The following is a 495,801-nucleotide window of genomic DNA, read 5'->3' as shown; positions in this document are numbered from 1 at the left end:
ACCATAGACTGCTAAAATGTGACATATTGGAACACTGCAAAGTACAGAGTCGTGCAACAGATGGCCAGCGATATAAAGCAGGGCAGTTCAGAATTCGCGGTGGGTCTATGAACGGAGTATCTGCACAAATTCAACTTGAATTAATCAGCACACGGAGTGGTTTTTTTTTTTTTTACTTCACGCGCGCATGCAAATCCAACAGCAACCTGCAGGACATGCAGAAGGGAAAGCTATCCCGGACTCCCCGACCTGGGGGATGACATTAGCAGCCCACGCAGACTGCGGCCATCAGCCCTCTGTGCCAGCCTCTCGTGCTGGCAGACTGGCTGGGATCCCCGGAGGCCCTGGAAATTCAGCTAAGGCGCCTTGCTGGTGTATTTAAATGCACATCCACATAGAAGTAACTGGCCTTCTGAATGCTCAATCAGAAGATGGAGATGCTTCTGTGGGACACACTAAGTGCAGTGCGCAATAAAAAATTGCAAATGCTGGGGGGACACAGAGTGTGAGAATCACAGCAGTGTGATAAGAGGGGTTTTGGGGGATGTGATACAACAGTGGTCAAAGAGAAGACACTGGTAGAAAAGAGAAAAGAACCAGGTACCAGAGACAGAAGAGAAGAGGTTAGACAGCATAGGAGTGGATCAGAAGCAACATAAGAGACATGGAATTGCATATATGTACAGCAAAATAAGACACCTCGTGCTTCAATTAGTAACACTATGGTGAGCGTAATTTTACAGAAATCATACAACCCAGTCATAGCCTAATATACAGAAATACCTAGCTTTTCTATAGTTCTATTTAAATACATTTGGGGGCGTTTTACCTTCAACAAAGTCACATAAAACAGGTACAATATTTTTTAAGTGGACTTTATTTTCATTATTTATAAACTTCTATATTTGAAGTACTATAGCCCAAAGAGGACTGGCTATCCCAGGACAGTTTTTGAACCATTTCACACCATAAAACGTAGACACAAGGACTTCCAGTTCTTTTACAGGTGTAGGTTTCTTATTAAATTCCTAACTTTCAAACAGTAATGGTGAGTCCCACAACTTTCAAAATTGCATGATTGAATTGACTATACAGCGTCTTCTTTTTGTACAAAGGGAAGGCTCAGATGAAAACATTTACAAGAGAGCTGGGTTGGGTAACATTCTGTGTACTGGGGGGGGGGGGTGGTGGTGTAGAAGGCAGGTATGTCTCCAATAGAAGGCGAAAAGCATTAAAGATCGGATAACTATCCTAGTTTATGTGCCAGAAGACTACATGTCCCAGAAACCCTTTGGAGGCATGAAGGAAGTGAACAGTAAAGTGGGCGGAACACAGGTGAAAGAAATATTTTGCCTCAGTTACAAACACTGGATGAGAAAACCATTGTTTTGTTTTTTTTGACTGACTGACTGGTGGAGAGAGACCAGGAAAGTGCTTGAACAACTGCTGAGCTATAGAAAGTACGAACCTGGCAATAACAAAAACTTTGGAACAGAACCTGAAACAGACTGCTGACTGAGGAACAGATGCAGGAAAGGACCTCTGCACTAAGACCTTGAGTACAATTCTGGCAGAGTGGGATATTACAGATCAAAACGTACGTTAGCTAATTTACCATAAACTAGGAGCAAAATAAGTTAGTAGTTCCAAACAAGGAATGAGGCCTTCATTTTTTAAATATATTGTTTGGAGATAATGATGTGATTAAGGTATTTTTCTCTACTTCTATGTACTCCACATGTGTGACCTCCAGCTAAGTATTATAATATTCATTTACTGAAAGATGTTATGAACACAGATGTCAGATTTTTCTATTAATGCACTGAAACAATAAATTGACTTAAGAGTGGTGGTGTACTGCCCTTAGGTGCTGAGTAAGTGGTGTGCTTCTTTATAATGATACGTTGTTTTCATTTTTGGAAGATGCTTTTATCAATAATAGGACCAACTATCTGTATTTTTTTTTAATCGTTACAGTTGCATTGATCTTCACGAAACTAGGACTTTAAAACAAACATTACCAACAACATCCAGCTTAAAAAAAAACTCACATCCATACACAAGCAAGAAAGCACTTACCAAGAAAAATGTTGTTTCAAAGTTTATTAAAATCTGAAACCCAAGCTGGCTTAAGGAATGGGTCATTTAAGGATGAAACAGATGTAAACTTGGCACAATCCAATTCTTGATGAGGCTGTCCTTGCTTGTGCATGGCTGGAACATTATACCCTATGCTGCACCAACCCACTGAAAACTGGAAAAGCTATGATACACATTTTCATTAAAAAATCAACTATATTTCCTAGTGGGGCAGGCAGCCTTGCAGAGGTGAGGATCCAATGATTGTTTCACTGGCATAGAAGGCAAATAAAACTGTTCTCCCTCCTGATAATTACAAATCAGAACCTTGCAGCCAACTCAGTACAACATGCATTCCAGGATACAGTGACTAAATCCGGGTTTCCTAATGCAAGCCATCAAAGTCAAGATGGAAACATGTTGCCAACATGCTGGATGCACAGTTCCCCCACAGCCTGGTCCTCCACCGCTTCTGTCACACTGTGGCTTCGATCTCCTGAAGCTCCTCACCCTCCAGGAGACTGTAGGAGGCGTGGCTCTGGAAGGGCCTCTGTAAGGGGTGGGAGAGCAGCTTGGCCATGCAGTTGTGCAGCTCGATCGCAGGGCCGCACAGCGAGACTTCAAACTGGTAGCAGGTGCCCTTGGTGTCCAGGTCACAGAAGGAGGTGTACACATCCTGCAGGAAGAGGAGGGCAGCCAAACACATTCGGGAGATATGGCACATATTCAATGACTAGACAAGGGTAGAATAATCAGAAGAAAATAAGAGAAATAAAACAAATAATGTACACCCATTTGGAAAACCTAGGGCACAGGCAGATGGTCAAAATCCTGTTTTATTTTACATCCCCTTGCCATTTATATTTGTTGTTTTTTTTTCCTTTTGTGGAAAATATTGTACAATATTTGCATGGTGATAATCTTGGTTTAAAAAAGAAAAACCCACGAAACATAGTTCATTAATTGACATAAAACTTATCAAGGCTTCCTGGCTTAGCCGACAGATGCTGGTATTTGTCCAATGTTGCCTCTTTGCGCGTGCCCGATCTGAGATCTGAGGTTCTCCTTCGTGTTCAAACCCCTCACCTTCCAGCTGCACTCGTCGTTCTGCTCCTCCGCTCCATTGTGCAAGTACACCACATCAAAGAAGAAATAGGGAGACTGTAGCATCTTCTGTGGACGGGAAAGGCAAAACCATTTAGGATAGAGGATGGGACAGGGTTAGAGACTTGGCATTTACCTTACTGTGAGCAGTGAGGGGGATGCAAGTGTGTTTCACAGAGGCGATGTGCGCTCACATTGACAGCCTCCGAAGGGCTGAACTGCTGCTGTCCGGCGTGTCGGCTGTAGATGAGCAGGGTCCTCACCACGTAGGGGGGTGGGATGGTCTGCACGTTCTCCATCTGCGGCAGCTCAATCTTTTGGAGGCTGCAAGCAGGTGGCAACACAGAGAAAACAGCCTTCAGAACGGCTGCGATACAGGGAAACTCCCCTCATAATGCACACTGACTTGACACTAAAAGCAACAATAAATTCAGTTCCACAGAACATCAGATCCCACCAAGTACTGATCGCAAATGAGTAACTGTTTAATACCTACATCAAATTTAAAAGGTCCTCAAGATCTGGTGATGAAGTTAAGGAAGATGCAAACTCACAGGAACTGCGATTTTAAATGAGTGCAATTTCCATTGCAGTGGTAAAAGACCACATTTGGATTTCCAGTGAAAAAAGGAAAGATCCTGTGTGAGAGAGGGGGGAGAGCTCAGAGATGGAAGGATACTGAAAGACTCGCAGACATTTGTCTCCAAGTCATAGAGGCAGCTGCACAGCTCCCTGGGATCCGATGTGAAGCCAGACAACTGAAAAGGACAAATGCATTTGTAGATAAGAATCAATAATTATAATTGATCCTAGGAACTGGCAGCAATCATGTGCCAAAAAATGTGTGTACAGACTGCAATATTCATGATTTTGTTTCTTCACAGACAATTTCATAATAAACATTTCAAACAAAAAGTATTATTCCACAAATCTTTCAGATCCTTGGATCAATGCGTTTCTAAGTAGCAAATAAACTAATGATAAAAAAAATAACAAATAAATTTAATAAATAACTAACTCTGATTTGTAATAGTTTGGATGGTCTTAAATAGTTGCTGAAATACAATTTCAGATGTTTTGGGGAGGAAATTAAGAGGTGTGAGAGTGTAATAATTGTACTCCAATTCTTTCTAAGTCAGCCGTAAATTATAATGCTAACATGCTAGTTTTCACACAGTTGAACAATTAGTCAAATTAATTTAAGCATAAAGAATAACAGAAATGGCCAAAAAACAGAAAAATCCATATAAAAAATGAAGTGCTCACCCACAAGGCATCATCATTGACCACGACCAGGGCAAACTCATGGCGCTTGTCAATCTTGTGTTTTGTTCTCACAAACATCTCTATCATCTTCTGTGAGATATTCAGGGCGTTGGTTTTCGATCTGGAAACATGAGGCAGTAACCACTAACCATACAGGCATTTTTTTAACATTTCTTCCAATAAAAATTAACACCCCAATATAAATCACTCAAACTATAACACATAATCTAATACAAATATGATTAACAACAGTTAATTGCTACTGGTGAACTCATTTTAAACAACATCTAGTCTCCTTAAAAAACCCAAACCCTGAATTGCATTTCTTAGCAAATACATACTTTTTCATTTACAGCACTAAGTCCTTTCCAGTTTTTCTAATTACAGTTGAATTTTAACAGCCATATGCAGTCACATGTATAATGCTATGCAGAATATACTGTATTTATATACGCAGTACAAAAATTTGATGTGATTCAAAATAGTCAATGACCCTGTATAGGAATAGTTTTGGTACAAAAGATACAGTTCCAAATCTTTAGTATGGAACGGGTATACCTTACCCATTGAAAGACTCAAGCTTCTGCAGTGACATCTCCTCTGACAGGTCAAGACATATTATCTGTACAGGAAAGCAAAGATCAGACTCAATGTGTCCAATGCCATATTAAGATCAAACCTGTCTACATACAGCAAGCAGTCATCAGACTGCAGCATGCGGGAGTCAAGCAGGAGCCAGGAGGGAGTCAAGCAGGAGCCAGGCCGGAGCCAGGAGGGAACCAGGCCGGAACCAGGAGGGAACCAGGAGGGAGTCAAGCAGGAGGCAGGAGGGAGTCAAGCAGGAGCCAGGAGGGAACCAGGAGGGAACCAGGCCGGAACCAGGAGGGAGTCAAGCAGGAGGCAGGAGGGAGTCAAGCAGGAGGCAGGAGGGAGTCAAGCAGGAGCCAGGAGGGAGTCAAGCAGGAGCCAGGAGGGAGTCAAGCAGGAGCCAGGCCGGAACATGGTAGGACTGACCATCTGCCACTTACCACTTTCTCTGGACAGTTCACTCGAGGTGCCCTCAGCTGGAAGTCGGTGGTGGGGGCCGGGGGTGCGGGGGAGGACTGCGCCGCTTTGGGTCTCTCCTTGGCAGCCGCGTTGGCAGCGCTGGCGGCAGCAGCCCCGGCCGCAGAGGCGCTGGCGGCAGCAGCAGCGCTGGGCGGGCTGTCGCTGGCAGACGCCTCGCCTTCGCCCTCGCTCCTGCTGCCCACCGCGGGCTGGGGGTTGCTGCTGCGGCGGTCCTCCGCGCCCTCGGGGTTCGAGCGGGTCTGCGGTCTCAGCTCCACCGCCCTCTCCTCTCCGTCCGCCGGGCCGGGCTCGGGCTCATCCATGGCGGCCTGGCAGGGTACAAGCAGCTCTAGGTAGACAATTTCACTGCCAGCGAACCGATTCCTAGAAATCCCTCTTGCCCCTTCTCAGGGTGCCCCATAGCCCAGGACTGGACAGCCCTGGTGCTGGAGGCCCAGTGCATCTGCTGGTTTTCAGGGTCTCTTCAGAACAGCAGCCCCTGAAGAGCCAGGAGACCTTCTTAGACTGGTTCCATCGAGGCGATAACGAGCGGATCCAAGTCGTTAGGAGCTCAGCTGGAATGAAAACCTGCCCTGGACCTCCAGGATCAGGACTGCCCATCCCAGCCCCTGCCTGTTCATCTACCTTCAATTCTGCGAGTGCAGGGACACAGAGGACAGGGGGTTAGAGGATAATGCGCTACTTTACTGTTTTCGGTTTCATTGCAAGAGGTCATCAGGTCCTGTTCTTTACACCCATAAAAAAGCAGTTTAGAATTAGTTAAATAAAGGCTAGGAAGCACTTTCAGGGTTTTTACTATCCAAGCTGTTTGATTTCAGTGCTCAATAGCAATGAACACAAACACCCCTAACATTCTGAGTTCTGAGGTTAACGTCTCCTGTTATATTCAGAATGTATTACATCTGTTGTTGTTGTTCATACTAACTGAACGCCATTTTAAACCAAAAAGAAATGGATTAAAATGGAATAAAATGTTCTTTTGTTTTTGTCTGTGGTGTTTACCCCAGGGGTCCCAAACTTCTCGGAGTTCTTGAACTAGAGTTCGATTTTTTTCCCCCCAACCATCATGACCAGATCTTAGGCAATGTTCTAAGGTCTTACAAAGAAAACAAAAAGGAAACGAGTGTTTGGTTAAATAGACCCAAAACATAACCGAAGGGTTTGGTAAAGGTAAAGTATGTGAGAATCACGATTAACCTTTTAATTTTTAAATAATTATTCCTATTTATTTTTAATCTAGTTCAGCCCTTCATTACCCAAACCTGGGTCAGTATTGGCCCCGGAATCAGATATTTCGTACAATTGTTCGTGTTAAAAACTACGTCGTATTTTCCAGTAACTTAAGAACAGATTAAGTTAAAGTACGAGGTGCTACTTAAAAGTACAGATAACATCGTGAAATGCAAACATTAAAATAATACCCGTTTCTGTGTTGTGCAAAACAAAACGCTGTAATACAGCATTTTCTATTCATATAAAGTTATTTATGTAATAGCGTCGGTGTCTTTCATTACGTTTTCAACTGTCTGTATTCAGGTAAATCACTGACAATTGAGGAGCCGGGTAGAATGTAAATCACAACCTTGCTTTTAACGAATAACGAACTTTATCTGATTAAAGCGCCAAGACATACATATACAAAAACATAAAGCAATTCACTTACAATATTAAACTGAGTTCAAAAGAGATTTGTAAGTGTAGATACTTGCAAAAACATCAATTCCCCAAAAAAACATCTAATTCATGAAGGCAGCCATCTTCACCACCGGAAGTCAAACACTCAGGAAATTCGCAGGGAGTCCTGGTAATTGTAGTTTTCAGCGAAATCATCTACAATACCGGACAGAAGCTTTTCCTTTTCGTACATATAATGTCTCTGTCAATACTACTATACTCTTCTGTAAGTAAAGAAGACGTTTTTTCCTGAAAAACAAACAATCTTTAAAAATAATAGCTGAAAACCTGTAACTATCATAATCAATGAATAAAAAAATGTAATATTAATTATACTACAATCTAAAGTTAAAATACAGAACTAATATATTTAAATCATTAACCTATCATGTAGTTTATATGTACTGTACAACCACGTTTTAGGTACTTTCATAGTAGATTTACTCAGGTTAGAGGATGGACTTCAGCAACAGGTTTCTGTTTAAGTATCTTTGGACACTCTTCTGCTGCAGCCCCTAAACAACATCTCTAAATTCAGACAGCACAGGTACCATGGTTAGCCTTGCTGCCTTGCAGTGCTGGGGCCCTGGGTTCAATTCCTGGTGTGCTGTCTGTGTGGAGTTTGCATGTTCTCCCAGTGTTCACGTGGGTTTGCTCCTGGTGCTCTGGTTTAGAAAACTATAGGAAGAACAACGCAATTTTCTTCTAAATTCGTCATCACCTTTGTTGTCTTTGAGGTTTTGCCAACAGGACAGGAAATGTAGCTCAGAGAGAGACTGACGGGGATACTGCACTGGCCAGTCACAGACTGGAAGCCTCTGTTAAGGGTGGTTGTGGCATCGTTCGGGAACATTAGCTCAGGTTTTTTTTTGGAAAAACGTCTAAGAGAGATTCCGCAGCTGAAGTGGAACTGAAGAAAAGCCCTGCCAGTGAACAAGCTAACAGTGACAACATGGCTTAAAAACTCCATGTCGGAGGTGAAGGATTGGTGGAGATGGAGCAGTATTGATCAGCACCAGCAGGAGCCTGGAACTGAGCTGTGAAATTTGTATTATATCCCAATGGAAGGGACAGACAGACTGAGGGGCTGGGAGAAGCTATCTTCTCATGGATCTGGAACAGAGGGAGAGGTAGGTCTTGCAAAGTCATTCAAAGTTACTAAAGAAAGAACTTGATTGCTAAAGAAACCTGATGACCCATACTGGTTCAGAAATGCAGTGAATGGGTTTTCAGTACAGCATGCAAGTCTGATATTAAATAGCAAAGCTCTGAGAAGAACCAGTTGTTGCTTTTTTTAAATCAACGTATTGAATAAGCAACCATTTCACAGACTAAATAGAAAGATGCTTCTCATTGCACAGAGGAAAATACAGGTTAATCTTTTTTTTCCACAGAAAATGCATTTTGTTTCATACAAGGTCTCAGTTCTGCTTAATGGAAAACACGCGGATGATTTTTAAATTTGCGTCGTTCTTCCTATTGATAAATCCGCACTGGTAAAAAAAAAAAATCGAACCTCCTATATCTGCTGGAAACACCCCAGTAAAGGAAGAGGGAACCCATGGCGTCTGGCTTGCTGTTAGCTTCTACACCCCATCTCCTGTAACCTCAAAAACAATACTCTCCCTTGTTTCCCCCCCTCAGCACTCTGGTAACGGTATTGTTATCTTGACAGGAAATTATGCATCAGGAAGTTCCCGTTTCCTCCTTTTCCACTCCTCCAAACAATGGCTATGGTTCGTAAACATTCAGCGCTCAGTGAAAGCTCTGCGTACGTGCAACATCGCCGCAATGGCTTAAATACTGACATCCAGTTTTTATTAGTGTAGGAGGACGAAATGCAACCTAACAACATTTTTTACCTTGGCGGCTCTAGTAATTATGTCTTTTCAAGGCAGTCTGCCATTAGGAAGACAAAAATTCATTTGCATAATTTTACCAACATCTGCATGTGTGCAATATGTGAGTTTAGTCGACCTCTCTACTCAATTAGGCTCACACTAGAGAAAATAATCCCTGCATATGTCCATATGTATTCTTTTCTGCAGCCCCCACAGGTCTCCTCTGAGGAACAGGGAACTGCCAGAAATAAGGAGCCCCAAAAATGTGAGGACTGTACCCCAGGCCCTACTGATCCCTTGGCCCAGGAGCTGGCCCAGTGTGAAGAGGAGGTGGACACCTTGCTGAGGGTGATAGCAGAGCTCAATGGGAAGATGAGTGGACTGCAGAATCCAAGGTGCACACCAGCAGTCAGGCTGACCTCCAGCACTATCTCCCCAGAAAACTTGTACGTTGATTAACAGCCTTGCATAAACTCATTGAGTGGCTGCAGCTTTTAACGGTGGACTGTTGCTGTCCACTTCTAATTGTGGAGATTCCATTAATGAAACGAAACACTCAGCTTACTTAATGTGGAAACTCGAGGCCCTGTGTAGCAGCGTGACCTGTTCCACTCTAATATTAGGATGTGAAGCATTTGATGTTTCGTGCTGTAGGGTCCAAGGAGAAGAGACAGCGTCAGCACCCAGCAGTCTCAGTCCAGGGTCTGAGTGCAGTCCTCTGTCTCAGTGTCCCCTCCAAGATGGCGACCCACAGCCTGAGGTTTCACTTCCTGGACAAGGTAGTGAGAGTGTGAACTCACTGTGTCAGCTCTGTCATTGACATTTCCCTACTATTTATTCTGAGTATAACGGCTCCTAAATTTCAGGCTTGTTCTGCGTTCCTGAAGTAGGCAATGCTGGGCACAGCTAAATATGTTGTGTTTTAACATCCCCCGAGGTGGCAGTGCTGAACTGTGGGAAGAAATGCAGAGGATCCTGACTGCTCTGGAGACTTCCGTTCACAGCAGGAGAACATGGGCTGACCCAAGCACCGCCTGTGACGAAGAGAAACACGCAGAGCACCTGAGAGCAGCCAGGGAGAGCTGGGTCCAGGTCACCAAGGTGTGTCTCGCAGAGCAGCTCGACCTGTATTAGTACCATGGCTGTGTTCCACTGTGTACTGTTAAATGGACGTCATGGCTTTGGCTCAGGTCCTGGAAGAGATGGAGAGAGAATTTGGGATCTCCTACCCTTCAGCACTGCCCCCTGAAGAGCGCCGACAGCTCCAGAGAGACACCCTCACCTACCACCAGCGAAACCACGACCTCCGGCAGAGCTTGCGCCAGCGGGAGGAAGAGATCAGCCGGACAAAGGTCATGCTGAACGGGCTGCAGGAAGAGCGCGACCGGATGAAAGTGAAGGTAATATGTTAGGCGGGCGGACTCTGGTGCCCTTCAATTAGAAGACTACCAATCGAAACGTCCAGAAGTCATATGTTACCTGTCTCATTGGCCGTCATGAAGTTCTACTGCCTTATAGTTGACTAACAATTGAGCAGCATGTGAGTGAGAGCATGGAGGAAGAAAGGGTGGTGTTCTTGTGATAGCTTACAGTATCTCAAAACAATGCTCAGAAACAAACAAGTTTTACTAGCAAGCACATAATCTGTTAATGGAGAAGAATCTCCTTTTTGGCCATTTCTGGTTGTGTTATTTCAGTGCATGCTATTTTGTCTTTTTTATCAACTTTGCTAAGCTGCTGTCCTTTTGATCATTGTTAAAACGCAGAATCTTGCCCACAACCCCAGCTGCTATAAACACTAGCTTCCTCTCCCCGACCCCAGCTGCTGGGTCTCCTGACTAGCCTGCAGAGTGCGGGCAGTCTCTCCCCTCCTACCAGCCCCTCCAGCTCCTCCAGTGGAGCCCTTAGCCCCTGCTGGACCTCGCCGACTTGCCCCGGATCCCCCCAGCAGCCTCATCGCCCAGGTCAGGCTGCTCCTGGCTCAGACTCTGCAGGAGATGGAGCACCTTCCACCCCCTCTTCTCCCGCCGGTGGAGTGTCGCCTTTTCCTGCCCCCCAGCCTTCTAGAATCGTCGGCTTCGAGAGCGAAACCGACCGCCTGCAGAGGTGAGCGCGCCCGGGGCAGGATTGTGGCCCGTCTGTGCGTGGGGGTTTATCAGATTGCTCTGTTGTTTCCTTCATCTGGGGCTTCATCTCAAGTCATTTCTCACCCTCTTCCTGAAACTGCCGCAGTCCTCTGTCTTGCAGGTTACCCTAAATTGCCCGTATCTAAAGTTTGGAGACCACCTGCGTACACATTTTTGAGTGAACATTTGCACATTCTAATGCGAGACCGCAACAGCCTTCTGGGTTCATAAACAAGAATACGGAAATGCCTGACGGAAACGTCCATCCAGATGCACGCAGAACGGAAAGCACAGTTTGAGCTTGGCGGTAGAGAGAAAGATTGCTGTTGCTGCAGAGCCTTGCCGAATGTAAATCAGTATGTGCAGATGTGGGAAAGCAGGTGAACATGGGGCAACGTCTTTTTTGCCAAATCATTGGAAAAGAAACGAAGTCCCATGATAACTACCCTCGGAGAAAGCAGTGCTGCCCTGGGGCTGAATCTGTGCTGTCCCCCCAGGTGCATCGAGAGGCTGAAGTCGCGGAATGACCGTCTGTCCGCGGCGCTGGAGAGGAGGAAAGGCGAGTCGGAGCAGATCAGCATGACACTGGGCAAACATGAGGCCAACTGCACAGCCCTCCAGCTGGCTCTGAAGTACAGGTGAAGTCAGCAGCTGCACTGCAATGCAGATATACAGCATGGCTCCTGGTGCAGCTGTGAACATGGGGAGAGCAGGGTTTTCTGTAATTCACAGTCTGTTTCATTCAATGCATCAGTGGCAAGATAAGGCCTATTCTTAATCTTTGCACAGCTCTGTGCATATTAAACTGCTCTGGCAAAATTCGGGGCTTGTTTACTTCACCAGATAACTCCCCATAATCGCCATGCTAGTGCTTGCACATCGTTTGAAATGTGTAGCACAATGTTACCTTTGGCACATGGTGTGTGATCCCGATGTGCCTTGCGTATCCTGTGTCATCTGGCAAATAAAAGGTCTGTCTTTTGTGAAGGGGGCTCCTCCGTTTCACTGCCTTCTCCTCTTTGTGGTCTGTCTGCTCTCTGTGTCCGCTCGGTGACTGACAGTGAAGAGTGTGAGGAGGCCTACGGCGAGCTCCTGTCACTGTACAGGGACAGGAAACGGGAGGACAGCAAGGAGACACCTCAGGCTGCAAGTGAGGGGAGCTAAGAGTCAGCATTTATTTAGGATATAAATCTACATTTTTAGAGTCTTAAATAATAAGACTGAAGGATTAATAAAGAATAAAAGCAAGTATAAAGGTGTTTTTGTTTCATAGGCTTTGCCAAGGAGAAAGAGCAGCCACGTGGCCCCGTCCAGGAATGCAGTCGCCCCCAGACAGGGGAGTCCCCTAACTTAACACTAGGGGACGCTGTGGATGAAGCCCAGCCTACAGAGAACAGGTGACAAGATTACTGTACCTCATCCCAAACATGAAAATCTCTTCAAAAAGCTTATTTGAATGGCACTTATTTTTTAACTGCTAAAATGTCTTTGACAATACAAACAGCCCTATTAACATGCAAGGACCTGCTATCACACGGTGATGTGCAGACACAATCAGAAATTAAGTATATATACATACATAAGCTCACTGAAATATCAGCCTTGTTTGTAGAGCAATAAGGATTGATACACATGTTAAGAGACTGGCTGGTCCGTTTTACCTGTTTACTTGGCATTGTCTTACGGATCCAAAGCTCTCCTCAATCTGCACATGGCCAAACCCAATCCCAGGAGTCCGCAGGGCAGGCCCGCTGCGTCTGCAGGGCTCATCAAAGTGCCAGCACCTGGAAAGAGCAGAAGAACATTTGAAATATTAAAAATGACAGGAGATCATTTGGCCCATCAAAAGCTGCTTTGGTTTTTATTAGGAACTGAAGTTTTTTTAGTCTTGAACAGCTGGATATGTCCAAGGATGAAGGTATCAGCCTCAGCAACACGGCTGGGTACACATGCTTTCTATTTCACTGTTTGTTCAGAAGACATCTGCTGTGCTGGCTTTGTCAGTGAAGATTTTGAATTGTTGAATCAGGCCCACTTATGGTCTTCTCTATTCAAGACTAAAAATGTTTAGTTCCTTCATCCTGTCAGTTTATTTCATTCCCTTAAGATCCAGAATGAACCTGGTTGCTCTTCTCTGGACAGATTCCTGTGCAGCCATATCTTTTCTTCTGAGAGCTGGGCGAAATCTGTTACTTTGGTCTGAATGGGTGGGCGTGCGTCTTTAAGAGTTGAGCTGGAGTGAAAATCTCCAGACAGACCCAATGTCACGATTATAGTCCCCCCTCCTTAAGGGTGCTCCAGCCCTTTCACTCAAGACTTTATTCCATGCACCTGTTTCCCATTCCCAGCCCACCTTAAAAGCCAGGCGCTGACGCTCATCTGGGCTCTGCATCTGATTTCCATATCGTGCGAGTCCGGGACCTGGAAGCGCCTGGTCCCATTAAGGTTTTAACCCCTGTTCCTGTTCCTTGTCCCCTGTCCGCCGGTTCCGACCCTGCCTTCGTGGTTTTAACGTCGTGTTTTGATGGATCTCCTGGTTTTGGACTTACCTTTGTGTTTTGGATACTCTATGGATTACTCTTTGGGATTGTTCGCCTCGGCCACACCTCCCCCGTGCACCAGCGCACCTTGGACACGCCCCCTTGTCTTCAGCCCCGTTTTCCTGCATGACGTTTCCCTAGTGTTTCCCCACTCCGTCGGACTGTGTCGTCTGCATAGGGTCCGGAAAGAACTGTTCGTTACACCCAACACAAGAAGGATTGCCCATCGCTACCACAGGGTGTAGGCCATGATGAATTGGTCAGCCATTGTAGTGGACACACAAGCCTAGGGTGTGGGCCCAGATGGAGCTGTCAAAGTCTTGACAGTAGTAATAAAGTTTTCATTAGAGATTTTGTTCCATCAGCCAGTAGTGGCTCTTTTGGAGACATGTCTCCTATCTTCTGCACCAAACGCCGATTTTCCCAGCATCTCTGACTCTGCGTTCCATAAGCAGGGATCTGCCTGCTTCGGGAGAGCAGGAAAAGGAGATTCGGGCCCGGATCAAGAAGCTGCGGCAGGACAGGGCAGCGGTCTGCGTGCCGGAGCAGGAGCCAGACGGAGAAAGACGACCCAGCCCAGATACAGACACCCTGCCTGGGAGCAGGGGCCAGGAAGCAGCAGGGCCTCACAGCCCCAGGAAAGAGAAAGCTGCATTGCTACAGGAGTTAGTTGCTGTCAGGGTTGGTTTTACTTCTCCAGACCCTTGTACAAAAAACAACTTCATTTTACAATGTTCAAAACCTTCAATCAGTGTGCAGAAAAATGAGAGGAACATGTTAGTGAATGCACTGTCATCATTCATTCTTCAATTTTTATTAAAATGGCCCTAAATGAATAACCTTAGGTGTTTTTATAGGCAATAAAAACAGTCCTTATTTACTGCCCCGCCTTTCTCAGAAGAATAGTTAACTAAACCTTCAGTACTACCTATTAATACCTATTCAGTATTATATGAATATCTTCATATATTTTAAGACTAGGTTACATTAAGTTGAGTCCTTTCCAGCTTTTGTGTCAAAGATCCTCAGCACATTCGCCTTGTCTTGAAGTGTTTTAATCTGGCGATAACAGCTTTGAAAAAGCGTCAGCCTCCAGAACGTGGTCACGTCTTATCTTAGGCACAGCCTTCACAGGTGAGGATGTAAAATGATATTTTTCATGATCGGTTTTAAACATTTGTTCGCCCTCTTTGAGATCTGTTCCCAGTAGCTAGGCTCTGAACAGTGGGAGACCGAATCACTTTTATATGCTGGATTCACTGTATTAATTTGTGTATACCTGCCTTTGATCTATTGCAAAGTGCATCATGCAAAGCACAATATGAAAATTCTTATTTTTATTCTTTGCACGTCTCCCAATAAGCCAAAATCCTTTCCTGCTCCTAGCAGTGTCTGGCTGAGGACCCAGTCAGCGCCTTACTTTCTAAATGTCAGTGCCGTTCCAGGAGGAAATGTCAGAGCTGCGGGCGGAGATCAGGCTGGCGGAGAAGGAGAGGCGCTGTCTGGAGTGGACGCTAACTGCTCAGGGGGCACAGGAGACGGCTCAGGAGCTGATCGTGGACATCCTGAGAGAAGAGCTGGAGGACAGGCGGGCCGGAGGGCAGGTACTCAACTCACTGGCACAGCGGGTGCCATCTCTGCTCTTGATGATCCTTTTAAGTTCAGTTATGGGGCTAGGCCATTCAGAAATGACCATTTGCTCCTGCAATTATCATTGATGATTTGAAGGCTATGTCCCCAAAACATTAGACTTTGGGATTTTATTTTGCAATGTTAAATGCAAGCTTTAGGGAAGGATTCTTATAAACAAAGGGGGTGTGCTGTAATTAATGTATCTTTTTGATCTGCTCACCTTTGCATCGTCCTGCAGAGATCTCCAGAACTGGCAGATCCACAAGTTCCCGGTACAGGGGTCTCAGGACCCCGAAATCGGACAATGCTCAGAGAGATCCAGGCTGCCCTACTGCGGTGAGTTAAGTTATGATACTGGATGGAGTCCGGAAGGGTTTACCTGCTCTTTCTTTATTCTGCTAGGGTAACTCAAACACTATTTGGCTCCATTGGTAAGAACAAGAATCTGGCCCACTTAGGCGTGTTGGAGGGGTTTTGTGCCGTCTGTGAAAAAGTCACAGTTCTTCCTTTGGGTTGCACCTGCTCACTATCACCCCAGACATGGCAAGCCTCACAGACAGCAGCTGCCAGCCTGCAGGTGGTTGCTAAGTAACGTCTGTAAAAAAAAAAGAACAGTGCTTTGATGGTGTTGGCAATTGTCATTACCATCTAGATCCCTAGTCTCTGGCCAAAACTGAAATCGCGGATAAAGACCGGAGAAATTGGGGGAGCTAGTCACAAATAGATTCTGCTGAGGAGGTGGACGACGAAAAGCTTAATTTCCGAAACATGTTTTTCAGCATCTTTTACTTTGTCTGTCTTGGAATTTTCCAGAGACCCGTCTGTTTGCTGAACCCTACCTGACAGCATGTGAATTCAAACAGAATTTTACTGTGAGAGAAAGGCTTGTGTGAAATCAGACATCTTTCCTGGGGAAGCTTTCGCCGCACAATAAAAAATAAATAATGCCTATGACAACAATAATTGCAAGCCTTCCTTGTAGATTGATCGCGTTTTTGTGCTCTTTTAAAAAGGCAAAACCGAACACATGCCTACTGCTTCTGCAACACGCCTCTCTATAAGTGCACAGGTTTTTGTCGCAATAGACTTGTCTCTCTCTGTGGACGTGCGGGGAACCGGGGAGCTGGGTTTAACTTCACCCCATGGCTTTGTTTAGGGAGCAGGCGCTGAGGAAACGAGTGGGGGCTCTGCGGGGCTCTCTAGAGGCCATGCTGACAGAGAGCGCCACCCGCAGGCGACAGAGTGAAGGGCTGGCAGCGCAACTCACCCAGGCTCACAGGTACTACAGCGGAACAGAATCACATCCTCCCCAGACACCTCTAGGAAAGCAGTCTGATCTTCTGTGCTGCAGTACTAGTTCAACAGGTGCATGTGCATGTCAGCAGCCGTATCACCCTGCAACTCCCAGCTGGCAGCCCACTGTAGCTCAGCAGGTGTGAGCCTGGCCAGTACCTGGATGGGAGACTCCTGGGAAAAACTAAGGTTGCTGCTGGAAGAGGTGTAAGTGGGGTCTGTAGGGGGTGCTCACCCTGCGGTCTGTGGGTCCTAATGCCCACAGTCACTAAATATAGTGACAGGGACCCTATACTGTAAAAAGGCGCTGTCATTCGGAGGAGATGTAAAACTGAGGTCCTGACTCTCTGTGGTCATTAAAAATCCCAGGGTGTTTCTTGAAAAGAGTAGGGGTGTTACCCTGGTGTCCTGGCAAAATTTCCCCCTGGTCCTTGCCAGTCATGGCCTCCTAAGACTCCCCCATCCCAGAATTGTGAACTGGGACTCCTCCACACTGAGAGCTGGTGTGTACCGAGTGCACTTGCACACTTTGGCTGCTGTCGCATCATCCAGGTGGGGACTCCCCTCCACCACCGCCACTGTGCAGCCCCCATTACCTGTAAAGAGCTCTGAGTGGAGTGTCCAGAAAAGCTCCCTTCTGGTCCCACTAACACCCCTTCCAGCAGCACCCCCAGCTGTCCCAAGGCAACTCGAACTTGTCTCTTCCTGCTGGGGGGTATTCAGGGGATCTTGTGTGTTGGGCAAGATAGGTTTTGGTTTGATTCAGCTGGCCGTTGTCTGTGCAGCGGGCTCAGACAAAGTCAATCAATCGTTTTGCGCAGGCCGCTATACCAGGACACGTGAAATAGCGTTTGCAAAAACAAGGGCAGCATTGGAGAGGAAACAGCATCAACCATCCCCTTAGAGTTCCCAGCCTGCCCCTCACCCCCCAGTGCTCTCCCGTCTTGCTCCGGAAGCTCAGGCCGGAGGACAGAGCTCACGCTCGGCCTCTCCCCCCCTCTCTGCAGCAGCGTGGCCGGCGCTTACAGGAACGCCCGCAGGAAGTACCGGGAACAGCTGCGGCAGCTGGAGAGGCAGGTGGCGGCGATACTGGAGCGGCACAGCAGCCAGGTCGGGGGGCTGAAGGGGGCGCTGCAGGCCTTGGAGTGGAGGAAAGAGGAGACAGTGCTGTGACTGCAGCTCTGGCGCCCAGGTGCTGCACGCACCTGCACACCAGCAGGCCTGAGGCGGAACCCCACAGGCTGCAGTACCCAAACGGGTCCACAAGAGGGCAGTATACACATTTCTTTTATTTGCAGCAGCAGGAACCCCCTCTCAGGATGGACAGCAGGGGGTGGCTAGGAATGGAGCTCCTGTTGGCATCACCCCTGTCTTTCCATCTGATCCAAGAGAATGTCATGAACCGCCGAACAAACAGATCTGAGAACTGCAAACACCCACACACCATGTTACCTGACTAAAACTCAAGTTTTCCAAGTCAGCCAGCAGATGTTTTTTAAACATTTTTCCGCAATATGTAAAAACCATTGATGATCCCATTCATATATGTAGTGTATGCACTGCCAATAATAAAAAAAAAAACTTAAAATAAAAATAAACCATACTTTACTTTAGCATTGGGGGCCATACTTTCCTCTGGGAAAACCAGCCCTGGTCATCTTCTCACAGTGACACTGTTAGAGCAGGATTGTGTGTTGCTCGTGTGAACATACTAATTTATACCGACTGAGACATAATGAAATGTTGACATAAATGCTGTTTAGATCGACCGGGGGATGACGGAGGCTGACAAAAAGAAAGCTCTAGCAGCTGGAAACTGCCTATCGCTCTGTCAGAACAATGGAGGACAAACAGGAAAGTGCTCAGAGGCTCTTGGTGTGCCACTCTCTCCTTCATGCCCCCCCTCGTCCGGACCCCCGCCGCCGCCTGGAGCTGCCAGGAGCGCGTGCCTGCTGTCTCCCCCCCTGCCCCCCCCCGTCATAACCGCCCCTCCCCTGATTGGCTGGGGCGGCCAAGCGTTTGCTCCCAGGCTGCCCGATGAGGAGGGGCAAAGGTCAAGTGTCACAGCGCGGGGTCAGAGGGGTCCCGCTTTCGCGTTTTCATTTCGAAAGGGGGCTCAGATGGCGACGCTTCACCCCTGGGCGCCTAACCTCGCGCCAGCCTGGCCCTGCAACATCAGAGGTTAACCTCTTGGCTTGTGAGCAAGCACCCTGCTTTCCTTTGTCACAGCTCATACTGTAATCACTAACTTCAGCAGCAAAATCTATCGCTACAGATCCGCACTGCACTGTGTCCTGTACTGCTAAGATGTTTTTTTATCAAGCATCTTCTAAAACCATTTCACATGTGCATGTGTCCAAAATAGAACCAGTGCAGAAATCTACAGTATAATAAAAAGTAAATACTGCGTGCAGGAACAGACTAAAAAACTAGTGAATCACCTCAGGATCCTCTTCCATTACAATAATGCTAGTTTAAAAAGAATTTTTTGCTACATCTGGCACTGTCAAGGTTCCTAAAGGAATGTGCGCCGATTGTGTTGAGGTTTTATTAAACGTGGGCGAAGACGAGCAGAATTTTGCGGCGCCTCTCTCTCTCTCTCTCAAGAGGACAAAGCTGAATGATAGACGTGAGAAACTAAATACTGTTGGGTGCCTACAGATCTGTGACCATCTTCCCAGGGAGGAAGAAAGAGGATGCAGAGCCTTCCAGTAAAAGTGTCAAAAGCAGTCAGACAATGATGGGGGCTGTCAATGGGCTGGAAGGGGGGGGTTGTGCCTCGAGACTGCAAGACAGATTTTCCAGCTGGCTGGGTGAGGGAGTAGTTTCCCCAGAGAAGCTGCTTCACCACCGGGGGCTGTGGCGTGCAGAGTTAAGGTCACCTCGTTTACTCTCAGAGAGCCATTCACATTCAAATCAGCCACTCTGGTGAGGAGCGTATGAAGAGATCGCATCCTGCCCTGGCCTTTTCTCGCCTGCCTCTCTGTGACCCTCCTGGGGCGCTTGTTCTGACCTGCAACGTACGGCCTGTGTTCTTCCAACACGCCTCCTTCAGAGCCCTGTGCGCTCAGGGTATTTGCAAAAGGCGAAAGGTCACTGGAGGGCGTCATTATGGAGCCCCTGACCTGACCCCGGTGCACCTCCGTCACAGACACACGCACAAACTCTCCTTCATATTCTCAACTAACACACACACACACACACACAAGTGGCTAAGGATCTGTGCCTGTGACTGGGAGGTTGCCGGTTCGTATCCCGCGGCCGGCAGAGGAATCCTACTCCGTTGGGCCCCTGAGCAAGGCCCTTAACCCCAACTGCTCCAGGGGCGCCGTATAAATGGCAGACCCTGCGCTCTGACCCCAAGCTTCTCTCCCTGTCTGTGTGTCTCATGAAGGGCAAGCTGGGGTCTGCGAAAAGATGAATTCCGAATACCAGCAATTGCATATGGCCTATAAAGTGATCTGATCTTATCTTAAATGAGCAGAAAGATACTACACTTCAGCCACTGAACACATGTATATACCAACCCCACCTGCAGAGAGGAACCCACACTGTTGCTTCACAAACTGCCATGATCTTTACTTAAGAATCCTCCAAAAATAACTAGGTTCTTTTCACACCATGAAGTGGCACTACTCCCAAGTTCAAGGGCCTCCTTACTTTTCAGGCTTGGCATTGCTGAGACAGAAAACTGAATCAAAGAATTGATCACCTGGGGTATTAAGAGGTTGATTCAAACAGCACCTCTGAATTAGCCCTTGAAAACAAGAAGTGAAAAGGGAGGAGGGAAAGATAAGGATCAGGGTGGCTTGTCGGGTTTGAAGTCTTCTTTGGCTAAGAAATTCCTTAAATAGACTCATTAGATACCTAATTATCCTGACTCAATTCCCTCATTTAACATCTAGTCAGTTCTTTGTCCTTGAAAGCTTTGAGTATTTGTAACAGTTTAAAAATGAAAGCATCTTTGTGGATGAGGAACTACTGGACAGAAATATATATATATAAGATATTCTAATGTGGTTCCTCTTGGGTTTAAGCTATTATATATACCTGAAGGCCCCTTTCAGGCAGCAGAAACATGCATGTAAACCAGTGCTTAAGACATGCAAGAACAGATAAAGACCCCTCGACACAGTGCAAAATCGAATTGTCTGCTTAGTCCTTAGACAGAATTCAGGCTCTCTTTCTCTGAGGTGTTAGTGCATAGGCATAAATTTGCAATTTCACACAGTGTATTTGGGAAGACATTCTTTATGCAAATAAAGTAGTATGTGAACTGTAGCGGGTTTCTAAACTGGGAAAGAGGTAGGTGGGGGTGCAATACAGCAAAAAACAGGGCTGTCAAAAGCCAGAAACACTGGAGGAGAAGACGGAAAGAGAAAATTGTTCTTTCAAACCACATAAAACGAAGGGCGATGTTTAGTGCGCTCAAACCTGAGTAATTTTCACCCAGCCAGAATGCTGTTCTGTACCAAGCAGACTTATACAGCAACTGGATTTCCTGGATTTTGGACTTGCCAGGAACAGACAAAAAAGTCCAAATTCAACGCTGTGACATCTGATGCATCTGATTTCTCCACCTGCCTGTCAGACATGCTGGTGAGCACTCAGTGAGAAAATGCAGGATTACAAAAATAAGGAGAGAAATGTCTCCATGTGGCGTAATCCCTGTTCTACTGTGCGTCAGCGATAAGAGCTCGTCTGCCTGTGGACTTGCCTTCTTCCAGACATCACTACAGCAGCTGACAGGACCAGCAGGCGTACAGAGCAACTTGGGAAACAGAACGGCCCTTAGCTCGACGAACATTCACTTTGTTAGCAATGCAACCCCATTAAAAAAAACATAGCACGAAAACTAAGCATTACAGAGGAAATATGCGGAATCAGGACTTTTAGGTTTTAATCTCAACTTTCTTTTACTTAGTCTGGACAGAGACACCTAAACACATCGTTCACCTGCACTGACATCCAAACTCCCAGATTTAAGTAACAGCTTGGAAAACTAAGAAAATACTACTGTTGAAATAAGATTAAAGAGAAGGAAGGAGACTTGTATAACATTTAGTTAGGTCCTCACACTTCTATAGCACCCCTAGGAAAAGCCCTGGGATTTTTAATGACTCCAGAGAGTCAGAACCCCAGTTTTTCATCTCATCCAAAGGATGGCGCCTTTGTACAGCTTCAGTGGGCTGCCGATTGTGAGGTGCAGGGCGATATAGCTACTGGCATATAGCCAAAACATACATTCAGTCAGTGGTTTGGTAACACACAGCACATTTGCTTTAAATATGTGGTTTCTTTTTTTGACCAGTGTTGTCACCAGCCTGTGAGGGATCAGCTCAAGGTCTTCGCATGGAAGGGGCAGATAAATCGTTTTGACTCCCCACCCCCAGACCACTCCTCTGTCTTCCCGCAGATGTTTTATCTTCTGCAGAATCCCAGGTGCTGTTTATTTTATCTTGCTCACCCAGCCCCAAGGGGTCAGAGTTCAACCACGTCCCACTGATTGGCTGCCCTGAAAGGTGAAAGGTGAAAGGCCATCCTGCCTTATAGATGCCAGTGGGCGGTCATGTGTTCACCCGCATAGAGGAAACAAGTGTACAAGTTACATTTTAATCCAAACTCCAAGGCCAAATTCCTTCACACCTAAAGACGTATTTCTGAGTTCAGGATGCCAGAGCAGATCCCAGATCCCTCTTGTGACTAAAACGCCCATCAGCTGCTTTTTAAGGTGAAGGGGTTGAACTGGAAAGAAAATCATTCAAACATTTGTGAGGAACCCGTTGCCAGAGTTGCATCACTTGCTTATAACTATGTTTTACATTTTCAGATACAGGTAGCAGTCCATCTCTTTTAAATCTTGTTTGATTTATTTATATTGGCAGTAGCAGTCAGTAGTGACAGGGCCAAGTCTTTGCTGTTAATTTACAGTTATTGTCAATGCAGAGAACTGTTGCTGCCAGACCTCAGGCTGTGTTCCCCATGGGGAGAGATTCAGGAAGTATTGACAGCAACAGACCACAGGCTGGGATGAATATTTGCAGTCCTAGGCTCGGAGGACCCCCACCAAGAGCAGCTGCATTCCTGACTGCTAGTTCAAAGCCCCCCCACCCCAACCCCCTCTAAGACACACACACTCCCTTCTAAACCCCCAACAGGACAAGAGATGCAGAGAAAACAAACTGTAAAAAGAGCTTGGGCCTCTTCCCAAACCTAACACGCCCTCTATACCAAAAGACTGCCTGGAAACCCAGAGTCAGCGCTGGCAGTAAAGTTGTGACGAGCAAGAAGATCCCTTTTGGCCAACACAAGTGCCAAGAGAAAATGCAGGGAGTTTTTAAACAGAGACAAAGATGAAAGGTATTGAAATCGCAGTCTGAAAAGAGCCTGGGAAATATATGATGTGGAGTCATCTCTATGGTGCCAGGCAGAGAAGGTGGTAGCTAGGTAGGCAAAAAGGATCATGATAAGATGCATCTCTGCTCACAAAGGCTGCACCCCTGCCTCAACAGCACTCAAGAGTGGACATGAACAAATGTTCTTTTCTCTGGTCTTGTTTCCACATCAGGATTCATTCCCCTTCTCTCTTCCCACCCCTCCACCCTGTCTCTTGCTCATTCTAGTTCTGCGGGACTTCAGCTCGCAGATCTGTCCTGCTTCAGGTAGTCCTCAGTCCTGAAGGGGGGTGGGGTGGAAATGTGTTTATTCCTTGCGTTGGCTCTATCAACCCCAACCCCTCCCCACCACACACACAGACACTTTCTCCATGTGATTCATTTCTTTCCGTTTCCACTCCGCTGGCTTCACCTGGGATGCCATGGATTTATTCTACACACGTGTGCTTTGGATCTTACGCCATAACCAACCCCCCACTGACACACCATTCACGCTCTGTAAACAACTGCTAAATAGGAGATCTACTCTGTTTCCTGGGAATCCCACTGGCACTGCAGGACAGCCTAGGAGTTAAACACAAAACAGAGAATCATTTGACCACTTGACATCCCAGGGGGTCATACTGTGTCAATCTTATTTTGTAAAGGAAATATTGTAGTGGCAGGCATCATACAGACAAACCAGTGCTTACATCACCATCTCCCCCATCAGATAACACACTGCCTAACCTATTTAATGAATCTAACTCTTCTTACAGATTCCCCCTCCCCACTTCATGCAAACCCTGTTCGACATCACGAGAACCTGGGGCCGTTGAATACTCTCAAATCCCCCTAGTTTTGGAAATGTTTCTCTCCAAGTGCTACAAAGATATTTAAATGACACTACACCAGACAGCGTTTGTAACACATTTTTGTTCCAAAATATTTTTCCAACTTTCTCAGATGAGACAACACTAGATAAAATTAATAATACTGATCAAGTCTGAATCCCATATAGAGTGGGGGTCAAGATATTATACATCTATATCTGTTCATTCCCACACCTTATAACAGCTTCTTAAGTCTTTTTGTTGAGCTTAGAGTACTGAGCATGTAAAGTGCTGATATTGATCTTATTTCAGGAACAAATGACCCTTTTAGTCTGAACTTCTTTTTAGTCTGCTCTGTTTTAGCAACACTGGACAGCCTTCAGTCTACCTCCCCCCACACAAATACTACCATTATTCAAATGCCCACCTTATCCACAATGGAGGTGAAAATTGCCAGGCATCCAGGCTTTACCAAGAGCATTTAATTAGACTCGGGACACGTCTCTAATCTTCCAGTACCCCAAACAAAGGAAGCACACAGCTCCCAAGCTGTGATTCAATGGCCATATGGAGGCTGTTCTTAAAGATCTGGTGCAGCACCCACAAAGCCTTTGAGCAGAAAATGGGGTTTGCATCACATTTTGTTTGCACTTTTCAAAGGAGAAGAAAAAAACAGCATTAGGCTGAAAAACAATGACACAAATCCAATTAAGAGGGCATCAGCATTATTCTCCAACGGAATAAAACGTTACAGAAAAGAAGGGCATAGATTAGTAATAAAGTTAGAGTTTCGGAGACAGTTGGCTCTTTAGAGCTCCCAATTGTATTTCTAAGATCCATTCAGTGTTTGGCACATTTGGGGGTTTCTCTCTGCAAACGGAGCTGGCCTTCAAAGTGAGAGAGCTGAACAATCGCGGGCACTCTGCTCTCCACTAACACGAGCACAGGAGGACTGCTGTCTCTGCGTGCCCCTCCTGGCTGACATTCCGGCTTTGTTTATGATGATGTTGTTCTTGTTTTGAAGTGCCAGTTGTCGTTGTGGTGGGGGTGGCGGGGAGGGCACTGGGGAATGTTGGCCTTGTGCGCTTGGCTCCTCCGCGTGCAAAAACCCCACACGCTCAACAGCCAAAGGACAGGCCGTGCTTCTGCGCGTGTGTGCGGGGGTACTGGGTCATCGTACTACTTGCACACATGCTCCTAGTACATTAGGGGTGTATCCCCAGTGTCCTGGCCAAATTTGCCCCTGGTCTTTACCAGTCATGGCCTCCTAATAATCCCCATCACTTCCTTCAGGACTCTGCTCTCCTCCCCACTGAGAGCTGGTGTGTGGGGAGCGGACTGGCACATCATCCAGGTGGTGCTACACACTGGTGGTGGTGGAGGGGATCCCCATTACCTGTAAAGCACTTCGAGTGGAGTGCCCAGAAAAGCGCTATATAAGTGTGAGGATTATTATTACATTAACAAAGTGATTACTCTTGATACAACAGAGTAGGAGTCTCATGCATGACTTTTCATCTCAATCTTTCAAGTTTCCAGTCGAGCTCCAATTCTCATTTGCATTGTCTTCCTGGAGACCCCTTCAGCAGGGCATTTACCTTGGATGTTGAAGCATGGCTGAAGTACAAGGCTGTGGAGTGATGGACACCAACAGCAGCCTCTCACCCAAGACTTGAAACCAGGACCCTACAGTCCAGAGTGCACTACTCAAGGCTGCCCTGTAGCTGTTCTTAACCTCCTCTTCTGTTTTAACACAGCGTTCAAGACCGGATTTATAGTTTTAAACAAGCTAGGGAGCAGTAACGGAAAATTGCCTTTTTAACATTTTTCTTTCCAATAGTTGATGAAATGTTTCCTGTTTCCAGGCCTTCGGCACAAGCCGGCGTGAGGATAGGCTGATTGCCGGAGGATCTCATTTCCCTCTTGCACACACCCCAGTATCCTGACGGAAGGAAAACCTGACTCATTGCTGGGTCCTTTTACACCTTTGCTGTGTAGAAAGAAAGCAGCAGACCGCTTTGCTCATGGACATAGGAAAAAACAGTGATTTACCACCTAGGTGCTCCGAGAGCAGCATTAGCATATATACAGTCAGCTGTAATCCCCAGGGGCTCAATTCTAAAGCAATTCTCCCTCCCAGGCGGGACAAGGGTTTGAAATGAGGGATAGGTGACAGGTAACAGGTTGAAGGGAGCCAGCTTCTACATTAAAAAGACCCCCTGAGATTAATGTTGAGAAAAATAAGAGGTGAAAATGTCTCATGAGCTGTTTTCTCGACATGCGTTACTTTCTGTAAAAACTTCAGCGACAGTTTGAAACACACTTGAAGGAAAAGGAATGTGCCGCCCTACCACAATCATACTGTAACTGTTCCTCAAAAATAAAACGCAAATTAACTGTAAAAAAACAACAACACCATTCTGGTTTCTTTCAGCTTCTTTTGTGTTTCTAAAAGGCTTTGAATACCTTGCTCGAACTCGGTTATAAAAGAATTTCAGAACTCTGTGAAAACGCCAGAATTTAAATGCATTTCAATGTGGAGGACAAAGCATCAGTCAAATGCCCCGGCCAACCCGAAAAACATTCTAAACTGGAAGGCTAGATTCTGTCACTGCCTAGATGATGTCTCCCCATACGTCCTCGCACCCGTACTGTAATTTAATTTTGAATGCAGTTAAATGCATCCAAAGGGGGAGAGAGAGACGGTCTGAGATGAGACACCGGCTGCAGACAGAGAGAAGATTGAAATTAAAGCAGGGGGCAAGATAAGGAGGAACGGGGCTTGACTGATTGATGCCGCGAAAGCCCGGACAAGCAGGGGTTAACTCTCACATTGTGCTCCAAGGCAGCCTTAGGGTCAGGGTTTGGGATACAGAGAGAGAGGAGCAGTACATTCCTTTTGTATGGTTGCAGCCCAGCAGCCCACTCACTGCTCTTTGACTCCAATGTCCATATAAGGCAGGGAGTGCCATGGTAACCAGAGGGCTTGAATAGCAGTGTCAAATCCCTGAGCACACAGACACACTCTCTCTCTCTCACACACACACATAGAGGGAAGGGAAGGGAGACGGAGAGAGAGGCAGAAGAGAAGAGGTTCTTCAGCTGCCCACAGCAGCAACAGCAGCACGGTCTTGGGTCTTTTCCTTGTTCTTCGCGGTTAATTTAATTTATGCTCCAGGAGCCAAAAAAGCACAGCCCCTCCCGGCCTTCTTAAGCGAGCCTGGCTCACAACAACACAGGAGCAAACTCAGGCCCCAGACTGCTCCTGCTCACAGGGCAGCACCAAGCGCTGAGCAGAGGGGGAGCGAGCGTGACACGAGGACGCTTGGAGAGGAGCGTCTGTGACCTGAGCAGAGAGGAGGAAGAAGATCCGTTTTCATTCCACCTTGCTTTTCTCTCCCTCGCCCGTCACAGGCAAGCCACAAGAAGACTGAAGAGGGCCGCAGGAGAGGAAGTAGAAAAAGCCAGGCCTTGTTTTCCAGCAAACAACTGCTAAGACAGAGGGGACTTCTTTGAACTTTGATCTTGTTTAAAGAGAGAGGGAGACTGTGGAGAATGATTTCTGCCCTGCTCTGGCCTTGATAAACTCGTGCTCTTTGTTATTTAACAAAAAAACACCCTTAAAAGGAAGAAGTAACACTTTGCCTTGGATACAGTGTATTTACAGCCCTGAACCACATTTGTCTTCCCTTGTTTTGATCAAGAGAGGTGACCTGAAAGATAACACAGAAGAGCACCAAGCTACCCTGGGGAGATTTAGGATCCAGCACGCGACAACTTTTTTTTTTTTTTAAACCGCACACAGCTGCTAAGTCTTTTTCAAAACCTTGGCTTTTGGCTTCTTTCTTTGCAGGGGAAGGGGGCGGCAGACTGAACTTCAGAAGACCTCAGCTGCATTACTTTTCCCTCAGTCCAAGAGCACTGTTTTGTTTTGTTTTGTGTTGCACACACAGGCGACTATGCCCATATTTTTGTGTTACGATCTGGCTCCGTGAGGGAAAAGGAAAACATATTTTTGGTGTATATATTTTGGAATATATCTTTTTGGTGCCTGTGGAGGGGGGGGGGATTCTGCTCCCTAAAACAAGTATAAAGTTTTTGTCTTTATCCTGCCCAACCTTTTTAAAATGTATGCTTATTCCCCATTCGATCTGGGAAGCAGGAAATAGTAAAGTGAGACTGGGGGTGCTGTCAGATTGGAAGATAACTGCTTTCTCCCCTCTGAGAACTGGTTAGACTGGTTTGGCAGAGACTGTGCTCTTCTGCAGTTTTTTTTTTTGCCTGCCCTGGGGACGTTGAACTCTTGTTTCTGTCTCCCTGCTGAAGGTGAGAGGCTTTCGGTGTCCGACAACAGAACTAAGCCGTTTTTTTTTTGTTGGTTTTTTTCTTGAGGGGAGTGTGGGGGTCTTCTCCTCCCCCCCCACAGGTTGGGCTGTGTGGTGAATTAAATCTCGTTTGTGCCAGCGTGCGCGGCTCTGTGTAATTTATTGTTTCCTGTGAAAAAGGCCAGGCCAAGCCCTGTCCTTCGCACTGTGAACCTGTTGTTCTGGAGCTTGAAAGAGGAAAAAAAAAAGAGTCGAGGGGCAGTCATCAAAACGGAGAGGAGAACACAAGAGACTGGGGGGGGGGGGGGGAGGCCCACACCGCCCCAAAACTGTGCAGCCAAACAGAAAAAGTAAGTCGACATGACAAGAGCCGCCTTCCCAGGATTTCTGTTTTAAAGGGAACCCTTTACTCCCTGAAACAAAAGAGGCCAGGAACGGGAATGTTTGTTTTGCCATCCGAGAAGAAGTTCTAGCGTCTGCCTCTCTTTCGAAAAAGGCTCCTCTGTGGCCAAAGGAAAAGGCAGATTCCCAGAAGATCAAAGGGATCCGTTTAGTTGGGTGATCTGACAAATAACGCGCTGGTGTAAGACTCCAGAGGAGAGCAGAAGGAATAACGCCAATCAGTATGGATTATTAAAAGGAGCAGTTAGAGCAACAACCAAAAAAAGAGAGAGAAAAGACCCACAGAACTTCCTGATAGTAACAGCACCGGAGGAACCCAGTCTAAGGTACCTGAGCTCCCTAAAGGTGGGTGTTTCTCTTTTAAGGCAAGAGAGAAGCTTTTGCTCCCACTTCCCTCTGTAGTTGCCCCTCGCCTGCCGGGCTGTCGGTGGGGGTGCAGGTTTGGGCTGTGCGGACCAGCGATGGCCATGGTGAGCGGGGGCTGGGGTGACCCGAACGGGGACACCAACGGGCTGGGGGAGAAGGGGGGGTACCTGCGGGACGAGGAGGACGGCTCCCCGCAGGCGGGAGGCAGCGACGCCGAGGCGGGGGAGGAGGACAAGGCCTGCGTGGTGGACTGCGTGGTCTGCGGCGACAAGTCCAGCGGCAAGCACTACGGCGTCTTCACCTGCGAGGGCTGCAAGAGCTTCTTCAAGCGGAGCATCCGCCGCAACCTCAGCTACACCTGCAGGTAGGCTCTCTCGCCAGCTCCCGGGGAGATCTGAACGCCCACCACTCTTGCCGGTGGCACGTGCCCCCTGCGTTTTAAGCTTAGGCTTAGCTGTAGGGTTATGCATGCCACTTTGATGAAAACGCGCACGCGTATTGCTCATCTATTTTCTCACCTTGATCCAACGATCGGGAAGACTGGTCGTTACGCTCACACACTCTGCACACAGGACACCTACACCTCCACTGCTCCCGAACGTTAGGGCACGTCAGCCCCTGCAAACTGCCTTCAGCTGCGGGCAAGCCCCAGCCCAGCTCGCACCCCCCAGTCTGCAGGCTCGGTCTAATCGTACCACACAGCCAGCACTGCTGCTGTCTCCTCCACCTGTCCCGCCAGCGGGCTGCGATTCCTGTCACCTGTCACCTGAGCGTGCACCACCTGTCCACAGCACAACCTTGGTGCCATTCAAACCATCAGGATGAAAACAACAGTTCAAAGAAGAACCAGGACTCCGACTGAATGGTTCTCCAGACTACAATTGTCTAAACCATGTGCACCCAATAAAGATCACGTGCACACTCCTGAAGCAGGCTGCAGGGGAGCCGGAGACTATCCTGGCAAGCAACGGGGCTGGGATACACCCTGGACAGGACACCAGTCCGTCGCAGAGCCACACACACTCACACCAGGGCCAATTAACCCGCCAGTACCTATGTTTTTTTATTTCTGTGGGTTGAAGCTGGAGCCCCCGGAGCAAAGGGAGAACATGCAAACTCCACACAGACATACCCCATGTCAAGAATTGAGCCCAGGGCCACAGCACTGCTAACCACTGTGGCACCAGCCTCCCCCCCGCTTATTAATTTAAAAAGCACCTTCAGAAGTTAAGAGGCTTGAAAATCCAGCATCGTGCTTTACCATCATATTCCCAAACATACTTCCTCTTTACTCAGTTACCCTGAACCCCAACCTATGGCAAAGGTCTATAATTGAACCCAGGGCCCCACAGCTGTGAGGCAGCAATGCTCACCAATGCCACCCTATAATGCATCTTATATATTACATATTTATAGCGTCCACTGACTCACCTCCTTTGGATATTAAGGGGGCTAACCAGCAAAGTTTATGAACAGTCAGAGACTTCTAATTTAGATAAGAAACGTGTCATTAAAAAAGAAAAAAAAACATTTTAAGCTACTATAGTTATACTTTGAAAGTTGCACTATAATTTAAGATAGTTTACGTTATGGACTTTATTGGTTTTACCAAAGCTTGTGCTTAACAACATCTCTCAAATGACAGCACATTCTTGTACTTTTCCACTGGGTATGTTTCTTTGCCTTGCCCAGGGAAAAGTAATTACTAACAACATTTTTGAAGAAGACAAGCTTGAGTTGTAGAACATGGGAGTTGTAGTTGTAGAAATGAGTTGTAGACAAACCAGCTTTGGGGCAGTTAGCTTCCTAATTCTGTGTACTGACTAATCTATGAAAGGTCAGTAATCTATGAAAATTAATATTTTTTTTCTGGGACCTCTAGTGTAGGATATATGCATACATTTCAGCTATGTGCATGAAAATAATACATTTACAACCCTTATTCAGATGGAAAGTCATTTTACCCTGCAACTATACATGCAAGATTATACATTCAAAACCTTGTTTCAATAAAGTTTTTTGAGACCGCATGAATGATAGGGAGCAAGAAGCAATTTATAAAGAATGCTTCAAGGAAAAACAGATTTATTGGCACTAGGTTTTGGCTAAATTGCACCATGGGCTTGCACATTGTGGCTTCACTAAGCATGACATTTCTCAGTTCTCCATCAGCTCACCTCAAAGGATCACGAAGCACTTTACTGAAGGGAGGGGACCCACTTCTTCCACAGAAGGGGGGGGTCCCCACCCAGGTGACATGCAGCAGAGATTGTGCCCCACAGCAACCCCACCAGATCAGGTGGCTAAGGGGGAACATTTCTACTCTCTTAAAATTCTGATGCCATAAAAAAAAGGAGGACACGCAATTTAAGACATGCTCCTGGGGAGGCGTCTGCCACTGCCTGCGCCACGCGCGATACCAAACTCTTGGGGCTCCGGGACCGAGGCGATTGCAAGCTGTTCTCACGAGCTCTGGTCTCTCCCGCAGGTCGAACCGGGACTGTCAGATCGATCAGCACCACCGCAACCAGTGCCAGTACTGCCGCCTCAAGAAGTGCTTCCGTGTGGGAATGCGCAAAGAAGGTAAAGGTCGAGGGAACATCCAGGGGCTCCTTCCAGACAGCAAGACAGGTCAGCTCAGTCCCTCCCAGACTGCAGCTCCTGCAGCTGCTAGCAACACGGCCAAGCTACATCCTGCATGTGTGCAGGTTGGACACATGCACGACTGAAAAAGAAAAGGAAGCTTTAATGTGGTACACGAGGTGTTAATTAGTTAAAACTGCCTTTTCAGATCAAGTCCCATCTTCCTAAAACACCTTCGGATGAGACGTAAAACCGAGGTCCTGACTCTCTATGGTCATCCCAGGGCGTTTCTCGAAAAGAGTAGGGGTATAACCCCAGCGTCCTGGCCAAATTTCCCATTGGCCCTCACCAATCATGGCCTCCTAATAATCCCCATCTATGAATTGGCTACATTACTCTGCTCTCCTCCCCACTGATATCTGATGTGCGGTGAGCGTTCTGGCGCACTATGGCTGCCGTCGCATCATCCAGGTGGGGCTGCACATTGGTGGTGGTGGAGGGGATCCCCATTACCTGTAAAGCGCTTTGAGTGGAGTGTCCAGAAAAGCGCTATATACGTGTAAGCAATTATTATTATTATTATTATTATTATTATTATTATTATTATTATTATATAAACAGCTAAATGTTTTCTTTAACCTTGTGAAATCTTTCACATGCGTCTTCCTTTCTTTCTCAGTTTTAAATATATACATGGTTGGCTAAACTAAAAAACACAACTGCCTCGGTGAACTTGCTTTCGGCTCAAAACAACACTCTCTGGGTTCGCTGGAGCACAGGTGGACTGTCGTACTAAAACAAATCAAAAAGCTGTAAAGCAGAGGCAGCAGTCTCTGAAAGTCCTCATCAAGTCACCTTTCCATCGTTGAATCAGTGATTTACCTAACTGGGGAAGATGACAATTTTTTTCAAGTCTTTAGAGTTTAGGTTATTTATTTGTAAATCCAGCGGACGTGTGACACTCCAGGATTTGGGTTGAGCAAAGGAAGATCTATACGTCAGCTTCCGAGACTACAATGACAAAACTAAGACTTGCTGTGCTGTAAAGTTCCTGTCTTCCTGTCCTTGGCTGATTTGAACTAGTGCCAGAAGTGAAAGCTTTGCATTAGTCTGATAATCCACAGCACATGTAGACAAAGCCCAAGACATTCAACTCTGGCATCCCTGTACAAGTGCAGCCTCCTGCACTAACTGGTGAGTCAGATTTTGAAAAATTGTCATTGTCTGCTCACCTTTGATTTAATCTAGATTCTTATAGGAAGCAGCCTGAAGGGGTGTCATGTTTCTAATTATTGAACACAAGAAGGGTGTAAATATTGGTGAAGCCCTGATCTGATTTTTGATTTTGGAGAGATTTTTCCCTGGGACTGTGGCTATGCATGGTTACAAACTGTTCTTCAGAGACCACTGTACACACTACTTCATTCATCACCTTCTGACACTCTTTATAGTTATAATCTGCCTGCCTGTTTCCTGCTCAAACTGGCCTTGTCAGTCACTTGACCAATGGTAGAAGGTTCACAATATCTTTCAGGTCCTTTGCTTTTTGTTGAAAAAAATCAACAGAAATTTGCAAACTGAAAATTCTTACCTTCTAGTTGCATTTTCATTATTGCAGGTATGCAAATACAGAAATAACATGAATTGTGAAGTGAGACAATCCTAATTTGCACTATAATTAACAGCAAAAAAAAAAGCCAGTGTGCTTGGCTCGAGTTTTGTTTATGTAGCTAACACAGCATGCTCTGGATTTTTCCCCATGAGCACTTGAGCACTTGAGCACTTCCTTTCCAAAGGCTGTGACTCTGGTTGGCTATGTATTTCTCAGGTGCTGGCAGTTTTCAGAGAGGACGCCCAGGCTCCTCCCTTTATGCCCCTGTCATGTGACAATGGAACTAACATCAGTCATCCCACTACCTCCTCCCCTCCCCCATCCAGGGGCATGTGACAAGAGGTATTTCCCTTTCCTTCAAGGTCAAAACCCAGAATGAACTTTCAAATACCTCCTTTGCATTGAGCAGGCCCTCAGATGAAAGCTAGTTCTGTGCAGGCAGGTCCTTCATGGACTGTTTGTTTTCAAAGAAGGGCAATTAATTAAGTCCCTGAATTTTTTAGGTCAATATGTGTTTTTTATTTGATCAAATAGAGGTTAATCCCATGTTAAAAAGTAAAAAAAAATAGTTCTCTTCTTCGGGTGTCCACATTAACCTCTTGTTCCTTCACAGCTCCCTATTCAGACCTGCTTGCTTATGGGAAACTGCAATGTCTTCTGGTATTTAGGAGTCCTTACCTACTCTAAAAATAATTTCCATAGGGAAAATGTCCTTAAAGGTTATATAGATCAGTATGTTTACTTGTCCTTCTGAAAGCAAATATCAACAATCTCGGATTTGAGCGTATCTAAAATCACCTCAGAGGTCTTCAAATGCCAAATCAAGCCCATACATGAAGGTTTCAGACATTCATGCTTTAATAACGGTTCAGACAAATACAGTGCCTTGCGAAAGTATTCGGCCCCCTTGAACTTTTCAACCTTTTGCCACATTTCAGGCTTCAAACATAAAGATATAAATTTTTTATTTTATGTGAAGAATCACCAACAAGTGGGACACAATTGTGAAGTGGAACGAAATCTATTGGATTTTTGAAACTTTTTTAACTAATAAAAAAATGAAAAGTGGGGCGTGCAAAATTATTCGGCCCCTTTACTTTCAGTGCAGCAAACTCACTCCAGAAGTTCAGCGAGGATCTCTGAATGATCCAATGTTGTCCTAAATGACTGATGGTGATAAATAGAATCCACCTGTGTGTAATCAAGTCTCTGTATAAATGCACCTGCTCTGTGATAGTCTCAAGGTTCTGTTGAAAGCGCAGAGAGCATCATGAAGACCAAGGAACACACCAGACAGGTCCGTAATACTGTTGTGGAGAAGTTTAAAGCCGGATTTGGATACAAAAAGATTTCCCAAGCTTCAAACATCCCAAGGAGCACTGTGCAAGCGATCATCTTGAAATGGAAGGAGTATCAGACCACTGCAAATCTACCAAGACCTGGCCGTCCCTCTAAACTTTCAGCTCAGACAAGGAGAAGACTGATCAGAGATGCAGCCAAGAGGCCCATGATCACTCTGGATGAACTGCAGAGAACTACAGCTGAGGTGGGAGAGTCTGTCCATAGGACAACAATCAGTCTTACACTGCACAAATCTGGCCTTTATGGAAGAGTGGCAAGAAGAAAGCCATTTCTCAAAGATATCCATAAAAAGTCTCGTCTAAAGTTTGCCACAAGCCACCTGGGAGACACCCCAAACATGTGGAAGAAGGTGCTCTGGTCAGATGAAACCAAAATCGAACTTTTTGGCCACAATGCAAAACGATATGTTTGGCGTAAAAGCAACACAGCTCATCACCCTCAACACACCATCCCCACTGTCAAACATGGTGGTGGCAGCATCATGGTTTGGGCCTGCTTTTCTTCAGCAGGGACAGGGAAGATGGTTAAAATTGAGGGGAAGATGGATGCAGCCAAATACAGGACCATTCTGGATGAAAACCTGTTGGAGTCTGCAAAAGACCTGAAACTGGGACGGAGATTTATCTTCCAACAAGACAATGATCCCAAACATACAGCAAAATCTACAAAGGAATGGTTCACAAATAAACGTATCCAGGTGTTTGAATGGCCAAGTCAAAGTCCAGACCTGAATCCAATCGAGAATCTGTGGAAAGAGCTGAAAACTGCTGTTCACAAACGCTCTCCATCCAACCTCACTGAGCTCGAGCTGTTTTGCAAGGAAGAATGGGCAAGAATTTCAGTCTCTCGATGTGCAAAACTGATAGAGACATACCCCCAAGCGACTTGCAGCTGTAATCGCAGCAAAAGGTGGCTCTACAAAGTATTAACGCAAGGGGGCCGAATAATTTTGCACGCCCCACTTTTCATTTTTTTTATTAGTTAAAAAAGTTTCAAAAATCCAATAGATTTCGTTCCACTTCACAATTGTGTCCCACTTGTTGGTGATTCTTCACATAAAATAAAAAATTTATATCTTTATGTTTGAAGCCTGAAATGTGGCAAAAGGTTGAAAAGTTCAAGGGGGCCGAATACTTTCGCAAGGCACTGTAGCTATCGGTTTGTGTCAAAGCTTTTGAAGTCTCACCCATCAGTTGCAAAGATCTGTCAGTTGTGGTTAACTTGTCACAATGTAAAATTGAAAAAGGTTATGACTTCAGGCACCTTTTCAATGGAATACTACCTAATATTGTATAACAATGAGGGCAAGTTGCCCCCCTTTCCAATTTTGGCTGATACCTTTATCCAAGGTGACTTACAAGCTCATAGATGCAGAGTTTCTAAATTCCATTTAGAACAGATGAGGACTTCAAACACCAGAACTCGTCACTCCTTCAAAATCCTCATGCTCAGGGATAAGGCTCTTGCCACGTGGCTTGGTACCTCAGTACCTATGTGATTTATCATCTTCCTGCTCCCCACCTTGCAACCTTTGTTCCTTTGACTCTGCTCCCTTGTTTGTCCCCCAAGCTCGTTTACACTCTATGGGTGCCTTCTCCTGCAGCGCCCCAATAGGTCTTGAATTCTATCCCCAAGAATATCCGAGAGTCACCTTCCCTGAGGCCTTTCAAATCCAGACTCCAAACCTTCTTCTTCAGAAGGGCTTTTACTTCACTGATGTCTGGGTCTTCTACCACGCTTAAAAACCCCTGTTTTTGTGGTACTTTTTTAATCTCCTCTCATGTTTTTTTTCTTTCTTAGTAATAGTCCTTACACCTATAGCGTTTTTCTGGACACCCCACTCAAAGTGCTTTACAGGTAATGTGGGACTCCCCCACCGCCCGTGTGTGATGCCATTGGAGTGATGCACTGTGCCAAAGGGCACCACAGCAGTGCCCAGCCTGGGGTTTACACCTACATGCCTCCTGGTATGAGTGCAGAGCCCTGACCGCCCCTCCACGCCCGCCGGTCTGCGAGGGTCTCGTGCTCTGGAGGTGGGCCGGTGACGTCAGGGGGTTCCGTCTGGGGTCCGCGGTCACTCAGCCCCCCTCTTGCTCCCTCTCTCCCCTCCAGCTGTGCAGCGGGGCCGGATCCCCCCGTCCCACTCGGGGATCAGCCCCACGTCCACGCCCGGCGCCGGGGGGGGCGGCGGCGGCGGCGGGGGGGTGGACTTCTTCAACGGGCAGCCCGTGTCCGAGCTCATCTCCCAGCTGCTGCGGGCCGAGCCGTACCCCAGCAGCCGGTACGGCGCCCAGTTCGGCCAGCAGCCGCAGCAGGGCGCCAGCGTCATGGGCATCGACAACATCTGCGAGCTGGCCGCCCGCCTGCTCTTCAGCACCATCGAGTGGGCCCGCAACATCCCCTACTTCCCCGAGCTGCCCGTGTCCGAGCAGGTGGCGCTGTTGCGGCTCAGCTGGAGCGAGCTCTTCATCCTCAACGCCGCGCAGTCCGCCCTGCCCCTGCACATGGCCCCCCTGCTGGCGGCCGCCGGCTTCCACGCCGCGCCCATGTCGGCCGAGAGGGTGGTCTCCTTCATGGACCAGGTGCGCGTCTTCCAGGACCAGGTGGACAAGCTGACCCGCCTGCAGGTGGACTCGGCCGAATACAGCTGCCTCAAAGCCATCGCCCTCTTCTCGCCAGGTGGGTGCCCCCTCCTCCGCTGGCCTGCGCTGGCACGGGCTCTTGTTTGCCTACCCGCCTGGGGGCGCGCTGTACGGGCCGGTCGTCTCGGCCGGGGGGTTGGAGGTGCGCAAGGCGCAGAATTGCGTTTAGAGCTCAGCTTGAGCTGGAGTAAAAGCCCAGAGGAGACTGGGGCTCTACAAGATGAGGTTTTCAAGGCCCTGAAAATGAATTCCTGACCAGAAGGGGGGGGGGGCTAAAATCAGCCTTATAGAAGCCTGTTTAAGCTGTCAGCTGCTGGTGATCTGGAAAAGACAGATAAATTGAATTAGTAATTCAATTATACTGGGCAATTGGAACCTCAGATGGAGCACAACCCAGCAGGTCCCAGTGGACATTAAAACGGCCGTATAGCAGCCTGTGGTGTATAAAATATCACTGAAAAACATTTCAACTGTGAAAGATCTTTTTGTGTGGAATCGGGAAAAGAAACTCTCCCCCCCCACACCTGTGCAGAGACAGCCTCAGCGCTGAGAACAACGGGGATATCAGGGGATTGCTGTACTTTGGCTCCCTCTGCTGGCGAACATGTGTGTGGTCTTGGCGTGAAACTAAAGAAATCTGCTCTAGACCAGGAGTTACTGAGAAAACATCGACCCCCAAACCTTACCGTCACTGTTGGACATAGAATCCCCATTCCAATTTCGCCGTTGTGGTTTTTTTTCTGTATGTGTAACGTCTGTAATTTAGCACAAAGAGATATTGGATAGCTGTGAAAAGAACCAGGGATTGCAAGTTCTATCCTTCGCCACAATTCTGCAGGTCTTAGATGCATTTCTAAGTCTTAGATGAGTCTCTTCCAAAGTTTGAGATTCGTAATTTATTCAGAGCATTGATCAAACTAAAGTCAAAGATTCTGCATGACCATGGTGGGAATAAACAAAAAAGAGAAGGAGTTTTTAGTATTTGACAGGCCAGGATGATCATAAATCTTGGATTACTTCATGTGAATTTGAGTCTGCAAGAGCAGGGCTGGTGCTTTGGTAAAACCAGCCCACAGAGTGTGATATTCGAAGCGCTCGCTTCAAACTGCTTCCCGGACCCAATCCTCTCTCCCTTTCAGACGCCTGCGGCCTGACGGACCCGGCCCACGTGGAGAGCCTGCAGGAGAAGGCCCAGGTGGCCCTGACCGAGTACGAGCGCGCCCAGTACCCGGGCCAGCCCCAGCGCTTCGGCCGCCTGCTGCTCCGGCTGCCCGCCCTCAGGGCCGTGCCCGCCTCGCTCATCTCCCAGCTCTTCTTCATGCGGCTGGTGGGCAAGACGCCCATCGAGACTCTGATCCGCGACATGCAGCTCTCTGGCAGCTCCATCAGTTGGCCCTACGTCCCCGGGCAGTAGCGATGGCACGGCTGTGCTCTCTGGCCCGAGCCTCTTCTCCCACTGCACACCAGCTTGATCTTTATTGTTTGAGTTTTGGAGGCCTCATCAGTCAAGGTAACAACACAAGAGCTATAGAATACTGTACATCAGAGAGCTCAACTCCCTGCAGATCTGGATCTGAAGGCTCTTCGGCAGGTTTGCAATGAGCATGTTTGTACTCATCCCTAGAGCCACCAGGAGAACTGCAACACCAAAGGAAAGGGAACCTCGCGAGAGCACGTCTCTAAGAGCAAGTCAAATAGGAGACGGGCATAAAGCTTTGCATTGTCATTGAACTGGAAGACAAATGGAGTGAGGAAACTAGGGAAAAAAAGGCGACACTAAAATTCTCTGTTGGATTTCCTGTGGAGAATGAGGAATAAAGAGTTTAACTGTTAGAGATATAGAAATTCAAGTCATCTGTTAGATCACACCATGTAAACCTGGAATAATGTTGCCTTTATTCCAGGGAAATCTTCCCATTTGCCTTCATTCCAAAAGCCTAATAACGACCTGTATTCATTTATGACTGCAGAGTAAGGGATTTAGAACTGTGTTTGGATTTGTATTAAAACATCGGTGGCAGGAGACCATCTGACAGGAGTAAAAAGAAGAGAAGGTTCTGTGTTTGAAACAATGCTCACATCTGCTTTAAGATACAAAAGCCATCCATTCTATCGCAGGAAATTAGCAAAAGAATTAGACAGGTTCTAAAAGTCACTCGGGTTGAGAACTGCACTAAGTCAAAGAACTGGACTGCAATAACAGCCAACTCTCCGTTTTCAATCCGAGTACGAATGGTGAATGTCATGGCTTTGCCAAAAGAACAAGATGGAAAGTTAATCAACAATCACTGTTGCTTTGCATAGTGAAAACATGTAGCCTGATAGCCTTGTGCAAACATCGTTCTAATGCAGTGTGCAAACCATTGGGAATATACTGCATGCTTTTATCTGGACAGATCTTTGCCTAAAGGAAGTTTTTCACATGCACAGCTTGAGTGTGGTCTCGGGAAAAAAACAGAAAAAAAGTGGCTTTCACTGCCTTCGAATGGGACAGCAATAAAATACAGAAAGCGTTTCTAGTGACCCTTGCCTCACTCAGATTGTGCATACACCAATCTATTTTCCCCTGATCTTTTTCTTTGAAAAAAGGCCAATAAACACTTCTGACTCCCCTTTAAGATATGCTGTAATCAGTTTTTCAAGTCGTAGAAAAAAAACTTTAAAAAAAAGATGTCTTCAACATGCAATAGGCCCTGAACAGCCTGAACAGTCACTACACTGACAGCACAGCCCAAACTTGGAGCTCTACATAGAACTTAGTTATGTATCATCTCACTACCCTGCACTGCGATTGCATCTTGACACAGCCCGATGAGCTGAGAGGCTGACCGTCATGGACAGACATTTAGGGTTTAATGACCAACATCTCTCTGAAAGTATAGTTTAATTAAAGGCATATTGTCAAAGCTGCTGACAAATAATTTAATGTACTTGTCTTTTTTGCCTGTACATGTAAAAAAGCTCAGAATTACATTTTTAGCCCTGTGAGCACGGACGATGGGCTAGAAATCTCACATCCTACAACTGACCAGAACTTACCTCATACCTGCGCCTTCACGCACTGGAATCTTCTAATCTTCACTGAAACGCAACGTTTCAGCACGTCAAAATGATTTTTCTTCTAATTAGCTTCAAGACTCCCGTGAGTATGACTGCGTATTAATCACCAAATCACAATGTGAAGACGCGCGTTGACTTCTATGATTGTGTTAAAAATCTATATATAAATATATATTTTTTGCCTCAGTTTATGATTGTTTTTCCTGGCTTTTCTAGTTTTTACGGTGAAAATTCTTGTCAGGGCTCATGCCAACTTGCGTACCCTGCTGATCCTGCTTCACTTACGAAGTTGCAGCTGTACTCGGAGACAAACCTGGAGCCCCGTTGTGAAGTATGCTTGTGTCAGGTCTGCAGTTTCTCGTTTGTCCTACATGGCAGAGTATCGAACAGGAGAGGGGGGAGGAAGAGGCCGAGATTGCCCCTGACAGTGTAATTCAGATTAGTTTGCTAGGAAAGGGTGGGGTTTTAGTGACCAATTAGAACATTTGTAAATGACAACTAATAATGCCTGAAGAAAAGCAATAAAATATTTTACAGGAACAGAGGTGTCCATTTGTTTGTCTGTTTGCCTGAGTGCTCACAGGAAAACACAGTGTTCAGATTATTGCTCATCTCTCCACCCCTCCCACAAAGCCTCTGTAGGTCATGGATGGTTGAACTGATGAGACAAGAGAGAGAGCCGACTCCTTGCACTGTCCAGATGATTAGAAAAACGCACTGATTTCACGGTTTTACATTATTTTGGGAAATTGATGGGTTACAAGGCCGGGCCCTGGGTTCAAGCTCCCTGGGCGGAGCGGTGGCTCTGTGGCTCAGGATCTGCGCCTGTGGCTGGAAGGTTGCCGGTTCAAATCCCGCAGCCAGCAGAGGAATCCTACTCTGTTGGGCCCCTGAGCAAGGCCCTTCACCCCAACTGCTCCAGGGGCACCATATAAATGGCTGACCCTGCGCTCTGACCCCCAGCTTCTCTCCCTGTCTGTGTGTCTCATGGAGAGCAAGTTGGGGTCTGTGACAAAAGACAAATTCCTAATGTAAGAAATTGTATAGGGCTAATAAAGTGATAAAAAAAGACCAGACTTGGGGTGCTGTTTGTGTGGAGTTTGAATGTTCTCGCTGGGTTTGTGTGGGTCTCCTCCCACAGTGCAAAGACATACTGGTTGGTTAACTGGCTTCTAGGAAATCTGATGTGAGACATGAGTGTGCATGTCTGTGTCTGTATATGTGCCCCAAAGTGGATTGGTATTCTCTGCCTTGTGCTTGTTGTTTGCCAGGATAGGCTCTGGCCACCCTGAATTAGAAGAAGCAGCTAGAAAATGAATGGGTGGATGATTGATATCCAAACATCAATGCATCTTTTAAGCATTCATGTAAAGCAATGCATAGAGGAAACACTTACAACAGAGAAGTCTAGGAATGGAACCTCATCTGATCCATTTAATCCATCAGTTACTTCAATTGCCTTCACCATTAGGGTCAATTAAATAGTAAATGTTCAATTATTGTCGATCACTCAAGTATTGGTTAGATGGATATTCTGAAGTGTCCCGAGGCAAGACTGTCTGATGTTTGTTAAAACACTCTTACTTCTGTGTGTTCATAAGCGCAGGAAACAAAAAGATGTCTGATAAACATATTGTGCAGATTAAATGATTTATTTAAAAAGTGTCATTATTTTTGTTTGGTAAATGCCATTTACAATAAGTTTTTTTTTCAATAAAAGGAAATCTGCTAATCTATTTAGGAAAAGTAATAGTTCATATATAAAAAAACTGAGAGCATTGTCTTTTTACAAGAAGGCAAAAGGTTTCAGGATTAAGGAATGTGCACATGGTGGCTCCTGGCATGAACAGAACAGGGCTACATTATCCCACCGTAAATCAACAATAACACACACCATACAAAAAGTGGAAAAAACAAGCATTGGTTGTAAAACTTCCCGTGTCTTCCCAGCTGGCATTCAAAGCTCTTTTTTTTACTGAAATAGAAAATTGAGAAGCAAATCCAAAATCCTTGCAAAAAAATTCAAATAAACATAATTGCAAAAAGTTGCTAAGACCTGACACTCTGTGAGAGAAATCGGATGCAGGCACCACAGTCTGATCAAGCCGTGTCTGACGGTTTCCAATTTGAAAACAGTTTCCAGCCTTCAGATTTGGCCTGGAATATAGCACCCCTATTTCCACAAGTAGAGTGCCTCATCACTCATTTACTACACAGACTGCACTTTAGAAGTATCTGGAATCTTCGGAACCTCATACAGAGCTTTGACACCCAGACAAGCTAAACACAGCATGAGAAACCAGCAGTGCTTTGAAATCCGCCAGCCAGGAAAAGTCCCACATCCAAGAGGAGAGGAGGTGCCAAATTGCTCACCTTTCCTGAAATCACAATTACAACTCCAGACGACTGACACTGTTCCAGTACGTTACATCCGTTCACTAAACATTCTTGTCAGGGAAACGTATCTCTTGCTTCACTTAGAAGGTACAATTTCCAGATTCATGGTATGTAGCCGGTGCTCTACAATGCCCACACCTTAAGTTTAAAGATGAGCTTATGTCTCCATAGAATTTCCACAAATCTATTTCAAGCCCAGGTTAACAGACACCAGATTCTAAATCCAGGAAAAGTCACCTCTGATCGGAAAATGGGGGAGATTTGATAGTGAGGAGTGTAATGTGAACGTTGCATTCTTCATACTTTGATTTGTTTAAACAAATTCCTTTCAGTGCATTGCATCTTATGAGTAATTCACTAAATCTCTTTATTTGGCTGATGCTTTTATTCAAAGTGACTTACAGCCACATCTGGTTAAGATGTAAAAGATGTAGATAACAGTAGTCTGTGCAGTTTTACTGTGCTACCACACCCAGGTGAAGGGGAACATTATTCAGGGCTTGTATATCCTGTCTGTTTAAAGACTACAGGCATCCGTTAGTTCTGTCCTGAGTGAATTTCTATTCACTCTATAGCCATGCTACAGCCATACAAATAACTATACAATACAGCCAAGCTATAGGAGCTCAGGGTAGGTTCACTAAACCCCAACAAGACCACATAAAAAAATCAAAATTGATAATCTTTTATCAAAATAGCAGACTTTTTAAATACTATTTTATGTTATGATAATGTCACTTTGGTCACGAGAGGAGTAATGCATTTTCACTTGACAGATATTTATCAAAGCAAAAATATTTTTTGTCTTTGGTATAAATAACGGGCGGCAGTTCCACTGGGAACCAACAGATGGAGCTGTGTGCAGCTTACTTTGGCACTGGCTGGACAGAATAAACTCCTTGGTATCGATCACGCCCTTTTCTCTCCTGATTTCCAAGAGTTTCAGCGTCATGGAAAGAGCTCAGATGCTTGGAAGTTTGTTCTTGAAATTCAGAGCAAAGGTCGATAGATAAGACTCCATTAGTGCTTGGCCGTCTGAAGCACTTTTCCATAAACAACTTCTTCACACCCATCTTAAACAACATGCTCCCCCAGTTTTGTGATACAAACATATTAAAACGGATACAGTGTTGGATCAAGTGTAAACTACAGCTTAATGTCACAGCTGCTTTCCCAGGTCTCCATTTCTATGGAGATTCTAATGAATGTGATAGAGGGACAAAAAATATTGAGTATTTCGATTGCACCAGAGAGCTGCTGCAGGGTTGCAGATGAGGTGATAGGAGCATGCAAAAGAGATGCACTACAGGAAGTCACAGGTGCGAGACCTCTATATGTAGGCAAGCAGAAGTGTGCAAGATTCCTGCTGAACATCTGTTAGAAACTCCATAAAGCAACATTTCCTACTGTGCCTTTGATTTTGATTTTAAACTTAAAGACAGAAGTGTGTTAACTTCCCCTACTAATTTAATAACTCTGTATTAAATTCCTTCCAATTTTTTAATCTAAACCAAAATGATTATCTGACATTACTTAGTGGCAATACTACAGTGGCTTTTTTTCCTTCACACCTTAATCTGAATTTCATGTAAAAATACAACATTTAACATATGTATGTCTCTTGTAAAGACATGTATGTCTCGTAGGAGAGATATGAGGTCTGACAAGGTACGGCTTCGCACAGAAATACTTTTGATTTCAAAGGATCCCCAAGGACCATAATCACAACAGCCACCGAGAATGGGAAAACTGCTTTAAGACATGTTACCTGAAAAGCTTCACCTGTGCTTTACAGGTGTCATCCACCTCTACTCAAAGACACAGCTTAGCAACTGGGCCCTACCATCACATTCTCTGCAGGGGCCTAGCTATAGCTTATCTTTTAACTGAAAACTCTGCTTTTGTATGGTTGCAAGAATTATGAAACAAAGTGTGAGCAGGAATGTTGAGCAATCCCCTCTTCAGTTGGAATAATTAACAATCACAGTTAAGCCCATCAGACTGAATTTGTCACCAACTGCTGTCCAACAGCAAAAAGTCTTACAATCATGCTACAGCAGCTTGACTACGTTGTTATGCATTGTAAAATGGAGATCATCTTATTGGAGCTAACGCAGTACAGAATGTAAGGTACAAAGACAGATGAGTGTACAAGCCAATGCACTGTTGTGCATCTTATTGAGAAATGCCCCCAACGAAGCCTGTTCAATGTTAGATGCAATGTTTTCCAAGACCCTTCACCTTCCAAACCTGGAGGCTTCTCAATCTGTCTGGAGCTCTGGAACCCTGTGTAAGCAGATTCAGCCCTGTAGATCTCAAAGGATCTGTACAGCTTTGGTTTGCAGGATCCCTGCAGCAAAAAACAGTTTTAGTCTCTGATGTCGAGTCTACAAGGAGTGGGTGTAGGTGGGGCCGGTTGGGGTCCTGGCTCTAGGAGCACCCCTTGTCGTAGTCCTTCACCGTGCGCTTGATGTGGAACAGTTTGTGGCGCAGCTCTCGGCACTGCTGCTTCTTGGTCTGGTAATCGGGGGTCTAGAACGCAAGAGGGAGCAGGAGTCAGTGACAGTCCTGGGAATCCACACCTCACAGCTGTGTGACCCTGGGGACACAGCACGGCACTACTGCAATACAGCCCCTGATACGTTATACCATTTATTATCATCAACCGTTCTGCAATAATAAAAAGCTTTAAAATCCACCAAGGGTTTCAGCGTGGGCTCCTGTCCCTTGCTTCCTTAATGCAAAAGATAACCGATGGATGTGAACCAAAGTCCCCGCATTTACACAGTGTCTTGTAGTAAGAAAAGACCTTGCATGCCTACTGCACAAATCCCATCAGAAAGCTACAGCCGAGGGGCGTTGATAACTCACCCGTTTCAAGTCCTTCAATCTGTTGTATTCTTCAGCCACCCCCTACAAGAGAAGAAGGCATTGAGGCACCTGTACCTTGCTCTCTGTCCCCACTACAGGACACCCTCCCTCGATCACACATTACTGCACAAGCATACGGCCGGTACATGAACCAAAAATAACTATTAATCACCATGCCGAAACCTCCAGGAGTGAACTTCCTTTAATCTTTAATGATTTCCCCATTTTTGGCATCATAACAAAGAGCACCTGTCCACTTTTCAAGCAACCAGATCCACTGGCCCAAGGGCACTTTGGAGAAGTGTCTGCCATTTCTGTAACGTGTCATTCAAGGCAGTGATAAGCAGCAAAGTGGAACCTCAGACTTCCTCAAGGGACACCCAGGCTGTATTCTGTAAACCCCGCACCGCCACCTAACCTGGTACTTCGCAGTGCCCTCCTGCAGGCTGTCCAGCTCTCTGCTCAGTTTGTTCATCTGGTCGCTGATGTCATCCATTTCAGCACACAGCCGCTTGTACTGCTTCAGGTCGGAGTCAAACTCCCGCTTGTACTCCTGCCGCTGGGCGTCGGATGTGATTGGGGGGTACATGCTGACAAGGAGGAAGGGAGAGGGAAGGCACTTGGTTAGTTTCTCAGAGGCTGGCTTTGCTCTTGGCTAGAGGTCACACAAAGGTCTGCAGATCACGGGCCCAAGGATCACAAGGCATTTGAAGTTTAATCAGCCTTCGAGAGTCTGCTTAATTGAGCTGGTCATTGGCTAAACAAGTCAAACTGACACCTTCCTGCTCTATATGAATATGTAATAACTTCATAGGAGGGGTTTCTCTCAGACCAGGTTGGGAGGCCAGTGTATACATGCTTTAAGCTCATGCTCAACCTAAACATGTGGGGATGTGAACCCCCATGTCCTGCCTAATTCCACTCTTGAGCAATGCACCCTCCTTTCTCAATTCTGGGTTTTGTAGTGGAGCTGCTGGTGCAGAATGTTGACATCTCTAGCAAATTAAAGAACTGATGAGCTGTTGCACTAATGTACAACAAACAGAGTGGACTGGAATGGCTGCCTTCTGAGACACTCTAGCTAAGGTCACAGTTCTGAAAGAATGCATTCCTGTGGACATCTCATCAAACCCCCAGAAACATTTGCATCCCCACAGTCCTTAAATGGATGTTTCGACTTGAGTGAATTAAAACAGCATGATAAATTCTTCAGTGAAGTCAAAGTGTTACTGAAAGTAAAATTTTTAGATTTTAGTAGATTTGCGGACTGGAGCTGCGAATGGGCCAGCTGTAACACTGGCTGAATAAATGACCAGCCATTTTCGCAGAGGTCAGACTAGGACATGTCCAGAAGTCTTGGAAGAAGTATCGAGAGGCCCGTCCCAGCAGCCAGAGGTCCCCGCACCAGACTTACCTCTTCCACTGGTCCTCGTTGAGCTCCCCACACGTCTCCCCGCCAGTGGTATAATCCGTCTCGTACTGCGACTCATCCAGCTCCGGGTTCCTCCGCCTCTTCCTCCCCCTCCAGGCAGAGGGCCTCCGCACCCCTCCCGCCTCCTCCGAGGGGCTGGAGCTCACTCCGCGGGACGGCCCGTCCGAGGGCCGGCTGGCAGGAGTGTCCGTGTAGCTGAAGTTAGAAAATGATCCCAAAACACGACGACTGAGCAGCAGTGGAGAGGGACAAGGTCCCCTGCTCCATCAATACCGCGGTACCACACAGAGGAGAAATGAGGATGGCATGTGTGCGCGTTCTGATGGCCCTGCAAGCTCACAGCTCTTACGACCCAGCAGTCATCAGAGGGAGGGCAGACACCGCTCTCGCTGACACTGCGAGCCCTTGGATACAGCCAGGGAGGAGCTGCAAGCTCTTCCCTGCAAAACTGACACTGTCCCGGCCTTCTCAAATCCACCCAGCCCCAACGCCCATGAGGTCGACCATGCAACGCAGCCGAGAATCCTGGTTACAACTAAGTAATGACATACAGTGATCCAAACGGTGATCTGACTAGTTGATCAGAGATTCCATTCTAGCTTTGCACAACCTGGCCTTCCTGAAGTTCCCCCTTAACTCATTTGGCGAATTTGGTGAATTTCTCACCAACCAGGTGGGGGCTCCACTTCAGTGACAGATAAGAATGGATCTCCTCCTAGATGTAAAGTGCTTTCAGATCCTATGGGAAAATGCTATTCACACCCACAAAAGGAACATTAATTGAATCGGATCCTGTATTTGTTGAATCATTCAGTGTGCGGGTGCTCTAAAATTCAGTTTTTTGACCAACACTAAACGCTAAAACACAATGAAACTTTAAGGGCTGAGAACTGTGATGCAATTACATATGCTAACCCCATTACACATGATTTGGACATGTCCCCTTCCTGGTAGTGAGTAAAGCTCATACAGTTAATTCAGAACTAATGAAAAGGTCATGGAACAAGGCAATTCTCGGAGCCCTGACGTCACCCCCAGTCAGAACCCTTCAAAGTTCCATCTAATCACTGCCTCATTACTCACTCTTGGTTGTTGTAGGTCCCAGAGCTGAAGCAGCTGTCTGCTTTGGTTGGGTAGGTGCTGACACTTTTGACACTGTTGACAGCGTTCAGAGGAGAGCTCATTTTCTCAGACAGCACTACCGTTGGGGCGTCATGAATACTCTTTTCATCTTCCACATTTTTGACCTGTGGGTGCATGGACAAAAATAAGAGAAAAGGAACAGAATTTAAATCAGCTCTTGTAAAAGCAACACATTAAGCAGCTACCGATCACTAAAAACGTGTTTGTACAACTGCCGAACAAAACCGTCAAGGCCAGCGGTTTGTGTACAGCGCTGAAGAAATGGATCGCTTGTATTCTCCTTTCAAATGGTTAAAGCACTATGAAAAGAAGCTGGAGACTACACTCCTCAGAACTGCGAGAGTGACAGGAGAGTAAATTTAATGATGTACACAACTGCTGTTAGAGGGATGCTGAAGCACAACGAATAACCCAGGTAAGGAGAAAGCCATACGCAAGCACAGGATCAGATTGATCACACTACGTTGCCTGAGCATTCTGGGATGCACAAAACAGGCAAGCAGGTGTGCTGAGCAGTAATGGCTTGTGACTGAAACCCCAGGTGTTCCTGCTTCAAGGTCACATGGAGGCTGGCTTCACTCACAGCTCAAGGTCTCTCCCAGTCTGGGGGGCCAGTGAAGTGTGAAATTGGACTGTGCTGCCCTGACTGCGACTCCCATTCCCTCTGCAGTTAACACTCCCCCCCGCCGTGCTGCTCCCACACTATCAAGAGAAGGCAGATCTTATAACTATCCATCACCTACCTTTCTCCACTGACCCGCCTTAACCCCTGCCTACCTGAGACTGTGCATCTCCCACTTCTACGTCATGAATTGCAGGTTTTTCAAATTATTTTACACTTCTTTCATCTGGCAGGGGTCAAATAAAAAGTACACAACAATCCAGATAGCAGCAGTAAATGCGGTCTCTGTCCTTTTCTTCCTTCAGCTTGTTTCCCACCTACACACCAGCTCCTATTGTAATAATGTTTTAACAGGACGACCTTCAGGAAACCTTACTCTGATTTATATGCCTGAGGAACACTCGCCAAGATCTATTTTTTGATTCTCCTCCTGCAGCTTTGCCGCTGTCTTCTTCCAACTGTTCACAGCGCAACACAAACAAGACGCAGAGGGAAAAATAAGGATATCCTCCTGTTGGATCACCATGCTGCTTCCTGAGCTCAAACTGAGACTGCAGGGGTCTCCTGGAGGTCAGAGTTCTGAGTCTAAAGAAGGTCAGGCACAATGGCAGGCACCAGATTCTGTTTAGTTCACTTTATCAGGAGGCAAATCTGCTCTCTCTCCTCAAGGGAGTACAAGATCTGACATGGCTCCCCCCACAGAACAGCATTAGAAAATGTCCATTGTTTTAAATCGGACTATGCCTCCCACAGTGCCTAAACCTAAGGCACACACTTCCTAGATTATTATCGCTAGCCAGATGAGATTCTTTCAGTGACAAACTTGCAATGTAAAAACAAACAAATCTATTTCGGGATTCTGTCAAAGCCAGTTGGCCAATTAGGTGGATCAGAGTCAAAGACATAACCGATTAACAAAAACCAGTATGGTTGCCTTCTCATATTTTATAAGCAAAATAACATTAATAAAAGCTATAAAATATTATAGCAGATGGAAGCAAAATTAGACTGAAAATCAACCGAAATCGAGCAGAATGTGTCGTTCTTTAATGTTCCATTTATTTACACATTTTTGAAAATGATAAATGCAAATGGCCGATCCCATCGCCAGTGTGAGTGTGGGCCTTGAAAGATGACGTCATTTTACAACTTGAAACAACGAGGCCAAAGCCTCCGTCAGAAGGTTCCCTGTCCAGGCAGTGTGGCTTTGGTTTCCATCAACACGGAACCCTTCACACTTTGTTGAATCATTAACGGAAATCTAGAACACAGGTTGTTAACAAGACGCTCTCTAGGCTGCACTTGAAAGTGGAAGAAAAACAAAGGACTCTTAAGGAAAGAAAAAACAACATAGCTGTCTTTGAGCCCTGGTCATGCTCTAGGAAACACTTCTATTGGAGATGGGTAGCTCCACCTCTCTGTCTGCCTCCTTCAGGATACCCTCTTATAATAACACAACCCCATGTGAAAACACATTCTCTATGGTTACCAGCAATTAACAAGTAAACAATTAACAAAGTCCTTCCCCTGCTACAGTAGCGGTCTCTAGTGGCGGCCTGTTGTCACTGCAGTGTCTTTCTACCTGCAGCTCCACACGGCAAATTACCAGGATACACACGAAATACACCAGGAGCTCTCCACATGTTCAAAACTCTGCATATATTTCAACCCCATTTTTAGACAACGCATCACACGTATTAAAACGTGTCCTTGATCAGTGATGACAGGAACAGAATCAGCATTCAGTCATACCGTCACAAGACAGCTTACACTACACTGCCAGGTGTACAAACAATGTCAGGTTTTTGTTCATTAGCATTTGAGCTAACGGCTCTAAACAGACTGAGCAAAGTCCTTTGGCATGAGAAGCTTTGTTACATCTATGCTGGAGCTGGAGAAAATCCTAGGAAACAATTTACTACACATCTTGAGTTACAAAGGACTTTGTTGCATCGGGTTGAAGAATGCAAGTCATCTAGGAATTCCAGCTATGCCCTCTCTGTAGACACTGTGGAGCAGTACACAGACTGTAGGAGCAAGCAGCCAGACAGGAACGCTTGCAATAGTGGGAAAGGACTGTGAGAAGTAACCCAAAATAAGAAAGGTTCCAAATGAGAGGTCATTCACCCCATCTAATTCATTTAATTGCAGGGAGCTACGGATTACTGTTTTTGAAAGACGCCAGGATATTAATGTCAAAAACAGGACTAGTTAACTTGTTTCACTCCCACAATCATTATTGTAAAAAAAGTGCCTCTTGTTCTCAGTTCAATGCATTTTCCTGTTGTTTTCTTTAGTGTCCTGTATTAATGGCTATTCTACTACAAATTCAGGTTTCGTAGAATGCTAATAAATTCATTATAGTGATCAGACTAAGCCTAAACCTGCCTTAATCCTAAACTTACCATACACGTCATAATTTGGTTTGAAAACCCAAAACAGATAAAAGAGAAATAATAAAAAGACAAAATATGAAATACAAAATCTGTTCTAGGCTTTTTTTGAGATGTGGAGCTGGATGTAGAGGTAGGGAGATGGACTGTATTTATTCATGTCACATTCCTTTTTTATTTGCTCTTAAAAGTACATTCCAACTTGTTTTGCATGAAACATGCTATATAAAGCAAAATTAATTGAGTGATTAAGCCCCTGGGGTTGCGATCAATACTACAGGTCCCGAAGGCAATTGTCTGATAGGAACCAGTTGGCCAGGCAATTGCATTCACTATATGTGTTGATTGAAATCGATACATTTGCATTTTAGAGAAGAGATGAAACACTTGACCTTTGTAATGGCACTCTGTATTAATGCGGGTAGGTGTTGACCTCAAAAGACACTCAATATGTTACGTCTCCAAGTCCTCAGATAACACTCATGCAAATCAAGCACACATTGATCGTTCCGGGACGCAGACTGAGAAGATCTACAGCAGTTATTCGTCTAGCACTTTGTTTTGGGCAGGCTTCCTTATCCAATACAAATGTATTGAGGCAAACATTTACTTGAAACAAAAATACGACTCCTCAGGGTACCGACGTCAACTGTAAATATGCAAAGTGTATACTGCTTTAATAATACAGGGTCTGTGGAATGACAAAACTGCAAAGCTCTGAACCTGCAACCTTTTTCCCTGCCCAAAAACGTCAACTCTAGGTCTAATTATTGGTTTACATGTCAGCAAGTACAAGACTGAATTTTCATCTTCAGGTAAAGACACCTTGTCTTTCATTAGAAGCTTTCTAAGCAACTAAAGGAATCAACAAGGACAATATATCGGTCAAAGACGCCTCTTTCCCTTTCTTCAGTCTTAATGATTGACTTTAGGGGTTAAACTGTACTATCACTATACTGCACAGTCACTGGCTTCACTAGTCATTCAATAATGACAGCAGAGGGTGGATAATAGACAGATGATGTAAATATTGAAACCAGCTCAAACACACACACAAATACATGTTAGACTGGGTGAGATTCCATTTGATGGGAAATGACAATAACAATAATAAAAACAATAACAATGCCAAACGACAAGCCATCTGCTGACTCTTAATTTCCCCATGGCATGCATAAACAAAATCAGCTGGCTGATCTCCTTCGAAGGAGCTGGGAGTGCGATACCAGGCTCTGACTAAGCCCTGCCCAATCCATCAAGCAGCTGAGTGCCTGGCACAGCACTGCACAGCCTTGGAACATCCAGCCATCCATCTTCTAACTGCTTCATCCAAGCCAGGGGCGCGGGGGAGCCGGAGCCTACCCCAGCAAGGAATACTGGGACACCAGTCCAACACTGGGCAGACACGCAGTCATGCATGCACTCAAACGCAGGGCAGCCTTGGAACAGACACTTAAAAGGGCCAGTCAGTGGACCGGTGATCAGAGGTAACAATGTACCTGCGATACATCCAACTCCAAGAAGTGTAGCAATGCGTCACGCCTGCGAAACTGCAGCAGCAGTGTGACTCAACCCATTCGCACACCAGACACAGTGGGGGGGAGGAGGGGTTGAACAAACACACATCTACTGGTCTCACTACTCCCTTCCTTTCTCCCACAGCGTCACACTGACAGGATGTAAAGGGTCTGGAAAAATGCAAAATGCTGATCTCCTCTAGGCCCACACAGGTGAGACATCAATCCTTCAAGCTACCAGGAAAAACCAAGACCAAGACTCAAACGGTACAATCCTGGTTCAGTTTGAGATTATAATTAGCAGAGGTATGGTAATTAACATGGGGATGGTGATGCTGGCACTGAGCCACATTAGGGCACCTTGTGTGGTAAATGCTGAATGCAGACCTGGTGAGTTTTAGATTCTGCTCAGCTGTGATGGCGGCCGATTTCTGCATGTCCTAGAGAGAATGGGAAAGCACACAGAAACACCCCTGAAAAGCCTTCCCCTGACTGCCCAGAAATTAAATTAGGCTCAGCCTTCCCCCCCACCAATTACATCTTATCCCAGATGGCTTAATTCAACATGAACACTATGAATACTGATTAAGGTTTGATACATTGGGAATCAGTTTGTTTAATAGGGTGTTTCATTATATAATAAGATCTCACTTGTAATACAGTTTCTGTTCTATCTTTTTCTGAATGTGTACAGTACCTCCATATTTCTAGAGCTCCAATGTGTCTGACTGACAAACACAACTGAGCAAATACTGACAATCTCTAGCAGCCCAGATCTTCTGATATGGGGATATAACTCATATTATTCCCCCTGTTTGGTGTGGTGGAGAAACCTTTGTTGCAGAGCACCAGAAACTACCTGCTATCTAGCTTAGTTAATGATCACTCAGACTGAAACCTAGTGTATGAAGAGCAAACAACAGCTATCAAGAACATAGAGGGTCATGTGAGTGCTCTTTATAGAAACACCTAAAGGGTTTGGCCCAGCAGAAGATGTGACAAAGGTAATGGACTTTATTGCACTTCTATGGCTTTATTGCACTGTGTCATCATTACCATATGTTCTAACCTTCATTCCAGCTACAATCACATTTCATTCAAGGATAGTCATATAATCCTTAACTGTTTATTTGTCCTCCCGAAACATGAACGTTTTTCTCTTATGAACACATTTTTCTCTAAATCAAGTCCAGGGGTATGACAGATCAACCTAGCTGAAGGGTTAGGAGTAAAGGTTGGATTGTATCTTCCAGCTTTGTATGAAATTCTTACCGATTTAATTGCTTACAGTGTCACCAGCAAGTTGTTTACGTTTCAGATTTGTTATTGGCACTGCTAGCTCTCGAGCAACATGAAGTCTGCTGACGAAAGGACTTTGCTTTCAAAGATACAGATTGAGGAAAGCCACATTTAAGTCTTAAAATACGAAGCTTACAACGCCGTCTTCAAAGCAAGATGTTTTTTGAAAAAAAAAAACCCAACTAATTTCTGTTTTGTTCATGATTATTGTGGCCCGATTTCAGACTAGGCTGCGTGAGTCAGCATTTACAAGTACGGCCGAAGCAGCTGACCCAGCCCAAACTCACTCACTCACCCACTCCTCCACGTTGCGGCCCTCTGACTCCCCGGTTAAAGGTTTTTCCCAGTAGATGTTGGGTTTCCCGTAGCGCCAGATTTTCCCACGAGTCTTCTGGGCGAAGTAAGCAATGATACCTTCTGCAATGACAATCATGAACCCACAGACCATAGCCACAGCCTGGAGGGAAGAACAGCAATCAGAGCTTTACATATGTAGTCTCTTTCTGTGAAGAGAAGTATATCAGAGTGGCACAGTACAATCTGCTTTACAATGAAGGAATGGAGAGAAACACACCAGCACCTCAAAACACATGACAGTAAACAGTGCTCAGGTGGTGGAATATACACAGATATAGCCACACAAATTCAAACTAGGGCCAATTTTCCTAGAAGCCAATTATCCCACCAGTATGTCACTAGTCTGTGGGAGGAAACCGGAGCACCTGGAGGAAAGCCATGTGGACAAGGGGGGGGAACATGCAAACTCCACGTAGACAGCACCCCAGGTCCAGCATTGAACCCAGGGCCCCCAGCACTGTGAGGCAGCAATGCTAAACCATTGTGGCACTGTGCCCCCTCCACTCCGTTCCCTTTCTTATTAAATAAAAAAGGCACCTTCAGAAGTTAAGAGGCTTAAAAATCCAGCATCGTGCTTTACCATCATATTCCCTAATATTCTTCCTCTTTACTCAGTTATCCTTAACCCCAGCTTTCGGCAAAGACACAAGCAGGTGGATAAGATCCCTTACCTCCTGTGCATCAACGTAACAGTAATGGTAGAGGTACTGGTTGTACATGCCCATGGTGGAGTAACTTCCCATGCCAGTCCCGTACATAGAGTTGCACATCATGAGCATGGGGTTGGAATAGACGCTGCTGGAGGTCTGGGCCATGGGGTTGATGCCCACGATGTAGACGATGCTAATGATGCCCTCCAGGATGGCCAGGAGGATGCTGATCACCAGCACCACCAGGTAGAACTTCCGGCTGCGCGAGGAGTCGGACTTGGAGAAGCTGGTCACGAAGATGGCCAGGGACGCGATGAAGGTGATGGCGGCCATGGCGATCATGGTGGTCTTGGCGGAGTACGGGGTGGGGTAGGAGTTGTAGTAGCTCATGCCGTAACCTCCAGTGCCATAGCCGTAACCACCCATGCCATACCCTCCCATGCCATACCCTCCCATGCCACCATAACCACCCATGCCACCATAACCACCCATGCCATAACCATACTGCATGTCCCAGACCAGGGTGGAGGCCACACAGGCGAAGATGGCGATGCACAGCAGCACGATCAGGCCTTCAAGGATTTTGATGATGCCCGGAGGGGAACGCCACTTATAGAAGTGCTGCGGCCGGGCTTCCATGTAATAGGAGCCGGGGGGCGGGGGGTAGGCATTGTACTCGCTGCCGGGGGGGTGAAAGCTCACCGGTGGGCCGAAGCCATTGGTGGAGGGGCTGTAGGGGGGGCTGTACATGGGTGGGCTGTCATAGCGCTGCCTGTCGTACATGCTTCAACAACAGCGAGGCCGATTCCTAAGAAAAAACGAAGGATAAACGGGGTGTAAGGACGCAAGGGAGTCCAGTGAAGGCTTGACGTGAGTTTCATCGCAATGAAAATGGCCACCTCTGGAGAACTCTGAAGGAGACACACACACACGGTCTATTTCCCACAGTGCCCTGAACTGCAACAGTGTAACAGAGGGTCTTGTAGTCTGAGTCCAGCCATGTTATTGTCAAAAATGGGGGTTCATAAGCGTGCATTCCTTTTATGGCCTAGTGGCTATTCCTGATGATGCTGTCCCGCCTTTCAGCAGTTTCTGAGGTGTCACGTACGACAGCAGGTATCCGTTTAAAATTCTCTCCAGCCAGGTCGGGAGCAATGGTCCCAGGCCAGAGCCAGATTTCTGGAGGAGGTTATCCTCACTGCCCATATCACAGACAATGCCCACTCATTTTCTCTCAGACTCAAGAGAAGAGGCTGTGGGTTTATAACCACAATGCACTCTGCTCAGTTAGATTTCCCGTTGAGCTAGATGGGTGGAGTGGCTGCCTCTTATTCGTAGCCTTTCTCATGTTTCTCAGCTATTACACGAATAAGGTTCTCAAAAGAAGCCTCCTATATTTTGCTCACTCGCCCTCTCTGTGCATACAACTGGGAAATGGAGTAACAGGGAAAGGTTGTTTTTGCTACAAAGATGCAATAGATGATAACAGCAAATACTAACCAGTTCTGAGACTCACACATAGAGATCTCAAATGCAAGTTGTAAAAATTGTATTTTAAACACAGAAAAAGAGGAAGACTCCCTTATAAAAGTGACAGGTCATATTTGAAGGGAATACTTGGGTCGCCCGCATTTATTCTTTGCACCTCTGGGACAAAGCAGGGCTGCATTCAGAGACCTGAGAGATGAGTGGGCACACTAAGGGGATCAACAGGTATTTTAGATACAGTAAGAGGAACCACAGTTATGTAGAACTTTACATGTCATAAGCAAGTTCTTAAAATCAATTCTTGATTGAACAGGGAGTCAATGGAGGTGTGCCCACACAAGGCACAATTGTTCAAATGTCATGTTTTTTGCTACATTTCTGGCAACAACATTCTTTACAAGCTGTAGGCATTAAATGACTAGAGGTAACAAAGAAAAGGGAATTACAATAATCTAGTATGACAAAGGCAGGCATTATTCTCAGTGTTAGACAGAAAAAGAGTATGTCTGAGCTTGGCAGTGTCTCTTAGATAAATTAAAGATACCTTATGTCCTTTTTCACGCTGGCACACCAGAGATGTGCCTTCACAGTATAGCTTGTTTCAGACAGGTCTTCCGTCTAGCTGAGCCAGCTGAATCACAGCAGTGATTATGGGCTTTAGTTTTACAGCTTTGGAAGTAGAGAAAGGCAGTTGCCTTCAGTCTATGTGAACATAGGTAATGATGGGGTATTTTTCAAGTGTGGAGTGGGATCAGGAGAAGGTAAATACCACTGTGGTGCATTCTGCTATTTTCTGTGTACTACTAGATAATAGAGGTTATAAAGTAATAAAGAAAATGTTTGAAAATCACAGAACTTTAGCTTACATCTTATGAGTAGCTGCCCCTCCAAATGTTTTTCCAAACAATTTTCTTGAGGATACCCTAAAATGCTCAGCAAGATAGTTAATGTACTGAAACAACAGTTTAAATGCAAACCAATCACTGGGAAAACTTCACAAACAGACTAGGATCGTGTGCATAATATACTTATGTAACCCCTGACATTTTAATATACAATGTATGATGGTCCACTTTGCTGCAGATACGCAACATAAAGTAATTCGTTCAAAGATGCTCACAAACTTGCTCTTGTTCACAGTTAACACCTACATATCTCAACCCAGCCTTCCGATTTGTGGGAAAACCACTGAACTAGTGATCAGATTTTGCATTTTTAAACTGATAAGGAGGTTTCAGTAGGATTGTTTTATTAACTTTAAAAACTGTTCTGACTTCCATTTATTAATGCCAGCCAGACAACCTGAAGGATATCCATTGCAAAGCTCTCCCTCGGTTTAAATGATAGATGAATGGATCCCTGTGGAACATCCCTGGTCATGTTAGATTAAAAGGAGGCATCATTTTATTTTTTTTATCTAACTGAATCCTATTTCAGAGATGGACTCAAAATGAGAATTAGCCTAAATATTTCAAGCGCTGAAAGTGAACCGAGTGAACTTGTCAAATCAGGGAATATGGATATGTGATTATCCTTATCTTAACTGACAAAGAGCAGCTTCATTGTGGTCAATAAGGAAGCTAGAATGAAATATTACAAACAAACTATGCATGGATTTTGAGATATTTGTTTAAATAATTAGATATCATCATCACTATAACTAGATAAAATCAAAATGGTGATATCAGGGCTAAAATGTTTTGAAGAATCTAACCCACTTTAGAACCTTAAGAGGGCCATTAATTATATTTAATTTTAGGGATTATTTCCTTCTGCAATACAGTTCAAAGAGTCTAATGTGGTTGATGTACTGTTTGTGACAACATGATTTACATCCAGCTCTTCTTGTCTTTGAAAAGGAAGTTTTTTTAACTTAGTGGTACCTAGAATCCAATGGCATTGCTATTTCTTGACTCCTTGTCTTTAGGAGAGCTGTTGAGTCTGAATATCTGCAAGGACCTGATTTACTGCAGAGTTTGAGCTTATGGTTCATGGCTAAGAGAATAATGAAGATTTTACTACAAGGGGTTACCATGTCTCAGGAAATTAAAAGGAAATAGTTCAAGCTCTCTTTCTCTCCTTTTCTGTCTCTAATATAAATACAGAACTATCTCAATGATAACCTTGGTTTGAATCTGTGAGCCAGAAAAGTCAGACATACCAGGGCCAGCAATCAGTGACTGTTTGTTCTAGTTATGAAGCCTGGAGGAGTCATTTCATATCCTCCCATTGTACAACCACTGCAAAGTCTTTTTGTAGTTTATATCCTGTCCGCCATTACAGAATTTATGTTAAGTTTGATCTACCACCCCTGACAAATCACAAAATAATTAAACAATAGTCTTTTGTTTTCTAAAAGTTGAATTCGACACGCTGCCAGAGTCAGGAGAAAGAAGAGAAATACCCTTCCACATGGGAACAAGCCACACCAAACTGTGGAAAAAAAAAGTTACAACTTCATTGGAAGACTTGCAGAAAGCTGTATAAAATATCGCTGATGAAAGCAATGTTTCTTCCCCACACAGGCTGATTTACTTCGTGATCCAAAGGGAAGGTTTCTATGGAAGTATGCTTAGCAGGTGTTCACTCTTACTGGTAGTGCATTTTGAAATTCCACTCCTTAATCTCTGCCAAACCTGCCAGACCTCTACCATTGTTCAATTTGCCTTTTTCCCCCCAGTTTGCTGTATTTAGAATAATTGACTGTCACATACTGATCACTACAACATAACCCCTTTCTGGGCCCCGCATAAAGACCGTACTGTTTTGTCCGGGGGAAAAGAAATCACACACTAGCTTTGAAGATTAGGCAGAGCAGTCCGGTCCTGGCACTAACACTGTCGCACCATGGAGTCTGCAGTGCCGGCCAATCACACCTCCGCATACTAGGGGCTTCACAGCCCACTCCCACCCCTCTGGCGCTGCTTCTGAAGCGCTAGGAAAAGTCAAGGCTGGAAGTAACAGGAGCAGGGTTACCATGGAGTTCCCCACCAAAAAAACCCCAAGCACGCTTCAGTCGGGCTTTCCAGAGCTCAGGACAGTAGGCACACCGCCTGCTGTACGAGTCGAGTCAGATTTATTTTTAAAAGCTACTGGAAAACTAGACAAAGGGGCTGTCAAGGAAGTGCAGAGTAGCTTATCAGGTCAGAAAACTCACTAGGTTAAGCAAGTTTTTTGTTCTGCTTCTAAATAGGCATTACCTTCAATGCTTTGCTACTGTTTGAGCCTCAAAAAGTACAATTTATGTATATACACAGTGTTCGGCACTGCATACAAGTGGATTATATTAATGCTGTTATTAAAATATAGACATATACGATACTGATGGCAAAAGCTAGCAAGATTTGCCTAAATGTCTCCCATTAGCTGAGGTCTGGACATACCAATGCAACAAGTTCAATAAAGGCCAGACCAGGCAGCTTGTCAGATGTCACTCCCATGTTAAAGATTGCCAATCCACAGTGCTCTGTGACTCACAGTACTTCTGCTGTGTCCTTTTATCCCGTGCAAATTGACTTTCATTCCCTTGCTTCTAATTAGAGATCTCCTTGCCCTGTCAGCCCCTGTAACTTGGCAGACAGCAGAAGCCAGTGAAGCCAACTATACAGTACATGCCCCTTCTGCAAAGGTATCAGCAGCACCTGCTGAATACCCAGCTCTTCCCTCTTGATTAAATTAAGATCACCTTATTGGCTATATACAATTTCTTGTATTAGGAAATTTGTTTTTTTCCCCCGCATACCCCAACTTGCTCTCCATGAGTCACACAGACGGGGAGAGAAGGGAGAGTCAGAGCGCAGGGTCAGCCATTTTACACAGATTACACTGTGAGCCCAATAAAAAGCCTACAATTCGTGCATCACATTGGTTTTTAAAAAGCTGGCTGTTTAAATACAAGCAGCAAATGACAAAAGACTCTTTGTGCTCTCACCCAGCCTCAACATCTCATCCCTTGTCCCTGGAAACAATACACTGTAACTTACCTGTCTCTCTCTGGACACAGTTAAATAATTCAGTTTGTTCCTGCAGAAAGACCTGTGTAATCTCTCTCTGCAGCATGGTAGAAGCAAGCAGAATTTAGGCCTGTACTGTCTGCAGATTTGAACTAGGCTGTTGTGAAATGGATGTTGATACTCCCAGCCAAAAGCTAAATGTCATCTATCCCTCAACCTTTAGCACAGACTCAAAACCCAAAGCATAATGTTTTTGTACAGCTTTTACAGAGCGATGTCAGGTAATCCAAGAATAAAGACACTAAACGCTTGTAGAAGTCATACAAACAACACAGGCAGAGTGGACAAGAGTCATGAATAGTGTTACAGGAAGTAATACCACGTACCTACAAAAGAAATCTGTGGGATCATCAAGTACGATTACGCGTCTCCCTACCTGTTATTTTATGAGCAGTATATAAAAAGATATAATATCAGAATAATCAAAATTAAAATATGAAATACATTCATGCTAAAGAAATCAGTTCAGGCTTTTAGTTACGTTCACCTTTAAATGAAAGATCCATTACCCTTGACTATTTTTCACGACCTAACGTAAAAAATAAATCTTGTTTTGTATAGTAGGTCAACTTCGCCTTAGCTGTGTTACCAAGCTTCAGATGATCTATTTCTGTTTTTTTTAATGTGCAAAATAATCTAATCTTAAAGTACTTAAATTGATGACTTCGTCACAGAACATACAAGGTAACAAGAGACAAAAGCGTGTTTTAATACAGATGTAAACCCACCCCTCCAAACAACACCGCAATGCACACAGGTTGTAACCTACCTATTCAAATATATTCCTCCTGTTGCGGTTTACAGTCTCCTAACAGGAATAAGCGGATCCTTATTATGAGACACGACCGGTTCCTGAAATGAGCGTAATTGAAATGTTATCTGGGAATATTGCGAGGAAACTTATCGGTGCATACATTTGCTTATCTTGAGTTAGCGTCACGATTTTGCAGTTTCTGGCACTCCGGTACAGGAACACAAATCGCAGTGCTTTTTATGTGAGTTGATAAAACAACAACTAGCAACGCCAAAACTCACAATCCACCCACCTGTACGAACTACTGAGGAATAAAGAGTCTCTCCCCTTTCTTTTTTTCTTGCTTTCAAGGTTCCAGCTGGATTTTAACTATGATGTTTCATTTTCTGCGATCCATGGTTTTGTCAAGACGTTTCCAAAACCCTCTTCTTTATTTAAAAGCGTGGATATTATTCCTAACTCGTAATTTTCCTCCCTGCTTTGAGACGGACAGGTGACTGCTGCCTTCTTGGTCGGGGCTGTTTCTTTGTTAAAGCGCCCGCAAATTAACGAGAAACTACGGCCCCTAGGCTGACACGGTTAATGACTTTACAACAAAGACCGAAACTCCAGCCTCCCAGCTAGGAGCACTTGTTGCGCTCTGCAGTCAGAGCTATTTGCTGGCCAGCACACAAACCCAGCCTCCTGGCGGTCGGTCCAGTGCGTGTAACAGAACAGCGCAGGTTGTAGCCTTAGTTACTCATTTTCTAAAATTGCCATTTCTGATTTTCAAGTGCCGTCATTTCACCGCTATGCTAGAGAGCTTCTGTAACGTATTAAAAGCAACCGCAGGCTTTTCGTAAGTAAGCACCTGCCTGTACAGGTGGGCATAACGAGAGATATTTTTCATTGGCCAACCTTTTTCACAATTATCATACAGCAACGTCAAAAGCAAACAAAAATAAAATGGCTGGCAGTAACGTGAATATCCCTCTCCTGTGTTTTAAAAGCGGAATGTGTGTCACTGTACTTTCTTGAACACGAAAGCAGTCATTTGCGGCACACCTTCCCCTTTCTTCACCCAATAACGGAATGGTGGCGTTTTAATAAAAATATAATCAGGGGGAAAAAAAAGAACATGTGTGATTTAAACGTACTGCATTCGGACATAAATAGTGGAACCGTGTTAAAAAGAAAAATATATGTGGACATGAGAAAGCTAAAAGAAAACTACAGAAATTAGGTGTGAAAACAACCAGCCAGTAAAATACTAGAGAAACCGGGTTCAACATTAGCGCAGATCAAGTGAAATTCTTCATAACCTGCTTTGTTTTACTAAACCCTGTATTACATCACAGTGAGTCGATTATGTTAATTACTTTTTTGGAAGATGGACAAAACACGCACGTTCCAAGTATGAAGAATTTAATTATATACAAATACAGTTACAAAGATACATATAAAAAAATATTTTTTGAACTTCGACAAGCCATACAAAGCATTAAAATCGATTCTTATCTGGAGTAGAGGCTGGCCTCTTGCATTAAGGGAACAAACCGTAATCTCTCTCTCAAAGCTCAGGGGTAGAATTCTATCTTTCCAAGTTCAGGTTCCAGATTATATTTACAGTGTTCTTTTGTTAAAAATGTCAACATTTATATTGACATACTTTTATCTTTTAAAAATGATTCCAATACCTTCCATTCCAGAACTATGATACAACCAGCTCAATAATAGCTACATTGAGCTCCACTTTTGACTAAATGAAATTGTAAAGAGTATCTAGAAAGCCCCCAAATACCTGTACATTGCCCCCTCCTGTGTTTGAGGGCTGTTCTAATTATTTTAAGTGTATTGTGTATGTCTAAAAAAACATAACTAGTTATTGTAAAATGTCCCAGTGAATTGCTGATTGAAATGTACTTGTGAAACCAACAGGAATCAGGGCCATAGAGAGCTGTTTGGAGTGCCTCACTTTCTAAAACTGAGAATATCAGCTCTAGTGTTCCCCTGTCTCATCTATACAGCGCTGTATTCAAAAACCAGAGAGGCAGACAGGACTATACACATCCCCTTCAACACAAAATTATACACATCTTTTTCTTTCTTGTGATAAAGCCCTGGAGCAAGGAAAGATCAAGCTGATTATTTTCTTATTCCAACTTAAAAAAAAACATTCACAGGGCTGAATATGGGCCTCTTGATTCTCCCTCATTAAAGATCCACTTCTGAAAGCAGATCGAAGAAACAAGTTCATAACTTGTTACGCCTAACTAATAAAATACTGGACAAGGAAAGGCTTTCAGGCTATGTTGTCTTCAAAGCAGCTAGAGCTCTGAAGCGACTTCTATTTTTACTTTTTAGTCAAAGTCAGCCACCATGGGCAGCGGTTTCAACCTGGGGCTCAGCAGCCCATTATAATTGCCCCTGAGGAGTGAAACAGGAGAATATACAGTATGTGTCTTACAACGAACATAAAATATTTGCACAGGACTGTGATTTGTGTGTAAGTGCATACAAGCATTGACATGCCCACAATGCACATCGTACACATTCCTTTAGTTTAAGGTGCTCATTGTGGCCAGTTTCATTACCATCTTTGACAAACTGTAAGCAGACAAAATCATGGACATCTTTCCCCCTCCAAAATAACTATATACATCAATGTAATTATGTGTGAAAACAGTGATTACAAGTGTTTAACTGTATCTCCAGTAAAGACGTAACAACATCCGCCTAATACCTTATACCTCAGGCAAATTTGATTGACAGCCTAAAATATTGTTCCTTGTTAATTCTCATGTAGAACAAATTGGATTTTGACTGTAGCACACCACCCCACACCAATCATCATGTATTAGATCAAAGAAAGCAGTTGGGGGCAGAACTATCTCCACTTTATCGTACCTGGACATATACTTGAAAAAAGCTGTAGAGGTGTCATATTACATATGGAACTGGCTTGAAAAAGATCCCATGTGCTTTAACATGGACACAGTGCTGCACAAAGGTTTATAGATATCCTGCACTGTTCCACTGTTTTCTCTCAGTGTTTTTTCTTCTTAACACAGAAACAATGCTCTATGGCATCTCTATTGAAATATGATCATTCTGTTTTTAGAATAACAGCCAATCCAGACAGTTTTGTATTTTGTTGTACAAAAACTCGCTTTTTTTTAGCTTCATGAGTGTGTATACAGGATGTTAATGATTGGAACACTCAATTACATTAGGTTTGACTGGTAAATGTGATGGGATTGGTTATTATAACACTTTATATTGAATTTATGTTGTTTTGATCAGGTTTTTGGAGATTATCGACGTGAACTGAAGATGGCTAAATAAGATTTGATGAAGATCCTAAAATACATCATTTGTAACTCTGTACTGTGTCTAACACTTCTGTACAGCAGTGGGGACCTCTCTTTAAGCCTAGATCTCTGTGTACTGGTATATGTCTGTCTTGAGGCTGGTAGGATTTTCTCAGTCTGAACTAATCAGAAACTTATTACAAATCCGGCCCCCTGCAGTTTTCTGGTCAAACTCCTGGATCCTGCCCTTGATGTGGCTCAGCTTTGCCTTCAGGTAGTTACAGCGCTCCTGCTTCTCCAGGAAGGTGGGGTCCTGCAGATGGACAACGGACAGGTGGAGGGATTACACTGGACAGAGTTTAAAATATCTCGCTGCACCCAAGATGTTGTTTTGGCAGCGGGTCTTGAAAAGCCACAATCCAGCTTTATAGGCTACCCTTCCAGTGACCCCTTCTCTAACTGCTTAATCCAGTCCAGGGTTGAGGGGGTGCTGGAACCATCCCAGCAAGCAATGGGCACAAGGGTGGATCCACTCAGGACGGGACTCCAATCCATCACAGGATAGACACAGACGCACACACTCACACCAGGGCCAATTTTCCCAGAAGACAATTCACTTACCAGTATGTCTTTAGACAGTGGGAGGGAACACAGGGGGGATATACAAACTCCACACAGATAGCACCCCAGGTCTGGAACTAAACCCCAGGCCCTGTCTGTGAGACAGCAATGCTAACCCTTGCCACATTATAGTGTGTAGCCAACCATCAACTTCAGAAAGCCTAGATGTTTAGAACAATCCCATCTGGCTACTAAAGTAGCTGCTTTTTAACATGAAGAGGTTTAGAGATCATTAGAAATAAACTAACTTCAGCAGAAAGCAATGTGGGATGAATAAAAAATGGTTTCTCTTGCAGACATTGATCCATTATTATAATTATTATTGGAAACTAGCTATAATCTTGTTTCAGGAGAGAGTTAAATATACAGATAGCTCATCCCACATTGTTGGACCAAACCTGATCAAAGCAATAAACACCAGTGTCCTTGAGAAGAACTTACATTCTTCTTCAGCCTGTACTTTACCAGCACGCCTTGAATTCTCTGGTGCACCTGCAGAGCAGACAGAAAAGAATCAGTGAAGCAATTAGAATGATCCCTCATTAACACACAGTTTCACTCCTGGACAGAACAGCCTTGAAAGAATTTGGCTGGACTGAACAGCTGGAAGATCTTACTGCATCGGGTTCCTTATCTTTGCTAAGTATGATTAAATTCAGCATTTTTTGTTTTTTAGTTCCTATTTTCAACATTCTTTGTTGTCCAAACTCGTCAACAGCAAAACCACGGGAACCGTTCCAGCCACTTTCTTGGCGATGTCAGAGGCTTAAAGTCGACAGAAACCAACAGAGAAGTGGAAACGTTTCAGTCTTGAGGCGATTGCCCTCAGAGTTCTGTCGAGAGTGATGGTGGAAACATGGGACTGATATGAACTCAACACACATGCCCTTTAAAACCTGGGAGAGATCTTTGCCTATGCTGACCACAGTGCTCCACTTGTGCTCTGAGGGAGCACCTTGGCCACTTTTGCAGCACAGGAGTCCAGCAAACTTAATATGGACCTCAATTCCTTGCACTTGATGTGCTTTGGAAAAGGGTTCCCCTTATCTGCAAGTGTTGCCCTGTCTCTTACCTCAGGGTTGTCATCATTGGTCAGCAGTTTCCCCATCATGGAGTCCAGCTCCCTGAATTTCTTCATGGTAGCCTGGATCTCACTGTGCAGTTCCTTGTACTCTGGATACTGGTCATTAAAGACAGCCTTGTACTGCTCTCTGTCCTCAAAGGTGCGTATGTCAGGGTATTTCCTTTGGGACAGACACACAGGATATAGACACAGAGGTCACTGGGAGGCAATGAGACAGCTGGTATTCTAAAAAGGTTAGGAAGGAGTGACAGACATGAAATTATTCTGTTCTTGCAGTACAATGTTGATAACACAGAATGGGATAAATGTAGAGCATGTTAAGTAGATCCTTCAGCATGTAATTCTAAAGACAAACCATATATTTTTTCTAATGCACCTCTGCATCTAACTCCTCCAGTCTGGCCTCGGCTGACTGAAGACTCTGCACTCACATGATGTAATCAGGGATGATGCGTGGTTTGGGGACATATCCTGAAGGTATAGCCCTGTTGAGGGTGCCAGGATCATCTCCGGACTCGGAGAACTGAATCCTCTTGGTGGTCCTCATTGAATGGTTCACTTCATCCTCAAACATGATCTTCTTGGTTTTTGTCGTGACTGTGCTGGCAGAAGCGGACAGCTGGGGACAGAGAGTAGAGGCTGCATCTTTTAAACGGCCTGATCCCGATTCCAGCAATATACATACACATACACCCACGTAAGACAAACATATATTAGTTTAGATTAATTTGCATGTCTGTGGTTATAATGTGTCTGATTTTAACAAACACAGGAAATTCTAAAAAAGCCAAATAATGCAGTTCCATGGCAAAGACACCCTTGCCACTTTGTGTACATCAATAATATATAATATATAAAAATACAGGAGAGGCATGGTAGTGCAGTGGTCTGCATTGCTGCCTTGCAGCACTGGGGCCCTGGGGTCAATTACAGACCTGGGGTGCTGTCTGTCAGGAGATTGTACTCTATGTGTCAGTGTGGGTTTCCTCCCACAGTCTAAAGACATACTGGAGGGTTCTGGGAAAAATGGCTTCTGGGAAAGTCGGCCCCGATGTACTGGTGTGAGCGTACGTGTGTGTTCATGTCTGTGTGCCCGCCCTGCCACGGCCTGGCCTCCTCTTTGGGCAGTGTTCTGCCTTGCACCCATTGCTTGCTGGGATACGCTCCAGCAACCCTGCGCCCTTGAATTGGATGAAGTTGTCAGAAACTGGATGGATGGGTACATAAATGTATAAAAAAGCCATCGTTAAACAAAGATACTCCTCGTGTGAATAACAGCTGACGGTAAAAACTTTGCTACGTGATAACAGAAGCCCTGGAATCCGCCGAGCGCCTCCTTCCACAAATTAGGATTGTTTTTTTCTAGTACGTTAAGCCAAAGACATGATGTATCAGATCATTTAAAACGACTTTCGTCTAACATCCTAATTAATTTCTAGACTCTCCAATGCCAGGTGTTTGCTGCAGGAGAAGCAGTCGGATATGTTCCACTGCTATGCGGTAATAGCCTATGTCGATATGAAGTCTTCCATGCCAGCTCTTTTATTTACACACCTCAATGTTTCCTCTGTGCTGCTCTGCCATGTAATTGTGAACACAGGATTCCCTGACTGTCACCCACTGCTCTGTCAAGTATCTGTTTCTGCTTCTGGATATCTGGACTTCATTATTTTAAGTCCCTGGTGTATTCGTTGGAGCCATTTTTTGTTTGTTTCAATAATAACTTTTTCCTCCCTTCTTGGTTGGACAATTTATTGCTTTCCACAAGAGGACAGGACTCTGGACTACAAGGAGGGAAACATAGGACTTGGTAAAAGAAAAATAGCGACTGAAATACTGGCAGTGCTGTGACGACAGAGCAGTAAAATTGTAAAAAAAGAGTAAAATTGATCTCACCTCTCAGAGAAGTGAGTTGTTTAAGAATCGCTGAAATTTGAATGCTTAATTGTATATGTAACCATAAAACATTGGTTCTTAATGTCAACATTCCCTTCTGGCATGACCTTGACCTTTTTTTAATAATGAATCTTGAGGGCGAAAAAATGTTTAATTTACAGTAGCAGTAGAATAAAACCCATCCTCTGATTCACAACACCATGTGCAATGTTCCACAGCCTGCAGTCTGTTAGTAACACTTTTCTCTATTTGTCTTCTCACTCCTATGCCATCTTGACTAAAGAATTAGAATACAACATGGTCTTCAGCTAAACAAATTATACTGAACTTAAAATGCAAATTCTAAGGTAATTTACTTACCTGAAGATAAAAACTGTTTACAGTGCCTATTAGGGTTGGAATAGTTTAATCTTATGCTCTATAGGACCCCAGTGAAACTACAAGCATAGCTGCACCAGTCACTGGTTTGCAAACAAGGACTTGTTTGAATGTCGTGAAGGCAGCTGACAACAGTAACTGTTTATTTTTCATCATATCACTTTCAATAACAGCTTTATCCAATTCAGGGTCATGGTGGCCCAGAGCCTATCCCAGGAGGCTTTGGGTACAACGCAGGATAAACCATGTGTGGGACACCAGACCACCTCAGGGCAGACCCACCAGGGCCAGTTTTACAGAAGATAATTAACCTACCAGTATGTTTTGGGACTGTAGGAGGGAACTGGAGCAGCTGGAGGAAACCCACATAAACGTGAGGAGAACAAACAAACTCCATGCAGAAAGCACCCAAGGACTGAACCCAGAGCTAAGCCCAGCTATAAGGCAGCAACGCTAACCACTGCGTCATAGTGCCGCCCTCTGTTTATTTTTTGCCTTGAAATCTTTGCCAATGGAACTTTTGTTGTGAGCCCTTTTGTTAAAAGTAGCTATAGTACCCTTACTTTTGGAGAAAAGGCCTAAATTTGAGAGCACGACTCTAAAGTAAGTGTGCCTGAAAACCTTGGCAAGCCATGAGCACAAATCTAAGACTGACATTTTATAACACTGCATGGACATTAAGGCAAAGGCCTTTTGTTTTGTTTTTTGTTAAGGTCTTCTGGTTTATGCTGATGAAAGAAAATGATGTTTACTTCCTTTGCCCCAACCATTGTCCAAATTAATTCAGTACAAGATAGGAAGCTTTTGAAGCACATCAGTAATGGCCAGAGAAGATGGGGAATCCCCGAGCACCACCCACCTGCCTTTCTGAGGCCTCCCTCTCCCTCCGGGTAACTTCATGGCGCCACATCTTGAGGCAGACCAGGAAGGCGACGAGGTACATCAGCATGTTGATGAAGATGAAGGCAGTGGCAGCCATCTGGCCTCCTTCCACCCGGCACAGACTGGACATCATGGGGTTGATGCCGATAGTCATGTAGCACAGCCCTCCTCGGTTCAGGTCATTGACGTACACGATTCCCGCCGCCATGTACAGAAGGAACATGGCGACGTTGATGAAAGACTCGGTCAGCGGCCACCAGTGAGAATCCAGGAGAATGGTCCGGTAGTACATGGTCAGCCCCAGGACCAGCAGGATGACCGTCATGATCCAGGCCAGACCAGCCACTGCCAGAACAAATGGGGTCATGGGTCCATTATAATAGTAACTTGTTCCCCCACTGTATATACCCCCGAATCCAAAGCTGGGGCGCTGATAGCTGTAAAGGTTGTACCACTCGTTGTCTTTCTGGATGTAGGCACACACACAGGCGAACACCATCCCCCCGAAGAGGAGCTGGAGGCCAGCGAGCAGCCTTAGCAAGCCAGGCCAAGACTTCATGTAGGAGTACTTCTTCTGGTACACCTCGAGCTTCTCGGCGTAGTACTCCGCAGGGTGGATGCTCGCTCGGTCCGACGCTTCGGAAGGATCTTGGAAGGGCGGGCTGGAGTATGCCGTGCTGCTGTCCGTGAAGGGGGGCTTGTGTGAGCTCCCGCTCGATCTCAAAGAGTCCTCTGGCTCTCCGTACCTCCGGCTTAGGAGGGGGCTCAGGGGTGGGCTGACTCGTGTTCCATCAGGGAGGAAGTTCTCCTCCAGCGAATCCTGATCAGGTCTGTCACCCTTCTTCCATTTCTTGAAGAAGTTGCCCCATGATTTGGGGATGAGATTTCTCTTCTTTAGGGGCTTCTTTTCTTCCTGATCCCCTGGGTTGGCTACCTCCCCGACTGGTGGAGTACTGGGGAGAGGGGGGCCCTCACTGGAGTCATCAAACTCATCATCGTCCTGGACCCTCTGTGAAGAATGTTCTGACAGTCTGCTGGGCAGAATCTGTCTTTGCAGAGGAAGAGTTTCATCTAGATCTCCAAGAACGTCAACCAGTGGTCTTCTATTCTCAGTCCTGCTCTTGGAATAATACAATCCGTCTACAGAGGTCATAATATGATTGTGTTCCCCTCAAAGAATGAAGCAGAAAGTCATACATCTAGCAATTTACAGAGCGGTGAGGAACCCATGATAAAGAGATCTTTGAAGGTATTTGTAGATCATCCTAATTCAGTTCGCAGAAACAATGTCTCTGTCTTTAGCTCTTGGGCCCACACTGAAAAACAACATGAGGAATATTATTTGAATATGTTTACTTGTATTTTGCAATTTTACACTTTACAACCATCAGTTCATGGCAAAAAATAGCTCTCAATAAAACATGTCAATATTTTAAAAGTCCAACATGATTTTATAAGGAAGACAAGAAGTAGGCGAACTACAGTATATGAGACACCCATTATTATTAATCCACCATCCATTTTCTAACCAATTCAGGGTTGCTGGGGGAACTGGAGCCTATCCCAGCAAGCAGTGGGTGCAAGGCAGGATACTCCCTGGACAGGATGATGCTCCATACAGATGTAAACATGCACACACTCACAACTCAGGACAGTTTTCACCGAAGTCAATTAACCTACCTATACTGTTTATTTTTGGACATTTAGCGGAAACTTACATGAGCACAGGGAGAACATACAAACTTCATACAGATAGAACCCGGGTATAGAATTAAACCCAGAGCCTTAGAGCTGAGAATCAGCTGGTTACCGCTGTGAATTGATATTAATATTGGTTTTATTATTTTACTATATATTATTGTTTTATTTATTTTTATGTAGTTCTGCTCAAATTCTGGATGTAAAAGTAAAGCTGTATCAAAGCCACCCAGAAATTACAAAACAACGAATTCTTCACAGATACCGCAGCGACAAAGGTTTGACGAGCTGAGAGCCAGTCTGGCTCAAAATGCTAGGAATCAACACTAACAACATGGCAAGTGTGCTGTTACCCAGTTACCCAGATAAGAAATATTTCTATTAATTCTTACTTCTATTTACAGTGGAACCTATTACAAGAACTGCAAAACCTTTTTTTCTCTTCCCGGTTTACATTCCTGCTTAATGCGGAAGAAACGAGAGCTTTTACCGAAGTCTGTAAGAACGGCCAGGAACAAACAGAGGAAAAAATCCACAGCGCACATGCTTAAAAATCAGCACTCTTGGTTTTACGAAAAGAAACAAGCCTCCTTTCTCCTGCAGTGAGTTAATAGCAGCAACAAAGTGGCTCAGATTTAATAAATAAATAGGATTATGTACTTTACCTTACTGTTGCGGCCGAACAGGACCCTCAGACTGCTATCTGACTGGCAGTGGGCAGTGTGAAAATGGCCTCTCCCTAACAGGCCCCAGCTGCCTCTTCAGGTGACTCAGGGGCCTTATCACGGGGAGCTGAAAAAGAACTTGCAGTTTAAACATTAAACCCTGTACACTCTACCAGTCACACACACACACACACACACACACACACACACACACACACACACACACACGCACATCAGGCTGGAGCAGAACAGCTCAGTTTGGCACTTGGCAGCTAAGATCCTGTACAGCTTGCATGCACAAGAACTCATCTATTCCTTTTCCACCACGTTATCTATCTGTTATAAGAGAAAAGGAATGATGTTCATGGTAGATTGTATTATTTAACAGGTGGCCTTGCATCGGACAGAGAAGAGCTGGACACAGGTGTGGGAGATTCCCGAGTTCCTGATCAACCATTGAAATGGACACTGACAAAGCACATGACTAAACAGCAACGTCTCATTGATGAAACTATATAGACTACAGGTTTGGCAAAGCCTTATTGAGAACCCTATTATTTATTCACTGGGAAAATAAGGTGATTATAAAGTGTGCTGGCTTGTCTAGGCAAGCCCATTGTTAAAGCTGGGAACTGTGGGGGGCACACACAGAAATGGCACGATGGAACATGCTTTCATGGTGGATGGTACACTCCACAGGATTGTACAGTTGTACCCCTCTTGGCTGGCACAGGACCTGGTACAGAGTGAACCTCTTCAGCATCCAGTCGAATTGTGATACTTTTTGTACTTCCTTGCAAGTGTATCAGATTTGTTCCTTCATTTGTTGCCCAGTGTACCACTGGTCTACTATAATTTGAATAGCACAGGCTGTTTTTTTTTTGTCTCTCGACACTGTCTTTGTCTTTCACACGATGACCATGATCATGATGATCAGTCTCATGATGGGTTAGAATGTTAGAAGAATGTAATTGTATTTTTTCTTGCTTGAATTATTTTCCTGGTTATATTTACATAATGCATATTTAGCAAGACTGTAAAAATTTTAAAAACATACCAGACAGACAAGTATTATAACACAGAGAAGGACATAACAGGCCAAGACTAAAGTCTTGACAGGACGAACGTAAAAGGCTTTAAAAGGAAAAACCGGAACTCATTTTACGTACAATAAGATTTCTTAAGAGAAAACATTTTCTCCATCTGGCCAGGAGAGGGCAGTAGCCACCCGTGTTAATTAGACTAGGGAGTGCACAGCTTGTTTCTGTACAGAGCACAGTCATCTTATTCCATCCAGCACAGTAATGTGCGAAACAACTGCTTGTATTTGCTTTGCTCTAATTTTCAAAAAGATCACCTAAGAAAACAGTTGGATCTTATTCTACCGTCATATGGGTTATTTCTTCTGACACAGGCAAAGTAATCTTTGTAAACATGAAGAATTGTAGTTTTAAGAAATATGTATTATTTTATGCTTTTCCTGTACACCCCCAATAGTTTGACATGCATATTGCTATTATCAATATGGATGGACATATTAAATTGTTTTATGAGATTGCAGTAAAATGTTTAAGAGTGCAATCCTTTCAGACACATTGTCATTAATTGTCCTACTTCAGTGAAATATTCTATAATCTATCCAAGTCTGTTTTGTATTAATGCATTGTGAAATGCATTTGAATGCTATCTTACACTGACACCAACAGAGTTTGGGTCAATTTTGAACTGAGCTGAAACAGCCATGTTGGGTTAATCTGACAAACCAAAAGGCACCATGAATCCAACATCTGCCTCAGGCTTTCTTGTTAAAATAGCCACCCCAAATCAACACACCAGGTTACCAGAACAATCAAAACCATTTAGAAATATGATAATAAAATGGACCCATGTGCTCTTATGTACAAAAAGAAAAATGTTCACACATTTTCCTCTGAAAACAAGGCCCAGCAGAGTATATAAAATCCTTCACTGCACTCCAAGCTCCCTGCTGTCTGGAGTTCCTTCTGTGCCAGGTGTCTCAGTCACGACATGGCTCTGTCCATCCTGAGACAGCTCCTCTCTCTCCCAGTCCCTGATGCTCAATGAACAGCAGTGCAGCTCTGTAAGGCTGCCACCTTCCCTTTACTGGCAGCCCCAAAGCTGTTGGTGCATTCTGACACACATTCCAATTCAGCTAATGAATCTAGGGCTGAGTGTGTCAGGAAACTCTCAGTCAGAATCATTATTTTCTTGTGCTAGCTTTTACAATCTAAGGAATAACCTAGGAGACTAGTAGCTATAGATGGTATTCACTGTCTTTCTTTGAGTCCAAACTAACCTGTTTTTCCCCCAGTTTGCTTTAGCCAGATGTTGAAATTCATCTGGGACTATTCTGATCATTCTTCTACAGCCAATTTTTTTTTCCTGAGATCTGTAAAGCAAACCCGAAAATCCACTGTAGATGGAGTCACTATCGAGAATTATTTGGCTTCTGCATTATCGCTCTTGATTTGAATTCTGCACATCCTGCATTCTGCTGGCCTTATTTTTTTACTGCTAATACCATATTCTCTAGACAAGGATGTTCATGAATCAACGTGAGACTCTAACCAGGCCCTTCTGATAAAATGCTTCTATTAAAATAATACCTGTAATAATTTATATATGTGATGCAGTTAGCATTTAGAAAAAGAAACATCACTAACATCAAAGCTGAAACATGATAAAAGCTACCTTGGAAAGTCAGAAACACAAGATCCAGGAATTTTCACCAAGTAGTTAGGCTTAGTACAATATAAAATAAAAATGGACAGGAAGTATTAAACTCTTCCACTGCAGGCAAGTCCATTTAAAGAGTGTCTGCCAGTTTCTGAGCAGACAGGCTGCCTCATACACATCTGAAGAGCCTCCCAGGTAGAAGACCTCCAGCTGTTTTTCTCCAAGGGCTGGAGGATTGTGATTCCGGAAAACAGGACACCCGTCTCGAAACGATCAGGGTTACTCGAGCGGTCTCACAATGGCACCACGTCAGCTGATGAGGACACTCATCTGGAATGTTTAGTTCCATTTCCATCACCCTCTCGAGGCAAGCGAGCGATTGATTTTCAGAGGAAGCCTTAAAAGGCTTTGCCTGGAGACTCATCAGCCTCCGTGACAGGAATCAAAAAGGGAGAGCAGGACGCTCTGTCAGGTAACAGCCCCTAGATGGGTTAACATTTCCATCTTCAAACCCACCCTCTGAATGTTATCGTGATTTTCTGCATGCTTGTTTATTGGGGTGGAACAGTTGCGCACTGGTTAGCATTGTGACCTCTCAACGCTGGGGCCCCGGGTTCAATTCCTAGAGTGCCATCTGTGTGGAGTTTGTATGTTGATCTGTGTTTGCATGGGTTACCGCCAGGTGGTACCAGCCAGAAGGTGCTCGGTTCAGAAAGCAACAACCTTTATAAACCGAAACACATCTAGCTCCTAACAGCAACCATGAGAAAACATAAGCAACAAAGATGTGGTTACAGGCTCTGGCTCTCTCTCATCACCAGAGGAAGGGGGGAGGGAGAGAACTGGGCCCAGAGTTGAAGCCTGAAGGAGGTGTATCACTCTTCACAGTACAAAGATGCCAGCTGAGGCTCTCCAATTACAATAATTGATGCAGTCACACATTTAGACATTTTCTGTCCACGGTATTGAGCCAATAGCAAATTGATAGGAGGACTCAAAAACTCCTTTCTTCAGCATTTCGCTGCCAGCTACTATTCCTGCTGCATTCTAATGATAGCTGTAAAAAAATAATTAAATCTGTCTTGAACGCACCAGGAGGAAAGCAGCAGAGATGCAAGCTTGCAGAGGTATACTAAATGCAAATTGCCCAGGGGAACAGTCATATAGCACTCTTATATAATTTATTTCAGATCTAAGTGGTATGAACTATAAAATTTAAATATGTCATTGATCATTGATATGATTATAATCATACTTACATACACGTACAAGTATGCATATGGTAGATGTAATTCATGAAAGCATTTCAAATAGAACTCACATTTTCATTTTTGTCCATTCTCTGTTGGCTCAATTTAAGTGTACGCCATCATTGAACCGAGACAAATGTATGAAATGTCTTCGTGCCTTTTAAGGTTAAGTGACCTTTTTGTTAAGTTAAAAACAAATAGGCTACAAGACACACTGCTCAGCAGCTCAGGGCGTAAGCATAAATGTATTCATCAGTACCGTGCATACTCTCTTCTCTGCTCCTCAATGGCTGATTTTGAATAGAAACGTGGAGATAAAGAGCAAGCAATGAGGAGACTGACACCTGAATGCGACTGAGCAGCCGAAACGCTGCGTTTCTTCTTCCGACTTTTGAACGCGGATTTAAACTTCACGTGTACCTTTGCAGCCCAGGCGCCGTGACGCAGCTCCCCCGCTCACGTAAATGGTTAAATCTGTGCTGCGCCAGAAGAGGGCCAGCTCTGGCTGTCTCATGGTGAGCTGCAGACCGGGAGGCCAATCGGGTTCCGAGGTGTGGTGATGGCCAAGTACGTCGTTAGGAGGTTAATTGATCGGAAAATGTTGAACGCCTTTGCAGGACACTTGGCTAAATGAACGCTGTCGGACTTTTAGCCCGTTTTTTTCAACAGTCATCAACATCCATTCCCTTAATCGCCCGCTTTGCCCGTATTTTGCTCTGATTTTCAAAGTACCGCCTTTTAAGACCGTTGAATTCTGATTTGCATACTTGCGTCGGGGATGCTTGGCAATGAATCGGGTGTGGGCATCGAGAAAGGCCAGTCCGTGTTAATTTCAATCAATCAATCAATCAATCAATCAATCAATCAATCAAGCAATCCAACCTTTCTTTCAGTCGGAGAGAGTCTCGCACTTGCGCCCCAGCTTAATCGGGCCAATGACAGCCTCGCCTTTGTCACAGGAGGCACGGGAGTAATTTAGTAAATCCCTGTCATCGTCTCCCACAATTACCTTTCAATGATTAAACAGGGAGCCGTGTTTACACGTGTAAACAGAGACGGGCCCCCAGCTGCTACTGTTTCTCTGGGAGCTGACACCAGAGCAGCCAGACACTGGCACTAACCAGGCAGCGGGTCTTAAACCTCAGACAGCTACAGTCGGTTAGGAAACAGTGTGGAGAGAGATTGTCTCCCCTTGCAAACATCGACTTGGTTTTTTATCATCCCTTGGATGTAGGTGGAGGCTAGAAGGATAAAATGCATCTGGTACAACAGCAGGCACCAGGCAGAGGAGCACAAGCACAGTGGTACAGTATGTAGTAGCCAGCCTCCAGGAATCCTGCCAGGAGTGACACAGAACTCTATCCAGATGACATGTACTGTAGGTGCAGGTGTGCCGTGAGAAGTCTGGAGATCTTTATTGTGTTTAGAGGCTATCACTTTAAAATACTGTGGCTCTGAATAATAAAAAAAAAAAAGATTCTGCTTGTGAGTAGAGTGTAGTGAGTAGCTGTCACTTTGCTCCGGACTTGTAATTGGTGGTGCCCTGGTGTTGCACAAGGGATCACACCGAGGGTCACTGCTGCGGTGAGTCACTGCCCGCTCACCTGCGTCACACCGATTGCCGAGGGAGTAAGAAGTGGGTCAGTGAAAAGGGAATATCCTAGTTAAGACGCACTGTTCCACAGTGATTCACTACCCAGCTGGAGGAGGTCTCGGTGTCGCCAGTCCCTGCGCTACACCAGCTTGCCTGCCCGACTGCTGTCGCTTGTGAGGGCTAAGATCATCTACCCTACTCACCATGCACAATCAGAGCTGGACATGGAAAGCAAAGTAGACAATTCCCAGTGTTTCCTCCTGGCTGTTACCAGCCATGACCTCCTAATAATCCCCCTCTCTGAACTGGCTTCATCACTCTGCTCTCCTCCCCACTGAGAGCTGGTGTGTGGGCAGCGGACTGGTACACTATGGCTGCCGTCGCATCATCCAGGTGGGGCTGCACACTGGTGGTGGTGGAGGGGAACCCCGTTACCTGTAAAGCACTTTGAGCAGAGTGTCCAGGAAAGCGCTATATTAATGTAAGGAATTATTATTAAGGTTAAAAGCTGCAGATAAGAGTGGTGTGACTCAGAGGGGAAGGGGTTAAGCTCTGTTTTTGACCCTGGGCTCATAGAGCCCACCTGACTGCTCAAATCGAGCGGGTTAAATTGTCATGAAAATGATCTGGTTTCGAACTCTTATGTAACACACACCAAAAATGTGAGTGACTGCAGGATCGATTTCTGCTCTCCCAGGCCTTAGTGGGATTAAAAGGGCCACTAGAACAGAAATCTATCAATTTAACGAAGAAAAAATTAAACCAAGTAGGGGATTTTGCTCATTTTGAAACATATTTGTTTCCTTCTCTTGAACAATTGATGGCAGCGTGAGGAATTTAAAACCAGAGGTATACGCCACCCAGGAAAAAGTGATGGGCTGCTTTTCTGGCAGATTCGATCAGTCAGTTTAAACATGTCTGCTGCCTATTGTTGTAATGAGGACAGACTGGTGAGCTTGATCAAAATAACAGCGAAAAATAATGTTTGATTGTCAGGCAATATCTTCGAAACGGAAATGCAACACCACTATAGAATGATAAACTCTAAAGGTCTCTAACATACTGTACATGGCGAATACACTTCTCGAACAAAATAACAGCCTTAAATTGTGACACGTGTTCACATGTGACATGTCAGGGTATTCGGCATTCTCTCAGACACAACCAGACCTTTTTTTCAAACGTTTTTCAAGCAGTGTAACTACTGTGTTGAAAAATCTTAAATCTTTAAGTTCCTGTTTAGAAAAATGAAATGATTGTTTACTGAAAACAACACAGTGTTTTTCTTATAGCTATTATCCTGTAACAAAAAAGTATAACATCTAGCTAGAGTTCTTTACTGGCTCAGTGTGTGTAGATTTTTTTTTCACTTGGCAAAATAATTTGGGGAACATTTCTCTGTTAAATGGATTTTGAGTGTGTAATGTCCATAAACATTGGGCAGTGCAAACAGTAGCAGCCCAAAAGGTTTTTTTATTTTGAAATATAAGCTGATGTCTGAATCCATAGTCCTGTCCGGTTCATTAGTCTGATGGCAGTGTTGTGGTAATTACCAGTAGATCGCTCCCTGAACTGGCTCCTAATAATTTTCAAACACCTCCTAAAGCTCAGCTTCTCTCAGGGTGGGTACATTTAATTGACTTGGAAGACGCTGAAAAACCGCCTCTGTGCCTTTATGTAGAGAGTCTTAAAGGACAGGCCCACAAACAGGAGAGTTCCCTGACTGTGAGTGTACAAAGCTTGGGCGGTTGACCTCCTCACAGTGGATTCCCTTTCTTGTTTGTAAATGTTAGGCTTCAAAGGCAGCTCGCGGTTTTGAAAGAGACCAGTTATGGCACTACAGAGAGGCACCCCCTTCACCGTCTGCCGACGCACTGACAAACCACACCAAGTAAACAAGTTCCCTTTAACCCCACAGAGGGGCTTCGGCCTCTGTCTTAGCGCTGGAGAAACTCTTATTCCCCTTTGACGGGGCCTTAAATCTCTCGGTGGGTCATGAGTGTACGGAGCTAGCCAAGGAATCTGTGGAATACATTGATTTACTGCAGCATACTCTTTAAAAAAACATTGCCCATGTTGATGCCTGCCATTATTTAAATGTGTTCATTAAGAACACTAAAATGTTTATGGTACACAGAGACTAGCTTTATTGTGACATTTTTCACTGGTTTTATGTCCTGACACTAAACCACCTGACAGTCAAAAATTTCACAATGTATTACAGAACTGTCCTATTTTAATGGCTTAATGGGTGCAGTACCAGACTTGCCTCGTGCTAAAAAGTAGCTGGCCGTGAGTATAAGTCCTCAAAACCCTGTCCTTGAGCTAACATAAGAGGTAAAATATTTGGGCAAACAAATCTGGCCCCAAACCTATTTTTAACTAACAAGGAGCACTGTGAATGATCACATTTAACTTTTGGTGGAAAGCTTTCGGGATGGTATCTATTTAAAACCTTGTCGTTCACACAGGAATCTTTGATGTCAGTCCACTCATACTGTACATGTGTTTGTACCACCTGGCCTGTTCGCTTGGATACATCCTTCTTGGGGAATATCCTTTCTGCTTGACAGTTGGCAGGAGCTCTGAGAATCAGGGAAGGAGCAGTACTTGATCACTGGAAAGACACGGGCAGAAGAGGATTTTTGGATGGGGAGTTTTCCTTGCTCCCTAGGTCAAGAGACAGAGCGTGGTACTCTCATCCTTTTACAGCCTTTTCAGTCAAAATGCACCATGGATCCCCTTTGATATCTATCAGCAACATGAGCTTTGATCGCTCCAAATTCAATCAAGTCTCCACTCAGGCCCTAATTTGCCCGAACCCCTCTGCCACCATGGATATATTACAATAATAAGCGTTTTAGAGCAATATCCGGCCCAGGAAAGCAAAGTCTAATGTCTGAATTTGAATTTTATTAGAGAGAAATAAAGCTCTCTGGTCCTGACTTGCTCCTCAGCATTAATGGCATTTTGAGAGCAAGGAAAATGATTCCAAACTACCCTCTCCGTGCTATAATTGAGTTCAGGCACTTGACTTCTCTTACAAGAAAAGAGAAAGCCCTTTTTTCTCCAATGCGCTACATCTTGGCTTTAAAGCACCACTTTTTTTTTTTAGCATGGTTGCATTGGTTCCTGCTAGCAATTATTTTTTCTATTGCTCGTTCTCAACAAAGTTTTGGCCTCCTAGGAAAATATTCACCCTTTCATCTCCACTTTTGTATAGAGTTACTAAATTAGGCAGCATGGTGTCATGGTGAAGAATGCTGCAACATTTCTGTCTGGGAAGCCTTGTGTGTGGAGTTTGCATGTACACCCGGATTTTGTCCAGGTTTTCTCCTACCTCCCAGAGATATGCTGATTAGGTTTATTGGCATTTCTAAACTGTTCTTGTGTGTCTGTGTTCTACAACTGGGATCCCACTTTGGTCTTTATCCTTCTGGGATAGGCTCTGGAATGCTGGAAATTAGCAACTGTTTCATATTGGACAGATGATCCATTAAATTGACAAGATAAGGTAATTATATAATAACAATAATAGCGATGACCAAAATGACCTCCAATAGTGTGGTATTTTGTTAGATAGAAGAAAATCAAGCGCTTGGCTATAGCAGCATATTTGATATTTGATTAAGATGGCCTTTCATATTTTCAACTCAGTTTTTCAGAAATTCAGAAATTCTAAAGGAAAATGCAACACATTCATTTGTTTGTAGAGAGCTATGATCTAAGAGCACAGTTGTGGGTGGCCTTGTTGATCATTTTAACTACAATACAACAAATAAGTCTTGATAATATAGTGTCCAAATGTAAAATGTCAAAAATAGCAACAACGGAAAACTGCCCCAGCTGAGAATGATTATTTATTGATGTGCAGACCATTTTACAAGCATATATGTATTTGCAGTGGTTGTATCAAATCCATTTGGAAGATTACTGGGCTAGGAAAAACAAGAAAAGTGCTTATAGAGCAAAGTGCATAGTTTTCCTATTTTTCTCTGTATAAAATATTTAATGGTGTTCATCGGGCTTTGCTAGAATGCTCTTGTCTGACAATGTTTGGACAAACAGTGGCTTTTGCACAGATATGGAAAAAGCATCCTTTTTAAATTTTGATTAAGCAGCTTTTGAAATGACTCACCCTTATTAGTCTTCTTATTCGCGGAGTGCTACAGTATATTGCAGTTTGCGTAGATTGAGGAATGTGCTCTAAAGATAGAAAAGCACTGTGTGCCAAGTCATTGGCATGGTGGACACACTGCTTTGTAAGCTCAGTGAGGTTTATTGAGGTCTGTAGCTATAGTCAGCAATTTCACAGCAAAACAGGAATACCGCCCTGAGACCAGACTATAAATCCTCTTTAGAGGCTATAAAAACCAGAAGGTTGGAAACAAATCGGGGAACCTTTCAAAGTGTCCAAGTCTTTACCTTTTCAAAACAACCTGTTGCTTTTATCATGGGGTTGGTTGATGTGATCTCTTCACCTGAGCCTACAAATGCCACATTTAAGAAATGGACTAAGGAATCTTGCGATAGGATAGGGGGATCATACTTTTCAACCTCCCCAGTTAAAGTCTAGAGTGCATGGAAGGACAATCCATGGTTAATAAGCCAACAGAACAATAGAACAGTTCTTTGCACTCTTGGGGGGATATTCAAGTTTTCGGTGGAGTTTGTCAATCAGGTCTACCAATGTTTTATGAGCCTGGATAAGGCAGACGATCCCAAGATGTCTTATGAGAGATGCTATGGGAGTAAAGCCTCTGGTACTGCTTCTTCCTTCAGTCTTCTCCCTGTGTTCTGGAAGTGGTTGCATCCTTATTCTTGGTCAAGACTTTGCACTCTGCTGAGGGTGCCTGCTCCCTGCTCCCACTATTCTTGTCTCACTTGACTGTGATCTCCAATGCTCACATGAACGTCTGGCTGCCAAGTGTGAAGTATCAGGGTTGAGTGTTCATGAGTCCCCTGGAGTTGACTGGAACAGCAACTGGTGGATGTGAGGTAGGCTGCTGGACTGGTATAGCCAGCGGTGTTGTGGACCCTGCACTGGTCTGTCTGTTGTGGTGAAGCAGGAGTTGTGTTCTCTGATGAAGCCCTCAGTCTGCAGATTGATCTTCATTCCTTTCCTCACCAATGGCTCACCAAATAAATCTGCAGAAATGAGCTTTCTTCACAGAGCTGTGGGGTTTAATCTTAATGATAAGGTGAAAAGCTAAGTTATATGGGAGATCATTGGAGTAGAGATGCTACTTCTCTGGATTGAAAGGAATCTCTATGGTGGTATATTAATGGATTGTTTTGGACTTACAGTATGTTTCAGAATTCATTTTCTTGCAATTATGCATTTTCTTCTGGAAAACTGGAAAAACATTTTCTTCTGGGAGAGCTCTTAAGATTAATGACATCCCTCTATTTGTGAGTAGTTCAATTAACCTTTCTTCAAACCAACATTTTTTTTATTTCTGAAGCATTCATAAGTATTAATAAGTACTACAGCATGTTCAGTTTTTTTTTGTCCTTCAACTCTAAGCGACACTTCAAATTGCCGGGTAGCATTGTGGGAAACCCTTGCAAGTCCTCCTAGGAACCAGAGTTCACAGACCGGTCAGCCAGGTGGAGGATGAAAGCACAGAAGCACACCGGCACAGTGGAATTGCGAGAAACCGGCGCTGGTACAGCCATTTCCTGGTTTCCTGAAACACACAGGCTTTCCTCTCCTACACGTTTGAAGCACCCGATTTGCTGTGCACCCCCAACCCTTGAACATCCGATGTTTCTTAATTCCTGTGGTGTCGCTGTCTCTCTCTCTGGGGAGCAGAGCCTCCTCTCTCAGCCTCAGTGATCTCTGTATTACTTGGATCAGTGGACTACATTCCTCTACCCCCCTGCCCACTGCTGCCTGCAGTGTGAAGCCAGCAGAGAGAGAGCCGAGGAAAGCCCCTTGCACGTCTGTCGTTTTTCTTTCTCTCCCTCTAGCCCCCCCCTCCACCTCCTACTGCGTTTCCTCAAGTTCTCTCGCTCGCTCGCTGTTGGGATTCCAGACACTTGCTCTGCTTTTCTCTCCTCCCCTCTCTCCCTGTCCCTGTAGGCTGTTAAAAATGGGGTATTCTCGTATTCTCGTGAAGGCCTGGGGCTCTCCATCAATGCTGTGCCACACAAACCTCATTTCTGCATGACGGAGCACAACTATTACATTCATCTTTTACTCTCTGTGCAAACCCCCCCAACCCCCCACATCCTCTACAGTATAGAAATAGCTGATGGATGTCCCTTTCTCTCCCTCTCCCCCTGTCCCTTCCCGTTCTTTTCTGGTTCTGTGTGCTGGAGGGATGCGAGCAGTGTGCTTCTGCAGCAGAGCGCGGTGGCCATCTGCTCGCGGGCTGTGCCAGTTGCACGGTTTTTGATGGCAGCTGGGAGTCAGCGCTGGCACTGCCAGATGCCCAAGCACTAATAAAGGTGCGAATGCAAATGCGACAGCACTTGGGGACCCCGCGGCTCTCTCGGTCCAAAACCATCAGAAGTTAAAAAGTCTCCACTGCTCAAAGTCAGGATTCACTTCCCACTGAGTGTTTTGACAATCAATTACTTATAAACACCGTCTTTGCAGGGGTGGTTTTTGTTATTCCTCCACAGTGTATTTGCATATACTCCATTGCACTACTCTCCCAGAATGCTTTTCTTCGGCGTTAAGGCTCACCCCACCACATATGGGTACCGAATGCTGGGCATCATTGTTGTTAATGATCAGACGACAAGAAAGCAGCGCTACCATTTTCCATTCATTACAGTTCTTTTTTATTCCAGTGCTACTAGATATGCATGGCGTGGCAGTGCATATAAAACAGTAATTATACATTTCATTTGTTTTCCTGTTAAAAAAATTATAAATCATCTGATGTCACTACTGAGAAATAATATTGTCTAATAGATACATACTTGCATCTTTTTCAATGTATTTTTTTGTTTTATTTATTATCATAGTATTATTTTTTACATTACGGTGACTTTTGGCTATTACAGGAGAATATGGATTCTGTTGTAAGAATCTAAATGCTGGGGCAAAGCTGGGGGTGGGGCAGGAGGTACACAAATTGAGCCGTATGTGGGCTCTGTTTGGGGAGTTTAAATGGGATTGGGGGTGACACCCTAAGTGTTGTTGTGGGGCTTTTGAAACTCTGGCATATAGCGAAGGTGGGGGTGGAGTGTTTGTGATGGGGGGTCACTCAGCTCTGATTGGCTTTTACTCTCCTGTAGACACATCTGCCCTGTGATACCCTCACTGAGGGCATACTCACAGAGTCCACTGGCCACTGCCTGCCACAGGACCTTTCCTGCAATGTGAAAATGTACACAGTTACCATTTCAAACTCCCACAGCACACATCTCATCTTGCATGAGAGCTCTCTGCTTGCCGATGGCTTTCAGCTGCCTCTGAAACTCAGCTTTTCTGCACGTGTTTGGAAACAAATCCCCCCTTTCTCGTTGAAGAGAAAAAAAGGGCTTAAACATTATCCTATCAATTATGGATGTCATAGAAGGTTTTGTACTTTTTTTTGTTTCGTCATTTATAACAAATGAGCAAAATAACCGCAGATCTTGTCGTGGACTATCAAATTCTGTCCGGTTTGAACAATTTAAGGGATCCAAAATGGTCACATTGGTGATAATCTTCCGTCTTATTCAGTATGGACATCCACAGATCTCAGCTCCCAAAAAGCCAGGTTTCATTTCCCGGGTCAATTTATACAAATCTCCACGTGGCCTCGATGTTCCACATTCACCAACTTGACACTCACAGTGGAGTAGGAAATAGTATAATGTATAGTTTGTTAGTTTGGAATATGGAATCTATAGCCTTTTTGCCAACTGCAGAGTCCACCAGATCTAAACTGATGTCATATTAACCAAAAATGTTACTTTAATTCTAAAGATTTCAGACCCAAGCTTAGAAATGGTATTGGAAGCAATGTTTCATATGTCAGCTCAAAACTGAAGCTTTTTCCGATCACATGAAGAAGTTCTGCCTTTTAAATGGTTTTGCTGCAGTATACTGTATACAGTTCAAAGGTGTAATGTTATGCACTCTGCCCAGATCGGTCACTGTGCACTTTTAAGTGTAGGCACATATGAGTGTGCGTGTTTAGTATAGATAGAGGACAAAAGTCATTGCTATGCTGCATCTCAAGTAATGGAACATCCTGCCCAAAATGGCTACACTTCCTGTCCAGATAAAAAGAATATCAAATCTGCTCTAGCTCCAGCATAGACCTTTCTGTGAAGGAATAATGTGGTTAGACACAGAATGACAGCTGAGCTTTTTAAACATGTTACGCACCAAAGGTGCAAACATAAAAGCAAGACGGTTTGTTCTGCCAGTCTTGTGAATGTAGACCCATACTTTCCTGTTTCCTGAAAGCAACACCACTTTAGAATTTCAGTATCTTATTTGCTACTGAGACCTGTTTGTTTAGAAATGGTGGTAAGATACAGTACCTTTATATAATGTCTACTGCATCTTCCAAGTACATCTTTAATTACAATATGTAGACTTCAGATGTTTGCAATAATTTGTCTTCAGTGTTGTAATTTGTTTGGTATGGGCCCGCTGGATTTAGAAGTAAATAGTTAGCATCATTTCCTGCAGGAGAGTTTTAATGGGTTACTTATCATCTGTCTCTCAATAGAGGATCACAATAATCAGTTTAGGATCATTCCGTTGTGAATGAAAGAAAAAAAAAGTGGCTTTTAAAAGAGCATCATCGTCAAAGGAGGTAAAGGCATGAGTTCAACCTGACCTGCTGCACGATGCATTTCTCAGCTTCTGAAACATGCCGTCCCCAACGATGATATTCCACATCAAACCATATGTAATTACCCATAATGCATCATGATGCTGACTTGCTTTGCTACCATGTGAAGGAGATGGAACTGTGGCTCTTTGAAACAGTACCAAGTACACTTTTTCTACAGTAGTCACCTTAATGTTTAACAGCAACTGAGGTTTTTTACAGTTCTCACTAGTTTCAGGAGGACTTGCTCATTCACAAAGGTGCAGCACATCCCTGTATTCCGAGCACCGATTTCCATGTGTTTCTCCCTGCAGTACTGTGCAGAGTCAGACCTACACCATGACAACCAGAACAATAAAAGTGTGCAAGTCTGTAGCAACACAGTAGACTGAGGTTGTCAAACTCGGCTCCTGGAAGGTCCAGTGTCTTTTGGTTTTATTCCACCTGAGCTGACCTAATGATTTAATTTATCACATAATTCTAAAACTTCTGCCCAGGATGTGAGATGTTAAATAGGTAACTGCAGTGCCTCCAGCAACTGAGTTTGAGATCCCTGCAGTAAAAGCAGTAGCATGTGGCCTGTTGATGGGCTGGTAACCTGGGATCAAGTCCCATTAAGATTCAGAGCAAGCAGCTTCATCACAACTGCTTCCTTTTTTTGCATGAATAAGACAAAATATCATATTACAGGAACAATTTGGGAGTATTGCAAGTAGACGATAAAGAGAGCAGAAAGACACTGTCACTCTGGACCATCTTTGCTATTTAAAAGCAACTTGACAAATACCACTTTTAAACTTTTAGGAGAAAAAATTGCCACATACTGTACCAATCTTCAGTAAATGTGTCACAGCTTTGCAAATTGGGTCAAATCCCCCCTTCAATAAAAAGTTCTCAAATCTGAAACCCGTAAAATGTCATCATAAACATTCATTCTGTCATCATTGCTTTCTGATGCCCACACATCTTTTACTTGAGGTCTTTCAACTCTGGTTTTGGAAATGGGCACCAGATCATGGGCTAATTACAGCTTATTCCAAATGTGTATTCTGCTTTGATTTTTTTCTGTATTTCTCTTGATGCTATATATGCAGTAGAACTAGGAATGCATGGTGTTTGACATAGCAATCACTTTCACTGCCACTCAGTTTAACATTAGATTTTGACTTGTTTTTAAAAAAAAACCCTAGTTAAATGATAAAAAAGGAATTCCTGTAAAAAACAAACAAAAAAGATAAAAGAAAAAAACATAACATAAAGCCATCCCGAAGGTTAGCTCCATCACCAGTTGCATTGAAACATGCAAGGGGGCGGGGTTTGTTTCTCAGTTCTGTCACAAAACCGCCCATCCACAGTGGGTGTGGCCTGCTGTCCTCTTCCAATCGACTTTAAGCCCTGGCAAAGAGACACATTTGATTGGTTCCTCATTTAGTAACATGAAGATCTTTGGAAGCTCTCATCTATCATTGGTTTGGATAAATTCAAAATGGCAGTGGGATATAATCTGGATTGTTAATGTTTGGATTCTGGAGAAATTTTCAAAACTCAGCAATGCAGTACCTGCCTTCTGCTGGGACACGTACAAAGATGTTGTTTAAATTCACGGTACCGGCTTTTTGCTGACATACCTGAACGTAGGTGGAAAATGTAACTGAACCACATGATGTGAGAAAACAAATCAGTCAGGTGAAACAGAAATTGATTAGTCCCTCTGTTCTAATGATCAATGACCTTCACATCTCTTGCTGCACTGAGGAATGCATGGGTGGAGACATCTTAATTCTTTTTGTTTTCTGATCTACCAATTTTATGGTTGAACGACTGCCTTAATGGAGGAGTACAAAGTTTACCTGGCTTAATTCAGGTTCTGTTTACAAACAGATTAGATCCACTCGTGTGAGTATTTACCTCATATTTTCATGGGAAATAGCTCCGTGCACTTTACACAAACAATAGGATCTAACTCCCTTTGAATTCTAGCTGGCAACCACTCAGTCCTCACTAGCAGAAGACAAGAAGCATTAGCAGCCCGTAGCCTGAACTCAGAAGATAAGCAGGGAATGGGCCTGAAAAGTACTGGGATGATAGACTACTGCACAAAACCAGTTTACTGCTGTGAGCTGTACTGGTGGATTAGAGCCCCCCGGGACAGAATTGCCTAAATGAATGTGTCCCTGCTATGGTGACAGGAGACAGTGCAGAAGATTCTGTCCTTCAGATGAGATGTTAATGCATAGTCCTGGCTTCTTGTGGTCTATATAAGCACCATGGCACTGCTCTTGTGAGTAGGGGTGTCCTGGCAATCCTGCTAAATTCCATTTTGACTGGCTTGTTCAATGTGTTCTACCTGGGTATTCCCCTTAATTAAACTAGAGAAGCAATTTCTCACTTCTACGTCTGATCTGCTGTGTGGTGAAGCTAATGGCGTTCATGTTGCTCCTAGAAGGGTTATAGTTGTAATGCACTTTGAGATCCTTTGGCATGAGATGTGCAATACAAATGCAAGGAAATATTATTATTCCCAATAGCCAATAGTATTCACTGCCCCCTGATTTTGGGACAATTTTATTATTAACCAGAATGATCTTAACCGTTGTATTTATGAGCATTGTGTACGACACATGCCGGCAGTTCTTCTGGAAAGAAGATTTGTCTGGATGTCTTGTTTAAATTTAATAGAAAAAATAAAACATCCACCCTCATATGAATTGTGAGCTGAGCAAGCTTTGGGATCAGCGATCGACATCACCCGTAGATTCTGCTAGTGGGACTGATGAGGAAAATGACGTCAAGCGATAAACGGTTCAGGTCTTGTTTGGCCATGTTTAAGTGTCCCTAACTGGGCAACTGAATTGGCTGAACGGACGCTAGTTGCCTATGGTATAATATGTCATACGAAGACAAATTTGTCATTAATTTCTTGCAGGTTTTCGGCACAGATTTCAGATGAGGGCAAATATATCTGCCTCTAATTGAAGGGTTATTGCGAGCTTTACAGCTCAGAGTGGACAGCGACGGCACCTTCACTGCCCTATCCCGCTCGCATCCCTTAAATGCACGGATTGGAGCTTCCAAAGAACTTCTGCTCCCACCCTGGTTTCTGGAAGAGCTTTGGTGCTCCTCAAGTGTAAGAGGAAAGTCCACTGCACATCCATCCCTGCTCCCGCGCGCCTCCTCATCCCTCAGGGCCGACAGATCTACTCCCGGCCACGGGCTCTCTTGCCGTTGTCTTGCAGGGCAGTGGCAGTTTTCGCCATCGTTCCTCCCGTCTGGGTTAAGGACTTTCAGGTGTGATAGCCAGCTTCACCCCAGCACCCTGAACTCAGTCAGTAACTATACAAGGGCTTTACAAAAAAGCTAACTTGAACAGCCATACAATGGCTAAACATAAACCATATTCTCTACCGTTCTTCTGTTTGATTTGCGTTTCCATTCTTGTGTTCGAACTCGAGTCTCGTCATCGTTCGCTCTCATCGGGCGCGCGGCCCCCTCCCCCCCCCGGCTGCTCGGGGCTAGCCGCTGTCCGAGGACGTGTGTGGGGCGGTGGAGGGCGAGCGGCGGCGGCGAGTCGGGGTCCACGAGCGCTCCGAGCCCAGGGAGGCCGGCCGGAAACGGTGAGCGAAGCCGTCCAGGAAGTCCCTCTGCTGCTGCGTTATGGCTTGGGTGAGCAGGCCGGGTAGGGCCTGCAGGCTGCCCGTGATGGAGTCCAGCTTGTCCTCCAGTGTCCCGATGCGTTTGTCCAGCTCCTCGCTGCGCTCCTGCAGCTCCGACACCAGGTCGTACATCACATTCTGCGTCTGCAAACACAAGCAGGGGTCAAAGAGCAGCCAGGCCCCAGCCTGTCAGAGAAATGACAGCCGTGCCAGATCGCATCCTCAAGGAAGCCAGACAGAAAAGCTGCCACAGACATGTCAGCGGGGCCAAACACCAAAACATTGTCCCTCTAAACAAGGTACCAAGCAATTTCTCCCAAAACTGACCGGAACGCGCCAGAATGTTAGAGGTGAGAGAATCTTTGGCACCATGGAGTGCTGACCCAGCAAAACAGGTGTGTGCCTGACAAGTTACTTGGATTTTTAAAAAATTCTTTGTTGTGGTCCTACAGCTCCATTGTGGGAAACAAATCACTTATTTCATGTAAACAAATATACCTAAAATGGGATCGATGCATCCTTTACTTTCAGAAACCAAGACACTTATTCTGATTTGAAACAATATCTCATTCCTAACCAAAAAAAAAACACAATGGAAACGAATACATGTTAACATCCACCCAATGATGCTGGCCAAATCTGAGAAAACAGATGTGCAGCTTAACATAAAGAGTGGGTAGCCAAGAAGTTATCTTTCCATTGATGGGATCAATGGACGTTACTTTTCCAAACTGTTAATCTGCAATTTAGAAGATGCGTTCCCTCCTTCCTTCATTTCCTTACATTTCTCAGCAGTGGTTTCATTGACGTTTCCGCAAAGTGTCTTAGTGGGCTTTATTGATTGGCTGCAATTCCTGCTACTAGTATAACATAACAGAGGTGTTAAGTGCCATTTAACACAACTTTCAGAAGACATTTTCATTACCTCCCAACATGAACTCCTAATGTTGTGCTTCCATCCAGCAATCACACTGCGTTCAGCTATTGGATTGCAACAGCTGATAAAGCAGAATTTCATATTCTCACTGCTTCATCATCTGAATGAAAATGCCACTCCTACTACAGGATTGTTTTCCACAGGAAATGTCAGCGAACAGCTTCTATTTAATCATGATAATGGAATGCACTGTGAATGTGCAGCTAATACTATCGACCCATTTCAATAGAGGGCTAAAATAATTCATCAAATCCTATCATGAAAAGAAAATTCCCCCCCAGATTGTTTTTAACCTATGGCAAAGTCCGAGCATTTCCCACGATGCCAGGTAAGGTACAGGAAGTTCCGAGCCTGAAGCTGCCACGCGACAGCTGAAGTAAAACGTGAGATAATGCAACACACCCACCTTGGCTAAGTCCACTAGCGTGTTTGCCTGGTCGTTGAGTTTCCTCTGTTCCATTTTCACGCTGCGCAGTCTGGAGAGAGGGTGGGGGTGAGGTTTGGAGGAGGGGATGGGGAGGGTGATCGGGTGATCGGGAGTGGGGGTGGGATCGGGGGGGGGGGGGGCAGGAAGGGGAGAGCAACACATCGCTTGTCAGGAGAGCTCTCGCCAGACACGGAGAGACCAGTCCGCATGCAAACATTCCCAGTCCAGAATGCCATACCAAACATGCAACGGCCGCAAGAGGCAAAAACCCCATCAGGGCATTCAGACATCTCACTGGTCCCATCTGCTCCCACACCCACGCAGCCTTGGTTCCTTGGCAGTGTGTGAGACAGCGTTGCAGTCTGGATGAGGTCGGAGCGGAGGCACAGTGACGAAAGCAAGGGTGAGCTAGACAGAGCAGGCTGTGGTGCCGGAGAACTGGCAGAAGCTGGGGTGGGGGGACTTGGGGGAGAAACAGACCTAAATAAAGCTGGGCTTTGACGCCCAGACGAGAACCTCTTCCGAAAGGTTTAAGATTCCCTCACAGTTGCATCCTTCTAAGCTGATTTCATATTCCTTATTATATCCTTATTCTAAGCCTGATGCTCAGCAGGTGTTTTGGATATCTCAGAAAATTCGCGCGCTTTTTTTCTTTAAGCTGTCGGAGCCCAGGACAGTTTGGATTCAAATTTTTTTTATTTCTCAGCTTGGGCCAAGAAGGGTCCCCATTCGACCGGCGGTGAAGAGATGGGAGACGGGGGGGAGGGGGTCCTCTGCAATATTTTTGGTGGCTTTAATGAACTGAAGCCAAAAGGGAGGTGAAAAGAAGAAGCACAGGGATGGTGTGGAGGAGAATTAAGAAGGTTGAAGGTATTAAACAACGAACAGGTTCGGTCTAATAAAGAATTTACACACTGAATGCTGCACATTGGATGCTGCAGGTCTAAAGGATGCTGCACATTGGTGCTGGTGGGGATCCCCATTACCTGTAAAGTGCTTTGAGTGGAGTGTCCAGAAAAGCACTAGATAAGTGTAAGGAATTATTTTTATTATCATATTATTATTAACTACTACTACCATTACTGTTACTGCTACTACTGAAGGATAAGCCCTGTAGTCAAAGAGAATCCACCTGTCCATTTAAGGGTATAAATCATGCTATATCCCAAACAAAGAGAGAATAAGGGATAAATCCTGTTGTATACTGGGGAATTGTATATAGACACTTATACAGTTTATGTGTTTAATTTAAAAGTTTTATAGCAATTAGGGAGCATAGGTAGAATGTAACAGCATTAGAGCCCAAGGGTAAGTGAAGTATGTCAACCTCTCCACACCTGACTTTATGGATTTGAGACCCATTGCACCAAACAAGCTTTTTAAAACCAAAGGGCATCTTCTGGATATCACTGGCTTGTTTTTATTCAATACACTCTCTTAACACCTCCCAAAATTCTGTGCAGACTCCTTAGTCTGCTTGTGGCTTAGGCTGCGTTTCTCTCAAATCAAAACTAAACAGATAATAACATTTGATGATAAAGACTTTTGTAGTCCTTCAATGACACGACACATGGCTAACCAACAACAAAATCTAAACCAAAATGCCTTTTCTCCTGAAAAAGTGCACACTCCTGTCATTCATGCGAGGGATATACTCGTTAACCAGTACCGCAAGCAGAATGAGACACACCTGTCAGATCTAATTGGACATTTACATTAAACCCTCATTGCTTAACTAAAAGAGATGGAGAAAACGAACCTAACTACATTAACTACTCACAGGCCGCCAATCCTTGGGATAAAGTGGCTAAGGCAGTTTGGATCAACAGGGGATTCCAAGACGTGGCAATTCATTAAACCTATCAATCTTGCTCGCTAATTGTTATTGCCCATTTCTGATCAATTTGGCTTTTGCTTCAGCCACCAGGTCCATTTCTAAACTGATGTACCTGTTTTTCACAAACATAGGTTTACACTGGTGCTCAGGTGAGCGAAATGCACAGAATTCTGGAAGGTATTTTTGTCGTGACATGGCTAAGAGGTGACTTTAGCAGACTACAGTATTTTTAATGTCTGCACAGGGCTCAACCCAGGCCTGTGGCACACACGGTACACTTCTGTTAAAGAAGAAATCTCCTTGCCAACTTCCTTACAAGTTGTCACAGTCACCCAATGTGGCATTCAACACTACAATCACTCGAAATGTTTCTCCTTCCATCCGTTTTCTGAGCACTATTCCAATCCAGGGTCATGGGGCAGCCGGTCCTATCCCAGCAAGTGAGAGGCACAGGGCACACCCTGGACAGGACACCAGTCCATCACAGGGCAGACAAATTCACACCTGGGCCAATTTTCCCTGAAGACAATTAACTGTCCAGGAAATAATGCGAGAGGAAATAAGAGCACCCAGAGGAAACCCACGCAAACTCAGGGAGAACATGCAAGCTCCACACAGACAGCACCCCAGGTCTGGAATTGAACCCGGGGCTCCGGCTCTGAGGCAGCAATGCTCACCACTGCGGCCCTCTGAAAAACATGCACGCAGTGCAAGTTGCTGTTTTTTTTTTTTCGGCACGCTTTTAGTTAAGAAAAATATTATGAATCATATTCAGTAATATTCTTCTGACTGGGAAAAGAGCCAACAAACAGGTCTGAAGTGCTGCTTTGGGGCTCCGTCAGTGATATCATCTGACATCAGGGGTTGTTGGAACTCCACACCGAAGTTTGAATTTCTTATACATGTTTTTTTACCTGATGAAATTTAACTCCCCAAACACTAAATTATTATATTACAAATCAGTGCACAGATATTATAATACACACTTAAATAGTAAAGTTCACCAATGTTGCCAAAGGTTTTGTTGACATATGCAGTGGATTTGTTTAGTAAAGGGTAGTTTTATGAGTAACTGGACTGTAAAACTGTAGTTAATTGGGCTGTATTGCAGGTTTGGGAGAGGTCAAGGGACTATATTCTACTTCCTGGGGTCACTGTAGCCAATTCTGCCAGCGCGCCTGCCCACCCGACCCAGACTCGGTAAAGCCATGGATGACAGGAAAACAGGAAAACAAAACAGGACAACGACACACAGACAACTGAAATGTCCCGTGATCTTAAGACATTGGGTTTTTATGGACAGGGGTTTGTGTCTTTGCCGCCCTTCATTTCTGTCTTTGCTGTCTGCCTTCAAGCGAGCAATTCATGTCACTGTGATGTATCTGGTCCTGATCCAATGAGCTCCACTAACACTGGTGATCAATTCCTTAAAAACAGACCCTGACCCTGGAATTTCTATACACCCATGCCCTGGGTTGCACAAGATTTCTGTTCAGCAAGTCTTTACACAGCCCAGATTGTACACATGTTGCAAGCAGCCCATTCTTAGCCTCTGTGTGAACACATATAGAGAGTCACCCCTCATAGCATAGCAGAGATCCCCCATTATTTATTATTATGGGGTTTATTGTGCTTTAACGGTTAATGGGCTATGACAGAAGGAGATAGACGGATAAAAGGAAACTTCCCTTTTTATATAAGGGGAGAAATTAATTAATGATGAATGAAAAAAAGCCTATTATTACACACCAAATATGGTATACAATTAAATAATATAGAGTACAGTAGATTAAAGAAGGGAAAATACCTTTTAATGAATTTATGAATACTATACATTACTGTATAGCATTGTGCCGTTAAGTAATTAAATACAAAATACTGTATAATACAGAGTAAATAATAAAATCACTTGGGTGCTTCCCCAATACGATTGTAATACTCACAATTTTCAGTGAAAAAGCACAAAGATGATATGCAGAGGTCACCACACGTGCACAAGAGCAAGTGAGACCGGGTGTGAAACAGAGCTCTGTGATTGCTCGTGACATTAAGGTCACTCCGGACAGGACCTCTCTAGGAAACTTTACATAAATGTTAATAAAGTTTTATGATGGAACCCATGGCAGATTTTTATGTAAAGAGGAATTTATATAATTTGAGTCTTGCATAACCTGAGGAGAGGGTGTATAGGGAATATATACTGTAATTCTGCATTGCACCAGCTATTTCATGAAGCAATTCTTATTAGAAACCTTTATAAAACAATTTTAACACTACAGCACAAATACAGTTTGTAAGGAAACAAGTGGTAGAATCAATTAGATATAGGCATAAAAGGAGTGTTTTTCCAGAACTGTGAATTTGGTAGGTTGCTCCCTGAAATCTGTGAGGAACAGACCATGTTGAATTATGTTTACCATTAACAAACCCATTTTGAATGAGATTTTAAAAGCTTTAAAAGGTTTGGAAGAAAACTCCAGACACATACATTTGTAATTAAGAAGAAATATAGAATCTGAACTGGGACAACACTTTAAGGACACACCTTTTCTACTGCTCGCCCATGGCTGCAAACTGATTTATGATCCTGAATGTTGATACTGGAGGAATGGTTATGAGTGCTCGGGCTTCTGTCTGCCTCTACATTACACCATATCTACTTATGGTACCAAATATGTCGTTCTTTTTTAAAATTAAGGGTGCATTCACACTTAAAACTAAAGTCTGGATTAAATAAAAACCTAGACCTACCCGTCTGTCTCTGAATGAGTGCCAATAATTGGAGAAGGGATTCTATCAAAGCAAGAAACGTCTTTGAAGTGAACAAAAAATATTTTTTTATACAGCTGCTTATTTTGGAATCCCCAATTGTTTTACAACTCAGTTTACTGGGAATGACCCCAGTACAGAGTTCACGTGTTCATGTGAGAATGACTGCACTGACACACCCACCTGCAGAGCCAGCTGTGGCTGGATATATTGAAAGGTGCACAGTGCCCGACAGCTGAGGTTCCACCGATTGGAGGAGCAGTGCATCTCTCACTGAGGTCAGTGCAAGTCTGGCCAATCACAGGAGTCTAGGGAGCACTGGATGACTTACATCGCAGTTCTATCCTGACAGCGATCTGCTAACTGCATACTGTCATCTCAGTCCCAGTCAGCTAGTGATGTTCAACTGGTACAGCAAAGGTTTGATTTAATAATGGCCTACAATATATCTTTAGAGCAATTTATAGCTACTCAAAGTCAAAATTCTAAATACTGAATCACACCTCGGGAGTTCACCCACAAATATACATACCTTTTATCATGACTTTGTTTTACCAATACTAATCACAGAGCTGTTAACTCTCTTTAAATGCACTGTTAGTGTATCACATCTTAAAAAGCATCTGAAAAAGCATTTTTCAAACACTTTGTAATTTAGAGGCCCTAAACTGAAGACACTCATCTTTTGCTCACTTGCCTACAGTTTACATAGCCTTCCTTTTAATTAAGAGTTTGTGAAGCTAATGAAGCATACCAAGCACATTCTTCAATTATTCTTAAAACTCTACTTTCAAATCAATTTTTCCTGATGCGTGAAATCATTTGTGAAATTGATTTTTTTATTTTCTGGCATGTTGTTCCATCTTTCAAATAAATAAATGAATAGATACATAGAGAAATCTGATATGTTCTGTCGGGATTCTTGTTGAAATAAATTTGCCATAGACAATGAACCTTTAAGCTTAAAGTGAACTTTGTGCTTTGTTATAAGCGCTGATGTATTACATAATTAATATACAACACATGCTGATCATACACAAATTGTAATGCTTAAAAACAGTATAGTTGTGTAGCTGACTATTCAAGATGTTGGTTAGTATAAAGCAACATACATCTGCATTTTTCTGTCATTAAACTCACTTATTGAACACCTCAATGGTAATTGTTCTCTGCTATTAGTTCAATGATGCTGAGATAATTTTCTGTGCAATGTAACTATTCTTTCAAGTACATTTTCAAAACCGACTGAAAAAAGGGGTGTGGTGATTACAGGAGTGCTGATATTTGTATTTCCCAAACAATCCCTTTCAGACCGTTTTAAGCAGACAGGTATCACAGAAAATGGAGAAAGATCCTGTTGCAGAGAAGCTATTCGAAATGTGCAAAGACACTTTCTCATTATCATTTGTTGATATTGAAAAAAACATGTCGAAACAGATTGCAGAAAAAGCAGGAAACGTCATCTTGCAACTGCATTTCGAGAGGATTCTTTCATTCTTAGGTGATACCTGTTAGCTTAAAAAATGCAGACGACTTTTTGGGATATAGAAATACCCACATTCCCCTAGTCTGGAGGAAGCAGTTTAGTGACAGTGTTCTGTAGCTTGTTGATTAACACCAACATGTGTTCCAGGTCTTTTTTTTCCGCAATCACCCTTTGTTTCTCACGGCAAATGACAACCTGCGTGGAATATGCAGCACAGCATCATGGGAGCTGCGCACAGTAAGGTGGAAAACAACAGCAAAATGCAGATGCCATCAGCTACCTCTTTTTGTTTAGAAAAACGAGCATGCAATTAAGAGAGATCAGCTCCGCGTGGCAAACACAGAATGAGCCGATGCTCGTCGGAGTGTTCCATCATTACAGAGTAATTAACTAACCACAGTTTCTGCATCCATGAAGTATGCAATTACCATGCAGTGTTATCTTAACAGTGCTCCCATTACCCTGCTCAATCTGCTGGATAATTGCCCAAGTAAGTGTTCCTTTCCCCTGTTGCCACCCCCCACTCCTCAGTTGCTCTTCAATGTAAGCTGTCACCCACCCCCACCGCAACCCACCCTGTCTTCATGATGGGCTCCCAAAGTTCCTTACAGGGTTTGGGAGAGTCATTGCAGGACAGCATCTTTCTTAAGCCAGAGCTCCATAGAATCTTGCACCAACTCCATGGCTATAGTATAGTTCAGGCCACTTGTGCAGAACATGCAGAGGAATAAACCTGAGAAGGCTAGCTCCCAGAATCTTCTGGCAGGTAGTGGGTATTTATCCGTACTCATTATGACAGAGCTCTAGCGCACTTTGTGAGTCCTGGGTTTACATTTGGCTATAACAGCAAAGTAAGAGGGCAACACGTGTTTAATGGGCTTTTGCAGTACTATACAGTGGTTCTCAAACTGTGGTACTCTGGAGCACCCCCAGGTGGTACGCCAGATGACCCTGGAAATGTGTTGTGTGCACTGAAACATTGGGAATTAAAAATTGAATAATGAAAAAAAAAAGTTAATTGTTCGTCTGTAATTTACTTAAGCGGTTTCAGGAAGCTTGAGACGGGTTTTCATATTTTCTATTTTAATCAAATTAGTTTATGTGTCAAATACGCTGCCTACGTACTTAGCTATGTCGATACAGCGCGCGCAAATACTTGAGTGTTTGTACTCCTCTCAAGCTTTCAGAGAAACAGCTTAGGGCCAGATTCGCCAACAGAACAAATGATCGAAAATGAATACCTCACAAAAATCAAGTATTACACAGACAGCACTGCTAGTGTTAGCAAGCGTCGGAAAACAGCATCAAGGTGGTACGATCCAAATGATTTAAGTTGGGGATTTACTTACACTGGGATGGAAGAAAAGCCGAGACCACAGTGTGTCATATGCTGTGAGATTCTCAGCAATGAAAGCATGAAGCCAGCACATCTGAGGCGGCACTTTACCACGAAACATGCACTCTTGAAGGATAAGCATGTTGATTTTTTTCAAAGGAAACTTAAAGATATGAAGCAGTGCAAGTCCACCATAAGGAGCAGTGCCTCTCCAGTGCTGTTTTTATTATATGTGTGTGAATGTGTGTGTGCGCGCTCATGTTGGTCATTGAGATTTTCTGGGGTTCCTACTGTATGAGAACATGACTTGTAGGTGGTACTTGGATGCTTTGATTTGATCAGGGGTGGTACTTGGTCCAAAAGGTTTGAGAACCACTGCTATAGAGCATTACTTAAACTGCAGATGCTACTATTAACTTGGCAGGACCTTTGATTAATGTAGCCAATAATACAATTTTAGGGTAAAATGGCTAAGTGGTTTAGGATCCCCCCGACATTTAATTTGGGATTTATCTATTATGAAGGAAACAGGAAGAAACATGGTCAGTCTCTTTAGGAGGGTGATCAAATGATTTGGGTGTTTACATGGATTATCAAAGCCCAGTTACAGTACAGATCTGCACATAGTGAGAACTATATTGATTCAAAGCAGGTGCTTTGCTGTAAATTTACAATTGATTATCATTTAGGGGTCAATGCGAGATAGTATGGAGATCTGGACACGTTTATTGATGAATGGGTTCTGGGGAAAGCTGCTATACTTCCAGCTCGAAAGATGCTTTTTTTTTAACAAGCGCTTTGCATCCACCACATCAGACTCACTCTTGTTTCTTTTTTTTTGTTCCAATCAGGGGAGGAAAAAAAAAAAGAAAAGAAATCAAATCAGCATCCAGCTTCAAACCTCATGCACGTCAATCATGTTCAGAAACAGCGACGAGAAAAGATAGGACACGAGGAACACAGAAGACGCAACTTACTTTTGAGCTCTGCAGTGATTGAGCAAAACAAAGACAGAACACAGTACAAGTTTAAAAACCACAACTTACACAAACAGGTTAACTCTTAGACTTCTCTCGCTCTCAGCAGGGTGCAAGGTTGGGGCAGGGGTAGGGGTGGTCTTAACATTATGATTTGGGTGGAAGATGGTTTTTGGGGGTTATAAAGATTTGGATAAAACAAAAACATTCAGAACAAAAGGGTTACTGTCAAACTGCAGCAGGTAGAACAGATGTCATGACAGACTTGGCAAAGAACAGGGTTTAGGTTCCCTGCTTTGTTGTATTAAAACAGATGGGGCAGGAGCAGTTTACGTCCTGTGTTGCTTCATCATGATATTTATTTGCTTTTAAGGGAATTCCACAGAACTAATTGTCCTGCTGAGGTTCTAACAGCAGGAGTATTCCAGTAGGACCTGATTGAGAGGAAGTGTGTTGGGTGGGGGAAGTAAAACACAGGCGCACTGTGACAGGCACTAGTCAAGTGCTAGAGTAAGGATGGTGTGTTGAAGCTTGCGCAACATGAATCAACGTTCCCCAACCTAAGTTCCTCTTCGTTCAGGTCCTTCTTCTCTCTCAGGAAAAAGCAAACAGTCCAAAAGACAAAAGAAGATCTGAGCAGAAGCACCAAATCTCAACATGTTCAAGGGTCAGGATGAGATGCGTGTCAAAAAGAAAACAAAAAACAATGGCTGACATAAACTGCCCCTTCACCATTATGTTCAACAGAGCTGCTACAAAGGATATCTCACAGGAAGGTAGGAGAAAGGCATGATCTAGTCTAAAACACAGGGAGCAGTGCCTCCTTTAAAGGGAACTACTGTATATAGTCTATAACAATGCCAGACTCATACCAACATGAGAGATATCCATCAAAATTGATATTACACTTTTTTAGAAAGATCACTGTAATGCACTCCATAAACTTTTATGCACAATTTCCTTTTTGGGGGTGAATGCAACTCATATACTATTCTTTATATTCTAATGTTGTTCTAGACTTTTTACTTTTATGTTCAGGAGAGTGTTATAGGTGAAAATCTTTCCATTCTTTTCTCAGCGACATTACAGAGTACTAATTGGTTCTGTCACATCATAAATTACATTTGGTTACCACTAAGGATATGTTAATGCTTTTTAGTTACACAATTGCTAATTCTGTAAAAGTGGATTGCCATTTCTGGTGTCAATAAACCATTAGATGGTGCAGACACAAGTGGTTTTAGTCTCCTAAATTTATAATACTGCCAAACAACTTTTCCAATCTTCCATGACACGCACTTGGTTAATGATTGACCAATGTTGATCTCCTACTGATCTCGCCACGTTAGGCATGTACTGATGTCCTGTTCATACACTAATGAACATAAACACAACACATTTTATAGATACAGCTGTACGTTATACAAACCACTCAACGTTTGCTGGAGGTAGACTTGATGGGATTATTTTTTCTTTTTCTGATGTCTACAAATGTTTAATAAATGTGTCCAAAACAGATTTTATTCTCCACTCTCTGTGTCTTCCAATGAAGACACAACTTGAATATCCTTAGTCAATACTGAATAATAGTATTATAATTTACTATAATAGTAAAGATTATTTTCAACTAGTGCTGAGATCTGAAATTACTGGACAGGCTGAATGGCCTCCTTCATTTGTAACCATTCTTATGTTTTTAACTGTAGTGTTGAACAAAAGGAGAGAAAAATGCTTTTTGAAAGCTGGCCTGCAGGTTTTTTATTTAAAAAAGAAGGCAATCCTTTGTGCATGACATGTGTGTGCACTCTGTCCATTCATCAACATGATTACATTCTGTCTCATGCATGCCCTAGAAGCTAGGATAGGTTCTGGGCCTATAAACCACTTAAGATGGGAAAGGATATTAAGCTTAACCTCCTGGGTGCTCTATAGCAGTTCATTGGGAAGGTAGTGTACTCAAGATGAACTAATCTTGAACCATGAGACTAAATCTCCTGCAGGTGCTCTACAGGCAGGTTATTTGCTGCCTTGTTCTGGTCGTTGGCCAGCCCGGGGTACTTACTGGTGAATGGCCTGCAGGAACTTGCGCTGGTGTTTTCGGACTCGGGCGTGATCGATCTTCTTCACCAGCTTTGTGTGTTTGTAGATGAGCCATGTTTCCCTGAGTACGTTTGCAGCCGTGTTTTTGACCTGTAGGGGGAAAAAAATTGTTAAAATGGTTCATCTCCTGCTTGGCTCTGAATTGTAGACCAGTTTGCATTTAATGACCTTCATTCAAGACTGGCTGGCTGTGGGTTTGAGTCTCTGACACTGCATACACTGCTGTTGCACCCTGAATGAGGAATTGTACCCCAGTTGCTCAGCTATAAAAATGGGGACCATTATTATTGGGGGGATGGTCCCTGCAATGGACCAGTGTCCAATTTGACGTGAGATTCACAAGCTTTCTAATCCACTTAACGCTACAGATACCAAAATGAGCTCTATCCCAGTGATATCTGTTCCATTAAGCCACTGTGGTTTTAGTCTGGACTTCACTTTTACATTTTTACATTTTATTCAAACTTCACTATCACATACGCTGGCACTGGGACCTTGGGTTCTATTCCTGGGGTGCTATCCGCGTGGATTTTGTATGTTCTCCTCGGGTTTACGTGGGTTTCCTCAGAATGTTCCAGCCTCCTCCCACAGTCCAAAGACATACTGGTAAGTTAGTTGGCCTCTGGGAAAATTGGCCCTGCTGTGAGAGGGTTTTGGGTGTTTCTGTCTATATGTGCCCTGTGATGGACTGGCGTTCTGTTCAAGGTGTATCGTGCCTCTTGCTTGTTTCTTCGGGATAAACGGTGACTCCCCCTCAACCCTGTACTGGATAAAGGAAGCTTTAAATGGGCATTGGGATGTCTGGGTTTTCTCACTCACTCGTTTGCAGAGCTGGGTGTCCATCATGAAGTTATGGACATGTTTCTCGGCCTTGGTCAACTCCAACTTCCTGGCTACTACGGCAACCACCAGAGCAGTGCAGCCGGCTCCCTGCCGAAACGAGGCAGAATTATTCTTACGACACACAAACCCAAAGCGCAAAAATAAAAGTGAAAAGTCAGAACAGTTCTAGCTTGGCTTTTAGTAGCCATTTGTCCGGTCTTGAAAACAAGAAAAAGACCAACAGAACCAGCAGCTTACAGCTGGCAGAAAAAAAGCTAAAGAGGTCTAAAGAAATGCTTTGATCTGGTGTTTTATTTTCATGTATTAATGGAATCCCAATTTTTTAAACACATTTAAAATAAATATTATGTAGATAAAACAGTTAGCTTGTATGACAGTCAAAAATGGGCGGCATGGTGATACAGTGGTTCTTTGTTAAATTCCTGGGGTGAGATCTGTGTGGAGTTTGTACAGTATGTTCCCGTGTTTGCGTAGGTTTCCTTTTAGTGCTCTGGTTCCCTCCTATGGTCCAGAGACCTGCTGATATGTTGTGCATGTCTGTGTGTCTTCCCTGTGATTCCAGGGTGTATGATCAAAAGTTGTCCTATTAGTTTAAAGTTAAAAGCATCACAAACGTAGAATTCTCATCACACAGGGGACTTGATTCAGTGTATAGGCACACTAATTAGTAATGAACTGAACAGCATTTCTAGGATAGAATGATTTTTTTTAGTTATAGCCCAGAGAGAAGACATTTTCATTCTTGGCACTATTGTCCCTCCAAACAAAACCAAGATCGTTGCATGCAATCAGAAGAGAGAAGAGAATAGTGGATCACAGAGGTGACAGGTGCAATGCGAGAACAGACAACCCAGGAAGAGCTGCAACTTTCTGAGCTCACGTTTTCAAGGTGGGTGGGATCTACCTACCATGATCCCCGTCAGTAGACACACACCCTTCCCGCAGTAAGTGTGAGGCACCATGTCTCCATAACCAATCGAAAGGAAGGTTATTGAAATTAGCCACATGGCTCCCAGGAAGTTACTGGTCACTTCCTGTTTGTCATGATACCTAGGCAATGAAATACAAAGACAAGAAACAAACACAAGTTAGAGTAGAACGTTACTTCCACTTACACAAGGGGAGCAGTCCCACACTAGCTCACATAATAACAAAGGGAACAGCAAGCTCAAGGATGAAGCTTGACTGAGTCTGGTATTTGACTAATAACTCCCATAGAGAGGTTATGCATCTCTGTTTTCTCCGGTTCTGAGATGAATATTCTGTGACTACATCAGTGAAATTCGTCATCTTAGGAAAATTAAACAAAAGGCGTGAGGCCTAAGTCCAGGGCATGTCTCTCACATAAGGGACGTAAGACAACCAGTTCATACCCTTGCTACTCAGTTCATTTTAAAAAGCAAGAGAACATTTCGGCTGTGCTCGACTGATGAAAAGGTGAAGCAACGAATGGACAATACAGACAGAAGTGAGCATGCAGATATTTATGCCATGAAATAAATCATCGGCAATTTAGGAAGCAACCAGGGTGAGCGTTACTTGAGGACACAATAAAAAAACAAAATGAAAAGACACCATTTTGGGGGAAAACACAGAATATCTTTAGAGAAGGTTAGAAAGGCTGGAATACCTATTTTAAACCTGGTTATGAAATCTAATGGACACTTTTAAGACTTAAAGAACGCATATTATTTGAGAGCAATGCAGACTAAGATATTTTGAAATGTATGTGTAATGAGTCCAAATTCTGTCGGCAGAGATGCATTGGCGGAGATGCCCTGATATATGAATGCAGAGAAATATGGGATGTTTTATTGTAACCCCCAGCCGTGCTAATGACTTCATTCATAATCACGGGAGAGTCAAACACACTCCTGTCTTCACCTTCCTGAAAAAAGGATGAAACTGGATTCTGTGACAGATATGCTGAGCTCCACTGCTCTGCACTGGATTTCCAGAAGCATGTTCATCAGTGAGGTGGTGGATGAAATGTGTCACATCCCCTTGGCTAGTGCAGACAAACATCTTTGTATCCCACACTTAATCAGCAACACAGGTGATCACATCCATTCTCATGCACTAAATTGAGAACAAATGATAGTGATTTATTATAGAGCTACATTACAAGGCATACAGTATATTAGTTCTTTATGACAGATGACCTGTGTTTAACACTAGTGAATGTGTAACCCATACTTGCTGGGTTTATTCAACAAATAAATACTTAACATATGTTTGATATCATTCTAGTATTAAACATTATGACTGACAAACTAGCAACACTGCTCAGCTGATATCCAGTAATGGCAAACATGTCTTATGATGTACAAGCTATTACCATATACTGTAGGTCATCATGATAAAAATGAATAATTATTTGCCCTGTTTAAAAGGTGTGAGAAAAATGAGACTAAATAACTTTTTTATAAACTCTAACATATGCTTTTCCTCATCGAAACATGTACTTGTGCGCCTGAGTGTTATCCAAAAAAGTAATTTTTTATGAGTGTTGTCTAAGACTTATGTCACTAGTTACTGTAACTCTGACTAGTTCCCCAAGTAATTTTCAGCAGTGACTAAAGTCAGTGCAAACAGTCAGTCTCAGATACAGTATTTCCTCTGAAAACCAACAGTTTAGTTTATAATCTAAATGCCCTTACCCTTCCTGAACAGTAGGTTTCTGCATTCTGCACGTCTGAACTATAGAATAGAGGCTGGAGGGTTATTGATCGACTCAATCAGTAAATGCTCACTTGCAAGTTTGAAGCCTGGGTCACTATCTGCATGTGGCAGATTCAGTGTGCATCAGTGCACAGTTGGCTGTGCATTGCTGTGGGCAGGGCTGGGCTTGCAGTGATGTCAACAAGAGACGTGCAGCCCCTCCTGTCAGAGGTAGCTCTCCTGTCGAGCACTATGGTGTATGAGGTTTATCAAAAGATGAACGGATCAGCGGGAGGGTATATCAGAGGACCTTATTAACATACTGTATCATATTCTTTCCTAGGAAATACTGCATCACTGTTAGAGAGCTGCATCATAAAACAGCTGGAATTCAGCAGAAAGTGAAAACGGAATTGAACTCCAAAATGTGTGCACAGCCTTGTTCTATGTTTACGATCTGAACAAACTATAAAATAAAGGTCCATTGATTTATCTGATGATGCCACTCAACTCAATGGAAATAATGCGGTTATGTTTTTATCTTCGCAATGAATGTGAAGGAAAATATTATCATCTTCACGTAAAGCACAAACACATGAGATTGTCCCTTGCTGTTATTTATGATTGAAACATTTATATTGTGCTGACTGTAATGGGCTCACTGTATGGCACAGGTATTTTTAGAGCAAAAGTAATTACAATATCACGTGAAACCTGTCCTGCATTATATACTGTATACTGTGACCCTTGTGAAAAGGTTATTGAGTGAACTTTAAAATGTATTTGAACATAATAAATCAATATATGTTGTCACAGCACTGCTATAACACAGACTGTAATCTTCATCAAACTTTTCTAGGGATGTGTGTGTTTTTTTTAACGGGAAAGTGATTAGGTGCTTTTGCTGCATAATCAGATTCTAATCTCACCCTTCCCTTCTGTTTTAATTTCCTTTCCGAGAGGTTTGAAAGGAAACAGCCCAATCAGAATTTCAAGGCATCTGTTGCTTTGCAGAAATGTACTGCAGTCTTGCCCTGATTAAAAAAAAATACTGCTATAGTGATGCAACATGCCAAAAAGTCCTCATTAGGAAGTTCTGCCAAAATCAATAGGCTGCATTGAGCACTAAAATCAAGTCAAGTATTTGCATTAGTGATTGTTTTCTCTGAGATCTGAGATAAAAGATGATGTGTTTGGAAAGCATCTTTGCATTGAATGCAACTGGCTTAGCTTTAATCGCAGAATCCCAGAGGTACGAACCTCTTGATTGATTAACTTGCATGCGTGACCTTGGGCCCCAATTTGATCATTAACCCATTAGCTTTCCGGTGAGCGTGATCATAAAAAAAATATCTTAAGTGTGGGGATTGTATAGAATATGGAATTATATATAGAAAATATAGAATTGTCAGCTATATCTTCATCAAGGATTGAGGTAATCTGAGCCTGATGTTTTGTATTATCTGGAGGGAAACAGAGGGTCCTAGAATCCTACTGTTTGTGTGGTATGTTTCAATCATTTGCTGCAGAAAACCTGGAAAAAAAACTCTGATTGATCTAATTATGGTCTACCAAGTCACTGGGAGCGACCTAGCAACTAATTTGCCTCTTGCTAATGGACATAGAAGGAGGTGCATTGAGCTTTGAGGTAATCCACTTAATGTCAATGAATGTGGTTTTGTCCTTGTAGTAAGGAAACACAAATGTGGAATAAAGAAAGTCTAACTGCTCCACATCTCAGACAGCATCTGTATCATCCTCAGGTGACATGATGTGCACTTGACCTCCCAGCAACTGTGGAAAATGCAGATGGTATTTTGCCTAAGAGAATCAAGAGAACAAGAGTGGCAAAACTGCGTAGTTGCAAGATGTGAGAAGTGTTGGAGCAAAACAATTACAAAATAAACATGAATTATTGTGGCTTCTGTTCAGAAACTAGCAAGGTCCAGTAAATGGATGGCACAGCATAACAATCATTTATCACAACTAATTCTTTTCCTTGAACAGGACATTAGTCAAACTTTAGGACCCCAAAATATTAGTTGTGTTTTAGTGACTCAGAGTCCAGGATGGACAGGACAATCCTGATCTCATGAGCTTCTCTTGTTATTGTTAATGACCTGTCTTGGAGGGCATGTCATTGGAAGAACAACTGCTTTACCCAGTCTGGAACTCTTGCACAACATCAAGGCATGTTTTAAGGTTTTGACCAATCATCACATGTGGGAGTGCCCAACTGTTAGTTACTTCCAAAGTGCTCACTTGGTGTTCTCATTTAATCATCTGCGAAATAGCCTTCTACATCAGATGACTCAGAATGGATGCCTACTGAAGCTCACGTTCTTCAAATGGGCACAGGCAATTGTTTCTCCCCCCGTGTATGCCTCCCAGACAGCTCACTCTCAGAAATGGGTCCATGATGTGATCACATCCAAACCCATCTGTCTGTCATTAGGATTCAGACTGCACTCCACTTGTGTTCTGAAGGCATGCTCAGATCTCAAGAGACTGGTGCCCATGGAAAAATGACTGTCTTTGGTCATATAGGTCTTTGTGGAGGACACCCCCAGTCTGACATGCAAAAGCAGTAGATATCATGCTAGCGACAAAAAAACTCCTCGGCCTGCATGCTAAGAAAAGACAGTATATTGAGAGCAAGGAAAGTGAAAAACAGAATCAAACAAGATCACGCTCTACGGTTTAAATTCCAGGAAAACACAGGATAGCAATATGTTCAAGTGGTCCTTCACCTACAATCTTTATCAACATATATATTCTTCAGGAATGTGGCCTTGCGGAGGAATGAGCTGCCTGGTGGCAGGCACTGATAGTGCAGCTGTGGTACGATGTGAGATCTGAATATTGTGTGCCCTAGGGACAGTGCTCAGCGGAGTGTGTAAAGTGTCCAAAGGCTATCTCCCGATTGAAGATATTTATAATGCAGCCCTTTTGAACTGCAGGTGTCTTTTCAAAGCAGTTCTTACTCCTTTCAAAAGCAGTGGCAAATGGGTTTAATCACCAATGGTAATTTCCTTTCTTGCTTTGGAAAGATCAGCTTGTTAATACTCTATGCGGATATACATACTATGAATGCAATATGTTGTATTAACATGTGTCTGGTTGTGTTGCTGTGACTAGAACACCAAATAGCATTCAGGTCTCAGCAAGACATCTGGTCCTGCTGCTGAGTTCTTAAAGTTTCAATTATTAACCGCTGTGAAGATCGATGTGCATATAGAGGCGAGTGGAGAATTAGTGCACTAGCCTTTCAGCTCTGGGGACATCAGCTCATCAGGAGCTCTGGTCAGAAGTCCCTGTGAGCATTAAAAAAAGTTTAGTTTGAAACACACACAGAGTCTGATTAAGAGCTAAATGTCAGCAGTGTGGAGTAGTGGTTAGGGTTCTGGATGTGTAACTGGTGGGTAGAACCCTTAACAAAGTGCTTCACTCAGGTTACTCCAGTAGAATATGCTGCTGTGTAAATGGACATTTGCCAGTCACCTCTGTAAGCGAATTCTTTCTTTTTCTTTTCAGCAATTGACTTATTTGATTGAAAAAAGGTTTGTTATTAATTAGCAGAGGTGAACAGAGGTGTTGGTGGACTTGCAGGAGTCGATAGTGTATTTTCATGAAACTGCCCGAGGACGCTGAATGGGCCCTATGAAGAAATACAGGCCAACCTGGTGAAACTCCATACTACTACAGGAGTGATTAAATGGAATCACTAGGGTGCTGATGGGGCTCTTAGCCATTTTCCACAAAAGCCTGCCCTGAGGTACAGAGTGAAAGCCAATGAGGACACAAACACATTAAAAAAGTGTTTAGGGCAGGGCTTGGAGGAAAAACTCTGTCTTTTCCTTGATTCTTCTGGACCAGAGCCTGTACCTTATCTGGACCATTGAGAAATTATCCAACATAACAACTCCATTCAATCATCTCTTACCGTTAAATTAACTCATCAGGTTCATGCTTTTGCAGCTTAAGCACAAGAACCATCTGAATTGCACGTGCTCTGATATTCCCAGCAATGACAATGTCTCAAGACACTGAAGTTGGAGCGGTGCAGCGAGAGGGGGCATGTTCTCAAGTCATTTCGTGCTGTATAACTGTAACGGGCAAATTGGAGCAAAAGTTGTTGGAAGGCAATTTTCTATGAAGCAGCAGCGTGTGGTTGGTTCGTGGACATGAATGCTATGCATTGCACAAAAAAATGACTTAAAAGTAAAGAGCTCCAGAATATTCTATGGACTTTGCACATGACTAAGTCACAACTCCATGGACGCAAACTGCATCAGATTCTGGAGATAATCTAACTCATCTAAGTGGATCAATAGGATGTTGGAAACTGTTTCGTACAAATGTTTATACACTGGAGCCTATTTATTTACAGACGTTGTTATAACATGGATTATAATGACATTTCTGTAGTATTTTCCATCACATCTAGTTATTTACCACTTAGTTAAATTTGATTAAGTCCAAGCACATCACTTGCTAGAGCTTCTGTTACCACTAATCCGTTTACGAAGAGACTGCAGCAAGAAAAGTCCATCTACTGTGTTTTATGCTCTCAATATACTGTACACAGGCATGGGATGGAAGAGAGCTGGCACCACCTTCGATTGGAAATAACAAGACTAGGGGTTTGTCGCATCAAGAACACTCCAATCCAACAGGATTTTCCAATTGGACGCCTCAGGACCTTTGCTTTCATCTGTATTTTCCGACTCTTTTGGAGTCACTACAGTATCAATTAATGGCATCATTCCAATGATCACCATCATTGTTATTATATGTGGCTTGATTGCCAAAAACTCAAGGGAAGCCCAGTAAGGCAGAAAAAATAACCCTAACGACTGTCCCTTTCGACCCAGTTGATAAACCTCCGGTATAACTCAGGGCGATGTGCAGTGAAGATCTTGAATGTGTACCCAAAAAAGGAACAGAACGCTTGTCAGTCTTGGACTGATGACCAAACCTTGCTAGGAATGTTGGACAGTTCGAGGCTTGACCCTCATGCCCCCCACCCCATCCTCCCCAGCTTGCCAAAGCCCCAGGAGGGAGCTCGTTTAACTGTCTTCACAGCCCATTCCCCCAAGCAGCCTTACACAGCCAGCTGGCTGCAGTACGTCTTCCTCTCTGCCTGCCTGCATGTGCATGTAAGTCTTCAGTCTGCCTCCTGAAGCGCTGCTTCAAAACTGTGGACCACTTCGACACGCATTCCTGGCCTTGTGAACACCGTGTTTAATTACCACACAGCTCCTGCACTCTTCAGACATACGTAAAGCAGCCAGTCAGTGCTTTGTGTGTGGAAATAGTAAGATGAACAGATTTCTGGAAATCATCTGCTGAGTGTTCTGATACAGATTTCCTTCTAAGTCCAGAAAGCTACAGGTCTTGCTGCTGGTAACTGCATTTTACATACTCCTTTTGACACTCCTCTGTGTTTGTTAGACACAGTAGTTCATATGATTTGCAGAGCATGATTTCTAGTTAGAGGTACTGGTTTATGTAGTTTTACTCCTCTGGTCCCATTCTGCCTAAAATGCCATTTTCCACGTTCCTTAATAGCGTTTCTGAAAAGATTTCTCAAGGCCAAATGTCAGGAAGGGTGACAGAATGACACATGGTTTCTGGGCTCCTGCAAACTGTGCGACATTTTCTTTCACCTCCTTGCACTTGGCTTTGAAATATCTTGTTCCACAGATTATGGTTCTCCGTGAATGGACGGAAACATAAACCCAAAACACTCAGAATCATGTGAAAGACATAGTGGAACAAACCACAAGTAAACACAGCGTCCGCGCAATTCTTAAACTATGGACTCCAAACAGTTTTACTTCATCAACTTTGCATCTTGCTGACAATATCAGCACATCAGTCAGCAGTGGCATAAATCTGAGGTAAGTAATATGTCACTGCAAGGTTGAAGCAAAGTAAAACAAAAAAAGGAACCAAAGAGCCAACAACTCATCTGCTTTTGTTCAAACACAAACGGACTATTTCATTTGTGCATGGAGAGTAAAGAAGGCAGATTAAAAATATTGTCCATTGCTACTTACTCGACAAAATTAGGAATGTCCATCCTTATACCTCTTTTTTTACTATTATACTCCTAACCCCATCCTACAATAAATAATATTAAGCTACAACATCAGTCACATGTTAATAGATTAACATGTTAAATAGTGGAAAGCTAATTTGGTGCTTATGCATTGAGCAAAGGTTGAGTTTTTCTTTCTAAAAATGTGATTTCTTGTCACCCTGAGGGCTTATTTCAATCACTACAAGGTTCTTGCTTAAAATGATTTTAAACCTGCATTCTGAAGACTGTAAGCAATAGGGGCCACAAATCCTCTGACTACGCAGAGAGCAGAGACTAGCAGACGCAAAGTGATCTTCACTTCTGTGTCTGTGTCTCAACTAGGCTTCCATCAGAGGTGGGACAGGGGTTTAATGCGCATGATTTCAGTTCTTGACCTGAATGCGTTAAATCAGCACAACGCTGACATGACTAATTTCTAGGACAGAAAGGAGACTAGAACAATCAAGTGAGATCGGCTGTGACCTTTCTGTATTTGAAACTCCACCTCTCCGACCTAAAAGCTACTGAATTTTCTGCAATAAAGACTATACTCCGTTCTATACATGAGATATCCATAAACCCAGCATTCAAACATCAAATTTCATGGTTCATTATTTTATTCAAAGGCTCATTAGCTAGAGGGCTCTAAAACGACCTCTGTCTCTTCCTGCTGACCTCCAAATTGAGAGAGTAGGAAAAAAAAAGATTCTGTTCAGAACACTTATTGTAGGAATAAAACTCCCTCTGGGAAGTGATCTGGTGTTGTTTAGGGCATCTTGAAAGTGGTGAGGGAAGGGGCTTATGGCATGCACAAAACTGGGTGTTCGATTTCCCTTTAACACATTTGCAGTTCTAATACAAGCGACGGTAACTGCAAAAATTAAGACGGTTAAGGAAAAAGAGAGAAAGATTTAAATCAACACATAAACACATTTTTTTGTATAGCTTTATAAAAGTTGGAACGGGAAAGTGAACTGTGCCCAAAACATTCCTGGCTGCAAGTAAAGAGACAGAGTGCAACAGGTTACATCTTCATTAGCTAGCTACTGTATATGTGCTTGATAGCCAGGGCTGCTTTTCTGCAACTCAATCCTTCTAATCTCCCTGGCAGAAGCAAATCCTCAACCCATCTGGTAAGCTAAGCTGCAAGGTGCATAGCAAGAGCTTTTTGGAGGAGTCAAAAATGGTGTCAAGTTGTCATATCAGGTTTCGCCAGAGCTTAGTGATTGCTAAATCCACAAACCAGAGGTCCTTGACAGTTCAAACCCTCCAGAGTGGCTGGTATCAGTTTTTAAGCATGCAAGTGTCCTTGAAGCGTTCTCTTTGAACAGGAAGTGCAAAGTAAAGAAATGTTTTTGGACAGTTGCCTGCTTTATATTGTATATGAGAGGGAAGGGTAGGAAGTGTTTATGGAGCATGAGCCCGGAGAAAGGAAGTAAAAAGAAACTTGAAACGGAGTGGAAGTTGCCTGAAGAGCCGATTTAGTTTTTTGCAAAGGGTTTGGGCTCCCTTGGCCAAATTGTATGTTTTGTTGATTTTCTAAGTGAAAAGAAGTTAACCCAACCTCTGCAGCGAACAAACGTAAACTTGACACATTTCTGCAAATTATAACGCACTGTTACTATTTATGTGCTGAAAGTAACAAAAAATAAAACGGTGAATGTGTTTATCCACTACTGTTATTTTTTTTTGTAAGGTCTTGGAACTTAATTGACTTGTTAGGCCTTCGAACCTCTCAGGGTGTTGTGCTTACACTCAACAACCATGTGCTCCTCTAAGCAGCTGACTGAGGATCAGAAAATAAAGATAATTGACTCTTACAAAGCAGGGGAAGGCTATAAAAAGATATCTAAACGCTTCCTGCTTCCAATTTCCACTGTCTGAAATGTCATTAAGAAATGGAAGTTAAGGGGAACTGTTGAAGTCAAGACACGATCTGGAAGACCAAGAAAAATCTCAGATAGAACTGCTCGTAGACTGCTCAGGAATGCAAAGCAAAACCCCCATATCACTGCAAAGGACCTACAGGACCTGCAGCTAAGGGAAGGCTTAGCTGACACGGGAGTAGTGGTGCACTGGCCCACTTGCACAAACATGATCTGCATGGAAGAGTCATCAGAAGGAAGCCTTACCTGCCATCTCACCACAAAAGTCAATGTCTGAAGCATGCAACACAACACTTAGATAAGCCAGAGGCGTTCTGGAACCAAGTGCTGTGGTCTGATGAAGTAAAAATGGAACTCTTTGGCTACAACCACCAAAGGTATGTTTGGAAAAAAAAAGGAGAAGCATTTGAGGAAAAGAACACCTTGCCAACTATTAAGCATGGGGGTGGATCTGTTATGCTTTGGGGTTGTGTGGCAGCCAGTGGCACAGGAAATATTGTGCAGGTAGAGGGAAGAATGCATTCTATTATCAACACATTCTGGAAGCTAATGTCCCACAGTCAGTGAAGAAACTGAAGCTGAAAAGAGGTTGGATATTACAACAAGACAATGATCTAAAACATACCTCAAAATCAATCATGAACTACTTCAAGAAATGAAAGATTAAGGTTTTTCGAGTAGCCTTCACAGTCCCCAGACTTGAATATTATTGAATATCTGTGGGCAGATCTCAAACATGCAGTGCATGCAAGACGACCTAAGAATATTTCTGAACTAGAAGCGTTCTGCAAGGAAGAGTGGGAAAAAAATTCCTAAAGCAAGAATAGAAAGACTGTTAGCTGCAACAGGAAAAGTTTGGAGGCTGTGAGGGGGTGTTACTAAGAACTGACTGATAGGGTGCCGAAACGTTTGCACATTTACTGTTTATTTTTTTTCAATCTGCTAAATTCAGCAAATAGTACCTGTGCATTAAAATTTGCAGAAATATGTCAAGTTTCCGTTTGTTCGCTGCTGAGGCTGTGTTAACTTCTTTTCAATTAGAAAATCAACAAAACATGTCATTTGGCCAGGGGTGCCCAAACTTTTTCATACAACTGTATCTCCAGACTCTGGCTGCCTAGCACTGGATCCCTACCAAACGTGCCTTGAATTTTCCCTTTCCTGGGCCAGGATTCCTGAGATTCCATTCGCGTCTAATCGCACACATCGTTGTTGGGAGATTCATCTCAGCATCTTGAGTGGGAGATTACAGTGGAGTGCAGTGGCCTATTGAAAACATGAGAGTGCTGTTGAACAGGCAGCTCTTCCCAAAGATGAAGAGTGACAAACAGGAAGGCTGTTTCAGTGTTTACCCACAGTGATGCACTACACCAATCCTCTTCTGTCAATCTGGGTTAAGACCTCCCCTTCACCGGTCTCTCTGTGCACTGAGCCTGTCCTACAGCGAAACACTCCATCCCTCTTTAGAAGTTCATTACTGCAGGGCCTGTCATTCGAAAAAGCCTACTTTATCACAGTAGGAATAAACAAATGAGACCTCATGTTTCATCCCCCTGTACCTGTTCACCCTTTCATTCTTTTCTTTTGTTTCAATCCTCCAGCTGTACTTTCTTGCCTTAAGTAAATCATGCTACAGTATATTAAACAAATGAAATCCATCTACGATGTCTATCGGACAGTTACTGGGTCACCTCTCCCTGATATCTAAACAGCATTTTTAAGTATATATCACAAGCTTCCACAAGCGACAAAATCCTTTACGTCTCGAAATCGGCTTTTTCTGAAAAAAAAAAACAACCCATTCTAGCAGTGTGACTTCCTCCATTATTTGCTGCAGAAAAAACCCCCGATATGCATTCCACCTCTTCGATCAGGTTAAACAACATAATATGATTAACAGCAGAGTGCTGGACTGGTCGTCACAGGGAAGGAAAGGTCAGAGGGAATGCAACACATATTAAAACTGGCACAAAGCAAGGAGACTGTAACTCAGGAGGCCTTAAAAGGAGATCTTTAAATAGTCAGCACTGTTAGGATTTATAATTACTGTGTGAACGCTGCTTCTTAAAAAAAGCTCTATCCTCGAGCAGTGCCTGTGAAGGTGGCATCAAGGAACTGCTCTGTTCTACACGGCCCCCTCCCCCCAGGACTGACTGACGTAGAGCCGCTCGGTTCAAAGTGCTGCGCGGATTCTGACATTTACGAGTTTGAGCGACTGCGGCCTAAATAACATCTCCGTGTCTGTCTCGCTCACGATGTTGCCATATTTACACTGCTTTGGGGAAGGAGCCCTAGTCCCTGTCGTCTGCTGTTGTCTCTGAGTGGCTTTGAGTTTTCCATATGACTGCGCCCTTTTCGTCCCCCCCCCCGTTAGGAAAGGTGAGAGAGGTTTTTGCATTTCGTTTTGGAATTGATTTGTTTTTGCATTTTAGAGGCCCCACCCCCTCAGAGCTGCAGTGGCGCCAGCTCAGTGCACAATGATGGCTCTCCGCGGCTAGGAACGAGGACTCACATGGTATCCCTATGGAGCAGCATAGTGGGGAAATAGAAAGCACAACAGTGAGTTATAGACACACAGGTTAGAACGCGATGGACTGTTACCAAGAAGGTTATCCCCGTCCTCCCAGCATGCACTGTGGCTAACGGGAGTTGGGCAGAGAGGGGGAAGAGGGGAGGGTGAGGTACTTCCCAAAGAATCCTTACAAATAAAAGACAATTCTGCTCCTGTCTCCCTCGTACCCTTAAACAGGGCTGGCATCACACCTTGTGCATTGTGCCACTGTCTCGTATCCCCTCTCCTCTCTGTGAGAAAGGCTGAGACACAACAGACACAGACCGAATCCCTACTGCAGGTGCTCTCCAAACACCTGAAGAAGCTGTTCACAGCAGCTGCTCATTTCATCCGCATTTTCCCATTCCATTGTCTCTTACTTTCTGCATGTCTTAAAGATGTGATGAGTAATGCATCACTCTTCCTACTCATTCTGCCGTTCATTTTCCTTTCTACCAAACTCGTCCAGCCACAATTCATGCAACACTTGCTGTAAAGGGCAAGCTAAGTGCTGTGCCATGCCCATTGGCACCCACAGCTACCAACACTATCTCTTGGCCTAAGCAGAAAGAGCTTCTAAAATGTGTTTGCAATTGAAACCACCTTTCTGTGTGCAAACAGTACCATTTTAACATAAACTGACAAGATGAGCAAGCAGGTAGCGATAGAATATCCATGTTCTGGCTCAGCTCAAGAAACCTTTGTCTTGCTCTTCTTTGTTCCTTTACCAAATCCTTAGGTTAGGTAGTTGGTGAGTGAAGAACCACTCCTTCTCTGGCTGCTTCTGCATAGTCATCAGTGTGTTGGAAAGAGGAAATAGGGGTTAGAGAGAGAGAGTGAGGCAGAGCTTTTTGGGACTGGGATAGCTAGAAACCAGTGTGGTGTGTGTGCAGAAAACAGAGAGCTGTCCAAACGCATAGACAGTCACAGGAAGAATGCCTAACTGGCTGACTTGACCCCACACTCCTTGTTAGTTTCTCAAAACCCTGGATCCTTCTTGAAACACTGTTCTCAGTAGAGTGAGATATAGTGTTCGAAATAGCTTACTGCATGCTTCCAATTAAACCCTCAAACCTGGGACAAATATCAGCCTCCTTACTTCCCTAGAGTAATTAATATAGGTACAGGGTACCAAAGAGAAACTATGGACAGGTGGACAGGACAGGTTAATAACCAATGTAAACCTATGTTTGTGAAAAACAGGTGCATCAGTTCTTGCAGAAAAGTGTCACCTGGAAGGCGGAGGATATGCTCTTTTGAAGGGCTCTGCAGTTTATCAAAACACCTCCATCCCTTTCAGAGAGGGTAACTTCAAACACACACACACCTGAAGTCTATTAAGTGCTAAAGACACACATAACTCTGAGAACACAGCAGTCTGCAACTTTTCTATTCTTGGCTAAAAGTTATTGGTGAAAAGTCAACACTGTTAGTTGCAATATGATAGCAAAGTTGTAAGTGTTTGAAGTTGAGGAGGACAAAGACAGGCCCTGCTTTGATAAATACACCAGCCTCCATTATACAGCCAGGAGGGGGCAGAAAAGCAGGTTTGATTCTGATTTGCTTTGAATAGTACAGAAGACATCTTGGCAAGACATTCCAAAAGTCATTTGATTCTCGCATGCGTCTGGTTTCTAAGACTTCCTACGGGTCATTTGTTTTAGAAGGCAAAGTATTCTGTTTTTTTTTCTCTTTTTCATTAAATTAATGAAGAAAAGAAAACCAAGGACGGCAATTTTGCTTCTCTGTGATGCAGCTCTACAGGGGACAACATGTGTTTTACTTCTTAATCTCAGTCTCCAGAACAAACCTCTTGAGATGCATTATCTCATGTCTTGAGGTTGTCCTTGAGAAGCTGTAGGCATGAGCAACTGCTCTGCACAAAACTACACATATCAGGAGAATAATATACTCAGTAACTAGATTTGAAATGGCTTTCTAGGGTTTGTGGATCTAAATTACATGAAGGGATGAGCTTCAACAGCTTTGCAATGCCTGGCATTAAAGGAGAACCTTAAGTTAAGGGGGGGCTTGTCCCAGAGATGCAATGTGGAGTGGAGTGGAGTTGAGAGCCGGAGGGTCATACCTCTCGCAGACCCGCACAGTCCAGGCTGCGATGATCCAGGAGGAGATGCTGAACACGAGGAGCACGGTCCCGGGGCAGATGGTCATGAGGGTCTTCATGACGAAGCGGGTGTTGAAGTTGATCTTGTTGAGGGCGCCGATGCTGCGCGAGGAGGCGTCGGTGAACAGCTTGCTGTGCAGCAGCATGACGCGGCCGATCAGGTAGAGCCGCAGGAACATGGGGATGGAGAGGATGATGTCCACGTCGGCGTTGGCCACCGAGGGGGTGTAGGTGAAGGCCAGCCGGGCCGTCCAGGTGAAGACGTACTGGCCTGGGATGGGGTGGATGGCGCACACCAGCAGCTCCAGCATGATGAAGAAGATGCGCTCGTATGTCATGGCTATCCTCCAGTCATCTGCCCCGTTGTCCACCATGAACAACTGACAAGGCGGAGAGCAAAGTTACCTTTCACCAAAGGACTCGGGCGACAACCTCTGTAGTTTCCTGGCCTTGCAGATCTTACATGCTGTGGATCCTACTGCTTTGTGCAGCTTTCCCAGGAGATTTTCCCTAATTTTCAAAGGTCAGTGCTTTTGCAGAAAAACAGTCCAGAAAAACAATTCAGAGAGTTTGGTGGAAGCAGATCAGGTCAATGGTGAAACAGGCAAAATGATACACAGAAGACTTGCTCGACCCCTGTGATGCAGTATTACTCTGTAGTCAAAGCTGTTTTTATAGCCACACTTACTGACATAATACTGGATTCTTAAAAGTGCTAGAAGATATTCCTCCCCTCCCTGTACTGAATCACACCTACAGGTCTGTGTTTTGTTTTGATTACAACTGCCGCATGTCTGCAGCAGAGCGCAAAGGCATTTCTAGTTTCAGCAGGAAAGAAAAATTAAAGCGTTGCACAAAGAGGTATGATAAAATACAGAAAAATTGGAGATGCAACTAGAACTCAAAAGTTTAAAATGTGGTGGTGGTGAGTTACACTAACACACTTGCTTTCAAAAGCATTTTGCTTAAAAAATGGTGAAAATGCCTCCTAGCACTGTGGATTGTCTTCCTTAATTTATTTGTATTGATTTTGACATTTTCATCTCTTGTTGCAGTCATTTTCTATTCATTTTGTGAAGCAACGCAAAGTATAAATTGATCGAAATTTAAATGCTCTATAAATAAAGCATGAAAATACAAATTAATTACAGTTAAATATGCATTAAACGCTAAGTAAAACAAGAAAATCAAGCATTAGGCTTATATTAGATACACCCAGACTAATTAGAGCACAAAATTAAAAAAAATCAAAAGACCATTTACGTATCATTTATAAGTGATAATTCATGAAAGATCATCACCAGATAACAATGGTAATTAGTTAACAATTCTGTGCTTAATGTGGTCATCAATCATTCTGTTTTCAGCGGGAGACACTGATCAACTCAATATCATCCATGTTTGATGCTATTACGACAGAATTTTGAAAGTATTATGAAAGAATTAAGCATGATGAAATGCAGTAACTGGATTCAAGAGAGAAAAGTCCTTTGGAAAGAAAGAGGAAAGTTAATCTCAAACACTTTTAAGCATAAACTACCAATAACCTGAGCTGAATTGGAGCGACTCTTTTTTCTCTTAATAAATCTAGAATTGACATTTACTATTCGTATACTTCTTATTTTCATTGTCCCTTCATCGAGGTGTGCCAGTTCTTACCTCAGACTCATCTCACCAGTGCAACTCCTCTATTAACCCAGACCAGATCTTCCTCCGAAACGTGCACTTCACAGCCAGAGCAAGAGCTAGGGCAGAGCTAGGACTTGATCATTCCTAAAGTATCCTTAATTGCTTAATTGACCTAGGTGTTGCAGCTCATGTTAATAGCTAGGGAACAAAGACAAGCCAAGCTTGCCTAACTCTGATCTAGGGCAGTGGATGAAGATGCCATATACAGTACGTCTCACCAATCACCCAAGCACTGTGGCCCATGCAAGCTCTGCACTGCAGCTGGGAGAATCATGGCTACGGATGGTCAATGCCACAGCCCAGGAGTAACCTAAACTAACCGAATCCCAGGGATCGGTTCGGGATCCCATTGAATCCCATCACAGATTCAATCTCGTCAACTGTGACAGTGATTTCTCAAAAGATGGCACCTCCAGGCAGTGCTGGGATTAGTCTGGCATTTCCCGAGTCTTTCCAGCAAGCAGCGACTCCTGAGGCTCATAACGACATCACTGGGAGACACGCTGCTCTCACGGCAACGCGCCCAAAGACGAACGGGTCTACAGAGGGGTGTCTCAGAGGTGAGTGTCCTCATGTCTCATTCTCTCCTAGCTTTACTGAAGACCTACATTTTATCTCTACAAAAAAACATGGACAATTCCAAGTTGGGTGGGTATTTCATTAAAATGAGTCATCTCTCGACTAAAGTAGTCAAGCTGCTGACCGAAGGAACGTCTTTAGAGAATGAAGCACAGGGGAGCCCCAAAGGGCCCATGTGGTCATGTGGTTAATTTTCAAGCTCAGGAGAGACCAGCCTCGGAAGGAGTTACCAGATTCATTTTAAATTTTGTTCACCAGTCCAAAATCATGTTTTCATCTTACACGATAAAAATGTTTTGCTACCGCAGATATAAGCAGAATTAAATAAATGACCTTTCAAAAAATCCATGGCACTGATGGTGTATTTCTAGAATTCCTTATCAGCCCTAATGAAGATGCTTCTGAAGATGAAGAGACTGAAAAAGGTGGTGATTTATTAACATGCATTTTTATTTTCGTAACGTTTTTAGTGGGCAGAGTTTTGTGAAGGGTGCTTACTTTGAAAGGCACTATATGCAATCAAGTCATGGATGACATCTACCTCTTTGGTTATACTGACTGTACAAAATTCTTAATATCAAATAGGATGCGGATTAGGGGGGATAAACGTGAGATTTCAAATAATTGCATAGATATAAATAAAAATACACCTGTTCTGGTTAGTAATAAATCTATGAAAGAAGCAAGAAAATGTGGCTTAAAAATCAGCTACCATTCACCCTTTTAATTTCCTTTGCCTGTTTAGACCTTAACCCCCAACCCCTCCTCATCTGATTTCCACAGTAACAAAGAGCTTGACTCACCTGGATTTCTCTGGCATGGTACATTATAATGAGACCAAGCAATATAACAGTGGAAAGGCTGATAAGGCATTTCAGTGCAAATGAATACGAAGACTCCTGAAAGAAAAAAAAGGAAGAAAAAAAAGATTAAGCTATAGTGGTACTGCTCTCACCAAGCTGGCAAAACCAGACTACAAAGCTGGCTGGAGTAGAGCCATTCGATACTAAGGGTTGCTGAATGAACCAGATTTGTTTCTCTTTTTAAAGGCGGTCTCAGAAGACAAAATCTTTGCATTTGGATTTTTGTCTTGTCTTTGCATTTCTTCCCCTCCTCTCTTCGCCCGAGATAAACATCGTGGAGCTCTCTGTGTGAAATGAAGCCCAATTTTATGGAGAAAAATTTTATGTGAAAAACTACCTTACAGGACAGGGCCCACAGCCCCAGTCTCCCCATATACTATGGCAGAGTGCATCAACTAATATTCCCAGCTCAGAAGGACCACATAACCCCCAGCTTGAGATGTAACCTACATTAGAAGTCAATTAAACCCTATTCATCGTCAGGTGGGTGCAATCCCACCATGAACATCTTACGATGTTGCACAGAAAGGACAAGGTATTAAGGAGTTCCATTACGCTGAACATTACATCAAACTGATGTCGTCCGATTCTAGTTCCCTTCAACCTGTTTGTCAACTGAAAGGGAATTGATATTGATAGGACCCCGGTGTCCTGGCCAAAATTTCCAATTGGCCCTTACCAATCATGGCCTCCTAATAATCCCCCTCTATGAATTGGCTACATTACTCTGCTCTCCTCCCCCACTGATAGCTGATGTGTGGTGAGCGTTCTGGCACACTATGGCTGCCGTCGCATCATCCAGGTGGATGCTACACATTGGTGGTGGTGGAGGGGAGTCCCCATTACCTGTAAAGCGCTTTGAGTGGAGTGTCCAGAAAAGCGCTATATAAGTGTAAGCAATTATTATTATTATTATTATTATATAGTTGTCCCTCTAACATTAGATCTCTGAGCAACAATCATTTTGTTTAAGATGCAATCCAAGGCTGTACTGAGTTCGGTTCATGTACAGTACTTACTAATAAACTGCACGAGGGAAAAGAAATCCCATTGCAAGTCGTACACAGTGGAAGTCAATCAGGGCCAATTTGGATAGATTATTAATATACCTCCAGTTAGTATTTACTGTGATTGCAATCTGATGAATCCTTTACGGTATCTGTTGACAGTCAGCATAAAAAAACAACAGCTGAGCCAGAAACAACACTAACCATCGAGAAACGAGAGAACAGGGATGCCCCTATGGAAACTTGCCTCTTGATGTTAGTGATCTAAAGCTTTGATGGCAGATAATTGCTACAAACACTCTAAAAAACAACCGAATAAAAAAGCTTCTGTGCATGGGACCAGTCTCACAGAGCAAATATTGATCTTGAAAGCAAAAACTTGGCAGCGGTAAGTAGCCTTGAGTGTAAGCGACCACAGTGCTGTCCTCAGGGGTTGAAGGACCCAGAGAGGCAGAAACGGCAGCCGTCTGGCAGACCAGAACAGTGAAATCTATCTAGTCCACAAACGTGCAGCACTGCTCACCAGTGGCGAGGTTTCCATTAATTAACGAGACGCTGAACACAGAAAGGGATTAATCACTTTTCAATCTGTGCAGCTAATAATGGTTCAAAAAAGGGAGATGAGTAAAAGAAGTTAAACAGGAGGCTGCATGAGAAAGACTGGCATTGCTGTAGTCCACAGAATGACTATACTCACTGTATTTCTCTGTAGCTTTACCTACAGGGTGATCCGTGCTCAGCTCAAGAATAGCCGAGGACTGACTTGGTCAGGGTTCCATAGGGGAGAAATGATTCCTTATGCTCACTTAGGGATGCCGGGACTTTAATAATAAAGGTATGCTCGTTCAGAGCTCTGCGCGACAGGCCCCTCTCTCCTTGTCGGAGTGGTTGCCTGCACCCTGGAGCAGGGGGAGAGCTCACAGCCGTAGCCCAGGTGCACGGAGGAGAGGGAGGCGGACAGGCGCTCCGCAACACTGCGCCGAGCCATGGAACAGCGCAGCGAAGGGAAACAGCAGAGCAGAGGCCCCTGCAAAAGCCTGTAAAAGACACCGACTGCTAATGCCTTAAAGACCCACATTTATCTTCTAAACGCTATCCCTCCTGGGACCTGTTCGGCTTCTCATTTCCATTATGGAGAACGTACTGTATGCAGCGATGATAAATTGGCACACAGACGCCAGCGCTGAAGCACGAGCACGGGCCATGTATCATTTTAACTTTTAGATCTGGGTCCCCGACAGTAATGAGGTAGGGAGGGCCTGAGGGAGGGGCGGGAGGGGGGACTTAGCGTCTGTCTCCCACACTCTTTTAAAGTACAGTGACTCCTGAACAGTGCTTCTTCTTGCAGTTTCTCCATGCACAGCTCTCTGAACCAATTTCAATTAATGCTGCTCATTGGCAAATCAAAGCGAGCATTCTTGCATCACAGTGTAAGATCTGAAGGTGCTCACAACATCGGCCCCCAAGCTGCCGAGAGCCGGGCAGGATTGATGTGGTGCCCACTGCAATCTAGTACAGCGCATGACAGCTGGGGCCCTCAAAACCTGAAGCCGATTAAATAACTTAAAGGCTCGGTCGAGCCCAGAAAGCGATCCTTTCAAAAGCTGTTGTACAAGGGGACAATTTACAACACTGAAACACCACCTGTCCGTCAACGTGCTAGAGGTGATGACCTCACAGTCACTGGGTTTCCCACAGATGGGAGGTCTTTGTTTGAAAGAGCCTCTTCATTGTTTTGTTACGTATTTAAGGGACGTTGGAACCTAACAGTGATACTCACTCCTGGTCCTGTAGGGTCAAATCAGGTCTTTAAGACCATGACCAGGTGAATGACCCCTGACTGGCACAGCCCTCACAGAATAACAAATTCTGCTACAGCTTGTAAAGTACTGAAATAAGAACTAAGGTTAAATAAGACAGCTAACTTGGAAATAAATACAAATCAGGCGCCAAGATCTTTGGCGCAACTTTATCACTGAGGTAGAATTGGGGCCATATTAATTGTTGATATAATTAAAACACTCAACAGCTTACAAATGTCTCCAAAGTTTAGTTTGTGCCAATTCACACAATTAAGAATTAAGTAAAATCAGAATTAGTACGATCAAAGCCTCTCCTTTCCCCCGGCTTGCCTGAAAACAACAGGATCGTTTCTCAGATTTCTCATGCTTTCTGTTAACTTCAATGATTTCACTACATCCTTTTATAGCCATCAAAACGCTTCCGTACACTAAAGACCGCTGATCTCAAAACACATTTTGTCAGTCTAACTCAGGCTGAACTGTTTAAATAAAATTGATGCCAGTTTCTTTGGAAGGGCAACTCTGTTAAGTGCCACACCAAGTTCAGGACAAGGTGAAGTTTGGCAGCTTTCAAAGACAGCTGATCCCGTGCTAAAGTGCTTAAAGGGCTATACTGTATTTAGAAAGCTTTAAGGCAACCAATTCTACCACGAATAAATCAAAATTCCAGTGCCCTATTGCTCTTTCCAAAGAAGTTTTTGAAAACTAAAGAGACATAAAAAGTTCATTATTATTTTTCAATCAGTTTTGGATTAGATTTCAAAGAACATGCATTTCATCCTGGAAAGAACAGGCCTATTTCTATAAAACTGCTTCAGCAGTATAGTAAGAAGCAGTCTGTAAAGAACTTTAGCACTTGAGATTGGGTGCCTATGATAGGGTCAAAGGCAACTAATTAACATGTTCAAGTAGGGAGCTGTGTCAGCATGCGTAGGCTGGAAAGGTTTATTCCCCGCTGAAAAGAGAAGAAAAGAAACAACGTTTCAGCTGTGGAGCCTTCTTCAGGTGACATTTGACACTTGACACCTGAAGAAGCTTGAGACCTGATGAAGACTCCACGGCCGAAACATTGTGTTTCTTTTCTTCTCTTTTCAGCAGGGAATAAACCTTTGCTTGTTTCAATTAATAAACGTGGCTCATTTGGTCTGGAAGCACTGTCTAAAACTGACTCAAAGTGAATATTGCAGCTTCTGGCTAGTTCTTCAGAAAAACAATTGAGAAAGTCAAATAAAATCAAATAAACACAGAGCCATGAGAAAATGCCACATACAGTATATATGCACGTTAGCAGGGTGCGCTACACCCACAAAGCCAAGTCTGCCACCCACAATCACAGCAGAGTGATTATTCTGTGAACGGGTCGTCTGAGAGTTCAGTTCCTGCCTGGCCATGAGATTACAGCCATGGTAATACCGCAGTGGCAGCAACGCACTCTGGAGGGCAGTGACATGTCCCAGACGGGCTTATAATTGCCTGTGCAGGAGCTCCAGCTGCAGAGATCCTGCTAGACGTTGGCAGCACGCATGCTGTAGTCACTGGTGTGAGAAATGTTATTCTGCAGAGGCTATTAAATTAACCCCTAGTTGGCTCTCTGGAGACTGCAGGCCTCTGTCAGAAATCTGCAACAGCAAAGAGGGTACATTTCACTGATAATCGGGCCACTGGAACATTTTATACATGACAGAAACTGCAGTCCAAATCACAGCTGTTAGAGTTAGGAGCCTGTATTGCTTTTCTGGCATTTATTTATTTTATGCTTAGATTTTAACTCCCTAAGTGTCAGTAAGCAGCCTCACTAAGTTGAGGAGTAAGGTTATTTTACACAGATATTGTTACAGCCAGTAGCTACTGTATCACCCTGCAGCTCACAGCTGGCAGCCCACTGGAGCTCAGCAGGTGTGAGCCTGGCCAGTTCCTAGATGGGAGACCCCCTGGGAAAACAAAGGCTGCTGCTGGAAGAGGTGTTAGTGGGGCCAGTAGGGGGCGCTCATCCTGTGGTCTGTGTGGGTCCTAATGCCCCAATACAGTGATGGGCACACTGCACTGTAAAACGCTGTCCTTTGGATGAGACATAAAACCGAGCTCCTGACTCTCTGTGGTCATTAAAAATCCCAGGGGTTTCTTGAAAAGAGTAAGAATGTTACCCCAGTGTCCTGGCCAAATGTCTCACAGGCCTTCACCAATCATGGCCTCCTAATAATCCCCATCTCTGAACTGGCTTCATCACTCTTCTCTCCTCCCCACTGAGAGCTGGTGTGTGGGGAGTGTTCTGGTGCACTATGGCTGCCCTTGCATCATCCAGGTGGGGCTGCACACGGGTGGTGGTGGAGGGGATCCCCATCACCTGTAAAGTGCTTTGAGTGGAGTGTCAGAAGTCAGAAAAGAGCTATATTAGTGTAAGTGTAATTATTGTGAAGGAATTATTCTCTGTCAGCTGATCTAAAATGTTTGTCAGCCACAAAGTTCATTGCAGTTTTCTGCTTTTTATTTACTGTTTTTTCCCCCCACTAACCTGAGCCTTTGCTTGGCTGATCAACTGACGCTTGCAGATCCCTTGTGGAAAGAAATTGAGTAAGCCTATTTATTCACCTGTCAGTACCCGGTGGGGGTGGGGGGTGTCAGTGAGACCTAGGCTTTTGCGCTCAGCATTGTTGGCCTCAATGAAGGTTTGCATCTAGTCTCTCTCATTGAAAGGGTGCTCAAAGTTCCATTTGATCACAGGCAGGGAAGAACATTCACAAGATCACTTCATTAAAACTCCTCACCTCACACGTTAAATAAGTGAACAGACTCATGGGGCATAATGAGCAATCTTACTCACGCCAACTGGTGTACAGAGAAGCACCTGTCCTTAACTCACAATGCAGATTACTCCACAGACAGCCTGGCATAGCTCCACAGGAAAACCCTCTGGCAGGGCGCAGTAGTAGTGACAGGATCTAGACTCGGGACAGGATCTGACCTAGGAGGATTGTGAATTCAAATCCTACCTGTGTGAATACACCTGCAGCAGGTCTGGGTTTTTAAAAATGAATTGGAGAAGAGGGGTTTCAGTGTAAACCTTCTTCACTGCCAACTGTGAAACAACAGTATACAAGATAAGACTGGCTGGAGATAAGAGGCATCTTCCTTTTCAGTTAGTTAGATGCACTCCAGCTAGTTTATTCTGTTGTATTATGTGTCCCTATCGATTGTTTAGGCTGTATGGATGATCAAGTCCTTTTTTCTGCCTCAGAACTATGTAAACCCACCACAGATAAAAACTAGGGACTCTACCATATTAAGTGTTTTTAAATCAAGACTTAAGACTTTTTCAGAAATACTTCTCCAGTATTTGCTTTGCTTTTATATGTGGTTTTGTAATCTTCATTTTAGTTTTTATTGTAACATGTGCTTTTTTAAGGGAGGCATGGTGGCACAGTGCTTGGGCCCTGGGTTCAGCTGTGGACCAAGGGTGTCTGCATGGAGTTTGCATGTTCTCCCCGTGTGGGTGTTTGTATGGGGTTCCTCTGGGTGCTCCAGTTTCCTCCCACAGTTCACAGATATACTGGCAGGTTAATGGGCTTCTGGGATAACTGGCCCTGATGTGAGTGCATGCATGTCCAGGGTGTACTTGTACCCATTTCTTGCCAGGATAGACACAGGCTCCTCTGCAGCCACAGACTGGAAAAAGCAGTTAGAAAAATGGATGGATGTGTTTTTGAAACTGTTACAAAGTGTTTTGAGACTGCTGTTGTTACAGAGTAGAAAATAAAGTATATTATTAGCAATATCTTCATACTAACACCTCAGTAAAATTAGGACTTGTCACAATATAAAGGTTTATTCCACGCTGAAAAGAGAAGAAAGAAAACACAACGTTTCGGCCACCCGAGGTCACCTGAAGAAGGCCCCATGGCTGAAACGTTGTGTTTTCTTCTCTTTTCAGCATGGAATAAACCAATTTCTTGTTCCTTTGCAGCCTACGCATGCTGACTCAGCTGCCCACCTGAATATATATATAATATATATCACAATATTACTATAATCTCCCCCCCCACCACCAACAACTCCCACTCTGAGACTTCTACTTACCTTAGAGTAAACCCCCCATGATAGTTCGGTTTCTGTCACCATGACGACAATCCCAAACATTCCAAAGATCAAGGCGTAGTCGCTGAGCCGCTTGCGCTTCTCGAAGAGTGCCCGCCGGTGGCCCAACTTGTAGCCGATGTCCTTGTTCTTCTTCTGCGGCGCGTTGCCCCCCTCCCTGGCCAGGCTCTCGCTGGACGCCTTGCTGGGGTCCTCGCCGTTGCCCTTGGAGACCACCACCTCCAGGCCGGAGCTGTGCAGGGTCTGGAGGGGCTGCGTCTCCGAGTCGAGCTCCGCAAGGTTGCGCCGTGATGACCCTAAGCTGCCCAGGGGTCTCACCACACCCCCATTGTACTTGCAGCTGTTCATGGCTATCTCAGGGAATGGGTTACAGGTCTCGGAGAGGGAGGGCTTGGATCCAGCATGGCTTAGCTTCTTGGGCTCAGCATTTACCTGCAAAAGGGCAAACAGGAGCTGTAAAGGAATTCATTTCAGTGGGCCGGATTGTAAGTAAATGTCTGCAGTTAGGATACCTAAGGTTTCACTAGGAATAACAACACCCAAGAATTAAGTATGCTGAAAGGATTATGGACCGTTTTAGTTAAAATGTGGCTGAACCCTCCTGGCCAGACGAGGAGGCTGGGACCCCCCTGCAGAGTGAGTAGTGACCCAGGGTCAGCCGCAGAGGGGGAGGTAGGATGGAGGTGTTAAGCAAAATGACATATGCGAGGGAGAGAAGGGGGATCACATACAGTATTAACAGTGTTTTAGGAGAGGAAATTACGTCAGGGGTGATCACAAAACTGACAGCTGAGTCTGACCGAACTCGACTGTTAGCATCTCTCCCAAACTCCATTAGTTCATGCTTTAACACAGCTTTGAACTCTGGAACTAAAACATACACGTTCAAGTCAGCCAGTGTGGCCAGGCCAAAAGCAGACTCGGAGCTCAGAAAAATTTGTGCCACCTGTCACTTACAGTATGCTCTGTAACATCATCCACATTTTTCTTCTGAAGGTAACAGAACTGTCAGATGTGTGTGCTGACCTGCAGAGCAACCAGTAAACAGCTTTTCTCTGACTTTACACAAAGTATTTCTGTGGCTTTAGCGACGTATCAAGTCAATGAGCTAAATATGGAAGATCTTGGGAATTTTATTTAGCTTTTAAAGCAAACCTAATGTTATGATCCTAAACAGACTATCCAATAACCATCACAATAAAACATTATAAGTATAGCTTATATCACTGCACTATTCAGTTACACTGTTTGGTCTACATGTAGACCAATAAATTATTTTTTTTACCATGTGCCCACAGAGCGGATGGAGCTTTTGACAAAAAAAGACAGGAAATGACAGAGGGAGTTAAACACCCCTCCGGAGCATGGCACTCCTCTGATTGGCCTCACAGCTTTGCGCGATGCTTAATTAGTTCTGGAAGCGGTTTCCACTGCAGCAATCTGTTGGCGTGGATAGTTTAAGAAAAAAAAACACAAACAGAAACAGCAACAGAAATCACAGAGAACTGCCAACAAGGAAAGAGATATTGGCAAGACATCTTTTAAGCCGCGGGTCCCTCTAATGTGATGGCAGGTGATTCAGCAATCTTCCGATTCCAATGGATTTTTCGATTAACCCCAGTGACGTTTCATATACAAATCTGCACACGACAGGCTGAATCAGTCAGGGTGTAGGCATTCTCTGTTCTTTCAGCTGGGGAAAAAATGAACTTTGATTCTTTGAATGAGGCTCTTTAAATGGGATCCTCACCTGCACCACACCAGTCAACCCAAAATACAGGGAGCTGTTGTACACATATAGCACTTAAACTAAAATGTGTTTAAATTTATTTAAACACGAACTGCACAAAATCATTTGTTTAAGTTACTGACTAGAGAGCAAACAAATTTGTTAAAGCATACAAATAATCAGATATACTGAAGGGGCTGATGATGGTCATTTCTAGTGTTTTACAGTGAAATGTCCTATTCCTCATCTTTTGTGCCGTTTTTTGTGTTTGATCATGACACACCAGTACACGTCGCATTTATTCTCTCTTCAATTTACTCAACAGCCTATAATAAATAATGCAACCATTAGGCCTGACTGCTTTCACTTTCACCCTTTCAAAGTGTTTCCCACTAACGAACACTTACGTCATCTCTTAATTCACAAGAACTGATTTAACTGAATTGTGTTCTTCCCCTGACAGCAAAATAACACCTCACGGTCTTTGAAGTGTCTCAGCAAAAGTGTGTTTTTCTGAATTCTGTTGATCCGGGGTTGTCCTATCCTGATGCCGACAGGCAAAAAGAACTTCATCTTTTTAGTCTTTAGCAGAGAAGACAGAGGAGACCTGATACAGGTATGGAAAATCCTCAGTGCTCAAAGCCATTGATGGAGTCGACCCGCCACTTATTTTCAGCATCAGCCCGGAAACCATGGAAGTGCATTTAAAACAGACAAAAGAAGACAGTTCTTTACACAAAGAGTTGTTGGAGTATGGAGCAACAAACCTAACTACACCCTGGTTATGTTCAGGAAATGGCATGAGATAATAGTAGATACTAAAAAAAATAAGCAAAAATGAGTCAGATGTCCCCCCTCTTGTTTGGCAATATTCACGTTTTTTTATATTCCTTTTAACAGTGTGAAGCCCATATTGGTATTAATAAAGACTGCAGCTGCCAGAACAGAAGAGGGACAACTCATTTCCTTGCCTGCTGAAACAACCTGCCTTATCTCTGTCGTGAATCGGGAAGACACATGCTGTTGGCCACTAACCGAGAGGTGGCACACAGAACTAACGAGAGAGAAAAAAATGGAAGGGACCAATAGCTCAACAATATTGATCATTAGATTTCACTCATTTTCCGTCTCAATAAGCAGCACAGCATGCTTCTCCAGGACACAAGTTTCCTCTCGTTTCCTCAAGAAGCCCCTCCTTCTCTTATACATTCAAACACACTCTTCATGGGCTGTTACACAAGAACTAAAGGTTAACAGCAGCTTTAGAATGTACATCACTACAACTCTCTCAGTATTCTGGAGAATAAAATGAGGTTACTTTCACTGAAAGGTTTTTCCTCAAGAAATCCTGTAAACCAATATTTGGCTAAATACACACTCCACACCACGTCTGTGTGGAACGATGATATCTGCAATGGCTGTTATTCACACGGCCACAATCCACCAGAAACATAAAGGCTGGCCCTTTGATACAGACACACTGGGAACTTGAGGTTGAGAAAGGCCTGTTAATATGGACATCCACACACATCCAGGAGTCGACTTCTTGACTTCCGCTTTCTAACATAAAGAACTCTGAATTCCTGACTGTGCTTATCTATTCTTTCGACACAAATATCAAAAAACAATCCTAATCAGAACATGTCTGCTTTTAATGTCTCACAAGAACCAAACGATATAGGAATGGAACCCACGTGAATTTGTGAGTAAGTTGGAGCCACTGTTTGACCAAGTGGTGAGTGAACTGACATTCTACTGATCTCCACTACAGTATGCACAATTTTGGAAAGAACCTCCTAGAAAAAGGCTCAAACACCCAAACAAAGAAGAAAGAAAAATTAAATCCTTTGTGTTGATAACTTTCTTTTCAGAGCTCTGCTGAATCAAAAGTTGCCATCCCATGAAAATGTACTATCCATGCCTGGGGGTTAATTTATATTTGTTTGAGCTGATTTACCATTCTGGCAGGAGCGACACTGCAAGCAAGAGATATAATGACGTTTATATCTTTGTTACACAATGAGGTAGCTAAGAAAAGTGAATTCAAATGCTGAACAAAATGGAGCAGCCACAGTATTAACAGCACAGCACTGACTGACTGGAGAGCCACTTGCCAGACAAATCAGGCCGACACTTTTCAAGGCCTACAAGAACAACATGGAGTTGCCCAGGTGTGCCTACATGGTCAACCATCATGCAATCATGCTTAACAGCAATCAAGTCCACAACAGACAAGCTAAACCCCCCAAACCCATAACCACTACTTTCCACCTTTGATAAGAGAAGAGCCAAGTCATCTTCTGTGACATGGACCTCCCATGACCTTCCAGAAAGAAGGCCTCATTCCTTCACCACAACTCCACAAACCCCTATGGGACATTTATAACATCTAGGAAAACCACTGCTTAAAGTTCATATTTATAGTTGTGCATGGATGACATTTCATTTCTTGCACAATTTTGATGAAGTCTGGAAAACCAAACGGAGTTCACAAGAAGGTCAGCACACATCCACCTTGTGAAAGTTCTGATGCAGACTCTTCCTGGCTCCAATCTTCTGCAAAGCCCATGAATCCTAAACGCATCCATGCAAAACTGTGCCTGATGTTGATACTTGATGCACAAAGGATAAATTCAAAATCTGCCAGTCTACAACCATGGTCACCCAGAGCAGAGGATGGAATACAGATTGACTCAATGTCGGATTAACAAATATGAAGGAAGTATCACAGAGATACTGTGCAACTCCAGATGTAATCACCAGTCTGACTCACCTAATTATAGTCATTGCAGTACATCTACATCACCTATACCAAAGCAGACCACAAGGCCAATATTAAACATTTGATAAATTAAACTGGTTGTATCTAGTATTTCCTACACACTTGACAGTCACGTCCTATGTTATGCTCAGGTAGAGTCTTTACAAATTACCATGACGAAAGCAATAGAGGTTTTCCCAATATGAGACACACTGCTTTACCAATTCCTATTGTTCTTTTTGCTCCTTCTTAGAGTGAATGTGAATTATTGCTCCAGGGTCAGACAACAGTACTGACTGCAGTCAGGCAAAGTGCCAACAGCCAGTATGTGAGCTTCCTCTCGCAACTCTGCATAACACTCTCTGTCCTGACCTGCACACCCCCTCGCCATTGTGTCCTGCATAATCTTTTAACCCATTGTTGAGGTTTATAACTATTTTTCTGTCTTAAGTCTTCTTCATTTGAAGACAGTAGAAGATTTGCTGCTTTGTGCTGAAACAGGAGAGTGATTTATAATTTGTTCTAGTCCTACAAGGGATATAGCTGAGGCAACCACGATTATATCAGCCGAGACTTAAGGGATACAACAACCCCAGGCCTCTGGACCTTGAACAGGATACTGAAATACCCAAGTGTGCCCCTAGTGCCCCATTCAGAACATTTTTGAACAGACTTTTGAAACTAAAACTTCCACTAAGAATTTACTCATTTAACACACACTCATGGGAGTAGGCAAGAATACCCTTAACTATTATGTAGTGATGCACAGTCTCTTCTTCTCAAGTGCAAGACAATGCTCTCTTTGCCAGTCCTTCTGCACTCTAAAGTACAACTTATTATAGCAAGTGTATTATGTGTCCCAATTTAACATGGTTTCCCAATGTTTGAAACAAGCATACTATTAATCATCAGCATTTTCCAGTTACAGTACTTGATTTCTTAGTTATCAAATCATGTTCTTCCAGTTAATCACAATCAATCATAATCCAGCAAGCCACTCAGGAACATCTTGAACTCCATCCCCAGTTTGATCTTGAGATTAAAGAGGTGCCTCTTTGTAGTTGGTCTGGACTTCTTTTGATTTTGTACCTCGGTCTTGAAAGAAAAGTTAAACAATTAAAATTGATCATATCTACGTGGCTCTCAAGGCTAAGAAAAGACCTGCTTGGTTTCTCCTAACTGAGAATGACATGTCTTTCACTCCTGGGATAGCTATGGATGTCCCTCTTCATGCTCTTTTTAGGAACACAAACCCCTTCAACAATAAAGTGACCAGAACTGGACAGAAACATTCTAAATAAGGTTGCTCAGGGGTTTCAAGAATTTCATTTCCACATGTCCCAAACACCAGTCCTGAAGAGCCTCATCTGTTGCTAGCTTTGACTAAACAGGCAGTTACCGTTTTATTGAAAATGAAAATGTCAGGGCCACAGAAATTGGCATGCACCACTCCCAAGAACACAACATTAAATGCAAGCACAGTGCAGATGATATTTACTATTCCTTCATGAATCACATAGCCCAATGGAGTAAGGTAACACATGCTTGAACAAATTTCAGTGCAGGAGCATGTTAAGAGGAAGGAAAGCCAAATGTTTTTTGACTATGGAATTTACTTAGACAGCTGCAATAAATCTTCAATTTTACCTATAAGGACCAGGTCCAATGCAAATTTAGGAAGCTCTCTGTAGCTGTGACAATTAAAGATGCTGACATTGTTCATGAGCTGGTAGACATGGCCTTCCTGTTTCTATTACAATACAGCCTTCTCTGCCTTTATTTGGATGACTTAACAGATGCAGATTGCAGCGTGTGAACTATAAGGAAGAGCAGCACAGCATGAAGCATCAGCCTAGCAAAGCAAACCCAAACAGGTACGAGATGTCAGATCATGGGAATGTAGTTGGTGGTGAGTAATCCATTCCATGCAGTAGTTTTCCACATGGCTACCCGCTCACATGGCAACACAGAGCAACCGCCTCCATTCAGCTAGCTCACATGCAGCCTGGGTGACAAGAGCAACTACCATCTGTACTGTCTGCACCGGCTTGCGTTGCAATGAGCAGAAAACTAGCAGCAGAGCTGTCCAGCGAGGAGCGCTCCACAAGTTTGCCTCCTCCGACAGAGTGACCGGCCACACAGCTACAGTCCATCGCCGGACAATCGGTTGTACCACTTGCTTTGCATCGATTCGTGCAAGCTGCACCTTCCCAGACGGCACAAGTGCCATGCGGCTGTGAAGCATTGCGCCCAAGTGCTGCTAACCTAACCAGTGTGTCCCTCACAGCCTCCCAGAGAACAGGAGAGTGGTCGCCCTTGCATCCCTCCAGAGGGATTCTGAATGCGGCACCGCATCTAGTCTCCGCCAGCAGAGCCCCGGCTTGAAATTGAAAAGCTACGGTGCAGAACAGTTTAAATGAGGCACTGCAGCAGAGCACTTTTTTTTTTCTCCCCTAGCAATGTTCGAGCTTGCAGGATGGCTCAGCTGCCTAGCTCCCTTGACCGCACAAGCACAGAGAGTCTTAAAGGTAAACTTACTGCTGCAGCCAGCCTTCGTCCTCCGAGAGACCCTCCGCTCACCAGAGACTGTCAGGAGACGCAGCTGCACGCAGCCAGGGGGCTGAGGCAGAGGGCGGCTCTTGTGCACAGACTCCAGGAGGCTTGCAGCCAGCACCTCACAGGTAGGAGAAGCAGCACACACAGCCTCTTGTCCACTTTCGCCCAATGACAACCAAAAACGCGGGCACACACATCTACCGGAAAAATGGCACTGCCGTTCAGAAGGGATCGCTTGCAGTGCTCTTCCTCAGACCCCCCCAACCCCCCCCCCACCCCCTCCCGCCCCCTCCCTCTCCACCTCACCCCAAAGCTGACTGGAAACGGGAATCTTTTCCTTCGTGCACGGAGCTCGTGCGTGCCCAGTGTGGACTCGCGCCGCTGCCTGCTGCAGACTCCGCTCGCTCCGAGAGAAGGCGAGGGAGAGAGAAGGAGAGGGAGGGAGGAGAGAGAGGCCCCGAAGGCAGAGAAACAGGCTGCCACTGCAGAGAGAGCTGCAAGCTGTGCTACTCTGTCACACTGCAGAGAGGCTGCAAGATTTTAGAGACAGCCCGGCGAGCACTGGAATCTGGTAGCCTAAAACCAGGCTCGGTGAGAGGGGGAGAAACACAGAGGTGTGGTGTACGAACAGACCGGATTTTTTCAGATACTGGAACACTACCAATCCCCTTTTACATGAGTCTGCCTCATCTCTAAGAATTACAGCGTGCTCATGACACTACTCAATTCAGTAAGTTACCGGGTGAAACAGGAATTTAAACCTAGATACTTATACACACAGCAAACGTAGCCAGATGGATAGTGACCATTTTAAAGATCCACTATTAGCTAGTAATGCAACTTGTAGCTGTCAATATGCCATCACATGACAGTGGCAAAAACTATGGTCAACAGAGACCCTGAAACAAGATTCACTGAAATAAAAAAAAGAAACACTGCGGTATCCTGACAACCACACAGCGATAACTCCGGTATTTTATATGTTTAGATTTTGCAGGTATTGTTTGTTAATTCAGAACAATTTTTTTACTAATACAAAATATACTGTATATACACTATATTACGTATTTTAATCTATTTTACTACTACACTTCTAAACTGAGGAGAAAACAGAGATGAGATAAGACACATGGACAACAGACATTACCATTTTTCAAATTAGGACATAAGCAGAAACACTTTTGCAAGGCCGCTTTGAGGGTTCTGCAAAATTCCTGCTAAAATCAACGCACTCATCTTGTGCACAGTCAAATTAAACACCAGCACACTATGCAGGTCCACATTAGTGTTGGTGGAGAGGAGTCCCCATCACCTGTACAGCACTTTGAGTGGGGTGTCCAGTAAAGTAAGTGTGAGGATTATTATTATTATTATTATTATTATTATTTACTACTACTACTACTACTACTACTACTACTACTGATAAATGCTTGCTGCATGAGGTGTGTGTGTTTTACTCATGCTCATGGTGCTCCAGTTTCCTCCCTCAGTCAAAATACATACTGGTAGGCCGACTGGCTTCAGGAAAGACTGGCCCTCTGTGTGCCCTGTGAAGGACTGGCATTCCAGGAGAGATGGGCCCTGCCTTGTGTCCTCTGGCCTCCCTGCCAATCTGAATTGGAAAAAGCAGTTTGTATATAGATGGATGGAGAATTTTTTGCAACCATATACTCTAGATCTTTTCATCCCACAGAGCTTCACATACAAGACAGGACCCACTTCATCCACTTCTGGATTGAAACTTCCACCTAGTGGTAGCCCCACTATCCAGACAAGAAATAGCTTCACCAACTGAACTTTAAGAAGGCCAGGTTGTAACAAGTCTAGACTAGAATTTAGGTTTTAACACTAGGGTTCACACCTCCAGAGTCTTTAATGATTTGAACCTCAAGGTTTAAAAACCTGAACCTCAATTTAAGAATCAGGATATCTCCATAGGGGTCTGGATTGGAAATTATAGTTCTAAGCCTTGCTTAGCTTCAGAAATCTGATCACTCCACCTCAAAGTTAGTCTGACAGTGCACAGGTTAATTTTCAAACACTAGTGGCTAAACACAATGAAGTGCTGGTACAGCCTGGAGTGGAACTGGATCTGGAATCAATAGATCTTGAGCCGTAGATGCCTGTACTCTGACAATAAGCTGCTTCTTGAAATCCCTTCCCCATTTGCATTTATTTTATGACTTCACATCTTCCCCCTGCTAAACCTTTTTAATTCCTTATACAAGTTGGCAGAAAAATTATATAACAAAACAACTCGTATCTTTACCTCACATCTCATTGTGCAGGACCCACCTCAGGATTCTATTCTAACTATACCTGCACATACAGTACCCAACCATCATTTTAACCTCAATGTTCATTTTTCCAGCTTGCTCTGCAGCTCAAAAGACAGCCTGTGATCATAATGAATTAACATATGAAACAGCCTTATAGCAACAAAGCATGCATCTTTCATATCGAACAACGAGTAATCTGGCAAATATGGGTGACGGACAGTGCATGCCGTGTACTTTTAATTGTTTCACTCATGCAATCTGAGCACAGTTTCGAGCTTGTCACCATCTTCCTTCATTGATACCGTACGTGACTAGATTTAATGCATGCAATTTTCCTCTGCTGTCCTTTGCCGTACACAAAAACAAACTTTAGGTGTCTTCTATATATTGGAATAAGACTGATATAAAATACTCAGTGCCGGTTGCAAAGCTTTTAAAATGAGGCCTCTTGGAGATTTATATTGGTAATTACAAGTTTTTCCAAATAGCACATTGCGTCAGTGTCCTGTCCGGCACAGAGAAGAAAAATAATAAAAATATCAATCTTGCAGAAGATAGTACAAAGCCCCTGAGGAAGACTTTATCTGGCTCTCGTCTTGTTGTAAAGGCAATGCTCTTTGTTAACATCATCTGCAATGCATGAACTCTGCAACCTTTGGCAGCCCCTAGGCCCAGTTCTATTCAATTCAGCTCCCCTGCTGCCTTTGGTAGTTCCTCTATATTCACACGGTCAGCACAGTCACAGTCAGCTGGCCTGTCATGTCCAAGTGCCTGTGTCTTGCATAAGATTCCGTTACTAGAACACTGCTTCAGACTTCACCCTTTAATTATACTTTCAATCAAAGAAGGACAAGGAAGGACATGAGCATGAGTGTGATGCTCTCGTATTTTTGAATCACATGTCTGAAGGACAAGGCAGTTCACAGAGGGCGATTCATAAAACAAAATAAACGAGCGTCTCTACAGAGATCTCCTTGCAGTGTCACACAATCCAAAGAATCAAAAGTGGTCACTATTCTTGATGGATTTTTTGGTTGCCCTGTCAACTAAATACTGGACGTTTGGCCTTTTCTGTTGCTGCTCAGTTGTTATGGATTGTCCTTCCTCAAATATTACAGATCCAAAGCTGGGCCTGTGTCTGATTGCCCTAAATTCTATTTGTATAAAGCTATATGCTCTCTTTTACTTTTACTGTTAATTGTACTTTTTTCTTTATCACTATGTGTAGCATCCTAGGGTTTGGAAAGGCATCCCATGAAACATTATTAGTATTATCATCATCATCCTCCACAATAACCTGTTGTGATACCCAGCAAATCTGTGACTTTGGTGAACATGTTTCAAAGCACCATGGCAGAAGACAGAACAAAGACACAAGAGACAGTAGCTACCACACTAGCAGGCAGTTAGGATGCAACTGAAATCAGAAAAGTCAGGTTGGGCTCTTTGATTGCGGGTACGAGCCTGAGCTAAGTCACTAGCCGACCGTGACTGGAATACCCCAAGTGGCAATGCACAATTAGTTGAGCAATACTGAGGGCAGGCTAGGAATAGCCTCTTAGTTCTCAGTGACGCAGCGCCCCCTGCAGGTGCCTGAGCTCTCGCAGGCATGCCACTCTCCCCCAGGTCAGTGCTGAACCTCCAGTACGGAGATGTGTTATCTGTGACGTGTTAAACGACAAGTGGCTGAACTGCCTACACTTCTGCTTTCTCCCCAGTGTGCACGTGTGCGGGTTCAGAACTGTGAGCCAAGATCATGCAACTGGCGAGAACAAATTGGGTAGGTATCATGAAAATAACTGATTCTGAATTGAAAAGAGAGAATAACAATTCCTTTTGCTTTTCTTTACAGGTAATGACTCCCTAAAACCACTGGTCTGTAGCCCCCACCTGGATGATATGACGGCAGCCAAAGTGCTCCAGTACGCTCACCACATATCCACATATCAGCTGGCTTGAGGCACAGCCTGGATTTGAACCTATAGTCTTCAGCCATAAGATCCAGCTTTCCAAACAGGAATGAGCCACTCAGAGGGGACATAAATTGGCCTTTGTGAGTGCTATGTATTGAACCTCAGTAAAACCTTGAGTTCTGCACTGTGAATATGCAGAGACAGTTGTGAACAGAATTCCTCCCCTGTGCTTGAAGACCGATCAATCCCACATCAGAGTCTAGACACTTGAGTGGACAGCAAGGACACAGTCCCCTCCAGGATGGGTGGCAGGGAGGACCGACCACTCCGATGGCCACTGCCCCGCCTGCCTCTGCCTTTGTTTGAATGAAGCCTTCTCCAAGTCATCCCAAAAGACAGAAAGTGAAGAACAGGGGCCTAATCATCAGTACAATTAATACTACATTAAAATGGATGACAGCTACTCATTTATTGGCGACCTGTTAGTCTGTCTGCCGTCCTCATGTCTGCTGGGCAGATCGCTCCCTCTCCCTCCGCCAGCCTCCTTGAGTCTATATAAATCCAATTTAGAAAATCCATTTTGACATTGGATTCATACCCTCATGGACCTCCCATCATGTTTTCCATTCCTCTCCTCCTTCTCCTCCCCTGTAATGAAACCTAAACAACTATGACTGGATCAGTGACTTGCATTTTTTTCTTTATTTTTTCCCCTCGGCACAAAGATAAACCCTTCCACATTAAAACGACAGTGTCTCATTTTACATGTGTGGCGCTCAGAGTTTGCAGATGCACACTGGAAGTACTGGGACTACAAATGTATTATTTGCTGGACATCCCTAGAGGGGTGATTTCAGCATTATTCTGTATTGTATTCATCCAGAAAAAAAAAACAAAACGTACTATACAATGTGTATGTAGAGGTTACATTGTTTATGATAAAATCCATATTTCTTATTTGAATTAAAGTATTATTGATAATTGGAAATTTTCATGCTATATGAGACTGTCATTTATTTGTAGCAAGAGCCAGGACAGACTGGAGACTATCCTGAAAGCACAGGGAACAAGGCAGTACCACAGTCCGGGTGGGACACCAACTCATCACTGAGCAAACAAGAAAACAATTTAGAGACGCCCGATGACCAGCAAGTCAGGAGAGGCACGAAACTGTGAAATTCCAAAAGCTCAGTCATCAAGACTTTCAAGAAAAATTTCACTGATTCTGGAAAGTAAAATTAAAAGCGGATTTGTTGCGAGAGAGGAATCACAATTTCTAAACTAAAATCTGCAGATATTACAGTATATCTGCTCAGTATATTACCGCTGCTACCACCACGTGTCCTGATACGTCTTGCTGGCTCGCCAGGACTTCAGGACTTTAGAAACCAAAGCCGAGCTTCAAGTTTGATTTTGGTTGCGCTAACCATCAGTTCTATATAATATCACGGGCGCAACTTGTTCAGGGAAAGTCGGTTATTTGCTGCTTGGCTTGAGAACGTCTATTCCTTCAATTCTTCAACGCACAGCCTCACACAACTGGGAATATACCCGGGGACTTAGCGTAGAGCAGCCAATCAAATCTAACCTGCAAGCATCGGAGATCAGCCGGAAATAAAACAACACGTACTAGGTGGGAGCAGACAAGCTCCACACAGCATTCACTCCAGTTCTGAAAGGAAACCTAAGACCGAGGAGTTCTGAGGAATGGTGCCTCTCTCACATTGTTAGCTTAAGAGCTTCCCCAGGTATGGCGTTTTGTAAGAGGAGGTTACCATAACTTGCAGCGACTTCCATGCAGTCTCCTCGAAAATGACGTATCATTTTGCTGCCTGGCTAAGGAGATGAAATTAATGTCAGTACACGGTTTCTTCCAAGGAGAGAGGACAGACGGAGATGGGGTGGTCAGAGAGCAGATTATGAAAAGCAAAAATATCTGCTTTATCCGCAGGCTATTAAAAAAAAACAGGTTATAACCCTTCTCATCTATAGGGATATATCGTATTAATTTAGTAGGTCTATTTTAAAAATCGATTCCAGGGAGGAAAGGGATGAAGGTGTCCTATTTTTTCTAAACTTTTCGTAGAGCTTTCTGCATATTGCAGTGCATTTAGATAAAACAAGTAAAAACAATTAGGATTTTGTAACCGAAGAGCTGAAGTTACTGAAATAACACGTGGCACAAAAAAATCTTAGTTTAGCTTTGCTACAGGTAAGTGGAAATACCCGTTTAATAATATATCCGCCCTTTCTTAGCATTTGAAGTTCGTAACGATCAGTCATTTGATATGTGAACTTTCTCAACATCCGAGTAACTGAGGCTCCAGTTACAATCCAGGCCATGCCCCTATTTTTACTATGTAGAATGTAATGAAATACATATACAGTAACGAGCAATTGATCAGCTATATTCCGAATTCTGCCTTTGAAGTGTAATAGCTGAGTGTCCAGAGCAGTTGCACACAACGATCACAACATGGTGTGAGTGCGTCTGTGTGTGTCTGCCCCGCGATGGACTGGAGTCTCGTCCAGGGTGTATCCAGCTTTGTCCCGTTGCTTGGCTGGATAGGCTGTCGCTTCCCCACAACCCTAATCTGGATGAAATCGTTAGAAAAAGGGGGCATGGTTTCAAAATTCCACTGCAAATGATCAGTCACAAACACAGAACACCATCACCGTAGTCTAACTGACTAGTACAACATGCTACATACTGGCACAGCATACTAGATGGAGATGGGAGACGTCTGAAGAAAATCAGGTTGCTGTTGGACATGGACTTAGTGGACCAGTAGGTGGCAGTCTTCCCTCTGAACCAGACTTTCTAACCATTAAGCCATTTCCAAGTCACTGGCACTGTTCCTTAGAACTTCTGTAGGGGCGTTAACTCGGGTGTCATGGCCAAATCCTCTTATCTAATTTTCTCGGAGAAAAAGTGAATTTCGGAGGTATTTTGCAGAAAACTGCTAAGAATGTATACAAATAAATATATAATTCTAAGACATTGACTGTCATCAGAAACTCTGCACAAGAATGCCAGACTCCTTTACAAACAACAGTCCTAACTAAGTGCCAAGAAAGTACTATTCCCAACTAACTGTCCTTAAACAATCAGGGGAATAATTCCACATTTGAAGGTTTAAAGGACAAAAGCTCCCAACTCCCTTGTGCTTTTAGATTCACCTTTTGTGTTTTTTTTTGGTCTCTTACGTGTCAGAGGATCAGTCACAGATGATTTTGATGAGGTGCAGGAAGGCAATATTTTTCAGCCAAATAAGATGCCAAGCGTTGATGGATGGGATTTTGTTAAGAACAGGCAGAACTCTGCAATTATTCTGGCTCTGAGAGAAAAATGCAGAAAATGTTCAGCTGGAAACTCGATACCCAGTAGACGTTACAGCAAACTTTTTAGGATGCAGCATGTCAAATTCCTTGCACGGAAACAACATCCCCATCTCCAGTTCAAGCAAGGTGAAAAAACAAAGTCCTAGTAGTCTAGTCTTTAAAACAACAGCGACATGGAACACTAGGCAGACCAAAATAATAATGCCCAGTGCCCATAATTAACTTTCAGCGACCCCAATTAAGCCCCAAAGCCCAGTGGATTAACACTTTGCATGTGCAATAATGTCTGTGACCAAGAAAAAGAGAGAAAGGCGATGGTGGCAGTCAGAATTAACACTGACTTTGAAACGTCATTTAATAGCATTAAATTAATGAATGTTCTGTCCCACTAGAAAGATCTAAGTGTTTTCTCTCAGCCTTTTCTTTGAGTTTTCCACAGGTTGCGTGTCTGGGTGTAGAAAATGTTGGACAATGCTTTTTTCCCCTTTTCTTATGCAGTTCTCTGGTTTTATTTGTGTTCAAGCAGACCTGGCCCTGCGACATCACTCCTAATACAAATGACTGAAGGAAGTGGGAAGTATACTGTATACAGCCCTCATTGTTTTCTAGTATTCTATGTGCAGAATTTTACCAATGGTGTTCTGATTATTATACAACACTGATTTCCATCCCTACCAGACATCCTAACAAGCAGACTGGCAAGTCTTTCAAATAACAGTCAGTGACCACAGCACAACACAAAATCTTCATAGTTGAACTAAAAGTGGATCAACCCCGACAGGACAGGAGAGACAACAAAGTGCAAAATTCAGCAGCTTTTGGAGAAATTGCTCCTTTTAACATGCTTGCCCATACTGACTGTGGCTACCCAAAGAAATTAACTTTTATTGATGATAACTAGTATTATTAATTAACTAAAATAAATAATTAACTAAATTAATGATAACTGTGTAACCAGGATATCTTCTCACCATTTTCAACCTGTACATGTCATACAGGATAAAAGGCACACAATTGCTTGCAACCTAACCCTGGTGAATTGAAAGAGATCAAAGAGAATGCCACAGGCGTCTGCTCTAGTCTGGAAGTGTCGCCAGCCCTCTCAGAACAGTATAGTTTCCAACCAGTTACACACTCTTGACACCATTTAGAACCAGCATCCTGGGGACCTGAAGGCAGACACTGGAATAGCTTTCTTGTCCTGTTCTCTGCTGGCTTCAGCCCATGAATGAGTCGGTGTTCCATAAACTCCTATAAAAAGATAGCGCCTTTTCGCGGTTCCTGAACTTGTGGATGCATATTGTGGACACACAGAAGATTGCTATTACAGCACTCCTCTCAATAAAAGAGAGCAGCTAACAAGAAAGCAAAGCTTTCCAGTTACTTTATCACAGTAACAGGATTTTCACGATTTGCAGTCCAAGTGCTAATACCATTCATAAGCACACAAACACACACAGAGCTATTCACTCAGTTGTGAAAGCCTGTTCTATTCCCAAACCTCGTACGCAGTCACGTATTCAGTCACAAGAACTAACACTCTTGGCTGCATAGTGCGCAGGTGATGCCAACATTATTTTCTGTTTCAATCGCAGACAGCTGGAAATCATAAAAGTATCAGAAGGAAACCCAGAGGGAATAATACTGCTGCTGATCTCTGGTTTAAAATTGTCCCGGGAGCTCTGAAACACATTTCGTAGTAAAGCTTGGACAAGCAAATGCAGACACTGCATGACTACAGTTTGGAACACTGCATTTTCTATCCCAGTGTTAAAAGGTGACTGCACAGCTTTCAGAAGCGAGGTGGAAATTTTGTCAAGAGTGCATTACCCTTTAATTTGACCTGTACTAGTTAATCAACCAGTCTATACTTTACAAATGCCTTTTCGTAGCAAACAGACCCCAACTTCAGGAGCAGTTCATGTAAGAGGGAACAAATGTATGGCACAAAAGCACAGTCAATGTGCAGCCAAATAATCAAGTTAAAGTCCGAATAAGTAATACAATAAATAAGTATATGAAATCAATTCTAGCACCTGTGGTATGTGGTCTTTATGTAATCCACTTTTGTTTCAAACAGTTTTATTTATCCTCCAAAATGCAACAAATAGAAATAGTCATGCACATGTTATTTCTCTATTGATGTATTTGCAAATTTACTGTGTCCTGCTTTCTGAAGACAGATCTTCAGAAAGCACTGTGACTTGGACCACAACCTAAAGAGGCATTCAATACAGAAAAAAAAAAGATTACCCTCAATTTTGATTTGTCAGTGAATTAAGGATTCTTTTTCATCTTTATAGGGGATTCCCCTTAAAACTAGGACAGATGGCGAATACTTTATAGTGTAAGTAATTAGACTAGAAATGGCAAACTAAATTGTAAAGTGCAGTGAGCTACTGGCTTTAAGCCAAAAATAAATCAGAGCGATTTAGTTGAGCTAAGTGAAATACTCCAGTTTTCCCACTAGGCAGCAGAAAGATCTGGGAACAGGTCTAGTGGCAGATTCAGAAACAACATTTGCCAGTTGTCTGATGAAATCCTTCTCTTTAAAAACTTACTCATCCAGGGCAAGTTCTGTGTTTTCCAGCATGGCATAGTTCACAGATACCAATCTCATCAGAAGCTCCCAACACACACATCCAGCAGGAGACAAGCCAGTTAAAGACCTAAAATCCGAGGACAGGGCTGGAGCACTCTTTCAAATTGAACAAACCCTGCCCTGCCCCAATGCCTTCCAACAATAAATATTAGTAATGACGACTTTCTTTCTGTGACTTTTACTAATTGAACACCACCTCTGCAGCCTGAACCAATCAGAGGACTTTGACCTATCTATTCAAACCCCTGTAAGCCAACCAGTACCATTACATTCTGAACAAGGGAGAATAGGGTCAGAAAAAGTCCTGAGAAATTCAACAGAAATGCTTCACTTTCCAGATGTGCATTGGTCCTGGACATGGTGGCAAGTCTTTCTGCCAAACTAGTGTCTGAAAAAGCAACTTGCCTGGGCTCTTACATCTAGTGCTGTACAAATGACCCCAGCAGGGACTACATGTCTGTCCCTTTTTTGTAACCTTGCTCATGTTCTTGTGTAGAAGGTCAGACAATGGGGATGAGGGGGACATGCACACTGCTCTTCTGGTCAGTGCATCTGTAATTGTGTGCTGTTATCTGTTGCAAGAAACCATGATCCCCCCCACACGCCTCGGCACACTTTTCTTTATTGTTATTAACACAGTTAAGGTGTGTGCTGATTAGGTTCCGAAATTGTGTTTGCTGCTGCTCAAGGCTATGATTTTCTTCTGCTATTATTTTTTTTTATGAAATTAAGCGCAGTGCCTGAATTTCCTCTGGGGTTCCTGGTGTAAATTGACTCCATTTAAATGTTTTTTTTTTCTCTTTGATGAAAGAGGATGCATGACTGGGAAGGGCTGAAGAGGGGGGACACCTACCCCTCTCTGTCTGAGTGAGAGAAAAAGAAAGATGGAGGCCAGGAGACTCTGACACTCGGATAGTGTTACTGAGGCGGTGCAGCGATTGTGTCTTCACGATATCCCATCTGAACAAGTCATTCCACCCCGAGTCTCCATTTGCAGTGCACTTAGTTACATGCACGTGTTAAAATTGTGCACAGTGTTAAAACTATGTTTTACTCTTGTACTATTGTCAATAAAAAAGGAACTTGTGGATTTGCAGGATTAACTTGGTAAATTTGACAGTCACTTCAGAATTCACCCTTTCTGTACTCTCCAGCGCAGCCATTCAAAACTGAATTAAGAGATTGTTAGGAAAATAATGTTCTTTATGACAGCGATCACAAGTTTTATATTTGTCTTCTCATATACCTAATCCCCTTATGGCTACGAGACACAAATAGAGTTTTTATTGAGGAGCGAGTCGAGCCCACAGTGCTCCATGGTGGTCATCACATCACATCTGGCCAGCTGTTCAATGATTTAATTCTTTTTTAGCTTGGCAGGTGAATCTCACTGCATTTGGCTTGTTCCATAAGAATAACTAAAGACTACATGAGGCCACAGCTACGGTATGTGTAACAGAAGCTGTGTGAGCTCGGGAATCTCAAGAAGTGGGATTGATTAGGTCAAATTCCAGACACGTCTTTTTGTGTGCACTTGGTAACACTGAGGCCTTAAGATGGTGTAGAACCTACGTACATCTGATGACACCTGGATGAATTCATTAATGGTCATTAATGGAAACCATTTTATTGGGTGCTTTTTTTATTTATCTAAAAATGACTTGGAGGACCTTTCGATGAGCTTTAGGCTGGGGGCGAATTTGGAACATGCAGCCTACACAAACTATTGATAAATTATTACAAAGCTGGAATGGAGGAGCTAAGTAGAACTGGAAGGCTGGAGATCATCAAAGACTGAAGGATGATTGATCAGAATTAGAATGACACAGCACATACCCATTCGCCAATGAACCACTGATGATCCTATGTGGCAGAGAGCTCTGTGTGGGAAGGAAACCAAAATGAATATTCCACTGTTTGCTAGCAAACTGTTACTTGGTACTGTCACAGCTTTGTATAAAAAAGGCATGTTTGGAGGTGCATTGATGGGTGAATTTAGGCATTAAAATGCAATTTGAGAAGCATATAAATATTAAATGTGTCATGAATTATTCCTGGTGTACAATTCATGGCTAATTTTTCACGTAAACTAGAGATTTTTAATATTTCCCCTCACCAACATGGATGGGGGCTAACTGCCACATTCTTCCTATGTATTACGGGAGTCATAGTCAGAAAGAGCAATCATTATAATCAAAAATCAGCTTGAGGCTTTTTAAAAAAATAGCACACAAAGGCTTTGCTGACTTCATTTTAATCTTCAGATTACACATGCTTGAATTGTAAAGCTGTGTTGAAAATATACAATTTCTGCTGTCAACAGAATTATGCAGGTTTACTTGATGATACATATCCAAACAACAGGGACACAGTGTGCAAGTTGAAGACCTCTGTAGTACAGTATATAGTCAATCTGCAGTCCTCCCTATACACTCGGACTACAAGCAGAAATAGGTAGAAAACCAGTGCTGCACGTTTAGTCCTCTTTTGGAAAACAGAAAATATTTTACATTTTAGAACCATTGAAGACCATTTTAACACTCAACTTTGATGCACAGTTTGAACGGTTTCCTTATTACAAGAAATAGAACGTTTTGAGAATACCTCATCTGAAGCCACTCAAAGGTAAGAAAATAACTGTGTTGCCATTTTTCCCCATTGCATAGACACTGGGAGTCTATTGTCCTGGTTTAAACCTAATTCCAGGTTTAGACTGCAATAAATATTTTGACATTTCTTTTGGCTGTAGTGTTGATGGATTCATTACCAGATTAAGTTTCGCTTGGGTTATGCTTGAGTGCTTTAAGCAGAGTGAAGTGTCTCAATGCACATTTCCCATCCAGAGTAGATAGTGAAGCAGGAGGGGATATACATTGCAAGAAATATTAGATGTCTGGAAGGAAAGGAAGACATTTCCCAGGTATAAACACACTTAAACTGAGAGTTGGGGAGGTTCAATAATGTTCTAACCGTCTGGCTACCCTGGAAAATAAGCTAGAGGTATCTGTTTAGGAGAATAGCCCATATTATTGAAAAATGTTGAAATAAACAAGAGGCATCAAATTATCTAAGAGTCCATGCATAAACTTTAATGAAGATACCAGAACTTGATGTGTCCTGGTACTGCTCTTCCAGTATTAAGGACTCTTCATTTCTAACTAATCGTGACTGATAAATTAATAACAACAATTTTAACCATTAATTGCTTTGGCTGATACTTTAGATAAAGTCCTCATAATCCTACGCATTTATACAGCGAAGTACTGTATTTTACTAGATCAGCCTGAGCGACGTACCTGGTTTAGGCTTACATAAGGCACTTTCCCCAAATGGGATTCGAATTTCGGTTTTCCCAAATACAAGTCCAGAGCCCTCACCACACTATTAACCCGTCTTTGTATTGTTAATAGACTGCATTTTGACTTTGATTGAATCTGACATGTATTAAAATTTTTTGACTGTATTTTTGCTTTACACTCATTATGATTTTGATATTTTCGCATTGTACTACTCTAACTTTATTGCAGTGTTTTTAAATACTAAATTGTATTGCACTTATGTGTACTGCTGTACTGTGCACTAATGTGCACGTCGCTCTGGATGAAGACATTTGCAGAGCCATTAATAATTATAACAACAGCAGAGTCTCCAATTACTTCCATAACTACAGGTGTACAGCTGGTCATGCACTCTCCTTCATTAGCGGCCAGCAGCCATATCACCCTGCAACTCACAGCTGGCAGCCCACTGTAGCTCAGCAGGTGTGAGCCTGGTCAGTACCTGGCTGGGAGACCTCCTGGGAAAAATAAGGTTGCTGCTGGAAGAGATGTTACCGAGACCGCTCACCCTGCGGTCTATATGGGTCCTAATGCCCCAGTATAGTGATGGGAACACTATACTGTAAATAGGCGCTGTCCTTTGGATGAGATGTAAAACCGAGGTCGTGACTCTATGTTGACATTAAAAATCCCAGGGCTTTTCTCGAAAAGAGTAGGGGGTGTAACCCTGGCTTCATGGCCACATTTCCCATTTGCCCTTACCCATCATGGATTCCTAATAATCCCCCTCTGAACTGGCTTCATCACCACTGATAGCTGATGTGTGGTAAGCACTATGCACTATGGCTGCAGTCACATCATCCAGGTGGGGCTGCACATTAATGGTGGTGGAGGGGAGTCCCCATTACCTGTAAAGCACCTTGAGTGGAGTGCCCAGAAAAGTGCAAGCACTTATTATAATAATTATTATTGTTTGTGGCACAAGCAGGGCAGTGCCCTACAGTTTGTGAAGCTGGTACGTAGCTCTACTGCGAGGACTGCCTTGTATTGTGAAAAACGTGCCTTTTTTGTGAAGGCAAAGAAATCAGATCACATCCATAGACCACCCGGTTCAGAAGACGACACACTCCCTGTAGCTCTTGCACTCCGCTGAACTTGAAAATGAACATTCGCCTGATTGCAAATGCTATTTCAATAGGCAAGTGGGTCTGTGCAAAAAACAAATTCTCCTCTTTGCAATAACCTCCCCCCCCCGAGCTTCCCCCTGACAATGCACACTGGGGGCTTTTCTCAAGCGCAGACAGTGCACTTTCCTGACCATAACAAAGACAGCTGCAGTTAAAGAGTACCTGGGGCCTGGCCAGCCAATCCATGTGGAAAACAGGATTTGTGTTACACGTACGTACAGCGCACATAGCCTGTACGTCTCGACTTGTTCGTGCCCACTCAGACGAGCTTGTCCTTGCACGCGTAAAGAAACAGTCCAAGTCCTCTGCATTTTAATGTAGCTCCTGTCCATGGATCCATTCTGTACAAATGCTTTCTCCTCCCCGGGATATTTACTTTGTTTTTTCTCCAGTACTTAGCTCAATCACCAAATGAGCTGGTATAGGTCTGAGGCACAAGAACACTCTGTAGGGCTGCATGTACACAATAAGCCAAGTGACAATGATGGCCTACTGTATGTTGACACCTGAAGAAGTCTCCACAGCCAAAACGTTGTGTTTATTTTCTTCTCTTTTCAGCATGGAATAAACCTTTACTTGTTCCTATGTTGACAAACACTACCTTTCAACAAAGACACTAAAGATACAGAGACATGAGTAGGCAGTGCTTTTCAGTACTGTCATTTTGAAAAGAGAGTGTTATTAAAAACAATAACTCCACAACGTTTCCTAACCACCTATCTCTATGCCACAAAAAATACAGAAAGATTTTCTCAAATCCCACAGGATCAGCTAGAAACATTAGTGCGATCAACAATCTGGAAGAAAATGTGAACCGAAAATTTTAAAAATGAACTGGGATTTTATATAGATGTGGAAAGGCCAGCATTGCTTTCTTTACATCTAGTCCAGGAAAAGAAATCACTTAAAGCCATAAATCACAGGAATGTCCTTATTCTCGAGTGTTAAAGAGGTGCAGTTAGAATCAGAACAGGACACTGGACAAGGTTACACCTTATTGATAAGTGACACTGTTGTAACGCCATGTGGATACTTAGCTATGTTCACTGTATTACAAAAAAGTCTTCTGTATGCAAAAGCATAGCAATTTGATTATGGTTTTCCTTGGAGAGCAGGTGAAAGGTGTCTTTACACAACAATGGTCTGTGCAGCACAAATGCCATTGTGAGGAGACCCCTGACAGGTTCTTTGGCCTTAAAATAACCTGTTCTGAACTATAACCAAGCCCATTGCTTCTCCGCTAAATGCTAAACTTAGGATTGGATGCTGCTTCAGGTGAAGCCTTAGTTAAAACACATTTTCTGTCTAGTTACCGCGGTGCATTACATGCTGTGAACATTTTTGTTATGCCTCCTGAGTAAAAGTACTGGAAATGTACTGGAATCAAAATCAAGTCTAATCCCTTAAAAAAAATGTTAAAACCCACAAACCTGGAATGTAAAAGTCTTTAATTCACATAGAAACCCCCAAACGATCTTTCCCAAGAAAAGCACATCAATTCCAACCTTTATCCTAGCTCAGTGGAACTGAGGAGAAAAAGCCTGACAAAGCATTTTCACTTTTTTCTACAACCTAAAAAACTCCAGGCAAAACGGCAACAAGCAGATTTCCATTCCTTTCTTCCCGGGGAATACTGCTACAATGATACAGGGACCTTTGGAAACGAGGAAGTTCAGCTGAGCAACTTTCAGGACAGAAAATGGGAGACGTGTCTTTATGCTGAGGGTTAGAGAAGTCTGGAAGAAAATCTCTCACCACCTTGTTGAAACTGACTCCATGGGATCCTGAAGCTGCCGGGGAACATCTTTGGATCATTCCACTACTTAGCAGCCAAACATGCCAAATGAGCCAGATGACCTCCTCTGGTTTGTCACCTGTCCTGTGCTCATGATATAGTGCCCCACCTAAAGCCAGGGGCAGCATTTCAGACTGCAGCGTCCTCCTGCAGTCGGTCACTCAATGCGGACACCTATCCAGGGCCCGAAATCTGATGCTTCCATGTCACTGGGTCAAGTTGCATCTCAAAATAGGTCACATGACCAGAAGAGTAATTACCTCTGAACCACAATAGCGCTGACCGCGTGGTTCAGAGGACATCACTGCCCAGACCTGACAGGCTCAACACCAGCAGCTTTTCATCATTTGTAACATCTGGTCAAGGAACTCCTGACCAAATGACTTTCACAACTAAAAGTCTAGTGATTATCTGATGCATCTTTATGCGTCCATGTGAAAACAACTAGCTGTCATACAACAATGCAGTTACTGCAATGAACTAATGATATGTTCTTTATATGGAGTGAACTTGATGAGCTGTTTTCTTTTCTTTTTGTCTGAACCTCATTCTGTTTCTCCAACTGCTGGCTGCACACCGGCATTTCTTTTCCTCCAAAGCTTGTAGTGGCTGGTAAGCCTCTGATGTCTGGGCCTGTCCCCATTCCAAACTTTTCCCTGAAGTCCTTACGCATTCCCACCTCTCTGCCTGCTCTCCAGTTGTCACTGAAATATCATTATTGTGAAAGGTCGTATTTATTTCTTAGATAATAAGAGCCATAACATTAGAGACCCCTGTGCTCATCTGGTTACATCAGCTAAATGAATTTCTACCTTGCCGTGTGTGCTGTACTTTGCACACTCTGTAATACACATTTCCATATACTTTTACTAATGTGCTTGAACACATTTTAAAGACTTTTACACTAATTAATTAGTTTACAGCCTCTGCTGATGGTTGCCAATAAATGTTAACTTCTAAAAAGCCAACATTCGAAGTGATTTCGAGCTACTTTGTAATAAAAATATTATTTTTACTCTTTAGAACTTTTATTTTATAATAGGGGCATGATATCGGCCTACTTTACGGTTATATTATTTCTTCTTATAGTTATCAATTCACTTTTTGGAACTTTTATTTAGTTACGTAGTCATGACAATTTTGCTCGGTGTAATGCTAACACTAAGAGACAAGGTGAAGAGGACCATAAGATGCCGCAGTCTAATGTGTCGTGTTTCTTGTCGGTATCAATGTAATTCCGTGTGTCCGGATTGCTAGTAACGATTGCTGTGACCTTGCTCGATAAATCTGCTCCAATTCATCGCCATCACAAATGACCGCAGACCAGCGGGCAAAGTTGGGACCGGCCCGGTTTCACAATCTTTTACGGTCGCTTCGACTTTTCGGAATCGCAGCACGTTTTTTAAACACGTTAGAGAACGAACAAACGGTTAATCTTCCTGCCTTTGATAAAGAGAGAGACGGAAGACGGGCAGTGATGAATGTCAGCGGTGCCTGGCGGTGGTGCAATCCTTCCGTTATTCTGCAAAGAAATTCGCACGATATCCTTGAACCTGCGGTCCAAGATCACACTGGACGTAACAGGCACAAACAGCATATAGCACACCTTAAATTCCACATCCCGTCTTCCAACAACAAATACAAAAAAACGCTTAGCGATTAAATAGCCGTTCCCCTCACTATCTTAAAGGAATTAACATGTTCTAGGTGTAAATTCAAACTTCCTACCGGAAATTTTCTTCGGGATCAGAGCAGAAACTGGATTTCCTAAACCGTGCGATTTGAACATCCGAGGGGCATTCTTAATCTTTTCTAACATAATGTAAAGAGACCAGTGATATTAGGTTGTAATGTACAGTATGTGTGTATATATATATAAAAAAAACACAACAAAAGTCCTGCATTCTTCATGCAATATTATTTTCTAAACATGAAAACAATGGCAACGCAAAATCCTTACAGCATTCATAATTGTTCAACATTTAAAACAATACTGATATCATTACATCGATAATAAATTAACAAGACCAATAAATAAGAAGGCATGAAAGTACAATGAGACTGCAGTCTGCAATACGCCTCTTTAAAAATGCATTTGCTCCTTTCAAACAACCGTCTAGAGGTGAGGATCTCCACAGCCTTTTCGCGCGAGTGCACCGGGAAAGCAACAGAAGAAAAACATTCGAAGGAGAAACCCGACACGGTCTCTTGAGAGACACGGAATACGGCCGTCAAGTTTTAAACACAACAAGGACGTATTCTGTTAACCCCCGGAGACAAGTTGCTTACACACAGCGCTCCGCCGCCGAGATAATGTACTGTACCAGCAGTACGAGGAAGCGCGCAGAGAGGGGGGGGCGCGGGGGGCTCACCACGAAGCGTACCTGTTTGGGAGACACGACCAGCGCTGAAATGTAAATCTACAGTACCTGCTGTTGCTCCGTCCGGGTCTGCTTTCCCTCCTCGTCGTGGTTCTCCGGCCACAGGCGGCGGCTGGGGGACTGAAGCAGGCTGCTGGCGGCGCTGCTGCCCCCGGAGAAGTTACTCACGAGCTGGCGGCAGGGCTGGGCGGCTGAGGGCGGGGGGCAGCGCCGGGGCTGCGGGTGCGATTGATTTTCCGCGCCCGGCTCCTCGCAGTCGCGGTCCCAGTGCGGCGGACGCGTCCGCGGCGGGAGGTGTTGCCCGGGCGCGCCGTGCTGTGGCGGCTGCGGCAGCCGTAGCCGGCGCTGGCTGCCGTGCGGCTCCCCCGCTCCGTTGGCGCAGTGGTGGGTCGGCAGACTGCTCCCCACCAGCCGCTGCTGCTGCTGCACCTGCAACGGAGGCGCGGGCTGCGGTTCCTGAGGTTGAAACGCAAACGCTCGCCGGTGGACTTCGGCCGACTCGCCTGGACTGTTCCGCTGCGCCGGCTGTGCCTTCTGTGTTACTGAGCCAGAGGAGGGGTTCTGCTCCTGCTGTTGCTTGAAATGATTATGAGGCTGACGCTGCAACAGCTGGGTCGGCGCTGGTAGCCCTCCTTCCCTTCCGCAGTGGCTGCCGAGGTGCTCCTGTTGGTAATTAGCGCCCTTTTGCAAATGATCCCCCCGATTCGGGTTCTGCGGAAACAGCCGCGACGGCGGCGGCGGCGGCGGCGACGATGGGGAGGGCTGTGGTGGGCAGCAGCGGGGCTGGTGCCGCTGAGGAGGGTTCGCCTCCGTCCAATAACTGCAGTGGCAGTTCTGGAAGAGGTGCTGCTCCGACTGCGAATTAACGCCGGCTGCGGCCCCGAGATCCTGTTGCGGACGCAGGGACTGGCTGGCCAAGCCACAGCCCTGATCGGCGAGTCGCTGGCCGGTTCCGTGGCTTGTTAGCGGCGGTGGACCGCCGTGCCGCAGCAGCTGAGGAGGGGTGCTACCTTTCTGAGCGAAAGGGCTCGGACTGGGCGGTTCGTGGCGGTTCTGGCGAAGCGAGGCGGCGCAGCGCTGCTTGTGCGGTTGCGGCGGCGGAGGCAGGCTGCAGAATGGGGCGTTTTGCGGCTGGGCAAGCGCGGCAAGACCGGCCGGGCTCGGTACTGCTCTCTGAGAATGACTCGCCACGCCGTGCGCGCCGTCCTGCTCTTGTCCCGGGGGCTGGTGCTGGAAGACAGCTCCCGTGTGCTGATGCTGCATCCCCTCTACAGCTCCGTCTTTCTGGGGCTGTTCCCGTGCGATGCAGCGCACCGGCACCCTTTCATTGCGAACAGCCCCGGCAGAATCGAGCCGACCCGTCTCATTGGTAGGTCTGACCAAGACCAGCCTCATAACGTCACGGTGAGGGCTACGAAACACACCGCCTAGATGTGAAAACTGGTCCAAACACTGTTACTTGAATGAATCCCCCACACCTACTGTACCGAGAGCGAGGTGGAGATGTGAATCAGTGTTCAGACAGGTTCGGCAAGTCTGTGTACAATCCTACCCGTCCTCTAAAGCCACTGACCACCATTATCGAAACCGAAATCCTTTAACGCCCATAGGGATTTCAGAAGCGGTTGAAGAGCTTAAGGTTGCATTACAAGTTAAATAATCCCGACCTCTAATTAAATTAGTCTTGGAAACGGTTTCCCTTATGTCTTTCCAACTTCTTCCTGCCCTCGGATTGCAGTGCTTACATCTTCATTAATGTCTTTTGCTCGTCCAGTGCCCCACTTTCCCAAACTGCGAAGGCACACTCTTCACGGGACTTGAGAGCGCCAAGCCTTTCCTCTGTCCTCTTAATTTTAATGGGATCTATACCGCGCAAAAATGTCACCTCTCAACAGCTTTCTGGAGGGTATCAGCGCTGTTAAAATAAACTGAAGAAAACAATATGTTTATAGATGCTATCACCAACATCATAGATTCACAGTACACACAGATACAGTAGGTCTATGCGGTATTACAAGGCCATTTTTAATCGTCTAAAAACCTAAGTAATATTTATTTGATGAACAGGCTGCACTAAATATTTGATCATGGTCAAACGCCGTTTCGTGTTACGTTCAGCACATACACCAATGAATCCAGCCCTGTCCTGCTCTGTAATTGTAACAGAGTGCGCATATGGACTTCAGGTGCGTTCATATACAACCGGAGTTTCAACCATCTCTGATTAAGCCAATAATACAGAAAAAAAAGAACATCCCTTGACGGATACATAAAAAGCTAGTTTGACACGACATTTTTTGGACATTCAGACAAACCCAAAATGCGCGCCACGATTTTGACGCGTATGGACTAATGAAAAAAACACGAACGGGCATGAAGGATTGTGATCTAAAACGCCGAGCTCTATTTTGTAGAGCGATTATTTCAGGAGTCCACATTTAAAAAAAATGTGGACGGGAAGGGTGCACAAGTAGTACCAAACGATTAAAATACGAACGCCCTGTGCTTAGATTCAGTACATGTACATACATTTACTCCTTTCAAAGACAGAGCTCTGACCACCTCCCCACGTGACTGAACGAACCCTTTCTGGAATAACGGTAGCAGTCAAGCGACAGATACTGTACGCCAGGGACAGCCGAGGTGACGGCGAAAGCGTCTGGATGGAGTTAGGGAGAGAGAGAATGGGAGAGAGAGGGCATTTCTTGGAACGTGGACAGAGTGACATGAGTATTTATTTGTAAAAAGAACGAGGAATGAGAGACCGAAAGCGAATATCTTCTTTAAATACTAGTGACTGTCAGAGCGGTATATGGCAGGGAGAGAAGGACTGCAGAGTTTTTTGGTAAACGTTTCTTACATAGTAAAATATTCATCTCATTTTGCAATGATTTGTAATAGACACTTGGCATTTTACAGTCATTCGTCTTCTATTCTCTTCATTTGCAGACATACATAATTAAAACAAAATATATTCAAATCATACCTCGGAGCGCAATAGATCTGTGTAGGTCACTATAAATCATTCATGCGCACCTCCTGTACAGCCATTTCAGTTTATTAATACATAAAAAACATATGATCCCATTAAGGCACCTACATGGCATTTTCTGAAAATAGGTATTTCACAGAACGCTGCTTTAGAAAAGACATTTCAATGATTCTCCTGTAACTTGCCAAACTGTAAAACCACATCGAAGAGTAATCCCTCTCTCAAGCTGCGTGCTAGTTCCATCTGTGCAGGAGTAGGCTGAAGCAGCTACAGTTGGGGGGCAAATACGAATCTGAAAGGATTGGTAGAGAGGGGTATTCAGGAGATGCACAAAAGACACAGAAGGAGAGCAAGCAAGAATCAAAGGAGACGTCAAACAATGCAGATTGCTCTAGCCATGTAGCCAGCACTGCATTCAGAGCCTCGAATTTGCATTAAGGCTATTTGGGGAGAGCTTAGGTATGGGAATCTGAGATGGAAGATAGCAATAAGTTACGCTGCGTGGAAAATGTATTATAGGAGTGTCCGAAACCTCTCTAAGCATTTTCCCTTGAAAAAGGAAGTGCAGGTGTCCAGATCTAACAGGGCCTGTCTTTTGCAAGTGACTTTCGGGTCAGTCCTCTGCTTTTCGCTGTACAAAACACTAGCATTGGGCTATAAAAAAAGGCACCAAACTATGTTGTTGAATGTATAATAAGCCCTATGCAGAACAATAATGAACTCAAAGGCTTGAAAATCGGTTTGAAAACTATATGAAAATGTTATTGCCAGGCGACTTTATTGGGATTCCTGCAAGGATCCTGATGCACGACTCCTGGAGAAGCTGCGCGGGACCCGAACGAATCGCAGAGGACTACTCTAAATGAATGGCTAAGTGATCCTTTTATTAATCTCTAGTATTGATGTTGACATAAACAGCACTTATTAAAACTGCCCTGTGTCAGGATGTCAATGGAAATATCGGTGTAAGCAGAGATTTATGGCCTGGCAGTACAGTACGGCTGATTAAATGGGCCTCGCAGGCAGCCAGGAGCCGGATCCCTGAGGTTTTGACAAGGCCTGTATTACCACCTGCTGCCACAGAGCACGTGGGGGGCAGTACAGAGCTCAAGAGAGGGCCAACTCCCTCTGCACTCGAGTTTTTATACTGCTAAAACCACTGTGCAGCTATCTCCCTTTTCCGCTCATTCACAATACAGCGAATCTGAAATTTTGAAAACCCCTCATTCGATTACTGCATTTCATGGTAAGACACTCAAACTTCGCTCTAAGGAGCGGCATGTTTTACGATTTAGATTACCGAAACAAGGATGGTTGTGACACAAGAACATGAAAACTCTGAACCTCGAAATGCTTTTCCAAAATCCCGTTTCAGACAGTGAGAATTGAATAGCCAAGAATATGGGTTTGTGGTCTTCTCACAGTCAACATGATAACCTTTTGAGCGTTGATTCAGTGCTTTAAATCTTTTTTTTCCTATACAAATTTTCTCATAGATCGGACTTGGTTTTGTTTTTTCACAGCAGTGCTGCTGATACCTATAAAGACAGGGTAGTGCCGTAGGTAAGCCTGTGGCCTTGTCACTCATAGGCACTGGGTTCGAGTTCCCTGTTTGTATCTTGAGGGAAGTGCTTCACCCCTGTGGCTCCAGTCCCAGCTGTAGGAATGGGGACCCATGTTTGCTGGGAGTGGGCTCTGCGCTGGCATCCCATCCTGGAGAGGGACGGAGTCTTGTGCTCTCTGTTCGCTCAACGCCATGGAAACCAAGACTCGCTCTGGCCTGATGACTCGCTGGGCCTCAAACACAGAAACGCCCTGCTGCTAATAATGGCAACCACAGCAAGCATGGGAAGAGAAAGAAAGGCAGTTGACGTTTTTTCCTCAGCGGGACAGGGCTCAGAAGGTGCCAGGTCCCATTCTGGCCCTGGTTTATTATTACAGTTCCTTTCTTGCAGGGCATCTGGAATTTGGAGGCACTAAGGAGTCAGGGACACTGCTGATGTGGTAACCCAATCATTTTAAGTAATTAGTCTCTACCTGACCTGCGTGGGTTCCTGGGCAGGGCAAAGTATCGCTTGCGTGTGGTATTGGGACGCGATGATCACATCAATTATTTACCGACCTCAGCACACCACACTCCTTTCCCAAAACAAGCCCAAAGTCAAGTGAAGGCCTGGGGAGAGAAAGCAGAACACCGCGGTGCTGTGCAGGTTCCCTGTGGAAACCCCTCTACCCAAACCGGCCTCTTTCTCTGCCAGTCTAGTCCATGACTTCTATCTGGACACATCTATAAAACCATCAAGGCTGCACATGCTACAGAACATAGACTTGAAACCCAAAATATCAAAAAACAAAATGGCCCGAGTGGGTACAGATACAGGGCTACCAGACCTTGCTGCCGTGTTGAGTAATCTGAGCGGGCAGTTGTTATGCAGAGAAATCGTGTTCTCTGCAGACAGCGCCCGGGAACCAGTCCCGTTGTGGGGATCACGTGTTCTATAAAAGGGTTCCTACACTTTATGGCCGAATAAGCTCTAGCCTTGATCAGCTCTGTTTCATGAATTCAAACATTTTGCAGCATCCTGTTCCAACATGTTTGTGAACACAACAATGCTTTTTTATGCATGAAAAAAACACGCATAATAGCTCGCACGCAGCAATGCACTGTGCGTTTGCTCGTATATTCTCGTACGATAATGGTATAAATCTCTGTTGTGGAGATATATAGTTTTTTTTCCCTTCAGGTGGGAAGAAGAGGTTAATGTTTGCTGGGAATCCTTGGGGTTACGCAGCTCCCAGGTCTTATATAATAGACGCGCTGGCTGAATTATTGATTCAGGCAGGAATCGAGTCCCTCCCGGCTTCCCCACCTGTTCAATGAACTGCAGGCAGTCCCACGGTCAGCCACCAGGGGGCTCCTGGGACGATGCTCAGATGGGAACGGAGGGTCTAAGGAGAAAGCTCTGGATGGTCAGTTACAAAGCTGAAGATGAAACAGTATGTTGAAGAAATCGAGTTCTACTGATTGAACAGCAGTTATTATTCTCTTTAGATAAATGAGGAAAGGATACATGCATGTTCACAGTCACAACAAATATTGAAAAGATGGCTTTTTAATCGGAAAAAAAGCTTGCTTGCTTCTTAAAGCAGTGTGCTGACTAGCAAGTGAAAGGTGAAACAATTTACTCCCCGTCCCGTCTTTCAAAATCTAACTTCAGCTCTATTTCACCGTGGAAGAACACCAGAAAGACACTGCCAAAGTCTAGGTTGCCTGTTCCTAAACCCTACGCCAGGTCTCTCGCAGTCCTGATAGTGGAGGGTGGTGCGTCCCTACGTTTTTCTAAGTCTCTTTAAAGCACCAGCCTCTGAAGATCTGTTCAACTTTCACTTTGATCCTGTTGAAATGCTTTTCCAGGCAGCTCCGGCACCTGAGATACTGTTAAAATGGTCCAATTACGCCACAATAATGATCTGATCTGGGCTGTTACACGCCACGCTCTGCTGAAAACATGGAGATGTACTGGCCCTCCAGGACGAGAAGCAGAGATTCCAGCTGTGGGCAGTGAGAAAAAGACACCCAAGAAAGACAAGGGTTGGCACAGCACTCTGTGGGAGCAGGGCTTCTCAACTTACACTTGTTTAATGCCAGTTGGATTTACTTTAACCAAAGCCCATTTGAAATAATTTGCTAATTAGACCTTTCTGAATAGTTTTGAGCCTTGTGACTGCAGAAGGGTGGAAATATTCACAGGAAATAACCTAAAAAACCTGGAAGAGCAGTAAAACAATTAGAAAGGTCTATTACAGGTAAATTACGTCTTCAGTCAAGGGTTCAGTGAAGCAATGGAGTGGAAGTCAGCAGATACTGAGTCAGTGGGGAGATGAGTCAACAGCTGGATGACTAAAAAGAGGTGTCAGTCAGAGGCAGGTGCTAAAAATCCCATCGTGGAGCCATGTTTCAGAGCAGACTGGACAGGTCCCCGATTCTCAATCCTGCAGATAGTCACTGAAGATTTAGCAGCAAGGATAACATGCTGGACACTCTGCTCAAAGTGCTTTACAGGTAATGGGAACTCTCCGCCATCACCAATGTGTAGCCCCCACCGATTGGCAAAGTGAGCCAGTACACTCACACCACATTATCAGTGCAGAGGAGACCAGAGTGATGAAGCCAATCCATAGATGGGGATTATTAAGAGGCCATGATTGGTAAAGGCCAGGGGGAATTTTGACCAGAAAACTGGGGTAACACCCCTATTCTTTTCCAGAAATGCCCTGGAATATTTAATGACCACAGAGAGTCAGGAGCTCGGTTTTCCATCTCATGCAAAGGACTGCACCATTTAGAGCATAGTGTGCTCTATCGCTATTGTGTATTAGGATCCACATAGACTACGTGATGGGCGCCTCCTACTGATCCCACTAACACCACTTCCTTAGCTTTCCTAGGAGTCTCCCATCCAGGTTGACCAGGCTCACAGCTGCTGAGCTCCAGAGAAATGGAGCTGCTGGGTGATCTGGGCACCCAGAAAAGAGAGGGCAACCAGGAGAGAGCATGAAACCAGCAAAGCAAGGAGAGAGGTGCAGGGAGCAGTGAGAGAGGGGGGAAGAGAAAGGGAGGAGGGGTATTCTGTGAAAGGGCAGATTGACTGACAGACTGGAGAGAACAAATGGAAAGAGAGAGAGAGAGAGAGCGAGCAATAAGAAGGGAAGCAAAGAGGAGAAGCAGCAGACAAGAAGGGAAGGGACAGAACGAAAGAGTGAAATTGAAAACAGAGGGAACGAGCTGGTAATGAGTAATCTGTCCCCAGTGTGTCAAAGCACAGCAGTCTAATAACATCCTGTCTGCCATGAATCAATCTGTCAAACTCACATCCGCTTTTTATGAGAGACTATTTGTCCTGGAGCATTAAAATGTCTGCTTTTAGGTATTTAAGGGTAATATATCCACCATTTTTTTTCTAGAAAGACAAAAATGCATCTTCTCATGCGAACCAGGAGAGATGGCTTGTGGCAGCCTTTTCTCACAAAGCTTTTGCCCTTTGGAATAAGAGATGACATGCCATTAATATGGCACACTGAAACTACCATGTCTCTGAAAGAGCCCAGTATTCATTTTCCCCCTGAGTGGGGCTATGTGGAAAACCACAAGTATATCCACATGTGTTGTTCAGTTAATCCAAGCAGTTTTTTTTCCCCCCCAAGAGCTCTTTTTGTTTTGAAGTTTTTTTCATTCCTTGGGAAGCACTCAATAAAATTAACTATAGAAAAAAAAACCTGAAACAGATTTGTTTTTGAAAAGGTTATGTTCACTGTACTACAGGATCCTAGTATGTAAGCACTAATATTATTCAAACATAAACACTGTTTTTATGCAGCACATGAAACACACTGACAGTGCCACACCTTGTAGCACACAACTGAAACAGTTGTACAGGATCTGCGGGTGAGCCTTCACTGGGAAATGAAATCTTTCGCTATGTGTGCCACAGCGCAAGTGTATTATGCTGAAGCACAGACATGACCCCCCCTGTGCACTTAGAAAAAAGGGAGATCAACAGCATCCAGAAAGAAAGCACCTCTGTCTGTGAGCCTTTTTTGCTCTGAGCACATGCCCTCAATGCGACTGTGTGCACGTCAGTGGGTTTCTCTTGTTTGTGTGTGAGGGAGGAGGTCTGAGGCATATTTGCCATCCCTAGCCATCCTGTCAGAACCAGATGACCTTTCCTCTTCTCCTTATTCCTATGTGTGTGCTCTACAGGGCGGATAAACACAACCCTTGAAAGCACACCGCATGCAACTGAAGACTCATGGCAGAAACGAAGCATGAAAAAACCTGTTAGTACTACAAATTCAATTTTTTTTATTCATTATTGAATTTTGGCAAAGTCCAGTACAACAATCTGACATAATGGAACACCCAACAATCAGCTTGTTTTAAAATTTTAGAGTTGCTACAGGTCTGAGATGAATTTGTATTCACAGATCTTAAAGGGATCCAACTCAACAGATTAGCAGTTCAGTCAAGGAAACTAGCGTGCTAGTCTTTTCAGACATTCTTCAGCTTATTTAATAATGTTGAAATGAAAATAATAAGGAATTAAACTGAAGGATAGCCCGGCTAGCTTTATCTGTTTGCATTATGACAAAATCAGTTTTTCAGTGTAGGAAGGCAACTTTCCAGGCTGTCCCAGAATTAAGGTATTAGCCAGGGGTAATCCCCTTACCAAAATATAACTGCCAAAAACACATGGAGGAACACACGAGGAGAGAAGGAATGACTCATCTGGCCGAAGAGCCACACAGATCCTCTTGTACTGCTTCCCGCTGAGAAAGGACAAACATGGCACTGCATTAAGGCAGATCAACTGCCGGCCGGTTGGATCAAATCACAACCACAGCCAACAGAGATCCAAAAGAGTGTTCTAAATAATGAGCAAAGCAGAGGGCAAGCGTGTTAAAACGCAGACAGGTGCAGCAAGCCACTGATAAGCTATGCGAAGCCCAGGGAATGTGCAGCACAAGCACTGAGACTCTAAAATGAATGGGAAAATGCACCACGGGAGACTTTGATTAAGCTTTCTCCATTACAGGAAAAGCCACCCTAGTAGAATGATGAAGCACAAGAGCAAAAGGGAAAGCTCTAGTGAGCATGCAGCGTAAAAGGTGAAATTTAATGTTCCTTGCTAGTATATGGTAACTGTTTCAGAGTACCCAATGCACCTATCCCTGCTCACAGAAGATAATCCTGTCTTTAACATCTCGGGAAGCAATGCTTTTCTCCCTGGGACAGACATGTCCAGCCATGGTGAGATTTGGCCATCACAGAATACATTAAAATGAACGAGTTGTTTTCCGCACACCTGAGACCTGACAACAAAGGAATCTGGAATCAAACCCAACTCTTACTGCCATGACACAGTGCCACCTAGAAATCCCACATCTTCACTGAAAAGACATGAAATTTCCAATTTGCTCAGGACACCAGACAGAAGATGGATCCTAAATTCCTTGGAAATTCACAGACAACACAATACCTGTATCATTCTTTTACAGCAAGCGTGCACACTATGACACAGATAAATGGGCTTTTAAATGTTCACCCTTTATGTGAATTTATCTTGCATGAAGATTTTCTCTGGTTAATTTTACCTTAGGTGTAGCTTGTTAAAACATATGGAGTCATACCGTTGGTTGCCGATTTAAGTTGAAGGACTTGCAATTTGGCCACACGCACATTCAGGTAAGCTACTTCAGAAACCGCCCCGAAAGCCGTTCTGAAACATTCCTCAGAAAAACAAGGTGTAGGAAAAGCTTACTTGTGACTGGACTGCTTCTGCAAGTGTGCTTTCCTGTTTCATGAGCCAAGTTCTTTGAAGATGTTGGGGTCAAGTTTAGCCGCTTTCCTTTTCGTCCTCTGTCTTCCAAAGCTGGGACTTGGAAGGAGCACCTTTCAAAAAGCAGGAAAGGTCCTCTTCCTCATGTCTGCCTCCGTCATGGGCTCTCTGAAAGGACGGGGTGCTCGTCTCTTCATGAGCGCTAATGAGTATTCCGACTGAAGGCAGCACAGTGACACCAGTTATGGGCGGCTATGAAACTGGAGGGCTGCCACCTGCAAAGAAGATGGGTTTGATCTGCCATTACACATACAGCACTGTGCTTTCTGGTTAACATAGTAGAACACATGGATATATTTTCAAGCGGCCAATAAGATATTGATTGTATAAGAGTAATGATTATGCTTTCAACAGAAGATGGATAGATTGGAAGTCACAAGAAGTTGACATTTTGCAGTCAAACTCGAAAGCACTCCCCTGGGACCAAAACCTTCCGCTCTGGTAAAACCAGTCTCCCTTTCCACGGTAGAGCACTTGCCATTGTGTCCAAGAGCTCAATTACCATCCCATGTCAGCGCTAACAGCTGCGCACAGGCACGATTCCACATTTGGAATGCATGAAGCCACTCTGGGTCAACATTTCATCTCGGCCACATGCCTACTACCACATGGAAACAGTAAGGGACTGGAACTTGATGAAGACTTGTGGAGCCAACAGTTCTAAAACTAACACACTAGCCATTGTGGCCAGTTAAAAGAATGCCAAGAATCTCTGATGCTCAGAATGCCAAGAGTCCTCTGGTTTAATGGGAGAAAATGGACAGGCTGGTCCCACTCACACAGGCACATCTGTAGTCTTATATCATGACTCTGTGGATCACTTATATGGCACTCATATTATTTGCCAGTACATACAAAGTTCAAGCCATGATCAATATAGTGCATTGCACTGATCTCCTAGGCCGTACGGTCTCCTCTGTCAACACCACACAGGGATGTGAGGGTGTGGATCTCATGGCTCATATTAAACACGTAAATAAATGAACTAAAGGAATGGGGTTTGTGTAGGTTATAATAGTAATAAAACAATGACTTGTTTAAAATTCCCACATAGCATCACTGAAAGCTTTTCGGAGATCACAATGGATCTCTTATTTCCTCATAGGCTACCAACCACTTGCTAGTAGTCAAATGGTCTTGAGGTGAGTGTCCACCATTGCCAGACTAGTCAGTTTCAAGTTGGTACCTAAAAGTTATTTTCCCCAGAGAAAAGGAGTTGATTATGAATCCAGGAAGCATACAGGCTGTGACCAAGGTTTTTTGTTGATTTATGATTCCAGGTGGGGGAGAGCATCAATGGAGTTGAGCTGCAGGGTTCTGATTAATGAGGAGGTCTTCTCCTGGCCAAGCAGAGGACAACACTATCTTTATAAGAAAAAAAAAACTTACCTTGTATCATGGATGCAATGCTTTTCCTAAACTGCCAGGCCCTTCTCCAGTGAGAAGCCAAGGCTGAAATGAGCCCACATTTCAGGATGGAGATCATAAAAAGGGATGCTATCCTCCTCCTTCATGCAAGACAAAAACAAGACAGAAAGGCTGTGAGATAAATGATTAAAGTCCACTGACGCAAAACTGCTTATGTCAAGTGCTTGAAAAAACTAAACTACGTCACAGTAAAAAGCTTAGCGTTGGGAAGTGTTTCAAATAATGAAGGTAAATTATTTTTCTGATTCTGAGACCATTCCTCATCTCCGTGTTCAATCCATGTTTATGGTTCTTAAGGAGCGATAGGCACCATGACCTCTTTTGGACATGTAATAAAGTCTGTTCTGTACCTGTACTCTATGGGACCATTCATGAAGAGAACTCTAGACCTTGTCAGTATCAGCGCCATGGCCTGTTTTCAAGTGCTACTTGTATACAGTCCATTAAAAACAAGCTGAGCTGAGCCTCAGCCTATCAACCCCAGCCCACCATGCATTCTGGTCAAAGAGGGTGAGTGCTGGTCTAGAGCAATATCCAAATCCACTGGTGACGAGAAGCATTCACAACTCTGGAAAGGAGTCTTTCCTGGACAGGCTGGAGGGTTACTCCAGGCCGCCAGCCTATGATAATGACTGAAGCCCATTTGAGCAAGAGAACTAGCCTTCTTGATCGCACGCAGCTTGTGAACCTAAATATTTAAATGTTAAAACGATGCAATTAAAATGATCTTCACTGCACACAGAGCCCATGAAATTTAATATTTGCATCAACCACAGCATGGTCCTTGTTAAATCCTCTGCTCTTTTTTTTGGGGAGGGAGGGGGCATTATTTATTGGGAATGGAGTCGTGTCATTTCATCCTATTTCACTTTTCATTATTGAGTCACGATTGATTTGCAGATTGTGCTGAACGCAGATTACACTCCCTCATTTAACTGGCCCTGGAGAAATAAGAGTTTTATGTAGGGGAACTGAACTGTGAAATGAGGAATACTGGAGTGTTTACAAAGCAAAGCACAGGAAAATGCATTGCAAATACACCCCCCCCCAACCCCATTTTTTCACTGAGAATTTTACAAGTGCAAACAATGCAGTCTTGTTCAGTATTTATATGCAAACAGGAGCAGGAAACTGCAATTCTTGTTTCAACACATCACACAGTGATATTACCCATAGTCAAGGGCTGGCAAGCAAATTGCAAAGTGCACACCCACAGATAATAAACGCACGCACCTGAACACAGGCTCCAATTTTCAAATGAATGCCCACACTCAGAACGCCGGTAATATTGCGCCACACTGCCAGCATGGCTCACGTCTTTGTGAATGGAGAGCAGCACTCAGGGCTAAGAGACTGGCATCATTTCACAGCCACAACGAGGGCTGCATTGACTTTGAATTTGATGGAAAATGGAAAAACGGGCTCAAAGAGGAGGGAGGGAATGAGGGAGAGTGAGATTGAGAACGCGGAGGGGGGGAGCTGAAGCAGAAGACAGCGTGACCTTGCTATGCCGGTCGGCGCTGTTGATGCGGGGATCCCTGGTCTATTTTTAGCTCTCTCCTCCTGGAGGAACAGCAGGGGGTTTCCTAGGCAGCCTTTCTCCGCAGCAGCAATGTTCCGGCTAGGCAATGGGTTTTGGGATCGTGACCAAGCAACCAGACTATTAATAAAGGGGGTGGGGGCTGTGCCTGGGCTCTGAAGCAGTGCCAGAGCACTGCACCATGACACTGGGGCGCCACTCGTTCTAAAGGAGTCCAGTGCTGGATCGGACCCAATCGTGTTGGGAATAAGGAGAAGAGGGAAAGTGGCTGCCCTAAAAACACATTTTGGAAACTAAAATACCTTCCTTAGAAGTGTAGACCATCTGCACGAAGCACCGAAGAGCCAGTTCTCTCTCCATTACAGCCCTTTGTTTCGCCGCGGCAGGATTCCCCAAGCTAATATACCTGCAAGTACAGAAACCAGCTGCTCTGCAAGAACAGCGTCGCTACTGAGCGATGTTGTTAAATGCTGTTGTGCATCGTGATACTGTACTGTTGTTGCATTGTATTATTGGCATTTATGTTATGATAGATCTGAAATGGCACCATTAGGACAATAACATCAGTGCATTAATAATAACATCTAATTTTCATACATTTAACAGATAATTAACAAGAACTAATTTCTGTCAAGCAGCTAATATGAGGCCGCTTCAACTTATCATTTTCAGAGTCTGCATTCAACAATCATCTGTTAATTGCACATGAATAATACGAAAGTGCTATATACTTCTTCCTCTTTTTTGTTGCATTTTAATTTGAAACATAGCGGAGCAGTAGCTGTAACTCGAATGATCATTTAATTGCTCATTATCAGCACTTAAAATGGATAATTACTGGCAGGACAGAGGCATTTTTTTTAACTCAAATATCAGAGTCTGGCATATTTTCCAGCTGATTATTATGAGCAAGTGTGTTAACAATCTTGATGAAAAGGTCTGTCCCTCTCGGTAAAATAAAGTATAGATGATACAGTGATGCATCAGGGTGTAATTCTAGGGCTTATACTTCACAAGAAATAGCCAGTGCAATTTTGCCATGTTTTTTTTGCATCAAGCTGGAGACAAAATAAGCATGTAAACCAGAAATGTTGCTATTGTGCTATCTAACAATTCTGTGATTGAAAAGACACTATTCAAGCCTGAGCACAAGGCCAGAGAATGTAACGCAGACTGGCAGTCAAAATGTCCACAATAATATCTGGTGGGAGGTACTACAACACAGGAAACAATATTAAAAGATTAATATGAGGCAAAAGCTAAACATTTCAGCTTTTTTGTTTTCAGAATTTCAGGGACCTCATGCAAAAGCTTTTCGAGTGTCGCCTGCACCAGTCAGACCAAAAAAAGGCCCAGATTCACAGATTTTTAATTAGCACTCTCTGCGGGCTCTTATGAAATCCTCCGTCACGTTGATAAACAACAAAGTCTTAGCACCTTCATGAGCCAGAAAGTTCTCTTAAAGCCCTCTTTGGTTTATAAAGTTGGCTTATTAGAAACTAAAAATCCTTAGTTTTACTCTGCATTTACAGTGTTTTACAAAAAAAAGAATTGTAAAAATATAATATTTCTATACCTCATAATCATAAACATATAATCTATATTTACAGCTATAATCAAATATTATTGGTCAACAATAGGTTATTTTTAATTAATTGTGCTGCAGGTGATACTCTGTGATAGTCTGACAATACCCGATCAAAGGTATAGAGTATACAATATTGCCGAGGAGCTACAAGACTAGTACAAGACAGAATCTCTGTAGCCAGTGTAATTCTGATGGGTTATCTGTACCGTGATGTGCTCCCTGTGCCTGAAACATGAGCAAATGACTTTGTTTTATCCGATTCTGTGTGTGCGACACAGGCGAATTTGCCCTTCTGTCTCGTTTCTCGCCGCAGGATATTACAGATTGATTCCATCTCTCATATCGCTTTCTTTTTTAATAAAACAATTTTAGGAAACCAGACAAAAGGACAGAATTATCTGGTGCACAAGATTCAAACCAGCCACATGCAGCTGATGGGTCAAACCAAGTGATTACTTGAGAAAATGAACACAACTAACATGAATGTCAATCCCACATTCTTCTAACTAGAGAAATTAGAAAAGCATAAAATGATTTTTGAAAATGTGGAAATACCTTTTTGTGGATGACTGGTGTTCACTCCAGGTCATCCAGAGCTTTAGGGTCTTCTATTATTACATCCTGGACTGTTAAATAATTTATATGAATCAATTGATTACTTAAATCGGTCTATATTACTTCTTTTTCCTGGTAGTCATTATTTGAAGAGGATTAAAAATTGCAGGTCAGTACCTGGAATGAACATCACTGTTCTCGACTAATGGAGCACACCAATTTAGGAATTTGGAGTTTTTAGTAACTTTCTTTCCATCTGCTGTGCGCTTACCTGCATTTCAGATATAAAAAGTTGTTCTTCCCCTTCACAAAATGGCTCCTCATCCATCACACCCACGATTTGCGATTCCTTTATCAAGAATAACTGCACAATTAGCTTTGGACCGAGCTCATCCATCACGGCCAGGAGCGACAGTCAAGGAGGAGACTGCAGAACAATGTGGAAAGTAACTCACGTGGTAGGACAAGAATGCAACAGGACAGGGCCTGCCTCACCTTAATTAGACCCAGCCGAGACGGAGCCTGAGGTTTCTCGTCAAGGTGAGGGACTGATTGACTGGCCTGAGACTGCACTCAATTAGCCTCACTCACAGCTATAAAACCAGCATGTTTTCTGTTAGTAACTAATGTTTCAGGTTTCAAGGATTGGATACACATTGAGAGATTTATGGATATTATATTTTTCTACATTAACAATTCCCTTCATATTGTAACAAAAAAAGATGGACAACATCTGCATTTCTGATGCTGCCTGGTTCTGAACCTACTACAAAGCACGACTTTAAAAACAACTACATCTGAATTAGACTTGCCCAGTAAAAAGGAACCCTCCAGCTGTAAAGAATGGAACTGTAATGTTTACGGTCGCTGTTTGAGCCTTTTATCACAGTGGTGCAGTGGTTTGCATTGCTCACTTGCAGTGCTGGGATCATGGGTTCAGTTCTGGACATGAGGTGCTATATGTGTGGAGTTTGTGTGTTCTCCCCATGTTCATGTGGGGCTCCTCCAGGTACTCTGGTTTCCTCCCACAGTCCAAAGACTTACTGAGAGGTTATCCAATACAGATAGGTGCATCAAATACATTGCCAACAATAAAGCTTTTGGTTTGAGACTCAGGCACATGAGTGTATATGTGTCTCTTTCTTTTCTGGGAAAAACTTCTGGGAAAAACTGGCCTTGGCGTACTCTGCCTTGTGCCTGTTGCTTGCTGGGATAGGCTAGCGGTTAGCAAATGCTTTTTTAAGGCATATGGCGAAATTAAAGACAGCCCTGACTGAAGACCGGTTGAGGGTGAGGAAAGTGTTAATTTTCCAAATTGCTGCCAGTGACAGGAGGCAGAAATTATGTAGCTGGAGCTCTGGTTTGGGTTAGCCCTTGCCAAATGATTTAACATGATTAACAACACCCCAACTTGTGCCAAGTACACCTCTCTGAGTATTTCACAAAGAAAACACAGAGACTATGCGACACTATTTTTACTTGGCCTCAGTCAACAAGGGCTCAACTTCAGTGGTTTCTAAATATGGGGGAAAGACCAAATAAACTGGGAGATGAAGTGGGAGCAAAGATCAGCCTGTTCATTTTAATTCTTTACATCTCAGACGGTTATTGTACCTTGCAGTTTTTTAGACGTGGTTAGAAACAGTCACCCTGGTGTTCACTCAGGCTACCTGTAAAGAGGTCCCCTTGGACAGCATAGTCTTCTGCTGTAGGAGACTTCACCTTCCTCTGGAGAGACTGCTGAGCGAATCCAAAGCACGAGGTATCCCATGATCATCCACAATTGAGAAATGGAGATTTCAATTGTGGATTTTGGAGACCTGTTTCCCCCATGCAAATCGGGGAAACAAATGTTCACTTCCAGCGATCGAGATTTTGAAGCCAACCTAATTTTTTTTTTAACTTGCTTGGAAAATGTAGTAGATTCTTTTGGCGGTTTAGTTTTGTCAAATTAAACGCGTTCCTTTGCATCCCTTCAAGCGAGCGAAGGACAGAGAAACAATAGCAGAGGCAGCTGGAGATAGCGAGCACGACAGATTCAATCACAGGCGGCTACAAACGGGAGAGAAGCGGGGACAGAGTGAAGAGAGATGGGGTCTGAGTCACAGGCTTTTATTATTAATGCGTTTCTATATCAATGCTGACAGTGTATTTAATCAGTAGCAGAGGGGGGAAGCCCTCTGGAGGCAAACACACAGCTGTCTATCTCGCCCTCACTCTCTTTTCCTGGGAGGTTTTCCTTCCCTCTACTTCTCTCCATATTTGTTTAAATGCCGATTAAATGTACAGATCATTAAAAATCATGCCTTACACTGCAGATCCTTCCTCTCCCTTGTATGAGGTCGTAGGTACAGTGTTGAATTGTAATTGTGATTTAAATGTTATAGTTGCACGCTATAGGGGATTTTCCCTTAAAAACGAACATTTAATGGGGCTCCTTAATTTTCTATTTTTCCTGTAGCAATTCCTTTGCTTATCCAGCCATTTTCTACTCAATCGCCGTTTAATAAAAAAACAAAGACTCGGTGCTTGTTAATTGGATCAGCACTGCTACAGACACTAAAGCCACAAAAAAGCGGACGGAAAATTAAGAGAGAACATGAAGCCTACGAGGCATCTATGCCAGTGTCGGTGCGGTGTTATATACATTTTTCAGGTCGTGCAATTTCTCTCGTACAGCGGTTAAGATCAGGGACTTTCATTCATCAAGTTTAAACCCTGGGTCTGCAGCTCCTGTAATATGTGCACAGCAGCTAAAAAGCTTTAATTAAATTGCTTTGTTTGTAGTGACTCAGTCCAAAATGAGTTTAGTTCTTGCAGAGAGGAGACATGGGGAAAGGAGATAGAGGCAGAAAAATAGCCCAGCGAGTGTGGCGATACGACAGGAGCCAGCGCTGATAAAAAGAGATCCTATCAGGGGAGAAAAGGAAGGAGAGAGGCAGGAGAGGTAAATTCTCCGATATAAGGCTCGATAACACATCTTCCTGTCTCAATAAAACGGAGATCCTATCTGCTGAGATTGCTTTTCTCCTTTCCGTTGTGGCGAGACTCAGCAGGGATGCGTGTCGCTGCAAGGCTGCCCGGACAGGACACCATGAAGGACTACATTAGCTCCACTTCCAGCCTTTGCCTCTGCCCCAAACACTTGACCCTCAAACAACTTCATTGCACTTTTGCGATTCACACGGAGGTGAACAATCTCAACCTAAACAGACAAAATCATTTAAATGCCACAACCAACATACGGATAAGATCGTAATCTGCTCTGTGCAGGTCCTTGAGCACTATTTAAAACATCCTGGAAATGGAAATATGTCTGTGCCAAATTGCAGCTGTTTGTAAACCCCTGCATACGAAATGTGTCATAAGATTGATCTTGTGGCTTCCATAAGCAAAAAAAAAGGCACGGGCTGGATACTAGCTGCAATCCTGATCTGCCGAGATCTCTCCGTGGTGCTGGAGCACATTTATGATACACAGTTGACAGCATGCTAATTTAGTATGAGACCCTGCTAAATGTACAAACGTTACAACAACGTTTTCGGCAACTCAAAGTGACAAGATTCACCAAACCACCAGTCGGCAAGCGTGAGGAGGCTCTTCACGGGTCTGGTTTTTAATGTATTCCCCAAAGGAAGCAGTGCGAGCAAGTTCATTAGGCAGAAGAAAGGGAACTCCTGCTCCAGTAGAGACATTTGAAGACATTAAGCGAAGGTGCAGTGTGTGCAGGGAGCCAGGAGAGGGAGCGTGGGCACCCTGCTGCCTTTGAAAGGAGAGAGAAAAAGATCTCGAGGTGCACCTGCTCACGGGAGGACCCCGGCTAGTATCTTATATTCTGAATTTAGACAGAGCAGCTGTTTCAAAAGAAAAAGTAGGAGATCAACCAGAAAAGGTGCAAATGAGAGTTAAAAAAATGTGTTCTTATTTAACTAAAAATCAAGAGGGAAGAAAAGACTACAAGAGCAGGGATCAGACTGAGCATGCTAAAACATTCAGACTAAATGTGAGGAACGACTCGTTCCCGGTAGATACCAAAATACAAGATTCGAAATCAATGAAAGAAATAAGGTCACCCCATTCTCTCATTGTGCATTTCTCTAATTGATATTACCACCTCTTACTTAACATCTTGCACGGAAATCCAGGTGACAGTGTACTGGGGGGGGTGGGGGGAAACTGCTACATCCAAAAGCACAGGCGTTACAGTGTGGTAAAAATGTCCCCCCGTTTTCTTCCGAAATCCAGAAAGATTTATAATGAGACAGCTTGTCAAAACCTGTGCCACATGGGCATGATCAGATAAGGGCAAATTCGCTTGTTTTGCACTGTCACTTAAAACCACATACCAAACAGAAATATTGGTGAGTGTAAATACGTAGTTCCCAGGGTCTTATCAGGTCATCTATGCGTTTTAATCATTATTTGCAATCCTGACATTGGTCAAAAGGAGGAAGGGAAGAGACCAGTTGATAAGAACAGAAAGAAAGGACCACAAAGAATCACAAATGTAGACTCCTTTTTAAAAGGAGGAGGCCTGCACTGATACTGCACCTTCATGTTTAAAGAAACTGTAAAGGGAAAATAAAAGAAAGGAAAAAGCATAGACCATTACTTGAAGAATTTATTTAACTTAGAATTTATACTTTTGATTTTGTTACTTTAAACAGGCCCTCCCCGCCTGTGTTTAAAAGTCAAAGCTGTCGGAACAGTGCTGTTCTAGAGCTTACATAGTCTCCATCCTCTCCTCCCTCACACACACACACACACACATCTCATAGGTCCCCAGTCCAGGAAAATTGCAAAATTGAGTCTGTCCACTTATCTGATTAACACAGTTTCAGAGAATTAATATGTTAGACCTTACATTCGGTACAGAATAGATCAAATCCTAAGAAAAACAAATACTGGGCCTCATTGACCTGAATTGATTTTAACCTGATGCAACTAAACACCACTCTTGGGTTTATCTTCTGTATACATCAACCTAAAATACTGTATTTTAGTAAAATACTGTAAATCACCTTCTTGAAGGCAGAGATACAACAAAGATTCCTAGAAGAGTTTATTTCAATGAATGCACAAAGCTCCAGCCCAGTTTATCAATAAAGGTAATTTACTGACCTCCCCTTCCAAGGGCAGGAGTCAGAAAGAGCTGAGAATGGTTATAACAGTAATGAAAGCTTCACGACTCTGAAGATGCCATTCAAAACCACTCTTGGAATCAAAACCTCTTGGAATATATTCATAAGATGCCCATTTTACTAAATTGTGTATTGAACCATCCACTCACGTGGGTGATGCAGTGGGTAACCTCACAGATTTATAGAAGGTATGATTCATTCCAAAAATAAATCCAGCATTAAAAAATCATTACCAATATTTAATAGAGACCAACCTGTAGCACCTGAATACAGACGCCCATCGGTGCATCAATTACAAATCAACATTCTTGTATTGAGAGAAATTCGAACCTCGTCTAGTCAGGCTAAAAGAATTGCCAGATTGCTGTGCTTCTCTCCTTCGCTCACTACTCAACCTGCAATGCTTTGTTTCCACTTTTATAATCCTTTAAGGGCTCATCTGCTCATTGCAACAGCTATCAGCCATCAAAGGTTTGCCTATGATTTCAGCAGGTCGCCACTACAAATCTATCCACCTGCAACACTCAGCTGAGCTGCCTTATTTGAAAGAAGGCTGGGAGATGACTAGGACTGAGCCCACTTCAATGTATTAGAAAGACTTTACCCTAGGCGTAAATCTCAACGTCCTTTGACCTTTTAAAGTTGGCAATATGGCATTAGCATGCATTTTTATCTAGAGGGCAGCTTGCCCTTTTGCCTCCACTGTTTTGGAATTCATCATGACAACACTTCTCATGTTAGACAACATTTCTTTAAAATGTACATAATTTTGTAGACAATGTTATAAATTGAGATCTTTGGCTAGTGTTGGACGTCCCTCAGCCAGGTGAGTTAACACTAAGGTATTACATATGCTATTCCTTTTACATTTGTCAGCTCATTATTAGACTTTGACAGAACTACTGAAAATACAGAATCACACTGACAGATGCTGGGGATTTTTAAACCATGACCAGAGATAAAACATTCTGGAGAGTAGTACTGACTCTGATGCATAGTCTCTAGTCCTAGAGGACCCCTTAAGTGCCTGTTCAAAATTTAACAGCTCCGAAGTTCTTAAGCAAATACTGCGATATATAACACAGGGCAAAATCGAACCAGTTCATTCTGGCTGCGTAAGAATCTTTTACTGATGAGAGTGTAGGGAAACAGCTTAAAAGCTGCATGCATTAATACAAATACACAAATCATCTTGAAAGTCTCTTATTAGTTTGTGTCATGTGTAGGGTTTCCTAATTTTGATAATGCAGCTACTGCACAGAGAGGTGTTCAGGATGAAAGAATGCTTGTTTTTCCATCATGAAGACGATATTATATCTGTACTACATTTGCAAAGTGGTCCAGTTTCTTTAATGCTCCTCAAAGCTTTGCAGCGAAACTAATTTGCACTATAACCACTTACAGAAACCTTCAAGTTGATACATACTTGATGAACTGTAACTAACAGCTGACTCTGCAAAGAGTGCAGGCGTGCAACACAATTTTTCAAATATTAGGAGTCCTTCATACTTAATACTTCAGTAGAACAAGGATGTAGGAAGAATTTTGCAAAATGTGATTTTGGAGAATAACGTGCAACCAAGAGCCACAGTCGAGTGTTTTCCCAAAACATTTTTGCCATCTTCAGGATGCAATCTGGAATGGATGTGTTCTGCTTCAGGGAAGTTCTGGTGTCCTAGTTAGAACCGAGGGACGCAGATTCTACATAACTGCCACCCTGTCAAGAAGCTCACGGTTGACTGTAAATGAATTTTACAGATCAAAAAATACAAAGCCCACTTCAAAAAAAATCAATGACCAAAACATCAGAGAATTGGTATAGACAGCCCATAACATCCCTAACAGTCCCTTAGTACTGTTAAGTTTGCATTCAGAGATACAGTGAACTATTTTTAACTGGTGTTCTACTTAAGCAAACAATATTGAAATGCATACAAGTCAAAATTGATTTCCATCCCAAATCAACCTTTACAGTTCCTCTAGGGTGTGAATATATCTGAAGGCTACTGTAAATGACAAGCTGTGGACTTAACCACTGTTGATTACAGATCCAGCTGGCAAATCAATCTAAAAAGAAAGACCAGAAATCACGAGCCCTAAAAATGAAATAAATTAAGAAGTAAAATCTACAAAATAGCCCCTTGGATGATAGAACCTCATGACACTAGAATTGGCAGCAATCTTGCTCTCCAGCTGCTTCAGACAAATTCACCTTGCAGGGAGCCAAGCACAGCTAACAGGAGCATATGGAACGTGGACCGGAAAGCCTCCAAAAACACGCACAACAGTTTTGGGATAGCAACAGTGGTGACCATTTGAAGCTCCCCAAAACAGCATCTCTTTATTTATTTTTTTTTTAAAGCAGACCCCAAGTGATAACATATCCTGTTACATGTATGCACCAAGCTGATTTTCACAGATAATTGGCGGATCATAAACATTTGTTACACAGATTAATTAGGCCTGCTGTTGAGTGCCATGCTGGGTCATGAACAGGCAGCGAGTTCCTGACACAGCAGAGAAGTGCTGGAGTGAGCTGGGGCAAATCCCTAGCTTCCTGTGGTATTCCAAATTCAGCGTGCAAAATAACAGAAGACAGGATGTACATATTATCCATCAAGTCTAGAATTTCATTTCACACTCCATTATAATATCCACCTATTTTTTAGGTTGTCTGAAGCCATTTAGTTTGCAAATTGTGGATTCGTTTTAGATCTAGACAAAGTCAGATTGTCCTCCCATCTCTTGTGACTGATCCAGGACCAGGTGTCAGAAACGTGAGCACAGAGGAACACACACCCAAGAGGAAGGGGTGCTTCTCCCAGGAAGAAGAAGGGAGATGGACTGAGTGAGAGAAAGAGGGAGGTATGCTCTTTCAAAGGCGGACGCTTCATGCATTTAAAAAAAAAAAAAAAAAAAAAAAGATCTCCAGGAACAGAGGAAGAAAGTCAAGGACAATCTTCTGGCAGGGACGGGCCTGCTGCTCTAACTGGGGTGTCTGAGCAATCATCTTCAGCTGAGGGCTGGGAGGGCACAGGGAAAGAATCCATGTCCTTCATTACTTGGCAGTGTTGTAGGAGGTGTAGCGCTGGTTCAAGGGGTTGTCCGGGGATTTCGTCCACTCTTTCTTCAGCTGCTGCTTGAGCTGGGACAGGCGCATGTTGGGGTTCTCCTTCTTGAGCCGGGGCAGGTGCAGCTCCTCGAAGGCGGTGTAGGCCGCCTTCATCCTGCGCTCCGGGTGCCGGTCGCTCTCGTCCGCCGTGCTGAGACACAGAAAGATGAAGAAGGGGAGAGAGAGAGGGAGGATGATGATCAGAGAGCAGCAAGGACAGCTGTGTATAAAGCACATCTGCGTCACACTTGCTCTATTCTGGCCTTTCTTTAACTACATAAAAACACAGAGGATATGAATTAGGTGCCATGGGGTTGAACAGAACTAGGTCTCCCAGGTTTGTGATATTAGCTGGAGATGAGGGCAAAAATTGCAGATTGCAACCAAAAATATTGCAAGTATTGCTGCATTGAAATAATCTAGTTATACCACTATTTTTTTGTTCAATTATCCAATTAGAGAAGAGTTAGTTCCCTCATGTAGTAAACAGCAATTCAGTTCAGTATTACAAGTAAAAGGTTTATTCCATGCTGAAAAGAGAAGAAAGGAAACAACTTTTCAGCTGTGGAGCCTTCTTCGGGTGTGAGGAAGGCTATTGCACTCATACACGGATGTTGATTTACAGTTACGCATGAGATTGCAGACGTATAGAGTATTCCAGACAAGTGCTTGGCTATTCTGAGACGGCATAGTCTGTATAGCTGCATGATAAAAAGTGATCCTGAAAAGGACTAGAATTTGCTTGAAAAGATCAATAGTTTCTGCCAGATCCAAGATGTTTAAACAAAGAGCTGGGTGAGACTGATCAGAAGCAACAGACTTAGCTTTCCTGGTGGTCTGTGCAGCACACACTGTGCCAAGAGATATTAGATCACCGCCTGCAATCACAGATACCCTTTTAACACCTTTCTCACGATGACATCTACTACTATGCATCACACTTCTGAACCACACAGCAAAAGAAAAGATATGTACATTAATTGCTCAGTAGAACTGGCACACAGTATACTGACACACACACACCAGTTTTTTCAGCATTCACTGAACAACCACGGTTGTGCTGATCGCACGGACGCAGTCAGCCCACTTAAGATTGCTGGAGGGTGATCATGCTGAGAAACACTCCTAAGAGCTGCAGAAAAAGACACTGCTGCTCTGCAATCGGTTCAATGTACTGGTACCAGAGATGTGCATTTTGATTCATATTAATAAATGTTAAAATGCTCTTTGGCACCATGATCTAAAACACATTTTATGTTTATATTTGTATACACATGAACACAGTCCTATTCCATTCAAGTCAATTTTCTTTCTACACAAAGGGTTGCAGGAGTCGGGAACAAGATGAATAGTCACCTCAGAACTGCAATGGCATCCTCAATAGTTCTGGCCTCCACAGAGCCCTCTTCTGGGACAATGCGATTCACGTTCTCCTCCAGCGGGGTGTCAAGGTGACTCTTGGGCTTCTCTGGAAGACGAGCAGAATCAGATTAAGATACCAGCTCCTGAAGCCACATCTCCACGTTCCACGAGCTGTGCTCCACTGTGCCTGAATAGGAGCCCATCCTCGGGCCCGAGCAATCCATAAACCTGAGGAACAGGCACCCACACTTGGGCCGATTACTGCCCACACAGAAAATCATAGCAGGCAAGGAATTTTCTTTTACAATTCCTTAAAACAGATGGATAGATAACAGAACAACGTGATCAGCCTTCAATAAACACCAATTCACTTGAAAGCATTAATTATCAGCAAGGCAGTTAGGTTTGCTACACAGGCATGATGCTTTGGAGGGTGGAGGTTTGGGACAGACGTGTGGCAAACGGAGGCACTTAGCCAGGAGAGCCTCTCCCCTCACACCTTTCTCCTTGGAGGCCTGCTGCGGCTCTTTCTGGAGGTTCTCCTCGATCTGAGCTCGAGTGACTTTGCCTCCCACAGGCTCGGCCTTCGTCTGGCGCCCCCTCAGCCTGGAGTCCTCTTCCTCCAGGAGCCGCTGGTTCTCCTTCTTCCGCTCCAGGGCTTCCAGCCTCTTCCTCTCCTTCTCATCCTGCAGAGGGGGAGAGCGAGAGGCCGAGGTGACAGTGAGGACTGCAGCTCACTGGGGGGGGGTAAAGGTTAGGGAGCGGAGAGACAGACAGGGCAGATAAAAGGACTAGCAGACTTAGAAAGCGAATGTCAGACAAAGAGGGACCAGCTAACAGGAAGCAGAGAGAGAGAGAGAAGCCTTGCTCGCAAAAAGAGGATACCCCACAGTCAAAGCCCTCTGTCAATTCCTTTAAGGTCAAGAGTGCAGCAGGTGGAACCTTTTTCTCATAGGAAGGCTGGCTCACAGCATGGAGTGCAGTCAGAAATAGCATAAGGTCAGGGATCAAACGTATAAGCTGCCAGTATTAGCTTCAAGGAGGTCACGTCGCCAATCTGGATGTACAGGAAAATTGTGACGGACAGCAAAGATGTCCAGCAGCAAGGTAACATGCAGGAACAGGAGCAGGAGAGGCCAGCCTGAAAGGCTCAGGCATGCAGAAAGGGGTGAACATGCAAGAGCCAAACCAAAGGAGAGGGCTACTGAATCAGTCCTGCCAACACCTCTTTCTCGTGTGCCATGCTGCCACAGCTAATGAATCATGAGGTGAAAAAACCTTCAGCTAATTGAGTGGCCTCCCAATTCACTGAAGTGCCCTCATTAGTAGCACAAACAGGGAAGGAGGTCCTGAATCCAGCAGTGTGCAAATTAAGCTAATTGATCGGCACTGTAATTTTCATGCTTTGCATTTAACAAACAGAAAACAAACTGAAGTGTAAAATAATTACTTATGCAGTTCTTAGCTTGGCTTTAAAATGTTTCAATTTAACCTTTGATAGGGCAAAAATGAAACGGAATGCAAATGATCCCTTAAATTTAACTCAAAGAAGCTACAGTAACAGTTAAGTCAAATTATATCTGTGTATACAGTATATAAAACTGCTGTTCTTGGTGTCAGGCTGGATGACTGCCTCATCCTCAGCATTCCTTCTAAGTCTAGATAGGCTCCTGGGGAAAGCCTGTGGAATTAATGCAGAAGAAAATGCATTAAGAGATAGGCTGAATCCAAACCCTTGCTCTGTAGCCTCTCATCTCCTGCTGGGTAATCTATCTCCATTCTAGGCATAGGCTTGGTAGTGGAATCTGCATTGTCTATTGATGAGCAGCACAGGATTGGGTGACAGTGCACTGCGTAACCAAAATCCCAGCACAGGGTGCGATTTAACATTTTAGAATGGTCACTTAATGAAAAGGTCTGGCAAAATCCCACTACACTGTTGCCGCTCACTGTAGGGCATCAGGTCTTCAATAATTCAGGGGTAACAGCAAGAGCTTCAGGAAGTCAGTGGAAACCTAATAAGCAGAGCTCAGGGTCAGACATTAAATAGGCAGCAGAGGTGTGGCACTGAGAAAAACAATGACTATTGCAGGTGTTCACCCTTAAAGACAACAATGAGGTCCCCATTGGCTTCTTTTCCACAGACGTGGTCCATCTGCTACACAATCCAACCATTAGCTGGTTTAGCAGGTAAGCCTCTTTTGTGAATACTTTCGCGAGTATTCACACCATGCTTCAAGTTGAATCTGTCTACACAGGGCCATTAGGCAAAACGGCCACCCTGTCAGCTGTTTGAAACCTGAAACGTGTCTGTCAATACACAGGAACAAGAGGGAATACACTAAAGAGGCAGGAAACCCAATGAGAGAGCAAACCAAGAACGTATGAACCACTTCCTTAACACGAGTTTGAGTGTCAAAGTGTCACTCACACTGAATATTTTCTCCTGGCTGGAACAGCTATTGTGGCCTGTAGTCTACAGATGCCTGTGGCGGGTCATGCAGTCTGGGAGTGAGCCCCTTCCCTGGCATGGTGCCCACTGCTGCAGCCCAGGGCGGAGACAGGCCCACCAGCGGCTGGATCAGCTTCAACAGCACATATTGTGCAGAAGGTACAGAAGCGGGTCTTCTACAATGGCATCACAGAGAATCAATACCATTAACCTCCTGAAAATGACAATGCCAGCACCTCACATACAGTACAAACATACTGTATAGCCCCTGCCACCAACATCATTATACATAATATCTAAAGGGTTATTTAAAGGTAATGTAAGGTGTATAGCATCACAGATTTGCACATATCAATTATTCATTACAGGATAACGGTACATTGAAGTCACTGAAATGCTATACCTGTCAACAGTGCCAGATGTATCCAGGGACTAAGGTACTACAAGAAAACTATGAGAAATACTGGTCTCATTTTTTCCCCACACTAAAGTTTATGCTGTATAGATTATCCCTAGATAAAAACTTATTTACAGTATGCTACCATTGTGAGTGTAAAACCTTGCTCCCTTTTCTTGGAAATTTCTTGATACCGATAAGGGTGCATTGAATGTGTTCTTGCATAGCAGTCAATTTTCATATAGGTGGCATCTCCCACATAGAAATTGGGACATTAACAACCATCTTTCAGTCTTTCAAAGCATGACATCTCATATACAAATCCAAAAACAGACTAGGACAAGGTTGACACAGAATAAAATGAACATAAGCTATAACTGTTCCAAAAGGCTACTAAGTCGTTTTGAAATTACAGGAGAATAATGGAGTCTGATATTATAAAGTCTGATACTGCAAGAACAGAGTAATAGATCAGAGCAATACATGACCTAGGTCAGAAGCCAAGTGAGATTTGGAACAAGTTAATTAGCACCAAATTAAAGATATAACTGGGTCACTGAAATCTTTCAGAGATCAACTGGAACAAATCCCTGGGGCTCTTTGGGGCCTGAGGCTGCAGATATTCATCTAACATATCTTACATACTACCAACGGTCCACATATCATGTACATTGAAGTACAGGAACTACATGGGCTCTCCAGGAGAAAAACAAAGTTGTGAAAAATACTGTGACACCTCCTAAGGCAACTCAGATGTGGAAAGTGGCTCCAACCATCTAACCTGGGATTTATACGAGTAGATCTTACCGGGTCCCTCCACATGTGTGGACCAAACGTCCACCTCACTGCGGTCATCCACACACGAGCGAAGAGGAGTGAAGGCAGGACAGTTAGTGTTCCGCAGAGGCATCTCCTCATAACATTCTCTTTTCCTTCAGCAAGTCAGAAAGGTTTGAGAAGTAACTCCAGTCTTGAGGAATAAGATGGACCCTTACTGTCTTTCTCCGAGGTGGGATCTGGGATCTCTAGCCAGGTAATTGACTGCCACTTCTCAGAGTCATGCAGCACCATCTCTTGGACAGTAGTGATCTTCCCTGCACCAAGGCAGGACTCCACCCCGCTCAGTGGGGTGTCGAAGGGGAATTAAGGTAAGTACCTCATATTTCTAGGACACTAACTGCAATAATCAAAGCAGGTGGGTCATAGAACTGACCGAAAATAAAACCTTGAATAGCCAGCTCTCCTTCTGATCTGCGGAGAAACAGAACAAGGTCTGGCAAAATGCCAACGCTCTCACCTCTGACTGGCCTACCCAGCGATCAGGTTACACTTAGAAGATAAAACACCTTGTGCACAAAAGGTGGGGGGGGGAAAAATCTACTCATTAACAGCTCTAGTCAAAAGAACAGGAATGAGGACTAGGTTATTAATGGCAGATTTTATTTCTTTTAGATCCATCAGGGACCATTCCAGGACCGTGACTATCAATCGCAAGGTGGAATATGACCTAAGCTCCCTTTGCCACCCTCTGGATGTCATGAGAAAGATGACTGACTATGCGCTGTTGGCTGCAGTTACTTGTGTATACATCAACAACAAGAACCACAAAGGAGCTGGCACATGCATATACAGGAGAAAGGAACTGATTTATGAAAGCCCACAGTGGATTAATGTGCTTCAGTATCCTACAGATGCCCTTTATTGGTTTAATGTGAGAAGTGAGAAATCAGAAACAATGCTGTGGCCAAGAATGAGGCTATGGGGCTTAGGGTAGGAGAATGCAGCAAAGACAGGGGCTCTGCACTAGAATGTCAAACCTACTACTGCCACCTAGTGGTCAATAGCTGTCATTACCACTTACAACTAAAACGACAATCCACTCGCACTCAAAGAACTAGAGCAGTCTTTTGTTTTCCGTTACTTCCCAGCTCGCAGCTTTCTCCATGATTTCTTAAGAGATTTCTTTTTGTATTATTATTAAAAAGAAAACATCACACTGGCTTACTTATTTTGCTAAAAAGGCTTCAGAATATACCTTATTATACAAGGCTAAAAGGATATTTTGGGAATTATGTCAGGATCAACAAAGGCTTCAGCACAAATACGGTTCACCTATAAGCATCCAAGCTTTAAAATGCAAGCGTTCACATTGTCTGCTCACAGCAGAATAAACCCAAGCTATTCTCTCCAATACGATTAGCCAGCATAGGAAAGAATATTCTTTCAAGATTCACGCAAGCAATACAAAATTAATACTGACAATAAAAAAAAAGAAATCTTACATAAATGACATGTTTCAGTTTCACTTCTATTATATGTCCTGCTGAGTAAAGAAATTTACATTTAAAACAAAGCAAAACACGCTGGTCAAAGAAGTTTTACTTTAGGCACGTATCTTAAGTGGGAAAATGACTAAGGCAGAGCATTGATTGGCATCCCCATCAAAGGGCACAGAGCAGCACCTCATTTAAATGCAAATCGACAAACGCCAAGTCAAACGCAGCAGGCTGCATTTCATGTGCATGAACAGCCAATTACAAAAATCCATAACTCAGAATGTCAGCATAATATTTCCCACTGCAAACCCGCTCTGTTTTAACAACTGAGAGAGGAACAGAACACAACTCCATCTGTTCATACGGGACTTTCACAGGCATGGGCTAAGGTCAAACAGCTCACCAGGACACAACCAAATGAAATACTGCTCTCCACTCGGGGAATTTGAGTGTTGGGATTTTAACGGGTCATATTCAATTCAACAATAGATCAAAACAGTTCCACGCTAAACTGGTGAAGTATTTCAAAAGCAACCTCAACAGTTTCACACCAATCATTATGATGGTCCTAAAGGTAGGAACAGATAAGACATTAACACAGCCAAAAAAAAGCCCTATATTAAAACCTATGGACTTTCAGTCCACTGCATTGACCCTCATACGAAAAGAGCCAGATTCTAAAGATTCTGGAACAACCACATCACTCCTGTCCTGGAGTCCTTACACTGGCTTCCCTTCCAGTTTTAAGATCCCTCTGCTTACACTCAGGGTCTTTATCGGGAGTGTCAAACGTAACCCCTGGAGGACCAAGTGTCTTAGGTTTTTTCCCCCACCTAAGTTCTCAGTTAATGGTGAGTCTATTTATTAAATTTATCTAATTATTTATAATAGTAATACTTCTTAACTGGCTCTGCATTATTGTATAAGCAACCATTCATTTAATAATGTGAATGTTTTGAGCAAATCAACAGCATAAGGCTTGAAAATTCATCATGCATATGTCTATGCAACATTCACAAATCTATATGCTGGAAACATAAATTGTAGCAGTCTGTTGCCTCTGACGTCATCATGCTGGATTCCACCACTAATACCATGCAACAAAATGGCAAGAGACACTCAATACAAACTGCCATTATTGTGAGCAAATAACATATTTTGAGGTACATTAAAAGCGAGGATCAAAAAAGAAAAAGAGGCAAAAGCTATTCCTACAGTGCATCATTCTATTTAGCAACTCATAATTATTGATAGCTTAGGGAAACAAATAAATAGATGATGTAGGTGAACCAGAGATGTCTCTTAAAAGTACTTCTCCCATCAATTAATTTTGCTATAACTCAGTCCCAATTAGAAAACATTTGACTGCTAACTCTCATAAAACTATCAGCAGTGCTTGGCTATCCTCAGTCCAGTTAACTATAGATTTCACATTGATCATTTTCAAGCATTTAGTCAACAGAGCTAACGGAATCGGGCAACGCATCAGCCAAGATTGCCAAGAACTTGTCACCTGGAAAAGGACTGGTCTGTTCTGAAAGATCACATTGATTTGCAGTTGCTACAGAACTTACACTATGTTGCCTTAGGTATTATATGAGGCAATCTGTGTAGAAGTCCGTTTGCAATGTCTTTTTCATGTGCATGAAAAGTGCTTTGAGATTATTTTCTTTCAAAGGAGCTACACAGAGTTATAATCATCACCCTCAAGGTGTAAAAGGAACTTAAAATAGGTACTAGCACTGAAGATTAAGAACTTGGTTGGGAAACAGTGCTCTAGGCTACATCAGAGTTTGCAGACTGTGCCTGTTCAGTGGACAGCATCATACAGTCAGCTGAGCATCAGTGTTCAGACACTTTACTGTTCTGGAATAATAGTACATACATAATAGACTGGTTGCCCTATGAATGCTACCTCAGGAGCATGCTCCTGAGAATGACTGTCCTGCTGAAAAGTTAATTATAAATATGACCGCTATCATTACTACTGACAATAAGAATGGGGGCTACTATTCCTTACACCTGCCAGAACTTTCCCCCATTCTTGACCAAGGCTGGGAAGGAAGGGGGGTGGAATTGCAGTCCTGGTGAGCCACAGTCTAGCAGATTTCATAGGTCTCGCGGAGGGCCAGGAGAACCAGGTAGACTGTTCCACTTGGGCCCAACAGTAGTTCATGTGGCTGGTTAAGAGCGGAGCAGGAATGGAAGCCTGTAAAAGCAACAGCCCTCCAGGACTGCAGCTGGGCACCCCGATGCAAGCATGCACGGTTCTCCCCCCCCTTCCCCCCCAACTCCCTGCCTCCCTCACCTTCCTCTGCTCTTTCTTCAGGACATGCTTGTCGTCGTCCTTCCACAGGGCTTCCTCCAGCTCCTGCTTCTTGCGAGCATCTGCCACCGCCTTGGCCTCCGCCTTGCGCGCCCGCGCCACCGCCGACTTGGAGTTCTCTCCCTGGAACTTCTTCGGCATTCCTCCGCTGGGTTCCCTTTGGGGGGGGAGAATCTGTTAATGGCACAAGCGAGGACCCCAATCGGATACCCATGATCCACTCCCCCCCCAACTTCTAAAGCAGTCTCTTACAGCCTCCTCTTTTTACCCCCCACTGATGCACTTCCAGTGAAATTCTCACAGGTGTGGTGGCAACAGGAATTGGAATTATCCACCTTCATACAATCTACTTAAAAAACAACAATCAGGGAATTCCCAAGAAATGGAGGTTATTAACTTAAAGTTGGGGAGGGATAATGATGACAAGTCAGTCTCACACAGCTGTACCTAGTCACTGTCAAGACGAAACTAGCTACTCTGCATACTGTACGAGCTCAAACGCATCCCTCCTCCACCAATCTCCACCTTGCGGCTGCCCCTTGGTGCACTCGGTCTGAATGGGGCTCGAGTCTCCTCGTCCTGTGGCCAGGAGGCTGCCCATTAACCAAGCGGGTTAAGCCAAACCTATTGCACCGAGTATCCACAAAGCACCCAGTTCTTGGATGTTGTTGTCCCCAGTGAACACCAGAGCTGAAATACAGTGTTACACCTGGAACAAATGAAGTAACCAAAACACAAATAGAAGCGATGAAGACAATTATATTCTAGTCGCATTGATATTGCAATTATATTCTATTTTACCGAAAGAAGCTGTAGATTGACGTGACGTTGGCAGCTCAACAACGCACTCGGAGAAAAATTGCAGTTCCGAACTACTTACGATTTGTGAAGTCTCAAAAAAACTAACTTAATAATAAGCCGAAGAAGGGAATTATCGAACTTCTATTTATACAATTAAAGGAAACTACAAAAGTTTCCATACAGAACAAATGCAGCTTGCAGGTTTTATTCTACGTTAAGTAAAAACTAACCTCAACCTGATATTACTTCGAAACAAATCTTTATGGGGAAATTGTCAGGGAAATTCCAAACTCTGTCATTTCGGTATGACACGACCAAACTGAAGTCTTTTGTATTTTTTCTAAGTTGTTTGTTTTTCAGTCTAACAATTCTACGCTCTTCTGTTATGTTGAATTTGTTTACAACGGCGAACTTCTATACTCGAATCGAGAACAATCAGAATACAAAGCCTTTTGATATTGTGAAACCTTTCTAGGCAGGAACAAGCTTGCTGTCTCTGTTCCGTACGGATACGGAAATACAAATATAAAGCATTAGCATTTTCCGTTAACAATGTAGCAAAATGTTTCTAAAATTAAGAAAGACTGGATGTTTTATTTTTATTTCATGCAGTCATCTTCATGACCAATAGATCCTCGTAGCCGTACACTACCAAAGTAATGTTTATAATTCACTCAGCTAAACGTTATTTATAGTCAAACAAAATCCTTAGCGTACTAATGTATCAGCAGAATTAACCATGTAAGGAAGGCAACCTTCCTTATTACACCCCAGAAAGATACAGTTTTGATAATGCAGTTAATTCCTACCTTTCAAAGCAACTCAGGAACTCCGTAATAGCATCAGGCAGCTGTCTATTCAGTTGCCCAAGTCCATAAACTAATTTTCCCAGAACATACACGAAAATAAATACGGACGTTTAATCAAAGGCAGTGGGATTTCGTCTCATTATTGTAAAACACCTCAGAATTAGCTGTACTCCCTATTTTACCATTTAAAAAGTACAAAAAGAATCGTATTTGTTGTTTTTGCAGGGGTCCTTTTTCTTCATGTCGCTTCTTTGTTACGTCACAACTATCCTCATTGGACGCCCATTTGAAGTCCTTTGCACTGCGTCTCTTAATAAAAGGACACAAATGTGAATAATTTAATAAATGACAGATAATTAATTAGTACTTCCTGATTAATAAAACACGTGATTCCTTAACACTTTGTATCATCCCTGTACCTCAATACATAATGTGATATTTGTATTGTTTAGATAATCTGTAAAATACAACGATTTTCAATCAGTAAATGTTTTCTGTGTCATGACTTAAAACTATATTAATTTCTTACTTGAAACATTTTAAATTTTTAAGAGTTTAGGTGTGAGCCTAGTTTGTGAATTTAAATATTAGGGCATTTGTCACGAAACATATTCCACCAAGTCAACTAGTCAATAAATGCATCTAAAAATAAACAGCTAAATGTATCACGATAAGGAGTAGCCTATAATCGCTGAGTGCTTGGGCCTTTTTAAAGCTAAATTAAGCCGTTTGCCCCCAACAAACATGGCAGCTACCTTACAACGTCAACAGCGGCTGCATTTCACAGGGAAATTCCCCTACGACGTCACAGATGCAGGTATCATGGAGTCGGCTTGCAAAGAAGTTGGAGAAGTTATGCAAGCTGGAAGCGGAGCAAATCATTCCAGTAATAACACCGGTAACCCCAGCAGTAAACGACATAAAGAGCTGGAGAATGCCGCATTGCAAACTAGCTTAAATTCCCTGCGTATGGAGGAGCAAGCGGCCTCGGCTGTCGGCGATAAGGGCGATGAGGAGACGAGCCCAGGAAGCTTTTCCTCTCCCGACCCCGGTGCACCAAGAACAAACGGCTCCCAGCCACTGGTGCACCAGGGTGAGGGCATGAGTGAGGGAAAGGTCCAGGAAGAGGAAAGGACCCTCACCGATCACCTCAACAAGCGCCTTCTCTCCTCGTTTCTGGAGAAACTGAATCAAAGGGACCTGGCTCTCCCTGGGATACAGCGCCTGGACTGCGCTGTGGCCGGGGAAGAGGATTCCAACCGAACCGTGGAGGAATGGTGAGAGTGCGGATAATAGCTCGGAACCGGAGGGCAGGAACATCCAGCGGACGCCGCAACAAATAACACCGGCCGAATGTCACTGATTAAATACGAGTTATCGCATGTTTAAACATTCGTCCGCCATCTTGCCGTTCTTATACTACTGTCATTTTACTTCCTGCACGAGAAACGGAACCTGACGCATATTGATAAATACCGTACGTCTTTTTTTTTGAATCGCTGTACGAGGCAGCGAATGACGCCGAGATATGTTCTTGGCAAGACCTCTGGACTTCGAGATGCTAAAGGCTGCGCTGTGCTTCCTTCTTTTACGTCAAAGCCATCGTTCTCGTTTACTGCTGTGCTGGGAGTAGGCATGGAATCTGCTTATTAACATATTTCGAGTTTGTCTGGCATCCCGGGTAGGAACTATATACTGTATGCAGAGAGAGAACGAATTTCTAAATAAATTCCCACTAATTTACAAGGCAGTTATGTGATTGTCTTTTTTTTTAAGGTAGCAAATGTACTGTACATGAACTTGGGCTTTATTGATGTTTTGTTGCCATTCCTTTTGTGATTTGTGTGCTGATGAGCATGTCTACTGATTTGTTAGATGTTCATGGTTTGTAGCTGGATATTATAACCCTATGGGACTGCACCAGTGTGTCTCTCTACAGTGTCCGGCCAGTGTCTGTAAGTTTCACTGGGGTGGTCACATTATTTCAAGGCAGATGTTTTATGCTTCTAAGCATGGAATCAATCTTACAATCACTGCACTAGGCTGTCATGATCACCAGTGATTCCTGTATCTGAGCTGCTTATAGTATAGGAATAAATGTGTACAACACAAATAGAAGTGTTTTAAAATGCTGAGTATAGCTCAGTTTAAATTTGCGAAAATAAACCAAAAGACCACTTTCCGGTGGGCATACACATCTACTGTAAGCAAGAAGCTTGGCCCATCTTCATTTCAGATGCTACACCATTCCATCTTCAAACTCCTAATCAGAATAACAGGCAGTCATAGGAAATCATCAGTGCTTGTTGGAGAACTGCATGCTGAATTCTGAATTCAGGCTGGAGTATGGATGGTGTTCAAAGTTGGTTCTAAATCAGGACTAAAACTGCTAGGAACTAGATGCAGCAAGTGCTGTAATTCCTTAAAAGAAGGTTAGAATGACTAAAAAACATTTTAGAATTTCTTTTAGTTTAATATAAATGTTGTTGGCTATTCCCCTTCAAAGGGCGGCATGCTGGCCAGCATCACTGTCCCTGACTGCTGGGGTCCTGGGTTCAATTCTGAACCTGGGGTACGAGGGGGTTTCCTTCCACAGTCCAACAACAAACTGGGGGGTACTTGGCTTCTGGATCAGTGGGTCACTTCCTGGCAGGAGTGTGTGTGCCCTGTGGTGGACTGCTGTCCTGTGTATCCCACCTTGTGCCCAGTTCTTGCTGGGATAGGGTTGGGGTCCCTTGCAACCCAGAATGGGATTGAGTTGTTACGAAAATGAATGGAGATGGATTCCACTTCAATAAGGGGACAAAACAAAGGCATTTTTGAACAATAATATTTTTTCCTTAAGCTGGGGTGGTTTTATTTGTGCTTATTACTGGATGTTTTTTCCCTGATTAAACTGCAGCTTCAGACTGCAGGTCCGTGTCTGCCAGGAGCTCTGTTGAAAACCATGCACAGGATTCCAGCTGGAGTAAATCGTATCCATTGCACAATGACTCCCCACAGCAGTGATTTAAGTCTGGTTGAGACCTAAGTGCCATGCAGTCTACAGAGCTATTTGCTCCACTTGTCTGCCATGTCTGATTTGTCATTCCCAGGCAGCTAGAGGTCCAGGTAACTGCAACATCCACTGGAAACTGACAAAGCTGCTTCAGTCATCATGCTCACATGTAACCTTGATCTGGCAGGGAACAACACATAAGCTGAACTCTTCATTTTGCTTCACGCCCGCAGAGAGCAGACTATTTTTTTTCACTTTCTGATGATCTCAGATTCGCCATTTCAATTTGAGTCTCACACACTTTAGGAGTTAAGATAAGAGGTCAGATAACTTGCTCTCCATGAGACACACAGACAGGGAGAAAAGCTTGGGGTCAGAGCGCAGGGTCAGCCATTTATACGGCAAATAATTTGTAATCTTCTTTGTGTTTTAACCATGCCCTGACTGGCTAAATAATGTTATAATAGAGCAAAATCAATAGCAACTTTCAAACGTTAGCAAATGGAGTCTGAGATGTTACAGGAGGCACAGGTTGCAATTTAACTATGCGATATAAACCTATGGGTGGTACATTGGTGAGGATTGCTGCCTCACAGCACTGGGGCCCTGGGTTCAGTTCCTATTCGTGCTATTAGAGTCAGCATGTTCTCCCCGTGTTCACATAGGTTTCCCTTGGGTGCTCCAGTTTCTTCCTAAAGGAAACTGGCCCAAGGCGTACTGATAGGTTCATTGACTTCTGTCAAATTGGTCCTGGTGAGAGTATGTGTTGTCCAGGGTGGACCCTGCCTTGCACCCACCACTGGCCACGTTAGGCTCCAGCTCCTGCACGACAATGGATAAAGCAGTTAGAAAGCAAATGGACGGCTGGTACGAGTTTCTAACCTTCCAGGGAAAGAACAAAGGTGAACTGTGAGACCCGGACATCTCCAAGCCTCAACCCCTAAATCACATTAAGAAACATAGCTTCACATGGAAATCTGGCAAACGAGTATATCAGCCACTGCTTGCCTTGTTTTAAGGGCTGGGGGGGGGCGGTGGCTCTGTGGCTAAGAATCTGCACCTGTGCTGGAAGGTTGCCGGTTCAAATCCCGCAGCCGTCGGAGGAATCCTACTCTGTTGGGCCCCTGAGCAAGGCCCTTAACCCCAACTGCTCTAGGGACACCTTATAAATGGCTGACCCTGCGCTCTGACCCCCAGCTTCTCTCTCCCTGTCTGTGTGTCTCATGGAGAGCAAGCTGGGGTATGCGAGAAGACACATTCCTAATGCAAGAAATTGTATAGGGCTAATAAAGTGATCTTATTTTATCTTATCAGAGCAGTGGATTGGCTGATTATCTGGCCAATGAGAATGAGGCACCTGCCTACATTCCTGGCCAGTCCATTAGCCAGATAAGTAGCCCAAAAGAGTCAGCATCCCATTGGTTAAATAGCTGTAGCTGCACCACCAAATGTAAGACACTTTAAGAAAGTAGCTTACTGAAAGAAAGGGGTCATGAGAAAATTAGAACTTCCCCTAAGAGAACAGCAGTCACATGCAAGCTGCGTGTTCAGGTGCTCACGGCGTCACTGTGATTCACATTGTGGATCATCCTGAATGGCAGGCCATCAGTCAAGCAGCAAAGCATGAAAGTGACTATGGATAATGGGAGAACGGTGTGCGCATTCCCACGCTGGTCTGCCACAGTGAAATTAAAAGGGAATGGGCTATTTTAAGAACCTCATCCATAACCTCCAACAGTCACCTCTAAAGAACAGAACAGAAAGCAGCAGTAAACAATTTTGCATTATTTTTTTAAGCAATGCCCTTGATTCTTTTTCTCCCAGGATCAAAGAACTATCAGCTTATTCAATCATGGTACCAAGCTGTCATTCAACACTGTTCTCAGATTTTTCTTGGTCTTTGAGCCTAACATATCCTTTACAAAAAGGAGCCTTCTCCCAAGATTTGAGCCCTCATTCTAAAATGCAGGTCTTCGGTGTGCTTGAGATTTTATATTTTAGATAAAGCTTTATACACTGCATTCCAAACTGTTGAATAACAGAAGGGAACTACTGTACATAAATAATATTTTTATATTTGTTTCTAGCTCATTTCTGAACATCCAGATCAAACAGCTGTGTTATTTTATGATGTTGCTGATTGACACAAGATTTAAGGTTCAGTGTTTCTCATGCACTTGGCACAGAACACAACACAGGGTGCTGTGCTGTGTTCCTTGTGCTGCATTGGGATTGCGCTACAGTAAGATATGAGTTCAAGTACTGATGTTATTATTTTTCTAATAGATACCAATTCCAGGTTTTTGGCAGGTCAAAAACAAGCCAGCAAAGAATGAGCGAAATGAGCTGAAGAGAACCGTCCTTATTGTCTGGTTTCTCCAGGTCAGATGTTTGCCAATCAGAAAGTGATTAGCGTGCAGGTGTGCCGAGGTGCGTCTTTTGCCCTCTTTCATCTCAAGCCCCGTTTTTTGATCCCGACAGCAGAAAACAGTGACTGCATTCACAGCGAGTCTGTTTTCTACATGTCAGTCCGGCACAGAAGGAGCTGTGCCAAACAGTTCCTAACTGAAACATTCCTGAGAGATGGGACCCTTTTATCATTCAACGCTCATTCCAGAATGGGTCAGCTCGTTGCCGAACAGTGATCTCCAGATCGCCAGGTGCGAGATGTCTCCATGTCATTTTCATTTTAAGGATTGGATCGTTTTATGATCTCGGCTGAGCATCTTTCGAATTGCTTCATAAAGGGCACACACACAAAGTTTTTCTCCCTTGCCTCAAGCTGTCTCCTGTAAATCCCTGCAAGGCTCTTTACAGGACTGTGCTCTGTACAATTACACTTAACCCCACTGATGTTGATTCTATAGGCCCTTATGCCACTCTATTGCTTTTATCGGTAGACAAAATTCCTTTAAATCTTTATGGACTTTGGCCTTAACATGACCTTTTCATAGCCATGACCCCCACCAGGATAAATGGTCTGAAAATGGACAGATGGCCTTGTTTAGAGTGATCCCAAGTTGATGTGGCAAGTAGGTAACACAGTGGCGCAGTGGTTAGCTATGCTGCCTTGGATTCCTGTGGCTCTGCTCTGGGTTCAGTTCTGGTCCTGAGCTGCTGTCTATGATGAGGGTTTGTGTGGGTTTTCACCCATAGTCCGAAGACATACAGGTAAGTTAATTGGCTTCAGAGAATACTGGCCCTGGTGTGAGTGGGTGTGGCTGTGTGTCTGCCCTGCGATAGACTGGCGTCTCAATTGGGGTGTATCCTGCCTTGCTCTTGTGGAAAACTGGGATAGACTCATGCTCCCCCACACCTGATTAGAAAATGGGTGGATGGATGCTGTGGACATCTAAAGATTGTTGAAGCTTTGCAGAAATGCTGTTTTCATTTTATTACTATTTTTTTTTTATTCTTCCTACAGTAGACCAAAGAGTAACCTCTACGGCACTTTTACTTACTCATATCATCCCACCACCTCATCCTCGTTGACATTGTTGAGTCAATAATGAACCCTTTCCGAATTAGGGCATGACCAAACAACATGAAACAAAATGTCAACTAGTCCTTTCATATATGGTTTATTTTAAGTAATAGCAAGTTCATGGGGTGTGTGTACACAGTGTTTTTGTATTTAACATATTCTCTATCCAAACGCCTTGCTTGTGGAAAGATGGAATTAATGGCCTTGTAAATGATCACAGTCATCCACAACCTTATTTAAAAAATTATCATTGCTGCTGTTCCACTTTCCTACTTTCCTTCACCTCTGACAACACTTGGAACACAGAGGTCAGACAGTCCAGAGTGTCCTCAGTAAGGCCTGAGTGTGTGTAGACGCAGCATGCCTGGTGCATCATTAACAACATGACAACATAACATAACAAGAAGACGTGTCATTCCGCTGGAAAAAGACTCTAACCAGTGGCTTAATAAGTGCTACACGGGAGGTATTAGGTACAGCCCTATTTGTAACCTTTATTGAAAATAAAAGCATCTCATTAAACAATTTTGACATTCACCTTCACATACGTTCTAGACTTGGGTGTCAGGAATCCAAATCTGGTCCCCATTTAGCATCTTCCTGCCTTGTGATCCCATTTTGCATTCTTCGCCCCCTCCTTCTCTTTCATTGTTTCTGGGTGTAAGGGGTCTGCAAGTATCCAAACTCTCCTGGAAAGAAAGAGAACCTTGGATCACTACTGCTGGCCCGCAGAACGTCACAAATTACACACGTACTTGATATTCACCTTCACCTAATATTCATAGCACAGCCAGTATGCTGCTTAGCCTAGTCTCCATCTACTGACATCTAGTCTGTACAATTCAATCTGTCCTCCAAGTGAAGGGTATTGCTAGAGGAACAGTGTGTTTGTTTCTCATATCTGACTTTTTTCAAATGGATTCAAAATGTATGTGTGTAGAGAAGAACCATTGTTACAGAACTAAGTGTTGTAAAAAGTTCTCTATTGGACAAGATATGCATGCAGAAAGAGTAAAGATAAAGTCTATCTGAGCCTGGAGCAAGGGCTCCGGTGTGGGAAAAGATGCAGAGTTTTCTACATCTCTACATATTATAAACCACTCTTCTCCTGGAAAACGTGTTCAATTCATTCAATTATGGGTAAATTAAGGGTAACCTCTCCACTACCGTGAGCTCCTGACAATTTAAAGAAACAGGAAGTCTACAGATTCTGGACCCTGAGGTGTGGGCTTGGAAATCAGTGGGATGAAGGCTCATTTGACTGATTATCCTGGTTCCTGCAGTACAAGCAGACAGAGTTTGCAACTCATCCCTGGATGGGACCCTGATTCATCCCTTGGATAGCCTTGCAGTGTTAGTTTCCATTTACTGTATAAAACTTGGTGGACTGGAGCAATTGGATTAGAGTACTCTAAAGTTACAGTAGCTACAGTATGTAAATCCAAAATCTTCTGATTAGGTGTCCAGTGCATAAACTTACACCTGGTATGTAGTATAGAAACAGTATTATTTTGGACCGCAAAGTAATTAATTCCAAAGATATACTGAACTAGAAATGTAGCCTCTATGATCTCTTAGATTGAAATAGTAGCCAAAGCTAAATTTCATTATATTCCCACGGCTCTGTGCTTAGATGAAGTCAGCATTTCATTTGATTAAATTAATTTCTTGAGCCCTTCTCTACTGTGTGTGAAGTTCTGGTTTGGTATTTTAGTAATGATGGTATTGCATTTCTGGAAGGAATACCTAAGGGAGAAAAACACAGAAATATTTTGCTTTCAAAAACACTATTTAATAGGCAATATGACAGCATCATTTGCATGTCATGACTTTAAATATCCATGGAAGTTGGCTTATCAAAGGGTAAGGCCTGGGTTGCCTTGCCTTTAGTTTCAGTATTTGATGTTTGTGATCTTTTTTTGTACTTTTGTTGAAAGTAAAAGGTTTTACTCCATACATACGTTACCATGTGAAGGGCGTTCAAGGGGTTTATTATTCAGGTCCCACCATAAAAGTCCAACGGCAATATCTGTCCTCTTGGTTGGTCCTAGTAAACAAAATACCTTGTTGAACACTGGATGAGGACAGATAAGGCTATTCAAAGTATGAAAGTGCCCTAAAAGTTGAATATGAAAAGGCATGATAGATGTAGTGTGAGAGGGGAAAAGGTCCTAATCTGACCTAAGAAATGTAAGAACATCTCCAACAGCACAGCCAAGAGGAGTTTACAAACCACTCATTCAACATCCCTCATACTGCGTGGGTCTATATAGTTTTATAGAACATAGTGTTGGGTGCTTCGCCCACACCTGTTAGGTAGCTAACCAGAACTCCAACCAGCACCACTGTAGTCGTTCCAAGTGCTCCATAGTACAGGTATGATATGGAGTAGAAGTTCTCCAGACCAGACAACCTATAAACAGAAACAAGGCTTTAGCAGTGGTTCAGAGGCAGTGTGCATTAATTAGACCAATCTGCCAAACTCCCGATTAGCAGGTCTACATAATCCAGACTTGTCACAAAGATGATTGTCAAAAAAGGCCTTCTTTTACAAAACCAAATTACTTATCACATTCTTCAGATGTACTTATAGATTTATTACCCATATCCTCAACGTCTGACCGTTAGAAAACAATTTTCAGACACTAATAAAGGATTTTACCTTGCTATTTCTCATCTCTCCATTCATCCAGAATTTATGTGGTTCATTTAAATTACTTATTTATGTTGGATTTAAGCACTTGATAACACAAGTAGAGGAAAATCTCCTTCCACCATATTTCTCCAATTTTCCTTACGCCTCCTGGTTTTTCGTGGCAGGCTGCCAGGGAGCTGGAGTGCCAGAGATCAGGCTGCTGTTGTGTGTCAAGTTGGTGGAGGGCATTAAGGGGCAGAAGTCAGCATAACCAGACAGCACCCCCATTACTTCAGAGCTGGGAGGGTACAGGATCGATCCAAGAGCAACCCACAATGAAATGCCAAGTCCTGCAAATACACCTGCAAAAACACCCTACAGGAACAGGAAAGAAGAGCATGTCAGAGCTGCCTGTCCTTCCTTCCTCTGCGCCTAGTTTAGATCTGCATCGCTGACGTTTCCACCCTTCAACCATGAAGTGCACAGGAAAATCATCACTACCTTTGAAGTCAATTATTTAATGCAGCTCTAAAACACATGCTGTAGCTTTTTAGCTTGTGCTCATTTTGTATTACAAAGCTTTGAGAATGTTGCCTCACCGGGCTCCTTATACTGGTGTATTCTGACAGAAAAGAAGTGGTAATAGAAACAGAATTCTACAGTGCACTCAGAACTATAGAATTCACTTGAGGTGTTGGAAAAAATAAAGTATTAAGAGGCATCTATGTAGGTGAAGTAGTTCAAGTAGGGAGCTGTGTCAGCATGCGTAGGCTGCAAAGGAACAAGTAAAGGTTTACTCCACTGCTGAAACGTTATGCCTTCTTCGGGTGTCCACATCTGAAAAGTTCTGTTTCTTTCCTTCTCTTTTCAGCGGGGAATACACATTTACGTGTTCCTAAAAGTAGCTGAAGTAACTAAAAATACATTTTAGTAATAAAAACATGAACCACAATTGCTCATGGTCGTGCTAATGGTTCTCCTTTCAGTTGGCACAGTTTGGGCACTCACCAGTGTGTTGGCTGCAGGTATAAACATGCCCAGGATAAAGGCTCCAAGCAGTGGGCCACTCAACACCCCCATGACCGTGAATGACCCCTAGAGAGCAAATGGGCAAAACAGAACACAAATCTTTGCAGGCTGCAGGGCGTGAATGTAGATCAACAAGCATCTGTTTTCTAAATCTTTCACCTTCACGAGACCATTGTGGTTAAGTGAAGGTCTGCATAAGACATGCATATTGCTAAATGGAGCCTTAACACTTCTGGATCCTGGATCTGTGCAGCAGTGTGATTTAATTGAATGTTTAAAGACTTCCCGGTAGCTGCCCATACCTTGAAATGGTGACTGTTGTTTCAAAGTTTAGACTGATCAATATAAATATAAGGGAAGAAAATGCTTTACCTGAAGAACCCCTCGATCCAATAGGGAGAAGAGGGAAGCAACAGTGATGCAGACGATTCCAAACATGAAAGCTGTAACGGAACAGTAGAGCTGTAGCAGATGCAAGCAGCTTCAGAGGGAATCCCTTTTAAGTATTCATCTGGTTAGTTGTAAAAATACAGGGATGATCATCTAGCAATTAAGTTTAACATTTCTCATTGTTTCCGATATCTGACATGTTAATATGGCAGGTATTACAACACTCATTTAATAATAACTCAATTTCTTCAGAATGACTGTAAATGCCCTGGGTTTAGCATGGTCTGTGGCATTATAACACTCTCTCTGCTCCTCTTGCACGAAGTGTCTCATAGGAACTGCAAGATCTGAACAATCAACTGAAGTCACCTTCAGAATCCCTATTGGCCACCAGCTCCTGAAGAACTGGTTGGGATTTTTTCGGGTTATCTTCTCTGCGGTTTTGCTAAAAGATTGCATAGAAGCTATCTAAGATCACAAAATTCTTCTGTTCAACACATGCCAGATGTGTATCGACACATAACGTTCCCTTTATCTGAGTGTAAACAAGTTTCTGCAAAGTCAAATATGAACAGGAACGAAGTGTACACATAAGAGAAATTGAGCTTGCACTGACTGCATGTGCACACAGCGTTTAAAAATATTTTTGGCCCCTTCCTTAGAAATACAAGAGTGTTGCTTACTATGCCTTTTAGCTCCATTAGGCAATTGCCTTTGACAGTTAAAAAGCCTTATCAATTATAAGGTTATAATTCAGTGCATTCTGAAACAGGCAGTTCATCAAAAGCATGAATGTTCTGAGGTGTACTTCATCCTTTCATGTAATTTTAACAGCTGTTTAAATCACAGAAGCCACCGTAAAGCTTCCTGGTACCTCACTTTTCCACTCTGGGGGATCCCCTGCAGAGTCCATTGACACATCACAACTGTAGCAGCTAATCTTTTTAATCTGCACAAGCGCTTTCAGTGTGCAATGCAGCAATGTAGTTTGATGAGTTTGCAGCTCCATAACTCCTCGAGTAGGTACAGTATTAGGCAATAGAGGACCAGATTTGAGGTGCTGACTACAATGCTGATACTTGATATGAGGGTTTGAATTTAGGTCATGAGCCTACAGAACACCTTGTTTTCCTCCATCACACAGTTGATTTGTGATGCATTAGGTTTACAGAGTGAAAGGATAATGAAGGAGTGGGTCAGCTCACATAGGCCTTTGGAGATTAACACCAGCCTCTTCTGTGACACCTGGGCGAGACGGGTCTTGATCAGGTCTTCCATGGTCACGGCCGCCATGGCGTTAATACTGGTGGAGGCCGTGCTGCCAAGAGAGTGTAGCCACATTTTTCAGACTCTAGGCTTTTCTTTTCTCTATTGAGACTGACTAAAAAATCTAACACTGAAAAACGAACCAAGCAAATGAATACAAAAGGCTAGAAGGAGGGTTGTATCCTTAATTGTTTGAGTGCCATTTCAGGTTTCATTTAATTTAATTTCAATTAATTTATTTCAGAACAAACAGGCTTTACAAACATGGTTCACAGTGGTGAGAAGCAAAGCAGTATGGCAGTTAGTACTTCAGTGATCAGTAAGTTCCAAAGGTTGCTGGGATCACAGCCGTTAACAATTAAGAATAATTTCTGCTAGAAATAGAAGAACACAGCAGAGAGGTAGTCGTTCTGCCTTCAGCCTCCCATTCCTTTTGCGCTTATCTCACCAGCTTCAACTGTTTATACACCCATAGCCCTCACAATCGAGCCCCTCTTATAAAGAAACATTGAAACATACCTTAGTGTTCCACTGTATGCAGAGGCAAGAAACAGACCAGGAAAACCAGGATACTCTTCAAAGATGTCCAAGACGAAGTAAGGCATATACTGAGAGAGGGACAGAGGACCAGAAAACTGCAGTACTCTAGTCCTACTAGCTTAGACATTGCCCAATGTTTGATGCATACAGTTCAATGAAACATTTGGCTAGAACAGTCCCAACCCCTGAATCCTGATGGGATTTAAAAGCACCCCATCAATGAACTTGATTTTAGACCAGGTTTTTTTCAAAACCATGTTTCTTTTGCATTACTATTATAATGGTGTGCAAATATTACAATGAAGTGCAGTGGCAGTGGTGTAGGCAGATCCCAGATTTGAAAAGAACACAGCTTGCCAAGGAGCCACGGAGAACGAAGATAAATAATCTGTCTCCCAGCATGAGATATTCACGTAAATGTTGACGTCATGTCTTCCCAGAAATGACAAAAAAAGAAACTACGCTGTTGTTCCAAAAATGCCATTCTTGCTTGCTGCAGCAGTAGTTTTATAAGTCATCACTACAAGTCACTAAAGCACACTGTTGAACCATGTTGATTGATTTTGTTCAAACCACTAGGGAAACTGTAATGGCAGCGGGACAGCTGCTGGCACACACACCACACTAATCCTTCACTGCCAGCATGCCAATTTTTCACATGGTCTGTCTTCTTTTGGACCCTCTCCAGGATCCTAGATTTTTCACGTTGCCCTCTTGGAAAAGACTGGAGAAGACGGTCCTCTTCCTTCCTGGTTTCTCTGCACTTGGTTCTACTCACACAAGTCACTAGATCTTCTCACCCAATTCCTAAACTTCACTAGTCACTATTTATTTTGACACAACCAGACACGATTATATTAACTCCATGTTGGCCAAGCACAATAATCTCTAAAATAAGTAGTTCCACTCAAATCTTTGCTCTTACTCTTCATCAAGCACCTGATCTTCACTAACAGTCACTAATCCCCGATCACTATTGTGGCTGATCCTGTTTGGCCAGGGACGCCTCTCTGTAGCCAACACTTGCGTCAAAATGCTGACACAACAGCAGCTGGTTGGTTATTTTCTCTTTCACTTCTCATACCCCTGCTTGTGTGCTGATCAAAGGGTTTAGGGGATGGTCAAGACAACCTGTGCCATCTAGACTCTTTTCTCAGCTGTAGGGAGAAGGTAAGCTTCTACATTACAAAGCAATGCCCTACTCTTCCAGGTACAGTACCTATAATGCCCTACACCTCCAGGGTTTAGCTGACCAACAGCATTCCTCAACAGCACACTTCAGCATCAACACACGAACCCAATCTCTTTTTAATGAGCACTCTCCTCTGGAGCTTTTCCACCTTCCATGCTGGAGCCTAGACCCAGACTGAAACCTTTTGCATCCCAGCTGTTCTAATAAACTTTTTAATTAACCCAGAGAGCTGGCTCATGCCATTAGAACTATCCTGACAGCTCCTGTCCCTCATATGTAGTTTCACTCCCTCTGAGAGCTAATTGCTCAATCAGACCAGGTGTGCCTCATTCTACAATTTTTCCATTTAACAGGTGGCTCTCTAACGAAACCACATCCCACTACCTCACAGGCAGCAGCAGATGAGATCAGATTCTTTTTTTGTTTTCTAATATACAGCGGGAACAGGGGAGAAATATGTCTAGGACAGTTATGATTTACACACATTTACGTTGCTCAAACCCAAAGCAACGTATTTCAGTGGAGCTGAAAGTTTAATTACCAAAGTGCCTCTCGTCATGAATTGGACACCATAGCACACTGACCCAGCTGCCCCTCCCTAAAAGCAGCAGGATCTCTCTTCTGTATTCAGTTCCTCTCATTGCATACTGCATTACGGGACTTTAGAATCACAAGTGGCATCCAGCAGAAAGGCTTATTTATTTGAGTGACAGGAAGTGACAAGGGGAAATAGATCAAAATTACACCACAATTCTAAAAAGAATTAAAAAGACAAGACTAAAGGAGACACAAGACTAAAAAAGAACGTGGTTTAATATAGGTTTAAACTGAGTGTGCACGTAATAAGTGGCATAACATTTGTCATTTCACGCTTATCACTTTTTGTCTGGGCATCCTCTTTGGATATAGCCCTAAACTGGCTGCTGAAAGAATTACATTTTTGTAAAATATCCAGCACACCTTGCATCCAAAATAAGAAAATACTTTAACTAAAATGTTAAGGAATATTGGTTGCTTTCAGATTTGCCCCACTGCTGACACACAACATCTCTAAACCTCTTAAACTATGGCTCGGATATGTTTGTCATTCTGCCAAAATGATTTTGCCAACCCTTGAAAGTGAACTACAAGTTTTCATGAGAAAAAAAATTGCATTAAGAGGCTCTTAGTGGCAGCTGTGTTATATTTTGCTCCTATTATTTGCTCTTATGGGAAAAACCTGGTTGCATAAGTAGGAGTTTGATAGGCATTCTATTAGTGATGAACTTACACTAAACTGAAACAGTGAAGAATGTTTATGAAGATACACAATAGTACTCATACCAGTCCTCAAACAATCTAAAGTGTTATGACAATAATACCACAGGCATGTCGTGTTTTTTAGTATTTTGTATTGAAAAGTTCAAACAAAATGCCTAGAAAGACTAATGGCCATGTTCCTATTTTAGGGTATTTTCTACCCATGTCTGCACTGTAGTGATTTCTGTGGCACATGTTCTGTTGTTGGCGTTTTGTTCTTAGAAGCACTTACCTGGTCAGCAGAGGAGATCTGTCCAGTCAGGAGTGGGTCACAGTGATGGTACAGAGTGAACATGACAATCCCACAGCTACCCGCACAGCTCACAATGAGACACAGCCCAACCTGATTCACAAATACGGCCCTGAAGACAAAGGACACAAAGTTAAATACCTGAAGAGAAAAAAACACTTTTACATGTGTGTCAGGTTTTTTAAAACATGGGATAAAGATCGCATTCAGCACATGAAAGCTCTTCAGAACTTGCTGTTAGAGAAAAGGCAGATGATGTAACCTTATCTCTCCCAGATAAGAGTTCTTCATCCACCTTGTGAAATTTCCAAGTTGCTGACAGCCACTTGTTTTTGTGAACCACAGGAGTCAGTACTGTACTTAAAAAAAGCTATCCAGTCATTGAGTTTCCTGAGAAGGAACCCTCCATTTGAGAGGTTCTGCTTCGCCTGGTGTAACTTACGACTGAGAGCAGTTTGAGTGAATTAAAAGTAGCTTGTGTGCAAGTAACAGGATGCTGAGAGAGTGCTTTACAGTATGTCAACTGCTTTGTGCTGTATCCCTTCATTTGTGTTCTGGAAGATAAACTGTGATGAAAACACAGAATGCAGGCTACCATTGAACCCTCACTGTTGCAAATCACTCCAAAAGAAACAAAGTAAAAGGTGTGTTTTTGCACTCCGGGAGTATTTGCTCTTCTCGTGTCTTTGTTAACTCTTGTGAAGTGCATATGTAGTTCCTGAAAGTCTAAGTAGTGGTGATATCTACTTTGAATTTATCGCTGTTCACACTTTACAGCCTTAGTGGTAAGGCCAGCAGAGAGCCAAGCCTGATGTCATGGTGGATGGCTACTACAAGGGAGCGCTGTTCTGCTCACCATTGCGCCTGCCTCTCTGTCTTACAGGAAATGTAGCGCTGCACCTGGGCTTGGTTCACTCCATACATAGACAGCCACACCATGGCCCCCCCCACCACCAGGCTCCAAAAAGTGTAGCGCCTCCTTGGGTCGAAATCGAAACTGCAGAGTAAAGGAAAGAAGCAGTCAAGACACAGAGAGGAATGCTTTCCAAGATAATAATAATCCTTATACTTGTATAGCGCTGGACACTCTACTCAAAGAACTTTACAGGTAATGGGGACTCTCTCCTCCACCACCAATATGCAGCCCCATCTGGATGATGTGATGGCAGCCATAGTGCGCCAGAACGCTCCCCACTCACCAGCTCTCAGTGGGGAGGAGAACAGAGAGATGAAGCCAGTTCAGAGACGGGGATTATTAGGAGGCCATGATTGGTAAAGGCCAGGGTGGAAATTTGGCCAGGACACTCTTTTCGAGAAATGCCCTGGGATTTTTAATGACCTCAGAGAGTCAGGACCTCAGTTTTACATCTTATCCGAAGGATGGCGCCATTTTACAGTATCATGTCCCCCTCACTATACTGGGGAATTAGGACCCACGTAGACCACTGGGTGAGCGCCCCCTGCTGGCCCCACTAACACCTCTTCCAGCAGCAACCTTAGTTTTTCCCGGGAGGTCTCCCATCCAGGTACTGACCAGGCTCACTCCTGCTGAGCTCCAGTGGGCTGCCAGCTGTGAGTTGCAGGATGATATGGCTGCTGGCTAAAGATGGGTCCATTATTGTGCATAAACAGGACGCAATATTATCCGGCACCCAAATTCAGTCTTCTGTCATCTGAGAAACAACCCAAATGAACTTGCATAACCTTAATACTTTTAATAATTAAATTTGTCTTATCTTTCTGTTGTTTTGCAGGAGGATAGAGGATTTGCTCTTACAAACTGTTTACAATTCAGCCACCATAGGTCATAGACATTTTGAATGAGCGTTCAATGGATGGTGTCCCTTCAAAAGCCCCCAATATTTTTCAGCATACTGTTAAAGCAGGTGTGAATGTATATTTGCCGTATTCTTGTTAGGAGAATTATCATAAAATTGTGCATTCAGTGCTAATTAATTATTCATTATAATTAATGAATTATTAATTAACCCAGACTCCATCATAAACTTATCTGACGTAGATAAGATTATGTTAATCGGTCATGTAACAACATTTCGGTGAATCATACATAAATGCCGTTGAGTGGAAAAACTTTCAAGCTTTCATGTGACTCATTTTTAATTAAAGGAAATATTTTTTTTTTACAAAACAATGTCAAGATGAAAAAGGCAGAGACTTAATAAAGTTTTCTATAAGGGTGAAATATGCATTTATCGAGAATGGATTTGACACATTTCATCATGGAATGGAAAGGTTTCAAAAGCTTTAACAGCCTGTCACCACAAAGTTTCTGGCAAAATGATAAATGTAATGTCATACAAAACATGTTTGTAAGAAGTTCTGCTCAGAATAACTGAATGAATTTGGTGCCCCACAGTCACAGAGATTCTGTTTCACTGGATGTACAGTAGAAAATGCTGTAAATACTGTCATTAGGAGAAGTGCAATATTACTGAACGCACCTTCCTGAAGCTGAGGGTTAGCTACGTAAAAAAATATGGATGTTTGGTCTAGCAAAGGTCTTAGAAGATTATAATTTTTTTGTCTGCAATGCAGGTCCTGGAATTGGATCACTAAACTAACTGGAGGATATCTGAGAGTGTTAAAATTTCAACAATACAAGCTGTGTTCCCTGCTTACTGAACATTTTGTGGAAGTTCAGAAGCTATGCCTGCCCTCAGACAAGCACTGTTCTGTGTGTGTGCGTGCCATTTGTGCATGTCTTAGTATTGTGTCCAGCACTGGTATTTGTGAGTAAGTCTACATCAAGATCTTCTTACTTGTCCAAATTAACTCGAGAGCTGTTGGCAGCAATTTCCAAAACCTTCGCTGGTCCTCCTGCCAGTGCAGTTCCATGGACTAAGACAGCCAAGAAGCCTGACAGCATGACGATGATCTGAAATACATCTGTCCAGACCACTGCCTTCATCCCACCCTGGGTGTCCAGACACAAACGAGATAGTATCCGTTATTCCCCAGCAAAATCTCACCACAATCACAAACAGCACCCTTGTCCAGTAGGTTTAACCAGAAAGAAAATGTCCTTACCAAAGAAGTATAGAAGGTGCAGATGGCCCCAGTGGACAGGAGAGAGGCCCAGATGTCAAAGCCAGTGACTAAACACAAAGAAGATCAAATTAAATATGGTCCTTGGAAACTAATGTGATGATTTTTGATTGGGACATGTGGAACTTTCTGTATTTTTTGTTAGTGGCAAAGCACTGTGTTGTATTGGCAAAAAATTTCAAACAAACCAGTTTTGTTCATTATCCTCCAGTGGCTAATGTTCTGGGACTAAACCTGGGCGTGCAGGAACAAACAGAATTATTACAAAACTGAATAACGTGCATTTAGGCTTTCATTTTCCCAGCTTCTTATTTTTTCTTTCTCCCGTTCTTCTTCTTTTTCTGGATGTGCATCTGTGAAATCTGGTGTGCAGAGACAGGACCTGCCACAGTTCAGGAGAAGATTTTGTGAAAAGAAGACCGACTTGGGAGACCCAAAACAGCAGAGCACAGCAGACAGAACGCAGAAAGAGAGAGCCTCCCACTGGGTCAACCCAGGGAAAGCTCTCATCCAAGGGCATGTTGTGCTCTATGATCCAAGCAGTGTGGACTTGAGCCTGTGTCAGGTCACTAGCTGACTGTGACTGGGATTACTCAAGCTGGCTAAGAGCTGCCAGGGGTAGGGTGAAAGTAATTGCCCAGAGCTCTCTCAACTCTCAGTGGCCCTGTGACCTCCCGGGCACCTGCAGGCACACAGTGTTGTCTTCTAGGTAACAATGGAAGGCTGTGCTGCCTTTGACTTGTAAAGATGAGCCGCTCAAGGCTGGGCAGCTAGGCGTCTAGCAACACTTCCTCATTCTTCCCTGTGTGCAGTTGCAGGTTTCAGGAAGTATGGAAGAAACTGTCTTTGTCGCTCTCAGAACAGTAGATGTACTGGGATAAGCCGATTGGCTGAATGCCTGTGATGGATAATACAGGAATGCATCCACATCCTCATACCAGTGTATCATTATCATTCTGAGCCTCATTCTCCAATTAAGGCAAGGCAGCACATGACCAGCCACGGGGGAAAACACATTGTGATCTTACCTTGATTCAGGATCAGAGCTGGGGCATAGATCACTATTCCAGTGTACAGCAACTGTGGAGATAAATTAGAAATACAATACAGACATGTAACATTAAATACGGGCCTACAAAAGAGTGGTAATCAAAAATAAAGGGATGTTTAGGTGCACTTTAAAAAAGGAGATGGATTCTATGGTGCATATTAGGTTTGTCAACAGCTGCATCAACAGCAGACCACTTTGTGTCAAAGGTACCAAGAGGCAATGGCCTTTGCTTCTTCCTTCTGCCCAGCTGTCTACAAAGTGGGTACCACATGATAATTGTGATGTATAAAGTGAGGGTGATTGCTCTGTTCTTCAGTCACTCTTACCGTGGCTATTATAAACTGGAAGTTTCCAAGCAGCTGCATGTTTCTGTTAAACCTCATCTTCAGATACTGGAACACAGAACAAACAGCCTGGCTCATAAAGAGGACTGGCAGTAAAAACGAACTGTTTTCCAATCCACCCGTTTCTAGGGGCTGTGCCTGTCACTTCTGATGTGGAACTTTAACAAGTGAGTTGCAAAGTTCTATCATATTAACTGTTGTTTCCCAGTATTTTATTTGGCACAATGCAAGTGCAGTTTGCAGCATACTTGGTGTTCGAAGTCAGAACAAAAATCAACAAGCCCTAGCAAGAAAAGGTCTCAGCAAAAACGTTTTAAAAAAGCATTATATTTTTAAAGCAGACACTTTCAATATTCACAGGAGAGACAGATACTTATCACCAAATAACACAGGCCAACTTAACCAAGACATTAACTACATTTTTGTATTAAAGGGACACTGATAAATTCCAATAAATCAGAAAGTAAAAGGAGACCTGATAGAGGAATTAACAAGTCACGGGTATTTAATTATACCTGTAAACATAGTCTAAGGCACTTCAGAATAGCAGTCCTTACTCTCTAAGCTGTGGCAATAAAAAAAAAGAAATTGGTTTCACTCACTTATTTTTATCAACCATTATCTTACTGTGGCTTCAAACACTGTGTCTATCTCTGCGTGCAGAAGACAGCAGAATTACAGTAGTAATATGTGCTTTCAGGATCCGAGATCTAGCCCCAAAGAGATTAAATCCTGTGTGTACTTTTTACAAATTTTTAGTTAAATTTTACTAACCACTAGATCTGGAAAAACATGTTTAGAAAAATGTTCCATTTAATTCCCTAAGCACTTCTGATCTGAAACAGCACAGAAACCTACAAACCCAGCAGTCCTCCAGAATGAATGTTGTTAAGACAGGGCTAGATATGTACAAACCCTTGAGCCTTGGTTTAGCAAGAATTTACCACCTGGTTCTTTTTTTCTGCCTCTAGCTCCTGAAAGCATGGAAGTTGTTGTTTTTTTATTCCCTGTGGATCAGCCACTAAGCTGCATAATGAAGGGATCTTAAAGTTTCCCAGAACCCCCACCTGGTTGGTGCTCGTGATCCCAAGGCGGTAGAAGACTGGAAGAAAGAAGTAGGCTGTAATGAAGGAGTTGCAGGTCTGACCCACACACATGTACAGGAACACCATGCCATAGCGATAGGCTTCGGTGGGCACTCCCAACACCTGAACAGCCGACATGAAACTGGCACAGAGGGACAGCCCAACGGGAACAGCAGGCATCTGTCTCCCAGCAGTGAAGTAGCTGGCAGCATCCTGTCTTTGACCACTCTTTTTGAGAGCCTGGAAGAGCCCAATCACCATGGAGACTAACAGCATGGTGGCAAAGACAGAGTAGTCGGCAACTGTGAAGCCAGTCCTTGCTGGATGGGAGTGTGTACTTCCATTGGCATCCATCACAAATGGACCTGGTGCAGTGGCTTGCTGGTGAGCTGTAGTTTAAAAACATGTGTCATCAATCCATCCATCAATATTATTCTTTTACAGCTCCTTTCAATCAATGGATTCTCTGCACACTTTAAATAAATTAGACATAAGAAAACTGAGTTTTACAAATTCATTGTTACTGTTGACTTCTATAGAAACTCACATTAATGGTTTTCAACACCACTAATTTAACTGACGCTGTCCTAGGGTTGCTTAACCTCAGCTTCACAGACGTATTTACTGCATGTTCAGAATTTCTACCCAAGCCTGAAGACTTTCTGCTTTCATTCAGGCACGAGTTTTGGAGGAGTCTCACAAGGACTTCGGGTTTGAAGCTAGCAAGCAGTTTAACTGCCTGGCTGGGCTTGTAGAAAGGGCTCATGAAGACATCTAGTTTGAAGCTCACAAAGGATCTTGTGCTTTTGTTTGGTTTGGGGATGTTAGTTGATTTCTTCTCATACTCTAATATAAAGAGCACTAACTCTTTACCTTATTCTTTTAGCTGTTCTGTTCCTCTGTCTTACCGTGACCTGCCTATCAACGTTCTTGTATACAACACCATGTTCCAGGGTGTTTTGCAATGCAAAGCATCAATTTCAGCATAGTTCTCTTTGATGAAGGCCTAACACAAACATCTGAAGCTAGGTAGACTTGAACGCATTACAACACAGCACACAAGCAAAACTAGAGGTATAAAAGTTCTAATTAATTTAAAATGGCCTTTTCTGCAAAACTCACGAATTTTAGGTCTTACTGTTAGTATTTATTTTGTGTACACTGAATTTAATCAATCAAAATACTTAGCACCTCAAATGAGCCAGGTATAATACAGAGTGGCTTTAAGATCTTTACACTATATCTTTAGTCTTCATCTTCAGAAAAAAAAAGTTTCAACATGTACAACAAACTATATAATTTCATGTATTAGTGGCACAAAATACACAAAAAAAACATCACGATGTCATGTAACTCATCTCCTTGTGATAAATGCATAATCATGGAGAAAATTTGAAAAGGGCAAAATTCTGATTAAACAAAGCCAGATGTGAAATTATACACCTGAACTAAATGCATTAAAAGTGCAAAATAACAACTCCATACTCACATCTGCCTTTTCCTCTGGGAGATCCTGAGGTTATGTACATGCGACCCCTTCCAGCTTTTCCTGGGAAGAGACAGTGGTGGAGAGTTTGTCTGGTGTAAGATGAGCTGTAGAAAATGGGAATGAGAAACACAGAGGAGGGCAGGAGGGGTAGGAGGAGACTGGTTAACATTTGCAGGGCCATTCTCTGCCTTCATGATAGCTTGGCTTACACCCATGTCATTTTCTCTATTAACCTTTTCCCATGCAACTGCAGCTTTTTGAAAGCACATACCCTGCAACTAGATAACTAATACTGATGCTTTCACAGTACAACAGCAGAATTATTTAATAGAAAGAGACTGGGGAAATCAAAACATGTATTGCATGGATTATTATGTCACTTCTATGAGGTGTTTATCAATATTATACTTTTTAAGTTGTTTTATCTCTTTGTTTACAGCAGAAACCACATTCAAGCCATCACTACAGGTAATCAAGGCAGACATCTTCAGTGCATCTTTACTCATTTTTGCATTTGTAATATCAAATTTCATTCAAAAGGACCATTTATATACAAAGGGCAATAATTCAATACACACAGTTTGTGCAGATGTTCTACTCAGTAACTTTTCAAAATGTATTATTATGATTGAATTCAAATTAATACTTTGGGAGGGACCTTAACCATAGAACAATAAAATTGACTTAACTCTAGCCAGGTGTTCCCAGTTTGCAATGATTGAGGACATTATTGCTTTCTTTGCTTTTATCCAACATATTCATGCTGATCAAGACTGTGCCACACACCTGTGGAAGACTCGATACAACATTTATTTCATACACTGCTGAAAGCCTAGATTAAAGGCTTAACCAGAGCCTTCTCATTCCAACTACCTGTGAGTCTTATTGGACAGAAGCCAGCTATAGGAAGGTTTTCAGCCTGGTTTCAGAACTGTGTGAAGCAACAGAGGAATTTGGGAAGTTACAGCTTTTCCCAAAATAATCTTAAATGACTTACTGCACAAATGCAAATACAACTACCTCCGCATTCTTGAAGTAGGAGGAAAGGAAACGCTGGATACATTTTTTTAAATATTTGCTTCCTTCAGTTACAAATATAACACTACCATCTGACTTAGGATAAGTTTGCAGTTTCTAACTTAAAGCCTTTACTATGAATTGATGCTTCTTGTGCTATCAGTCACTACTACTTTCAGTTGCTATTACGTCTTTTCGAACAGAAAAGGCTTCTGAAAAGACTGGTTGATGGTCTCTGCCCAAAACCGTTCCAAGCTGCCGTTTGGTGTGCTGTAGAAGAAAATCATGTGATGCAGTGGACATAACCACTCGTAGAAAAAGGCATGGTATGAAGAAACATTTGAACTTTTCAGTGCTGGCAGAATCAAAAGATAGCTAAAATCTTTAAGCAGAATTGGCAGCATTCCATGAAATGTCAAGCTGCACTGGAATGCAAAACTTTGTTCAAAGCAGGAGACAGAAATATTCTACTCCGCTAAAAATGCATTGACGTGCTTATAGGGCTCTTCAGTTGACGGGTTGGAGACGTCTGGCCTAGACATTCAAGTTCTGCTTGAAATTGCACTGAAAGCTGGGTAATGTTCTTTCACGATTTTATCTACCACGGCGGAGTCAAAACAAGAGAATGGCCCTGAAGTTTCAGAAAGGAGTTGGCTTACTTCAGAATTTCTGGGAAAGGGGACTGGCTTTGAGATAAATGCAGTCTCTGGTACTGAAGCCAAGTGGCTCTGCATTCCGAGCTTCACACAGGAAGTTCGTAGGGGAGCGATTAAAAACGTGGTCTGAGCAAGGGAGGGATAGCTTTGATTGGTGCACATCTCGACTCTGCCTGCACCCTGCCTGCCACTCACAGACGCAAAAGAGCAAAAGGAAACCACAACTTGAAAAACTGCACAGAGTGCAAGGAAAGAAGATAAATACTCAGAAAAGGCCACAGTGTGTACTTCTAAATTTAACTAGTTCATACTCTGCACAGTGTATTTTAGTAAGCCAGGCAAGAGTTGCGCAAAATGTTTACGTCATTGTTAGAGAAACAGGCTAAGTCCCTTCTTTGAGGATATCAGTAATGCTATTCAGTGGGTTGTAAAAGCACTTGTGCTTATGAAGGCCGGCAATCATCTCAGATGGGAGCAGCCCCAGTGTCCGGAGGAATGTTCTGGAATTGAAAACCTTATAGGTTAGGACAAGTTTTCCTCCTTTTCCCTGCATGTGGAATTACTATCTGCTGACTCGGGCCCAACCAACAATTCTCAAGTCAACGCCACAGTGCAAATGGACAGCACGAGCTCTGAATCTTACACCTATACGAACATAAGAAAGACTGAAAACAAGACTCCATGTCCATGATATTATAAAACCATCCCCCCTTCCTATTCCCTATTCCTTTTAGGATTTTATATACTCCTTTGTTCTAGACTCTAGATTTCATGGCTGTGCTCTTCCTGTATGTCATCATGCTTTGCACTATTTTGCGTCTTGTAAAAGCTACAGTTAGAGTTAGCATTGACTGTTGGAATATGACGTTCTTCCGTGTCAACAGGGTTACTGAAAAAGGGGCAAGGACACCCCGACTGACTAAAGCCCACCTTATACCGATGGCACTTTGCCAGGTGTATACTGCCACCGAGGGAATGACCCACCCAGGCTCCAGCCAGTGATATACACACACAGACCTCGACCAGCCCACTTCCACCCATTGAACCCCTTCAGTCTCTGTAACAACGGTCTTCTGGTGGCAAAGTCCCCAGTTCAATTCACACTGCAGTTGCTGAAGCAACATCATCAATCTCTCTTATTTCCAAAGCATCCCATGGTGACTCACGGCCCAAGTGGTCAACTGAAAAGAGGAAAACAGAGCCCAATGTCCATTCACAAAAGATGCCATTAGTAGGAAGTTAGTTTTAGAGTGACATGCTTCATCTGTGAATATTGTGAGGCGAAAGTCATGAGAGAGTGCACAGGCTTTGTTAACACCTGCAGCAGCTTACAGTGATGGACAGAGCAGAACCGTTCATTTTGGGGTTCGGACCATATGGCTTCTCCTGTTGTCTCTCAGCATTGTTTACGTACAAAGTGGGAGGGGAGAAACAGGCTGATGCTGACGGTAAATGAAGCCCGGAAACGGTGCTTCTCTGTGGGTAGTTCCAAACAGGAAACCATACCACTCACCTCGCCTACCCCTTCAGAACACGCAGATACGTGAAGGAACTCAGACAATCTACTGACTCTAGCACTAAGCCAAGAGAACTAAAGCTTACATGGATTATCAACAGCTCACCCAGGCTGCCGCAAAGAGAGACGCTCTGTGAGGTAACTCAACAAAACCCTTTCCTCTTTGTTCATCCTGTAGCAGGGGAGATGTGGGGGGGGGGTCTCGAGTTTCTGTTGTGGGCCAAATAGTCACGAAAAAAAAATGTAATCTCTTTGACCAGTGGTTTAGGAAAATCAGGTGGGTGAGGGTAAAACAAAGCAGACCCTTTGTTTGGCAAAGATGAAAAGAACGGGAAGTGGACATTCCACTTCACTCTCCTGCTGGGAACAATGATTCTCATCTCCGAGAATTCAGACTCCAGGTGCTGTAGGTGAATGTAGGCGGAGTATTTCTAAACACTCTTGGATGTAAATCTGATAAATGTGTTCCTTAGTCTGTCAGGTGCATTTTGAGCAGTGCAGCATATTAAATACATGTGGAAAAATGCCAACAAACATTTATGATCACATCTTTCTCTACCTACAAAGGTGATGTGTATTCACGATTCTCAGCAGGTTCATCAATGCTTTTTGAAGTTTCTGCATGACAAGAATCTTCCTTGAACTGCATCGTTCCTTTTGATTCACAGCTAAATGCTCTAATATCATTGCTGCAGGATTCTGAAAAAACTGACACCCCTCAATGTTGCTGCTGTTTCAGTTGTAGCAATATGCTGACTAATTTTCTGGGTTTTCACACAAGCTTTTTTAGAGTTTGTTACTGGTTTATTTTTCAGCAAAAAAGGTGTGCGGGAAATAGAGAAGAGACCAAGAATAAATTCAATGATGGGTTTAGTGCTTTAGATCTATTTATATCTAATATAATCTGAGGTGATTTCTGTCATTGTAATGACTTATGAATTGCCCCCATTTCATTTCCTGCAAATAAATGTTTATGGATGTTGCAAAGAGATCACAACATCTTGGCAATTTGCTGGAATTTGTGTCCATATGAGGACTTTGGTAAAAATCTGGAGGAATATTTCTGGGCTTTCATTATCTTAATTTTAGTATAGGATTTATTCAATATATGCTCTTCAAAGCAGTAACAACAACAAGAAGGGGGTTTATCTATTTATATTTTTGACTTGTGATCCTTTGGTTGGACATTCAGGTCAAAAGCTCACTAAATGTGACAGGGGAGTAGGACCAAGTGGTGGAAACTGGCTTGAGCCTGAACTACTGCACTCAGTCTGATTGTTCTAGAAGCTAAGTACTGCATGGCCTAGAAAACTCAGCACAGGAACATGAAGCATTTAAGCATATTTCATGAATTAACTGACCAATCAGTGGATTACTTCAACATATTGTTACAGATGTGGGCTGTGACACGGTTATAAAATGGGGAGGTTACTAATTCAGATAATAATCAGGGTCTGACACCAGCTTTTTATGCAAGCAAATAATAACTTCACCACTTTTTATGAACTCTACTGTAAATAACACCACTGTACAACACCCAATGTTACACAACATACACAAGTTAGATTGAAAGGATACGTACAATTCAGTGAGTTTCAGACTCCAATGGTCAAAAGCTATTGAAGATCCCAGAATTCTATCCTTAGACTCTAAATACACAAAACACCTTTATACAGTAGGCCATAGAGAGAGAACTTGTCTCCTGACCAGAACTAAATTTCCCTGTCCAAATGGGAGTTATTTTATTTAATTTACATAAAGGCATCCCTAAAATAAGAGACGTTTTTAGCTTTTTTCTGCAATTAAGGAAATCAAAATTTCAATACAAATAAAACAGTAAATGTCTTCTTTAATACAATTCAGAGTCAGAAAATGATTTCAGAACTCAAATCACCTGGACAGAATCTGGTTTCAAGTTGAATTTCTCTTGGTGGTGTGCGTGATGATGGGTGATGACGATCATTATCTTTCTTCCTGTCTGTTCTCGTTGTACGCCTGTTTCTCTATTTGTGCTCTAGTCCATACCTATGGTAGGTGGCTTAATGACCTCACCCGGAACCTTCCTGTCACAGTTGAATATTTCTGTTCTAATATGCGCAACATAAAGATTTAATAGGGGCTTTATTTAAGTTGAGTAAAGTATTAGGATATGTGTCTTCCTGCATGTTTACATACCCCATGTACCAAGAACAGCTACATAAATCAGCCACACAATATCGAACACACCTGACTAAGGCAGTCAAACTGAGAACTGCACTCAAGCCAATCATTTAATGCAACAATATCTAGAGACCCTTTTTCTTCTGATCCTCTCATTGTACTGTCCTATAAAGCGCTTTGTGCTGTTCATTATTAGATAAAACAAAATGTTTTTTTTAGCGATAGGTTTCTTCATGGGAAAACCTGAACGATTATACTCAGAATTTTTTCAAGGACGACTCATTTAAGAAGAGAAAGGGGGATAACCAGAATTCTACACTGTAGTTTCAGTTCACAAAAAAAGAAAATATCTTTCAGATTCATGACTCATAATTCAAAGAATTCCTAATACAGTCTCCCCCCGGCTACTGAGCTACACACAAGATTCTCACAAGTGCATACTTCTGATATTTACTCAAACAGTAGCCACATTCATTTTCATACATTTGTGTCATATTAATTAAATTAGACCTGTCTCATTTAGTCAGTAATTTGATCACAAAACCCAACCTTTGCCCGCAACAACATGTAGAAGGTTTGAGAGCTTAAAAATCTTTAGGTACTGTAGATTGCATCCTTATATTGGCCCTGGTGGATATTTTAAAGTTATGGTTGTTTTGTTTTTACTCAAAGGTTTTGTTTTTAATCAAATGTTTAGCTTGTTTTTAAGTCATGCTAATATCAAGAACAGGAACAAAGCATCCTGGATAGCTAAAGTGATCCTTACACTAAAAATCTTAGAGTGGCTTCTAAAAGTCAGGAGAAAAATCAATGTCCAGTCAGAGGTGGTCTAAAACTTTTGCAGTGGTATTTTTTTTTCTCATCCCCTTAAAATATTTGGTGATCGCTTTGTGTTATTCAGAGAACCGTAAAAGTTTGCTTCAGCATTCTATTACAAGATCATAATAAATTGTAGTAAAAAAAAGAGGCAAATTCATGGTACGTCACAGAAAGGGATGGTATAAAAAAAAATTGGAACTCATTGCAAAAAGACTGAAATTTTGATTCAAGATATGGGAAAATTGTAACCACAAAAAACACAGCAGCTAGGTCCTTTTTTGTTCAAACGTGCTTTTCCTTTGATTGAACGTTTAGTAATGGCTCATAGTTCTGCCTTTCGTCCCCATGTTTGGATTCCCTCCGAGCAGTCTCGTGTCCCTCCTCCTCCCACACATGCTCAGAGACCAGCTCTGATCAGCTGTTTTATCCATATGTACCGATGCAAGGAGTCACAGCGCAGACCAGTGAGGGTCTGAGAGTAATTTAATTGGGTTGAAAACAACCGTTCCTGGAGACAGTGAAGGAGACACCCACAAAGTGTGTTTCCCACGGTGCCCCAAACTACAACAGTGTTACAGAGGGATATACAGTCCATCTCACCTTGAGCCACATGCTTTCTGCCTTGCCCTCACCCTCACTTAGATAGAGGGCTTTCTGATAATGGAAGGATGGCTATTTTAGTGATTTTTATTGCCATTGAATAGGTGACGCATTTGGGATATCAGTGTGGTATCAGCTAATATTATGAATCATGTATAAAAAAACACAATAATACTGATGTAATTTAAGGTAAAAGTGAGTCCAGTACTCAGTTATTCAGTTCTCTTGTAATGTGTAGTCCAGTCTTATTGCAATGAGTCATCAGCCTCCTGCTCGATTTCTTTAATCAGGAGCTCCACAGAAGGCTCACGTATTCAGGTCAGCTTTCTTCAGTTTGCACAGATGTTTTTTTTAAGAAACAGAGAGTGGCACATGTGGTGAACGACAGAGGAAGAAGCAGTTACGAAAGAGGATGAGTGAAAACAGCAGGTGACAAACTTAAAACACTTCAAACCTCTGCATAAAAACTCCCCCACCCCCACCCCCACAGCAGTGGTCTCCAGCTTTTGATGACCAGTCCTCCAGAACCCAGTTTCTCTCCTGCTTCTGTTCCGTCGTCAGCCCTACAAACCAACCAAGCTTTGACACTTCAGGACTGTGAAAATGAAGAATCACTTCCTGCACATCTATGACACATCACAACATTTTTATGATAAAGAAACTAGTCAGTTGATTTCAGAGAGGTGATGAGAGAAACAAGGGTTAAGGAGCAGATTAGCAAGCAGACTCTATGCAAAACTATACAAGCACAGTTTAAAAGACTCACCTCTGCTCCTGTGCAAATAACTTTGGTGAGGCTGGAATAAAAAAAAAATCTTTAATACATCCTTAAATAGCAACATTCAGCCAACTCAAAATGTCACAAAGACATTAGATTTTGAGTTTTGTGTACTGTATCAGTTGTTTTTAATTATTATTTAATATGAGTTGATTTTTTTTAATCAAGACCTGTTCATGGAAAGAGAAGTGATACTTAAGATGCCTCAGAAAAAAATAGTTTGCAGTAGTTCATTTAAAGTTGATGTCTCACTCAAGTCGTCTTGACCTTTTCTGTTATAAGCTTTTTTTTGCGTCGATGGGTTGGTTTTTTCTTGCCTGTTTACAAAACCATATGCTCCACTTCTGAAGCAGCCTGCTGATGCACAATTATACTGTTTGACCCATTTCACGTCTTTTTTTCCTAATATTCTCCTTCGTGATGCAGGCACCACATGAAGCAAGTGCACATTCTGTTGCTTGATTCCTGCCCCCAACAGACAGCATATTCAATCTGTCACTTCAAAATAATTGACTATTAATGATTTATGAAAATTGCTGAAGTGGTACATTTAGGCAAATCGTTGGTTTGACTGAATTAAGTGCTCATGTCAGCAGAAGGACTTCTTGACCCTAGAGGAGTGCCGTTGTACACCACTAGTTTAATAACTTCAAAGCCAGTGGAGAAGGAAAAAGTTCATTCCACTCATGTGCAAAGTCTGCCTCCTGCTAGGAAGAATACTTGTTTTTGACTCGGGGTTGCGTTTGTATGAACTTTGCATCAGGAACAAGCTCCATGTTTAGGGTAACAGTACCAGAGGTGAGAACATCTCAACACCAAAACCCACACTGTGCTGACATATTGCACACATCATTTCCTCAGCTGTTCTCTGCCTGGAGAAAAACAAATGCAGGGGATTTTTGTTATGAAAGCACAGGGGATGTCTGCCATATTTGTTGTGCTGAAGAGGAGCTCCAGCAGATCAGACGCTTCACGACAACTTAATGGCAAGATTACAGTATTTTATTCATGTAAACCAAAATCTCTTTCTTAGAGTTCGCTTTTGTGCTAATTTTTGATGAAAGTCTGCAGGTGAGAGAGGAGCTGACCATTATACAGTAAGTCACAGAGGAGGGATCTCATCCAGATCCTTTTGCTACCAGCAGAAACAGAAAATGACAAACTTTCTACACTCCAACTGTTTCCTGCCACAGGGACACTTTGTTGAAACTGAGAGTTGAGGGAGGAAACCGGAATGCAGCATCATAGTTTCATTTAACTGTTAAAAAACCCAAGAACTTCTCATTTATTAATTCTTTCATTATTGAGACAACTCTAAACAACCCCTACCACTCCCCCAGCTTATCACAAGTTAATTTGGGTTCTTCCTGCAAGTTTCACCTTCATCTCAGGAATATCTGAAGACCGTAAGAATCAAACTCAGTCCCCACTCAGGGAGAACAATGACATCATAAAGCCAGTTGATGACAACACTCTACCACATGACACTAGTAGGTAACTGTAGCCTTCACAGCCCTAAACCATGTTAGGGTGCCATCATCACGATGATTCCAAAAACGTCATGTAAATAATTATGGTTGAAGAAGGAGTCACACTGGCTTTGATAAATTAGTCTTTTAAGGTTGTGGAGAGGTTATGCATTCTTTCGACTAGAATTGTTGTTTTAAGTGACAGAATTAAGCAAATGGTATATCACAAAAAACAGCAGCCAATACAGGAAATAACCGATTAGGGATTAATACATAAAAGATTCTAGTATATCCACAAGCCCAAGATAACACATGGATTGTAACTGTGCACATGAAGCCAGAAAAGAGTTTTCCCAACTGGGCAGGGAGAAAGTTCAACAGAACAGATTCTGCCTAACTGATATGACACCAAGAGTATGATGCAGTGCCCTTCTCAGAAAACCGCTGTCCTATCCCTCACTTCAATTCTAGTAACAGACCTGCACTCTTCCAAACACAATGGCTTGCTGTTGAAAATAAATAAAGTGAATCGTTTCAGGAAGTGCTTGCGCGAGGCTGGGGGATTTTCGAGCATTTGATGAGACTGTGGTTTTGGAAACGTGGCAACAGAAAAAGTTGCCCGAGAGCAAATCTGCGTTTTGGTTCTGTCTCCTGACTTACTCTCAGCCATGCACCTGTCTGCCTGACAGGCCCAGAGCACCCCTGCAGTCTGCTGCATGGACCTCCAGCAGGATGCTGAGAACATGCCCCTGGTGAATCGGGAAAGAATGGACAGCCACCGGTCCAGCAGTGGCCCCGGCCTCCAGGTGCACCTGTACCATATTCCGGCGGAGAAAGGGGAGTCGGCGCTTTGGTTCCCCGCCGGACAGATATCGGCTGAGGAGGTCTGTGTTGCCGCTGCCAAGGAATGTGGTAAGACCGCAACCAAAGTGGGCAGAAGGTGGAGCTCTGCCTGTGTTACTGCTTTGCATTTCCCACTCTTATTGCAAGCAAAAGTAGAAGATCCTCTTCTGACTAGTAATTAAGAATGCATATATAATATAATAAGCACATATACGTTTTTGTAGGGACAGCACAATGGCACAGTAGTTTGTATTGCTGCTTCGCAGTGGTGAAGCCTTGGGTTGCTACCAGCAGGGAGTCTATCAGGCCTACTGGTAGTTTAATTGGCTTCAGGAGAAATTGGCCCTGGTGTGTCTGTGTTTGCTCCTAAGGTGGACTGGTGTTCCGTTCAGGGTGTATTCTACCTTGCGTCCGCTGCTTGCTGGGAGAGGCTCTGACTGCCTCACAACCCTCGATAGGTTGAAGCAGTTAGAAAATGGAAGGATGGCTTTTTTTTTGTGGATGTCAAACCGGAGTTCTAAGGAATAGCCCATGTATAACGTGATCAGGAAAGCTTGGCAAATGAATGTCTTGTTTGTGACTTGTTGCAAATTCTTATTGCACTTGTTGCACATACAAAACAAAGCTTTTAGAAACTGTGGGTTGTTACCAAAGACCCCCAAGACCATGTCACTGGGGTCTGGGAATCTGTGAATAAGCAGTCAGCTGTTTCTGTTGGTTGTGGGTGTTCGAAACCCCAGCTAGCTGGCAGTATGAGCTGATCTGTGTCTCTTCTCCCAGGTATCCTCCCCGTGTATCACAGTCTCTTTGCCCTGGCTTCTGAAGACCTCTGCTATTGGTATCCCCCAAACCATATTTTCAGTGTGGACGACTACACAAACCTCACCATTCACTTCAGAATCAGGTGACCTACCTTTACTATGCTAGACAGGTGCAACCAACTGTAATTGTTGTAAAAATTGTCTATTGTAATCTTATTAAGCCAGTAACATGAATGATCTATTAACTCAATGGATCGGTCGATAAACTGCCAACTGATATCAGAATCTGTCTCTTACGCTCATTTAACTAGAGGTGCTGCTCATGCAACATTAATAAAAAAAAACGATTTCGTTCTTGCAGCTTAAATATAAAATCTAAATTGACATCTTCACACGACCTTATCTTTTGATCCCTCTACTGTATGTACTATCTTGTGATTTTGCCTGCTTATCACACCACTGCTACACAGGAACAAGAACAGCAGAAAGGTTACAAACAAGGAGAGCCCATCCCACCCATACAAACCATTTGCTAGTAGCTAATTTATCTGAGCATCTCATCCAGGCATTTCTTGAAAGAAGGCAGGATTTGTATTGATCGGTGTTGTATATTCAAGTTCTCATCAGAGCCTCGTGTCCATCGCTTCTATGATGTGTAGGTCACAGAGAGCTTACTTTCATTTAAGATTACAATTGCCATTACAGCTTCATAGAAACTGAAAGATGAGGTTGTAGTACAGGCTTCAGCCAACAGGAATGAATTTCGAGACAAATTTTGGCTTCTTAACGAGGAGGTTTTTTCTGATTCATGTAAAAAATTACTTCTTAAGATTTAATCACTAGCCTCATGGCTAATATAAACCCATGTTAGAATGCATAACAGTGTCCTCATGAGATCACTATTTCCCTTCACTAACTTTTGAGACAGGAGTGTGCGTCTCCCTGATTCATGAAAGGGTTTCCCCAGTGTCATCTGAGGAGTGATCATAGAGTAAGCGCTCGTAAATAAAAAGCCAACCCTTGTAAGAAGACTCTCCAATGCAAATGTCAAGTGTAGGTGTGATGTGTCATGTACTTTCCTGTTATTTCATTTCTTACGTTTCCCAGCACATTGAAAGGAATAAGTGTGATTCTGTTTTGTTTTCTTTCCTCCCTGAAGATTTATAATTTCAGGAGTTTGTCAAACATTAATATCGCACAGCTTAAACTGCTCCTATAACAATTTGAAAAATCACAGTATTTTGCTTTTTGGTTTTAAAAGTAACAAAGCTATAAAGGCATCACATAGTGGCAAATAAATGGAACAGTTAGCAGTTAGCTAGGCCACCCCAGCACAGATACAGCAGCCTGTCACTGCAATGGAAGACTACATTAAAATAACTATAAGGCCCCGTTGTTCACATCAAATCCAAATCTACTCATTGTTTCCATACGTGACAACATGTAATGTATTAGAAAACCAGAAAACCTTTCTTTTTTACAGAATGAGAAATACCTCCTAAGAGATTTTGAATAGAGGCGGTAATTAAAAAGCTTTGGCGGACAGTAGCATAGTCCAGGAGCTGGACAGGGAGCGTCTGTGAGTGTCTGCATGCAAAGGAGGGGTTCATACCCTTTCTCACGAATGCTATCTGACTTTTTAACAACCGTGATTTATCTTTGTGTTTTTAAGGTTTTTTTTCTCCAACTGGTTCGGGCAGGGAAACAGGAAGTCATATCGCTATGGGCTGGCGAAGAATGGAATCACAGCGGTTCTGGACTACAGTGTCATTGACTATCTCTTTGCTCAGGTACCACATATCAGTTCCAGAAACAGGACTACTGCAATTACGCAATTTACAGGAAAAAGAATGTACTCGACCAGCACTATTTAAAAAGTTTTGTGTTATTATAATATATCTTTTTAAGCCTTGGTCAGTGACTATTTCCACTAGAAACAGTTTTTGAGTTTTTGTTATAGGTCCTTCTCACTTTGCTGTTGGGGGGGGGTGTGGGATTTTGGGTCTTTGCAGACACGATGCGATTTAGTTGCCGGCCAAGCAGGGCTCTCTCCTCCCCTCAGCGCTCAGGAAGAGTGTCTGGGGTTGGCTGTGCTGGACCTGTGGAGACTGGCCAAGGAAAGCAACAAGAGTCTGAAGGAAATCTGCAAGAAAGTCAGGTACAGGACTCTGGCATATATGAAGAGAGGGGGGACATAATGAAGGATGAACTCCTTCTGGGCCAAGAGACGTGTCTCACAGAGTAATTCACATAACAACCATCTAGATCTCCGTTTCCTCGCATCTGGATCAGGCAACCCCATGTCCTGTCTTTGAAGGGCAACAATCATATAATGTAGGCTTTGTTGGTCTTCTGAAAAACATGAGCGGCACCAGACCTGAAGACGAGGAGCTACATGAGCACCTCCTGCACAGGTCTAAAGCTGCTGATGACTTAAAGAGATACACAAACTCTGCAGGACTTGTCCTTGAGGATCAGATCTGGGAGGTCCTGATACAGGTAGACTTGGCACATCTATACAGGAGGCCATGTGATGCCCCGATACAGGTAGACTTGGAACACCTGCAAGAGCCAATGTAAAGCCCTTATTCAGGTAGGCTTGGAACATTTACAGTATATTGTAGGCAATGCGAGATCAATTTGGCCTGTTTGTCATTTCAGCTATAAGTCATGCCTACCGGAAACACACCGGCAAGAGATCCAGCAGCTGAGCCGTCTGGCTCGGTACCGCATCCGCAAGACCCTGAAGCGCTTCCTGCGCAGGATTGGCTGTTGCCCGGTGGGCAGCCACAGCCTGAAGCTGAAGTACCTGATCGAGCTGGAGGCCGTGGAGCCATCCTACGGCACGGAGCAGTTCCAGGTCCAGGACCCGGCCTGGACGCAGGAGCCGGAGAGGCCCGTGTTCAAGTTCATCCAGGTCTCTGGAGAGGGCGGGATACAGACAAGAGTCAACAACATTCAGGTGGGGGCGCCATTTCGCAGCCCAGCCAGCATCTGCCTTTCAGCTTTCTTTAGAAAATGCAATCGTTCCCATATGAATTTGTGAAGCAGTGGAGTGTGATACCCAAGACTACTAATGCACACTGCTGTTCCAGAGAGCACCAGGCTACCTCACTCAGGAACAGGACAGACTCTTCCAGGATCTCCTCTCCATGGCACTCCAGTGCCGTTTCAGTCACTGCATCTAGAACCCAGTATACACCACAGTCAAACAAACATTCATCCCCTCTGGCATGGAGGTCTGAATTGGCCATGTGGCTTCTCCTTCTTCTCTGTTCTTTCAGGAATGGCAGACCTTCTGTGACTTCCCAGAGATCATCGACATCAGCATCAAGCAGGCCAGGCGTGACCGCGTGCCGCTGGAGGGCAGAGTGGTGACCATGACCAGACAAGACGACAGGTGTCTGGTATGTGGAACGGGCGTTGAAACGTCTCCGACAGCCTCTCGGTGCCCCTTGGCTGCTATTCCTCTGGCTCTTGAGCAGTGGGCAGGATCTACACCTGTGACTCTGCACTTGTTGTTGAATTGTGTTTGCATGTTCAGAGCTGCCTACAGATCTAGGATCAGTGCAATCAGTATTGCCTTTAATATATACGTTGTTAAATGCAAACATTTTCTCCATTTTAAAGCAATAAACAAGCCCTAGTATATTGGCAAGTGCCAGGAATGAAAACTTTACCAGTTGAAACCTTTAGGAAATTAAAGAATGTGTTCTAGAAAAAAACAATATTTCATATTTTAGTAAAATTCCTGTTTATGAAAGACGTGTGTATATTTTCTTTACTACTCCTGCTTGAATCTGACGTCCGACAAGCTGCGTTTTTCTGTAGCTATGCTGTAGACTAGACTCGAGGTTCTGTTGCTCCAGGGCTCTAGAACACTCTCTCAGCCCACTTCAGATCAAGTTTAATCAGCACTTTCAAATCCAGCCCTTTTTTTTATTGTAACATCTTGAAGTGATGTGTGCCTAAAGGCACTGTATATAATAAAGATTGCGATTGTCACCTCTGCTCTGTTCGTACACTGCTGTTGGACGTTAAACAGATCTTAAGGTGGAAAGAAATGCGTTTTCATAAATGGATTCAAATATATTTGATTGCATACAGTAACTGTTAAGTCAAGTATTCAGCCAGGTCATCTGCTTGCCTTCCAGGAGGCCGAGTTTCAGACTCTGACCGAGGCCCTGTCGTTCATCTCGCTCATTGACGGTTACTTCAGGCTGACGACAGACTCCAGCCATTACTTCTGCGAGGAGGTCGCGCCGCCCAGCTTGCTGCAGGACCTGGAAAGCCGATGTCATGGGCCAATCACGTGAGCCCTTTCAACTTCCTGCTCCCTGCAAAGCAGCCCTTCAGACAAAGTTAAAGTTCCATGACAAAAGCATTTAAACAACAGGCCACAGTTCAATGCTTTGGGGCATTTAATTTGAGGTCGCCACCAAAATGGCAAAATTGAAGACATCCTCTTCCCCTACAAAACGTGATAAGAATAGTGGAAGAGCATGGTTTAAGGCAGATCACTAATGCAATTGTTTGTCATTGGAAATTAAGTGTAGCATTTCCCAGGATAGGTGGTATGAACATGGTGTGCCAGATTATTGACTTGATCCGTCAACGGTGAAAACTTCCCACAGTCTCACTGCATTCTTGTTAATGCGTCAAACCTGACAGAAGTGTCACATTGCTGTGTTCTTATTTTGTTAGGTTTTTGGAAACTTTTAAGTTCACTAAAACTGCTTGACACATGTAAATGCGGCAGACTTGCAGCGTCACTGTGGAAGACTGGCACAGAGATTGACCTGGACCACAGGCAGAAGAAATATCATTTCTTAAGATCGAAGAGATAGGACAGATAAAAGTAATGTAATGCCCACTAGGACAACAAAGCCCAGAACCAGCCCTGCTTCCCGCATCAGAGATGCGTGGGGGATTATTGCTGACTGGACTTTCTCCTTCTCTTCCTCTCAGGTCAGAATTTGCCATCCTCAAGCTGAAGCGAGCTGGGGCACAGGGAGGCATGTTCCTACTGAGGCACAGTCCCAAAGACTATGACAAGTACTTCCTCACTGTTTGCATGGAGGTAAGAGACGTTGGAAAACAAGAAGGTTCTAAAACAGGGAGAGCTGGCGATATCCTGCAGTACAGTACAGTGACACAGCATAGAAACCTACAATAAATAGTCCTGATTTACAGAGTAAAATAAAAAATAAACAGCAAACCTCTGCTTCTTTTAACGCGAAAGTGCGTTAAAATAGGGGGTTTGAAATTCCTGTACTAAATAATGCGGTCAGAATGCTTTGTGCAAGTTCTACCTATTTTGTACTCCCACCTCCATCGCTAACCCTATTCTATGGACAGACGCCTCTGGGGATGGACTATAAGGACTGTCTGATAGTGAAAGACAAGGACTTCCGTCTCTCTGGTGTTCGGCACTCCTTCTCCACCCTGAAGGACCTCCTGGCTTTCTGCCAGGGCAGTGAGCTGCTCCTAGCTGAGGTGCCCATCAAGCTCACCATGTGCTGCCCTCCTCGCCCTAAAGGTACAGAACCCTTCCTTCACCTGACTCTTTGCGTCTTTATTAAAATATGTTGGAAACACACCTCAACAGAACCCAACAGGTCTAGGAATGTGCATTTTGGAATGAATGGACATCCTGTCCAGGGTGTACCCCACCTTGTGCCCGTTGCTTGCTGGGATAGGCTCCTGTTCTCCCGTGACCCTGAACTGCAGTTAGAAAATGACTGGAGAGATGGAAACACCAGAATTCTTGTCCACATCAGGCTGTAGTGGACCAACTAATCTTGCTTGATCTTGCTTACTAGGAAACGCAAGTCCAGTTAAATGTTTCGTGTTGTGAAACAAAATAAAACCTCAACTGAAAAAGAGTTTGTTGGCTCTCGTTTGCAGAGCTCACCAACCTGAACATTGTGCGCAGCAATTACACACAGGAAGCCCTGGCATCACCCATCCTGCAGAAACGCAAGGCCAGTCATGTCCAGTTCCAGATGATCAAGTATGAAGACCTGCAGCTGGTGAGTCTCAAGAAGCTCCTGGTCTTCTTGGGGAGTGAGGGAGAATGCGGTGGTAGTTTATGCAAATCTGTGCCAAATGTATCTGGGAATTTATCCTGGAAAAGCTTCACAATCAAGAAGCTCCTCCAACCCTCTCATCTTAGAACCCATTCTTTTGAAGGGGATTGCATGATGGGGTCCTGGGTTTGACTCCAGCCCAGCGCGTCTTAAACTTTGTAACAGCACAATGTGCTGAGAACATCTCTGGTGTGATTCATCTTGACAGGGGGAGAGTCTAGGACAAGGTTCCTTTACCAAGATCTTCAAAGGGACCAAGACTGACATCCGAGAGGGGGAGAGATACACGACAGACGTTTTGCTAAAAGTTCTGGAAAATGCTCACAAAAACTGCTGGGAGGTGAGCTTTTACTTTGCCAGAGTGAACATTAAAACTACAAGGTAGTAGTAGACTACCTTGCTATGGATTATTCTCAGCAGGTATCGGGAGGCTCACATTCTTACATCCGAAAGGCTTTTCTGAAAGTTCTGGTTCATCTGAAAATTCCTGTAGAAAGGTCTCTTCACACCATCACCCCTTCCTGTTATTTCAAGGGGCCGTGTGTAAAATTGACATTGAATCCTAAAAAGAATTCATGTGAGGCCATGAACTCAGATAAGAAGTAAAGGAAATAATAGCTGGCAAAACACCAAAGCTATGGAGCCATTTGGGTTGGATTGTGTAACCTCATTGTTCACATGTTCATCTAAACAGGAATTACTGCAAATGATGCCATTTAAAGAACATCTTAAAGAAAACTGTATACTATTTAAAACGTTTGAGGCAATCCCCTCTTTCGCTCTATGCAATTTATTCACTTTTTGTGCAGGTCAGGTGAAAAGACCTCTTATTTTACCCTTTTCGCACTGACCTCGTGAACAGCGACTTTTATCCAGGAACTTTTCACATCGTCCCTTTATTAAGCAAGATTCAAGTCTTCCACTTGCTTGTTCTTCCCCACTCACCCTTCCTTCAAAGGAAAAAAAAACACCACACATAGTAATCGAGTTCAGAAACCTATGAAAATCAGGAATAAGATACTTGATACGTGGGTCTAGTTTTAAAAGCACTATTTATAATACTGGGTGCCATCAACCCTCAGATGAGCTGTGAAACCAATGCCCTGACTACACGGCTGGTAAAGCTCTAAAGATATATACAGTATATACACTCATTATCTATATTATGTGGGATGGAACGTGCTATATAAATGCAGCCCTTCGTTTCTTCCGATGGTGATGTCTTTGTTGCCACCTCCCCCCTCAGTCATTCTTCGAGGCGGCCAGCCTGATGAGCCAGCTTTCCCACAAGCACCTGCTCCTGGTCTATGGGATTAGCATCCACGGCACCAAGAGTGAGTCAACTTTGCTTCTTACCCTTTCGTGCAGCAGCTCAGATGAATGCATTTCTGAGCAGTTCATTTTCTCCAAAAAATAAAATAAAAGAGCACATTAGGGACAGCCATGCGGTCACAGATTTCTTACCACCAGAGGACAATTCTGTTTTCACGTAATTTCTTTGATTTCATGAGAGCCTATATCAGACGCAATCATTGTACTGTAATTAAGAGTTTGGTGTGTTTTTTTCCCTACTTCCATCATCCCAAGAAAAGCCAAAGCACAAATAATACAACAGAGAAAAAGTACAATACTGTGTCTTGGCTATCTAAGTACACTCTAAAAACCACTAAGTACCTTAAACGCTTTGTGGTTTTACCCTTTTCTGTTATGCTCAGAGATTTATAACTACTCATGCATGCTGTAGACTAAGCTTATCCACTCATTTAAGTCTCCCACAAGGCTTGTAAGTGTTTTTAAGTGTATTTACAAGGGTTTATTGAAGCCTCTGTAGATTCGTAGCTTCTCAAGCGTTATGCTAGGGTGCCCCTACATGACCTGCCCATCCAAGAGGTCTTGACTTAGCATTTCTTCAAAAGCTCTGACTCAGGAAGACGTAGCATAATCCTCTTGAGCGAGTCACTCTTTCAACAAAGCCAAACTGCTGCTTTTGTCCTTCCCTAACCCTCCAGACATCATCGTGGAAGAGTTTGTGAAGTATGGAGCCCTTGACTTGTTTCTGAAGAAGAGGCAAAGCTCTGTGTCGGTCAGCTGGAAACTTGACGTGGCGAAGCAGCTGGCCTGCGCCCTCAGCTTCCTTGTGAGTACAGCACATCTGACCTCTCTGCTTCAGGTCACCCGCAGTATCTGCCAGATAGGGACTTCCTGCACTACAGTTTGTAAGACAAAGCTGCGTTTTGAAAATGGAGTAGTTTGCACTTGTAGTAATGTTCTTCTCTGTGTTCAGTGTGTTGCTAAGTAAAACTCAAAAGACTTCTTACACTGAAAGATGCTAAAACTGAAAGACTCAAAGTCAAGAGAAGTTACGCCCCTTCTAATAATGCTCAAGCAAAACCTAAATTTAGAATATTGTGTTAGGGTATGGTCACTATTCCACAGTAAGGACACTATAGCTCATGAAAGTGTTCAAAAACAAGCAAAATGTTTCATTTGTCTCAGTGCTTTCCTATATAGAGACAAGTTAAAGGGAATCTTCAGTTTTGAATAAGGGAGATTGATAGGATATTTGATCCAAGTATATAAGATCTTAAGAGGTCTAGAACATTTCAGGTCAGGAGACTATTTCAGACCTTGCAGTAAAACAAGGACACAATCACTGGAGCTCGGGATTAAATGGGAATTTAGGAAGAAGAGTAGGAACTGTTTCTTTACACCATCTATGGTAGGTATCTGGAACTGGCTTCCCACAAAGACAATGGAGGCATGAACTCTGGACTCCTCTAAAAAGAGGTGGATGAAATTCTAAACTCAACTGGACAATTTAGATAACTTGTTCAATTGGTATTTTTTTGGTACAAGATGGGCTGTTCTCGTGTCTCACATTTCTAGTGTTCTTATGGACATGGTTGGCTTACCAAGCTCTGAAAAACACTTTCCTATAAACCAATGGTCTGTGTGCCGTTTTTCTACCATTTTTAAAACATGATTTTAAAATTGCATGTATTTTGTCTTCTGACAAACTCATTAATTTAGAATTGCGGTTTACCACTCACCCCAATGTGTTTCTGCCAAACATACGCCCCCACCACCACCACCCTCGAGAGAGAAACAGCCACCCACTTTTTCCTGGTTTTGCTTTGCGTTTTTAAGATCAGAAAAGCTTTTAAAAGCCATCTTTAAAAGAGCCGGGTACCCTTTCATTTCAGGAGGAGAAGAACATTGTCCATGGAAATATCTGTGCTAAAAACCTGCTCTTGGCGAGAGAAGGCGATGCCTCTGCTGGCACTGCCCCCTTTATCAAACTGAGCGATCCAGGAATTAGCCTGGCCATGCTTGGCAGAGACGGTAAGCTTCATGAAGGACTCAATCAACGTGCATCATCTCCGTTACCAAATCTTTTTTCCTATCCAAACACCTCAGTTTTTAACGGTGTCTGCAGCAGGGACTCAAGCCACAGCCTGCCAGTCATAAGCCCACGATGCTTTGCTGCTCACTATTTTGATCTCTATCCAGAGATGTTATGTTTGACTTGGGTATGTCTTACTGCCATTCTCTCACACTGTGTTTTCCTCCTCTGCAGTGGTGTTGGACAGAATTCCATGGGTAGCTCCAGAGGTGTTGGACTCCCCGGAAAGACGGATGCTCGAGTCCGATAAGTGGAGTTTTGGGACAACTCTCTGGGAGATCTTTAACTGCGGGAAAGTGCCACTTCAAGGCCAGAATCCCCAGCAGGTATAACGGCCTGTGTGTCTGGTTTGCCCTGGGCATATTCATGACCTGATACTACATTACCAACTTTCAGCTGCATTAATTGTAAATTTAAACTTAAACTCATCCAAGTTTCAAGAAAACTACTTGGGATTTGCGTGGGGCTCTGCAGAATACAGTGACTCATGGGCCAGACACTGGCTTGTCTCAGTCTCTCACTGCCCACAAGTTTAACACCGTTAACAACTCACTACAGTCTGCTCTTGAGCTGCACTTCACAACAGAACCGAAGCCCGTCTCCCCAGGGCAACTTGGGGGTTAAATATCCAGACTCAAACATGGTGCAGATTTTGTTTTAACGACGGTGCTGATATGAATCGGAACAATCAGTTACCACAGGTGGGAAGAGTATGGTTTGGCGTGGCAGGAAGATGGAGAATCTGGACACGTCCAGAAACCTGCTGCTGGTTTCCTTCAGTCATGACGCCGAGGCCGTGCGTTTCAAACAGGCTGCTAAGTAGCATGTTAAAGTGACAGAGTGCAGCGTGCCTGACGCTGTCCAGCTCACCCCCCTGTCCGTTCTCTCCGCCCAGAAGCTGCAGTTTTACGAGAGACGGGAGCAGCTGCCCTCCTCGAAGTGGACGGAGCTGGCCGACCTGATCGCCCCCTGCATGGACTACCAGCCCTGGCTGCGCCCCTCCTGTCGCTGCATCATCCGCCAGCTCAACAGCCTCATCACTTCGGGTACCCGGGCAACCCCAGCACACCGCCGCACGAGGGGAACCGAGGCCAGAATATAATGTAGCGGAGCTAGTTTGGGGCACTCGGCTGGCTCCCCGTTGCGTTACGCCGGAGACCCAGTTCGCGACCAGGTGTTGCGGGACGAACCGGCGGGGTGGAGCAGCAAGGGCACGAGCCCGCGCGGAATCGCGATGGTCACAATAACTAGCAAAATAACTACTCACACCATAAAAACCTCTGAAAGGATGCATTGTGGGATATTTCTCGTATTGCCTCAACACAAGTCACAATCAATGCAGTAACAGACTGCTTTTGAGATTTTTATACCATTTCAAGCATTTTTGGTTTATAAAATACATGCACCATGGATCAATGACTTCTGGTATCAGTACTGGGGTACTGTGAATAACTTTGTACCTCACCAAAGGACAGTGATATCTTTGGTGTCCAGGAGGGGGCGAATGTTGCATTGCCAGGACATGCAGTTACCTCCTGAGGTAGTCTTGTTACGTGCCTATTTTTTTAATGACAAGAGCCGCGGCTGGCCTTTGACACGGGACACAGAGGGGGCACCAACATGACCCCTTTCTCTCCTTCACCCTCGAACACGAAGTAGCGCTTTGCTCTGCTCGTTTTCAGATTACGAGCTGCTGTGTGACCCCCGGGCCAGCACGCTGCCAGAGAAAGACGGGTACTGGAGAAGTCTGAGCGCTCCCTACCACCAGGACCCTTCGCTGTATGAGGAACGCCACCTGCGTTACATCTCTCCCCTGGGGAAGGTGAAGTCCACTCGCTCGACCAGCTCCCCCGGCTTCTGCTCACAGCTGTGCGTCAGGCTCAGCTCAGGCCATCATGAGCTTTTTACCACTTGTTTCTTCTCTTGCCCCCTTTTGAGTGTCCAGTTTGTCACTTTAATGAAGTAGATCATTGGCTAGCCCGGTCTCATTTTCATGCCATTCGTAACTAAGGCCCCGTGAAAAGGAGAGAATGAATTGGCTTGATTTCTCTGCATTGATTTGAAGAATAATTGCGAAGTCAAAACAATAGACCGGACACTGTCAGGGCATTTTTAGTTGTAATTCTGCTCTGTTTTCAAGCAAGCCGTTTGAAACTGCAGTACAAGCCAGTAACAGATTAGCAATCACAAGTGAGTGCGACGCTAAGGATCTGTGCCTGTGGCTGGAAGGTTGTGGGTTCATATCCCCCAGCCGGCAGAGGAATCCTACTCTGTTGGGCCCCTGAGCAAGGCCCTTAACCCCACCTGCTCCAGAGGCGCCGTTTAAATGATCAGCACCGTGACTATGATCAGCACATTTTGCACACATCTATGTATTTATTATTATTTTTTGTCTTTTGTTTTATAACTATTCTGACTTCCATTTTGCTTGTCTTGGGCTGGACTGCTGTAACACATCAATTTCCCTAGGGGATTGATAAAGTATTATCTATCTATCTAAATGGCTGACCCTGCACTCTGACCCCCAGCTTCTCTCCCTGTATGTGTCTCTCATGGAGAGCAAGTTGGGGTATGCGAAAAGAAATTCCTAATACAAGAAATCGTATATGGCCAATAAAGTGATCTCATCTTAAATTATTTAAGCTGTAATTATTTAGTCAGCCGCCAGAGGGAGCTACTCACCTACTTGCAGGACTATTCTTCCTATTCAACATATGCATGCAGTAATAATATCTTGATAAGCACTTTCATAGTATATTTGAGAGAGTGAAATAAAAACAATGGTTTGACTTCAGCATTAAAGTATGTGAGCCATCAGATCACTCAGAGTCCGGTATTTATTACAGAACTGTCCAAGTTCATATATGGTTTAATTGCTTTATCAGCCTGAAAATGGCCATTTCCGCTGTAGCTCCAGATAAGGCCCACACCACTAACCACAGTACACCACAACCATTGCATTTGTCCTTAACGCTTGCATTACAAATAAACCTCATTGACGCACACATTAAAGCTGGCTACACAAAAATAAACATATTGCTTTAAATAACATTAATTTAAAGCTCAAGTTCACGCTTACTTGTCATTCCAGACATATACAAGTATACAGTGGAAAGAAATATCGTTCAAATACAGACAAGACACTGACAGAGACATTTTAGACGGGATACACATAGTGCAAGATGCAGACAGTGCAAAGTAAAAGGCAATGCACAGTACAATATACATAACGCACTGGGGGATTTAAACCCTGTTTCTATGATTGAGGCAGGGTGCAAGTAGATTCCAGAGTGTTGAGGAGCCTGACAGCCTGTGGGACGAAGCTGTTCCAGAGTCTGGTGGAGCCGGCCTGTACACTGCGATAAAAATGACACACCTTAATGTGTTCGAAACCGACAATACTGGGTTCCAACAAAGTGGTTCCTTCTCTGAATTAGAGAAAGGCACGCTTAATAATGTTCGGCATATAAACAACAAACTAGAAAAAAAGAGGGTAACAGCTCTTCCTTCATTAAGACTCAAGACCAGCGGTCACTCGAACCTTCTCAGTAACGGTCACTGGAGACCCAGGCATTAAGGCATAAGGAGTAATGGTTGACAATGCGCCGTGTGATTTTGCAGGGGAATTTTGGCAGCGTGGAGCTGTGTCGCTATGACCCACTGGGTGACAACACCGGGGAGCTGATAGCAGTGAAGAGGCTTCAGCAGAATAAGCAGGGCAGCCTGGCCGCCTTCGAGAGAGAGATCCAGACCATCAGCTCCCTGCACTGCGACTACATCGTGAAGTATAAGGGCATCTGCTACAGCACGGGTAAGAGCTCTCTCTGCCTAGCCAAGGCACCGAGCTGCACTAAAACCCCTCTTCGTTTCCAATCCCATGAAACGGATATTTAGCTCACCCTCGTTACAAATCAAAGTGCAACACGTTCGTATTGAATCTGCTTGTGCTTATATTACAGTTCCTCTTCTCATATAAGCACACGTAATACCAGACTTGCCAGATTTGCCATTCCCAATTCAGAAGAATAGGCTATTCAAACTCCAATGTGTTCAGAATGCGGCAGGCAGAACCTGATCAGGTCGCATCCAAAAGATCATATGCTGGTCCTGGAGTCCTTGCACTGGCTTCATATCAGGTTTCTAGTGACCTCAAAATACTCACGCTTTCCTATAAGGCTCCTGCCACATGGCTGGGCACCTCAGTACCTATCCGATTTATGTTCCTACTCCCCACCCTTCAGCCTTCGCTCACGTAATGCTGGTCTCCTGTCCGTCTCTCAAGCTCATTTGCCAGCAGCCCTATCACCCTGCAGCTCCCAGCTGGCAGCCCACTGGAGCTCAGCAGGTGTGAGCCTGGTCAGTTCCTGGATGGGAGACCTCCTGGGAAAAACTAAGTTTGCTGCTGGAAGAGCAGTGGGCAGTGAGCAGTGAGCAGTGCTAGTGAGGCCAGTCGGGGGAGCTCACCCTGTGTGGGTCCTAATGCCCCAGTATAGTGACAGGGACACTATACCGTAAAAAGGCACCATCCTTCGGATGAGATAAAACCGGTAAAACCGAGGTCCTGACTCTCCGCGGACATTAAAAATCCCAGGGTGTTATCTCTCAAGAAGAGTACGGGTTTTGCCCCAGTATCCTGGCCAAATTTCCCCCTGGCCTTTACCAATCATGGCCTCCTAATAATCCTCATCTCTGAACCGGCTTCATCACTCTGTTCTCTAGCACTATGGCTGTCTTTGCATCATCCAGGTGGAGGCTACACACTAGTGGTGGTGGAGTGGAGTCCCCATTACCTGTAAAGTACTTTTGGATGGAGTGTCCAGAAAAGAGCTATATAAGGGACAGGAATTATTAGCACTCTTTGGGTGACGGGCCTTCTCTTGCAGCACCCCAAAGCCCTGGAAATCTATCCCCATGGATATCAGAGTTATCTTCCTTGAGCATTTTCAAGCCCAGACTCAAGACCTTCTTCTTCAGAAGGGCTTTTACTTCACTGATGTCTGCATCTGCTCCATTCTCTATTATCTAACCTCTTATTTTTCTTTGTTTTTAAAACCAACCGAAAAGCGCTTTGAGAAACTATCTTTAAAGGCACCATCTATAGCAAAGATTGTTATTATTGGGTTATTCCCCACTTTGTTCACAGAAGGTAAGCAGATGTAACAGAGCTCACCTGGAATGTAACCCAGCAGTTATGAGGGTGACCAGCACCAGGGCTAGAAACCTAAATAATAAAGTGTAGAATCTATAAAGCAGGACTGTTTAAAAGGCAAAATAAATGTTCATACTGTATATGAAAGGATTTCGAAAAGACGGTCTCACTGTGCCTTGCCTCATGTACAGTGTCAGTATGCGCCCCCCACCCAAACTCAATAAGCAGAATGAAACAGAAAATGGGAGCATTTAACTATTATCTGAAGACCTGGTTCCTCTTGGCATGTACCCAAGAGCTGATGACTTTACCTTATGCACCATCTCACAAGAACACTCTTGTAAAGTTTCTGGTTTCTAACAACAATTTGGAAAACAGAAACTTGTGTCCCTAAGTCCCTTACTCTCCCCTAACATTGCGGTATTGCATAAAGTCACTACACCTTTTGCAAACACTGCATATTTATTCACCATTGACAGCACCTACAGCCCATTTCCAGTAATGTAAAGTGATGTAAGAGAACAATGTTTAAAGAAAAAAAATTGGACCTACAATACGATCCTTCTAATATTTTGCTTTAATATACGACAGGCTTTTTGATTATATCAAGTAGGGAGCTGCATCAGCATGCATAGGCTGCAAAGGAACAAGAAAAGGTTTATTCCTTCTGAAAAGAGAAGAAAAACACAAGAAAGAGCCTCCACAGAGAAACTTGTCTTCTCTTTGCAGCAAGGAATAAACCTTTTCTTGTTTTTGATTGTCGCCTTTTAGCTTGCACAAATGCCCTCCAGCTTCCCTAATCAGGAATTGTGTATTTTTCCATGCATTTCTCAACTTTTACCTTTCTCCATTTTATTGTTTCTCATATAAATTATAAGCAAATTTAACTGAGGGCTGACATGGTTAATAATGAACATCTGTTACCTAAGACATAAGGAAGCAGTCCAGTTTCTTTAGGACAGGGCTGCAGCAAACACTAAGCCTAAATTGGAAGTGTAAAAAGTTAAATATTATCTGTTCTGGCTGTTAACTACGATGGTTTTGGCCACTCAGCATGTAACTTTCCCCGACAGGTGCTCACTGCAGGCCATATTTCATGCCTGTGTGTTACAACACAGCATCATGAAAGACCCCTGGCACGCCTAGCTCACACACCTGATCAAACAGGGAGTGCAGGTTTGTGAGGGAGAGTTGTGTGAGGCAGCATCAGGTCACCTCACCAGTAGCACAAATTGCACAAGTAAAACAAACATTTTGTTAATCTTCCGGTTGTATCCTATGCTGTAAAAGCCCTCTGTGAGCCTCCAGAATTGCTTCACAAGAAGTGATTACATCTTACATCTCTCTCTCGAAGAATGGAAAAGAGGAAATAAAAAGGAAGTATGCAAGCTGATTTACAGTCATAGTAAAGAAGAAGGTAAAGAAGAGACTGGGGAAACTGTGACCGTGTTCCCTGATTGATTTTGTACGTTATGTATCCACTTAGCATGTAAATTTGCTTTGAAATTTAGGCTGAAATTAAACCCAGGGATATACAGGCCAGGGATCTGCACTCAGAGGCTCAGAGGTGTGAAAACCTCCTACAGCCAAGTAAGCTAAATAAAACTGCAGCTTTACCGACATTGCTACCACAACTTTTTGGGGGTTTAAATTTCACTGAAACGTCAATTGGGAAATGCCCCTTCCTAACTAAGCAAAAAGACACTATTGCATTTTAATAACGAGCTATTGTGTTGGGAGAGTTGTCAGCTCAAGTACTAGCTTCAGAATGCGGGATGAAAGCGTTCTCCCTTAACTGGTACAGTGAGCACCCTTAAACTGGGGGGATATTTAAGTGGAAATCATGTGGCAGTTTTCTGGGTAGAGCCTGCTTTAACCCAGGCTGCCTGCCGTTTTCCCCGACAGGTCGGCTCAGCATGAGCCTGGTAATGGAGTACCTCCCTCACGGCAGCCTGATTGGATACCTGGAGAAGAACCGCCAGCACGTCAACACCAAGAGGCTGCTCCTCTTCGCATCCCAGATCTGCAAGGTAATCGAGCACTGCGCAGTCCGCAGGGGTCACTCTCCCATTTCACCCCCCCCCCCAGCCCCTGGGTGTCACAGGTGTCTGAAAAAGGGACGAACCGTGGAGAGGCAGGAGAGCAAAAATGACCCTATGGGTAGCGGTGAGACAGGGAGTTCGCCCGGGCTCATTAGTGCAAAGAGTTCAGGAGTGCCTTAAAGAAACCTATGCCCTCAGGTAGCGGATGTGGGGCGACCTGGTGCTAGGCGGGTCTCAGGACATCCGAACGTCAATGCTGAGCCCGGGCAGAGTGCAAGACCCGGAAATATATAGCCCCAGAGAGAGAGAGAGAAACACCGGAAGGACGGCAAATAACCGGAAATGAGAGACAGGACAGAGAAGGAGCGCCCTGTGGCTGCAGAGGGCATGACACAGGGCAGCCGAGCCCGTCTGCTCACATGCTCCTGTCTCCGAAGACACTAGTCCTGCAAGCGTTCGGGTAGAGAGCACACAGCCCAACGGGAGAGACACACTAACACTCCTCTTAGTTGCTCAAAAAAACTTGATGTTGCCTTTGTGCACGGTCCTTTATGCTTTGTTTGAAGAAAGAATTGAATCCACAATTACAACAGTAATTCTGGGACATTTATGGGGGAAAAGGCACAGCTGTTGCTGAAATCAAGCACAGTCGTAAAGTAACCAGCCGATTCACCAGAGTGGTCTCAATGCACGACGTTAGTACTACTCTTTAAACAGAATGGGATCTCGTACTTCAGTCATGCTTATGCCATGCCTAAGATCCAGGAGGGGCTGCTGCAGTTCAAACTGCCTGTGCCACTGGGGTGTGTATGTGTTGCCGCTTGTGTTTCCAGGGAATGGAGTACCTGCAAAGCATGCGATACGTCCACCGTGATCTGGCCGCAAGGAACATTCTGGTGGCGAGTGACACGCTGGTGAAAATCGCAGACTTTGGGCTCACCAAGTTCATTCCTCTGAACAAGGACTACTACCGTGTGACCCATCCAGGAGAGAGCCCCATCTTCTGGTAGGCAGGACGGCCTATATACTGTAGCAAGAGCTTCTCCCTGGGAATGAGCAAGGGGTCGAGGGACTTCAGATTCACAGAATACTGCTGTGTTGAATACTGCAGTGCGACTCAGAGCACCTTTAAACAACACTTGACCGAGATTTGAAGGTTGAAGGAATGCCTTCATTTTAGAAACAAAGTCTTAACGTTTTTATATTGAACACTGAAATTAAATGTAATATTTCTCACAATGAGTCAAGTTTTAAAGATCTCCACAACTGGTAGAAGAATTAAACTCAAGCGGTTAGGACACTTAGATTCTATTAAACCTTTTGTCCTCAGCTACAAACTGTTGACTGTCTAAATGGATGTAGAATTTCTACTAGATTCTGGACGCCAAGGACTGGAGTAGGGAGTCCCTCCTACAGAGAATAATTATAATCGCTGGATCTTGCCAGAGAAAATCTCTTTAAAACACGATACCAAACGCGTATCAGAAATCGGAAAAATAGGCCAGGAAGTCTCTGAGCCTTGCGACTCTAATCCGGTGATAACCCTGACACAGGTACGCCCCGGAGTCCATCACTGAATCCCTGTTCTCTCACAAGTCAGACGTGTGGAGTTTCGGGATCGTTCTGTACGAGCTCTTCTCCTACTGCGAGCACAATCAAAACCCAAAGAAGGTGAGAGGACCGGGGAAGGAGCAATGAGAATGTTTTCATTTTGACATTTCGGCAAACCATTTTAAGTTCTTTCATAAACCAACAATACATATTAAGCTCACAATGATCTCTAGGTTTAGGACACTTAAAAGCCACAGTGGTTCTTATTACTTCCTTTTCAGATGTGTTATACTGCAGGCTTTCCATGTTCCCAGAACACATTTCATCACGGAACACACCTTGTTCCATAGTTGTATAATGTTATATTTATAGAATGTAGAGGGTTCAGTCATAAAGTGTTTATTGCCTTTAAAACTGTAGCAATCAGTTCAACTGCTGACCCAGGTGTGCTGTACAGGATGTACAGAAAGACAGGCATTAACGAAAGGCGTGTTCTTAAATTTGGATTGCAGATGTGTCTGCAGCAGATTGGCCATGATCTGCAGGGCCCCTCCATCTCAATGCACCTCGTCGATCTCCTGAAGAACAACTGGAGGCTGCCAGCTCCCTCACAGTGTCCTCCAAAGGTGAGCCAACACCCCACCCCTACCCCTCCACAATCAGCTGTAGTCCTAGTGGCTGGAGTTTCTAACATCCAAGTAGCTGTGAGGTATTTCAAAACCTGTAATGAAATGCTTTGTAACACATAGGACTCTCCACATGCGTGACAATAAGAAAGTATGCCAGACTAAGGGCCACCTATCTCATTCGGTAGTTTAGCAACAACTAACATTTAAAATTTCAGCCAACCTCTTCCTCACAGAATTCTCTCCCTGGCACTCGGATCCTGTAAGGGTTTCCTGTTGTCTGGCCGAAATGGATCCCAAGCTATCTCCTTCTTTCACACCTGAATCTAAAATATTCCCCTGGGTTATCTCCAGAAACAATCCTAAGGATTTTACATATTTCTATTCTCAGTCTCATTGTTTATAAAATAAATACGCTAAAGATATTTAGTTCCTACAACCTGTAAGACTCTTCATTCTTCTTTGAACTTATTGCAAGACTATTATGGTCTTTTAGAAGTATGATAACAAAAAACAGATCTAAAATAGGTGTTATCAAAGCACTGTAATTCCTGAGCATGATTTCCCTTTAAATTCACAGTTCCTAGCATTCAGTTTGCTCTTTTACTGTATGCATTCATTGCTCTGATAACAACATAGAATCATCATATACATGCAGACCCTCATTTACATCCATTTATAGACATTTTTGCAGCTCAGACTCACCAAGCGAGAACTATGGCATTAGCCTCTACTTCCTGTGTTAATCTCTTTGTACTTGTCAAAATTCACATCAGTGTTGTATGATATACAGCAGTCTCCTTCCCCCCCCCCTTTTGAAATGTTTAGTCACTACAGTATTTTTTTACAATTTTGCCATCTTAATGTATTTAAGGTATCAGAGGAGTTTCATCTGTCCCATCAACACCAGTTGAAAAGTGGACTTTCTAAAAAAAAAAAGCTATGTAAATACCCAGTCCTGGGAGAATCTTCTTCTTAGACATATCAAATTTATTTGCACTTACAAATATTTTGTAATTCTCCAATTTAAAAAAAAACACCAATACAAAATACTCAGGGGAATTTTTCTACCAGTAAATGCAATAAAACAACCTAAACAAAATCAGAAAGCAATTGTAAAAAAAAAAAAGAAGAAAAATATGTATTGCTGCTAGATGATAGTTATCAGAAGAGCTTGACAGATAAAAGCTGAGAAGATCCCAAAACACTTAGAACATTTCTAGCAGATAAATCTGTACTTTGCCCTGCAGGTGTATGGAATGATGCTGAAATGTTGGGCCTACCACACCGAGGACAGGCCTAGCTTCTCACAGCTGGGGGAACAGATTGAAACCAGCCTCCAGGATGACAGAGATGGCTCAAAGGGCTGAGTGACCCCACAGAGCAGTGCTTCCTGTAGTCTGTCTTCTGGTTTTTGTGCAAGCTGGGTTCTTAGCCCCGGACTAATTGATTGATTGATTGATTGATTGATTGATTGATTGATTTCCATTTTCTGTTTGAGGTATACTTTTAAATTTGCTGTAAAGCTTTTAAAAGGTTGAGAAGAGATTGGGTTTGGTCTCCACCTTCTCCCAATTTATGAGTTTCAAAATGTCCCTTATTCAAGTGTGGCTGCTAAAATGTTGAAATAATCAGTGATTCGGGTGTAAAATATAACCAATTGGTCACCTCAGTGGGAGGACTGTTTCACACCTGGTCATGCTCACCTGTGTGTGATCGTCATAGATTGATCACTGATGAAGTGATTTCATAAACCTGTAGAGGAAAGCTTGCCTGACGTTTTGTATTCTACAGCTGTTTGAGCAATGCACTTGAAGTAGAGCATTATTGAAACCAAAGACTGAAACAAAACAAGCAAACCAATCAGTTAAAGGCAGCAATTAGCACCAGTGATTACCAGCTCAGATGGAATGAAAAACAGAAGACGCAGGGTCTCCCAGGAAGAGGGCTGGAAACTATTGCTATAAAGATCTCAAACAAAAACTTTTTTTATGCAGTATTGTGTCAAGCATTTGTTACGTAAATGGTTATTTTGTGTGTTGTTTTTTTTACAATTTATATGAAGTCACCTTTCTTTATAGCGTCTGTTAGGTTTCCTTTCATTTTACATAGGCTCAACACAATTATGGTAAAATTAGCCATGTGCTTTTGAAAATTTGGTCATATCAAAGAAGTATGGCACAATGCTGTCAACCTAGTGCTTTACATCGTAACTATATCGCGAGAGAGTTTTGACAATTCTTTTGATGTGTGAAAAATTAAGAGACGTTCAATGACGCAACATGCAACAGCAGCCATAGTGCACCAGTCTGCTCACCACACACAGGCACTCAGTGGGGAGGAAAGCAGAGTGATGAAGCCAGTTCAGAGATGGGGATTACTAGGATTACTAGAATGGATTTGTGTGGCAAATACAGTGTTAGAAACCAATTATGACAGTTATTAGCTTAGCTAAGAGAACAAATTCTTCATTTATGGCGGTGTACATTATTGAATCAGAAGGTGTTAAACATTTTTGTCAAATGTCGTTATACTGTGTAGTTGGCTACTTTTGCAGAGCAAATACCAAATGTTCTTGGTGGGTTCTTGCATTGCAGAATGGAAAGCACACATTTCTTTTTAAATGCTGTTTCTGAAGAGATATGAGGAGGGAACCATGCTTTATCCATGGGCAAAACTGCCAAAAGGCCTCACTCTCAAAAAGTAAAAATACAGGATATCTGCCTGTCACTGCTGTTCAGTGATTAGGGCAGATCCTGATGAATGCAATAGAGCTTATTAGAGCTTTTTTAGCATGACTCTATTAGCTGAGAGAATAGCAGCCTGACTGCAAGCTGACCAAAACCCACCTCTCACTTGCACAAGGAATGAGCTAGGGAGCTGCTACAAGGGTGTGGGTGGGGAGGAAGGAAGATGAGATTATGCTTGACTAGTTTATCCCCAATCAAGCAGTAACCATGTGTTCAGCCACACCATAGTCCTCGTTACAGTGCAGGGCACCTCCAGCATGAGAACCATGAGTGTCACGCATGGACTACAGAAGCAAAATTAAGGCCTGCACTAACCCACAGCCAACTGCTAGACTGAAGTGGGATGTGCAAGGCAATTGAAATATTCTATTCTAAAAACAATTCAATATTCGTGTTCTAAAAACAGCTGACTGACCTGTCAGTTAAGGAATTGTTTGCCTTAACCTGTGTGCTGGTACAGACTGCTGTAAATAGTGCTTTATTGCTGTGTGTTGAATAATGGATAAGGATACATTTTTAAACTACTGAACAGATATACCTGTTCTTTTTATGTTTATGGTTAGAACATTTCACTGAAATCAACCATGAACGATTTTGAGCAATGGCAGAGACCTCTGACAAAGAATGTGATACAGAATGCACATCCCAAGCAAAGGTGTAACAGTTCATGTTGAGTGATTTGAAAAGGCAAACTGGAACATAATGGTTAGCATTCTCATTCATCATTCTGTGTTCTTCTATTAAATGAAATACATGTAACTTTTAAAAAGAATGAGGGATTCTCAGGAGAATGATTGTTAGGCAAGGAGAAAAGATTATAGAGCATACATATTTTTATAATAAAAAGGCTTTTCAATAATTATTGTTTGTTTTTTATTTTTATTTTGCTGCCATATCATTAAGATTCACCACATCCAAGCTGATTCAGGTTAATTTCCTTTTTTTATGCAAATAAGAACAGTATGTATTTTTTAAGGTCACATTTTGGATTACTCTTACATTCATCTATCCAATGGAAAACAAATTGCACGGTAATCTAATCTGATCATTGTGCAAACGAGCATGATATGATTCTACCTTAGTTTGCGCTCTAATAAGAAGATAAAAAAGTACTAGTCACAGCCTGGACAAGAGGACTTTGTCCTTTGAGTTTGCTACTTTCTAAGCCTCAGACCTGAACAGTTAAGGATTCCCATTGAACATGAAGAATCATTCATAATGTTAATCTTCCTAACCACTAAATCCAGTTTCATTCAGATGCCTAACCTATCAGAAGTGCCCTGTGCGTAGATTGGAACAGCACCTAGCATTTCCAAGCTTGGTTTTACTGACTCCCTGCCCCATCTTAAAATAACTAACTTCAAAGCTGCTCAGACTTTCCACCAATGCCAGACTCCCATCAGTCAGCAGCAGGACTGAAAATTACAGACAATTGATCATTCTTTAACAATCCATTGAACACATGATTCCATAACCCTTTTCATGCCTACACAGGAAGCTGCAACCTTCTTATAGAGGCATCTGTGTCTGGCCATATCTGATTAATTACTCTGAACAGTAGTTTCCCTTCTGGAACAATGTGGCAGTCTTACATGAGATTCTTGATCAAAGGATTTGACAAGGTTTGTGTTCACACCGCTTTTATCCAAGAACTGGGAGGTTTGCCCTTCGAATCGGATCTATTGGCTCTGAATAAGAAAGATAAAATTGTGCTAAAAAAATATACAGGTCACTATTTCATACTTTTAGCATTCGCCTAGCACGTTTCTGCACTGGAATTACTTAAGCCTATTCAATTGTTCACGAGATAAAACAAAACAGGTGATTCTATAGATTCTATATTGCAGGAGCCTTTATCTGCAATCGGGGCTGTAGATCCTGCCAAGCGTTTCAAAGGCTGCTCAGCAGTACTGTACCAGCTCGCTCATGGTACAGCCTGACCTGCAGCACACCCCTGCCGGGCCCGCTTCCCGCCTGGACCGGGAGGGCCCTGTGAGGGAAAGGAAGGTCTGTGCTGGCACGCTCGGATCCCCCTCGGCTCTGGACTCTCTGGGAACGCGTGACATTGAACCGGCGCGCTCCTGGGGAGGGAGGGGGCCAGGCTCCCCCGCAAGGTCGCCTGCCGGAGGGCTCCACGTCATGGTCGTCACGCTGGTTCCTGGATCCTCCCAGTCATTGAGTTCATCACTGGTGAGCCGTTCCAGGAGCTTCCCTGAAAACACACGGACAACGTACATACGTTCAAGTGTTAACCCATAAAAATCGTTCAGGGCCCCGGGGATGTGAACACTTAGAATCAATACAAGCAAAGCATTCATTATTGTGAGTAGTGCTGAGGAGGCATGGACATTCAGAAGGCACTTCACATTCTAATTGAAATCCTTATCATTCCTTCTTTAAGCATAGCAAATTTTAAATATAATAGGCAGTTCATAATCCTAGGCAAAACTATTAAAAGCACATAGCGAAAACTCAAACAGTGGACATTTTCAGGTACTTAAAACACTTACAGGGTTGGGCTAGTTTAGACTCAAAGCATGGACCGGGAACAGAAAAGAAGATAAAATTCAAGCCATTCTATGATAAGGCAAACAGAGCCAGGTAATAACCCAGTTTGGGGTGTACCAAGTAAACTCACAGCATTCTGAAGCGTTTATCCAGAACATTTAAGAAGAGTTTTAGACAGCTTAAGGTCTTCAAACCAGATGACCAACCTAGTCTTCTTCTTCCTCAATGGGCACAATTTTTTGCTAGTCTTCATTGACTCCTGGATCTATTCTGGATCTATCTATACTGGATGTATTCTACGTTTTTCACCTCTACTGCAGGCTAACTTATACTGTACCAAAGAGTAGACATCGGTGAACTCCTCTCTGAATTACATGGCTATTTGAAACAAATCTTCTAGTCATGAAAACAGTTGACTTACAGTATGGATTAACTCGGGGTTGGTCAGATTCTGGAGTAGAGCGCTTCAGCCGGGAGCTTCCACATGACGTCACCACCATTCGGATGAACTCCCGACCACACAGCTTCACCCGGTTGTCCTGGGCCCGAGCCCCACTGTGCCAAACCACAAGCAGGAAGAGGAAAGAGGAGAACCACCGGGGCATTCTGTAGCTTCCAGAGGACCTGAGATCCAGGCAAACGGAGAACAGGACCTTCTCGGGGGTAACCGTTTGAGGAATGTCCAAAAGGGCTGTTTCCAGGGTTTATATAGCCTGGGGTATGTAGCCAGACATTGACGACAGACACCGCAGGCCTGTCACGGAATTCCAACGTGGACCCACTTAGCCTTGGCCTGAGAAAAGCATGTTCCGATCCCAGGATCACAGTTTGGTACTGAGTCCCTCAAGGCTGGGGTTTTTCCAGATAAGGTCTTGTCAACCAGTGATCTATTGCCTTGTGATTATTAAGCAATTTCTTGCTTTTATGCATCCATTTATGAAGGCTAGTTCACATCCCATTGCTTGGGTTATAGGAAATTATAGAGGCCCCTTAATATTCTGAAATGTGTGTATGGGTAGTTAAGGGAGCTTTTTTTGGGGCATCAAAGGATCCAGATTGTTCTGGCCATATATTTCCTTAGGTTTGTACAAATCACTCGGGGTTCTTTAACATGGGGGATCAAGCTTCGAGTTTGGACTCTGCATAGTGGCCAGGGATTTGGAGGTTTTCTTACAGTGTGGTTTGTGTAGCTCAGAGCCAGCAGTTGGCTGTGATAAGTCAAGCAAAGCACATTTGTTTGTAAGAGGAAAGATGTTTCCAACAGGCCTGATATTTGGCTGTACTCCAACAGTAGTAATATTAGTCATGTGTGTACAATGTGTGTACTGTATGTCAAGAAACCGTAGTTTATCCACTTGATGCTCACATACTGTTCTGAGAGATGAACATCTTGAATGCATCAGCATTTTGAAATCCAAACCTCACTCTTATCCTTCCTATCATATATTTGTAATGTTTTAGAGACTTTGTTGATACTGCAGCCTTGAAAAATACTTTGCAATTCAACACCATAATGATATATAAGGGCTTTATCTTTAAGAATTGTAGCACATAGTCACTAAGTGGTAGGGATGCAGGTGTGAGGTGAAAGGTCAAGGATGACAAATGTTATGTTTCTGACCTCATCCGACTGGTAGGACGTACATGATGTCTTGGAAACAATATTCTTGTAACGTCATTGCCAAAGACATATTGTCCCAATTGCTGAGCTATCTATACAATTTATTACACAATCCTGGACGTAGAGTGTATCCATATTTGCCCCACAGATAAACTTAATTCAGAATACGTTAACACTCTAGAATCCATATATTGCGGCACACACTTTAATCAACATCTCTGACATGCTTGGCCCAGTAACTGCTGGAACAGACAAAAGCAGTGTGCAGTTTATTTTGATGCAATTTGCTTCTATGTGAACAGATCTAATAGGCAAGGAACAGAATGAAGACAACACAGTGACTAATTTAACTATGTTTGTTTAATAATTAAACTAATTCCTCACACTTATATAGCGCTCTTCTGGACACTCCACTCAAAGTGCTTTACAGGTAATGGGGATCCCCTCCACCACCCCTAATGTGCAGCCCCACTTGGATTATGCAATAGCACATCTTAAAATGAAAAATACACTCATTATTAATTTATAGCAAGATGTATCTACACCAGCTAAAGCTCCAATGAACATACTGAAGGAGGGTTTTATTACTTACTTTTAGTGCAGTGCATATCACACACCAAGAAACATGTGGCACATTCTTTAACAATCCATGTGGATTTTGGAAGTGAGAGTATTTATATGTATATACATGCCCTTAATCTTTTACATAACACAACTCACTTGGGCATTGGGTATAGTGATATATACAACCTAAACACGGTCTGTTTTCAATAGGAGAGACTTGTTCCTTTGACAACATTATTAACATAACATACTGAAATAAAAACCCAGCCTAAAAGGGGTTCAGTCGCAAAATGGAGAAAAAAAAAAATCAACTCACATATACAGTATATTGAAAGTGGATTTTGCTCCTGCCTCCACATTGTTCAAGACGAAACGCTCTAGGCCTTACCTAAGACACAAGCCTCTTAAACAAAGCACTTTGGTGATAACTGTTCAAGAGCCAGTCTGTAGGTTGTAACGAGACAGGTGTGGGGGAGGGGGCACTCCCACAGGTGTAGACAATAGATGTGTAATGGAGGTTTCCATGGCAACAATGGAACTGGTTGCAAGATGAGAAATTACTTCTAAAAGAGAAAGTCTGTACCAACAGAGGCTGACTTGTCTTCCCAGCACTTGGATTCTAAAACTTGGATCCAATAAGGAATTAAAAGCTTCTGAAAAGTGATCAATTGGAGCACTTACTAAATAGGTTAGAGATTTAAAAACCCACAACACTCCCAATCACTGGAAGGGGAAAGGCAAAATAGGACACAGGATTTCTTAGAAAAAAATCATCATAAAAGCAGAAACAAAAGAAGATCTATATTCTACTCTTGTCTTATGATCCGCCACAGGGAACCAAGGGGAGAGAAACTAACTTAATCAAATAATTCTTGCAGTAGTACGAGATTCCTGCATTTCAAAGTATCAGAAATTCCTCAGTGAGTGACTTTCAGTTTATGTTTTGCTTTGCAGTTGCTTTCAGTGCCACAGTGAAGTATGAGGGGTTGATGACCTGTCCTACATCACAGGAAACAGATTCTGCTGTGCTCATCTGATTATCTCGGAAAACACACACATAGTTTCACAGGAACAGTCTGTGACAAAATTAGACATCCCCTCCTCCTAACTCAGCTTCTACCAGATTTTGAGTCTCAACAAAGCACCAAAAACCTCAAGCCTTCTTTTTTGTACATTGGAAAAAAAGTATATACTTATTACTGAGCAGTTTCCAGCTTTAGAAATCCACCCACATATATGTTTTTCTATCTTTTAATGTCTTTGAAGTGCACGCCGTTCATATCTCCTTCCTATTTCCATACCATTACAGGCATGATAACAAAGCTCTTTGTCATTTGCAGTTCTGAGACATGTTTGCTTTGGAAGGGCAGCTTGAATTTCCTGAGCTTTTGCTCACAATACCAGGAGCCAGAAAAAAACACCAACAAAAGACTATGGGCACCAGAAGAATGGAGCAACTGCGCTATAGGCAATCCAGGCAGGGCCTTCAGAAGATACTGCCAGTAATGCCCCCTCGTGATGCCTAATACTTCTGATCTTTAAGAAGTCAAACAGAAAGAAAACTGCTCTGAGTAGATATCATTTTAATAAGTTATTATAAGACCTGCAGAAAATCCATGAAATGTGCAAAATGTGCTCTTGTATGCCTGAGCCAGGAAAACTGTAATAGATGACCCAATTAACCTCTATTGTTTTATACAGCGGAAATTATTTTCCTGCTTAATTGTTTCCTCATTGACAGGATGCAATGTGACCAACAGAACCCTCAGAATCTAATAAAAAAGAAAAGGAACTAGGTGCAGCTATAAAAACAATATACTTTAGTCAGATTTCAGTTTTGGATTAAACACTACTAAAAAGTAAATTATCTGAGTTTTTCTATATTTCAATTCCATTCCAAGTAAGTAAATATCAGTGACACCAAGGGGTACCTCACTTTAATATACTGTAACACACAAGAGGACTTGTACAGTAAATACAAGGTGCAGATCAAGAATAATTGTGTTTTTATAATTGAAGGTTGCAAACTACAAAAAAAAGACGTGCACGATTCTTTTCACTCGGTCTTTTCAAACTTTTTTTGCTTTACACTTAAACAGTTCCTCTTTAGCAGCAATACTAACCTCTCATGCCATGCCAGGAACATGCACAGTGACCACGGGGCACACAGTACATTGTGCCGGAAACCACACAGAGGTGCAATTCATTTGGGGGAGCGAGTTGTCAATTCACCCCCTGCTGTTTTCTGCAGCAGCACTTCAGAGCCGGGTGACTGAACTGAGCTCCTCTCCTCTCTGTAGCCTGCCTTGCTTTTGCAATTTCTTACCTACAATTGAACCTATTTCCAGAAATCGTGACTTGTAAGGGGCGCGGAGAGGAAGAATTCCTCATTTGGGAATTTGTGCTCAGCACAAGGCTTTTGATCGGAGACAGATCAAATAAACTGAACCCCCTCCCCCCCCCCACCGACTCACTCCTTTGATATCTTTTAACCAAAATAGCTACAAAAACTACAATAGAAAAAGGGGACTTTGCTGAGATTTTTTAATCCTATACAATTATTTTCTCAGTTTTCGGTATTTTTCATTTCTTACCCACCGAATTTGAAATCGCAATGTTTTCCCGCAACACGAACTCAGCTGCTTTCGTTTCTTCTTATTCACAGCAATCAGTACACCTCTTAAAAAAGCCATTAGGAGCTAGTGCACTTTCACCACCTCCCAGTGTATGAAACCGTATTCATTGTCCTCTGCATACAGGATGTTCAGCTTATAGCTCATAATGATTATTTCATTGTAATTGTAAATACTGTAGTTAAGGCAAAACGCTCCAGTGGAAAGTAGACTCAGGTCTTGTTGGTAATTAGCAGACGTTTATTTCCCTGTTAAAAACACCAATCAGCCCAAATCCATTCAAAATGACATCAAGTGACAAGGCTGAGCACGCTGGGTTGTCTTCTCCACATGGAAGAAAGTGAAAGGTACAGAATGAAGACAAGCAGACATGCTCCTCAGATCAGCCCACACGCATACGAATATTCCCCCCAGAAATACCCACCTCCTTAAAGCAATACATTTTCTGCTTTGCTTTTGGGAAAATTCAATCCTCTAGAAGTTATGACTGTCCATTGTAATGCAACGGGGGGTAATTATAATAGAATTAAATCTTAGTGTGGAACACACTTTCCTACTTAGCAGCTGAGAGAAAGATCAGAACTCAATTTTATTTTTTATAAAAAAAAGAAAATTAAAACAACTGGGCTACTGACAAAATACACACAAAACAAGAAAGAGCTTAGATTTAACAATTCTAGGAGGTGAAATATTGACTTGGTTACATGATAATTGCAAAGCTTGTGTAAACCTTTATGATCAAACATTTTTTATAGCATTTTATTCAAGGTAACATGAAATGTCTTATCATCTTGATAGCTGAAAGTCTGGATAACATCTAACCACAGCAATTTGCAGACAATGAAGAACAGGCTTGCATCAAAGAGTTTATTGATGCCAGAACTTTGGAAACACACTCCATAGATAGTGAGTTTCCAAAATACAGTTTATGTACCAAAGAAGTACAAGAAACACAAACCCAGACTTGAAAACCACAAGTAAAGGGTCTAAACAGAACACCGTAAATGATGCATCATCTTTGTCTTATTGCTTTCATTTAAAGTGATTTAGACAAAGTAGTCCCTTTCAATCTCCCAACAAACAATGGTTAATTAGGAATCAAAAGGCTAGAATTTACAGTTCACTAGGTAAACCGACTCCCCTGCTCCTGCATCAGTTTCACCTCTCTGAAAGGAGCAAATATGCAATGTCTCAGATTTCAGCTTATCTGTCCGTCATTGAGAATTTCCTCTACTTTTTTTTGGCTCAGGGCTATGAGGATCAAAAAAGCCGGATCTTTCATCTAACTTCGATCTGGCTTGAAGAAGCTCCTTTCAATGGTGTCGTAAGCACTGTCACAGCATGGCGTTGACTGTTGCCGAAATGCCACATTTTAAACCAGGCTCATTAATCCCCTGCCACATGACGAGAATTTCAAAAGGCAAGAACCGATGCACTAAGAGAATCTCCCGGTAAAAACAGGGATCATAAGGATCCACATTTTGGGAAGGGATGTGCAAGCCCGCAGTTCTCACTCCAATGTGAGAGATGGGTTCTAGTCCAGCCTTTTGTAGGCACATACCCATGTAGACATCATCAATGGGCAGAAAAGTAATGGAGTGGGACATGTTGTATATAGTCCTGGCTGTATAACCTGAAAGAAGGAACCCCCCTCCACCACAGTATGGGGGATACGAGTCTGATTCCTGGACCTGAACAGGGACATAGTACTTGCTCCCAGGTTCCCTGATGGGACCCACATACCGGATGAGGTGGCCCACAAAGAGATGCTTGTCCCCTGCGCCGCTCCCTGAGCCCTGCAGAAACTGGACCATGTTGCCGGTGTTGGCAAAGATATCATCGTCCCCGTTGAGAAGGAAATGGACCTGGGGACACCGCTCCTGCATCCACTGCAGGAAGAGGATCTGCTTGAGGGTGAGGTTGTAGAAGGAGTCGTGGAAGTCCCACTGCAGGACGTCCTGGTACTCCTGGTTCTCCAGCTGCAGCAGGCGGTTCAGCTTGCGCCTCTCCCTGCCCTGGCCCGCCGTCCCCGAGACGAAGACGCGGCGCACCCACACGCCGTTCTCCCGCCGCTCCCTGCCCCATGTCTTGCGGATGACCTCCCGGCGATCGTAGTTCGCCGGCGAGCTCTTGATCATCAGCAGCAGGAAGACGTCGGACGAGTCCTGGGGCGTCTTGCCGCACTTCTCCGGCACGTCCAGCAGAACGGGGAAATTCCGGCAGTGACGGTACCGCAGGAAGTCCTTGATGTGCGGCGGGAGAGAGGAGAAGCCCGAGATGTTGGCCATCGAGGTGTTCTCCTTACACTTGGCCACCGTCTTCCACTGCAGCTGGCCTTGGCCCTTGGTTACCGGAGGCTCCCTTACGGCGATCGGGCTGTCCTGCCTCCTGACGTGCAGGTCTCTCCCGGAGTCACCTCTCTGGAAGAGCAGGACCATGCAGAGGGTTCCCACCACCAGCAGCAGGCACGTTTCCACAACGTGGGCTGACCTTCGCATCTCGGCACCTGCGCGAGAGAAACCAGAGCCCCAGGTCAACGGAGGCGAAGTTCTCGCCCGAGTCGCGAACATAAAACACTTTAAAAAGATCGACCTTCAAACGCATCGAAGGCCCATTTGAGATCAGCGTGTCCTTGCAGCGCCTGCAGCATGAACGCTGACCTCACCTCGGAGCGGCAGTTGCATGAACACCCTTTGCCTTCCTGACTTGTAAAAGTGACAACGGCTCTAAACATGGTCTCTGAACCCATTCGCACCTCGTCGGCTTAAATGTGAATTTGGGGTGTCTCATTAGGATCACACTGTCGGATTTCTACTAGATTTCTGGAGCGAGGAGGGAGTGCGAGATCCGGAAGAGCCTGACGCTTCACAATGGGAGTTATTTTTTTTAGACCATTCATTATTTTTAAGACAAAGCACAGTTCGTTCTTCTCGTTTTCTAAGAGTCAAGACATTTGGAGAGCTCTGTGCTGCACATGAGTGCAAGACTGAAGAAAAGGTTTCCTAAATAAAAAAGTTAAACGGATGTATAATAGGATTCCCTTCATTTCACAACAAAGGTTGTATTAACCGTTCACTTCGTTGGTTCAATTTAATAGACTGTAAAACCAAAACCTCCTTTAAATTCCCACATACCCACACGGATACAATGTTTGGTCGGTTTTAAGATCAGATTGCAATGAACCCCCCCTAATCGGCCATAAAGAATAGATACTTCATTTTAAATGTCTTGGTTATTACATGTAGCAAACCGACACAGCCAGTGTAAAATCCAACTAAACGGTCTTCATAGTCCGTTGATTTTTTTTTTATTGCAGCGAAGCACTATGAAGAATCAGCTCGGTCAGAATTAGATTATGAAATGAGAAAAAAAAGTGATAATGGCATTTATCTCAAATGTGCAGTTATAAAATAACCCCTGGACATAACAGAGGATTCTTTTGTCTTCTGATATGCCACCTTTACGACATGTTCCACCTACATGTTTTCTGTAACTACTGTATAATCGGGCTACAAATATTACCAGTCGTTTAGGGTAATACATAACGTTTCCTTCTCGTTCTTCTTAGTGAAATGTATAGAAATCGGATTTAAAATTTTAGCGAGAAGCATATAGGCTGCATTTCGTCCTTATTCCGTTTCCGTTGGTACCTTACATATACCAATTTTCATCCTGCAATTATGTCTACAGTCGTATACAGAAATGTGTTGGTCATTTTCATTACACGAAATTAGATCTTATACTGTACATTCGTTTAACTCAAATTGTATTATGTTATTAGAAAACAGACTTGTGTTTATTTTTACATTTTTGCGGTAAAAATAATAGAAGAGTTTAGTCGTAATAGCTACTATTAATTAAAAAAAAGACAAATAGAAAATTTGAACTGGCAAAGGAATGGAACCTGACCATCACTGGAACAAGCTGTGATTGAAGACGGCGTTTTTCTCCATCGGGTTACAGTCGTACAGACGTCTTACTTTTCAAAACTGGCCCATATAGGGGAGCAGATTAATTCCTTTTGCAAATCCGAAAAGCGCTGCAGGACCCGAAGGACAGCGCGCAGAGACTATTCAAACCTCAAACAAGAAGCAATTACGCTCGAACCGGAGAAAAATAAGAAACCCGTTCATCAGTTCATCACCCGATTCCTTAAAACACCCCATCCCATACCGGTATGCACATAGCAGATCCTTTTTAAAAGTGGCGTCAAGTTAAAAGCGTCATGCATTAGCGACTGGATGATGTCTAACCGAACTACAATGCGGAAATATTTTGGAATGTGAGGGGTAGATTCCTCAGCCTTGGGGGTGTCCCCGTCCCTGGATAGTCGTACTCTGATATACCAGTTTCTTAAAGTGGCTAGCTACAGCTTACGCAATAGGATATTACAGGCAAATAGAGGCGGAAGAAACAAAACCAAACGGGTCATGTAAATCTCTTTTTTTTTTTTGAAAACCACCCCCATCCATTTCTTCCGTTTTCTATTCGCTACCCTGCGTGCTACAAATAAAAAAATCCTCTCCCGAAAGGGAATGAAACCATTACATATCGAAAACACTTAAGTCTGAAGGTCCCTATCAATAAAGTACTACTCCCTTCACCCGCCTAAATAAGTATTTCATCGATTTTATGAAGGGTTGTTCTTTACCTTCTATGTATTTTATTGTTTTATTGCAAACCAAAAACGGTAACTTTCTTTAAACCATGGTGATACGGTACTAAAACGTCGAGATTCATTTTGTAATTCCACACGGCACAGTTACATCTTTCTAAATAAAATAAGAACACATCTACGATGAAAGATTCCTTGCTGCGGTATTACACCTTCCACTGTAATTTAAGCATGTGCTGTGCGTGTTTGGGGTGGGGTCTTTATAGTCACCAGTTTTAAACGGAAGCAGTTTGTTTTTCTTCTTGCTTTGGAATCTATCTCGGAATGAAAGAATACTGGCATTTCCAGTTCAGTGAAAGTGGAGTTGTTTTCGTTTATCTTTTAGAATCTCACGAGTCCTAGTCGCTGCTTCGCGCTTTAATCTCAGCAGGCTGAATTTTGCTCTTCGATCAAGGCAACAGCCACAACACGAGAGGATTAAAACCAAAAACAGACCAAACACGTTAGGCCTGTCCGTGGTTTCCGTAGTCACCTAATTGTGAGGACGTTTTTTTAGCAACGAGAAACTTGGGCTGTATTGTGAAAAAGCCTACCAATGCCACTGGGCCAAGTAGCCTGTGGGGTCGTGTTAATTGTAATTTGATTTTAATGTATTGAAAGAAAACCCAAGAATTAACAAATTCCAGGCAATGTAAAAGCACTCCAATTAGATTTCACTAGCAACAGATTGTTAAACTTCTGTCTCATCTCCAGCTTTGTTTCCTATTTCTATTTAATTCTGGCAAACATCCCTCCCTTCATAACAGTTACTGATGTACTCGAATCAGTTCATAACAGTTACTCGAATTGACAGCTGGGCATGATAACGAATTTGGCGTCATTGGCTGCAGTCTCTGACGTCAACGTCACGGGGGGATAAAGCCATTCTGCTTAATCTAATTCAGCGAATACATTCCTTTCCGATCAGAAATGCAGACTATTCGTTACTTACTGTACGCTCCAGAAATGAGGAACGATTTTGTCTTAAACATTAGCTTAGCCTGAAGGCTTTTTGTTTTCTCGGGCAGATCTTCCGAGTCCAGTTTCATAATGGCGTCGCCTTTCTCCACTTTTGGTTCAGTGTCCACGAATAAGGTGTGCCAGAACATACTTTTTGGAAAATGCCAGGTTTAAAAAGTTATTTTTCGGATGCGGAAAACAAAAGAGATGTGTTTGTCTCAGATCGGAGACGAGGTGTTTCACTTTTTCACTGGTTTCTTTCGATCTTTTTATATCCAGCCCCGAAATTCTGAGAGGAGCAGGTTCAGACTTATACGAATAGCCCATGGGGACAGAGACATTTCTTTTTTACCAGGTTGAGCATATCGTATTATTCGCAACATGTACATTGTCCCCATATCTCGGTCGTTTCCGCAAGGTTATTTTGCTGCAGCTTCATCTCATTCAATATTTGTGTTCGTATAAAACAGTCTTTCGGAATTGTGTCTTGCGTTTCCAAGTAATACTGATTCACTCACCAAAACACGCTTACTTCATAAAATCACATAATGACATTATATTGCAAAATCATTTTTTATCGTCTTGGTGGTTTAATTCTGACCCAGACCAGCGCCCGAGTGACCGACTCCAGTCAGCGGTGCGTTCAAGGTCATTTTAACCTCGGAAGAAATGAACTAATGAAACACCTGACTTGAAGAACTGGAATAACCAGTTTTGTGTTTTAGGTATCGAGCAGCTATGCGTTTTAAATTTCTTGCCAAGATGTGCTGAACTGCTTCGGCTCAGGAACAACGAAACAGAATCAGGTCTCGCCGTCCTAATACGACCGTAATGCCCTTGTCCTGTTATATTAATTAGCGTACGCGTTAGGTTCTGTTTTCGCAGAGGTTTGAGGGAAATGGTTTCACAATGCATGCATGTTTCTTCTTCTAACACAAAACACCTGAAGAAGGCTCCGCGGCCGAAACGTTGTGTTTTCTTTCTTCTCTTTTCAGCATGGAATAAACCTATTACTTGTTCCCTAAAACATATCCAATGACAGCCCTGACCCCCGGCACCAGCCCGCCTCCTGTGTATTGTTGTAGATGGTGAACAGTAACTGAAGATGCGGCCTGATTAATATCCTTTGTACTTCAATAGCACGAGCAAAAAAAAAAAAACGTTTTCAATGAAAAGGGAAGTCCGAAATCTGTTTACAGTGAAGAGTACCGCTCAAGTATTGCCGACGATTTCTACATTCAGATATCTGTGGCGTTTTAAAAAACTGGTATCATTTTCTGTAGTAGTTCAGGTGGGTAGCTGCGTCAGCATGCGTAGGCTGCAAGGGAACAAGCAAGAGGTTTATTCCATGCTGAAAAGAGAAGAAAAAAAAAGTTTCGGCCGTGGAGCTTTCTTATCATTTTTTTATAGGCGATTTTGTTTATTCCGTTGTAACCAATGCTGGCTTAATCAAAAGTATATATTGTACCAGTGATGGGTTTTCCTTGATTCTGGACTACAGCCCTCATGACTTCCAATTATCTTTGAGTTCAGAAGCCTCGCCCCATTTGTGCGACGTGCAGACTTCACTCATTGAGTAATTGGGAACTCGTTCCCTTTTCTCTGGATATCCGAGCACACTCTTTCGTGTATTTGTAGTTTTTCCATACCGTTTACCGCTATCACTACAAGGCTCAAGAGACTGAAATTGTGTGGTTTATAGCGGACTACATTAAGTGAAACTTTAAGAACTTCACTTAAGCGTAAAGCCAGTTTGACTTGACAATATAAGGAGGGTAGTTGTAGACGACTAACAAGATTCACTAGCGGTTTTAACTGGCTGAACTATTTTTACAATTGAGAGCATTAGCAAATCCTTTTTAACTTCAGACGCCGTTATCCGCCTTGCAGTAATGATACGAGGGGTGATAAAATCACCCCTGTAACGAAATGCAATTAACAATTAATTAAAAACATTGTATCGTCCGCTCTGTCTTGTAGCTGAATACAGCTATTAGTGATTGAATAATTGATTCATATTTCCAAATCTACTTGGAAGCACCATCACCTGCCACTGTTTTGAAAACAGCGGCAGATGATCTTTTGAGTTTGTTGATCAAATTGAAACCCCCTGTCATTTTCCAGGAAGGATGACGCCCTTTCTAGTTGAATGTTTTCTTTTTAGTTTTTTTTTCTTGTGTCCCAAAACTATAGAGAAATTGATTTTACCCAGAAGGGCACTTTGTGAAACTCTGACAAAGTATCATCGGTGGTTTTAAATAATTATTATCACTGTCAATAATTATTCCCCGAGCAAATAACTGTTTTTCTAGTGGAAATAACACGAATTCCAAAATAAATGAAGTTTCAGCAATCTAATCTAATTTACTTTAAGCAAATCACCGTTCAAAAACATGACTTGTCTTGAATTATCCCAAACGTTAGTTTTCAGACATCAGTCTTAATCGTAATATTTTTTCTCATTATTTCTTGTACTTTTAAACTTTAGGGAACAATATTTGGATTTGTTCTATGGTGACAAACTATATAAAGTCTTTACGTTTTGTTGAGAAACCTGGACAAAAAAAAAAGATAAACAGCTTCAGCCAAGTTTATACTGTACACCCCTACTCCTCTGAAATATGTAACGTTTATTTACAAAAATAAATTCCCTGGTTGTCGAAAACAGGTCAGTCTTCGCGTACTCCTTCTGTTTTCCTGTACCGAAGCTGAATGATAAATATATCCGTTTATGACGGTCTTTAAAAGGTGAGCTCTCTTTTTAAACCCAAGCGTTTTCAAACGCACCACTTTCTAAAACACGTCAAAAAGAAAGCAAAGGTATCAGTGTGAAGTGCTTGTTCAGCTCACGAGCGCTCCGCTCCAACTAACGCAAAGACACAATTGCAGCATAAACTAGTTCAAGATCAAAAAGAGCTGCGAGATTGGAAAGCCACCCTTGTCCATGTGTTGCAGTTAGAGAATGCGAAAAGAACCGGCTAACCCGTGCGAAATGAGTAAAAGGTTTCGGTTCTTCACCTGGTGCTGCTAGTCTCCTCCGTGGGGCTCTTCAGCTTCTACTTGGGCGCAAACGCCTTAACTCACAAGTCACCCAAGTTTGATCTCGCGTTGCTGTGTGTGAACTGATAGCTCAACGCAGAGGTATCCTGGCCATTGCAGCTACAACAGATGCCATTACCCCACCCTCGTCGAGGTCTTCCCCTTTATTACATATTCCCTCGCTATTTTTGTTGCTGGCAATTATGCAAACAACGTACGTACAGCCAGGTACTGCATCACCTCATGCCTCCGCTCTTCAGGTTATTTTTGAGCGCAGAGGGTAGATGATTTAACCGGAAGAACTCGTTAAATTGCCTCTTCCAGACAGTTGCTCACATAAAAAAAGTACTTTGGGATATATCATAAATCCGACTGCTTTTATATGCCAGCGTCTTCCAGTTAATTTAGATATATTGCACAATATGATTATGGCATGCAAACTACAGGGTCTTGGAAATACCGAGAGATAAGCGACCTCCATATTCGCTGGTTCGCAAAACAAGTTTTGCAAGTGACAGGTTTAAACAACAGATACCACCTCCCTTCAGTTCTGGTTGCGATTCTGGCTGCAGCAGCAGATATGTGAAGGAAAACTCTTCCATCGGTCAGCAAGAGCCGCGGCTCTCTTGCCAATATAGTAGCGCCTGAGCTCCTGGGAGGCGGGCGGACTGGTTGAGAGCAAACATTTTGGTTGTCACGGACGCTTTCCGAGTTCAGACCATCTAGTTGTTTCAAAAACAAATTACGCTAACGAAGGGGCTGGGTTCTTGTGTACGAGACTTGAATTGTTTAACACATCAACACCAAGACCGTTGTTATTATTTAAAGAAGGTTAGTGTCCTTATTAGCTCCAAACACACATCTTTACTCCTCTTTTTCCATTGAAGTACCTTTATGGAAAAGAGCCAAGGCCGCCGGAGTTGAACTGTGGAATGAGGGGGAAGTGGAGAGAGCTCATGGTCCTCACTGTCGCGTCGAGAGTTTATTTACTTCGCCTGTTTCACTCTCAATCTCGCAAAAGTGCTTTGCTTTTCTCAACTACAGAATAAAAATAATAAAATAATTATTAAAAAAATTCCCCTTAGCAGCGTTCAGATGTTTCATGGAGTAAAAAACAACGGCAAGATTAAATTTAAGTATGATTTGCTTTGTAATTTTATATGCTCAAGGAACCTGTGGTCTTCTTTCAGTTTAACGCGAAATAATGTGAATTATTTATATCCTTTCACGCTTTCACAAACGGAATCCCTGTCTGCCCCCTCACTCGTGAATCCTTTCACAGCAAAAGAACCCCCCCCCCAAAAAAAAAAACCGGTCTGACATTTAAAAAGAGAAATGTTCTTTAAACAATAAAGAAATACAACAGATCCCAAACGCTGTCTCAGATCAGACGCCAAAAACAAACAGCTAATGTAGATCAAATTACTGTATGCCACTGCATCCATTATACATAATCTAAAACATTTCTTTTGAGGAAGAATACTTTCTGGAGAACCTTACACCTCTAAGTAAAGTAGTTTTCTTACTGCTCTTTTATATCATTCGGTGTACACTGTTCTCTGTGTCTAGCTGCAATTATGCACCCTGGTTACACTTCAGACAAAGCAGAAAATTACTAGAGTCTTACAGTCAAAACAACACAGGGAGGTTTTCATTTTCACCTTAAAAAGTCAAATAGATCTTCGTGACACACCTCTACAAAAAGCATCTTCGGGTCTAATCAGCCAAATGAATCTCTGGTGCACTGTGTTTACAACACCTGTCATCTGAAGTGTTGTGGTCTTCCCAGCGTCCTGCTTCCAGGGAATTTAGAGAATGTTTTTCAAATTATCAAAAGGTATCTAGACATCTGCAAAACCCAGAGACTATGTTTTCTTGACCTTCAGGACAAAGGCAACTCACCCTGACGAAATGTTTGGTGTAAAACTCACCATTGTGCTTACCCGTGCAGAAGTGCCCACTGACTGTCTCTCAGGCAACAGGGAGATTGCAGTACTCTCCCTCACCCGTCAGGTGATATCAATCAAGCCAGGAAGGTATTCCAGGAAAAACAGTGTTGGGTGTTGTGGCTGTGCATGTCCAGCCCGGAGAAATATTTGGCTGAGAATCAGGAAGCCTGTTTAATCCACTGATTCTATTTGCTCTACACCTCTTCCTGATTTCCTTTAACGTGGAGAGTTTCCTGGGGCCCCACACAGCTGATTGTATGTAGGACAACTAGAATCCTCTGTGCCAGATACAGACACATACCACATACGCACTACACTGAGGACAGCATTAGGTATGACCTGAAGACGGCTTCACAGCCGAAACGTTGTGTCTTCTCTCTTCTCTTTTCAGCATGGAATAAACCTGTTACTTGTTCCTTTGCATATCTAGTCCTGTAATAAACCTATTCATTGTTCCTTTGCATATCTAGTCCTGACTATCAGTACATCTGGGACTGTGCTTTGCAGTGCATTAAATCCTGTTTCTGGGGACAAAGTGGGGTCAGGTATGCATTTAGCATTTGGCAAAAAGTGAGTAAGTGAAATTCTTGCACAGCAGATAGAACAACCTGAAATGTATGTACAATACATGGCATTTACTTGACATTTGCAAGAAGATACTGAACATCAGCATCAGCAAAATGTGTCCTCATCCGATTTCTCAGAAGCTCAGCAAGTCTGGGCCTGCTCAGTACTGGGATCGGAGCCCTCCAAGGAAATCCAGGTTGCCACTATAGGTGGTGTTCGTAGGCCAGTAGGTGAAGCTCTTCCCTCTGCCCAACTATGGTGATCACGGTAGGAGGTGCCTTGGTTTTATGTGAATCTTTAAACCAATGGCTACCCTCATGGCACTAGTTGTTAGAGCAGGTTGGTTAAATTCTACCCTGTGTGTCCTCCTGACAGGCTGAAGAATCCAAAAGCTTGATCCAAGTGAAGGCTCAGAGAGACACAAGAGCTGACATAGGCAGCTGGAGCAAGTGGGAGAGCGAAGGCAGGGGGGGACGACCAAAAAGGACAGGTGTTAGCAAGACAGTGAGTGCAGCTATCAGGGATGAAAGATAGGAGGCTCGGTTCTGTGCCACTGGCCTGGAGCTTATCTGGACAGAGGGGGTGCTGACAGACAGAGCAGGTTCAATTGCTTACACTTATATAGAGCTTTTCTGGACACTCCACTCAAAACTCTTTACAGGTAATGGGGATCCCCTCCATCACCACCAATGTGCAGCCCCACCTGGATGATGCGACAGCAGCCATAGTGCGCCAGAACGCTGCCCACACACCAGCTCTCAGTGGGGAGGAGAACAAAGTGATGAAGCCAGTTCACGGGGATTATTAAGAGGCCATGATTGGTAATGGTCAATGGGAAATTGGGCCAGGACACCGGGGATATACCCCTAGTCTTTTTGAGAAATGCCCTGGGATTTTTAATGACCACAGAGAGTCAGGACCTTGCTTTAACGTCTCATCCGAAGGACGGGCTTGGGGCAGATGACGAAATACTTGAGCTGAGTTCAGGCTGAGTGTCCTTCTGCAAAGCAGGCTTGCTGTGCAAAGAGCACTACCCTGGTCAGAAGGCAGCTCAGTGACGGAGCACCGGTTCAGTGGCAGGTAAGGGTTTAAATATCCTGGACTGATGGATTAATTGCCCATTCACTGGGAGCGGGCAGTTGGGACAATCATTCTGAATGAGTCCTCACAGCCCCAGGAGGTGTTCATATCCCAGTGGCAATGCACATGTTTTCCGTGGAGACTGAGGGCTGTGTACTCTGGCATGCCCGAGCATAACACATCATAGTATTCATTTTACATAGCAAGGGCTCTCAAACCTAACACTGCAGAGATGTTATCCTACATGTTTTCAGCTCTCCACAGTGTAACTGCACTAATTACAGCCTTACCTTGAGCTGTTTAACAGATGTTTTAGATGATTGAGGTGTGTGCTGAACTATAGCATCTTGTAAAACCTGCTGGCCAGCACAAAAGATCGCAAACCGCAGGGGAGAAAAAGTTCTTTGCTCACTATAATCTAGGACGGGTGGGGACTGAGACATACTAAATCCTAAACGGGCACAAAAAAGGACATTGTTTTGACAAAATCAAGAGAGCATGCCAATCACACACTTATCTGATTTACACTCCCTGTTTTGCTAGTAAAAAAGAAAAAGCAGAGCTGTGGGATTCATATATCTGCCTGTCACAACCTGAAGGATAATGGGTGAATGGATTTAGCATATTCAAACATTCAGTTTCTACAAAAAGAAAGCAGGCAGGTTTTGCAATCCATTGTGAGGGCTCCTTTACTTTCACAAGAGGGAGGGAACTACTCTACTGTATTAAACTATTATTCTACGGTCTTGCACTGTTCTACATACTCCTGTATTGTGTTGTATTATTGAGTACTGCAATGTATTATGTATGCTGCTACTATTGTGTAGTATTGTCCTGTTTTTTACAAAAACGTTGGCAATAGCTGTATAAAATCATGCCAGTAAACGTGTTGTGAGTTTGAATTTCAAACCTGCAGGAAAGCTGTTCCATAGTTTGAGAGTTTGAAACTCGTCATGTTACATGTTATATTTTGCCCATTCCCCACTCCTTTGCCATCGCTATCAGAATTTTGCAGCTTTACCCTTTTGCTGTTGTTTGAGAAAGCAGTATGTTGGCTAGGGACAACAAGAATACATTGTTAGCATATGATAAAGGAGGTACATGAGGCGGTGGTCCATTGAGAAGTTCAGCATCAAATCAGGACTAGATTTGTCCCTCCAGCCCAAACGTAAACCAGACCAATGTGGACCAAACTGTGCTCTTTTTTTGGGGGGGGCTTTGACAAAATAAACGGCACCATCCCCTTAAAGAAGAATCACTACGTTGCTTTTCTTCACTTAGACGAGGCAAGGCACAAGCCAGTCGTGCTGAGACAGACATCCTCACAGAGGATAAGGAGCGAGGAAGAGGAAAGCATGTGCAAAATTTAAATGGCTGGTAAAGGGTGAGTGGGAAGATGCTATACTCTCTCGTTGCAGGAAAGTTGTGATGAATCAACACCTGCCAAATGTAACAGAACTGGACACTGTGGAAACTTTAATTAAGGCTTTGTTCTCAGGTGCCTCCCACAAGCTGTTTGAATTATTTCACTCCATGTGTATGAGATGCCAAGCTCTGTGGAGTGTGGGCCCAGGATCCTCCCTCATTGAAGATTTGGATGTGCCGAAGTCAAAGAGGTCTCCCAGCATTTTAAAAACATGAATAAAATAGCACAGTTTTCTAAACAAAAAGTCTAACCGATAGACCTACCCAGTTCCCTTTAAATCCGTCTAACCATTTTTTCAACAGGGAAGAACACATGCTAATTACTGCCTTTGTCCTTTTACTATTGTTACAATTGTTTGTGTAGAATGATCGTCCCAATTTTAGTACTGCTCCATTTTATACTTTTGAGTTAATTGGAATAAATTATTACCACAATACCAGGTTTCCAGACTGTCCAAAAAATGTCTTAATTCAACAGACTGTTGCCATGGTTTCTGATTTTAATCGAAATAGAATGTGTATCTGCAAGGAAGCAGAGTTGTCTGTAATTAATTCTACAATGAGGCCTCTTGACCACACCTTGCTGAAAGGCCTTTGACTTCAATCTTTATAACTAGAACAGGCAGCAGCATTTTTTTAAATATTGTGAAGGCTGGTTTTTGATCGTTGAGGTCTTTAAAAATGTGCTGGCACTTTCTGACACCAGTAGTAACCGCAGTCTCCTGGCTAAACTCCATTGTCAATCTGGCCAAACTACATTCAACCCAGAATTCAACTGGTGATGTAATATCTCACGTCTCCGCCTAATCTCTTGCACAATGGGACAGAATGGCAGTCGTGAGTCACCTAGGTGGGGGATATGCATATACACTACGTCACCGGTGCGTGAGATGGGACCCCTCCCTTTTGAACTTTGAGATTGATTTGGGATGAAAAGAAAAATGCCAGGCCTACTACTATTTTAGAAAAAGAGGTGTGTGTGGTTGTTTGCCATCATGATGTAAATAGCCTAATATACCTGAGAGGCCCTCAGGACAGGTGTGCTTAGCATTCACTATGTGTTACTCCCTCAGTGATTTGTAACCTGACAGATCTAAGAAAATGCAGTAATGAGGGAGATGAGTACAGCACAGCCCTCGGAAGATGAGGCTCACCGTTTCTCTAATGTGATTAGTGTCTGCAGTGTTAATGTACAGCAACACGCTACAGAAGACTGACTTTGCAAGCTGAGAGCATGAAACCCTAGCTTTCACAGCTCCTTGAAAATGTGATGGGACTCATTGTTTGTGCTGGTGTGTGTGTGTGTGTGTGTGTGTGTGTGTGTGTGTGTGTGTGTGTGTGTGTGTGTGTGTGTGTGTGTGTGTGTGTGTGTGTGTGTGTGTGGGGGGTTAAATGTGACAAACCCAAACAAGAATGAAGTGTAAGAAGGAGGTTTGGGTTTAAGATGAATAAGCAGAGGGCTGTGGTGCTGGTGATAGGACGTAAGGAGGGGTGCAGACCCAGGTTCAGTATCTACAGTTTATCTCACAGCAAATGATCACCAGTGTGTGATGTTTTATCAGGGTTTCTCTTTTATTTTATTGCACTACTAATTCAAAGTAAAAGACAGTAATACAGCCATCTGGCCCCAGATAAAGCAGACTTCATGAGAAAGGACAGGCCTTGCAGATTACCTATTACATAAAACCACATTCTCAAGCTTAATTGAGTGAGTTTAGTCTCTTTTTGTCAGTCAAAGCTTCTACTTTGGTTTAAGGTGGTCTGATAGCACAGAGGGGTTGCATGGGTGACTAGCATTACTTATGGAGGACAAGCTACCTTAAACAGGGCAATATACTGTTTTAATGAACACAGCACAGGCAAGTTTATTTTCTGGACAATTACAAAATTGTTTCAATTAAATAAATGAAATAGTCCGAGAATATAATGTTCATCATAACTATATAGTGGCCATGACCACTGCTAAGACACAGAGCATAGGCAGCAGATTCAGCTACATAAGAAACAGGTGACAGCATTTTAAAAACAGTGAATTTAAATTGGCTTTACTATAAGCAATGTGCTTGACCTACGTCTTCTTGTCTAGCAGGCAAGATATGTGGTCTTTAGTTTACTTAAAATTCCAGAAGCCTTGAATACAAATTTCCATAGACTGTAATGCACTGACTACCCCATACCACTAATTGGCCTGTTCCTGAATCAAGGTGTGCATTGAGATGAAGAGAAATGTGGTAAATCTTATTTCACAGTTCACATTGTTGGCGACTCTTAAACCAGTAAGGAGGAGGCAAAGAAAGGCAAATGCCGAACAGGAAACAATAACATTGCCAATTTTGCATTTCAGTAAAGATGGCCACAGCCCTGCTAACAGAAAGAATACGGACCTACGCCAGTGGCGGATGATGTCTGCGTTTGTATTGCTCAGCTTGATGCTCTCCAGTGCTGCTTTTGAAAACTCCACCTCAGTATGTGGAAAGATCTAACTGCCAGCAAAAGGTCTCACTTTCATCATCATTATTCAGGCGCAGATATTTCTGTGCAGCTCTCAGAGAGTTTCTTCCAGAAAGAATGCATTGGCTTTTTCAGGACAACAGTAATTTTACAGAAGGAAGTGAATACCTAAATACTTCTGCCAGAAGAAACACAGAGAGAACTTTGATGAATCTGTCATAGGAAGAGTCTGCTTGGTGACCACCAAGAACAGACCAGGTGGGCATGAGCCTGCAGCAGGAGGAAAACAGAAAAGCTGGAGATGTGAAAGAGGCAAGGAAACAGTCTGAGCTGAAGCTGTTGAGTGAAACAGCTATAGAGTGTAAACTATTTCAATAACCCTCCAAACATCGGTTCAGACACTGTTCCAGAGAGTTTCAGAGAGGCAGTAGTCACAATGTGGATCTATGTAAAAACCATTGAGTCTTCTCCACATGGTGTAATGAAAACCAGATGTGGCAGTCCTTTACCATCAGGAATCAGTGATCAGTAAAGTCAGTGCCCTAACCCTCAATATATCCCTGACCCTAAAACATGCCGAATCTCTTCTGTGGTAAACATTGTGTTTTGCTATGATCCTATTATGTCTCTTGAAATAATCAGAATTGGTTACAGAACCTATTACAGCATCATATGTAGACACAATGACTGAGTTGTATTTGGCTACATATTCTGCTTTCAGACAAAATGTGGGTGATAGTTTAAAATCTGGTTTAAACAATAAAGTGAATTTACATACATATTTCTAACACCGGGCCAGGTAAACGAGCTGATAAGAGTCATTCAAAACTAAAACATTGCCCGCAATTATAATAAAAATAATAATTATTTGGATTTTTCATTGCAAAGAAGTGCATCCCAAAGTGTCTTGCACACAGTTAGGGTGCAACCCATACCTATGAACCAGCAGCCACACTGCCAGCTGGGTAGGATACATTTCCTATAACAGGGGCAGGAGAGCAGAAAATGTTGAAATGCGAGAGGGGAGGCTCTCTTTGGCATTCAGACTGCTGATCCCATGCAGGTGCTGTGTGCTGTAACTTTGTCTTCAATTTATGCAAATTTTAAACTGCAAGCAAATGTCACATAGCTTTTTGCCAGTGGCAAAGCCTCTTTTAAACCTCAGAAGTAGTTTCATTTACACTGTAATTAAGATGTTTGCAAACAAAACTGTACATCTCTCAAGTACTGGAAATATGACTGGCTGTTGTAATCACATTTCTCAGAAGGCTTTATTGGAATAGGTTGTTTACAAGACAAGGAATATAAGCCGGGAAGCTCTGGTGACAACAATGTCATATGTCCTTTCATTTTCACTCCACTGATACAAAGATACAGTATAAAAGATCCAGGATACAACAACACAAACTGCGGTTTTCACACCACTGATGCAAAATAACCCTGGAAAAATACGGATTTGTACCAGAGCCAATCAGATCACTATTTTGTTCTTATTTAAGTTTGAAAGCGATAGCTCTGCATTTTGCTTAGTCAGTTTTCTTAAATCCATCGTTTCTCTCCTTGGTAGATGTTTGAAAGTCTTCATTAAATCCAATGAAAATCAGAAGTTTGCTGTTGATTCAGACTGCTGTGAAATTAAATGTCATTGAAGCTCTTTGGCATTGACACAGAGTTATTAAAAAAAAAGAAATAGCGCCAGACAGAAAGACAGATAGAGAGGTGGACATGCACAGACAGGCAGGATGTCAGATAATCAACTGTGCAATATGGATACAAGAGACCTTCTGGGTATAGTGGTGAAACAACTGTTAAAATGCCATTTTGATGAAGGCCAACATGTAACAGCAAAAGGCGACCAAAACACTCCTGCTGTCTTTACAGAGGGCCCCTCAACAGGTTAATTATTTTAATTGCTGTTCAGCATTTGGATTAGTTTTCTAAATCCTAGTGTGGCCTAATCCCTTCCTGATCCTATTAATAGGAAAAGTCTGCTCCCTCCTATCTTGTACTGTATCCATTTTCTTACCATGTTTCTCACCAGGTCTGGTCGGCAGTTGAATTAGAAAATGGATTAGCTGCAGAACATAAAATAGTGGGTGAATTGACTGTGAAGAAATTGAAACTAAACTAAATACCCCACTTGTGTTATATCCAAGTGAATCTTAAACTCTAAATGAACTGAGCCTTTAGAGTGGTTTTAGAAAACCAGATATCCACATCCACACAGAACAGGGCACGACAACAGTGTTCTAGTGTAAAAAAACAGATGACAAAAGCTTAAGTGCAGGTAACATACTGTAAACACAGGTAAACTGTAGTTGTGTAGCTGACTTTTCCCCTTTGTAACAAAAAACAGCATTGTGTTCTTTTTAGTCATTACGGAAGTTTCATTTCCCTGTGAGATCAAAACAGCAAGGTTTATAGATAATATGTAAATAAAAGTATTTATTTAAATCATATCAAACGTTAAATCAGTTCATAGCTGCTGTGCAAACACATTATACCTCGTACCCTCTAGTTTATGAGTGGCACAACGCAGCCTGATTTCCAGAAACCATATCTCTTCAGACTCAGCTATATCGGACCTGGAAAAATATTATATTTGTTTACACAATTTTCCAACCTTGCCCTCCCACGCTTCACACCAGAGAAAAGCATTAGACTGGTCTAATAAGGAAGAAAGTAATTGAATATTGAGAGTAAGACAATAAATATGATTCTAAGGCCTTCAAAAACTGGATTCTGACAGTCCAGTCCTCTTAGTCCAGTCCAGGTGATTCCAACAGTATACAGAATTCTGTCCTTTCCATGTCTTTTTGTATGTAATAAGTGCTGAGAAAACCTTAAAAGTTACTGCAGCTGAAGAGAAATGCACTATAGTAAAACTGAATGGAAAAAAAACTAGATCTGCCTATGGTAAGTCCAGCTCCAAAAGAGTCTTCAGCTTCAGGACAAGATGCAATTGGTCCAGAAAGGTGAATCCGAGTAACAAGCCCCTGCTTTATTTTTTTGACATGTGACAGCAAGGATGATGAAAATGTAGCTGGGAGCCAAGAGGTTTCCTTTTAATTGGATTATGGTTGGTTGCGTTCATCCATTAAAATACCTGGTTAAAGGAAATGCAACTCTCTTATCTGTTAGTTATAATCACCCGATCTTTAACGTGCAATTAGTCCTGTTATAACTAGGCAGGGCACCTCCTGTGTCCCACCTCACTCAGAGCTGTCACTCACAGCAGCCGTCAGTCACTGGTAATGCCATTAAAAAGGTAGCAGGCGAAGCGGAGATGGGGGATGCCCAGCACAATGCTGGCAGACCGAGTGTCAGTGCCCGCCGTGCCAGGCGCGGGGGTCCAGGCGGCCGAGGGAGTCCTCGTCGCAGTCCGGGGCCTGTGAGTGCAGACACTTGTCCATCTTGCGCCGGAGTCGAACCCGCAGCTGGATCCTGCCTCTCTGCTTCATGGTGTTGGCGACCTCCTGGTCCTTCAGCTTGGCGTAGTAGTCGGAGAACTTGTTGAAGAGGATGGAGATGGGCATGCCGTTGAGGATGATCCCGAAAGAGATGCACCCGAATGCCACCAGACGGCCCAGGAAGGACTCTGGCACAGTGTCGCCATAGCCCACTGTGGAGATACTGACCTGTGGAGAAGAGCCAGTTAAAACCCCTACATGTGTGCAGGGTGCAAGACACTTGTATGGATTCCTATGGGAGGTTTCAGTGACTAACTGATCTGGATCCAACTACTACGATCATAAATTCAATCTGGTATATCCATGGATAGAGACCACTTCTTCACAGCCTGAGGCCAAGAAACTTCTATTAACACCGGGTGCCTTAGACTCATAACACCACGATGGAAAGTGGACCACAAATACACATACAAATTTTTGTGAATCATTTTTCACAAATACACCCTGTAGATTCTGAATATGGCTTTAAGCCAAAGTCATAAAAGCCAAACTTTATTTTAAATGTTTATAGCATTAATAAATTTAAGCCTGCGTTGGCAAAAGCAATTTTTGTGCAATCGTCATACTGTACTTTCCTGCACTTGTGAATATCCAGGATAATAGTTCCTTCCACGTGTCAAATCCGGGATATTCATTCCTTCTATGTGTAATTGAAGGTTAGCATACAGGATATGAATTTAACAAAACAAACTGCTTGAAGAACTGCTCAAGTGTTCTAAAACCAAATTTACTTTAACATATGTGTTGTTTAAATAACATGTGGTAGTCAAAACAACTTAATAGACCTTTTCTCCCCTTAAAATCCCCTGCCCTGCCCTGTTGTCTTTTGCGAATCTTTTTTTGCTTGTTCCGCATCTTCAATAAAAATGTGTGAGATGGATGTCTGTCATGTTTAGACTACAGCTAATTACATTTGGACATGGGGACGTGGCTTTGTACACATTTGTGAGAAAGGACTGAAGCATTGCACATCCCCAAACTAAACTATAGTCAATATCCTTAAGCAAAACTTTCAAATTGGAAGAGCACTCAGATAACAGGTGGCCAGAACTTTAAAAGGAGTGTGAACGTTTCTCAGAGACATAGCCAAGATTGGATTTTCTTTCGTTGTGATTAAAGGAGATTACACTATAAAGCAGATGGCTCCAGTGAGACGTGACATTAGAGAATCACTGGTTAGTTAAATTAGCTAGCTAGGCAGTCAGTCTGAGTAAGCTGTCTTTGTTTCAAGCAATATATAACTGTCAATTACCTGAATGACCATTTGCAAGATACAAACCTACATAGTTTTTTATAGATTTTAATTCTGGGGCCCAGTTGGTAATGTTTCAGAGGATTTTTAGAAAGGCTTTATCAGGCTGAAGTTCAGCAAGCTGAGATTCTGCATACAAGCACAATATCAGATATTTTATTGAACTCCATATCTTTCAACAGAACTGCTATAATACAGTTTGGGGACGTGCAAAGCTTCAGTCCATTTTCACAAATGTGTACAAAGCCACGTACCTGTGTCCAAATGTAAATACCTTTAGTCTAAAAATGACAGAGATGTATGTCACACATTTTGTCATGTTTGAAGACCAAACAAACTCAAAACGATTAGCCTGACAGTTCTTGGAAATAAAGCAGACATTGTTTGCTAATAATTAAGTTTATTTACCGTAGTATCTCTTAAAGCAATCATTTTAAAAAGGCAATCTAATGTGCCAGCATACTCTCAACACTGCACCAGGATCTTACACATTTTTATCCTATAAGCTTTATCTAATGAAGTATAATGAAATCCTATAAAAGAAGAGATGGTCCCAGTTTCATTTTAAGAGGGTAAAGAATGGCCAAACCAAAGTTACAGGAATAATTTCCTCTTCCATATACTAAAGCTGTGAAATGGGGAAAAAAGAAGATAAAAATCTCTACATTTCTTGTAATAGTGCTTAAGTCACATTAAATCGCACGTGTACATTTGTGCATCAGCTCCGTTAACCGTGACAGATTTTTAAGTGAACGTCTGCTTATTGATCGTTGTGTTCTTTTCTCAAAAAGGTTCTTCAATGAAAGTTTCTTCATCTAAACTACACAACTAAACTAAAATAAATCCTTTCAGATTAAGTGGGAAAAAAGTTTGGTTAGGAAGTTCGAAAATTAATTAAAGGTTAAGGGAATGAGTAAGGCGGGTCTGGATAAGGCAAACTTACATTCTCATACTGTAAACAGGCGCCATCCTTGGGATGAGACGTAAAACCGAGGTCCTGACTCTCTGTGGTCATTAAAAATCCCAGGGCGTTTCTCGAAAAGAGTAGGGGTGTAACCCCGGTGTCCTGGCCAAATTTCCCCCTGGCCCTTACCAATCATGGCTTCCTAATAATCCCCCTCTATGAATTGGCTACATTACTCTGCTCTCCTCCCCACTGATAGCTGATGTGTGGTGAGCGACCTGGCGCACTATGGCTGCCATCGCATCATCCAGGTGGGGCTGCACATTGGTGGTGGTGGAGGGGATCCCCATTACCTGTAAAGCGCTTTGAGTGGAGTGTCCAGAAAAGCGCTATATAAGTGTAAGCAATTCTTATTATTATTATACAAAAACCCCAGGTATAAAGGGATACTTCAGAAGTTGTAAACTGGAGGTACAGTAGACTTCCACCTAGTGGCCACACCTTGCAGCTGCAGCGTTCAAACAACTGAGCTTTCTACTTGCCCGTATGACTTTGGCCTGAGGTCTTGACTCCTGACCTGGCTTGTGTGAATTTTAATTAAGTTCTTGAGATGGTGGTATGCAACATCTCAAGAACAGCAGAAAGACAGGGACAACATCACCAGTAACAGCCACTGTGTTATACTGTAGCTGGGAGCACTGTCTATGATTACAATCTAGGAACAAGTAAAGGTTTATTCCATGCTGAAAAGAGAAGAAAGGAAACACAACTTGTCCCTTTCCAGCCTACGCATGCTGACGCAGCTCCCTACTTCAGCCCATGATTACAACAAGATTAGTGATGGTCACTCGTTCACGGCGATGACCATGTGGTGACCATGGCAGGACTTGGACTCTAAAACCCTCTGTAGCAACGCTGTAATTCGGGGACCTGTGGGAAATACACCTTGAGCGTGTTTCTGTCAGCCTTCACTGGAAATGGCCATTTTAGTCACAACCAAACTCCTCTCAAACCTTCACCGAACCGCGCCGTAACTCCTCGCATCCCCACACACATCCGGATTTTGCCTTTACCAGCGTGAGCAAATTCCTCGAAGATACAGAAGGGCGCCATTGTGGGGGTGTTCTTTCAGAAGGAAAGCCGAGGGGACGAAAGGATGACGGGGGAGCTTACCGCCGCCCACCACCACGCGTCGGGGATGCTGCTGAAGGGGGTGCCGGGGACGTCGTGCTCCACGGAGTGCATGAGTGCCGAGAAGCTGAAGATACCCATGCCGATGAAGAGGAAGAGGCAGCACACCTGCTGGTAGCACTGGCGGATGGTGAAGCCGAACGCCCGCAGGCCCGTGGAGTGCCGGGCCAGCTTGAGGATGCGGAAGATGCGCATGAGGCGGATGACCTTGAGGACCTTGCTGACCTTGCTGACCCGCTGCATGGCCTGCAGGTCGTTCTGGTAGCTGTCGTCGCTGTGGTCGGCGAAGGTCTCGAACACCACCTGGACGAAGTAGGGCATGACGGCCACCAGGTCCACGAAGTTCAGGGCGCTGCGCAGGAAGCGCTTGACGTCGCAGGTGGTGAGGAGGCGCAGGAAGTACTCCAGGGTGAAGAAGATGATGCAGAAGATCTCCACGCACTCCATGTAGGTCTTCCCGTGGAGGGTCCGGCTCTTCAGCTCCTCCACTGTGTTGAGCGTCATGGCCATGATGGAGATCAGCACGAAGATGCTGGAGATGATGGCGAAGCCTTTGGCCCACACCGAGGAGTAGGGGGTCTCCATCAGGTTCCACAGCGCCCTGCGGAAGCCGCCCAGGAACATGCCCTCGAAATGTTCGTCCCTGTGCTCGGGCTCAATCTCGGCCTTCAGCTCCCGCTGGACCTTCAAGTAGTCCTTCAGCTCGTCCACCTTCTCCTCGAACAGGATTCGGCAGCAGCGCTGGGTGTCTTTCATCCGCAGGCCCCAGTACTCCATCTCCTCCTCGAAGTTGATGGGGCACAGTTCCTGCATTACCCAGAGCACTCCGCTGCGGTAGAAGTGGAAGATGTAGTGGAAGAAAGTGGGGTCGCGGTCGAAGAAGTACTCGTTGTTGAGGACCGAGTAGTCATCGCAGAGCTCCAGCTTCTTGACGGGGTCGCTGCAGAGGGCCAGACACCCGATGCGCGTGTGGGGGTACCGGACCGCCACAGTCTTTGCAATCTGAAAGACTTTGCCCCCAACATTAAGGTTGATCATGCTCATCTTCCCCGGAGGAGACCAGCATTGCTCCCAGTCGTCCTCTCCTTCTTTCCCGTCACTGTCCAGTGGCTTGTCCAGGTTGTGCAGGGATGTCCAGGGCTTGACCGAGCTGTCCATGGCGAAGGGGAAGGCGCTCTCGTCATCGTCGGTGCTCTGCGAGAAACTGTCGCCGAACTTCAGGTTGGCGAAAAGGCTGGAGCGCCTCTTTTTCAGCTTCTTCATGACGTTTCTCCGCAGATCGGCCAGCGTGACTTTCCCCTAAAACTGCACAGCCGAAGACAGACAAAAGGCCGAGCCCCTACAGCTGAACACGTCTCTTGTGGGCTTTCCTGACCCGCCTTGGGTGACGGAAAAATGAAGTGAGCAAAAAAAAAAAACAACAACCTGCTTTGGGATTCTGAGGTAGGGTCGGTCGGAACTCTCCTCTAGAGGATGATGGCAGTGCCCACAAATCTGACACCCAGAAAATCCCGCAGAACGATGGGAAGATGCTCAGCTACGTCTCCCTGCCCTCAGTAGGGTCCTCTGGCTGCAGGAGGAAAGACGTCTGTTTCTTCCGAATGAAGAAGCAAGACGATAGGCGTAGGCTTTTTCCCCACAGTGGGGGGAGCTAATCTCATTGCTGCCTTTTCCATCCGCCTTAAGTGGAGTTATAAATACAGTCCTTGAGGATTACAGCAGAGTTGATTTAAGGATTGTGTCCTAGGAAGTAGCAATGCAGGGCAGCAGCCGTTAACTTTTGTTAAGGCTATTACAAGCTTACTGGGCCACAGTGCTCCTTTATCTCAGGAGGTACCATCAATCCCTGGAACGCAGGTCCACTTCATTCCTGCACAAGACACGAGCCTGTCACACCACTCCTTGCCGTTCAGAAAGATACAGCAGGTGTGGTGACAAAACAGTATAGCATTGTGCAAAGGAACAATATGATTCCATGTTGAAAGGAGAAGAAAAGAAACACCTGAAGAAGGCTCCACAGCTGAAATGTTTTCTTTTCTTCTCTTCGCAGCAGGGAATAAACCTTTAGTAGCTCCTTTGCAGCCTACGCATGCTGGCGCGGCTACCTGCCAGTATTATATTATTATTAGGACTCTAGTCTTCAGAAAACATATTTTTAGAAATTGTCTTACAAACCTGAAATCAGGAATCGATAAGTACGAAAGTGGGAATCAACGATTGGTATTCTCGTTGAAGACCTTGTCTGCTCTTAATAAACAAATGCTAGATACGGCCTTTTTACTGAATTATTCCCAGAGGAAAAAGAAGTACAACATCATGCATTTCACATCGGGTTTGTTTCTCCCATGAAAAGAAGAGAATCTTAGAGCAAACCCCAATGTGGTATAGTACTGAAAAAGTTATTTTAACAACTTGGTGATCTCTATTCAAAGTACTTAGTGGCTGGAATCTCCAGTGTGCACTACAGGGATTTAAAGGATCAACAGTGTTGACAGCGGATTTTCAGTGAAACAGGAACTACAGGGCACAAATGGAAACTGTGTGAAAGTACATTTAATCTGGAGAGCAAGAGACACGTATTTAAGAGTTGTAGTACTGGTGGAATAAGCTACCCAGCTATGCTGTTGAAGGCCTGACTTCTTTCAAGAAACAGCTGGATGAGATACTTGAACCAATTAGCTACGAATTGTTAGGGGTAAGACTGGCTGAATGGCTCTTCTTGTTTGTACCCTTCATTAAGCAGAAATGTTTTTTAATGGAGGCTCTCTGATAATGAATGATGAAATACCTTACAATTCAAGAAGTTATATTTAGACCAGGTACTGTCCTTTTTCAGTCTCTTTTTGGTGCAGGAGTCTGTTGGTCAGACCTCTGAGCATTTATTTTATATGGATTAAAGTGAAACTCTTCTGCTATAAACGTCAAAATCCTCAGCTTCAAAAGAACAGGAAACTCTTAAATACTGTTATTTAAACTGCTCCAAGTGCAGGACATGAAAGGGGGGGGTGGAATCCTTTCATATCCACACTAAAACATGGAAGTTGAGCCTCTCGGAAGTAACATTAAACTTAAAATCTTATCCAATATAATAGTCTATCAATTTATAAGTAAATGTAGAATAATGTAATTCGGAGTTTTATTTGGTTTAAGATTTCTTTCATTTCTTAAAGTTGTTACTGGATTGAGTATGTGTTCTGTTAGACTGAATTCAGTGAAGTTGAATCCAAGGCTTAAAGCAATGATAAAAACAAAATCCTCTTCAGCATAAAGATTTATTTCAGTGTTTCCAATTGCATTAAATATGCAAAAGTGCAATAAAAGAGGTTATTCACCTAAACTGTGTTTTTACATAATAAATAATCTACAATATAACCCTTAGAGTAACAGTATACACACTGAGCACTTTGGATTTTATTATTACTTATACTACCTGCTTTTAAAATTCTGATCAGCATTCAAGTCATAATGAAGATGCCTAACCATCTCAACATTTGGGAAAAAAAAACAGGAGAACCTTTCTTAAATTTAAATTAAGGAACATATATATATATATATTTCAACGATAAATCAACTGAAATCTATTGAGAATCACCCTACCTGAAGGGAATTATAAAAAACTCGGGGCTCAGCACTGCCACCTTGTGGCTACTACTTGGCTCTACATTCAATTAATAGATGAGCTTAATATTCGGTTAAGACGTCACGTCACCTGCTTTTATTAAGATCACTATTGCTCACTATCTGAAACGTATGTAAAACACTATAGCCTTCAAGGAGTGTTTAGCAACGACCAGAGTTACAATTAATAGTACTCTACATATGATCTTAAAAAAAAAACTTAGGTCTAACCAAACAAAAAATGATTTCAAACCAGTGCGAGCAGTTCCACCAAAACCAAAGAAGTCAACCCAAACCAACAAAAAAGAAACTGACATCTACATCAGACAATGTACAAATGTTAAACTTGCCAAGTGCAGACACACAGAAACATTATTTTACATTCATTTTGCAAAGTTTGTTCAGCGCATTAGGCCACAGCTACTGCTACCACAAAGAAACAGAGGATTCACAGATTTTCTCTATGACCCAGTTATTTCCACAGAGGAGTAAGAGGAGGAAATCATTTAAGATGACAAAATGTTGCTGAGATTTTTTTTTTTTAAATGATGCACTTCATGGCTTTCTTCCTGGGTATGAATAATTGTGTCAAACAGGTCAAGGGATAAGGTGTTGTGCTCAGTACCAGAATGGACCAGGATCCTGAAGATCTGTGCTGTCTGTTCTCATTTCAGAAATGCAGACACACCGATGCCAACGTACTGCTTCAAAAGTAAAACTTCCTCAAGCGCTCTGCAGCTTCACATATCACAGGCAGCTAGTTTTGCAAAGGTAAAGTCAGTCATACAAAAAACACAGCATATTTAAAGTCAGATGGACTGACTGCATGCCCTTCCTCACCTATGTATTGATCTATCACCAAAGGGTGGGAGAAGTGTATAAAAGGGTCATTTTCTGCAGCCCCTAACAATCACTGCTCCCAGACAGTGCACACCAACATCCCAAAACCCCTGTGCTTTCACACCAGTACAGGACATCTCGGCAACACAGATAGCCATCACTGTATTGTCACTGGTAGACCGGTTTGAACCACATCCTCTTGTCAAGACACTGCAGGGGTGACAGCAGGGTCAGATTGCGTTTCCCTCCATCTTCATCAAGGTGCCCTGTGGACATGAAACAGTCAGAGAGCAGGATTTTAAAGAGTTAGAAAAAGGACTACAGTTTTCAAGAACCGAATGGAAATTGTGAAATTAGCCCATGGATGTAAATCTGTCACCTTTATTGAATAAAGGAAGACAAATTAGTCAGGTACGAAATATGTTTCGTTTTTTCATACAAACACCCAGCATTAGTCTGCGTACATGTTAACTTCAAGAGAGATAACTAAAGAATTTGCAGGGTTTTTGTTAATTCACACACAGTTACATAGACCGTGTTGTGTCCGACTGCATTTGAATTGTGATTGATGTGCTTGCCATTTATAAAAGAGTTCTGTCAATGTAACGTAAAATATATAATGTTCCCCTGCATCTGCCGTGAAATTTCCTACAAAAATGCCAGGATTTTCTCAGGGCTGTACTCTGGGATAAGGCACAGTCTCTTATTACCATGCTGATCTTTCTGCAGTGCATTACCAGAAACCCTAGCTCAAAGCTCTCCAGCAGAAACCCAAAGGGGATGTCAGTGCTATTAATCCAGTGGGAAATTAGGATGTTTTAAAAAAAACACGAAGAAAACCCACTGTCAGCCAGCCTCATGCAGACGTGCACTGCAGACATCAACAAGTCCACTGCAGCTTTTAAAAGCTCACAACAGTGCCAAAGAGAGGAAATTGGCACAAGCCAGCACCATTATTAAGGTCATGTTAGCCCAAGAGATTCGAAGCAAAGGACTGGCCAACTGCGACTACAGGTACAGTACAGTTTTAAGTGTAATCTCAAAATCAAGAATAATTCCTAGAAGAACTGTTCAGATGATGAGATTTACAGTAACACACTTGTAATTACAGTATAGTATATATGCTATACAGTAGAAACAGAGTGTCAAACCTGCTGTGACTATTAGAGTACCAGTTGTATTATGGAATGATACAGTTGCATACTGATGATCCCATGGGTGTTACAGTCTACTGTAGATTCGATATAGTCTTCACTGGCTGAAGCTAGACTCACCACTGCATCATGCGACTCTGGGAGGCTCACTGGTACCAAAGGGTCCTGGGACTCTTTCAAGGAGATGTCCTCCAGCGTGCAGGGGCTCCTGGGAAACCTGCAGTGCCCTCTCCTTTGCAGGAGGAACCCCCCAGCCAGGATCAGAGTCAGGATCACTGTGCAAACAGGACAGACAGACACTCGTCTCATCTCCCCCACCACAGCTCCAGCTTCCTCCATACGCTGCTCCAAACAGCACATACAGCTTGCCTCAGCAGTAGCTTTCTTCATGATGAGCAGATTTTCGGATTCCCGACAACATGGCTAACACACAAGCAGGGCCACTTCAAACACCAGAAAAATAACCTGAGCCAAAGCTTAAAAGGAAAACAGCCGAGGAGGCGCATTCCAATCTATATCCTGTTCCATGTTAAAAACAGGAAACAAGTGTAGAATGTCTCTAGTCTCCAAGCTCCTTCTTTCTGTGCCACTGTTGCACACTCACTGGAGTAAACCTACCAATCACAGCCAGGATCCCATCAAAAATGCCATCCGTGAGGAGTGGAGCCTGGACTGGGCGTAACACACTGGGATCTGAAAAGGAAAGTGTTCACATCACGGATCAAAAATAAGAAGTATCCGTGTAACAGGAACACAAGCAGTGTGATTTAATGGTTAATCCAGCTGTAGTTCAATACAATGGCATTTTTATCTCTGCATATACAACGGGCATAATGTTCCTTAATGTTATTCAGTCTAAGTAAAAAAAACAAAACTAATGCTTCTTTCTATATTGTACTCAATAAGGTCCAATAAGGGCACGCTCACCTACACCAGAAGTGGTGATGTTTTTCGCAGGATTCTGCTCTCTGGGCCCCACACAGGCAAACCCTGGCCTGTCTGTGCTGGAACCAGGCCTGGGAACACACAGGAAAGGACAGCGCTGCCCGGCCTGCAGACACACGCTGCTCTCTGCTGGCAGAAACATGTCCAGTCAGCCACACAGCCACGTCGCAACAGCCAGCATCGTTTTCAAACTCAACTAATGCGGACCAACCGATTTCAGCATGTTTAACAGTGTTTAGCTGTGCTAACTAGAATATCAACTGTGTTAAAGGGTAGGCTTTTTGTAAAACAACTGTATTTTCATCTGAGTGACCTCACATATTTCTCACATACAGCCACCATTCCGAAAGACTTGGGAAGACCTGCCCCAGAGGGCACATTCCAGCTTTGATCCCGCTACGGAGCATGTTTGGAAAGTCCGAGTCTCCAATTTAAATGCTTTATTTTCCTGTAGGGGGATCTGGCGTATACAGTTCACCTAGAAAAATGGACTAAACCCATCTGAGTGGTCAATACAGATGGCAAAAGAGCTAAATAAAAGTCATAAGCATGTCTCCAAATAATTACTTTTTTGAAAATGTCATATGAATTTTATAAGAAAAAAAACACAGCTCAGCAGCACAGCTCTTATATTTCAACTGTCACAGATCTGTAAATATAAAGGGTTATGGCGTGTAACCGGGTGTGCGGGCACGTCTGGGGCTGGGAGACAGACCTACCCTGTGGCTGCAGGACGGAGTGAGCCAGGACCAGCCCCCCGAGCGAGCCGGTGTTGGACAGCAGGACGCGGACGCCGGTGCCATTGCGTTTGTCCACGCTGTAGATCCCACGAGTTTCTTCATCACCCCAGATCACACGGTCCTGCGAGACAGGACAGGATTAAACACGCCGAGCCACTTCCAGCTTCAGCAGGGGTGAGGCCACGGTCTCGGATGGCAGATCGGACATATGAAGGCTCACAGACAAATGCCAACAACAAATCGCACAGCAACAAGCCTTTTATTTTAGCTTCCAACCATTTAATAAGCCCTCAATTCATCTCAGCATTTCATATATTACAATGCTTCTTTATAATAACTGTGTTGCCACTCTTTTAAGGATGTCCCTAAATTGCCTCCTTCAAAAATTATAGATTTAAGGCGTTTCCTTTTAATTTTATTATCATTATGAAATAATAAATCTTAAGTAAAATCAGAGCCTTACGGTTTTGCAGTTTTACATTCCATTAAAAAAAAAAATCACTTTTGTTGATGACGCCAGACTTTTCGAAAAGCACAGCTGCCTCCATACCTCAAACACCACCAGGCCCAGTGGCCGATCCAGGTAGCCATTTGATTCCGCAACCGTTTTGCGGTGCCGGCCGTCCAGCCCGATCCGAGACAGGGTCCGGAGCCCTGAGTCCGCCCAGTACAGGAGATTGCGCGTCGGGTCTGCGGAGGGAGACCGTGAAAGACGACTGACCTTTGCCCCTGTGGTGACAGCCCTTTAAACGACACATACTGACGACCTTCGATGACAAATCAGTGGGGGATTCTGCCTGGGAGAATGTCCTGCTTCTTCCTCGGCTGGGATTGCTATGTCCCACAGTGATCTCACTTACCCAGGGAGATCGCCACAGGGGTCCATATCGCAGAGGTGACCAGCGCCACCCTGCCCTGCCCATCCATGCCAGCCCTCTCAATCCTAGGAGAGCTTCCAATGTCTGACCAGAACAGGAGCCTAGGAGAGTAGGATCAAGCTCACCATAAGCCAGGGAATTGCGGCTTATTATTAAATAATAGTATTATTAAAACAATCACTTTTTTTTATCATGCCTTACCAGATGCGTTTTGGATTGTGAGTGTATTGTAAGCAAATCTTTGACAATCGCATGGCACTTAAAACTGAGAGCAGGAGGCACTTCTTCACCCAAAGGGCTGTGAGAGCATAAAAAAAAACATGCTACCCCACCCTGTTATTAAAGCCAATAGCCTGGAAACAGCTGGATCCTTGGATCTATTAACTACAAACTACCAAATGGGCTAGACAGGCTTTCTCTTATTGGTAACGGTCTTATATTAAATGACCAAAGTGGACACAGTCACTGTACTGCATTGGCTGAACTAACTTTGTTGGCAATTATTTCACAGACGCTGGCCCACAAATCTCTTGTTCCGTAGAATGCCACAGCCTCCGAGGACTGATTCTAGGGGGCAGGAATATTGACGGATGACAGGAGTTCCCCTGGTCCCTGGGCCTCTTGCTGCCGACGTCCCAAAGAGGAATCTGTACTGGGGCAGCCCAGAGATGGACTAAGGGCACATCCCCAGTCTTTCAGATGGAAGCTCCATATCTCATGTGGAGAGCACGGCAACTCTCTCTGACTCACCCTAACAGGGGCTGCACGGCCACGCTCGCTGGTCTTGACAGCCCACTGATGAGGAGATGCCTTCTGGCCCCATCCAGCGACGCCACATTGACGGAGCGGGTCCGGGCATCAGTCCAGTACAGCAGGCCATGGATCCAATCCACTGCCAACCCCACGGGTGTACCCACTCCACTCATCACCTGCACAGGCACCTGCAAGTTCTTGTCCAGGGAGATTCTGGAAGGCAGCAAAGCCATAAGACAACTCCACACTATATGCAATCCCCCACTTATTCAAAAATGTGCACTGCTATGAATGAAGAACTTGTTCTCCTAGCTCAACTACTGGCTAAGCCAAGTCATTTCTGCAGCGAGCAACCATCTCAAGTGCTGTATTTGCCATATAATCCACTGACTCATTTTAGAAGTCCTCTGGAAGCCTATATACCCCGCAGAAGCCCCAGTGGTAAGACACATATAAGAAAATATTCCAAAGCTCATCACTTCCAAAGCAGAGACCATGAACAATGCTTTAGAGATCGGGGCTAACTTCTGCTGCGCTGTGTGCGAGTACCTGTAGATGGCGCCCATCTCTGGGCTGCCCCAGTACAGATTCCGCTTTGGGACGTCAGCAGCAAGAGGCCCAGGGACCAGGGGAACTCCTGTCATCCGTCGAAATTCCTGCCCCCTAGTATCAATCCTCCGGACCCCCCCCGGGCTGCTGAAGACCACCAAGGCTTCCTCTCCTGCAAATCCACAAGCAGCGCTGCTCACTCGCGTCCTCCAGAGCAAACAAACCATCATGACCCACTCTGCATTGAAATTTCACGCCAATATTTAAAAGCAAAAAGTGTTGTGAAGGCTCTGTAGTTCTCCAAGACGGGAGATATAAACAACTGCGTATGATCATCTATCCAACACTCACTTGAAAACCTCCTTTACCACAGAAAGGTGAACATCGTTCGCTTTAGAAATGCCAAATACTCCGTGCGATCCTTGAAACTGAACATAAACAGGAACTTATTGGATTAATTCACCCCCCCCGTAAAAATAATAGAATGGCTGCATCTTCCTGGCAGTATGTGCATGTGTCCAGGTGAAAGGGTTGCGAGACGTTGACAGGGTAGTCAAGTTTAATAAGCCGTGCCTACCTGTGGCCTTGCACTCCCCGGTTTTGGGACTCTGCTGGTACCCTGCGTGACACTCGCACCTGAAGGTGCCGTTGAGGTGGAAGCACAGCTGATCGCACACATCGGCATCCAGGCACTCATCGATTTCTGCAGGGAGCGCGAGAGGCGAGGCGCATGGATGAGCAGGGGCTGCAAAAGGTCGGCACACCTGTGCACCTACACCTGCATGTACAGTACAGTATATGTAGGACCTACCAGGAGCAGGCTCACTGCTCCCTAATAAACAAATAACAATCCATACACTTATATAGCACTTTTCTGAACACTATACTCAAAGCGTTTTACAGGTAATGGGGATCCCCTCCACCACCACCAGAGTGCAGCCCCACCTGGATGACGCGCCAGTCCGCTCCCCACACACCAGTTCTCAGTGGGGAGGAGAGCAGAGTGATGAAGCCAGTTCACAGATGGGGATTATTAGGGGGTCATGATCGGTAAAGTCCAATGGGAAACTTGGCCAAGACATCAGGGTAACACCCCTACACTTTTCAAGAAACATCCTGGGATTTTTAATGACCGCTTAGAGTCAGGACCTCGGTTTTACGTCTCATCTGATAGACGGCACCTCTTTTACGGTATAGTGTCTCCGTCACTGCAGGGTGAGCGCCCCCTACAGGACCCCACAAACACCTCTTCCAGCAGCAGCCCTAGCTTTCCCAGGAGGTCTCCCACCCAGGTACGGGCCAGGCTCCCACCTGCGGGTTGCAGGCTGACGCAGCTGCTGGCTGTAAAGAGGCTTCAGTTCCACTCACCCTCACAGTCCGTGTCCCTCACCAGCCTCATGCCGCTGGGGCAGTCGCACAGGAAGCCCATGGGCTGGTCCACACACAGGTGCGAGCAGCCGCCGTTGTCCTCCAGGCACTCGTTGCGCTCTGCGGGAGGGGACAGCTCGGAAAATGGGCAGGAACTCGCAGCCGCGGCATAATACTGCCGCCGAGTGGCGTCCAGCCCTTACTGCAACAAACCCCTCTCGCAGTTTGCCGGACTTGAACACGCAAAACGGCGTGGAGCAAAAGACAGTTGCTCACCAAGTTTGGCAACACTGACACGAAACACTGGAAAAACGTGAAATGAATGAATAGATGTATTTGAAATGGGGGAAAGTATATAAATGTATTATACATCTTTTATTCTTCTAATGTGGAAGAATAATAAACAATACCGGTATTATAATAATAATAACAGTATTATAATATATTACGATGATATAACGATCAGTACCTCAGAAACGGCCACCGTTTCTTTAAAAAACGACAGACCTAAACATCAGTGTTTTGGCTCACTGTTCGTGTTTTAATTGACCTCTATTTCCAACCTTCGCATGCGAACGGTGCTCACCGCAGTCCTGCTCGTCGCTCCCGTCGGCGCAGTCTCGCAGGTGGTCGCAGCGGAAAGACGGGGGCAGGCACTCTCCCGACCCGCAGCGGAACCGGGAGCGGGGGCAGGCGTCGGGGGAGGGCGGGGGGCTGCCGCAGCCGACAGCCCGCTCATCCGCCCCGTCGGGGCAGTCGGGGGTGCCGTCGCACAGCTGGGCGGCGGAGAGGCAGGTCGCGGACTGCGGGCAGCGGAAGGCGGCGGCGGCGGAGCACTCCCGGCAGGCGGCCTCGTCCGTGCCGTCTCCGCAGTCGTCCCGGCCGTCGCAGCGGAAATGCGCGGACACGCACCGGCCGGACTGGCACAGGAACTCGTCCCGCTTGCACTGCTTCGGGCCTGAGACGGCAATGTCCACATCAGCTCACAGCGCTCCCGGGACAACTGAATGTCTCAACGTTTTCAGTACCCCCTAATGTTTCCAGTCACTGTTCATGGATCCCCAAGACTAGAGCGAAACTTCAGCCCCAGACCAGCAGTGTGAAATGAACACTCTCACACGGCCGATTAGTAATACAGAGTAAATACCGATTAGTAATATTAGTATTTATTAGTAATACAGAGGTCGCAAAACACCCTTCGTTTAGAACCGTAAGAGAACAAACTGCTCTCAATAACACATTTATATATGGGAGCAAACTGAGTTTTGATGAGAAACATTATATTAATCATTAGTAGGAGATCAATTACTAGGTTATCTAGCCAACCATTTTATTGGAAGCCTATCCCAGCGATGGGCAGAAGGCAGGATACACCTTGGACGGGACGCCAGTCCATCACAGGACAGCTACTGAGTTATCAGCTGCCTATTCAGTGCAGGCAATAAATACTTTATAAACTGGATTTGCAGTTCCTATTCTAAAGCCTTACCAGATCAGATGGGTACTACAGTGGATCTATCGGCATATTATATAATAAGTAGAGGCTAGAATTTCTTTTTGTCTAAAAGGCTTTTTATGTCTAGTCAAAAAAGCTTAACAGATGTAGTTTGCTCAATTTGAAAAACAAAAGAGGTTGTGCGTTTAACCATTTAAATGATGTGCATGATTCCAGGAATGTGTGTGTGTGTGAGATGCAGGGACCTGAGACATTAAACTACTGGAGCAGGAAATTAAATAACCAGGTTAAGTGCATAATGAGAACTAAGAGAAGCTGTAATAAAATCTAAAATGAGTTGCTTTGAGTGTATGGATATATAACTACATAAAAAGGTCCATATATTCTCCTTCTATTATAGGAGGCATTCATTTCTAGTGAAGGTCATAGCACCCCAGACCCTCTCCCAGCACAGTCCCACCTTGCACACAGAAGCACAGGAACAACTGAGACACCAATTCACCTGACCCACAGTTTTCCAGGAAACCAGAGCTCTTAGAAAAAACCCACATGAACAAAGGGAGACCATGCAAACTCCTCACAGCAAGGGAAGCAGTCCGAGATCAAACACAAGACCCAAGAACTACAAAGCATCTCTATGAAAATACAATACTTTATTGTCCAATTTCTTCCTACACGATGTTGCCCTGTATAGATTTTAATAAATAGAATCCCCCCCCGCCCAGAATCATAACACATGAATAATCATACTGACTTCAGGTATTTCAGCCCAAATGTCTGATCATCCAGAGGCCTGGCTGCTGAAAGGTCATGTGGTACTTACCGCAGATATCCTCCAGCTCATCGGATCCATCGCGGCAGTCCGGCTCCCCATCACAGAGCCAGGTCTTGTCTATACACTCGCCATCTTTACAGCGAAACCCAGAGCAGGTTCCTCTCCCTGTAACACAGCGCACACTCACCCAACACTGGCCATCAGCCCTGAAGCCTACTGCTTGATCTCATTGACTTTTTGCTGCAACTTGGAGGCAGCAGCGAGTTTAAAAAGTTTTTATTTCATTCTGGTTTGGTACCAGCTTAATACAGCCATCAATTGCCATGCCATGTACTTTACCAAGCTTTTACTAATAAAAAGTCATATCAAATAAATAAAAGTATGCGGGGGACAGAAATTTGTGATACACCACCCTGAGAAATGTATTATGAAACACTATGCGCAACACTCAAATATTTCCCCCTCGGTCTTTCGTCTCAATTTACTCTCTTCAGAAGCACCACCAGGTAATAGCATGGAATTGCAATATGAAATGCAACAGTTAGGAAAAAATCCGTTGGGACTTCTAAATGTCAACACAACATTACATGTACGTACAGGTAAGTAAACCTAAATCCTTCAAGGAGACTTTCTTTAAAGGGAACATTTCATGGCATTAAACAGTTACAGATACTTTCAGAATACATTTGCTTTGTAGGAAACGCAGCTGAATTACAAAAATGACATGAGGTCCTAACCCTTTACTTAATTCCTAGTCCTGCTGTTAACCCAATGAATCAGCTTGTCATCTCCATGAATACTCACAGCAATGTGCTTCATCACTGCCATCTTCACAGTCCTCATCTCCATCACACTTCCAGATTGCTGGAACACACTTCCCAGTGGCACAAGAGAACTGGGACGGTTCACATGTCTGGACGGAGCTGCCTGCTCACAAAAAAAGATCATATTACTACTGCTGCTGCTGCTCATGTACTTTTACCAGCTACCCTAGGGTGATATTTTGTCATGCAAATTCAAAAGGACCCCTTGCTAAGCTTGACAGACATTGAAAGGGTTGCTCGTTTTAAGATGTGCTTAAGGAATACAATTACGAAGCATTGTCATTCACTGGATTTACAGTTCAGATATGACGTAACAGACTTTCTCCCTTTGCTAAAAAAAGTTGTGAGCTGTGATAAAATGCGAAAGCTGTGTAGAGGTTTCACGTCAAGGTCAAGTTTGCACTCCAACAGGAGCCTGGTACTCACGGGGCCAGCACGCTGAGAACACGTTTTCAAAACGCTCTCTGCCTGCAGTGGGCATACATTTTATTGATTTTTGGAGACCTAAGAAAAAAATGTTTCTCTTCATCTCACCTTGAGAATCGGACAGAAACGTTTTTAGCAAAACGAAAAAAAGTGCTCAGGAAACACTATTATGGCTATAGTTGAACGCCGATAACCAAGACAAAAATAGTTAACACTAATCACATTTAGTGCCAAACACGCCGAACACGAGATGGTACATAAGCTCCAATACGAAGTCTGGAGAGCCGTGCATCTCGAAAAGAGGCGGTGCCATAACTGGCAGCTTCACCGACCAATCAGATACAGAGATATCTGCCGGCCATACGTAATGCACCCTTCCCATCCAATCACACACCGGTAAGGGGGCAGGGCACTTCGCGCACACAAGTCTCCCTCAGTTGTAACCCAACGTACGTACACGTCTTGAGGGCACAGTGGAAAGGATTAGGAATAAAACGACGTTTCTCAGAGAAACTATGCAGGTTTAAATTCAGAGAAATGGACGTCCTCTTACCCCCGGCACACGGCCAGTGCTGCGCGTGGAGAAGGAGAATGAATGCTCCCAGGTGTCTCGCGGCGCGGCTGCACACCATGCTCGACCCAGAGTGACAGCGCGTCGGGCAGCTGAACGCCATTACGTCACACGCAGCGAGCCTCCCAGACCGGTTGCCAATTAGCAATCCCGTGTTATACGGGCAAGTGGCGAGGATTGTGTTCTCAGATGTGCTGGTGTAATTATTGTTGCGGTTTTGTGGGAAACCGATTCACGTGCTTTCCCATTCTCTTCATCGGATGCTCAGGTTCTTTTGTGTTCTAGTTTGTTCTTTGTTCTTTGTCTCTCCGGATTTTGAGTAACTCTTTTAGTGCACCCCTCACTGTACTGATTGTATTCATTCGTTACACTGTGTATGTGTTGTCTGTGTAAAGCTGCTGTTGCACTGCAATTCTATCTTATCTATATCTATCTTAATAGCCTGAGTTAATGATTGGTTAATGCACACTTACGCATACACTTCTCATCGAATTACTTGTGTGTATCTGACTTTCAGTTTCAATGTATCCTTCATAAGCATGCTAGTTCCCCATTTCAAGATTAATATAGACTACAGCAATTAAGCAATTGTGCCAGAATATCCTATTTTATCAACAGTTTTCTGACTTCAAGGTGCAGTATATACAGTACATTGAATGCACAATGTGATATATTATGAATTGGCCTGATACTGCACGTATTGCATCACATTTATTCTTACTCTTAGATAGGCAAAGGAAAAAAATAAGACAAGGAAGATACTGTTTTATGAATCTCATAAAGTACACCAATGTTTTAAACGTGTACTTCATATTAGATACAATATTATTACTATTACATTCTAAAATGCATCTAGAAAAAAATCTTATGAAGTAAGAACTGCAAAAAAACAAGTACATTCCACACTGAAAGGTAAAATAAAATAGTATAAAGTGTGTTTAAGCAGTGGAGTATTCCTCAGGGGTGAATGAAGGCATGGAAATATACTGGGCTTATTGTTTTGGCCTTTGAGTGTGAAAAACCCACTAAACGTGAGCTTAATTATTACTTCATGTGTACTAATCTAAAAAAACAACACACTTTGTATGTAATTTGAAAATGTTTGGTGTCACAATGCAGGACATACCATATAAACAAAACTCCAAACACTCCAAACAAGGATAATATCAAACAAGGATATGCTTAACAAAAGACCGCATAATTTTTATAGATTATACATTTTATTGATTATATATTTCACTTTGTACAGGGCATCGAGGAACAGGACAGCTAAGGACTTAAACACAGTAAAGCCCAAAGGTTTATACAGTCACTCCCACTGGTAACAGTGCCCATCTGTGGATATCCAGGTCACAGGTCAAGCAGGAGTGGACATGGGAATTGCAGTAAGAACAGAGCAGAGACAGGTCTATCATCCCTCTCAGAGATACGGCTGGTCTGTAGAGAGTTGCAGTTCTTTCGATGGAGGTCCAGGTATCACTGGACGCTTGGCAGGCACAGATGAATCTTGGCTAATTTCAAAAGAGACAAAAATACATTGGAATTAATAATGAAAATTAATTATATTCTACGAACACCATTTCAGGATTAAACACATGATCTGCACATTAAAGTTTTATGTACATCTTTCATCACAGTAACAACTGACTAAGGTTACACTCAAACACATTGAACCTTCCGATGAAGCTTATATGAAGCTTAATTTTCAGTTAAATTGTGTTGTGAAGAATTGTCCCTAGAAAAAGCAAAACATTTATTTATGGTGATCCAGAACATTAGCACAGCTTTTGAACATAATGAAAGAAAGAATGTCATTTACACAAGTATTAATGATGATGATTAGTGATGATGAGTTTATACAAATTAGTCATCATTTGTTTTTTAATGAACATCTTTTAAAAATATTTGTAAACATTTCAAACACAAATATTTACATTTCTTCACTTCAAGAAACAAACAATGGACTAGAAGAAAAGTTAGTTTTAACACTATCTGTGGTATTGTGGTTTTCTCCAAAGTATGGCATAGACAGGACCCCTCCCAACTAAGACTTGAATTCAAATTGCTGCTCCCTTGAACAGGCATCAGATTTATGATGCTTACCATCTAGAGTCAATTAAAAGTAGGACCATTTTCACTGTATACAAAGGAAATACTAGCAATACAGGTGTAATTTATATTCAATGTCTTATTTAAAGAACCTATTACTGTTGAAAGGGAATGCCATTCTTAAGTGTGTTTTTATCAGTGTTCCACCTGTTGCACATTAGACACAGCCCAGGTAAAGAAAGCTACCTTTACAAAAGGAAGAGGTCATTGTAGTAACCCTGCCTGAAACAGAAATCAAATCGGATCAGAACAATCACCTGCCAGCCTCCAGTTTCTTTTGGGGAGACAAAATAATTGTTGGAGGAGCCGATTCCCGCCGCCCATCCCGTAGGCAGTAGGAATTAAAGGCAAACTTATGGCTGGGCCCCACGGGAAGGCTGGGTGGAGGCTGAGTCCTAAAGCAATACAAACAGACACATTAACAATAAATTAAGCTTTGTCAAAAACGTCATCTAGTAAATATGCTTGTACAATACTAAAGTCACCTTTAAACGAAGGTATAAATGCGGTTTAATTGAATGTTTTAATTTATAATATAATAATACTGTATTTACCTTTTTGAAATCTCAGTGTACCGTAACTGAAGTTTAGCCTGTAGATCCCGCTACAAAACATACAAAACAACAGTAAATGTTAGCTAAAACAACTGCAAAAGCGTAAACTGTGCTATTCTGACCAAAACTGAATTAAGACAGTAAAACCTTCATTTTATACCATTTCCCCTCTTTCTAGTACTACTAATACTAAGTCCGTTTTGTGTTATTAGCTACGTATTGTATAAACACACATTTAAAATTATATCTTATAAAAGCCTAATAAACTATTCAAATCCGTTAAACATAATAGAATAGAAGTAATTACATCTAATATATATTAAGAATGTAGCTTAGTATGCTGTGACTTTCTCCCAACCAGGTTTAGCAGAATGTCAGCTCGTACCTATCCAAATCTCATTCTCCTTAAATCTAAGCAACACATAAGACACACATACGATACCAAACACTTATTTTAAAAATACATTTTATATTTAAGTGAAATGCTAATAAAGAAATGCCAACTTGTTATTACCCCTGAAAAGAAATTTCTTATTCTCTGAATAATCTTCGTAGCCGACGCCATTTTTGTTGTCAAGGGCAGAAGCCGCTAAGCACGACGGGAAAATATTAAGCTTTTCATTTAGTTTCCTATAGTCTTTATGCTTAAAGATAACAAACCCGATCGAAGAACATTAGCAAGTCGTTATATGTGGCTTTGTGATCTTAAACAACATATATTTTTCCAAAATAAATTAATTCAAACATATCTTTTTTTTTTTTCGTAAAAGGGAGTCGGAAAGAAACGCAGGGCATGATGGGACATAATAAAGCAATAATGTAAATTTTAATCAAATTACAATTGTTTTAGAGAATAGAAACCTTGACAAATTTGAAATTCGGTTAATAGATATAATGAGCAATCCTAAAATAAAATAAGGAACATTTAACGGTGAGTATAAAAAAGCCCCTTCGCCCCACGTGACCCTCTCTCTGTCTCAAGCAGCCATCATGGACGCTAGCCGTGTGCAGCCCATCAAGCTTGCTCGAGTAAGAAAACTCTCTGTACAGTTGCATTTTCTTGTCATTTCTTAACGAACGAGACGTCGAGTGAACTAAGTGAATTCTCACATATCGATTCTGTTTCTTATATGATTTCGAAAACGGGTATAGAACTTACTGTGACCCATCCCATGTGGCCGGGACGTATTTGGGGCGGCCCAAAGGAATTAACCACGCAGTAACAGTGGATTTAACAAAACTGTACCGGGTCTGCTGCGCTGTAGTTATATCTATATATAAGACTTTGACATGTTTATCTATACATACTTTGGATTGTACTGCATGCGGTACCATATTTTAATTATTTAAAGAGGAAATCGGTTGTTTGGCGAATCCGGTTACGTGTGTTCTGCCATGCCATTTACCTCAACCATGCGGTGAAAACGATCAGAATTACTTAAGATCCCTTTATTGGCCATATACAGTTTCCTGTATTAGGAATTTGTCTTTTCGCATACCCCAACTTTCTCTCGATGAGACACAGACGGGGAGAGAAGCTTGGGAGAAGCATGAATTTATATTTAATATGTATATTATTTCTTGCTCCTTGTATGATGCTCTTGACGTTGGCAATCTTTTAGCGCTGCCTGGCGCTTATTTCTAGCTGTTACTTTATTTTTATATAACGCTGACTCGGTGAAGTATGATCGTTTTTGCAGTAGCCTCTAATCCACATCCCGACACGAAAATGTTGGGGGTCTCGCCTTCGAATGCACATCTTATACGTTTTAAATACTGCTTAATGCATTGTTCTACGTTTACGCGCTTTATTGCTTGAAAATCATAAAAATGTATTCGTAGTAAGGAACTCTATGCGATATTTTCGTAAGACGCGTTTACATACATTGTTTTTTTTTCAGGTGACCAAAGTTCTGGGAAGAACGGGTTCCCAGGGACAGTGTACCCAGGTGAGTGACTGAAGACTAACGATAGGGAAGTGTTGTCCAGGTTAGAGACAACAGTCATTCCTGACGACTATGGGCAAGGCGTTAGGCCAGATCAAAGCACTATACACAATTAATCAAGACTAATTTACTACCTTATCAGTCCAGTGAGGTTTTTTTCCTTTGAAATCTTTTCAATTTATTCAGGAAGGAGGCTGGAAAAGGTACTTGGATGTTTTCATGCATGTCTCGAAAGTCCAGATGGTCTATAATAAGTTTGCATTCATGTCTCTACCTCTGTCTTGTAAGGATATAATGTGTTCTACAAACCTGCTTTACAATTAATGAGATGCTCGGCTTTGTTGTTTGCTTTTTTATTTTCACTTGTTTAAAATGTAGAACTACCGATGTCTTGTGCATTCAGTGCTCTTTTCCTAGATTTAATGAGATGTGGAACATCTGGGGAATTGTCTTGTCTGGTTGACTGTCCTTGGATGGACATTTTGTAGTGGTTGAAATAACTGGCCACTTGTCACTCTGTTAAATGAGTCTTGGATGATTCCGTGTTTCATTTAAAAAAAACAGTCCAGAGGTTTGTTACATGTAGTGAAGACCAAAAGAAGGGGTGGGGGGACCATCTTGTTCAGCATTTGTCTTCTGTTTTAAAATGTTTGGAGTTTTTAAAATTAAAAAGTGCGCTAGCCTGCATAAGTTCCTTGTGTTGAGTTACTATGATGGGTTGTGTAGTGTGATTGATTATTTAGTAGTGAAGAAGATAAGCAGATCTTGGCCTTCCCCCCCTCCTATTCCCAGGTGCGAGTTGAATTCATGGACGATAGCAACCGATCCATCATCCGGAACGTGAAGGGCCCAGTAAGAGAGGGAGACGTTCTCACCCTGCTGGAGTCGGAACGAGAAGCCAGGAGGCTGCGCTAGGAGGTAGGTGCCATACAGCCTGGGCCTTCCTGCCACCGGCTGGGGCAGCTGGGTCATGGGGTTCAGCTGCTGGGCAGAGAATATGGGTGTGGAGGAAAGACTCAAATGCTGAAAAATTGACTGTGGGTAGTAAAGAGTATGGATTCTTTACTCGTATTTTACAGTTTATCTTTACATTCAGTGCATTATCTGTTACCCATTTTTCAAATGGGTGTTATAAACTGGATGTGCTGCATAGCTTGTAACACATTTCCTTCTTTTCTTGCAGTTCCCTGTTCCAATAGAAGACATGCCTGCATTGAAAATCCTTTTGTGAAGAGGGCACTGCATATTCATCTGCAATGTGATCTGTGTACAGTTTGACAATAAAAGAAGGATAAAATATTTAAGTCTTTTCCAGTATTTAAGTGTTAAGATCACTGCTGGTGTTGAATGTTTCTAACATACAGTTCAGGGACTGTTGGCACTATGAATTGCTGTAGGATGGCAACATGGGAAATGTATTCCTTTGCTTTGGGGGGGGGGGAGGGTCAAACTTTTCTTACAGACTTTTAACATTACCATTTGGGATAAATGTTTTACCATCACTTCCACTTCAGTATAACATCATTAAGTAAATATTTATTTTAAAACAAGAATATGAATATACAGTGCAGAAGTATACATTTTGGGAACTGCAGTTTACATTGTAAAATTGGAACTTAGCAATTCTTTTTATTGAAAAGTATCAGGGTGTTATACATTATCTGCTTGCTTTTTTTTTTATTTAAAAAGGCACTTACACACTGAATCACTTTACATAGCAGTAACATTTTCTTTTCAAGTTGTTCACTTCAGGTGTAATACAATCCTCTGTGGTGTTCCTGCAAATACTGGGTTGGTTTAAAAGTTAGTAGTATTACCACTGTAATGGTAAACCTAATATTTAAGGGAAGTATAACTTGTATCTAATATTTTAAATACGGATACATGTTTCTAAAGGCACTTATACATGTTGCATACAGATTATAGACTTTTTTCCAATAGAGTGCAGAAAAGTTGCACAGGGCTGGCGTCCAGTTGCATATGCTGCTGGGAGGGGGTGGGAAGTCTGAAAAGCCAGGGATCATTTAGCTGGTGTGGCTTCTTGTGGTTATTTTCGAGGTTCCCTGCAATGAGAAGAGAAAACAAGCGTGTGTGTTGAGGCCAATCTGTTATTCTAACCCTTACAACACAAGAAGCCCTATTCCTTAAGGCTTCTGTGATAAAGAACAGTTTGGTAAAAAAGCTAACTCTAAAACAGGCTTGTGAAGATGAGTGGCTTCACAGACCCTCATCATTAATCTTGAATTAGCTCATGTCCATATAGGAGAGCAACACTGGGGCTGTTCAGCAAAACTAAGCTTCAATGTGCCATCTTCATCAGATGATGAGTGTTCATTTCATCATCCAACAAAAGAGATTGAGAAAATATTTACAATGAAAGAGACCAATTTACATAGCTAGCCATTTACGTGAGCAAATCGGCAAAAGTCCCAGCTGCGACTGCACCCTTGACCCTCCCATGACTTGTCCAGAGCCTTCCTCATTACACCACACTGATGTAATGCTAAATGTGGGGGGGGAGTCTTAAGGGACCAATAACCAGGCTCCACCTATGGAATTAAAGGAGGCCAAAGGGAAGTCTGGGCTGTCGAACCCAACAGTGAAATGAGGAGATGAGTACCACAGATGCAGGGCAGAGGAACAACCGAAGTTATGAGAAGTGGGGAAAAAGAAGCTCAACAGCATTAGTTCCAGAAGCCAGACTACTTACAGCTGCTTGAGAGTTGGAGTAGTTCATGTGGGCGTAGAGAAGCACAGCAATGTCATTATGGGAGGCCTCGAGGGCTATGGAGAGGGCGTTACTGCCGTCCTACAGTGCGAGAGACCACAAAGTGAAACATTAAAAACATTCAGCATCATCTGAATTTTAAATTCAGTTAAATACTTGATGATATGCTCAGAACTGGTATTGCACATTCATAAATACCATTGCCAGTCCGAGGCCTGACAACAATCAAAGGGTAAACCCATGCCTATTGCTCATAATCTACCCATTATACTGGAGCTAATTGCTTCTGTTTCAACACTCGTCAGATCTTTCCTCTCTCCCACCAGGGCCCAACAGCTGTTTCCTTGTGAAACTCAATCCACACAACTCTGATGGATGTTGAAATATTTCAAATAATGGTGCTTACACAGATTAGGCAGCTGTAGATGGCAGAATACAGACTATCAACTACAGTGGCTAAAAGCCACCATCATCATCTTTAACCCATCTTAAAACTTTTGTTTTTATTTCAATTCTTTGGTTGTTAAACTAGCCAGCAGTGAGTAAAGATTGTTTTCTCCATAGGAATCTCACATTACAATTCTGCCATTCCCAAATCCTACTGACCAGTCCATCCCTTTTTGTCTGTACCCGTCATCTTTTAGAAATTAGTAATGTTTTAGTTTTTCACCAGGGGCTCTGGTTACCCTGTAACATCGATTGATGCTATTCACCAGGTTCCAAAAGCTAGCTTGCAAGAAATCAAAACACAAAACACTGGCAGTAATTCTCAAATTTCAAATTCCCATCTCCTTGAGGCATTCATCCCCTTTCAACTGAATCCCAAGTTTAACTTGTGGATTTTCTTTGTTCTCTTGTGGTTTGTATTACACCTACAAATATGAGGAAAAAAAATCACAAGAGGGGCAGAGGTGATTGAATAAAACTTTCATTGTGGGGGAAATTACTGTAACTTTTTTTTTCCCCCACTCACATACCACTGGTGGAGAGAAAGATCATCTCAATTTAAAACAAAAGCATTTGGAATTTGAAGGCTGCATTCTTGTCTCAACAAGTCAGGACAACAGAATGACAGTACAACTTGGTCTAAAAAGCAGCTTATGATTTAAAGGTTCTGGGGGGGATGACTAACTTGTCTTTTGTAGTCTTTATGGAAGCTGACAAGATTTACTGTAGATAATAAAAATAAATCCTGTGTAGAAAGCACCTGGCATTTAGTCAACTACAGATCAGCTGGGGATCACTGTATAAGGAGGAGACAGGAATTGTTATTGATTTATATTATTCAGCGTCTTTGTGGCTTCTGGAGTCAAAAAGTTGAATAGTTTATCATATTTTAATGTTTCACATCAATGCTCCCCATCTTAACTGCTAATACTTGTCTGGATGTGCATTATAATCCCTTGTCTTCAGTTCAACCCTTACATGGTCTGGCTAAATTGGAAAGAAACAAGAGAAATCTTTGTTCCACTCATTTCTCTTACCCCCTCCACCTATTTTCTAACCTCGTCTTCCAATTCAGGGTCGCGGGGGAGCTGGAGCCTATCCCAGCAGGCCACGGGTGTGAGGCAGGAGACACGGCGGAAGGGACACCTGTCCCCAACAGAGCTTTGATGGACATGCACACACTCAACACTACGGCCGGTCTTCCCAGAAGCCCCTAAGCCTACCAGTATGTTTTTGGACAGTGGGGGGGAGTGGGGGGAACCAGAAACCCAAAGGAAACCCACACAAACTCAACAGCCAGCACCCCAGTTCTAGAATTAAGCCCCAGCGCTGCAAGGCAGCGATAATAACCACTGCGCTACTCTGTCACCTACTGTTTCTTTGAGCCCTTCACTGACTGAAAGCATGAGTGATCTGGCTTGGAAAGATCCATTAAAACAAGATGAGTACCACACAGTAATAAGAAAAGACTGGCTTTGCTAGCGAGATTTTCATAAATACCATTGCCAGTCCGAGGCCTGACAACAACCAAAGGGTAAACCCATGCCTATTGCTCATAATCTACCCATTATACTGGAGCTAATTGCTTCTGTTTCAACACTCGTCAGATCTTTCCTCTCTCCCACCAGGGCCCTACAGCCGTTTCCTGATCTGACACTTCGAGAGGCCGAGGCGCGTCTGCGCGCAGTCTGAAGACGCCCGCTGTGCTCACGTTGTCCGCGAGGGTGACGTCGCAGCCCGGCTGCTCCAGGAGCAGCTTCACGATCTCGGCCCGCCCGTGTTCGCTGGCGCACATCAGGGCGGTGGAGCCCTCGTCGTCCTGGACGTCGACGCTGGCCCCGCAGTCCAGCAGCGCGCGCACCATCTCCTGCCGCCCGTGGCTGACCGCCAGCATCAGCGCGGTCTGCCCGGCCTGCACACCGAACACCACACGCGTTACTACGCCGACCGCCGGCGGGCGGGAGGGGAGGCCGGCGGTCGGGAAACTCCAGCTACACGGCGATTTCCATCCTTTCGCAGTTTCTACTGTTTTTCCATGAGGGTAAAGTGTTGGAGTGTGAAACCAAAGGTGGCTTAGCATTTCACATTAGGAATGTAGAGGTCTTGGAATTCTAGTTTTGAAAACGTATTCAGCAATGAAAGGATTTACCAATACAACATATACAAAGTAAAATAAATTTACTGCTTTCATTTTTCCATTATATTACTTTTCTATAATTAACTATTTACATTATGCCAGTTTGATGGGAGGTTACATATAGAAATATCAGCAAAAACGCATCAAATAGCCCACAATCTAGACATAAGACTGCTTCATCCTCTTGCACAGACCAAAATCAGGTCTCAATGGGGCCACAAACGCAATCCACACTAGCCACTATTTGTTCAATCCTTCTGCTTCCAGCATTAGAGAAAATGTGATCTTTCCCATTATATAAAACTCCTTCACAACAGCAGTCCACTGTTCCAGCGTTGGGGGTTCTTTAGTGCAATTATTCATTTTAATGCTCCCTCTAACCTGGCTCTAAAATTTTCAATCTTAAGACAACCCACTTTGGATCACGAGGTCCCTTCTCTAACTAGTTGTCAATAATCGGTTCTTGATCGCCTGTTATCATTCTTGCGTTCAGGTTGAACCATAAAAATGTTCATCTTCATGCACCACACAAGGCTGACCAGCTCTGCTCCTTGTTTCGGCAAGGAAAGGTCAGAGGGGACCTGGGACCACCAGTCCCTCCTGAGCTCACCTGGCTGGCTTTGGCGTTGACACTGCCCAGGCTGAAGAGCTTCCTGACCACTCGCATGTCCTCCTCCTCCTTCACAACAGCCAGGGCAGCCAGCATGATCGCGGTGTACCCAGCCTTGTTCTGGTGATCCACATTGCACACGCCTGGGGAAACAGGCACTTCAGCAACACCGTGCAAAGCTGTGGTTAAATCCGTGGCCCATCGGCTCCATGGTCCTTATTCTCATTAGCCCATTTTTATTGAATTGTTAAAGCCAAACTAATTTAAAATAACCAAAATAATATCCCAGTTTACAGGAGAGAAATATAGAGAGGATAAATGGTGACAATCAAACAAATTAAACACTGTAGAAGCCACAAATGAATTGAAAAAGACATAGTACAGGAGTGAGCAGACACGCCTTGTCAGTGACACTTCATGTAGACGAGTGGAGGGATGATACACCCAAGTGGCAAAAATGTTAAACATGAAGAAACTTTGTATATAAAGTCTGAGCTGTTTGTGTTTTCTATAATGTGGGAGAGCAATAATAAGGTATGCAGAATGTTAGGATAGAGATTAAAAACATTGTACCACACCCTTATAAAACATCATTGAAGCCTTAATTGGTCTACAAAGTTGCTTCGGTTGAATATTTGCATTTTGCTTCTAGTCACAAGCTTGGGATTTTTTTTCACTTAAAGAATACAGCAGTTAAAGCTCCAGCACATTGAAGTTACATTTCATAGTATGTATGATAATGAAGCGTTTGATTGTGCAATTGAGGGCTCAGCTGGCACAAAGACTACCAGGTGTGTGTGAGTCACCAGGACCAGGATTGGGAACTGATGTCATCGGTGCACAAATATTTTTTCATGCTAAGTTTCCCAAATTTCCTTAAATGTTCCATTATTTAAAAAAAAAAAAAAACCTGTGGTGCAGGACTTCGCTGCACCAACAGAAATACGACCTTAGCTTTCCAACACGACTACCGTTCAAGATCCAGGACTGGGCACTGTGCAGGCACACAGCAAGGCCAGCCCCCACTCTCTCTCTCTCGCTCGCTCCACTGACCGGTGTCCAGCAGCAGTCCAACCACAGTGAAGTTGGAGTGGGAGACGCTGTAGTGCAGCGCCGTGTTCCCGTTGCTGTCCGTCATGTTGACCACGTGGCGCAGCAGCGCCGGGGACACCTCGGAGAAGGCCATCAGGTAGTCGGCCACACGGGAGGGAAGGGCCGTCTTGGCGCTGGACACGCGGAACCACTCCTGCTGTACGGTGTGTGTGCTCGAGAGCTACAGGACGGCAGCACACACACACACACACACTGCGTCATTCCAATGGGTCTCCTTCTGCAGCGCTCCGAGAGAATAATCTCAGTCCCATCAGCCCCGGAGGGCTGACCAGGACCAGTGGCGGAGCCAGGAACTTGTACTGGGGGGTGTTTTTAAATATTCCTTACCCTCTAGAGTAGAATGCACTACTAAAAGGTGTGCTGCTTACGTGCGAGAACTGCTGTTCTGTGCTCCAGTTACACTGCTGACCCCTGTTTGACCCCATGGGAGAGGTGGGACTGACACGCAGGCCAAAGCCAAATTCGCACGACTTTCATGAGCTGCATGGGAACCATCTGCAGCGGTCTGCCACGGATTCGTGCACACTGACCATTAACCCTTTTAAGCACACACTTCAGTATTAAGACATTGTGTGATCGTTTCCTACCTTTCTGTTTATTTTGTTGGTAAACCTAAAGGCAAAATGGTATTTTAGGTAACATCTAAAATGGGATGGCAGATGGACTACGCCCCTTGCTCAACACAGAAGGGAGAGCTCATGAGCTTCAAGACCGTCCTCTGAGATTATCCAAGCTAGCGGAGATTTACAGAATACAATGATAAAATCATCAGCCGTCTCAAATCGTTTGAATACTGAAAATTTGTGGAATTACCTTCTGGATTTCCCCCCCACGATGGGCATGCTGTTAGGGATCGTTTTGAGCATCAGGCAGTTCTCTACAATAGCATGCCACTATTAAAACTTTGTTCACAAACCGAAGAAGGATAGAAAAGGGAACCACTGGATCACCTACCACTTCCTTGCTTTTAAGCGCGTTGATGTCATCATTGAGGTGGTTCTTCAGAATGAGACAGGCCTCGCGCATTTTCTTACTCAGCTCAAACCTTCAGCACAAGGAAATCCTTTTCAGTTTGAGCACATTAAGCATAAACTGAATTTGTGATGAGGGCAGCTCTCCCTGCCCCTTGGACTCAACCCCTCTCTCCCTGCACAGCAGATAAGCCTTCAACACACAAAGACCGGGTGCTCTGCAGTGGTGATGAGCACGCTCTGCTCCTCCAAGAACTCAATTACTGCCACCAACAGGCCTAGAGCCGCACAGAGCACCTGGTCCTGTGCTGCAGTGGGATTCTGTCTCCGCACAGAGTGCACAGTCTAGCTTTCAGAGGTCAATGATGCCAGCTGGAGCTGGCTCAGCGCACGTTATGTGCAAGAGTAAAGCAGCGTTAACTGTTTACATTTGCTGGAGTAAACAGGCTGGATAAATGCCATCCACTTGGTTTCTCCTCATTAAGATTTGATTGGTTCTAATGACCAGACTGCTTACCTTTCAAATATAAATGACGCATCAAAACCTAAACCTAACTGGATTCCCAACTAGTCATACCAATCTTTATTTCAGTGTGCAATGCTTTGACTAAAAACTCTGCATTCTGAAATGAATGTTTGCAAAGTCGTATGTGGGTTGTATGCTCAAAGCTCCTACAGTTCTGGAGGCTATAGTTAGGCTCACTTTTCTTTCACTGCACTCTGCTGTCCCTCCTCGCGCTCTGCCGCAGGTTCCTCCCCTTCGCTGTCGCTGTCATCCAGGTTGACGTTTCTCTCATCCTCTGAAGTGTCGATCAGGGCCCCGTCCTCCCCCTCGCTGCTGTCAGAGCCCCCCCCGCCGCTGCCCCCAGACGAAGTCCCCTCCTCTTCCTCCCCATCCTCCTCTTCCTCGCTCGAGGTCGACTCGTACCTGCAGCAGGGTGGGGGAGGGATACGCATTCATACCCTTACGGTCTTTCTACAGGCAAGAGTCACAAAGCAGCCAAACACATTTTCAGGCCACAGATTGGGTGACAATTAAAAAGAACAACTGGCACTTTGTATAGGCCCTCTTCCACTGTGAGAAACGTCAGAATTACAGATGGAGAAAATCTGGATCCAGCTGAAATTTGACGGATCATTTTAGACCCTGCATTGTGGCATGCTTGGTATTTGCTGGCTGTGGGAAAATTCCAGCTGTCTGTCTATCTTGTTGAGATGTTGATTCACAACATGAACTCCCCCTGTTTTGCACCAGACTCCTCCACACAAATGCTCAGAACAGAGCGCTGCATGAAGCCCCTGGAAATGCTGAGCCAACAGCCTGCTCTGAGGAACCGGTTACCAGATTTCATCACAAACTCATGCAACTAGGCTTGATGCTTTCTCTGTTTACACGTAAGGAATGGATGATGCAAAAATATCCACCACATGATTAGTCTGCTTTGATGCACAAGCAATTATCTTGTAGGTTTAAAAAAAGTGTGATTTGAGTCTCTAAGCCCAAAAGATCATTCCAAATAAGGCATTAGGTGAAAACGATTTGCTTTGTACAATGTTACAAGTTTGAGTCTGGATTGTCCCCCTGTTTGCTTTGACAATGGGGCAAAACATGGCAGGTCTTAGGTAGGTTGGCCAGGGAAAGTAGGGTTTGATATTCTTAGAGCTGTCCAGGAAAAAGCAACTCTTGGAACCCTGCAGATCAGCAGTGACATCACTGAAAGACCTCCAATCCGTGCCAAGTCTCCCGTCGGACACTGTGAAGCCCGCAGTGAGCCGACAGGTGGTTCAATGGGCGGCATTTGCTCGCCCTGTGTCTTACAGGAATGGGATATTTAAGAAACAATAGGCGATTCAAAATGAAGTTGTAAAAACAAAAAAAATACAAGTGGTCAAAAACAAGTATGGAGAAATCATTTCAGATTTCACTATGAAGTGAAATCCTGTTGGTTTGAAATCTGTAAACTAGGTAAGCATGCCTCAGACAGCTGCATAAAAGAATGCAAAGCAAAGGCCTTTTCCAGCTTAGACCCTAAATGAACTAACCGGAATGATATTGCATGTTTAACAAGAGCTGGCAGATCAGGGCCTATTGGAAGGCTCCTCTGAACACGGATGTTTTTGTCATAAAGTGATCAAGAGCGATGAGGATCTCCCCGTTCGCTTCGACTCACCCCCCGTTGAGAACCCCTACGAACTGCAGGCTCTTCCTGCTGCCAGGCTCTCGTTGGGTACTCCCATCCTTTCTCTTCATGATGGACTTCAGGACGCCTGCAAGGCAGTGGAACCGCCACAGGGGGCGCCGCGTGTTAACCAGCTGCCTGTATCCTAGAGGAGCTGCTGCAGAAGTGTCTGTTGTATGTTCTCATTTAATTTATCAGTCCTCATCTAATTATTAGCTCACTCAGACATGTTTATTTACAGGAGATTTGTTTCCCGCAGGTTTAGATCACCCTCATCCTCAAGAGCCTAATCTGAGAGCAAAGGCTTTATCCAACATCCCCCATTGAACTAATTAAGACTTCATTCCCAGGCAGATTGATAAATTTAGTATTTTAAAGCATTGAATCTATAAAATCTTTTCATGTGAACAGAATGACATAAAATTGAACAAGATCTCGATTTATAATGAAGGCATTTATTTCCCTCAGGTACAAGGGTTACTTTTATGGACATACTATACAGTAAATATTCTAAAATTGTTAGCCAGTATCCACTTTGATTTAACTCATGGTTATTTACCCCTTACTTTGGTGTAATCCAAAACCACATTTCAATTCATTTACTGCTGTTAGTCAAGGTTGAGTCACTGAAAAGATCGTTTTCTCTTCTGAGTATGAGAGAGAAAAACTCAATTCACATTTACAGACCTGAAAAGATGATTTATCCAATCCAATTAAGCACATCAAAGCTTGAGTAGAACAGAAGAGTGTAGCCTTGGGTTTCATACCCAAACCGAACTAAACAGGCTTGTCGGTCTGAATGCAAAATGATTTTTTACATTTAAAAAAATAATAATCAAGAAAAACAAACCTGCCATTTTCCCAATATACACCATCAGTCCCAACACAGATGTATTCAGAAGAGATATTTTGTAGCGGTGAAGGACCGAGGAGGAAAATGATAGGACTTCATGGGTAAAGCATTGAGCACCCGCAGATTCACACAGAAAATCAATGAAAACAACATACCAATTCCATCTCTGAAACAGTAAAACAGTTACACCGCCCAATTTAGAAGTGTGAAAATGCCATTAAATTCAGAACTGTTCACCTATATCCAGGTGCACTACATCCACAAAGAGGGGTACCACCCACCTGCAGCTGGGCTTAGGGGTACTGGTACCACTTCCTTTGACTTTCTTCTCTCTGCCACACAGACGGCCCCCAGGCTGGATATGGCAGTGTGCCCTGTGATGCTCACTTGCCTTCGCTTCAGTACAGCGACAGGAGCTTTCTGCTCGCCACCCGTCTCTGGTCCATCTTGTTTCTCCCACTGGCTCCCAGTGCTAGTTACTGGGACAGCTTCCCTGGCTTCCCCTCTTGACTCCGTTTGAGTGTCCCGGTTGATCTGCTGGAGAACAAACTCCCGGCCAACTCCCACATCCTTCAGCTCCTGTCGGCACTCCACAGCTATGCTGCGCCTGTGTTCAGATGCCTCCAGTGTTCCTCCTGCTGCAGTACTGGTGAGGGAGACCACAGCTTCCACCAGCACGCTAGCCATCTCTGGCCGGGCCTGGGTACCCTTCTCCACTGCAACCTTGGACTTCCTCTCGTCATCCTGCACCCTCAGCGCTTCCATTTCTTTGTCGACTTGGGACAGACTGCTTTCCAGCGCTTGAATGGTTTCCTGCTGGAACTTGATGGTATCTTGCAGGGTCTCGATTTCCCGCTCAGCCTCAGTCCTCAGCCCCAACAGGGACTCCATGACCCACACCGAAGCATCCTCCACTTCTGCTCTGGCCTCGGCTCCAGCGTCGCGCGTCTCTCTGGCGTCTGTTCCCACTCCTTTCTCGCATGCTTCCACGGCCTCCGTGCCCACTGCCACCTCCTTCGTTCCCTTGCAATAGTAAAACACGCCTTCCTCCAAGGGTCTGTCACCCCCCACTCCCACTGACTTTCTCTCCACCACCGTGGTTCTCTCCACCTGCTCGCTGTTCCTGTCCTCCCTTCCTCCTAGCCTCTCCGTCAGCTTTCTTAACTCCGCTATCTTGCTTTGCCTGACATGGCTGGATGCTGGCGGAGGCCTCTGCTGAGCCTCTCCCTCAGCTTCCTCTGCAGTGCTGTTTCCGACGCTCAAGGACCTCTGCTGGATGCCGGTTTCTCCCCCCACCTTCTCCCGCAACGCTGCCTGAAGCTCCTCTTTCTCGGCTCGCAGCTTTGCCACCTCTCTCTCCAGCGCTGCCACTCCCTTCACCCTTTCTTCCATCTCTTTCAGCTGCCGGAGAGCGGCGGCCATCTGCTCTCGGACGGTCTGGAGCTGGTTTGGTGGGATCTGGGTTAGTCCAGTGGAGGAGGTGCCCCCAGAAGCTGGGGTGCTCCTGCCAGAGTTTTGAGGGCTCGCTCTGGGCCAGATGACCTGCGATGGGCTGGGAGAAGATGAGGGAAGATGGGGTGGATGGGGGTCTCCCATGGGGGCTGAAGGAGGAGAGGGCTGGGACGAATTAATAGCTACCCTTCCCAATTGCTTCGATCCAGCTCTCGGAGGCTCTGCAAGTTGGAAACCCGACCCATTCTGCAAGTGTGACTGCTCCCGCTCCAGCCGGCGGCTAGTCTCCAGCAAGGTCCTCTCGACTCTAGGGTTGCGAATTGGTGGCGGCGGTGGTCCTCTCGGACCGGCTGAAAGTGGCGGGCTCGTCAAGGGGACGGGCGAGAGGGGGAGCGATTCCGAGGGAGCGGAGATGGTGCGGTTTCGGGGAGGCGGCACGGGAGGCACGCGACCCTCTTCGCTCGCAGAGGAGGACAGAGACTCTGTCGAAGTCCAGCCGCTGGTATGCCCACCTGCCCCGGGGCTCCTCCGAGACAAGGAGCCCGATTTTGAGCTCCGTGGACCTCGGCGGGGGTTAACAGGCGCCCGGCGAAAATTATGGCCACTCTCAATTTCTTCCACATACTTGAGGAAGTCCAGATCTAGCTGGAATCCATAAGGGGTTTGGACAGAGTAGGAACCTCCCTGGTCTCCTTCCTCCTGGGTGCTGTAGAGGAATGGGGTCCCCACATCTGTTAAGGACAGACACAGAGACAATGAACTTACTGTAACATTCAACCAGACCCTGGCAACCAGTCATAAAATCACTACAAAGGGATGCAACAGATTTTTACAGTCACTTACCAGGGAGCTTCTGGTTCAACTGGACAGACTGGGTCATCTTTGTTGACCAGGAATTTCCAACAGCAGCCCCGACAGTGTCTGCTTATCACCTGAAAAAAAAAAAAAAAAGCTGGCTGAACCCGACATCATGACAGCTTGCTGCAATGCTTCAGTTTTTGCAAAGCCTGTTGTGCAGGTTAAAAACGACATCATGCACCTGCACATCCACACAAAATGAAGCCCCTTTTCCACACTTATTTCCTTTTATTTGTTTTTTTCCCCCGCATTTGAAATGTACAAATAGATTTGGAGTGAACAGTCAAAACATGCATTTTGTCAATTAACGGATATTTTTTTAGAAAAGGCTACAAGACCGATTCTGACAAGAGACTCCCTTGTTGAAACAAGGTCCCCACCACAGACAAATGCGTCTGAAACCCTTACCTCCCTCGTGCACCCTCACAAAAAAAAAAACATACAGCCGTCTCCTCCAGCCTCCTGCTTTCACCAGTTGGGCCCAAGTCCTTGCTCCCAGTGATGGTCGCTTCTGTTGTCCTGGTTGACAATGGCAGATCACAACATCCCCTGAGAGAGACAGGACAGACAACAGGCACCGTCAGACCAGGCCTGCTGCAGGCCGGGGGAAAACACACACACACACTCCTCTCTGTTCCTCTCCAGCCCCAGGCACATTCCAGAGCATGCCTCCTTCTCACATCCTACCACAGTGACCAGGCTAGGACTTGCAGAAGGTGCTCCTCAAGTATCTCAACAAGGGGGCACGACCAGGAAGACAGCCAATTGCAATAAACAGCCAATGTTCACTTTACGGTTTTCTTCTCGAGGGTGAAACTTTTGAAAGGAATTTGATTCCGTTTACTTGTTGCCACAAACGTGCCCCAGGAAACAGCCTTACAAAGTAAACAACACTTGCAAAAAAAAAACAAAAAAAAGGGGCAACCAGCTGGGGAAATCTCTTTCACATCCCCTCCAGAGTTATCAGCGACAGCTTGCTGAGAAGAAACGCAGTCCACTGTCAGTGGCTGTCAACATCTTGACCTCCAGGCCTGTTCAGGCTGCATGCTGGACAATGCACCAGTTGGGCAGTGGAGATCAGTCAGCACACATGACTTCAAACAGTTAATAACCAGACTTGTTCATCACTTTTTTAGGGTTGAGGGGGAGCTGGAGCAGATCCCAGCAAGAATTGAACCCATGAAGCTGGAGCCCTGAGACAGCAATGCTACCCAGTGCACCACCCCTGCACTATCCTAACTGACTGAACCTGGTGCAAGTAAATGAAAGAGATGGCACCCAGTTCAGCAGTATTCCTTGTTCAGGAATTCTGCATTAGTGTGACACACCAGAGGAGTTGCTCAATGTTTTGGAAAGCTGATCTCATGCCTTCAGAAAGTTTTTAATTTGGGTTAGAGAAAGAGCACACACACACACAGCTGAACAAAGCTGTGAAAAGGCATCCAAAGATTGAGGTGTTTAAATGTGCACTATGCAGAGGAAAAAAAAAAAAAAACACACCCCAGCCCCTTCTCAACACCCCCATCCTCTCTCTCCACGAGTGAGCCACTGAGATAAATCAGTCGTTTCCTGAAGGGAAGCAGCTTCACAACAGCCCTCTACCCAGAGGGACTGCTCCTATTGTCCTGCTTTCAGATGCCGGGCCTATGCCTGCCAGAAAGCCCATCGTGTGGTCAGAACCAGCTTCCTGACAGCCAGGAGGAAACAAGGGAAGTGTTCGCCGAGGGCCAAAACACACACACGCACATGCAGTCCAGACTCACACACCAAGACAGACCCAAAAGACACCTTCCCAGCAGACTGTTTTGTGCGTACGGGGTGCGGAATAAACTAAAATTACCTGCAACAGCTCCCAGAGAAACCCAAAATGGCGTATCGTCGTGTACCCCAGAACAGCTGACGAGCCAAGATGCGACCCCACTGCAGTCAACGTCATCTCAACACCAGGCCTCTCACTCCCCCGTTCTGTCCACACAGCAGACGCACAATGGCATGTATTCACTCCTCACAATGAGACAGTTATGCCGTTCGGCGGCAAAAAAAATGCCGTCGGCAAATTTTCTGAGGCTTCCTTGTTCTGTGGGTCTTTCTGAGGAGCAGGGTTCAGAGCTCAAAATGTCACTGGGTGAATAAATCTAAGGGGGCAGACTACACGTCGAGGGGGATACCATCCGAGACCCTGGACAGCTGAACCCCACTTTCTAACCCAGGATCCACATACAACGGAACCGTTTCCCTGATAACTACACCGATTTTCACCGACTGCTTTGAAAGCCTCAAATCGGCACAATAAGAACAGCAGCAGTTCCTGATATTCAAGCAGAATACCTACAAAAAAAGTACAGAAATTAGGGGACAATCTTTTGACTTGGGTCTTCTCTCACGTCATGAAAGATAGGAGAGTCAAAAAGGGAGTTTGTTTTTCCAAACTAGAAGACTAGATAAAATCTACCTGAATATGTTGTCAGGGAAGTGACCAATTTGGCTGTCTACTTTCAATCTCATTTATATAACTGGACATTGCACTGAAGCATTCCAAAGTCGGATCTGAACCCACAACCTAATTCCGAGTCCGGAGTGCTAACCCCTGCTCCACACTGCCATTAGGAAAATGTTTCCGAACTCAAAATGTTCTTGCCTGAGAAATCTTGAAAAAAATAACAATGGAAAGGAAATGAGAGAGGTATGCGTTTCCTTTTACAAAGGAAAGGAAATATCCATTGTCTTTCCAAGCGTAGCAGAGAACCATTGTTTGGACTTGAACCTTTTATAAACAGGGATTTCACTACTTTCAGGATTTTTGTGATAATTTTTATAGTGCCTGTTAACCCATTGCAGCAAGGAGAGACTCCAGTATGGGTGGAGGTGAAGTCATATAATTCTCGTCTACTGGAAGGATGCTACCATCTTTCTTTTCTGAACTGGTTTTAACATACTGATGCGAACTTGCCCAGACCTTCACGGAACAATGTCTTTCCAGTCATCTATGCATATGTCCCATCTTAAACCACAGCTGGCTCTTAAGTAGAAGTTGCCAACTCAGTTTCATCTCTTCAGATTTTGGAAGCTAAGCACAGTTGAACCTGGTCAGTACAAGGATGGGAGCTCTCTAAGGAAGCCAAGTAGGTGCTGTACACGATGTTAGCGAACTAGAAGGTGGAGCCCCTCCCTCTGGGCAAAGTTTCATACCAGTGCCCCATCACTCTGGTAAACCAAGGCCTTATCTACTTGGGCTTTAAAAATCCCATGGCACAGTCAAAACAAGAAGAGGTGTGAACCGTAATGTCCATTATCTGGCCATTCTAAGGCTGTCAAGCTTTTCTACCTGATCTTCTCTGCAGTGGGGCTACCAACACATTAAGAAACAGTAAAAGTCACCAAGATGGGTGCTGGGCTTCAATGATCTGTAAAAGACTTTGGGGTCCTTTCTGATGGAGTTTGGTCTTACCATGGATGGGGCACCAGTCCATCGTAGAATCCAAGATGGAACCAGAACTTCAGAGCAGACAAATCTTCTTCGCCACGACTTTGGGAAGTGGGAGGACACTGGGACTCTCGCCATTATCCCCTGTTAGAGTGGGTTTTCACCCAAACCCCATACCAATGGACTCCCAAAGCCCGATTCCAATTCAGAACCTGGGACTGAACTGTCCCATCCCACCACCTGGGTCTGCTAATAGACATTTATGTAAATTGACTACCTCAGTCATTTATAGACGCACAATTTCTTTTCAGCACCATCAAAAACTATTTTATTCACAAAGTCCTCAGTTAAGAGTTAAATGCAGTCTTGAGGTGCTTTTCCAGAAAGGGTGTAGAAGTCGGTACTGTCATGTATATCTTAAAAAAAAAAAGTGATCCTGTAATTGTCTCTCCACAGAAACAGGCTTTAACTTCTTCCAAACAGACATGGGAATAAAAGATGATCACACAATGTGTTCCAAATCATGATGTCACAGCGCACTGTTGTTATTTTAACACTTGCTGCGAGAACACCAGATGTTCGCTTGCACTGAAGTGCACACAAACGCACTCCCCCTTCATTCAAATTTCCAGAAGGCTTGAAAACTGCGCCAGGAAACTTTTAATATCCTGGAACCCCCCAGGCTTGTTAATGGCCCTATAAAAGTAAAGATTATATGTGGAAAGTGAATATTTCTTGTAACTGTAAGCTAAATGATGGGCACATAAAACCTGATTTACATTAAAAACAAATGAACACCTCTGCCAAAAACATAATCCTCACTGGTAGACAGCATCGCTGGTTTTAATCTGACTCAGCTGTTTGTTTTGCTTATTTTAGGGCGTTTTGTTCCAAACTAGGCATTTAAATTAGGAAAAGTTTCATTATTAAAACAATAGCCAATTGTCTTTCATTTCAATATCTTCTGAAAGGTATCACCTTGTTTTGTAAAAACTTAAATTTACTGCATTTTTTCCCCCCCAGTGCTTTTGAAACAGGAAAATGTGCAAAATCATTGAACACAAAAACAAACTTCCCATCATGATATTTCACCTACCCAAGTAAATGCACTTGAATATTTGTCTAACAGCAGGCTCAGCTGTGCTATGGCTGCTGACAGGCAGGAATAGTTTTTCAAACTAATGCAAAAAAAAAGGGGGTTCATTTCTTAATTTCCCCATCTATAGCAGCTGATCGCAGCTTAAAAAGAGTATAAACAGCAACCCGAGGTGACTGATTCAATTACAACCCTCCCCAAGTTCTTATTGGTCAAGGAGTTTATTTTTAGGCTGTTGTGAACCGTTATGTACCTAAATCTTTATCTCTTACTCTCATGAGCTCTCTGCCTGTGACACAGTGCAGGCGAGAGAACAGCAAATAGCCCTACAGGCACCACATATTTTTTCCTAATTTGATCTACCAATGAATAACTGTGACATTTAATAGAGAGAGGGATGAATTAAACATTCCACATTTTACAAGGACATACCAAGGATGAAACTTTATTACCAACGTGATTCATGAAGTCCACTATTTGTCTTTCCCCTTTCCTGGTCAAATGCTGCAACTTACAATTGAACTGCTCAGTCACAGCATTGCCCAGAAAATTCTGATGCATGTTGACAATTATAAGAAACATTTTCTCCCCCAATTGAGAAATGAATTTAATAAAATGGAAGATGTTTGCCTGCACGTCTCTGGAGAAGAGGAAAAGGCTTATGCAGTTTTAGCTAGAAGTTTGGTTTCAGGTTGAATCCTAGCAAATGAGCTTTCAAATTTCTACCACTAACGTTACAATTTATCATGGCGACACACCATAGTAGCACAGGAAATTCAAATAAAGAAATGAATACTGTATCAGAATCATGTACAGTATTCATGCTCAACAAAGTCATGAAGAAAGCCTCCTGGTGATGTCTTCAGTAGACATTTACATGGTATGAAACAAAGTAGAAAAGTATGCAAATAGGCTATTCATTTACACACACAAATACTGCCCATATTTAACCATAAAAGTTGATCCACAGACAGAAAATGGATAAAAAAGAATGCCTTTTCTGAACAGACATACAATTCACTTACTCTAATTCTAAGATGAGTAAGTTGGTCAAATATAGAACGAGTTTAACAGTGGTGGCATTATCTGTGCTCTAGCAGGGCTCTGCTGGGAAAAAAACAAACAAAAACTTGTACATGTGCAAAACAAGAACCGCCACATCAGCCTTTCATTATCTTCCTGGGTCTTGCAATTAAAAAGCTCATAATATCTGTAGTGGCCAATGCAAGACATCCAGGCAATTCAATGGGCAAAAACAAACTATTTTCTGCAAAAGGCACTGGAAAGATGAAGAGAAAGAGGGAACGATTTTCATTCTGAATTGAACACAAGCCCATCACTTCCCCACTGTGGAGGTAAGAACAAATCTGGCACAGTCAGTAGTCAGGAGCACAGACGGTTTCATAGGGGTTAATATCAAACATCTGGAACATCATGAACTACACAGTAATTGGGGTTGGAGCCTGTAGAAGTACAAAGAAATTGTAATCCTGACTGCTGATCCCAAGCCAGATGGAAGTCAATTACTCTAAGGTACAGACACCTGTGTGCCCAGGGCTGGATTTTAATTGCACCTTCAGTTTTTGATGTGAAAGCGGGAGCCCTCTTTTGTTTCAGTGCTTTTTTGATTAAAAAGTTATTTTTTTTCTAAGCAATCAAACCTAATCTTTCAGTCAGCACCCCCAATCATACCCTCCTCCACCACCACAAGCGCTTACATACCCACACTCCCTCGTTTCTCCATCCTGGGAAAATAAAACAGCCTGACTGCAAGAAGCGATAAGCTCAAACTATTTCAGTCCCTGATCTATCCTGCCCATCACGATAAAGAGTGTAGTGTTGCCAGTGCCAAGCTCTTTACAGCCAGTTTGTCCACTACCTGAGGCCAGACTGATAGAGAAGACGAGTTTCCCCCAGTAACCAATAATCCAGAAAACAAAAGCCCCCCATTTTTAAAGCCACTCATTGTTAATAAGTGTTGAATTTTGTAAATATTAACAGCAATAAATCTGGAAATCGCACACTTTCAACTGCAAAAAAAAGGTATCATCTGTAATGCAACAAGGATTCAGCATCACGGGCCTTCATCAGGTCAGAATATAAAGGAAACAAGCTTTCAGATTGTTGGCACAGTTGACTGGATGATATTTGCAAAGACTTTTGGAACACTTTTCTGTATATGAGCGCGTTATAATAAGGTTTACAGCATTTGGATTCAAGTGCCCTTGGATACTTCTGAACATGCTTGTGCCCAGTGCTATCTCAGACGTCCATCCAATGCTATCTTATTACAAGGTAATAGACGTGCTCCTCTTTGCCACTTTCACTGCACATCTCCGGATAATTCGCCACCAGCTGCTTAGCAGGGCTGAAGCGGAGCAGAGAGGCTCCAGGCCTCACAATACATCCCACAGCAGAGCTCAGAAGGTGACTGGTTGTGCACTATAATGGTTTACAACATGGCAAACATCTGCATTTTACACCACTGTGCAGCAGTATTCTGCATTGGGTAGGACGGGCCAATGTCCAGGCCCATCGTCTCCCAGGTCCCGACACACGCCGGTGGAGAGGCTTGCCTGGAGACCACCCAACCCCATCTCCAAGCCTCTCTTTTGACTCGGTCAAAAAGTGCTTGTCTGGCACTGCTTAAAATGCACATCTATTTAACAAGCTCAAATGGTGCAAAGTAAAAACCGTCAAAAGAACTTGTTTCAAATGCATTGTGCATTTGATCACTACTTGCCTCGCAAGCTCCAGACCGTGCATGGCCACCTGCCACGCCTCTCCATCAGAGATGCAACCAAGTATTTAATGTGCGTCCGACAAAGTTCTGTTTGTGTGGAAAGCAGGGGCCAAAGAATTCACCCTTAGACACTGACCGTATAAAACCAAACATCCGTCGGGTTTTTAACCACTTCACCCAACTCAGGCTGTGGGGGAGCCAGCCAGAGCCTATCCCAGCAAGCAATGGGTGCAAGGCAGGATACGCCCTGTACAGGTGCCCTGTGATGGATTGGCATGAGAGACGCAGGAACACACACTCACACCAGGGCCAGTTTTCCCAGTTAACCTACCAGTAGGTCTTTGGAACGTGGGAGGAAACCCCCGCTAACCAGGGGAGATTAAACAAATCCACACAGACCCAGATTGAACCCAGGACCGGAAACAAATAAAAGGTGAAATGCAAATCTTATTCGAAAGACGACGAATGCATTTTACATTTCAGTTGCTGTAAAATTATACACATGACATAACCAAAATAAACATTGGTCTGAGGTGTACGTGTATATAAATGTCTGTATATGAAAATGCTTGACATATTGATGATTTTTTTAATCGTATATAATGTTTTCGGTTTAATGTTAAATCCAAAGAATGAGCACAGCAATCACGTAACATGTTCTTGGACAACACTATACAGAATGGAAACAAGGGAGAATCTGCATAAGAAGACCCATTATTTCTTCATGATCAGCTCCAGACCCGAGCAACGACAATCCGGAATAGCCATTGCCGCACGTAATGAAACCTGTTTTTCCAACGGCAAAACAAAGATAAAAAAAACATCCAACAAATCAAAGCACTGAAACGCGTCGTGTAAAGAACAGGGGGGTCTTTAAGTGCGTTTCTCTTCCAGTCGGATCACTAATTGACGCAGCCTCTAGCACGCACCTCACGAAAGAAGTTTTAAACGCGTCCTTAACACATAAAGGTCATTAATATGACGTTATAAGTCCTACATGTGCAGCTCCCAGAATTCTTAACCAAAAAAAAGACTATAGAACAAGCTGAAATGTTTCTAGAACAGCACGGAGCGCTCGTCGTCCCAGCTGAAGGTGGGCGGTTGCCTGAATCCACTGCTCGCCCAGGGGAAACGGACATTTCCCGCAAGCCAGCTGATCACAGCTGAAAACTCGCACCCGGCTCCCTGGAGCGTTAAAAGACGCGCACACAAGCTTCTTTAAGCCCTAGACTGAAATCTGGAGAGATTTTAAATTACAGAGCTCTGGGTTTCTGGCACAACCTGGAGCTCCTCCAGGAAAAGACTGCCACAATGCAGTGGTTTCTTTTAAGAACGCATTACGCATCCGTCGGATCGCTTCACCAAGAGAGAAACTGGCGTGGTTATTCATAAAAAACACAAATACAAACACAAACTTACTTTTGAGGAAAGAAGTTAAAGATACCTTTCTTAAACCGAAGTGCCCATTTTATCATCCCTTTTTAATCTATACGTATACCGCTGCGGGCATAATGCCTGTCCTATCGGCGAAAATCGGAATTATTTATCCAATTAATTTGAGTGATTAGGCGTTACCCTACGGGGGGAAAAATAGTCTAATTGCTCTGCATCCGATTCAGTGATCACCAATGCTATCCGCTCCTTAAGACACTGTCCTTTAACTGAATCAGTTTACGTTGTAAAGAGTCTCACAGAGCTTTGCCTTTAAGCACCTTCTTCCAAGCGCCTGTTTTTCCTCAGCAGAAATTCCAGGGCACAATCGCTGTAATGTGGGGAAGGAATCACCCTGAACTACATTCTTGATTGATATTTTCTCCGCATACGCCCAGGGTGTGAAGTCGAGCCGCGTGTTCAAATCCACCTTGTTTCCAATCTGTACGGACCTTGAACCCTTCTATCTTCTACAGCAGTCGAAGGATACAGGGAGAGAGGAAAGTGTTGTCTGGCTCACCAAATAAACTAACTTTTTTATTCCCCTTCCAGCGGCTCAAGCCTGTTGAGGCACGCCGCATGATACACGGCGATTATCGGCTTACCTTTCGCGGTTTCGCGATGGACACTGCGAGTCAGAGAGGTTCCTCAAACCTTCATGTTCAGCGGGGCACGAAAAACAACCGGCAGGCACATCCCACCCTGGAGTCTGCACGGAATACTCCTTCAAAACTTTCTGACTGCGTGACAGGCGGAAGGTCGGCCCAATTGTTTGGCGCTGTATGGTACTTCAATGGCCAATGGCTGGGGATTGCGGGGTGTGTGTGTGTGTGTGCGCGCTGCGAGTAGTCTCTGGCGGCGCTGTATCTGAGCAAGCCGAGCCGCCTAGGAGGGAACTCCGGCTGCTTATTAGGCGAGGATAGCGGTGGTATTTCTAGGCTTTTAAGCCATGCACGGTTGATTCTGGCGCTCAACTAAATCGGTTTTTCCGTATGCATGGTTGATAGTCATTAGAACGGGTCCTGCTCTCTTTATGAAGACGTAGTCCGTCATTTCGCTAAAGAAAGAAAATACTGTAGCGGTCTATCGAGTTTTACAGGACGGCTGTTGCATGACGGCAACAAGCGATTCGGTGATCTCCGTTTGCTTAGAACACCAAGGCTCTCGGGAAGCTTCGCACCAGTGTGCCCCAGTGGGTCACTTTCACACCCGAGTGTGAATCTGTGCAGACGCGCGCACTCTGCCGAGGGTCGTGCACGCCTTTGCTGTGAGAGGACGTAGGTCCCACCCTAAAATCCTAAAATGCTTGGCCTGAGCCTGCCGGCGGTTCCCTGCAGCACATCAGACGATTAAGTGACTGGGGGAGAAATCGCAAAGCTCGGGTATTTGGATGTTTAAGAGCTCTCCGTCTTTCCTCAGGCCACCAAATGAGCCCTTACGCTCCTCCCTCGGCTGAGTGCCGTTTTCTTTCTGCAGTCCTTTGTTTAGAAATCACACCCACGACGTGGTGGTTTTAATTAAACCTTTGAACAAGAAATGCCCCTACAGTGCCGCGTACGATAAAGACCAAGACTTCCGTGCTTGATCAACCGCACAGCCCTCGGATATATTATAACGACTAGCAACCAAATTCTAACCCTTAAAAGAGCTCACATTTTTTTTTGCTACAAGTCATTTTTTTTTCTATTGGTTGCAATAACTTCTGCAAACAGCTGAATTTGCAACTTATAAAACAAATTTGGTATCTGTTCAGGAATAGTCGGAGTATAAACATTATAACGCACAATTCTGTATGTTGTAAAACACTTTCAGTATTACAGAAAAAAAAGTAATGACCAACATTTTGCAAAGCCTTAAAAACTGCTCCACACCTCTATCACGGAGCTAGGATATCGCTTGTATAAAGACTCTTATGTTCAGATGTGCGTTACACTCCATTTATGCGCCTTTATAGCTTCCTAAAACTTCCTAGTTCATAAAGACTTTCAATCACACTTTCCTGTAAAATGTGTAACTTCCGTTAAGAGTCACACCTCTCCTTTACAATAACTTTCAAAAAATGCAACATTACCGTACTTTCATTGGGAACATGAAACATTTGAAATCCAAGTTAACACTGCAGTAACCTGCCTCCAAAATAGCACAGAACCCCATTGCTGCAGCTTGCTGTCACCTCTATATGGGATTGATAAGGCTGTGCAGTACGAGAACGTCTTCAAGTTGTGGTTGAAGCAGACCGCGATGCGAAAGAGTGCCGTCTTGCGGTGATCTTGCGAACTGCACCGATGCTTTGACTATCAAGAAGTGCCGGAGACCACTGCATACGAGTGGAAATTTGGGATTTTGTACGAAGCACTTGCTCTCATTTTTATCACGTACGATAGGATCGTCCACTCGCGTTCCTGGAGAGCCTGTTTCCACTTGCCTTCCAACTCAGCTGTTAACGAGCTTAACCAGCTGGTCACTAAATTAACTGTGTTCTTTGGACCAATTTAACAGCCTGTCGTCAGGTGCCGCTGCTTTGAATTGATTTTTGAAAACCCACACGCCGGCTCTCCAGAACAAGGATTCTATACCCCTGCAAAGAACTCATCTTCTTTTTTTCTCTTGGTCATAATCTGTACCGCGACCAATAAATAATAAACCATCGCGGGCAAGATACGACATTGAATTCCTAACATTGAAATTGCATCATTGTGCTCTGTGACATTTCTATCTCTGGTTATATAAATGTATATGGAAAATCCGAAAAATCTCAATATCATATGTAATTGTGATATTTCCTGAATTTATTGGCTAACCGAAAACATACATAAACTGGGTGGAACGTGTACAAACTGAGTACCGTGTTCGCACGTGTTGCAGTAATCACTACACTAGGGAGTACGGAATTCTTTATCATCAATTGATCTCTGTAATAAATAATGACACAAGCATAAGCATCTTTGGATAACCCCTTATGCAGGAAAAAGGCAACACCTACAGGTCCACTTATAAAAAAAGTGTAGTGTGAATGCCATGGTAAAACTAGAGTAAAGCGTAGTAAAACATAGAAAGATCGCAGTAAAAGCAGGATAAAAGGTAAAGAGGCACATCTCAGTTCAGACCTTTGAGGACTATGACAAAGATTGGTTTGGTTAGCACTGTGTATTAGGTGGAAGACCCATGTAAAGCTTTTTATGGGTCATTTTGACACTGTTAGGGACTGCGAATTCCTGAGCAGGATCCTGCTTTTCCCCCTTGGAAGCTGGATATTCCTGGTGAGGGTTGCAGCAATCCTGGGCCTGTCCTGGCAGTACTGGGCATCAGGCGGGATTGTGCCTTTGGACAGGATGTCACTACTGGACACGCACGGGGACACTTTAGAGACGTTAATTAATCTAACTCACACAGCAAAAACTAGAACACCTGGAGAAAACTCACATGGACTCAAGGGAAACTTAAAAACACTGTAAAGAGGGCACCCTGGGTCAGAATTGAACCTGTGACCCAAAAAAGCAGGGAAGCAACAACATTAATCACAAAGCTACTGTGTTACCTTCCCCTCTACCTTTCCTTAAATAGACACTTACACTGTGTCATGGCCTCCAAATCCATGCACTGCGTTTGTTGCATTATGGTTTGCTTCTTGCCTTTTCTGCAAATGATCTGTTGCTTTTCTGCCACATGTTTACTTTGGCCTCCTTGGTGTGAGTGTTGTCTGACTCAGGGCTGAGAGAGAATTCTGTCCTCTTTGATCTGTCCCTTTCCACGCCCAGCACGTCTTAATTTGGTCTCGCTCCAACCCATCCTCCTACAGTCATCTCCATTCCAACTTTTGTCCATCTCTAAATAAAACTTTTATTTCTTCCCTTCTGTTTCCCTAATTATGGGATTAGGAATACAGCAAACCACATTAGTGGCCAATGACTTGCGTTGTTGTTTTCTGCAAGTTTTATTGTGCAGAGTTTAAAGCTAAGAATGATAACATTTATATACATCTCTCTTTCTAAATGAGAGAAGTGGAGATGGCCACAGTAATGCAGCTGGATCTGTTGACCAGAACACACACTCCCTGAAACAGCATGGCTAAGACATCCATCCATTTTCTGCCTGCTTTATACAGTACAGGATAACAGAGGAGTCAGAGCCTATCCCAACAGGCAATGGGCACTCTCAAGAGGACACCAGTCCATCACAGGGCAAACACAGACCAGGGCTGGTTTACCCAGAAACCAAATAACATACCAGCATGTCTTTAGACTGTGGTGGGAAACATGAACATACAAACTCCACAAGAACAGCACCCCAGGAATTGAACCCAGGACCCCAGCACTGCAAGCAGTATTAACCACTGCATCACTGTGGCACCCATGGCTAAAACATTCCTCTTCCTATTCTCTTTAGGCACATTCTTTCAGTACTCAATGCATGAAAAAACAGGTTCCTGAAACATGCCAAGCGGTGAACAACATAGAGCGTTGGTATCGTTCACATACCAAAATGGAAATGCATCATTTCTAGAAATGTATATAAAAAAAACTTTAGGAAAATCTTCTTTTTAGCAAGGCTTGTTTATGAAAATGAGGGAAACGACGTCACTAAGAATAGGGTTTTCTGGTTATTTATTGAGGTGAGCTGTTTGTACGGGTATAGAGATTTCTGATGACAGCTGTACACATGCGAAGGAGGAGCTGTGGATTCCCACTGTACTCTAGTGTAATCTGGGTCACTGGAAGGGCATTCTCAACTTGCCTGAAGAGACCTGCAATTTCAGTCCAGCACAGAGAGACAGTTTCTGTCTGTCTGAATGAATATGGTGCCCCTACACAAGCAAAACCTGTAATGAGATTTAGGGCATCCCAACTCTGCATCCACCTGTCTAAGAAGACTTCCCAAGTCTTGCAGAGGTTCCAGGAATAAACTACAATCCCACACAGGAAGGCTGATGTCATCGGAACATTGTGGAAACACACCATGACAACTACTGATTCTCTCCACCAGGTTGCAATAAATAGGATATCACAATAACCTAATTATTATTAGATGTCACAGGCAGAAGAAAGCCTGTCTGTCCCCGAGTATAATGAGTGCATACTAAAAGTTTAATACAGTGCCATCCAGCAGAGGGAAGCATTGTACCACAAAGCTCAAAATACATTTTCTTGGCAGGATGTATACTGTATTTTGTTGAACTTTTGACAATGCTCCTGCCTTTTTTGAATTAAAGAATTTCCCAAATCATTCTCCTGTCCTCACAAATGTCAGAAGATAGCTCTTCATTTAAGGTGAGGTGACCTGTTTTTTGCTAGGCTTCAGCAATGATCAGCTGGGTGAGGAGTAGTTGTAGAGATGTAAAAAAACATCTTCCCTTATAACAGCTGGGTTGGAAGAACAAAGTGCTGCAAAGGAACTCGGGTGCAATCTGATCTGATCTGAAGAGCGGAGAATTTGCTCCGAATTATTCGTATTTCAAGACTCTCAACCAGTGTGGCTAGACAACCACATCAAAGCCAGTTTAGATGTGGAAGAGGATTTTCCCTTTCACCAATCTCTTCCCTTTTACTCAGTGGCAGACATCGCGTATTACACACCCAGAATCAGTTCTCCTTTTGTGCATGTAACAACAACAGCAAAACCTCAGAAGTCTGTCCTCAGTGGGATCATTCAGTTTTGGTGCTGGCTATTATGTTTTTTCCTGATTTTTCAATCAATCATGATTTGCAACACGCTTCTAGGGGGTTATTCTAATCCCTGTTTGTATCTCATGCCACAGATGGTCTTGCCTGGGTCAGTAAAGCCAAGAGATTCTGGGGTTCACTGTTCTCAGCTACGAAGCAGAGCGAGTCAAGAGCCCTGGAAGAACTCTGCACCTGATAAGTTTGGATCTCATTCTACAGTCATCTGTGAGGGCTCCCCTAGACACTGTTTACAGTCTAAGAGTCAGTAGAACAGCGGCCGCAAAAAAACAAACCCTTCAGTAAATATTTGCCATGGATGTTGCAAGGCTGGAAAAGGGGGCTGTGATTTCCATGAGTGTGGCAGACCAGCACAACTTCAAATACAAGATCCCCAGCATCCACTTTCACTTCCCAGGACAAAGAAATTGGGAATGGGAATGGGGACCGTCCTAAAAAAAGTAATGCAGCTCATCATTAAGAAAAAGATCTGTGTTCTTCATCCTCCACACGGGACACAATTAGCGGGGCGGTGGCTCTGTGGCTCAGGATCTGCGCCTGTGACTGGAAGGTTGCCGGTTTGTATCCCACGGCTGGCAGAGGAATCCTACTCCGTTGGGCCCCTGAGCAAGGCCCTTAACCCCAACTGCTCCAGGGGCGCCGTATAAATGATGACCCTGTGCTCTGACCCCCAGCTTCTCTCCCTGTCTGTGTGTCTCATGGAGAGCAAGTTGGGGTGTGCAAAAAGACAAATTCCTAATACAAGAAATTGTATATGGCCAATAAAGTGATCATATCTAGCCAAACTTGTCTCACTTGCTCAAGCATGTCGGTGACTTTTTCCCTCTTCTTACATGGGGCCAGTTATCCGATGGCCTGACTTGTCTCAAACACACTATTCCCTTACTTCTTACTTCTCTTGAGACCCACATTACAGACTCCTTCAAGAAGCCATTCATTAAATTATAGATTCACTTACTGTAGCTAATAAACTGCCAACCAGGTGAGACAGGATGAATGACCTTCTCTTGTTTACAACCTTTCCTATGTCTTTATGTCTAAAGTTTAACCAATTTCCTCAAGAGGGCAAACTGCCAGGTTTAATTTTTTTGCCCTATTTGTTATTCTTCATTTCATGCCCACCCACTGTATTTCTGTTGGTCAGAATTCAAAGGAACAATTCCTGCAGTGAGCAAGGAAGGGCTGACCAGCTCTGCAGGTGTTTGCGAGACAAATCCTGAGCACCAGTCCTTGGAACAACGCAATGATGATGAAGATGAGAATACACGGAGCTAATGGCAGCTTTAACAAGCTGAATCATGTGGGTTGAAAAAAAATAAATGAAGCATCTTAGTTCAGAGGTTTCCTGGTGATGAAAATATTGAAAGAACATGAAGGAATGAGAAACGAACTAGGAATCGCAGAACTGAACAACCAAACCGCATGGGGAACACAATTGCTATGACATGCTTCATGCATCGCTCATTATAACCATCAGTGTTATTAGTAATGCTGTGGGCTACTTTGAATTCCTTTATGATTCCTATAATGAGCCCAAGAAAATTACCCAACTAACAGCTTAATTCAATTTAACATGGTCAGTGTAGATGGATTGCCTTGTAACACAGCATGCTTGCCTTAAAGGCATATTTTATTTAATCCCTTTAGATTCTTCATTTACATCCTCGAGTGTGCTCAGAATGATTCACCACAATTAGTGGCCTTCAATTATTTGTTTAGCCAACATTCTTTCTAAACTTCCCTCTCCAGGCAAAGGAAAACTGAAGGAATGGGGAGCCTATTTTATGCCACGTTTCAGGGTAGTGCAGCTTACCAGCTAAAAGAGTCCTGTGAGACATTGAACAATTACGTTCAAAAAGGTATGTGAAACAAATACGAGTAAAAATCTGAGGACATTGATGGATCCATAGAAATTGAAAGAAAATTGATTATTTGACTTCATCTGAATACTCTTGATATTCAGGAACGTGTAAAGGTTTCTGAAAAGAGAAGAAAAGAAACACAACGTTTCTGCTGTAGAGCCTGTAGAGCCTTCTTCGGGTGTGTCTCTTGATATTCAGCTTCTCGCTGTAATGTGTCATCATCTCTATTTAGACGTTGCTTGGAAGGCTAAATAACCTTGACTTAAGTAAGACAGCTGTGTGTAATAGCAACTGAAGGATGAGTTGTTTTTTTTGTTGTGTACTGGAGAGCAACATCAAATTCCATAATCAGGAGTCATCCTGCTTGAAAACATGCCCAAGGATTTCCCAGTGAGTAATCACAATAAATACATGGATAAAAGTAACCTGTTCCAAAAACAAACACGCTGACAGGGAGACGACAGGAGGGACCATGTGAATTCTTGCAGCCCAGCAATAACTGGTGCCCACTGGCACAGAGAACTGGAAGATCAGCTTTCCTTCTTCATTTACTGTTGGAACTAATTTTACATTTATAAAAAAAACAAAGAATGTGCATCACTGAATTATTCTGGTCCTGTTCTGGCCCACTATTCACAATGCCATTATAAATCAATGCCCCGGCTGCCAGTGAGAATGCACTGAGCATTGTGCAGAATTGCAAAACAACTGTGATTTAACATCACCAGCATAGCCTGCAACTACTACATACCTGGCAGTTGAGGAAAAGTAATATCCTTTACAGGGACATCCCTCTGCCACATTGACCTTTGAGAAGTCCTTTCGGGAGCTATGTTGATCATATTTAGCAGAGCTAACCAACACAGACCATAATATCCATGCATTTTCTAACTGTCTTATCCAATCCAGGCTCACTGGGGAACTGGAGCCATACCCAAAAAGCAATGGGCACAAGTCAGGAGACACCCTGGATGGGACACCAGTCCATTGCAGGGTATACACACAGGCACAAACACGCACACACTCACACCAGGGCCAATTTTCCTATGAGCCAATTAAGTTACCAGTGAGTTTTTGGATTGTGGCAGGAAATTGGAGCACCTGGAGGACACCCACGCAAACATGGGGAGAACATGCAAACTCCCCACAGACAGAGCCCCAGGAACCGAACCCAGAACCTTAGAACTGTGAGGCAGCAATGCTATCCACTTTGCCACTATGCCCTCCTCCAGCAAAGCCATCCCAGTGAAACGCTCATCCTGAGATTCCAGGATTAAACTACAATCCCACACAGGATGGCTGATGTCATCTGAACATTATGTAAACACACCATGCAGACTACTGTCTGTTGATTTTCTGTCCCTAACAGTTTACCATTAACCCAGCAGCATGTCTTTGGACTGTGGGAGGAAGCCGGAGCACCCAGAGGAAACCTAGTGCAAACAGGGGGAGAACATGCAGACTCCACACAGGTCTGGAATTGAACCCAGCGCCCCAGCACTGCAAGTTGCAGTATTAACTGTGCTACTTCACAGATCAGAACAGAATACACAAAATAGCACTGGCACTAACTAAGGGTGAATGTAACAGGAAAATTACGCAGCATGGAGCAAACATCTCCATCAGTATGTTGCATGACTGAGAAAAGTGTTATAAGTGTAAGAAATAATAATATTAATACTAATAATCATCATCATCATAATAATAGTAATACATATTTATACAATTATGTACTATTATATTTTATACAATTTGCTACTCCTTGAAACTTAAATTACTACTAAAGTGTATTTCATTCCAGTAAAGGAATTTGTCTTATCCATCTTTTCAGGGCAGAAAGCAGTGGAGGCAGGTTGCCAAATGGAATGTGAGATAGTCAGCCGGGAATAAAACAGATTTGACCACTTTCTCCGCCCCAGGGTAAGAGAACACTTGCTGCTAACTGGAAACGAGACAAAAGAAGACGTGTTATTGGTGCACGTGAGCCATGGTAGTGGGGTTTGAAACTATGAGTCAGTGCCTGTACATGCTTGCACAAAGTGTGTCCCAGCATACTTGGATGAGCTGTCTCCTAGTCTGACTGTAACTGCTGATGTCTTCCGAATCCTGTTGTTCCTCCAGACCGGGAGACCAGTGGCAGGAGCCAGAGTTAAAGTGCTTTACCTCTATCGGAAGAGCTGAACAAAAACAAGGCAGAAGACAAAAGAGGGAGAAGCAAAATATTATGTTATAATATGTTACAGTATGTTATTTAATAATAATAATAATAAACTTTGTTTTATATAGCACCTTTAAAGGTGGCTTCTCAAAGTGCTTTACAGAATGACAACAACAATAAATAAAAACAATACACAAGATAAAACACAATTACAATATATAGCGGAGACCGTGGATGGTGGTACTAAGAATTGTAGGAGCAGAGGGGTGAGGAATGGAACCAGTTAAGAAAAGGCTGTTCTAAAGCAGGTTTTGAGTCTGGATTTGAAGGAGTTTAGAGAAGGTGACTCTCTCACATCCTTGGGCAGAGAGTTCCAGAGCTTGGGGGCATAACAGGAGAAGGCCCTGTCACCCATAGAGTGTAGATGGACTTGGGGGACAGTTAGGAGACCAGAATTTGAAAATTGCGAGGTGGGGAGGAGGGTGATAATAGTTCAGACAGGTACTGAGGTGCCAAGCCATGCAGAGCCTTGTAGGTGAGCATGAGGATTTTGCATGAAGTCCACACGGAATTTGACAGGAAGCCAGTGCAAGGATTCCAGGATAGGAGTAATGTGATCACTTGCACTAGACCTGGTCAGGACTCTGGCTGCCGAATTTTGGACATACTGCAGTTTGTTCAATGTAGATTTAGAAACCCCAGCGAGTAGAGCATTACAGTAGTCAATTCAGGAGAACACAAATGTGTTGATCAGCTTTTCAGCCACAGTAAGTGATAACATAGGGCGAAGTCTAGCGATATTTCTGAGGTGAAAACAGCATGTTTTGACAATATGCTGCACATGTCAAAATACTTTAGCTTCTGTAGGGCAGGGCAGCACAAAAATGTGATTACAAAAAGCAGGAGTAGAGATGATTAAGCCTTGTTTACGTCTCCCAGAGCCCTTCAGTGCTGTCTCTGGCTGCCATCAGCTTCTCTCCGGTTAATTCCCCCACACATCTCCAACTCCTCCCGAAGGTCTGCGTGTGTTATTCTGAACAAAACAAAAAAGCACATCTGAGGTAACTGAAGGTCGAACACGACCCCTCTAGTCCTGAAGTACATAGCTGCAGGTCAGACTGGACACTGTGCCCTGAATCTGAGACATGTTCTGACTGGGTGGGGTGTAGCCTAGTGTTTAAAGAATAACTGGTTTTCATCAAGCAAAAAACATGTCGCTCCACGTCTCTCCCACACCTCTCCCAGACTACTAGAATAGTGCACTAAAGCCTTTTATTTGGTGCAAGCCAGATCCAGTTTGCAATAAAAATAATAATCATATCGTGCATTTATATATCGCTTTTCATCACTGATGATCTCCAGACCCTTCACATATACAAAAAGACCACTTCATCCTCCGCTGAAGAACAGCAGCACCTGTTTGACACACACTGTCAGTGCCATAGGAACAGTTTCTCACTCCTCCTGAATTGCTGTGTGGAGAAGTGCTGTAAACAGCAATTTGGGGAGAGTGAGAAAGTGCTTCACGGGCTGCGTTAAAGGGGATTTCTATGAAGGACAGATTTTACAAACAATTAAAGTCTGAAATGTAACCAGGATTTAATACCTCCACTCTTACAAGCAGTGCTGATAATTCCTGTAAGAACCTAAAAAACGTTACAAACAAGAGGAAGCCATCAAGCCTGTTTGATAATGAGTAGTTAATCGTGCCAAGGATCTCATCCAGTTGTTTCCTGAAATAATCCAGGGTATTGGCTTCAACATCATGACTGAGTAGCTTGTAACTTATTCCTGCAACCATTTGGGTATTGAAAGTGAAAACAAGACAAGAAACGCTTATTTATGTTTAAACTGGTTATGTTTTCACATGGACACATCTCATAAAATGCTGACAAAATGCTCAGGCTACAAGTTGATAACGCTGCTGCTGGTCTCGGACTCCAGAAGACCTCTACAAGAGACCAGTAGAATGGGGATGGGCTGGGTTACTGATTCTAACAAATCTGTATTATGAAATCAAGGTTAAATACTAATATCAAGTTGTTATAGATGCTAAGTATGCTGTGAAAAAAACAGTGAACTGTAGTTAAACACTGAGAATCAACAGTTAAAGTGTGACTAAACACACTAAGACTGGTGCTGCTCTTTCAGATGAGGACAAGAGTCTGCCTGTGCATTATATATCAGGATTGCATTCTTTTTTTGATAATGAGCAGCAAGTAAACCGACAGCATGTGAACAGAATGAACTAGCCCAGCGCTACAGGCAATCTGATGCTCAAAGCTGTCATGCCACACAGGGAAGTTATTCTCTGGAAACATGCATGTTGGCTAGTGACAGGCCTATTCATTTTTAAAAAGCAGAGAAAAAAAAAGCTCTTCCCTTAAACTTTCCATCCTCGCTGTATTCAATTTAAGGAGAAAGTAAATATTTAAACCACAGCTACAGATTCCAATACTTGCACAGGGTAGACAGAAGTACATCAGAAAGCAGTTCGTTTACCAGAGAACAGTTTTAGCTGTACAGTCATTGTTCTGCAAATTCACTTCGAAAAGGCTGCCAGAGGTTTCTTGTTTCTAGTCAACAGAACCCCACTGTCAAATATCAGGTTTGAACTTTGCGGCTGCTGGATAAGTTGAGGTTTGGGGTTTGACAGGGGCCCAAGCTACAATGTAAGACCAATTTATTCGTCATGGCGTAATTGGACAAGGCTACAACAGGCCCTGGTAAAGACACAGAGTGTCCTCCATGCACAACCCTGGGATTATGTGTTCTTCAACGGAACTACAGGCCCTGCAAATGTAATGCTGTGTTTTAGTAAACAAAAATGCTGAGTGCTGGTTGCTCTCCAATACAACATAGATTTTGAATGCGGATTCAGTTACTGATTGAGAACATCATGTTTTCTCTGAGCAGCACGGGTGGACTCACCAATGTCTCCCTTAAACATGTGGCAAAACACACAGCTGCTGTAATGTTAAGCTTCTCCCCTTTCCTGGCTTTGCTTCCTTCATGTGTTAACACTTTCCCTCCTAGTGTGATGAGATTAGGACAGATTTACAGACAGCACCAGCCTCTCCACATGGCTTCCTTCAAGGTGTTTGCACTATAACTGAGGGCTGAGGAGACACTGAGGACTGAGGAAACACTGAAGACCAAGGAGACACTGAAGACCGAGGGGACACTGAGGACTGAAGAGACAATGAGGACTGAAGAGACACTGAAGACTGAAGAGACACTGAAGACCAAGGAGACACTGAAGACCGAGGAGACACTGAGGACTGAAGAGACTCTGAAGGCCGAGGAGACACTGAGGACTGAGGAGACACTGAAGACTGGGGAGACACTGAAGACTGGGGAGACAGTGAGAGACCCTGAGAGACACTGAGGACTGAGGAGACTGAGAAGGCTTCTTTCTGACCTGTCTGCTCTGGAAAAAACAGAATTGCTAGTGCAGGGAAAATGTGTGTGAACAGTGTGTTCACGAGTACCTGTATTTATTATATAACAGGGAAAGCCATAACACAGAGAAAGACTATCCAGCCAAGGACTTTCTTTAGCATTCCTGTGACACATCCACACATCATGGCTCACATTCTTTATAACCACAGATAACTGTCTGGAAGGATAAGGCAAAGAGTTATAAATAATTTGACTGAACTTTAAAGCACATCCTAGTACTTTCCAGTTATGTCTGTAAATTAAAAATGAAGTTCAGTTAATGGCATCAACCTGCTTTATCAGAAACAAAGTACTGTAGGCTGTTGAGAGGGCTGTTCCTACAGTACCAGTGGGTAAAAAGGGTTAAAGAAAGGCTGGCAAATGGGTAGCTATTTATAGAACTACATTTAAAATATTCACAAAGAAGAGTGTAAGCACAAGAACACAGGGAGCATTTTACAGACTAGTGGCACACAGTCAGAGTCATTCAGAACCAGCACGAGTAACCCTAGCTTGACCTTTGGATGCCGAAACATTGTAATGAACCAAACTGAATCAAACCTTTGCACCACAACAGGCTTTTAGAAATGTACAGTAGTGAATATTTAAAAGATCCCTCACACATTTGTTTTTTAAAGAACAGCATTTTAAAATATCTTTAAAAGATGGCAAAGTTTGAAGGCCAGGGGCAGAGCCTCAACTTCTCGGAACATGTGAAAACAGCCATTTAATCCTCTATTCACTGTTGCATCTGTTTGCAAGAAAATGGCGACAACTTTGCACTGATCAGAGCAGTAAGCTGAGTCTGATTTATCCATCATGACTTGCACAGATGGAGGGCCGTTGCATCATGTGTTTTAGAATGAGTGACATAGTGTTGCATCACAAATTAACTCCAAGAGCCAGGTGATGTAGCGCATGGAAGATTTCAAAGGCAATTTTCTGCTCTTCCTTAATGTACTGTAAGTCATTTCTCACAATTCACATGCTCTTGCATAAGCCTTGACCATGGGTGCAGAGCAGTTCAATTATATAGTAAGTCTATGTTGTAATGTATGCAGAATAGTGAAGCAATATCTATTCTCAGCTAATGGAAGAGAGTAAGTGAAAAACCCAGGAAAGTGAAGGGTTTGATGTAATTTACAGGAATCGGCACTAGTTTCCAGTGCAGTGTTGTCCCAGGAGTTTTGATGGGACTTGCCATTGATAGCACTTGTACACAGCACCATTCAGAAGCTTATGAGAAGGAAGCCGGGAAACACTAGCAATTCAGACTGGATGCCTGGCCTTCCAGGAAGAGGCATGAGCAGAGGAAGGGCGTGTGATCAATTGGTGAGTGATGAGGTATTTTCTGAATAAGCTGGCCCAGTGGAATACCGCCATTCAGATATCTTGCTGTCCACTCCTGGAGAGAGTCAGCTCTGGAAAGTCCCTCTCAGCCACAGGAACGGCAGATACACCCCTGGACTGATGTCAGGCTGCCCTGAGGATGGAAATAAGTGCACCCACATGTTGAGAAAGAAGCAGACTTCACCCCCCTTCCAGATCTCCAGCACCTGCTGCTAGCACTGCAACATGGCTTCCAGAAAACGACTTACAGGAACTCTCTGCCCCTTTTACAAAAACACAAAAAGCGATACAGCTTGCTTGACTTACAAGGAACCTGGCTATTTCATTTGTAAACATCACAGACAAATGTAGTGGGATGCTGGTACTTCACTCTCGTCCGGAAACATGAATCACAAGCATTCTGTTTCCAGCTTCTTCATTGCTCACTGTTCTGTCTGCTCAGCTCAAAGACGGATGTCGGAAAAAAATAAGTGCACCATATATCTGGTGCAACAAAAACTGCAGTCATTAAATGAAAATAATCCTATCTTATTAATATATATATATAATAAATCCATGCATTCATTCATTTTTTAACTGCTTCTTCCAATTCAGAGCTGTGGGGGAGCCGTAGCCTATCCCAGCAAGCAATAGGTGCAGGGCAGGATACACCCTGGATGGGACACCAGTCCATCACAGGGCAGGCAGACACAAACACAGGCACACACTCATGCCCTCACACCAGGTCCTGTTTTCCCAGAAACCAATTAACCCACCAGCTTGTTTTTGGACTGAGGGAGGACACCGCAGCCCCCAGAGGAAACCCCTGGAAACACGGAGAGGACATCTAAAATCCAAGCAGACAGCACCGCAGTTCTGGAATTAAACCCAGGGCCCCAGCGCAGACAAGGCAGCAATGCTAGAACCTGCACCACTGTGCCACCCAATTATTATAAATGATTCTGTTATATGAAAATAACTTAAAGAGGGTGACACTAATCCTGGGTGAGGCACTACTGCTATGCCCTTGGGCAAGGTACATTATTCAGATTGCTCCAGTAAAATCCTCAACTGTATAAATACAAGAATACAAGAGGGAGTCTCTTTGGATAAAAGCATCAGACCAGATGAATTAATCATCGGACTGCCCTGCAATTTTCCTGGCAGGAGTTCTTCCATCAGATAACGTTGATGGTAAAGCTACCCACAGCATTAAAAATAGCATCCTTCTATTTTATGACTACATCATCCAATGCAGGGTCACGGGGGAGATAAAGTCTACCCCAACAAGCACCGGGTGCAAGGTGGGATACATCATGGACAGGACTTTAGTCATGAGCTAATTGGATCTCATCCTGGCATTACTTGAAGAAACCAGGGTACTGGCTGCAATAATATGGCTGTTCCACACTCCCACAACTCTTTGGGTAAAGGTGAGCCTGCTGTTGTCTGTCTTCAACCAGCAGGAAAAAAATGAGATAACAGAATCCAATTCTGTACGTGCATACTTGCCTTGAAACAAACCCCACAGAATCAGTGACCAGGTTGGAATAGAAGCAATCCACCTCTCCCCTTTTTTATTAGGGGTGGGGGAAGGTGGAGCGGCCCCTAGATTTGACTTGATGAAAATGATGCATAGTTTTTTTCCCCCTGCGACCAGCCGTGACAGCCTTCCAGAACAAAGGTGAGCCTCATCTCGGTTGGCTATCATACAGGACACTTCCAAAATAAAAAGAAAACAGCCCCGTGTTTTGTTTGTGTAGGATGATGGCGAAAATAAGTAGGACGCTTTTTGGCATGAACCCGTGGCAGGACTATCGATTGGCTGTTAAACACACAGGTCGCACAAAAGTTAAAGCGGTCCTTTCCATGTTGAAGAGATAGGACCTAAAATACAGACCAAAGGTCTCCCGATCCTACAGGGAAAAAACGATACAGTGTAAAATCCACCTGCTGTCTGTGGCCAGGAATTGCAGCTGGTCATGTAAAAAGGGCGCTGGGTTTGCTTGATATTCCTGTTAAAAAACTACCTACTTGGTGAAACGTTCTGCTCTGCACGTATCCGGAGAAGAGCATGTCGGTGTGGTCGCGGTCAAGTTCCTGCTGTGCTGTTAGCAAGGAAAATAGCTGCAGGGGGAAACACAAGTGTGCTGTGTGGTCAGACTGGTATGTTCCCATTCACAGGATCAAAAAGTGGGCTCCTTTCCCAGTTTCCTTACCGGATCTTTGGCACTGGAGGAAAACATAAGTGAACTGTAAAGTATATTTTCCTGTGCGTATCTGTCAATGGGTGTGTGTCAGACCAGTTGCTCTCCAAAAGCAGCAAACACATGGAACTTTTCCCTTTCATCCTGAATTTCATTGACCTGGGGCACTTTAGACCTTACAGGTCACCACTGTGGTCATGCTGGGGTATCAGAAGGTACAAAAACCATACAAATGAATCTAGAACTTTTCATGACCTAACGTGGATGACAGAAACATGGTATTTCCACTAAAGCAGCTGGGTCAGCTTTCCTTACTTTAACCACAGCTGCGTTACATAAGAACAGGCCTGCGGTCAAATTTCCCCTCACACCTCCACAGAAAGACTCCTGCAGTGCAAGAGTGTTACAGAAAACAAAATTCAATACCCTAGCTAAGGGAAGAGCTCTTGGTTTTTAATATTTAAACCTTTCAATATTTCATAGGCGCTTTCTTTACACATTTTCCTGCTGCATTAAGCTACCACCTGCCAGACTTCAAAGTAACGGAAATTATTTATAAAGGGTCCTCTAAATATTTAGAGAAGTTGGTTTATAAAACAGATCGGAATGTTTCCATCTTGTTTTGTGACCTCATTTGTTTCCCCTTTTACAAAAAGGGAAGGTAAAGTTGACATGATGGTACATAACTAGCCACCCACCCATTTCCTGACTGCTTCATCTAATTCAGGGTTGCGGGACAGCAATTGTACCAGAAGTCAGTTAACCTACCAGATGTCTTTGGACTGTGGGAAGAAATCAGGGCATCTGAAGGAAACTCATGTGAACACGGAGAGAACATACCTCACCAGGATCATCAAATGACTTGAAGTGATCCTGGTTCCCTGTTGCATTCAGGAGAGATTAGCTGCAGCTGGCTACAGTGACAGTGACCTCAGAGTGTGCACCTGGGTCACCGTTCTGCCAGTGGAATTTGAACTGAGCAAACTTGAAACTTTTTTCCCTCTTGTTTGAACAGTGTCAGTGAGGTGGAAGTGCTGATAACAGGAGGCCATCTGAGCGCATGTACACTACATTTCACCTTTGCCAAGCTGTAGAGGTTACTAAAGTTGAACAGCATAGCCACACTGCAGGCAATACAGGCGAGCTTTGAAAATACTTTGAAACATTGGTGAATATTCCAGACACATTTCAATGAAATTTCTATGCAAGGCCTTTCATTAGTATATGAGAAGGGTTAGGTGTTTGGGATAGGGCTAGACTGATTTAGCTGTTAGTAGCTGATATATTCCAACATCCCATCCATTTGACTCAGGTGCCAGAGTAAGCCCACCAAAATTTTGCCTGCAAAACTGTTACGGTCACCATCCTCTCCTCCAGAGGGCGCTCCAACCTCCTCATGTTAGTCCTTTTAATTATTCCCTGCCTTGTTTTAGCCTCTCTATTTAAGTTGACTCCTTCCTGCCTTTGGGGCTCAGCTCTGGAACACAGTAGCCCAATGGCCAGCCTACCACCAGGCTTCGGGAGGAGGCCTGAGGACCCACTGGGCCTGGGGCTTGGAAGAGAGCTCCGTATTTCTGGGATTCTCATCTTGTCTGTGTTCCTGTCTGTCTGCGCCTCCTGATGGATTTCCCGGCAATGGACTTATGGACTGCTTCCTGACTTCCCCTTGAACTTCCTTGGATATGTTTGCCTTCGGATTTTCCCCGCACTCCTGCACGAACTACCCTGCTCCACTGTGAGCACCAATAAACCCTGTGTGTCTCCCCTGGATCCTGTCTGTGGTTCTCTTTCCCGATTTGCCGCCTCGCATAGGGTCTAAACACCACCCTCCACGGGAGAACAACCTGGCTTCTGTGACAAAAACGTGGTTCAACCAAAGAAGGACTCTTTGAATTAATATGGGCTTCCTCGTGTCTGCACATTTCTGAATTGGAGGTTCTACCATGCAGTGAATATTGTCAAGTCTCCAGTTAATAAGTGATTAGTAGAAACTGTCTCAATCTTACCTGGAAAATATATAATTTGGCTAGTTTCCAGCAGGCTAACCAAAAGTCACCACTCTTACTGTGACATCTAATCAAATGGTTCTTCAAGGCTTGCTGTTTATCTATTTGCTGTTTGCCTGTCACAAATAGCCGTGTCAATTTGCAAAGAATTGAAAAGAATCCAAAAGCAGGTGTTGCTTAGACCAAACAGAGCCTTAGCTAACCGATCCCTCCCTACTCTCGCTGGAGCTCAACCAGCTGTGACCCTCTGGAGGAATTTCAGTCACAGTTGGCTAGTGATGGGACCTGTGCTCGAAACCTGTCATCATAGACCTCAAGTACTTTTCTTGACAACAAGCCAGCCAAAGACTAAATTAAAGTACATATCTTTATGAGAGGCAATTCAAGGAAATGGAAAACCTGATCTCAGTCTGGTCTTACCTCTTGCGGAGCTGTCACCTGTCAGCTACCTGCATTTGCAAGTACAAGACCTGCACGTTGCAGGCCAGTAATTAAATCAAGCGAATAAAATTTGTTTGTCACTGTCTGCTGCACATTGCGAACTTGGTATGCCGGGCAAATACAAACAATTCTTGAACTCAAAACTCGTGGCAAGTCCTGACCGTAAAAGTTCACTGAGCAAGAAAGAAGATACATAACCATCTGCAAACATAAATTATTCATTGACTCTGCTCTCACTCAAGTCTGCTGCTTGCTTTGTTACAGAACTGGTGTCAAGTTAACAGGAATTCCACTGCATGAATTTTACAGTATATTAGTTTCTCAACATGTACAATAGCTATATAGGGAGGCATGTTGGCACAGTATTGAGCATTGCTGCCTTACAGTGTGTGTTTGTGTCAGGATGCCAGTCTATCATACATACAATCTAGGGTGTACCCTGCCTTGTGCCTGTGGCTTGCTGGGCCTACAGCTCCCCAAGGACCTGGAACTGAAAGAAGAGGTTAGAAAACAGCTGGATGAATTTAGAATTATGTCTATATTGTAAAGTACAGTTATTTCTAAACAGACTGATGTTAAACAGGTTACCAAAAAGAAAAGCACAGAATGTTTACCAGGTTCCCAGTTTTAGGCTTCTTGCTTTGAAAGCACCTCAGGGAAACAGTTCTTCTGAGGACACACAGCATGGGAAGCTGGATCTGTGACAGGAAGGTGTGGTGGGGAATCAGACACACTAGACAAAGGCTTGGGCCTGATCCAGGTGCAGTCAAAAAACTCTCAACAATGAAGCTGGGGAAGAGCTGAGAACATTGGGGTACAGGCAGGGTCTAGAGTCACTGAGACCGTACACAAAAACAGAAAAAAGTTCAGGGAAGCAAAAACCACTTTCAAAGATTCTACTGACTTTTGAAATGTGAGCCACCAATGAGCTAGTAAATTGATAAGCTGAAATCTCTTGTCCACAGATTCAACTTTCTAAATTCTGCTTTTCAGGTTAACTCCTTCCTGGGATAGGCTCCAGGCCACTGTAACCCTGAATTACATGTCCGCTGAGATGTTTTTACCGTGTGTCGTCTTTGCTCTGTACAGGAAATTTAGTATAGTTTCCATAATTATGAACTTTTTCCCAAAATTCTGTTATATATATTTCAAGATTTAACTGTCACCTTAGCTGTTCTATGCTAAGGAATTTGCTCAATACTACCTCTATCCTGGAACAGCACAGAGGAATAGTGAGTACAGCAGACAGGGGACACTCAAGTATTGGTCCTTAACCTCAAAAGCACTCAGTCTTTGCTTACCCAAGGGTGCAAACCACGCCTAGTTACTAGCTCCATAGGACAAACAGCTTTTCATGCAAACTAGGTTCAGAACTCTGTGCACGTAAGCAGAGGTTTGCTGGACTGTACTGCAGGTTATTTAGGCAGCGGCAAAAAGTCTACAAGTCTTTGGCCAAAAAAGCGAAGTTGTCATCACAATCCATTCATCATTTAACTAACAGCTTCATTCAATTTGTGGGTTGCAGAGGAGCCAGAGCCTATCCTGACAGAAAACAGACACAAGGCAGGATACACCCTGGACAGGACAGCAGTCCAACGCAGGGCAGACAGACACAAACACACACACATCTGGGCCAATTTTCACAGACGTCAATTAACCTACCAGTATATCTTTGAACTGTGGGAGGAAACTGGAGCACCCGGAGGAAACCAGGAGAATAAATTTTTAAAAAAAAGTGCATCCAGGGAAAGCCCAATGCTCAGGGAGATGTGCGGCTCTATCCGTTCAAGATTGAAATTGACTAACTCCTTCATTTATTCGTGGATTCAGATCCTGAGATAAACTCTTTAATCGCACACTTCATCTTCCCACCACAAGGAGGCAGAGTGACTCCCACAAGCTCTCAGTTCACCCAGAGACACCCAGCCCTAGGAGCTCACAAACAGGAACACAAAAGCACAGATTCCCAAAAATAAAAAATGTAAAGATTGTGCAATATGCCTTTATTAGTGTTCATGTCAGACACTGACAGTATGCAGGAGTGCCAGCAGTACTGTTTAGTTTTTTAAAACTAGAAAAAAAAACACAGTAAAAAAGTCAAATTCTTTTTAAAAAAATCCCTTCACAAATTTTCTAAATGAATTACTTTCTCTTTTTAAAAAAGTCAAATTTTCCATGGGTCTTTTTCTGCATGAATGCCCCAGTTCTCCATACTACTTTGGCATTTTAGTCATTTCCATCTCTCCTTGCTACCCACAATGACCTGCCTTTGTCAACATTACAGGCACTAGAAGTGCAATAAGTATTCAATGTGAAACAAGTATTCAATGTACAATAACATGAAACCCAATGCCCCATAGTGTCCCTGTCACTATACTGGGGCATTAGGGCCCACACACATCACAGGGTGAGCGACTCCTACTGGCCTCTCTAACGCCTCTTTCAGCAGCTACCTTCCATAGTTTCTACTCCGGAAATACTGTAAGTCAGTGGTCATGCCAATAAAGATCTTTGAATTTGAATTTGAATGGCTGAAGTAACACTAGGAATAGGATCTGCTTTATTTCTGAGAATGGTAAGCGTGCCAGCCCTTGATCTCAGCTTTTGCATTTTATCACCAAACTCTACGAACCCTGTGAACCAGAACTAGCATTGGCTCTTAGACTAAATATCCAGATATGAGTTGTTGTTTTAACAGCCCGGGTCAAGGAGGTTTAGTTTGTCCCAAGCTCACAAACAGAACCCTTGTTGCTCTGCCTGGATGTCACAGTACCATCCCTCTGCCCCCCCCCGCACCACCTCCCATCTCAGAACAGAAATACCAACAGCGGACAAACTAAGGGGATGTTCCAGAGAATCCCGCGAGGAATCCCAAGTGCCGGCTCACGGGTTCGTTGGCAAGCTCGGACATCACGGGACGGTGCCCACTGGCAGTCCAACCCACAGTCCGACCCCTGTCCCCGGAGAACTGACAGGTCCTAACAGCTAAACACAACCCGGCTTCTTTGACAGCTGCCTGTGAAGAAGAAGGAGCAGGACGAGGCCTGGGCAGTCCAACAGCGTGAAGCAGATGTTGGTGAACAGTGGAGTGTCTTGTTTCTAAGGTGGCTCGTGGTGACCTACAAACTGTAGAGTGGCAGAGGAGGCATGGAAATGAAGTATCATATGCTCTCATGTTATCTTATTTAACACTTATTTGTGCATCCGTAGTCACTTCTTATGGATATTTATTTGTTCCTTTGCATGTTATTCACATGATTAGGAATGCAAAGGAAGCAAGTGAGGAAATATGTACAGGTGGTGCCATGGCTACACTGCACTGTACTCTGATTCCTTACTCCAATGGGGTTAAGAGCCTGGTGCTCAGTCCCCACCACACCTCCTTTCAGACTTGCAAGACTTGTCGGGAGCTGTGTATTTCGTGTCTTGCACCAACAGGACAGCTCAGACTTGCTTTTTTAAAGCCAAACAGTTCTCTCACGATTAAAGATGTTATGGGCATGAAGCTGGGCCTGATCTCAGGTTCCTGTTTTTCTTGTTTCCCACTAATTCCCTTAGTGGAATTAGCGGGAAACAGGAATACGTACTCCTTAGGGGAATCAGTGGGAAATAAGAAACGCAGAAAGCTGAAATCAAGCCCAATTAATTCCCACTAAACATGCTTCTTAGCCAACATGGTATACTGACCTTCATGCTCTAAGAAACTTGTCAAATGCCATGCTCTAAGAAATATCAAAATGCCATCAGTATTTACAGTAGCTCTTTATATCACTGCAAAGGACATGGCCAGATTACATCTAGATTAAAATAGAGGGCAGCACCGTTTCCTAACCCACAATTCCCTGGTGTCTCATTACAAAGTCCATCCTAACCGAGCAATCGGACGATCATGTGTCAGTCTGGATGTGCTGCTCAGCAGCTTGTTCTGTCACGTACCAAAAGTGAAACCTCAGCAGCCCTTCCTGTTTGAGAAATGGCAGTGGCAGTAATTGCGGAGTTACCACTTGGCTGTTAGGAGACTTTCGGTATCATGCAACAGAATGAACACTTTCAACACCCAGAATCTCAAGCAAAGGAGTTTTGAATCACCTGCAGTTGAGCACAGATGCATCAATTTAGCAATACCTTTGCATTGACAGGGCACAAGGAGCAGAGTGAAGCTGCTGTAGCTGTTTGGATTGGCCCTGTCAGAGCCCAGAAAAAAATTACCTATTGAAAGCAAACTGAATGAATCATGGTGCTCTGCATGTGATGAACTCAGGAAAGTCACCATGACTCTGCATTCTGGCCTCCAACAGAGGCTTTAAGAGCATGGAACCAACTGAAAATTGTTACTATTAAATGTTTGATAGTTGTACCCAGCCAGATTTAAAAAAAAAGTTGATCTCTGACACTATTCCAAGCCAATGTAATTGCATGACAGCTGCAGAATGGCAACAAGCTGCTTGCGTCACTGAGCACCAATGTCTGCAATGCCTCTGGCTGATCACTCACATCCTGGCATCTCTTCCCATTGGCTTTGAGTCCAGGTTGGTATCGCATGGCGTTGGCACAGAACTGCTTGCTGTGGGGCTGCCCAGGAAAGGTGGAACTTCAATTCTCACTTTCAAGTTAAGCCAAGACTTTGCCGGCATGATGGATAGTGTGAAACGACAGTCAGTCCCTGTCCAGACAGGAAGAACGATCAATTAATTACTGTGTCTTTCTTTCCAAGGCAAATCTAAGACATTTTTTTTTGTATCTGAGCAAAAGGTCCTTAACCTGTAAAAGTGATGGGGATTTCATTGCCTTTTGAGTGCAGAAGTGCCTCTTTTCAGTTCCTGTAAGAAAATCTACTGAAAGTTTTGCCTCACTCTCCAGGGGTGAAACACATCATCCTTCACTTTGTCCATGAAGCCTGTTTTGTCTTTTCACAGAGGAGGCCTAACAGCAGACAATCACAATCTTCTGACGCTGTCATGAACAATGTGAGAAAGCTCAGGTGATGATTTCCTAGAAATTCAATACAGACCCCACTTAATCTCCTGCAGTGAAGTTGATGGACTATTAACTACAGTGCGTCTCAGCAAATACTGTTTTGATTTAGGAGAGAGGGAGCTTGTAACAAAGTTTGTACATTGCTGGACTCACCACTTATAGGACCGTAATTGGTCATGGACATCTGAGTGCAATGTTATTTAATAAATCTGGACCCCTGCATTATTAAACACTCTTCGTTGTATTGCTCTATCTGTTGATAGTTTTATTTAATTTGCTTGTGTAGATATAAATGGATTGGATAAATCAGATTATCACAATTTTATAGCTCAGCTCTAGATAATGGAAAGTCAAAAATGAACAACCCCCACCATTATGCACATACACTGCAGGGAAATCACATATTTTGGACGTGAACAATCTTCGGTTCTTATCTTCCACACATGCAGGCTGCTTTTGGAATAAATCTGGAACTAAGGCAGCAATCTAACGGCTCTGTGCTTAGTTCAATGCCAAGGCCAGCCACTGTGAATCAGGCGCCTTGATGCATACGCTGGGAAAATAACAACACGTCCTATAATTGAACTGCTCTAAGCAAAGAGAGCTTTCAAATCTCAGCGTGAATTAATTTCTACTAGGCCGTTAATGAGGAACTGCTCATTTGTTAAGTCTTTATAGGGGTGCCCTGAAGAAGCAGGCAGCGTTAATCAAAGGCTGGCTGGAACCACATGCCAGCACCCACTGAGCACCCAGAGGTGCCAAAGAGGCATTCAGGGCACATGATCTCCCAGCCTGACCTTTTGCACACTTACAGGAGAGCACAAGGTGTGTAAGAAATTAAACAGAAGAGAGAGTTTGGAAAAGTGTCCTGAAAACCCTGCAGTACATTTTGTACATTTAGTTTATTAGAATCTTGCTGTGCTATGAAAAGCTACGCACAAGATCCAGTGTGAAGCAGTCACATGAGCCAAGGTCTTGTCACCCAGAAAACATGATTCTTCTGGTAATGATGTCACAACCTAAACTACAATCATGAAACAAATGTCACTAAACAGCACAGAACAAGAGGCAGATTAAAGCTCTAGACTCCAGATTAGGATGTTACATGTCCATATGCTGGGATGTAATAACTTCAAATAACTGCTTCAATAAATAATCAACTGTATAAATGAGTCTCAATTAACATACCTGGTAAACTTTAAAAAAGGTACAATGTCCCTTTAACAGATGCATTCTTCCAACGGGATGAATGCTTGCTGGATTGCCAATGTCCAGTTAGGGTTTTTCTGTGCTTTGTTTCAAAGACATGCCCATTACACTGACTTTATGTGACTTTTCATGGCAGGGAAGATCTTATAAAGAAATTGTATGAAATGAGTCACCTTTTCAAAGGAGTTCAGGAAAAAGCATGCAGATTCTCTAATGCATGCAGAGCAGGATGGACAGTACAGTACTGCAGATCTGCACACTACGATCAAGCACAGCTCAGAGCCTTTAGCACAGCTCAAGGATTTCCTATTCTTTCCCGTATGCTCAGCCAGTCAGTGACGTTAGGAACATATGGGAAGTGTGGGTTGGGGGCGGGGGGGGGAGTACTGACGTCATTTTCATGCCTTGTCTCCTGGCAGCATTCTCTGTACGTGCGAGATGTGAGTGGTGGGTGGGGAACACAAGATCCATCATTGAGGAGCCATAGTGTAGAAAAACTCCAGTGCCATCACCACATAATCAACCGTGGAAGCTCTTGAGTGCTTCCTGAATGTCCCTTTGTAACAGTGCAGAGACAAAAATAATCAATCATTGCAAATTGTTTTCTTTTACTGTAAATAAGAAATAATACCTCCAGTTTATTGGCTGCTCTTAGAGTCGAGTGGTTCTTTCTTTGTTATTTACTCACAGCTCAAGTCTAGTGATGGTGTAACAAGTATTTAGTGCTTTGAGAGAAAACCATGCTGTTTATCTATAGCCAGGGTTAATTAAGAAGGAAACCTTCCCATCAATTCTAATAGCTATTCCACTGTAGCAATCCTTAACTGTGTGAATGAATTACCCATTAGTCACACAGTTACAGAGAATTCACTTTTAGTCCTAAAGGGATTGATAGGTTTGTCGAAATTCAGCAATTTGGCACAACTACAAGGTGCGCCAGAACGCTCACCACACCTCAGCTATGAGTGGGGAGGAGAGCAGAGTAATGAAGCCATTTAGAGATGGGGATTATTAGGAGGCCATGATTGGTAAGGGCCAATGTGAAATTTGGCCAGGACGCCGGGGTAACACCCCTACTCTTTTCGTGAAACGCCCTGGTATTTGTTTTAATAACCACGGAGAGTCAGAACCTCTCTTTTACGGCTCATCCGAAGGACAGTGCCTGTTTTACAGTATTATGTCCCCCTCACTATACTGGGGCAATAGGACCCACCTGTACCACAGTGTGAGCACCCCCTGCTGGCCCCACTAACACCTCTTCCAGCAGCAACCTTAGTTTTTCCCAGGTCTCCCATCCAGGTGCTGACCAGGCTCACACCTGCTGAGCTTCAGTGGGCTGCCAGCTGGGAGTTGCAGAGTGATATGGCTGCTGGCATTAAATATCACACAGCACTGTTCACGAGCGTAGGAGTGTTAATCCTGGTGTCCTGGCAAAATTCCACTGTGGGCTTGTACAGTCTGGCCTATTCACTGAACTGCTGAAGCCATTTCTCACTTTTAGGTTTTAGAACAGCGCAATGAACCAGGACAGTCACGTTTATTTCAGCTGCAATATTAAAAGAAGAAGACAAAAGGGACAGTAGAAAATTCCAAGACCAGTCATGGACCCATGGGGGAAAAAATAAGAGAGTGGTAAGTTCACATGCTCATCTGAACTTCTTCTTACCCACTGTCAGCCTATACCCATTATTTCACAGTTATTTGGCAAGGAATATTTACAAAATCACATATCAGTGGAGTTTTTCCAATTTTAAAACAGACTTTTCCACTTATAAGCATGATTGTACTTGGTCTTTAATCAGCACCTTTCTGGAAACAGGCCAGGTTATTAGATTACATCACACAACAGTCTGCTGTGGACTACAGATTTCCCTTCAAATGTTGTGCTGAAACAACAAGAATCTCTTCAGAAAGATGGTGTAGTTCTGGATCATTTTTTAGCACACGATGTTCTCCCCAGGTCTGGAAAGGGTTAACTCCAGCCTCACAGCATGGGCCGCACGGAAGTTGTCAGCTTCGGACTGGGGATCGGAGACATAATGTTGGCATTCTCTCAGGGTGAACTTTCCCCTACTTCTCACACTGCACTCCAAAGCCGTGTTTCAGACCAACCCTCAGAGGCAGAGGCACAGTGAGCACACTGAATGAGCTGCTAATAGCTGTTGCAAAAAAAACATCACGAAAAGCTAGTCCACACATAGGCACAACCTGCTTCCTGTTGTGTCAGCATATTCCTCAGTTTCGACACCTACAGTATACGTGTTGATTTTCAGGAACTGTTCTTATAGAACAAAGTTGGCAAAGTTATATTTTGTTAACGTAAAACTATTGACAGTAATGCCTTGTCTTGCTTAATTAGACCTTTCCCTTAGTCGTGAGTGAGCTCCCACCTGTCGCATGTGTTATGTGTCCTTAGTGTACTTTGTTAAAATAGAGAGAATGTGAGAAAAATACACCCACTGCTCACCACATCAGAGACGAACCTGCACTCTTACAGGAATCAGACATTGCACAAGCGTGGCCATAGAGAGCTAAAAAAAATGTCATTTTTCCTCAAGATGCTTCTTCTAAAACTGCAGTGCTCAGTGCTCTTGCCCTATACAGTAAGGGGGAGATGGTGGGTTACATTGACAGAAGAGGCATTGCAGTGGTACCCTTGAGTAAAAATATTCACTCACATTACTCCAGTGAAATATCGAGCTGTATTAAGAGGTGCAAATATAGATACTTCACATAAAGTGATTAAGAATAATTATTATTCTTATATGACTCCTTTCAGAAAATTCAGTCTTTTTTTCTTCATTTATGGAATGACACATCCTGTCATTTATTACAGCTGTACAATTCCTTTTACTCAATGTGCAACAATAGTGTTACTAATAGGAGAAACACAAGATCGTTTTAAGTGTTGGCTGCTTTAGGACTTGCAACTGCAAAAACATGTAATCCTTAAGAATGCCATTTAAAACGATCCCTGAAGACACATTTCAAGGCATCTAGAGAATTTTACTCGTTTCTTATGAACAATTCTTGGAATTTGTTTGTGTAGGTCATACCAAGACACAAACTAATTACATTTTAGGACAATCTGTCTTAGTGAAAGCTGCCTTTATTGTTAACCGGTAACAGCCAGAAAATCTTTAGATTCACACAAAATACAAAATGAAATTTGTTCCATACATCTAGAGCTATTCTGTTGTTCATAGTGCTGTGTCTTGAGACTCTGTCTGTATCTCCATTACACTGCATAATCCTGTATATGCTGTAAATACTGTAACTGAACCATTATATACAAAACCAATTGGAATTGTACCAAGCTTTATTTCAAACACTGATTGCAGGTTCTTATTTCCATGAAATGAGAAGCTCTCCCCAAAAGCCAGTAGTGAAAAGGGTATACCTCACCTATATTTCACCATCTTGTGTGATCGCACTTTAGATATAAGACATGAAGGCAAAATCCTCATCATTGTACCTTTCCAGCAGAAATAGTTAAACGTCCAGGGCAGTAGGAAACCCGATAGGATCTCCGAAGGAACCACACCCCCTCCTGTACTGCTAGCCAATCAAGCTGGAAGCATGCAGGAGTAAGCTATGCTATGGGCACTGAGCGTATATAAGGCAACTGAACAAGGCAGTTACAGAACAGGACTCAAGCTAACAAAGAGAGAGCAAGCACTTGTGCTTATTCCCAAACAGAGACGCAACCAAAGAGGACAGTGAAGATGAAGACTGCAGCAGCAGCCCTGGTGCTCTGCACAGCCATCCTGCTGGAGTCAGCTGCTGCCTTCCCCACCTTCGAGAGGAAAGGGACAGCTGGGAAGGAGAAGAGGGCGCAGTTCGCCGCCTGGGACGATGTCAACGTGATCGCCCACGGGCTCCTGCAGCTGGGCCACGGCCTCAAGGAGCACGTGGACAAAACCAAGGGCCAGATCCGGGAGATCTTCGCCAAGCTGAAGTCCTTCAACGGCACGGTGGCCGAGCTGGGCAGGCAGACCCAGAAGCTGCAGGAGGACAGCGTGGTCCTGGGCGCGGACGCCCAGAGCCTGAAATACACCGAGCTCACCGTCCTCAGCCTCTCTGCCGAGCTGAGGGAGAAGGCAAGGAAGATGCAGAGAGAGAGTCAGAAAGTCCAGGACAGGATGAGCCAGCTGGAAGAGAAAGTGAGCGGGCTGCTGAGAGATCAGGGACCAGGCAGCAGCAACGCCAACGTCAGTACCAGTGGCAGTGATGTCCGGATCATCCAGGTGAGTTTTCTGGGGGCAGGGTTAGGGCTTTCTGCTGCTGTTAGAAGCAAAGTAGCAAGGAAACCTGACTTCAGAGAGGAGGAAAACATATATTTAGTACAGTAAATGCACGTCAAAGATCAACTGAAATTGATTTGCCATTTATGCTCAAGAGCAAAGGTTTAGAAGTGATAAGACAGTGAACACCGTACAGTAGTCCTCATAAAAGCTCTCAATCCTCCGAACTCTCCTGGTTCTGGTAACAGATGTCTTTTTTTCTTATTCTAAACCAGTGGGTTTTTTTTTATACAGATGTCATGTTATTATAACCAGCTGCCCACCAGACTTCATTTGTGACCTTAAGAGATAGAACAAACTGTTCAGTAGTGTTATTGGACCACTCTTTTCCTCTAGTAAAAATGGCTTAATGTGTTGGGTTTGTTTTTGCAAGCAAGGAAATTCTAGCGATTTTTAAAAATATGTCTTTTTTAAACTTACATGGGTCTAGAAACAAAGCAGTAGTTGGATGGAACATCCAAACACCCTTTATTTATCCGTTTTACAATTTTGTAATGTGAAGAATGGTGTAAATTTCGAACACGGCTCGGTGGGAGATTTAAAAACACAAGCAGCGACAAATCCACAGTCAAGTGCGAGAGAACAACGATAGGCTGAAAATGGCATAATAGGAAATCCTTCAAAATCAATCTCTTGTTTATTTAACATCGATTTGGGGCACTTAAAAACAAACTTTGAGGTCCAAGCTGTTTTTTTAATTGCTTTTAACCGTGTCAAGGGTCGGACAGGTAACCGAGTGTAAAACAAATGACCATAAAGAGGCTCAATTCGGCACGTAGCTCTCTCAGACTCGGAGCGTAGCTCCAAAGATATTTGAAGCACGATGTCAGTGCCAAGTTGAACATGCAGTACGTGCAGGAAACTGGAATCAGCAAAGCCTCTCCAAACAAAGAACACGCAAGAGGAGATCAAGTAACAGTCCACCTCACACACCTTTTCTCTCTCGTTTGTGGAGCAGTCTCGGTTCTTGCAGTGCACATTGCGAAACGTAGCAGTTCGTCCACAAGGGTGTTCCGATTTCCGTATCTATTTTGGTCCCTTTTAGGAAACCGCTCTATCGATGGTCACTGTGAACGGCATAAACCGCTGGCTGATGAGCTTCCCAGACTTTTGTAACAAAAGCGATGAGGAAGGTCAAGCCGGGCGAGAGCTCGGGACTTTTCCGCTATTATATAACAAAATCGCTCCCTGTCTCAGAACGAAGCAACAGAAAAAAAAAGAAAAGCTTGTAATGTCACTGTGTACCTTTTCATTGTCATTGTGGGAAGAAATGAAAACTGTAGCCTTGAACTTGATTCGGGTTTTTGCTAAAACCGTGTAGCTCCCATTTAAAATGGAATGAACTTGCACTTACAATAACACAGTAACGGCTTTACTTGAAGTATTGACTTATTAGCTTGTCCAGGACCGAGAAACCATTAAAAGGCATGATAAAACAGATTAATGTTTCATTATTGTCCTGAAACAGAATAATGTTATATAGCATTATCCTTGCAAATATCGTCTGTGAAACTCAACGAGGCTTAAACTTTGCGCGTTTGCTTGTTCCAGTCGGTGGTGGAAGCGCAGAACCAGCGCATCGATGACCTGGTGGAAAGGATCAGACAACAGCAGGACAAGCTGGACAAGCAGAACATCCGAATCCGGAACCTGCAGAACCAGGTAGGATGCACAGGCACTGCGGTTGCAGCTGTCTCGTCTTGCAATTTAAGTGGCATCCGGCGTTTTCCTGAAACATACTTGTCCGGTGTAAAGACTCAGTCCTACGTTTTTGTTTGATTAGTGGTGTTGGTAAACCCTAACAGTGCGTCACCGAACGCGAAACCTAAAATGAATATCGCGGTGGTCAAGGAAAAGTGAGTTTATAGGCTTCAATCAGCCTCCGAGCGCTACCAGACTTCCCTAACACGACGTTGCTTGGTGTGCAGATCGATCAGGGCAGAGCGGCGAGTCCCGGCCTCAGAAGCTTCCTCAAGCGCAAAGTGGTGGAAGTGGCGCGGGACGCCAGCACCGAGCAAGCCGACTCCCCTGCCGGTAAGTTGGGCTGAGCGAAGCAAGATCGTGCTTCACAGACGGCTCCCGGGGGTTAGCGTCAGAAACAGAGCATTTAAAAACCTGGATGTACCAGATGTGAAAACACCCGTCTATGCATTTCCGTTTGGTAAAATACCGTCTGGATTTAACAGGATCTTGAAACTTGGTGAGTCGCCAAGTAGAGGAAAGTTCAGAGCTGGATGGAAGGTTCAGTCCGGGGCTGAGTCAAGGCGGGGGGGCAGATTCCAGTTTTACAGAACAAAGAGGGGGGCGGTATCTGTAGTGAATTAGCAGAACCGATTCTTTCCCTTTTTTATAGCGGAGTGAGCTGAGCTGAACTGGAAGTCATGCAGACTCGGCTATCAGTTCACACTCTGTCTGGAGACGCATCCTTCCAAATCCATTTCTTACCAGAAAACTCTCTCTCATTTATATATACTGTATGTTAATTCTTTAAAGTAACATGTTAGTGATTTTGTTCTGTTTGTGGGGTCTTTGAATAGGATCCGTTTCTTTCATTAATGGGATCAGAAAGGCAGGTAGATGATCAATGAACTTAAGAGTCTAGGAGCGTCGGGGGGTAGATTAGTGGTCAGGATTTCCTTTGTATTTTTCTCGAAATATTTATAATTGCAGTCTACATTCAGAGTCCATGACTGATGTCCTGTTGGGGGTGTTATTCAGTTTGTTAATCATTTGACTCTATATCAGACAACACTTTGATTAAAGTCCTGTTGCTTGGCAGGTCAATAGGACTTAAAGTATTACAATGGATTTCATGAGTAAAACAGAAAATTAGAATTCAATTTTTTTTGGGGGGGGACAATCAAAATCCATTAACACATCGCAGATCTAAAATGCTCCAGAGGAGCTGGAGCTAATCTGTATTTTTGAGTTGCTATTTACGAGATTAAACAAACAACAACAACAACAACAACAACACAGGAGTGTGGTTAAGGTCCTGTTGTTTTTCAGTTCCTTACAGTAACTGGGTGAAGGGTGATGCTCTGGCCAAAAGCAAAGAAAATGGCTAAAAGTCTTAAACGAGCAGCTCCTGATGCAGAATCCCCACACTGTGACGTCAGATGGATTCTGAAGAATTTTGCAAAAGTCTCTTTTTGGCACCAGACCAAGTAGGGGAGAGTTCACACAACTCGGGCTGTCTGCTAAGCACTCTAGTGGACTCGGAACAGAAGGAGTTGTTTAAAACTTGGACGGGCAGAGGGCTTGAAGGTGGGGGAAGGGGGGGTTAGCTACAAGTTGCCTGGGAAGGGAACGTGGGTCTGAGCCAAGCCCAAGAAGAGCCGGGCTGCCAGAGAGGAGGGAGCGCTTTAATTTAAGCTCGTGAACTTTGTACAGACTTCCCTTTGTTTTTCCGAAGACACTAGTCTCCCTCCCCTGCCTTCTCACCCTCTCTGCGCATAAACACACATATTCTCCATTCCTCAAGGATGGATAACCTTTCTCCTAGTTCTGTCAGAGCCAGACAACCCCCGCCTACCCCCTACCCCCCCCCCCAAACCTAACAGCTCTATCCCAGCTGTTACAATGAGAAGTATGTGAAAGTTGAACTGCCCCCCCCAATACACACTACTCTTTGTCTTATAATTGCTTATTTTATACACAGTTCACTGCTACCCCTCTATCTTCATCTTACATCTGGGGAGATTTGATTTTAAGTCAGACATCTGCCTTTGTATGTAGTGTGTATGTACCAGAGTTTACAGACTGTTTAACCTTTTTTGCAAATGAGTGTATGTCAGTAGTAATTGTTGTTCCACAGACTCTAAGTGAGTGGGTCTGTATCTATATATAAACACTCCGATAGACAGAAGCCCATAGGCAGCACATGTTTTCTCTTCTTGAAGGTCTTGCGGCCCTGCTCTGTCTAGCAATTCCTTCTTGTGCACTCCAAGGCCACACAGTATAAGTGTAAGAGCCTGACAAGTGTACACGTGAGCTTGGCGTGGCTGACAGGGGAGGGAGGCCAGGTGTCAGAGTCTGCGAGGAATACTGAGGGGCCTCTGTATGAGGCAGCACAGACTGGCATAGAGCAGCCTGCACCAGAACTAGGATAAAGGTCATGTTTACTACAAGACGCTCCTGAGTTTAGGCTGCATGGCCTTCGGTGTTCAGCAAAGTTAACTTGTGCGCAGTTCTGGGCACCTTAACACAATAGCAGGAATCCCAAAGGCCTGCTTAACACAAAGGCCCCGCAGTGCATCCAGCAGCCCGTTCCAGTTCAATCTACAGAAAGGAGATAAGTAAAACCCGAAGAGACACAGATACACCCCATTACATCACGGGAGGCGGTTTTGCGTTTCTGGATTCTGAGTGGGTGGCGAACCATTAAAAAGACAACTCTGCCTGTTCAGTCACAGAACCACATCTTCACAGCTCCTGGCGATGAGTTCAGAAATGTCAGAAGAGTTAGAAACAGAGTGGCTAACCATGTGGTAATAAAGGGTGGGGAATGCTTTTTTTTTTTACTAGTCCCAAGCCAGACCAGAATTTAGGTGAAAGTTCATCACAGCCTGCTCAACCCTTTCTCCTCTCAACACACACACTGTTCTGCTGAAGAATGTGTGAAATATTTAACCATCTTCTGACATCAGGGAGCCTGTGTTTTGGTTTTCAGTGACAATAAAAACAGGACTTTGGCCCTGGGTCCACAGACAAGCTTGATGCTGGCAGTCTTTCTTCTGGAAAGTACAAAGTTCTAGGAGGTCATAGAGCTGAAACCAGGGTTTCGACTTTATCTGTTGTTTTTTTCCCCCCAGTAAACACTGTTTAAATATTTACTCTCCTCAAAGCTCAAACGAAAGCACATTAATAATATAGTTACTAGTTGGAGTAGAAATGTATGGGTTTCAGGATGATTCCACTTAGCTTTCTCGTAATGATATCAGATTAAAAGTATTGTGTTTGTCCTGATTTATGTAAATAAACATTACAGTGAAACCCTTGGTTTATCAGATAAAAAGAAGGAAGGGGTGTCTATCATTGCAGAATATGATAGAAAAGAAAGATATATTCTATATAAGCTTTCTGGATCTTTTGACTTATTTTTAACAATTGCAATCAACAAATGTTTTCCCGTGAATTTCATCATTACAGAAACTCATTATTTCAAATGGCATAAATTAAGGTATAAACTTTGGTAAAGCACACGAAACAACACACATCATAAGCACTTGGACTACCACTACCACCTACCACATTGATATTCCTGAATTTCAAACTCAGTGGTATTTATTTTGACTTTTTGTTTTGTTTTTTTGTGCATCTCATTGTTATTGCAGGGAAACTCCGGTATTTCCGATTTTACGGACACAAATTCCCTTTTAAGAGATTTCTGTCCTTTAAATCCAAAGTCCGTTAAACCTAAGGTTTAGTGTAATTTAAAGTACTAATGAGGTAAAAAAAAATATGATTGATTATATCCACCCCTCGTTATTTACTGAAATAACAGCGCTCAAAGTGTAAAAAGTTGACCTTTGTAGTAGCTTAGAAAGGAAAACAACGATGATCTATTATGCTTACCTTTAATAAGCAGCCATGTGAATTTACTGGTCTTTTCATTCTTGTTGCAGACATGGCCTCTGACTGTCACGTGCTGTTCCTGAGGGGAGAGAGGAGAAGTGGGGTCTACACTGTCCAGCCTATCAACTCTCAGCCCTTCCAGGTCTACTGTGAAATGACAGCTGGTGAGTCAAACCTGCATGAGAAGAGATAGCAGAAGTGTAGAAACCGATGCAATAGATGGGGAGGGAGCTTTCTGCTTTTTCTTTGAAGGAATAAACAACAGATCCTGGAGTACATAAGCAGATAGCATTTTAATGTCTCCACTTTGTGTTGGAAAGGACATACCTAATCGCAAAGCCTTATTAAGTCAGAGCATCTATAAATTCCTATAAAGCAATCCAAAATCATTTTTTTTAATGGACAGAAAGCAAAGTTGTGTTTTGTGGAGTAAGTTCTTTTCAGTCATATCCAGTAATGCCTGTGACATCAGTAAGCAAACGCCTCAGCTGATCCCTGTGCCTGCTTCTCTCTTCCCCAACAGAAGGTGGACAGACAGTTGTTCAAAGGCGTCAGGATGGCTCAGTGGATTTTGATCAACCCTGGCAGGCCTACAAGAATGGCTTCGGCAGTCTGGATGGTAAATAAAACAGCCCCAATTTTCCTTGTAAATTAGAGGATCGCACTGGCCTCCCACATTCCGAGAGGCGTGACAGCAGAATAGATCTCCATGAGCTTGTCTGAAGCAGTTGCATAAATTAACCCCAAACATAGAAACAAGGGACATAACCATAAGCCCAGCACTTTCAGAGAAATCAAATCCGTTCCAAAGATGTCATAAATCCTTGTAAATGCGTCTTTGCTGCTAAGCGTCATGCTTATCTCACCATTTAATGAGATCTTCCTGGTCTGTAATCCACATGTTAGGTGACATTTTAATCATGGCTTTTGACAGACAAAGCTTAGGGTGCCCGATATAGACATTCTCTTCCTTGTGTTTTCGAAATAAGCAAATGGATGTTACATCACATTTAATCACCTTCGGTGACACATGTTCTGATAGACTAGAGTCTAAGCTGTTCTTTGGATTCCTTCCCCTCCTTCCAGGTGAATTCTGGCTGGGACTGGAGAAGATTCACGCCTTGTCAAAGCAAGGAAGTTATGTCCTGCACGTGGAGCTGACAGACTGGGACGACAAAGCGCAGAGCATCCAGCTCCCTTTCCAACTAGACGGGGAAGGGACCAACTACTCCCTCCACCTTCAGGAGCGGCCACTGGGAAGTGTGGAGAGCGCACTGAGCAGCGAGCCCTCTGGCCTGCCGTTCTCCACCCAAGACAGAGACAACGACAGCAAGCTGGACATGAACTGCGCCAAGCACCTCACCGGTGAGTCTCCTTGCTATGGCTTTCAACCATTCAGGCTACTTAAAAGTGACCGAGCAGGAAGGGGACGGGGTGGAGGGTTAGCAATCGCAAGGCGATGTCTTTCAAGAATGCCAAGAGTCACCTTTAGGGTTCCTGCTTCAACATTAGAGTTTTTTTTTTAAATTACAACCCCCAAATGTCTGTTAAATAGGGTATAAATGGATCACAGGAAAGACAGCATCTGTTAAAATGGTTCCGGTGGGGAGCTGCGTCAGCATGGGTAGTCTGCAAAGGAACAAGTAATAGCTTTATTCCATGCTGAAAAGAGAATAGAGAAAACATAACGTTTCGGCTGTGAAGGCTTCACAGCCGAAACGTTGCATTTGTTAAAATGGTACTAAATATCTGTTTCTTAGCAAATGCCTGAAGTATACGGTAACCTTGCAGTTGCTGGGGATTTTAGCAAAGCCTACATACAGGACGGCTCTTGAAGTGCTGGGCCTGAGTCTGTTTTCTCGCTGGTCTCCCCCTGCAGGTGGCTGGTGGTTCAGCAACTGTGGCCGGTCCAATCTGAACGGGAGGTATTTCCAGAACATCCCACGCCAGAGGCACGAGAGGAAGCAGGGCATGTTTTGGAAGACCTGGAGGGGGCGCTATTATCCTCTGAAGTCCACCCTCATGAAGATCGCCCCCGTCGAGACCGAATACGACTTGTAAGGGAGGGCGGCTGCGCCTCTCGGAGGAGCCGGATTCGATTTTGTGTTGGACCGAAGTGCACTAACAGGGAGAGCTTTCCGGTGCTGGGATGAGTGAGCCCACAGGATGAGTCTCGCTGTTTAGTTTCTCCTGCAGAAGAGCAGCACGGAGACAGCGGATAGTGTTGTCACTGCAGTTCTGCACTAGTCATCACAGACCCTGACTCAATCTGCTTGGCACAGCAACCAAATCGGCCATAGCTCAAGAGACAGGGCCTAGCTATTGTCTAAAAGTACATTTCCAAAGCTAATGTTTAAACAATGATTTCCTTAGATAATGCAACAGAACAATGCAGATTTTTATATATATATACTTGTGTAATTTAAGAAAAACCTAGTAAGTAGCTTACTATTTGGATATTGTTTCACTGTGTTAGTGCCAGACCACAGCCGTTCTACTGAAACATTGTGCTGTATGCTGCAGTTATTGTTTCCTTCAGCTTTTAACTTTTACTTTGTGCTTTATTGACTGCCTTTAGACCATATTTTAAAGGGTCACAGGTTTAAATGTTCACAGGTCAAGAGATTTCTGTTACACAGGAGAGAAATGTTCTCAACACATCCTACAACATGGCTGAACTAACGACCAAGGCATACACTGAAGAAATGGTTTGGGGGGGGTTGGGAGGTGGGATCATGCTGGGGGGACATCCACCCACTGCCAGTACAGTCCGGCCCCCAGAGAAACGCAACGCACAAAATAACATGGCTTATGTCTGTTTGTTAGATGTCATTCTGGATAATCTGTGTAGAGGTCCTGTTCCCGGTCAAATCCTTCCCTGTGCTTGGTCATTTCTGAGTGCCAAATTTGTTTTGCACTCGTCTGCACGTTTTCTTTTAGGATACATGAACCAACGTAAAAAAAAAGGGTCAGGAAATGTCGCAAAGGCAACAGGACGGCAGAATTCAGTTTGGGTAGCATGACTGCCACGAATATGAAGCAGAAAAAGTCACTTTTGCAAGTCAAGTTTTATCGTTTAGCCATACCTGAGGAAGGTTGATGTAGGAAACAAGAAAAACCAAAGGATTCTGAAAGGAGAAGAAGATGCGTTCATTCGAATCCCAAGTAACGCAGCTCTGCCTCCAGATTTGACCCTGAACGTGACCTCAGATTATCCTAAAAACCAAGGCGCTCTCCACTTGCTGAGTGAGTGGAGACTTCTCTTTCAGTCACATTGACTGCCATGCACAGCTCTGACTGACCCCGATTCCTGTAAATAGAGGGGGATAATAGATTAGAAGCTGCTACCTTTGTACAGGTTTTGAAGATTATTGTTTTTTGTAGCAGTGGTTATTTTATTTTTTATGTGATCTCTCTGGTTTTGTTCCTGTCCTTTTAATTTAAATTTCTGTTGAGTGAGCAAGATTCCTCTGTTAACTACTGCAGTAATTTATACTGTGCATCTCATGCTTCTGGTTTCTGAAGAAAATGCCACTTTTTTTCCAACCTCCTACTTTTTTAAAAAAAGAAGAAAATCTTTATACAAAAGGCTGAAACGTGTTTTGACTTGATTACAATAAAATGTAACTGAAACTCCACTTTTCCTTGTTCTCTGGACTTTTATTTCATTTTTTTGTTGGTGCATTTCTATTTTAATGGGTTAAAGACTTCTAAGTTAGAAAAAAAAACAGACAGAAGGAGCTCATCTAATGTATATAAATTTTAATTCATGATACAAAACGTTTAATAAAAAGTGTATTGTATAAATATGGATTTGAAAAGCAAGGTGGATCTCTAAATGAAATAACCATTTTAAATGCTCCTCAATAACAGCATATTTTCTGAAAGATTTCCTTCTGCTTCTTAATTAATTACACATAATCCATATCATGTTTAAAAAGAGCATCAGGGCACATGAATGTGAGCAATAACATTAACAGATGTCTACCAGATTTTTATCTAGATTATTTAGAAGAAGTGCCTATACCACTCCTGAAAACTATGAAATAAGAATTCCCCTGGCTTGCACTTCTAGTCTCAAGTCATAAAACCTGTGCCTAAGAAATAAAAACATGAGACACTATTTTCAGAGGGGCTATTTCTTTTGTCAAAGCAGCTCTCGCACAAGGTGGACGCACCAATTTTGCAGATTGAACGAGACCCATGAAAAACCAGAAGAGATCTATCCACGCTGGCACATGACAAACAGGAATTTTGCTCTCTGTGCACAGGCTTGTTCCACTGTGCCCCAAAACCAAGTCTGTGCAAAACAGTTGTAATGGGAGTCTAAAAATATTCCTGAAACACAACAGAGCTATCCCCTCAGGCATTCTGAAAAGCACAGGTGTTCACAGGATCCCAGGTGAACCTCAGGCCTATGCAGTGAAAGTAAAACATCACCGGGATTTCTTTCCTGACTATAAGTCCGACTATATTGGGGGCACTTAGGTAGATATGATTATGAGTTTTAAATGTCCTAGAGTACAGAGTGAACTGTTTCAAAATGTCCAGAATTATATTTTGAAATGAATAAGTGAAATAATCTAATTTCTGACCTACGGCATCTGTGGTATGGAGTTCTAAAGTTTTGGTGTAGTTGGAAACAAGAGTTGTACAGTAGGTGGATAATTAAAACATGTCTTTCCCATCTGTTCCAAGAACGGGATTTGAGCTAAATGGGCTATATTGAGCTATATTTCCTTCCAGTTCAGTGTAGCACTGAAGGACTAATGAGAAACTGGTGACTGGGCTTCCACCACATTCCACGACATGACAAAAGCTTCAAGCTCCATCCCAACTTTGTTTCACTTTTTGTCTCCAGATAAAGTCCATCAAAAATCTAAAATCTCTGATTTCTGTAGAAGCACAATAAAACTATAGAGCTAGACACAATAAATACAAGCGGGCCATGTGAGAATGTTAAAATGCCCCTTGTTTTGGTGTGAGATTGTTTAAGCATGCCTCCTGTTAAGATGTATTATTCTAAGTCATTTTAATTAAAACCTAAAAAGTGATAGATGATCCAATTCAATACCACACCAGTTCACACAAGGATTTTTAACTGCAAACATGAGCAACAAGCTCACGCAGTCTGCACAGTGCAGCCCAGGTTTGGAGTTTTAATGAAATTAAAGGCTTATTTGACTTAGAAGAAGCTGGTGCTGCTTGTCTTCATTAGGTTTAAGATTTTAACACCCCATAAATAAATCGCTTTATGTGCTTAAGTCTAAAACCACTTTGTCGGCCTTGGAAAAGTACTGAGTTGGAATACACACTGAGCAGGACTACGGTAAGTTACTAGAATTTTAACCTCAAGGTAACAAACACAATGTCATAAATCTAAAAAAATAGATTTGGGCCACACTGGTATCTTACAGTGTGATTGAAAGACATCTGGCATTGCAGTGGGTTTTCAAACAGAAAAGTCCATTGGACTCAAATCCTCAGAGCCAATCAAAAGGAAGGATGTGCAGATGAAACAAACCAAAATGTACATTGTTTTGTAGGAACATAAGAATTTAGCCATGGTTGTCGTTGCGATTTCTACTTTTGCTTCGGAGTACATTGCGATTTTGATTACCCAGTCCTTCTGTCCCTCACCCATACCCCATTTCAAGCATGGCTTACTTCAAGCGTGATGAAGGTGGCTCCTGGAGGAATGTTTTAAGCAGGGATCTTCAGGCCTCTTCAGGACAGTAAATCTCGCCTCCGCCACTGCAGAGCTCTCCTTCCAGCAGAGAAACAGCCTACCCTGAGGGACAACAGCTCACCTGTTACATTTCACAACCTACCTTTGGCACTTTGATAAAATCGTCCTCCTGTAAAAAAACAGGATTCTGGGTGCACAGGATTCAGCAACAGCGGGATCTTCTCACAGCTCCCTATGGCCAGCTGTTTCACCTTGAGGGGTTACTCCCGTTTCTTCTCACAAGAGCCCTGAAACTAAGCGCCGAGCCTCAAGCAGGGAGTGGCGATTCCAGTTCAGGATTCCCAATGAGGGGGAATCCCAAGGTGTACAAGTGCCGACCTCGGCAGGGATTTTAAAGTAGGGATCAGGATCTGCCTGTCTGAACTATTCTTTCCACGCCACGATCGCGTTTCAGACGAGGAATCCTGAGCTCCCAACAAACGCCCATTAAACTGTGGGGTTGTACGTTCGCAATGCAAGTCTGAAGGTTTTCTCTGCAGAAGACGGTGTACGCAAACACACACACCAGCACAAGCGCTGGACTCGGTACAGGCAGGAGCCAAAAGTGGTTTCAAGCAGGCGAAAGGGAGAAGACGACACTGAGAGATCGTAATATTTTAATGAGTTACTACACTTTACACTCATTATAAAAGAATAAGAATCCATAAAAATATTTTCTTTAATAATACACACTTAAAATACTGGGTGCAGGTAGTAGTGGATGGCTCCGCCCCCTCTTTGCACACTTTTTTCGAGGCGCAAAGTTCAGATTGCGGGGGGGGGGCGAGACCTTGCCTGTCCTTGATGGTTTGCTGCAGGTTTCAAAATAAAAATCCAAACGAAAAAAAAAAATTAAAATGAGACACATGTACGGAGGAAAACAACAATGGAGGATGTGAATGTCAGTCTGAGGGGTTGTGTGAGGCAAAATCATTTTAGTAGGCGACAGCTGTAAGCCACTGACTGGACTGAGAGGAGGAGGGGGGGGAGGAAATTTGGCAAAATGATCACCTCCATCCCTGTTGGGATTTAAAAAAAAATCTGAAAAGAGTTGGATGTGGCACAACACCAAAATAAAATAATTATAAGTTACTTGCAAGCTATCGATTCCATTCGGAAGTGTATTTTCTTTTACAGCACGGCAAATTTTTGTTCTTTTTTTTTTCTCCCGAAGTCGGGGTGGGGGGGGGTGTGTGGCCTCCTGTTTCCATTTGGATTGCTTCGAAAAACAAAACAAAACAAAACAACGCCCGCTGTCCTCCAGGATGAGGAAAGACGGGCCGCGAAGTGGGGTACACCCTCTCGGAGAGGATTTCTCACACCTTGGGGCGGGGGAGGGGGTTGTGTAAGGGGGGGGGTGTGAGGCGTGATGGGTGAATTGCAGGATGAGGAGGTACCAGCCCCAACAGAGTCCGCTCTCAGAGGTATTGCTGTAAAAAGTGCAGCAGCATGATCTCGTAGTGCTCGCCTGATTCTGGGCATCGGATGCTGTGTCGCTCGTTGGGATAGATCTGCGTGAAAGTAAAGGACAGCAAGACGTCAGAAGGCTCCGTTTGTTTTACCAAAAAAAAAAGTGGGCACGTATAGCTTAGCTGCTATGGGTAGATGCCCCCCACACCCTTCCTGGAAAAATAGAAAAAAGTTGGAACGAGCCAGCTTCATTCATTTTTTTTGGATGGGCATCAGGGACCAAAGAGTTGAGTGACCCCAAAAGCGCCCCATTTGAAAATGAAGGCTCTCTTGGCACTCGGTCACTTGAAAAAGGAAGGACAGCCAGGCTAGACCCCACCCCATTTGTCTTGGGCCACGGGAGACCCAGAAGGGGTGCTATGTGTCTGATACAGGATCCGACCACATACAAGACCGGAAAATCCCAGGATGGGGAGGAGTGGTCATGTAAGAGGGTAACCAACCTGAACACGAGAATTACCCGCCTCATGATCTCACGGCACTGAGCGTAAGAGTAGGGATGTTAACCCCAGTGTCTGGGTTAAAAAGCTTTAGCACAACCTGGCTTCCTCCTCGTGCAACTGGTGAAGCAGTTTCTCACTCCTCCATCTGATCTGCAGTACAGAGGAGCCGCTGGTACAGAATGGCGGCTGTGTCTCGCCCAGGTGGGGCTGCACTTCAGTGAATAAAGCAAATCTCCTCCTAAATGTAAAGCACTCTGGGATCCTTTGTGACGAAAGGTGCTATATAATCCAGTCACAGTCAATTCAGTGCATTGGGAAAACACGTAGGCCCATGTAGAAGTGAATGTATGTCATTTTCTACACCCGTAATTTCTGAGGAGTCATGATGAGCAGCAAAACCTAAAAGCAGGAAAGAAAGGAAAGGAGGTGCTTCCTGACCTGCAGTTGATATGGCTTTCCAGCACGGATCAGTTGGGACACCAGGAAGTTGGTGTGGAAAAAGTGCACATTCTCGTCAAGAAATCCGTGTAGGATCAGTAAGCGATTGGGCCTGCCAGGGGAATTAGAAAGGAAAGTTCATTACAAACTAGTCAAAACATAACACTGCACCCCTAAAACTCAACAAATCGAAAGGCTCTTCATCAGTAAAATTGGACTCAATGTAAAAAAGATCTTTTGAAATAAGTCTACATGGCTTCATAGTACTTTGTGTTACAGGAGGAATAATAATAATGTAATACATGAGTTTAGCTTGTTGGTGTGCACATGATGTTGCTCGATTTTATTCTGTATTTTGTTTGTTAGTTGGATTGTGTATATTCATTCATCTGTATTGTGCTGCACTGTGCGACTAACCTATGAAAAGTGCGATACATGCATTACTGTAGGAAACTTAAAAAGGTGTGTGATAAATCAACAGCTGATTTGAAATTGCTTGACACTGACACAGTCACTGTGAGCAGGATTTTCAGTTCTGATTTACAATTCGACTAAGTGCTCACAAAATTCCGGCTGTCAAGCCTTCTTTAAGTGTAGCTTTCTTTTCAGCACGTGACTCTTTCCTTTACAGCCAACACACGCCGACACAGCTCCCTGCATGGACCCCCGTACCTTCAATACTCCTGCCAAGGCAGACACGCTCATGGGACACGGGGTCTTTCCCCTGCTTCCTCTGTGCAGGCTGCTGGCCGTGTGTAAAAGTGGGACCCCTGTGTCCCTCCCAGCCCGAGCGGATGGACAAGCCCTACCCCGCCAGCGGGAGGCCCTCACTCACTCATTGGGCAGCTTGTCCACGTGCAGTGCCACCGACCCCGCCTCGTAGCCCTGCTGGTTGTTCTCGGGCACGTCCATGTAGCGCTCGGTGTAGCCCGTGTCGTACGCCATCCACACCGTCACGGGGGCGCCGGCGATGGCCACCTGGGCACAGAGCAGGGCACAGCGAGGGCATGACTGAGCAGCATTTACACGGCAACACAACATCCGCACAAGGTAACACATGCGCAGGTCTCACAACACTGCAGCCAGTCTGAAAAAGACAACAGCGTCTGCACTTTCTGCGGTTTGGGGAAGAAGCTCCTCATGAACTTTTCCCGCAGCACCATAGAAAACTGTCCTCACCGATGGCATCACTGTGTGGTACAGCAGTACTACAATGTGTGACATAGAAGCGCTCCAAAGGGCTGTGGCAACAGCACAGAGGATTATAGGATGTGATTGACTGATCAATTAATCGACCAATTAATTGACCAATTAATTGATTGATCAATCAGTGAGATTCACACCACCTGCTGTCGCAATAAAGCCCGCTCCATCATTCAGGATCCCAACCATCCCGGCCACAAACTCTTCTCCCCCCTGCGCTCTGGCAAACAGCGCCGCACTATTAAAGCACTGAGCACTAGACTCAAGAACAGCTCTACTCTACTATAGTAGGCATCCTAACAGGCATCTGTAAAGCCTCAGTACACATCTGCACTATGTTTTCTCACTTCTACATATAAATTACCCCACAACATATTTATTGTTCCCGTTGTCATTACTGATTATGTTGGTAACGTACTGTCCACATTGTGTGGCATCTTCTTCCCCTGGAGTTCTAGTCAGTCAGCAGTTTTACAGTATCATTCTATAAATTACAGCTGTGCACAAGTGCCCTGTAAACCATTTTTATAGGACTTCTTCTCCTGTACATTTTTCATCAGCTGCAGTAAATCCAGGTAAAAAGCACCTAATTGAATCTCAGCTTACTGATCCTCCAATCTGTTACCACATACAAGTCTCCCCTGGGACCTGGACTCAGAAATTTGGAAGATAGCGCTAATTATTATTAATTTCTAGGTTTTTGTATTCCCAGCAATGTTATATGTAAAACTTGTGTTATGACTGACACAGTCATACCTAAACAAGAAGTCCACTAACCATTTACTTGTACCCAGTGTGAGACAAACGTGACACCTTGTGGCCAGCAGCAGTTACTACAGGTATATCTTCACTTCCTCTCTGAACACATGGTGTAGAGGCTGTCCTGGAATTCACTACATTCTAACCTCAAACCCCTCCCCCCACTCACCTTGAAGATGTTGGGCCTATGAATGAGGCCCATGAGCGACAGGAAGCCACCGTATGACCAACCATGGATGGCCACACGACTCAGGTCCACAAAGTTGAACTTCTCGGCCACATACTGGAGCCCTTCCACCTGGTCCTCAATCTCCACCTGGCCCTAGCAAGGAGAAGGACAAAAGAGTCAGCCAGCTCAGACCTCCGCACAGCTGAAATTCTGCACGGGCTGCTAGCAGAATTCTAACTGCCCTCCCTCCTTTACTTGGTAATTAGCGGTCACTCAATCTCGTCCAGATGTCAGTTCATGAAAAGGTCTTCCCTGCTCTCTGAGCTTAGTATAAGGGGTTATTAGGTATGACATTTGTAACATCATTTGAAACACTGCACACTTGTGCTGTATGTCTCCAAGCGCTGCGTGGAAAAGCATATTTGCCCGTCACATTTTGTCTTTCTGCTGGTAAACACAAAAACATCACAATTGGCAATTGGCCAGACTGAATTGCGTGTTAAACGGGCTCTGGATTTAGCGAGCAACACGACCTGGAAACAGTCCCGGGATTGAAAATATTGAGGCCGAAAACTAAAAGGCCCTACAAACGCAGAAGTTCACCCCCTACCAAGAGCGCAGCTTGGAGGAGGAAGCAGGAAACAGAAGACTTCAAAACAGAAAGCTCTTGTGAAGTAAAAGCTGGAGAGTGTGAACGTTTGGAGAGCAGCCTGAAGGGTTTTGCAGAAAAAAGAAAAGCTAGTTCACTCCTCTATAAATAAACCACCTTTGAAACCCAGACAGAGAGCCTACTCATATCAGGAGCTTGGCCTCATTAACACATCACATGTCATCATTAAGCTGACTAAACAGAAGTCCTGACAAACCAACGAGTCCACGTTTGCCCATCTCACTCACACCTCTGTTGGACCGGAAGAACAGATTCGAAAAAGAAAATCACTTTTTATAGACTTGCCATTTTGTTTTTGAGAGCCCCTTCAAACTTGAGGCCCCTCTGACAGGAGCCCCGGCCGTCGATGACCACCACTGCGTAGCCCAGAGAGGCCAGGGTGTTGAGGCGCAGGTACTTCACCCCTTTAAAAGAATTGTTCACGAGCTGGACCTGCGCACATGCAAACAAGCAGAAGTCACCAGAGTACAGACAATATTAGGAAAAGCATTGCTGACACACAAAACACTTAGCCCGAAATGGAGCACTCCTTAACACATCAGCACGTTTGCATCGGCCATCAGGAAAAGAGGCAATTTTTTTAAAGCAGATTTTGGGTGATGCTCGTTTTGAAACAGCAGAACACTATAATGCCCTTTTACCTATACAGTGGCTACTCTTTGATACCACAAAATAAAATTGGTTGGGCTTAACAAGAGTGGTCATTTTAGGTTGCAGTGATTAAGGCTTTGAGCAGCTATGGTCAAGGCAACAAACCTGGGGACCCCCATACACAAAGAGGATGGTGGGATGCTTTCTGCCAGGTTGCAGGTTGTGGGGTTTGTACACCATCCCGTACAGCTGGAACCCCGATTTTCCCGGGAAGTCAAAAATTTCAGGAGGAATATAATCCGATGGACAACCTAAAACAAACAGAACCATATATATGCCCGTCATTTGTCCTAAAAGCTGAAAACCCTTTTCCCCATTGTGCTACATAATTGTTTTGTATTGAGTACTTACTGGGATTTTTACTATCCTATGATTTCATGAACAGGTATCTCAAAGCTGAGTGAAAGCATATCTCTGCTGCTCCGGTTCAGTTTTCTGTGTCTCATCAATGGGTTTTAGAGCACTGCGCGCTGCAAAATGACTTCCCCAGCTGCAATTTGATGGCGTGTTGTTCTAAAGGTTCCACTCAATTCATCAGCATGGTATGTTTACTAAACATGGTATGTTCAGTAGGATGTTCAGCAGGCGACGGTCTTCAGACTATCACCATACCTGTGGCCTCCATCATGCTGGCCCAGAATTCAGGTTCCTTGTGCAGGGGGTCACTGTCGGAGCCAACCAGCTTGTACACATGAACGCAGGGCGGCGTGCTGACATTACTGTAGTGGCTGACGAACATGTCAAAGTTCTGCATGGCAGAGAAGAAAGGATAAGGTCACCAGGACAAAGAACGCATGTTTAAAGAAATCAGCTTCTAAACACACATACTGCACATTCTGTTTGTTCAGAGTGAACTATAAGGATGACATAGGGGTCAATTATTATTTGCCAAAGAAATTGCCTTCTTGTGCACACCCTTGTGCAATTACAGCGTCCAAAACAGCCGCTTGGAATATGCAATACCTGCACTGAGTCATGTGAAAGAGATTGTTTTGCTGGAAAAAGTACACACATCCCATGTATATCTATTAATATACATCAGCCACCTATTCACATTGCGGCACAAAAAAAGCTTTCATATCAGTGAAGGAAATGATAGCAATTACGCTGTTTAAGCATGAACTCATACAAATAAAACAAACCCAGCAAACCCAACGGGAACAGGCTCTTTTTTCCCCTGAGATGATTACAAATTCAACCACACAATCCATATCCGAAAGCAGACAATAGAAATTCCAGTTTATTCACATTCATTGCAAGGCCATCGTGCCTTGCAAGGCCAGCAGTACCCGTGCTGAGAAAGTACCGTGCCCCAGCGTGACAAGCACCAATGCCATACCTGACTCATGGAGCAGCTGTGGGAGAAGCCAGGCTTGGTGAGCCTGACTATCTCGCCTGGAGAATCATGGCTGACGACATAGAGGTGATGTTCTAGTGGGGTATCCTTGGTGGCCTGGAAATACACCAGCTTCGTGCTTTCGTTGACCCAGATCTGCGCGACAAGGGCAGAGTCTTACGCTATGACACGATCTTCCTACGTTTCGGCCCGATTTCTCAGAAATGTGTTTAGCATTCAAACAGCTATGTTTTTGGATGCAAACCCAGAGTACAAAAACGTAGAACAGCACAAATAAACATGACATCAAAAATAAATGTGACATGACATAAAAGACATCGTCATACATCATCATTACAGACCACACCTACAGGAATCCACACGACTTACAGAATCTGTAAGTTTACTCCCTTCACAATCACCGAAAGCCCACTCCACATTACCATTCATTTCTGCACATAAACACTGATTGCACTTGCCCACAAACCTTTCTTACTTTACTATGAACCCCTCATGGTTTCACAAAAAGTAGTACTAGAATCTGTTACACAGATCTGAGTCAACAAAACCACAAACACTTACACTGGATAGGAACAGGTATTTGAATAATAAAACACCCTGAACTGCAAACATGAGAAGAGACTGTAAAAGATATTATCTTTGATGATCTTTTTACCTTTGAACCATGTCTGGCCAGGACTTCCCACTCCCCACTCGTTAGCGCAATTTCTTCCTTAATTGGGCACTTAAAGTCTCCTGTGGTACAAAAACAAGGAATTCCCTTCCTTTGTAAAATGCAAAGTAATGACCCCGATTAATGTAGCGAATTTGAATTTTTAGCAAAGCACTCCACAGATCTCTTCATAATTTCACCCTGAGTACCACTGGAATCAATACGCTTCAGTGCTGAAGAGAACCTCATCCCAGATTATCAGTTGTATTGGTCTAAACAAAAACTGTCTGAGATCTGATGAGTGCATCACTAAGAACTGGAAGGAGATGAGAAGTTTAAGCACTTCTGTGATTGAGGACAGGAGACTCTTCGTTACATAATTTGTAGTAGAATACGGTGCAAATTACCAAGGCTCTCTGCAGAAACCAGCTCCCTGTGATGCTACAAGACGTGTGTTTGTTAAGACTCCACAATCAAGAGGCTATCAGCAATAGTATGTGCAAGAACAGCCAAATCGCTGTTCTCTTTTCTTACATCCAGCTCGGTCCAAAAACTGAACTGGATCAAACGAGAGGAACACCTGTCGACTTCCAAGCCTCTAAACTAGGAGACCCCCAATGCAGACTCGAAAATCCACCCTACCTTCAGTATGGCTGTAGTCTCGTGACCACTGGTAGCACCCGGGCTGCAATATGGATGTAATTTTGTACAGATGGCAGAACCCCGTTTTGGATTCGTTAACCCATATAAACGTGATCTCGTCGTCCTTTGTTTGCAGAAAAGGGTAGAAGATGTCATGAACCTGCAGATTTTGAAAAAAGAAACAAATGTCTGAATGGGACTTCCTTAAAGGCTCTCAAAGATATTCTAAGACGGCACCCCAGGTCTGTCTTAATCCACTATCGGCTGTTCCAAATATAAACTGAGCAAAACACACTTGAAGAATACAGAAAAACCATCAGAACGATTACAGCCAGCACGAAATCTGATGTGTAGAGTTCCCGTTTATAGGTGCATTTAGTTTTTTCACTTAGTAAGGCACGATAAATGAAATACCCCGAGAGAAAAAGAGGAATATTTCAATAGTGCACTTGTAAAGCATGCAGAATAATGGAATGGGTAAAGGTTCAACCCATGCTGAAAGGTAAAGGAAAGAAACAATGTTTTGGCTGTGGAGCCTTCTTCGGGTATTCAAAATAATGGGTCAATAAGAAACTGCACCCTGAGACATGATGATATATCACCCTTTTTGGATGGGGCGGCAATCAGACATTTAACAACAGTTACAGTGCCAGACTTGACGAACAGGGGTAAGATCTAAGAAGGCTCAGTGGCTTGGCCGTAGCTGTGTACTGGCTCCTACACTCTCCATCCCAGGTGATTTTCAGTCTGGCCCACGAAGGGAGGGCTTGCCCTGGTGACTCCAGTTGCTCAGCCCCCCACAGACTCACGTTGATCCAGATGTCGGTGACTTCCTCGTAGATCACGAAGGGGTGGACGTTCTCGGAGATGGCCTCCACGCTCTCCCGCCGCTGCGCCTCGTCCTCGGAGACGGGAATAAAGAGGGCAGTGGGCAGCAGGACCAGCTGGAGCCTCTGCTGACTCCGGTCCAGGAACATGGCCCAGGCGCTGGGGGGAGAAGGTCAGGGACAGACTGATCTGCGATCTGTGTGGATATGGAAATCGGGCAGAGCCCCTGCCTATCTAATGAAGCACAAGTGTTCATTTTATCCACTTGCTCATAGTAGAAACACCAGCATTATGCCAGAATTCCCAACAGATGCAGGCCAAACTGCCAAAAATACCAAAATATCTTTTTTTTTCCCCAGAAAGGAACAGGACTTACTATTTGCCATCTCTTGTCCAGCCAGCCCGGGCTATGTACTCGACTCCAGGGAACAGCACGGTGAAAGGCAGGACCAGCTCCTTGTCCTGTGTGCTCACGATCTGGAACGGCACGTTACAGCCGATTACCCATGATCCTCAGCCCCCCCAGTGCACTGCACAAGGGTGCTCATCCAGTGATCGCACACTGAAGACCAGCAACCGGATAAGCAGCACAATGCCCCAGTTCAGCATACCAGTACAGCTGTCGGAAATCTATTCCAAGAACAGTGTATTGGTTCGTGTTGCAGGAGCTCCCCGTTTTCAGTCCTTCTTTCAATACAACTGCATGAAGGGTGGTCTGCCTGCATTTGGACACTGTAGCTCCTCCTACCTGTTGTGCTTCAGTTTTATTCACCACTACAGACTACCTACCCCTGTATGTGCACTGATCTTAACTGTACTTTGCAATATTAAATTATCCCTCCTTCAAGTTGTACATCGTAAGTACCCATGACTGGGCACCTGTATGACTGCACATTACTCATTCATTTTCGACTATTTCTGACAGGTTCTGACTGTTCCTTTACAGCACCATGTCTGAAGAGGAGTGCCACAGCACAGCGGCCCAGTTTTAGACATTAACTGCTTTGCTGTGCTGCTGTGTTGTGGAATTGGGGAATAGTTGCATATGAGAAAAACAGAAAATGAATAATCTTGTTCACATAGACACACATGGAGAAACCAAAGTGTTGCGTGACAGAGCGAGACAGAGGCCGCACTGTTTAGACTGATCATCTGGGAAGGGGCCTGATGCAAGCTGAGCTTTTCAATTTTAAAAGGACATAAACAAGAACAGAGGACATCTGGGAAAGGCTGAGTAAGAGCTTTGTTCGTCACCATCCTCAGCTCCAGCCAGGATAAGGCCACTGTGCACTTCCAGGCAGACTCAGGTTAAACACTGAAGTGGGATTGGTTTAGAATATTAATTGCCATGTGCTCAAGCCAATGACATTTCTGTGTGGGGAAAAGGGGACAGCGGGCTGCAAAAATGGCATAATTATAAATGTGTGCATCTGCTGAGCAATTAATATATAGAAGATAATCTGCAAGATCTTACTCTCCCAAGGTGGTCGGTCTTGATCTCGGCGAGTTTGAGAGAGATTTTGGGGTTTTTGCTCCCTGGAAAGAAACAAAAGGCCTTTTAGCACCCAATACAGGTCAGCAAGACAGACAAGTCAAGCACAGATAACACCAGAGGATCAATCAAACCAGATCTAATAAGAGGTATAGAACTGAGCCACAAGAGTTTTAGAAACTAGGACACAGCCAGTTTGGTCAAACAGTCAACGATGCCATAATTCTGCAGCACTGATCCCTACTAGTCCCTTTAATAAATATGAAACCAGGTTGTCAATCTGCAGTGACTGGAATGCAAAATCAGCCCCACGAAGTGATGGAAAACCCTAGACTTACTGCTGAAATCGGTAAATACGAAAACCTTTGGCACATGACATAAAAAGAAATGACAAGACACCACCACTTTTCTTAGTCATCCAGATAAGGCTCAGACCCCAGTACAGAGTATGACAATATTATCCATGCAACCATCTTGATAGAAGTCTACGATGATGAGATCTGACCACTCAGAATATAACCTAGACTGGAGAGCACTGAAACAGGATGGTTATTACCGATCACCCTTCACATTGTGAGCACCACTTTCGCGTACATTCGGTACTGTGGGTCGTGTGGGTTGAGTCACACGTGGAAACAGGCAGAAGGCTGATTGAGAAAAAGTATTATTGCTGCTTTAGTGGTGGGGATGGAGGAGGTGTACAATACTGAATTTGCAGAAAATTGTTTGAGTATTGATGAAGACACTTCATGTCTAATGCCCTTTTAAACAATACTTAGACCACTGGCCATTCTTCCTCTATCATGGAGAAATCTGCAGTCCCAGTTGGTTCTTCTGCGACTTATCTCCTTCAGGGGAGTCTCAGATTTTGCGGGCTCACCTGTTCTGGGGTACCTGTACGCGTCGGCCTTGCGTTCCTCCAGCGCGGGTGAGGGCACGTGGATGATCTCTACCTCGGACTCATCCACCTCCTCGTAGAGCAAGTGGAGAGTCTTCCCCCCGTCCGAGTCTGCCAGGGAGAGAGACAAGGGGAGCGTCAGGCCTGCATTTCTTTTGCCTCACAGACATCACCCAGACCTCTGTTGTTAGTGACATAAAGACAGGATGCACGTCTGGCGGATTTGAAATAGAAACCTGTGCAGTCATCCACTCTCCCGACAGTGTGTCCCCCTCTCTTTAGTTCTCTAAATTGGACATCCATTCACCACTTACAGTAGTACTAAACCGAGGCCCAGACTGACTGACCATGCGTCTCTTGACTGGCTGCAGGATAGGATATATGAATGTAACATTATTTGGAATCCTTTCCTACAACATGAAGAGTAACGAACACTCAGATGTCGGGCAATACCAAGTTCAATTCTTTTAACTGCCGACTTATGCTAAAATTATATTTTGTATGTTAACAAGGATGAAGTCATCAGCTAATGAACTCTCTTTAACTGTAGGCAACTCAAGACAGTTCTTCCTTCCTTCCTTGTTTTCCTGGACTGCACACTTATATGTATGAAGTCACATACCCTAGTTCCATAAAAAAAGCATTACGTTTGTTCAGGTTAGTTTGATCTTTGAGAGAGGGTGATCATGACACCCTCAGGGAAGCATACACACGGGACAAAGGTGCATACTTTTGGTTATACAGACTCCTCTCCTAATACATCAAAAAAACCTCAGGTTCACCTTGCTTCAACTTCCTTTGAACCGCCCAAAATAATTAGCTAAAAAGAAGCACTAACAACATGGATTGGTAAAAAGATGTTCAAAATGGGAAAGATATGTAGAGACACTCTCCCAGTAATGTGAAAGTAACAAAGACAAAGTAGACAAATAGAAATTATATAAAAATCCCCCTCTACTTGTATTTTTTTTTTTTTTCGTGAATTAAAAAAAAATACTGTATCAATGTAACTAAAATCAAGTACAAACAAAACAAAATACAGAATAAAGCACAAGATAATCACTTCTTGAGGCAAAGAAGCTTTCTTTGAACTCTGCAGCTGCTGAGTGCTTGTATTTTATCTTCTCCTTGTTTTCCGCCTCTCTCTCTTGCTCCAATCATGAAGACGGACTACAGGAAAGAGCGGTTCGTTGCTCCACACAGTGCCACATTAGCCTTGCAGTAAAATGTCAGCAGTTTTATCCATTTTCTAAGCACTGCTCAGCCAGCTTTTCCTGAAACTGCTCCGTGAATGGGTTTCCTGTACTCCAGTACATTCCGGGAGGGAAAGAAATTAAGAGATGTCGACGATAAGGGACCAGAGTAACAGTGACGTAGAGCCCCTAACCTAATCCACAGAGAGTGGTTTTTAGACCAATGCAGCAATTTACCCGAGCCACATTGCCAGTACCGGCCCAGTGCAGGATTCCTTCCTGCCTGCCCAAGTCTCGGGGTGTCTTACCTTCTGGGGCAGCTGGGGACCACCAGTAGCCTGTGAAGCGGTCAAACTCCTCCTGGATGACGAACGTGGCCACTCCCGCAGACTTGGGGTCATCCTTTACGTTATTGATACCTGCAGGAGACAGAAGAGAAGGACACCACACACAGTATGCTTTAATAATAACCATAAAAATGAAGTATAAGAATAATACAAATACTACAGTAAACCATACTCAATAAAAACAAACTAACAAGAAACAAAGTGACGCCCCACGCCTGTATGAACACTATAGCAGATATTTTTCTAATATGTTCTTCTAATTTTTCAAGAAACATCCCTCCAGTTTTCCTCAGCAAGTGGGAGGGAAATACGCAGAAACCAAATTAACGTGATCGAACTGGGAAACAAAAACAAAAATAACAGCCACTTCATTTAAGAAGATGCAAAAAAAAACAGTTTTGCCGGCTTCTCTCTAATAATTTCACCTTTTTAACTCAGCATCCTGCACTAACACAGCAACACAGGAAGTGACAGTGATGGATTACTCATGCACTGTCCATAACAATGTTCTATTTATAATAGGAACTTTGAGAAAAGGCCAGCTCTTGCTCTAGATTTAAATAATTTAAAGTCATGCTACCAGACAGAACATTTCCTAAATCCTTCCAACTCTACCAGAACCCTGGTACCCAGGACGACTCAGCATAAACTGAGACAGGAGAGCATTGAGACAGGGTGTATATTAATGAACACTGCAGTTCAGTTTCCCTAGTCTTCCAGTACAGAGTGCATTTTACAATATTATCCATGTAATCAGCTTGCCAGATGTTTATGATGGAGAGATCTGACCACTCAGAATGCGCTGTGTCTGGAGAGCCATTACAGTGATATGGCCAGCAGCCATATCATCCTGCAACTCACAACTGGCAAATCACCTCAGCTCAGCAGGAGTGAGCCTGGGCAGTACCTGGATGGGAGACCTCCTGGGAAAAGCTAAGGTTGCTGCTGGAAGAGGTATTACTGTGGCCACAAGGGGGCGCTCAGCCTACAGTCTGTGTGGGTCCTAATGCCCCAGTATGGTGATAAGGACACTATACTGTAAAAAGGTGCCGTCCTTCAGATGAGAATCTTGACTCTCTGTAGTCATTAAAAATCCCAGGGTGTTTCTTGAAAAGAGGAGGGGTGTTACCCTGGCGTCCTGGCCAAATTTCCCATTTGGTCCTTATCAATCATGGCCTCCTAATAATCCCCATCTCTGAACTGGCTCCATCACTCTGTTCTCCTCCCCATTGATAACTGATGTGTGGTGAGTGTACTGGTGCACCATGGCTGCCATCACATCATCCAGGTGGGGGCTATACATTGGTGGTGGTGGAGGGGATCCCCATTACCTGTAAAGTGCTTTGAGTGGAGTGTCCAGAAAAGTGCTATATAAGTGAAAGCAATTCATTATTATTATTATTATTTACCACCCTTCCCATTGTGATCATCACCTTCTAGTGCATTCGGTACAGTGGGCGGACTCATGTGAAAACACAACAAGCAGAAGGTTGACTGAGAAGATCACTATTGCTGATTTTGTGGTGAGAGAAACTGTAATGAAGTGGGGCAGGACGCTGTGAGGGTGTGAAGACAACACACAGGGTTGATGAGCAGAGGAAAGACTACTGCTACGCCCCCCCACGGAGAACGATGACACGCCCACACAAACCCAGGGCACCCTGACCTTTATGACAGAAGGTCAGTCTTTTCTCTTCCCCGGTCTCGATGTTGGCCACCCACACGTCGTTGTTGTTGATGAAAGCAATGAAGCTGGGGTCCCCCATGCAGATCTTGGGGTCCATCCGAGTCCCTGAGCACTGAGTCTTGATTTCCACCGGCTTCATTGGAGAGACCTGCTAAAACAGCCCACAAGACCCTACAGCATGAGACGTCGAAACATAGGGCACCCTGCATTAGAAGGGCTTGGAAAACGTGCTGTAAACGTAAAAGAAAATGGTCCTTAATTGTCCCAACAGAGAAAAAATAAACCAAAAATAGCTAAACATCTAATTTTAAGAAGCGAAAATACTAAATCACAAGGCTGGGCATGTAAAGTGCAGAGTCAGATTGACAAAGAAAAACATGTAAAAATGCTACAGCTACATCCGTGCTAGGGTTTGGCTTGGAGGACTGGAAGGGTCCGACCAGCAGGTGGCGCTGTGACGGTGGCGGTGCAGCAGACTCACGATGAAACCATTGTGCCCTCCATCCCGGCAGTAGAAGAGGCTGTTGCTGGCCTGGAACAGGAAGAGGCCGCTCTGGGCGTGGTAGTCGTAGGAGGTGATTCCAAAGACTCCCAGCCGCTTTCTCTCGCGCAGAAGCTCCTCCTCTCGGGAGTAGACGCCATGGTGAGGCGTGGCCTGGCCGAAGACAAAACCCGCCACTTACACACCGCCCAACAAGGCCACAGTCACGGTCCTGCTTTGCATCCCTTTCTCCATACAGTTTCCCCACCTGCTCTCAACCCTCCCCCATCCCAGCATGAAGCTTTCAGGGTCGCCTTAGAAAGGGCAAAGCATTGCTAACGTTTCATTTTACAGCGCTCTAAAAACTTGCTTCTGCTCTGGCACGAACAATACATACCGACCCGAAACAGCACCCGAGGAAGACACCTGCAGTTTTCCCCAGTGGCTCAAACTGAAAACCCAGCAGCATAGAAAGCGCTAAGCTACGTACAGGATTTGAGAACTCAGAAAGAAACCGAGATAAGTGCTCATTAATGCAACCGTCTGCGTTTTAATCCGTAATTAATAATTCCTTACACTTATATAGTGGACACTCCACTCCGCTCCACCAGCAACAATGTTTGACGGCAGACAACATTGGCTTTCAGCAGGGAGGAGAACAGAGTAATTAAGCTGATTCAGAGATATGGTTTATTAGGAGGCCATGATTAATATAGACTAGGGGGACATTTGGCCAGGACACCAGGGTTAATATCCCCACTCTTTTCAAAAAACAATCTGGAATTTCTAAAGACTACAGAGAGTCAGTACCTTGGTTTTATGTCTCATCCAAAGGACAGGGCCTTTTTTACAGAATAGTGTCCCCATCACTATACTGGGGCGCTGGGTTGTTTATAAGCTAAGCATGTGTTCTTGGGATGCCAGTGCTCACTCCAGTCCAAGCCAGTCTGGTGATTCACGTTTTTAACTTTGGCCGCCTTCATTTCTTCCCGTCTGCATGTCTCTACCCTGGCACAGTCCCTGACCCTTCCTTCTGAGGAACACCTCCTGAATCAAAACCTTCTCCATGATCGATGGGACAGACAGGCCAGGGCCTAGGTCTGTACAGTCTAGGCTACTGCACAAGACGCCAGACAAGTTTATTTACTTCTGCATTTTTTCCCCTCTTCTGCTTTTTCAAAATTCCCCATCTCACAAGGTCTCTGCCTCCCTCCTCTCAAGTGACCCCCCCTGCTTTATCAACTCCAGTGGCTTCCTCTCCCCTCTCATGTGCGTTCAAAGGACCCCCAAACATGACTCAGTGTTCTCCTTTGCTTCCTCCTGCATGCCTCTTCTGTCCTCTATTGGCTACTGGTCACACCTCCCACATCCCCCTCCCCCCCCCACCAGCTCTTCAAACTCCTGTGCCCTCTTCCATCTATCCCATGGTTCCCTGGGGCAGAGCCAGCAAGCAGATCTGCATCATCTCTCTGATCACCTGATGCTTCTTTCAATCTCACCATTGGGCCTCCACACGAGATCACGATCTGCCTGTGCATCACACCTACTCACCACTGTACAGTGCGCAGGGTGTGTAGGAGTGCATGAATTGACCTCCTATTATTGTCTCCTTTCCTGCACAGTGGGAACTCCTGCAATAGACTGCAGATATTCCTACATGTACTGCACATAGATAGTTCTAAAATGTATTTATAATACATTGTATTTTTATTACTGTGATCTTTCTAAGCTGCACTGCTTAAAGAAATCAGCACATAAGGGAGTACTGTAGTATACTACTAATAAAAGGCAACAGAGATGGAGACACCCAAAACTCAACTGTATAATCTATTTAATCAACCAGTAAATCTAAAGAGCCATTTCAGTACTCCAAAATGAAAATAAGAAGATAAAGTATTATTGTCCCTTATTTTTAGCGGAGCGGAAAGGGGATTCAAATCATCCATCCTTTATCCAAGAGCTGCTCGTTCCTGGTAAGAACTATGGCAAACCGGAGCCTGTCATGGGAGCACACTGAGAAAGACGGGATTGCACCGCGGACGAGGGGTCTGCTCGCTGTGACGCACGCGCACACCAACGATTTCCAGACACCGACTGTCACAGCCAGCACGTCTTTGGAAGTCAAGTAATAAGGAGATCGGAGAAGCAGGAAAACACAGGACAATTAAACCCCCCCCACTACATCTGCATCCTCTTCAGAAATCCCGAATCACACAAGACTTCTCCTATCTCCACCGCTACAAAAACTCAACCAGTCCGTAAGGGAGTCAAGGGATTTAAGTCGGCCGTTAGTGTTTGGTTACAGGGGCTGATGTTTTTCCGATAGCGCATCAGATTTAAGGTCAGACTCAGCAGGCTGAAGGTATAGGGTACGGGATTTGCATCTTCAGGTATGGCACTTGCAAACTAAACACATGCCGTCTACTCTGTGTCTACAGTAAAAGATGGCACTACATACACCTTTTAACAATTAAGCAAAACAGTGTATTTTTTAGTCTTTTGATAGACATCATTCAGGTTTCCTTAGTGAAAAAGGACAGAAACCCAAAGAGGCCCGACTGAGAAAGTACTGTACCTGAAAATGATCCAGCATCTGTTTCCAGGACAGAACCAAGAGGGCCTCCTTCCTAATCTTCTTGGGAATTTCAGAGTAAAGCAGTGAATTTTCCCTGCTCCCATAGGGCATTCCTGGATGACGGGAAATAGAAATGACACATGAATGCGGGGTCAAGTAAACAAAAGGTCAATCTAAGAAAACATCAATGTTCTTATTGCAGGATAAGCAAAACTTCTGCGCCAATCACAATGACACTGATTGACTACCTCTTTCCTATCCTTCCTAACATCTCTACATAGTGCTGCTTTATTATAGCCTTCCTTCCTGCACACGTGATGAGCTCCTGAAAAATGTGCAGCTTTGCATACAGCTGGTGTAAAGTATGAAGTGTGTCTTCTGCTGATTATGAAATAATTTCACGCAATCTGCACAGTCAGAACCACTCAGTTTCACTTCACGGTTTTCGATCTCAAATTGCACGAGATGATTAGTCTCACACAGAAAGGCACTCCTCAGAGGCTTTATGAGCTGATCACGTATAAAGATTTCAGAGCAGAGCAGCGAATTTTCACTGGTCCTGTAGGTCAAACCTGAATGAAAGGAGAGGACAAGTAATGAGTGTCTGGAGAAGTCCCTAAACGCCGACCTAAGGAAATGTCGGTGATCAAGGAAGAGTCCCACAGGACCCCACTCCCAGCTGGGATAGGACTAGGTCGCCCCCAAGGCTCACCGAGGTAGTACAGCCGATGCGAGTGGGGTCCCAAGTCATCATATTTCTGCACAAACTGAAAGTCGTGTGGCGCCTTGTTGACGATCATGCCCGAGTATTTCCGGCTGCTGTGGATGATGTCCCGCAAGCCGTCCCAAGAGTGCTTCTCCACGAAAAACTGGGAGGGAACGTCCTCCATCTCCACCACCTCCGTGCTGTCCGAGAGCTCGTCCACTGCGGTCATCCTGACTGCTGCACAACTGCCCAGAGGAGACAAGAGGTTGGCAGACCGGCACTCCTCACGTGGCCCAGGGGAGCTTGGGAAGCACAGACATCCACACAGAAACACATCACCAGACACACTCCTGGACTTCAGGGAAAGTCCTAAAATCAGTGAAGCTTTTTAGTGAATAAAGAAGACTACGAGGTGTCCCGATACAATAGCATCAGCCTAGCAGACTTCTTCAGGACATAAAGACCTGGAAGATTATTTAAAATGGAGGATGGGATGGATTTCTTTACCCAAAAGGTCGTGTAACTCTGGAACGCAGTTAACCAGCCATGTCTTTGAAGCTGATCGCCTGGCACTTTTCAAGAAATGGCTGCATGAGATCCTCAGATCATCTAGGTAACACACAGGACTGAATGACTTCCGCTCGCTTTCCTAACTTTTCCAGTACTCTTAAATATCCAGATTTCTGCCATAAGTAAGATCTGCAGTCGTTCACCACTAAGCTGTTTTATACAGAGGTGCCTGTGATTATTTTGAGGCTGGGATTTGAGCTACTTTCACTGTGTAAACCAAACTAAAGAATGAAGTCGCCCGATTGCTTTCACTCTTCCTGAAAGATGTTCAGTGCACGCAGAAAAACTGGAATCAATCTTGAAATTCAAATGTCTATAGATATCATCCCAAGAGGAGTGGGATCGCTCAAGCTCAAGCATTTGCTACATTATGCCTTAGTCTTATTTTAAAATGGATCTACACCTGCACTTTTCTAAAGCAACCCCTCCCCTACCTTCCACTGATACCCTCCCACCTTCTTTCAGAATCCTGACTCAAAGAATTGTACCTTTTCCAACTACCTTCTGTTTCGTCTTCAAGTTTGATCCTCTTTACTCTATTCATTAACCGGCCAACAAGCCTCAACCAGACTTGGCAACCTGCAAAATATGGGGAAACAGACAGTCAGGGAGGGACACAACCAATGAATAAAGTGATGAATTTCTAGTTGATCAGAACAGTGCCTTTTTAGTGCTCTAGTTCACACCCCCTTACTTGGAAAGTGAGCATTTCCGTTCAGCAGCAAAAATCTCATAAGGCTAGTGTATTGTAAAGGTCACCTTCCTGTTCTGTGCTATGAATTTACCCTTTTTGGTTTGTCAGGGGCTACACAGTGATGTGGTGAGCATTGCTGTCTCGCAGCGCTGGGGTTCAGACCTGTGTTTTTATCTGTGTGGAGTTTGCACGTTCTCCCTGGGTTCATATGGGTTTCCTCCGGGTGCTCCAGTATCCTCCCACAGTAAAACGACATACTGGTAGGTTAACTGGCTTCTGGGAAAACTGGCCCTGGTGCGAGTGTGTACATGTAAGTCTCTGTGTTGGTATCTGTGTCTGCCCTGTGATGGACGAGCGTCCTGTCCAAGGTGTATCCCACCTTATGTCCGTTGCCCACTGGGATAGACTCCAGCTCCCCTGTGACCCTGAATTGGATACAGTGGCTGAAAAATGGATGGATGGTTTGTCAGGACTTGAAAGACTAACCAGTGGGGAAAAAAGTCTATACACTATGAATCTGGGCTTGAAAAGGGAGGAGAGGGAAGATTTTCAGTAAGTAATGAAACTCCACTGCAGAACTGAAGTGGACATAGACTGGAGTTTGTCTCCCAAAGAGCCGGGTGTGAATGATGGCCTACAATAAATGAGTACATCCTGCTTTTACTTCACAAAAACAAAATATCAGGCCATTAAGGGTTAAAAATGTATTCTTTGACAGATTCTTTTTAAAGGTTTGACTCATGCAATGTTTTTTCCTCCAGAAAATGAATCAAGCAAAAAAAAACATACATTTGTACTCTTAATTCCCTGGAAATACTTTGACTCCATTGCTTCCTGAAGAAATCTGACACAGAAAGCACACTATTTAACAAGGTGTTCAGTTCTCATGGTACACCTCACCCTCTCTCTCTCTGTTCTCAGGAAATTCAGAAAATTCCATGGTTGTGTGCAGACAGTTTTTATTTACTTAGAGCTGTCATGTTCTTTTTTTATGTAATTACAGCTCCAGGAATACACAAGATAACTATAGTGACGCAATATATTCAAGATGCAACAACCATTTTCCCATTGCATTTATTCAGCACAGAACAGAAACCTATGAATCCCAAAATATATCGGAGAATGTGAAAGTAAGGAATCTCAATCAGTCCACTGAATTTAAGCAATTGTTTAGAACAAGTAAGGACACCATTTTAAAGTACAAAACGGCATCTTGGTACAAACCAACCAAAGGTGTTGAGCTCTGATTGCCATGGTAACCGAAATCAGTATTTCAGTAGATCAATACAGCAGATTTCTGGACAAAAGTCCACAGAGAAGCCAAAGTTATGTCTAAAATTAAATGATGATCATTTCATCCTTGAGTACTATTAGAAATGAGAGTGCTACAAGTAAAAATGAAAACAGAACCACTTTTTACTGAAGCAGCTGTTAAACCTGGTAACAACACCTATGCTAAAAATACAAAAATATTACACTGCAAAAAGCGACAAGATTCCAGTAAAACAGGTTACATGTGATTCTGCAGCTGTTGGCATAGGTATATTCATGCTGAGACCTATTCAGAAAATCTGATCTGCTGAGTAATGGCATGTGATTATGTCTCTCAGGAACACATTACTACAATTTTGCACAGCAGTTCTGATTGGAAAATACACAGATAGCACACAACACATAACTTAGACATTAGACAAGAGAGCTTATCTACTCGCAAGGAATGATCTTTTGCCAAGGAAAGAAGGAGAGAATACTGATAACCCTGCTTTGAATGACTGGTGTTATTCAACCCTCGATAAAGAACAATGCTGGGCATCATGGGACATTACAGTTTGCACAGGTTCTTCATCTGAGCCATAATACCAAAAATCCACATGATTCAAGACTGGTTCCCGCTGGGATTAACATCACAATCAGCACTCTGTTCTTATTGGAACCCATTATTATTTTTGGAAAGGGTTTAACGCATATTAGTTTATTAAATAAGGCATCATTTCTAAACCCAGCTGCAGCACAACCCCATGACAGGAACAAAGAGACATCAGAACAATGTGCATTTCTATTAAAGAGGTGCAGTCTTTCCAATAAGATGTTGAATAGAGATCCTGGCTACTCAGTCGTTAAAGATCCCATGACTCTGTTTGCAAGGGTAGGGTTATTAACCCTGGTGGCCACTCTGAGCTTGCAAAACCTGACATCTGTAAAATCAGCCCTTAATTCCCTTAAATGTCTCATGTCTCCTGACATTCTTTGTAATGGGGTTGGTGCCTCACCCAACTGACTGCTGTACTTCAATGGTGGGTTAAGTTGGCTAAATCTTACATATGAAGCTCTTTAGGTACCTTAGGGTGAAAGTCAGTAGATTTATATGCCACTCTCCTTGGTACTACAACCTGCTCTATGAAATCTGTTGGGTATAAACTTGCACGTAGCTATAGGGACACTGACCTATCTGTTCATTTACTTGCCATGATCCATGTTCCTATTGTTACTGACCTGCTTTTCTCAAATTTGAAAATTCTCTGTTCATTGTCTGAATTGTTTTATAATTCAGCCCTTAAATCTTCAGTTATCATTCCTCTGTCAAAGACGCATTTAGACTCCAGAGTATCCAGTAATTACTGACCAATATCTAACTGACCACTTTTGACAAATGTTCTAGAACTGGCAGCAGTTTTTCAGTTCCAAGATCAATTATTTTAAAATCAGATGTATGCATCTTTTCAATCTAGCTTCAGAATAATGCCTAGTATACAAACAGCTCTTAATGGGTTACTGATCTGCTAATTACTGATTTTTAGCCACTCTTGTCCTGTTGGAGGTAAGTATTTCCTTTGACACTGCTGATCATCCAGCTTTGTTTGGAAAAAAATTAGGAAGAGTCATTGGTGTTACAGGAACTATCTTGGTGTGGTTTAAATCGTATCTGATAGAAAATCTAAGCAAATCAGTTGTTCTTTGTCTAAACACATGGCCATATCAGGTGTCACACAAGGGTCTGTCTTTGGTCAAATTCTGTTTAGTATCAAGGTCTCCACTGAGTCAGAAATTTGTAGGTGTGGCATCATCTTTCATTTTTATTCATTTCAATTTCACCCAAATGTAAGTTCACAGAAAGCCTGACATTAATCAAGTACTATACACTTTGTCACACTGTTTAGATGCTGAAACATTTCCCATCTGAAATCTCACAAGACTTAATATACTGATTGGCTCTTCTGATCAATTCTGCAAATGTGTCCATCTTAGTTTGACAACTGATGTTCCCTAACTCAGTCTAAGTACTCAAGTGAGGATTCTTGCAGTAATTCTGACCTGAGCTTCACATTTTAAACTCACGTGTGCATTATTTTTTTCATCCTTGCAACTGTCTGTATCAGAACATCTCTTTCCCGGTCTGATGCAGAAAAGCTAATGCATGCTTTGGGCATTTCCAGGCTTGATTACTGTAATGCAGTGCTTACTGGTGTACCCAAACATGTTATTAACGAACAGCGGCACATTCAGAACTCCAGCGCTCAGATTTTAAACAAAACTACAACGCAGGAGCATATATCACCCATTTTAGTTTCCTTGCACTGGCTCCGTGTGGATTTCAGAATTAAAAAAAAACTTCTGCTCACCTTAAGGGGCTTGAATGGTTTGGTTCCTACTCCCTACACAACCTAAACATCATTTGTGCCTTTCGCTCTCTGGCCTTCTTCCAGCTCTCCATACAAAGCGCTGAGCACCAGGAGACTTGCTTTCTGTTCTTCTCCAAACATTTGGAATGATCTCCCAGCCCATACCGGTCAACACCTTCAGCCTTGTCTTCAAATAATAATAATAATAATAATAATAATAATTGCTTACACTTATATAGTGCTTTTCTGGACACTCCACTCAAAGCACTTTACAGGTAATGGGGACTCCTCTCCTCTCCACCACCACCAATGTGCAGCATCCACAGTGCGCCAGAACGCTCACCACACATCAGCTATCAGTGGGGAGGAGAGCAGAGAAACCTGTCTCTGTTTTTCTGTGTGCATCACTTTGAGATGATGTCAGATGAATGGCTCTACATTTAAAAAAAAAAGTTATTTAGGAAATATTCCAATAATTAGTCTTAATAACCTGTGGGTTTGTGCGTCAGACCTCCACCAGTGACACATCAAACCTATCTGCAGAGCTGGCCTGTGACCTTAATCAGTATCAACTGGAGGAACAGCTGAGCAACGCAAAATCAATTCAGCAGTGACCTCAGTTTAAGATGAACCCTTGAGCGCAGAATAAAAATCCAGTGAATGCTTTGTCTCTGTTGCTGAACACAGTCTAAAGTAAAGGTTAGAATGAAGGCCTTTCATTAGTAAAAGCTCTATGACAGCCCATAATCTGTATAAAATATGAGGTATTTTCTATACATGTTCATTAATAAAAAAAGATGCAATCTCTATTTCTACCCAGGCAGGTAGACATTAAGGTAACCCTTTATTTTCACAAAAAGCCACATATCAATAGTAACACACAAAGTGTAATGTAACGTCGCTAAACCAGTCCATAAACCATAGGCAGTGTTGCTTGAGATTGGGGCCGAAGACCTCTCAATCTAGTTATCGAAACAGTTTAAATTAAGAAAGACCACTCACAATTACTTTGTTCTTAAAAAAATGAAAATAACCACCAACTCCACGCCGTTAATAATCAAGTAGCTTAATTAATTACGAAATAACTGCTTCCAAAAAGCTATTACGCTGATGACTCCAGACACAAAGGTACCAAGCACCTTCTTGCCGTCTGTATCTGCTACGATTTGTCCACAAAATGCCACTCCACCCGGTTAGCTACAGAAATGGATGAGAAATGCACTCCTCATCAGGTATTGATTTCTTTCGATTGCATCCATCTAAACTTTACATATTGCGTTTAATTCGTTCCTTTTAGGATTCTTTTCAGGTGACCTATCGTAAACACATGGCTCAGAACAAAAAGACGGAAATGGATATTCCAGTCCTTTTCAGGTGAGATGGGGGGAGGGTGGGAGCGACATATCTCAGTTTTTAACTGAATGAATGACGTGGTTCTCCTATTTTTGGACTTTTTCGGAAGAGAGGGGAGGGGAGGGGGAGAGGTGTGCCTGTGTTTAGGTCTGTTCCGCAGTCGGCAGCAGTGGACTCACCGAATTTGTTTTTAAAAAATGCTTTAAATTTGCACAGCAGCTTTATTTATGTGAAGTGAAAGAAACACGGAACCGGCAGTTACACGACTGCACAGGAGATGTGAATGTTGCCAAAATAAAACCGTGACCATTCCCGTCTTTGTACTACAGTAAGACAGTCTCATAGCAAGAGCCTTGCCTCATTAAACTCAAAAGTATCGCACCCAGCTTTTTAAAAAAAAAAACGTATAGACTCACGCTTGATCCAGGACTTAAATCATTACGCCGAGTCTGATCAGTCGATTTTCTCATCATTTATATTTTTTTAAAACAGATCACTGAAAATGCGATCGTGTCTTTTTTTAAAAAATAAATACGTTTCAAGATATTGACAGCCGATGGCGACTGTGGGGGTACTGAAAAACGAAACAGGGCAGGGAGTAAGTTTAAGCCCTAATGAGGGGTTTTAAAACAACCAAGCAGGGAAATAGCCCATTCATTTCTTTCATCAAATATCAAGTCATTGTCAGCCCCATAGGCTCCAGTGTATTCTCAGTGTTACCGGACGCTGAGCATATAGGCTATGAACACCACAATAAGCAATTCCTATTGACCGGTACTTACAGATCCAGATCCAGCCCTTGCTTCTCTCCCTCCCCAGTGTCTGATCTGTGATCTACCGCTATTAAAAATGATGATTTTGGACGATTATGGTTGCGTCCATGGCCCGGAATACGAGAGGCAGGAGGAGTCAGTTGTGCGATCACGGAAACAGGGTGGGAGAGCCCGACCAACTGGAACCTTTAACCCGGGAGAGATTGAGGCTGGGCGAGCCAGGCCGCGCACACACACGGGCAGCGGGGCCGTAGTGACGCTTGTATTCGCGCAGCGCGATTTGGGCTGGGCGTTGTGAGCAAGTCGTTCAAAGCAAAGGGACCGTGTGTGCCCGAAGACTTTGTCGTCTTTTCAACTGGATCTAGGAAGAAACTCCGACAAGAGTTTTCCAGTTGCTTCTGAAAGATCGTTTAAGGTATATTCTGTAGGAAATTCACCAAGGAGGAGGTGTATGTCTTCAGCCGGAACTGTATTTTTTCTTTCTTTTTGCCTTTCAGTTAAAATTAAGGAAATTGAAGTAGGCTATCTTAAACTTGGTCTTATTGGTGGAGCATCATGTTTCTCTTTCTTTGGAAATAAATAAAATGTAATTTCCACTGTAAACAGTTTCCATTGCATTTGTCAATTTGAAGGTAACTTTAATGCTTGTAGAGCCCCAGAGGGGCAGGAACCCCTATGATATTTATAGGACCCCAGAGTCGCTGACCTGACCTTAATCATCTCCGTGGGGATTCTGTAGTGTGGTATATCATTAGAGGCCCTGAGATCTCTCTGCTGTTCAGAGAGCCCCTGCACAGCTACGACAGACCCAGGAGCTCTGCCTAATTCATCATTCTTACTCTAAGAACATTGGTTTATGTAGTTAAGATACTGTCACTGCTCTCATACACAACAGAAGGCTTTTGTAAGTCACAAGCAGTGGTTAAGTTGTTATAGACTTTGTCACTCACACGAATAATGTCAGGGAAGGGTTTAATTCTATTTCTTGTCTTTAGGTATTGTAATTGTCAATTGCTTCAGATAGTGTAGGTCAATTGTTTAAAAGAAAGGTGATGTACTCTCTGTATATTAATGCAAAATTGCCGCAATGTTGTTAGCTGTGTAGTATATTGTTTGTGTAATTTGATCTTGATTTGAATGTTTTTCTGCATTTTCCATGCAAAAGCCTGATGTGATTGTCTTTGTCACTGTCACTATTTGTCATTTTTTCAATAAAGTATATGGAGTCATTGCTGATAGATCTCCCTTAGGCCTTACTCAACAACCTTTCTACCTTTCTGAGGTTACAAAAATACAAGCAGCTGTATAAAACGTCCATAGGCCTTTTGGACACAATTAATTAACATGACATTTTCACCTTTAGAGTATAACACTGATTATATTTGATTTTTAAACATGTCACGCTTCTAAATCTGTAACCTTAAAGGTATTTATGTTGTTTAACGAATGTATGAATATCAAACGCACGCATTTATATTAGTAAATACGTTCGCTGTTGTTTGTACGTTTAAATCGTATTATTCCCCCCCGGCCGCCCACGCTTGCAAACTATTGGCACAGGATGCTGTCAGTCAGTGCTTTTCTGGCTATGATTGGTGCGCTCTCTTTTCATTCCGCCCTGCAAGGATGAAACACTTCCTGGTTGATCTAATGTGTGTAAAGTCCGAGACATGTACTGGCTCTTTGATTGGATTGATCGCTGTTGTTTTGTTCATGTTTTATTTGATGTTTTGGTTTAAATAGAAATTCATAACGACTAAATAAGAAGAGCGCGAAGCGCGTTCTTCCAGCTCTGTACCGGTATGTTGTCTATAAAGCGGAGCTGATATATTTATTTTCATTTAGTATTCTAAAAAACTGACTGGGATAGAGTAATCTGTTAAGATTACTCAAGCACCGGACTCAAGGTAAACATGCAGTGCTCGCTGGAAAGCTTAGTACACGTTCTAGAGTCGTACAGAGGAAGAGACAAAGTGGTAAGTGTTATGTATTGTTTCAAAACAAAAGCCTAGGAGATTTATCAGTCTACTATCTGACCAGATAAACACTTTTACATGTGGCGCTCGCTTTCTCGCCGAGATTTAAAAAAACACGTTGTCAAACCTATTACACAACATTAGTGTAACAATTTACAACAATTCGAATACGAAAAAAAATCATTCGACTGTCTTAAATTTTGTTCAGTGAACTCGTTGTTTTATTGTTACTATCGATAATGCAGCTTTCAAAAATGTCCCTTTTTGCACCTTAGCTTCGATTCTGCAGGGTTGTTTTTACAGTAGATGACGTTCGAGGCCACAGTGTGTAACGATATTAACTAGTTAAGGTTTAACCGCAGGGTGATCTGTAACTAATCCCGTGTACCTTGAACTAATGTTGAACGTGTCACTCCGGTTACTTTTGTTTTAGTAGAAAAATAATCTTGGATAAGGATTAGTAACATGTACATATCTAATTATTGACAACAGAGTATTGAAACAATATCGTGTCCTGTGTTACCCTTATACAATGCACTGCAGCTCATGCAACCTGAAATGCTGCGATCAACAGTTTACGGGGGAACTTAGTGTTTTCATTTTACTGAAACATCACATCTGCGTCCGAATGTGTAGAGATTAGAAATGGCGTATTATACCTTATAGTGCTTTATTTTATTTTAAATTCAACCGTTTAATTCTTTATGGTTGACATCACACAGGTGTATACGGTGGCCCAGTTATCTACGCGCCTATTCAAGACGCCCCCAAAACAGGGCTGTTCTTGTGTTTGTCCAGGTCCGGACACTGTGTTATGGCTCCCAGTTGGTCGGGGGTGCCCTTGCCCAGAAGACGACGGGACAGTCCAGGCTGGGGAAGAGCCTGTTGCTGTTCTCGGCTCAGCTCAGCCGCTGCCGCACCGTGCTGAGGCTGTTCGATGATCTCTCCATGCTCTCCTACTCCAGGAGCTACGGACTCGGGACGCGGGTAATCGCCGAGCTCCCTTCTTGCCTGCACATTAAGTTATTTTATTTACAATCTCAGCACAGACATTGGGTTGGAGCTAGCACCCCCACCCCCTGAACGAGCATTAAAAAAAATCAGTCTTATGTTTTGTTTTTTAGAGTGCTGGATAGGGCAGGGGTCAAAAAGGTTTTGACCTGCATTCGCTGAAAATGATGTGTGGTTTTCACTGACTTATTTACTCATGTTGGAAGAAACGTTCAGTGAATGATATGCCATCTCTTGTCTATACTTGTTATTTTCTCTATGTAAAAGCACCCAGAGGAAACCCGTGCGAATACAAGAAGAACTTACATCCTCTCGGCACATAGCACTCCAGGTCCAGAATTGAACCCAGGGCGAAGTGCTAACCATAGTCCCACTGTGCTGCCCTTTGTAAAATACATTGGTATTTGCATGCATTACCCAATATTTTCCAGTTTTACAAAGCAAAGTTCTCTACACTTTTTTTCTCACATTGCAATAAGATCACCAGACATTGCACCCGGACTGAGTGCGCATGCAGATTTGCCACCCTTGTCTTAAAATGCTTGGTTTCAATTGAATGCCCTGGGAAGCTGTTTTGCACAGATAAGTCAGAGTAATGTGAAACGAAATACTCTTAAAGAGTAAGCACTTTCTTCTGCATCCCTGTCAGTACTCCCAATCTAGGCTTCAGCAAGACAAAAACAGCACATGTTTGCCATCAGTCAGTCTCCGGGCCACCTCGTCTCCTCTATTTTTGCTCTCCTGCAATGTTGAACTGCAGATGGTGGATGTCGTTTTGCCTAGATGAAGACAGGCGCAGATCTTGCCAACAATGCTCACCCTGGCAAGGACTGTCATTTAAGAGGAGTGTTTTTTGGAAACTAGACGGATCCAGCTTGACGTTGGGTAAGGCAGAGAGGGCCCTTTAAACGACAAATTTGCAGAAACAGCAACAGACACCTTAAACGGAGCATGTGCAGTATGTTAACGAGCAGCGGAATGCAGTTGGAAGCAAATGCAGTTGGTGTATAACCTACACCAAGAAAATAAAAGTAACACAGGCTGATAAAAACACCATCAGCTAGGACTGAAAAGCCCAAAGCTTTCTTCACAAAAAACTCTCCTTGCCTTAATAATGAACAATGAATCATGGGCGGTGTGCTGGCTCTGTGGCTCAGGATCTGCACCTGTGGCTGGAAGGTTGCTGGTTCATACCCTGCGGCCGTCAGAGGAATCCTACTCCGTTGGGCCCCTGAGCAAGGCCTTTAACCCCACCTGCTCCAGGGGCAGCGCATAAATGGCCGACCCTGCGCTCTGACCCTAAGCTTCTCTCCCTGTCTGTGTCTCTCGTGGAGAGCAAGCTGGGGTCTGCGGAAAGACAAATTCCTAATACAAGAAATTGTATATGGCCAATAAAGTGATCTGATCTGATCTTCTCATGTTGATTTCCACTGGAGTGGGTGGTTTGTCAGGGGGAAATAAGAACCTCTGTCCTCGTAGGACGAGGATCCTGTGCTGCGCTGGATGTCTGTGCTCGGTAACGTGGCTGACCAGCTGTACTACCCCTGCGAGCACATCGCCTGGGCCGCTGACACCGAACTCATCCGCACCAAGTCTGACAAGTGGTGGACGCTGAGCACTGCCCTGTGGGGCATTTCCCTGCTGCTGGGAATCCTCCGGTAAGTCTGGGAATCAGCCGTGACTGCTCTGTGTGGTCCGAGGTTACAGCATGAACACCTGGAATGCCAATTTTTGAACCCATTTAAAGTTTTCGTCTCATGGGCTTTGCTAAACCTGTTTTTTTTGCCTTCATGAGAGAGTTGGTGTGAATTTAGCACCCGGCATGCGCTTACAGAGAACGGCTTGATCTCTTGCAGGTCTCTGCGAGTCCTCTTGTTGCTTAAAAGGAAGATGAAGAAAAGTGAGAGGAGCAGACTGAGGGAGAGCAGGTGTGAAATGGGATCTTGGAAATGGGAGCAGCAGGGGCGTATTCAGCTGTGGAAGATGTTCTTGAGCTTTGTAGTGTGCTCATGAGTGACAATGAATTGCGCTATGTCCACGATGCATCCTAAATCTTGCACTCCACAATTATTCTTCTGGCTGCAGAAAAGAGGAGTGGAAATCTCCCATTTTTGCACAGGGCTGTGGTGTACAGTACCACATCAGTGGAATCCTAACAGTTTTTAAAAGCCCTTACAGAAACACTTTTTCCTAGAACTGATATTTATATTAGAAAGCGTTCTAAGCAGTGAAGACACCTCAAAATGAAATATTTAACAAGCGGGCAATGACATGAAAGAATGCGGCACATACACTTGACTCCATTAACGCTAGCATCTCTGTTTCTCAGTGAGCCAGGTGTCCAGCGTGGCTCCGAGATCCAGCGTCAGTTACGGTCAGAAGTGCTCACTGTGATCAGCAGCATGGCAGATTTGACCAACGCCATCCACTGGATGCCACCAGGATTCCTGTGGGCTGGATGTTTCCCCGATTGGCTGGTGGGCCTCATGGGCACTACCTCTTCCTTGATTGGCTTTCATCAGATGTGGACTGGCGAAGGAGGAGCTGGCGTCTGAGCTGAGATTTCTCGTGTGTGTGAAGTACAAAGGCTCAGCTTGCATTTCTCTCAAGGGATGGAAGGAGCTGAGAATGTGATCTTTTAAGGCTAAAGTTATATTAGCTATTGCATGGGTATATATTATCTTTTTCTGAAGGACCATAAATGGCACCAGATTAATGGATTGTATCTCCTTTATTTTTTTGCTTTGTTGTAACTCTCAAGGAGTTATTACAGCCCTTCATCTCTAGAGGGTACTTGTGATTCATGGACTGTGAATGATTTGACAGACCAGCCAAAACGACTCCTAACATATTACTGAAAGCTGTTTTATGTAATTTGAATTACTGTCAGGAAGTGATTATTGCAAATAATACTGGCTTCAATTAACACAAGAGGACCAAAGATTACTGTAAGTCTGTTGAAGAACCGGTGTCTTAAAGATTGGTCTTAGTTGTGTCTCAGTCAACCTATTAAAATTTGAAACGGGAAGAAAAATTGCTTTAAAATAATTTGACAAATTATAATGTTAATCTGTAGATGTTAATGTTTTAATGACTGGTTGAATTATTATTTTTTTAATTGTAAGCCTTTACTAGATATCTGTTTTTTATAACTCAGACCTCATATTAGTCGACTGCCTTTCTTGACATTTTAAAAGTGAGACACCGTAAAATAATAAAATGCATGGTAATTTAAGAGATTTCTGTTTTTGAAATGCTTTTTTTTTAAATAGTGCCATTTTAATCACAATATAGACTTTGACTATTGATAAGGAATTTGCATTGAGTTTGATTTCATCTGCAAATGTGCAGTACATTGGTATCTGAGTACTAATGACCAGTTCTCATCTGTAAACTTGGTATTGGTAGTCTAGAGCAGAGGTTCCCATCTTGGTCCTAAAGGCCCAACCTCCTGGATTTTTTTCCAATTGAAATTGAACCCTTCATTGACCCGGTAATAACAGGATTAATTTGGGTGTTGTGTTTTAACTATTTTGTTGCATTTCATAAATATATTAAACTCTTAAAAGGTTTGAGCTGAAACAAACACTTGCCAAATATTACACCCAAGTTAATTAATAGTTCAATTAAATCTCCAATTAGGTCATTAGGCTTGTCTGGAAGGAAACCTAAAGAGAAACACTGAGATTTGTGAAAGCAGACACGATTTCCAAGTCACACGGAATTCTGGATGATCTCTGCTGATGCCACTGTCATCGCTTTACCAAGTATCATTTTAAAAACCTAAACGCTATACCCGACTTAACAGTTTATGGCGGGTTTAATATATCATATATATAATTAAAAACTGTCTCTGTTGAAATTCTACAGACCAGTAGTAGTTAAACAGTAATTCTACATACTTTTTAATCGTAACGCTGTAATAGTCATTTAGTGTGAACATCTAATTTTTGTCGAGAATTAAGGTATCCTAACAGCCTATGTTAAACGTTGGTTAAAATTTGAAACTTCGAAGATCTTGCTAAAGGATATCTAAACTCTATCCGAAATAAAGTGTCGCATTACAATGCGAAGCGGCCATACAGTATATCTGTTATGTATTTATAATATAGTGGGGTACGTACTGTATATGTGAAGTGTAAGTAATGGGCACAATTCAAAGTTGGATGATTTGGTATTAGATTGAGCGTGCCTGGAGTCGTGCTGCCGCGCATGCGCGGGTGGTCTTGCGTGTCCAAAGAAGGCTTCAAATCCGAGTGAAATGTATCGATCATACACGAAGCATAGTTTGCGGGATTTGTCATAATGTTTCACTTTGTTCTCAACGCGTATCGACCTGTAACGTGAACTTGAGGGTGTTGAAATATGTGGCAGCAGGCGTGTTAGTGGGGGGATAATAACGCTTGTAATGCCGTTTGAAAACGTACAGTCGGCGTTGAAACCCTTAGTTTATTACTAAACACGTCGACTTTTCATCTGTGGAGTTTAAAGTGCAAAGTGTACAGAGTACAAGAAAGTTTGAATGTTCCGATTGTGAAGTCAAATAAACGGTAAGGTTTAACATTCCTCTGCTACGCGAGATATTGTAAAATCCTTTTCGCAACGTCTCTTAAGAGTGACAATAGAAAACCGAGGTATTCATTATGAATTATGTTTTTAATAACTGATCGCAAGCTGTCGAGTCTAGATGGGACGTTTCCACGTTTGGGGGGAAAAAATCAAATCTATTTTTTGTGTGCCGAGTTATATGCACACAAAAAAGCTTGTCGTTTTTTGTTGTTATTTAACGGATGTCTTAAGTTTCCTGTCATGCAAACTACAAGTCTGCAGATTTCAAAATTGTTTTTCCACTTAAGCGTTGACAACGTGTTTTCAGACAGGAGTATTAACTCGCTATTTAGAAATCATATTGTCTTGTGCACTGTTGTGTCCATTTGTTTGGCGTAACTGGATATTTAGTATATAACGGCGTGCTGTACTGCCCAATTATACCACCCTATAATTACAGTTTCTTGAAAGATCATTCTTGTAGGTGCTTATTTTGATTTAATCAAGATTGTCTTAACGTATGCTCTTTTTTAATGTGTACTCCAGGTTGGGTATTTTTATTTTACTCATTTAAAATTATGCTGATACTTGACCTTGAATAGGATATACCCAGTTTTGAATTTGGAAACAGGGAACTACCTGTATTTGGAAATAATTTGTATTTGCTGTGACAAAAAAAAAAACACTAACATGCAAATCCTTAAAAGTGCTTTTTAAAAATAGATGTGAGTACTCACAGCACCCTGGTTTCTAAAGGAGACCAAGTTACATAACTTTATTACGCTGTCACTTTAGGATGAAACATAAATATTCACAAATCCCAGGACCTCTGTAATACACAGCAGGTGTAATGATCATCTTAACCAGAGATTGGTCAATGTAGGCTCACCGCACAGGACACGTGTTACCTGTCAGAGGTCCTTATGATGGCATGGAAGAGGACAAGCTGCAATTTAATTAACCCTCATGAAGTACAGTTTCTGCTGTGGATAAATCATTGAATTAGTTCTAATTTTAAGTGACCATCATTCTCGTCGACGTAACAGTTTTGCATGTTGTTGTTTTTCCCCAGGCTTCCTCATGTCAATATTCGGTGGGACAAATTAGTCGCTGGACAAGTCAGGTGCTGGTTCCACACATCTCTGATGTCTGGATGAAGCAGAGTGTTGATTGTTCCGACACAGGCTGCTGCCCAAGGCGCGAATCCCTCGCCTGTTTTTCAGCTGGTGCAGCGCCAGCCCCTCGCTCAGGCACGGTGGGAGAGTGTGAAGGTAGACCCCCCCTCCCTCCTCCATGGCAGATTTGGATGAGCCCTTCTTGAGAGCCGAGGGGGAGGGCACCAGCCGGTCCCGGGAATGGCAAGTGAGTGGGGAGACGGTGTTGACCCAGGAGGAAGTGTCTCTGCTCCCAGGCGAACGTGCGAGCCCCCTGCTAGACGATCTGGACTCCTTCAGCTTGATCGAGCCCCCCCCGCTGGACTGGCGCTCGGACTCCTCCAGCGAGGGCTGCGCCCTGGCGGACGAGGGCGGCTCACCCCCGCCCGATGTGGACGCCGCTCAGGAGGCCCTGGGTGAGCTGGGGCTGCCTCCCAGCCCTCGCTGCTGCGCTTCAGAGCTGAGCTGCACAGCAGACTGCCAAGCCGGGCCCATTGGGAGTGAGCAGCTGGTGGAGGAGGAGGAGGAGGAGGAGGAGGAGGAAGGTGGAAGTGGGGAGTGCCGGCAGGAAGATGAAGACCACACTCGGATCCAGGTGCTTCTTGCCCGGCTTCAGACATTAGACACGGAGGCGTCTTTCCCAGAGTCGACTGGAACTTGCGCTGACCTCCCACGCCCTCTCGTCAGCTCTCCAGAGCCCAGGGAAACAGTGGGCCATGCCATCCCGCCCGGCCCACTGAATCCGGGCTTGGGGGCGACCTGGAACGAGAGGGGCGCGGGCCTGCTGTTCTCCGAGGTGAACCAGAGAGACCTGCTGAGCCTCCTCGATTGCGAGGGGGGGGCGGGGCCGGCGGCGAGGACAGACGATGGGGAGTGCACGGACAGGGACTCCGAGGTCTCGGTCACATACAGCGAGGAGAAAGGAGAGTGCCTCTGGGACCACTTAGGCCACAGGCCAGAAGCGAGCAGGGAAGACGCCCTCTCCCCTCTGGACGAGGTCCCAGAGCCCGTGTGGTTGAAGACGCCTGGCAGGGCCCCTCCGGAGGAAGAGCTGACGCCCTCTGACAGCAGTGATGTAAGGAGCGTCCCCTGATCTTGCCCCCTTCATTTCAGCTTAACCTCTGCGTGCTGTAGACACCCAGATTAGATGGCAGGTTCGGAAACGACTTCAAAATACCCATCCCTTGAGTTGTGCCTGAATGCCTTTTCAGTCCATTTAGACCCACTTAAACCAAGCTACTTTTTTTTTTGTTTCTTGTCCATTTTATATTTCCACCTTGTCTTGGTAGCTTGTGCCATCTAAACTCTAACAGAGCACATTGTGTTGTTTTGGTATCTATATGTAGTTTCACGTGTGGCTAGACGTCAGTCAACAGGTTTTGTAACAGACTAATCAGCTTTGCATTCTTGTTTCCTTTTGACTTATTTCTATTCTCAAAAGTCTTTAAGTTGGAATAATTGACCTAATGTATTTCAGGGTTTTTTTTTCTAACATTGCATTCTCTCCACCTTGTTTTGTTTCAGAATAGCCAGAGCTACCCAGCCTATAAAGATGGTAAGCCAGGGAGTCTTTAACTCGTGCAGTTGGTTACCTTTACTTTTCCTCTCCAGATCCCTTATGGAGAGAGGGTAACTGGTACCATGTTTCAGTGGCTGTGATCTTTACCTCTGGAATCACAAGCGTTTATGCACATCAATGATTTGCTCAATAAGAGCCATGTCTGTATTCTTATTTATATTTTCTAATATAATTGGCTTTTTTGTTAGTTTGTTTGTGCCTTTATATTGTTCATCTTATGTCATACGTGTACACCTGCTTTCCCGATTTATGAATGTCTGTCTCTGTGTGAGCAGTGCCTGGCCCTTGTGACCCGGAGGACCTCCTGGATGGGGTGATTTTTGGGGCGAAGTATCTGGGCTCCACCCAGATGATGTCAGATAAGAACCCCTCTACCAGTGCGCGCATGACACAGGCGCAGGAGGCTGTGGACAGAATCAAGGTCAGTTCCAGCCATCCACCAGCTTCACCCTACCAGCCCTGTCCTTCGGCAGTGGTCTAGTAACAGACTTCTGTTCCATTTCATGGAGCAGCCAGCCTTTTTGCAAATGAAGGCATCCTCAAGATTTTAAAACAAAAAGGAGCTATTTATACAGAAGTGCCTTGATGAAGTGTCGAACACGCCAACAGGGCGTTCAGGTTGCAAAACTGCAAGGACTCCTCATTCACGTCACGAGTCTTTGCCCTTAATTTAAAAAAAAAACGTTTTGAGAGATGCACCCTGGCCTGGCCTCCCAATCAACACAAGATTGCAGCCGCTTTCAGACAAATAGGGTTTTTCTATAGATAAAAACCAGTTATCATAGTAAGAAAAACAGTAATAGCAGCTTTTTTGAGACTCTAGATCCAGCTCTCAACAGACCAGTTCTCATCCTACATCCTGTTTAACTACAATATAAACTTTTTAGCTAAACTCCCACAGTCCTTATTTTTTAAGCCCTAAAGCCCTTCTTTTGCTCCTGCACCACCCCAAGCTCCCAGCCTGTCCCCTGTCTGTAACACTGACAAGCCGACTAACAGAGCCGATACCCATCCTGCAGGAACTCTCCTTCCACCTGCGTCGTTTAGGTCTCAAACTGCAATACCAAACTTCAACTACAAAATCTTTTTCCTTCCTTAGCCACTGCTGTTCCAGATGACTCTGGATCTTCATTATTTACTTAAAATTGTTACTGATTTAATTCCCTATTACTACAAGTATTTACAAACAGTTAACATTGTTCTCTATCCTTCATTGGCAATGTGGCATGATCAAAACATAATTCCTGAACTAATTATGGTTCTTTAAGTGGATTTATATTATGGGTGCTTTTGAGCATGTGTTTTGAGGATTTTAAGGTAATTAAATCTTCTTAGTGGAGATTCTGAATGTGCTGGTAATGCACAAAACTGATTTGTACTCTGTAAATTGCAGGCTCCAGAGGGAGAGTCCCAGCCCATGACGGAGGTTGATCTCTTCATCTCCACCCAGAGGATCAAAGTGCTGAGCGCAGGCAACCAGGTGTGTGGTCTATTGTTGAAAACCCCTGAATTCCTTCACTGACGCATTCAGGCACATTTCTGCCTCTGCTTCCCTGTTTTGGGACATTGCTTACAAAAGTGCTGGGTTGTAACATTGGGATCCTACAGGTTGCTTGGCTCCCTGCTAAGAGATACTCATAGACATGTGGACCAGGAGAGGCACAAGGAGGCAGCAGTGAACAAAGAGCAAAGCTACCAGGAGAAGCCCCACAGAAATCAGGAAGACATCCCTCATTTTCCAAAAGAAAAAGTGAAGTACAAACCAGAGAGTACAAGTGGAAAGTACATGGAGGTATATTTAAAACCAAGAATAGGAGGCCCTTCTATACCGAGAAGGCTGTGCTGTCGAAGCCCAAGCTTTGGCTGCCTTCAGGAAACAGCTGGATGAGACACTTAGACCATGTAACTACTAACTACAAGGATGGATGGGCTGAATGGCCTCCTGTTTGTTTGTGTCTAATTATGTTCTTATGATGAGAAGACCCCCCACCACCACCATTCCCAAATCTCAAAAGAGGAGCAAAGCAAACATATTTACAGAACCCCCAGCCCCCAGTGAAAAGCTGTCCGTCCCAGCCCAAATTGATCTATGCTGGCGTCACTGCTGCTGAGAGCTGAGCAACCACTGCAGCACCATTCCCAGTGCTTTGATTCCTGTAGTTGGTTTCACAAGCACTGGCGCAATGAGAGGCAGAGACATGCTAATTCAAATACTAGCACTGACGATCCTCTTTGGGTTTTAATCCATTGCTCCAGGAGGTGGCTGTCTATGTAAATGCCATCTTTTTTCTCTTTCCACCCCTCCACAGGAAGCCATGATGGATCACTCTCTGCAGCTGATCTCCTACATTGCTGATATTGGCAACATCGTGGTCCTGATGGCCCGCAGGAAGTCGGCTCCCCGCCGCGAGACCGGAGAGGGGGCGGGGAATAGTTCAGGCCACAAAAAGAAGTGCTGCATGATCTGCCATGTCTTCTGCTCCGAGGATGTGAGTCTGGCCAGGCTGCTTCTCGCGGCCGAGGGCAGTATGACTTCATCAACTTGTGAAACTTCTTCTCCACTTTGCAGGGTGTAGAACATTTCATTCCAGTTGGATGGGGCCATTCTTTTTTAACTAGAGTCCATTTTTAATCCTTTTGTGTTCTTGAACATGCCACTGAAGGAAGGTCATCTCAGACAGAACAGATCTAGATGTGGTGTAACAATTCCCGAGAGTTAAAGCCCAGTCTTTTCAACAGCCTTCTCTTGGGTCTCTCTGACTCCACTTGCAGGCTCACCTGATTGCTCAAGCGATTGGACAGGCGTTTGGTGTGGCCTACCAGCAGTTCCTGCAAGCCAATGGCATCAAGCCCAGTGAGCTGCGGCCCAGCGAGTACAGCGACTACCTGGGCACCCAGGAGCTCTACAACGGGGACCTGGTGCACTTCTCCCGCTCCGAGAACATCCGGGAGGTCAGAGAGTACCTGGCCCTTCATGCACACTAGCCTGCACACTGCAGCTCCATCACGGTTCTGTCCCAGAGCAGGTCTCCAGCTCAGTCACTTTCCCATAGTGGTCAGGTGTTGAAGTACACGATCTTCATCCCTGATCTGCCCCTGCAAATCTGTCAATCGAACAACCACAGGTTGTTGGTTAAATTAACAGTTTCGTAATTAAATCAAAATGGAGTATGAGGAACAGTTTTTAACCTGTACCTATACAGTTTAACCATTCAGGTGTTTATGATTCTTTCTGCAAACGGAGCGGTGGTTCTGCGGCTCAGGATCTGCACCTGTGGCTGGAAGGTTGCCGGTTCAAATCCCTCGGCCGGCAGAGGAATCCTACTCCATTGGGCCCCTGAACAAGGCCCTTTAACCCCAGCTGCTCCAGGGGTGCTGTACAATGGCTGACCCTGCGCTCTGACCCCAGGCTTCTCTCCCTGTCTGTGTGTCTGTGTGTCTCATGGAGAGCAAGCTGGGGTATGCGAAAAGACAAATTCCTAATGCAAAAAATTGTATATGGCCAATAAAGTGATCTTATCTCTGATCTTATCTTAAGTCCACATGCGCAATTTTTCTTATGTATTTGCACATATACTTTTGCACGATACATGTGTATGATTGGATTTGGTATGGAGTTGCTAGCAACTAACATCAGTGCTTGTGTAGTCGGCTTCAACTGAGGGTTTTTTTCATAGGCATCTGTATCTGTTGATCCTGAATGGCTGCCTCTTGCCTCCCCCAGGTGGTGATCACAAAGGAGCGCGGGGAGATCTTGGGACTGGCGGTGGTCGAGTCGGGCTGGGGTTCCATCCTGCCCACGGCGGTGGTGGCCAACCTCCTGCACGGGGGGCCGGCGGAGCGCAGTGGGGAGCTCAGCATCGGGGACAGGATCATGTCTGTCAACGGCACCAGCCTGGTGGGCCTGCCCATTGCCACCTGTCACAGTATCATTCGGGTGAGCCGGGGGGGGGGGGGCTGCTCACTCAGATCGAAAAGGGAAAAGCATTTCTGTATTGTATACTTAGACCCCCATGGCGTCATGTTGATTTGAAAGACGAAAACCTCATTCTGAGTGAATAAGCAAGAGTGGGTTCTTAAAAGTGCAAAGGGCTTTATAACGCGATTGTCATGTTCAGTCTGTTTATTGAATTTTAGAGCAGACAAAATAATATTACGAGATATCACCTGAGTTTTGTGGGTGTGTTCGAGTTAATTTGCCATTGCGTGTCCCAGGGCTACAGTACCAGCCCAACACGCAGCTCTGTTCATCGTGCCAGCTCAGCTTCTGCCACTCCACCCTTGATCTGCAGTGCAGTTTCCCTCGTTACCACCAAAACCGCTGATCTAGATCTCACTGCTGCTGTATAATTAGTCTTTGCTGTTGCTGCACGTTTGTTACTGCTGCTGCAGTTTTTTTTGTAGTTTTCACTAAACCTCCCCGTGCATGGAACAGTCTAGGTCACTTTTAGGAACTGTTTGATCGAGCCTCTCAAATGGCTCAACTCACAAAGGCTCCTGTCTGAGAGCAGGTTGGGCTCTATGATCCGAGTGCTGCGGGTTCGACCCGGGATCAAGTCACTTTGTCAGCTGTGACTAGGATTCCCTTATTGGAAGCCCACAGTGGGAATAGCTGGCCTGCTCTCTTGGCTCAGGGCAGACTGCGGTGCTGTCGGTGACGGTTGCAATAAAAATGGTGAAAGACGAGTGGCTCAAAGTGACTCAGAGGGTCTTTGGAGTCTGCCTGGCCCTTCTCCACTGTGTGTGGGCCTAGGGAATCCTAAAAAACACCCGACTGGCAATTGTAACTCTGGTGACTGTGTAACAAGAAAAGAATCGACTATTCTAAATTTAGGAAGAAAGAAATAGTGTCCAGATATCATATCATAATTCTTAAGGTTAAAATTAATGGTTAAAGTAATACAAAAAGAAACCCCACACTGTGCTGACAATTTTGAAACGGATCACCTATTCTGCAAAGAGGAAATGCACCACATTATATTAAAATTGGTAACATTTAATAAAGTTTGGAGCGCCTATTAAATCTGAGATATACAAACACATCCTCCTGGTTTGCAGAAGTCCTGAATTAGAAAACGACAGCTTATTTTTGATATTGGGGAAATACAGTTGAAGAGGGTGATGTAGAGATTATTTTAATAGGTGTTGGACAGCTTCCTAAGATCCATGTGTTTGAGAGGTCATCACTGGTTACTGGAGAAAATATTTAGTCGAGATCATTTTTGTTTTGCTCATTTAAGGATCTGAAGAACCAGGTGGAGGTGAAGCTCAGCATCGTCCACTGTCCCCCTGTCACCATGGCGATCATCAAACGCCCAGATCCCAAGTATCAGCTGGGTTTCAGTGTGGAGGATGGGATTGTAAGATCTTCCTGTGCTTTTTGTTACAGCTTTGCGACACTTGTCTGTCTGTGACTCTCAGAGGTTCTTGGGTATTGATCTGGCATTTTCCAGATGGTTTTCAGTTAGCATCAGTGGAACACATGATTTCAAAGGCTAATATTGTAATCTGTTAACTTGGTCCTACTATTCTATTTTCAGCCTTTCGTAGATCTTCAGTTAGAATTCTTGTAAAACGTGCCTTGAGCCAATTGGATAGCCAATGTATCGTGCACCTCAGGAAATGATCAAAATAAGTGAGAAGAAAGATTCCCCCCTCATTCATCCACCCCCTCCTGTCCTGCCTCTCTGTGCTGTGCAGATTTGCAGTCTCATGCGGGGGGGCATCGCGGAGCGGGGGGGCATTCGGGTGGGCCACCGCATCATCGAGATCAACGGGCAGAGCGTGGTGGCCACTCCGCACGAGAAGATCATCCACATCCTGGCGCACGCAGTCGGGGAGGTGAGTGTGGCCAGTAGTGAGACTGCACATGCCTTCAGGCTGGCTCGGGAGGGGTTCCCCACAGCCCCAGAGGTGCACACGTTGTGGTGCGTCAGTCCTGCTCCACAGGGGAAATAGAGGCATGTGTGCATACTGTAAGTGGTGCCTTATGATGTGCATAAGGCTCCCCTAAGAGCTGTATGTGCACTCGAGAGCCTTCTAGTCCCGGAAACTACACCTTCAATGTCCCAAAAGGCGACGCAGTTACTGCTGCTGCGCAAATAGGTTTTAATGGTGCCGACAGTGGTTGTCAAAGCCAAATCATGATTGGTTGTTAGTGTAAACCCCCGTATGAAGTGAGAAACATATCCAGTGGTGTTTTGCACACAATTAAATTTAAATGCACCTTAGTAATCTTGGCAGCACCTGCACTGATAACAGGGTAGCGTGTTGCCCATGTGGAAACGCTGTCATTTGCTTTTGTTCAGGTTGCATGGGTGTAACACACCCCATTACCATGTATTTGTCAGGCAGAAAACTTTCACTCTCCGGCTGTTGCGGCAGTTTTCCACGTTGGCATGTCTCCTGGGAGTCTTTTTTAAGCTGACAATTACCTAGATAACTTTAAGAAATCTGCATACACAATTTAGAGTGTGCACATCAAAATTTAAATTCCCCCTGATAAAGCATCACATTTACCACTAGGTGTCCCATTTTCTGTCGCCATATTCCTAGTTCTTTGCCAAATAAGTGCTGAAATCAAGTCTGGAAACTGTGTAAAAACAAGTTTAATATTAGACTTTGGGAAAAGACAAGAAACAGATGCTTTTCTTCCACATACTTGGTAATTACTGAGGTTGATTGAGGACAGTTTGGACTTTGACTTAATAATATGTGATGAAATAGACTTAGCAATGTGTTTGTTGTTGTAACCTTTGTAATCAAAAACTATGAACAGATTTCATTTTGGTAAAATTATTAAAGTATGTAAGTTTAAAAAGTAATTTAAATTCAAATTGCATGGCGTTGACATCAGTGTCTCATCCTGATTTGTTTGTGCTCTGAAATGCCCCCACGGTCGTCCATATAACAGCGAATTATCCCTGTGTTTAGATGTGGTTTACCTTTGTTAAAATAAATGAAAAAAATGAATGTTATGAATTCTCATCTGGTTGTCTTTTTTTAACCACAGCAAAAAGATGCTGGCACTGAATAGATAGTCCTTGGGTTCCCATTGGATCCAGGCCTTTCCTGATATCCTGTAACTGGAGCCTTGTTGCTTCAGGAGATTCTTTGGACAGGACATGGAGAGAAATACCACTAAGGGGGGGTGGGGGCGCTATTATCCACATCACATTGACATATTTAAATTGAATAATTTCTTCATAAAAAAACTATGAACTAATGTATCCTATTTACAAAGCACCTTCTCTTATGAGAACTGTTCTGAGAGTTTTTGACAGTCCCGTGCAATCATTATACTTCATGGCCAGTCTTTAATTCTGCCTTTCTTAAATTTGTGTCCTTCCAGATTCACCTGAAGACCATGCCCGCCTCAACATACCGCCTGCTTACAGGACAGGAGCAGCCCGTCTTCCTCTGAGGAGGAGGAGGAGAGACGGACAAGCACTGCCAAACTGGCTGAGAAGAGTGCTCAGGGTGGGATTTTACATATGGGCTCCCCGCCTCCTGGAACTCCTCATGTGCTTCTGTGGCAGAAGAGCTATTTCAGCTACAGTTGCCTTTAGGGTCATTGCTGTGTGTCAATCAGGACGGTCCCCCTTCAATCTTGATTTTTGGATGCGAAGAGCTATGCTCTGTGCTTTTCAAGGGTGATCGCCTTTCCAGATTTTATCTGGGCTTCTCTGAAGCCGTCGAGCAAGCGGGCGTAAAATCAGCTTTTCAGCATCCAAGCCCAGGTACCCAGGTACGGGACAAAACAAGTGTTTATAGTGCAGTGCGTTGTCCACTGCCTGCGAAAACCTTTCCACTGTGTGCCCTAGGAAGTAAAAGTTCTCCCTCGCAGAGACAGTACACCATGAGTACCCGCGATGAGATTCTCCACCAAGCTTTCATGCCAGCGTGCCTCAGTAAGTCAGCTAGTATTGTCTCGTATTCCCTTTCTCTTCTGTAGGCTTCATCCACATTTTTACCAAGCCACAAGGAATATATAACGAATTACCTCTGCCGTGTGGATTAAAGCTAGCATTAACTGGGTGTTTTACTGGTTGTGCTCATCTCTAGGTCTGTGCACCCCAGCATCTATGCAGTTGCATGCAGAATTTTAAAAGTCCATGCTCTATATTGTTAGAATTCAGGAAGTGCCTTGACCTTCACATTGAGTAGAATTGAATTGGATAGGTCTGTCTTAACAATATAAGTGTATTTTTGATAAAACTGTCATGGATGTTTATTAAATAAACTCATTTAAAAAGTTTCCCCCCCCCTCCCAAGGTATTTTGATTGCTTCTGGTTTCTTGGTCAAATATTTTTCCATCTTACTTCAGAATCTAGGCTTGTTCAATGGAACCTTGCTTTAACAGGCTGATATAAAGGTGACAAGTAGTTTGAAGGCTTGTATCCACCTTCCTTGACACCCCACATTTGCATTTCTGATCGTTAGGTTTTTTATTTTCCCCAGTTTAAGATGAATGAGATTCCATTTTACCGCTGTTCCTTCAGTGCAGCAGAACAGGGTGGACTGCAGGAATATGGCAGCAGTACATTATAAGCCTTGCCTCACTTTCAGGCTTTGGGGTGTTAAATTTGGTTCTTTCTGCAATTACTTCCTTTCACATCAGTCCGCTGTTGTTCTGCAAAAACCTGTCGCACTGCTTTTTTAAAATTTTATTCCCAATTAGAGCTGATGTCGCCCTCATGTAATGGCAATTGAAGTGTAAGTACAGAAAAGCATTTGGAAAAATATTGAAAATATTTCCTACAAACTACAAAATAACATGCAGATGTCTTCTACTTCAGATCATTATCTCTGTTCGCGGTAGGGGTTGTAAATGTATTGTTCACTTCTGAAAGTCTAAATTCACACCCATTGTAAAGAAACACGATCCCCCATTCTGCCATCTGTGCTTCAGTGTGTTCCTGATGCCAGCTTGGGCTGATCTCTCGTAACTTGATATTGGGTTGTGCTTCACTAGTAGAAGCTGTTCTCCAAACGACCCAGATGTCAGAACAAGTGTTGACAAATTGAATCTCTTTTCTCCGTTTCCTGCTTGGATTAAAGCCATTTTTAATAGGGATACGCGAGTGCCTTTGATTTCTTTGATTTTCGGAAAACGAATCAAATTTGAAAATGTAATCAGTTGTGATCTTGTCGTCCTTTCTGTGACATAAGAGGAAATTGTCAACAGTTGAGTTATTCTCCACACCCCAAATACTTTTCCTGGGGCTAAAGCAGCTCATGTCACTGCCCTAGCTGGTCCTTTGACTGTTACAATTTACTGTATGCCCGGTAGAATTGTAGGACATGGCAGCTGCCAACTTCATCATCACCTCATGCCTGAGGAATGTGGGTAGACAGACACACAGTTTACAAAGCTTGATCTCCAGGGAAACCGCAGAAGCTGGGATCATTCAGAGCAAACACCTGAAAGCTGTTCAATGTGCTCCTGCTAAAAGGATTTGTTTGTGCCTTAAGAAGAACTGCCTTTCTGTCTTGATTGCTGCAGGCCTGGATGTAAGCCTAGATCTTAAAGCAATATGGCAAGTTTATTTTCTCTATACAATTAAATTATTGAAGGGCCCTTATTATTTCTTTTGTGTATTCCTTCAAATTAATCAGACTTGGCATTGGTAAATTGAATTAGTCCTGTTGTTTTTTTAAATTCTATAAGATGTCTAATCTGAGGCCTAATTTTCTTTTCTATCTAATATGAATAACCCTTTTTGCCAAGAATTCTAGGTATTCACCCCTCTTCAAATGATCTGAGATGTTTGTTTAAACGCATTTTTCAACTAACTAGATTTTAAGTTGAGCCTAGTAAAGGATATCCATCCATTTTCAAACCACTCCGTCCGATTCATTGTAGTGGGAGAGCCGGGGCCTATCCCAGCAAGCAACAGGCGGGGTACAAGCTGGATGGGATGCCAGTCTATCGCAGGGCCCACACAGACACAAACACTCACACCCACTCAAACCAGTGCCGATTTTTCCAAGAAGCCAATTAATCTACCAGTGTTTGGGCTGTAGGAGGAAACTCACACCAGCACACAGAGACCATACAGACTCCACACAGACAGCACCCCAGGTCAGAAATTGAACCCAGGGCCCTAGTGCTGCGAGACAGCAATGCTAACCACTTCCTCACCACGTAATAAAAATACTTAAATGTTCCTTGAAATTCCTCCTTTTTTTGGAGATTAATAGAATACCTTCCTTCCAGCATTCTATTTTGCAACTGCATATTTGTAGTTCAAGAAAGATGTAACTCCTAGAACTTCCACTTTCATAAAGAAAGGAACAAACCCTTCAGAGCAGAGACCTTGGCAATTTTTTTAAATGCGGAACAGTAATCTCTGTACTTCCTGACCTTGCTCTTAAAGGTTTTTCAGTGGTGCCCTGATACTACTGGAGGCCTCTGATTTCTTATCTGATTTCTTATCTGATTTCCTTGTCTGGGCTGTGACTTCTTGTGTCCGTACTTTACAATAAGTGTGTAAGCAAATCAGATCTCTTCATCCAGTGGGAGGAGTGACATTCTGGATGTCCACATTCCACTGCATCTGTTTCTTTTGGGCAATTTCCCTTTATGTACCAAACTGCAAGAGCATGAGCTACTGAGATCCCAGGTGAAGTCAGTCATCAGCTTGCTCTTCCATACTGCTGCTCCTGCTCCTTTTAAAAAACGCTCCCAGGAAAGACTTCACACACGGCTACCAGAACCGATTTTGAATTTCCCTTCGGCCTTTTTTCTTTTTGCCTTCTCCCGTATGCTGCTCCTTGGCCTCGGCCAGCCATGAAAACAAGAAGGCCAACAGCCGAAACAGACGCAGCCTTGATCGTAAACACGTCACCAGGCTCTTGGATCCAGGATTTCAGTCTTGCTTTTAAGGCGGCCTTCACCTCGTAAGGAAGAAAGCGACAGCCCATTTCCAGCTCCTGTTTGATTGTTTCAGGGGACGGGGCGGGGGAGGCCCCTGTGAGCCCTCTCGCTGAAAGCGGCAGTCAAGCAGTGCGAGCAGTAGATCTCGTTTCCTGTAAACATCAACTAATTGGTGGCTGGTGGTGCTTGTTCCAGATATATAAACCCGACTCTTCCCCCCCCTCCTTGTCTTCCCTCTTCCCCGGCCACAGGAATGTGTGCTTCAGGCCACGAGAGCCCTGCTGAGCCAGATAAAACAGCAGCAAAGGAGCTTTTGCTAAAAAGGAGAGAAGTGGCCCAGGCAGTAGCAGAACAACAGTCCAAAAAGAAAATCAAGGTGCAGATGCAATTTGCAGGTTTCCCCCAGGGGCTATCTTTAAGACCTGCTTTTTACCTTCCTCTTGTTTCTTTTTAATCAAAGAGCATCTTTTGTTGCATCCAAGGGCATGCGAAAGACACCCCAACATTGCAGTGGGCCTTGCACCCAGAAGAGGAAAGTCTGGGCTATCCAAGACCGCACTTTTCTGTGAATGACGAGCACTGCTTCACTTAGCAATACGCACGCGGCCTGTAATGACTTGCAGACACACAAACTGCAGGGCGAAATCAGACGTCCTAGTCACTGTTTGCTCCTGCTGGCTGCCAAAACAACAATTCCCGTGAGACTAAACGGCCCCATTTCTTGTTGCATCCTTGCCCATTTACAATAGTAAGGGTGGTGCATCTGTGTTTTTCTGTGATGTCACTTCAGCAGAGGCCTGGACATGCCCATTGGCCAAGCACCTCCACCACCAGTCTATGACATAGAATTCAGCATTGTTCAATACTGAGCTGGGGCTAGACGGGTACAAAAACTTACAGGAGAACGTTTGCGAATGAGAGGGAGCCATTCGGCACAGCTTGGTTGTTTGGTTGCTAGCAGCAAAGTGATGGAGGATCACATCCGGCAGTTTCTTGTTAGGAGCTAAGCTATGGCTTGTTCCAGCCTCCCACAACCTTTTGTGTAAGGGCGTGCCTCTTGTTTTCCAGTTAAATGCACATCCATTTAAACAAGCTGTTTACATATGCATTCAATCTCTTCAAGTTACGCTGTTGTCCAAATCTGTCCTTTAAACCATTAACGAGCATTCTGCAATTATGTCTTAAAGACTTTCCTCTTAATTGCACAGGTTTCAGGTATATGCTTAAGCATTTATCATCTCCTTCCATCTTTGTGGGCCAGAATAGTTTGCATTCATTAAAAAAGAGCTCCATCTACTCTGATGCTGCCCTGTGGTCACTGCCAGTTTTACCCAGGTGGAGGGGTGTCCCGTGTGTGCCGGAGTTTGCGGCTTTCCTCTTTGTTCCCAGCCCCGGCCCAGCGCGGCATCTGTTGGGGTGTAACCCCAGCGTCCTGGCCAAATTTCCCTTTCCAAACTCAGGTAGCGGTACAGCAGCAACATGTTGGGACCGCGATTCTTCGCTGGCCTGTTGTTTGATCATAGATGGGTGACTGGGGAACATGCAGTGAACTAAAACATTAAAGAGACAAAAACACGTCAAGATAATGCTACTCCAAGCACTTCAGGGAATGTGGATGTAATTAATGACTCACTTCAGTCACGCGTTGTTAAAGTCGGGCTAGATGTAGCCAGAATAACGTTTTAGAGGCTACATAATATTCACAACCCTTTATCCCTATTCCAAAACATACACAAGTGTTCGTAGCATTTGGCAAGTTGCACTTTACAATATTTTTAGGTTTAGGGAGCTATGGTTAGGATTGGGGCTGGAGTAAAGGGTTCGATGTGGAGCGGGGTTACGGGTGCTAAGAAATTGTATACACCTCTCATGTCTTTTGGAAGAACAGTCATAAACAGTTATTAATGCTGATATAAAACTGTGTGTAAATGCTTAGAAGGTATAATACTGTATTATACGAGCAACATAAAGCCTAGTTCAGTAAGTATTACCCTTACTTATTATCTGACAGTACAAGTTTTCTTAATTTTGTTTGACACCTCATTAATGTTTAAATCGACAAATATGGAACATTTTAAGCAATCCAGCACAGGGTAGTTACATATTTTTTCGGGTGACAAATAATGAGAATGAGGTTACAAATATTAATGTGCAATGTCATAGGATTCTCTTCCGCACATGAAGTCAGAATCGCTGATATTTCTGCCTCATTGCGAAATATTCCCCGCAATGTTTGTACTTATTACGTAAGGACTAAAATCTTGGACGGGTGACGTCAACCGGTAGCCCATTGATCCATTCCTGGTTGAATGATTCAAGATTCCCCGGCTACTTCACGTCTTGGATAGGGTGGGATACAGGAAACTCCTATCCTTTAGGAATTTGGGTCTTTCTTTCCTTATAAGGAGTTTTTGATATCAATCACGGCTGAAAAGGGGGGAAAGGAGGGGCTTGTTCCGAAGCGCAAATGCGCACTCGCCTTTGCGCTGAGCCTCTCGTAAAAAAAACTGAAAGGGAAGTCCGCTCAGCACAGTTCGGCGCTGGCTGTCGCGTTTAGCAGAAGCAAGGCGAGTTGTTGAGCTCTCAGGCCATTTATCTCACCATGTCCGCTAGCCATTTCAACAAAGGACCTGCCTATGGCTTCTCCGCGGAGGTTAAAAGCAAGGTGAGTGGGATGAGTATTTTACACAACTGGAACTGTGAGCCGAAAGGGGTTGTCACATGGCGCAACGTGCGCTCGGTTACGGTGGAAAAATAAAAATGTTGGCAGGTGTTGGCGGCTCATTTATGATTATTTTTTGCTCTGACCATTTCAACGCGTCGTTTCATTCAGTAACTTCATTCACTGTGTATATCGTTATCTGTTCTGCAGTTTGTTACCGAGTCGAATGTGCTCGTCTCCAGCCTCAAGTTGTCTGTTTAGATGCCAAGCCCTTTACAGTATTTACAGCGGCCTTGATTGAAGTAACTACAAGTTTAAAACTTTTTTTCTCTCTTAGAATTGCTACCTTCGTGACCAAACACATGCTTGCTGTTGTACTGAAAATCCATCATGTAGAATATGTTTTCCATCAAGTAGTAACGTTTTCGCTAAAACAGTTGGCTACGTGGACTGGATTTTCGTGTACTTTTCAACTCACGCGTTAAAAGCTTTTGCTTTCTGGCGTATTGCAACGTGAAGAATCCGGGGCGTTGTCCTTAAAGCCCATTGCCTGCACCGAAAAAGGTGCGTGCACTCTATAGTTATATTCAATTAAAAGTAGCATGCGAACTTTTTTTATGCAAAAAGTTAAAAAAAAGTTTATCGCGATGAACAAAAAAAAGGAATGCTGCCCAGTTTCGCTCAGCAAACACTTTTTAAATGATTAATTTCATTCTGGAATGCTGTTGTCCTCCTTCCTCTTTGCTGCTAAAAACATTTGGTTCCTGTGCGATTAACCTCAGTTAAGTCGAGAGACCAAAAGCTACGAAGCTGTGTTGCAGGACTGCAGACTGCAGAGTGATTGCTGTCGTATTGATATTTAATCGCTCCAGAGCGCACAGCTAGATGGACAGGATGATTTATTTTCCTTTCAACTGACTGTGAAAACACCGTGGCCCCACGTATTAATGTTTCTTTTTTTTTCTTTTAAAAAGACACACAATGTTTCTGTTTTTGCTTGGTTTTGTTTGTCTTGTTTTCAATTTTCTTGCTTTTGTTTTCATTACCTTCTCATTTAGTATCGGAACAAGTCTTCTAACCGTAGTTCGGGGAGTCCAAACATTATTGGCACTAACTCCGCACATGTTTTCAACTTCTGGACAGTATTTCTCCTTCCCTTGCTTTGAAAGGCAAGCAGTATTTTAGCGATGTATGTGAATTTGGTCACGTCTGTTCTGGGAACGTTATGACCCCCTTAAGCTACAGTATTTAAGACATCTGGACCAAACTGGTTGCATTGGCTCTCAAGTATGGCCATTCCATTGATGGTACACATCTCTTTTTTCAGAAGATTAAGTATTAGCTTTGCAAAATGAGATCTGATATATATATATATTGTGGAATTTATATATTTTATTGATTGCCCAGATATTGTATCTTTTAATCATCCACCATTATTGTGATTAGCCACTACAAATCATATTGATTTCTTGTGTATATATTACCTGGAGTTATCAGGTTTTGAAATGTAAATTAAACATTGCTAAGTGACAGGTTTGGTTTCTTCTCAGATAAGCTGCATTAATAATTTGTCTACTATTGGGGAAAACAATACTCTTAACACACATGTAATTCCTAACAGCGGCTAAGATCTTTGCACAACAGTATGTGTTTGATCAAGGTGCTGCATAGCTGATTTTATTAAATGGATCAGGCTTGCGTACACAGGCCAAAGTGCGCGTGGGACACAGGAGCAGAGTTTTGTAAAGAAAATCCAGCTTCTCGCAGCATTCCCTTATTCAAAACTGGCCACAGATGAACCAATATCTGATTTAGCTGAGGCTGGATTCCTGGAACACATTCCCAGTCCTTCCAAGAGGCAATTCCGCAGAATCAAGGTCAGGTCCAGGTCTGCACAAGTCCTGAATGACGAACCTCTTAAACAGGTCTTGGGGAAAAGTCAACAGCTTTTCTGCAACACAGCGCTAAGAGGCTTGCCCACAGGACATCTGAAAAGTCAGCATTTTACATAAGGAGAATATGAAATTCCTTTGAAAAAGCATGCTGCAACATCCATCCTTGGTTACACACTGACTCATACCATCATTTTTCTATTTCACTTTGCAGTTCCTACTGCTGTGTTGCATGCACTGGGAGAAAATGGAGCTTTAGTGGAACATGGATTGAAATATGGTTTTGGGTTAAAAGCAGAGCAGTGGTGAAGCGTTCAGCTTTGGGCTTGGTTCCGTACTTTCTGACATCTTAAGATCTTCACTGCCGAACTGTTTTGTTTTGACTCCCAAGGTTACGATGCCACAAATGATGACAAATCTCTTTGCTGTCGGAATGGGTTTGTGAGGAAGGAATGTTTCATTTTCTTTTTGGAGTTTTTTTTTTTACGCTGGGCATTTGAAGCTTTTGGGTGTAATTTTTCTGGTGAAGCCATAATGTCAGTGTTTTGTGCAATGTTGTGTGAAAGCTAGATCTGAGGAGGAGGGGAGAATCTGCAGTCTGTTTGAAGAGGGAATAAGGGAAATTACCACAAGTATTCTTCCTAGTTTAAGATCGGTGTAAAATATATCAACTAAAGAGAGAGCTAATGACCTGCATTTACTGATAAACAATTTACTGTAAAAATGGTAAGAAAATAAAATAGTTGTACAAGGCTCAATCTGTCCATGTTCCTGTTCTGCTCTATATAGAACCCTGCACTTGTCCTGCACACACTTAAAGCAAGTTCCCAGTTCTGCACTGAATGTGGTAGGGAATGATAAGATTCAGCCTGTGGTTTGTGGTTGTGGAGGTCTGGGTTCTGCTGAATTTTCAAGTTGCAGCAGCCTTGGGTTTTTGGCGATTGGGAAGAGCAAAGATGCCCTCAGCTAAGATTCAGTACCTGCTAGCTGGTTGACTGTACTACAAGTCTCAGGCCTGACTAGAGAGTCTGACTGCTCCTCTTGCAGCTCAGGGCACTGAGCTGGTCATCAGTGGATCTGGTACACCTCAGTTAAGCTTTCCAACTTGGTGGTCTTCAGGAGGTCGTCAGTGAGGACCGTTTCAAAATACTTGTTTAATGTTTTGATGTGCTTTGTGGATCTTCAGCTGTAGATCTTTGATACATGCACCAATAGTGTTGTTAAGGGAAGAATCAAAACACTTCACGTGGTGCTGCTTGCTTTTCCCTAGTGTTGCATATTGAGAGAAGAGACTTAAACACATCACAGTCTTACTTTGTGCAGAGCCTTCTGTGGGGATCAATGAGACAGCATTAATGTAGTGAGGAGAAAGCCCAAAACATTTTTTCTTGTCTGAAAGTCACCTTACTGACCTGTAGGCAAGCAGACCCCAGCCAGTTCAAACCAGCGGTGACCAGGTCTCTCGCCAACCTGATACAGTTGCACAGGAGTGGATGGAATGTATTTGAATGATCGTTTACTGTATAATGAACATCTCACATGTCAGAGAGAGGTCCCCAGCCTCCTCGGACATTGGCATCACAACCCTTGACCTACTGTTTTAGATACAAAGTACATTTGCTTGGCTTAATGCACACAAAACAATACAGGTTTTGAGATGGCTTAATAATAAGTTGACCTCCTGCAGCACGTGTAGTTTTGGCCACGTGTGTCATAAAGGACGAACGTTACCTTCATGTGTCTTAGAGATGCCATTTAGGAGAGGAGAACTGCGGATGCACCTGAACTGAATGTGAATTGCAGGAGAGGATATAGAACAGGCAGGGATGTCCAGTCTTGGCTCTTTAGGTTGTTTAGCCCTCAGTAGCACCCACGGGGCTGGGAGATTTAAGTATTGCAAAAGTACAAACATTGCTGCTGTTTTCCATCACTAACATAAATCTTTCCCAGTTGGAATGTCCCATATGTAGTTTTCCTGAGTGGACTGAGGCATCGTGAGGGGTATTCTAAATCTTGCAGTCTTGAGGTGGAGCTGTCAGTTGTGAAATGTTCCTACTGCGTTCTGGACGTGCCCTGAGCTCTCCAAGTGCAGACAAGGAGTAATGCACGTTCCTCATCTCCCAGATGACCGTTTGAGAAAATAGTGGTTGTTGGCTCCGATGATGGCCACACGAAGTTCAAAAGAAATCCAAGGAGAACCTTATTTTTATACTCCAGCACAGTTATGAGATTTACTTAAATATCATCCAGGCTGAATGGATCCTGGGGGTTGGCACAGTGGTGAGCGTTGCTGCCTTGCAGCATCGGGGCCTTGGGTTCAATTCTGGACCTGGGGTACTGTCTGTGTGGAGTTTGTATGTTCTCCCCGTGTTCATGTGGGTTTCTTCCAGGTGCTCCAGATTCCTCCCATAGTCCAAAGACATACTGGTAGGTGAACTGGCATCTGGGAAAATTGGCCTGGTGGGTTTGTGCATGTCTGTGTTGGCATCAGCCCTGCAGTGGACTGACATCCCATCCAGGGTGTAGCCTGCCTTGCGCCCCAGTTTTTCCCGGGATAGGCTCTGGCTTCCCTGCAACCCTGATTTCGACAACTGGCTAGTGAATGGATGGATAAATATCTCTCTTGGTCGTTTTCTAACTGTTCCTGCATTGTTTTTTTTTTTTTTTGCATCGTTTGCTCCTTGAGGTGGCTTTTGTAAAGCTACAATATCGCTGTTGCAAAAAAACACTAAGACTGTAATTGCAAGGCAGTGTGATCTATTTCAGGTTTCACAAGCTTTGAGGTTTTGCACAGCGCATTGGCAATCTTCAAAAGCAAAGCTAAGTATTATAACTTTAGAAGACTTTCTGTGCAAATTTATTCAAAATAAAGGAACAAGCTTGAAGTATTGAGCACCTGGTGTTGAATTGTAGAGGTTTGGCTGTTAAAACTAAATAGATTTAGCTTCTCTGCATTGAGTCTTAAGATTTTTTGCTAGATAAAGTGCCAGTTTTATGAGAACCCCCTAAACAAAGGCTTAAATTTATGTAGCTTTCCCACAAAGTGCTTTTTAAGTCTCATTGCCCTTTGAAAGATTTTTAGAATTCTCACGTCATGTTTTTTCTGTTCTATAATCTACAATAGAGGCAGGCTTTTAGGATTGTGGTGTTATCTGTTATGCTCCTCTGTTCCTTTTTGTTTCTAATGGCCCCCTCCTGGCTGTTTATTTAAGGGGAGGGTGAGGAGAGGGAATGGCTTGTAAATTGGAATGTCTTCAGCCCTGGCAGACAAAACACAAACATGTGGTTCTGGAATTCCTGGCATTGTTTGATCAGGGGCCTGCCAGTTTCCCACACTGAGTGACTCGGTGGTGTCCTGTGTGAGTTTAGACCCCTGCCAGAATACCCCCAAGAACCTGACGCCACTGTTGAAGAACCAAGCATTCCACAACAGTGCCCTTTTAAAACATTTCAGCAAGCAGATGCATTAACTGCGGTTCTTCTTTTAGTAGCTAAAATGACTTTGAAAAGTAAATGTATCTTGGCCTTTCTTGTGATGGCTTGATCCTGACCTTTATATGGAGTTGTATTATTTTAACTTTAAAGCTGCATGATGATGATAGGGGGTAGAGACTGATGAGGATTGGGACTGGGGCTTAATGGTGATGGGGGGGATACAATAAATAGATTAGATTTAGGTTTGAAAAGTAAAATCTGTTTAAACCTTGTGTGGTGATGAACGTTCATTCACTTTTGAAAATACACTTAACTCTGGGAAAAATAACTAGCACTAGGTCATGTTATGTTACAAATGCAAGAAAATGATTGAAAAGTTCAACCTGTCTTAATAGAATGGTTTTTGGCTCTGTTTCCAGTTAATATATTCCAGAACTACATGTATGCTTATCATGTTTGCTATCCGTTTGGCACTTACAGCATCTGTTCTTTTCTCGGTTAGCTATGTTAACTGGTGGGGGAAAAAGACCATGAGTTTATTCTAAATATGTAGTGTGTACTTGCAGCATTTATGGAGAATTAGGAAGGTAGTTTCTTCTAACCAAATTGTATGTTAAGGACGTAAGAGAATCTGATGGAATTTGTCAAATACAATGCAAAGCAAGTGGAAAGTTGTGTAGCTTATTTGGAATTGTAGAGAACCTACAGTAAGGTATACAGTAAGTGAGAACCTCAGGCAGAGCTGAGAACAGTAATTTGAGTAAGTTAAGGGGAGAGCACTTCCTTTTTTGAGTTGAGGTAAGTTGAGGTTTAAAGGAACCATCATTTAGAGACTGATGTACAGTGTAGTGTATTCTGTAGTCCATAACTGCATTTCTATTGTACAGCACTGCAAATGAGACCATCTACAGTATAATAGAGGATTTACACTCATTTGTGGAACACGTGCAAAGTGAAACCAACAAAAAATGAGTAAGCAGAAGTAGGGGAATTCTCCGAATGGCTGGGAAAAATCCAGTAAAAGCGTTTTTGGAACTTTAGGGTAATCCCTGGTTAGCTTTTTCTCTGATGTTTACCCTTGTCATTTGCTGCTTGGTTAATGTGCATGGAGCTCTTGAGGACTATTCCTGGCAAGCAGTAAACCTGTATTTTCTTTTTCCTGAAAAACTGATTTCAGGTGTTCTGCTCTGTTTGCACACCACTGTTGATCTCTGTGAGTGCAGCTAAAGCTAAAAATCCTCTTCATGAGGAAAGAATTAAACCCACCAACTTCTTCCGAAGTGGCTGTGGCCTTTTTGTGCCACACAGCATTAAAGCATTAATCACTGCACAACGCTGGTGTTTCAGTGCTCACTAAACGTGTAGGTAGGCCGCTATGCAGGAGGGTCTGTCAGGCCTACAAGTGGACGTTAGTCTTTTTTTACAACATAATTCCACATACAAGAGCCTAGACGTGTCTTCTACAAATATGTCAGAAAAGAAACACTTGTATAATTCTGATTCTGTAGTGGACATGTGGATGTCCAAAAAGGTTTCAAGCAACATGAGGCCGTTTAGCTCATATAGCTTTCCTGTAAACATGCGTGATGTTTCATTAAATGTTTATATGTTGAGAAAATGGTTCAAAATCCACTTGCATGCATTTCTATGAATACAAGCTACCTGCAATTGTAGGATCTTTTAAAGTCTGAAGTATCTAAAAATTCTTTTTCATACACTGTATCCATTGGTGTTGGTTCTAAAACTTCAACTAATGAAGCTATTAGCCCTATTACATCCATAAAGTAAGACCTTTTGGTTTCTAATTACTTGATTCATTTTTCTAGTCAGTGCATGTTTCCCCTGTGTTGATATCACTGCCAAGGACTGTAGAGAACCTGAACTGTCAGCCTCTTGGAGTTAGCAGAATGTCTAGGACCTTCATTTCCAACCTCATTCTTTTTACACGTTGATTTTAAATGAGTGGTTTCAGAATTGCTGGTCAGCACTCGTTATTTCAGGCTTAAGACCGCTCTTCTCAGGAGGCATAATCTTTCAGAATGAATGTGGTCACGGTGTGAGGCTGGAGTGCGGGAGGTATCATAGACGATTTCTCCAGCATGGGCGTTTATCACCGAGGAGCTGTGTGGACACTCTGAAACTTTCAGCGCAGCATCTTTGCAACTGAGCTGAGGACTGGAACCTCGTCTTGTCAAGTTCTCTCTCTCTCTCTCCTCTCGGCAACACCCAGCAGTGTTGGAGCCAGAAAGCATGGAAGCTCAGGATAAAAAAGGCGGTGTCGCGGGCGAAGCACTGCCACACCTGTTATTAATGTTCAGAAGAGGAAGTGATGCAGCAGGCCGCAAACTAACTTCCTGTTGGAGTGGCTTGCTATTGTTATAGGCCGCTTTGTATGGCTGAGTGTTTTCTTAAGAGTGGTACTGCTTCGTGTTGGCGGAATTGAGGAAGAGGAAGGATTTTTTTTTTACGGCAGATTCCATGTGTGTTCTGTTAGGGCATGTAAAAGAGACTACAATCCAAGCTGACACCTGATACAGCTGACATCACTCAAATTTGATTCCTTCTGAGGAGCGATTGTAAAGTGTGCCATATTTTGACTTTCTGAAAAGTTTAAGGCCTTTACAAAATTGGGTATTTCTTGCTTGGCTCTTTTACTGGAAGTTTTTCTGTGCATCAAGAAAAACGGGTCAGGTTAGTGCTAATTAATTAGAATATGTTCTTCAGATCAACTTGCTGCCATATGTCATGAAAGGGTAAAGGCTCACATTTCTGAGGATTTAGCACTGTGAAAGTAAGGGTGAATGGGGTTGCATCTGCAAACTTACTGGAGCGCAGGGCATATTGAAGCTGCCAGTATTCTTTATATGACTTAACTGAACTGGGGTTTTAACTTGGGTGTGGCTGCCTACAGTTTAGTAATAGTACAAAATGTAGAAGTCATTTTTATTTTATAGGAAATGCATTAGCCATGTTTGTTTCTTTGGCTTAGCATCAGTTACTGTCTCCCAGTCTCTTGAAGAAGCAAGATTGCCAGGATTAGGGGGCAGTGGGGTGCAGAGATCACTCCTCTGGAGCTCAGTGCCTTTGCGATACATGTCACCTTGTGCTGAGCTCCTAGGCTCTACCCTCCTACATCCTGTGTGGAGAGGTGAAGAGGATGCACTGATGTCATCGACAGGATGCACTGCGGTGCTGAAGACCGCCTGTTGCAATGTGAGGCTGGAGGGGGATGGTGTGTCCATCTCTGACTGTGAGAGCAAATAAACAGCCAAAACCGGACAGGACCCTGAGGTCTGCAGGATTGAGAAATTTGTCAGGCTTCAAGAGTCTTGTACCAAATGGAAATAGATCTTAGTGGAGGAAGATGTTTGGCTGCCATTTTGGGTAGAACACAAGAATATCACCTCGACACGTCTGCTACACTCCTGTTAACCCAACCTGACGTATGCATCAATTTATGATCTTGTCACTTTCAGCAAAGTTCAAATTCTTACTGAACAATTGTTCACTCATCTTTTTCTGCTCTTGGTGAAGAGCTCTGAGAACTTGCCCCTCCCCTTCAGACAGCGCAAATAACGATCCCTGCTGCGTTCATTAGTGCTCCATGAAAGCATCATTTGTGCAGAGCCAATGTAGGGGGGCTGAGTGGCGTCGCGTCCCTGGGGAAAAAAGGTGTTATGTCAGGAATGAGAGCACCTAAGACACTACTTTCAATGGCTCAAACAGCACAGGCGGCGCGCTATTGAATGTGGTGGTTTTCACCGTGCTGATCGCTGGGGGCCAACTTCTCAGAGCTGCTGGAGAGCCCGGCTACATAAATCACTCTCTTTTCTGCAGATTGCCCAGAAGTATGACCCTCAGAAGGAGGAGGAGCTCCGGGTCTGGATCGAGGAAGTGACTGGGAGGTCCATCGGGGAGGATTTCCAGAAGGGTCTGAAGAATGGCATCATTCTCTGCGAGTACGTAGGGCTGCTGGGGTCCAGGCAAATGTGACAGTGGAGTGAGTGCAGGCTGGTACATAAACGCCAATCTGTAGCTGCCAGTTTCACCCAAAACAACTTACACCATGTATACAGCTGGGCATGCTACTGGTGCAGTCTGAGTGATGTATCTTGGAGCATACAGCAGCAGTCAAATGGGGAAAAAAAGTGCTCATTCATGCATCCTATCGCTGAGTTAAAACCTGCCAGAATCCAAAAAGAATCTGCCAGTTCTTCTGCTTGCCAAAAAATCAAGAGAAAATGTAACTTATTCTATAGCACTTCATCTTAGTTTTTGCTTTTTAATCCACTGTAGGCTGATCAACAAACTGCAACCCGGCTCTGTGAGGAAGATAAATCAATCTTCTCTGAACTGGCATCAGGTGAGTTGGGATCTTTGTCTGTAACTCTTATTACCAACCCAGGACATAGTAGTTATGTACTAAGTTCTCATTGGTGGCACTTGTGCAGACTAAGTACATTATTTTGAAAAGAGGGCTTCTTATCGACTGTAATATTTACAGGGTGATCCTTATTAGAACTAACTGGACAGAAACTTGCTGAGAGTGGGATTGTTGGCTGTAACAGAAGGATGTCCACATCACAGATTATTTCATTCTCTTTAATGTAGAGGTTCCAGCTGCATTAATAATAGTTGCTGTTTGTTTTAATTAAAAATAAGAAGTTTAATTCACAACCACCTTACTGCTCATAGACAATTCCACACGTCATGCATCCTGTTCAGAGCTCTGTTCTACAGTATGGAGCTTTATAGTGCAGACTTTTAACCTGATGCATCTTCAGTTCTTTTCCCAGTGAAGGAGAATTTCACTTTGTCTACTTCAAGAATTGACTTTCCTCATATTGGACTTCAGAGCCACATTATACAAAATTTCCTTTTTATCATCAAGCCCAAATGTTTATTTTTATCCAGCTCTCTCTCACCAAAGTAGAATGTCCTTGTTTGCCACAATGAGAGTGCTGGCTTTCTGAGCAGCAGCAGCTGCTTATAAAGGAAATGAGTTTGTAAATTTTGGAAACCAGGCTTGACCTTTGAGGGGGAAAAGAAATCTTGCTGAGGTGGAAAGTTGGCATCTTGGAACAGAACGGCTTGAATTCTTGTGCCGTGTTTGTTTCATTTCATTGTTTAATTGTGATGTTTGAGATCAGCACAGCTAATGTCTTTATTCTGTCCTTTAACCAAGTACAATCTTTCATGGCATGTTGTGAACAATGATGACCGGGCTAAGGAGCCTTGAAAATCTGTTGAACAATACCATTTGGCTACGGCAATTATGATCGTGCCTGTTTTCATACAGATGAGTAATAGTTTCCTGTCATATAGGCTTGATCCCTACTTAAAGGTTAGACTTCATAGCATGTGGTGATTGAATTTGCAGATTTAAAATAGACTATCCAAATACTTTCTGCAATGTTATCATTTTCTATGATTCAACCAAAAAGGTTTCTGTAATTGTACACTACCTATCCCTTGCAGTGTTTTGGTGTTCCTGGTTATAAACAGGCATCCTTAACTCTTTTATGTTGTAGAGAGAAGGGTCACATCATTGGCCATTGTTAAACTGTTTTTAATGCAGGGGTGATCTGCTGTCAGGTGTCTTACTCTCTTTTTAACCTCTAGTGCCAGGGCAGTTTTTAGTTCCCTAGGAATTTTGTCTTGCGGCGATTCAAGAGCCTGAAATTTTAAGTTTCTTTCAGTCCTGCTGCATAATTAGTGGGATGCCAAGCCAACCTGCTTTTCAGGCTCCACACAAAGGCTAGGATGGGTGGCGTGAAAAGCTGTAAACAGAATCAGGGCTGAGGGTTAAGGATCTGTTTCAGATGAGTGTTTGCTGTGGCTTCCCATCTGGTGTTGGTAGCCTTAGAACTTGTCTTTACTAGATCAATAAGCTTTCAGCTGCCATCTATCATCTTGTTGAAAAGGCTTATGTTTTTGAGATGCAGACGTTTTTACTTTTTTGCACTGGGGTTGATGTGCAGTGACGACAAGACCTCTGCTTTTTGTCACAAGCAGTTTCCATTTATAGAGCATGGTCTGTCCTTCATTCAGGGCCAGCATGGCTTCGATGCACAAGTGATTCTTTTTTTCCATGAATGGCAGAATTGTTTCAGATTTCCCTTCTTTTTGTCCCATTGCAAAATCCGGGTGCTGCTTCAGAAGAATTATTAATGCTCTGCCTTTCTGATGGCCCGTTTCAGCTGGAGAACCTGTCCAACTTCATCAAGGCCATCACAGTGTATGGACTGAAGCCTCACGATATCTTCGAAGCCAATGATCTGTTTGAGAACGGCAACATGACCCAGGTCCAGACCACTCTTCTGGCGCTCGCTGGCATGGTGAGGATGGCATTAGGCTTGGTGTCGTGGTCCCCGTGTTGCACACGCTTATTGTCATGGATAATTATCCATGTGCTTCCAGAGGTGGTTTTGGCAACCTTTGGTACTTACTCGATTCCTCAAATTATTGGCATTTCAACGTTATGCTTAAGTGCCAGTGAATAATCATGCTAGAGCCCAGATAACAGGCACACCACAGCCCTTTGCCTTGACTCTGGAATTTCTAGATGCACTGAATGGCCGCCTCCAGTCTTGTAACCTTCCTTCCAACGACCTCCTGTGCAGGCGAAGACGAAGGGCTTGCAGTCTTGTGTGGACATCGGGGTGAAGTACGCGGACAAGCAGGAGCGGGCCTTTGACGAGGAGAAGATGAAGGCTGGACAGTGCGTCATTGGGCTGCAGGTACGGGCCGGGAGATGGTGGGTGTGTCCTACTGACCATTGAAAGTGGTTGACGGTGTTCAGCTCTAGAGAGCTCAGATGGAATGGGATCACGCAGGAGTCCAGGAGAGATGAGTTATGTTCCCTTTTCTCTCTCCTCTTCTAGATGGGCACCAATAAGTGTGCCAGCCAGGCGGGCATGAATGCCTACGGAACCAGGAGGCACCTGTATGACCCCAAGGCTCACATCCCACCCCCCATGGACCACTCCACTATCAGCCTGCAGATGGGCACAAACAAGGGGGCCAGCCAGGTGAGTGCTGTCCTGCCCCATTGCATCAGCTTCACCTCCCTGTGCTCAAATCTGTACATACTTGGCCCTGCTGTGCACAACTCTTAACCTCCATCACATTTCCCAAGAAATAGTTCTTAACTTCTGGAACTAGCAAACGGATTCATTCTCATCGACTTGTCTTGTCCACTGCCTCCACAGGCCGACTTTCTCTTCAACGTCTCAGTTAATTTCGGACCTTAGTTGTGGATCGAGTGCTGTTCCAACATCTGGGATATGAAAGGCTTTGTGTGTGAAAAATAAAATTAAATATTTAAACTTTTTTTTCTTTTCCATTCAACCCTTGTTTAAAAAATTCATTGCACGATCTTAGCCAACAATGGCACGAGAACATGCATCACAGGGGATCTGTGCAAAGTGAAAATAGTTCTGAATATACTAAAAGGAAGTCTTCTTTTGATCTGCGACCTGTTTCCCTTTAAATGTACCTACTAAATTCGCATACAGTCATACCCTAGTATCCGAACCCAATTCATTACTGAAAATCTGAAGATCATAAATCGAAAATATAAATTCCATTATTCCTTATGGGAAAAATTCCACCCCGTTCTGAACCAAAGACAAGTTCACTCAAAAACCACTCTAAACATGATACCATACAGAACATTATAGTAAGCTTAGTCAACAACGCAGTTCTACTCACATAAGCCAACTAGAGCTGTAAAATAATTAATGAAATATTTACGTTTTTCACTTTTTCATAATAGATCGCTATCCAAGGGATCAGCTAGAATGATGTGCATACTGTTGTTGACCATTACCCTAAAGAATCTTTTTCACTTCCCTAAGACCCCATAATGAACAGCAACTACAAAACAAACACAAAAAACACTTTGAAAATGAGAGCACGAGTTTTCCCTGCGTTCATGAACAAAGCACTGCTGCCTCACGGCATCCTTAACCACAATGCCTGTCGTGCACAGATGTACGCAGATGGAACTAACAGTTGTGAACAGTCAGTTGTTGAAACACTTGAAGCCCAGCTAGGATCTGAGTCGGTGTTAGTGTGTTTTGCAGCTGGGGTCTTCATGATTATACTGTAGCTCAGTGGCCAGCAGGGGCTTGTGCTGCTACGAGGAAGGTTATGGAAATCTGAATGACTGGGACAGGGAACTGCTCCTCCAGTACGAGGTCTAAGAGGGTCCTTTAAATTAGCACCTGCTTAAGAACTGGAAGACATTTGAATTGAACTCTAGTTACCCTTAACTAAAGTAACTCATTCAGGTCTGAGATGGAACAAATCCGTAAACGAATGTGACACCCTAGGACTGCAGTTGCCTGACCCAGCACTGGGGTTTATTCAAGGGGGGATGTTTTTTCCCAATCAAAGAGGGGCTGGAGATCTTGCCACCTTTTCTTAATGATTAAGTGAAAGGTAGTAAAACTAGACCCAGGATCTTTTTTTTTTTTGTAATTTTCCCAACAGGCTGGCATGACAGCCCCTGGCACCCGGCGCGCCATCTACGACCAGAAGCTGGGGACGGACAAGTGTGACAACAGCACCATGTCTCTGCAGATGGGCTACAACCAGGGGGCCAGCCAGAGTGGGCAGAACTTCGGGCTGGGCCGGCAGATCTACGATGCCAAGTACTGCCCCAAGAGCGAGGGGGGAGAGAACGGGGCAGAGAGTGGGTTTGGCCAGGAGTACCAGGATGAGGGCTACCAAGAAGACAGGCAGGACTACTAGAAGCCGAGGAGAGCAGGAGTATGGGCAGGGAGGGAGTGATGTGCCGGAATTTGTCAGGAGAGCTTTTTATTTTTTATTTTTTAATTCCCCTATCTGGATAGTGTGCTTCAAAACAAAGCCTTGATGAAGTGGATTTTTTGTTTGTTTCTGATTAGAAAAGAATGTCATAGGACTGCCCCCCGCCCCAGGAATCTCAGCTGAAGTCCTTACTCAGAAGGCTATCAGCAGTGCCTTCTACAATTGCTGCTCCCTGCCAGATGAACTGTGGTTCCCATTATTGCTTTGGCTGCAGGTTGACTTCTCCTTCTGCATGCAAAAAAACCTTAAATGTTGAATTGGTAGATCAAGTGATGTCGGCTACAGCATAAATCCATTTGGACAATTTGTCGGCAACACAAACTTTCTCCCACAGTTGACGTTGTATTGCTGTTATCCGTAAACTTGGAAGATGTGGAGTTGTTTTTCTGTCCTATTCCCATGACCCTCAGCTTTCCTATAATTCCCTAAGGATTGCAACCTTAACCCTGACGCCCACCCCTCTTTCCCGGTCACCCACTCGCCAAGCAACATGAAACAACTGGACCCAGAGAGGACAGTCAGCGCGTTAATTCATTCCAGATGTTTATCAGGATAACGGGGGACCCAAAGAAGAATATTCTTTTCCAGAAATTAACCTTCCCCCCCACCACTCGATTTACAATTATATTCTTATCTGTCCTGAATTAGTCCTTTTTTTTAATTAGGCTCATCATTTTGTTTCCTCCTGAAATGATGTTTACAGTCTTACTGTAGAGGTTTTTAGAACTAATGGAACTCTTACCCCTGTATTTACTCTTTACCTCTTCTCAGACCACTGATGCAGCTTCTGTTACAATGGAAGTTACTTTGATTTGATTTTTAATTTTTCTTCAATATTTTGTGTTATTTGCTGCTGTTTTTACAAGGGATATCTTATTTTATTTTTTTATCCTGAGCTCAATTTTAAATGACTCCCCAAGATTGGCTTTTTAAGCTTGTTTTAGGTCTGTAGAATCCCTACTAGACTCCTAGGGGGTGAGGCCTATTTTTCCTTCCAATTCCAGTCCTTCTCTCATTCCTGACTTGAAATGAAAGCATTCCTTTCCGCTGTGGTTCAGTCACTGCATCAAGAGTGTAAATGATTCTTGAAAAAGCTTAATTTGTGGTGGAAATAATCTTAGATCTTTGTGGCTTTTCCTAAAGCAGTCCAGTTTTTAACATTGAAGGAAACATGAGAGAGAATGCATTCTGTTGGGGATTAAGAGATTGGCCTGTTAGGAGTCTGATTTATTGGTTTGAAGGTGAGGAGCTGTTAGTAATGAAGGTTATATTAACATTCCTGTGAATAACATTATGGCTGTAGTTGGAATTAAATCAGCTGTCTTACTTTGTTCTGTTTGACTTTGATCACAAAATAAATTTTTGGACCTTAACCAGGAGCCGGTTTGATTATAATTAGGGAAGTGTGCTGACCAGTCTGGGCGTGGAACCGGCGGAGTTTTGCAGTCTAAAGGAAGCGAAGTTAGATTTTTCTGCCCGAGTTCAGCTATTCTCAAACTGGCTGTTCTGTATTAAAAATAAAAACCCAGATTAAGTGTCCGGATTTGATACATTTCCCCTGTCTTCTCAGCAGTGTTACTTACCCTTCTTGAGCAGGGTTTACCAAATTTTTTTAGCTTTTTTTTTTAAAGCTTAGCCGGTATCGCTGCCTGGGCTTTTGGGCTCTGCATGCTTTCTAGTCTCGCCAATCCAAGGAAAACATTCCAAGGTACAACTCTGAACATTCCAAATTCTGAACTGGAATCGGCTGGATTATTTTCTTACGCCTGTCTGCCTCCCATGTTGTTTAAGGGCTAAAACTCAAAACAGATGGAAGATGGGGTAAGCAGACACGAGCATAATGTGAACACTTTTTTGATCCTTTTTAAACTTTTTTTTTTTTCCCTGAAGCTTGTGGTTTGTCTTCTTTTGCTGCTGGTCACTGCCAGCATCCGATGGGGAAGAGGAGACGTTACCAGATGTCCTTCTCTTGCGTTTCTTTTGACCTTGTGCTTCCGGTGAAGTTTTGGTTTTTAAATGTTTGCAGTAGGGACCCACTTGGACAAGGGAGTGGGGAGTGCAGGAAGCCAATTGTAATAAAGATTTTGTATATATGAGCCCTTGCTGTGTCCGAGTCAGTTTTTTAACCGTTATACCTTTTTTCTTGGGGTGGGGCAACTGGTATTTTTGCGATTTCTTTTTTAAAAAACTAGTCATTTAGCTGAGGAGGGTCGACAAGGTTGATGAGCCGAGAGGATTCGGTTTGAAACATTTTCTGGCGCTTGAGAAACGACTTTAAATCTCTGCCAGTTTATTAATATGACCTCACGGGTGTCCTTACGCCGGGTTGACGAGTTGATTCGCAGTCCTCCGTGCAACTCGATCGGTTAATGCTGCCACCGTGTGGGAGACAGACGGATTTGTTCAAATGGGCTGGGTAGCTGCAGGATATTGTTTGACATCAAAACTTCTCATTCTGTAAGACCTTTGGAAAAGGGATATGTAACGTGAAGGCCATACACTGCATGAAAGTAACTGAACATCTAGGGTGCATTGCCAAGGTATTCTAATTGTTAGAACACGAATATTGAAGCCTTACAATGCGTACTCTACATCGCAGAATAAAATGGTCTGTAATCGTCACTACCCTGTCGTGATCAGGAGGTTAAAGGCGGTGCATTCTGATCGCAACGTCCTTGTATTCGCATAAACGTTAACCTTCGCCAGTGCATTTCGCGTCTTCCAGTTCCACTGTAGGGATGGGATAAACCGCAGGAAACGCCTGGAGGCTGAGGTTTCCTCGGGTTCTGCGCTTCCTGCTTCCTCCCAACTTCAAATAAGACTCCTTTGGCAGTGGCTGTTAATTCTAAAATCTGTTCGGTTAAAAAAATACGAATGAGATGCGGAGTTCGGCACGTATAGGAAATTCAGTCCTTGAGGGCCAGAAACATTCTGGATGTTTTTCCATCTGAGCCCTTAATTTCCTAATTGGATTCATCACTGTTCTCCTCCCCACTGATTTTGTAACGCTATATTTATCACCATTAACAGAAAACAACATTAAATAACCTCGAATGAATACATACATCACAGGAATAGTGGTACTCGGTTTACAGAAATAACTTAGCATAACGTGAAATGTTACTGCTTCGTTTAGCTTTCTTATTTTTAATGTTTTAGTTTTAACATGCAAAACCAATTTATTTTAATCGATTACTATTTGGAGAAGACTCCGACCATTTCATTTTATCGATACGGCATCTCCCCATAATTCGTAGTAGATTTATTATAATTATAAATTTTTTCTCCATAGCCGGGCGTGTTAAACAACGTAAGGTGTCAAATCCCCTAAGAGAAATCTTAATATGTACAGATGTGAGTACGGAATATTCCAAGTCGCTCCAAAACATTTTGGTTTGAATACATTGATAGAACACATGAAGTATAGTTTCTTTATTCATGTTACAAAATACAGCGTGATCATCTAATTCGAGATTGATTCTGGATCATGTTTAACAGGATACACTTTATGAAAAATTTAATATTTAATATGAACGGGTGTCTTACCTAAAACATATCTAGTGGTGGCTTTCTGCTATTGAATTAATATATATATATAGTAACAGTTTCGGATTCGGCTGCGTGGCGCTACAATATATATATATAATGTGGTGTATGAAAGCTGTTTAACAAAAACATACGACAAAGAAAGCTTTTAAATTAAACTAGTAACCCCAAAAAAAATATATGCCACTCGCTTGCCACTTGAGTTAGTTAGTTTTAAAGTTTTGATAAGGGAAAAGGCTTGCGCAACTACAGTACATCCAGCTACCTGTCCAGCCTACTGTAGGTCCCGGGCAGGTGATGCAGGGGCGCCGCGCTAGGAAGACCGGTCTCCTGCAGGGTACCTGCCTGTCATCCCACCTTGTGTAACTCTCGCCGCAAGCGCCGGCTCTGGCCAATCGGGTCGGCCGGGTGCCCGAAATAGAGGGCCGTGCAAGGGGGAGCCAGCCAATCAGGGCTCTGAGGAGGCAGGGTAAAGGACCGGCCTGCCAGCCAATCGGGGGGCAAGAGGAAAGAGGTGCTCGGGCCGGCGCAGCTGTCAAGGAAGCAGCTGAGACCTGCCGGGAGCACCTCCAGACATATACACTGTCAAGGGGCGAGAAACCGGCGCTCCTGGACATTTAATCTGCCAACAGGTACGAAAGGAACAAGTGGTAGGGTGTCTTAGAAAAGTCAGGAACCGCTGTCTTGGCCCCAAAAGAGGACGGTGCCTGTTTCCTTTTTTTCTGGTGGCAAGCCCAGTGTTTCTGTTGAATATTTTATCAGCATCCTGGCTCTCCTTACACGCACTTAAGCTAAACATAAGAAAATGCAAGGAGCTGTTGATGGTTGAAGCAATTATGCGGATTTGTAATTTCAAAATTACCCTCGTGTCTTCGAATTTAGCAGAGGTAAAGGTTGTGAGTTCGCATAAGCTGTCAATTAAAATGCGGTAGTTCTATCGTCTGCCCCTTTCCGGGCTTATATAATAGGTAGCTGTCACGTTAGGTGTGTTATCTGGGGCTGTGTGTTATGGATGTGACTTTAAAAATAGTTGTTTTCGTTCATCCTTATCTCAACGTTTTCGTGTTATGTATATGTGAATTGCATAGACGAGCGAGTTAACTTTTCTGTTGTGTAATTGCTCAAACACGTTATGCCTGTGTAGAACAGTAGTGGGCGTCTGGCCGTCAGACAATACTTGCATTGTAGTGAAATTTCTCAAAAGCCAAGCCCAGCTCGGAAGATGTAATCAACGTGCGTTACAAACTCTGTAAAACGGTGTCTGTAAGTTAACGTGATGCAAACATAGCACGCTTAACTGTGTACTTCCAAAGAGGTGAACATTGACGAATATGATTATGGACACTAGGGGCCCAAGAAAGCCCATGATGTGGATTTTACATGTTTTTTTTTCCTTAACACAGATTGTTCTCCTTGCCATCTGGGTGCAAAGTCCATCTATAGTCATCAGGTACCAGACTGCCATTGTGTTCAATGGAGTTTGGGTCCCAAGCTGCTCAATTGCATTTATCCACTGCTCAAATTTTTATATTCAGAATATCAACAGTGCAGTAGCAGAGTCCAGAATGCAGTGAGCACAGGGAGACCCACAGCAGCCCAGTGTCCAGTGTGGAAAGCAGTCTCTTTTGCGTGTACAATAAAACAAAGGAATAAGGCAAAAGCTAATTGTGGCTGACACTGAAAATGGGAAATCTCAGAATAATCCCACGTTTTGCAGGTTCGCTGCACAAAACTTTTTTTTTTTAAATGCTGCAGATGTTCCTAAATCTGTAATAAATTCTAATGACATTTCAGTTTCTTATAGTTTCTCATTTCTCAAAACTCCTGTCTTTAGGGTAGCCCACATTATTCTACAAAGTGAGTTGTTCTCAAGTGGAATGTGCTGGGGAGGAGATTATGACATAGCTAGTGTTTAGTCTGCACCCCTGGGAATGGGGCTCATTCAGAGCCTGCTCTAGTCTATTTTTTATTCAAATTGTAACTCTTAAGGCAGGAAAACGGCCGTGGTAACAAAAGACTGCAACTCTGAGGCACTGTGTGGGATAGCTGAAGTTTTAACTGTCTCCCTTTGGTGAGGCAGGGGCCCTGTTCTTCTATGATCTGTGTCTGTTGGATGCTGTTATACTGCTAGAGAAATGGGAAAATAGTCCTGGATGTACAGGGAAGCCTCAAGACAGCTCTGTGCAGCTGCTTGTGGGACTGTTGTGGTTCCGCGGGGGCTCGTACCCTTGCCGGTTCGTCCCGCAACACCCTGGCCCGAACCCGGATCTCTGGTGTAACGCAACAGGGAACCACTCGAGTGAGCTAAAGGAGACCTCCCTCAGCCCAGGCAGCTGAGGTCCCTGCTGCGCACACGGAGGGCGATAACATCACTGTGCCCAAACTAGCTCCGCTACACTTGTACCAGGCAGCCTTGAGGTTGATTGTGTCTGCCAGATACAATGGAACTGTTTCTTGTCTTTGTTGGGGGCATTAACCCATCAACCTAAACCAAAAAGCCCGCTTACCAGTCTTGTAGATGCCAATGAGTTTTCTTGAAGGTTGAGATGTTGATTGCCAAGCTGACGATTAAACACCAAGAACAGCTTGAAAGGCCATCAATTACAGTAGGTATCCCCCTATGTGAAGGATTTTACCAACAAAGAAGACATATGGCGGTGGTACAGGTGATAATAGAGTTAGTTTACATTGTTTGAGACTGAGATTGTAGTGTTGGGGAGGGGGTGTGAATTCATAATGGAGGGAATGTATCACACTCTCCGTAATGCTCTTACCTTTCTTAACATGATTATGTTAGAGCCGATCATTTTGCTGTTGATCTCGACTGTTTTTCCCTGGAGCAGTCCTGCTAGATCCTGGAAAGTCGTGGTGTTATGGAAAGATTTGGTTTACCGATCTTACTCGGGTCCTTTACCTTGTCTTGGGGATTGATGGTGCTTCTGAAACCTGCAAGTGTGAGTGTAAGAGAGCACCAGCGCTGTAGGGTTGCAAGCAGGGCTGCGTGTCCTTGTGTCTGTCTGCCCTGTCATCGCTGACGGAGCGGGTGTCTCTTCTGCAGCCTGCAGCAGTGGCAGTGGGCAGCAATGACCTGGTAGCCCCCCGAGTGCACCATGAGCTTCCGGACTCAGCTGTGGCTCCTGCTGTGGAAGAACATCACCTACCGGCGGAGGAGGAGGGTGAGGGGAGCTACCTACAGTACCAGGAAGCATGTTGGGGGGGGGGGGGAACAGGAAAAAAACTTTTTATATCTTTGAACTGGTTTGAATATATTTACTGTATATATTGTGGTTGGCATAGTTTATTGACTGTCTGGTGTGTTGATGTTTTGATTTAATCTAGTCCTTAGATTTTGCAGTCCAAGAGTGTGTGTGTGGGTCTCCCCTCTCTGACAAATTGACATGTCACTCAAATGGACAGGAGGTATTTTCCCACAAAAGAGTGGTGGGAGTCTAAAACAAGCAGCCCAGCCATGTTGTGGAAGTTGATACCTTGGCTTTTTTTTCCCCAAGGAACAGCAGGATAAGATCCTCAGATCTAGGTAGCAGCTAGAAAACAAATGATCAAGATGGGTCGAATGGGCCTTCTCTTGTTTGTAACCTTTCCTGTGTTCCGGTATACCTTTTGCTCCTGTTCCCTCATTTCAGACGTCACGCCTGGAGGGAGACGTGTGTGTTCATGTTGGTATCACCTCTCTGTCTTCCAGGTCCAGCTGGTAATCGAGCTGCTCTGGCCCCTCTTCCTATTCTTCATCCTCATCTCTGTGCGCCGGTCTCACCCCCCCTTCAAGCAGAGCGAGTGTGAGTGCTCTGCGTGTTTGTGTGTGCCTTGTGGGTTTTGACTTTTATTCTGCAGAGGAATTATTTTTCTTCGCTTGGAAAGGACAACAACAAGTCTATGCCAAGGATATCGGATTCCAGACCATGCAGTCTGCAGGCTCTCCAATTTATTTAACTGGGTTAAAGAAAAGTCAGCAAGTTCCTCAGAGTCCTACGTTTTGCAGTTTGTGTTTCCAGATAGCACACTTCCTTCCTGTAGTGATTGCTCACACACGTTGGCCGTGCACACCGTTCTCCCTTCCCCCATCTATCAGCACACAAGTAGATAAGCTGATTACTGAAGCAAAAGCAACTTTTGGTCCCATGTACAGTTAGAAACAAAGCCCCTGCATACTAAATCAGGGCAGGAAGAGGAACACAGTGAAGACTTCGAGAAGCCACTGTCTCTGTATCCAGCATTTTGAGTGGTGTGGGTTATGAGCATTGGAGTAAAGTTACATTAAGTTGGCAGATAGACCATAACTAGACATGCTGCATTCCTGCTGTGACCCAGTGTAGGTTTATGCATGCCTGAATGAAGTCACATGGTTAAGAGCCCTTTGACATGCCAGGTGATTGGTTGCCTCATTGAGGAGCTCCTAAGATTCATTGAGACAGCAGATCATGCACGGATCTTCAAGAATGATGGCATTTGCCCACTTTGTTTTGTCCACCAAGGTTTTAACAAAAGTGTTGGTCTAACAACACTGTGCATTTACCTAGATCAAATGTGCCATGTGATCAAGACTTGTATTTATTTTTATAAAGCAACTTCACCACAAAGCGGGGAAAAAAGAAAATCCAGTCAGGGTTGTTTACCAGTGCTTGTGGTGACTGTCCTGTGTTTCAGGTCACTTCCCCAGCAAGGCCTTGCCCTCGGCTGGTGTGCTGCCCTGGATCCAAGGGATTGTCTGCAATGTCAACAACCCCTGCTTCCGCTACCCCACCCCAGGAGAGAGCCCGGGGCTGGTGGACAACTTCAACAACTCCCTGTGGGTATAGCAGTGCAGGAGGGTGGGGGCCCCAAGGCCTGTGTGTGGTACTTAGCCACACGTACTTAGCATGAGATGCGGATGGGTTTGAGAAACACTGGCTTTTCCATGTGGGAAATTATGGCTTCACTGGTCACGGCGCGTGAATACTGCCAGGCTAGTCAAACACCGCATCTTCTATCCATTCTATCAATACTTTCTTTGGCTAGATTATTAGAGGGATTGATTTTTGTGCACATCCAGTGGAAGAGATATGAAGTTCCCCTATATGGCTGCCCCTAGTACAACTGGGATGCTTTCTTCAGCATTGTAATCTGTTTTAGAGTAACTTGTAGCGATAAAAAAAAAAAAAATCCTTCCGAGTTGTCCTCCCTTCCCTGACAGAGATATTATACACACAGAGCTCGGAGCTCGATATGAATTTGGTTATTTTTCACTTTAAAAGGAAGCACAGACGTGGTTGCAGCTTAATTTGATCTGTTGGGTTTGAAGTCAGTATAATTAGAAATGGAGCAGGCATTATTGAGTTGTAATATTGTTACATACACTCTGGGTGTGTCTTTACTGCAGCCTCTCCCGCCTTTTTGCTGATGCTCAAACCATCCTCTCGCATAAGAACAGCCAATCAGCTTTTAGTAGCTTCCAGGAGGTGCTTTCTGAGCTCCGCAGACTGGGAGAACGACGGCAGTTGTGGCCAGGTGAGTCCTTCACTGCTGGCTTGATTTGAACCTGGACTTTCCTCATATTCTACGTACTTGCAAGACAAAAGAAATCAAAAACTAACGTTTTGATCAAAAGCTACTAGAATTGTCATTGAGTTTCTTTTGGGGATTTATATGGACATTATAGATTTTTATTGGGCGATGCAATCCGTGTCTATACCTGGAGCACCTGCAAACTGTCAAGAAATCACTTTATGGTTAAGTTGTTACTACAAGACACTGTTGTGTTCTTGTTATGGTGAAAAGAGAAAACGGGGGAACTGCTCTATAAAGCGGGTCTCTCTTCAAGCATCACACGATGAAGGGCAGTGCTTCTTTAAAATAATACTGGATCATTGTTCACAAGTATTGGAGGGAAAATGTTGAACATGGTGCATGATGCACGATTGCATACCATGTACTAATGTAACAAAAATGAAAAATGTGAGCATGCATTAGATGATTTTAGGAAGTGGATATATATCTGATTTTGGTCAGGAAAGTACTTTCCATTGCAGAGAAGCTTGAGTGACCCTTGTGCCTAAGCCCTCCGGGGCATCAGTTCCCTGGAGGGTGCCATGAGGTCCTATGAGCTGCTTTAATCCTCTTTGCATGGAAGAGAAAACAAATCGGAAAACAAGAGTTCTCTCTCTTTACAGGCTGTACTGGCACTTCGGTCTGGCTCATGTGATTAGCAAGCAGGACTTTGACAGGTCTAAGTGAACTGTGTCTGATATTGTTGGTGACTAGGTGGTGATTTTTCTGAATCTTTAAATGTGCTGAACAGCCCCGTATGTTTAGTAATACAGGAAATGAGTCATACATACAGTAGATACATTAAATTATGAGGCTGACATACTGTATGTGTGTGAAGTTGTGAGCTGGCTTTACGTTTGAACTTTTTTGCATTTAAAGCGATACCTAATGCTATGTAAATTTGACAGATCTTCCTGTTGGCGAATATCTACGACCCAATGAGACCTTCTCCAGTTTCCTTCTGGTCAACGCCAGTCTGGCGCCCCACACCGTAGACCAGCTGTTGAAGTCGCGCCTCGGTTTCCAAGTGGTGAGCTGCCAGTGCTTTGACAGACACTTGTGCCTTCCAAACATGACCCCTTTCAATTTTCCAATGTTGGATTTTGCTTAGGATACAGGTATTTCTAAGCTTATTAAGTTCAATTCAAAAACTAAATTTCCTTTCATCTAGTGCTGCACCCAGCCTAAGACCATGGCCAAGAATACTCTTCTTAGGGGAAAAAGGAACCCTGCCATTGCTTTGCAGTACTGTCAGTAGTCATAACAGGTTTAAGATCCAGTTACATTTAAACACTGACAGTATTTTTCATCTGGCAATGGGCATTATTATTCAGGACAGAAATAAAGTAGATCTCTCTGGAAAGGCAAAGGTAAAAATGAGCATGATACATTATGATTCAGATTTTGTGGGATCCAGCAGGAAAACAAAGGAAAAGCACCATATTTTCCACACGGACGTTTTAATTGAGTGCAGGCTCATGTTTCCTAGACTTCAAGAATATACTTGAGACTTTAATCTTGAACAAACATTTAATATTTACCAAAATGTCAGTTTTGTTGTTATGCCTCTGCCTTTCATTTCTCCAGTGGGTGCTGAGTGTTCTGTAACCTGGGTATTTTCCTTCTTCTCTCCCTGACTGTGCGCACTTGAATGTGCAGGTGTCCCTAGCAGGCTCCAGGCTGCAACTGAAGGACATTGTGTGCAATTCCTCTCTGCTGCACCAGTACCTGTCTGTGGGCAGCGAGGGGTCCTTCTCCGAGCTCCAGGCCAGTCTGTGTGTCCTCCCCCCTGAAACGTTGCAGAGTGCTGAGCGTCTGTTCCTCTCCCAGATTGACTACAACAAGCTGTTCATGGTAAGTTGTCCCATGTTGGATTCTGTGCTTATCCAGGCATAAACCTTTTTCAGCAGTGGTAGGAGAAAGAGTAGGCTGCTTACAGTATATAGGTGCACATCACAGAAAAGAAAATGTTATGTTTTTGCAGTGCCAAGACATTTTGTAAGCTCCTTAGGATTTTCCCATACTTCACATATATGAAACCTAAAATGCTGTTTGGTCTTTAATCATAATAGATGAAGTAAACCAAACATCTAACCAATTGAAACAAATAACCCAAAGTGTCCCATGAGGTAAGGAAACTAAATTAATGTTCCCTGTAAGCCCTGATAGGTCTCTCACAGGGGTTTTGATGAAATGTGGTCCATTCCTCCATACAGAACTCCTTCAGCGGGTTCCCTTACGTTGACAGCTCACTTCAGATCCTGCCACAGAATGTCATGGGGTTTAGGCCTGGACGTTGGCTAGGACATTGTAAAACACCTAATTTCTTTTTCTGCAGCCATTCTTTTGGAGGTCTGATTGAATGTTTAGGATCATTGTCTTGCTGCAAGTCCCTCTTTCAGCTCAGCTTCAGATCATGGCCAAATGCCCTGACATTCTCCTCTAGAATCGTCTGATAAAATGTAGAATTCATGGTTATGTCCATTATTCTAACAGAGAGATTTTGCTTCCAGGTAGTGTGACTATGGTCAGGAATTTTCTCTATTTGTTGTCTGTCCCCTTAGGGATTTTCCAGACTGCTGAGCATCAGCACCTCTTTCTCTGACGTGCTCAAAGATTTCCTTAGATAATGGCATTACTGGTTTCCTCACAACTATGACGAAGACCAGATTCTTGAACATTTCCGAATGATTAAATGGGGTGGGGCCTTCCAAACTCCCCCACAGATCTTCCTTATTATTTAAATACCTAATTCTAATTATTCCTTTAATTGAGCTAATGAAATTAAGGGTTCACTTACTTTTTTACATCCCCTGTACCTTAATTATTCATTGATTAAGGAGACATAAATATGGATTAGGCTACTGTAAACCCTATTGGACACTTTCATCAAGTTTTGATATGTAAAACTATCAATTTACACAGTGGTTTTTAACACTCCTAAGAAGAAATGAATGGAAACCTTTCAGAAAAAAAACTTCAGACCACTAGTCCATACAAAATGAAAAAAGAAAAAAGCTCATATTAAATTGTCTCTGTTAAATTCTCCCTTGATCTTCTTTAATAAACAATAGCTTTGTGCCATCTACTCCACTTGACCAACCTAAACACGTTTGAATGAGCTTGTAATGTTCTCTCAGTTCTCCACACAGTACTGCTCGTCGGTTTGTACAGAAACCCTGCACAAAGGGACTATTGAGAAAGATGCAGTCTGTTTAGGCTGGGCTTGGTGCCACAATAGTCTGTCTCTGATATCTCTTGACTTCATGAGCAGTGAAGGAGGTGAATCCTTCACTTCAAGTACAGAGATCTGAAAGAGTGTAAATGACCGAACATTGGTGTTGAATTTTAAGGCTGAAAGAATCCATGAACATTTTTCTTTAATTTCTCATGAGTTGAAAATGGTGTTTTCAATGTGAATCATAGCAAAAAAGAAACTGAAACCCATGTGCTTGATACTGTGTCTGTTACTTGCCACAGTACCTGCTTGGGATGGTGAGAATAATAAAAACAGTGAGTAACTCAAATTATATGTATAATATGAGGTGTTACTTTTGACACACACCAAGGGTGCTGAATGATGGAGTCCATTCCCTCTGGAATACCCATAAAGAAGCATATGTTACTAGCAAATATTCTTACAGACACATCTCTCCTCCTCACAGCAGGTGAGCCTGCGCTCTGACCCGGAAGAGTTCCTTAAGGTCACTGAAGCTTTCAGCTCTCTCTCTCAGGAACTGGCTGTCATTCTGAAGGATGTGAGTATGTGAGGGTCAAATTTAGTATTGAAGAGTTGAAGAGTGTTAAAATGGTCCAGCAAAGCAATTATTTCACTTAGTCGTTGTCTGCCCTTGCCTTTATTTTCTACTGTGATGTTGGATGTCTAACGTCTGATGTCTGCTCTTGTAGGAAGAAATGAAATGATATTACAGATATTTTAGCTAGTGGAATGTTATGTTGCAAGTGTGGTCACCTTTGGTCCTGCAGAGTCAAAATTTCATGCTCTTTATTGTTATAAAACGGTTTTAACAAATGTGTTTAATCAAATAAGTCAGAAATGGACCATTAACTAGCCTTGGGTGGCTGCAGGGAATTCATACAAAAGATTTCGGTGTTACAGTCCTTAACTAAGTACTGTAACTAAGTAACTAATCTTGAGTAGAAGCTTCCCTAAAAGGTCTATATTTAGCTGGTTGGCTATCCCTGTCATGTCTGTAGGGCTAATCTGGTTTATCTAACCCTGTTAGTGTTCTTGTTTGGGTGGGATTTGTGAGTCTTGTGCTGGTAGGCTTTGGGTTGGAATAGATGCAACGTGATAGTGTGTAATGTTGGTGCTTACCCTGTGGGCTTCAGCTGATTGTCTGAGGGCCAAAGCATGGCTTGACTTCCCATGCCTTCTTGTCTCAGTCTTCCTCCCTGTCCAGTTTCTCCGAACTCCGGGAGGAGGTGCGTGGGCTGACCAGTCGGAACCAGTCAGCCTCACCACGGGATGGGTTCGGAGCACTACCCCGAATTGTGTGTGGGCACCCCGACGGAGGAGGGGACCGCATTCCGTCCCTCAACTGGTATGAAGATAATGACCTCAAGGCCTTCCTGGGCAAGAACGACGCCGAGCAAACTGAGGCCCTGATGGACAACGCCACCAGTGAGCAAAGCTTGATACCCACACTCCACTGCTGTAGGGCATTCAGTCATTAAAAAAAAAACATTTTGGAACACCTGAATCCCAAGACATTTAGCAACCCACTAAGTTTACAGTTGCCTTGTAAATATTTTTCTCTAATGGAAATCTGTCGACCATAGGTTTTATCCTGATCCTTTTGTTTCTCATTTTGTCTGGCCATTCAATTGCTTGATTAATCTAATCATTTTTTAAGGCCCAGCTGTCTGGCAATGAGTCTTTACCTTGCTTTGAGCTGGGAAGAGATGTGCTCCTCTTATACACCCACCTGCATGTGATGGGAGAAGAGGTGCATCTTGCCACCTTGAGCCAAACCCTGATGCTGTCTCTTGTGTTGGCCTCTCCAAGCCCCCTTCTGTAAGAGCCTGATGCAGAGCCTGGAGTCCAACCCGCTGTCGCACGTGGTGTGGAGGGGGATCAAGCCTCTCTTCGTCGGCAAGCTGCTCTATACCCCCGACACCCCGGCCACGCGCCGCGTCATGAGAGAGGTACACTGCGGAAATCTGTCCTGATGACAAAGGGAAAAGAGAAGGAAGGGGTTCAAATCTGGTGGTTTAAATCTTTTTGTGCAGGCGTACTCTTGTCTCCCTATGCAAACCCCTTCCTGTTCCAATCAGGATGTGTAGCTTATGATTGATAGGCCATGTGAACATGTGTTGAGGAAGATGTGTGGGGAGCGTACTGGCGGAGAGGTACTGGCGTACTGGTGGTGGTGGAGAGGCATCCCCATTACCTGTAAAGTGTAAATGAGTGTAATTATTATATTTCATTTGGTTATGTTAAATAGCATGTACCAACTTTGGTTTTCAAGCTGTAACATACCTATGGTCATGGATGGTTGGATTCCTTACTGATGTGGGTGTCTTGTCTCTGGCCCCACAGGTGAACAGGACCTTCCAGGATCTGGGTGTTCTGGGGGACGTGCAGGGGGCCTGGGAGGAGGTGGGCCCCCAGATATGGAAGTTCATGGAAAGTAGTGTGGAGATCAGACTTCTGCAGGTAGGAGATCCAGCAACAGCAGGTGGTGAAGGACCAGCAAAGTTCATCTTAGCCCAGAGTACATCAGTCTCAAAGTGATAACGATGCAGACGGACAGTGAATATCTTGGAGCAAAAGAGAAAGCTCAGATACCAAGTAGGGAACCAATTTGCTGCTACTGGACAAATGTCCCAAGGAAGCGCTAGTCATTGTATATTGTACCTCTCTGACCTGTGCTCCAGGATCTGCTGAAACGACCAGAGATAGCCACCCTTCTAGACCTCCGTCTCTCCAACTCCGACTCCACCTGGACCACAGCCCAGATTGCACACTTTCTCTCCACGCCTCCGGAGGGCGCCCGAAAGGAAGTGGAGGCAGGCCCCACCTGGCAGGATGTTTACCGGGATGTGAATGAGACCGTTGCCACCCTCTTTCAGTTCATCCAGGTGCCTGACACTGTTCTACGCAGCTCCAGCTGCCCACCTTCCATGCAGGACAGCCACTCTGCCATGAAAAATACGGACAGGAAAAGTCCGGATTTGTTACATAACCGTATAACCTGCAGTTTAAACTGAAAATCATATCTATATGATGTTTAAATATAACTTGATTTTAAAACAGAACTGCACTTTCCTTTTCTCATACTGGTTATAAATTCTCAGTTGAAACAAAGTAAGTTAATTGGCGGTATAGAAACATTTGACAAATTTCAAATTAAGCACAAAATTGCGAACTTTGTGGAAGTACTATCTGTCGCAAACCCACATTCGAGTTCCCACACATTGTGACATGATGTGGCCCTTACGTCTCAAGAGTCACTGTAATGACGGATGTAATGTGATTTACAAGCAAATAAGTACAGGTTGTGCAGCAGACATTTCACTGCAGAAATGTTAACTCCGAGATCACATTGGAAAAAGTAAGTAGTATTTGTCAGCAAAACCGTCTCCAAGTCCAGAGCCATATTTCTATTGGATTAAAAGAGATTAATCCATTCTGCTTCTTTATGATGTAATAAAGCCACATCACTGGAGTTTTTGTTGCCTTGTTCTGATTCACTGAACATGGCGCTGCACATACACATGAAAATTATGTCTGTTTTGTGATGTCAATTTTGAACAGTAATTGCGGTTTGAAATGCACTCTTCAACTTCTTTCTAACCGCAAAATATAAAAAAAGCAGTGCAGTTCCTCTTTAATAGGATCCTCTTAAAATCTGCTTGCACAGCCAACTGGAATGATCGAAAACAGAGAGGAAAGGAGGTTGTGCACCTGGCCTGTTTGCTTTTTGTTTTGTAGATCTAAAGATGCTGTCTGTGATTTATTCATATTCAAAGATTGTGTGTGATACTTATGGCAGTGTCTTCCTCTTTGTCTTCAGTGCTTCTCCCTCAACAAGCTGGAAGGCGTGCCCTCAGAGGGCCAGCTGGTGTCTCGGGCACTAGACCTGCTGGAAGACCGTCAGTTTTGGGCAGGCATAGTCTTCCTTCTGCCCGACCCATCCTCCGAAACTCTGCCCCCGCACGTCTCCTACAAGATCCGCATGGACATCGATGACGTCACCCGTACCAATAAGATCAAGGACAGGTCAGCTCGGCAGTGACCACAGCGGGTACTAAGCCTGGCTTGGGCTGTTGGCCAACGGTAGCTCAACTGGGCGCAGGAGGACTTGGGTATACTGTAACTAGCTGCTTAGTGCCTGAAATTGAGTTCATTATGGTTTAACCAAACAGAATAAACAGAAAATCTGGCAGTCTTTGAGAGTATATAATGCTCTGACACTCATGGCATGTGCAAAAATAGACCTGGCAGTTTTTTTCTGTGCAAAATAGCACATAAGAATGGTTGCAAATGAGAGGGGGGTCATTCAGGCCTCCTGGCCTGTCTGGTGAAGGGAATAACAGCGGTCTGGTAGAATGTCAGTTGTGAGATTTTGGACCTACACTTCCTTAATCGTTTATGCTTAACAAACTGTTTTTGCTTCAGGAGCAACTTATGGTTGGCACCTGTTTACACAGCTGGGTATTTTACTGGAACGTTTCGGGAGAAGGACCTTTCCTTCAGCCTACCACAGCAGTGTCTGGGATTTAAAACCTCAGCTTTTGAGTTATGAAGCCAGAATCCCTAACCACTACGCCACACTGCTGCAAATATCTTTAGATTACGTTCACAACCAAGATGAGAAAAGAGGGCATTTGGTCATCCTGGGACCACACTAGTGACAACATGCAAATACTGCCGCATTAGAAATCAGTTAACTTGTTTTTTTTTGCCACAGAGTAGAAGGTGCGATAGAGATCTAATGCTTTTGACTTGTGATCACTAACCCCTTGCAGGTTCTGGGACCCGGGACCAGCTGCAGACCCCTTCGGTGACATGCGCTATGTGCGAGGTGGCTTTGTGTATGTGCAGGACCTGGTGGAGCAGGGGCTGGCCAGGGTGCTGGGCGGGCAGGAGCAGCGCACTGGGATCCACGTGCAGCAGATGCCTTACCCCTGCTATGTGGATGATGTGTGAGTTATCGCTGGGAACCAGAGTCCCCGGCAGTCTCTTCTGTACAATGTTTTTTTTTTTAAAGGTCATATGGTTGTGTTTTCAAGAAAAAGATCTTCATGTCAATGTTTTCAAATCTTGCACATCATTTGTTACCATGAGGAGACAACAGAGTTGAGTCTTGAGAGATTGAGACACTCCGCGGCTTCATTAGGATTTTCGTAAATCGGAAGGATGCCTAAAGGTACCGTGGAGGTTCATGCTCGATGAATATAGCTTGAGGGCGGTTTTAAGGAGCTGCAGGTGTGTAACATGACCTCATGAATATTGCCCACTATATCGGAGTTCCCCATCTGTGTCTTCTGTCTTCATTTAGTTTCCTACGGGTGCTTAATCGCTCTCTGCCCCTGTTCATGACCCTGGCCTGGATCTACTCTGTGGCCATGATAATCAAGGACGTCGTCCACGAGAAGGAGGCTCGGCTGAAGGAGACCATGCGCATTATGGGCCTGAGCAGCAGCACGCTGTGGTTCAGCTGGTTCATCAGCAGCTTCATCCCTTTCCTCATCAGCGCCGCCCTGCTCATCCTCATCCTCAAGGTATGTTCATCTCCCTGGGAGATCAGGGTGTGCCTTGAGCTCCTTGGTGTCTTTACCTGCTGCTTGGAAATGTTGATGGCTGCAGGTGTTGGTGCCTGTGTGTCACACCATGCCGTCTCCCCTCCCTTAGCTGGGCGATATCCTGCCCTACAGCGACCCCCTGGTGATCTTCACCTTTATGGCTGCCTTCGCCACGGCCACCATACTGCAGTGCTTCCTCATCAGCACCTTCTTCTCACGTGCCAACCTGGCAGCCGCCTGTGGGGGCATCATCTACTTCTCCCTCTACCTGCCCTATGTCCTGTGTGTCGCCTGGAGGGACCACGTCACCTTCGGCATCAGGATCTTCACGGCGAGTCCACAAGCGCGCCTTTCCCTCTCACCCTCCTGTAGTTGGGCCAGACTTGTAATTCTGTCTCTCGTGTGTTTTACGCCTCCTGCTCTGCGTCAGTGTGCTGCTGGCTGCTCATTTCTCTCTCGCCCTCTTCGTCTTCAGAGCCTGCTCTCTCCGGTGGCCTTTGGCTTTGGCTGTGAATATTTCTCCCTCTATGAAGAGCAGGGCGTGGGCATCCAGTGGAGAAACCTGGGCTCCAGCCCTGTGGAGGGGGATGGATATAACTTCAGCACTTCTATCGCACTTCTGCTGGTGGATGCCCTGCTGTATGGACTGGGCACCTGGTACATTGAGGCAGTTTTCCCAGGTGGGCACAGCACTAGCTCTCTGATTCATCATTTCCATCGAATGACTTTGTTCCCAGTGATCCTTAATTTAAATGATCTACTTTCTGCATGGTTAAATTATTCCCTATAAATGCAGTTAATTATGAATGTTTTTTTGTCTACCTTAGGTAACTCAGAGTTCTTATCATCGCATATTATCCAATACAGCAGAGGATGAGCTAATAAATATAAATGGTTTGACAATATCTGTTTTCTATTATGAGACTAATAAGCAGCTCTTGGCTGACACTCTTTTTATTTTAATATGCTGGTCTATTATAACTGGGCTTGTTTCTGGGGTATAATTAAAAAGAAATACATGTCCTGGACTCGAGCTTCTCGTTTTTCATCCTAGGTCAGTTTGGGGTCCCGAAGCCCTGGTACTTTCCTTTCCTGCGCAGTTACTGGCTGGGTGAGACTCTGTCTGATGCGCACTTGTCCATTCCTCCCCTCAGCAAGGCCCAGACAGAGGGTGAGTGTTTGCAGGGACTCCAGTGCTCTTTTGTTCCATTCAGTCGCCTGCTGATTCTTCTCTTCCTTGTCTTCAGTTCATGAGCTTTGTCAAAGCACGCACTAAGAGTTTTCACCGTCTTCTTTTAGAATAAATGAAAAACTTGTTTGAAGACAAAGTCAAAGTGTTTTCATTTAAAATCTTGAACACTCTTAGGAAATCATGAAAAGTTAAATGAAACGAGCCAGTCTTAATGTTATACTTCCTCCCTGTGGTTTTGTTTGCTCCTGTGCTGTTTGTGTGAAATAATCTATAAGATCTGTTCTTCACAGTCACTCTCTCTTGCTCTCATTCCATCTTACTCGCTGTTTTGTGTGTTTTTAGTGTGTATGGAGGCCGAGCCCAGCCACCTGCCCTTGGGGGTGTCCATCCAGGACCTGGTCAAGGTTTACAGCTCGGGGGCCAAACTGGCCGTCAACCACCTCAACCTCAACTTCTACCAGGGCCAGATCACGTCCTTCCTGGGGCACAACGGTGCTGGGAAGACCACCACCATGTGAGAGCTCAGGACATGTCTCACTGAATGGCAAAGTCTACCATTGTTAAGGAATATACTGTATGATGAGTCAGCAGGTCTTTGCAATTGATTTCTTGATTTTTATTATTGGGTCACTGTCAGTGATATGCATTAAAGCAGGGAAGAGTCGCCACTTTGATAATATCAATCCTAACGCCACCACACCTACAAAGACGGGAAACACTTCCTGATCTCATTTGCAATGCCTTTTGTCTGTCTTTCACTGGCCTTTTCCAGACTGTCATCTTTCAGAGCTATAATTACAACTGGTGGCATGAAAAGGTGATGGAGAATAATCCACTGGCCTTGAGTTAAAATAAGGGAATATGACACAGATGTTAAAAGTTACTTGCCAAAGTAAGAATGCAGATTCTTCCATCAGTTTTAGCAAGTGAATGCTAGATTCATTTCATGGTTTGTCTTTGAACCTGGGACCTGTTTTTGCATCAGTGCTTGCTCCCTTTAGCTTTGTGGACCTTGTCATCTGTGGTACCTCTGCTTATTTAGCTAATTGTGTGAATCCTGCTTCCCCAATCCCAGGTCTATCCTGACTGGCCTGTTCCCCCCCACTGCCGGGACGGTATATATCCAGGGCAAGGACATCCGTACGGAGATGGACTCCATCCGCAGGACTCTGGGCATGTGCCCTCAACACAACGTCCTCTTTGATATGTAAGGGTCCAGTCTAAAGCCATTAAGGAGCACTCATTGCATCATTGATGGACAACCCACATTTCACTTTAACTACATACTGTAGAAAGATTAAGTTTCTGAGTGGCTTGGCAGTTATAGGTGCTCATTTGGGCTTTGCAATACAATCATCTTAAAATCAAGGCTGGTTTTTGTCATAAGCTTACTGTATCCCAGATTCCCTCACCAGTAGAGCACAATTGTCCAAGTCCCTGAGTGCTTGCAGTGATGTCACTGAGGGACTGTTCTCTGCTCCAGTCACTGTTAACCCTCCATCAGGCACCATGGAGCTCTGGCCTTATAGCCAGAGGGTGCATGGTTCAGTGGGAGCCTTGTGTGCTTGTGTTCCCATGGTGTCAGTGCATTCATGGTTACTGTGCTTCAAGATGTTAAGACACAACCAGTGTCTCCAAATGGTTCATTATATAAATTAAATTATTGATGGTTATGAAACATTTCATCCAATATTGAGCTTAAATTTTGGCATTGTCTATGTAAATTTGGTTAGTTCTTCTTATTTTAATCTATGTATTTCAAAACATGTTTAATTATTGAAATGACTTTCAGAACCAGGACCAGTTCTCACTGGTTCAAAGCCTTTGCAATGGTTTGGATAGGAATGGATAATGTGGCTTACACCTTTTTTTAGTCCAACCACCAGGTGGAAGCAGGAAACTTTATTTGTAAGAACAGAGTAATTTGCAATGTGCAACATCTTTCTGTGTGCATTTTTGTCCTTACAGTGCACTTACAGTGGGATTGGAGAAATATTGAACAGTAGTTTTCATTGCTTTAGTCAGTGCTATTGAGTACTGAACTGACCTTTCCTTTTCCCCCATCATCGGTCTCCAATCCAGCTTGACAGTGGAGGAGCACGTGTGGTTCTATGGGCGTCTGAAGGGCATGTCCGAGGAGGAAGTGAGAGCAGAGATGGAACGGATGCTGCAGGATGTGGGGCTGCCTCACAAGCGCAAGGAACAGACCAAGAACCTTTCTGGTACCAACCTGTCCTGCCTCTGCTCGGAGCTCCAGCTTCTCATTGTTCCTTGTGGTTTCCATCTGAGAGGCTTGATCTGTGTACTAGTCTATTGATACAAAAATTCACATTTTACAGGCATTCTCTTTAAGCGAGTGTATAGGGTACCTATATAAGAAGGTCCATCTAGCTCATTTGGTTGCTACAAGCTAATTGATCCAAGAATTGCATTCAGTTGCTTTAAAAGAAGCCAGGTGTCGCTTCTATAACAATATATAGCAGGGTGTCACTTCTGTAGCTTGTTCCTGGCTCCCACAATCCTTTGGATTAAAAAAAAAAATGTTTGCTGCATCTCGAATGTTTTCTGTTCAGTGTTAAATGCCCACTGTTGTAAATCCTCTCCTCTCTCCTCTCAGGGGGCATGCAGAGGAAGCTGTCAGTTGCCATCGCCTTCGTGGGGGGGTCAAAGGTGGTGATTCTGGATGAGCCCACAGCTGGAGTGGACCCCTACTCGCGTAGGGGCATCTGGGACCTGCTTCTGAAATACCGCAAAGGTCAGGGTGGGACACACTGGTGTTGCTGTTCTGTGAAAATAAATCACAACATAGGGGGAATACCTGGTTAGCTCTCAATACAGAGACACAAGAAATACTTGTGCAGACAAAAACATTTTAGGCCTGTTTCTGCACCTCACGATTAAGAAGATCACCTGGGTTGTTTTCTCTTGTAACATCAAACGTAAGCAATGTGAATGTCTGTTTTTCCTTGTGCTGTACTGAGAAGGGATTAGGTAGAGTTAGGGTTAATCCCCTTGCCCTTGCTCTCTCCAGACCGCACCATCATCCTGTCCACACACTACATGGACGAGGCGGACCTGCTGGGCGACCGGATCGCCATCATCTCCCAGGGCCGGCTCTGCTGCTGCGGCTCCTCCCTCTTCCTCAAGACCCGCCTGGGCACCGGCTACTACCTCACTGTCGTCAAGAGGGAAGCCAGCAGCGTGCCCCCCAGCAGCGCCAGCGCGGGCACCCTCTCCCTAGCCACAGCCAGGAATGTAAGTCACGCCCTGACGTTTTTAATGCAAAACACAAAGACGCGTTCAGTAAACATTCTCTACCTTGCTTGAACCTTTTACGGGGGGGAAAAATGATCTGAAACGCCATTTATTTCTGAGCTTTAGAGAAGGTCGCAAACTACTTCATGACTGTGTGTTTGGAGCATTATTGATTTGTTTTACTCAGATTTTAGTGTCTTCCACTGAACCTTTCTCTTGGTCTTTATTTGAGGCAGTGGCATGTTCTCTCCTTGTTTGCAGGACAGCGACTCTGCCAGGAGCTATGACACGGGTCTGGGCAGTGAGCAGTGCAGCGAGATCAGCACCACAGGTGAGTCTCGGGGGCAGGGCCAGTATGTCACCAGGTGTGCGACGGACACAACTGCTCCTGGGCCCTGCCTTCTTTAAGAGGGCAGTAACAAGGTAAGGGGAGCAATCTCTAGATTGGCACACCCCCAGAAAACAATAATTAGACCAGAAGGAGCTCCCACCACTCCCTCATACTGCACGTTTGCCCGTGCAAATATAGCGTTCACTGTGCTAGGGTGCTCAGTAGAGATTGCAACGGTCATGGCTTGCCTCTTCAGTGTGCGCCAGTCTGTGGCCGAACACGATCCTCTTTACCCCCAGATGTGCCGGGGCTGTTGGCCTTCTTAAGGCAGTACGTGGCGAAGGCACGGCTGGTGGAGGATGTGGGCAGGGAGGTGGTGATCAACGTGCCACATTCAGCGGCGCAGGATGGCAGCCTGGCGCTACTCCTGGCGGAGCTGGATGGGCGGCTGTCCGAGCTAGGCGTGGGAAGCTATGGGATCTCGGACACCACGCTGGAGGAGGTAAAGGGAGTGGTAGAGCAAGAACACCTGATTGATTAATTGAGGTTGAGCAAATCGGTCCATATACTTAGTTGTGGCCATGTGTCTATTTCTGTTACATTAGACAAACATTTCAATGATGTTGTCTACTTCATCAGAGTTTTGAACCTTTGAAATCTCCTATCTCTTCTTGGCCTTTTAATTTCAGTTTAGACAGGTCATCTGTCTTAACATGAGACTTCGTCCCTGTCTCTAACTTAATATATACCAGTGAGAGATCAAATATAGCTGTGAATCCCGTCATATCTTTTGTTTTTGTTTTCTTTCACTGAGCCAGTCTGCGTCTTGTGTGTGCAGATCTTCCTGAAGGTGGCGGAGGAGACAGGCGTGGATGCTGTCCCAGCTGATAAACAGGAGGAACCTCCTTATCCCCAGCAGCAGGCTGACCCTGCTGACACCGACCCAGAGATAGGTAATACCCCTGCTCCTTCCCCTGCGCCAGCAGTCTGGCTGTGCTGCTCTGCGTGTGTCTGCCTGTTTTTAACTTGGCTGTCTCTTTCTGTCTTAACACTACGCTGCTACCAGGAAAGAAACAGCCCCGCAAACCAGGTACCCCCTTCGTGTATGGCAACATTGTCTCTGTCTACAAAATAGCCACTGCAGAACACACACTTTTACCTGCATCTAGAGAAATCAGTTGTCAGTACTCCATTTCTGACCATTTCACTCTAACTCAGTGTGAGCGCAAATGATCCGCTTTTTTGTGTTAATTGAAGTGCTTCATAGTGCTTCATTGATATTGAAGAAACTCGGTGCCTATCTGCATGGTTTATGGCCTCCTTGCCTTTTTGTTTTGGCTTCCTGCTGTAAATGTATTGGAGATACACCAATACATCCTTGGGCCACGTTCAATAACAAATGCAGCTAGAAGAGGAGAATTTCTGAAAGTTAGTTGAGAATGGGTATCTCACCTGGCGAAGATTAAATAAGGTCACAGAGACGGTGATCTGGACAGGCCCAGAAAATTCGTTCAGAAAACCAGCTTCTGAATAAACCCTGGGACAAGCCGTGACCTCACTGAGCTGTGCAGGGCAGGGACGCGCCGTGACTTGGGAATGCTGGGGGAAAACGAAGACCTGCCCGGTCTGCGGTGTAAGACTGGCTTCCAGCTGACCCTGCTCCCGCTCCCCAGAGCCCCTGGAGACAGACCTGCTGAGTGGGGACGGGAGGGGCTCGGCGCCCCTGTCCGGCTGGAGCCTGACCAGGCAGCAGCTGCGGGCCCTGTTCGTCAAGAGGTGGCTGTACGCCCGCCGGAGTCGGAGGGGCTTCTTCGCCCAGGTGAGCGCTGGCCGGGGGGCGACGCGTTGTCGCGAGCACAGTCGAGATCTCACCCTGGTTCATCTTGGGGGGGAGAGAGATGCTGACTTTTGACGGCTGCCTCTTTTCCAGATTGTCCTTCCTGCAGTGTTTGTTTTCATCGCCCTGCTCTTCAGCCTCATTGTACCTCCTTTTGGGAAATACCCTGCCCTGGAGTTGGAGCCATGGATGTATGGAGAGCAATACACATTCTTTAGGTAGGGCCCTGTTTCTCCACATCCTTGCTCACTCCCTTATTTACAGACTCCATGCTGCCTCTCTCAGTTCCTTTACTCTTTCTTCCCTTTGACCTCCAGTTTTCCCCCTTCACCTTTCCTCTCACACGTTCTCCTGGGCTGGTATCCCGCGGAGACCTGCTTTCCTCACTGCATCGCTCTTGTCTTTCCAGCGACGATGCCCCAGGCGACCCTGCCAGTCAGAACCTGCTCCGCGCTCTGTTAGACGAGCCTGGATTCGGTACTAAGTGCATGGCAAAGACCGGGTGAGACTGCCGTCCCAGCCTCCCTCTGGGAGACCAATCCTGCATGCTGCTCTCCACCTCTGTAAAACTGTGATCCTGAGACCACCTTTTAGCAGCCGTAACTTTTAAATCTGGTTTTCCACTGCAGGCACTTTTGCTGCACTGCTAATCAATACTGGGAAGTTGAAAGGGTGCTCCAAGTTGGGGTGGGAGGAGATCTTTTTGGAGCAGTCAATCCACACTTTTTGGTGTGTGACAAGTATTGGCCGGATTTTATTTCCTGTACTCGCCCGGCAGTACTGGGTAAGCCGCAAGACAGGCGGGGAGTTTGACAGTGCGTTCGGAAGGAGGCGGTGAGAACGGAGAACCGAGAGGTGAGAAGGATTTTCCTTGTCCTGTCCAGTGTCGGGAACGCCTCGGGTCCGGAGGCTCAGTGCACGAATGGAGGCACGGAATTTCGAATGCCAGCGGTGCCCCCGGCTGTCATGGAGCTGATCAGCAACGGCAACTGGACTTCGGATCGGCCCTCGCCCGGCTGCCAGTGCAGCTCGGAGGAGATCCGCAGGATGCTACCCGAGTGCCCAGAGGGAGCTGGTGGGCTGCCTCCTCCACAGGTCATTGACTGACACGCACACTCCGCACCTGTGCCAGACCCCAGAGAGGTCCATTGCATTTGAATGTCCACACTCTCTTGGCTAATACCTCCTCTTGGTTGTTCCCTTTCTTGTCTTCTGAATGTGTGGGTAGTTTTGTAGTTTATTTTGATCCCCAGTTTGAATTCCTTTCTAGAGCAATGAATCCCATTAATTAGGAGTAGAGACCATTATTAATAATTCATTAGGTAACTAGTAGTAGAAACAATTCGCTGTGCATTAAAGAAGATTGAAAATTTGATCAATCATCTTAAGCTTATATACTGTAGATGGCTAGTGAAGATTTTTCAAATGGCTCTTTTCTTGTAAAGAGTCAACATGTCTGCTAAATTGGAAAATACTTAAAACAATACTGGAATCCAAATTTGCCCAGGCACCCTGTGAAAAAACATCTCGATGCTCTCTCTTCATTTTATTCCAGGTCAAAAGAATGACTGGAGACATCTTGCAGAATCTGACTGGGCGTAATCTGTCCGACTACCTGGTCAAGACTTATTCCCAGATTCTCAGCAAGAGGTGAACAACATCTAAACCTGCTCACGTTTGTTGATAATGTTTTCAGATGGTCTCCAAAGTGCAGTTATCTTGAACAAACGTACTTTCATTCTCAATAGCATGATAGGAACTTTAGAGAACCCAGAGTGCCCTTCTCCAGCTGCCCAACACACCTGACCATCAGAATATCTCAGGATACTGTCACAGGACATTGAAATACCCCTCATTTTTATTTCTGTATCTATCTCGATGAACTTTGTCCTGGTGGTCTCTCTCTTCACAAGTGCTTTCTTGCTCTCTTTCCATTCCAGCCTGAAGACTAAGAAGTGGGTTAATGAGTTCAGGTGAGTGGTACTGGAGGACGAAAGCCTGTAACAAAAATGATTGCTTATACCTCTACAGTTATTGGATCAACAGTTATCTTACCTTGGTGTGAACCCCGGACCTTCTAGTAAAGGAGAACTGGCATGTTTTCTGCCTGGTGCTGCTAAAGAGTGTTGTCGTGTTAAGTTCAGGCTCTTATTTAACCTACCTGCTGTCTTGGGCTGAGTGAAGCTGCAGTATCTATAGAACTGAGAGATGTGCAGCTGTAGAGAAGAATGGAGATGGAGGATGTGCTGTGGTGGGCTTACAGTGAAGGAGCAATAACTGTCCATGTTGCGTCTTTGTGCCCGTCAGGTACGGGGGTTTCTCTGTGGGTGCCCGCAGCTCTCAGGTCCTACCTTCAGGCCAGCAGGTCAAGCAGATGGTTCTGGCAATAAGAACACGGTTCAGAGTGGACAAGGTAGCAACCGTCTGTAGTTGTAGAATTTTCTTTTATTGCCATTTACCATTCTTCGGCGGGACTGTGGCTAAGGATCTGTGCTTGTGGCTGTAAGGTTGCCGATTTTAAATCCCACGTCCGGCAGAGGAATCCTACTCTGTTGGGCCCCTGAGCAAGGCCCTTAACCCCAGCTACTCCAGGGGCGCCGTATAAATGGCTGACCCTACACTCTGACCCTAAGCTTCTCTCTCCCCGTCTGTGTGCCTATGTGTCTCATGGAGAGCAAGTTGGGGTATGCGAAAAGACAAATTCCTAATGCAAGAAATTGTATGCGGCCAATAAAGTGATCTTATCTTAACTGTAGCTGACTGCATGGAGCAATGCAGTGTGGTTAATGCAGTATGTTTGAATGTGTTATAAGTTTAGTTTATAAAGGAATAAATAGTAGATGGCTTTAGGATGTCTGAGAAAGATGCACATCTAAGTGGCTTAAGTGTTTGCCTCTTATCCTGAACATCCTTAACCCTTTTCTCTCCAGAATGGCTCCCTGGACAGGCTGCTGGAGAGATTGCCAGGGTTTGTTAGCAGGCTGAGTTCCCAGAACAATGTCAAGGTGAGAAAGGAACAAGACAAGTACTGGATGTGGATTTGCACATCGAATGAGACAGCGCAGACATGCAGCTTTTAAAGCATTGAGTAGATTTACATACTGAAATTGCTTCAGTTTTGATTAGCATTTCTCTTAAAATGTCTACACATCTTCTAACCTTTACACTTAAATGCAGAGAAATCTATGATGGCAAGTCAACAATTCTAAGAACAGACTCTTACCAGTTTGACTTCTGTTCATTCAGTTCGTTGCAAGTGCACATTTTCCCCAGTATTGAACTGTTTTGAACATCTTGGGCAGCAGAGGGAAGTAAAGAGGTTGTTATTTGCGGGACGTGTTTGTGAATGTGTTTTGCAGATACATGTTCTCTTTCTCCAGGTGTGGTTCAATAACAAGGGCTGGCACGCCATGGCATCCTTCCTCAACATCATGAGCAACGGCCTCCTGCGTGCCAGCCTCCCTCCGGGCCCCGAGAGACAGCGGCATGGCATTACGGCTTTCAACCACCCGGTCAACCTCACCAAGGAGCAGCTGACCGAAGTGGCACTGTGAGGACCCTGCATGGATTTTACCACCTGCTGCAGGGACTCGATGACATGATCCTGCAGAGTTCTTACAGACCAGATCCAAACTGCCTGCAGTAGTTCTTCCACTCTTAAAAATACTGGATTTCATTACTAGAGGAGTCAGAAATCATAGCATTTGTGGTGGTTCAAGGTGTCCTTCCTTGATCACTGATAACTGTTTGGCGTCGTCAGGAGGTGACTTTTTAACAGATGCTTGTTGAGTTGGCAGATGCGCTTCAACTGACATCACATGTCTTCCTCTTCCTGTTTCCTGACAGTATGGCCACCTCAGTCGACGTGCTGGTGTCCATCTGCGTGATCTTCGCCATGTCCTTTGTGCCGGCCAGCTTTGTGCTCTTCCTCATCGAGGAGCGGGTCAGCAAAGCCAAGCACCTGCAGTTTGTGAGCGGCGTGAAACCCATCGTCTACTGGCTCGCCAACTTCACCTGGGACATGGTGATTACCTGGCGCTTCCTGCCCAGAACCTCAGTGTAAAATCTTTGAGTAGTTCAACTTCATTCATCATCAGTGCATATTGCAGGCATCAGCCAACACTAATCATCTTTCCATGCTTACTTCCTTTGACGTAGCTTGGATAGCTTTTCTAAGGCCTTTTTAATGGCTTAGCTTAGGATGTTTGTACATTTCATGTTTCTGATGTCTCCTGTCTCCCTGCAGTGTAACTATACGGTACCTGCCACCATGGTGGTGCTGATCTTCCTGTGCTTCCAACAGCAGTCCTACGTCTCCCCTACAAACCTGCCCGCCCTAGTGCTGCTGCTCCTGCTGTATGGGTAAGAGCTCCAGGGCAAGCTTGGGCAGGTGCTATGTCTCTTTGTGCGGGCGTTTCCCAATCTTGGCCCTGTTGGCCCACTGATATCCCAGGGTTAATTATCCTGACATGACTGGTTTCAAAAGGGTTTTGAATTCTATGAATTGCAATATTTTCTTCAGAGATTGGGGAGAAAAAAAGTTTGAAGGAAAAGAAAAGGGAGTCCTGCAACATATAGGTGTTTTGAAGGCAGTCTATTTTTTGAGTTACAGTGATCTGATGTATGTGCCCCTCTCTCTCTCTGTCCCTGGCAGCTGGTCCATCACCCCCCTCATGTACCCAGCCTCTTTCCTCTTCAGCGTGCCCAGCACAGCCTATGTGGTGCTCACCTCCCTCAACCTCTTCATTGGCATCAATGGCAGTGTGGCCACCTTCGTCCTGGAGCTATTCACAGACCAGGTGCACCACCTCCCCTCAGAGTAACACCAGCCTCTGCAGTAGTCAGTGCTAAGCATATACTGGTAGCTGCAGCCAGTCTGGCGAGGAACTGAGAAGGGCTGCGTCATGCCAGCTCATAGAGACGCATGATCATATGGGAAAGGGTCTAAATGTCAGGAGGCTGCTCGACTCAGCGTGGTTACTGCATGTTTCTGTTAGCTCATCAGTCAGAGGATCTCATCCAAGGGTTTCTTCAGGGATCCCTAGACATTTGCTTCAGCAGTATAGATGGGTAACTTGTCCCAAAACCCTCTGCTTGCCTGGTCCTGGTCAGACTTTTAAGAATTTTAGAAACATTCATACCCAGATGCGTCTCCCAGTTTCTTTGTAGGAGTAAGCCTACTGTTTCAGACTTTACTGTGTGAATTATACGATTTTTTTCCATCCTATCATTCTATTTAAGAAATATAATGATCTACTGGGAGCAATTAAACTCTTTGAATTTAAAATGACTTTTGTTTTGTTTCAGCTGGGACTGATTGTTTACTACAAAACTACTTTTCAAGCTTTTAGGAGAACTTTTATACATATCGCAATTCTGTCTCTGAGCCTTGCGTAGTCAATGAATGTAATCATGCTGCCACTTTGAGTTCTTCCCTGCTGTTGCATGAGGAACGTTCACTTTGGGCCCCCTAATTTAAAAAAAAACTAAGCAGTATGAAGGAGAAGTCATTTAAAGCAAATCAAGCCATGGTCTTCTTTTTGTGTTGCGGCTATTCAGATTTGTCAGCTTTGGCAGTAAAAATGTGCTCATTTTTTATAATTATACACTTTATTACAATGCCTTCTGGGTTTTTACAGTTTAACATTAAAACCCAATGTTCTCTGCTGTTTGTTTGAGATCAGGAAGAAGAGCACTTTATCCTCAATGCCCAGAGTTCTCTGCTGATTTCTTCTTGCCAGCAGCTTGTTAAAGGAAGAAGAAACTGAAATCGCAGTCTTTGCTGAATCTGTTGTTCCTGCCTCCTTCTCTCCAATGCAGACACTGAATGACGTCAATAGGATTCTGAAGAAGGTCTTCCTCATCTTCCCACACTTCTGCTTGGGCCGCGGGCTCATTGACATGGCCAAGAATCAGGCCATGGCAGACGCCTTTCAGCGCCTGGGTAAGGGGCCCTGCTTCTCCCTGCACGTCATTCCTCGGGGAGGAGGGCCGTCCTTAAATATTGTGTATCTTCATGCAAGGCCAGGGGAAAAATCTCATTCATCTGAAAGCAAAGTACTCTACTGTGCTGGCACTGCCCACATCTGCCAGCACATCTGTTCTGGCCTTTCAGTTCTGAGTCCCACAGCACTGCTCTTCCTGAGTAGAGACGCTGAATATCCCATGAAGGAAGCACTCAATATTTAAAGTTGGGTTGCAGAGCTCTACTTTAAGAAATGGACTGAGAAGGTTTTTCTGTTGAGTGGCTAACAAGATGGGTTAAACGGCTGTCTCTTGTTTGGAACCTTTGTTATTCCATATTATCGGGATTCTATAAGAGCACGTAGAGAGCCATATCCTTTCTCTCTGCTCAGGAGCGAAACAGACCTTGTCCCCACTGTCCTGGGACTTTGTTGGGAAGAACGTGTTTGCTATGGCAGTGCAGGGAGCGGTGTTCTTCCTCTTCACCCTGCTGCTGCAGTACAAGTTCTTCATCAGCTTCCGGTATGGTAACAAGGCGCCGCCGGACCACCCTGTGCTTGGCATGTTCCAGCCCACAATAATGGTCATCTTCTAGCTCGGGAACAAGTAAAGGTGTATTTCACGCTGAAGAGAAAAGAGTCGCAACGTTTTGGCTGTGAAGAAATGTTGTCTCTTTTCTTTTCAGCATGGAAAAAAAAAACTTTATTTGTTCCTTTGGAGCCTACACATGCTGACGTAGCTACCTACTTGACATTCTAGTTTATGTGAAATGAGTAAGAAAAGCACATCGCATTTCTTCACCGCTGCAGCGGTGTGCGCTTTGGACACGGATATAATTGCCATGTCACATGAAGCACAGTAAAGCTAAATTTTAAGATGAGGTTTTATGGATTAATTTTTGAAAACAACTAAAAGAACATTTGACCAACCTGATTTGCCCACCTTTGTGATCTAATTTTGTATATGAATAATTAGATAATTAAGAATTGTTTTTGCTTCTCAAAATTTCTAAGAGTAATTATTCTTAAACGATCAGGTGTTTTGTTGTGTAGGTGTTGTATGCTTGTGCTTGCAACTAGAAGACTGATTTCCTCCACTTTAGGCCTAAAAGTAAAATCAAGCTGTTTGTTGCTTAACGTCCTGCTGGACATACGGGACATGTTCCGGTGTTCGATGATAATCTGCACAGTTACATGGTTGTTTGCGTTAAGGCCAGGAGTGTCCATTTCGCCCTTCAGGCCATTCGTGGGCTCTCTGCCTCCCCTGGGCCCAGAGGATGAGGATGTAGCCAAGGAGAGAGCGCGAGTGAGCAGTGGGAGGCCCAGTGGTGACATCCTGGTTCTGAAGGAGCTGAGCAAGGTGAGTGAGGGGGATCAGGAAGGGAAGAGGCTTCAGGAGGGAGAGACGGCATCAAGGGAGGCTTTTGATAAGTTGCAAGAAGAAGGATTTGTAGAAGGACAGATAAATAGATACATGTGAGGGAGATGGATTGTTTGAGTAGTGAGCTGGGTGATCAGACTCGTGAAGGAAATGACAGGGTTGTAGGAGAGCGAGAGAAGCCGCCATCAAGCCCTCCTCGTACTTCAGCATCCTCCTGCAAGTCTTGCTTGTGGTTGGAGTCGACCAAAAAGCTTTTTAATTTGTTTTTAGTGTTCTCACTGAGATCCATCTGCTTCTTTTCTGCTTTTCAATGCGGTTGCTTTCTCTTGCAGTAGCTTAGCTTCCTAAGATGTTCTTAAGCGCTTCCTTCTTAATGTTAAATCTAGCAGGCTCTGATGCCTTGTTTGTGCAGGTGTACAGGCAACGCAAGACTCCTGCCGTGGATCGTCTGTGTCTGGGGATCCCTCGAGGGGAGGTAAGAGAGAGCGCTTCTGTTACAGTCCTGACCCTGCATACTGTACGTGGAACACTCACAGCCCCACTGCATGTGCTCAACTCTATTGATAACCTATTCAATATGCTATGTGGTGCAAGAGCCTAGTGTCTTTGCACGGAATAAGAGCCCTGTGCAGTTTTATCGAAGTATACACTGTCCTTTAACGTAACAGCACAGTGCACCTATGAAACAGTGGTACTGTGTGGTTACACAGAAGCACCACACATTCCAGCTACATAGAACAGTCAGACCATGGCATACAGACAAAGTGCACTTACAGAGCAGCACTTACTTGCCCTTGCTCAAGTGCACTGTATAAGCGGACAAGTGTAAGAGATGCACTGACATACATTTAAGGCCGCCCATGGAAAGTATACAGGGTGTGGAAAGTTGGCTTGACCTTTTGCCTGTCTTTGTCTGATAGTGCTTTGGGTTGCTGGGTGTCAACGGTGCTGGGAAGACTTCCACATTCCGGATGCTGACAGGAGATACCTCCATCACCAGAGGAGAGGCTTTCCTCAGTGGATACAGGTAAGCAGAACCCGCCTTGCCTACACCTTCTGTCCACGAGCTATTGGGATCAGATCTGTGAAAAACCCTTCACCATCCCCGGAGGTTCATGTTCATCATGTTGTAGTATTATATACCGGTAGATTAAACATACTGTACAGAAGTGAAATCATTATTTCTGCAGCCTGTTTAAAGCGATGTGATAGGCCCCATCCTACAATATATTAGGTGGCTCAAGTTTCATTACTAATTTGCAATGAATCTAAGAAGTATGGTGACTGGAGGCTGTATTGCTGTAAAACGCCAACGCAAATCCAGCCAACACATTGTGAAGTTCTTTTAATACCAAATGTTCCTTTAATCACACCCATGTGAGTGTGTCTCTTAAACCTTCATTTGAGCAACTAATAGATATTCACCCAGTGTGTCCATTTACAGTGGTTAGAGGCAGGTTGGCTGTAATTCCAGTCTTTACTGAAATGCTACAAGAATGTTGTTAATTCTTATAAAGGTTAAGCATCTGAAGTCTTATTAGGTCACGTTCATCTGCAGAAACGCTTCTCTTGGCTTTGGAAGTGTTCTTAGATCTTTTCCTTCTGTTGGATCTTTGTTTTCTGCATTTGACCCCTCTCATTGTTTGCTAGGGATATATTTTGTGGAGTTCAGCCACTGAACATTGCAAAAAATCAAGGAGTTGTTGGTTTCCTTTTCTATCTATATGTGCAGAAATGGAATTATAATTGTACTGCATGTACTGTATATGCACGTACTGTATAGCATGTTGGCTTTTGTTCTTTACTGGTTAATATTTGTGAGCACGGAGCTCATGGGATCTGAAATGTGTCAAATTGCTATGCAATACGAATTCCATTTCCATTCCCTAGTTGGCGTGCTGTTTAGCATTTATTTGAGAACTGGCAGCCTTGAGCCATCTTAACGGTGTGCCCTGTCCCTGGCAGCGTGCTGACCAGCCTGGAGAGGGTGCACCAGTTGATGGGGTACTGTCCACAGTTCGATGCCCTCAGTGACTTGCTGACAGGCAGGGAGCATCTGGAGTTCTATACCCGGTTAAGAGGAGCCCAGGAGGAGATTGTTGCTAAGGTAACAGTAATAACAGGCCTGTATCCCAGACTTCACTGTTTGGAACTTAACCCCTGGATTCAGCTCTTGTCTCTCAGTCAGTGAACAGAAAAAGGCTGGACTGTCAAAGTGTTATGTTCTGTGGCCCATCCTCTAGGTGGCGCAGTGGGGTGTGGCGAAGCTGGGTTTGACGCAGTACGCCGAGCGTCCAGCGGGAGGTTACAGCGGGGGCAACAAGCGCAAGCTCTCTACTGCCATTTCCCTCATCGGAGCGCCCCCTGTTGTCTTCCTGGTTAGTCTGCAGTTGTTGCATTTCTCTGGAATTGCAAACGGTGCCGTTGGACCTTTGCGGAACATGTGCTTGTTGTTACCAGAGTCTCTGCATTTGTTCTGCAGGATGAGCCCACTACTGGCATGGACCCCAAGGCCAGACGTTTTCTCTGGAACTGCATCCTCAGTGTCATAAAAGAGGGCCGCTCGGTCATCCTCACCTCCCACAGGTAGGGGGGGATAGCACTCAACAGCTCAGTGTTTTAGCTAGTGTTTCGCTTTTTTTTGACTCCTGCCAGAGGACAGAGCATTAGTGCTAGTGAGTTCAGAAAATTGCAATGATGTTAATAAACACTTACAGTATTTTTAGTGTTTTTTATTTTACTTAATCAAGATATTTGTACAGAGATGACGAGTTAAGTACAGTGTGTCTGTTTGGTTGATACTGCCGGTGTCTCTTTCGTTCTCCACAGTATGGAGGAGTGTGAGGCTCTCTGCACTCGAATGGCCATCATGGTGAATGGGCGGTTCCGCTGCCTGGGCTCCATCCAGCACCTCAAGAACAGGTAGCACCCGTGGGGATCCTGTGCCTGCCCTGACAAGTGTTGATTAATGACTGGAAGAGGTCGTATGTGTATTAAACAAAGTTCGAGTAGGGAGCTGCATCAGCAGGCGTAGGCTGCAGAGGAACAGCTAAAGGTTTATTCCATTCCCAGGAAGAGAAGAGACTCAATGTTTCAGCTGTGTAGCCTTCTCCAGGTGTGGACCTTCTTCTTCTCTCCTGAAAAAGTCTCCACAGCCTAAACGTTGTGTCTCTTCTCATTCTCCTCTCAGCATGGAAGAAACCTTTATCTGCTTGTGTGTATTAAAAATACAGGAGGAGATAATAAAATGAAGCATGTATTGTAGTCTTGTTCTTTTTATTCACAATGATACAATACGTGTTATTGAGCTCCCACAGCATCTGCACCCTTTGATAGTCCTATAATGCAATTCCTATTGCGAAGTGAGCCAATGGGTTCCCTTTTTTGTTTGGCTCCCTTTTGGCTTCTTTTGAGCAGCCATGTAGCTCCCTGCCTTCCTTTCACTGAAGCCCTGTACCCTGATTGCTGCCCAGGTTCGGCGACGGCTACACCATCGTCCTCCGCCTGTCGGCACCCACCGGCCGGCCCTGCCCCGTGGATCTCTTCATGCGCAGTGCCTTCCTGGGAATCGAGCTGAAGGAGCGCCACCAGAATGTGCTGCAGTACCAGCTGCCCTCCCGTGCCTGCTCTTTGGCACATGTCTTCGCCACGCTGTCCCAGAACTGCCAGCGCCTGGGCATCGGGGACTACTCTGTGTCACAAACCACCCTGGACCAGGTGAGATCCAAGGGCGGGCCAGGGCATCGGGCTGGAACACGGTCAGAGACTGGGTGGGGACGCTTGGTTACTGTAGTTGTCGCCCTGGTATGACTTGAACTCAGCTTGCAAAGGAACAGGCTGTGGAGCCTTCTTTGGGTATGAGGGAGAGAGGGAAAGTAGCGGATAAATAAGACATAGGAGAACGAAGGACCGAGTAGGCAAGAAGGGGTGGAGAGCAAGGAGGAATTGGGCGTGAAGCGGGTGAGAATGAGAGTCCAAACTCGGGGAGAACAGGAGCAGAGGTGTGTAAAGCTGAAATCTGCAAATGAATAGAGAGGATTTAGAAGGAGTTAAGTCTGTTGGTGAGAGAAGCGGGAAGGTGTGGTCCATGTTGGAGGATAATTTTGGTTTGGGATGGCTCTCTACAATAGGAGTTCCGAAAACCCCTCTGTGGGGATGCAGATGGAGAGATCAGAAAGATCGGGGCTGTTAGAGGTGAAATAGGGAACTATCGGATTGGAGAGATCTTTGATCCTTATAGCTCTGACATGTTCCCTGAAGCAGTCTTCTTCCTGTCTAATAAATGTAAACAGCTGGGCATTTTCTAAATGAAAAGAGAGGCCTTGAAAGTGCTTGGTATTGGATATATATTTGCAGGTGATGCAGCCGGTTCTGTTCCAGGGGAAAGCGCCTGATGTGGATGATTGCTGTGAGTGGTTAAGGGAGCTGTGAAAAAGAAGGGTGTGCAGATTAGGTGGTCAGTGATATGAGATGATGAGGTGGTCAGGAAAGAAAATTCCAGTGGAAGGGTCATTTTATAAGATGGAGAAGTTGTAACGGATGTTCCTGGGAATAGAAAGGGTGTTATGGTGGTAGGGAAGTACCAATGGAATGGACCTGTGAGTCCATGAATTCCTGTTTGTGTTGATGATGATCCAAGAGCTGTTTTTGGGTATGGTGAGGGCCCTGTCAATAACTGTTGGGTATCCTCTGTCAATGAAAAAAAGATACCATTTTCAGGGTTTGGTTATGGAAGTCCATGTTGTCACTCCATAGTCATCAGAGTCGGAGGAACTATTAAAAAAGGAAAAGAGCTTTTGGTATGTGTGGAGTGGAAGGAACTATACAGAGATGTAAAGCTGAACTGCTATAACTGCAGGAGGTGAATAATTATGATGTTATGATGTAATCTGTGCTTTAGAAATATGGGATATTGACTTAATGTCCTCGAGAGACAAATTCCAGGGTTGTCTTGATGGCATCGAGTCAGCTTGGTGATCTCTTGCAGGTCTTTGTGAACTTTGCCAAGGACCAGAGTGATGATGACCAGCTGAGAGAGGTGACTGTGAACCGGGTGGCAGAGGTCACTGTGGACAGTGCAGGCTTCACAGACGGGACTGACCATGCCAAGCTGAAAGAGCCGATGGCCAATGGGGTAGAGGGCACTAATGATGCCAAGGGCCACAGCTGTGGGAAGCTGCCTGAGGAGGTGGTGGTCAATGGCACTGAAGACATCATGGATGCCCTTGACATGAAGGACCCTAAGCGTCTAACATTGTTCTTGGAGGACAGCAGTGTGCAAGAGAGCCGGCTGTGAAATGGGGGGAGTACCCATCCTCCAGTGAGGTGGTCCAGGTAGGCCAGGCTAGAGGGCCTGGGTAGGGCAGTGAACCTGAGAGCAGGCACCTTCTCGCCATGTGGATGAGGACCACTGCTTTGCTTGGGCAGATTTTCCCCAAGGTTTGGTGCCTTGCTAGCTAGAACCACCGCCTGTGACATGTTTTCATCCATCTCTTGATGATGTGCCAGAGGTCAGTCTGCCTCTGCTCTTCAACCCCCATGCAGATTAACGCTGAGCTGAAACATAGAATTCCCACATATCTGCATATAAGATGCATATTTTAAAAGTCAAGGGCAGCACAATGTCTTTGGAAAGTGTTGCACTTTTGTTTTCTATAAATTATTTATTTCTAATTATTTATTTACAGGCTTAAAGTAATGGCTGCTGTTTCTTTAAGCCCTCAGTTATGGGTGGTTATTTCTATGATGCACAAAGCGCTTTGAAGAATAACATTCTATAACTTTAGAGTCCCCAAGATTTTAGAATCAGTCGCTGTTACTGTTACTATTCCTCTTAATCTGACATGTTCATCATTTTGGGATGATGATTTTCTCTATTTCCTTCTCTCTACTGACACCTTTGTTTTATGGAGCCTCATCAAAACTGTGGTACTTCAAGCACTGCAGTTTTGCTAAGCACTGTGATGTTTCTTTTTCTTTACCAGATCTCTGATACATCTGGTCTAAAATGAAAACATCACAGAGGGGTTCTGGGTGGTCTTTACTCATGCTGGATTCAGTGTTCTTAGCTTGTAATACCTCAGCGCTTGCCCTGAAGTGCACCATTCACACGTTACAATAATATAACGTCTCTGGCAGCTGTATAGCAAACAAAACCATTGATGACAAAGATGAGTAGGGAAGTAATATTACATCCAGCCAGTTACAGTCTGCTGTTCCTGGTGAGGACTGAAACCCCTTTAGCAAAAATTAAAATACAATTTATTTTATGAGAGCTTTTCAAGAGACTTGTTCGCAAGGCAACGAGGCAATGAGCACTTTAGGCTGGTCTAACTTGGGCGACCTAAACTAAGTTTCAAATTCATAAGGTAGAGACCCTACGAGTAGCATGCAGGTTCCTGCTGTAATTCTGCTCTTTTAAGATCTGCATGTTTGAAGTCTATAATGTCCAGCTCTCAGGTACAAATAAGGAGACAGCATGGAGCTCAGGATTCTAAGGTCTGGGGCCTAGTTTGTGGTGTCGTATCATTGAGCAAAAATACATTATCGGAACTACTCCAGTCTACCCAGATATATACAAGGTACAAACAAGCGATGAGGAGGGTTAACCCACAATGTTCTAGTATCCTTCCCAGAGAGCTCTTTCTCCCTGTGAGCTCATTGCTTCTCCAGCTGGGTTATTACACTTGGAGTTTGACTCAGAGTATGCTGGCATAGAAATTGAACCGTCCCACACTTCACTAAGTTCATTTTCGTGATTCTGAAAAATAAACTGATTGAATAATGTAGTCCTGGGCTTTTCACCCTACATGCCATCCAGTCAGCTCCATTTCAATAAACCTTCAGGCCCCATAATTGCTCTATGGATCCTGTTAATTACAAATGACATAATAAAGGTCCTGGTTGAATTCATACCATGTTACGGCTCTGGTTGTGCGGGGGTCACAGTTAGCACCTGTCTAATGTTAGTGGTCCATGCAAGCACTTGAAGAACCTGCACGACTTGAGTACAAGGTTACACTCATGGCCTTTATCGGGTCACGTGTCTTCTGTTCTGTCCCCCATGTTGAAATCTGCAGTGACAAACTTCGGACTGAATCAAAGCTCTTTGTGACTCTGGTCCAGAGTGTTCTGGTGGAGTGGGGAAGCTAAAAGGAGGAACAACCACTACTGCTTCCCATCAAGAAGGCAGCTTTCTGGACTGTAAGGCATGCTGAAGATATGTACTGTATATACTACTGAATGTATGAAAGCTTTTTTCACACATGTAGAGTACTTTGTTCTTTAGGTTGTACATAATGAATTGCAGAAGTATGAATTTATCTATATATTATAATATATGCATATAGTAAACTTTTAATGGATGAAAAGCTCAGTGTGTGTGTGTGTTGACTTGATAAGAAAGAAAACACAGGGCCGACTGTAGATATATGATCCGTCTTAGAGGAGATGGGGAGGGAGGGTTACATGCTTTTGAATCCAAAGTGTAACAGGTCGGGTCACTGTTTTGTTGAGGATTATTTTTAACTATGCATTATCAAGTTAGTCCAGGGGCTTTCCAGATCTCATCATTTCTTTTTAAAATGTTTGAACTCTCAGTGTGTAAAATGTACAGTATGTTCCCAATTGTGGTCTGATCAACTGGAAACTGAATCTTTGCATAAGAACACTCGGCCAGTCCCTTGGAAGATGTGAACGTACCTTAACAGCACACGTAAAACTAAACAAACATCCCCTGCAAGGTTTCGTTTTCCTTTTGGGATTTGCTCTTTCTTCGGAGGTATGTGGGTTAGGGAAGGTGTGTTTGTGAAGTAGAATTTCCACTGCTGCAGGGTCCTTTGTGTCTCAGCGCAGGCAGGCTCCTCTTGCACAGACTGAGAGTCACAAGCGCCTTACTTCTCCGGTGGGATGAGAGAGAGGCTGAAGGGTCACTGCATGTCCTTGTGGTGTCCCTCCTGTGTCCCCTGCTTGGCTTGGACGCAGTGCACTTCCCACTTTCCCTGCAGAAATTCCAAGTGGCATCCCATCAGAAATTCACGGGCTTTCTCTTAACCTTCTTTATGAAACAATGTACGATGTACTTTATAAAAACGATTTAGGAAATTATGGCTACAGTTCATTGAATAATAAATAAAAAAGAAATGCTAGTCCTATTATGCAGATTAAATATTGGTTTCCCATCATTAAATTAATGTTTTCATTCTGCTTGTATTAGCCCCAGATACCCAAAAGTAAATTGGTGATTGAAGCTATTTTTAAATTGAATTCCCTCATGTTAAAGCAATTTTACTTCAGCCTTGAAATGCTCATTTCTCTGAAAGACTCCATTGCCCAAACATTCCCAAGTTTCAACACCAGACTGAACCCTGAAATGTAAGAAGAATGACAGGAAAACAAATGGATTGAAATGTTCTGGCTTATTTAAGTTGTAAAGTGGGTTTCTGAACTTCTGACCACTGGTACTTGGAGCTCTAAGCTCCAAAGCATTGTCTCTTTTTATACACCTTTACAAACATGTCGAAGAATAAAGGAGGCAACCTTCTGCTGCTTTGCAGTAATTCAAACATATTGCATAAAGTCATAGTGCAAAACTGGCCTGCTGGGTTAATTAGGAAATTCTCTGAATTTAAAGATGCTGAAATGGGAGGCTTTGGGCTGCATTTTGCATTGTCAAAACTGAGTAATTGTACCTGTACTAGGAAGTACATAATGACTGCAGCTTTCCTGCTTGGAGGCCCAATCGCTCAGGTCACTGTGACACTAAAGTTTCAGAGTTTCCAACTACAATGCAAATGCACTCATTCAATCAAGCGCTTCTCACACAGCTCAGATTGCACCAGCTATTACTTCTTCAGATGTGACTCTCTGGAGGTCTCCTGTACTTGATTGTTCTTTAACAAATCACATGCACCTCTTCTGAAACCGTGAAAATGTGACTTTTTTTTATCTTTTACCCATATTGCTTAACATGCAGGAGGGTTCATGTGTCTCGAAGGTCAGTGTCCTTGCAATAGGGCATCAAGCATTTTCTTGAAAAGCACCTAAAGTCATTTCAGTTTTAGGGTTTGTCCCCGACGTGGAAGCAGTTTGAGGGATGTTTTGTGCAAGAAAGGTGACGGGGCCATGTGCTTACAGTGGACCTGGGGAATCCAGGTGGAGCTGCTCCTCTCTCAGGGAGCGAAGAACTCTTGCGAAGAGGAGGTGGTCGGTGCAGGTGCCTCCCTTCCTGTACCCCTCCGTCTCCCTTTCTCTCATTTTCTTGAGCAGGAGCTGAATGGGGACCCCAACCTCCTGGGGCTCCAGCGAAGGCCTCTGCAGAGAGAATTGGCCTGATGATCTGTACATGACATTAATCCAGCATGCTGGCCGGGAGACAGACATTCCAAGCACTTAAAGTTCTCTACAGGGGAAGATGATCACGTTCTCAATAGGTGCTGGTTACCAGCATGCTTTCTGCTAACGAACAGCAATGCTCACATCTTAAAACTTCCATGTGCATCTAGGAAGGGAACAGTATGGGATTCGTTCTTGTTTCAGATGGTGGATGCAGAGTTTTTAATGCAGCTCAATTTGAACATTGATATTGGAAAAAAATGAAAAGGTGGGAGATGGGCTGAAGATGGAGGATGGTGTGGGAGTGAATAGGGGAGGATAAATGTCAAGCTCTTACCATCTCTGTGCTCACAGGACTGGAGGTCTCAGGGCTGCTCTGCTGGAAGATCATTTTGTGAAAAAGATGAGAGTTCTGGGATGCCATGCAGCGATTGGAGCCCATCAAACTGCTGTCCTCAGATAGGCTTACCAGTGCCACAGAGGGATGAGATACCCCTGGAATCTTCATGTGTTCTGGGCTTGGAGAATTCCTCTCTGATGATTTTGCAATGGGAGGCAAAACAGTCTTGAGCAGCCAGGTTGCTTCTGATTTACTCCAGGGGCTCGGTGGGTGCATTCTGCATTGGAATGGTGGCTCTGGAGAAAGGATTTCCTTCTGTTCTGGGGTACTCACACCGCACTGGACCAGAGACGCTTCCTGCTCAAAGGGGCATCTCCCTGAAGAGTCCTCAGGTTCATTGACAGCTGCCAGCACAGGTCGGAGGTCAATGTAGATTTTCTGCACTGCTTTTCTGTGTTCTCCTGTTGTCTCCATGCACCCAGGTCCTATCGCATTCAGGGGAGCAACAGCATAGCTCCCTAACTGCCCAGCTGCCTCCAGCGGGTGAAGTCTGACTCTCGGGTTAAGCCTGGGCACAGGTCTGCTGTTAGGGTGGAGACATCCCACTGCTTCCACAGCCAGGTCTGGACTCGCATCTACTGGGGTATCTGTGAGGGATCTCCCAGTTTTCCCACTAGCTCCCAGTTTCGGTAGCATCATAGTGCCCACCCACCCGCTCGCCTTCTATTTCTCAGGTAAAAACCAACCCAAGGCAGAAAGAAGATAATTTCATTTCCTCACCTTGAAAACACTTAGGGAAACTGAGCAATTGATTCGGATTCTCTCGTCTCTCTCTCTCTTTCTGAGTAGTAGTTCTCTCAGCTCCTAGAGTTGACGCACCAGCCTTAACTACCTGAATGCAAAACCAAAGCACGGTTACATGTGTCGGTAACAAACAAGCCGAGACTGAATACATAGAGAGTGGCACTCGTGTCGAGCGGAATAAACTGAACTACCGGAGTCGCCGATGGTCGACATCATGATCTGCCTGGAATCGCTCATCTCCTGCTTGTGGGTGGAGGTTAAACAGCCACCCCTCCCCATTAGCAGGAAAAGGCTTGGTGAAGCGTATGCAAATCAATCCTGTACCTGTGAGGCAAAAGCAAACAAAGGTCGGGTCGTCAAACAGCATTCCACCGGGCATTAAACAGCAGCCTACGCTATAAATCTCATTCACACACGGTTACCAAAGCACAGGAGTTATGGAAACATTGGTACAGCACAATCATCCAAATACCCTGTCTGTACCAGCCAGCTCCTGCACATATAGTGAAAAGAGAGCACAGTATTGCCATGCAAAGTGGCCCAGTAATATACAACAACCTCATTTATTAGCACAAAAGAAAGCAGTCATTTGCATAAAAAATATTTTATTGAGGTTAATCTGTTTTATTGTTCTCTGATACAGAGGAATAAGTGTCAAGATACATCAGCAGAGTAATGTAGAAATTAATACAATAACTTTGACACAATATTGTTAGAAAAGCAGGTTAGTTCTTAACTGCGGCATCTTATTGCATCAGCAGAATGTCAAGGGCACCTTTAAGAGCCGAAGAACAGTTTTTATCACGTTGTTTTATGCCAGAGCTTATTGAGGTCACAACAAGGACTTGATTAGCAAACCTAAGCAATTTAACAAAGGGGTTCATACAACAGCAGGCAAAAAATAAGGCTCTTAACACAAACACGTTTTAGCTGTAACTCCAAATGACCAAAAGCACACTATTCAAAACAAACTAGGTAACTGTTTTCCATTCTTTTTTTGTCTTTACAGCTAGTTGAGGAAGAAGGGTTGCTGTTTAGCTGTCAGGGCGTTTGCATCTGCAATGAGAGCATCCTTTTCCAGGGGGAGGTCAGGCTGATATTCCCGAAGAATGCTTGAGACTGGGTCTGTAAAGTGAGAAAAATCCAGCTTTGCTTAGAAACATGTTCCCTTAACAAGTGTAATTATGTGCAACCATGGCTTGATTAAGCTATGCTGGTGTTCCACTGGGTGCGTTCAAGTTAAAGTAAAGGGTACATGATGCTGTCTAGTTTAGACATAGAAAGAATGTCAATAATATTTTGTTCAAACAACAGTTAAATAATAAGTGAATCACAAGAATAAGATGTATTGTTTTTCATAGAGGCTTTACAGAACCTCACTCGTGCTTACCCAGGACTTTATAAGAGAAAATGGCAGATTAACGCTAATTATGGTGTATGCAAGGAGACTGTAGCTGGAATATATATTTACCTGACTGGAATTCCAAGTCTTGTATTGCAGAAAAAGGACGTCGGACTTGGGTCACAGTCAGCCATCTTCCTGCCAGCCACTTCATCCTGTAGATGAGAAATCAAGAAGATCTGTAGGGATAGATTCTGCCATATTCATAAAAAGCTCAAAGCATATAAGAATCTCGCAGTGAGCATTCATATTAAGCAGAGCTTCCCTAAAAGGGTCGAATTGTTCTATTTGTAATGTCTGAGCCTGCGTGACTGTCAGTTTTCTGAAAGACCAGCTTTTTTGCCCTCACTTAATGCATGACATTAAGGCATTAGGAAGGTGTGAGCTCCTCCATTTGGACCATTCTGTGGCTCAGTTGTGATTGGAGGGGGTTTACACGTTGACCAGTATGTGGATGGGACACACTCATTTCTAACACCAATTGTGTGCAACTCCATGTTCCATGTGCAACTGAAAAAGCTGGAAGAGTGGAAGAGAAGTTGAGTGCTTTGGCTTGTACCCATTGTATGGAATACCGCCATTGCAACACATCTAAAGACGACCTTCCTTGCAGAGGGGCCTTGTCCTTCCGCCCATGAGCATGCGTACCGTGTGATGGCAATGACCACGAAGGCCGCGGTTCTGAATCTGTGCCGGGGGCTCGCCCGCGGCGGGGCGCTGAGCTGGGTGCCGGAAGTGTGGGCCGGCTGAGGGCCGAACGGGCCCAGGGCCCTCTCCTGGCTCCAGCGACGGCTCAGCTGCAGCCCAATGAACTTCTTCTGGTAGCTCAGGGACGTCCTCGAGCTCTCGGCCCGCAGCCAAGATAGGAACAGCAGCTTCTGCCTCTTCTGTGCATGAGGGGAAAGGAAAGAGCATACCATGTAGAGATCAATCATGAATCCTTCAGTCTGGGAATACAGGTAGGATGCTGTCCCATCTAGATTTGAGTGTTTTCCTATTAGTCCCACTAAAGTTACTTAATCTAGTATGTGTGTTGTGGCAAGTCTCCGATCATTATATACAGTATCTGCTTATTACCTGACTCAATACTCAGTACTACAGTCTTTTATACTGAGGCTCCTTATCTGTAATCAAAGCTGTACACAGTACATTTACACAGACACTTAAGCAATAGAAGTCTCCTACTTAATCCTCTGTCAGAACTGTTTAGACAGAAACGTTAAACTACAGCATTGATTCCTTATAATAATTAATTACATCTATATACTGCTTTTTTTCCCAGAGCACTTCCCATGAACCCACTTCACCCCCCACGGATGTGCAGCACCTGTTAGATACCAACTGCCCCTCTGTACAGCAGATCAGGTGAGGATGTATTTAATCCCCTGAATTAAGGTGGAATTTGAGGAAGGTCAGAAAATACCAGAGTGGAATGTCTCCCGGACACTCTAGTCAACACACTGGTCTTACACAACCTGTCACAGGATCTTTCATGATCGTGGAGTCAGGCAAGACTTTGGTTTAAGATTTCTTTCAAAGAATGATGCCAGCTACAGCACAGTGTCCCCTATCCCGTGTTCATGGGAATGGAATTTGAAAATTCTGGTCCAGAGAAGGGCACCATCTACTGGTTCACTACCACCACTGTAACCTGACAGTAACCTGACCAGGCACTGCTTCACCCAGCTTGTGACATTTGACAAGATTAGGTTAGAAGGCCATAGAAACTTCAAACCATAGCTCTCTCTGTAGGTTCGAACAGTGGAGCACACAAAAGAACGTGCTAACTATTTCAAATCCTGAAAGACACTAAGAATGTCACTCCAGAGCACTACTTCAGGGCCAACAGTGAAACAAGGAGAAGAGAGCACAACTGTGTGTCAGCAGGTGGTGAGGCTTTACATCAACTCTTGCAGACAAATCTGTATCAGCTGTAAAGTTTCACCTGATATTTTTCCACACTCTTGTCCCTCTCTGCCAGTTCCATGATCAGCGATTCCTCCCTCTCTTTCTCCTTCTTCCTGAAGGATTGCAGGTAGTCCTGCAGCTTGGATAGTTCTCCTGTCTGCCGGGCATATTCCTGCTTCTCCTTCTTAAGGGAAAGGAAGAGTCCCTCCACCTGAAGAAAACATTTGAAAACCTCACAACTCATATTCACAGAATCACAGAGTTGCAAAACTTCCACAGTGTGTAGGTTTCTTGAATGAGTTTTTAAACCGTGGTACAAATTTTGTGAAAAATTGTCTTTGAGAATATCTTGTACATTGTCTTTTTTTAAAATATTTTACACAGTCTTCCAAAATGCTGTCTTACACGCCATCTCCAAGAAAAAATGGGACACTATTACACTAGTTTGAGAAAATGTGGCATACTAGGGATGCTCAAACTGCAGCTTTAAAATAAAGCCTGAGCCATTGACACCTGAAAGGATTACAAAATGACTAGACAACAGTGAAATGTCAGTCAGACGTTTGCTGCTGCCTTACCTGTTGTTTGTACTCCTCTCTACTCTTCTCCCTCTCCGGCAGGACCTCAGCACTCAGTCTGGCCCCTTGCTCCCTTTTTTCCTTTTCTAGACAGGAACTCTGCTCTTCAGCCTCAATCTGGAGTTGTTTTACTTTGGCCCACTGTGCTGCAGCGGTCTCCTCCCTATTCTTCTGCAAGCAGGGGTCTTGATTCTTTGCCTCGCCCTGCAGGTTGTCTAAATCAAAGCAGAGCTTTATCCTGGGGTCCACAGAAACTCTTTGCTGGATCTCTTCCACCAAAACCTCCGGCTTCCCTCTGCGGTGCCTTTCCCTGCTCATTTTGGACAGCAGCCACTCTATGAAGGTCTTGTGCTGATGCACTATCTCCTGCCACCTCTTCACTGTTGCCTGCTGAACCTGCTGGCCAAATTCGTCTGCCCGGCTCAGGACCTGTATAAGGGCGCTGACCCCTGATAGCAATGGCAGGGTATTGCTATCCTTTGCAACAGGACTCTGGCAAGATACATTCTCTTTGCTCTGCCCCTTACAAACATGGGCAAGAGTAGTACTGGCTGCCTCCACAACTACAACTGACTCTTTTAACTCAGGTGGCTTCTCCTGCTGCTCAGAGACAAGGTTGCGAAACTCTCCACAGAGGCTGCTATTAAACAACCTTTCCCATTCCAGTTCAGTGGCCAACATGTTGTTTTGGGTCTCCAAGGCCTGACTCTTTGATTTTGCCTCTTGTAATTCAACAGACATTTTCTGGATTTCATCCTCTTTGGCCTTCAGTTCAGAGCAGAGAGCCTCGTGCTGATCACAACCAGACTGTTCAGTTACCACATCGTCCAAGAGATTAATACTGTCAGGCTTGTTTTCTTCTAAAGTTACAACTGGCTCTGTTTGCTTGGACTGCTGATTAGACACTTGATCTTTCAGGTCTTGGTGTTGGTTGTTCTGCACACCTCTCTGTTCAGCAATGGCAGCAGTTAACTCTTGGATCTCTGAAAGCATACTTTGAAGCTCTGTGAGCATGACTTGACACTTTGATCTCTCACTCTCCAGACCCCCACAGGTAGTGACAGCTTGTGATTTATCTTCTTGTAATGCGATAGAGAGACTGTCGATCTCAGCCTGTTTCATCTTCTTTTCTGACTCAAGAGCCTGACAGCGTGACCTCTCTTGCTCCAGAGCTCTTCGGAGTCTGGTGTTGTCCGTACTCTGTTCTTCTAGACTCAAAGCAATTTCCTCAATTTTGGCTAGATAGCACTCCTGTGCAGAAGAGAAATTCTGCAAAGCTTCCTGGTTATCACTATTAATGTTTTTCTCTTTTTCCAGAGCCGTACAAAGATGGTTGAGTTCAGCCTGCTTTCTCTCCAGATCGAAGACTAGAAACTCGCATTGTGATTTTTCAGCTTCCAGAGACTTGAACAGTCTATTGCTGTTGGACTTCTCTACTTCCAGGGCGTTGCTTAGCTGCTCGATTTTATGAATGCTGTTTTTTTGCTCATCAATCAGGTGTTGTAAATGGTCCTGCAAGGATTTGTCATTATTTTTCATCTTCTGTAGTTCAGCAGTAAGTTCTTCAATTTCAAGTTGCTTGGCTGCCTTTTCTGAAAGCAACATCTGCCTTTGGCTGCGTTCAGCTTCCAGAACCTCACAGAGTCTGGTATAGCTAGAGCTCTTCTCTTCTAGCATTGCACTGAGCTTGGAAATTTCAGCAGTTTTACTCTGCTGTTCCTCCAGGAGGGTTACATTGTCTGCAGTCTCACGTTCTAGTGAATCAGCCAGCCGGTTAAACTCTGCCTGATTCCTCTTTTCCTGAGAGACCAGAGTCTGGTATTGTGATCTCTGGGCCTCTAGGGTCTTTAAAAGACTTCCGTTCTTAGTGCGCTCTTCTTCTAAAAGTTGACCGAGTTGTTCTATTTTATTGAAGTTGTTTTGCATCTCAGTGGTCAGCTGTTGTACGTGGTCCTGCAAGGAGCTCTCTTTGCTGCTCTTGTCCTGTAGTTCAGCAGTAAGATGTTCAATCTCAGCTTGTTTGTCGCTCTGTTCTGAGAGCAGCAAACCGCATCGGGATTGCTCAGCTTCAAGAGCCTCGTTGAGTCTAGTATAACTGATGCTCTTCTCCCATAGAGCTGCATTGAGCTGGACGATTTCAGTAAAATTAATCTGTTGCTCAAAAGACAGTCTTTCAAGCTCCCCCCTGAGGTTCCTGGTCTTTAACTTCTCCTCCTCTAATTCAGTAGAGAGCTGCTTGTTTTTTGCCTCATTCATCTGGTGCTCAGACTCCAGACTGTGATACTTTGATTGTTCAGCTTTCACTGCCTTGACTAGGTTGACGGTTCGAGTCCCCTCTTCTTCCAGGGTCTGAGTAAGTTTGTTGATTTTCTCAAGGAGACTCTGACGCTCCAAAGCAAGTCTTTGTAGGACTTCTTTGTTGGCTCTGCTCTCATTCTGCAGGTCTGCAGTTAGCTGTTCAATCTTGGCCTGGTTCATTTTGTGCTCAGATCCCTTTAGCTCACAATCTGATCTTGTAGCCTGCAGTTCCTTCTGAAGGCTGTAATTTCTGGTGCTCTCATCTTCCAGAGTGGAATTCAACTCATTTAATTTCTCAAGGTTCCTGTGGTGCGTACTGAGGAGCTTTTCCATGTCTTCCTGAAGAGCAGTGTTAATTCTCTTCTGTTCATCTACCTCTGCAGATAGCTGTTCAGTCTGGGCCTGATACTTCCTCTGCTCAATTACCAATGCCTTGCATCTTGAGCTCTCATCATCCAGAGCCTTTCTGAGACTGCAGTTGCTAATGCTTTCGTTTTCCATATTAAAATTCATCTCATTAATTATTAAATGTTTCCTCTTCAGCTCATTGTGAAGCTTCTGCATGTTTTCCTGAAGTGTGATGTTGGTCCTTTCCTTCTCCTGTAGCTTTGCTGTTAGCCTTTCAATTTCAGACTGATCCCTCTTGAGCTCTGAGACAAGAGAGTGGTGTTTTGTTTTCTCAGCTTCCAGAGCCATGTGGAGACTAGTGTTGCAAGTGTGCTCCTCCTGCACAGTAAGAGCAAGCTGATCGATTTTAGCTATGAGACTCAGACGCTCTGAGGCAAGTCTTTGCAGGACATCTTCATGAGAGCTGTTGGCTCTGCTCTCATTTTGCAGGTCTGCAGTTAGCTGTTCAATCTTGCCCTGGTTCATTTTGTGCTCAGATCCCTTTAGCTCACAACCTGATCTTGTAGCCTGCAGTTCCTTCTGAAGGCTGTAATTTCTGGTGCTCTCATCTTCCAGAGTGGAATTCAACTCATTTAATGTATCAGTGTTCCTCTGATGTGCACTGAGGAGCATGTGTATGTCTTTCTGAAGAGCACTGTTAATTCTCTTCTGTGCCTCTAACTCAGAGACCAGAGAATAGCAACGTGTTCTCTCTACTTCTAGAGCCATGTGCAGTTTGGTATTGCTGGTGATCTCTTCCTCTTGAATCAATGTGAGCTGCTTGATTTTATGAAGGCAGCTCTGTTGTTCAGAGGCTAGTATTTGCAGTGCTTCTTGAAGAGTACTATTGTTTTTTTTTTCCTTCTGCAGATCAGCTGTGAGTTGCTGGATGTCAGGCTGATTCCTCTTCTGCTCAGAGAACACTGCCTGATATCTAGACCTCTCAGACTCCAGAGTACTGCCAACACTGTAAATCCTCATGCTTTCCCTTTCCAGACTGAGGTTTAGCTCATCCAATTTAGCAAGGTGGGCCTTGTTTTCATCCAGCATCTTTTTCCTGTCTTCCTGAAGAGCAGCATTGTGTCTTTTCTGGCTCTCTAGTTCTGCAGCTAGATTCACAATTTCAGCCTGGTTCGACTGCTTGTCAGAGTCCAGAGGGTAAGATTTTGATTTTTCACTTTTCAGAGCCTCTTTAAGGACATAATTGCTGGTGCTCTCCTCTTCCAGGCAGGAGCTCAGCTCTTGCATTTTCATATTCTGTGTTTAGAATAAAAGCTGAATTTAGTAGAGGCGTTGCAAAATAAAATCAAATTGGGATCGAAAAACGACTATACACTGAAGCACTTTCTGTTGTAGCAAGCTTCATTTTACAGAAAATAAGAAGAAATGTGATCTTAAAGAGCATAAAGAGCTTGGTTGTGGTTGTTAAACAGTATTTCATAACGCAAAATATTAAACAAGTTGCTCTTTTCACAGAAACATGCTATATATTTTCACAGAATATATGTGAAGTATGAAATTGAGTCGTTCCAGTACTCTTTGAATTATTAACACAAAATTAACTCCAAACATCCAAGGACACTTACCCGAAGACACATATACAACTATATTTACACGTATGAGAAATGTTCTCATTATACTTGTGCTCACCAGTGTACCACTGCCGCACAATGCGTTTTGCACATTTTTATCTGACCCATTGTCCTTCTGAGCCCAAATGCCCTCTAATACCTCTGTCTCCTGTCTGCTCTTGTCCAGACTCTCCAGCCGGCTGTACTTTTCTTGTTCCAGAGCAGCCCTAGCTTGTTTCCCTTCCTCTAGCTTCCTCTTGGCTGAAGCCAGTATCTGATCTTGACTTGAAGTTTTAAGTCTGTGAATGGCAGTTTCAAACTATAAAGTACATCTACATATATACATACACACTATATATTTATATCAGCTTAAAAGAGATGGGAGTGTTGAGTACAAGTTACTGCATGTAATTGTGGGGCTTCTTCTCATCACTCTAAAGAGAGGAAGACTTTGGGGAATATTGTTTTTCAGATGCAAGGAAACTAAAGAGAAAATTACTTTTGAACTTTTCTCCTTCAGATATTTTGAGGCCACATTACTATATACTGTAATACAAATACATTACATAGTTTAAAATACAGTTACAGTGAGTAGAAGTGACTATTGATCTTTGTCTCACAACTCTAGGGACACTAATCAAACATCTAGCTAGTGTAGTGAAAGTGTTGACTTGGGACTGAGAGACACTGATCAATGATCAATCTTTACAGTTGAGGGATTATGATTATTTATTTTAATTATTGACTAATCTGCTCAGTTATTTCTGGTAATTTGTGTAATCCCCTATTTGGAACAATAACTTTGTCAGCTAGAGAAACAGTCAACAAACAATTCAATTGATGATCTGTTTGGTGTGAAATGAAATTATATATGACTGCATAGTCTATACATTTACAACATGATTTAAAATTCTGCAGGGAAAAAAACAAGCTTTGCAGAAAGAACCCTTTTTCTGTTATCACTTTTGAAGGAAGAGTGACAAGCTATTTTAACATATCTGTGGGGCGTGGCAGTCTCCAGCAGCATTTGACAGTGACTGATAATGGGTTTTCTTTTAGTTTTAGTTTTGGCAACAGAAAAACATATTCCAAGAGTATTATGAGCCCTGTTAGAAAATAGAAACATATGACATAATACTTAAAGTGCTGAAAATCGCCTTCATAAAATGCCAGCTTTTATTTGCTAGTTTTAAAAAACTGCTCTTTCTGCATGTTCAGATTTACCACTGGACATGACAGGAAGGCAGCACAACGATGTGGTTAGCACTGCAGCCATACAGTTCTTGTGTTCTGGATTGAAAACCTTCTACTGTATGTGTTGTTTGCTTGTTCTCCATGTGTTCATGTGGATTTTTGGCAAGTGCACCAATTTATCCTCATCTCCAAGAACACGCTGGTTAGGTTAATGGGGTCTTTATATTGTCTGTATGTGCGTGCCCTGCACTAGACTGCTGTCTCATGCCCTGTGCAGCTGGGATACTGTAGGTAAAGTAAAAGAGACTCTCATTCTCTCTCTCAGGTTATCAGAGTCCCCTTACCGGCACTCATTTTGAAGAAGCTTACAAGAAGGTGAAGGAGCAGTTGGCAAAAAGTCCTCATACATCTTACTTAACAATATCAGAAAAGTCTTCATTCCTCTGCAATCAATCTGCTTCTATCCACCTCTGCTTCTGTCCTCCTTTCTGCTTCCTTCCTCCCTTCCCTTCACCCTGGGATCTTCCAATGTATGACTTTCCCCACCCCCGTCCTTAATCCCAGCCGGAAATACTTTGAGAAATCAAGACACACAGTTGGAATGTGCCACCCCATGCATTGTGGGCTGTATCTAGCAATAGGAGCTACAGAAGACTAAGCTGGCTATACCATTGGTGGACTTTGATGCTAATAGTGTGGTAATTAGAGTTGAGATGACCTGCTTCTGCAGATCCTTCTGACAATTAGGAATTTGTGGAACAGACCAGGAATGTTGATCCAGTGTGCTAGCGCTGTCAAATATTTATTCACAACTGTACCTCTTCTGTTTCACTTCTTCCTCAACCAGGGCATTCTGCTGCAGAGCCTGCCTGGCGGCCATCAGGTCCTCCTCCATCAGCTCCAGCTGCCTGCCCGAGCTCAAGCCTCCAGAAACAACGGTGTCCGCCAGGTCCTGGTAAAAAGAACGGTTGCTTCAATTGAATTTGAACTGGTTTCTGAAACTGCTGCGCCTAGAGAAGGCAGCCTGATCGACTGAACTGAACGCTGTACAGATCCAAGCGATCTGGATCATAAACAGAGAGAAGCGCCACACTGCCTCACAGAGGAAAAATAGCAGAACCCTGAATTCAAAGCTGAAATAACAGGTTATTGAAAAGGTATAAGATACTACATTCATTTGCGCTGGGACTGAAGATTACCCTGTTTGTAATGGCAGGTCCCGGTGAAGACGATGAACCACTGTAGGTGCAGGAAGAAGGTGGGACCTTCCTCATCATCACTGAAAGCCCAGGGAGGCCGCATGGAAGAATATGTGCAGACTCTTCCAGGGGATTCACATCAGCCAGGCGATGTGCAGCAGCTTGAAGGAGACTAACATCCCCCAGGGCACTGGAGGGAGGACTGTGCATGCCACCAGGGGTCATGGCATACCTCCTGGCCTCCTCCAGAGAGGGACACATGCTTTCATCTGTGCCCTCCATGACGAAGGTCTCCCTGCTCTGTGCCTGGGAGCTGAAGGAGCTGTCATTGCCTACACTCTGAGTGAGGCCGAGGAGGTCTTGGCTGTCCAAGGGCTGGAGACAAGCGGGCTGAACTCTAGACTCCAGTGGCTCCTCAGTCTCCAGGTCTGGCAGGGCTCTGGAGATCAGCTCCTCCAGCCTGCTCCTCAGGACATCCGGAGCCACGCCATTCCCATCCTGGTGACACACCACGCCATAAGGGAAGACCTACAGTGACAGAATATGGGGTAACGTTAGAGGTGGGAGTCTAAGATATGGCATAGTCTCTACCTCCTGTAGCTTTTCTTCATTTTGCATTCGGAGAAAGAAAGAAGAAGCTAATCAGAGTTAATCATAGGTGTCCTGACTTAAGCACAACTGTTGTTAATGGAAGTCCTGGCAGTGACAGTCTGGAGTGAACTGTCTGTTGTGAGACGGGGTATTTATGCTGGAAACTAGGTGTTTCGACAAACTGAAAGAGATAAGGAAACCAGCAGGTTTTGGAGAAGAATATTATTTTGGAGATCCAACAGTAGTTTTCCTCCTTGTTTGTCTAAGTGTGTGGAAACATAGAAATTATGTCTCCAAACAAAGCCCAAATACTAGAGGACAAACCCGGACGATCCCAGTCCCAGCAAAATATGAAAAACCAGACAGTTTTCACTGGAGTATCACTCACGTTTTCTGCTTGTGTCGTGAATGAGTGCGCTGGCAAAGCGAGAAAGCACCTAAGAACTCGCCATCAATCATCAATCCAGCCTAAGCTTAGATCCCCACCTGTGCTGGAGTGATCTCACTCGCAGGGGAACTGGTCCCTGTGTGTCCCACTTCACTAGTACTGCTCGTACTAGGTGCATCATGGGATTGGTCTTGTGGGGTTACTGATGTCGCATCCACCTCTAACTCCGGACTCTCAGTCCAGTGGTACCCTGCAAAGGCACAATGGGTTTCCATTACCAAAGCTTGCTGGTCTTCTGAAAAAGAAGGGACCTGACTTCCTTTAAACAATTAGATTACCTGCCTTATCATTTTGTGTCCAATCTTTCACTTCAACATAGGCAATGTGACACGCTACGTATCTCTACAGCCCACCAGACTTATTAGAAATAAGAAAGGTTAAAAGGTTAAAAGGCCATTTCAATAATCTAACTCCTGTGGTCACTAGTGGATAACTGAGCTCCACTCTGGGCTAGATTATCTTCTTCCCAGTGACATGTCCTGCTAATTCAACTTCATACTAAAGAAAAAAGCTTTGGGCAACAATATAAAATTACAATCAGGCAGAAGGCCCAAAACCAGCATAGAATGAGTTCAAAACTGCATTGAATTGAAATAGAGATCACATGAACCACTCTAGCTAGGGGATAGCATAGGAAAACCTCTGCCAACATGTCTGTTAGCAGACTTAACATACTATATTCTGGCTGGACGCCTCTTTTACATCATTTCAGATAAGTTGAGTTAACAGCATTTACTTTCTTCTCCATGAAAGGTACACAGATTCCCTGCTAGGAAGAGATCTTTAGTGTGTGTAGAGTGGGGCTTTTTGCAGTAGTACTGGACACATGTGGAGTAAAATATTTGTGTGCAGTTTTCAGTGTTATTGTCAAAAATACAAGATTGATTAAGGTCTTACACAGTACCTGAGTCTTTGATCCAGGTACCAGCTGCCTCTGAGCTCAGACCTGTATCCTGCATTTCGGACACCTAATTAAATTAAATCACACTGTTAGTGACATATGATATGTTAACGACATAGTGACACCAAGGAACTATGTGTAACTGTAAACTGACTATCAAAAAGATAACATCGCCTGAAAATCAATCCAAAGCAATCCCAGATCAGACTCTCCAAACAATAATAAGTGTTTTCTGAAAGGAAAGGCCACCAGCAACTGCAATGTTTTTAGGTAGAATATGGTGACGGGTTGGACTGTAAGAGCAAAAACCCAACACACTGGAAGGATCATGTCTGTCTGGAATACGTTCTTTGAGAAACTGCACCTGGTTGAAAGGCCCCAGAAGATTTTGCCCATTCTGATCAAAACAATCTCTGAAGTCCCTTCTCTGGTCTCTCACTGCTGGTTTCCACTCAGGCAGTGTGGCAAGGTTGTCCTTCAAAGAATTGGGGTCTTCCCCCTTCAAGAACATAAACAAATGTTTCTGAATGTTTGTTTAAGTCACCGGCACGAATCCCTGGTCAGCAGGCAGTCCTTCACAGCACTACACACATCCAGTTACACAGTATGTCTGTGTGATACAGCAGTACAACTATCTGTCTGTGTGATACACAGACTGTAGCAGCCAAGTTTTCAGTCGATCTGCAACCTACAGGCCAGGTGCTTAAATTCACTGCACACACGTTTAGCTACACTTTATTATTTACTTAACTTTTACTTTTCTACAGTACATATACAAATCAGGGTCGACAGTATTATTTCTGTTTTAATGCTACTGTAAAATATATATGTAATCTAGCCTTTACAAGGTGCTGCAATGTATTTTTTAGGCATAAAACGTGACATTTTAGTGAACAAAAAAGTGGAGTCACTACTGAATGGTTTAGTCTTACCAACGTTTTTACGTTATTTAAATTTTAGTTTAGAAACTATCAGTGATTTACAATCTCTTTAGTAGTTTGTTTATAAACAGGCCATTGAAGTTACAACTATTACAAAACATTAAGCAAGCAAGATATAAAAAGCCTTACCGGATCGTCCATGTTTACCGAGAAAATAAATCCCAGCGGTTTAAAAACTACGATCTGTATTTACCTTGGCAACGTGACGTCACAATAGAAACGTCATAATAACAATAGTACGTAGGAAACATTCTAAATTGGTGAAAATAAATAAAATTTATCATTAAGAGTTATATATCATTTTCAAAATGAAAAGGGATAATATAACAGTGTGGATTGACTCAAAACATACGGTGTTATGTATTTGGAGGTTTGGGAAGCACATTCCTGCCATCAAGGGAAATAGTTAATGAACTATCTCGTAATTAAAAGAAACTTATTTTTTCGTTATTACAAAAGCAAATCGATAATTTCTTAATGACAGTCTCGAGTACGTCATGCGATAATCACGTCATACAGTAATTAGGCTTTCAGTTTAAAGTAGTGAAATCGATTTCAGGGGATAGTTCTTTTTAAAATATAATAATAATTCCTCACACTTCTATAGCGCTTTTCGGGACACTCCACAAAGCGCTTAACAGGTAATGGAGATCCCCTCCACCACCAGTGTGTAGCACCAAGCTTGATGCTGTGACGGCACCCAGAGTGCGCCAGTCCGCTCCCCACACACCAGCTCTCAGTGGGGAGGAGAGCAGAGGGGTGAAGCCAGTTCAGAGATGGGGATTATTAAGAGGTCATGATTGGTAAAGGCCAGGGGGAAATTTAGGCAGGTCGCCGGGGTTAACACCCCTACTCTTTTTGAGAAAACGCCCTGGGATTTTTAATGACAGAGTGTCAGGACCTCGGTTTTCGTGACATCCGAAGGACGGCGCCTCTTTTACAGCATAGAGTCCCCGTCACTGCAAGGTGAGCACTACCTACAGGCCCCACTAACACCTCTTCCAGAAGCAACCTTAGTTTTTCCCAGGAGGTCTCCTATCCAGGTGCTGACCGGGCTCACAGCTGCTGAGCTTCAGTGGGCTGCCAGCTGGGAGCTGCAGGGTGATAGAGGCTGCTGGCAAAAGAATAATGCTTTATTTTCTGTTTTGGCAGATAAAACCGACCACGAAGGGACTCGAACCCTCAATCTTCTGATCCGAAGTCAGACGCCTTATCCATTAGGCCACGCGGTCGTACAGAGTAGCGCAGGGATGCCTGAGCTTGTGATCTTGTTCACTTTCGGTACAAATTGTAATGTTTCATTGCGAACACGCCGCAGTGGGGCGTAAGACCCTCTGAGCTCTCGGGGGCTCATAGCACAATGTAATGTAATCGGTTTACTATCTCGCCATTTCTTTATGCACATATAAAAGGTTTTTTTTAACATATCTATATTTTTTTCTTGACGGAAAGTAGTGCGATTCCGCAGTTGGGGGCGCCACGAAAACATTTTTATTATGTTTAAAACACTCTTCCCCCTTGTGTATTCCAAAGCAATCGCGCCAGACCCCTGCACAAGAGTGTTATAGGTATGGCAAAGGCTCGGGTGAAGAAAAGCAATTTCGATGCGGGGAAACACGGCTTGTTTGCAGAGGCTTGACGGGTCTGTGTGTCTGAATCGGCGGGTCCGCCGTTTACTTCCATTTAAAAAGCCAGAAAAATCAGCCACACGTTGTGAGGGAGGGGGGTGGAAGCAAAGACTTATACGGATTTTGTATTCTATCCAAATCAACTTTATTTCGCAAAAATCTTTCACAAGAAGTATACACTCTTCACGAACGATCAAACTCACGTGAGATTCTAAAAAAAAACCTCTCTAAATGAGCTGATTGTTCATGATCCATCAGTGCAATTGGATGATGGGGGTTTGCACGATTAATAAGTCCCCCCCCCCACCGCTGGCTTTTGGGGGTGTCCCGGCTCTGAGACTGCGGCCGCCGTGTCCCCCGCAGTCACAGAAATGTTGAGGGATGGGCGTGTCACTTCTTCGCCGACCGCAGACTGTGCAGCTTGCTGCTGCGGGAGAAATGTGAATTTTTAATCAGACTCCACCGCCCCCCCTCCTACCATCGGTACCCAGGGGCGTTGACACCGCCTTACACTCAACTTCCTCGCCGAAGTGATCACTTCCTGGACTGCGGGCTCCGGCTTCTGTCGGGAGAGCGACAGGGATTGTAAATATTCAGGTTTATTTTTTATTTACTTTTTATAATTAGTCTATTTTTTACCTCCCACCACCCCCCCCCCTCCGGTCTCTCTGTATAATCAGCTCCGTTGTCTCACCGACGTCTCTTCGTAAATATGGTGGTGCTGAACAATAATAACAACAGCGGCGGGGAAGAAGATTATATGTAAGTACAAAGCACGTTTTGCTGAGATAAAAAAAAATGTTTCGCGTAAAAAAATAGGTCTGGTTTGACCTAATTAGGTACAAAGATGTAAGAGAGAACTGGTGTTTTTTCGAGGTTTGCTCAGGTGTTGCTTGGGCGTAACTCGAAGGTGGAATATTAATGTTGATCTTCAGAGTGCTCCTCGGGAAAAATTAATTGGTTTATGACATCGGGTAGTCAGGTTTCTTACTGCTGCTTGTAATGCAAATAAAATATAAAACTCTTCTGGCTTAGGAGTTTGTTTTTGGACAGTCTTTCGACGCCATTTTGATCATATTTATATATGCTATGGATTATGTGAGATATTCTTTTAAAAGGCTGGCTGTACATGAACCATGGAATTAAATACGTTCAGTTTCTGATCTTAATAAGCATGCTTAATGTTTAAATTTGCTTGCGATGTGGTATATTTACATCGGCCTGAGGTTTTTCTTTCCCCTCCATTAAATAATGTAATTTCTGCCTTGGCTATACACGTATGTGATGTAAACGTAATCTGTGTATTACACTGTTTTTGTCATCTGAATTGCCCTGTATGTAGAACATGTCAGTTGGAACCAAAAAAATAAGGTTCGCGTAGCCCGTCGCATATGACATCGTTGGGAATCTAATGTTAAATGTGTTATGCCAAAAAAAATCTGTTTTTTCTAATAACACGCTCCGTATCTGTGCCTATTTTTACCGTGGGCATGTGCTTCAGTCAGCCGGCTGTGTCGGCCAATCAGAATGCGGCAGGGACGAGACGCTGCGCGCTGACCCCGCCCACTTCTCTTAAAGGACCCCGCTTCGCCTGCCCAATTCTGACCGAGTTTGCCTTGTTTTTGGCCATGACTGTGGCTCCCTGCCATTAGCCTTTAGGTTGAAGTATTTTATTTCTGCCCACAAACATTACATTTCATTCTTTGCCTCACAGTTCCGGTGTTTGACCCTTTTCTAAAACCGTCGCCCTTTTATTTTTGAATAGACTTCTATTACTGCCCTGACTGAAAGTCGGGGTTGGATGACATTCCTCTGTGTGAATCCTGCCTGTATACTTTGACACTTAAGTGAGTCACACTGACGTGTCAGTGATGTTGTGTTAAAGGTCATTATAGTAGCTATAAGCAATCTGTGCAGACGATATTCATAAAAATCTGTTCACGTGCTTTATACAAATGATCAAACTTATTTTAAAGTGGGGGAAAAAAAGAATGGGGGCTGTCTTTAACTTAACGCTAGACCTACACTTGGGTGAAGATTGGTCTTCATGTGTGTTATGTGTTGAGATACAAGCTTAGAATGGACCGGCGGTGAGTGCTTTGGTACTTTTTTTTAATTTTGACAGGTTTACTCTTACAAGTCTTATCGGTTTGCAGCTGACCTGGCAAGCAGCTGCTTTTTCTGTGACACTGTTGAACGTGTCAACTCCTTGGCCTCCAGTTGCCAAGTCAGCTTGATTTATACTGTGGACGGAGTGAGGCTGTCACAGTGAGAAGGAGCCGAGATGACGCCCTCGCTTACCTGCAGATAGTCACGGAAGGTTCAGTGGGAGGGCTGAGAGCCTTCGGTTTGTCTCGTGTCCAGATAAGGGCGGCCTGTCCAGAAAGCGTAAGGTTTCCGTCTGGGCATGTTCCTTACCAGTGGCTGTACATGTCCTTCCCTCACGGGACGTTCTGTGCAGTGCAGTGATGTAACCTAAGCACTGAGATGCCTGCCCTGCCCTGCCCTGCCCTGCCCTGCCCGTGCCTGTGCTGGCCAGTTCTTGTCACTGAATGGACAAGAACCAGCCAGGTCTGGGATAAGTAGGAAGATTTCTTTCACTCTGCGTGGGTGTTGCTGTCCAGCTCCCCATTTTGACGTGACACGAGCTTCCCCAGACATGAAATGTACATTGAACACAACAGTTTTTATGACAGCTTACCCCATGTGACATTAACACACAGTAAAATCCGTTCTGTATTTCATAAAGTCTCGAGTTACCTTGCATATAAATTCAGGGTTTGAAATTTGGCGAGTCACCACTTGTTTTTATAACGTCCCTCTAACATCACTTCATCCCGAATTCTAAAATGTCTGATGCCAGTAGGCACAGCTTGAGCTAGCGTGTGTATAGATTGTAGTATTTGCTGTTGTGTCGGCTAGTTGCGGGACCTACCCTTATTTCAGGCAGGTATGTACAATTTGTTAATTTCATGAGAAGTGTTTGCTTTTCAGGTCATGAGAGAAATGACCATAGTTTTTGCTGACTGTGATCAGCACATTTATTCGTCTGTGGAGTTGATTTATGTAGTTGCAGCTACAAGCACCTGTTGCCTGTGGGTTCACGTGGGTGACCTGTGTCTTGCAGACTTGTCGATGGCCCGGACCCTTCGTTGACGGGCTCACCTGCCAAGCGCATCTCTCCTGCCAAGCGGAAGCAGTACTTTATCAACAAGGCCATTCGCAACTCGGACCTCATCCCCAAGGCCAAGGGGCGGAAGAGCTTGAGGCGCCTTGAGAACAGTAAGTTCAAGTTTATTGTCATTACACTCATATACATGGTATATGGTATAACGGAATGCTATTTAGCTAGCTCTCGGACATAAGTAGTACAAAGAGAAAAAAAACAACAACAATACAATTGTGTAGCAAAAAGATAGACAGAGACAACAGGCAGTGTGCAAAAACAAACACAACAGACGATGTGCAAAAACATCAACAGGCAATGTGCAAAACAACAAAAAGTTAACAGGTTATGTGCAAAAATATGCATCAACAGAATAAAATAAAGGGATAGAAATTATGGGGAGGGAGCTTTTGACATGTATGGCAGAGGTAGATTTTCAAAGTGTGTTTGGGTTTTTGGTAAGAAAGGAAGAAGGCACTGTGAGGTTCAGATCATAGGTGAGAGGTGAGAGTGAGAGAGGCTGGGAATTTAACAGTTTGATAGTGCGGGGGTAAAAACTGTCTCTGAGTCTGGTAGTCCGGGCCCGAATGCTCCCGAAAGTTCCTCATAAGATCGCTTTATTGGCCGTATACAACTTCTTGTTTTGGGAATTTGACTTTCGGCAGACCCCAGCTTGCTCTCCATGAGACACACAGACAGGGAGAGAGAAGCTGGGGGTCAGAGCGCAGGGTCAGCTCTTTATACGGCACCCTTGTGTCAGGTCTCTGCTACAGTCTCACCGCGACCTGGGCCTGAAACCCAGAGACCATAAGAAGAGATACCGACGAGAGGAGCCCCTTCAGGCCTGTCTGGTCGTCAGTAGTTTGTACCATCACACATATTCGTTTTCCACTAGTGTCCTGTTTCGGGTTGCACCGCTGGTTCCAAATAAGGCCTGCTGGGTTTGGGTTGCCACTGCCTTTGAGAATTCCAGACTCTCATCTCGGGTGCCCTTGAAATCCTCTCTCTCCAAAGACTGAAGAAAGGGAGCTCTTCCGGCCAGTCCCTGCAGGGCATTCCCTTAAGCCCAGCAATGTTTCTGGCTGCTCTGCTCCTGACCCAATTCCAGAGCAGCAACATCTTTTCTAAAACACGGTGACCACAATTGTGCACAATATTCCAATTGAAGCCTTACAAGTGTGTTGTACTGTTGTAACATAACATCCCTTGATTTCATTCATGTGCTTGTCACTGTTCCTTAGTGAAGAATGGCTATTTATGGAATAGGTATAGTTAGAATAGTGAAGAGTCCCTTGGAAACTACTGAGTCAGGCTGGTGTCCTTGAGACCACTGGCTCTTTTATGAGCTATACAGGTAGGTGTCAGATGTCACTTGTCAAAAGAAAATAATTTAAACCAACACCTATAGATTATTAATTAGAGCTTATTCAAGTAAGACAACGGACCATAAAGAATATCTAAACCCTTTATTTGATAAAGAACCTTTGGTTTTGTGATAACATTTTAGAAAAGCATGACTTGATAACCTTACAATAGGACTGTAGTAACTCATAAGCTGGGCCTGTGAAGGACAAGGGGCCTGTACCCTTATTTTCTGTTATTGTTAAAAAAAAAATGTGTTCTTTATTTCTACTCGGAACTGCAGGTGGATGCCTGGCGTTTTGAGAAAGTCGTAAATGCGTCACTGATCTTGGGAGTTCGAAGCTCCTAAGGAAGGAAAGCGATTGGTAGTCGTCCGGATAGGCCAGCAGAAACAGGCCTTGTGGGTTAGTGCCTTACAGTCAATGCCTAGGCTGTGCTTCAGTGCTTGTGTGTGCTCACAGCTCGCTACCTGACCAACCTGCTGGAGAGAGACGAGTGCTCTAAAGATGAAGGAGAGACCGGCGAAGACCCTGCGTCCCCGTCAGTCTTCACTGAGGCCTGCACCAACGCTAATTATATCCAGGTAATGTTAATTACATAGAATCACTCATACAGAGCTCACTCCGAGAGCAGTCATAGGAGGTTCAGATCTTCTCTCTCTGCATCTTCTTAACATTGATGATGCGTCAGTACGTTAAACTGGGAGACTCTGAGAGATGCGGAGTGCAGCACGCACACCTGTGTGTCAGTCGAAGGGTTCTGTTAACAGTGCTCTATGGTATGTAGATACACTTTGTTTCTGCCATCATGGAATACTGTGTTCAGGAGTGTGCCTTCCAGAAACTCTGGAAACTCTCCAATTCTGAGCAGAGATCAACAGCAAATATGCTCTCTGGTCTACACTGCAGAGCCCTTGTGTTTTTCCTAAGCAGCTGAAACTCGCTGATCTCCACTTGCTCTTACTAGGCAGCACCCAGAAGGGGTGAGTCTGCTGCTGTCAAGACAGGCCACCCTGCAGGCGGCCATACCCCTGATGCTCACCCTACCTGACAGCTTCCATCAGCTGGATGTATGCACCCTCGGGACCTTTTCTTTCTGTTTTTGTGAAAAGGCCCCACTGTGCGTGAACAGTACCGCACAACCTGAGCTGAAAGGGCTCGCGTGTCTCCCCTGTCTCGATAGCTCTGGAACGACTTCATGAACCGCTCCGGAGAGGAGCAGGAGAAGCTGCTGGGCCTCCTGGAGGAGGAGGCCAAGAGAAGTCGCAGAGCCAAGCTCCCCGAGAAAGAGAAGGACCAGCGAGAGGGTGAGCCCCCCTCTTACTGCGCAGTAACAGGGGGAGCCAGCTGCTGTTCATTCATTGAAGTGCTGACCGCTGGGCTACTACAAGGGATTTTCCTCTTGAGCTGAAGTATTGCTTGTCCATCTAGAGAACAAGTGGCTCCAGCTGGTGACAAAATGAAATGTCAGTCTTCACACAGCTTGTACTAGTGTTCTGTACTGTAATACTCTTGAGCAGGCCTTGAGTAGGAGCCAAAATCAGGACTGTAGATCTCTTTCTTAATGTGTCATAAATAGATCTGAAAGCTTAACAAACACATTTGCCACTTAAAAAAAATGACTGGTGATCTCAGCTTAGTTAGTCTTCCTGTTGCACACTCACACAGGGACAGTGCTGCTTGAGCTCATGAGCTCTGTCCGGCAGCAGGTAATCTTGAGCTTTTCCTCTCCTCAGTGAATCCGGCCTACAGCCCCCAGAGCTGCTTTCTGCGGATCGACAGGAGGCTTCGCACCACGCTGAAACGCAAGCAGGTTCCCATGGTGAGGGCGAAGCCCACGCAGTGGGAGTGATTTTTTTTTTTTCGCTGGCCAGTTTTTCCTGGTATCCGTTTGTCTTTAATTGTGTGCTGTGCTCTCATGACATAAGCCTCTTAATAAGGGATTCGGTTGAGAAATCTCTGACTGCTGGATACGTAGAATGACTTTTGGAGCAGGGCGTGGCACTAACATTAAGGAAGATCCGGTGGTCAGCTTCAGCCTGAAGCACAAAACTTGTCAGCTTTGATTCCTAAAGCAATATCTGTAAGCTTCCTGGCAAGTCAGGAATGGAGAAGGTCATACTCTTCGTCAGTTTTGACATGGTGAACTCGCATTGATGGAGCCATGTTCTCTCCTCTCCCTCTTTCTCTTTTCCGCCGCAGGGGACTCTGGAAGTGCTGGAAGAAGAGTTGTTGAGTTTTTTCTCCGCTCAGCCCCACTCCGTTTACACCACAAAGCTCAGGAGCAGGTAGGACCTCACCTCCCAGGACACAACAGGGCTGCATCCTTGTTTGTACAGGAAGATCAATTGCAAGATCAGGTTTGCTCTGATGTGATATTAATTCAGATTAAACACATTGTTAAAACAGAGTAAGCCGCTACAGTGTAGTTTTTTGACTGCTGTGTTTAGATGGTCTTTGGGGCTGGTTATTTATCATGCATTATTTTATATTCATAGTTATTTGCCATTTTGTTTTATTTTTAGCTATGAGAGACTGCTGCTTCATGCTATCTGTCAGTATATGGACCTTGTTTCAGCAAGTAAGTACCTTTTTGTATAAAGCGTCATCTTTCTGTTGCTAACGGTTACTGTACCCTGATTGTTCCTTTGTGCTCATCAGTATCCTAACACCACAGAAAAGCAGAAAAGAGATTTTTAGGGAAAATATCATTCATTTTATTTTTAAATAAAGTCTTTGCAGGAGAGAGCAGCACATTAAGTCAGAATGATGACATAAGAACTATCTTGGGCGATTGAGTCCATGTAGTTCTTGGACTGGATGAGCGAATGTTTCCTGGAGGTTTTCTTAATGCTCTGATTTTGGGGTTTTGCCTCGCGGCTCAGGCTGTGACTGTGACGGGACACGCCAGACGGAGGTGATGAACAAGCAGGAAGAGTTCCTGCCGCCTGAGCTGCTGCTGTCTGCGTACCTGGAGAAGATGAGCTGAGAGGAGGAGGTGGAGAGGGGCTGTGTCTCACATCCAGCCCTGATCTAATCAACTGGGCAAATATACGGGGTGGGGGGGGGGGTCAGTTTGGGGTGCCTTTTAAAACAGGGGGAGGGAGTTGTCCCACAAATTAGACCCATAACTGCTCAGATTGCAAATACATCATCAGGGTGTATGCATACTAAATAAGAAGTGTATTAAAAAAAAATGTCATAAATGTAGGTATTGAAAATGTAAACTTTTACCCAGCAATCCTGAAATAATATGCACAATGTTAAAAAGGTGTTAGAATTAAAATTTGAACGTTATTTCCTTCTTACTAGGATAGCCTTAGGCTATGGTCCCTTACTGGAGAAACCAGGAGAAATTAAGGGCTCAGACCTTGAAAACAACATGGTGGCTGTTTGAAATGCCTGGTCCTGAAATTCCTGTTTAAACATGAAAAAGATTGGTCTAAATTGTTAGTTTTCTCGTGAGACAACACGGTGATTCATGATACTGTATCGCCATGAAGATACAGATGAAAGCCTGCTGTTTTCACTGCGTTTATGGGCTGTGGAAGAGTTCTAAAAAAAAAGTAGTAGATGGGATGGATTTCCAATTCTAGCATGCAGAAAATAAAAGTTAAATCCATCCACTTTTGCTGCGTTTTTGCCAGGGTGGGTCAAGTTAGCTTAACAAAATGTAGGCAAGTAAACATTTTAGCAGTTTTAGTGTATACGCTTAACAATGTTTTAAAATCTGTTACTCCTTACATGGTAGGAGTTCATTTAAGCCCTATTCCATTTGCTTCTCTGACTGCTAAGAGTGCATGTCTTTATCCTTTAATGTATTTTATTGTATATATATATATTTATATACGGAACTCTCGGGAGCTTTATTTGCTTACTGCTGGTACAGCACTGCCCTTTTGTCCACATTCTTCAGCTTCCAAGGGCTGACGGGTCAGAATGGCAGTGGACTTAACCTGCTTTGTTCTTTGGCTCTCCCTAATGATTACTTGTTTTAATTTATAATGAAGTATTTTAGTGTTGTGCCCTCCAGATGTGGAAATGCTGGTTGTGTGATTTTTCACTTCTCGGCTCCGGGCTACAAGCCTGAGTCCGCACACGGGAGACGGAGGAAGCGTAGGCAGACTCCTTCGACCCGCCCACCTTTGGGCCAGTCTTTTAAGAGGGCGCAGGCAGCACAGACCCCTGTGGGGGGGTTCTGTGGCAACTGGAGGAGAGGTGTGCTTCCTTTAGGGACAGCACTGGAACTTCCCATGAGGGCGCTGGGATCAGAATGTCTATTATAGCCGAAAGACGCTGACTGACTCGCACCCTGCTGTTGGCGCCACTCAGCCAACTGTGCACCTCCACTCGTGGAACCCAAGTCACAGTGACATGACCCCAGCTCGAACCCGTTACCGTAGAGCTAGGCCAATGCTCAGGTGAGCGCCTAAACCAATTAAACCTCTTAGGGGGCTCCAACGACTATTTTAACAATCCTCCAAGAACAAGGATTTCTTGGCACTACATTGAAACACTCAGGACTTGCCTTGTGAGTCACAACAACATACGAATTTTCACAATGCCAGCATATAATCTGTTATTTATGTACTACAGGAAAACCAGTAAGGCAGCTCATCCACAGACTTCTCCAGTTTTTTATAGAAATTGCATATAATGGTGAATGTATAAGTCCTTTTGACTTGCAAGCTAGAAACAAAGCTCTTGTTGCTGGCTGGAGATCCTAACGAACGTGGAAAAATAACGGCATACTTTATAGAAATCGCCGACGATGATTGACCTCACCATTTTTAAAACAATCTCTTATGCGATTAAAGAAATATGAAGAGTACCTTCAAGTAATCAATGTAAAATCATAGAATTCTTCAGGAGAATGAGATATTGACCCTGCCCAGGTATTCTAGATCACCACTGGCTCAAGGTGTTGAAACTTTTGTGCACACGTGTGTGTGTATATGTTGACAGTTGCGATTGAACATCTCAGGTGTGTTTGAAATCTCTGTTAACTGCAGACCTTCGATTAATCTGAATCGTAATAAAGCTCTGCACATTCCTTACAAAAGCTTTAGTGTATGTTCATATACAGTGCACCTTTCACGTTTTTACCTGAAATCTGAGTTGGGCAGGGAGACTACAATCCATCTGAAAGTTAATTTCACCTTCCCATTTCTGGACAGCTGCTAGTTTTTTTGGCCTGACTAGCTACTCATTTTTAGGTTAAGGGACTGGTGGGCTCTTATGGGAGTACAACAGGTCATTATCAGACCACCTTCGAGGTGCACTTTTAATTGAAAATAAAGCAACCCATGAATGAAAGGAATTCTTAAATCGCCACATTTGAGAAATTCTGGCCTTGATGCTGAAAATCATTATGACGCAAAGGAGACAACGAGCACTTAGTCCGCTGGGTGAAGATATGAACTGTCCGTGTTTGAAGCTCAGCACATTTTTTTAACCTGTTGACAAACCATTGATGTGCACTTGACGCCTTACATACGCCTGTGGATGTACCTGTATATATGAGTTATATATATGTGTGTGTATGTATATATATATACAGTGTGTTCTCTTTGGTGCTGAGGTGAAGTTTGCTGCATCATCATGTCTTCAGAAGGAAGCATGGTGAAAGAACATGACCTGGACATATTTCACTTGCCTTTTCTTTCACATGACTACAGGTGCCAGAGATGTAAATTACCAAAGTTTTGTTTTTATTCGGTGTGCGTGTTTTAAATGTGTTCACCAAAGGTGATTGGAATTTGTGTCCATCTTGTGGTTTTTTTTCCACAATTTCCTGAAGTGACTGTTTTCCCCCTTGATCCATTGCTCACAGCATTACGGTGGAGGCCTCTACCTGCCAGATCAGTAGTGCTGGGTTTTCCCTGGGTTACAGTGCGATTCATTACTTTAACCCATCTCAGTGCTTCTTGAATTATTCTTAATTAAATAATGAATGATCTTCATGTGATTGTCTTTTATTCAACTGTCTTGTTTTCAGAAAACGAAAAATATTGCATCTCGCATCTGGACCGCATGAAGTTTAATTCTCATTCCTGTTTTAGGATTGTAATCCTTCGATGTTTGGCACCAGCTGTGGCAAAAATGGCTCTTGCCAGTGTTTGTCAACGTGTCTGTTTACACAGCATCAACAGAAAACAAGTCAGACTGAAATCTCACATACAGTGAGGTGGAAAATGAATTTGCACTTGTCTTTTGGGCTGCCCCAGAACATTAAGAACTGGACAGATTTGGTTTGCTAATCATTACAAATAAAAGGGCTCATTCATTCACATTCAATCTGCGCAAGGGGTTCAGGTGTATAATTTGGGTTATGTTAAAAGTCTTTGTATTCAATAAATGTGAGTACATTTCTTTATGGCAGTGGTGTCAAACTTTTTCTTGCCTACTAATGACCATCTTCAATGGAGTCTTGTTGTATCTTTCATTATATAGTATACTAACGCAGTTATTTGTTGTTCTAGCTGGAACCCAGTGGGGTCAGGGGAATGTTAAATAGCATAAAGCATGTTTTTAAGAGCTGGCAACTGTGACACTTGACGCTTTGCATGATGGGCAAAAAAAGGTTTTAGTTAAATGCCACTTCTGTCGCTAGATTGCACCCTGATCCCATGTTTCACTCAGCACTGTGTAGACGGTAAGACTAGGGGTGTGTGGGGTTTGTGATCCCAGTAAGTTTGACAATACAAATAGTCAAGTATGAAAATCTAAGGCCTGCAATATGTTAAGCTAGTCCTTAAAGAGGATGATGCCCAAATGATCTTCTTGTAAATTACTACTGCGAGTATAGGTGTTCATATTTCTTCAGTAACAATACAAGTCTCATGAGTACAGAGGGATGTCAGTGGGTGATTAGAGTTAGGGCATCCAACCCTGGCCCTAGAAGGTCACAGATTGCACAAAAGGTTTTAAGGGCCTTTTTAATCGGCAACAATCGAGCTTCTAGTTACTGGAACTGAGGAGTTAAGAACTCGGTTTGAAAGAAACCCGAAAGAAACGCGGTCAACAGCACTCCAGGTGAAGGTCTATGTGACCTACGCTTGTTGTTCGTTGATGGGGGGGCTGTATACTAATTTTTATTAATGGACTCTGGTGCGTTGTGGAACGGATTTACTCCCTTGGTGATCAGGTTTAAACGTTTAAATGTCACGCATAGAAGAGCAGGCACAAGTGGCTTAGCCCGGCCCGCTTGAGTCGCTAGACAAAAAGGTTCATGTACTTCATTCATAGCATTTTGAGATAATTACGGAAAGGCCGCTTCGACGTTTTGCTTCCAGCTGCGACCCTAATTGAGTTCAGCTTTGTGCTCGCCAGCGTGTTCCGTTCGCAATGGTACACTCGGGTCTGGATCCTGTTGTGCGCAATTAGAGGCTCTTCTTAAATTGAAACACTTTTCGCAGAGCGTCATAGCTCAGAGGTGGTCTGCGGACAAGAACAAAATTTAGCAGTGAACTCGTTCACGCCATGCGATTGCCCACCCCCGCTACAAGTGCGCTATAAAAGCATTAAGTGCTTATGTAGCCGACACAGCTTTGGGGCTGTGAATCTGATCTTGGCTCCAAATCCTGACAACAGAGCAAAATGCAATCGCCGTTTTGGACTTGTGTTAATCGAGACTCTGCTGTCAGATCACCAGGGTTTCTACAGTGTAATGAACGGGGAGGCACAGACGAACACGGTCTAAAGCTTTTTGAAAGTGATTTTCTTCTATAAAAACGACAAGTGCTACCTACGATACCCGGCGTTTTTCCCCTTTCTTGCTGCAAGTGAGTTTACAACATTCCGGTCTGTTTAGAAATACTTTTTTCACAACGATTAAGCTTCGTTTTACTTGTCCTGTCGTTTACTTGTCTCGTCTGAACCTTGTCTGGTTCAGAACTCAATTTAATGGACCCGCGGTAAAAAAAATAAAATATAAAGTAACAAATATAAAATAACTCCCATTCCCAAAAACGTCAAGGAAGGAAGAAGGAGAAGAAAGCAAAGGTGATGTGTCGTTTTAATTGCTAGGGCTGTATTTAAAGATGCCCGAGGCGAGCGAGGGCTGCGGGTCTCGGTGCCCCAGTGTCCTGAACGAGTCGTGCGCCTCCGCGCTGCCGTGCTGGAACGGCACGGCCGCCCTGCGCCCGCCGCTCCTGGTGGACGCCTGGCTGGTGCCGCTGTTCTTCGCGCTGCTCATGGCGGTGGGGCTGGCGGGCAACTCTCTGGTCATTCACGTCATCAGCAAGCACAAGAAGATGAGGACCGCAACAAACTTCTACATAGGTGAGGATATTTCTGCTTTTCTTGTTCAGTGCGCGTATCCAGAAGAACAATTAGCACTGATGTCCGGAAGAGTGGTGGCAAAAATAATATATATGTTGTTAAAGAACGGGAATCTATCCATGTACATTGTTTCGAGAGCCGGCTCAATGAGATGCTCTCCTCCATCACAATGGAGAAGATTCGTTTTTTACAGGACAGGCTCTGTGGAGCGATACCATAGTGTCCAGGGTGCCTTAATATAATGTTTTGAAAAAGACTGTGTTGTACGCATCCCTGATTGTTTTAGATATCCAATCAGTCTGTGATTACTTTGATCATAGATTTCCACTCCTGTCTTATCAACAAGAAAACTATAAAAGAGCATAAACACGCTTGAGCTGCATTTTCTTTGTCTGGCTGTTGTTGTTTTTTTCTGTGTTTTAATAATAATAATTCCGTACACTTATATAACACTTTTCGGGACACTGCATTTTAAAGCGCTTTATGGGTAACGGGGATCCCCTCCACCACCCCCAATGTGTAGCACCAACTTGGATGATGCAGCAGCAGCCAGAGTGCACCAGTACACTCGCCACACACCAGCTCACACCTACTGAGCTCCAGTGGGCTGCCAGTTATGAGTTGCAGTTGGATTTTGTTGCTTTTTAGGTTTTTCTCTGTATTCTTTGTTGTTTCTTAGTTTTTTTGTTGGTCTTGTTAAAATGTTCGACATGCTGTTATCGCGGTCCGGGACAGTCCCGTTCACACAGCTTTCACAGGATTTAACCCGGTAGTTGGTCGGTTGCCACCAGGAGCACTGTATAGCAGGCTAGCGCCGAGTCCTTGCCGTGAATGATGCGTGCCTTTTGAATTCCGCGTTCCCCAGCTAACCTGGCCACCACGGACATCATTTTCCTGGTGTGCTGCGTGCCGTTCACCGCCGCGCTATACCCCCTGCCCAGCTGGGTCTTCGGCGAGTTCATGTGCAAGTTCGTCAGCTACATCCAGCAGGTGAGAGCGACTCTTTCTCCGGAGCGTAAGTTTTTTTTTTTTAGGAACAAGTAACAGGTTTATTCCATGCTGGAAAGAAAAGAGAGGAAACACAACGTTTCGGCTGTGAAGCCTTCTTCAGAAGACTCACCTGGTCTTTTCAGCATGGAATAAACCTCTTACTTGTTCCTTTGCAGACTACGCATGCTGACGCACCTGACCTAGCTTGTTTTTTTAGTCCGACTTTGCTTTTTGCGGTGCTGTAGTAACTACATCTCCATCAAGCTGACTTAAAGCGTCGATGGCATTTTCCCTCTGGCGTCAGTCTTTGTGTCTACCGAGTCCGTTCCTTGAAACGCCCAAACGTTTTTGCGTCCGAAAGAGCGAGACGGCCGCCCCCTTGTTGATCCGTGTGTGTTTCAGGTATCGGCTCAGGCTACTTGTGTGACCCTGATGGCACTGGGCGTGGATCGCTGGTACGTCACCGTGTTTCCTCTCAGCTCCCTGCGCCGCAGAACGGCGAGGACGGCCGCCACCGTAAGCCTGGGTATCTGGATAGGTGAGCGCCATCCGCATGCCGTGGCCCCGTGGTGGTTTTCAGGTAGTTGAAACGTAGGGGGCGGTACGGTGCTGCAGTGTTTAGCATTGCTCTCTCGCAGGCGTGGGGCCCTGGGTTCATTTCCTGGGGTGCTCTCTGGGTATTCTCTTCGTTCTCCACGTGTTCTTGTGTCCACGTGTACTGTGTGAAGAAGGCTCCACAGCTGAAACGTTGTTTCTTTTCTTCTTTTTTTCAGCATGGAATAAACTTGTACTTGTTGCTTTTCAGCCTACGTGTGCTGACGCAGCTCCCTACTTGAAATCATGCAACTGATGACAGCCCAGGCTGCAGGTTGTGTGATAAGCAGAGCACTGATCAGTCAGATAGGGATCCTCTTAGGAAGTGCAGCACAAACAGGAGCATTGCCAATGGTTAGGGACCTCTGGGATGCGGCACTCATGCTCTGACTATGAAGAATGTGGTTTACTGTACATGCAAACGGCACCGCAGAGGAGTAGGAAACTTCGCTGATGAAGGATGAACTGTGGGAGTAATATGTGGGAAGAAGCCCTCAAGAGGGAACAGGCTGAACGCTCCTGGGTTAACTGTTTCTCTCTCGCGTTTTTAAACCAGGTTCTTTCCTGGTGTCGGTGCCAGTGCCTGTGTACAGCAGCATCACGGAGGGAGAGTGGTATGGACCGCAGGTCTACTGCACTGAAAGCTTCCCCACCGTCGCCCACGAGAAAGCCTTCATCCTCTATAACTTCCTGGGTGTCTACCTGCTGCCCTTGCTCACCATCTGCATGTGCTACGTTGCCATGCTCTACCAGATGAGCCGCCCAGCTGTGGAGCCCACAGATAACAACCAGGTGACTGCTGTGCAAGTCAGGAAACTCAGTGGCTTTAAAAAATAAGATATCATACGTGTTTCTCGTTTCGGGTTTTGTGTGATATCTGGTTTTTACTGTTCTTTTTGCTTCTCCTCCTTGGTTTGCTGAGGGTTGAACTACCTGATCATGACGGCAAAAGACTCTGCAAAATGTCCTTAAATTTTGCCTCCATATGTGCAGTCTCCGATTCCAGAATGATTCGTTTTTTTAAAAGAAATTTTGCTCTGATCGTTTCATCCAAAATGGCAAACCCCTGCATAAGGAGCAAATTTTAGCTTTCTTGCTAAGGAGGGGGCTGCGATTGGTAAATAAAAGAAGTGGCATTAAGTATTGCTGCCCCGCAGGCTCTGGGGCCCTGGGTTCAATTCGGGATTTGGGTTGCTGTCTCCTTGCGTTCGTGTGGGTGTCCTCCAGGTGCTCCGGTTTCCTCCCACCTGGTGCGAGCGTCTGTCTGCTCTGTGTTGGGCTGGCGTCTTGTCCAGGGTGTATCCCACATTACACCCGTGGCTTGCTGGGATAGGCTCAGGTTCCCCAACAACCCTGACTGGAAGAGGCTGATAGAAAATGACTGGATGGCTGCATGGAATTGGCACGGGTTAAGTTCCTAGCCTTCTGATGCTTGAGACTAAAACCAGCTTACAAAGTGTTCTGATGGAACAAGTTTTATTCCATGCTGAAAAGAGAAGAAAAGAAACGCAACGTTTCGGCTGATGGGGCCTTCATCAGGTGTCCTTGACACCCTGACCTCCACAGGTGAAACGTTCTGTTTTTTTTCCCTCTCTTTTCAGAATGGAATAAACCTTTATTTGTTCCTTTGCAGCCTACGCATACTGTCGCAGCTCCCTGCTTAAAGTGGTTTGGGCAATCGGACACCGCACAGATCTTGCAGCCCAGACTTCATGCAGGAAATGCAAGAGCTCCGATCTCTCCCCCTGCTTTCGCCTCTAACTCCCTCACCTCTCCCTCAACTGCAGTTCCTGGCGGAGCGCTCAGAGGCCACAAGAACCAAGATCTCGCGCATGGTGGCCGTGATGGTGCTGCTGTTCACCGTGTGCTGGGGTCCCATCCAGTTCTACATCCTGGTGCAGGCCTTCAGCCCCCAGTTCCAGCACAGCTACTCCACCTACAAGCTGAAGATCTGGGCGCACTGCATGTCCTACGCCAACTCCTGCGTCAACCCCATCGTCTACGCCTTCATGGGCGCCAGCTTCCGCAAGGCCTTCAAGAGGGCGTTCCCCTGCGTCTTCAAGCAGCGTGTAGCTGTGGCCCCAGCTCCACGAGCCAACGCCAACGCCGAGATGCATTTCGTCTCCTCTGGGTCCTAGGGGCGGCAATATCCCCCCCTACACACACGCACACACACCAGCATCTCCTCTTTGAGTTCTCCCACCCTGGTTGTGTCCTTCTGCAAAGGCCAAGAAATGTTCTCAGCTACTTCAGTGGCAATTTTTTTTTGGGCTCGCCAGTTTTCGCAAGGGTTGGCAGAGGCACTAAAAAGTTTTTAAAAGTGACAGGTCTCGTTCCTGAGGGGGCAGGAATTTGTCACCTGTGGATCAGCTGTGCCTTGTCTCAAATCCACTGGGATTCTGTGATCTCCATCTTGTTTCTTTCCTTAGAGTTCTGGTGTATAAAAGTAACAATCCTTACACTTACAGAGCACTTTTCGGGACACTCCATTTAAAGCGCTTTACAGGTAATGGGGACTCCCCTCCACCACCCCCAATATGTAGCCCCCATCTGGATGATGTGAGGGCAGCCAGAGTGGACCAGTACTCTCAACATCCATCAGCTCTCAGTGGGGAGGAGAGCAGAATGATGAAGCCAGTTCAGAGATGGGGATTGTTAGGAGGCCATGATTGGTAAAGGCCAGGGGGATATTAGGGTAGGACATCGAGGTTTAAACCCCTATTTTTTTTTAGAAATGCTCTGGGATTTTTAATGTCAGGACCTCGGTTTTAGGTCTCAGCCAAAGGATGGCGCTTTTTTTACAGTATAGTGTCCCCGTCACTATACCGGGGCATTAGGAAACACAGACCGCAAGGTGAGCGCCCCCTGCTGGTCCCACTAACACCTCTTCCAGCAGCAACCTTAGCTTTCCCAGGAGGTCTCCCACCAGGTACAGAACTCTATGAATTGGCTTCATCACTCTGCTCTCCTCCCCACTGATAGCTGATGTGTGGTGAGCGTTCTGGTGCACTATGGCTGCCGTCGCATCATCCAGGTGGGGCTGCACATTGGTGGTGGTGGAGGGGATCCCCATTACCTGTAAAGCGCTTTGAGTGGAGTGTCCAGAAAAGCGCTATATAAGTGTAAGCAATTCATTAATTAATTATTTTGTTGAATTACTTTACGGTAATGAAATCCACTACGGAATCATACTTCTCTCAAGGTTCGGTACGCTGTTATACCCCCATATGACCACTAGAGGACTCTGTCATACAATACAGTACTGTGCGTTTAATTCACGGTATGGGATCCTAGTTCGAAGAACTAAAAAAAAAGTGTTTTTTAAAAAAACAAGGCTGCTTCATAACAATCACCGCTTCTTTTGGCTGTGTAACCGAAGTGTGTCCAGTGTCCGCGTGAATCCAAGCTTGAAAATGCATCACTAACAGCTAAATTCTCACTTTAAAGCAGTCATTTGATAAGTTGGTAAGTAAATGTAGCTTTCTAGACAAATTTACCGAATATTCCGTCATAGATTTTGTATTATTGAAGGCTATTAAATCGGCTATAAAATTAAACTCCTACATCTAGTTACGCTATACCATACTAAATATGGAGTGGTATAGGCGTTTGAGGACATAGCTGTGTATCGGTTGTATTGTAAAATAAACATTGCCATTGCTTAATAATTGATAGTAGAATTAATGCTGAGGTGTATTATTACTCTAAATTATTGCATCGCAAGTAAATGAATATCAAGAGATTTAATATTAAACGTTTTAATATTATATAAGTAGATTAATATCACTCAGAGCTTTTTTTCCCACTTACTAAAGCTCAATATTTTGATTGTGATGACAGAATGTGAAATTATAAGAAACAAAGTGCCATTTTTCTTATTTTAAGAAAAACTTTATTGGCGTCATTTGTGCTCAAGTTTTTTTTTGTCCTCTGTCATCTGAAATCTGTCTTCGAGTGTCTTAAAACTTACTTTCCCCAACGTTGGATATACAGTACACCAATTAACAGCTTTAATGTCTCTGCTTCCAGCAGCAAAATTTCTAACTACATCAAAATAACCCGGTTATACATTTCGCACCGTTTCCGCTCTGCTAACGTACAATGTCTTGGTTGTACAATTATGAAAACCAGTTGCGTGATCTCTTCAGATCTGACGTTAGGGTATGATGTTCTCTGGTATTCAAAAAGAAGGTATCTGATCGGTGCAGTTGTGCTGCCTCTTCGTTGTGCCGCGGTACATTCACACTGGCCGCAGATAGGGTGGATTATCAGGTTGATATAGCCAGTCTACAACCGCCTACGCGATGTCGGCTCTGGGACAGGTAGCACCGCAAGAGAGCAAACACCCAGCTGGTGTTTTTGGTCGTTGTCTCGGCCGGTCTGTAAGAAGTCGACCCCGGCTGCAAGAATTTATCGGCATTTCAAAGCAGCCACGGCACTTTGGCAGTAAAGCCTGATTCATATTTCGCAGGCTCGACTGAAATGCATCAACTATGCCTGGCCGTGGAACCCACTATTTATAGCCCCGCCATCAGCGTGCGCTGGTAGAAGACGAACAGGCGATTCTCGCAGGGACCACAGCGCCGGAGCGAAAACCAGCAGCATCCTTCCTCTTTCAGAGCAGCTCACCGACTGCATCCAGCCACAAGAGCGCCTCGGCTGCGATGGAGACACGTTTGAAAATGCCCTTGTCACCTGCCTCCTACTTCTTCTGTAAATGTAAGCGCGGGACGTGAATAATTCGCACCTTTCACACAAAGTCACAGAACTCTTGCAGAACAGGTATTCCAAAGCACCCAGTCGAAGCACCCTGAAGGTTCATGCCACGCTGGAAAACGAGTGAAACGGCCGCCGTTTCGACTTCAGAGCGACAAACCACTTCAGCACCGGTTCGCAGGCTCCATTGAGGTGCATGTGGCTGTAACCTTAAAAAGACCTTGTGAAACACGCTGACTAAATAAAGATGCCACCCTCCGAGAATACTTAATGAAATCTACTTCAGCAAAGCCGGTCGTTTTTTACATATTGATGCACCTAACCGAAAGCACTCCCTCGAAGCCTTACTCTTGTTGCCACAAACAGGGCGCCAAATCATTTATAAACCGTTTGCCTAAGCTGGCCAAACGTACGAGAAGAGCAGGTGAAATTTGCTCTGGCGATTTTCTCTCCCATCCTTCGTCCATCGGTCGTGCGGAGTGTGACTCGTCTGCACACACCCACCTATACCGGGAGCGCCGCGGCAGGGACCATCTCCAAAGAGCACCGGGGACATAGCGTATCGATCTAGGGAATGTCTGCCAAGTCCCTTGCCGGCCTGCGAGCGTGTGATTGCGGAGTGGGAACAGGGGGCCACTGTCTTTTTGGGGGGGGGGGTCGTCGCCAAACTTTGTGGCTTCGACCCGGCGAGGAAGGACCTTGCTCAGCGAGACACGTGGGGAAAACAAGCGGCCGTGAAAAGCGCCTAAGAAGCGACAGGACAGCTTAGCGCACACGTTGCTCTCGGCGCCTTGCGCCATTGTGCATCTGACGTCCATGTTCAGCCGGACAGCTGAAGGTGGCGTTTTGCCGACGATCCCTTTCGCTGGGGTAGGCCGGCCCCGCTGAATCAGAGGTTAGGAATTTGCATCTGATTGCTATTTGTCAACCAATGATTTGTCTCGCCAACCGTGAGCACGC

General features: G+C 43.9%; 25 protein-coding genes, 4 long non-coding RNA genes and 1 other non-coding gene across 59 annotated transcripts; 11 read left to right on the top strand and 19 right to left on the bottom strand.

Moving 5' to 3' along the window:
- Positions 1-2,419: 2,419 nt before the first annotated feature.
- babam1 (BRISC and BRCA1 A complex member 1) lies at positions 2,420-7,318 on the bottom strand. Its single transcript, XM_088622128.1, has 9 exons — positions 7,181-7,318; positions 5,478-5,825; positions 5,013-5,071; positions 4,450-4,570; positions 3,863-3,941; positions 3,680-3,704; positions 3,378-3,507; positions 3,166-3,252; positions 2,420-2,755 (listed from the first exon to the last, which is right to left on the bottom strand). Exons 2-9 carry the CDS (start codon positions 5,817-5,819, stop codon positions 2,555-2,557), a joined length of 1,044 nt encoding a protein of 347 aa, XP_088478254.1. The 5' UTR covers positions 5,820-5,825; positions 7,181-7,318; the 3' UTR covers positions 2,420-2,554.
- A 634-nt stretch (positions 7,319-7,952) lies between these two features.
- ushbp1 (Usher syndrome 1C binding protein 1) lies at positions 7,953-18,221 on the top strand. 3 transcript variants are annotated; one of them, XM_088622118.1, is made up of 14 exons: positions 7,958-8,321; positions 9,240-9,478; positions 9,687-9,811; positions 9,970-10,133; positions 10,223-10,432; positions 10,855-11,138; positions 11,656-11,796; positions 12,220-12,308; positions 12,432-12,555; positions 14,154-14,379; positions 15,144-15,302; positions 15,569-15,666; positions 16,487-16,609; positions 17,631-18,221. In XM_088622118.1, the coding sequence occupies exons 1-14, from the start codon at positions 8,253-8,255 to the stop codon at positions 17,794-17,796; spliced, it is 2,217 nt and encodes a 738-aa protein (XP_088478244.1). In that variant the 5' UTR covers positions 7,958-8,252; the 3' UTR covers positions 17,797-18,221. The 3 variants fall into 3 exon arrangements, with proteins under 3 accessions (XP_088478246.1, XP_088478244.1, XP_088478245.1); XM_088622119.1 differs by having other exon boundaries at positions 7,959-8,321; positions 9,240-9,427; XM_088622120.1 differs by lacking the exons at positions 16,487-16,609; positions 17,631-18,221 and adding an exon at positions 16,144-16,453 and having other exon boundaries at positions 7,953-8,321.
- An 8,631-nt stretch (positions 18,222-26,852) lies between these two features.
- Positions 26,853-40,722, top strand: LOC148639073 (nuclear receptor subfamily 2 group F member 6-like). 2 transcript variants are annotated; one of them, XM_088622125.1, is made up of 4 exons: positions 26,853-29,287; positions 31,412-31,554; positions 36,593-37,159; positions 38,262-40,722. In XM_088622125.1, exons 1-4 carry the CDS (start codon positions 29,019-29,021, stop codon positions 38,534-38,536), a joined length of 1,254 nt encoding a protein of 417 aa, XP_088478251.1. In that variant the 5' UTR covers positions 26,853-29,018; the 3' UTR covers positions 38,537-40,722. The 2 variants fall into 2 exon arrangements, with proteins under 2 accessions (XP_088478251.1, XP_088478253.1); XM_088622127.1 differs by having other exon boundaries at positions 26,855-29,287; positions 31,412-31,506.
- On the bottom strand, positions 30,502-33,288 carry LOC148639074 (uncharacterized). Its single transcript, XR_015930841.1, has 2 exons — positions 33,098-33,288; positions 30,502-31,648 (listed from the first exon to the last, which is right to left on the bottom strand). It is a non-coding gene; the product is annotated as an uncharacterized LOC148639074 (long non-coding RNA).
- A 1,093-nt stretch (positions 40,723-41,815) lies between the features above and the next one.
- Positions 41,816-61,925, bottom strand: LOC148639072 (occludin-like). Of its 3 annotated transcripts, XM_088622124.1 has the most exons (10): positions 61,411-61,925; positions 61,134-61,216; positions 55,331-55,671; positions 54,885-55,297; positions 54,152-54,313; positions 47,966-48,129; positions 46,865-47,077; positions 45,869-46,040; positions 45,451-45,492; positions 41,816-45,111 (listed from the first exon to the last, which is right to left on the bottom strand). In XM_088622124.1, exons 3-10 carry the CDS (start codon positions 55,644-55,646, stop codon positions 45,010-45,012), a joined length of 1,584 nt encoding a protein of 527 aa, XP_088478250.1. In that variant the 5' UTR covers positions 55,647-55,671; positions 61,134-61,216; positions 61,411-61,925; the 3' UTR covers positions 41,816-45,009. The 3 variants fall into 3 exon arrangements, with proteins under 3 accessions (XP_088478250.1, XP_088478248.1, XP_088478249.1); XM_088622122.1 differs by having other exon boundaries at positions 54,885-55,671; XM_088622123.1 differs by lacking the exon at positions 61,134-61,216 and having other exon boundaries at positions 54,885-55,671.
- Positions 61,926-62,505: 580 nt separating this feature from the next.
- marveld2l (MARVEL domain containing 2-like) lies at positions 62,506-71,780 on the bottom strand. The gene is made up of 6 exons (XM_088622121.1): positions 71,633-71,780; positions 69,247-70,585; positions 66,545-66,732; positions 66,102-66,273; positions 65,471-65,521; positions 62,506-64,721 (listed from the first exon to the last, which is right to left on the bottom strand). The coding sequence occupies exons 2-6, from the start codon at positions 70,420-70,422 to the stop codon at positions 64,581-64,583; spliced, it is 1,728 nt and encodes a 575-aa protein (XP_088478247.1). The 5' UTR covers positions 70,423-70,585; positions 71,633-71,780; the 3' UTR covers positions 62,506-64,580.
- Positions 71,781-83,941: 12,161 nt separating this feature from the next.
- On the bottom strand, positions 83,942-154,872 carry kcnn1a (potassium intermediate/small conductance calcium-activated channel, subfamily N, member 1a). 2 transcript variants are annotated; one of them, XM_088621971.1, is made up of 9 exons: positions 153,536-154,872; positions 127,647-128,096; positions 120,704-120,799; positions 117,594-118,012; positions 103,233-103,374; positions 102,301-102,411; positions 101,444-101,571; positions 90,956-91,025; positions 83,942-89,756 (listed from the first exon to the last, which is right to left on the bottom strand). In XM_088621971.1, exons 1-9 carry the CDS (start codon positions 154,748-154,750, stop codon positions 89,472-89,474), a joined length of 2,916 nt encoding a protein of 971 aa, XP_088478097.1. In that variant the 5' UTR covers positions 154,751-154,872; the 3' UTR covers positions 83,942-89,471. The 2 variants fall into 2 exon arrangements, with proteins under 2 accessions (XP_088478097.1, XP_088478098.1); XM_088621972.1 differs by lacking the exon at positions 153,536-154,872 and adding an exon at positions 134,693-135,016.
- Positions 154,873-162,394: 7,522 nt separating this feature from the next.
- On the bottom strand, positions 162,395-168,156 carry LOC148639069 (uncharacterized). The gene is made up of 3 exons (XR_015930871.1): positions 167,147-168,156; positions 165,266-165,384; positions 162,395-164,091 (listed from the first exon to the last, which is right to left on the bottom strand). It is a non-coding gene; the product is annotated as an uncharacterized LOC148639069 (long non-coding RNA).
- An 8,286-nt stretch (positions 168,157-176,442) lies between these two features.
- ccdc124 (coiled-coil domain containing 124) lies at positions 176,443-187,945 on the bottom strand. 3 transcript variants are annotated; one of them, XM_088622468.1, is made up of 5 exons: positions 187,664-187,945; positions 186,036-186,210; positions 179,102-179,288; positions 178,597-178,708; positions 176,443-177,391 (listed from the first exon to the last, which is right to left on the bottom strand). In XM_088622468.1, exons 2-5 carry the CDS (start codon positions 186,192-186,194, stop codon positions 177,187-177,189), a joined length of 663 nt encoding a protein of 220 aa, XP_088478594.1. In that variant the 5' UTR covers positions 186,195-186,210; positions 187,664-187,945; the 3' UTR covers positions 176,443-177,186. The 3 variants fall into 3 exon arrangements, with proteins under 3 accessions (XP_088478594.1, XP_088478593.1, XP_088478595.1); XM_088622467.1 differs by having other exon boundaries at positions 186,036-186,227; positions 187,664-187,944; XM_088622469.1 differs by lacking the exon at positions 187,664-187,945 and adding an exon at positions 186,855-187,012.
- Positions 187,946-190,479: 2,534 nt separating this feature from the next.
- On the bottom strand, positions 190,480-209,921 carry slc5a5 (solute carrier family 5 member 5). 7 transcript variants are annotated; one of them, XR_015930896.1, is made up of 17 exons: positions 209,782-209,921; positions 208,275-208,681; positions 207,190-207,255; positions 206,841-206,892; positions 205,795-205,862; positions 205,527-205,681; positions 203,603-203,743; positions 202,729-202,858; positions 199,985-200,073; positions 199,405-199,517; positions 198,182-198,252; positions 197,789-197,875; positions 196,944-197,155; positions 196,455-196,558; positions 196,112-196,192; positions 194,684-194,834; positions 190,480-191,483 (listed from the first exon to the last, which is right to left on the bottom strand). XR_015930896.1 is itself a non-coding variant. In XM_088622462.1 (17 exons), exons 1-16 carry the CDS (start codon positions 209,819-209,821, stop codon positions 194,697-194,699), a joined length of 1,959 nt encoding a protein of 652 aa, XP_088478588.1. In that variant the 5' UTR covers positions 209,822-209,921; the 3' UTR covers positions 190,480-191,483; positions 194,684-194,696. The 7 variants fall into 7 exon arrangements, 6 of the variants coding, with proteins under 6 accessions (XP_088478588.1, XP_088478587.1, XP_088478591.1 ...); XM_088622462.1 differs by having other exon boundaries at positions 196,107-196,192; XM_088622461.1 differs by lacking the exon at positions 190,480-191,483 and having other exon boundaries at positions 194,227-194,834; positions 196,107-196,192.
- Positions 209,922-212,954: 3,033 nt separating this feature from the next.
- Positions 212,955-242,869, top strand: jak3 (Janus kinase 3 (a protein tyrosine kinase, leukocyte)). The gene is made up of 24 exons (XM_088621755.1): positions 212,955-213,108; positions 219,486-219,708; positions 220,420-220,543; positions 222,073-222,190; positions 222,413-222,558; positions 223,062-223,362; positions 223,685-223,807; positions 224,555-224,712; positions 225,369-225,480; positions 225,759-225,939; positions 226,308-226,432; positions 226,698-226,829; positions 227,736-227,823; positions 228,499-228,626; positions 229,693-229,831; positions 230,067-230,218; positions 230,788-230,938; positions 231,575-231,714; positions 233,514-233,703; positions 236,947-237,071; positions 237,917-238,089; positions 238,637-238,754; positions 239,147-239,260; positions 240,511-242,869. The coding sequence occupies exons 2-24, from the start codon at positions 219,513-219,515 to the stop codon at positions 240,628-240,630; spliced, it is 3,354 nt and encodes a 1,117-aa protein (XP_088477881.1). The 5' UTR covers positions 212,955-213,108; positions 219,486-219,512; the 3' UTR covers positions 240,631-242,869.
- Positions 242,870-242,988: 119 nt separating this feature from the next.
- Positions 242,989-245,213, bottom strand: insl3 (insulin-like 3 (Leydig cell)). The gene is made up of 2 exons (XM_088621756.1): positions 244,940-245,213; positions 242,989-244,222 (listed from the first exon to the last, which is right to left on the bottom strand). The coding sequence occupies exons 1-2, from the start codon at positions 245,121-245,123 to the stop codon at positions 243,912-243,914; spliced, it is 495 nt and encodes a 164-aa protein (XP_088477882.1). The 5' UTR covers positions 245,124-245,213; the 3' UTR covers positions 242,989-243,911.
- A 4,342-nt stretch (positions 245,214-249,555) lies between these two features.
- Positions 249,556-259,957, bottom strand: LOC148639064 (N-acetyllactosaminide beta-1,3-N-acetylglucosaminyltransferase 3-like). Of its 6 annotated transcripts, none has more exons than XM_088622298.1 (2): positions 259,933-259,957; positions 249,556-251,842 (listed from the first exon to the last, which is right to left on the bottom strand). In XM_088622298.1, the coding sequence occupies exon 2, from the start codon at positions 251,832-251,834 to the stop codon at positions 250,671-250,673; it is 1,164 nt and encodes a 387-aa protein (XP_088478424.1). In that variant the 5' UTR covers positions 251,835-251,842; positions 259,933-259,957; the 3' UTR covers positions 249,556-250,670. The 6 variants fall into 6 exon arrangements, with proteins under 6 accessions (XP_088478424.1, XP_088478421.1, XP_088478419.1 ...); XM_088622295.1 differs by having other exon boundaries at positions 259,921-259,945; XM_088622293.1 differs by lacking the exon at positions 259,933-259,957 and adding an exon at positions 257,969-258,531.
- Positions 259,958-266,713: 6,756 nt separating this feature from the next.
- Positions 266,714-274,147, bottom strand: LOC148639063 (potassium voltage-gated channel subfamily V member 2). The gene is made up of 2 exons (XM_088622074.1): positions 272,261-274,147; positions 266,714-269,099 (listed from the first exon to the last, which is right to left on the bottom strand). The coding sequence occupies exons 1-2, from the start codon at positions 273,539-273,541 to the stop codon at positions 268,785-268,787; spliced, it is 1,596 nt and encodes a 531-aa protein (XP_088478200.1). The 5' UTR covers positions 273,542-274,147; the 3' UTR covers positions 266,714-268,784.
- Positions 274,148-275,531: 1,384 nt separating this feature from the next.
- LOC148639062 (very low-density lipoprotein receptor) lies at positions 275,532-287,290 on the bottom strand. The gene is made up of 15 exons (XM_088622051.1): positions 287,158-287,290; positions 286,159-286,281; positions 285,403-285,519; positions 283,710-284,081; positions 283,124-283,243; positions 282,333-282,458; positions 281,756-281,927; positions 281,204-281,419; positions 280,436-280,554; positions 280,126-280,265; positions 279,555-279,696; positions 278,818-278,961; positions 278,509-278,583; positions 278,011-278,165; positions 275,532-277,002 (listed from the first exon to the last, which is right to left on the bottom strand). The coding sequence occupies exons 1-15, from the start codon at positions 287,276-287,278 to the stop codon at positions 276,967-276,969; spliced, it is 2,178 nt and encodes a 725-aa protein (XP_088478177.1). The 5' UTR covers positions 287,279-287,290; the 3' UTR covers positions 275,532-276,966.
- A 1,086-nt stretch (positions 287,291-288,376) lies between these two features.
- ndufa7 (NADH:ubiquinone oxidoreductase subunit A7) lies at positions 288,377-290,530 on the bottom strand. Its single transcript, XM_088622314.1, has 4 exons — positions 290,353-290,530; positions 289,839-289,888; positions 289,542-289,679; positions 288,377-288,686 (listed from the first exon to the last, which is right to left on the bottom strand). The coding sequence occupies exons 1-4, from the start codon at positions 290,401-290,403 to the stop codon at positions 288,596-288,598; spliced, it is 330 nt and encodes a 109-aa protein (XP_088478440.1). The 5' UTR covers positions 290,404-290,530; the 3' UTR covers positions 288,377-288,595.
- A 243-nt stretch (positions 290,531-290,773) lies between these two features.
- rps28 (ribosomal protein S28) lies at positions 290,774-293,083 on the top strand. Its single transcript, XM_088622315.1, has 4 exons — positions 290,774-290,867; positions 291,740-291,787; positions 292,577-292,702; positions 292,968-293,083. Exons 1-3 carry the CDS (start codon positions 290,829-290,831, stop codon positions 292,697-292,699), a joined length of 210 nt encoding a protein of 69 aa, XP_088478441.1. The 5' UTR covers positions 290,774-290,828; the 3' UTR covers positions 292,700-292,702; positions 292,968-293,083.
- A 217-nt stretch (positions 293,084-293,300) lies between these two features.
- Positions 293,301-316,133, bottom strand: kank3 (KN motif and ankyrin repeat domains 3). Of its 5 annotated transcripts, none has more exons than XM_088622308.1 (13): positions 314,433-316,133; positions 306,974-307,098; positions 305,542-305,682; positions 305,119-305,207; positions 303,105-305,006; positions 301,962-302,058; positions 300,494-300,718; positions 299,774-299,864; positions 298,760-298,979; positions 297,707-297,849; positions 296,671-296,871; positions 294,495-294,593; positions 293,301-293,847 (listed from the first exon to the last, which is right to left on the bottom strand). In XM_088622308.1, the coding sequence occupies exons 4-13, from the start codon at positions 305,153-305,155 to the stop codon at positions 293,809-293,811; spliced, it is 3,054 nt and encodes a 1,017-aa protein (XP_088478434.1). In that variant the 5' UTR covers positions 305,156-305,207; positions 305,542-305,682; positions 306,974-307,098; positions 314,433-316,133; the 3' UTR covers positions 293,301-293,808. The 5 variants fall into 5 exon arrangements, with proteins under 5 accessions (XP_088478434.1, XP_088478436.1, XP_088478433.1 ...); XM_088622310.1 differs by having other exon boundaries at positions 305,577-305,682; XM_088622307.1 differs by lacking the exon at positions 306,974-307,098.
- A 24,778-nt stretch (positions 316,134-340,911) lies between these two features.
- On the bottom strand, positions 340,912-342,743 carry LOC148639058 (uncharacterized). Its single transcript, XR_015930885.1, has 2 exons — positions 342,541-342,743; positions 340,912-341,294 (listed from the first exon to the last, which is right to left on the bottom strand). It is a non-coding gene; the product is annotated as an uncharacterized LOC148639058 (long non-coding RNA).
- A 25-nt stretch (positions 342,744-342,768) lies between these two features.
- angptl4 (angiopoietin like 4) lies at positions 342,769-352,654 on the top strand. The gene is made up of 7 exons (XM_088622313.1): positions 342,769-343,382; positions 344,991-345,101; positions 345,368-345,473; positions 349,067-349,180; positions 349,540-349,635; positions 350,103-350,381; positions 350,896-352,654. The coding sequence occupies exons 1-7, from the start codon at positions 342,861-342,863 to the stop codon at positions 351,075-351,077; spliced, it is 1,410 nt and encodes a 469-aa protein (XP_088478439.1). The 5' UTR covers positions 342,769-342,860; the 3' UTR covers positions 351,078-352,654.
- A 2,690-nt stretch (positions 352,655-355,344) lies between these two features.
- dpp9 (dipeptidyl-peptidase 9) lies at positions 355,345-380,611 on the bottom strand. Of its 4 annotated transcripts, none has more exons than XM_088621915.1 (21): positions 380,425-380,611; positions 374,477-374,554; positions 373,412-373,650; positions 372,700-372,812; positions 370,125-370,298; positions 369,623-369,794; positions 367,918-368,028; positions 366,399-366,527; positions 365,501-365,562; positions 364,403-364,503; positions 364,008-364,185; positions 363,199-363,358; positions 362,560-362,639; positions 361,887-362,039; positions 361,160-361,295; positions 360,653-360,798; positions 360,182-360,328; positions 359,227-359,379; positions 357,931-358,073; positions 357,096-357,207; positions 355,345-356,255 (listed from the first exon to the last, which is right to left on the bottom strand). In XM_088621915.1, the coding sequence occupies exons 3-21, from the start codon at positions 373,632-373,634 to the stop codon at positions 356,163-356,165; spliced, it is 2,586 nt and encodes an 861-aa protein (XP_088478041.1). In that variant the 5' UTR covers positions 373,635-373,650; positions 374,477-374,554; positions 380,425-380,611; the 3' UTR covers positions 355,345-356,162. The 4 variants fall into 4 exon arrangements, with proteins under 4 accessions (XP_088478041.1, XP_088478039.1, XP_088478040.1 ...); XM_088621913.1 differs by having other exon boundaries at positions 374,464-374,554; positions 380,425-380,610; XM_088621914.1 differs by having other exon boundaries at positions 369,623-369,791; positions 374,464-374,554; positions 380,425-380,610.
- Positions 380,612-382,050: 1,439 nt separating this feature from the next.
- pex11g (peroxisomal biogenesis factor 11 gamma) lies at positions 382,051-386,641 on the top strand. Its single transcript, XM_088621786.1, has 5 exons — positions 382,051-382,391; positions 383,190-383,378; positions 384,882-385,060; positions 385,259-385,330; positions 385,732-386,641. The coding sequence occupies exons 1-5, from the start codon at positions 382,329-382,331 to the stop codon at positions 385,955-385,957; spliced, it is 729 nt and encodes a 242-aa protein (XP_088477912.1). The 5' UTR covers positions 382,051-382,328; the 3' UTR covers positions 385,958-386,641.
- A 136-nt stretch (positions 386,642-386,777) lies between these two features.
- On the top strand, positions 386,778-398,940 carry LOC148639054 (amyloid-beta A4 precursor protein-binding family A member 3). 2 transcript variants are annotated; one of them, XM_088621785.1, is made up of 11 exons: positions 386,778-387,952; positions 389,023-390,179; positions 390,629-390,659; positions 390,959-391,104; positions 392,077-392,163; positions 392,993-393,172; positions 393,456-393,635; positions 394,408-394,620; positions 395,924-396,043; positions 396,384-396,524; positions 398,035-398,940. In XM_088621785.1, exons 2-11 carry the CDS (start codon positions 389,244-389,246, stop codon positions 398,104-398,106), a joined length of 2,106 nt encoding a protein of 701 aa, XP_088477911.1. In that variant the 5' UTR covers positions 386,778-387,952; positions 389,023-389,243; the 3' UTR covers positions 398,107-398,940. The 2 variants fall into 2 exon arrangements, with proteins under 2 accessions (XP_088477911.1, XP_088477910.1); XM_088621784.1 differs by having other exon boundaries at positions 396,384-396,610.
- Positions 398,941-403,884: 4,944 nt separating this feature from the next.
- Positions 403,885-420,483, top strand: cnn2 (calponin 2). The gene is made up of 7 exons (XM_088621811.1): positions 403,885-404,228; positions 413,390-413,511; positions 413,849-413,915; positions 415,753-415,890; positions 416,176-416,292; positions 416,437-416,583; positions 418,049-420,483. The coding sequence occupies exons 1-7, from the start codon at positions 404,166-404,168 to the stop codon at positions 418,307-418,309; spliced, it is 915 nt and encodes a 304-aa protein (XP_088477937.1). The 5' UTR covers positions 403,885-404,165; the 3' UTR covers positions 418,310-420,483.
- A 1,929-nt stretch (positions 420,484-422,412) lies between these two features.
- Positions 422,413-457,578, top strand: abca7 (ATP binding cassette subfamily A member 7). Of its 3 annotated transcripts, XM_088622568.1 has the most exons (50): positions 422,414-422,565; positions 424,992-425,109; positions 425,637-425,730; positions 426,599-426,740; positions 427,311-427,438; positions 428,386-428,507; positions 429,137-429,331; positions 431,143-431,235; positions 431,885-432,122; positions 432,507-432,646; positions 433,041-433,157; positions 433,379-433,582; positions 434,518-434,723; positions 435,473-435,649; positions 436,006-436,228; positions 436,359-436,580; positions 436,725-436,929; positions 437,304-437,420; positions 437,784-437,955; positions 438,517-438,648; positions 439,524-439,663; positions 440,059-440,196; positions 440,473-440,696; positions 440,958-441,027; positions 441,327-441,529; positions 441,866-441,980; positions 442,094-442,117; positions 442,701-442,846; positions 442,958-443,082; positions 443,274-443,366; positions 443,749-443,959; positions 444,420-444,514; positions 444,805-444,837; positions 445,172-445,277; positions 445,795-445,869; positions 446,245-446,414; positions 446,711-446,888; positions 447,111-447,226; positions 447,519-447,663; positions 448,685-448,808; positions 449,221-449,350; positions 450,067-450,187; positions 450,621-450,683; positions 451,129-451,235; positions 452,174-452,315; positions 452,452-452,586; positions 452,691-452,794; positions 453,038-453,130; positions 453,682-453,925; positions 455,196-457,578. In XM_088622568.1, the coding sequence occupies exons 2-50, from the start codon at positions 425,044-425,046 to the stop codon at positions 455,502-455,504; spliced, it is 6,972 nt and encodes a 2,323-aa protein (XP_088478694.1). In that variant the 5' UTR covers positions 422,414-422,565; positions 424,992-425,043; the 3' UTR covers positions 455,505-457,578. The 3 variants fall into 3 exon arrangements, with proteins under 3 accessions (XP_088478696.1, XP_088478694.1, XP_088478695.1); XM_088622569.1 differs by lacking the exon at positions 442,094-442,117; XM_088622570.1 differs by lacking the exons at positions 452,452-452,586; positions 452,691-452,794; positions 453,038-453,130; positions 453,682-453,925; positions 455,196-457,578 and having other exon boundaries at positions 422,413-422,565; positions 450,598-450,683; positions 452,174-452,310.
- Positions 455,852-461,011, bottom strand: LOC148639051 (uncharacterized). Its single transcript, XR_015930907.1, has 3 exons — positions 459,879-461,011; positions 459,342-459,520; positions 455,852-458,208 (listed from the first exon to the last, which is right to left on the bottom strand). It is a non-coding gene; the product is annotated as an uncharacterized LOC148639051 (long non-coding RNA).
- Positions 461,012-461,273: 262 nt separating this feature from the next.
- Positions 461,274-474,265, bottom strand: LOC148639050 (uncharacterized). The gene is made up of 12 exons (XM_088622117.1): positions 474,233-474,265; positions 473,527-473,661; positions 473,166-473,229; positions 472,300-472,451; positions 471,223-471,750; positions 470,842-470,975; positions 468,990-469,128; positions 464,574-468,515; positions 464,033-464,206; positions 462,736-462,974; positions 462,157-462,242; positions 461,274-461,810 (listed from the first exon to the last, which is right to left on the bottom strand). Exons 1-12 carry the CDS (start codon positions 474,242-474,244, stop codon positions 461,695-461,697), a joined length of 5,721 nt encoding a protein of 1,906 aa, XP_088478243.1. The 5' UTR covers positions 474,245-474,265; the 3' UTR covers positions 461,274-461,694.
- Positions 474,266-475,262: 997 nt separating this feature from the next.
- Positions 475,263-475,335, bottom strand: trnar-ucg (transfer RNA arginine (anticodon UCG)). The gene has a single exon. It is a non-coding gene; the product is annotated as a tRNA-Arg (tRNA).
- A 791-nt stretch (positions 475,336-476,126) lies between these two features.
- r3hdm4 (R3H domain containing 4) lies at positions 476,127-486,636 on the top strand. The gene is made up of 8 exons (XM_088622318.1): positions 476,127-476,493; positions 478,859-479,013; positions 480,721-480,842; positions 481,442-481,565; positions 481,995-482,080; positions 482,461-482,546; positions 482,784-482,839; positions 483,144-486,636. The coding sequence occupies exons 1-8, from the start codon at positions 476,444-476,446 to the stop codon at positions 483,245-483,247; spliced, it is 783 nt and encodes a 260-aa protein (XP_088478444.1). The 5' UTR covers positions 476,127-476,443; the 3' UTR covers positions 483,248-486,636.
- Positions 486,637-486,936: 300 nt separating this feature from the next.
- LOC148639047 (G protein-coupled receptor 54-like) lies at positions 486,937-492,265 on the top strand. Its single transcript, XM_088622317.1, has 6 exons — positions 486,937-488,042; positions 488,287-488,541; positions 489,407-489,531; positions 489,934-490,069; positions 490,682-490,917; positions 491,913-492,265. Exons 2-6 carry the CDS (start codon positions 488,301-488,303, stop codon positions 492,261-492,263), a joined length of 1,089 nt encoding a protein of 362 aa, XP_088478443.1. The 5' UTR covers positions 486,937-488,042; positions 488,287-488,300; the 3' UTR covers positions 492,264-492,265.
- The last annotated feature ends 3,536 nt before the right edge of the window (positions 492,266-495,801 follow it).

The sequence above is a fragment of the Lepisosteus platostomus genome, chromosome 27, assembly GCF_059453375.1.
Source record: "Lepisosteus platostomus isolate fLepPlt1 chromosome 27, fLepPlt1.hap1, whole genome shotgun sequence".
Lineage (NCBI taxonomy): Eukaryota > Metazoa > Chordata > Actinopteri > Semionotiformes > Lepisosteidae > Lepisosteus > Lepisosteus platostomus.
This window is presented reverse-complemented; position numbering and strand designations above follow the sequence as displayed.

Excerpts from the sequence above, each read along its gene's own strand:
- jak3 (XM_088621755.1), top strand. The coding sequence starts at position 219,513 with ATGGACCTCCAGCAGGATGCTGAGAACATGCCCCTGGTGAATCGGGAA. Across the intron at positions 223,363-223,684 it reads CAAGAGTCAACAACATTCAG|GAATGGCAGACCTTCTGTGA; the intron begins GTGGGGGCGCCA and ends CTGTTCTTTCAG. Across the intron at positions 228,627-229,692 it reads CCTGCGCCCTCAGCTTCCTT|GAGGAGAAGAACATTGTCCA; the intron begins GTGAGTACAGCA and ends CTTTCATTTCAG.
- abca7 (XM_088622568.1), top strand. The coding sequence starts at position 425,044 with ATGAGCTTCCGGACTCAGCTGTGGCTCCTGCTGTGGAAGAACATCACC. Across the intron at positions 432,647-433,040 it reads CGCGCCGCGTCATGAGAGAG|GTGAACAGGACCTTCCAGGA; the intron begins GTACACTGCGGA and ends CTGGCCCCACAG. Across the intron at positions 433,158-433,378 it reads TGGAGATCAGACTTCTGCAG|GATCTGCTGAAACGACCAGA; the intron begins GTAGGAGATCCA and ends CCTGTGCTCCAG.
- dpp9 (XM_088621913.1), bottom strand. The coding sequence starts at position 374,519 with ATGAATAGAGTAAAGAGGATCAAACTTGAAGACGAAACAGAAGGTAGT. Across the intron at positions 359,380-360,181 it reads GGGCTCTCAAAAACAAAATG|GGCCAGGTGGAGATTGAGGA; the intron begins GCAAGTCTATAA and ends TCTCCTTGCTAG. Across the intron at positions 356,256-357,095 it reads GAAAGCCATATCAACTGCAG|ATCTATCCCAACGAGCGACA; the intron begins GTCAGGAAGCAC and ends ACTTTCACGCAG.
- LOC148639064 (XM_088622292.1), bottom strand. The coding sequence starts at position 253,567 with ATGCATGACGCTTTTAACTTGACGCCACTTTTAAAAAGGATCTGCTAT. Across the intron at positions 251,843-253,509 it reads GATCTGCTATGTGCATACCG|GTGCCGAGATGCGAAGGTCA; the intron begins GTATGGGATGGG and ends TCTCTCGCGCAG.
- LOC148639062 (XM_088622051.1), bottom strand. The coding sequence starts at position 287,278 with ATGGCGTTCAGCTGCCCGACGCGCTGTCACTCTGGGTCGAGCATGGTG. Across the intron at positions 280,555-281,203 it reads GCCGTGCAGCCCCTGTTAGG|GCTCCTGTTCTGGTCAGACA; the intron begins GTGAGTCAGAGA and ends CTACTCTCCTAG. Across the intron at positions 280,266-280,435 it reads CCCTGTGGCGATCTCCCTGG|ACCCGACGCGCAATCTCCTG; the intron begins GTAAGTGAGATC and ends CTCCCTCCGCAG.
- pex11g (XM_088621786.1), top strand. The coding sequence starts at position 382,329 with ATGCAGTGCTCGCTGGAAAGCTTAGTACACGTTCTAGAGTCGTACAGA. Across the intron at positions 383,379-384,881 it reads GCTACGGACTCGGGACGCGG|GACGAGGATCCTGTGCTGCG; the intron begins GTAATCGCCGAG and ends CTGTCCTCGTAG. Across the intron at positions 385,061-385,258 it reads CTGCTGCTGGGAATCCTCCG|GTCTCTGCGAGTCCTCTTGT; the intron begins GTAAGTCTGGGA and ends GATCTCTTGCAG.
- ccdc124 (XM_088622468.1), bottom strand. The coding sequence starts at position 186,194 with ATGCCGAAGAAGTTCCAGGGAGAGAACTCCAAGTCGGCGGTGGCGCGG. Across the intron at positions 178,709-179,101 it reads GCAGGCCTCCAAGGAGAAAG|AGAAGCCCAAGAGTCACCTT; the intron begins GTGTGAGGGGAG and ends CTCGTCTTCCAG. Across the intron at positions 177,392-178,596 it reads GATGCCATTGCAGTTCTGAG|CACGGCGGACGAGAGCGACC; the intron begins GTGACTATTCAT and ends TCTGTGTCTCAG.
- slc5a5 (XM_088622462.1), bottom strand. The coding sequence starts at position 209,821 with ATGTACATAACCTCAGGATCTCCCAGAGGAAAAGGCAGAT. Across the intron at positions 196,559-196,943 it reads GCCACGAAAAACCAGGAGGC|GTTGTCTGGTCTGGAGAACT; the intron begins GTAAGGAAAATT and ends TTCTGTTTATAG. Across the intron at positions 194,835-196,106 it reads AACGCCCTTCACATGGTAAC|GAGAGTTTGGATACTTGCAG; the intron begins GTATGTATGGAG and ends CTTTCTTTCCAG.
- marveld2l (XM_088622121.1), bottom strand. The coding sequence starts at position 70,422 with ATGACCTCTGTAGACGGATTGTATTATTCCAAGAGCAGGACTGAGAAT. Across the intron at positions 66,733-69,246 it reads GGGAGGCCTCAGAAAGGCAG|CTGTCCGCTTCTGCCAGCAC; the intron begins GTGGGTGGTGCT and ends CTCTGTCCCCAG. Across the intron at positions 66,274-66,544 it reads ATCATCCCTGATTACATCAT|GAAATACCCTGACATACGCA; the intron begins GTGAGTGCAGAG and ends TCTGTCCCAAAG.
- babam1 (XM_088622128.1), bottom strand. The coding sequence starts at position 5,819 with ATGGATGAGCCCGAGCCCGGCCCGGCGGACGGAGAGGAGAGGGCGGTG. Across the intron at positions 4,571-5,012 it reads AAGCTTGAGTCTTTCAATGG|ATCGAAAACCAACGCCCTGA; the intron begins GTAAGGTATACC and ends TCATGTTTCCAG. Across the intron at positions 3,705-3,862 it reads AAATGTCTGCGAGTCTTTCA|ATCTTGAGGACCTTTTAAAT; the intron begins GTATCCTTCCAT and ends CTTCATCACCAG.
- LOC148639054 (XM_088621784.1), top strand. The coding sequence starts at position 389,244 with ATGGCAGATTTGGATGAGCCCTTCTTGAGAGCCGAGGGGGAGGGCACC. Across the intron at positions 390,660-390,958 it reads CTACCCAGCCTATAAAGATG|TGCCTGGCCCTTGTGACCCG; the intron begins GTAAGCCAGGGA and ends CTGTGTGAGCAG. Across the intron at positions 393,173-393,455 it reads ATGTCTTCTGCTCCGAGGAT|GCTCACCTGATTGCTCAAGC; the intron begins GTGAGTCTGGCC and ends CTCCACTTGCAG.
- r3hdm4 (XM_088622318.1), top strand. The coding sequence starts at position 476,444 with ATGGTGGTGCTGAACAATAATAACAACAGCGGCGGGGAAGAAGATTAT. Across the intron at positions 476,494-478,858 it reads GGCGGGGAAGAAGATTATAT|ACTTGTCGATGGCCCGGACC; the intron begins GTAAGTACAAAG and ends TGTGTCTTGCAG. Across the intron at positions 482,840-483,143 it reads TATGGACCTTGTTTCAGCAA|GCTGTGACTGTGACGGGACA; the intron begins GTAAGTACCTTT and ends CTCGCGGCTCAG.
- ndufa7 (XM_088622314.1), bottom strand. The coding sequence starts at position 290,403 with ATGGCGTCGGCTACGAAGATTATTCAGAGAATAAGAAATTTCTTTTCA. Across the intron at positions 289,889-290,352 it reads TAAGAAATTTCTTTTCAGGG|CGGGATCTACAGGCTAAACT; the intron begins GTAATAACAAGT and ends TATGTTTTGTAG. Across the intron at positions 289,680-289,838 it reads TACACTGAGATTTCAAAAAG|GACTCAGCCTCCACCCAGCC; the intron begins GTAAATACAGTA and ends GTATTGCTTTAG.
- LOC148639073 (XM_088622125.1), top strand. The coding sequence starts at position 29,019 with ATGGCCATGGTGAGCGGGGGCTGGGGTGACCCGAACGGGGACACCAAC. Across the intron at positions 29,288-31,411 it reads AACCTCAGCTACACCTGCAG|GTCGAACCGGGACTGTCAGA; the intron begins GTAGGCTCTCTC and ends TCTCTCCCGCAG. Across the intron at positions 37,160-38,261 it reads CATCGCCCTCTTCTCGCCAG|ACGCCTGCGGCCTGACGGAC; the intron begins GTGGGTGCCCCC and ends TCTCCCTTTCAG.
- angptl4 (XM_088622313.1), top strand. The coding sequence starts at position 342,861 with ATGAAGACTGCAGCAGCAGCCCTGGTGCTCTGCACAGCCATCCTGCTG. Across the intron at positions 345,474-349,066 it reads GCAAGCCGACTCCCCTGCCG|ACATGGCCTCTGACTGTCAC; the intron begins GTAAGTTGGGCT and ends TTCTTGTTGCAG. Across the intron at positions 349,181-349,539 it reads CTACTGTGAAATGACAGCTG|AAGGTGGACAGACAGTTGTT; the intron begins GTGAGTCAAACC and ends CTTCCCCAACAG.
- kcnn1a (XM_088621971.1), bottom strand. The coding sequence starts at position 154,750 with ATGCAGCATCAGCACACGGGAGCTGTCTTCCAGCACCAGCCCCCGGGA. Across the intron at positions 102,412-103,232 it reads GTCTACTGACGGGGATCATG|GGAGCCGGCTGCACTGCTCT; the intron begins GTAGGTAGATCC and ends TCGTTTCGGCAG. Across the intron at positions 89,757-90,955 it reads CGCTAGTGGACTTAGCCAAG|ACGCAGAATGTGATGTACGA; the intron begins GTGGGTGTGTTG and ends TTGTGTTTGCAG.
- rps28 (XM_088622315.1), top strand. The coding sequence starts at position 290,829 with ATGGACGCTAGCCGTGTGCAGCCCATCAAGCTTGCTCGA. Across the intron at positions 290,868-291,739 it reads AGCCCATCAAGCTTGCTCGA|GTGACCAAAGTTCTGGGAAG; the intron begins GTAAGAAAACTC and ends TTTTTTTTTCAG. Across the intron at positions 291,788-292,576 it reads CCCAGGGACAGTGTACCCAG|GTGCGAGTTGAATTCATGGA; the intron begins GTGAGTGACTGA and ends TCCTATTCCCAG.
- cnn2 (XM_088621811.1), top strand. The coding sequence starts at position 404,166 with ATGTCCGCTAGCCATTTCAACAAAGGACCTGCCTATGGCTTCTCCGCG. Across the intron at positions 413,916-415,752 it reads CTTCTCTGAACTGGCATCAG|CTGGAGAACCTGTCCAACTT; the intron begins GTGAGTTGGGAT and ends GGCCCGTTTCAG. Across the intron at positions 415,891-416,175 it reads TTCTGGCGCTCGCTGGCATG|GCGAAGACGAAGGGCTTGCA; the intron begins GTGAGGATGGCA and ends CCTCCTGTGCAG.
- LOC148639063 (XM_088622074.1), bottom strand. The coding sequence starts at position 273,541 with ATGAAGAAGCTGAAAAAGAGGCGCTCCAGCCTTTTCGCCAACCTGAAG. Across the intron at positions 269,100-272,260 it reads ACGCGTGGTGGTGGGCGGCG|GTCAGTATCTCCACAGTGGG; the intron begins GTAAGCTCCCCC and ends TCTTCTCCACAG.
- LOC148639050 (XM_088622117.1), bottom strand. Across the intron at positions 473,230-473,526 it reads TTCTGGGGCCTTTCAACCAG|GTGTCCGAAATGCAGGATAC; the intron begins GTGCAGTTTCTC and ends TAATTTAATTAG. Across the intron at positions 471,751-472,299 it reads GTGAGATCACTCCAGCACAG|GTCTTCCCTTATGGCGTGGT; the intron begins GTGGGGATCTAA and ends CTGTCACTGTAG.
- ushbp1 (XM_088622118.1), top strand. The coding sequence starts at position 8,253 with ATGGAAGGGACAGACAGACTGAGGGGCTGGGAGAAGCTATCTTCTCAT. Across the intron at positions 14,380-15,143 it reads AGGAGTTAGTTGCTGTCAGG|GAGGAAATGTCAGAGCTGCG; the intron begins GTTGGTTTTACT and ends GTGCCGTTCCAG. Across the intron at positions 15,667-16,486 it reads ATCCAGGCTGCCCTACTGCG|GGAGCAGGCGCTGAGGAAAC; the intron begins GTGAGTTAAGTT and ends GGCTTTGTTTAG.
- kank3 (XM_088622308.1), bottom strand. The coding sequence starts at position 305,155 with ATGACCCAGTCTGTCCAGTTGAACCAGAAGCTCCCTG. Across the intron at positions 305,007-305,118 it reads GTTGAACCAGAAGCTCCCTG|ATGTGGGGACCCCATTCCTC; the intron begins GTAAGTGACTGT and ends TGTCCTTAACAG. Across the intron at positions 299,865-300,493 it reads CAGAGTGCAGTGAAAGAAAA|GTTTGAGCTGAGTAAGAAAA; the intron begins GTGAGCCTAACT and ends CTTGTGCTGAAG.
- insl3 (XM_088621756.1), bottom strand. The coding sequence starts at position 245,123 with ATGCCCCGGTGGTTCTCCTCTTTCCTCTTCCTGCTTGTGGTTTGGCAC. Across the intron at positions 244,223-244,939 it reads ACCCCGAGTTAATCCATACT|GGAAGCTCCTGGAACGGCTC; the intron begins GTAAGTCAACTG and ends GTGTGTTTTCAG.
- LOC148639072 (XM_088622122.1), bottom strand. The coding sequence starts at position 55,646 with ATGTACGACAGGCAGCGCTATGACAGCCCACCCATGTACAGCCCCCCC. Across the intron at positions 48,130-54,151 it reads GCCGCAACGTGGAGGAGTGG|GTCAAAAATGTGGAAGATGA; the intron begins GTGAGTGAGTGA and ends ATGCACCCACAG. Across the intron at positions 47,078-47,965 it reads GGGACCTACAACAACCAAGA|CTACACGGACACTCCTGCCA; the intron begins GTGAGTAATGAG and ends TTCTAACTTCAG.
- LOC148639047 (XM_088622317.1), top strand. The coding sequence starts at position 488,301 with ATGCCCGAGGCGAGCGAGGGCTGCGGGTCTCGGTGCCCCAGTGTCCTG. Across the intron at positions 488,542-489,406 it reads CGCAACAAACTTCTACATAG|CTAACCTGGCCACCACGGAC; the intron begins GTGAGGATATTT and ends CGCGTTCCCCAG. Across the intron at positions 489,532-489,933 it reads TCGTCAGCTACATCCAGCAG|GTATCGGCTCAGGCTACTTG; the intron begins GTGAGAGCGACT and ends TGTGTGTTTCAG.